Source organism: Panthera onca, chromosome C1 (genome assembly GCF_046562875.1).
Source record: "Panthera onca isolate mPanOnc1 chromosome C1, mPanOnc1 haplotype 2, whole genome shotgun sequence".
In the NCBI taxonomy this organism is placed as follows: Eukaryota; Metazoa; Chordata; class Mammalia; order Carnivora; family Felidae; genus Panthera; species Panthera onca.
Genome location: NC_138346.1, coordinates 210,137,589 through 210,701,899, shown reverse-complemented (window position 1 = coordinate 210,701,899; position 564,311 = coordinate 210,137,589). Strand labels below are relative to the sequence as shown.

General features: G+C 52.1%; 9 protein-coding genes, 5 long non-coding RNA genes and 3 pseudogenes across 32 annotated transcripts in view; 13 read left to right on the top strand and 4 right to left on the bottom strand.

Annotated features, from left to right (window-relative positions):
* Nucleotides 1-143,769, top strand: part of KAZN (kazrin, periplakin interacting protein) — a 1,074,196-nt gene extending 930,427 nt beyond the window's left edge. For 3 of the 4 annotated variants that reach the window (XM_078452367.2, XM_078452366.2, XM_060625149.3), the window contains 14 exons: nt 16,894-17,085; nt 70,588-70,724; nt 75,762-75,932; nt 82,705-82,894; nt 84,933-85,063; nt 87,920-87,970; nt 89,335-89,458; nt 111,757-111,962; nt 112,475-112,593; nt 121,479-121,710; nt 123,019-123,120; nt 123,655-123,821; nt 138,072-138,186; nt 140,026-143,769. In XM_078452367.2, the coding sequence (XP_078308493.1) occupies nt 16,894-17,085; nt 70,588-70,724; nt 75,762-75,932; nt 82,705-82,894; nt 84,933-85,063; nt 87,920-87,970; nt 89,335-89,458; nt 111,757-111,962; nt 112,475-112,593; nt 121,479-121,710; nt 123,019-123,120; nt 123,655-123,821; nt 138,072-138,186; nt 140,026-140,190 (2,102 nt within the window). In that variant the 3' untranslated portion in view covers nt 140,191-143,769. Of the gene's footprint in view, nt 1-2,991; nt 3,150-16,893; nt 17,086-70,587; nt 70,725-75,761; nt 75,933-82,704; nt 82,895-84,932; nt 85,064-87,919; nt 87,971-89,334; nt 89,459-111,756; nt 111,963-112,474; nt 112,594-121,478; nt 121,711-123,018; nt 123,121-123,654; nt 123,822-138,071; nt 138,187-140,025 lie in introns of those variants that run through there. The other variant, XM_060625151.3, reaches the window with a different exon arrangement.
* LOC145715650 (uncharacterized) lies at nt 106,691-109,411 on the top strand. The gene is made up of 3 exons (XR_014138029.1): nt 106,691-106,841; nt 107,451-107,694; nt 108,636-109,411. It is a non-coding gene; the product is annotated as an uncharacterized LOC145715650 (long non-coding RNA).
* Nucleotides 143,770-148,761: 4,992 nt separating the features above from the next.
* On the top strand, nt 148,762-153,464 carry LOC132673496 (eukaryotic translation elongation factor 1 epsilon-1 pseudogene; annotated as a pseudogene).
* A 24,948-nt stretch (nt 153,465-178,412) lies between these two features.
* On the top strand, nt 178,413-232,653 carry TMEM51 (transmembrane protein 51). 6 transcript variants are annotated; one of them, XM_081796454.1, is made up of 5 exons: nt 178,413-178,760; nt 185,174-185,219; nt 224,794-224,857; nt 228,848-229,407; nt 231,717-232,653. In XM_081796454.1, exons 4-5 carry the CDS (start codon nt 229,064-229,066, stop codon nt 232,123-232,125), a joined length of 753 nt encoding a protein of 250 aa, XP_081652580.1. In that variant the 5' UTR covers nt 178,413-178,760; nt 185,174-185,219; nt 224,794-224,857; nt 228,848-229,063; the 3' UTR covers nt 232,126-232,653. The 6 variants fall into 6 exon arrangements, with proteins under 6 accessions (XP_081652580.1, XP_081652579.1, XP_060481076.1 ...); XM_081796453.1 differs by having other exon boundaries at nt 224,794-224,867; XM_060625093.3 differs by lacking the exon at nt 185,174-185,219.
* On the top strand, nt 197,251-201,467 carry LOC144617296 (uncharacterized). The gene is made up of 2 exons (XR_013557708.1): nt 197,251-197,327; nt 201,184-201,467. It is a non-coding gene; the product is annotated as an uncharacterized LOC144617296 (long non-coding RNA).
* A 14,837-nt stretch (nt 232,654-247,490) lies between the features above and the next one.
* On the bottom strand, nt 247,491-249,592 carry LOC144617295 (uncharacterized). Its single transcript, XR_013557707.2, has 2 exons — nt 249,236-249,592; nt 247,491-249,015 (listed from the first exon to the last, which is right to left on the bottom strand). It is a non-coding gene; the product is annotated as an uncharacterized LOC144617295 (long non-coding RNA).
* A 70-nt stretch (nt 249,593-249,662) lies between these two features.
* Nucleotides 249,663-372,631, top strand: FHAD1 (forkhead associated phosphopeptide binding domain 1). 7 transcript variants are annotated; one of them, XR_013557706.2, is made up of 33 exons: nt 249,663-249,777; nt 253,428-253,534; nt 273,163-273,369; nt 281,930-282,197; nt 290,972-291,081; nt 294,416-294,652; nt 298,609-298,732; nt 303,234-303,364; nt 305,730-305,816; nt 306,842-306,946; nt 310,442-310,549; nt 313,203-313,286; nt 314,032-314,184; nt 315,382-315,577; nt 324,318-324,388; nt 326,859-327,011; nt 329,865-329,972; nt 330,217-330,324; nt 334,008-334,115; nt 337,415-337,522; nt 342,618-342,791; nt 344,385-344,601; nt 345,942-346,026; nt 346,556-346,662; nt 348,487-348,646; nt 350,958-351,090; nt 354,449-354,575; nt 355,231-355,355; nt 358,717-358,806; nt 359,240-359,460; nt 359,944-360,109; nt 368,325-368,435; nt 372,071-372,166. XR_013557706.2 is itself a non-coding variant. In XM_078452358.2 (32 exons), the coding sequence occupies exons 2-32, from the start codon at nt 253,442-253,444 to the stop codon at nt 372,185-372,187; spliced, it is 4,281 nt and encodes a 1,426-aa protein (XP_078308484.2). In that variant the 5' UTR covers nt 249,663-249,777; nt 253,428-253,441; the 3' UTR covers nt 372,188-372,631. The 7 variants fall into 7 exon arrangements, 6 of the variants coding, with proteins under 6 accessions (XP_078308484.2, XP_078308485.2, XP_078308489.2 ...); XM_078452358.2 differs by lacking the exon at nt 368,325-368,435 and having other exon boundaries at nt 372,071-372,631; XM_078452359.2 differs by lacking the exons at nt 368,325-368,435; nt 372,071-372,166 and adding an exon at nt 364,924-364,981.
* Nucleotides 300,548-303,333, top strand: LOC132673151 (large ribosomal subunit protein eL19 pseudogene; annotated as a pseudogene).
* A 1,773-nt stretch (nt 372,632-374,404) lies between the features above and the next one.
* On the top strand, nt 374,405-382,671 carry LOC132673153 (uncharacterized). The gene is made up of 2 exons (XR_009607885.3): nt 374,405-376,034; nt 382,207-382,671. It is a non-coding gene; the product is annotated as an uncharacterized LOC132673153 (long non-coding RNA).
* Nucleotides 382,672-385,994: 3,323 nt separating this feature from the next.
* EFHD2 (EF-hand domain family member D2) lies at nt 385,995-401,909 on the top strand. The gene is made up of 4 exons (XM_060625570.3): nt 385,995-386,388; nt 397,776-397,923; nt 399,154-399,288; nt 400,190-401,909. Exons 1-4 carry the CDS (start codon nt 386,078-386,080, stop codon nt 400,319-400,321), a joined length of 726 nt encoding a protein of 241 aa, XP_060481553.1. The 5' UTR covers nt 385,995-386,077; the 3' UTR covers nt 400,322-401,909.
* A 4,717-nt stretch (nt 401,910-406,626) lies between these two features.
* Nucleotides 406,627-412,692, top strand: CTRC (chymotrypsin C). Its single transcript, XM_078450580.1, has 8 exons — nt 406,627-406,666; nt 407,824-407,915; nt 408,015-408,112; nt 408,955-409,080; nt 410,034-410,170; nt 410,980-411,125; nt 411,906-412,058; nt 412,678-412,692. Exons 1-8 carry the CDS (start codon nt 406,627-406,629, stop codon nt 412,690-412,692), a joined length of 807 nt encoding a protein of 268 aa, XP_078306706.1.
* Nucleotides 412,693-428,215: 15,523 nt separating this feature from the next.
* Nucleotides 428,216-454,666, top strand: LOC132673152 (uncharacterized). Its single transcript, XR_009607884.3, has 3 exons — nt 428,216-429,668; nt 444,429-444,561; nt 454,619-454,666. It is a non-coding gene; the product is annotated as an uncharacterized LOC132673152 (long non-coding RNA).
* CASP9 (caspase 9) lies at nt 435,802-454,951 on the bottom strand. 3 transcript variants are annotated; one of them, XM_060625566.3, is made up of 9 exons: nt 454,694-454,951; nt 450,976-451,369; nt 448,875-448,909; nt 447,738-447,914; nt 447,214-447,303; nt 445,853-446,027; nt 439,379-439,558; nt 438,663-438,772; nt 435,802-436,634 (listed from the first exon to the last, which is right to left on the bottom strand). In XM_060625566.3, the coding sequence occupies exons 1-9, from the start codon at nt 454,823-454,825 to the stop codon at nt 436,545-436,547; spliced, it is 1,383 nt and encodes a 460-aa protein (XP_060481549.1). In that variant the 5' UTR covers nt 454,826-454,951; the 3' UTR covers nt 435,802-436,544. The 3 variants fall into 3 exon arrangements, with proteins under 3 accessions (XP_060481549.1, XP_060481550.1, XP_078308482.1); XM_060625567.3 differs by having other exon boundaries at nt 445,880-446,027; XM_078452356.2 differs by lacking the exon at nt 435,802-436,634 and adding an exon at nt 436,643-437,026.
* A 45-nt stretch (nt 454,952-454,996) lies between these two features.
* On the top strand, nt 454,997-498,982 carry DNAJC16 (DnaJ heat shock protein family (Hsp40) member C16). Of its 2 annotated transcripts, XM_060625563.3 has the most exons (17): nt 454,997-455,105; nt 455,895-456,646; nt 456,956-457,050; nt 458,900-459,084; nt 463,256-463,322; nt 464,974-465,310; nt 475,414-475,598; nt 477,652-477,756; nt 478,530-478,688; nt 488,968-489,098; nt 491,228-491,411; nt 492,179-492,361; nt 492,511-492,587; nt 493,836-493,916; nt 494,275-494,373; nt 494,922-495,092; nt 495,576-498,982. In XM_060625563.3, exons 4-17 carry the CDS (start codon nt 458,918-458,920, stop codon nt 495,973-495,975), a joined length of 2,346 nt encoding a protein of 781 aa, XP_060481546.3. In that variant the 5' UTR covers nt 454,997-455,105; nt 455,895-456,646; nt 456,956-457,050; nt 458,900-458,917; the 3' UTR covers nt 495,976-498,982. The 2 variants fall into 2 exon arrangements, with proteins under 2 accessions (XP_060481546.3, XP_060481548.1); XM_060625565.3 differs by lacking the exons at nt 454,997-455,105; nt 455,895-456,646; nt 458,900-459,084 and having other exon boundaries at nt 456,923-457,050.
* On the bottom strand, nt 498,955-508,988 carry AGMAT (agmatinase (putative)). Its single transcript, XM_060625569.3, has 7 exons — nt 508,573-508,988; nt 507,143-507,345; nt 504,598-504,646; nt 503,342-503,537; nt 502,443-502,622; nt 500,452-500,536; nt 498,955-499,779 (listed from the first exon to the last, which is right to left on the bottom strand). The coding sequence occupies exons 1-7, from the start codon at nt 508,842-508,844 to the stop codon at nt 499,706-499,708; spliced, it is 1,059 nt and encodes a 352-aa protein (XP_060481552.2). The 5' UTR covers nt 508,845-508,988; the 3' UTR covers nt 498,955-499,705.
* A 21,442-nt stretch (nt 508,989-530,430) lies between these two features.
* DDI2 (DDI proteasomal shuttling factor 2) lies at nt 530,431-563,803 on the top strand. 2 transcript variants are annotated; one of them, XM_060624133.2, is made up of 9 exons: nt 530,431-530,810; nt 538,452-538,581; nt 541,727-541,963; nt 543,795-543,921; nt 548,069-548,196; nt 552,254-552,382; nt 558,961-559,064; nt 561,226-561,415; nt 563,741-563,803. In XM_060624133.2, the coding sequence occupies exons 1-9, from the start codon at nt 530,673-530,675 to the stop codon at nt 563,755-563,757; spliced, it is 1,200 nt and encodes a 399-aa protein (XP_060480116.1). In that variant the 5' UTR covers nt 530,431-530,672; the 3' UTR covers nt 563,758-563,803. The 2 variants fall into 2 exon arrangements, with proteins under 2 accessions (XP_060480116.1, XP_078308481.1); XM_078452355.1 differs by lacking the exon at nt 541,727-541,963.
* Nucleotides 547,491-548,058, bottom strand: LOC132672954 (ubiquitin-ribosomal protein eL40 fusion protein pseudogene; annotated as a pseudogene).
* Nucleotides 563,804-564,311: the final 508 nt, after the last annotated feature.

Here is a 564,311-nt window from a genome sequence, read left to right as displayed (position 1 = left end):
TTTCTCCTCTGCTCTCCCGGGAGACAGCGTGCGGAATGGAATCAGTGTTTGACCTTTGCAAGACGTTGGTGGAGTGGGCCAGGCGGGGGGGGGGGGGGGGGGGGGACATTTGGTGACAAGCTGGTGGCAGCTCAAAGCAGGAGTTCAAGTTGCATCTCTTTCCTTTTCAGTTCATGAACTGGACAGAGTGAGGGTGGTGGGCAGCAAACAAGAGGGGGCTTCTTGTGCCCGGGCCTCTGGATTAGGATCACGTGGGCCACTCAGCTGGGCAGCTGGGAGCCCCACTCTGGAGACCTCTCAGCAGAGAATGTTCTGCTGCTGGGTCCGGGGCTTCAGGAGAAGCCCCCCGGGGACCCAGACCAGGCGGCCAGGCGGGGGCTGGTCTCCGAACCGGAAAGCAGTGGCCCCCAGAAGGGGGAGGCAGCAAAAAGCACTGGCAGGAATGTTGCCGTCTGGCCTGTGCCGCGTCCCGTCCCTCTGTGTATAGTCCCTGTACAGGGACAGCCACTCTTTTAATTCCCAGAGCCACCCTATAAAATAGGGACTGTGATTGCCCCATTTGACAGATGTGGGAACTGAGGCACAGGGAGGTTAAGGAGTGGCTGGGACCCAGACCCAGACTGCCTCGCCACTGTGAGGCTACGTTCCTAGCCACGTAGACCACGCTGCCTGTCGGTCGAGGTGCCCAGGAAGTATCTGTCAGCACCAAAAGGCAGACAGGCAGGTCCTGTGTTAGGGTAGAGTCTTCCTGTGGGGGAAGAAGTTCTGTTCACAGGCATGGCAGTAACTCATTAGGGACTTGAGGTTGCCCTCCCCCCCCAAATACCCCACATTTTTCTGTCTTGATTATATGTTTGGTGCATAGACCACACTGCTCAGGCTCCCCCAGCGAAATCAAGGGTGTTTTTCTAATCCGTTTTGTTCAGTTTTCGTCGTGGAGGTGGTAGCCTGATGGGAGGAAGGACACGGTTGTGGGGGCCCCGGTTGGTGCCCCATTGTGAAGTGCAGGAATCCATTACCGCAAAGGCCGCTGGAGACAGGACGGACCACTCTGGGATTGTGGGTACCCCCAGCCCTTCAAGCGGCGAGGCTTTGGGGGGAGGCTGGGAGGACAGGAGTGCATGCAGCAGCCCAGAGAGGCAGGGTTGCACCCAGGAGTCCGCACGGGTAGGGAGGGAGGGGGCTGGGGAGGGTCTAAGGGAGGCAGGAGCCGGGCCCAGGCCTCCCGCACCCCAGGCTCCCTGGGTGAACTGGTTGAGGAGCTCATCCTTGGGCCGAGGGGCTAATCCTTGGGCCTCGGGCTGACTGCCCTTGCGAAGCACGGTAAAACCTACCACCGTCATCTTCCCAGGGGATTAGGATGAGACACATAACAGAAGTGAGAGGACTTGGAAGAAGTTAAAAGTGCCGTATCCAGCTTAGCAGTGTCAGGCCAAAGCACATAGCCTTCTTCGTGTGAAGACGCCATTTTGTTCCGGGCTAGGCAGAAGGCCTCCATCTGGCCTCGCTAGCCGGTGTCCATTCTGTGCTTGCTTTGGAGTTATGTTTGTCAGGACTGGGGGGAGGGGGGGTGTCCCCGTGGCACGTCAAAGAATGGAATCCTGGGAAGACGTATTGCAGGGGGAGCCAGGCAATGCAGTGACCAGGGCCCATGGCTTTGAGGTGTGGGCCCTGGGGCAGGCCCTTCGTCACCTGTAAAGCGGGCATCCTCCCACCCTCTGGGGTTGCTGGGAGGTTGCACGGGACGTGCGCCCGGCGTGCAGAGCTCCCCCTGTCCTTGGGGTGCTGAGCACGGCGCCTGGCCTTCGAGCTGCAGGTTGTTGAGGTCCGAGTAGGGCCTCCTGTGAACCAGCGCCCTGTGGCGTAGGCCTGCTCTTTCTCAGCCCGAGGTAATTTTTCAATTAACTCGATTGGCTGGAGACCCCGGCGCCCTTGGAGTGTGGGAAACCATCCCAGGCCGGAAGGGCCCTCCCCTCTGCCCCTAAGCTTGTGCTTGCTGGGGGAGGGGGGGGGGGGACTTGGCTTCCAGAGGGAGGATCCGATTTCACATTAGGACACCAGGATGTGATCCCAGTGCCCCTCTGAAAAATCCCAGATGGCGCCTTCTGGAAGCCCCAGCGGGCTCCACACTGGCGGCCAGCCGGCCCGCCCTCCTCGACCCCGGGCTCCAGGGGCTCCAGCGTGAGAGCCTCAAACAGTGCTCGTTACCGACTTTATTGCTAAACGGTTTAGAAAGGCCGCCCTCCCAGTTTTCATAAGTGAAACATTTAAAGTATGCGAAGCCTATTTTATTTCTTCCTGGAGCAGCTGCTCGGTTGGGCTGGAGGATAATCAGGAGTGAGTTACACGGTGCGGCCCTGCTGCGCTCCAAGCTTCCGTGGCCTCCAGCACCTCCCACCAAGGGATGGGCCGCGAGGGCCCGGGCAGCCGGGGCCCGAGTTGGCTTCTTCCTTTAACCCCCACCCCACGGGGCCAGCCGTCCTCTGTGATGGCATCAGAGCGGCCTGCCAGCGTTGCTGAGGGCTTGCGGGGTGCCGGGCACCTTCCTGCGACGTTCGATCCATTACTCCTAGAACGTCACGGCAGCCCTAGGCGATGGACACTGTCATTATCTCCGTTCCCCACATGAGGACAGAGAAGTGACCTGCAGGTCAAACAGCTTCTAAAAGGGCAGAGCCAGGATTTGATCGAGCACCTCCTAACCTTCGTGGCCAACATTTTGTGGGCGAGGACGTGGAGGGACGCAGAGGTCATGCCATAGCAGGAAACGCCCATCTTCGTTCGCCTTCTGGAGCCACCTTTAGACAGGGAGTCCTCTAGGCTTGCCGTCTTCGGGCCACAGTCTGGAGTTGGTTTAAATTTTTTTTTTTATTTTTAAAAAAGGTTTATTTTTGAGAGAGAGAGCACGAGCAAGGGAGGGGCAGAGAGAGAGAGAGAGACAGAGAGACAGAGAGGGAGGGAGGGAGACACAGAATCCGAAGCAGGTTTTTAGCCTCCGAACTGTCAGCACAGAGCCCGACACAGGGAACTCTCGAACCCAAGAACCGTGAGATCATGACCTGAGCCGAAGTCCGGCACTTAACCGACTCAGCCACCCAGGCGCCCCTGGACTTGGTTTAAATTCTTCTGAATGCCCGGATCTGTTTGCGGTAGGGATCTGAAGATGCCGGGATTTCTGGCCCTCTATGCTCTTGTGGTGGCGACGTTTAGGAGAGCCGTTGGCCGGGCCTGGTCGCCCACTTCTCGTCTCTGCATAATTGTTTACATCTGCGGGGGCCTCCGGCGTGCCTTACACATTTCAATGCATTTAACCCCTGAGTCGATGTCTGAGACTGGCTGAGCGGAATGTTCCAGCCAAAGCATGTTTCCCGTTTGGCTTCCAGGTCATGGCAGCCAGTGGCCTAGCAGTCAAGGTCGTGGATTCCAGACACCTTCTTCTGGGCCTCAGTTTGCATATGAAATGGGGCTAGGAATGTTTTTTCTTCCCCCAGTCTTTGGTGGGGGGGAACCAGGTCTGCTCTCTGACCAGTGTCTCAGGCAGCTTCTATCCACCCTGTGCATAATGGTAATGGGCGGAGAAGGAAGCTGGGAGGCAGGTGTTTGGCTGCTGACTCAGACTCAGGTGGGAAGGAAAGCAAGAGCTGGGCTGTCCCCTGCAGGGGCAAGGCCTCAGTCAAGCTGGTTCCTCCCAGTTTGCAATGAGCTTTGTGCTTGCTGCTTGGATGGGCTGTGTTTTTGCCTTTCACGTTTTGGTAATTTTTTTTTTAATGTTTATTTATTTTTGAGAGAGAGAAAGAGACAGAGCATGAGCAGGGGAGGGGCAGAGAGAGAGAGGGAGACACAGAATCGGAAGCACGCTCCGGGCTCCGAGCCATCAGCACAGAGCCTGATGTGGGGCTCGAACCCACGAACTATGAGATCATGAACTGAACTGAAGTCGGATGCTCAACCCACTGAGCCACCCAGGTGCCCCTGGTAATTTTTTTTTTTCCTGGGGGGTGGTGAAGAGGGAGGAGGGGTGTGAGGGGAGAGTCACACGGGGTGGGGGGAGAGGGAAACAGGCCATGCCACCCGGTGGTCACTGTCCTCTCCTGGATACATGCCTTTAGGAGCCAGGCCTTCGGGAGGAATGAAGCTCGCTTCAAGAGCCAAGGATGGGGGACCTAGACATTTTTCACCAAAGTTCAAAGAAAGGCACAATTCCTTCTCTGTGCTTGTTTGTCAGGCTCTTTGATCTGGCATTTAGCTCAAGAAATATGCACAGCAAGGTATTTAGGGCTGGGAGCCTAGTCCAGCAGTCAAGACCACGAGCTTTGCAGTCAGACAGACTTCGGAGTTGGGACCCAGCTGTGTGACCTGAGTCAGCTCTATGACCTTGAACGAGCCAGCTCACCTGTCCCGGCCTCTGGCTCTGACTGTGCCAAAGGGGAGCACGCCAGCACTGCTCCCACAGGCTTGGCGGGAGAATTTGGTGGGCTGAGGCCCAGTGGCAGGCACATAGTCAGCATGCGAGCGGGAGCTGGAACCTGCAGGCGAAGGAAGGAGACCCAGCGGCTGTGGGGTTGGTGCTCACGGCCCCCCCCCCCCCCAGGTGAGAAAAAAGGAGAAGGGCTGATTGGGGCAGGAAGGTCTGGAAACGGCTTTGAGGCAGAACTTGAAAAACGTGTGCCTTCCAGGGTTCAAGCCAGAGGGACTGTTGCCTGCAAAGGTAAGCTAGGCTTGAAGTACCCATAGGGGTAGGTGCTCATTGGTTTTGTGCAGGTGAATTGCCCATCCGGGTCCTGAAAGAGAGTGCTAGCTTGGAGCGCTTAGCATATAGCGGGTAGCCTTTAAGTTTGTGGGGACGCTGAGTGCCCAGAAAACGACCTCTGGCAAAAGCAGTTTATCAGAATTCTTTTTCCAGTTACAAGAGCTAGAAAGCACAAGTGGAACCGGCTTAAGAATGTGTTTGCTCACGTCCAGGGGGTGTATCCCGGCTTCGCGTGTGGTGTGATCTAGGACACGGATATTATCTGAACCCAGTCTTGGTCTTGTTGGCACTCCCCTCTCGGTGGCCGCGCGGCTGCCACCATCGCCAGGCCTCATCCTGATGCCGGCCAAAGCAGAGGGACGCGAGGTCCAGACACCGGCTTTGATCGGAGTGGCTTGGGTCACGTGCCCCCATCCTGAGCCAGTCACAGTGGCCGGAGTGATTCGGTGCTCTGATTGGCCAGACTGGGTCACATTGGCACCCCTGAACCACAGGCTGGCTCTGCAAAGGGAAATCGAAGAGCCGTGTCAAGAAGATGGGGGGGGGGGTGGGGGAGTGGGAGGGATGGTCAGTTATGTTATATTAGCGGGACGGAAATGCCTGCGGCCCAATCCAGGAGGGGAGAATGAGCTTGGAAACGGCGGCATGAGCCCGTGTTCCAGAGGAAGTGGTAGCTTTGTGGCTCAGCGTGGCAAGCGTGCTTAGATTCTTGCTTGTACCCAGAGGGTATCCCCGGGCGGCCGCCATCAGCCCACCCGAGGCAGTGGACTGACTGGGGGCCCCAGCTCAGCTGCTTCTGATCCCCAGCGGAAAATGCGATCAGCGAGGACTGGAGCAGGCGGTGTGCGAGCCCAGAGGAGAGGCCGGCTCGCTCTTCTCCCACCCCTCCTGCCCCGCAGGCAGATACCTGCCCGGCAAGCAGATAGCAGCAGGCTCCTAAAAGCCACCAAGGAGACCCGGGCACCGGGCTTTGGGACTGCGCAGTCGTGGCTGCCACGGCCCCTCAGGGACTTGGCCACCCAGGTGACAGGAGAATGCCTGCCTTTCCCACTCCCGGCCAGATGGCGCCTTTGGAGGCTCACATCCCTCCTGGAGCTAGAATAACTTGCTGAGTGATCTTTGCGGATCCCGGAGGACCACAGGCTTCCTACCGGCTGTCAGTGCTATGGCAGCATTAAGCCATGGGCCGAGAAAGGCCACCAAGGATGTCCTTTCTGGGCTTGTGGTGCAACGGACACAGGAGGCCAGGACCTCACGCGGGGTAGGACAGGGATCAGGCCAAGCGGCCCGCAGGGAGCACATTCTGCGGCCCCCGATCCTCGGGCTTAGCTCGGCCTGCGAAGTAGGCAACCTGTGTGCTGGAGACGTGTGATTCCTCCACACCCCCAGGGTGTCTCTGCTTTTGAGCCTGTGACTGTCGATCTTCCAGGGCAGGGACCTGGTCTCCCTCACCGATGCCCGGCATGCACCATTGCTGAGTCAGTGCTTGGGGAGGGGGGACAAGAGGCTGCAGACCCCTGTCCCTGGAGAGAATTGAATCTCCGGGGTGGGAACGACAGGCCCGTGGGCAACAAGACCACGCAGGGGGGGTTAGCCTGGCAGTCAGGGGCCCGAGCAGAGTCTGGCTAAACGGCGTGTTTATGGGTTGGCAGGTGCATTGAGCAGCCTCTACAGGAAGGATTAAGCCACCTGAAGGATAAAAACAATCACTGTGAAATATGAGAAAAAGACGAAAGCAGTATCACCTGGGTGCCTGCGGCGCCCCCCCCCCCCCCCCCCCCCACATGTAGTAAGGATTACCAGGTGGCTCTCTCAGGCCTGGGAGCGGCCTGGGGCATGATACTGTTGGGAAGTGAGTGGCCGGGCGATATCTGAGCATCTCCTCGTATTTGGCGAGTGCCGTACCCCCAAGGCTTCAGGTGTCGGGATCCCATGACAAAGGCCCAGAGAACACGGAAATCTCCAGCAGACCATAGTCCCAGCTCTCCCCTGCCTTCCGCTTGGTCTGTTTCTGGCCTAGCGGGTGTGTCTCCACGAGCAGGGGGGACCGAGGGAGGGACAGGAGAGTCTGTATGATGAACGGGGACAGAAGTGGTCCAGGAGGGCTGTTTACAGCTCCTAACGCAGGGATCAGGCAAGAGGGGAGCCTGGGCTGGGCCTGAAGGGGCCAACCAGGCCAACCAACCAACGCTAAGGCTTGCTTTACCAGCCCTGGAGGTCCCCGGTGGCCCTCGGAGGCATGTCCCTGAGGCTGCTCTTCCCAGGCTACTGCTCTCCCAAGACCGCTCTCTCCAAAGGCAGATCGTTCCGTCCAAGACCAACCTGGCTGCATTTCCCTGTGGCACCCCGGTCACTTACAGAGCTTTGGGGCCGCGTCTGGCACCAGGGGCCACTTTGCTGCTGCTGTCACTGCCACCCCTGCTGCCCGGGGGCTGTCCAAATCCAGGGCTCCCAGCCCCACTCGGAAGCTGGGTCAGTCAGCTTAACCAAGAGGCAGAGGTTCTGTGACCTTGGGCCTTTCAGATGGGGAAAGGTTGCAGACAGTGGTGACTGTGCAAGAGGATTTGAGGGTCGGGGGCACGACAGCAGGCCCTGCGAGGAAGCACAAGGTTTGTGCCTTCCTTGGGGGGCAGCTTGCAGTCTGGCAGGTGTGCCCCCGGGAGACGGGCAGGCAGAGGTTCTGTAGCCAGAGCCCCTGGGTTTACCTGCATGTTCCCTGTGCCTGTTTCTGTGAAATGGGTGTATCCCCAGGGTCATTGTGTGGATTGAGAATGAGAACCCTTCTGGAGGGCGTGAGCAGCTCAGAGAGGTTATCACCGCGATGAGATGATGATCCCGAGTGCATTCAAGAACAGGGACTTCAAGAACAGCCCCGGGCGGCTCCCAGGCCTGAGAGGGTCGCCTGGTAATCCTTACTACAAGTGGGGAGGGGGTGGGCGCCTCAGGCACCCAGGTGATACGGCCTCCATCTTTTTCTCATATTTCACGGCACGCTGAACACACCTCTTCCTTGCCGGGTCCTCCCCCCGCCCCCCCACCTCCGCCTCCGCCCCGTCTCTCGGTGATTTGCCGGTATGGATCCTTACACCTCAGTCTTCGTGTCTTCGCCTTCTGACGACAATCCTGTTGCGAGTTTATAGAATAAGCCCAACCGTAACAGCAAGAGCAGAAAGAGGGGCGCCTGGGTGGCTCAGTCGGCTAAGCGTCCGACTTCAGCTCAGGTCATGACCTCGCAGTTGGTGAGTTCGAGGCCCCCGTCGGGCTCTGTGCTGACAACCTGAAACTTGCTTCGGATTCTGTGTGTGTGTGTGTGTGTGTGTGTGTGTGTGTGTGTCTCTGCCCCTCTCCCCACTCTCTCTCTCCAATGAATAAACACTTTTAAAAATTTTAGAAAATAGGGCGCCTGGGTGGCTCAGTCGGTTGAGCGTCTGACTTCGGCTCAGGTCACGATCTCGCGGTTCGTGGGTTCGAGCCCTGCGTCGGGCTCTGTGCGGACGGCTCGGAGCCTGGAGCCTGCTTCGGATTCTGTGTCTCCCCCTCTCTCTCTGCCCCTCCCCCACTCAAGCTCTGTCTCTGTCTCAAAACTAAATAAACATTAAAAAAATAAACAGTAGAAGGGCTTAAGCACTTACAGGCACCGCTGGGCAAGTCCGTGGCAAGTGGCTTCAGAACCACTGACCTGGGCTTGACCCCAAGCACCCCCAGTGTCTCTGATGCTCCAGCGCGGCCACCACCGCCCTGCGCGGGGCGCCATGAGTGAGGCACCGGCGAGGCGAAGCCTGGCACCCGGCCCGCCAGCCGGCGCTCAGACTGGCCGCTCGGTCGGCCGTTGTCTGTGTCAGCAAGGGGGCCTGGGCCGGAGGGGACCCGCGGTGTGCTGCCATACGTCGTGTGTCATCTAGAAGTGACCTCCGCCTGGCCAGGGGCAGCGTGGGGCCGTTCCCTAGGCATTTGGCTTCTCCCGTAGGGCGCGTGTAGCTCAGGTGCACACCCCACCGTCTCCTGGGACGCAGGCCTCGTGTCAGGGAATAGAGGTCCGCCGCATAACCTTCTGGATTGGCGGGGGTTGGACGTCGGCCCCCCCTCCACCGAGGCCTGCTGGAGGGCACGGGACCGGCGGGCTCTGTACCCAGATTTGGGGAGACGGGGGAGGGAATATAAAACTGAGCATTTGGCGGAAAGTCTAAACTACGTTACTGCCGTGTTTGGATTTTCTTTTGCCTGGGGTAGGATCTACGTACAGCGGGTAACACCTGCTAAGTTACACAGTTAAGGCGTTAAGTGGACCGTTGGAGGTTGGCGGGTTCGGACAGGCACGCGCTTGGCTGCTTGTCAGGGTGTCCACCCAGGTGCCGCCAGGGAGGGCCGCTTCCAGGCTGGACTCATTTGCGCAGCCTGGCCTCCGCCCAGAGCCCCTGCCCTCTCCTGCCTCCCCCCGGCCCCCAGACCCGGGACTCGGCCTTCTCTGCCTCGGAATCCACCCTCTTGGGATGGGAGACTCACGGGTCAGGGCTCTGCAGTTGCTCAGGCCAAGGCCTTCCTTCGGGATATCAGGGAAGTTTGCCCTCTTCTAGAAGAATGATCGTGATGAGCTACACGTGACCCCTGTTAGAACCTTCCAGAATGTTTCCACTGAGATGATTGCTTTGTTTAATGTTTACCACAGGCCTGGGAGACTGGTCGTGGCTCCATTTTCAGATAGGCTCGGAAGTCGCTTATTCAGAGGTCAGTCAGCTTGGCAGTGGGGAAGCCGGGACCGAGCCCAGGCTGGCTGGCCCCAGACCTGCCCCTCCCACCTCTGCCTCGACGCTGCACCCGTGCCTTTCTGCCGAGAGCCCAGCACCGGACCGGGCGCTGGATGTCGGGTGCGAGCAGAGCGGAGCCCCTGCCTTTGTGGAAACGGCCAGGCGAGTCCCATGTGCACGTCTTTCTCCAGGAGCCGTGTGGGGACCCAGGGCCAGGAGCACTGTGTGCGGAGTCGCTGGGTCACTGTAGCCCAGTCCACTGTGGGAAATGAAAACAAGCTCATAGCCCGCTGGGGGGCGCAGCTGCCTCCACTGCCATCCACCAAGGAGAGTCTGCTTGGGCCCTGGGCTCCCTCTCTGTCACCCACAGATTTTGCCACCGTGCCCTGCAAGATAATACAGTGCGGAAGCTAAAACCGTGCGGGCCGGAGCTAAACCGCCCAGTTTGGCTCTGCTCTTTGCTCTCTGTGACCCTGGCCAGATCACCTGACTCCTGGGCCTCAACTTCCCCATCTGTAAAATGGGGTGATGACGATAGGACCTACGTCGCCGGGTATCACGAGGAATAAACGAGTTAGGGCACGTTAAGTACTCACCACAGAGCCTGGAGCGCGTCGTGGGTGCACGAGGAGTGTTAGGAAAGGAACCGTTGTTGTTGGGATGCGCGGTAATTATAATATTGCTATTTAGACCTTGGACTTGGGAAGGCTGGGCTTGTAAACGTGCAGCTCACCCGGAGAACTTACTGGTGCTTGGTCCCCCACGGCCCCGTTCAGGCGGTTCTTGGGCGCGCCCTCCAGTCACAGAAACTAACCCGCTTTCTTGTCTCCTTCCTCTCCTGCCCCTGCCCCTGCCCCTGCCCCTCGAGCTCACAAAAGCTAAGCCTGGAAGAGGCTTCTCGCAACTGGGGGCTCGTCCCCAGGGCCAGGAGCCGCCACCTCCCTCCTGCACTGTGTTGATTCTGCCACAGCCCGCCCACCCCGCCCGCACTCCCTGCGCGCCACACCTGAACTGCCCACAGGCGCAGCTGAGGGGCCCTTAGCAGCGGCCTGAACTCAGACTCAGCCTGTAGCCTGGTTTGGCTCTGGTGGTAAGTCAGCTGGGAAATCAGAGGCTCTCCGGCCCCAGGCAGCCCTGCCTCGCTGATGCTGTTCCAGGTCCTGATGCGGGGGCAGGGCTGAGCTGCGCTGTCCAGGCCCCATCGTCTTCTCCTCTCTTGGTGTGTTCTTGGCCCTATGCCCACTGCCTCCTTGTTACAAGGTAGCTGCTGCAGCTCCAGCTACGAATCCACTTTCCAGACAAGAAGGTAGAGAAGGGGCACAGCGCTTTTTTCTTTTTAAGTTAGTTTAGTTTTGAGAGAGAGAAAGAGAGAGAGCAAGCAAGCAGGGAGGGGCAGAGAGAAAGGGAGAGAGAGGGAATCCCAAGCAGGCTCTATACTGTCAGCATGGAGACCAGCGCGGGGCTCGAACTCGTGAACCGTGACATGGTGACCTGCGCCGAAATCAAGAGTCTCACGCTTAACCGACTGAGCCACCCAGGCACCCCAGAGTCCCTTCTTTCTTAAAGGACAGTCCTCCTCAGGGGGTTTCCCTTACAGCTTGCTGCCCAGACTGGGTCACATGGACCACCCTAGCTGCAGGGGAGGCTGAGAAGTGGCTTTTAAAAAAAAAAAAAAAAAAAAAAAAAACACCAGGCACTCACTGCTCTTGATGACAAGACGTCTGATGCCAGACAGAGAAGGGCAGGCCTGCCCTGGCTCCCTTTGCCACCTCTGAGTGGGTATGCCCCACCTCCAACCCAGAGGCAGCACCCCTGGTAACGGGCAGCTTCCCCTGGGGCAGGAAAGCCGCTGTCTCCCAGACAGCACTTACTTCCGGCTTCCTTGGCCCAAGAGCTCTGCTCAGTCCGTGGCATTTCTGGCGTCAGCCCTTTCCACCAAGGTCCTAGGGCACTGGAGTTGCCCGGCATTGGCAGAAGGGTGGACAGTGATCTTTCCTTTTTCTGTTCTTGGGAAAGGGCCGGGATGGTTTCTCCATAAGCGGTGGCTCCTTCCTTAGCTCTCCCGGCCATTGGCAAAAGGCTCCTTCTGTCCGTGTGTCTGTGGGGCTGGGCTGGGCTGGGCTGCACCAGACGCTTAATAAATACCGCACTCTTCTCCCCTTTTCTTTCTCCACCTTGTGCCCTGTAGGTCAGCACTGAGCAGGAGCTCTCTGTGCAGTGAGGAGACTGGCCTCTGCGTGCTCGGTCCAACACCAGGGCCACTAGCAATGCACATGCACTTGAAACCTGGCTAGCGTAACTGAGGGGCTGAGTTATTCGTTTTAATTAATTTACACTTAAGTGGCTGCGTGCCACTGGCGGCTGCCTTGCTGAGGAGCTCAGCAGCTGTAGACGAGAGTGGGGACCCCCGTTCCCGCCAAGGGAAGACATGCGTAATCAGTAGCATTCATCTAGATTCGTGAAGCACGGGCACCGAGATTGTGAAGGCCCAGAGAGGGACAGTGACTTGCCCGGGGTCACACAGCATTAGACAGCAGCTCCCCTGAGGCAGACAACCCAGATCTTCCAACTCCAGCTTCGTCGCTGTTTCTGAGGAATGTGGTCAGTCCCTCGGCACAGAAGGGAAGAGGAGTTGTGGGATGGTGGCACGCAAGTTTCCCACTGCGCCGAGCACGTGTAAGCGCGTTACGTACAAGGCTCCGTTATTCCCACCACCCCCGCTTTACAGGTGAGGCATCTGAGGGCCAGAGAGGGGAAGTGCCTGCCCGCGGCCCCAGAGCGCCCCCCCTCCCATGGGCTGCAGTCTTGTGCGTCTCCCTGTGATGACAGTCCCGGGGTTGCCCCGAGTCTCTGCCTCTGGGAGGATCCAGGGTGTGCGAGATCTGGGTTTACACCCCCAGCCAGGGCGGGTGCAGTTAGTAAGCTCGGACAGGCCTCTCTCCTTCCACAAAGTTGTTTTTCCAGCCTGGTCTCCTAAGACTTGGCTCCCTCGGGTGCCCCGCCCTCCTGCTGCTTCAGGGCCTGACCCAAGGGGTGTGGTGGTCAGGTGGCACCTGTTAGAAAGGGGAGAGCAGGAAAATTCCGCCTCCGTCACTGTTAGCCAAGGAGAAGGGCACCCAGCCGCATCTTGCTCTCTGCTGTCACCTAAGCGCAGGGTGCAGAGAAGGCTGTGCCTGACCCTTCTTAGCCTCTCCCCCCTCCCTCCTCTGAGGTGCTCTGGCAAAGCCTTTTCTCGTGATCGCCCCGTATCATTGTGCCAGAATCCCCATGGATGGGAGTAAGGTTGCTGGGTGAAACACAGCACGCCCAGCGAAATTTGAATTTCAGATAAGCCATGAATACATTTTAGCATAAATATGTCCCGTGTAATATTTAGGACAGGCTTATCCTAAAAAATATTTGCTTATCTGACATTCAAATAGAAGTGTGCATCTGGGGGGTGGGGGGGAGGGGGTGGGGTGGGAGGGAGCACTGTTTGTTTTGTTTTGCTTTGTTTTGTTGTTCTAACTCTGGCAACCCCAAACAGATAGCATGTTGTAGCTTATGTGAGTCCTGAGACCCAGAGAGGTGATGGGGCTTGCCCAAGGTCACAGCAAGGTCCTGGTCGGGACTGGGTTTGAAGCCAGGCCTCTTACAGTTCTCCGGATCTGTGTAGATACAGTAGGTGACCTTAGTGGCCACTTCAGGGCCGTCTAACGAGGCCCAGAAGTCACATCCCCAAGCAGACAAACAAAAGCAAACTTCTCTGCCACCTGTATGGTAATGTGAACACAGATGAGAACTCAGAGCACTCACTCGTACCTTGTTCGGTGACTGCTGAGTGGGGACAGACCCTGGCAGGCTGGGGGGTTGGGAAGAAAGAGAGTGTGTCAGTCTGTTCTGGCTCCTGACAAAAATACGATAGACGGAGTGGCTTGTAAACGGCAGACGTGTTCTTCACAGTCCTGGAGGCCGGAAACCCCAGATCCAGGCACTGGCAGATTCAGCCTCTGGTGAGGACCCTCTTCCTGGTTTCTGGACAGCTCTCTATTTGCTGTGTCTTCATGCAGTAGAAGGGACAAGGAAGCTCCCTGGTGTCTCTTTTATAAGGGCACTAATCCCATTCATGAGGGCTCTATCCTCATGACCTAATTGCTTCCCAAGACCCTACCTGTAAATACCATCACCCGTTAGGGTTCAACATGTGAATTTGGGGGGGGGGGGGGCGCAAACACTTAGTCTGTGGCAGGGAGCAAGGATGAAAAGTCCAGCGTCTTGAGAACTGCTAGAGATGGGTCACAGAGGAGTGGTCAGGGTTAAGACCTTTTATAATCTGACCCTGGCATACCTCTCCAGGCCACCTTCTGCTCTTTCTCACCTTATACCCATTTACCCCCCTCCACCCATCCATCCAGGGGCCTCTGCTTTCCAGCCTCCTAGGCTTTGCTCATGCTCTTCCCTCTGCTTGCCAGCCCTTACATCTTCCAAGGCCCATTTCAGTGTCTTTGTACCCCACGCACATGCAGCTCCTTGTGTTACGCCCACCCGTGTGTGCTGCTGCTTCTACTCACCAGAGACTTCTTGAGGCCGAGAGTGTTCCCTTCTCCTCTCTGGACACCCTACACTGGGCCTGCAGTGTGGACAGCCTGCAAATGTTGGGCCAGAGCGAGGGGAGGGGAGCGGGCCCCCACAGCAAGCCTCCTGCTTTGCAGTTTTGCCGAGAGTCTTGGACGGTCTCCAGCTTGTATTCGAGCCGGGCGATGGCCGGATAGCCGGACGCTCCCTTGCAGACGGCCCGTCTTCGCGGAGTGTGGGTTTGGGGTCCTTCAGCCCTTGCTCCCGGTGGGGTCTGGGAGTGCCAGCCTGAGGACGGGACCTGTCTGTGACAGTCACCCAACGGTCCCCAGGGCCCGGAACGGTGTCTGCCATGGGGCAAATGCCCATAAACTCTCGTTGGCTTGATGGATGGGCCGAGGGGGTCAAGGCGACTGTCAGTGCGTCACCGCACGCTGTTCGGGGCACCTCCGACCCCGCAGCAAGCGGGACGGAGCGGTGTGACCAGGCCCGCTGCCGGGGAGGCATGCCTGTGGGGCTCGAACTCCCGAAGCATGAGACCATGACCTGAGCTGAGGTCTGATGCTTCGCCGACTGAGCCACCCAGACTCACCCCTAGATGAGTCTGTATCTTCGGGACTGAAAGGTGGCCTGAGGGAGGTCGGAGAGGGCCGCCAAGGCCGCTGCCTATCGGCTCTACCGTGGGAGTGCGGCCGGGAGGGTTTTCCGCAGGCAGTGAGGTTCTGCGCTCTGCATCTCAAGGGGGCCCTCAGGCTTCTGTGGGGAGATGAGGTGGGCGAAGGAGGAGCTGGGAGGGCCGGGGCATCCCCCCCTCGCACACGTGGCCGCCGAACCCAGGAGGCCTCAGGGAGGGTGGTAAGAGGGGGACAAGGGACAGGCCGGAGTCAAAGCCACCTTTTCACAAAGCCTCTGGTGGTGGAGGGACCGCACGTTCTTGAGGCCTTAGCTCTGCTTCCCCTCGCCTGCCCCGTGCCCCGGGCCTGGCTCTGCCCTGCTCGCCTTGAACCCAGGACCCCCGAGGACTGCAGGTCACAGTGTTGCAGAACGCTGGGCGCCGATAGAGGGTGAGATGTCTAGGTTGATGAGGACCACTGCCTCGCCAGTATTGAGCACTTCCTGTGTGCCCCCAGCACGTCCGGGACCAGGCCCATGCGGGGTCGGGGGGGAGACGCCTTCTGTGTCACAGTCCGATGAGGGTGAGGCCTGTCGGGGGGGGGGGGGTGCATCTGAGGCTCCAGGGGGAAGGGTCACGGCCACATGCCTCTCTGGAGCCAAACGAGAGACCCAGTGACCCCAGAGCTGTGCCACAGCCGTGACCCTCCCAGGCAGGGACGGCACCCCCAGTCCACGACAGCGTGAGACCTGGCGAGAGGGCCTCCCTGAGGAGGTGGCGCCGGGGGAAGGCCTGTGCGGCGGTGAGGAAGCAGCCGCAGCGAGAACAAGGGGAAAAGGGCCCTCTGGGTGGAGGCCGCTGCAGGGACACAGGCCCTGAAACCGGGAGAGCTTGGCATGTTGCAAAGAGAGGGACCGGGGTGGCAGGAGGGCGGGAAGGAGGGGGCGCCATGCGTGAGTTCAGGGCCACGTTGTCAAGGGCCGGCTCCCATGAAGAATTCAAAATCTCCTCCGGGGCGGCTCGACCCGGGCGGCTGGGTCAGTTGAGCATCCGACTTCCGGCCGGGTCACGATGTGGTGGTTCGTGAGGTCGAGCCCCACGTGGGGCTCGCTGCTGTCCGCGCAGAGCCCGCTTCAGATCCTCTGTCCCCCTCCCTCCCCGCGCCCCAAAAAGAAAGAAACATCCAAAAACAACGTTTTTTAGTCTCCTTTTACAAAACCATGGGGTGAGCACCCCGACCACGAGGCTGGCTCCCTTACAGGGTGTGGCAGGGGCGCGGGCGGCCCAGTGAGGCTGCTTGACCCCGCCTCCGGCACCCTCCGCGGCTCGGGGTCTGCTGCTGCTCAGGCGAGCGGCCTGGGTGCGAGGGTATCCGTCCACCCGCAGGGCTGAGCTGGCCTGCAGACTCACGGGGGCCTCCCAAGGCCCCCACCCCCCGAGGGACACCACGTTCTTGCCCTCGTGGATATGGGGTGGGGTTTGGGTGGCGTGGAAACCCCCGCCCCTGGTGTCACCGCCGTCGGCGCCCGCTTGGCCCCGTTCTCCCGCACGTTCAGCCGTGAATGCCGAAGTCCTGTGTCTGCACGGTGCTGGGCTCCCGGAGACCCCGTGTTCCGCGACACCCGTCGAGCGTGCCTTTCGGGGACTGTTCCCTGAGCGTCAGACCGGGAGCTCAGGCTCTGGAGTTGGCCACGTCTGGGTTCGAATCCCAGCTCTGCTACCTGCTGACTTTCTGACCTTGGGGAGTTACTTAATGTCTCGGAGCCTCAACTCCCTAATCTGTGAAATGGGGGCGAGGCTGGTAGCCGCCTCAGGAGGGTTTTTTTTGGTGGGATTAAATGAGATAGAGCATCTAAAGGTCAACTCGGCAGGCTGCAGGCTCATGGCCGGAATCCTGCCTCCTGTTGGCTCTTCGTCCTCATGCTTGTTCCTGCCTTTTGGAGGGAAGATGATGTCGGCCGTTGGAGTGGACGCTCTCGGTGCAGGGACGGCAGCACCAGAGAGCCCTAGAGAATGTGGCAGGGGGCGAGGGGGGCTCCCACCAGGCCTGCTCTGCAGGTGGACATGGGGCGCGCAGGGCTGCGGCAGGGGCTCTTGGAACAAAGCCAGTGGCTTTGAGGTTTTTCTTCCCGGCACACACGTAGGAAGGGCCTCGAATGCAGAGCAAACGGGAAAAGCCAGAGCACCTTGGAAGTGTCCCCTTCCTCTAACCGTGTGCCCTTCTCCCCTAGTGCTCCTGCGGGAAGAAGTGTCCCGGCTCCAGGAGGAAGTCCACCTTCTCCGCCAGATGAAGGAGATGTTGACGAAGGACCTGGAGGAGTCACAGGGTGGCAAGTCCTCCGAGGTCCTGTCAGCCACCGAGCTCAGGGTCCAGCTGGCCCAGAAGGAGCAGGAGCTAGCCAGAGCCAAAGAAGCCTTGCAGGGTAAGTGACTAGTCGGTGGCAGTTCCCTCCCTCCCCTTGCCTGGGGCTCAGGCTTGGGCCACAGGGGCGCCGAGGAGCCAGGGTCCTGCCTCTGCGGGGGGGAGTGGCACGGACACGGGGGTCTCCCGGCGCCTAGACCCCCAGCTGAGGCCGCCCTGTCCCCCTTTCAGTAGATGTCTGTCTGTCGCAGTGTCGGAGGCTTATGTCACTCCCTCCTCTGGGTGACCGCCACCTGCTCTCCATAGTGGCCGTCCAGGCCACCTCCCTCTGAGGCGTGGACGGCGGGCGGGCGTCTCTGCTAGATCGGGATGTGGACCCAGCAGCTGGGTCTCCTCTTTCCCGCCATTCTCGAGGTCCTTTAGCACCTCCCCTCACGGGACGGTGTAGATGCACTGAACCCTCTGCTGGAGGAGGCGTCCGTCCACCACGTTCGCTCTCGTTCAACGTGGCGGTCTCCCGGGGGGCTCGGGCCCCTTCTCCCGTGGTCGGCCTGGAGGGGGCTCCCCTCTGAAAAGTGCGGTGTCCGGTGTTCTCTCCGAGGAGACGAGAGAGGAGGTGGGAGAGAGTGTGGTGCTTTCTGGCTGAGCCGGGCCACCTGTAAGCACCACGCGGCCAGCCAGAAGCCGCTTTAGGGAAGGAGGAAGCCAGCGGTCCCACGTGTGCAGCCGGCTCTCCCTAGAGCTGGCCTGGGACCCTAGCGGCTGGCATACCCCTCACTCCTGGGGGCCACCTGCCCGCGCTCTTTGGGGCTTGGGGGGGGGTCTCAAAAGGTTATTCAAGCAAAGTTGAGAGTCATCCTCTAACAGTGCGTGGAGACCTCGGACCCGTAACCCAGGGCAAGAAAATGGCCTTTGGGGCTTCCTGGATTCTCTGGAGGCCCCCTTACCGTCTCTGATTCTCCTGGGCGGGGTGGGGGGAGGGGGGGAAGCAGTAAAACTTGGCAACCTGCTTTCCACGTGCCATTTTACTAGAATGATAAATACCCTGAAAACTTCATTTTTGAAGCCAAAGCGGTTTTATTACTTAGGTTGAATTCAGGCTGCTATAGCAAAGACATTCCAAAACGGAGTGGCTTAAGGAATTTGTCTCTGTCTTCCATAACCACCAAGCGGAGCATTTTAGGCTGCGGGGTATCTCTGCTCCCCCTCGGCCTGGGGGAGATCCAGGGAAAGAGCCAAAATCGAGGGGCAGACGTTCCCTTTGGCAAGAGCTTGGTGATAACGGCCATGCCCGCCTTCAGGGAGAGCTGGGTAATGTAGTGTCTACCTGGGTGTCCGGGCCCACCCACTGGGCTAACTGGGAGGGAAGCAGGGGCGGGGAAGGTGGGTTTTGCAGGCCAATCAGTCGGCTCTGGTACTGGGTTTCCCTGCCCGGAGCTGGGCTATGAGCAGCAGAACATTGGCACACTGGCCAAGCAGGCTGTCTGTCCAGCGTCCCACTAATGTCCCCCAGGAAGTCTGGAGAGTCATCTTTGAGGGTGCATAGCCCCCTGTGAATTCTTTTCAGCAATACGTGTTACTCATAAAGACAGGTGAACCATTTCCTGCTGGGGTAGTGCTTCCGGTGGGGCCACTCAGTGTTCCGGGTGGTGTCTTCAGGCCAGATGGGGCCGGTGGAATGTGCTGTGGTCCAGCCGATGCTGGGCGATTGGGAAGTCATCGCGCCGGGCACGTACACATTTGCTGCCTGTGCAGCCATCCAGGAGTCTGGGCAGATCTGTACGAGCTTCGAGCTTCCGGGGGTCTCCTGACATCACTCCTTTTTCAGGATGGAGACTCCAGTCACGGGAAATCTCCCTGAGGAAGTGCCTCGGGGCCTCGGGCTGGGCCAGCTGGTGTCCTTTGGTCTCCCTGAGTGCTATGACCCTGTGGAGAGTTGGGACTACCTTGGACGCAGTCCCAGCCACCTTTGCCAGTATTTATTCCAGGGACGGGGAAGCCTGCTTTCCATGTCCTTGACCAGGGAAAGAATTCTCACCCATATTTGCCCTTCTGGACCCGTCTGGGGATGGGGGGATGGGGGGGGGGGGCGCAAAACCTCTCTAAGTTGTTTCTCGGTCCAAAGGAATGGGCAGGCTCATTTATCCACCATTCCCCAGCTCCTGGGACAGACAGTCTGCCCTCTCCAGACCTCGTTCCTGGCCTGAGGACTGAGGCAATGTCTGTGAGGGTGGAGAGCTGCCTGTTAAGATGTGCGTGCTTGGGACGCCTGGGTGGCTTAGTTGGTTAGGTGTCCCGACTTCAGCTCAGGTCACGATCTCCCAATTCATGGGTTCAAGCCCCACGTCGGGCTCTCTGCTGTCAGCGAGGAGCCTGCTTCGGATCCTCTGTCTCCCTCTCTCTGCCCCTCCCCTACTTGTCCTCTCTCTCTCTCTCTCAAAAATAAACATTTATATATTATATAAACATTAATAAACATTATCTTCCTAACTCTTTGCTGTAAGGTGTCTTATCCATCACCAGAAGTCACCCACAGGCGCGGAGATCTGCCGGAGGGAGTGGCTCCCTTGTCAACAGCAATCTTAACAACAAGGGCTTGTCAGTATTCATGACAGGAAAACCTTCTGGAGCACCTACTGTGTGCCAGCACTGGATCTGTCCCTCACCCCAACCCTACCAGGGGGTATCAACCCCCTTTCCCAGATGGAGACACCTGAATGAGGTTCAGAATGGTTAAGTAACTTGGTCAAGGTTATAGAGCTAATCACAAGCAGAGTCAGAAACTTTCCCCTGCAGGAGCATCCCTCTTCTTCCCTCTGGGGAATTCAGTCCGGTGGACGAGAGCAACAGGAGGCCTTCGTAGCTCAGGAAAGGGGACAGCAGACTCTGGGGTCAGATCTGGGCTTGAATCCCAGCTCTATCTAACTTACTAGCTGCGTGACCTCGGGCAAATTCCCTAACCTCTCTGAACTATATAGTTCTCTTGCTGAGGGTAACAAAACCAAAGCTGTTTCTCTTATAATTGGGGCCAATAATAGTAGCTACTTCAAAGGAAGAGGACAAGATCACTTGTCATCAGGATTAAATGAGATATAAAGTGCTTGGCCGAGTGCCTAGTACTGTTAGTGCAAACACTTAGTGATTACCGGACGAGAGGGGGCTTGGCACACCTCGGATCTGCCTGAAGATGTTCGTCCCCTGATTCCCGTTAGGGGTGGCCTGGACCTTAGACCCCCTGAGCCCACCGAAGCTCAAGGTCGCGGTGGTTCCCAAAAGCAGTGGGCACCTTTAGCCGGCCCAAGCATCCTGCCCGGCATTCTCCAAAGTCATAAATAAGACACTTTCTCCCCAGCCACAGCACGTGGTGAGTAAATTGCAGACAGATGTGGGCAGAAGGAGGCTGGAGCATGAAAAGGGATTTATATGCCCATAATGAGGAGAATGAGAATAAATGCGCAAAGCAAGTAAGCAGCAGATGTTGGGTGATGCTTGTTAACAGCCGGCGTCCCTGCAGTGGGAAAACACAAAGCCCCCAAAGACTTCCACCCTGGCAGTTCCCTGCCTACCTGCCCCCGTCTTTGCCTGGGGGTTGGATGAGACCAGAATTTTCCAGAACATGAGAGGATGAGGAACTCAAGCAAACACCAGAAACACCAGCCCGGGGTTCCAATGCCAAAGCAAAGCAAAGGGCCACGTTCGGGGAGAACAGGGTTTAGAAGATTCCTTGGTTCCTTTGGGGATGAGTCTGGAATGTCAGGTTTAGGAGTTCGGTCTCGCTGTGTGTGTAAAGGCAGAAGTCGAGAATGATCTTCCAACAAAGAATGGCGTTATTGTGTGTTTAAACATAACCGGGGTCCTCCAGCCCTACAGGTGCAGTGAGCTTGCAGCTCATGGGGCCCCTTTGGGGTGTCTGTCAATTTCCCCAGCTTCCCCCTCTCAGTTCCATTGATTCCCCCTGAGAATCAAGGCATTACAGAAACATGACCATGAAAATTTGCTTCTGCCTTTTTTAAATGGTGTGTCGAGTGTATTGAGCATTTTCTCGCAATAAATACTCTTTGAAAACATAATTTGTAATGACTACGTAATGTTCTAGCAAATGGAGGCCCCATAATTTAGCCACTTCCTGGTTATTGGACACATAAGTTGTTTCCACTTTTTTCTCAAAGATCTGGGTTTGTAAATCAGTTTATTTTCTTAAGACAACATTTCTCAAACTTCCTGGTCTCCAGACCACTTTATACTCTTTACAAAATTGAGGACCCAAAAGGTCTTTTTAAAAAAAGTTTTTTTGTAAATGTGTATTTATTTTTGAAAGAGAGAGACAGAGCTCGAGCAGGGGAGGGGCAGAGAGAGAGGGAGACACAGAATCCGAAGCAGGCTCCAGACTCCGAGCTGTCAGCGCAGAGCCCAATGTGGGGCTCGAACTCACGAACTATGAGATCATGACCTGACCCAAAGTCGACACTTAACCAACTGAGCCACCCAGGTGCCCCAAAGGAGCTCTTATTTATGTGGTTTAGTTCTGTAGGTGTTTACTATTCTAGAAATTAAAGCTGAGAACCTATTTAAGTCTCCGATAATTTATTTTTAAACAACAGCAGTGAAACCATTACGTGTTAACATAAATTTAAAATTTTTAATGAAAAATACTTATATTTTCCCCAAACAAAGCTACTTGAGTGAGGAGAGCAGCAGCGTTTTACATTTTTGCAAAACCCTTTTAACGTCAGACTTGCCAGAAGACTGCCAAATTCTCATACCTGCTCCTTCAGCCAGGCTACGGTGATTTGTTGTTTGAGTTGAGTATCTGGCAGCAAACAGATAATATTGGAAAAGGGAGGAGGGTATTAATTGCCTTATGAGGTGATTGTAGGTATTACTAAATTTGTTGGCATACTAAAACTCACTAGATGGTAGTATCTGAGAGATTTGCTGCTGTGTGCGATCTCAGACTTTCTCTGGTGAGGGTTTTGTGTTCTGTTGCAGTGAACATAGCCATTGGTCTCGTCTGCCCTTTGAAGGGATACTGCACCACACACGACTTTTTAGCATCTACTATTGATCACTTTTTTAAAAATAAATGTTTATTCATTTTTGAGGGAGAGAGCATGAGCAGAGGGGGGGCAGAGAGAAAGGGGGACAGAAGATCTGAAGTGAGCTCTGCCCTGGCAACAGTGAGCCCGATGTGGAGCTCAAACTCATGAACCGTGCGATCATGAGTTGAGTTGATGGTCACTCAACCCACTGAGCCACCCAGGCGCCCCTACCATTGATCACTTGAGCAGTGCATCACCTGAATGATCACATCTTCTCAATGATGACATACTTCATTATCCATCACCAAAAAGTCACATTTATTAACATCACCACTCATCTCATCAGAAAAGTCTTTAAGTCTCGAGAAGCTTTTGGCATGGTGGCACATCACATTTGCCGAAATTCTCACTTTTGTTTGAAAGCTCAAATTTTATCATCGACAACCAATATGGTCAGTTGTTTCTCAGAAGGAACAGGCTCACTTAGTTCATTTGTGGACTTAGCAGTTTGCCAGGTACCTCGGTTAATACGTTAGTCACTTGTCTGTCAAGTACATGTGGTATTCTATGGCAAAAGTGGCTAGTTTAGCTTGCAACTCAAATGGTCACGCAAATGTCTTTCGTCAAGATAGCCCTTGTTCTTTGGTATGCAGCAAAAGAGCTTTCAATGTGCCTCCATTTAAAAAAAAAAAAAGTGGGACGCCTGGGTGGCTCAGTCGGTTAAGCGGCCGACTTCGGCTCAGGTTATGATCTCGCGGTCCGTGAGTTCGAGCCCCGCGTCGGGCTCTGTGCTGACAGCTCAGAGCCTGGAGCCTGTTTCAGATTCTGTGTCTCCCTCTCTCTGACCCTCCCCCGTTCATGCTCTGTCTCTCTCTGTCTCAAAAATAAATAAACGTTAAAAAAAAAAAAATTAAAAAAAAAAAGTATTCAGGATCAAGTTTTAATAAAATTAATAATTCTTACTGCTTCATCAAGGACATTCGGAAGCAAAACTGTGCCCTCCCCGTTTGTTTGTTTGTTCTTTCAAGAACAAGTGCATAGTGTCAAGAACATAACGACTAATATGGTTTGATGCCTCTGCCTGGATTTCTGCTAAGATGGTCAGCATTTTACTCTGCGTTGCTTTCGTACCAATGGTGAAAATACACAGTAAAAAAGGCAAATAGCATCATAGCATTATTATGAAAATAGTTTTCCTCATGGATCCCCTGAAATGATATTGCTGGTGGTAGTGGCGACAGCTAGCATTTCTGAGCAGTGTGTTTATGCTACATACTCCAGAACTTTAGCTCATTTAGTCTTCCCAACAAGCCCAGGAGGTGCGCTGTGAGTGTGCCAGGAGTATGCGCAGTACCTGGTTCGAGCCAGGTTTGGACTTCAGCAGGGTGGACTTCTGCCCTTAGGGGATGCTGGCAGGGACAGAGAGGGTACTCATGCAGGGGAAACAGCTTGAGCAGAGGCAGGAAGACCAGTGTGACAAAAGCCACGTTCTCGAGCTGCCTTTCAAATGGCGTTGCCCAAGACCCCATTAAATTCTACTTGGAGCCGTGGCCTCTGTCACGGTGGAGGTCCCGAGCCCACCTCGCCCTGACAGGGTCACGACATGGCCCTGAGCCTGCGGCAGGAAAGCGAAAGCCACGCTGGCCTCTGTCCTGGGAGGAGAGCTTTGCTATGAGCGAGGGAGGGGTTTTCTTCAGAGTTGCAGGGACCCTTGCTCGGCCGGGGTGAGCACTGGCCCCAGATGGCCGTGGACATGGGCCAAGTCTGACAGGGGCCTCAACCATGATTCTCCTCGGCCCTGCTCGACTCCCCAGGGGACGCTCTCCTGGCCTCAGAGACCTCGGGGGTGGGGGTAAGGTCCTTCCCGTAAGAGCAGCACCGCTGATGTCTGATCAGGCAGGAGAAAGCGGGGCTTTGCGGCCTCGACTGAAACACAGGCGAAGCGGGTAGGGAACAGGGATGGCACCTTTTCACTCAGATTTAGCAAGCCTCATCCGGGACCTCCTGGGGTTATTAGCCCCGTGCTGAGCCCTCCACACATCTTCGTTTTCTGGTAACCTCCGAACAGCCCCGCGACACAGGTAGAGTGAGCCTGACTTTACAGTTGGGGAAACCGAGGCGCCAGGAGGGTCTTGCCGCTTGCGGGTGTCAGCATTGGAACTTGACCCAGATCCGTTACTACCACACCAGGGTCAGTTTTTGCTCAACGGAAATCTCTTCAGTCTTCATAAAATCATACCCCACTCCCTTGTCTATTTAACAAACGCTTGTGGAGATCTATCTGCCAGGCATTGTTCTGGGCCCTCGGGGTAGGTCTGTGAGCAAAACAGACAAACGGTCCCTTGGTCATGGAGCTGATGTTCTAGAAGAGCGCGCCAGTTGATAACTGACGTATAACAAACTGGCCCCAAATCTTAGTGGCATAAAAACAACCACCAGTGTTCTTATATGTCATGATTTTGTGTCGGGGACTTAGCAGGGCTCAACTGGACAGTTCTGCACCTCCGTGTGGTGTCAGCGGGGCCCCGCCATGGGGGACCCTTCCACCAGAGTCCGGGACGGCTGCACTCATGTATGGTGCCTTGGGGAGGGGGTGGGGGCGGGTCTCAGCTGGAAACGATACCCAGAGCACCCGCGTGGTGGTCAGGCCTTGCACATGGAGACTTAGGGCCCCCCGCAGAGAGGGTCCTCCTGCACGCTTCTTATGGCCTGGCCTCAGACGTCACTTGGCGTCACCTCTACCACATTCTGTTGGTGACAGGCCAGCCACAAGGCTAGCCAGACCCCACACTGTAAAGAGCATGCGGTATGGGAGATACTATTGTGTCCATCTTTGCAAAAATACCATCTGCCACAGAGGAGAGGGAGAAGGCCAGCGACCGACAATGAACAGTGTAGAAATTAAATCGCCCGACTTAGAAGATTTTGAAGGACCACGGGAACGTGGGTGTTTTACAGCCGGGTGAGATGTGACCCAGCCATTCCCTCCCCGGTGTTTACTCACCTGGGAGATAACGTATCCGCACCAAGACCGGCCCAGAAATGGCGGTAGCCGTTTTCTTCGTCATCGCTCCAAAAGCAGGAAGGAGCCCGGATGTCCGACAGATGCAGGGAATCCGGTGCATCCTCTGGTGGAATCCTACTCGGCAGTAAAGCCACCAACTACTGATCCACGTAGCCGCATGGTGGATCTCAACACAATCACGCTGAGCGACAGAGCCCAGCGAGCAGAAGAGCGTATCCCGGATGATTCCATTTACATGAAACTCTAGCAAATGGAAAGGAATCTGTAAGGTCAGAGGGATGAGTGGTTGCCTGGGGCGGAAGCAAGGACAGGAGCGTGGCTCACAAACGGGGGGAGGAGACTTGGGGGTGTCGGATGTGTTCGCTGTCTTGATTGTGGTGATGGCTTCCCGGGGGAGGCGTGTGTTCCGACCGTCTCTAACGGTGCGTATTAAATAGCGTGCACTTACAATCACTGAAGCCGTATTGAAAGGGGGGTAGGGGAATGAGGGGTCCTGGGGATGGCGCGTTTTGGGGTGGGCAGCATTTCCCAGTACCCCATAGGCCACATGGCTCAGGCAGACTCCAGCTTTGCCGCCTTGCCCCGCACGCCGGCCTCAGCGGGCCACGGAGGGGACCCGGCCCCGGTGCGCAGCGTCCGGCCGGTCCGGGCAGAGCCTTGAGCTGTCAAGGCCCCAGCACGCGGGGCTCCTGGGCTCACGTTCCAGAAACAGGCAGAGACCAGAGAGGTCCGAGTCTGCGTGACCGTGGCCTGGGCTTCCGGCCCAGCTCTTTAAATAGCTCTAGCCACCTGGACTGGCCGGTGCCTAAGACACAAGGTGCTGCTACCCGCCAGGCAAGCTGGGCAGGCCTTTGTGCCCGAGCCCAGCGTGTGGGCACAGCAGGAGGAGAGGCATTTTTTGGCACTCAGAATAATGTAGAAATTTAGAAAGGAGCATTCTAATTCTGCTCAGGGTCAGGTACTACAGTAGAGAAAAGATGGAGGTGAACATCTGATGGTTCAGTAATATTTTTTTTAAGTTTATTATTTATTTGATAGAGAGCATAAGCGGGGGAGGGCAGAGAGAGAGGGAGAGAGAAAGAATCCCAAGCAGGCTCTGTGCTGACAGCACAGAGCCCGATGTGGGGCTCGAACCCACGAACTATTAGATCATAACCTGAGCTGAAATCAAGAGTCAGACACTTAACTGAGCCACCCAGGCACCCGGCTCCATAATATTTTTAAAAATAATATACGCATTTAATGTATACATAATTTAAATACATATTTACTGAATATTTTTTTTTAATTTTTTTTTAATGTTTATTTCTTTTTGAGACAGAGAGAGACAGAGCATGAACGGGGGAGGGTCAGAGAGAGGGAGACACAGAATCTGAAACAGGCTCCAGGCTCTGAGCTGCCAGCACAGAGCCCGACGCGGGGCTCGAACCCACGGACCGTGAGATCATGACCTGAGCCGAAGTCGGCTGCTCAACCGACTGAGCCACCCAGGCGCCCCTGAATATTTTTAAAGGATTTTTTTAATGTTTATTTATTTTTGAGAGAGAGAGAGACAGAGTGGGAGCAGGGTAGGGGCAGAGAGGGAGACACAGAATCCGAAGCAGGCTCCAGGCTCTGAGCTGTTAGCACAGAGCCTGATGTGGGGCTCGAACTCACGAACCTCAAGATCATGACCTGAAGTTGGATGCTTAACCGACTGAACCCCCCAGGCACCCCTTTACTGAACACTTTTGTAGGCCAGGAATACATGGGCTGTAAATCCCATACATTGTCTTGGATAATCCTCCCCATTTTTTAGACAAGAAGACTGACAGAGCAGTAGCCTCCTGAAAGGCGGAATTTGAACCCAGGAAGGCATGGGTGGCTCTAGGGCCTGCATGACTTCGCCCGTGGGTCCTGCTGCTGTTTGCTTAAGTGGTTAACAGTTGGTTTTTACGACGAATCATTTGTGACGTGTCTCCTGGAGTGAGGCTGGGCCTGTGGGTCAGAGGCAGGGGGGCACCTTGGAGTGGGCAGTCGGGAGGCCAGGGCTGTCCATCAGGCTTGCCCCTGACCTCTGCAGGCCTCGTCTGGAAAACGGGCGGGTTGGGCCGAGGGTTGTGACAAGTCCCACTGGAATGTGAGCCGCATACTCAGAACACAGGGGGAAAGTACCTCCCGGAAAGCCAGACAGAAGCTTGACGCGACCAACCGGCTGCCTGCCTGTCGCCGGTCACAGAGAGTGCTGCAGGGCCTGCCACTTTGACCCCGGCCCAGAGAGAAGCTTCGGGGCCCACACCCAACAGCCCAACCTGGAAGCCCTTAGCCTGCTGACCTCTGCAGCCCCTGAACTCTGGACAAGTTGCTCACCCGTGCACTTTGGATTGTGAAGATCTACAAGAATCGTTCTGATTCAGGCCTTGCCAGCAGAACTCGGTGCCCAAGGAAAGAAAGAAGTCTTCAGCAGGAACCCATGGGCTCAGGCAGCAGGAGGGGGCACGGCCCAGGACTGGTCAGTGTCCCCAGCGCCTGCCGAGCCCCAGGAAGAGGCTGTGCTGTGCTTCCCTCGGTAGGTTCTGTCCTGGATTCGGGGCCCAGCTAGACGCGGCTAGAGGGTCGGCCTTCCTGGTGCCCTTAACCCTTCTCTCTCCCACCGGGTGTTGGGCAAGGGGCTCAAAAAATGGGTCCTGAGGTGAAGGCATAAGATTGAAAACCCTGTGAAGGCTTCGGGACTGTCGCTTCCTGGGGAAGGCGGCTGTTGACTCAACATTTTAAGGCCAGGAGCGCCCTGAGGTCAGGGTCTGGAGTATGTTATTTCTGCCTCTCGGTGGTTGTTCCCATTCCTGCTGCTATACGGCAGTTAGCAGGGCTGGGGAAAGAGGGACCGAGTAGGGACGAGATGCTTGCTGGGCCGCCAGGGCTCGGGAAGTGCAGAGTGAGGGCCCACACCCCACAGGTACATGCCCACGGTCGGTCACAGATTCCGGAAGGTCCTCGTGCTCGGGTGGCATCCCCCAGGCTGGGTTTCCTGGTTGTAGGACCTGTCGGTGTCATCCTGAGCGCTGACCTTTGTCTCCCGCACGGGGACCAGGGGAACGCGTCACTGCCTCTGAGTCATTTAAGGAATCTGTGCACTGGCTGAGCACCAGTGTCACTGGAGAAAAAAGGGCCCCTGTCTTTCTTCCTCGTAGTTCAGGTGACTGCAGATTGGGGGAAACTTGCTTCCTTCTTGGGCAGAAAGGTCGGGGGTGGCCCTGGGTGGCTTCCCGGGGGAGGTGGGCGGATGGGGACTGGGGGTCTCTGGCCAGACCCGCCAGAGCGGGGCCATTGGCAGCTAGAGCTCTCAGAGGAGCGTGGCTTTGGAGACCACTAGCTCGCACGCCGACCAGGACTGTTCAGTGGCCGGCTGAGCATTGACCTCCCAGCGCCAGACCTCTCACGGCTCACCTGCGCAGGGCTGAGTGTTGGCTGGCGGCAGGTAAACCTCGAACTCGCCGTGAGGCGTATGTCCAGGTATAGAGCAGAAGAATGAGCTGGTCGGTGGGGCATCTGGGGGGCTCAGTCGGTTAAGCGTTCGACTTCGGCTCAGGTCACGATCTCACAGGTCGTGGGTTCGAGCCCCGCGTCGGGCTCTGTGCCGACAGCTCGGATCCGGGAGCCCTCTCTCTCTGCCCCTCCCCCACCCCTGCTCGGTCTCTTTCTTGCTCTCAAAAATAAACATTTTTAAAAATGTTCTATTTTAAAAGAAGAAGAATGAGCTGGTTGGTGATGTCTTGCTGAATGTCGGGGTTTTCCAAAGCACCTGATGACAGCTTAATAGATGAGGACGGTGGGGAGTCAGTCAGAGGCTTGTGGTCCCACGGATGGGAATGTTGTGTCTCCTCTTTGGATGAGAAGTTGGTAAAGCCCCCCTTCACCTCTTTGGGATCTTCCACGCCCACCAGGGAACCCCTGAAGGCAGTGTTCTTCTATTCTTGGATTTCTTTTCATCCGAGAGGGTTTCTGCTTCCCACTCTTCTGGAGGTCCATGCTCCCCGCCCCCAGGCTGCCAGCACATTTGAGGGGCAGTTTCACGTTGGTGATGGATGGCCACTGGGCATACGGGGCGTTCTGCTGTAGGCTGTTGTCATATGGTCTGGAGGCTCCGCTTGCCACGGAGGCTGGCTGGGGGTGGGGGGGGGGGAGGCGGCCTTGCTCCCCTGCAAGTATGAGGGCTCTCCTCGGGCAGAGGTGGGCTTTCCAAGCTCCCCCTAGAAGGGGGGCGGGGTATGATGCCAAGGCACGGTGGCCTCTGTTGCTGTTCAAACTTTGTTGCTAGTAAGTCGGAAAGATGGTGAATAATTTAAGGGTGGGATTTGTGGCTCAAAACAAGGGGGCTTCCTGCCTGCCACGTTTACACTCTATGTGAATGCCAAAAGCAAGGGCAGTAGAGATTTCCCAATTCATAGCGAGCAATTAGGAGACGCTTCTATAGGGAAGGGAAGGTGCCCCTCTGAGCTTCTGAGCTCAGCCCGAACCCTCAGGAAAGAAGTGACGGCAGGGAGCGTCCAGGAAAGCAACCCGCGGCTCGTGGAATCCTGCCCGCCGTCTTACAGGATAGTTCCTAATCTCCCTTCTATGTGTAAAGAGCAGAGGTGCATGAGGTCATGCGGGTGGTGAGACAGGACCAGGCTCCACTTGAACTTTGGCCAAGTTGCTCAACCTCTCTGTCTCCTGTTGGTGGCCCAGGGATTACAACAGCACCTGCTCTCCGGTCCTGAGGATTTAATGAGAAGATTCGTAGAAAGAGGCTGGGGCAGTAAGTACCCATGTGTTAAAATATCAGCGGCTCCCTCTTTATCATTATTCTTGCACTCGGCTTACAGCGACTGTATCATTTATCATCTAAACTGGGAGGGTTTCATAAGAGAAAGAGGGCCTATTAAATAGAGTTCTGAAAAAGATGATAATCCTAAGGTTGTTCCTGGGACATTAGGAGTAAACTGGGACTGTCCCAGGCAGACGGGACCTGTAGCCCTTGACCAGCAGGATAGGATCCGAGTAGCTGGACAGGTGTCAGGCAGGCATTCCAGGTCAGGGAATGACACAAACAAAGGTGTGGGGGTTGGATGCTCATGGTACACACGGCTGACCGTGAGGTGGCCGGCCTCAGGGCTCACCTGCCCCACTGGCCCTCCATTGCACCTGACCCTGTCGCCCGGAGCACTTGCTTGCCTCCGTCACAGGTTCGTCTGCGTTCCTCCGAGACCGCTCATGATATATGAGGACACCACAGGCCACTCGGTTCTTTATGGACCTGAAAAAGACATGATCTTTCCCATGACAGAGAGGTTTGAAAAACACTCTGGTGCTGTGATCGACGGGAGGGAGCGGAGGCAGAGAAGTTAGCTATTAAATCACGGAGCGCATCCTCGTTGACACCAGAGGAACGGAGCTTTCGGGTGGTGGCTGCAGGAAGAAGGACGCGGAAGGCAGGGGAAGGGAGGTGGGGCGGCTGGAGGAGGCTCGCATCCCTAGCCTGCGCGGCTTCCGTGTGAAAACCTCAGCAAGAGCTCGTGATGCCCTGAGAAGGAGGCGTTTCCAGGCAACTGATGTTCCGCACCCAGAGGGCCCCTGTGTCTCCTGGTGGAGCACGGTGTTCTGGGGAGTCAGGTTCCCAGAAGGGTGGAACAGTGGGGTCTAAGAGATGCTGGGAAAGACCTCCTTTCCCCAGAGAAAGACTGGGGAAGGGAGTCGGGACCTGGAGGCCAGGCTCTGGGGGCGAAGTGACATGCCCCAGCTAAGCTGGAAGCTGGACCTAGACTCCCCACCCTGGACGCCTAGTGCGGTCCTCGCTTTTGACTGTCTGTGCTCCTAAGAGAGGTTTCTAAACATTTTAATGAAATCTTGACCCGGTAGCGTAGGATCTTAGCTCAAAAAGCGTAGGCCGGTCACCAATCTGGGGATCGTAAATGCGCATTTCAGACATCTGTGGGGCTCCCACTAGCCTCTGTGGAGACTTGGTGCAAATTAGAAACAGCCATATAGACAGATTCAGAAAAAATGTGCCCCTTCCCACTGAACACAGTCCTACTGCCCTACTAATGCCTCACGTTTCTCTGAGCCCTTAAAATGCAGCCCTTGGGTGGAGGTGAGCAGGCTTGGGCTTGGGGGTGGGGCCAGGGCTCCCCGCTCATCCCCTCTGAGCCAAGGTTGTTCCCAGCACCCTGCGACCCCGAGGGATGCCCGGCCTGGGGCCGTGAATGTGTGTTGGCAAGAGGACTGCAGACACCGTGCTGGATCTTTCCACCACCTGAATTGCTAAAGACGTCTTCCTGTGGCCCACGAGCCTGGTACGGGAAGCGCAGGTGCTGATGTAGGAAAGAGAAGTGCCAATTAATAGCGAAGGCCCGCACAGGCACTGTCCAGCCAGCACCCTTGGCCTCTTGCTCGGAGCACTGTGGAGGGAGCTCCTGGCCCCGCGACAGGAGCCTGGCAGCTTGTCCGTGATCGTCAGGGCAGAAGGCCAGAACGTTGCTTTTGTCTCTTGAAGACACCAGGGAGCCTTTTTTCTCCACAAAGGAGAAGGGCACGCTTCTGAGGTTTCTCCAGAGACCCAGAGCTCTCCTCGCCTGTACACAGAAGCCAGCATGTCGTTTCGGGCCTCATTGGTCCGCGGTGTTCAGGCCCAAGTGGGTGGGCATGGTGACCGTGAATACCACCCCCTGCCCCCGCTAGGATGCCCAGCCCAGCACCTTCGGGATGAGCCCTGGACTTGGCCCCCGGGCCAGAGCCTTCATCCCAGGGCTGGAAGTATAAGCAGCAGATTAAGAAGATACAAATTACATCTGCCCAGAGGTATCATTGCTCACCTCTCCGGTTGGCAAAAGCACAGAATGACACCAACACACCTGTGGGGGACTAGCACTCTCACGCATGACTGGCAGAGAGGCAGAATGGTGTGACCCCAGTGGGGGGAAAGTGAGGTACGGTGAGCAGAATCACATACGCATTTGCCCATTGATCCACCAGTCCCCCTTCAGAGGGTTTGCCCTGGGAATAAAACACAAATATGAAACAGGTTACCCTATACTCCTCATGGAATATATCCGAAGGCAGAGGGTGCTTGGGTGGCTCAGTCGGTTAAGTGTCCAGCTACGCCTCAGGTCATGATCTCATGGTTTGTGGGTTCAAGCCCCATGTCAGGTTCTGTGCTGACGGCTCAGAGCCTGGAGCCTGCTTTGGATTCTGTGTCTCCCTCTCCGTCTGCCCCTCCCGCACTTGATCTCTCTCTCTCTCTCTCTCTCTCTCTCTCTCTCTCAGAAATTAAAAAAAAAAAAAAAAAAAAAAAAAAATACACCCAAAGGCTTAAAAGAACAGAATGGGAAACAAATCTTAGAAGTTTACGTAGATTTGTTGGCAGTCCTTCTTGTGTAATAACCGTGGACTTATTCCATGACTACGGAATAGACCAAATAAGTAAACTACTGTTAGGTACCAGGATCGCCTCTGGAACATGGGAATACGGAACGGGGGAAGGTGTTGGATGGGAGTTGGAGGCGCCAGTATGCTCGTGATTTTGTGTGTGTGTGTGTGTGTGCGTATAATTTACATATGTACATTTTATATGCATGTGATTTACGAGTCGAAATCACAGAAAGGGCGAAGAAGCAGTGACTTGTGCAGCAGTGCACACGCCTGGTGCCCACAGCTCACTGCTGTTCCCCGTGAGAAGGAGCCAGGGCTCCTTGGACCTCAGTGGAGGATCCCAGGTGTGGGGGCAACGGAAAGTAACAAGGTATGACTAGACCATCCTGTCGTTCTAGAAAGCAAGGATGCATTCAGAGACAGATGGGTCAGAAACCAGGCACTGTTTGGAAGAGGCGGCTGCTGGCGAAGATGAGACACTGTGAACACCCAAAACAATGAGAAAATTAGATTCTTTTTTTTAAAAATTTTTTTTTAACGTTTATTTATTTTTGAGACAGAGAGCATGAACGGGGGAGGGTCAGAGAGAGAAGGAGACACAGAATCTGAAACAGGCTCCAGGCTCTGAGCGGTCAGCACAGAGCCCGACGCGGGGCTTGAACTCACGGACCGTGAAATCGTGACCTGAGCCGAAGGTGGACGCTTAACCCACTAAGCCACCCAGGCACCCCGAGAAAATTAGATTTTTAAGGGGGGAAAGGAGGGGAGAGACGAAAGCTAGTAAGTAAGTGTGTAAATAATTAGAAAGTCACCAGAGTGGGCAAACGGCGTGTGGGCCTCCTGACAGGACACAGGAAGAGGCCACGATGTCACCTATGGGTTCGTTGGATCGGGAGCAGGCAGCTTCAGTGTCACCAAAGGACCCACAGAAGGCAAAGGGAACCGCCTAGACTGAAGGACAATTAGGAGCCACAACGGCTCAGTGCAACGTGCGACCCTATGTGGGATCTCGGACTGGGGGGTGAAGCAGCCGCAGAAGCGGTTCCTGGGGACGATTGGGGCGGCTGGAACGTGGGCTCCGTGTTGGGTAATGTCGCTGCATCGGCCGTGATGCCGAGTGAGACTCGTCAGGCGCTCTCAGGACGGGCCGCCGCCCGAGTGCTGGCCTGCCGGGCTCCGGCAGTTTCGCAGCCCTGCCCTCGCACAGCGCCACTTCCCCCGTACGTGCCCTGCGCTGGCCGAGTGCCGGGAACAGATGTTAATCCTCGTTTGCAGATAGGAGACGCGTGCACGGCGATATTGCCTCTCTTTATGAATATTTTAATATTAAAGCAGCAAATCCCAGAAAGTGCTGACCTGTAGCTTTTCTTGGTTGGCGTATCCCAGGCCAGTTCCACTGGCGGGCTCGCGGCCAGCCAGGGCTCGGTGCACCCGTCCCGCCGCAGACGGCGGGGGGGGGGGGGGGGGGGGTGCGCAGGACCTCCGAGGGGATGCCGCTGTCTTCTTATTCCAGAGCCACTTAGGGAAAGCGGCTCCACTCCGTGTCCAAGCTGTGTGCAAGGGGTGTAGGACTCTGATGGGGCCCTGGCCGGCCGCCTTCCCGGAGACGGACAGGCACAGGGGACACTGGGCCCCAGGGGCTTTGCCCGCACCTACCGGCTAAGTCATTAGTGGGTCCTCAGCAAGCAGTGGCCGCGGCTGCTTTCCTCTGTTCGGTTGAATCGAGGGCGCAACGGCAGGCACTCGCCAGGTATCAGAAACGCAGAGAGACGGGGCGCCTGGGTGGCGCAGTCGGTTAAGCGTCCGACTTCAGCCAGGTCACGATCTCGCGGTCTGTGAGTTCGAGCCCCGCGTCAGGATCTGGGCTGATGGCTCGGAGCCTGGAGCCTGTTTCCGATTCTGTGTCTCCCTCTCTCTCTGCCCCTCCCCCGTTCATGCTCTGTCTCTCTCTGTCCCAAAAATAAATAAAAAACGTTGGAAAAAAAAAATTATTAAAAAAGAAACGCAGAGAGTCATTCATCCCAGAAATATCGATTGACCCCTGGCCACATGCCAGGCCCGGGGCGAGGTGCCGAGTGTCTCGTGGAGGAGAGAACAAAGTGTCGCCTCCTTCCAGCTCAGCAGTTTAGAGGAGAGTCGAGTCATAAATTAGCGAACAGACGAGAAAGAGATAAGATAGAAACACGTGCCATAAAGGATGAAAATGGGGGTGGGGGGCATGGAAGATCCTGGGGACGGGGCGAGGGGCTCCTTGGCGTGCGGTGTCAGCGAAGGCCTTTCTGAAGCAGGGGTCTCTCGCGACACCGGTGGGGAGGAGGCAGCTGATGAATCAGGGTGGTGGCGGGAGGGCAGCTCACCGGGAGGGGGACAGAGGAAGCCGCTGTGGCTGGAGGGTGAAGGACGGGGAGAGAGTTGGGGGTGAGGACAGGCAGTTTCGGGAGGGGCTTTGCGATCCGAGTGAGGAAGTGGATTTTGTTATCGCGCCGGTTTTAAGCAGGGAGGCATCTCAACCTGATTCGCATGGGAAGCAGCCCCTCTGGATGTTGCCAGTGAGAGAAGACGGGGACGGGGGTGGTCCTGGAAGGCAGCTGCAGTCCTGGCAGGACAGGTTGGAGAATCCACCTGACTTTCCGGCAGATCAGGTATGGGAGACGAGGACAACTCACAGGGATGGGGGTTGGGCACCTGGCACAGGGCAGTGTCTCCTCCGGCAGGAGGGCACTGGGGAGCCACTGCAGGCTTGAGGCAGGGAGTGATGGGATTCTACTGGGATTTAGGAAGCCAGCCTGGGGGTGTAGCGTAGAAACGGAGAATCCAGAAGGCCCCGGCCAGGGAGGAGGAGGGGAACGAGGGCAGTGGTTCTTCCTTCAGAGGAAGCAGTAGGTGTAGGCAGGCCCTGCTTCCTCCCCACGTTTGGCCTCAGGCCCCTGGCTGGGGGTCCTGTACCATCACCCCCTCCTTCTGGCTTCCTCGAGCCTCCCTGAGAGGAGAGAGAATGTCGCCCTCCCCTGTGGGGACTGCATTCCCAGGCAAAGGCAGAGTTCCCGTGGCTTGGGCATCTCCGTTTCCATCCCCACCCGATCCCGCCCTCTCCTCTCCGCCCGCCGGAGCCTGGAGTCGCCGAGGGAGTGAGGGCTGCCCCGCAGCTCTGCCCTGCCGAGCTCTGCTGGAGGGGATTGGAATTAAAAACGGGGTGGCTGCACTTGGACTAATGATGCTCCACACTCAGAATTGCTGTCCTGGGCTCTGATTTTCCTGATGCCAGAAAATCCAATCACCCCCGGTTGTATTCGGTCTGGATGCAGTGCCGACGGGATTCGTAAAATCCGTCCAGCGTGTGGGATTCTGATCGTTGCCTGTTTGGGGGGACAGCTGTCAACGCAGGCAGCAGGCGGGCAGTTCGTTCACAAGGGCCACCCTTACGCAGGTGGGGTCACGTGTGCGGCTCGGCCGCAGAAGCCAGGGCCTCCAGCCCCAGCTCTGGGCAACACTGCAGCTGCGTGCAAGACCGCCTCCCCTCGCCTGGGCTCTCGGGGTCCCCACGTGTGACCATCACGTGGGACAGCAAGCTTTCCTAGAACCTGGCCCCTGCCCTTACCAGCCAGACTCAGGGGAGCACAGGTCAACATTTCTCAGTGACTCGAGGTCATCCGGGAGTGTTCATTCTTGCACTTGGGAAAATGTGGCGGCTCAGTCTGTTTGTGCTGGATTCTCTTTCCCTTCGTCTCAGGCCGTGGCCTGTCACTTGTCTCTTGTCATCTGGCTGCCCCTTGGCATCGATGGAGGCCATCATATGTGGAGGTTGGGATCTCAGGCACTGGGTTCAGATCCCGGCTCGTCCCTCAGCCCGTCTGACCATCTGCAAAGTGGGGACGATATTCATGATATTCATGATATTTATTCATCTGCAAAGTGGGGATGATACTGGGACCTGCCTGGAAGGGGGACGGGAGGATGGATTGTCACCTCGGCCACCTGCCCCGGGCACAATCAGCCCCGAGGACGGGAGCGACACCCTCACGCTCACCGCCTTCTTGCTCACCCCGCCATGCTTCAGGCCCAGCACGGAGCAGACCGTGAGCCGCCAAGGCCACCGCTGCTGTCTCAGTGCTTAGCAGCACGGGGGGGGGAGTTTTCCTGGGGCAGCAGGCGGAGGCTAAGGGGAAAGTGGGAGCCTGAGCCTCGTGCGCTGGATCCTAGAAGGTGGCCGGCACCCTTCTGGGCAGAAAGGGAGAAGCTGAGCTCCACGGAGCTCCTTCAGGTGCATTTCTGCTGGGACGAGCTGGGACTTTGCCAGGATCCCCCAAGGTGCCAGCGCTGGGCTGGGCCCTGCTGTCCCGTTTGCAAGGACAGCAAGGAACCCTCCGCCCTGGGAGCCCCACAGCGTTCCCTGCAGAGCCTGATGGGCGTCGACTGTTCCCCATTTCAGCTCCATCACAGCAGGAGCCCGGGGGACAGCCTCCCTGGGCTGGGCCTCCGTCCCCGTACGTTTGCCGTTCAGAAAGAGGCTGGAACTCGCACACCTACACCAGCTGCACAGGAAATAATCAGGGGCCCGACAGGAGGAGCCAGACAGGGTTCTCCTTAACCTGCTTCTCCTTTCCTGCCTTCGGCACTTTGTGCAAAACGCCCCTCTTGCCGGAAGCCCTTTCCTGCCCGGCACAAGCACCTTCAGGCATGTCCGACGCACTTCCTTGTTTTTATTTGCCTTCGGTTATCCCAGGCCGTAAAGCTGCCGACCCACAGATATGTTCTGTTGAGTCTGTGTTGCTTATTCAATGCTTGAATGCGTTTCCAGTGTTTGAAAGTCGGAAACTCTTCACGGTGCGGATTTGCACCTTCTTTTGGAAAACGGGCAGGTCTGGGCACCCTGGGCCGTGCCGCCTCCCGTCAGCAGTCACCGGAGCTACTCCCTTGGACGGCTCACGCTGCCCTCCACACCCCACCCCACCCCCAGCCCCTTCTGCCGGGCCTCTGTCCCTGGCTCTGGACCCCGTGCAGCCGACCGGAGAGGACGCACGCCAGTTTCTAGTCTCTTCCCGGCAGCAGAGCTGGCCCAGGCCTCTGTGTCTTTGGTCCTCAGCCCCCCACACCCACAGGGTCCAGAGCCTTTGACACGTGGTCACCGGGTGGGCTTTTCCCCTCCTTCCCTTTGCAGACGCATCCTTCTCCCTCTGCGTCCTGACCCCCATCCCTCTCTCTTGCTCCCCTGCTGGCAGCACAGTGATTCATGCCTTTCCTTTTGCTCCCCGGGTGCCTTCACTGGTGGCTGGATTTTAACACCCTGGCTGTGTGACTGAGTCATCACTGTGCCATCAGAACCCAGCTCGGGGCCTGGCCCGCGGTGAGCGCTCCAGGAATGGAGAGTTGCACGAACGGGACGCTGAGGAAGCTACCAGGTCCCCGCCCGCCCTCCCCTCCCAGAAGTCTTGCTTCTCGGAGGGGAGTGCAGATCAGATCGGCCAGCGAGATGCTGCCTGAGAGGTACCTGCCGCTTCTGTGTGCTTCCCCCCCCCCCGTCAGACTCCCCTCCGGCCGGCCTCTCCCGGTCCCTGCAGGAAGAGCTGGCATGTTGGGTGCCTCACACCTCCTGGCGCCCGGCCTGGCATGTGGGGCCCTGGGAGGGACTTGCATGCTCCCCGTGTGATGTAGTGTCCACCTCCCTGACCGACCTCATCGCCCCGAGTGCGCTGGGTCACATTCTGGTCTGTTCTTCAAATGCCCCGAGGCCACTCGTTCCTGGAGGGCCTTTTGGCTTTGCTGGCCTCTAGGCCTGGAGTGTTCTTTCCCAGCATTCCCCGCCTCCCAGAGCGGCTCATCCTTCACGGACTCGGCTTAAGTGTCACCTGCTCAGAGGGGCCCCTGGAGCTTCCTCTCCCCTGGAGACCTGCTGCCCTGTGCCGCCCCCCCCCCCCCCCCCAGTCATTCTCAGCATCAGCCCCAAATGGTTCCCCTTCACAGTACGTTTTACGGTTTCTGTTTTCTGCGTTTGGATGCTCATTTATTGTCAGACGCAGGAGGGCACGGGGGTCGAGTCTGATTTCCTTCTGCTCTGTCCCCAGCAGCCAGCTCACGGTGAGAATGCCGTGGCTTCTCGGTAAAGCTGCACTGAAGAGTGAAGGGTGAACAGGCCCCCGGTGCTAGACCAGGAGCCGGCAGCTTGTCAGGCTGATTCTGCAGAGGAGCCTCTGAGCAGGCCTGGGCTGGGAGTTGGCAGCGGGCGCCCAGAGGCCCCGGGGCTGACCGGGACCCTGGGCGCTTGGGGCCCGGCGGGGCCTCGCGGAGCCGAGGCATCCAGGCCCACTCCAACCGCGCCTCAACTACTCTGTTGCCGTGCGGCTTTGGGCAAGGGATCTAACCTCTCTTGGCTGGAACTTCCTCATCTGTGAAATGGGTAGAGCACTTTCCAGCCCACGGGAGTTAATGCGGTAATGGAGGTAAGGCATCTGGGAACAGCGCCTGGAGGCTAAGCGGACAGCAAATTGTTAGCTGACGGCGTGATTTTAAGTGCGTTTGGTGTGGAACCGGGCAGACAGGAAGTAGAGAGGTGGGTCTGTGCCATAGAGGTGAGGCAGGGCTTAGATGCCGTCTTGGCTCCCTTTTACTCCTTGCTCCCACTCTGCTGACGGGAACTGCCCTGCCAGCTCCCCAGCCAGTTTGGGGCAGAGTGGGAGGCGAACGAACAGTCTCCTGCCACTGGTGGACGTCGTGTCTCTTTAGCAGAAAGATGCTCCAGGGGTTGGCCTGCGTGGGTGTGCGGGTTGTCTGCCACGTGGGGGCCCGCGTCCTCTGCTCCTTCACGCCCACCCAGAGGACGCGGCTGTGGCTGGGGCGGAGACTGCGGGGGTCAAAGCAGGGGGGGCACGCGGCTTCCGTGCAGTGCGGCCCTGCTCCAGCCTAAATGCTCTACCCGAACTGACGCGTTAAATCCTCACAGCGCCCTGTGAGGCAGGTGCTTTCGTCCGCTCCACTTTACAGATGAGGAAACTGAGGCCCGGAGAGCTAACGATCCCTCCCTGGTAGAGCCTGGGTTCAGACCCAGGCTGTCGGGCCCAAGAACTTGCACTTTCAACCACTTGCCCTCCTGCTGGGAGCCACAGTCAGCAGGTGTTTGTCAAGTTCATGGGTAACCTGGAGGTAATTTAAGTGGCAAAGTCGAAAGGACACTGGTCTTAGAGTCAGGTGGACCTGGTTGCAATCCCTGCTGTGTGACTTTAGGCAAGTCACTTCACCTCTCTGAGCCTTCGTTTTGCCTTTAGAACGACGGACCTAAAAATGCTCCTTTTTTGCAGGGGTATTTTGGAGGCTGTCTTGGAGAGCTGTTTGCCCTCCCAGAGGCACCCCACAAGTGTTAGTTTGCTGTCTTTCTCCAGGGTTTCCTCCCACCCCGTGCCTTCAGCTTCAGGCACTGGCTCCTGTCCAGAGCCTGACCTTGGCCTTGAGTTCCACTAGAACTTCGGAAATGGCTTTGGCTGCTCCAGTGGAGAGAGCTGCCCCGATCTGCTTGCTGATCAGAATCTCGGGGCGCCCCTTGCCAGGCCTTTCATGTTGTTGCTTTATTTCACAAGAGCCCCGGTGTTTGTTTAGCAACGGGCAGTATTTTTAGAACTTAAAAGTAATTCTGCTCTTCGAGGAACAAGCCTGTGGATGTAGCCCCATCTGGAGCCAGGCCTGGACTGGAGGCGTGTGGGCGCCGTGCCCTGGGTCTCCCCACCTCCGTGCCCTGCTCCTCTGGGGCCTTTCCACTGGCCGCGGGATACCCTCAGTCGGCCCGGCCCAGCTGGACTCCTTCCTTCCCACTGGTCTGGCTCTGGGGGTGCTGGTCGTTTGTGTCGGGGGCGGGGGGTGCACCACAGTCCCAGCCTGTGGTAGGCTGAGGAGGAGCCCCCCAAAGACGTCCACATTTCAGTCCCTGGAGCGGGGAAAAAATGCTACCTTGCACAGCAAGAGGGACTTCACAGCTGTGATTGAGTCAAGGCTCTCGAGGTGTAAGCTTATCCTGCCGTATCGGGTAGATCCAGTGTAACCACAAGGACCCTCGTCCCAGGGAGGCAAGAGCAGCAGAGAGAGAGGAGAGATGTGGAGGCAGAAGTTCAGAGTCTGAGGGAGGGCTTTTGGGTGCTGCAGCGCTGGCTTTGGAGATGGAGGCAGGGACCACGAGCCCAGGGACGCAGGTGCTTCTAGAAGCTGGAAAAGGCAGGAAAACGGGGGCGCCTGGGTGGCCCAGTCGGCCGAGCATCCAGCTCTTGGTTTCAGCTCAGGTCACGATCTTGCGGTTTTGTGAGTTCAAGCCCTGCATCGGGCTCCGCACTGGCAGCATGAAGCCTGCTTGGGATTCTCCCTCTCTCTCCCCCCTCTCTGTCCCTCCCCGTCTTGTGCTGTCTCTGACTCTCTCAAAATAAATAAACCTTAAAAAAAAAAAAAAAGGAAGGAAGGAAAACCAATTCTGCCAGAGAGCCTCCAGAAGGAGCACAACACTGCAGCACCTTGATGTTGGCCTGGGAAACCTGCTTAGGACTTCTGCCTTCCAGAACCGTCAGGGAATCAGTGTGTGTTGTCATCAGCCGCCAGTCATCTGTGGCAGAGGCAACGGGATCCTAATACCCGGCCCCACGTCCGCTTCTGCCCTTGGAGGGCCTCCCTTCAAGCCAGATGTGCAGGGGCACTGACCCCCCTCCCCCCAAGTACTGCACTTATGAGACAGAGCTCACTCTTCTGGAATTCTTGGGAGGAGTTCCCGAGAACGTAAGGACCTGACCCAGCCCCTGGCACGTACTAAGCATGACACCATTACAGAGTCACGCACCTGGTGTGCTCCCCAGAGAAGCAGGGTGGCGGTGGGGGGGGTTAGCGCAGTGGGTGTGGGTCTGGGTCGATGCTACGGAAACCCGAATTCAGATGCCAGCGTCAGCACATTCAGGGAAGCTTTCCAGTGAAGTTCGGCAAAGTCGCAGGGACCTCAGCGTCCTCGTCTGTAGGAGGGGAGGACAGCGGTCCCAGGCCCGTGAGCGAGTGCACAGAGCCTGGCCACAGCCTGGCCACAGCGCTCCTGGATGAACAGGTGAAGGGAGCCAGGACTCTCGTTCGCCCAGCCGGACCCCTTTTCTCTCCACCCGAGCTTGGCCGCGCACCTCCTTCAACAGCTGGAGGGCTCCCAGCCTCCAGGGTCGACCCCTGTTTGGTGCAGCATTTTCCCACAATGGTAGTCCCCATCTGGGGGTAGCCGAGGACCCTTGTGTGTCCCACCGGGAGGCGATTGAGAGTGGGAGGTGGCTCTTCCCGACTGCCTCCCACTCTGTCCTACAAAGCTGAAATCCTAGCCGACTGAAGGCCGTGCCTGAGGCCTCCGGAGGTCGCAGATGACACATCGGGGGCGGGAATGCTCCCTCTGTGGGGTGTGGGAGGAGAGAGGCCCCCAAATGGGTCTCAGACGTTCCCTGCCTCAACCAGCAGCCGCCTGTCGTGTTTGTGAGGACACAGACCGTCAGAATGGGTTCAGTCGAGTTTGCGGAGAGAAATCTGTGTGCCTGACCTGCCCACGGTGCCTTCCGGTCCATTTGGGCAGGAGCCGGCAGGCGTGCAGCCACACAGGCCAGGACACCGGGGTGCGTCAGGCTTCAAGCTTCCCCTCTCCCGGACAGGACAGCATCGGGGTCCGGAGCACCTGCGTGGACTCAGACTGCCCAAGTTAAAGCCTAGTTTGCTCTCAGAACGCCCTTGGGCAAGTCATGGAACTTTCAGGGACGTCCGTGTCCCATTCAAAGAAGTCAACCCTGCCATCATCTTCTTCAGCTAACACATCTGGAGCCCTCACTACGTGCCAGGCACCGTCCTGACTCCTCTGGAAAGGTACACACTCTGAATCCTCACCGCGACCCCGTGAGGCGGGTGCTCTCGTTGCCGTCAGGCGAAAGAGGGGCCCAGAGGAGTAGAGGAAGGTACCCAGAGCCGCACCCCGGGGTTTGGAGTCAAGTCACCAGGCCCTTGCTGGGCCCGCGGCCTCCTCCAGAGTGCCGGGCACGTCTCCCGGAACTTGTCGGGGCGACGTGGGTAAAACACGAAGCGTCGTGTCGGGGCGGTGAGCACTCACCACCTGTTAGCTCTTCTGTTCCTCTTACCCGATGAACAGAGGTGCTTGGTGACTTGTGCTGGGGGGGCCTGGGTCAAAATTCATTCTGACTTTTGAGCGCCACGAATGTATTCACCATTTTGATTGGGTTGATGGTGTGACGGGTCCGTACGTAAGTCAGGGCTCATCTAACTCTGTGCTTTAGATAACGTGTAGGCTGGGGCGCCTGGGTGGTTCAGTCGGTTAAGCATCCAACTTTGGCTCAGGTCACGATCTCGCGGTTCGTGAGTTCGAGCCCCGCGTCGGGCTCTGTGCTGACAGCTCGGACCCTGGAGCCTGCTTCGGATTCTGTGTCTCCCCCTCTCTCTGCCCCTCCCCTGTCTACACTCCCTCTCTCCAAAATAAATAAACATTGAAAAAATTTAACTAACATCTAGGCTGTCCATTTTATGTCAATTATGCCTCAGGAGAGCCAATTAAAAAAAAAAAAAAATACAGCAGACGTTAATGAACAAAACAGGAAATCCGCTCTGCCCTGTGGGTGTGGCCGAGTGAGGACCACCTAAAAGGGTGGCAAGTTTTGGGGTTGCCTTTCAGGCAGCATCCTGTCCGCTCAAGTTCTCGCACAAAAGAGGGCTGTGGAAGTGAGGGGTGGCCTTTCATTGTACCCACAGTGCTGTCACAGCGCTGGCCTTTCCTGTGCACTTGACTCCAGATCCGCACATGGACGCTCCCGCCAGGAGTCGGATGATGTTCCCACAGGCGTGTTTCACCTGCGGGTTGCACTGGCTTTGTTGTAAGGAAGTGGGGTTCACCCTGCTCCCGGGGAGGGGGGGTGCCCCCCGCTTGGTCTGCTCCAGGAACTGCCTCTTTAATGGCCCACGTCCTGGTTTGCACCTGGGCTGGTGGCATTCATCAGCTCACGGGCGGCCCTTGGCCCCGCTTTAAGGAAGAACCAGGGTTGACAGACCTGGGCCCGAGCACCCCAGTCCCTGGCTGGTGTCCAGACTTGGCCCGGTACGAGCCGCGGGATCCCGTCCAAACCTGTTCGCCAAGCCAAGCCTCAGTCACCGCATCTGCACAATCAGGGTGGTTTCACGAGGCCGTCTTGAGGGTCGTCCGAGAAGGTCCCGTATTGTATCGATCCCAAATCTGAATTGGGGTCTGAAATCAGGGTGCACCCCCCGCAAGTGGCCTGTCAGAGTTTATTTAGCAGTGCTTGTTGACTGGTAATTTTGCTCAGCGTCTTCAAGAAGAGGAGACCGTGTGTCTCTGGGGAAGCCACGCCTGAGGTCAGAGGCGCTCCCGGTGTTGCCGTTTACGGCATCCAGATCACTTAGATCTTGGACCTCAGTGTGTTCACCTGTACAATGGGTATAATAATAGTACCTACCAGCTGCGGTGGCTGCGAGAATTCAGCGAAACAGCACAGAGGGCCTGGCACTTAAAATGCACTCGCTGATGGGGCGCCTGGGTGGCGCAGTCGGTTAAGCGTCCGACTTCAGCCAGGTCACGATCTCGCGGTCCGTGAGTTCGAGCCCCGCGTCAGGCTCTGGGCTGATGGCTCGGAGCCTGGAGCCTGTTTCCGATTCTGTGTCTCCCTCTCTCTCTGCCCCTCCCCCGTTCATGCTCTGTCTCTCTCTGTCCCAAAAATAAATAAAAAAAAAAAAAAAAAAAAAAAAAAATGCACTCGCTGGGGGCATGAGCCAGGTGCCCACGCGTCCAGTTTCCGTTAGCGCGTTATTAACGGTGATTATTCTTCTGAGCTGGGGGTACAGGAGGGAACACGTGCAGATCACTCTCCTTGAGACCTGGCGACCTTTCACACGTTGAGGACGAGAATATGAAAGCCAGGCCGACGGGAGGCATCAGGGCCGACCCTCACCTGAGAGCACGGGGGTTGGGGGGAGGGGGTCTCAGGCACAAAGACGACTCCCCACGTATTTTACAGGTGCACTTTGATCATTTAAAGTCATCATCGGTTTTGTTTGGGGAAAAAAAAAAAACATGGTTTTACTCTGTCCTGCATATTCTGCCTCTGCGGGTTGCTGGGCCTGCACCTGGCCCCCAGGAGTCCGGTCTCACGGGTTCCAAACAGGGGCCAGTGTTTGCCGTACGGTCACGGGGGCAGGTGCCATCTGTTGGCACCACGCCCCCTCCTCCTACCCTGACTGTGTCCCACGTTCTCTGGGCTCCCGAGTAGCCAGAGCTGTGCCTCCCCCTTCCCATTTCCTTCTGAGTTTAAAATTTAACCTGGAGAGGATCGGGCCCAGAGCAGGGCCCCGCTGCCCGGTCCCATCTGCGGTGGGACAGACCTCTCAGGGGACTCGGTGCTGCTTGCATTTTTCATCCTGTCTGCACTTCACCACGCGGGAGACCGGCAGATATCCAGGCAGGCGGGTCTGGGGGTGGCTGGAGGGTTGGAGGTCCGAACCTTGAGCCCCGCGGCCCAAGAACCGTGTCTAGAGATGGATGCGAGTATCAGACCCACCCACTGGCCAGCCCCGTGAGGTTCGTGAACTCTTCCACGAATAAAACGCAAAAGCCAAACACTTCAGAGTTGACAGAACACGTGCCCCCAGCATCTTGTTTGAAGCAAAAGAGGATTCCTGTGTCCGGAAACAAGAGTGGAGCTGGTCGGCCCAGTCTTTCCAGAAAGGCCGTGGGAGGCCAAGCCAGGTCTTTGTTGGGCTGCGGGAAGGAAGGAGGTCTCTTCCGCCTGCAGAGGCGTGGTGGTGGCCCAGCAGGTGCCTTGCATATGGTGGCTGCCAGCTAAGGGCCGGTGGGGTTGGGTTGGATGTGAGCCCGAAGAATCTGGGTGGGTCAGGCTGGGTGCCGTGTGATCCCCTGGCAGGAGACTCCCCTTCTCTTCTGTTACAGTTCATCCCATCCCCAAAGCTGACTGTGCGGGTGTCATTGCAGAACCCGGTGGGTTAGCTGTAGAGTGAGGACAGCGATGATCATTCATTCACTCATTCATTCATTCCACGTGTACTCACTGAATATCTGCTGTGTGCCAGGGACTATTCTAGGTGCTAAGGACACAGCCGTTAATAAAACAGGCAAAACAAACCCTCTGTCACAGACATGCCGTCCTGCCAGGGGTGTAGAGCAGGCAACAGGGAGACAAGTAAGTAAAATGCACAGGCTAGTGTTTGACACCCGGTGCTAATGATTGCAGGTCTAGAAACTTCCAGGGAAGGAATGATGTCACTAATTAACAACAATAGCTATATTGGCCTAGTGCCTTCTAGAGGCCAGGCCCCTGCAAAGAACTCGAGACGCTCATGTAGCCTGGGGTAACAGCCCTGAGACTTAGGTGGGGAGGCTGGGCAAGCCTCGGGAACCGGACCCCTGGGGTGTGGGCCTGGAGCACAGCCGTCCCTGTCCTACGGCATGACCTCAGACACGCTCCTCCACATCCCTCTGCAGACAGCGGGCTCCCCGAGCTGTGACATGGGAAGGGCGGCAGCTCCCACCTCCATGCCCGTTCGTGAAATTATCCTCGTTGACCCGGGCACAAGTGAGCTGCAGAGTCAGGATTCGAACCCAGAGCTGGCACTCCAAACCCAGCCGGTTTTTCCGAGAGCTGGCTACCCTACGAGGCTTGGTCCCCAGTTGACAGATAGAAGATATGCGCCCAGAGCGCTCGGCCAGGAAGGGGGAAGGTGTGCTGGGAGCCGCGGCTGTCCCTCGGGCATCGCCGCTGCCCACGCCGCCCGAGTGCGGGTTGGCAGGGAGGAGCAGAGGGGCCCTGGCGTGGGGCTCTGGTGGGACGCGGTCTGGTGGGTCCTGTAGTGGGATGCCTCCCTCCCCTCCCCTCCCGGCTGCTCTGACCCGCAGACACCTCGTTGCCTGCCTACCTTCACAGCAGATGTTTAAGAGGCCCCGCAAAGTGGATAATTCCAAAGCAGTGGAGATTGGGAACGGAGCACGCTCCTCATTTTCCGCACATTGCCGCTTGCTAACAAAGCTGATTGCCGCCACCCAGCAAACTCCGCGGCTCTCATTTGCATGAGAAGTTTTCTTCCGGATAGATTTATCAGTTCATGGCATCTCCCGTGCGCGGGAGGCTCGGCTGCCCCCTTGGCAGCCCGGGACGGGAGCTGGCACCTGACCTCGGTGCAGAGGTGGCCCCGGCAAGCAGGACCTGCCGGCGTGGGGGGAGGGCCTCCTGCCGAGTTCCGGAGCAGAGGAATCGCCTCCTCCCTCCTCCCCTTTTTAATAAAATAACTGTTTTGCCCATGAGGCTTAATGAGGATCTGGAAGCTTTGTTTGTCTTAAGCTGTGGCCTACGGAAACGGATAGCTGCCTTCCCCGGAGGCTCAGCCCTGAGTTTGTTACCGTAAGCCCAGCACACGAGCCAGTCGTCCCCATCCAGACTTCATCGCCTCGGAATCGGGGACCTGGTTGTGATTCTGGCCCCGGGCTGCCGGCATCATGAAGGAAAGGGCTTTGCCAAAGCTGGTAAATGACTTGAGGGTGCAGGGGCCACGCGGGTCCCTGATCGGGCAGGGCCTCAGACCAGCCCAAGAGTAGGAGCTATGACCAAAGGCAAGTCATTTAACCCCTCCAAGCTTTGCTTGCCCATCCGTAAGATGGGAACACGAGTACTGACTTGTGTGCAGATGGGTGAGGCGTCTGTCAGGAGGAGTGGTAGTGCCCCGCCGTGTTTGCAGAGCACTTCACTGTTTGCAGAACACTTCGCAGAGGTCATTTTGGGTGAGCCTTAAAATTGGTCATGTGACCGGCCCACATACCAGGGCCTCTGGCCTTGGTAGCTGGTTCTAAAACTAAGGCTCTTTCTACCTTGCCCCATGTGCCTTCCAAGTTCAAAGTCTGTATAAAGCACTGCTGTTATCCTGAGCTTCAGTGTAAGTCCTCAGCGGTCCCCTTGGACCTAGGAGCCCTGGGCCGGGACAGTAAAGTCTCAGGTGGTGGTGGCTGGGGACACCGAAAGGGAATGCTGAGGTCCCACTCCCTCCCAGCCACGGTCCCACAGGCCTCTCCCGCGTCCTCATCACTTAGCTCTATTTGTTTAGGCTGTCACTAGCTCAGTTCCTGTTATTCCCTGCCAGACAATCGGCCAGGAAATTCTTCACTTTTGTTTCCTTAAGAGGTCAAATGCTTTTCTCTTTGCAGAAATAAATAAATCCTGCATGCTGAGTTGGCAGTTTTTCGGGGCAACCTGCAGGCCCCCTGCCCTGCAGCCTTAGCCAGCCCCGCGCAGGGCCCCAAGGCCACCGGGGAAGCACAGGCAGCCTCAGCCCATCCTCCCACCTCCCCGAATGGCATCCTGGACGTGTCTACAAAGGGGGCAGGCGGGGTACGATTTTTTTAACCAGACGCAGGGCCAGAGCCCAGGAGGGTGCGGGAAGAGTCTGTGCCTGTTGACAGGAGCACAAGTTCCCTCTCTCTCCCATCCCCAGAATCCTGATGGAAGGGAGTGAGGGTAGCATCGTGACCTCGGCGCTCCCCGAAAACTGTCTTGAGGCTGTCTTAGCTCCCCAAGGCATAGTGAGCACCGGGAAGGAAAGGAAGCCTGGCAGAGAACTGGCATAACCAGGGGCACAACTCCTGAGCATCTCTGTACAGATGGCATCCCTTTTGCCCAGGCTGGGGGACTCAGGCTTGACACACAGCAGTAGTGAGCCACGTCCCCTCGGTCATCCCACAACAGTGTGGAGGAGGCGCATTGGGAGAGGCCGCTCTGGGCACTCCTGCAGAGGGACAGCTGTCAGCCACATAGCAGACGGACAGACTATCCATGGAGCCCGCTCTGTAGAGCACCAAAGTCTGGACCACTCGTGAGCTGTCCTCTGTGAGTCTTGGTGGCATTTTTTCAGTACGTGCAGAAGTCATTTCAGTTACACAGAGGCCAGTAGTATCGTGTGATAAATTGCACATACCCGTGACCTGGCCCCAACATCCATCACCCCGTGGCCAATTCTGCCCCACACTCATCCATCATCCATGTGAAGCGTCATATTGGGATGCATCCCCATCGTATTGTGAAGCAAATCCCAGACGTCATCTCGGCTATGAATACTGTCGTACGTCACTGTAAAAGAGGACTCTTTAAAAAAAAATGATAAATAGGGGTGCCTGGGTGGCTCAGTCAGTTACGCATTCGACTTCGGCTCAGGTTGTGATCTCGTAGTTCATGGGTTCGAGCCCCACATCGGGCTCTGTGCTGACAGCGCAGAGCCTGCTTGGGTTTCTCCTTCTCCCTCTCTCTCTGCCCCTTCCCCACTTGTGCGCGCTCGCTCACTCTCTCTCTCTGTCTCTCTCTCTGTCTCTCAAAATAAGTAAACTTAAAACAAAATTAAAGGGGCACCTGGATGGCTCAGTCGGTTAAGCATCTGACTCTAGCTCAGGTAATGATCTCACAGTTTGTGGGTTCGAGCCCCGCATCAGGCTCTGTACTGACAGTTCAGAGCCTGGAGCCTGCTTTGGATTCTGTATCTCTCTCTCTCTGTCTCTCTCTCTCTGTCTCTCTCTGTCTCTCTCTCTCTCTCTCTCTCTGTCTCTCTCTCTCTGCCCCTCCCCCACTCACTCTCTGTCTCTCAAAAATGAATAAAGGTTAAGAAGAATTTTTTTTAATTAAAAATAGTAAGGAAAATAATCTGCAAACTGTTATCACACCTAAAAAAAAAAAAATGATTAGATATCCAGTCGTGATTCAGATTTCTAATTGGCTCATAAATTTATGTTTCAGACTTTGTGGGAATCAGGATTCAAGTAAAATCCACAGCGTGTGATTAGTTGAAATGTCTTTTTAAAAAATCCAAAGGTTCCTCTTCACTGCTCTCTCTTAGTTTTTTCACTCTTGCTAATTACCGGTTGACAGAGCTGGGTGTTTGTCTTATTCCCTGCCAGACAGTCGGCCAGGAGATCTTCACTTTGGTTTCCTTAAGAGGGTCTGGAGTTTGTAATTGCATCCCCGTGGTGCCCTTTGACGTGCTCCTCTGTCCTTTGTGTCTCCTGTACACTGCTAGTTCATCCAGAGGCTTGATCATTTTCTTGACTTACTTTTTGCAAGCCTCCTTCCGAGGAGATGCTGGGTCTTCCCTTCGGGAGGGGCATGCTGTCTGGTTGTCCCCTTTGGTCCCGTTGGCAGTCCCGAACATGCAGTGGCTCAGTCCCCACATTCGGCACGTTCGGCACAATGGCGGTGTTCTTGTCCGTCGCTCCTTCTTCCCGGGGCAGCTGGAATCCTTCCGTAGAGCAACTCCCCGCCATCCTCCCCCACTGGTAACAGGTCTTCTAGGGAAGGGAGGGTGAAGGCTTGATCTTCTTTCCCTTTATGGACCAGCTTTCAGAATAATGAGTTAGTGCCTTTGCTTTCATCCCTATGTTTTAAAAGCTTAGATCCCCAGGAAATGGTTCAAGCAATGCATTTGCTAAGAGTTTGACGCTAAAAGACTCAACTGGTTAGAAAACTCAGACACCCCCAATGTTCTCCGAGATAGCCCGGGGTGTCTCACAAATGTGGCAGATACTAGTGTGTTCGTGAACTTCAGAGAGAGAGGTTTATTTATCCCCACTTCGTTGGTCAGAAGACTGAGCCCCAGCAATCGGGACCTGCCCTGTTTTTGTAGCCAGTTAATGTGACACACTCATAAGAGCAAACACAGAGGCAGAGTGGTTAGATATGCTCGCCTTGTTTCTAGGACCCAGGCCTCCCGACGGGGCTTGAGTACGTGACCCCCATTCCCCGCCCTTGCTTACAAAATGCCCTTAGGTCTGGCGAGGTCACTGGTCCAAGGCTGGACGCTGAGGGGCAGCCACCAGGAAGGAGGTGGTTGTTGATACTTTCCCCAACTGTCTGAAATTCAGGAGAGGCCCCAGTCCTGCCTCTTTCTGGAGGCCTTTCCAGACGTCTGTCCAGCTCACCGTCTCTCTCCGACTGCCGCTTCTCCCCTCCCAGTACTCGTGCCCACAGCCTGTGTTATCCCTTCACTGGCTTGGATTAATTATTCACGACTTGATGTATCTCTGTTTCTTGCTAGTGTGGTCCCGGCTTAAGGCGGATTAAATAAAGTTTGCCCGAATGAATAAATGAATGAGGGGAAAAAAAAAAAACAAACAGGACTCTCATCGTTTGTATTTAGACCTCTCTTTCTGACCTGGCCGTAAATCCCTCCAAAGCAGGATTCTTCTGTCTCCTGCAAGGCTGACACGGGACGCACGGGGACGGGAGTCGGGGAGAGGGACCGCCGAGCATCTTCAGGGAGGGGCGGTGGGGAGGTGGATGGTGGGCACGGGCCAGCCAGCACCCGCAGCTCCTTCCGTTCTGTGTGAGCGCGTCTGCTACCCCCAGCCATCCCAGGGCTGCTGGGAACTTTGGGGAGCCTCTCCGTTTGCCCCCTGCCTCACGTTGGGTCCGTTCGCAGCCACCCTTAGTAGGGATTGGGGCTGACACCCCGAATGATGCCCTAGGCTCTGTGAGTTACTTTCTCCGATTCTCTGCATAGCCTGTGTGGTAGGGACTGTCACCACCCCCCCTCTGCAGGTGAACAGACGGAGGCAACAAAGAAACTAAGAGGCTCACCCAGAGTCACCCAGCTGGTAAGTAGAGGGGCTGAGATTGAGCCTAGGTGACCGGGTTCAGAGCCCCACTCTCACCAACCGCACCGGCTGCCTGCTGGTAGAGAAACAGCGTCCTGCTCAGAGATCCTCCCACGGGGACCTGCGTCCTCAACGCTGGAAAACTTGTCCTAGGGGCGCCTGGGTGGCTCGGGTGGTTGAGCGTCCAACTCTCGATTTGGGCCCAGGTCACGATCCCAGGGTCGTAAGATCGAACCCCGAGTTGGGCTCCGTGCTGAGCTTAGAGCCTTCTTGAGATTCTCTCTTCAAGGGAGCCTGCGTGGCTCAGTCAGTTAGGCATCTGTCTCTCGGTTTCAGCTCAGGCCGTGATCTCACGGTCTGTGAGTTCGAGCCCCACGTCAGGTTCTGCGTTGACCCCACGGAGCCTGCTTAGGAATGTGTCTCTCTCTCTCTCTCTCTCTCTCTCTCTCTCTCTCTCTCTCTGCCCCTCCCCCACTCACTGTCTCTCAAAAATATTAAAAAAAAAAAAGATTCTTTCTTTATCTCTTCCCCTCCCCCACTCATGCACAAGCATGTGCACACATGGTCTTCTCTCTCTAAAAGAAAAGAAAATAAATAAAAGAAAAGTAAAGGAAAAACATAAATACAAGTAAAAGTAAAACTTGTCCTAAAGAGACCCATTTAAACTCGAGTGTTCCATCGCTGCCAGGGATGGGGGTTGGAGGGCCGTTGGTGCCTGGTCTCTGGGGTGATAGAACCTTCCACACCTGGAAGTGAAAGTTGTCACCTCTCCAGCTTCCTGGGCTACAACTTACCCCCCGTTTCTCCCAAGCCCCTCACGCCTGGACGTAAGAGGCACACACAGAATGTAAACCCTCATTGAAACCTCAGAGTTCTCCCGCAGAGAACCATTCTGGCCAAAAAAAAAAAAAAAAAAAAAAATTACGAAAAAAATAAAAGAAATGAACGGATAAATTTGCTCTGCCCCAGCCCAGGCACCAGGTCTGGTCTCTGAACCGCTATGTCGAGCTGTTCTCTGTTCCAGAGCAATTCTTTACAGCTCCCAGTTTCCTGAAGCTCGGGCAATACTGAAGTGAGTGTGATTCCCCAAACACAACAGGTTTCTGCACACACACCCACAGCTCTGCAAACACTTCCCTGTCCTGCAGTGACCCTCAGCCTCCGTTTGCCAGGCTCGCGAGCTCGGAGACGCCCTCCTGTCGACCTCTCCTGCCTTCCTGCGCCCCCCGTACCCCGTACTCACTCCCCTGGGCGTAAATGCTTTTAAATGCTTCCATAAATATTTATTGAGCGCTGTCTATTTGCCAGACCCTGATCTTAGTGCTGTGGGCTTAGCAGGAAACAAAATTATCAAAATCCCCCCTCCGTGCTGATTGGGAGGTAGGGGTGGGGGCTGGGGTGCTAGACAATAAGCACGTAAATGCAAAACACACATCATGTCCGACGGGAAAGAGCTTTAGGGGAAAAGTATGGAAGGAAAATAGTGCGAGGGGGGCTGTTACCGTGGCAGTTTTAGAGATGATGAGACAGTAACGATCTGAAGGAGGCAGAGAAATGAGCCATGAGCTTGGGGTTGGGGAGGAGCATTCCAAGCAGAGCGCATGGTAAGTGCAAAGGCACTGTGGCATGTTAGAGAAACACTTACTTGCTTTACTGTTCAGAAATTCTTTGCTTACCCCTTGGTCTGTTTCCTCGCCTCCTGTGTCTCACACACCAGACACAGTAGTACATGTTGGGACACAGGGGAAGGATCACTTGAAGCATCAGGAACTCATTCCTGGAGAGGGTTCCGTCTGGGGGAAACCACTGGCCAGGACTCACAGGCTGAGCAGGAGGGAAGATTCTCCCTTGAATCCGGGAAAAGGGCCGAAATCACACCCTTGGTCCTTCTGGATAAGTCAGACATCCTTCAGGCTACCTGTACCCAGATCCCCCAGAGTCAGCCCCACCAAGGGGTTTCAGCGAGGAAGAGTATTGGTCTATAGGGTCGGAAGTCTGTGATTTGAGTCCAGCCCAGCCTCTGAGTCGTTTGTGAGCAAGTGACTTTAACTCTCTGAGCCTCGGTTTCCGCATGAGCGAAGTGGGACTACAGTCTCTCCCCCTGCCCACCTCACAGGTGCTCCCAGGAAGGACTAGGGTGGTTTTGGTCAAACGGCGCATTTCACAGCAGAGGTCGGCTATGGCTCCTACTGCCGCTGCTCTGATTTCCTTCCTTTTCTCTTTTGTATAATTCTGTCCCCCGTTTCAATCCGAGTGCCAAGGCTCCGATGAATCAGTCGTGCTCTGCTGGATTAACTTTTCATGGCAGGGCGTTTCCAACACCCTGGGAGAGATCTCCAGAAATTCAGCTTCTTGCTGCCCGTGCGAGAGGGCACCTGCAGGCTCCCGTGGAATTCTGGGGCATTTGTCACTGTCAGGAAAGCCGTTCTCCCGGGGCAAGTCTTGGCACGTGCCCCGTGCTTGGAGGGCAGTGAGAGCAGCAGTGCGAAAGCTGCTGGTGTATTTAAGGGGACAGTCAGGCGGCCAGTTTGCGGGGCTCAGAGCAGCACCCCCCCCCCCCCCCCCCCCGCCAGATTCCTGCTCCTTAGCCTTCCTGGCTCTGGCCAAATTGTTTCCTTGGATCTTAAGAAATAAGCCTGAGAAGGCTGGTGCTTTTTTCTAGGGTGGGACCTTGGCTGCATGATTTAACCTGTCCGTTTCCTCATCTGTAAAATGGGAGTGATAATAATTAATAACAATAACAACGACAGCACCTTCTTTGTAGAGTTACTATAACAATAATATATCAAGTACTGAGAACACTGCTGACGCACAGGAAGCAGGAGATAAGTACTAATTTTTCTAAGTGTATGTGAGTCGCATAGGCCTCGATGGCTGGGGCGGGGGTGGCATTTTTTTGCTCCGGTTCAGCCCCGAAAAGTCAGATTGCTCATGACAGACTCATGTGAACCAAACTCACGAGAAACCGATGTATAGCCCACAGTGCCAGTTAATCACTCATCAAGGAGAAATGTGATTTCTTGGTGCTTTGTGTGCCTGGAGCTCACTCTTGCTTGGAGCGTGGGCTCCGAGGTGGCCCTCTTGAGCTGGTGTGATCGAGCTTCAGTGACTTGGGGCTTTCCTCCCTCCTCTCCGGAGCACCCCCTAGGCAGGCAAACCATTGATGTGGACAAGATCTGGGTCCTGAGCGGGGCTGGGTGCACCTTGCCAGGCCCACCCCACTGACCCCTCTATATCTGAGGGCTTTCCTTCTGACCACTTGCCTCCTGGGAGGCACAGGATCTCAGATTCATCCCCTTGTTTGTCTCTGCCACCACCACCCTACTCCAGGTCACCACCTCTGTGCTCTGCTTGACCCCAGTCTGGTCTCCGTGGGGCAGCAAAGTGGTGGTAAGGCAGGTCACTTTTGCTAACACCCCTTCCCCGACGTCGTGCCGTAGCGAGCCCCTCAGAAGATCCACCGGCCCGAACCTGTGCGTGTGGCCTTATTTGGGAAGAGGGTCTTTGCAGACACAGCTAAGGTAAAGATCTCAAGATCATCCTGGACACAAGTGTTCTTGTAAGAGAAGGGGGAGAACGCACAGGGGACAAGGCCAGGGGAAGACGGGGCAGAGATCGGGACGATGCGTCCCCGAGGAATGCCAAGGCTTGCTGGGGACACTGCCCGCTGAGAGAGGCGAGGGAGGTTTCTTTCCTGGAGCCTTCAGAGGGATCTCAGCCCTGCCACACCTCGGTTTCAAGCGTTTGGCCTCCAGAACTGCAAGAGAATACACTTCTGTTGTTTCAGGCCACCTGGTTTGTGGTAATTTGCCCCGGCAGCCACGGGGCACTAATGCAAGTGTCTTCCGTCTACCCCTCAGAGAAAACCCAGACGCCTGCGTGGGCCTGCGTGACCTGGCCCAGCCCCCTTCGACTTCACCTCCCGGCCCCCTCACCGCGGCCTCTCCCCTCTTTGCTGCCTCAGGGCCACTGCATTTGCTGTTCCCCCTGCCAGAACAGTCTTCCCCACTCTTGGCCTATGTGGCTTCTCCGTCCTCTAGAAGGGCCGGCCCTCCCAGCCTGCACCGCCCCCTGCACAGCTCCCCAGGGACTCCCTGGTTATTTCCTGCACAGTCTGACCTCAGCGTGCATTTAAATAATTGATCTGTCATACATCTCCCTAGCTCCAACACCGCCCCCCGTGGAATAAAGACCTCATCTGTCTGGCCGAGCCAGGCTCCCAGCAGCAGGCCCAGTGCCCAGCTCACAGTCAGCCCTCAGGAAGATTTTGCTGAATTAACAAATACAAGGCTCTCTATTAATAAGGCCATAGCAAGGTCCTGCTCGTCTTGGTCTTGACCTGTGGGATGATACACTGTTTGAAAGCAGCATTTACAGATACTGTGATCTCATTAATCTTGCACACGCTTGAATTTAACTCTTAGGCGGGGCGCCTGGGTGGCTCAGTCGGTTGAGCGTCCGACTTCGGCTCAGGTCATGATCTCACGGTCCGTGAGTTTGAGCCCCACGTCGGGCTCTCTGCTGGCCTCATGGAGGCTGCTTCAGATCCTCTGTCCCCCCCCCCCCCGCCCCCCCGTCTCTCTGCACCTCCCCCGCTCGCACTCTCTCAAAAATAAACAAACATGTAAAAAAGTAAAAAACATCTCTTAGTATCCTGGGGGAGACTCCTGTGTCACCCCTATAAACCATTTATATGAGCCAGCCTCTGAGACCTGATCATTAGAGCTGCTCCTAATAGTGAGTTCTCCATCCATGGAGGCATGCAAGGTTCATATTTACTAACCCACTTGATCTTCACAACTTCCAAGGACCCTAAGGAGTCTTTAGGGTTCTCCCCCTCTGACCGCCCGCCCCCCCCCCCTTCCCCGCCTCTTGCCCAGCCTGCTAACTCCTCTCCCTTTTCTGGGCAACCCTTTGAGCGTCTTTCCAATAAGACAAATCAAAGTCCGAGAAGGCTACATGCGTACGGCTGTTCACACCTGTAATTTTACAACACGAGAGTTTATCAGTCCTGAATGTATATTTAGTGACAGGCTTGGCTAATCTTTCAGCTAATTACACCCATTAACATTTAAACGTATAATCATTAATATATCTGGGCATGGCGGTCTAAATATTTTATAGAGGTCTTAATTACAGCAGACTTCCATAAAACCCGCGTGCCCCGTGGCGTCAGGTAGCCTGGGGCCCTGGCCAAGTCGGTAGCAAGAACTCGCCATTGCACGGAGATGGGGTGGCTCGGGGGGTGGGGGTGGGGGTCTCCAGTTTGCGGCTGCACCACGGAAGCCGGGGCTGGCAGAGAGGACGAAACTCATTCTCGTGATCTCTCACTGCCACAGCGCTGTCGACTTCACGCTCCTCCTCGAACGGGGGGAGTTCAGAGACACGATAGCAAAGCTTAAAAAGAATAATCGTTGCTGCCAAGGCTTCGGGGAGTCGATGAAGAGGCGCCCCTTTCTTCTTCTGCCAATTGCAGAGAGCCTCCCAGGAGGCAGGTAAAAGATGATCAGGACGTGTCTTGTGGCTGCAAGAGCTGATCTGGGAACGTGGCCACGTGGCTGGTCCACACCGTATGCCAGAAATAGACAGACTTCTCCCCCCAGACCGCCCGGGTGGGCACCTGCGGGCCCCCAGCCGTTACCGTTCATGGTAACAGCTGTCTTTGCCCCCCTTTGAAGCTCCCTGTGGATTCTAGAGCTCATCTTCAGACGCTTCTCGGTCCCGAAGGCTGGCAGGGTTTTGTTACATCCCTTCCACAGAGAACGCGGAGTCCCTGAGAGGTCCCGCGGTTCCCCAGAGGTACATGGCTGCTGGCAGGCAGAGCAAGACCCGAACCTTTGATGTCCTGCCCTGAGCCCCACCTGGGCTATGACCTGTGCTTCCCGGCAGCCTTTTTGCATCTGTGAGGTGACCCAGGAGGCTCGGTAGACCCAGGAGGACTGAGCCCTGGGGTTCGCAGGAGACGTAAGACCTCATGCGATGGGGCCACCGGGCTCCGCTCCTCCCACAGCCAAGGCCGGCATCCACAGCGGCCATGTGGCACCGGGCACTGCCCGCCTGGACAAGCTTAAAGGCAGGGACCCAGAGCCAGAGCTCCCGGGCCACATCCTGCCTCAGTTTCCTTACTTGTAAACTGGGGATCACTGATGCTAACTACCTCACGGGATCGCCGTAAGGGAAAATTTGGTGAAAACATACAGAACAATACCCAGCCCCTAGTACACACGCAGCAAATATTAGCCGCTGTCACTGTGGTGATCATCAGCGTCGTGGGGCTGGGGCGCCCACCCCGACCTTCCTCGCTCACGCGCGGTCTGGGCACCTTCACGGAAATCTTCCCCCTGATTCTCACCGCAGTCCTGCACGGAAGGTGCCGTCTTTGTGCGGGAGGGCGCTAGACTCTGAATCCAGAACAACCCCAAGTTCACGTCCATGGTCACGTTCTTTCCCCCAGCCCCAGGGGTCCTGCAGATTCACAGTGCAGATTCACAGCAGCTGCTCTCCTCGCCCACGCTTGGACCTGCCCATGTCATGGGGGGTCCCCTGGTGGCACGGGGGCCACCTCCCCCCACCCCAGATGATAAGAGCGGATACTTCCTGAGGGCTCCCCCCACTCTAGACACAGTTCTGAGTGCGACGCGTATGTAAAGCCGGCCCTGTAAAGTAGACGCTGTTTTTAAAGCTTTTTATTAAAGAATAACATACATACAAAGTGCAGGTTTACCTGCTTAATGTCAGGTGCTTAGTGTCACCAACTAGACACACATGTGTGACACCAGCACCCAGATCAAGAGGCAGGACGTCAGTAGCTTCCTGAATGTCCTCCCGTGGCCCCTTCCTGTCTGTATCCCTCAGCGGACAACCTCTTCCTGACTTCTCCCCACGTCCGTTAACTTTGCCGCCTTTGTGTGCTGTAAAGGGAGCCACGCGGCTCTTGCGTCCGGCTTCCCTGGCTTGGCGTGCCGTCCTCGTGGGTCATCCCGTTGCGTGTGGCGGGGTGGTTGTCGTTCGCTGGTTCTCATTAGATCGAGTCTTCACCCCTGCAAAGGGACCCCTTCTGCAAAGGGACTGTGCCCGTGGTTTTCCAGTTTGGAGCTTTTACAGATGGTGCCGTTGTGAGTTTTTCAGTGCAGGTCCTCGGTGAGCCCAGCTGCATGGGGAGGAGCTGTTTTTATCCCTCTTGTACAGATGTGAAAAACCAGGCTGATGTGACTCGCTCCAGATCTCCCCTCTAGACGGTGACAAAACCGGTTTTAAACCCAGACAGCCTGGCTCCAGGATCCGCACTCTGGAGAGGTCTCCTGCCCCTCCCCTGAGCTTGTCTAGGAGGAGGCTGACCATAGCTGCCAGTTTCCCACCTGCATCTAACCTTGAATAGCCTTGCTGTATCTCTGTTGGAGGGAAGCCAGGCGAGACCGATTCCCAAACCATCGGGGCTCCAAAGGCAGCCTCCTGAGGGTTCCAGAGGGCCCGACGGACCATCCTGAGAGTCTGACACCAAAGCCCAGAGAGGGTGTGTGAGTCCCCAAGGCCTCACAGCACACTGGCTTCCCTCCGTGTCTGGCAGCCATTCTCTGCCACATACCTCCTCCTCCTCTCAGGGCCGTTATCTTGCCTGAGAATGACCTCACGCACCATCATGAGCCGCTAAAAATAGTCCTCATGTGGGGCGTGAGGCCCATGGCCCATGCTGCGTTTCCAGAAATCGCCCCCCTGGGACTAGGGAATGTCAGTGTTCCGGGCCCATCCCTTGCCCCTATTTTTAGTGGTAATTTGGAGGAAGGAGGACATTTCCTGGACTTGCCTTTGGAGGCTGGAAAACAAACACCACCCCCTCCCTGCCTCCGCCCTCCCATTTCCCTAGGCAGGAAGTGGGGGGCCTGGCTCCCCGGGCCTGCCACCCTCTGGGCTTCCAGGTGAGCTCTGAGTCATTCCGGAGCTGAGGGATGGGCTGCAGGCGGCCGCAGTGTGTCCCCACCCCCAACTAGGACCCCCGCTGTGCCTCTTATTTATTGCCCTCTGTGTCTAAGGCCCTCGCTGGCCTCGCCCTTCCTATCTAAAGTTTTCTGGTCGGGAGCCTCTGACATCTAAGCCTGAGACAGAGATCCTGGAGACGGAGAAAGCCCATGCACCCCTCTTCCCATGCACCCCTCTTCCCTGCTCAGGCTCCAAGACAGCATTCCGCGCAGCCGGCTTGCAGCCTCTACTCAAACTCCCCGGCAGGGTGCCCGCTTCCTCTCAAGACCCCCCAGTCTGCCCTGAGACCTCTGTGAGGCTGTCACCTAGAATGACACAGCCCGACCAAGCCATCAGAGGTGCATCTAGAGCTTTTGCTCTCCTTTAGTGGTCACTACAGCAGAATGACATAGAAGCTGGTATCTCTGCTTCATGCACGAGGGGAGAGGCACAGAGAGGTTAAGGAACTTACCCGACGTCACCCAGCTAGTGAATAGTGGAGCTGGGATTCAACCCCAGGTTTCTGTCTGCAGAGCCTGGTCCCTGGTCTCACTCTACAGAGCTGCAGTGGGCTCACATCGTCCTGTGTTCCATCTTCTATAGCCACCTGCTCAGGTCAACGGTCCAGCACCCCCGTGAGGCCCACAGCCACGGTTGGGTATCATGATTAATTGCCAATATTGGAAAAAAAAAAAAAAAAAGAGAGACATTTAAGACATAAAGACTACCACAATCCAGAGTTTGGAAATCTCTGGAAAAGTTGGAAGGTGTGGCAGTGCTGGGCCCCCTTCAGTCCCGGAATGGCTGCCCCTGCTATGCATTCTAGGTGCCCGCCTGTGCTTACTCTCTGACCGATGGACCCTGGCAGGGCCCCGAGTGCCGCTGTGCTCTCCGCCCTGGGATGGCGGGGGAGGGAGGGTCCCTCCTGAGCCCCTGAGCTGAAGAATGCAGGAAGGGCGCAGCTTGAGGTAGGGAGCTAGCATGGCCCCCCGGCATCCAGACCACAGGTAGAGGCGGGGGCTGTGGGCTTTGGAAAGCCAGGCGGAAGCTTCCTCGAAGTCTCACAGGGAGAGAAGGCCAGGAGGTGCTCCCCTCAGTACACACAGAATACATAGTGTTCGGTGGTGCTGAGCTCTAAGGAGAGCGGACAGGGAAGGGGGGGTGAGGAGGGTGTCCAGGGAGGGCTTTGCTGAGAGAGTGACGGTTGAGGAAGGACCTGGGAGGGAGTGGGTCACGCGGGCAGGAGGACATTCTGGGCAGATTCAGAGGAAGGAGCAGATCCGCGTAAACCGGGAGCAGCACGGAGCCAGGTGGCAGCAGTGGGGTGGGAGTGGGGGGATGGGGGGCGGGAGGAAGTCAGGTGAGAAGGCAGGGGAGGACAGACACGTGACTCTTCTGGACCATTCTAGGGACTCCGTGCTCACCCTTGAGACTGGAGCCGTTGGAGAGGAGCAGGGAAGTCATGATCTGATTTGCCCCGTAAAGGGACTACTCCCTGCTGAGCTGATGGGGACCGAAGGGTTGGGAGACCAGTCAGGAGGCTACTGCATGATGCAGACACAGGATGGTGGTGACACGGGCCAGGGTGGTGACTGAGGAGTGGTGACAAGGGGCCGGATTCTGGCACCATGTCAAGCTGACGTGGCTTGTTGAGGAATTGGGTGTGGGGCCTGAGAGGAGTGGAGTTCGGGAAGATTCTGGAGTTTGGGGCCAGAGGAACTGGAAGGCTGAGGCCGCCCTGCATTGAGTTCGAGGAGGCCAGGCGGAGCAGGGTGTGGGGGGCTGGCTGTGGACTCCGTCTCAGACGTGCTGGGTTGGAGGTGGTTAGACCCCCGGTGGAGGTGTGGGGAGGCTCTCGGCACTGAGCGGGTTCCAGGGCCGACGGCCAGGCTGGAGACGCACAGCACGGGGCTGGAGCTGAAGCCGGGAGGCTGGACGGGCCACCAGGACACAATGGGAAAGGAGGACAGGTTCCTCATGGCTAGAGGCCCGCTCCTCAGAGAAGTCAGCAGAGACCTAGAAGGAGCCGCCAGAGACAGAAGAAGAAACCAGGAGAAGGGGGCGGGAAGGGCACACGAAGATGGAGTGTGACAGACAGGACTGTGGGGTTCACAGCACGGAGGTTACGGTGACCTTGAGAAGAGCAGGTGGGGGAGAAGTCCAGGCGGTGCCAGGGAGGGTGGGAGGAGAGAAATGAGGCACGAGCCCAGGCGGTCCTTTTAAGCATCTTTGCTCCAAAAGGAGGAAGAGATAGAAGGAGAGCGGGAGAGAGAAGCGGGGTCGGTTGCGGGGTTTTCTGTTCGAGTTGTGAGACAGAATCGCACGCTCGTGTGACGCGGGGGAAAATCCAGTGCAAGGCCCGTGCCAGGTGCACGGAACGTGGCTACTCAGAGCAGGCTCTCGTGATGGAAGGATGGCCGCAGTTTCCAACGCCTCCTGGCCTATCCAAACCTGGTGGCCTCCGCGGGCCACCCAGGGTTGGGGATGGGGAGCCCAGCTGACGAGTGGGTGGCCTCCTCGAGACCCGGGGAGGGTGCCGCCATGAGCAGGCTGAAATCAAGGAGCCTTGTGGGACAACCAGGTCACCCCGCTCCCAGACACTGGGTGTTGCCTGTGCTGGGAGCAGTGTCCGGGGTCCGTCCCCAGCTCTGAGCACCTTAAATACTCCTGGTGCCCTGGGGCAGCCGAAGCTGTGGTCCGCTTGAGTGTCCTTGTATCCTGCCTGGCGGGTGCCGTGAAATGGCCGTGGACACGCCGCACAGAGCCCACGGCAGTTCGGCGAGAGCCACAGCCTCTCTGCAGTCGGGGCTCAGGGGCCGGTCAGGAGGCACAAGGGGAAATTAGCCTGCCCTGTCAAACCTGTGGAGGTCAAGAGGAGACATGCAAAGGAAAGCCGGATCACCTCTGCCCCCAGGATGCAAGAAATATTGGACACAGCTCGGTGACGACCATGGAGCAGGTCCCGGTGTTCTCTAGGGAGGCCACCCTTCTGTCATTCATGAGTAAGTTGGTGGGTATTTACTGAGCACTTACTATGTGCCAGGCACTGTTCTATGCTGGAGATACAGTAGTGAACAAGGCAGGCCAGGTCCCTGCCCCCAAGGATCTTATATTTCCAGTGGACATAAAAATATGTAAGTAGACCCAGGAATCCTCCATGCATCTTGGACCAAAGTGAGGGAATATTGTGCTCTCACCGTCGAGTGTGTGCATTGCAGTTTGTGTGCAACCGTCTCAGATGCGAATGGACTGGCTTCTCTCTTTTGGTTAAATGGAATTAAGTGGAGTCGGTATTGGCACTGCATTGACCCAGACAGGGCTCACCCAGCCGTTCTCAAACATGCCAGCTCTGATCAATCGGTGATGGCATCTGACCTCCCAACCCGAGGCAGAGCAAATCTGCATTTCCCTCCTGTGCCATGGCAGACATCCCCAGTCAACCCAGATTCCTGTAGAGTGTGGTTGATTAGTCATGTCTGCATGGCCACAGGATTGGGAATTAAGAACCTGTATTCCAGACATTTGGAATATCTTTCCAGGTTGGAAAGGCCACGCTGCCTAACTCTTTCTAGGCTGTACTTGGAGAGAGGAGCTGTGGGGACTCTGGAAAGATCGCGGACCTGAATATCCAAGTGGTAGGGTCAAGTGCCAATTCTGCCACTCGTTGGCTGAGTTGGCCAATCAGTCCACTTCACCTGGCAGTGAGAAGAAAGAGGAGGTTTCGGTCCCCGAGGAGCAGAGCTACACCCAGGTCAGACCTTCGGCCACACAGCCAAGCCCGTGTCTGACTAGGCCTGGCTCAGCGGGTGCTGGGTTTTCCTTCTTCCCTGAGTGCCTCCTGACAGGGCAAGAGCCTGCTTAACCTCTGCACCTGTTCTGAAGTCACCTTGCTCAGCTTTCAAACAGGAAGAACCAAAATAAACCCAGGCATGCCCGTCCCGGGGCCATAAGTAAGTCTGCAGGCCTTTTGCTTCCTTCCCTGCCCTGTGCCCGCCCTTCCCCCTGGCCCCGGGCCCCTTCCCCAGGCCCTTTTCCCAGAATGCAGCCTGTTGGTCAGGTCACCCAGTATTTCCTGAGCCCTCCTGGGGCCTGGGAGCCGTGGGGAGCCGGAAGACAGGAGGAGGTGCTAACACTGAGTGAACACCCTGTGGATTCAGGTGCCAGGTAGTGTCACAAAGGGCCTCGCAAGGTACAAGTTATCACCCTCAGCTTGCCGGCTGAGGAAACACCCAGAGACGTTACACGCAGGGAAGCTGGTTCAGGGGAAAAGCCGGACTGGAATCCGAGGCTCCGTGAATCCAGAACCCTGTCTTTCTGAGGCTCTCTGCTCCCCACGTGCTCAGGGTCCGCACCTGACGGGTCACTCCGGATATGGAAACCTGTTCTCTATCGGGCAGAAGTAGGTACACTTTCAGTCCTCGTTCCACAGATGGGGAAACTGAGGCTTAATTAAAGTCTGATAGGCCGACTCCAAAGCTGATGCTTCTAACCCAGCGGCGTTGGTCTGGGAATCAGGAGACCCGGGCTGGCTGGCTGTGTGATATTGGGTATCCTCTTTCCCTCTCTGGGCCTCAGTTTCCCCATCGGTAAAGGGAAGTTGAGCTAAAAGAGCTTTGTTTTCTTCTTTCTTTTTTGAAAGTTTTTCCATTAAAAAATTTTTTTCCACCCGAGTACGGTCAGCACACAACGCTATTCCAATGCCATCGACTGTACTCCCAGCGCTGTGCCTTCTGTTCCCGCGACCTGTTTGGGAGAGCATCTTGGTGGGTGTGTTTGTTCAGAGTGGTTTGCTAGGCTCTTCTGGCCCCCGCCCGCCCACCCCTCCTGTCTCAGAATCTGTGGATGCGGAAGGTTCAACTGGTTGGGGGTGTTGAATGGAAAAGAAAGGGGGCCCCCTGCTGGCGGTGGCTGAGATCATCATACCTGGGCTGAAATTTACCCGACTCTGCCCACCATCCCCGTCCCCAACTTCCTTAGAACCTGTTTGCCCGGAGGAAGGGGGTTGGGGGGGGTGGGCACTGACCAGGCTGGACATTTTCATAAGGTCTCTTGGTTTGGGACCGTCCAGAGCCAGGCCCTGCAGTCTTCCGAGGCCAGACCAATGGGAAATCTGGGCGTGTGGAAGGAGACTGTGTCTTGGGCAAGCTGTGGAGGGGGGCCGGGGGAGGATTCCTTGAGAGCTGTGGCTTGCACGCACGCGCACACACACGCACGCACGCCACCAGCGGCCACGGAGCAGTCATGGGGTGCACACAAGAATGTCAAACCGCCGTTGACGGAAACCTCGGAAGGTCCCCTCGGGACCGTAAGCCGCAAACACAGTGTCTCGTGGCAGGAGTGACTGGCGCAGATTTCTGGATCATCCAGCGGTTTTGCGCTTCGATGCAGGTCCTGCTGTTTCCAGGGACGTGCTTTCACAGTAGGCTAAGGAAGGGGAGTGAGGGGTTCCAGGTCAGACGGCAGAGAGGCAAGTCCGGGATCCGGTCCTTGAGCTGCGAGGGCCCTGGAGAGTAAGTTAGCCCTTCGAACCTCGGTTTCCTCCTCCACAAGGCAAGTGCCCCCTCCCCTCTACACACACACACCCCAGCCCCCCAGCCCCACCCCTGCACAAGGTCCTGAGGAGCAGGCGAGGCCAACGGGACCCTGCGGGGCTGGTTGGGGTCGGTGATTTTGGAGGCAGCAGAGGACCAGAGGGGGAGGGGGAGGGGAGAGGGTAGGTGGGTGTGGGGCCACACGGGCACTGCCACTCACTCCCTGACCCGGCTCCTCACTCTCCCGGGGTGCCTACTGCCCCGTGCCGTGACATGGGACGACTTCATACGGTGGTTGTGGTGGTTGAGTGGCAAGAACGCTTCGGGGGCTCAGAGCAGGGCCGGGCACACGGGAACCGTTTTCATACCTAGGAAAGCGAGACTTGGGGGAGGGTGGTGACTTGCTCAGGGGCTCAGAGCCAGGGACAGAACCCAGGTCCTCTGACGCCAGACTGATGCCCATTCTGCCCCGCTGTGTGGTGCTGGCCAAGGCCCTGGACACCTCTGTGGGGAGCAGTGGTGGAGGTGATGCCTTCTCGGCCCTCCACAGCCAGAGGAGGCTCCCAGGGTCCATCCAGCACACTCATGGTGGGGGCACGGTTGAGGCTCAGAGAGGGGAAGGCTGGGAGCCTGGCCTCTCCCTCCCCAGCAAGGTTCTCCCTGCGCACTCTGCCTTGGGGGGTAAGCAGAAGTCCCCTGGTGCTCAAAAGCGCCCTGTAGAATCCCTTGCCCTCCAGGCACACAGCCGCTAGAGGCTCAGACGCCACGAATCCGCCTGTCCGGTCCCCTTGCTTGTTGGCGGAGGCCTCCCTATGCCTGGGCATTGCCGCTGAGGGTCTGTCACCCGTGGCCGCAATGAAGGGGACTGGTCCTCCCCCTGCCGGTGGTGCGTTTGCAGCAGCTGTGAGGTCAGTGAGGAGCTGTGGTCCCCTAAGCCAGGAGAGGAAGACGGGGTCTGCTGCGGAAAGGCCACGGCAGAAGCTTGAGAGGAGGACATCCCCAGAGATGCTCTGTCTTCACGGGGCCACAGCCGGGCCCCTGGTCACCCCCCTGCAGGCACTCGGCCTCCTCTGAGTTAGAAAAACAAGTCCCCCCCCCCCCCCCCCCCGGAATCCCCACATTCCCCGGAGCTGAGCTGGTCTCCCTCGGTGACCCCACAGGGCCCGCCAGGCATGACATCACCCGTCACCATGGCAGTGGTTCCGGTGGCCTGGCTCCTGGAATGGGACACGCCCGGCTGAAGCTGGATGCCTGGGAAGGTGAAGTGAGCGCCCGGGAGCTTTGGGCCGAGGCAGGAGGCTGGTCACCGAGAGGGAAGGTCAGGTGTCACAGACCCCACCCTGCTACTCCTGCCTTAGTAGCAACATTTGGAGAGCGCCAAAATGCGGTTTGGAAGGAGGGGTAACAGCAGACCTGTGGCAAAGGGAAGAAGGAGGCACCCCATTGCATAGTTTTCATAGCTGTGTAAATTAGTAATTTAAATTCTTTCTTGGGGACCCGTCGCGCTGATCTTCTTGTTTTCTTTTTAATGTTTACTTATTTGAGAGAGAGAGAGAGAGAGAGAGAACAAGGAGGGAGGGGCAGAGAGAGAGGGACGCACAGAATCCGAAGCAGGCTCCAGGCTCCGAACTGTCAGCACAGAGCGCAGTGCGCGACTTGAACTCAGGAACCGCGAGATCATGACCTGAGCCGAAGTTGGGCACCTAACCTTCTGAGCCACCCAGGCGCCCCCGATCTTCTTGTTTTCTTAAAAGAGTTACAATGCCAGTGACACCCTTCAGGGAGCCCCGTCTGACGGCAGCGACCCAGCATCTGGAGACTCGGGGACAGGCCCCATGGGGATGCACGCGCGCGCGCGCGCGCACACACACACACACACACACACACACACACACACACACAGGTGCCTGCTCCCAGGTCCTGCTTCTGCGAGGAGTTCCCGTGAGTCGGTTACGGTCGTGTGTGCTTCCGAGAAGCTATGGCAGACCGCTCGGCATCTGCTTTGTTCACGCTGTGGCTCCAGAGGTGCCGAAGCTCCGTTTCAAAGGGATCTGCACCCGGCATTCCTGCCCAGAGATCCAGCTTTCATGTGTCTCGGTCCCCAGCTGGGCAGGGTCCAGCCGCCGCCCCCGCCGTGCCCCCAGAATCCGCAGAGCAGGGGTTCCCAGGGAGAGCTCGTGCGAAGGAACCAGGCAGCGAAGGTTATTATGGTGGGGGTGGTGGCACCTCTCACAGCCCGCCCTGACGTGTCCGTTAGGAATGTGTTGGGGTGCACGTCATGGGAAGTCCCCCAAACACTGTGACCTTGTACTATAAAGAAAATGGGTTTTCCCAGTAGGCTCCTGGGTACGTTTTAGTAGCCACAACTGGACACATGGCCCCTCAAGTTGCAAGGGAGCATGGCACGTTGAGTGTTTTAGTGGGGCGCAAACAAAATTGGGGTTCCCTTGGTAAGGAGGGGTGGATGGGGTCTAGCGTCATCCACGTGTGCAGGGGTTGTCTCCTCCGTCACACTGGCAACCTCCCAGGAGGTAGGGGCGTGTCTTCTTCAGCCCTGTCCCCCCAGCAGCAGCAGGCAGGGAGTCTGGCACACAGAACATGCCTGATCAGTAGTTCAAGGGAGCTCGCAGTTTCCCCTTGAGGAGGAGCTACTAATCTGAAGGTGGAGGGCCAGCCCCTGCTCTCAGGAGCCCCCGGTCAGATGAGGGAGGCGTAGCTCCCTGCCCCACCGCTGAGCTCCCTGCCACTAACACACAGAGACACAGGTGCACACACCCCTTTGCTGGGGGACAGAACGGGGGCCCACACGGCTGCTCCTGGGAGGGAGCACCGTGGAGGCCAGCGGCAGGCTGCCACGTCGCCCCTCCCCAAGGTGTTTTGGCAAAAGTGAAGGAAGGCCCAGCACTGCTATGGAGGAAGGGGGTGGCATCCCTCCCAGAGCCTCCAGTTGCCAAGAGCAAAGTCTGGAATTTGGTTTCCATCCAGACAAGGCTAACGAAAGAGGCAAATCGGAGCCCAAGGGGGATTAATTTCCAACCAAGGGCAGAGGCATGCTCCCCAGGGGAGTCTGTGAGACCTTCTCAAACCCTGGGGTGGAGGGTCCCACAGTGGTGACTTTGTCCGGGTCAGCTGCCCCCACCCGCAGCCCCTGGGAGCCACTCCCCTCGACAGTCTGAAACCCACCTGAGTCACCTCTGCCATTTGCCGGCTGTGTGGCCTCAGTTTCCTCCCCTGTGAAATGGGATGATAGCACTTCCCTCCCACCCACCTCTGTCACAGGAGGGAGTACAGCCAGAATCTAGGGTCTAATGAGAATGCAGATGGAAATTTCCTAGTTCTCAGTGGCAGCTGAGCCTGGGCTCTTCTGTAAGATTCCTTCTGACCCACTTATGTCTTTAGATGTTGGTCTTCAAGTGAAGCTCACCGTTAACCTATACCCTGCACCCTAACAGAAAACTAGCACAGCCCTGCCCCCCCACCTCCTACTCCTACCCTGGCCACCCCCAGCCTGACTGGAGAGAGAGGAGATGAGCTCTCTCACCACGCTCTCCACTGTCCCTGTCCTCTAAGGTCCCAGCCCCAGCCCTGCAGGCCTGGAGCTCCGGCCCTGATGATCTACGCTGCCCCACCAAGCTGCCACGAAGAAGACGGGTCCAGCTGCAGGACTGAGGGGAGCTGAAAGCTGGAATTTAAAGGGCCACCCAAGACCCAGGGCCCCCACCGCATGGGTCTCCCCACGGTCCCTGTTCTACCCAGGTTGGGGGTTGGGGGAGCAAAGCGCGGGAGGATGAAGGAAGTCCCCTCAGGGCCAGAAGGATATCAGCTTATGTCGAGCACTGGGCCAGGAGCCCGGCATCCTCGGTCCTTACATCCCACCTGGGGGCCCAGACTCCCATATTGGCAAGCCGAGTTTGCAGAGATGGATGTCCAGGACGAGATGGGGTGTCACAGCCATGGTCTGCCCCATATCACTGCCCTCAGCTAGCCATGGGGCCGGGACCCTCCAGGTTTTGGAGGCTCCAAACAGCATAACGTGGGGTCACCTGTGTCGGCTTTCAGGTCAGACATGGCTGTGTGACTTTGGGCAAATGACTTAACTACTCTGTGCCTTCTCAGGCCAAGGAGCGTGAGAGCCCTCTGGAGCCACGGAGTTGCTTTACCCTCCTCCATACCATCTGCACAACTCTGCTTGGTGTTCTCTCCAGGGACAGGACAGAACAGACTTCTGGGGGCGCTGGGACAAGGCAGTGGAGCCCCCTCTGCAGCCACAGCCCCCCCTGACCACAGCCACTCTCTCCATTTGCCAAAGAGCCAGCGGTGTGAGAGAGGGTCTGCAGGGAGCAAAAAGTCACGCTGCCTGCCAGGAGGTTGCTTAGAGCTCATGGCCCTGTGTGTGTGTGTGTGTGTGTGTGTGTGTGTGTGTGTGTGTATGTATGAGAGAGAGAGAGCTTTATTAAGATATAATTCACATATCATACAATTCACCGTTTACAATGTACAATTCAGTGGTTTTTAGTATATTCACAGACTGCTTATCCATCACCACAATCAACATTAGAACATTTCATCATCTCAGAAAGAAACCCCAGGCCCTCCAAATACCGCCCCTGTAGCCACACACGCCCGCCCCCCGCCATCCACCCCTCCCCCCAGCCCTCAGCAGCCACTTGTCTGCATCCTGTCTCCGTAGATTTCCCTACTGTGGACCGTTGATACGGCATATGGAATCCTACATCGGCGACTGGCTTCTTTCACTTAGCAGACCGTTCAGAGTTGATCCGCGTCGTAGCGTGAAACGGTACCTCTTTCCAGTGTCAGACAGCGTTGCGTCGTATGCGTCACCGCACCGCGTGTTTGGGTTTTTAATTCCTTCATCAGTTGCTGGCCATTTGAGTTGCTTTTCACCTTGTGGCTTCTGCGACCCGTGCTGCCGTAAACGTTTGCGTACGAGCGTTTGCGTGGACGCGTGTTTCCCTCTCTTGGGCGTGTGCCTAGGCGTGGGTCGCCGGACCACAGGGCAACTCTGTGGAATCCCTTGCAGAACCGTCAGGCTGCCTTCCCCCGTGGCTGCACCGTTTCCATCCGTCCCCATCGGCGGTGTGCAAGGTGTCCTGGTATCCCCACATCCACGTCAACCCGTGAGTCCGTCTTGTTTATTTGTGGCCATGCTAGTGAGTGTGAAGGGGTATGTCCCTGTGGCTGTGATCTGCAGCCCCCTTGGACTAATGAGGTCAAGACCCTTTTCCTGTCCTCGTTGGCCATTTCTTGGAGAAATGTCTGTTCCGATCCTTTGCCTCGTTCTTACTTGGGTTGTCTTCTTCTTATTGAGTTGTAAGAGCTCTTTATATATTCTGCACGTAAGCCCCTTATCAGACATGCGTTCTGCAAGTACCTTCTCCCATTTCCTGCGTTGCCTTTTTACTCTCTTTGTGGCCTTTGAAGCACAGAAGTTTTATGTTTTGACGGAGTCTGACCTATCTGTATTTCTGGCCGTTACGCACACTTTCCGTGTCATTTCTTGCTGCGCGTTTTTCATCAAGTGCTTCTCCTGTGGAGGAAACGGGGCAGATGATGGACTATGGTGCTGGGCTGAGTCTTCCTGGGGGCTCAGAATGGACCGTGGCGGGCTCCTTCGGCCCGGAGTCGGGGCGCCATCAGCTTCCCCGGCCACGGGCGCTCACCGGGCCTCCAGCCCCCTCACCCTGGAGACCCCTTCGGTCCAGGGCCGGGAGAGATGCTCAGTCCAGGACTTGCTGCCCTGGCTGGATCCGTAAAACCGAGAGGTGAGAACAGGTTCTAGAGACAGGTGGCCCAGGTTCGAATCCCGGGAATGCCACTAAGGGACCGGGGCGCGTGGGAGAGAAACGTCGCCTTCCTGAACCCCGTTTTCTCATCTCTTAGAAAGAGGATAGAGGCAGTGCCCCTTCTCCCCATCGGGCCGACGGCTGGCTAGACTCTGGCACTCACAAGCTCTTCCGCCCCGCAGCCATGAAAGCCGACCGGAAGCGCCTAAAGGGCGAGAAGACCGACCTGGTGAGCCAGATGCAGCAGCTGTACGCCACCCTGGAGAGCCGCGAGGAGCAGCTGCGCGACTTCATCCGCAACTATGAGCAGCACCGCAAGGTGGGGCCCGCCCCTCCCCGCCCCTCCCCCCCCCGCCTCCCCGCCCCTCCCCCCCCCGCCTCCCCGCCCCTCCCCCCCCCGCCTCCCCGCCCCTCCCCCCCCCGCCTCCCCGCCCCTCCCCCCCCGCCTCCCCGCCCCTCCCCCCCCCCCGCCTCCCCGCCCCTCCCCCCCCCCCGCCTCCCCGCCCCTCCCCCCCCCCGCCTCCCCGCCCCTCCCCCCCCCGCCTCCCCGCCCCTCCCCCCTGCCTCCCCTCCCCCCTGCCTCCCCTCCCCCTTCCTCGGTGCCCCCTCCCAGACACCAGCGTCTTCCCCCTTTTGCCCCTCCCCTTCCTCCCCGCCCCCTTCTCCCTCCCAGACACCAGCTTCCTCCCCTCTCCCTCTTCCCCTCCCCCTCCCAGACACCAGCTTCCTCCCCTCCCCCTCCTCCCCTCCTCCCTCCCAGACACCAGCTTCCCCCCCCTTTTGCCCCTCCCCTTCTTCCCCACCCCCTTCCTCCCCTCCCCCTTCCTCCCCTCCCCCTCCTCCCCTCCCCCTCCCAGACACCAGCTTCCTTCTCTCCCCCCTCCCAGATACCAGCTTCCTCCCCTCCCCCCTCCCAGATACCAGCTTCCTCCCCTCCCCCTGTAGACACCAGCACCCTCACCTACCACTGCCTGCAGGCTGCCTTCTCTGCCCAGCAAGGGGTCTGGCTTCTCTAATCCCCGAACACACACACTCACTGCCCGTGTCACCTGTGGTCGCCTGAGGAGGCCTGCAATATGTCTGGCCCGGGCCTGGGCACGGAGAAGAAATGGGCACAGCCCCTAGTTGGGGGGCCTCCGTGCCCCCCCCGGGCAGACAAGCCCAGACAGGACAGCCCAGCCAGTGTCAGTGAGGACTGTGGATCCTGGGTGGCCCGAATTCAGATCCCAGCCCCCTGTGGGCGTGCCCTTGGGCATCTCACCTAACCTTTGCAGCCTCAGACCTCCTGCGGCTGTGGTGGAGACGCCATGCCGGGCACCCAGCACGGCATCTGGCTTCCAGTAAGTGCTCACTAAATACTCGCTAGGCGCCTTACTAATGATACCACAACAAAAGTGTGAAGAGAGAGCCGGGGCGACAGCAAGAAATTCTGCCTGCAGGGAGAGAGGCTCGTGAGGCTTCTCAGAGGAGGTGACCTAGGGGTGGGGCTCTGCGGGGTGCGTAGGAGTTTGGACAGACCCGAGTTATTTCTGCTGTTAACTGTTTACAGAGCAACCCAAGGCAGACCGCAGAGAAGAGGTCCCAGCTGCCCTCGTGAGCCATGGGTGCCGTGCTGAGCATTTCAGCGGCAGTGTGACCATCCTGGGGCTTAATAGCCAACATCTCTCCCGTCTTTCAGTGGGTCATTACATTTTAGAGACGTGCTTTTCCTTGAAAATAAAATCTCCACAGAGATCCACCTTCCGCCAGGTCCGTGCCGTGACTTTTTTTAAGTCGCAGGTACCTGGGGGCACCCCCCCCTAAGTCCAGCCAGCAATGGGGGGTGGGTTGAAGCTGCTGAATAATCCGAAGCCAGCCACGGGCAGCCATAGATGGCCACAGCTCAGCACCGAGCGTCACTCTTACGGAATGGCAAGAGCCTTCCGATTCATTCAGAAAAAGGAATTTGGAAAACACTAATTAAAAGAAAACTTAGTGTCTTAACCCTCGTCGTGTGGAGCAAGTTGTACTTCTAGCCTGTCAGTGGAAGAGCAACATTGTGGTGGGTCTTTAATCGTTGTTGGGCGCAACCCCATTTTACAGATGGGAGGACTGAGGCTATGAAGGGTCCAGGGACTGACCCAAAGCCACCTGTTTAGAGCTGGTTTAGAGAAGCTAAAACCACAAGTCCTGATTTTATTGTCTCTTCCAAGACCTTGCAACTGGTTAAAAAAAAAAAAAAAAGTTGCATTTTATGCACAAAGTAAGTGTCCCCGTGAACAGGATTAACGGAACCTTTAGGTGCCCCGCCCTCCTTGGTCCTGCCACTTAGCCTGCCACGGCCCACCCAGCTCCTCCTGAGGACCCCTGCAGGCCTCACCTGGAGCAGGGGGCAGGACCCCAGTTCTCTGAGCTACTGGGGTCAGCACAGGCACAGGCTGCTGAGAAATGAGGGGTTTGGAGTCTGCCCAGAAAGTTCGCGGAAACGCAGCCTCCCAGAAAGCTGTGCCTGATGCTCGTGCCCCGTCACACGGTGCAGTTTGGAGGGCGATTTGGGACTCTCCGTAAATCCAGCCGAGGAAGTTCTCGCGGCAAGTCGGGCGGGCAGGCTGGGGGCCACGGGCCAGACACAGGGCCGTCTTGGGTAGTGAGGCCGTTGTCACAACGGGCCGCCTTCATCCCGCCCTCTTCACCTCCCCAGACAGGCCTTTGTCCCCTTGAAGCACCATTCTCACTGCACCCCTCCTCCTCCTGTCCAGTGAGCCTCACATGCCAGCAGAGGGACCCCACTCCCGCCTTGCCATCTGAGGCCCGACCACCCTGATCCCCGTGTGGTTCCAACCTCCCTGGCGGGTTTCCTTTCAGTTGCCTTCCTGCCTCAGTTACCGGCAAGGATGGAGACCTCCACCACACTCTCGGGGAGGTGGCGGGGGAGCTGTTCTACTTCTCTGGCCTCAGCTCGCTCATCTGTGAGACAGGGATGGTCATAGTTCCCCACCTCACGGGGGGGGGGGGGGGGGGGGGTTGTCAGGTTTAAATATAATTGCCTAAAACACGGAGGCACCATGCTTGACGTGTGTCCAGAACATTCCGTGTCACTTGTGACTGAGCCCCGCCCTCCTGCTGCCAGGGAATGTGATCATGGGAGTGGGTGTCCGAGTCCTCACCAAGACGGAAAGCACCTGGAGGCCTTTCCCCCCCCAGCCTGGAACCCTCAGTCTGCTCGCGACCAGGGCAGTCAGTGACTGCAAAGAGACGCGGAGACAAAAATGATCCCGGGGTCCTAGTGGACCTTCCTGATTCAAGAATGTTTTGTAAGCAGCCCCTCGTTACACCAGCCAGTTTGAAGGGACAGTCCTTAACCAGTTGTTCATTTTCCACACGCTTCTATGATCGAGGCTTGTGGCTGGGTGCTGGGGGCAGATGCCCAGGACACGGCTCGGCCCGCAGGGGAGGAGCTCCCCGTCCGGGTGGGTGCCGGGGACCATGCCTGTCACCTGTTTGCACCGACCCCACCTGAACCCAGCCCCACAGAGAAAGGACTGACCAGCAGTAGAATGCCTCCCTGCACGGAGACCCTTGCTTCCAGAAGGTCAGACTACAGCTTCCCCTGTGACTGCGCGATACGCCGTCTGTGTCTTGCGTTGCCAGTTTCTGCTGGGCGTCCCGTCACCCGAGGAGGCGGTATCACCACTGCCTCACAACTGAGGTGACCCAGGTTTGGGGAAGTTGAAGAACTCGGCCAGTGTTCTGCAGCCTGCAGGGGGCCGAGCTGAGAGTCCTACCCGGGCACCTGACCCTAAAGCAGGTGCCGGCGACCCGTCCTGGGAGGGATCGTCCCCCCACCCCCTCCTCCAGACTGCACTAGGAAGCGGCAAGGGGGGGGGTGCTGCTCACACCACGCCGAGGGCTGACACGTGGTGATGGCCTCTGTAGCTGTCCCAGCAGCCGGGACGCACGCAGTCATTTCTTCGGCAGCATCTGTCACCCGCTGCTGCTGGCCGGGCTGCCGTCCTGGGACCCGGGTACACGCCAGGAAACCGAAGTGGCACGTCCCTGCTCTCGCGGCGCATGCGCGATGGCTTTTCTCTGTGAGCCCCGCGGATGTGGGGATTTTTTTTGGTCTGGCTCATGCCTGCCGACAGCATCCGTGAATGTGGATGGGTTGAATGACCAGTATCAGGCAGCAGGTTGGAGGGAGCCCAGGGCTACTCTCGGGTGAGTGGTCAGGGAGGGCCGCTCAGAGAGGACGGTCGAGCAGGGTCTGCCGTGCGCTCGCCCCGTGCTGAGCTCTCCGCGTGGATTGTCTCATTCAGTCCCCAGAACAACACCCTAAAGTACCTGGGGTATTATCTCCGCGGTAGAGACCAGGGCGCCCAGGCCGCCCAGGCCCGATAGTCATCGCGGCTCGTCCTTGCAGAGCCGGGATTTGACCCGGACTCTCTCTGTCCCCAGACCACAGGACATAGCTCCAGCTCCATGACAGCCCCAGAGAAGGGGACAGCCCTCGGCCTCCTTGGCTCTGGCCATCTGGAAGTCGGGCCTTCTGCGACAGGGCTGTTAAACAAGGCAGGATGTGCCCCAGGCCACACAGGGACCTTGAGCGTGGCTCCTGGTCTGGTGAATCAGAAGACCTTGCTGGGTGGGTGGGCGGGGCTCCGTGCTGGGACCCTTCTTCTCGGGAGGGGCACCTGGCCTTCTGACACCAGCTCTTGCCCTGGGAGGTCAGGCCCCCTGATTGTGTTCCCCGCCTGCTGGCTTTGCCCCTGCACGGCCCTTCCCTCTGCACCCCGGGAAGAACAGCTCCTGGCGGGGGCACTGGCGGAGGACGGTGCTGCATCCAGACCCAGCAGCGAGCTGAGGGGTTCGGCCTGCTCCGTCATCGGCTGTGACCTCGTGAGGTGTTGCGGGACCCCGTGGCCGCCAGAGCACCCGGGCTGCAGGTGTCTCCTGGGCCCCTCCGTGCCTGGGACACGCACGTTACCAAACAACAGAACAAAGCCCCGCACCCGTTACTGACCCAGAGTTCCGTCAGACACCATGTATTTCCCACGTGTAAAGTCATTTGATCTTTGTAACTTGAAACAAGCGGTACCGACCCCCTGCCCCCATCTTAAAGACGGAGCAGCGAGACTTGACGAGGTCAGACGACTTAACCCGTCACGCTCATTTGCTCACGTCTTGTGGAAACGCTGTTCACTGAGCATCTACTAACGGATTGTCTGTGTCCAGTCCCCCCGCTAATCTGTGGCTCAGCCAGAGCGCCTCCCCTCCCCTTCCTCTGGTCCAGGGGTCAGGGCCCCCCCTCTGGGTGTCTGTGGGCCGAGAGGCGGTCCCGCAGCCCCGCTGTAACTCCCCTGGCGCTCCGTCCCCACAGGAGAGCGAGGACGCCGTCAAAGCCCTGGCTAAGGAGAAGGACCTGCTGGAGCGTGAGAAGTGGGAGCTTCGGCGCCAAGCCAAGGAGGCCACGGACCACGCCACGGCGCTGCGCTCCCAGCTGGACCTCAAGGACAACCGGATGAAGGAGCTGGAGGCCGAGCTGGCCATGGTGAGGACCCCCCCCCCCCCCCCCCCGCCCCACGCAGCCGGGGCACCCACGACGTGCCGCGGGGGACAGGGCACGCGGACAGGGTGGGCGGAGGAGAGGGTGCGGCTGGGCGCGCGGTCTGCTGTCTGCTCAGGTTGACCGCTGAGCCCGGACCACAGCCTCTCCGCCACCTGCAGGGATGAAATCCACCACACTCCCAGGCCACTGTCAGCAAAGAAACCAAGCCCGTCTTGATTTAAAATACACATATTTAGGGGCGCCTGGGTGGCTCAGTTAAGCGTCCAAATTCAGCTCGGGTCATGATCTCACGGTCCGCGAGTTCGAGCCCCGCGTCCGGGCTCTGTGCGGACAGCTCAGAGCCTGGAGCCTGCTTGGGATTCTGTGTCTCCCTCTCTCTGCCTTTCCCCCACTCACGCTCTTTCTCTCTCTCTCTCTCTCTCTCTCTCTCTCTCTCTCTCTCTCTCAAAAATAAAAACATAAAGAATATTCTAAAATACACGTATTTGTTTAGGAAAACATTTGCTTTGGGAGGAAATGCACCAAAAAATTAAGAGCGGTTATTTTCTGGGTAGTAGGATTGTAAGAGATTTTAGTTCCTTTGTTTCCCCTCCTGTTTACATCTCTAGTGAAAAATGTGTTACTTGGGTTGTCAAGGGAAAAAATGTTATTCTTTTTCTATTCCAAAACAAACCTTCAAAGTACTTCCAAACTCTGTGTTTTCCATGGAGGTGACCAGCCTGCATGTGGGGACAGAGCACCCAGGTGGTATGTCCGGGCCTGGTGGGAGGGGTCCAGAGCCCTGACGTCCTGTTCTGCCTGCCCCTGCGTGACCTGGGGCCACTCACTGAACTTCTTTGGGCTTCCGCGCCCTTTATCTTGTATCAGAATGGGGGAGACGGTCTTTACTTCACCCTGCCCTCCCAGGAGGTGGCTGGGGGAAGCCCAGGGATCCCATGACTTAAGTAAGGGGCCTTTGAAACCACCAGGGTCTCAATGTGATCGTGGCTGGAAGGAGACTATGCAAGGTGCTCATGAGGGGTGGGGAGGCCCACGCAGCTCGTAGAACTCAGGGTTCTCCCTCAGAGCTCTGACACTGACCAACCATGTGCTGATGGCCATGGGTTCTGGGCTTGAATCCAGCTGTGTGACCTTGGGCAGGATCCTTCACCTCTTGGGGCCTGTTTCGAGTCTAAGTAGGGATAATGGCATATACCCCACGGGGCCTTTATGAGGGTTTCAGTTAAATAATGCAGGGGAAGCACTTAGCACGTGCCCGTACACAGTGATGATACGGTGACACAAAGGTTCTCTACGATCACTTCCTTCAGGATCGTGGGCCGCGCCCGTGGCAGGTCAGGACCCTTGGGCCCCTCCTGGGTCTCCTGTCCAATGCTGACCCCTAGTGGTGAGAACTGCCCAGGCCAGAACAAGGTGCAGCCGCCAGGTCCCCTCTGGGGAGGGCTTTTCCCAGCCCTGAGGTCCCCGGTGCTAAGCCTTTCCCGCTTCAGACCTAGGAAGTGGGTGCAGGGGGAAGCAAGGTTCCCATCCTCCCAGGTCTTCCCAGTGCCCCGTGGGTGGACAGCTGTGTCTTCCTTGCCTCAGAGCACTGGCCTCAAGCATTCTGGGTGTTTCTGGGACTTTTCAGAAGTGGGAACCCAACCACCTCTGTTTCCGCTCTCCCCATGCCCAGACTGGTCAACCTGCTTCCGTTCTGGCCAGCAAAACTCAGGTTCTGGCCGCCTCCTCTGGCAGGCATCGCACCCGTCTGCTAAGTGTGAGTCGTTACGGGGAGTGTTTGCAGCTCCTTATACCATCAGCGGGGCCCGTGTCTGCCTAGGGCTCGGCCGCAAAGCGGGGGGCTCTGCGGAGAAGCATGAGAGCCCCAGCTCTGTCGGGGTGCCCAGGAGACTGGAGGTCTCCTCCGCGGAGCACCATCCAGAGAAGCTCATGTTGGCCAGCGTGCGCCCCACTGCACTGCTGCCCAGGCCGGGACCGGAGGGAGGGCGCCACCCCTGTGCGCGTGCCTTACGTCCTCGGGTGCGGGCAACGGGAAGCAGCCTGGCTGGTTTGGCACAGGGGATGCACCGGAGGGCCAGGCTTAGAGACGGCTCGCAGAATGGGACGCCCGGGTGGCTCGGTCCGTTACGCGTCAGACTCTTGATTTCGGCTCAGGGCACGATCCCACGGTCCGTGGGACTGAACCCCACGCCGGACTCTGTGCACACAGCGCGGGGCCTGCTCGGGATTCGCTCCCTCCTCCTCTCTCGGCCCCTCCCCCCTCCTCAAAATAAACATTTTTTTAAAAAGAAAGAAATGGCTGGCCGAAGCCAAGGCAGCCGCAGAGGTGGGGAAGCCAGGGTTCCAGACGGAGTGGGTCTGCTCAGCGGCCCCCCCCGGGGAGCAGGAACCCGAACCCTTTGTCCTTGGAGTTTCACCTCCGTTTTTTTGTAAGTGTGAAAATGGCCCATCTTGGGTCACGGCGGTTACCACTCACCTGGGGGTCCTGGCTGTGGCCGCTGGTGATGAGTAATTTCTCAAGTGACCCTGAGGTGCCCCCGAGGAGAAGGGAGCTGAGCTGGTCAATTCCCACCCGCCCATCGTGCCGTGACACGAGAACCGTGGGAAGCGGCCTGGTGCCCGGTGAGAACGAGCGGGCCCCGTTCTAGCTTAGGCACCGTCCCCTCCCCGGTCTCCACACACCTTGCGTAGCTGCTTCACCTGAGTAAGAAAGAGCCAAAGGCTTTGGCTTCCGAAGAAGCAAAGCCCCCTCGCTGTTTGCTGACGGCAGCACCCACGCTCCCCCTCGGCCGCCTGCCCTTCGGGTGGACGTCTTCCCGATGACGACTTCCGGCCCAGCCAGACATTCCCGCACGTGGCGTGGCTTCACCTCTGTGGCCGCATTGGCTTTGTGGCACCACCCCGTGGGGAGAATGCATGTATTTTTTAATATGTTGTTTTACTGAGATGTCACATCCCGTGAAACTCAGCCTTGCAAGATGTACAGTCCAGTGGATTTTAGAACGTTCACAGAGCTGTGCGACCGTCACCAAACAATTCGGTTCTAGAACAGCTTGCACCCCCCCCCCCCGCCCCGCCCCAAAAGGGAAACCCGTATCCATCGGCCGTCACCCCTCACGTTCTTGTGGTGCCCGCTTTAGGGACGTGGAAGCGGGCTCGGAGGGCGAGAGGCTCACCCAGAGCTGCCCAGCGGGTTGAGAGGCAGAGCTGGGAGTCGGGGAGGCCCCGAGCTTCGTGACGTGGAGGCTTCGGCTCCGTTTGCGGGGCCTCTGTAGGGACATCCGGCTGCTGGCCTGAAGGGGCCCCTCCCCCACCAACCCTCGCATGTCCCTCGGGCCCTCCTCGCTGGCCTCCGTCACACGGAGGGGGAGGGAGACGGGCCTGCCAGCCCCCGAGAGCACACGCTTCCCCCAAGGGCAGGCTAGTCCTGCCCCCCAGGACCTTGGTTCGTGTTGACCTAGTTTCCTATCAGCGCTGTCTCTCCAGAACAGGAGGCTTTTTTATATTCACCATACAGTCGGTCAACGGGGCTTCTCACCCTCAGCACTGTTGACATTTGGGGCCGGTCCGTCTTCGTTGTGAGGCCTTCCTGTGCCCTGGAGGATGGCCACCAGCTTCCCTGGCTTCCACCTGCTAGATGCCTTGGGCACCTCCCAACTGTGACCACCAGAAGTCTCCGGGCATTTCCCAGGGTTCCCTGGGGGAGGTGGGGGTGGGTCTCGCCCCCGTGGAGAGCCAGCCTTCTGTAAAGTTGGATGTTTCTCAAGCGTCGAGCGTGGGATGGTCTAATCTTAGCATCTCTCTTAGCCGTTCAGTTCTAACGGAGTCCCCGTTGGGTCCCGCCATGTTCGGGCTGTGTGACCTCTGACAAGGGACTTCACCTCTCTGAATCTCAGTTTGCACACGTGTGAAGTCAGGGCTACGAGGCCTTCCGCCTGGGGAGGGGGGGGATTGTGAGGTGACGGTGAGCCAGGGCAGGTGCGCACCGGTGCTCAGTGAGGGTCACTTACTGACTGGTGTTGGGCACCTAGACCCATTTCTGGTTCCGTTCCACTGGCCAGTCACCGTGTGACCTCAGGAGTCACTCTTAACCTGCCTGGGCCTCAGTTTCCTCATCTGTGAAAATGGCAGCCGCCACAGACCCAGGCGAGAGTCGGGCGCGGTGCAGTGAGGGTGGGGGAGAGGCGGGGTCAGGCGGCAGGGGGATGACGGGAATGGCCCGAGTCTCCATTCCTTTTCTGGCGGCCGTGCTCCGGGTTGGCGCTGTTTCTGCCCTCGCTCCCAAGAAACCCGCCTGCCGCAGGCACCACCCCCTGGCCCTGGGCCATTGCCGTCTGGGAGCAGCGGGCCAGACCTCACAACCTGCTGGTGTTTTCTTGGAGGATCCCCCCCAGCAGCCTTTGGCCAGCAGAGACGTTCCCTGGACAAGCAGGAATCCCTCGGAAAGCTAACGAAGGGTTCCGCCGAGCCGTGCTCCCGGCATCCCTCGGGGGCCCGGGCTTACTGTCCAACATGGAATACCTCCTGGCTGCCGGTCAGCAGACCCCCCAGCCGGTCAGGCGCCTTCATCAGCCCCGATCCAGAGGGAGGCCCCGGGCAGGGTCCTGCCACCCCCTGGATCTTATAGGCCCGTCTTAGGGCATAAATGATCCCACCAACCTCGATCACTGCTTCTTATGGAACATGCAGTGGTGCAGCTGGTGTCCTGGGCCTTCATTGGACTTAGTTCACGCCTGACTCCTACTTGTGAGGTGGAAGATGTTTCAGGATTTAAGTCACTAACCTTTATTGAGTATTTTTATCTTAGGCCGGGGCTCTGCATCGCAACTGTGTTATCCCCATCTGACAGAGGGGGGCATGAAGGCACAGAGCGGTGAGGGACCTCGCCCAGGATCCGCCCCCCCCCCCCCCCACCAGGAAGTGGCACAGCCGGGCTCAAACCCAGGCAGTCGGGTTTCTGAGCCCAGACTCCAAAGGCCCCTCGTCCCACAACTCCAGGGGGCGCTACTTACATGGCAGTGATCTTCCTCTGCCCCCCGTCTTACTGGGGAGGACCCCGAAGCTGAGGGAGGTGGAGGAACTTGCTGAAGGTCGCACAGCAAGTTAAACAGTAGAAGTGGAGTTTGAACCCAGTTCTGACTCGTGTCATAACAGGGTGTTTGAGCCAATGTCCAGTAGCTTGAAACTTCGGGTGCAGAGTGCTCAGGAGAGGGTAAAGGCCCAGAGAGAAGAGGGAGTCAGAGCTCAGGGGGAGCTCCCAGCATTAACTTGCATTTAGCGGAAGCGGTCAGCCGGAGAAGTGCTGTGTAGACTGCCACGGGGAGCGGATCCCGTGGCATACCCATGCCTGTATCTTAGACTTTACACGCTGCTTTTTGTAGGTCTTGTCTCTGCCACAAGTGGGCCATTTGTAAGAGGTCCCTGTGCTTCAGAACTCAGGGGTACCACCGCCCCACCCTGCAGGACCAACCACAGGGGACCTCCCAGTTGTCAGGTAGCAGCGATGTCGAGCTGCCTGCTGAGTTAGAAGGTGCCTCTCCCAGGCCTAGACGGAGACGAAGCCCCACCTGGGAGAAGAAAGCCAGGAGGGGACAGAGAGGGCATCTTGCCTTGGGTTCTCCCGTGCTTCCCGCCTACGTGCCCGTGAATGTTTGCGAGAAGGCCGAGCTGGGGGTTAATTAGCATGATGGCAGATTGACCTGGGGCTCGTGTCTCCACCCTGGGTCCACCTTCCAGGCAGCCGAGATGGATGGGGCCCAGAGGAAGCAGGGAGCAGGGCAGCTTAGCACGTCAAGTGGTGCCCGGGATGGTGGGCCAGGAGGCCAGATGCACATGACCTAGAGGGAAAGGAGATGTGTTCCCAGTTGAAGTGCCCTGGCGGCCAGGAAATGAGGGTCTCCGTGGTGCTGGGTGGCCGCAAGCCTGGGGCAGCTCAGAGATACACGTGTTCATATCAAGGTCAAAGCCAGCACTCACGGTGACTCTGTTATCTGTAGCAACGTCCTAGGTTGTCAGGTTCACTGGAGAGCTCGGTTCAAGACCCTTGGGCCCCTGCCTGTGTCCCCGCTCGACCCTGGCATGATCTTGGGGAACCAGTTGAGAAAGGGAAAGAGACTGTGGTGAAGAGAATATGCATTAATGCATGGCTCATTATGTGCCCATTTTCTACCCCAAGTAATGTGAGATCACTTCAGTAAAACCCCACCTACGTGGCAGGGAGATCACCCAAGGCTGAGAGATGTTGGACTATCCCTCCTGCCCTAAGTCAGCCCCAGACTTGTTCCTGGGCTTCCTCCTGTGATCCTGGGAGCCAGGTTGAGGGTTTGCTCTGTCCCCTGCCTGCACTGGACAGCACCTTGTAAAGGGGAGCTCGTGGGCTGAATTTGGGAGGAGTTAGGGTGGTCAGGCAAAGCACCCATTTTCCTCCAATCTCATTCAAATCCCGGCTGGTCCTTAGAGAACTCGAAAGAATGGGTGATAAGTGTCTCCTTGGACCCCCTCTCCTCTGCCTCCTTGGTCTCCCTCTCTCGCGTCCCCTTGGTCTCCCTTTGTGTTAGCAGGAACCAAGGGGCAACCCCAAAGTGCGGCCTGCGGTGCAGGTGTTAGACTCTGACGGGCCATGCCATTCAGAGTCACAGCTGCCCAGGTACCGAGGGCGGATCCATGGCTTTCTCACCGCGGTGGGTCTTGGCCGAGCGACAGGCCGGGAGATCCCCTCGATCCCATTTTCTCTGTCTCCCGGCTCTCTCTCCAGGCCAAGCAGTCCTTAGCTACGCTGACCAAGGACGTCCCGAAGCGGCATTCCCTCGCCATGCCGGGCGAGACGGTGCTCAACGGCAACCAGGAGTGGGTGGTGCAGGCGGACCTCCCGCTGACCGCGGCCATCCGGCAGAGCCAGCAGACCCTCTACCACTCTCATCCCCCGCACCCTGCAGACCGGCAAGGTGAGTCCTGCCCCCGGCCGGGCCCAGCCCTGGCTGCCGCGGCTTCTTAGGAGGCTCCTGACCTTCCCAGGGCGGGGCAGGCAGCCTCTCCGTTCACACTGTAGCTGCGTGCGGGGGGGTGTGGGGGCAGAGGCCACAGGCTTGTTGTAACTGAGAAGTCTAAGAGATGGACTTCAGGCACAGCTGGCTCCTGAAGACCGGATGCTACCTGGGGCCCCCGCCTCTCCGCTCCACCTGCCTCCATTCGGCCTCATCTTTAGGCCCTCTCTTTCCACAGAGCAGCAAAACGGTCTCCGGGAGTTTCAGGCTTTTAAGGTCTTTAAGTGCAAAAGTCAGGAGAAAGAAAAACTAAGCGCTTTCTCTGGGTTTATGGTAAATCCCGAAGGAGGAGTCTGATTGGCCCGCGTGGATCACGTGCCCACCCCTGGACCAATGACTGTGTCCAGGGAGCGGGAACGCGGATTCTCCAGCCCGGGTCTCATGGGATCCTTTGGCAGGGGAGACCGCAGGGCTCCTCGCGGTCACGGGGTGTGTGGGAGGGCCACAAGTAAACGTCACACGTGTTCCCTCCGGGCACTGGTGGGAGGAAGGGTGCGGCCTCCGGGCAGCGTCTGTACCCACTGGCCGTGGTACGAGCCCCAAACCCCCCCGCCCGTCCGCAGCCCGCCTGGCTCTGTTCTCGGTCCCTGTGTTGAGTGGCTGCCTCTGGGCGACGCGTGCAAGTTGGGGGTTGGCGGCTGGCCTTTAGAGCCCGCAGGTGCTGCCGTGGCCCAGCTGGGTACCCAAGTCCCCGACCGCAAAGCCCGCTGTCCACCCCTCTCCCCCGCCAGCCCCCCACATCGAACCGTATGGCCACTGGCAGGAAGGACGATCTTTGTTGTGATGTAGCCCAGTCCGCTCCCTGCTCCCATGCTGCCTGCGTACAGGAGGCCCTCAGTCCGTCTCGTTCAACAGGGAGTGAAATCGGCGGAAGACAGGCTCTTTGGTGGGGGAAAGCGCGGGGAGAGCGGACAGTTGGGGGAGGCCTCTCTCAGGACAGGCGGAGTGACGTGAACGGTGATAATTCCTCCCGATGGAGCAGCGGGACCAGCCAAGACGGAGGCAGGAGGGAGATGGCCTGTGTCAGGCACTGTCAGAAAGCCAGTGTGATGTGAGCCAAGGCTGCTAGGGTGGCCGGGGCCACATCCCTTTGGGCCTTGGGGGTTTTCCCCCGCAGGGTGACCAGATGCCCCGCTCTACTGCAGCGTGAGGAATGGAGTCAGCAAGGACTCCCGTTCAGTGGAGGCTGGGAGGCCGCACGGTCTTCCCGGTGACAGACGGCAGTGGCTTCGGCTTGGGTAATGACAGCGGGGTTGGAGAATAGTGGACGTCTTTGGGGCGCCTGGGTGGCTCAGTCGGTTGAGCGTCCGACTTCGGCTCAGGTCATGATCTCGCGGTTCGTGGGTTCGAGCCCCACGTCGGGCTCTGTGCTGACAGCTCAGATCCTGGAGCCTGCTTTGGATTCTGGGTCTCCCTCTCTCTCTCTGTCCCTACCCTGCTCATGGTCTCTGTCTCAAAAATGAATTAATGTTAAAAGTTAAAAAAAAAAAGAAGTGGACAGATTGGGGGTTGTGTTTGAAGGTGCTGATGACTGGGTGCTGGGTGTAGGGGAAAGAGGGGACCCAGCGGTGGCCGCTAGGCTTCTCACTTGGGAAGCTGGTGTTGACCAGCGGTTACGATTGAGCCAGGTCTAGGGAACGTCCAGCTGGTGAGAGCATGGTGAGGACAGTCATCCAGGTCCCTGGAAACTCGGGCCTCTTCTCCTTCACTGCGGTTAGGAGAGGGCCACCTCGGATCCAGAGGCCATGCCGGACCTTCCCAGGAGCTGCCGTTTGGCCGTGTGTGGGTCTGTGGAGTGGAGGGCAAAGGGCTAGACAGTGTCTTCTCTATGCCTCGGCATTGTCACCTGCGTAACGGGAGCACAGGGGCGCCACTGCAGGGCGGCACAGGCGAGGACATGCTCTCCACCCCTCACTCACCAGCTGTCCCTGCTTTCCAGCGGTCAGGGTGAGCCCCTGCCACTCGCGGCAGCCCTCTGTCATCTCCGACGCATCTGCCGCCGAAGGCGACCGGTCGTCCACGCCAAGCGACATCAACTCCCCTCGGCACCGGACGCACTCCCTCTGCAACGTAAGGCCAGCAGCAGCAGGGCCTGGGCCCCGGGCCCTTGCCTGGAAACCGCAGGGGCGGGGTGGAGGGGTGAAGACGTACCCGCTGTTTCCTCTCGTCCACCCAGGGAGCACTCTGGCGAAGGCATTTCCTGTTCTGTTCTCTCCTTTTGCAAGAAGAGATGGATGTGGGGAGAAAGGAATGAGGCCTGTTTGCTCCTTGTGTCCGGGAGGGCCAGAAAAACCCAGAGGAAGGCGGGCCTGGGTCGGCTCAGGGTCCGTGCAGCCTGGATTACCTCTGGTCTAGGACTGCGGGCCTCTCCTCAGAGGTTCCTTCGGGGCCTTACCAGCACCCTTCACTTCCATGGAGAGCCAGCTCTCAGTCCTTCATCCTGGGATAAGCCAGGTTTTGTTTTGTTTTTTAGTTTCCAGGAGTCTGGGCAAATGCTACTTCTGGAGAGGTGTCCCACGAATTTGTTCTCGGGTTGTTTTTTTTTTTTTTTTCTTTTGCTTAATCAAATGCTCTTTGATGGCATACTGGGCACCAGCTACCAAAAGGTGCGGGTCCCTGGCCACCTCACTCTTGGTGACCGGCAGAGCAGACAGTCGGGCTCCCAAGAAGGGGACGAAGGTGGGTCAGGCATCTGAGGACAGGAGGACACCATGTGGACACGGGATCCGGGGTGTGGAGGCCACGCTACAGTTTTGTTCTGTCACGTGGTCGATACGACGGAGGGCGGCTCCCCTGCCGTGAAGGCAGAGACACAATAGAGTTAGGTGTTCAAGAACATGAGAAAGCTTTCTCAAAAATTCACTTAATGTTTTATTAACCAGTGAGACTGATAGGAGGAATGAGGTGAATACGGTAGGAAAGACAGACAAAATAACCATCACTTGCCACGGATCTGCTTTCCTACCTGGAAACTCAAGAGAATGACCTCCAAAGCTATTAGAACCGATAATGACCAAGTACATTAACGGGACTGGTTGAAAATCAGTGTAGAAAAATCAGTAACTTTTCTATAGATGAATAATCGTACTGGAAAGTTTTGTCCAGTCTACAAGAACAATGGAGAGTAGCTAAAGACTACTACTAAAAGCAGCTAAGCCTGAAATGAAAATAGTTGCCTTCACCTGGCAACATGGACCGTAGGGTTCGCTGGCCCGGGGCTTCATTCAGCCCAGGCAGGATGCCAAGAAGGTCGCTTCGGGCCTGAATCCCACTCAAGGCTGGGATTCTTTGTTAACTGGGGCTTTAAGGAAGCAATCTGTTCTTCTCTAGTTGCCACGACAGAACCCCGTGACAAAGGTGGTCTTGAAGGACAGAACGAGGGCCACTAGAGGGCCTCGGACATCTGTCCTCTGGTTCTGCGGGACCGCTGATGGGCTGTACTCACAGCCAAGGGTCCCCCCGTTCTTCGACCATGGGCCAGAGACTTCAGAGCAGCCATGCACACCCCCAATGAGAAGACCTTCCCAGGTGCCATATTTTGTCTTCTTGTGGTGGGCCCAAGGGGGCTCTGATAGCCAAAATCCCGTAGGAAAGCCCATTCTCAGCACGGGTTCTCTAAAGACCTCTTGAATTGCATTTGGCCTAGCCTTTTGCTCAACTTGGCCTTGACACATACCGGCTGCTCCAGGTGGCAGTCCAGCATATTTATTTCCGAGATCACAGGGGCCCTGCTGCCAGGAAAGGGGTGCTTTGATAAGCCAGTTGTCTGCACACAGCCATTTCAGTGGGCACTGGCTTCATTCTCTTCCCCATTAAAGCAGACCTATCTCCGTGGCCCCCCAGATTAGTTTCTGTTGGCAAACCTTGGGCTGGGACTAAAGACTAAACTAGCATTTGTTCCATTCCCGCCCACCCTCAGCCACGTTCATCCCCCATTTCAGCAGATGTGCACACAGGTAAGCCAAGAAGAGCCTAGAAAAAGCACCGGGTAACCCTGTGTTCTCGGGCCTTGGACCTGGTACCAGCAAGAACAGGCCAGCCCAGACCAAGGACTTCCCCATCCTCTTACTCTGTGGCCACTAATTTAGAGCAGAGGTGGGGACCAAGTGCAGGGAAGTTGAAGACTGATGGACGTCGGCCCAAATGACATTGTTTTTTTCATGGATATTTTGCCTGCAATTCTGGAAACCACCATCAGAGGCCCCCCCTACTAATGACTTGTGATCCGTTTGCCCCCCAGGCAGGGCAGCCAGAGTCTGGGCTGTAGCGAAGGCTTTGCGTCCAGCCACCTTTGCCTGCCCACAGGAAAGCAGCACTGGACCAGGAAGAAACAGTCCCAGATCTGTTCCTGTTCGGCTTACAATTAGTTCCATCACGTTGGGTTGTCCAGAGCCTCTCTGGATCTGTAAATCAGGCTAATGAGCCCTGCCTGCACCCCCAGAGAATAAGAGATGCGTTGAATTGGGGGGGGGGGGGGGGGGATTAGAAGCTACATGGTCTCCCGTGTCTTCCTGTCCAGAAATTTTTTTGTGGTCTTTAAAACCATATTTCTTTATGAAAAATCCCAAGTATAAACAACCTCCAGTCCCAACTTGATGGGCCAAGTGGGACAGGAACTTAGAAGCCTTCAGTTGACTGATCTGTTGATCACTGGGTGTTGGGTGGGGGAAGGGGGTCATTGAGAGACCTGAGGAGGCAAGAGCACCCCAGGACCTCTGGACCAGGCAGCATCTTGAACCCCAGGTGCCATTGCTGAGCCATCTGGGAGTGTCTGCTTCAGGGCGGGTGGGGGTGGGTTCCCCAGCACAGAGGCAGGGTGGTCCCCGAGAGAGGGCTTCCTTCCACGGAAGGCCCCACGGGCCACGAGCCACCTCTGCTCCCACGGGTCTCGTGTCGGTTTCATCTTCTCCCTCTTTTTGGCTGCAGGGCGACAGTCCCGGCCCAGTTCAGAAGAACCTGCACAACCCTATTGTACAGGTAGGTGTGCCTCCCCTGGCCATTTGGGCCCACTCCCCCACCCCTTGTTCCCCTGGGCCCTCGGCATCCCCACTTCCATTCTTGGACACCCAAGGCAGAGAAGAGTGAAGCCGCTGCTTCAGTCAATCCAGGTTTGGCGTCTGAGCCAGGCTCAGGGCCTCGTCTGCCCTCCCCAGTCCCCTTTCCAGTCCGTGGACCCACTCAGTGCATCATACATCCTCCGTCCCACTGCCCTGGTGAGTGGCTCCTGGCAGCCAATGGTTGATGACCCAGGCCAGAGGCTCACTGGGTCCCTTGCTGCAAGAAACTGTTCTTTCAGTACCCTGTCAGCAGTGAGGAGGGGACCGCAGGCAGGAAAACCTGAACTGAGAGTCGAGAGGGGTCTCTGAGACGGACTCTCTAGTCCTGGGGTCCCCAGATGCTGGTCTGTGCACGGCCCATCTCCATCAGGGTCCACCAGGAAAGACTTTGCAAATGCAGATTCCGGGGGCCTTTAAGCCTGAAGGATCTGAGCCCCCAGGTATGGGATGGGCCCTGGAATTCAGGTAATTCTGGTGTGTTTTGGGCACCATTAGTCTAACCTCCATCTTTTGCCCAATGACACTCCGTGTCTTTGTGTAAGGCACTCGACAGTTTGTAAAGCCCTCCTATAGACACCACCCTCTGGCCCATTAGCCCGCACAGGAGGCTATCCCCGACATCACTGTGGTCTTGGGCTCAGAGAGAGAGGCAAGGGGCACTCCAAGAGTCCATGGGTAGTGACCTAGTTAGGACGAGAACTCAAGCTCCAGCCTCCCTGCTCTAGTCCACCCTCTTGGCCAAGGCCTTAAGGTCCAGGGCCCTTGCTCGTGGCTGGCACGAAGCTCAGGTCGCCCCCTTCCTCATTTTCCGGGCTCCCCTGGTTCTCCTTTCCCATGGGGACTTTCTTTTTACAGGCAACCCGTACCCCTGCCGCAGTGTCCCCGCAGACGAGGCCTGGGCCCAGCGGGAGCCAAGTGCGCAGACGCGCTCCTGCAGGCCCTCAGGAAGCACCCCAAGGGTGTGGGCAAACTGACAGCTGTAGAGCGGCAGCTAGCGGTCATTTAAAGGGTTATTATAACGCGGCACTGCTGTAAGCACGGTAGTCCTCGCTGCCACCCTCACAGCGGCCTCGGGTGGGTCCCGCCGTGGTCCCAGAGAGCTTCCGCAACTGGCCCAAGTGGGCTCCGCCAGCGAGGAGGGGCAGACCCTGGCATTTCACCCACCCGTGGCCCCTGCCCGCCCCCTGTCCCTCTGCCCCTCTTCCCCCCCCCCCCCCCCCCCGCACCCAGCTCAGGTGGCTTTGTTCTTCTCCTTCTACCCCCGCCGCCCGCCCGACTCCTCAGTCACTAGAGGATCTTGAAGACCAAAAACGGAAAAAGAAGAAAGAGAAGATGGGATTCGGCTCCATCTCGCGCGTCTTCGCCAGAGGGAAGCAGCGGAAGTCCCTCGACCCCGGCCTCTTTGATGGTACCGCCCCTGATTATTACATAGAGGAGGACGCGGACTGGTGATACCCGCCTCCCTGCGCCTGCCGCGCGCAGGCGTGTCTGTGCGTGTGGACGTGCGTGCGGGGGAGGGGGGGCGCGGCGGGGCGTGCGTGGCGGGGCGTGTGCGGGCGCGAGCTCCCGCGCACGTGGGTGCTGGGCGTGGCCGAGCGCGGGCCCCGCCCCCTGCGGCGCCACCTCTGTAATTGATGTACATACTCCAACCGTGTGTGACTCTGTCAACTCTCTGTCGTCCTCGGAGCGATACAGTCGTGTTGTTAATATGGGTTTGTTTCTGTTTCTTTTCCGTGTTTTGTTTTTTTTTTGTTCGGTTCGTTGGGTTGTTTTTTTTTCACCCTCCCCCCCCCCTTCTCCTCCCCTCCTCCTTTTTTATGAAACTTGAAAACTTGAAGGACTGCTGTGTATTTGTAAATAACAAAACTATTGTGCACTCCGTGCTTGTAAATGTCCCTTGTCCAAACTGCTACTCTTGGAGCCCGTCTGCCCAAGGATGTGGTCTGTTTTTGCTGTCCCGTTCCCCCGCCCCCCCCCCCCGCCCCCCAGGTGTGAACGCGTGGGACCAGACCCTGTCCCCGGGGCGCCGAGTCACTTTAATCCGCAAGCTGCCCAAGTGGTCGGGTAAGGTCGGCTCCTCGCCAAGACCCGGAGCCCGGCCAGGGGATTGGGGGCGGCGGGGGGGAGGGGGGCGGCTTACCTTGGCTCGGCGTGCCGGAGGTCAAACGGGCTCTTTTTAACGGCCTGCCAGTTTTTAAATTGCGTTGCCGTTTCTTTCTTTATGGAAAAAAAAAAAAAAAAGAAAATTGTTCCGTTTAATTTATTTGCACAAACGCAGAAGACTTATTCTATCTAAATTATTACATAAATATTGGAATGTATATTTTTCCATGGGGTGGGCGGGAGGCGGGTGTTTTGTTGACTTGTCTGTTCTATTATCATGCTGCTGCCAAACTGTGCAAGGTAGACTTTAGGGTGGCCAGAACCCAAGGACCATTGGATTTCAAAGCTTGCTTTTTTCCGTTCTTTCTTCTCTTTCTCCCCCGTTCTTCGGCCCCTGCATGGAAGTGCACTCCACCTTCCTTCCCACCCGTAGCTCTTCCCCCTTTCTAAATATCTATTTATTTATCTGAAATAAGGAAAACTGACCTCAGTGAGCAGAGGGCCAGCTGTGATGGTCACCTTCTCTCGGGTCTGTCTTTTGTGAGAGCGGTTGAGTTCAGAGTGAGACAGCCAATCACATGACCACAGGGTATGGCCACAGGGACCCTCGGCCCGAGTCGGTGCCACGAGGGGCCTCGAGAGGCCATAGGTTCTTCCCTGCAGCTGTGTCTTTCTCATCCTCGGGTCATTCTGCATGTTGGCCAGGCAGGTGTCCTTGGGGGAGGCACCCACCTCAAGGGGAGGGCTGCTGGGGACACAGTGTCCGGCATCAGAACCTCTCTGCCCTCCCCATTCTGGCTGGTTCCTCCAGCCACACTTAATAGAATCTCCCGGGATCCCTTGGGCCCTGTCCCCCAACTTGTCACAACAGCCTGAGCCCCCTCACCCCAGGAGAGAAGGGCTGGCAGGAAATCGGCCCGTTTGGGGAGCAACATTGGCCCCAGGGAGGCTTCACCAGCAAAGGAACCGTGTGCATTGTAACGCCAGGTGATGGAGAACTCGTGAGCTTCTAAGCCAGGGCCTCCTAAGGCCTAAAACTAGCTTCACCTTTTCTTTTGTTGACCTGTGGATCCCCCCCCCTCCCCCCGCTTCACCTTAACTACTAACACAGCTCGATGACCCGCACCCTCTGCACAACAGTAGTGGCGCTTTCTGCTAACTGTAACATTTTCAGCGCTTACAAAGAAAGGAGATTTGAAAGTGCTGGAAAATCTCTATCAGAAAGATAGGATATATTGTCCAGAGTCTCTAAAGCAAACAAAAAAGCACCAGTAGGCTGTTCCCTTTCCTTCTGACTCGGTGGGGGCCGGGGGCGGGGGGGGGCGGTTGCTGGGCAAGAGCAGGCAGGGTACCTAATAAGGATCTTTCGGGCCTCCTTCGGCTAAGCTGTTTAACCGAGCCTGGCGGTGAGGGAGCGCGGCCGGAGCTGACATCTTTCTCTACGGAGAGAGACTTTAGAAAACACTTTTCTTCCCCCGTGATTTTTTGTTTCCTTTCGGTTGATTTTTTATTGTTTGCCCTTTACTTATGAGAACATAAGATTGCAACCACTCCTGGTAATGATTCAGTAGTTCCTTTTCATTTCAGTTTTTGTAAATTAGGAGATAAATCTAAGAGTTACTAAGGATGATTTATTTAAGAGAACTACGTCAAATAGCGAATGAGTTATGGGTAAATTAGTTGAAAATAACTTTTCCCATGGGGAAGGTTTCTCGAAGGCATGGATGCAAATATAAAATATAAAAAAAAAAAATCTAAATAAAGCTTATTTTAAAATATTATTGAACTCTATGTTATTTGAGTGCTTCTATCTTGCTCCGGGCGGGGGGCAAAGCCCCTGCATGGCCTGCTCCTTGAAATTCCAGGGCTGGGTCCGGAGGGGCCGAGGAAAGCTGGCTGAATTCTGGCTGAATTCTGGGCCCGTGGTGGGGGCGGAGGCCAGGGTGGCCTCCCAGAAACCTCTCACCTTGGCCGCCCTGACTGTAATTTGGGGGAGCTGTCAGCATCCAGGGCTGCCTGTGGTCCTATCGTGCCACCTGTAAGCCTGGCACCCTGGCCCTGAGTTCTCCAGTCCAGCGGCCCCGGTCAGCTTTCCTCTGCTTCCTTCTCTCCCCGGCCATCCTTCCAAAGGCCCAGAAACGGGCCTGTGAGTTTGGGGCATGTTACTTCCTGCAGACCTCAGTGGGCCTCTGCATCGTCCCAACGTCCCACCTACCCTGGGGACAGGAGAGGAGCTTAAGAGAGAAATCAATGGAGTCACAGGACTTTCCTGATCAAGCCAGTGTGGGCCAGGCTTTTTCGAGTCCCAGGAGATCCCTCCGATGCAAAGCCTGGGCCTCTTCCCAGTGAAACTCCACAGTGTTGCCCGAGAATAGGTCACCCTGGATACCCAACCCCCGATTGCAGCCAGGGCCTTCGACCTCTATCTCCCAACTTAAAGACAAATCCTCTCCAGCAATCAAACTGATGGAAGCCCCTGTCATTTCTGCTGGAAGAAAGCTCAAAGTTCTATGATCTATGAACCATGCCGAGAAGTCGTGCAGCTCAGGACTTGGGGAACTTAGGGACGTCCACCCCGGCAGTTCTCAACCTGGCCACACGTTAGAATCACCTGCAGAGCTTGTGAAAACCGTTAACCGATGCCAGGCCACATCCCTGAATCAGAGCGTGGTTAAGCCTTCTCTGGTGCATTCTAAGGTGCAGTCAGCATGGAGAACCACTGGGCTGAGGAGGGTGAGAAGCCCAAACTTACATGCCATTGCTCCCCGCTCTCTGGCCTCATGCAGACATCACTAATCAATCAAAGAGCCCCTCCCACCCAGCCCAAAGCAGCCTCTGATTTCTTCACTTTACAAAGCCTCAGACAGCCCCTGCCGATCAGTTAGACTTTGGCATACAAGGGGAAAGCCTTTCTGTCATCCCGAAACTAACTCCACCACCCCACCCTACCCGCCCTGGACTGATGGGAAGAACTTTGGCCCAGAGAGGAGTGACCTGGCCAAGATTCTAACTATCGCTCCTCTAGCCCTGTAACCTTTTCAAGGGCTGAGCCATACCTCATTCGAAGCTGTGTAGCTCGACTCAAAAGCCACACTACCTCCTTTGTTAATCTTCTCCGAGACCTTGCCCCCAAATGGTCCGACTTCAAGTGGTACCTATTAGAAATTGAAGTCGGGATGCCCAGGGCATCTAGGGCCAGGGTACAGCCCCACAGGTTGCGTACTGCACTACTCCAGAAGGCACTACTGTGGAAATGGTGCCCTGAGTTGTACAGTGCACAACCTGCACAGCTGTACTCAGTGGCCCCTCCACGTGCTCTCCCACCCGTGCTGGCAGGCTCCAACAGATACAACCTAATAACATAATAATAATATCTAACAATTATTAAGCACTTCCCACGAGCCATGGTCTATGCTGCACATTTTACACGCATTAACTCAGTTAACCCTCCCATAACTGACGAGATCACTACATTTTTGATGAGAAAACTGAGGTTAAGTAAATCGTCCAGGGTCAAGGGGCTAGTAAAGAACAGAGCTGGATTTCAAACCTAGGGAGTCCATAGTGCCTTGGCCACTCTACCACCTGGGCAGTGAGGGGCTGGGCCTGGTTGGCAGCTCACCTTGCCCACCAGGAGTCTGTGGCACAGCCTAGCACTTCCTTGCTGGTGGGACTGCACCTACTCTATCCATTCCGGCAGCCTTTTACCCCCAGGTCAGGGAGCCCCACCCCTGGGAGGAACTGGGGCAGGCAGACTACATACAAGCTCTTGTCCCGCACTGGTGCTCCATCCGGGCCAGAGGCGTGCCCCCGTTTGCCCTGCTGCAGGACCCCTCGCTGCACAGAGCTGCCGCAGTCTCGGGGTTAGCTCCGCCCCCGACGTGAGGCGGCGTCTCCCATCCTGGCCACAGCCTGGGCCCGGGAGCCACCCACACCCACGCCCAGTGGGGAATCCCAGTGCCGTGTGGCTGCAACATACGGGGTCACCAGCCCTTTGACCGGGAGTTTTAAAATAGCTACAGGGCCTCTCACCCAAAACCTGCATTCTCACAACACGGGCCTCACAGACACCCCCCCCCCAGCCCATCTGCTCCCAACAAACGGCTCCGAAGTTTTTTCCATTCACACCCCACTAGGTGGGGCAAACACTGCCATAGGCCCACATCTCCCACCTGTTCCCATTGTCGAGTAGGAAAAGAACTTGGCGATAATAAAGTATCAGGAGGGAATACATGCAATCACAGCTTTATCTTAGAAGAGGGTTCATAAGCTTAGGTTATGAAGGAATGCCCTATAAACGTGAAGATAACGTAGGAGTTTGATCTGGACTGTACATTAGAAGCGTTTGAACATAAACATCAGTGCATCGCTAGTGAAGTGTCACGGTACAGGCCAACCGCGGGTGTAGATCTTGCTGGCAGCCGGGGTGTGGACAGTTCATCCCAGAACCACCGCCACCTGGGGTCGTGAAGCCCACTTACTGAAAAACATACGCAAATATGCAACCCTGTGTGTACTCTTAAGGGCTCTGACCACCGTCCCCAGCAAACAGTCCATGAGAACATGATCCCAAGAGGACTGATCTTTAAGCAGCAAGAACAGCAGTAACTGAAACTCTTGCCCCGGTCTTCCTGAACGTGGCAGGACCTCCCATTGCCCAGCCCGTCCCCAGGAAGGCCTGGCGACATCGTTGGGCTGCTTGTAGCAGTCGCCCTTCTGAATCCGAGGCCCCAGGACATGCTGGCGGACTGCTCGTCTGCATTACTGAGTTTCAGGTTTTGTCTGATTGCTTTCTTAACGGGTTACCAGTAAATAGCAGTTAATTGCACCAAAACAAGAGAATCTATGAAACTGCACGCCGTGCTCCATGTGGAGGACCCTTGCAGCCCCTCCCCCTCCCCAGCGGGGCCAGGCCGTGCCTGGATCATCACTCCAGCTCCGGCCCCTGCATCTGATTTCAAGCGAGTTGTCTCACCCGTGAGCCTCGGTGTCCTCTCGTCCTCTCCCCTCCTCACAGGCTCAGAAATGAGCGCTGCATGCGTTTTGGAGCCTGGAAAGCACTGGCCCCACGTGGCCCGCATTCCCCCGTGATCTGAGTGGATTTAAGTTCCATCGGGGGTAGGAAAAAAGTGTGGAGGCGGCTTGATACACATCTTGAGCGCAAAGAGGACTCAAGCAAAACTTGTCCCTGGGGATAAAACCTGGTCATCAGGCTGTGTGGACCTGATATCCCTCCAGCTGTGTACCCTCTCCACAGAGTCCAGATGTAGTTCCAGTGCTGCTCTGTGAGAGAACCCAGGCTTCCCCGCCTCAGAACAGGGAGGCTTGGACCTGCTGGCCCAGAGCGTCCACCAGCCGTGACGCCATTCTTTCTAGATTCGAAGGAGAAACCTACTCCCTGCTGTGGCCAGCACAGCGATTAGGCTGCCCAAGCCTAAGTGCTTGGGACAGAAGCCCCCAGGTCACCCCGGGGGGGCACACGTATAAGGACACGTGTGTCAGAACTCGGGGCCAGCCCGGTCTCACATGCCTCAAACTCTGTGCAAATATTCACTTATCTGATCTTCCCAGTAACCCTCCAGGATAGATACTGTTATTATCCCCATTTTATAGATGAACAAACCAAGGCACAGAGAGGTCAAGTTTCTGCCCAAAGTCACACAGCCAGGAAGAGGCAGAACCGGGTTTCAACTCCAGCACTGGTCTGACTCCAGAGTCTATGTCATCAGTAATTGTGCTGTATGGTCTCCCCCAGGGACAATATCAATAGGAAGCTTCAGAGAACTTAACAAAGCCTCACTAGCCCAGCCCCATGCAGGCTTGCTCTTTGGGGCTCAGTTTTTCTACCCAACAGAGGAAGGAAGTGGAATAAGCAGTAGTTTTCAAACTGTGTTCCATGGAACCCTTGAGCGTTCCTCAGGTCACTCCAGAGGCTGCCATAGCTGATAAAAGAATCAGCGGGCAGGGCTCCGGTCCTACCTTCGGCCACAAGCTCTGCTCTTATCTGTTGCACGCTGTACCTACATGCAGGAGTCCATGTGGAGGGTCCCACGACAGGAAAAAACATGAGAAAGAGGGAGGGAGGGAAAGAAAAGAGAACCACACACAGATCGGTAGTTGAGAAACCTGACCGCGCCTTGAGTTTTGAGGATACAGATTCCCAGGCTCCATCTTATACCTACTAAATCAGGTCTGGGGGGGGGGGGGGGTGAGGCCCTGGGATCTGTGTACCGAACAAGTTCCCCCTTGTGGGCTCAGCTGCCAGAGGTTCGTTCCATGGGGCAGTAGCTGAGGGTGGCATCCTGCCCACGGGTTTCAGCATACACTTGCCATTGGGAAATTTCCCCAAGGGACCATGACTAGGGAGGGCGAGGCTGCCTTTCCGGGGCAGCTCCAGATCCCTCGGGGAGGGCGGAACCATGCTCAGGCCAGGCCCTGAGGAGCAGAGAGCGAAGGGGTCTGGCATTGGTGTACCTGCTGCCCCCCCACCCCCACCCCTGGGCAGAACCCCCAGCGGTACACCTGTTAGAGTCACAGAGAGGTGCCCAATTCTAGAGGCACACAGCCAGGAAGGGGGGGGGGGGGGGACAGAAGTCAGACCTGGGTGCAGGCCAAGTTCTGAGCGTGGCACCTGCCATCTCAGACTTGGCCGGGGCCCGACGGTGCCCCGTGGACAGCAGATGCTGAGCCCTACACATTGGGAGCCAGGCTGCCCGAGCTGTGCCCCGGGGAGCAGTCTGGGCGATGCTGCTACTGAGGGAGGGGCCCAGCAGGGCTCTGCCCAGACCCTGCCCTCAGGCTCCTAAGGAGGCCCAGCCTGCAACCCAAGAGCCCCACCACCCCAGCCCAGTGCAGGCGGGAGCCCGGAGCCCGGCTCTGGACTTCCCGTTCCCAGCGTGGCCAAGGACTCGCTGTGTGACCACTGGCAAGTCAGTCCCCCTCTCTGGGCCTCAGACACCCTCCAAAATAAGCCAGGGCAGTGGTGGCCTATGGCATCCTAGGAGTCCTTGATGTCCGAGGCCATCTCCCCCCCCCCCCCCAAACTCATGCCCTTCAGCCCAAAGGCCAGTATATTTCTCTTACAGATACGATTTCGTTGGCACGAAGGGTTTGTAATGCCAAGGCAGTGTGAAACCCTAACCCGTGGGTTCGGTCGTCTGATCTCTGTCCCGTGGGCGGCCTCAGACCTCCTCCCGCACCCCTCACCGTGGAGAAGTCGCTCCCCTGGGCACCCCCAGACCCCTCAGCCCTGCTCCGCACCAGGAAGAGGTGGCCCAGACCCCTTTCCTCCTCACTCTGGCAGAACGGGAAAGCCCGCAAAGGGAGGGCCCGAGCCCCGCCCCAGGAGGCCACATCCAGGTCCCCTGGTCCCCAGGTCCCCTGGATGAACCACAGCAACATTACACAGAAGAATGCCCCTGCCAGGGAGCAGCCCTTCACAGTTTGTAACGCTCTTTCTCGGGCAGACCAGGGTCAAGGCTAAGAGGGTGTGCCCTGGTAGCCCTTAGTCCTGACATCGGCTCCCTGGTAACCTCAGGCAAGTCAGTGAACCTGGCTGGGCCTCAGTTTCCTCACCTGTACGCTGGGGACAATAAAGCATCGTCAAGGGGTGGCCGCAAGGAAGGAAGGAGTTCCCGCATATGGAAAAGGCTTAGCTCAGGTGGCAGTAAATGTCAGCCGCGATGATGTTGGTGAGGACAATGACGGCAGTGATCTCATTTCAGCCCCTCACCCGCCCTGTGAGAGGGGCAGGCAGGCCCCTCAGTATAGGTGTGAAGGAAGCTTAGTACAAGCGTGAATTAGAGGTGAGAGGGCTCTCGTGGCTTCTTGCCCACTCCCCTCACATTACGGATGGGAATGGCTGAGCCGGTTCTAGAACCCAGGCTCTGAGCAGACCACAAGATTCGGGGCGCGGCGAGGGGGGATGGCGGGGAATAAATGCTTGGGTCGTCTTGGAAACAATGCCGTGTCTCTAACCCTTAGAGAATCAACACAACACGTTAGCTCTGTAAGGCTCTGACAAGTTCTGCAGTGAAGAAAAATACCACACTTTTTTCCACCTCGTGTTTCCCAAACTTAATGGACCACAGAACCATGCATTTTTTAAGGTTTATTTTGATAGAGAGAGAACACAAGCAGGAGAGGGGTAGAGAGAGGGAGAGAGAGAGAGAATCCCAAGCAGGCTTGCACAGTGTGGAGCCTGACGCGGGGCCCGAACCCACGAACCGTGAAATCACGACCTGAGCCGAAACCAGGAGTCAGATGCTTAACTGACCGAGCCATCCAGGTGCCCCAAGGACGCTGCGTTTTTTGTCTAGTTCCATGGAGCACCCCCTACCCCTCTGGGACGTGTGGCAATGGGCGACTCCTTCAGCCCCTGTATCCTGTGCTTGGAGGCGCTAAGCCAGTGGTTCTTTGCAGAGCTTGGAGCCCACCACACTTCTGACATCATTTAGCCCTGGAAAGTTCCTGAGGCTCGTGTGGGATTCCCACGTGCCTTAAGGAGTGAGCCAGGATCAAGGCCAGGTGGGCCTCTTTCTATCCCCTTTGCTTAGTTAGAAAGGACCTGAGTCAGTATAGGGCATCTGCACACGGGCCCCCGCGGGCTAGCTAAGAAGTGCCAGCCCCAGGGTATTTATCTTGTGGCCGTCCCGGGTCCCAGGCATAGGCAGAGAGGCCCAGTCCATTGCCACAGGGCCTTGGACAGGGACAGGAATGGGCACATCCTGCCGGCACAGCTGGCCCCGCCTGCCCTGTCTCCCCACCAGCTCTGAGCTGCCTAATGGCTTTCCCCAGGACAGGCCACAGACATTGGTGGCACATCCAAGCTGGGTCCGTGCACACACAGTGCCAGCTCCCTTCCTTGCTAGGACACCGATGTCTCGGGGGGGGGCGGCACGGAGCCTGCGGTTGGGGGCGGGCAGGCCAGGAAGGAGAGAAATCTGCCCCTAGCAGCTGTCACCACAGACGCCAGTGCTGTGGCGACAGGGAAGGAGGCTCTCGACAGGCCAGAGGGAATCTGAGGGCCTGTCTACAGGTTCTGAGGGTCAGAGATGACAGGCTGGGTCACCAACTGCAACTCGCGTGTGAGAGCCACTGCCAGGTCCCCTCCGTCTCTCCTTGCGTGTGCGGGAAACACACGATCGTTTCGGCGACAGCCTGAACCCAGCAGAACTGATAAAAACCAAGCAGTACAGGGAGGAACGTTGAGGAAAGACCAGGCTTTGGAGCCAGACCTCTGGGTTCGATCCCAAAGAAGCCACTCACTCACCCAGTCCCTTTGGGCCTCGGTTTTCCCCTCCATGAGATGGACACAAAACTGCCTATCTCCTGAGGCCACTGCCAAGATGACGTAACAAACGGGCAGAAGCGTCCAGCCTATGGCAGCTGCATGTCTCAGCGTGGCAGGAGACTCACGTGAGAGGAAACGTGGCCAGTGGCCTAAGACACGGACTCTGCGTCCTGGCTGTGCGTTCTGTCCACACCTGATTGACGTCTCTGAGCTCCACTGGCCTCATCCGTGCAATGGGAACACAGCCGCTCACTGAGCAGGAAAGCACCGGGCAAGCCCAGCCGTCACGGCGGGGGGCCTCCCGATAAGAGCTGGAATGTCTTTCCTGAAACCCTCTCCGCTTTAGGTCAGCTCTAGCGGCCCCGCCGCACAGTGCTGTGGGCGATGACAGGGGCTCACCTCCACGAGCACTCTCGGGAGCCAGCACCGAGCTGCACGCTTACGCCCCTCATTCCCGCTATGTCCCGGTCCCAGAGGCCTCCGGCAGGTTGGGAAGAGGGTACCCGGCGGCCCCGCAGTCTGGCCCCTCCTAAGGAAGCAAGCCCCGCTGGGCTCTAGTGCTTCCAGACCTCCTGATCTTTCAAAAGAAGCCAAAAATGCCACAGATACACCGCAGTTCTTACTACTGGCAACTCAGGTTTTTTAGAAGATCCGTGTTCTTTAGGGGAAAAAAAATTTCCACGGCCCCGGTCTGTCTCCAGGCCACCTGCTCTGCCACGTCTGCTCTGGATTCCCTCTGTCCTTGTCTTTCCCCTTGATCGCAGAGCCCCGTGTGCCTGCCCGGCCACAGGCGTCCATCTCAATTTGACACGTGTCCTCCTTCACCAGAGGGCCCTGCGGCCCTTCGCTCGATGGGGAGCCCGGCAGCAGGGGACCACGCTCGTTTCTGAACCCAGAGCAGGGCTCCCAGAGCTCGGGGTGTTGAGGAAGTAGCAGGTGCCCTCCGAATTCTGGATTCGGCACAGGAATCCTGAGCCTGCCTGGCCCCCAGAGGGCTGTGGTCAGACTTGGGGGCAGCCTGCCTGCGGCCCGGAGCCCAGCCAGGGGACTCCACCATTTCTCGTGGCCGCGCTCGGTGGGATTCAGAGATGGAGAGGGTGGCAGGGGAGGCCTCGCTTCACCCTCAGGTGGAGGTGTTGATGGGCTGACAAAGGGGGACCCCAAGCTCTCCCAGAAATGCCAGGCGGATGCGTGGTCACCGGTGCGGAAACAGCCGTAACCTGCAGGCCCAGGGATACGGTGTGGGTGTCAGGCTGAGGACGGAGGACAAGGACTGGCTTCTGGCGGGGGGGAAGAAGGGCGTAGGGAGTGAGAAAAGCCGGGGGAGGAGAGGAGGACGCGATCTGCAGACATTTCCTGAGGGCCAGGCGAGTCCAGGCCCTTGACATACACTCAGTAAGTCATTCGACAGACACGGGCTGGCCGCTCCCCGTGTGCCAGGCCTAGGGCTCGGGCGGAGGATGCAGGTGTGAACACGAGACGACAGAAGTCACCCTAATGTAGTCCTCACCAAAATCGCATGAAGGGTCTGTTATGGTCCCAACCTTACAAGGGAGGACACGGAGGCTCAGACAGGCGACAGAAACAGCCGAGGGGACATAGCACGTGATGAAACAAGGATAAGAATTGGGGTCCAACAGCGCCCTAAACCCAGGCAGGTGCAAGTACAGCTGACAAAGCCAGGAGCTGTCAGAGTGGCTTAGTCCCCTCTCATCTCCAGAAAGTCAAGACCAGCACCAGCTTTTTCCCTGACAATTCCAGTTAGGGGTCGAAGTTGTAAGAATGCCCTCCATGAGCCCCACCAGAGCTCGCTCTTCATTTTGAAGGACATTAAAGATCTGCTCAGAAGCATCTTTGCTCTTCGTAAATTAGCCTTGGTGCCAGAAACAGTGTAGCTCATCGCAGGTACAGGAAAGTTCCAGGCAGCTGGGAGTATTTTGAAGGAGGTTGGAGGCTGGACAGTTTGCACTCACCGCTTAGGATGATCCCAGAGAGCGGCATTGGCTCTGGGGGCCTCGCCCTGAGCCAGAGGTCCACAGATCCGACTCGCTGGGGGTCCCCCCTGTGCCAGCGAGCAAACGGATAGGGTCCCACGACCATCCTGATAACCGCAGTCCACGGGACTCACAGAAGCAGGCTGAGCCGACCCAGAAAGGACCTCAGAGGTCCTGAGGGCCGGAGGGGAGCCGGGAGGGCTGGGAGCCAGGCTGAAAATCCCATCAGGGAGCCCGGGCACAGCTGGGCCCTCAAAGCACACAGCAACTGGATGCTCTAACCTGGCCTCCCAAGAGCCGTACAGACGCAAACTCGTCCTGTCTCCACGGGGCCCTGGGAGACGGATCCTTCTCCAGCCCCCAGCCTCTGCTTCCTACAGGCCTCACCTCCCAGACCCGCCCATCGGTAGAAAAGCCAGTTAGGAAACTAGGCCCTCAAGAGTACTAGCCGTGGGAACACAGGGGGAGGCCGCCCCCAGCATAAACAAAAGGGCAGAGAGATTTCAGGCGCAGATCAGACTCTAAGAAGGTCTTCCCAAACGTGGGCACTATTCGGTGGGGGGCGGGGGGGGGGGGACAGGTCAACAAGGAGCAAAAAGGAAAGCTTCTCTCTACATTGTTAAAGCAGACAGTGGCTGTCATTGGATGACACTGCACCTGCCTGCCCTGGACCTCGTCTCCACATCTTGCCCCTAAGTCTGTAAAATTAAGAAATACTTGCCAATCAGCTACCCGGGAAGTGAGTACAGTACAGAGCAGGTGAAGCCTTGCCCAGTCCAGGAAATCGATTCCCTGCCTCTTGGGAAAATTCCCCAAGGGGCTGGCGGGAAGTGGTGACGGGGGGGAGGAGGGAAGATGTCCTCTGAGGTTGGGGACAGGGGTCTTGTCGCCCCAGGGGACAGACACAGTGAGCACAAGCTTAGGGCCTTTGCCAGGCACCAAAAAGGAGGGGAAAGGGAAATATGTGAGGTTTTCTCTGAACGCATCAAACAGTTATCGCTGGTAAGGGCTGAACTCTGTCTGACTTCTATGTGTGCTTTGTGGTTCTGTGGATTTTCTTTCTTATTTTTTTAATGTTTATTTATTTTTGAGAGAGAGAGACAGAGAATGAGCAGGGGAGGGTCAGAGAGAGGGAGACAGAATCCAAAGGAGGCGCCAAGCTCTGAGCTGTCAGCTGAGCCCAACGCGGGGCTCGAACTCACACCTTGAGATCATGACCTGAGCCGAAGTCGGATGCTTAACCAATAGAGCCAGGTGCCCCGGCCTTGTGGATTTTAAAGGACATGGGGGGAGGGAGTGCCGTCAGCTTTTGAGCTCAGGGCCTCCAAGCACCCGCTGGGCACTGGGGTCAGGGTGTTGTGGGCGGGTGGCGAGCCCACCGGGGTCCCGCCGTCACCCCAGCAGCTACGTGGTCAGTGACTCGATGCCGTGTGAACCCGTGTTGTCGGTCTGGCACTCCAGGGTCTGTCTTTTGCACATCTTTCACAGGGGCTGTGACTGCGGGCTCCAGCAAAGCATCTCCATGCAATGCAGCGGCTGTTATCAGGCCATAAAATGTTACTTTCTCATATTATAATGCAGAATTTTAAAAATGAGAATTCAGCTTCTGGCTGGATAAGTGCTGACAGGGGGCTCCCTGCCACTGCCCAAGGGCAGGGAGTTTTGACCTTACTTGGCTGGCAGAGCAGGGTGGGTCTGAGAACAGAGGGGCCCCGGGGCGGAAGGATGGGGGCGCCCGGAGCAGCCACACTGTGTGCTCACTGGCATCTAGGGTGTGGAGGCCAGGTATGCCCCTAACCATCCTCCCCGGCGCAGGACAGCCCCCACGACAAAGAATGAGCCAGTCCCAGATGTCATTCAGCAGCGCTGATGTCGAGAGGCTGAGAAACAGGAATGAGACCATATGGTGTGTTCAAGAAGCTGCAAGCAGCTTGATGTGGCCGAAAGGAGGTGGGACGAAGAGGAGCCTGGAGGGAGAGGCCTCCCTCCCTCCTTACCTCTCATCCTGCCTGCTTTCTTTTAACCAGCGTCTCTAGAGCACCTTCTGTCCAGGCAGTAGAGGGCAGGATCCGGCTCATACAGGCTCACAAACAGATTTCCTCGCTCACATCCAGCGACCTCTTGCTGGTCAGTGAAATCGGCCACGGTGGGTGAATCTACACCACAGAGATCGGCAGAGATTGAGCCCTTGCTGAGGGCCAGAGATACCGAGGGAGCAAAAGCAGGCCCCGCCCCCTTCCTTCCGGGGTTGCCATTCACCAAGTAATCCCCTGACCGTTCGTTAATTTCAGCCGAGAGAAGCGCAGGCAGGAAGAGCCCCTGGGTTCATGAGAGCCCCGCGAGCACACGCACCTGGAGCGGAGGCGTGCTGGTGACCGGCCTCCCCCAGGTGACCTGAGAAGGGGTCCCTGGAAGAGGCAACATTTCACTAGAGCCTGAAGGCTTCATAGGAGTTCACCAAGCAGATAAGCCAGTGGGGGGGGGGGGGGGGGGGGGGGGCGGCTTTCAGGCAGAGAGCAGCAGGTGCAATGGATTCGAGATGGGGAGGGGATCAGGAGTGCTGGAAAAGTACCAGAAGCCCGGGGTGCCAGAGAGGGGGTGAGGGACAGAGGAGAAGCCAGCCAAGGGCTGAGTCGCAGAGAGTCTTGTCATGTAAGGAGTCTGGGCTTCATCCAGGGAACCGGTGATGGATGTTGAGCAGAAGAGGTCCCTGGGAAGATTCAAATTAAAACAAAAACACCGACTGTCCTTTTCCCATAACTTGGGCTTCTGCCGATGGCATTAAGCATCACCGTGAACCAGACTTGGGTGGTAAAGAGGTGCAGAGACCTGACCTCTGACCTGGGAACTCCCTTTGTGGCAAAGGCAGATGGACAGACCCGCCCACCAGCGGTGCCCACAGAACGTGAAGAGCGCTGGGTGGACAGTGCCCTCGGCCAAGAGGGACGTCCTCTCGGGGCCTCGCGGAGCAAGACAGACCGGGGACCCTCCCTCCACAGAACCACTAAAGCTAAAATAGAGCGTACTTCCTCATGTATCTCCGACATCACCAAAAGTTAGGGATATCCCCAAGTTGCCCCTATCCAAAACTAAGAAGCTGTGAGCTAACCCCAGAACGAGGAGCAGTGAGTGATAACTCAGTGTGGAAACCGGGGTCTGTCCTGGGAACAGATGCTGATGTCAGGACTGTGTACCCGGAAGTCCGTGTCAGGGCGTGGCACAGCGAAGGAACAGAGTCTGTGGTCCCTCGTCCTCCCAGGTCCCTCTAACAGGAACGAAGTGGTCCCTGCTGCCAGGTATCATCCCCATTCCCTATCTCCTCCTACGCCGGCAAATCCTCTCTGGAGGACAGCACCTGCTATTTAGACCCTAGAGATTCCCAGAAGATCAAACCTGAGTTCAGCACGCATGCAAATCCACAGAAAAACACAACCAATCTAGAGCACCCACGGCCTTTTCAGATACAGGAATTACCAATACCAAATATAAGCTAACACGTAGGTCGTTCTTTAAAAAAAAAAATTAAGATGAGGGGCACCTGGGGGGCTCAAGTGGTTAAGCATCCAACTCTAGAGATCAGCTCAGGTCATGATCTCACAGTTCATGGGATCGAGCCCCACGCCAGGCTCAGAGCCTAGCACGGAGCCTGGTTAGGATTCTCCCTCTTCCTCTCTCTGTTTCTCTTCCCCCACCCCCTCAAAATAAATAAATAAACATAAAATTTTTTTCAAATTTAAGATGAAACCGTAACATGAGTAATCAACAAAAGACCATCTAAACAGACCAGGAATACATAGTAACATTTAAAAAAATAAAATCTGGGGCGCCTGGGTGGCTCAGTCAGTTAAGCGTCTGACTCTTGACTTCGGCTCGGGTCATGATCTCACGGTTCGTGGGTTCGAGCCCCACACCAGGCTCTGCAGTTGGCAGTGATGAACCCTTCCTGCCCCTCCTCTGCTCGTGCTCTCTCTCAAAATAAGTAAAGCTTAAAAAAAAAAAAAAAAAAAAACTTAAAAAAATAAATACATAAAATCCAAGGCTGGATTAACCAGCAGTGTAAATATCCGAAGAGAGGATTTTAAAAATGGAAAATAGGTGTAAGGAAATTACCCAGAATGCAATGCTGGAAATGCTGCATTCTGGGAAACCGTGGGGAGAAATTAGAGTTTTCTGGTCCCCCACAATAGCCGCTAGCCACACATGGCAACATAAACCTGTATTTGAATTAAAATTAAATAACAACTTAAGCTCAGTTCCTCAGCTGCACCAGCCACATTTTGAGTGCCCGCAGTCATATGTGGCTAACAGCTGTCACATTGGACAATGCAGATTATCCAACATTTCCACCATCGCAGAAAATTCTGTTGGACAGCACTAGGTTACACGAGAGGGAAGACAGAATTAGAAAGCCCAGTCCCAGCAGGAGAGCAGATGGAGAGAATGGAGAAGAGGTAAAATTTTAAGAGAGAATGCTCGAGAATATTCCAAACGTGAACCCACAGATACCAGAAGCACAATTTACATCATTCGGAATAAGAAGACATCCACATCTAGCCACATCATAATGAAACTGCAGAACCACAAAGGCAAAGACGCAATCTTAAAAGTAGATAACAAAAAGAACAATTTTACTGGTGACAGCTGCCTTCTCTTTAGCAAAAAGGAAGACAGAAGACCGTGGAGCCATGTATTCAAGGTGCCAGAAGCAAATGATCGTCAACCTAAAACTGTGTAGCCAGCAAAGCTCTCTGAAGGACAAGGGGGAAATAGAGGCTTTTTCCCCCCCACATAAACAAAAGTTGTAAGAGCTTACCACCAAATACTCCCAGAGGAAATTTTAAATCGCGTCCTTCAGGAATGAGAAAAATTACCTTAGAAGTAAGGTCTGAGACACAGGAAGTGATGAACCATGTAGGGAAATTATTTCAGGTCAATATGATCAGCAGAAAATAACCATGATGATAATGTCTAAAATTATGGGGCTTTTTCAAAGGACAGAATTAAAATAATCGACAGGGTAGGTTATAAGTCAGAAAGAGTGATCAGAATGTTTTAAGTAACTTATAATTGGGGACAGAGCATTAAGATCCGCTCAACCCTAGGTTTCAAGTTAAATACACGTAAGTTTTCAAGGGAAACCATTAAAGAGTGGTTCTAGAATTCAGCACACATCAGAATCACCTGGGCGGGGGAGGGGCTTGTTAAAATGCGGATTATTTGGCCCAACATTCAGACCTTCTGCTCCAGGAACTTGGGGGGGGCAGTCCTAGAATCTGCACGGCTAACAAGTCCCCACGTGCTGCTGATGCAGCTGGCACAGGGACCCCACTTTGAGAACCACTGAACCAAAAACGGAGAAACAGGACGCTTCACTTCCAAACCAACAGAAGGGGGGAAATACGGTGAGAAAACAAACAAAACCTTCCATCTAATCCAGCTCTGTCCAGCAAAAATACCATGAGTCCCACATGTAGTTTTAGACTCTAGTAGACACATGAAAAAGTAAAAAGAAACAGGTGAGATGAATTTTAATAATATCCGATTTAACCCAATACGCCCCAAATATTAGCATTTCAACATGTGATCAATATAAAGATTATTGGGATTACTTCTTCTTTCTTTGGACAAAGTCTTCAAAACTCAGTATTTTATACCGTAGACACTTCTCAATGTGGACAAGCCGCATTACAGGTGCTCGATAGCCACGTGTGGCTTGTACCTACCATACTGGACAGAGCCAGTGTAGACCGTTTGTGACATGAACTTGCAGAGGACGGAGGCCCCCACGCAGCCCCTGAGCACCCACTGAATGCCAGACACTGAGCTGAGCACTTTGTGTGGATGGTACATCACCGCATTAATTCCCACTTAGGCCTGTGAGATTAGACATTATTATCATCCCATTTCACAGATGGTAAAAGTGAGGCTGAGAACATTCAAAACACTCTCCCAGATCATCTGGCTGGTAAGCAGAAGAGCCGGCATTTAAACCCAGGTCTCTTGTATTTCAGTGCCAGCCTCAGAACCTCAAGTTTTCCGTAAAGGATTTTCTGTAACAGGCCAGATAGTAAATACCTTGGGCTTATTTGGACCAGCCGATCCATCAGGTGGGAGAAGGTAGAACCTCTTCTGCCAGAGCCACCACAGTCCCCTCCCCCACCGTGTGCCAAAGGACCCAGACTGCCTCTTGGCGACACCTCCTCTCAAGACTCTGCCAGGGGCTCGGCCAGCCTCTCGAACTCACCAACTGTAAACGTGAGTTATGCCCACTCTCAGGCTGAGACAGAGGGGAAGTAAAATCCAAGATTGATGGAATCCTGAACATAAAATCTGGCATCCTGCTGCCTGCATTTTGGAAAGTACCCTTAATTAATGGTTTATGACCCCAAAGACGCCTCCCCCTCAGCCCTTCTGCAGTGTCGCCTTGGAGCTCCGTCCTGGGTGCTGGGGGTGGAGGAGTTTGCGGGGAGGACGTGGCGGCCGGGGGGGGGGGGGGGGGTGGCGCCGATAGCTGTTCTCAAAAACCAGAATGTGAGTTCTGGGGTGGGTGCTTTTCCTCTTTGCCCACTTACCTGAGGCTCCCTCAGGTAACCAAAAAAGTGGGTTTGCTTTTCCTCTTTGCCCACTTACCTGAGGCTCCCTCTCCACCCTCCGCTCACTCTCTCCTTCCTGTTTACCTGTGTCCGTGTTGTTGCTCTCAGTCTCTCTCCTCTCACTTTCTCCATTGCCTATCTTCTCCTTCCTTCCTCTTTCCTGTGCCTCCTTTGTCGCCTTTATCTGGGGAGGCCCAGCCACACACCGCCCACCCGGGTGCCGGAGAGACAAGCCCACCCCTCGCCTCGCGGGGAGCCCCACCCTCCCACCTGGACCAGGCCAGGGTCCAGCTGGGACGATGCGTTTCAGCTGGGCTCGACACCAAGCGGGACCCCTGTAAGCACCTGAGCCGAACTCAAGCCACGTTTCACCCCAGGAAGGCAGTCCTCAGGGAGGGGCCCTTTACTCCCAACAATAACCACCTTCTACCCGGTGCCCACGACAGCTTCGCGTTCAGAATTTATCATAGTCATTAACCTGGGAGGTAGAGAGTATTGTTTTTATTCCCATTTTATAGACGGGAAAACTGAGACTTGAAGAGGTGAAGAAATTTGCCCACAGCCAGGGTCTATTCAACCCTGAAGCCTGGTCTCTTTCCACAGGCCCGGTCCAAACGGACAACACGGGCGGTATCTCAGAATTTCAGGTAACCAGATGTGGTGACGTTCGTCTCTCATCTTCCCAGAAGCACGTAACAGAGGCAGGACCCGGCCACAGGAACACAGGAGCTTTCAGCTCTCTAGCCCAGGGAGGGCACCCTGTTTGGGTGCCACTGATAGGACCCAATCAGAAAGACTTCCCTGCAAAAGCCAAACCTGTCCTTGGGAGCCGGGGACCAGCAAGAGGGACACCGAGGCTGGGAACAGGCAGCTCTGTCACCAGGCAGAAACTTGGGGGCCCCCAGGCAGGGCTGCAGAGGAAGCTGCTGCTTCCGCATTCCCGGGCGTCATGGCAACATGTGCTCAGACTGGGGACCAGCGCAGAGCTCTGTGCACCATTGCTGTTTTCCTGGGGGCAGGGCTGAGGCCTTCCATCTACCTGAGAAGGGAAACAATGTTTCAGTAGCTTCTCAAACCTCACCCATCCGGCCCAGACGGGCGCCGGGAGTCCCTGAGTGCCCAAAGCAGCCCAGGAGAGGAGGCAGGTGGCAGGGAACAGTATCATGCCAACCTTACAGAGATAGAAACTGAGGCACGAAGCAGCATATCTGCCCACCCTGAATTAGGTCGCTCCGCCCAAGTGCCCTGCAGAACCAGGAGTGACATCTTCCTGGCCAGCAGCTGTGGGCTCCCAAGGGTCCCTGGCTGGGCAGTTCGAGGCCCCCGGTGTTAGAGAAGTTTCCGCAGAACTGGATGCATGCGTGGCCACCAAAATTATGCAGCTGTTTCCAAAGAGTTTAAATGGCAGGGGCAGGGGAGGGGGTGAAGGAAAGCAGCCTCGTAACTTGAACAAGGTTTCTAGGCTGTGGTTTTCAAAACCACGTTATTCGCTGGGGCGGCTGGGTGGCTCAGTCGGTTAAGCGGCTCAGTCGGTTAAGCGTCCAACTTCAGCTCAGGTCACCATCTCGCGGTCCATGAGTTCGAGCCCCGTGTCGGGCTCTGGGCTGACGGCCCGGAGCCTGGAGCCTGCTTCCGATTCTGTGTCTCCCTCTCGCTCTGTCCCTCCCCCGTTCATGCTCTGTCTCTCTCTGTCTCAAAAATAAATAAACGTTAAAAAAAAATTAAAAAAACAAAACCACGTTATTCGTTATTCAAACATAATGCAGTCAATGCAGGACACGTGGAAAACAGGAAAGTATGCACACATGCAAATACTCTCGCACACTCACACGCACATACACACACTTATGCACCATTAACCCATCACCCCATTCCAGACAGACTTCTAACATTTATCCAACTAATATCTTATGTGTATAAATATACATATACACACACAATTATAGTTATATATTATATAGTCATATACATATGTATCATTTTAAAAATACAGTGGTGGGGGGGGGGCGCGCCTGGGTGGCTCAGTCGGTTAAGCATCCGACTTCAGCTCAGGTCACGATCTCACATTCCGTGAGTTCGAGCCCCGCATCGGGCTCTGGGCTGATGGCTCAGAGCCTGGAGCCTGCTTCCGATTCTGTGTCTCCCTCTCTCTCTGCCCTTCCCCCGTTCATGCTCTGTCTCTCTCTGTCTCAAAAATAAACGTTAAAAAAAAAAAAATACAGTGGTGGGGGTGGGCGCCTGGGTGGCTCAATTGGTTGAGCGTCCGACTTCGGCTCAGGTCATGATCTCACGGTCCGTGAGTTCGAGCCCCACGCCGGGCTCTGTGCTGACAGCTCAGAGCCTGGAGTCTCCTTCAGATTCTGTGTCTCCCTCGCTCTCTGCCCCTCCCCCGCTCATGCTCCGATAAATAAACATTAAAAAAAAATAAACGTTAAAAAAAACACAGTGGGGATTAGGTTGTACCTGCTGTCTCCTGGGGTCTTTTTCACTCGGCAATGGATCATGAACATCTTCCCATGTCAAAACTATTCTCCAGTGATAGATTTCTTATCAATGACATATATTCCAATATATGAAGGCAGCATCATTCGTTCAGATACACTCCCATCAATAACCACTTACAGTTTCCTATTTTTTTTTAATTATTCCAACTTGTGCATGTTCATTGTGGAACGCTGATGACACACAAAAGTGTGGAAGAGTAACCTCATCCTTCCTGGCACCCACGCTCAGTAACTGTAAACACCTGTGTGACTTCACACACATTGTTTTAACCCTGTGCCCGATTTGATGCATCAGCATTTTTTTTACATCGTTAACGGTAATTTATAATGCACCAGGCTTATTTTTTCTCATGCTTGTCATTTCTTGTGGTGTTGAGTTTGGGTGTTTATTTAACCCTGCTTTAGAGAAAGAGACTCTTTCCCCTCTCAGTCGAGTCTGTGTGAACTGAACTTGGCCTGTACATCAGGTGTTGTTGTGGCTGACCCTGGATCGAACAGGGCCGGGAGATGCTGGCAGGTAGACGTTTTTGTCTGGGGGGGGGGGGCTACTCCGGAAACAGGTTTCGGGGTGTTCAGGAAAGGAGCTGAGGCTCCATTTATCCTAAGAAACCAAATCAGCCCATGGCCAACAGGTGACTGCCGTGATGTATACACCAGCGAAAAATGGGGAACAATTCGTGCCCATCGGCAGGAGGCAGGCGAGGTAAATTAGAATGTATCCTCTGATGGCTCCTGTGCAGTCAAAAGCTACGGCAGATCTCTGCTGAGACGGAAAGACATCCTCCGTGGCATGAATGAGAACAGCGTCTTACAAAACAGAGTGTCTGCGCGTGGGTCTGTGTGTTTGTAAGCGTGGGCATTTGTGTAACCCAAAGAATATTTAGCTAAGCACGAACAGCTGCTGTCTCTGGGGGGGCGTGGGATTGGGGGCGATTTTCACTGTTTTATTTTCATTCTTTTCTGGATTAAGTTTTTGAAATTCTTTTGTGGGGTGGGGGGGACAGATTACTTTTGTCATGGGGGAGGGGCAGCAAAACAAAACGAGAGCCGTTTTGATTTGGCCAAGAAGACGCGCACGAGGGGAAGCCATCCCTGCCCTCCTCCTGCACCCTGGGAGTGCAGACTCAGGGGGCAGCCGGCCCAGTCCCTGCCCCTCCCCCCACAGCGCCCCCCTCCCACCCCGCCCCCCTCCCCAGCAAGCTTGCGCTTGTGTGTTGCAGACTCGGACAGCCAGTGCAGCCCCACGCGGCAGAGCCTCAGCCTGTCGGAGGGCGAGGAGCAGACGGACCGGCTGCAGCAGGTGGAACTGGTCCGGACCACGCCCATGTCCCACTGGAAGGCCGGTACCGTCCAGGCCTGGCTGGAGGTGGTCATGGCCATGCCCATGTACGTCAAGGCGTGTGCGGAGAACGTCAAGAGTGGGAAGGTAGGGCACCTCCGGGACCCCGGTGGGAACGCCCCTCGCCCTCCCATGAGCCTTAGCGGTCCAAAGCTGGCCTGCTCCACCCACGCCACCGGCATCCCATCCCCGGGCGAGGAGGAGCTGTGTTCTAGGAGCCCGGCCAGGGGCCCCAGTAAGCCATCGCGTCTCCCCTGGAAGGCACATAGAGAGCCCTCTGAGCCTAACCTTCCCGTACCTGGCTGGAGGGGAGGTGGAGACTGGCCTAGAGAGCGCTTTTGGCCAGGATGTGATTCCCACTTCCTGGAGCAGGGTCAGGCCCAGTGCTCTGCCTGGACTGCAGAGGAGGATGGGCGGGGAGACGGGGTAGGGGACGGGGTCCGAGGGGGGGGTCCAACGGGGGGGGGGCCAGCCTCATGCCCGCAGACCCCCCCCCCCCCCCAGGCCGCGGCTGTGCAGCCAGCGGCGGCCCCGGGAGCCTCGGGTGCCCACCCAAACCTCCCTCCTGGGCGCTCAGTCCTCACCTCCCGGGGGAGCAGGTGCTGCTGAGCCTGAGTGACGAGGACCTGGAGCTGGGCCTGGGCGTGTGCAGCTCCCTGCACCGGCGCAAGCTCCGGCTGGCCATCGAGGACTACCGCGATGCCGAGGCGGGCAGGAGGTGGGTCGGCATGCGCGGCTGCCCCGCCTGGGCGGGGCCTCCGGGGAGAGGGGAGAAAAGTCCACCCCGAGACCCCCAGATCACACAGTGGGGGCGGGGACACGCAGTGTGGGCTGGGCCAGGGATGGGGGACGGTGTGGTAGACCGGCAAACGCCACTGGCCGGGGAGGGGGGCCGGGCTCACTCCAGTCCCGCTCTGGACCGGCCCTCCCCTTAGAAAGATGGAGATCCAGGGAATCGGGGAGGCCCCAGTGCCCTGGGATCCCCGCAGCCGCAGCCGCAGCCGGGAGGCCTCACACGCCCCCAGGACTCCTCTGTCTCCGAGGTCCGGCCCAAGCAGGCCTGGGAATTCGGCCAACACGTCAGCTCTGCCTCCTTCTACCTCAACCCCTGGGCCTACCATTCCGGAGGGAGGAAAGACGGCATAAGGCAGGGAGAAGCAGAACGGGACAGAGGAGAAATGGACGTGGCTTTTTTTTTTTAAAGTTTATTTGTTTACTTAGAGGAGACAGCATAAGTGGAGGGAGGCAGAGAGAGAGAGGGAGAAGGAGAATCTCAAGCAGGCTCCACGCTGTCCGCACAGAGCCCGACGCCGGGCTGGAACTCCCAAAACTGCAAGATCATGACCTGAGCTGAAACCGAGAGTCAGACGCTTAGCTGACAGAGCCCCCCGGGGGGCCCCAGTGAAGGGCTTTATTGCAATCTCTGCGCACAGGATTGGGGCCGGCTGGGCGGGGGCTCCTTTAGCAAGCACACCTGGGAATGGCCCCAGGTCCCTCCCCTCAGGTGTGCCCTGCTCCCCATGTGCACACCCCCCCCATCTTTGTCCCTCCTCCTGACCTTTCGCCAGCGGGATTTGTTGTTGGGGAGCTCACTCACCAGGCAGCTCCCAGGAAACCAGGGCCGCCCCCCCCACCCCCCCAATCCTCAGCGTGCAGAGGGGAATGTAGTGAATCTGACACTTTCTGTTTTGCATAATTATCTCCTTCACTGGTTTCCCCATCATTTTTGCGCAGTTAATTAATCAAACCTGGTGGTGTGTGCCATTATTTGCAGAAGCAGCTTTGCGGATTAACAAGCGAGGGGGGTTAGGGCCGGGGACTCGGGCTGCTTTGGAAGCAGGAAACCAAACGCCTGTGAGTCCTGGAGAGGGGCCCGTGGTGTGATTCCGGGGTGGAAGGAAGTACGTGTGAGATCGGATCAGAAACCCGGGTAGCAGCTCAAAGCAAGCGAAGCCAAAAGCCCCCGAGCTTGTCAGCAAGTCAGGACCCCCCCGGGCCAGGGCTGGGGGTGAAGGATGGGGGTGGGGGAAAGCAGTACCTGCTGGGGGAGGGGAGCGGTGGGCACGAGCCTGCTTTCCTGGCGCTTCCCCTGCTGAGGGTCTCACAAGCACCTCACGCTCACCCACCCACTACTAACCAGTGCCTTCCCCCCCCAAAATCCCCAGAAGCGCTCATCCTGTGCCACCCCAGCTGGAGACCCCTCCCGCGCCCTGGTCCGCTCCCGGTGTGGTCAGTAAGCACTGGCCATTGACAGGGCGGGGGCTGCCTGCTTCACCCGGCGAAAATGCCAGATCGCTGCCCAAGTCCCCCCAAAACAGGACCGACCCGTACGAACCTCTAGGAACCAAGATTCTACAGCACCTGGAGAGGGGGTGGCTGCAGGATGGGAGCAGAGTTTGAAAAATTCTGAGGGCTGTGATCAGGACCGTTTCCGAGGAGAACGCGTCCCAGAATTAGACACCCCCAGGGCCTCCCGCAGGAGGGAGGGTCTCATTCCCTGCGGAATTCTGGCGTGTCTCTAACTTGCCGGGACCTTGCTCTCTCTCTGGGACACGGTTTCTCCACCTGTGAAGCGAAGGGGGTTAAATTAGGACAGCGGTTCTTTCAACTTTTGGAGACCGGGGCCACTTTGAGAATCTGATAAAAACGGTTGACGCTTTCCCCACAAGAGATATTACAAAACTGCTTTAACTTCGTGTCCTGGGACCCTTCGGCTCCCTCACGAACCGTTTAGGGGCCCGTGAACTCTAGGGTAAGAACCCCAGTGAGCTCATCTTCAAGAACACCTCCTGTGTGGCTTCGGGCATGACGTTACCCTCTCTGGGGCTGGTTCCTCTTATCTCTAAAATACACCAGTCGCCTTATGGACACGATTTTATTTACCCATCACCACACCCGTGTGGGAGAGACATCCTTACCCCCATTTTAAAGACAGAGAAAGCGAGGCCCAGAGAAATCATGGGTGCAAAGTTACATTTCAAAATACCTAACTTTGAAGTCAATCCTCTTTCTGTTATCCTATGTTGCCTCAATGTTAAAAACATTGACCATCCCCACTACACTTATTTGTGGAACATGGAATGCGCCCCAGACCCTGTGCTAAGAGTTTTACGCTCTCTTGTCTCTTCCAGCCCTCACGACGTCTGTGAGGCAAACACGATTAGCCCCATTTTACAGATGAGGAAACTGGGGCACCAGAGACGCAAGGTCTCCGAGCTAAAGGTGATAGAGCTAGAATGGCCTCGTGTTTACAGTGCTGAATAATGACCAAGATGATACCTAAATTCTGTGCCCAAACTCGGATTTCAGGGTCTAATCCAGACCCAGTTTGGGACGGGGGACAATGTTAAATTTTATAAAATATCTGAATTACTTTTAAAGTCATGCCGTTTTTGGGGCGCCTGGGTGGCTCAGTCGGTTAAGTGTCCGACTTCAGCTCAGGTCACGATCTCACGCTCCGTGAGTTCGAGCCCCGTGTCGGGCTCTGGGCTGATGGCCCGGAGCCTGGAGCCTGCTTCCGATTCTGTGTCTCCCTCTCTCTCTGCCCCTCCCCCGTTCATGCTCTGTCTCTCTCTGTCTCAAAAATAAATAAACATTAAAAAAATAAAAAATAAAAAAATAAAGTCATGCCGTTTTCAACTCGGGTGCTTACAATAGCTCAAACCAACAGCTGGGAAAGTGTTGCCAAGCTGAGGCCCCATGGGGACGACTTTAATGAAAAGGGAACTGCTTTTGAAGGGCAAGAGTGCATTAATTGTCAGCATGCAGATAGATATTGCTGACTGTAAATGGCTTCTCTCAAGTAGGTTCCCCCATGTGCCCCCCCCAACACACCAGCCCACGTCTTGTTGCTGAGCAAACCCTCGCTCAGGAGAGGAGGGCTTCTTGTCCCCATTAGGGCCAACCCTGGCCCCGTGGCATCTGATTAGGAAGGCTGGGAGCTCTAACTCCTGCACTGGGCAAGAGAGCCATGACAATGGCAGAGAGGCCTGGGAAGGGCCAGAAGAGGCTGGAGCCCTGCCCTGGGGGGGATGGGGGCTGGGGGGGGGGGTGGGAGGGGGTCTGCCTGGGACGTTTACTTCCTAGAAGGGCATGTGGGCCAGAAGTTTCCAGCTCATGGGGCGCCTGGGTGGCTTAGTCGGTTAAGCCTCTGGCTTCAGCTCAGGTCATGATCTCACGGTTCATGGGTTCAAACCCCATGTCGGGCTCTAGTGCTGACAGCTCAGAGCCTGGAGCCTGCTTCGGATTCTGTCTCCCTCTCTCTCTACCCCTTGCCCACTCGTGCTCTGTCTGTCTCTCTCAAAAATGAATAAACATGTAAAAAAAAAATTTAAAGAAACAAGAAGTCTGCAGTTCAGGAGCTCCGTCTGGGCAGCCTCCTGGTGAATAGGAGTCAATGCCCCACTCACCCAGCTTTGCTTTGTCTCCGATGCACTGGATTATAGAAAAGAGGCTGTTGACCATGAACTCTGAGCCAGGTGGGGAGCCCGGGTGTTTGGAGAGAGGCCACACCCAGTCCCACCCTCCAGGAGCTGACGGTGTGGTGGGCCGCTGGCCAGATGAACAGCAGGGTGACAAGTGCAGGGACCGGGGACTCCCGGGGGGCTCTGGACACTGAGAGGGGCTCTGACCCAGCACTAGGGGCCGGGAAGGCTTCCGGGAGAGCGAAAGCACGGCGGAGTCCTGTGGGAGTCCAGCGTGGCGGTGGAGAACAGCCTGGAGACCAGGAGGCCCCGGCCTCGGAGAGCAGCCCCCAGTGGTCCTGGGGGGCTGAGGGGCAGGAGGAGGCAGAGCGAAGCTGGGAGCCCACCCTTCCAATTCTTGGCGGATCTTCCATTGAAAGCACCTGCTGGGTGTCGAGCGCTAGATTGGCTCTTCAGCAGAGAACATAGTCTCTGTGCTCAGAGCAGTTAATTCCTAAGGTTCCATGTGTAATTAGCGCTTTGAAGGAAATACTCAGAGGCAGAGCAGCGGGCCAGGGAAGCAACTGTAGACAAAACGGGCAGAGGAAGCTGCCGCTGGGAGGTGAGTGAGCCGTGGGCAAGGCTGGAAAGAAATGGGCCCAGGGAAAGGCAGCTCCCCCACCCAATGGGGCCAGGAGCTCGGTGCATCTGGGTGCCCCCTGAGCCTGCGGCTGTCGTGGGAGAGGAGGCCACACCTTGCTGGGCGACACTAGTGACTCCTGATGTTATATCTGCAAAGGGAAGCCACCGTTTTCTTGTTGTTTCCTTGAGATCTACTCTTTGTTCCTTTCCCCCCTCTTTTACTGGCTTTTTATCAGTTAAATGTTCCTACCACTAGCTTACGAGCTACACTTCAGTTTCCTTTCAGTTGTTTCTCTGCAGTTTGTAATACACATGCTTCGCGTACCACTGTCTGTCTTCAAATAATATTATACAACTTTGCGTATAGTCGAAGGCGCTTTCTTCTCCTGCCTTTTGTGCTATTGTTTTCACAGGTTTTCATCTATGTGGATTATACGTTCTATAATACATCGTCACTGTATTTCTTTTAAAGTGTCCATTATTTTAGATTTGAGATTTGCAAGTGAGAAAAATGTTGACCCAGATATTTACCATTTCCAATCATTTTCCTTCTTAGAAAAATTTTTGTACTGTGCATATTTACCATCTTAACCATTTTTTTTAATTTTTTTTTTAACGTTTATTTATTTTTGAGACAGAGAGAAACAGACATGAATGGGGGAGGGGCAGAGAGAGAGGGAGACACAGAATCGGAAGCAGGCTCCAGGCTCTGAGCCATCAGCCCAGAGCTCGACGCGGGGCTCAAACTTGCGGACCGCGAGATCGTGACCTGAGCTGAAGTCGGACGCTTAACCGACTGAGCCACCCAGGCGCCCCTAAATCTTAACCATTTTTAAGTGCACAGTTCAGTAGTGTAAAGAACATTCACGTTGCTCTGTGGCCATCACCACCATCCATGTCCAGGACTTTCCATCTTATAACACTGAAACTGTATGCTCACAAAAACACAATAAACACAAACTCCCTGCTCTCCCCTCCTCCCTGTATAATGGCAACCACACTTCTACTTTCTGCCTTTACGGTTTTGACTACTCTCAGTACCTCCTACAGTATTTGTCTTTCTGTGCCTGGCTTACATCACTTAGCGTCATGTCCTCAAGATTCATTCATGTGGTAGCGTGTGTCAGATTTTCCTTTCTTTTTAAAGCTGAATAATATGCCACTGTGCATATATATATAGCACGTTTTGCTTATCCATTCCTCTGTCGATGGACACTTCTTTTTTTTTTTTTTTTTTTTTTTTCGTTTTTTATTTATTTTTGGGACAGAGAGAGACAGAGCATGAACAGGGGAGGGGCAGAGAGAGAGGGAGACACAGAATCGGAAACAGGCTCCAGGCTCCGAGCCATCAGCCCAGAGCCTGATGCGGGGTTCGAACTCACGGACCGCGAGATCGTGACCTGGCTGAAGTCGGACGCTTAACCGACTGCGCCACCCAGGCGCCCCTTTTCTTTTTTTTTTTTTTTTTTTTGTCGATGGACACTTCTAATGGAATTGCTGGATATGATAATTCTGTTTAATTTTTTTTTAATGTTTTATTTATTTTTGACAGAGAGAGAGAGAGACAGAGCATGAGTGGGGGAGGGTCAGAGAAAGAGGGAGACACAGAATCCGAAGCAGGCTCCAGGCTCTGAGCCATCAGCACAGAGCCCGATGCGGGGCTTGAACTCACAGACCGTGAGATCATGACCTGAGCCGAAGTCGGACGCTCAACTGACTGAGCCACCCAGGCACCCCATAATTCTCTTTAATTTTTTGAGGAACCACCATACTGTTGTCCACAGTGGCCACACCATTTTAGATCCTCACCAACAGCACACGAAGGTTCTGATTTCACCACATCCCCAACAACACTTGTTTTCTGGGGGGTTTTTTAGCCATCCTAATGGGTATGAAGTGGTATGTCATTGCAGAGAAATTTCCATCTCTCTAGTGATGAGTGATGGGCGTCTTTTTGTGTGTTTATTGGCTACTTGTAAGTCGTCTTTGGAGAAATGCCTATTCAAGTCATCTGCCCATTTCTGAATCTGGTGGGTTTTTTATTGTGACTTTTAGGAGTTCTCCTCTTTATTCTTTTGTGTGGGCCAAGTTGCCATACAGTTATTATTTTCTTTCCTTTTGAAGAAAGTCCGTCAACATTTCCTGCAGTTTATTCTTCTGATGATGAATTCTCCCAATTTTGTTTGTTTAAAAAAAGTCTTTGTTTCTCCCTCATCTATTAAATAAACATTAATTTTTTAGAGCAGTTTCAGTTTCACAGCAAAATTGGAAGGAAGGTACAGAGATTTCCCATGGACCCCCTGCTCCCACTCCTTCACAGCCTTCCCCATAATCCACATCTCCTGCCAGATGGAACATTTGCTACAGTTGATACACCAGCACTGACACATCATGATCGTCCAAAGTCCATAGCTTATGTTAGCGTTCACTCTTGGTGTTGTACATCCCGTGGGTTTGGACAAACATCTAATGATATGCATCCATCATTGCACTATCATGCTGAATAATTTCACTGCCCTAAAAAGTCCCCTGTGCTCCACTTATCCATCCCTCCCTCTTCCTAACCCCTGGTGACCACTACTACTCTTTTTACTGTCTCCGTAGTTTTGCCTTTTCCAGAATGACATAGGGTTGAAATCGTACAATATGTAGCCTCTTCAGATTGGCTTCTTTCACTTAGTGATGTGCACTTAAGGTTCCTCCACTGGAAGATTTTAAGCAAAGGAGGGACATGACCTGATTGATGGTTTTAAAAGACTGTCTGGCCACTGTGGGGAAAAGTGGATTAGAAGGGGTGGAGCAGGTGGTGGGGGGTGGGGGGCGGAAGTAAGGAAGCAATTGCTGAAATCTGTGCCAGAGCTGGTGGTAGATTGAACCCAGAAAAGGAGAAAAGGGGACAGACACACTGACCAGAGTGATTGATAGACCCGGCGGGGGAGGGAGGAGGAGGGCAAGTGAGGCCCGGGAGCTGGGTGATGGTGGGCAACGGGGCAGAGCTGGGAAAGGGGACAGGGCATTTCATTTGGAGCCCATTAAATGTGAAATGCATGACAGGAAATGCTAGGAGGGCAGTTAGTGAGAAGCTGGGTCTCAGAAGACAGGAGAGGGGAGAGATGAGAATTTGGGAGTCCTCATTTACAGACGTATCCAGAGCCCTGGAAATGATGCCACCAGGGAACAGAGAGCACAGGGGAGAAGAAGGAAAGAAAGGGGCCACGAGATGAGGGGAGACGTGCCCATTACACGACAGCATCCATCCCGAGCACACCAGTCAGTAGCTGCTAAGCGCGTGTTGGTGGAATGAAGGAAGGACGGCAAGGAGCCAGGCAGGAGCACCAGCAGGATGGGTGGTGTGGTCGGCCCTGGCTGCTGTCCTGGGGAAGGGACTGGGGAGGGCCCAGTTGGAACAAGGAGACCAGCTGGAGGGCAGAGTCCAGGGAGAGGCAGGGTTGCCCAGAGTGGGCGGAACAGAGTGGAAAGGAGGCAGCGGAGTCAGGTGGGAGTGAAAATCCCACCCAGGTCTCCAGCTTGAGTGGCTGGTAGGGCAGCTCTTACAGATGGGTGCACAGGGAGGGGACTGGAAAGTGGGTGAGGGGTGTTCCATCCGGGGCGGGGAGGGGAGGATGCTGGTCCCACTCCCAGACCTGGGGAAGGGGGCGGTGTCTCCCCGTGGGCCCACATTTCCCTATAACATCCTGATCCCTCTGTAGTGGACCCGCCCACCTGGCAGCCCCGGGGGTCATTTCTCAAGTCCCTCGGTAGGCGGGCTGGGCTGTGCTAATTCTTTCTGTCCCGCTGCCACCGTGTGGCGATTAGGGGAATGACAGCCGGAAGGACCTCTTGGTCCGGAGCACGCACTTTTTTATCCGTTTGAGTCTTCGTTGTGCACCTACTATGTGTGCAGCACTGAGCTAGGTTCTGTGTGGGATACAGAGGATCTGAGGTCTAGCAGTGAGGTGAGAGGGCTTGGAATGGGCAAAACGGGGGTTTTAATTCTGATTTCAAGACACGCCACGGTGTGACTTTGAGGAGAGACGGCCCAGGCCATGGCTTTGCAGGCTTCAGGGCTTCGGTAGAGGGACATTCCCAGGGGAGCGTGCCCAGGGACAGGCTGAGGATGCCGAGGGCTCCCAGAGGTGCTGCTTCCCACTGCACATGTCCCTGCTGCTCTGCCACTGTCCCTTCCCACTCAGCGTGTCTGAATGTGCTCTCTCCTCTTTTCCTGTCCCCTTTGTCTGCCTCTCTGTTGATCCTTTTTCTGCTCTTTGGGGGCTCGCTCTCTGTTTCTCTGTGTCTGTCTTTCTGTCTGTCTCTGTCTCCTCCCGCCCCCTGTGCCCACCTCTCTCCCCATCTCTGCTTTGTCTCTCTCTCCCTGTCTCTTCAATCCATCCCTTTTCCTGTCCGTCTCCCCGATTTCTTGGTCCCCCACACTCCCCCGCCCTGTTGTTTTCCCTCTATCTTCGTCTCTGCCCATCTCCGCCCCGTTTCTTCCCGTCCCTCTGTTCCTGCCACCTGTCCCCCACCCATCCCCCTTTCTGGCCATGTCTTTCCTCGCCAGCCTGTCCAAAGCCGCTGACCTGGACCATCACTGGGTGGCCAAGGCCTGGCTGAATGACATCGGCCTGTCCCAGTACTCTCAGGCCTTCCAAAACCACCTGGTCGACGGGCGGATGCTACACTCCCTGATGAAGCGGGACCTGGAAAAGCACCTGAATGTGTCCAAGAAGTTCCACCAGGTCAGCATCCTGCTGGGGATCGAGCTGCTGTACCAAGTGAACTTCAGCAGGGAGGTGAGGACCAGGGCAGGAGGTGGGGGCACCTCCCACAGCCCTTCTTCCCACACTGGTACCCACTGTCTGTCCATCCGACTACCTGCCCATCCCTCCATCCACACACATCCATCGCCCCTTCCTCGCTCCCTCCCTCTTCCAACAACTGCTTATTGGGCATCATCAGGCCCGGTGCCCAATTCAGAGGAAGTGGGGAACCCTCATCCAAGAGCTCACTGCTGATCAGGGAGAACCACATAGAAGCTGGAGCCACAATACCATGGAAAGTTGCCCCGGTGAGGAAAGCCCAGCGCTTTATGAAAATCCAAAAGCCAGAAATTCCAGAGGAATCAGGGAGGGCATCCCAGAGAGAGTGACAGCTGAACTGAGGCCTTGAACAGGGAGGCCAGGTAGGCAACCGGACAGCAGTGGGGAGAGTTAGAGTTTGGACTCTGAGCGCCCCCTTGATTCGGAGCCCTGCCAAGCCAGACGGCACGGGACATGCACCTCAGCTCCCCGGGGACCAAATATCCCTGAGGGAGGGGCCCTCAGCTGCGGAGTGGAATCAGTCCAGATGGTTTCCTTTTCTTCGAATGTGACGTCAGAGCACAAGAGCTGGGGGTCAGGAGGAGAGGCATAGAAAAGGGCGCCGTCCAGCTCTCCAGCCCTTGGCGCACGCCCAGCACAGGACCCGAGGCACAGGCCCCGGGCCCCCGGGAGCCCCAGGCTGGTGAAGGAGGTGGATGTGCAGGAAGATCGTGAGAGTCAAGTGTGGAAAAGGGCTTGGTGCACTGGGGCTGGTCAGGGCAGGTTGGAGAAAGCCATCGGCTGGCGGGGGGCAGAAATCCATGTGTCCACCACGAGCCCAGGAGTCCTTGTCTGGGAGCCAGTCCCCCCAAGGGGGCTTGCGAAAGGGGACCAGGCTGATCCCTCTACAGGCCGCCGTGGGTGACGTTTTGTGCCTGGGTGACACTCGTTGCCCCCAGGGGCTGGGTGGACCCACAAGACACCTAGCCCCTCATGGAAGGGCCACGTTGTTGGGCACCCACTCTGTGTCAGGAGAGCGGCGGACAGGGACGCACAAACCAGGCAGCCTCTGGGGGTCTCACCCAGCCCTCCGCCCCAGAAGCAGGCTTCTCCCCATTTCCCAGGATGAACGGCCAAGCCCCAGCCCGACGTGGCCAGAGAAGCTGGGGCTCGCCGGCCAGAACTCCCCCCTGTACTGGCATACCAGGGTCCCCCCAACACGGCCGACACTCGCTCCTTGTCATCTCTGTGTAGCCCCCCGCCCCCGACACACCAGCTGACCCGCTGTCTTCCCCCCACAAGGCCCTCCAGGAGCGCCGCGCCCGCTGCGAGACCCAGAACATAGACCCCGTGGTCTGGACCAACCAACGGGTGCTCAAATGGGTGCGGGACATCGACCTGAAGGTGAGAGGCGGTGATGGGCTGGGGGCGACTCGCAGGCGCGTGCCAATCCCATGCACGTTTTGTGCCCATTTTGTGGGAGTGGGGTGTCCGCCCAGGCTGGTGAGAGTGCCTGCCTCCTGTCGCTCAAAAGGAGGGAGCGCTCACCCCGCCCCCGCAGCGGGACCCCCATTAATGATGCCTTTCTCACAGCAGGAGTGGAGAGGCTGGGCTGTCCCCTGAAGCCTGGGTCGGGTTGGATCTGGGTTTCTCTTCTCACTGAACAAGTATTTATGGGCTGCCTGCCAAGGTCTGGGGATATGTCAGTGACAAAATAGTCTTGGTGACCGTCCTCATGGCCGTAAAGGAGTGAGGGGATCCCCCTTGGGCTTAAACTGACCGGTCCCCAGGGGGACAAGCCTTTGCTGTGGGGGACATGTCCCCACTTGCAGCTGAGGGCACCTCAAGCCGGCAGGGCAGCCTCAGGACAACAGGGTGGCCCTCTCAGACTAGCAGGGCAGCCCCCCAAGGCTGACCAGCCCTGTGCCTCGCCCTCAGGAGTACGCAGACAACCTGACCAACAGCGGCATCCACGGTGCTGTGTTGGTGCTGGAGCCCACGTTCAACGCCGAGGCCATGGCCACTGCCCTGGGCATCCCCAGCGGGAAGCACATCCTTCGGAGACACCTGGCAGAGGAGATGAGTGCCGTCTTCCACCCAGCCAAGTGAGTGTGGGCTGCTGGCTCCCGCTCCGGGGCTCGAGGAGATGACCCTGACTTCCCCACGGCCCCCTCACTTCCCGCACCCCCTTCTCCCCTACCACACGGAGGCCTCCTTTTACACAGAGGAAACTGGGGCTCCGAGAAGCAAGGTGCTTTAGCGTGAAGGTCACAGAGGAGGGGTCAGGTCTTGAATGAAGTGTGCGGTGAAATCCCCAAACTCCCCCGGCATTTAGGGAAGGGAAAGTGAGTAGCACAGGTGTAAGGAAAGACCCTGCGAGGGTGGGGTGTGGGCTGGGGAGGACTCGCACCGGCCGGAGAGGTCAAGGTGGCCGCTCGGGCAGGGAGAGCTGTGGAGACGGAGGTTTGGAGGCGGCGATCGAGCAGACTGATGGTGCTGATGGTCCCGGGGGGCAGGCTGTGTCAGCCCACCTACCCCAGCCTCCTCAGCTAAAAGTGGCCAGAGAAGAAGCACCTGGACAGATGACCCAGACCCCCTCCCAGTGGATTCTGTCCACAAAATAATTACCGTTAGGCTAAGGTTTATTGGACACTTGCTATGGGTACTGATTTCATCCTCGTGACAACACCAAGAAGTCAGTGTCACCAACCCTCCTTTGAAAATGGAGAAACTCGGGGCGCCTGAGTGGCTCAGCCGGTTGAGCGTCCAACTTTGGCTCAGGTCATGATCTCGCAGCCAGTGAGTTCAAGCCCCGCGTCGGGCTCTGTGCTGACAGCTCGGAGCCTGGAGCCTGTTTCGGATTCTGTGTCTCCCTCTCTCTGACCCTCCCCCGTTCATACTCTGTCTCTCTCTCTCTGTCTCAAAAATAAATAAACGTTAAAAAAATTTTTTTTTTAAATAAATAAATAAATGGAGAAACTTGTTCGAAGGGGCCAAGGTCCCTGCCCCAGGTCACACAGCTAGAAAGTAGCAGAGCCCAGATTTGCCCTTTGTTCTATTAATATGGCATATTACATCGACTGATTTCCATACATTGGAAACCTTGCATTCCTAGGATAAATCCCACTTGGTCGTGGTGTATATTCCTCTTCATATGTTGCTGGACGAAGTTTGCTAGCATTTGCATGAGGATTTTTGCATCTATATTTATATATTTTTTAACTTTTTAAGTTTATTTATTTATTTTTGAGAGAGAGCGCACACAAGTGGGAGAGGGGCAGAGAGGGAGGGAGACACAGAATCTGAAGCAGGCTCCAGGCTCCGAGCTGTCAGCACAGAGACTGACAAGGGGCTCGCACTCACGAACCATGAGATCATGACCTGAGCTGAAGTCAGGTGTTCAACCAACTGACTCACCCAAGCACCCCATGCATCTATATTTATAAAGGATGTTGGTCTATAGAGTTTTTTTTTTCTTGTGATATTTTTGTCTGGTTTTGGTATCAGAGTAATACTGGTCTCATAGGTTAAATTGGGAAGTATTCTCTCCCCTCCTATTTTTTTTTTTTGGAAGAGTTTGTGGATTGGTTTTCATTATTCCTTAAACATTTAGTAGAATTCACTGATGAAGCCTCATGGTCCCGGACTGTTCTTCGGGGAATTTTTTTTTCCCTACTTCAATTGTCTTTGTTACAAACCTATTCAGAATTTCTATTTCTTCTTGAATCAGTTTCAGTAGCTTATATCTTTCTAGAAATTTGTCCGTTTTGCCGAGGTTAGCTAATTCGTTGGCATGTAACTGATTATATAATCACTTCCTGATAGCCTCTCCTATTTCTGTAAAGTTGGTAGTAATGTCCCCTCTCTCATTCCTGGTTTTAGTCATTTAAGTCTTTACTCTTTAATTATCGGTGAGTCTAGCTAAGGCTGTGTCCGTTTTGCTGACTGAGCTCAGATTTGAATCGGAGGCTCTCGAGTCAGAACCCCGAGTGCTGAACCCCCCAAACCACATGAAGCCTCAAGAAGCAGCTGGAACACACCCTGTGTTTTGCAGGTGGAGACACTGAGGCTTAGGGGGTGGGGGGAGTTGTGTATCAGTGGCGACAATCCAGAAGTCCCGAGTTGCCCTTCCCCATCAGCAGGCTAATACCTAAGTGTTTCTCAAAGCATGGTCCATGGACTCCTGCAGCAGAATTATCGATGCCCTTGTGAAATGCAGATCCCCTGGCCCTCACCCAGATCTGCAGGACCCTTATCTGCTGGTAGAGCCCAGGAATGTACATTCTGAGCATTTTGAGGTAGTTCTATGGAGACCAACGTTTGTCGAGGACCCTATTCCATGAGCCGTACATCAACAGGTGCAGGAAAAAGGCTTTTCTCCTAAGAATTGTCCCCTTCCCTGACCTCCCTTCTGGAGCACTGTGATCTGTAATGGCCTTAATACATTCTGAGCCCTGGAGGGGCAGCACTAGCTAAACATTAGCAGGCACTCATGTGTCTGATTAAACCCTTGAGCGCTCCTGAGCTAACAGGTGCATTAAAAGGACTGTCCAGGATTTGTGGCTGAGCACTGGGGACGTTTCTGGTGGGGAGCAAATAGGGTGGGTTCTTATGCTGTGGACAGGCCAAAGACTCCTTTAAGAACAAGGTGAAAGTGGGGCACCTGGGTGGCTCAGTCGGTTAGGCATCTGACTTCAGCTCACAGTTCATGGGTTCAAGCCCCGCATCGGGCCCTGTGCTGACAGCTCAGAGCCTGGAGCCCGCTTTGGATTCTGTGCCTCCCTCTCTCTGCCCCTCCCCTGCTCACGCTCTGTCTCTCTCCCTCAAAAATAAAATGAACATTAAAAAATTTAAGAATAAGAGGAAAGCAATCCTTCCTGATATCAGGATAAGGAAGAGGAAAGTGGACTCTTCTCATCTTACAGGCAAGGAGTCAGAGCTGGTCAGCCAGGGCACTGAGACGCTCCGCCAGCCCAGACCCCAGGCCCACCTCCCTGCTGTCACCTCTGCACCATGCTGCTTCCTTCTGTGTGTCCGTCCATGGCCCGTGCATCGGGTCTCGGTGTGGCATTTGAGACCCCTTTGCTGAGAACCTGCCACAGCCCAGGGGAAGAGATTTCAGTCAGCTTAGGGGAAACAGAACTTCATGAGTTTCTAAGAAATTCTGGAGACCACCCCCCGTTGGTACAAGTGTCCCCAGCTAAGCAGAACACCAGTGGAGACGGTGACCCCCAGGCATGTGGTGAGATGCGTGGGAGGGTCGGATGGGTTTATATTAACCAAGATCCTCGGGCTTTGCCCCAGAACATCTCAGCGGTGGCCCAAGCAGTGAAACTGCCCTGCCCATTGCCCTCTTGCTCCCTGTCCTTCTGTTGCTGACTTTAGCTTTCCAGAGAGAGGGGGCAGGGCAGGTGGTGCTGGTCCTTTGGGGTGAGCCCTTCCAGAATACTCTGATGGGGTGGAAGGATTCAGATGGAGAACCATCCCTGACCATTGAATAGATACCAAGGGCTAACGCGAGACTCCATCCCGGATGGAATCCAAGGCTTGGGGGGACCAGGTGACGGTTGTGGGAATAACACTTCGCAATTTGACTTGCAAATTATCACCAGCAAAGTTCTGTCTCATTTCTTATTTCATCTGATCCTCGTCCCTAAGAAGGAAGCTGGATGAGAAGGGATCATTGTCCCATTTTTTAAAGTTCATTTTTATTTATTTTGAGAGAGAGAGATAGAGAGCAAGCAGGGGAGGGGCAGAGAGAACAGGAGACAGAATCCCAAGCAGGCTCTGCGCTCTCAGCGCAGAGCGCGACTCGGGGCTCAATCTCACAAACCGCAAGATAGTGACCTGAGCTGAAATCAAGAGTTGGACGCTTAAGCAACTGCGCCACCCAGGCGCCCCAGATCATTGCCCCATCGTATGGGTGAGAAAACTAGCTTCAGAGAAATGCATTGGCTCCCTAAGAGTAGCCAGTGGCCATGCCAGTGTCTCCCTAGGACCCAATGCTTTCCACCACGCTGGCAAGTTTACGGGGGTGCTGACGAGCACCTGCTCCCACTCCCCAGTAGACCCTGAGGCCCTGTGACCACTTAAAGAGGAGAGGGGGCAGGCCGCTCAGAGCATATCAGGAGGCTGCAGTCACCCCATACTGTGGCCCAGGGCCACGGAGTCAGGGAACATTAGCATCCACACCTGACCCCGGGAGAGGCACGTTCCCGGCGTTACTAAGTCCCAACATGACATTGCCTTCTCCCGCCTCCTCCTGTCTCTGTGACAAGACACACACCCAGACGAGCAGTGTCTCACATCCTCTCGCGGCACCTGCCCCGACACGCGCCTCCTGCTTCTCCTGATAAACCCCCGTCCAGCACCAACTCTGTGTCAGTCCTCTGTGAGTTCCAGATCCGGAGGAATAAACCAGGGGACAAAAAGGATGCAGGGAGTAGCCGTGGTGTTCCAAAGGCATTCGCTGCAGCCCCAGAGCAGCCAAATGGAAAGTCTGCATGGAAATAGGGGACTGTCCCCAGCGTCGGCCTGGAGGATGATACAGCCCGTCACTAACATAGAGTCAGGGACAGGGATGGGTCCTTCCAGAATGCCCACTTATATTCTGCTTGGATATGAGGTCAGAGATGGAGTTCTCTGTATTTGTGTTTAATGTTTATTTATTTTGAGAGAGAGAGAGAGAGAGCGTGAGCAGGAGAGGGCCAGAGAAGGAGGGAGAGGGAGAATCCTAGGCAGGCTCCATGCTGAGAGCCTGACGCGGGGCTCGAACTCACAAACTGTGAGATCACGACCTGAGCCAAAATCAAGAGTCTGTTGCTTAACCAACTGAGCCACCCAGGGGCCCCCAGAGTGTCCCCTAGATCTCTGAAGCAGCAGACAAACTTTGTATCTTCTTACTCATTCCCGTTCTATGGCCTCATGACCCACAGTCCAGAGGTTGCCATTTTGTTTCCAAAAATGGAAGAATCGGCCAACATCTCCCTCTCCTCCTCCCTTCTCCTTCCCTCCTGCAGAGGCAGCTATAGGGTGCGGTCATCAAACTGCCACAGCCACTGGCTGCCCTCTGCCACGGGCCCGGCTCAGGGCCTAGCATTTGATAGCTACCAGGAGACACATACTAGGAGCCCCATTTCACAGATGAGGAAACTGAGGTACAAGAGGGTTACCTATCTTGCCTGGACCCATCAGCTGATAAACAGTGGAGCTGGGATTTAAACCATCATACGCTGCTTCTTCCCTGAAGCGTGAGCCGAATGACCAAACAACAGTGGGAGGTGTCAAGGCCCCTCCCTGAACCCCTCCCAGGGGGACTTTTGAGCCTTTGTCCCAGGGTATAAATGCCCAGGTTCAACTGCAATAATGGAGGTTAAGACCTCTCTCTCTCTCTCTCTCTCTCCCTCTCTCTCTCTCTCTCTCTCTCTCTCTCCCTCCCTCCCTCCCTCCCTCCCTCCCTCTCCTAAATGTGGTTCGGTACTGGTGGGAAAAACCCTTTCCCTGAGCCCCCCAGAATGCCCCCGACAATGAAAGACAATCTTCCTGATGGGTTTGTTCTTCAACCCACCCACCATCTTCTTTTAAAAAAAAAAATTTTTTTAATATTTACCTATTATTGAGAGACAGAGAGAGACAGAGCATGAGCATGGGAGGGGCAGAGACAGAGAGGGAGACACAGAATCTGAAACAGGCTCCAGGCTCTGAGCTGTCAGCACAGAGCCCGACGTGGGGCTCGAACTCACAGACCGCGAGATCATGACCTGAACCAAAGTCGGACGCTTAACCGACTGAGCCACCCAGGCGCCCCCCAAATCTCTGATTCTTGCAAGGACACCAGTCATATCGGACTGTGGACCACTCGAATGACCTCATTTTAACTTAATTACCTACCTCCACAAAGACTCCTCTCCAAACACGGTCACATTCTGAGGTAGGACTTCATAATTTTTTTTTAATGTTTACTTATTCTTGAGAGAGAGAGAGAGAAAGAGAGAGCATGAGCATGGGAGGGCCAGAGAGAGGGGGAGACACAGAATCCGAAGCAGGCTCCAGGCTTTGAGCTGTCGGCATGGAGCCCGATGTGGGGGTTGAACTTGTGAACTGCAAGATCATGACCTGAGCCGAAGTTGGACGCTTAACTGACTGAGCCGCCCAGGCGCCCCGAGAAGAGCTTTCACGCACCCCTCTCTGCAGAACACACAGCCCAGGTAATGTACCTGCTCAGAGGTCAGGCCAGGCCACTCCACTGGTGTGGAGCCCAGGGTCCTACGCTGTCCTCCAGGGTCTGGATCTTGATCCTAGAGGCTCAAGGTCAAGTTCCATCCCTGCCACCGAGGGTCTCGTGAATCCTCAGGTAAGGCCTGACTTCTACCTCTTCTCCAGGGGGAAGCCGAGGGCCCCGGCAGCTCTCCCAAGCTCAATCAACAGCTAGTGTCCCCAAGTCAGGAGGATTTAACGCACTTCGATGCATGACAGCAAACCGCTGGCTGAGTGAGTTTAGATTTTCATGGCTTCTGCATTGGAACGGCTTCCCCACTAGACCCGGGGAGCCCCCGGCACCCATGGATCTGAAAACTTAGCTTGATTTGCCCTCCAACCTGCCAGCGCCCCTACATGCCACCTCTCCCCTGCCTTAAACCCCCTCGACAAAGTTTGCCCCGGAAGCAGGACTTCTCTGAGGCAGCTTTAAAGACCCTAGAAGGTTCATTTCTCTTAGCAAGTCTGCCTTCATGTTAGCTTGGGCCAAGGCTCTCAGCTCCCGCGACCCCGATCCCTGGCTGCCTGTCAATCAGAGCCGACTCCTTTGCAAAGTGTTCTAAATGTTACTATGAACCCTTATTATGGCCATTTATTGGACGTCAGCTAAGCTTCGAAGCACGTTTTAACTAACTTCATAAAGTTGGCTACGTTATGATCCCCGTTTTGCAGACCTAGAAACCAAGCTTCCAAGAAACGAAATGGCTTGCTCAAGGTCACACAGCCAATGAATGGTAGAGCCGGGATTTCAATCCTGCTAGAGCTCCGGGAAATTCTCTGGACATAAGCGGCTTGGGTCTGGCAAGGTTGGCGGAGAACGTGCACAAGGCTCCCGCCAAGGCTACAGCCTACCCTGCAGGCAAAGGCTGAACGGCAGAGCCCAGGGGAGACGGGGGTTTGCCCAACATCTAAAAGTAAAACAGGGCAGGTGGGAGGACTGAGTTCGGAACTTCCAGGATTCTGGACCAGGATTCTTACCCCAACACCTCACACGTCCAGCACAGCACTGATATTCTAACAGGGGCCGGAAGACTTCTTTAAAACGTTAGACAGAGGGACGCCTGGGTGGCTCTGTCAGTTGAGCTTCTTGATTTCAGTTCAGGTCATGATCTCACAGTTCGTGGTTTCAAGCCCCACGTTGGGCTCCACGTTCATCATGGAGCCTGCTTAAGATTTTCTCTCTCTCCCTCTGCGCCTCTCTTCCACTCACATGCACGCAAACTCTCTCTATCAAATAAAAAAAAAAAAAAGGTTAGATAGTAAATATGTTAGCACTTGGGAACCGTGTCAAAACACAGACACTCGGTCTATATCAAAAATATACGGGGGAGGAGGAGCCAAGATGGCGGAAGAGCATGGAAGTTTTTTGTGGGTCTCGTGTCCATGAAATGCAGCCAGACCAACACTAAACCAACCGACACGCCTAGAAAACTGACCGGAGGATTAACACGACCATCTGCACAACCTGAACCACAGAATTCAGCAGGTACGCCGCACGGAGAAGTGAACTTGGGGAGCAAGAAGGCACAGGAAGGGAGGTGCTTTTGCGAGTGGAGAGAGGACGGAGGCTGGGGTGGGGGGGGGGCAGAATACGGGAAAAGCACCCCTCCCCAAAAGCAGCTGGAGAGAAAGTGGAAAATTGGAAACAGCCGCAGGGACTGAACTAAAAAGGGAGAAAGGAGAGGGTTTAAATTCCATTAAGACTGTAATAAGGGGAGTGCAAAGGCTGCAACTCCCCAGCTCGATACCTGGCGGTGGGTGCTCTGGCGGGAAGGGCGAATCCCCAGGAGCAGAGCGGGGTCCGGGAGGTTCTCGGGCCACACGGGGAGAAGCGGTTCCACGGCCGGAAGGACGTTCGGCAGAGGCTGTGAGGCCACCTGGGCCCAGCAGACCCCAGAGAACGGCCCCGATCGCTGGTGCTGGAACAAGGTCCTTAAGGGTGAAGCCTGGTGCCAGATGCGTGTTGCGATTTTCCATAATCCCTGAAAGGCTGCTGCTGCGCTAGCTCGCAAACTTTTTCTGGGGCGGCTGGCACCCGGCCGCGGTCTCTGGGCTTCGGCAGCAGCAGGTTTGGCGAACTTTCCTGGGTGTGGCCGGCAGGCCGTTGCTCAGGGAGACCCCCCTGCAGAGGGGCGGAAGGGGCCGAAGCCGCAGCCCTTCGGAAGTAAGGGGCCGGGGAAAACAGCCGCGTCTGAGACAAAACTCGGGGAGAGGTACTGCCTGGGGCCTGGTCATGGAGATGGAAGAAACGGGGAGCGGACGAGAGCTGAAGACAGAGGACGGGTGCGCGACTGCTGATCGGGGAGAACAGACCGGGTAGCTGGGTGGCGCCATTTTCACTGCTCCCGCGCATGCGCATACGCACCTACGAGCGCCACAAGAACCCACCCGAGGAGGCTAGCAGCGCCATCTAGTGGAGAGCGGAGCCGTTACACTGAGCCCCGCCCAACGGGCCAACCTCGCTCTTCAAGAACACACGTCTCACCACCTGCTGAGTTTATGGACCATAAAGCGCTTCCTAGTCTGACTTCTAGGGGAAAACGAAGCAATTTCAGTCCTACTTCAATCTGTTAGCAGGTTCATCTATTCAATATTCTTTCTTTCTTTTTTTTATTTTTTCTTTTTCGTTTCTTTTTCTTGAATACAGAAAGAGAAAAAATTCATTTTTATTTTCAATTTTTATTAAAAATATTTTTCTTTAATTTTTATTACTATATTTTTTACTCTTATGTAAATTTTTTCAAGTTCTGTTTTGCTTCCATAATTTTATTTTAGTCTACTTCAGTGTGTTCACCTTTTCGAATTTTCAAACGATCTCCTTTTTTTCGTTTCTTTTTCTTTTTCATTTCTTTTCTTTTTCTTGAATGCAGAAAGAGAAAAACTTCATTTTTACCTTCAATTTTTATTAGAAATATTTTTCTTTAATTTTTTTCTATTTTTTGCTTTTATGTAAATTTTTTCAAATTCTATTTTACTTCCACCATTTTATTTTAGTCTACTTCAGTGTATTCACTTTTTCAAATTTTCAAACGATTTCCTTTTTTCATTTTTTTCTTTTTTCTCTTTTTTCTCTTTCTCGTTTCTTTTCTCCTTCTTGAATATAGAAAAAGAAAAATTCATTTTTATTTTTAATTTTTAATAAAATATTTTTCTTTAATTTTTTCTACTATATTCTTTACTTCTGTGTATGTTTTTTCAAATTCTATTTTACCTCCATCATCTCATTTTAGTCTACTTCAGTGTATTCATTTTTTTCAAACTCTCAAACGATTTCCTTTTTTTTTCTCCCCCCCCCCCTTTTTTTTCTCTAATCTGTCAAACCACTTTCAACACCCAGACCAAAACACATCTAGGATCTAGCATCATTTATTCAATTTGTTGTGTGTGTGTGTTTAATTTTTTAATTTTAATCTTTTTTTAATTTTAATATTTTTTAAATTTTAATTGTTCTCCCTCATTAATTCCTTTTCTCCCTTCAAAATGACAAAATGAAGGAATTCACCCCAAAAGAAAGAGCAGGAAGAAAGGACAGCCAGGGACTTAACCAACACAGATACAAGCAAGATGTCTGAACCAGAATATAGAATCACGATAATAAGAATACTAGCTGGAGTTGAAAATAGATTAGAATCCCTTTCTGCAGAGATAAAAGAAGTAAAACTAGTCAGAATGAAATAAAAAATGCTATAACTGAGCTGCAATCGTGAATGGATGCCACAGCGGCAAGGATGGATGAGGCAGAACAGAGAATCAGCGATATAGAGGACAAACTCATAGAGAATAATGAAGCAGAAAAAAAGAGGGAGATCAGGGCAAAAGAGCACGATTTAAGAATTAGAGAAATCAGTGACTCATTAAAAAGGAACAACATCAGAATCACAGGGGTCCCAGAAGAGGAAGAGAGAGAAATAGGAGTATGTGAGCAAATCATAGCGGAAAACTTTCCTAACCTGGGGAAAGACACAGACATCAAAATCCAGGAAGCAGAGAGGACCCCCATTGGATTCAACAAAAACCGACCATCAACAAGGCATATCATAGTCAAATTTACAAAATACTCAGGCAAGGAGAGACTCATGAAAGCAGCAAGGGAAAAAAAGTCCCTAACCTACAAGGGAAGACAGATCAGGTTTGCAGCAGACCTATCCACAGAAACTTGGCAGGTCAGAAAGGAGTGGCAGAATATATTCAATGTGCTGAATCAGAAAAATATGCAGCCGAGAATTCTTTATCCAGCAAGGCTGTCATTCAAAATAGAAGGAGACATAAAAAGTTTCCCAGTCAAACAAAAATTAAAGGAGTTTGTGACCACTAAACCAGCCCTGCAAGAAATTTTAAGGGGGACTCTCTGAGGGGAGAAAAGATGAAAAAAAAAAAAAAAAAGACCAAAAGCAACAAATACTAAAAAGGACCAGAGAACACCACCAGAAGCTCCAACTCTACAAGCATCATAATGGCAATAAATTCATATCTTTATTAACAAATTGATAACAAATTAACAAATTAACAAAATTGATAAACCACTAGCCAGTCTGATCAAAATGAAAAAGGAAACGACCCAAATAAATAAAATCAAGAATGAAAGAGAAGAGATCACAACCAACACAGCAAAAATAAAAACAATAATAAGAGAATATTATGAGCAATTATGTGCCAATAAAATGGGCAATCTGGAAGAAATGGACAAATTCCGAGAAACATATACACAACCAAAACTGAAACAGGAAGAAATAGAAAATTTGAACAGACCCATAACCAGTAAGGAAACCGAATTAGTAATCAAAAATCTGCCAAAAAACAAGAGTCCAGGGCCAGATGGCTTTCCAGGGGAATTCTACCAAACATTTAAGGAAGAGTTAACACCCATTCTCTTGAAGGTGTTCCAAAAAAATAGAAATGGAAGGAAAACTTCCAAACTCTTTCTATGAAGCCAGCATTACCTTGATTCTAAAACCAGACAGAGACCCCACTAAAAAGGAGAACTATAGACCCATTTTCCTGATGAACATGGATGCAAAATCCTCAACAAGATATTAGCCAACCAGATTCAACAATACATTAAAAAAGTTATTCACCACAACCAAGTGGGATTTATACCTGGGATGCAGGGCTGGTTCAATATCCACAAAACAATTAATGTGATTCATCACATCAGTAAAAGAAAGGACAAGAACCATACGATCCTCTCAATAGATGCAGAGAAAGCATTTGACAAAATACAGCATCCTTTCTTGGTAAAAACCCTCAAGAAAATAGGGATAGAAGGAGCATACCTCAAGATCATGAAAGCCATATATGAATGACCAACGCTAATACCATCCTCAATGGGGAAAAACTGAGAGCTTTCCCCCTAAGGTCAAGAACAAGACAGGGATGTCCACTTGTGCCACTGTTATTCAACATAGTATTGGAAGTCTTAGCCTCTGCAATCAGACAACACAAAGAAATAAAAGGCATCCAAATCGGCCAGGAGGAGGTCAAACTTCCACTCTTCGCAGATGACATGATACTCTATATGGAAAACCCTAAAGATTTCACCAAAAAACTGCTAGAACTGATTCATGAATTCAGCAAAGTTTCAGGATATAAAATCAATGCACAGAAATCAGTTGCATTCCTATACACCAACAATGAAGTGACTGAAAGAGAAATCAAGGAATCAATCCCATTTACAGTTGCACATAAAACCATAAAATACCTAGGAATAAATCTAACCAAAGAGGTGAAAAATCTATACGCTGAAAACTATAGAAAGCTTTTGAAAGAAATTGAAGAAGACATAAAAAAATGGAAAAAGATTCCATGCTCCTGGATAGGAAGAACAAATATTGTTAAAATGTCGATACTACCCAAAGCAATCTACATATTCAATGCAACTCCTATCAAAATAACACCAGCATTCTTCACAGAGCTAGAACAAATAATCCTAAAATTTGTATGGAACCAGAAAAGACCTCGAATAGCCAAAGCAATCTTGAAAAAGAAAACCAAAGCAGAAGGCATCACAATCCCAGACGTCAAGCTATACTACAAAGCTATAACCATCAAGACAGTGTGGTACTGGCACAAGAACAGACATTCAGATCAATGGAACAGAATAGAGAACCCAGAAATGGACCCACAAACGTATGGCCAACTAATCTTTCACAAAGCAGGAAAGAATATGCAATGGAATAAAGACAGTCTCTTCAGCAAGTGGTGCTGGGAAAACTGGACAGCAACATGCAGAAGAATGAACCTGGACCACTTTCTTACACCAGACACAAAAATAAACTCAAAATGGATGAAAGATCTCAATGTAAGATAGGAAGCCATCAAAATCCTAGAGGAGAAAGCAGGCAAAAACCTCTTTGATCTTGGCCGCAGCAACTTCTTACTCAACACGTCTCCGGAGGCAAGGGAAACAAAAGCAAAGATGAACTGCTAGGACCTCATCAAAATAAAAAGCTTCTGCCCAGAGAAGGAAACAATCAGCAAAACTAGAAGGCAACTGACGGGATGGGATGGGAGAAGATATTTGCAAATGACATATCAGATAATGGGTTAGTATCCAAAATCTATAAAGAACTTATCAAACTCAACACCCCAAAAACAAATAATCCAGTGAAGAAATGGGTGAAAGACACGAATAGTCACTTCTCCAAAGAAGACATCCAGATGGCCAACCAACACAAGAAAAAACGCTCAGCATCACTCATCATCAGGGAAATACAAATCAAAACCACAATGAGATACCCCCTCACACCCGTCAGAATGGCTAACATGAACAACTCAGGCAACAACAGATGTTGGCGAGGATGCAGAGAGAGAGGATCTCTTTTGCATTGTTGGTGGGAATGCAAGCTGGTGCAGCCACTCTGGAAAACAGTATGGAGGTTCCTCAAAAAACTAAAAATAGAACTACCCTATGACCCAGAAATGGCACTATTAGGTATTTATCCAAGGGATCCAGGTGTGCTGTTTTGAAGGGACACATGTACCTCAAATTTATAGCAGCACTATCGACAATAGCCAAAGTATGGAAAGAGCCCAAATGTCCATCGATGGATGAATGGATAAAGAAAATGTGGTATATATATATACAGTGGAGTATTACTCAGCAATCAGAAAGAATGACATCTTGCCATTTGCAACTATGTGGATGGAACTGGAGACTATTATGCTAAGAGAAATTAGTCAGAGAAAGACAAAAATCATATGACTTCACTCACATGAGGACTTTAAGAGACAAAACAGATGAACATAAGGGAAAGGAACCAAAAATAATATAAAACAGGGAGGGGGAAAAACATAACAGACTCTTAAATATAGAGAATAAACTGAGGGTTACTGGAGGGGTTGTGGGAGGGGGAATGGGCTAAATGGGTCAGGGGCACTAAGGAATCTACTCCTGAAATCGTTGTTGCACTATATGCTAACTAATTTGGATGTAAATTTTAAAAAAGAAAAAAGAAAATTAAAAAAAGAAAAAAACATATACAGGGGCACCTGGGTGGCTCAGTGCGTTAAGCATACGACGTTAAGCGTCCGACTTCAACTGGGATTATGATCTCGTGGGTTCATGGGCCCCACGTCCGGCTCTGTGCTGCCAGCTCAGAGCCTGGAGCCTGCTTCAGAGTCTGTGTCTCCCTCTCTCTCTGCCCCTCCCCTGTTCATGCTCTGTCTCTTTCTCTCTCAAAAATAAATAAACATTTTTTAAAAAGTATAGAACCCTGTTCTCATAGCAAGAAAGGAGGCTTAGACAACACATAAACTAACGGGCGTAGCTGTGTTCCAATAAAACTTTATTTGCAAAATCAGTCAGCGGGCCGGCTCCAGCCTGCAGGCTGCAGTTTGCCGAATCCTATTCTAACAGAAGCCTTCCGCACTTTAACACAGAGAAGGGAGTAATGGGGTCACTTCAGCCAACAAGTCACTGTGGGGTGGGGCGGGGGAGACACAGATTTCAAAAGCAGGGCGGGGTGCTTAGCACGCAGAAGGTACGCGGTAAATTGCAGCATTTACGGTCATTGTCACCTGTGTGAGTGAGTGTGTGTGTCTCTGGGTGCTGGTAGCTGACCGGGTCCCCCACCGCTGACTCAGAATGTGTCTCTCCCCAGCTCCTCAGGCATCCGGGAGGCTGAGCGTTTCGGAACACCCCCAGGGAGGGCCTCCAGCGTCACCCGGGCGGGGAAGGAGGAGAGCAGCGGCGGCATCAAATACAAGGCTGGCCGGGTAAGACGCTGACGCCTTCACCCCGGGCTCCTGCAGCCTGGGGAAGGTCTTTTTGTCATCTGGACCCATGATGCCCCCTCCCAGCTCCTGTCTTGGCTTGTGGAGGGGGACCAATGGACCAGGTCACAGATGCAGAGGGGAGAGAGGAAGACACCTTCAACTGACCTGCATGATGCTTTAAGCCCAGGCCCCCCCCCCCCCCAAAGGCTTAGAGTAGCATCTCAAAGCACAGGTCTCGCCCGCCTGCGTCAGAATCACAGGCAGCTTCTGGGACCCACCTGGGCCTCCTAAATGTTTGTTTATTTTTTGAGAGAGAATGAGAGAGAGGGAAAGCAAGTGTGAGCAGGGGCAGAGAGAGAGACAGACAGACAGAGGATCCCAAGCAGGCTCTGTGAGCTCTGCTCAGAACCCGACGCGGGGCTCGGACCCAACCAACGGTGAGATCATGACTTGGGCCGAAATCAAGAGTCAGACGCTTAACCGACTGAGCCACCCAGGCACCCCCACCCGGGCCTCCTAAAACCAAAGGCCTCTGGGGTGAGGGGGATCCTTGGTTGCAGCCAAGCCGTCCAGAGGGTTCCATGCACCCCAAACTCTGAGAACCACCGACTTAGCTCTTGAACTCCAATGACCCGACCGATAGCGGCAGATTAGCCTCTGGTATATGGAAGCACGTGCGGTTTGGATCTGTTCACACGGACTCAGACTGACCCAGATTCCTAAATGGAAGTGTGTAGACACAGATGGCCCAAGTGGATAATCCAAAAATTCTTCCATTCATGCAGCAAACGGTTTTTGGATCCTAACTGTGTTTTAGGCACCACCCCGAGCATCAGTGGGACTAAGCATGAATACATTCTCTCCCTTACTCTTACCGTGCTCTCGGTCCAAAACGTGCAGTCTAGAATGGGGTGAAAATGGGTTTGGTGGGAAGGGGCAAAAACCTCACTCTTTTTATGTATGAAGCACAGGTATGTATACGGGACATGAACAGAAGCACAGCGTGTCTGTGGGGTGAACATTTGATGGGGGGGGCGGTGGGATTAGGAGAAAATATCGGAAAAGTCTCCGTTTTTAAAGGTGGCAACATGAAACAAAAGATCGAGAAACACGGGTCTGGCAGTCGAGGGAATAAGTAGTTACAAAGCGCCATCAGGAAGATTATAATAGAGATATGTTCAAAATAAGAGATAAATACACACTGAGGACCTGCTGTGTAGGGTTAATAATAGCCCCCCTTTGCCAACACCTGGCTGTGTGCTTTACAGATCCAATTTCTACTCTTTGTGACAACTCTGGGAGAAAGGAACTTCTATTCCCACCTTGAGGCTGGGAAAACTGAGGCTCAGAGAGGGCAGGTGACTCATCCCAGGTCACACAGCCAGGAAGTGGCAAAGCAGGGATCGAAAGCCCAGTTTCTGAGTCTCCAAAACACGCACACCCTTTCTGCCACACCAGGAAGTGCTAGAATATTTCTTCTCGACTTGGGAATGCAGTCGGACCTCACGCCCCTGCTCAGACACTCTCGCCTCTCTTGTTACACCCACTCTCCATGCTCCTCCTGCTGAGGAGGGAGGTAGGAGACTTTTGAGGACAATCAGACTATATTTGTCCTCACCCTGGGCAACCAATCAGTTCCTTCAGTTGGGAACGCAAAGCTCTCTCCGAGGGTTGACTCACAAAATCCTCTCGGGGGTCTCTGAGCAGCAGGAAGCACACAGAGAGGTTAGGCAAGTTGCTTAAGGTCACGCAGCAATGAGAATGGGGGGACCCCACGTTTTCCAGATCCCAAGGCACCCCGTTCCTTTTTTCCTCTGACCTTCATCTCTCTCTTCTCAGCTGCCGCTGGGGAAGATAGGAAGGGGCTTCAGCAGCAAAGACCCCGATTTTCATGATGACTATGGCTCTCTTCAAAATGAAGATTGTGGAGACGACGACCCCCAGGGCAGGCCAGAGCAGTGCCGGCTGGAAGGCTACAACGGCCTCGAGGTCACCAATGTGTAAGGGACTGATGCCCCACCAGCCCCAACACGGACACACCCGCGGAGGAAGGGTAGCCAGATGCTGTCACCACTGCACATAGTGGCCGCGGGCCAGGGATGCGCCCCTCCCGGGCACAATCCCAGCAGACTGTCGCAGTTTCAGACGGGCGCTCCGAGGAACGAGGGGACACCAGCCTGCCTGTCTTCAGCGGGTTGTGGACCTGTCCGCTCAGTGGGAGGACCTGTCGGCCCAGCCTCTCTATAACCCAGGCCCCACCCAGAGTGACCGCCAGCCACTGAGCAGGCTGGGTGGTCCCCGGGGCCTTGAACTGAGCTGCCGCGGTTGGAAGGAGGCAGGCAGTTCCCCAAGAGCACCCTCCCAGAAAGCGCAGGTGCGACTCCAGCCGGACACACGGCACCCAGCAAGGGCGGTGCCAGGGGCGAGCACAGCCTGAGGCTGACCCGTCGGCACGGGGGCCCTTCCAGCCAGCCTGGCGGGGCTCCTGGCTCCAGCACCTGTGCCCCCCCACGACTGAGAACCCGGGTTCTGACTCAGCTGGCGGAATCTCCCTTGGGAGACTGCAAAATGGGGCGGTCACTCCCTTCCACCCCAAAAGCCATGGGGCACGGGGGGTGGACGCGGAGAAGAGCCTTTTGCCTGCTCCCAGGCGCGGCTACAGCGCCGGGAGGGTGCGGGGCGGGGAACGGTGCCAGGAAATGCAGGCTTCCTGTCGTCAGGATGGACATCCTGAGGACGGGATCCGGGCTGACTGACTCAGGCCGGCGACGACCAAGTTCGACAACGGGGTTGGGATTGGGGGCAGGGAGATGCTTGTCACTGTTGACCCAACAAACCTGTGTGGTGAGGTCTCAGTCACCTGGAACAGGGGTGCGTTCACCAAGGCCCTCATGGGGATGAAGGCTGGCGAGCAAAGTCACTGACGTGGCGGAGAGAACCCCCCGCCCTTTTCCTGACTCTGCCACTGTTTGGCTCTGTGGCTTCTTGCCGGTGGCCTCACCTCTCTGTGCCTCAACCCCTGCATCCACAACACTTCCTGGTTCCCTCCCAGGGACATTGTGAGAATTAACACGTGCTAATGTCTGTAACCCACTTTGTAACCTCTCGGGAGACAGGTGGCAAGCAATGAGGCTAGAAGGGAGCTCCGAGTTCCCACTTACAGCACCGGACTGACCTTGAACTGGTTCTCCCCAACAGTGTTCCGGTTGGAACAACGTGCACAAGGAGGAAAGGAATGCTTAATGTTCAGACTCTCTAGAGCCCCAGTAGGGCTTGACCAAAAAGAGAGAGAGAGAGAGAAAAAAAAAAGTCCACAGACACAACCCTTGAAAACCAGTCGGATCCACGTGTTTGGGCTCGAGTCTGTTGACCTCAGCGCTGAGCGATGACTTGGGAGGGACGACATGCACTGGAGTTCCCCTGACACTTTGGTTGTCAAAGCAAATCCTTTGTTGGGACCACGATGCTCGACCGCCATTGGGGCCGTTCGCACCAGAGTCAATGACAGGCCTGAACTCCCAAGACTTGAACAGGTGTCGGCCTCCAAGAACCGTCAAAGTACATGTTCCTCAGCCCAATGAACCAGTTCCCCCTGCGGGAAAAGCCTAAACCGAGGCCTGAGGAACCTGAGAGTGACCCTTCCTCCCCGATGCCGGAGACCATGGTTTTCTCTCTGATCTTAAGATAAGCACAGCTTTTCTTGCCCATGGAAACCAAACGCCCAGCTGGTGGACAGGTGGATGGCCCTCCGTTCATCTGATGTTTAGCCTTCTAGGGTCCCATTTCTGATTCCGTGGCCTTTGGGGGGCGGGCGGGGCGGGGCGGGAAGCTCTGGTATTTAAGGTGGCTTTGCTGAGGTTCCAAATTCCAGCCACATTCAGCCACACCTGGGGCCTGCAGCCCGGAGGGGGAAGTAAAACGTCTTCTAACCCGATGCCACAGGTCACTCCCAAGCCAGCCTCCAGGCTGGGTGACCCGGAACCCTGGGATCTGCCTCTTGGGAAGCAGCAGACCAGGCAGGAAATGACTCCCACAGGGTGAGCAAGGGTAGCACAAGGGGGCCTGATTATCTGAAGCCAACATTCACCCAAGTTGTCGGAAATGGAGCTTGCCTTTCCCACCCCCGCTCCACCCCACTGGGGACAAGATGGGCAAGCGGACAGTATGGGGGGGGGGGTCACCGGCAGGGATGGCATTGTCCCCAAAATGTGCAACATTGGGCCAGCAGGCCTGGGGCGATGCAGACAACCTCGAAAGCACCTTTCGGTCCAAATGATACCTTAATAGCCCACTCTCTCCTACCTGACGCCCCGGTCCTTGGCAGCCAAGCGACCGTTTGGAATTGGCTTTTCGTGACTCAAGCGGGCAGGGTGGCCGCCTGCAGAACGGGGACCTGCCACATCCCGTGCAAAGGGCCTGAGTCGTGTGGCCGTGGAGGGTGATGTGGCTTCCGGACCTGGGAACATACGAATGTGCTTCTTGGAGTGGCATCATCTGCGTCCATGGGCGCTGGCCCCTTAGAGAGGGGTAGTTGGTGCCAGAGGCTGGGGGGAAGCAGAGTAGGCAGAGGCACCCCATATTTCTCCCAGAAGCGGGGACCAGGGCCATCAGGAGGCACCTGCCCGGGGAGCCTGGGTGGCTCTGTCAGTTATGTGTCCAGCTCTTGATTTTGGCTCAGGTCATGATCTTGTGGTCGTGGGATGGAGCCCTGCATGAGGCTCTGTCCTGACAGCTCGGAGCCTGCTTGGGCTTCTCTCTCTCCTTCTCTCCCTGCCCCTCCCCCTTGCTCTTGCGCGCTCTCTCTCTCCCCCTCTCCTTCTCCGTCTCCCTCTCTCTCTCTCCTTCTTTTTCTCTCTCTCAAAATAAACATTTAAAAAAAAAGTCACCTGCCCAGCAGACTCTCAGCTTTCTGACCCAGACACCTCTGGAAGGTCCCTTTGTCATTAGCTGGGCAGAGCTTTTCTCCTAAAAGTCTGTCTGTCTGTCAGCACCTCAGTCACCCACCTGCCCCCTGGGCCCCAGGCTGCAGGGGGCAGGGAGGAGCCGCATGACAACCTGGCCCAGATGAAGGGGAAGGGGAAGGGGAAGGAAGGGGAAGGGCCTCTACGCAGCCCAGGCAGCACAGAGGGGGCCTCAGAACAGCGACCCCAAACCTCGAGGTCACTAAACAGGGCTGCACGTGGCAGAACGGGAAGATGTGGCAGGACACGTCCGCTGCGGGGCCACCCAGACCCTCCAGAGCTCCAAGCTGCGCCCACCCCCTTCCCATCGAAGCCCGTAGGCTCTGGCCCGTCCCGCCCACGCCGCTCTTCGAGGCTCCAACGGGCTCCTGGCGGGTGAGCGTCGAGGAAAGAAAGCCCGTGGGACACGGCGACTTCTGAAGCCCACGTTCTTGGCGACAGTTGGCTGGTGAGAAGGTGTCCCAACCCAGAGGGAGTTTGTTGGCCGCAAAGGGAAAAGTTGTCCACGAACAGAGATGATGCCCCTGCCTTTTAGTTGCTGGTCACGGCCCCAGCGCCTTCCCAAGAGTGGATTTTAACACTGTAACAATAAATACTACTGCACAGCGGCTCATTCATAGTAGCCTTTCTCTCCGTGTGTTCTCCTTTAATTTTCCCAACAGCCTCTTTGGGAGAGATTACCCACCCATTTCAGAGATGGGGAAACTGAGGTGGGGGGTTGCTGAGGGGCTCACCCAGCTCCGTAAAGCTAAGAAGTCCCAAGGCAGGGACTCAGACTCAGTCATCTGCCGCGCCACCCCAGGGTCCTCCACCCTGGCTGCACACTTCCTGTCGCTGCAACGCTGGGGATCCCACCCCCGCCCCCACCTCCCAGCACAGGACTTACCTCACCAGGGGGCGTCACTCGAAGCGGAGTTGAGAGGCTCTCTGTCCTGCTGGAAAAGCCTGGGGCCTGCGCTCCCCGTTTCCAGGAGGAGAACATCTGATCGGGGACCCTCCCTTAGCATCAGTAGCTTGCCCGCCTCACCCCTCCCGTGGTACTTCCGTTTTCAGATTGCCCTCTGGTATCCGGCGGTGGCCTCAGTCAGCTCAGGCTGCTCCCTGGGGGTCTTCAACAGCCGACGTTTATCTCTCCCAGTGCCACCTCGTCCTGCTCTTGGTGACGGCTCTCTTCCTGCTTTGCAGAAGCTCACCCGTGGCCAGGGGGTTTGATTTCGGACAGTGGTAATGTGGTGCAGGGGTGGGGGTGCCCAGAGGACCTTTGAACCGAGACCTAAGTTCTGGGAAGGAGCCAGCCCCGCCAACACCTGGGGGAAGAACGTTCCAGGCAGGGCGAGAGGACAAGCTAGATGCTGAGGATATAATGGTCAATGGAGTCCTGCCCAGCCTCTGCCCTTGCAGACCTTCTAGTCCAGCGGGGAAAAGACATGCGAATCAAACACTCCTCGGGCAATGTAAGAGCGTAACTAAGACCGGTGTTGAGAGCAGGGGAAGCTGGTCGTTGGGAGGGCTTATCACGTGGGTGTTTAGTGTGGTCAAGAGGAGGTGAGGCCTGGAGGGAGGCGAGTTCAGCACGTGAAGAGGAGAGGGAAGAGGATTCTAGATTGCCGGGACGGCATGTGCAAAGGTCCCGTAGTAGGCGGGCCAGAGTAAATGAGGCTGGGATAAGGCCCACATGGCTGGGTGAAGGAAGCGAGGAGCTCGTCTCCTGACAGTGCTGAAGGAGCATCGAGCAACAGCAGAACTTCCGCTGGGCTTCCGCCCACTCCCGGGGGACCCGCTCTGCCTCCTGCCCATTTACATCACCCTCACTGCCGGCAGCGCTTCCTAACTGGACGTGAAGTCTCCACCTTCTGTAAAGGTGTCCCTTTCCCTCTGCTCTGACTCGTGGCTCAAGTGGACTCCCGGGGCCACAGACTGATACAATGGGCCCATGAGGTGGCACCGGGGGCCGTCAGGGCACAACAGAGGTGTCGGGTGGCTCTTTTGCGACCCCAGGGAGAAATCTGAGATGTCTGCTTTAAGCCATGCTGGTCTGCAAGAGTGGGGGGAAAACCTCGCAGGAAACGATATCAGACCCGTGAGAAACGCCCAACCCCTCCTGATTCACCGGGGCCTGACAGAGCTCCTTCCCCGCGGTGCGTTTCCCATGGCTCAGCCCGACCCGGCGTTGAGGGGAGGCCCGAAAGGAAGGCCCTTCCCTGGTGGACAAGCCGAGGCCAGGGCAGGGCCGACGTAGGCCGGGCCTCCCTGAGGGTCCCTAAGCCTCACCGGGCCCTCCAGACGAGGGGGCCAAACTCCCATAATAATTAGCAGCTAAGCTTTTGCTTGTGTGTTTGTTCTAGACGCTTCTGTACACTAAGGGCTTTGCACAAGCATCTCCTCTAATCGTGACGCTTCCCCGAGAGGCGTGTACTATCACTGATTCTGTTTTACCGATGAGAAAACGGACACGGTGGGTAGAGAAGGCACATGAACCTGTCTGCAAACACCCCGTTCTGCCTGGCCCTGCCCTCCAGGGGCCTCCCCGATGGGGTCCCACTTTCCAGGAGGACTCCTCAGGGGAGCACGGGAGGATTCATCCATCTCAGGACCTAATTCCCTCGAGTAGCCTTGTTTGGTCCCTCCCCCAACCCTTCTGTGACCCAGAGGACGTCAACCGGGCCTCCACCGAACCTTTCCGCATTTCCGCTTCGCATTAAGTTTATTCGCGGGGGGCCCTGGGACCTTGCTGTGTACCCCAATACGGCATCCAACACAGACTCTTTGTTTGTTAAACAAACGCAGTGATAGGAAAGAAAACTCATGCAGGACACAATGGAGCCATGACATCTGATAGAGCGGCCACGGGCTACACTTGGCCGTTTAAACTATTAATTAATTAAAATTAATTAAATTTGTATTTTTACATTATTTACATTATTTACATTAATTAAAATTGTATTTTTTTAAATTTTTTTAAATGTTTTTATTTCTTTTTGAGAGAGAGGCACAGGGTGCGAGTGGGGGAGGGGCAGAGAGAGAGGGAGACACAGAATCCGAAGCAGGTTCCAGGCTCCGAGCTGTCAGCACAGAGCCCCAGGCGGGGCTCAAACTCCTCAACCGGGAGATCATGACCCGAGCCGAAGTCGGACGCTTAGCCGACGGACCCACCCAGGCGCCCCAGTTAATCAAAATTAAAAAAAAAAAAAAAGTAACTTTCCATTTGTCAGTCACCCCAGCACATTTCAAGGTCTCCATCGCTACGTGGGGCTGGCGGCTACCAAAAGGGACGGATGCAGAACATTCCCATCAGTGCAGGAAGTTCAAGCTGCTGCAAGGTCCAGAGGGAATTTAGTTTACTAACACAAACACCACCTCGAGAAGCTTATGATTGGTGGGGAAACAAATAAAAGAAAATCTCCAGAGAAAACACCACTGGTAGGGAAAAAAAAAAAAAATAATTTTCGGGCAGGTGGGATTGCTGTATTAGCCGGTGACCAGAGATAGAAACCCAACTCAAAAACTGGTTAAAAGTACCAAGGAATGTCTCTCTCTCTCCCTCTCTCTCTCTCTCTCTCTCAAAAATAAATAAATGAACATGAAAAAAAAAACACACACAAAAACAAAGTACAAAGGATGTCTTGGCTTCTGTAAAGAACAGTCCAGAACTGTGACTGGCTTTGGGGATGGCTGGCACCAGAGCACCCAGTGATATTTTCAGGACACTCCCCTTTCCTCCTCTCTTGGCTTTGCCTTCCTCTCTAGCAGGGTCACTCTCGGACAGGTCGTCCCCACTGTTGGCAAATGACCACGAGACACACAACCTCCCAGGTCTGCAACCCTACACAGGAGAGAGAGGTCCTCACCCCGGTGGTTCTAGCAGAGTCTGGGGCTGGAGTCTCGTTGGCTCGGTGGGACAGGGTCTTAGGGGTGGGACAGCCCCCGCCGAGTCTCCAGCCCTGAGGGATTCGTGGCCGCGGCGCTCGGGGGACTCTAGCAGTGGGAGGCTTTAGTGTGGCCCAAAGGCTTTCTGCTTTCCTGAGACAGGTATCCTGTCCTTAGCAGCTGGGGTAAGCAAGGACCCCAGGGGATAAGGGCCCCCAGATATTCACAGAGGGAAACACCCTTGAGTCCAGACACCCAGACTTTCACAGAAGCACCAGAGACAGACTCAAGGATTCAGGGGCGTCTGACCCCGGAGCTCAGACCTAACACTAGACGGCCTAGACTGGGCACTCGCCCTGTCCTTTGCCGCAGGGTTTCTCAAGCTCGGCGCCACTGACATTCAGGAATGCTTTGTGGGGGGGCCTGTCCCCCGTGTATTGCGGGATGTTCAGAAGCATCCCTGGCCTCTACTCAATAGATGCCATTATTGGGGCGCCTGGGTGGCTCAGTTGGTTAAGCGTCTGACTCTTGATTTCAGCTCAGGTCATGATCTCGCGGTTCATGAGTTCAAGCCCCAAGCTCTGTGCTTACAGGGTGGAGCCTACTTGGGATTCTCTCTCTCTCTCTCTCTCTCTCTCTCTCTGTCCCTCCCCTGTCTCAAAGTAAATAAATAAAATTTAAAAATATATTTAAAAAAATAGATGCCAGTATCACCCCCACCTCCACTTGTGACGACTCCCACATTTTTCCAGGCATCACGAAATGTCCCCTGGGGAGGCAGAATCTTCCCCAGTTGAGTGAAAAACCAGCTATAGTGTTTTTTCCCCATTGAATTCCGCCCCCCCCCCCCCCCGGCAATCCTTTCAGGTAGACGTTGCTTTTCTTATCAGACATATGGGGAAACTGAGGCACAGAGCGGTCACATAGATTCCCAGGGTCCTGGGTGAGTGAGTGGGAGCAGACTGGCTCTTTGCAGTCTGGGCTTGAAACCAATGGCCTGAGGCTCGCTGGCCACACCCCTGCTGTTTACAATAAAAAACTCCTAAAGCCAGATGTTCCCAGGGCAGAAAAGACTCCCTCCGTATTAAGTACGATTTTATTGGAAGCCGGATCCACTCCCTCGCCTGGCAGAAAATTGCTCTGTAAATTACAGGTTTAAAGGGTAAACGGGGCCCTGTGAGCTCCTGACTTAAAACAAGGTAATAATTTAGGGCCTAGAACGGTCTGGTTGAGCGAGTTCCCATAATAGTTAATCTCACACCACACCCCCATCATTCTCATTTTATTAAAACACAAACAAACAAACAAAAATGGGATAGAAGCAGGAGATTTTGGACAGGTGCCCAAGCCCTCACAGCAAGTTAGTGACGGAGCCTGACAGCAGCCGAGCTGTCCTCTTCCAATCACACCGGGAGTCAGAGACCTGGCCTCGGGCTCACTGTCCCCCAGGCTCGGCCACAGACACAGGCTGTGTGTTCTGAGTCCAATTCCTTTCCCTCTCTGGGCCTCCCTCTCTCTGCTGAGCACACTTTTCCCTCCTCTGCCAGCCTTGGGGGACTGTTCCACCTTCACAACTGGGGGTGTGGCTGTGATCCTGGTGCCCCTCTGCCCACCCCCCCCCCCCACTGCCTTCAGGGAGGTCACATGACCCTGGCTGGACCAATCCCAGCTCTGCAGCCCGGTGGAGGTGCCGGAGCCCCAGGAACAGGCCCCGAGACCCGAGAGGAGAAAATCAGAACCTACCCGGATGGCCCAAAATGGGGACTGGAAGGTTAGCGCTCACTTTTCTCTCGGATCTTGAGCTGGAAGATGTGCCCCGGGGTTGCAGCCTGCCATGTCCCTCCCACAAGAGGATGCCCAAGAGAAAGGGACAAACCCAGAGCCAGAATACAAGACCGTTGAGGGCAGCAGGAAGATCATATATTGCCCAGATCACCCTGTCCCTGCCGGAACCACCCCTGCCTCTTGAGTTTTGGTTGAGTGACGGCCTAACCCTTTCCCCCCGCCCCCCATTGCTTCCCTATATTAGTTTGCTAGGTCTGCTGTAACCAGGTGGCTTGAAAACGAAATTTAGGGGCGCCTGGGTGGCTCAGTTGGGCAAGCGTCTGACTTGGGCTCAGGTCACGGTCTCACAATTCGTGAGTTCAAGCCCCGCGTCTGGCTCTGCGCTGACAGCTCGGAGCCTGGAGCCTGCTTCGGATTCTGTGTCTCCCTCTCCTCTCCCTCTGCCCCTTCCCCGCTTGCACTCTCTCTCTCTCTCTCTCTCTCTCTCTCTCTCAAAAATAAATAAACATTAAAAAAATGTTTTTTCTCACAGTTCTGGAGGCTGGAGATCGAAGATCAAGGTGTCAGACCCCCTTTCTTGGCGTGTCGATGGCTGTCTTCTCCCCCTGTGCTCCCGTGGTCGTCCCCCGTGCCTGTCTCTGTCCCAGGACCCTCTTCCTATGAAGACACCGGCCATATTGGATCAGCGCCCACCCTACCGGCTTCATTTTAACTTAATCACCTCCATAAAGACCCTATTTCCAAGAACAGTGCATTCTGAGGTGCTGAGGGTTGGGGCTGCAACACGTGAATTGGCAGGGTGGACCCACCAGCCCGTAACACTCTCTCCCCCCCCACGCACCCAGGGGCTTACGTCAACATGAACTGGGTTTCAGTCCCTCCACCCTTCAGAGAGCCTAGTTAAGCGACCGCCTGTCCACCGGGCTTGACCCCAAAGTGCCTCCGTCCCATCCCCTAACTCCTACCTGCCGTGTGCATGCACGTACCCGTGCACACGTGGGTGCACACACAGCCTCCCGCCGCATGCCAAGCAAATAATTTTAAATCCTTTTTCTTTTTTAACGGACCGACTCTTCCTAGCTAGAGATGCCCTCCCTGGAGCCTGTGACGTTGCATTTGTGGGGATGACGCTGCCCTGTGTCTCTTGGCCACCATGCCACCGACTGGACGCCCCAAGGGATGCCCCCCCCCCTCGCTTCTGGTTTCCTGCTGGGGTTTCAGGGCCCCTCTGTCCCGGCCGGGCAGGGCCCCTCCGGCTGTAGCTGGCGGTAGAGGTCAGTCCAGAGCCGAAAGGATGGAGCTGGTATCACCCTGACAACACTGAGCCTAGGACACCAGGGCAGGGCTCTGCCAGGAGCCCCGCAGACGCAGACAGGCACGTAGCACCATCCGAGGGAGAGCAGGGGACCAGTCTCCGGCCCCAAGTAGCGGACAGAAGGAAACCTGTAACGTGGAAGCCGGTGTGAGGGGCAAAATCCAAACAAGGCAAGGGGAGGAGACGACCACAGATGCGTGTCAGGTGGGCAAGGGTCCATAAAGGCGGATTCGTTTGCTCTTTTCCTCCCCGGATCCACCCGTGGTTTCGTGGCCACTTTAGCCCGCGAACTCCAGCATCAGAGTCATCGGCGGCCTCGGACTGGCTTGCTAAGGGCGCCAGAGGCACCCGGAGCGTGGAGGCCGTGGGGTGGGGTCTGGTGAGGACCGCAGTCGGCCCCCTTCTCGTGGCGTCCATCATCCTGGCTGGCAGGAGGGGCGAGGGAGCTCTCGGGGGTCTCCCTTCTAAGGGCACTCGTGGCATCCGTGGCGGCTGCACCCACATGACCTCGCCACCTCCCAAAGGGCCCCCTCCAAACACCATCACGCCGGGGGTGGCGGTCCAACATGTGGATGTGGGAGGGGAAGAAACGTTCAGTCCGTAACACTTCATGTACACGTACGGTAAAACCCTGGATCGCGAGTAACTCGTTCAGCGAGGGTGCCGCGAGACCAGCAAAGGTTTCTAATACATTTTCGCTTGATAGACGAGCGATGTCTTGCAACATGAGTCGAACGTGATGCCAAACATCACATGATCACAACTCAGCCGATCGTTCTGAAATTCGCTTTGATACACAAGCGCTTTGCATGACGAGCACGTTTCCAGAACGAATTCTGCGTGCAAACCAAAGTTCTACTGTTTTCTTTTTTTTAATTTTTAAATGTTTTCTGTTTATTTTTGAGACAGAGACGGAGCATGAGTCGGGGAGGAGCAGAGAGAGAGGGAGGCACGGAATCCGAAGCAGCACCAGGCTCTGAGCTGTCCGCACAGAGCCCGACGCGGGGCTTGAACCCACGAACTGTGAGATCATGACCTGAGCCGAAGTTAACCGACTGAGCCCCCCAGGCGCCCCCTTACTGTAATTCAAATTTGGCTCAGGCCTGATGGGACGTTGCCACCCGCTTCTGTGAAACCACAGGCCCAAGACGCCGGCCTGATTTTTTCTACGACATAAACATACGCACAAACATACATGTGTACGGATGTGTCTCGAGCGTGTGTGTGTGTGTGTGCCAAGTACATGAATAAGTATGGAAACAACTATTGCAGCAGATGCGTGTCTGTGTTTCCCCCACGATCAGACCACGCTCCGCGAGGGGCAGAGGCACCGCACCGGAAACCGCTTGCTCTGGGGAACAGAGATCTCGCTCGGCGTCCGCCTGAAGGGCTTCCAGCGAAGCCACCAGCCCGCGAGTCAGTCCTTTCCCTTCCCAGCTCCAGGGGTTTGCAGGCGTTTGCTCACGCACGATGCCCCCTGATCCCCGTTCCCTCTTGCACACTAGACCCTCGACTGGTATTTTTAAGCACCACACACCCCTTGTTCCCCAGACACCTCTGTCCCCTGCCCCAGTTATAGACCCTCAAGCATCCTCCCAGCCCCTCAGTTCTTCCAGCCCCCCTACCTCCGGACATTCCCTCTATAAACATGTTCCTGAAATCAGACACAGTGTTGCCAACAGACTTGAGCAGTGTGACTCATTCCTAAGGGCAGGCCCTGTGCTGAGTGCTTCGTACATGATCTCTTTGAGTCCTTCAAACAACCCTGACAGACAGGTACCCTTATCTGCACTCTACAGAAGCAGGAAGAAGTGTAGGCATTGGCCCATGGTTTACACAATTGGGAGTAGCAAAAGTAGGACTTGAACCCAGATAGTAACCATTATCTCATATCCTCCCCTAACCTGGGGGCTATGCTTCTAGTAATATGACCAAATGTAGCATCAGCTTCTTAAAAAAATCCACGTCACAGTTGTCTCATTTAACTTGTGGCCACTGTGTCAGTGGCGTTGACTTCAAGCTGCCCATAGGAGTTACTAGAGAAGCCTGGTTAAGAATTTGGATTCCAGGGGCACCTGGGTGGCTCAGTCGGTTGAGCATCCAACTCTCGGTTTTGGCTCAGGTCATGACCTCACAGATCATGAGTTCGAGCCCCACATCAGGCTCTGCACTGACAGCAGGGAACCTGCTTGAGATGCTCTCTCTCTCTCTTTCCCTCTCTCTCTGCCCCTCCCCTACTCATATTCTTTCTTTCTCTCAAAATAAATAAAACTTTAAAAAATAATACTTTATTAACAATTTGGATTCCAGAGGCACCTGGGAGGCTCAGTCAGTTAAGCGTCTCACTCTTGATTGTGGCTCAGGTCATACTCTGACAGTTCGTGAGTTTGAGCCCCCAGTCTGGCTCCGAGCTGACAGCGAGAAGCCTGCTTGGGGTTCTCTCTCTCTCTCTCTCTCTCTCTCTCTCTCTCTCTCTCTCTGCCTCTACCCCCGCTCATGTGTGCGTTGTCTGTCTCTCTCTCTCTCAAAATAAATCAATAAACTTAAAAAAAGAAAAGAATTTGGGTTCCCTGCAGAAGACAGCGGTGGCCCCGGAGCTGACGTTGCCGGAGAAGCCCCCGGAACTGAGTGAAGGCAGCAAACACAGACCTCAGGGCGAGCACAGGATTTCAGTTCTTCGAACGAGCAATGGTCCAAGTCTAACGGACTGACTGCCAAAGCGGCTCGTCTTGTCGGGCCGGCCTGCAAAGAATGTTCGCTGGCGAGCCCCGCAGAGGGAAAAGCAATAGTTCAGCCGGGTTTGGGGTGCAGGGTAACTCGAGTAGACGGACGCTCCGGGAAGGACGATGTCCACACTCCGTCGAAGGGCCGTAATTCAGATCTTGAAGGCACAGTCCACTTGCAGGATATAACTTTACCTTCGCAGATACCCTATTATACTACGGACGTCATCGCTTTGTAGTTGACCTGACGGTTCAAGAAAAGGAGAAATGTCTTCATGTATCTCCCTGGTCTTGTCACAGTCGCCATTACCCAGGGATCAGGCAACAGGCCACATCTGTGCATTCTGTCTTCATCAAGAACAGACTATGTACCGGGGCGCCTGGGTGGCTCAGTCAGTGAAGCGTCCGACTGCGGCTCAGGTCATGTTCTCGCGGTCCGTGGGCTTGAGCCCCGTGTCATGATCTGTGCTGACAGCTCAGAGACTGGAACCTGCTTCAGATTCCACGTCTCCCTCTCCCTCTGCCGCTCCCCCATTCGCATGTGCGTGCTCGCTCGCTCTCCGTCTCTCAAAAAATTAAAAAATAAATTAAAAAATTAAAAAAAAAAACAGACTAATTCCCACTAGAAGCTATGATGACATACAGAAGTGTGGTCACAGGTATTTCCAAAGGGAAGTAAATTCTGGACCAGAGGACTCACATAAATTGATATGCAGTCATTCTTTGTTTGCTGAAGTTGATAGAATAAACTTCTGTCTGAATCTTTTCTTTGTTCTTTCGTTGAAATTCTGCAGCTTTTATGTAAAAACTCCAACTGTCAAAACTGGAGGTGAGATCCAGTTATAAACTACCTTGTTTTTATAGATGAAATTTATTTTCGTAAAATGTGCAAATCAGCGGCTTAATCTTCAGGAAAAAAAAAAAAATAGTCCTTTCAGTGGCTGACCTGTTTGGCAACTTATTGACCTCTCTCTCTCATATTTTAAAATTCATTTTCTCCTTATGGATATTTACAGCTATTTGTTTATTAAAAACTGTAATACATTGTGTCGAGGATACAGAAAGGGAAGACAGATGGATTTGTTTTCAAATATTTATGTAAGCCAGTAAATGTGGTTAGGAAGGAAGGAAGGAAGGAAGGAAGGAAGGAAGGAAGGAAGGAAGGAAGGAAGGAAGGAAGGAAGGAAAACTTGGGATTCCCAAATCCTATCCCAAACCTAGTTTAGAGGTAAGTCCTGGGGATCCACATTCTAAAGCTAAACTGCAGATTTTCAGGCCTCAGACTTTCTGATGCAGGAGGTGTGGGGTAGGGCTTGAAAATTCCTATGTTTAAAAAACCTCCTTGGGAACAACCAGGGCTTGGAGTCACCTCTCCCCTCCGGGGAGGAGTGAGCCTGGTAGGGAGGAGTCTGGAGCCTTTGCAGCTCCCAGTTCCACCACCCACCACTAGATGGCGAGACTCTACGTCCCCTGCCGGCCCGGCCCAGCTCAGCCCAGACCACCAGGCCCACGCGGGGGCGGGGGTTGTGGGCAGGTGCCCGCTGTTATCCCCACCCCCTCCCTGCGCCCAAAGAGGGCGGCTCTTGGTGGGAAGGGTCTTTTGTTTTTGTTTCCCCTCACAGAAGACCAGAAACACATCTTCAGCGGGACAGGCAAGATTTGGAAGCGGGGCTCAGGGCAAATCGGAATAGCTGTTGCCCCCCCCACCCCCACCCCCGAGGATTCCCTCCCAGGCAGGGCACAGTGCTGGAGGGGGGCTGAGGAACCGGGCCGATGACAGCCGAGGCTTGGGCAGTTCCCAGGTGGGTGGCCCTAGGAGCAAAAGGACAGGCTGGGAGCTAGCAGGGTAGGGTACTTTTTCTGCAGCCATTGTTCCCAGGCAGAGAAGGCTATAAAACAGCCCCATGGGACCATGTGGGCCGCCTGAGGGAGGCAGATGCACCTGAAGAATGGCCATAAACTTCACCTTGTCCAGCCACCTGCCTTCTCCTGCTCCTGGACAATAAATGAGGCTTCCTCCTGGCCCCTGGGCATGCCAAAGGGGCCTCTCCCTCTGTGCCAGGACACCACAGGGGCCATCAGGCAGCCTGCGTGTGGGAAGGGGGGGGCCCTCGGGGCAAAGGAAGGCAAATGCATGGAAGGACTCCACGGGGGGGGGGGGGGCACATCGGCGGGCCCCCGGGCACTCCCACACCCTCATCCCCGGAGCCTGTGACCGTGTTAGGGTACACGGCAAAGGGGCACGCAGATTGCTGATGGAATCGGGCTGCTGATCAGGTGACTTTAAACTGGGAAGGGGCCTAGAAGGGGGCGAGGGGGACGGAAGAGGAGGGCGCAGAGAGAGGTGCCACTCTGGCAGGGTTCGCACCCAGAGCCACAGAACGGGGGAGCCTCTAGCTGCTGGAAAAGGCAAGGAAACGGACGCTCCCCCGGAAGGAGCGCAGCTGTGCCCGCACCGGGATCTTCGGCCCAGGGAGGCCCGCGTCAGACTCTGGCCTGCAAAACGGAAACGGAACGCATCGTGTTGTGCAAGGCACCGCGTTCCTGGTGTCTGTGACAGCAGCAGCCTTGGGAAGCAACGGGGCAAGGTCCATTAACCACCCCCCTCCCCCTGCCCTGCTCAGCCCCGGGGGTGGGGTGGGGGGGCAGGTGAGGGAAGCAACCTCTGTTTTAGGGAAGATGCTAAGTGAGGTGGAGTCCGGTCGCCGGGTAAGAGGAAGACGACCTGGCGTCAAACTCGACTCTGCCAGCCCCCAAACCAGAGATCCTTCTGCCGCCCCGACGGCAGAGCGGGGTGCCCCAGGCCCGGCGGGCAGCTACTGAGGCGGCTCCCGTCAGCCCCGCCTCCTGGTGGTCCTGCTCTGCTGAAACCCCCTCCCCTGGAGCGTGATCTGCTTCTTAGAACCCAGCAGACACGACGGGAGGTCGCTCGTCACGCCGGGTTACAACCTAGAACACGAGAGCCGCGATTCGGCCCTGACAGGAGGTCCTTCTGCACGCGAGGCCCGCTTACATCAGCCCCCCCGCCAGCCCAGCTTCTCGCAGGTGCACAGCCAACTGGGCCCTGATTCGGGGTCCAGAGACCGGCCTCCAAGGTCGGCCCCACCCACCACTTCCTACCTGCATGACCTTGCCTGGACCATACCTCAGTCCCAGTCACCTCGGCCAGAAAAGGGGCATGAGACAAGACCTTTCTCTCCCCGGGGTCGTTGGGGGGCTGGAGGAGACCCAGGCAGGGGAGTTTCCCGAGGGGCAGAGTCCTTCAGATACCATCTACGACGCGTAGGGGTCACGGCTGAGCTGGTCATACACCCCTGCGCTAGACCTCAGCAGGTGCTAGCTGGGAGGGGGCAGGTGGCGGTGGGGTTCGTGTATTCATTCATCAAATGCTTATCGAGAGTCAGCATCAGGTGTTATCAGGGGAGTCGCCTTGGGCAATAAGGAAGCAAGTGGGACCTGCTCCCTCCCCCTCGAGGGGCTGACATTATACTCAAGGAAGACCTATGAGCAAACATTCCTGAAGGGTGAGAGGCACGCGAGGCACAGGAAAGGCCACAGGCAGGGGCGCCCTGGCCTCCTGGGGCTCTCTGGGGGGCTCCATCTGTGTGAGGGGGTGACAGCTGCCCTCCTGAACCCGAGTTTGAGAAAACCATAGGGGAAAGGAGGGGGGCGGTGGTCAGAGCGGAAAGGGCCCTGCGCCATCGGCCAGAGGGCGCGTGTTAGGGTCACCACCGCCTCCCATTTGCCGTGTGATCCCGGGCATGGAAGCCGCGACCCTTGCTGGTCTCAGCCTCTCATCCGGAAATAAAAGCCTGTGGGCAACGCGGCCCTTCCAGCCCCGACAGTGGGGGGTTCTAGAAAAGGTGGTGATGTTCCCATTAGAGCACTCTGCCGGACTGACCCTGAACTTGGTGGTGCAGCTGGACTGCACTCCCCAGGAAGGTGGGGGTGGGTGGGGCATCCCCAGGCCCGCTCCCCAGCCTCCCACTCTGTGCCTTTGTCCAGAGGTGTCTCCTTTTCAGAGACCCACTTTTCTTTTTTTTTAAATGATTATTATTTGTATCATATTTTTTTAATATGAAATTTATCGTCAAATCAGTTTCCATACAACACCTAGTGCTCATCCCAGCAGGTGCCCTCCTCAGTGCCCATCAGCCACTCTCCCCTCCCTCCCACCCCCCATCAACCCTCAGTTTGTTCTTAGTTTTTTAAGAGTCTCTTATGGTTTGGCTCCCTCCCTCAGAGACCCACTTTTCAAGAAGTGGGGCCCCAGTAATGACTGCCACTCCCCCTGCCACCTGACAGATGTGTTTTATCACATTCCACCCATTTGCTGTACTAACATCATTCTGGCTCGGGAAACAGCATAGCCTCGGAAGACAGAAGATGGGAAAAGAGATAAACGTCCTGTGCCCAAAACATACAAATTAAGAGGGAGATGTAAATATTTTTCTAATGATGCAAGTTCTATTAATTCTGGAATCGGTTTTCCGTTTTTTCCCATCTATAACCTCAGATAAGTAACAGGAGTGAAAAGTTATTCACGTAGTTCTATAATTATTCATGCGAATTGAACAGATATTTGTGGGCTAGCTTGCAAAACCACCTTGGCCTTGATAACATCGTCGCTATAAGAAAACAGATTTTGATTCCCAGTTCACACAACTATCAAAACACCTTTGGAATGTAACCGGCTGGTTAGGTGCGGACTGGCCAGCTCCCATAAAGCTTTCTTGAATATTTCAAACAGGAGCACTCCGTGCTTAATCGTCACTGGTAATGCCATTGGGGGAGGGCATAAGGACAGAATACCTTTTTCTCCCCCAGGCAGCCATCCTGTTAAAGAAGCTCCCAGTGGATAGAACTCTACACCTGGAAGGGGAGAAGTGATTCTTAAGTGAATGTAAGGGGCAAGATCAAATTTAAAACCTTCCAGGGAAGAAGGATACCACGAATTTCATGGGAAAATGACACTATCAAAAATTTAAACCCGAGTCCTTCTAAGGGGCCTAGGGTAATTTTAAAGATTCAGAGATTCAGGGCGCCTGGGGGGGCTCAGTCAGTTAAGCGTCTGACTTCAGCTCAGGCCATGATCTCACGGTTCGTGGGTTTGAGCCCCGTGTCAGGCTCTGGGCTGACAGCTCAGAGCACAGAGCCTGCTTCAGATTCTGCGTCTCCCTCTCTTTCTGCCCCTCTCCCGCTCCCACTCTGTCTCTCTGTCTCTCTCTCTGTCTCTCCCTCTCAAAAATAAACATAAAAAATATTAAAAAAAAAAAAAGATTCAGAGATGCATTAAAAAGACCTTGGATTAAGTTCCCATTGCCAAATGGTGAAAAGGTCCTGAGAGATTCACCCCCCTCAGCCTTCAGAAGGCCTTCAGAGGTGCACCCAGATCAGTCACCTCAAGCCAGAAGCAGCCTTATCTGTTGACCTCAAGGCGCCAAGCCATGATGGAAAGCAGAGCCCTCGTTCAGGGGTCCTCGAGCATAGGAAACACCTGAATGGATGTTTAAAACACATGCTCCAAGGGGCCCCTGGGTGGCTCAGCCAGTTAAGCCTCTGACTTGGGCTCAGGTCATGATCTGTGGTTCACAAGTCCAAGCCCCGCGTCGGGCTCTGGGCTGATAGCCTGGAGCCTGCCTCGAATTCTGTGTCTCCTCTTCTCTCTCTGTCCCTCTCCCACTCATGCTCTCTCTCTCTCAAAAATAAATGAACATTTTTAAAAAATTAAAAAACAAAACACACGGCTGTTCTACCCTAGACACACTGAGCTAGGTCGTTCTTAATCCTGGAGGTGAGGCATGGTAGAAACACCTGGAGCGTTTTTTACACCCTAATGTTAGGGTCCCGCCCCCAGAGATTACTATTCCATTGGTGGAGCTCGTGTGATTCTTCAAAAGGTGTTCCTCACATGCAGCCGAGATTAAACATCACTGACATTTTAATCCAACTTCCCATCCAATGTAAGAGTTTCCCGAAACAACTTCCTAGAGGTATCCAGCCTCGTTCCCAGACGTCCTCCCTCCTCGTTACCGCCGAGAGCAGAGCAAGCTATGTAAATGCTGGCTGCTGTTATTATTGGTGTTGGTATTACCATTATTACTATCCTCATGTGTATTCGGTCACGGGGGCAAATTCAGCCCACCTGTCCCCATAACCCAGGTGCCAAGACCTTCAGGTTTGGGTAGAGCATGGGAGCTACGCTAAGCCAATCAGAGTAGTGTTTCATTCCCCTACCTGCCCGCCAGTGATTGGTTCAGCAATGAGCATGTGATCCAGTCAGAGCCAAAAGTGAGCTTATATTGAAATTGTTGGCCAAGAGAATCACTCACTCTCCCCCTTATACCTGGGAGGGCGTCAGTCTTACCCAGCCAGAGCCACCAAGATGAGAGAGAAGTTGTTTGAGAATAAGGCAGCACAGAAAAGAAGGAAAGCCAAAAGATGGAGAGAGACGTTATCTAGATGACATCATTTCATTCACCTGGATCCAGCCATACTTGAAGCTGTTATAGTCCTGGACTTCACATTCTCTTTTCTCCCTAAGCCAATTGGCGTCTTGTTTTGTTTTGGGACTTGCAAATGACAAAGACATGCTAATATATTCACCTGATACCCAAGCTCACCCCGGACCGTACCCATGCTGGGCTCTTGCCCCTGAGCCCCCTACCAGCGACGAGGCCATTGCCACCTGATGACGAGTTTCCCAGGTGCCAGCCGCCTGCCTGGCTGTGCTTATTCTCCATCGCCGTGAACTGCTCACATGTCAGGACACCCTCTAGGTCATCTTGGATTACGATGACCAACCGTCCCAATTTGCCCAGCACTGAGGAGGCTCCCGGAATACGGGACTTCCCGGAATATGCTGAAACCAAGGAAGTCTCAGCAAACCAGTGCAGGTTGGTCACCCTCTTTTGGATTGTGTACTAACTGGAACCGAAAACCTCTGGAACTTCGGGACACTGAGCTCTGCCAGCAGCCAACACGGCTGGGGCTGCCCCCCCATTCCGCTGGAGGCACGGGGAGGGACACGGGACCAGACCTCCCATCCTTCCTGCCTGCTGTGCCCAGCCGGTGCCCGCCGAAGCCTTGGGTGGCTGCCTCCGGGAAAGAAAGGAGAGAGTATGGACAGCGAGTGAATGCATCCTCCCCACATCCTCGCAAGGTTGGAAAGTTTAAGGTGTGAAAGTAACAAGATCACGTGTATCAGGATTCTAGCACAGTCCCTGATGAGCCCTAAGTGAAGAGGGTAGCTGGCACCCTGCTCACAGCAATGGCTGATTATAATTTTATAGTGCTTCCTCTATGCTGGGACTTACTTTTTTTTTTAATTTTTATTTATTTATTTTGAGAGAGATAGTGAGTGTAAGTGGGAGAGGGTCAGAGAGAGGGAGAGAGAGAAAGAGAGGGAGAGAGAATCCCAAGCAAGCTCCATGCTTAGTGCAGAGCCCGACGTGGGACTCCACTCCACAGCCACGAGATCATGACCTGAGCTAAAATCAAGATTCGGATGCTTAACCGACTGAGCCACCCAGGTGCCCCTATGCGAGGCCTTATTGTAAGCATTTCAGTGACACCAACCTATTTGTCCTGATAACCTCGGGAGATAGGTAACATTATCCCACTTTTTCGGGAGAGAAACCCCCACAATCTGCCTCATGAGGTCGAACTATTAGCCATTGTTCGGGAATCGGCCTCCCCTTCAGGCCTGACTATTGTCTATTCATTCAACAAGCATTTAATTGAGCACCTGCTAGGTGCCAGGCACTGTTTTAGGCACTGGGAATATTGCACTGGACCAGACAGTCCCCACTGCCCTGGAGTTTACATTTTAGTGGAAAGGACACCAGTAGAGAAGGAAATGAGTAGCAGAAACCAGCCCTGCCTGGCTTTTGCAAGAGGGAATTTACTGGAAGGCGCTCCCAGGGCATCGCTGGATGGATGGGTCTGCTCAACTTCAGATCCAGAAGGGGAGCATCTGATTGGGTCACATGCCCACCGCCGTGGCTGTGGGAGGGCAGAGCCCCCAAGTACCTTCCTTTCTACCGGACTGTGCACAGAGGAGATGAGTAATCCCCCCAAAAGGACATGAGAATGGGGGGGGGGGGGAGACAGATGTCAGGCCGCCAGAAAAGCAACAAGCATCGGCGACCCTAGCCCTCGAGTAGTTAAAGTCACGACATTCCACCTGCAACCGGTCTCTCCTCTGAGCTGAAACCCTCATTCCCCTCCCCTACTCGGGACTCGGTTTCCATCAACCTAATCCTAGAACTGTAGGACTTTAGAGCTGAAAGCTGAAGGAACCCAGCCATGCAGGTGACCAAAGCCCTGCCATGCACGTGTGGGAGAAGCGGGCTGCATAGCTCAGGTCCCAACCAGGGGACCAGAATCAGTAGAAGGCATGTATTCAGAAATTTATTGCAAGGAGTTTGAGGGGCTGTCGAGGCAAGATGTGTAACTGACGGGCAGAGCCTGGCCGAGCGGACACACACGAGTGCCCATCACACAGAGGTGACCTCACTAAAAGCCTCCAAGAAGATGTGGCACGTTTAGGGTCTCGAGAGAAAATGAAGGCAAATGTAATGCCCGGTTCAATTTGAATTTCAGACAAACAATGAATCGTTTTTGAGTAAGCATGTGAAAAGGAGGAGGACAGAAAATGTTCTTTGAAGGCCCTCCTACCTATAAAGACTTGAACTCGGAAGCAACCCCCGGGAAGGAATTGGCATACAAGGACCCTTGGCCCCTCTCGCTCACTAGCCAGCCATCCATTTGGAGAATATTTATTGAGCACCTATTGTGTGCTAAGTAAAAGGGCTGCAGCGAACAGCCCCATAGTGAGTGTTTGCCAGGTTCTAGCTGCTTTCACGCTTAAAAATTCATTTAATATGTACAAACCAATGGGGTCGGTGTAATTCCTATTTATAATGAGGCAACCAAGGCAAAAAGATTAAGAAATTGTCCACAGTCCCAGAGCAGGTAATTGAGAGACTTGGGATCTGAACCCAGGTAATTTGGCTTTAGAGTTCATAATCCTCGATACCTGTGTATTAGGGTTCAATGCAACAGAACCAGCGGGAGATTTTATATGCATGTAAAGGGAGGGAGGGAGGAAGGAAGGAAAGAGAAGAAGGGAAGGAGGGAAGGGAGGAGGGAGGGAAGGAAGGAGGAAGGGGGAAGGGAGGAAGGAAATAGCTTTTAAAAGCCTCACGTATGATAAATACATATATACATATATATAGCATGGAAGGCACATACTGTCACCCCCATGTGTCACCCTCACACTCTTGGTCACACAGGGCCAGCTCCATTCAGTGTGGGAAGGGATGGCTAAGCTGGGACTACCAGGAGGTGGGGGTCACTCTGGCCATCTCAGAGGCGCTGCCGACTTCCCCGCTAATCTGTCCCTCTAGGCGCTGAGCTTAGTACTTGGGGAATTGAGAGTGAACAGGACCAACCCATTCCCTGCCTTACAGCACAAGAAGCCAAACACCCAGTAAGTAAACAAAGAAGTAAATCATTACAAATTGCAGTGTTAAAAAGAAAGCAGAGGGGCACATGGGTGGCTCCGTGGGTTGAGCACCCGACTTCGCTCAGCTCATGATCTCACAGTTCGTGGGTTTGAGCCCCACGTCGGGCTCTTTGCTGACAGTGCAGAACCTGCTCGGGATCCTCTCTCCCTCCCTCTCCCTCTCTGCCCCTCCCCTGCTCTCTCTTCCTCTATCTCAAAATTAATTTAAAAATTAAAAAATATATATATAATTTATTAATTATTAATATTGATTAATTAATTAAATATATAATTTAAAAATTAAAAAAATATATATATATATATATTTTTTAGAGAAGGCAGAGAGCAGAGGTGGAAGTCTTGGGGCCCAAAGGAGAAAGGTCAGTGGGGCTGGAGCGTCTTCAGGCAGCACAGGTGCTTAGAGCCCCGGTGAGTGGGGGGCGGGGGGGGGGGGGGCTTTGTCACAGCAGCTCCCAGAGGAAAGAGAAATTGGGGTGCGGATAAAGGACAGGAGAAGAAGAATCAAAGTGACCTCCCCTGCCCCAAACTCTCTCTCTCTCTCTCACACACACACACACACACACACACACACACACACACACACACTTACTTGCTTGAAGGGCTCAGGCCCGTGTTGGGGGAGGACACAGTGAGACCTTTCCCTGGCTGACTTTGGGGAAGGAAACCTGAAGGAGGGATCTGGAAGGATGGAGAAGACCTTCTACCTGAAACTCAGTGCTTTGCTTCTTTGCAAAGCGTACCTGCTCTGCATCCCAGGGGGTCTTGCATTAAGATGGATATGAACTGGCCAGGAAGTCTGGTGGGTGCTCCCTTCAAAACTCCATGCCTCCCTCCGCTGTCCCCGCCTGCCAAGCCCCCCCCCCATCTGTCCCTGGATTGTTGTCACAGCCTCTTAACTGGTCTCCCTGCTTCTGTCCTCGTCTCCATCTGTTCTCCACATAGCAGCCAACTCCCCTTAGAAATGTTAAGTCAGATCTTGTCACTCCTCTGAGGGAAACTCTGTAGGCTCTGTATGTCATTGAAAAAAAGCCAAAGTCCTTATAGCCACCTATACGGCCCCTCTGCCCTCTGCCCCTCGCCTCTCTGACCTCATGTTCCATACCCCTCCCACTCGTTCGACTCATTCCCACCAAACCATCCTTAATGTTCCCCAGTTACCGCCAGGATCCTGCCTCAGGGCCTTTGCACTTGCTGTCCCCCTGCCCAGAACACTCTCCCCGTCCCACAGCCCCCCTCACCACTGCACCCGCCACCTCTTTCAGGGCTTCTGAATATCACCTTCCCTGACCACTGTGTTCAAAATTCCCACCCTCCCTGTCCCCCAAGCCTCCAACATTTCCTGCTCTTTCCTGCTTTAATTTATAGCACTGATTGGGGCACCTGGGTGGCTCAGTCGGTTGGGCGTCCGACTTCGGCTCAGGTCATGATCTCACGGTTCGTGGGTTCGAGCCCCGCGTCGGGCTCTGTGCTAACAGCTCAGAACCTGGAGCCTGCTTCGGATTCTGTGTCTCCCTCTCTTTCTGCCCCACCCCTGCTTGCATTCTGTCTCTCTCAAAAAGAAATAAACATTTAAAAAAATTTAATTGATAGCACTGATCTTTCTCCAACTCACCTCACTCTCTGTACTTATTTCTGAGTTTATTGGTCTTCTCCCCTGAGAGATGCAAGTTATATGAGAGCAGGAATGCTAGTCTGTTTCCTCTCCTGCTGTGGAAATGAAAACCATAGCTGGCACATGGTAGGCGGTCAAGGTTGAATAGAGTAAATCTAGAATCTGACATCCAATAATCATGGAAGGGTGACCGACCAGAAGACGCTAAACTCTTGGGACAACAGTTCCCATTTGGCAGATAGGCACTGGGAAAGGCCAATGAATATAATCCCTTTCTCCCAATCTGCAATTTTTTTAAAAGTAGGCTCCACACTCAGCACAGAGCCCAACCTGGGGTTCAAACTCAGGACCCCGAGATCAAGACCCGGGCTGAGACCAGGACTTGGACCCTTAACTGCCTGAGCCACCCAGGCGCCCCTCCCTTCCTCCCAGTTTGCAGAGGAGGCCGCTAGAGGCCAGGAATCTTTGTGTCCCTGGCCCTGTCATGTCACCGGCTATGAGGCTTTCGGTAAGTCCCTTCTCTGGGCATCAGTTTTCCTATCTGTAAAATGGGAGAAATGGATTCACTCATCTCTGAATTCCTGAGCTACTTTCAAGACTCAACAGGCACCATCAGCAGGAGAATGAGTAGAACTTTCTTCCAGGTTTCAGAAGATCTCTATGTACATTGCCAGCACAAGGTCAGATGATGTTTTTGAAAGGGGAAATGTTCTTGGCAAGTGGCCAACATATTTTTACATCTTCTTCTGGATGTGGCTGCCGTGGTGCCTCTGTCTCCTTTCCATTTCTCAGACTCTCACGCCTGCAACCCCGAGGCGGCTGTGCAGGGGGAGGGGAGAGGCGGGGAGGGAAACACACTAGTTCCCGATTTCCTTATCTTGGAGCATTTTCTTTCTCTCTTGTTTTAATTTTTTTTTTTTAAGAGAGAAAGAGTGCAAGCAGGGGAGGGAGAGAGAGAGAGAGAGAGAGAGAGAGAGAGAGAGGGAGAGGATCCAAAGCAGGCTCCATGCTCAGCTCGGCACAGAGCCTGACACAGAGCTCGATCCCACGACCGTGAGATCATGACCTGAGCAGAAATCAAGAGTCAGATGCTCAACCAACTGAGCCACCCTGGTGCCTGTGTTGGAGCATTTGCTAAAAGAATGTCTAAGAGGGCTGGAACCGGGGCATCAGGGTGGCTTAGTGAGTTGAGCGTCCAACTTCAGCTCAGGTCATGATCTCCCGGTTCACGGGTTCGAGCTCTGTGTCGTGTTCTGTGCTGACAGCTCAGAGCCTGGAACCTGCTTCGGATTCTGTGTCTCCCTCTCTCTCTGCCCCTCCCCCACTTGCTCTCTGTCTCACTCTCTCTCTCAATAATAAATAAACATTTTTCAAAAATGAAATAAAATAAAAGGGCTGGAACCACCTCTGTATGCCTGACAGAAACAAGGGCTTCTAGGCACCAAGAGCCAGGTGCAAAAATGTTCACAGCTACTTTATTCATAATATCCCCAAGCCAGAAAGGAAGCAAATAAAAACATACATAATGGGACATTCATACAGTGGAATATTATACAGCAGGTAAGAAGAATGGAGGACAGGTATACGAAAACCCGGATAGAATGTTGAAAGAAGTCAGTCACAAAAGGATACACACTGTTATGATTCTGTGCATTTGAAGTTCAAAAGTAGGGAATAGTAGTTGAAGGTGATAAAGGTTAGAATTGGGGTGACTTTGGGGAGTCTTGAACCGGGAAAGGGTTTGGGGCAGCCTTCTTGGGTCCTGGGAATGCTCTAGATTTTGATCTGGGTGGTGACTGTACATGGGTAGAAACCCATCGAGCTGTCCACTTAAAGAGTTTTGCACTTCACTAAATGTAAATTATGTTTTGAGGAAAGAAAGAAAAAGAAGGAAGGAGGGAAGGAGGGAAGAAAGGAAGGAAGAAAGGAAGGGAGAAAGAAAGAGAGGAAGGAAGGAAGAAAGGAAGGAAGGAAGAATGAATAAGTAAAGGGCTGGAGCCAGAGGAGAGTTCCAGCACAGGGGGACCCACCCCCCCACCCCCCGCCATCAACAGGGGATTTCCATGAGATCGGGTGGCCGTTCCCACCGCCTCCGGCAGCCCACAAAGGCATTAACTCAGAACTCAGCACGTCTGGCCACGACTTCCTCCTGAGCAGCCCGGCCCCCAGAAGCCGAGAGGACACAGGGCCCAGCTGCTTCTGGCCCAGGCTGCTGGTGCTCCTCCTCTCCCCTCCTACCTACCCTTCCCCCCTCCCGCCCCTTTCCTGAGAGCCAGGCCCTCCCAGTGGGCCCCATTTCTCCACCCTTTGCTCTCCTCCCCCAACAGTGCTCCACCATCCAGGATGAGCTGGGTGATCCCAGCCTGGCGCCTTCCTCCTGGCCTCTCTGGCTCGCTAGTCCCACAGCTGGTACTCCGGTGCCAGCCGAGACCCTGGAGAGTCTAGTTCAACTGGCAGGACTATGTCCTTGACCCTCCGATCACAGGTGTGCCGAGTGACCCCAGCCTCGAGAGCAGCGACATTATCACCCCACCCCTCCCTGACCCAGAACAGTTTCATTCGTGTTGGGAGTTTTCCTTCAATAATAAGATCCTCCTTTTACTGAACTTACGAGCCAGGCATTGCTTGCTGCACTTGACAGACATCGACCTGGTCGGGACTATTAATAACCCCATTGTACAGATGAGGAAGTTGAGGCTCCACAAGACTGAATGACTCACCCGAGGGGCTGTAGCGTGACTACAGAGCCAGGATTTGCACCCAGATAACCCAGCTGCAGAGCCATGTGCCCAAGCATCGACCGAGACTACCTCATATAGAAACAACTCTAAACACAAGTGCCCGCGTTTCGAATGGTGCCTGGGGTTAGCTAAAAGGCGATACAGGTGAAAGAAAGGGTTAAGTTTCTAGCAGGAAAATATCTCAATCTCAAATGATGCAATTTTTGTTTTTTTAACACTGAATTCCACGGAACTAAAACCAAAATGAAACAAAACCCTTCCCTCCCTCTGGCCAAACAGAGGGCCAGTTAGCCCAAAGGTCTGTCCAAACCTGGTGCGGATGCTCTGCAAGGTGGACGCCCTCAGCTTGCAAGGCAGGCTGCCGACGGACACATTGACAGCGGCCAGCGTGCATCTACGCTTTCCTGTAACTGGATTTGCCAACTTTCTGACTCAAGCTCTCGTTTTATCCTTCCATTTTTATCTCTGTTCTCCAGGGAGTTGATCTGTCCTGACAGTCTGGACTCTCCTGCTGCGGTTGAAGTGGCGCGCGGTGGAGGTCAATAGATTTCCCTGGGCCAATGATCAGCAAGCTGACGGTCACAGCCACCCTGCCAATCAGCCGGGGGCATAGGCGGGCCTTAGGAAAATCTAGGCCAATGGCCTTTCAGTTTCCCCCAGGTGAGGATTCCGACTGGCCTCTACCGCGCACAGATGGTCAGGGACCTGGGAGTGCCGGAAGCAGAGAGGTGGGAGGTGAACTCAGGCCATACCTTTGGGGGACCTGGGTGGCTGGGTTGATCTACTCTGGGTTCACCTCTCAGCTATGCCCCCTCATTAGCTATTGACTTTGGACAAACACTTCACCTCAGTCTCATTTCCGGTTTGAGGTTGAAATGAGGTAACACTCGTAAATTGCTTAGCACAGCCCCCGGCATGTAGACAGATGACGGAGGGTGACCTCATAAGTTAACGGGTGTGTTTTTTATTCCCAGTTTTTGTTACTGTTTCAAGATCCTCTCCGCCCCCCAAAATTCAGGCAGATGTCACCATATGCCTCCAGGAAGGGAGGACACAGTGTAAAAAAGAGAACCAAACAATCCTGGCTTTTGGATTTTGAAAGCCTGGCAAATAAGGGGAAAGAGAAAGGACTGTTGTGTATAGACAATAGAATGGGGGTGGGGGTGGGGGGCAAAGTGGGGAGAAAGACACGGAAGCTGGACTAGCAAGGATTCCTGCCTCTTAGGGCAAAAATAAAGGTTCCCAGGTCAGGAGGAGGAGGGAGAGTCTGAAAGGAAAGGAGGAAAACTGAGAATGAGGGCCCTGGGCTGTGTCCCATCGTGTCCCTATCCGGTGTGGAGCCAGGGAGGGCAGCAAGACCCTGGACTGAGTGGCCATTTGATAGATCTAGGCAAACGGGTCTGAGACAGCTCCCCAGTGTTTTTCTCACCCCAGCAAGGAGCAGGAGAAAAATGGGCCCCAGGGACCCAAAAGTGACGCAGCAATAGGAAACACTGGGGACTGCCAACTCAAGTGTCTATGGGAGCCAGGCAAATTTTGCAGATGAGTGAATCCAGGCCCCGTGTTGATAGGAAATGGAGGGAAACTGTGGCTAATCCACTGGGGGCATGCCTGTTGTACAGGGGCAGCCGCCACAGAGGAGGCTCCTGCGGATCACTGCCCCATTGGGTCGTGTGCCCAGAGTGATCTGCCCCAGGTGTCTAGATTCTGTTTTGTTGTGTTTTGTCTTTACGAGACATGAAAATCTTTATTATTTTTTACAAGACCTGAAAATCTTTTTTTTTTTCCTTTCAAATATCTTATGTGAAAACTCCCATTGCAGGTTATTGGCAACTGATCTTTTAAAATACTATATGGGCCAGGGGGCGCCTGGGTGGCTCAGTAAGTTAAGCGTCCGGCCTAGGCTCAGGTCGTGATCTCGCGGGTCGTGGGTTCGAGCCCCACGTCGGGCTCTGTGACGACGGCTCAGAGCCTGGAGCCCGCTTCTGATTCTGTGTCTCCCTCTCTCTCTGACCCTCCCCTGCTCACACTCTGTCTCTCTCTCCCTCTCTCTCAAAAATAAGCATTAAAAAAATTTTTTTTAATACCATATGGGTCAAATAAAATGTATCTGTGGACTACATGTGAATCAGAGGACGCCAGGTAGTGACTCATCGGTCCTGCCAGGTTCCCTCAGGCTCAGCACGGACCTGCGGGGACCAACAGCCCAGCAGCCAGTCTGGGAACAGGGACGGATGGCACCTGCCCCAGATGTGCCCCTAGGAGGCTTTCACTTGACACAAGCCTGCAGAATTTAGGTGCAACCCCAGCAGACGAGGGAGGGAAACATTTCTGCCACCTGGCAGAATAGGAGCTCCTGAGATAAATCAGGCTGAGTCATGGAAAAGTCGTTCCATTTCCTGTAGGTTCGAGTTTGTGATCTGAGTCTCTCCCCTCTTCTAGTGATCTAGGGAATTTAACTATTTTTATGCTGCACATGTTTTGGGGAATTCTTTTTTTTTTATTTTAATGTTTATTTATTTCTGAGAGCGAGAGAGCGAGAGAGAGGGTGAGCAGGGGAGGAACAGAGAAAGGGGGAGACGCAGAGTCTGAAACAGGCTCCAGGCTCTGAGCTGTCAGCACAGAGCCCGATGCAGGGCTCGAACTCCGTGAGATCATGACCTGAGCCAAAGTCGGACACTTAACCGACTGAGCCTCCCAGGTGCCTCGTTTTGGGGAATTCTTATTTCCATTTTGTCCCTATGTATTTATTCTATTTAGGTTGAAGTCTTTACTTTGAAATAGTAACAGATTCACGGGAAATTGCAAAACAAAAATTACAGGAAGGTTTTATGACCTTCACCCAGTCTTTCCCCGTGGTAATATCTTGTGTAGCTTTCATACAACAGCGTGGCCAGGATGTTGACGCTGGTACAACCCACAGAGCTTATTCAGTCATGGAAGTGCTCACAGACTTTTTCAGCTGAACCCTGCAGAAGTCCCGGGAGGGGAGGCAGGACAGAGACTCAGTCAACCAAGCAACATATTTTTATTGAGCACTTACTATGTACTATTCTAGATACTGGGGATACAGTAGCGAACAAAACAAACTAACATCCTTTTCCTCATTTATCATCCCCAATACACATATGGGAAAACTGAGGCTCAAAGAAGTTAGATGCCCTGCTTAAGGTCACATAGGTAGGGAGTGAGACTTGACCCCCAAGTCTTCTGACGTCCAGACCACTATTTTTCTGGTTAGATTTTGCCTTCTACCTTCACTGACATCAACCTCAGAGCAAAAAGCACATGCTGGGGGGGGGGGGGGGGGCGTGTATGCAAAATCTTTTAAGCGGTGGTTCTTCATTGGGGATGATTCTCCCCTCCCCTTGGGGACAGTTGACAATGTTTGGAGTCATTTTTGGCGGTCAAAACTCGATGGGGGGGTCGCTACTGGCATCTAGTAGGTGGAGGTCAGGGAAGCCGCTAACCATCCCACCGTGCACAGGGCAGCCCCCCAGTAAAGATTTATCCCGCCCGGATGCCAATAGCATCAAGGTTGCAAGACTCTGGTCTAAACAGTCCTAAGAGTCACGGGCAAAGACAGCAAGTACTGAGACAGCACAGTGTCGTCTTGAACTTCTGGCCCCGTAGACACAATTATTTGCGTGACAGGCATGGTGAAGGCAGGTACGTTGTTGGTTGGTGGCTGATAGAGGGACAGTATGAAGTACCATCACCCCCACTCTATCAATACTGGGAGGCTTTTCCGCAGGGGATGAGGGCACAGGGACTGCTTGGGTGGTAGGAGACCAAGCCCGGAGGGCTGCCTGAAAGAGGATACGGAACATGCGGGAGGATCAGGCCTCTGCTACAGGCTCTCTTCCCCCATTTCTCTTGAACACGCAAAGCCGTTTTAGGAACAGGGAAGCAGGCAGGACATTCGGTCCACATCGTGGAGTGCGCAAGAGACGTAACTTCGGTTTTTCACAACTGGGCTTAGTTTCTTAAAAAATTTTTTAAACCTGTTTATTTATTTTTGAGAGACAGAGCACCAGCTGGGGAGGGGCAGAGGGAGAGGGAGAGGGAGACACAGAATCCGAGGCAGGCTGCACAGAGCCCGACACGGGGCTCGAACTCATGGACCGTGAGATCGTGACCTGAGCTGAAGTCGGATGCTTAACCGACTGAGCCACCCAGGCGCCCCACAACTAGGCTTAATTTCTGTTTCAAGTCCCCGTTCTGCTGGGCGGGAGACACTGAATCACAGTTAATCAGAGTCTGCCCACCACTTGTTCTGGGTTGTGTCCGTATCTCTTTTCCTGGTGAAGGGAGCTCACAGAGTTCCAAGCCCCGGGCAGGGGTCCGCGGCAACCTGGCCTTCTCTGGCACCTGCTGAGATGGCCTCATTTCTGTCTTCCGGGTGGCAGACATGCCCTCCCAGCCTCCTGGAAGCCCTCTCTTCGCCCAGCTTCTCCATCTTTCTTCTCTCGGCCTCTTCGCAGGCACACGGGAGACATTGGCAGGGCCTGTCACAGGCCCTGTCACTCTGAGGGCACAGGCGTCTCAGCCCCTCTGCCAACCACTCCGTGACCACCCCCTCCCACGCCATACGGGGTGAGAGACACCTGGGCTCCCCCCCCCCCAACCCACACCCACTCTCACAGCTGGCACAGGGCCATCGCTCCTGCCACCACTCACCTCTGTGGAGACCCACGTCCTCATAACTGTTTCCACCCTCCTCGGCCCCTCTGCGTGGACCCCCAGCCCAGAGACATCTGACCTTATCCGGGTCTGGGCAAATGATTGTTGGATCTTAGTCCAACATTGTTGCTCAGTCCAGTGATTGTCGCTTGGTCTCCAAACCTTTTGTTAATGCCATAAACTTTACGTATGCCCGGGGCTCCCACTTTTGAAACTCGAAGCTCGGGTTCTTATGACGCCAAAGTCTTGATTCTTGATACTCAGAAATGGTATCTCTGCTTTTCTGCTGAATCTGGCTTAGCCCGAAGAAGAGCCACTGGCTGAAACAGCAAAGGGGAGAGAAAAAACCAAAACCGGGGGCGCCTGGGTGGCTCCGTCGGTTAAGCATCCGACTTCGGCTCAGGTCACGATCTCGCGGTCCGTGGGTTCGAGCCCCGTGTCGGGCTCTGTGCTGACAGCTCGGAGCCTGGAGCCTGCTTCCGATTCTGTGTCTCCCTCTCTCTCTCGGCCCCTCCCCTGCTCATGCTCTGTCTCTCTCTGTCTCTCAATAACAAATATTTTAAAAAGTTTTTTTAAATAAAAAAGAAAAAAAACAAAACCACTTTCGTCAATATCACTCCAGCAGTATGTGTGGAATGGATGAAAGACACTGTCGTGCTTTGGGTCCTTCTCAGCCAGCAGAAGCTGAGTCTCAGTTCCCAGACTCCTCTCCCACCCTCCAAACCCGGATCCTGAGTCCCTGAGAACATCGCGGGCCACACTAGCATGAGAGCCAGTGTGGAGAGAAGTGTGTGGGCACACAGAGCACAGGCAGCCTGGGTTCACAGCCGGGCGCCAGCAACGACCAGCTGAGTGAGCTTGAAAAAGTCACTTAACCTCTCTGTGTCTCAGTTTCCTCGTCTGGACAAGGGGGGCAGAGCACAGTACCTTCTTCCTAGGGTTACAAGGATGATTAACGAGACCGTACTTGGGACGTGCGTGGGACGGTGCCCGGCAAGTAGTTAGCACTGTGTAAACGTCGCTGCTATTGTCATGACTTACTTATCCTAGAAGCGAATGGGTTTCCCGGAATCCAAGTCACCCAGGACCTGTTGCTGGCGGTTTCCCGCGTAGTTATCTATGTGGTGATTTGACCCGGAGAGGATCAGGGCCTCCGTGCCTGGCCTCTAGCACCGTGTTCAGCCGTTTGCAAGAGCTTCAAAGGGATTCTCTTAGGATCCTTTCATTGCGGGAAAGGGAAACTCATCAGACCAGTTTAAGTAAAAACAAGGAAACCCACGGGAAAAACAAGAATGCTGCTCAAGCACTAAGAGCTGGAAGGAAGGCGGAGAGCAATCCAGGAGGCTTCTCTCTCCGGCTCTCTCTGCAGCCGGCTTCCTGCCTCTGTTTGACCGGGTGGCCTCCCAGCACCTGCGGGTGCCTGGGCCACTTCTTCCTCTTGGCAGAAACTCCACTTGGTTCGGGGGTCTGCACCGACCCCCGTGATCCCAGGTGAATCCTGAGAGCCCACAACGCTCTCGAAGGCCCTCGTCGGTGACGGGTTTCAGAATGAGTATGTGACCGAGTCCCCGCGAGGGAGGTATCAAGCAAGTTCCCAGGGAGCTTCTGGGAAAGGTTTCATCACTGATGGAAAAGCGACCGCAGAAGAGTGACAGGGCCTGCAGCCTGAGGGAGTGATGAGCAAGGCTGAGCAGTTAGGAAGTCCTCGTATCCTGGGCAAGAAGTCTGGACTCGGTGCTAGGGCCCTGGGGAACCGCGGCTCAGGCCTATGTGTCACAGTGCTAACCGTGCGACACGGAGAAGACCTTCCAGGGGACGGGCTGGGAGCAGGGACGCCAGTGAGGAAGCAGCTGGACGAACCACACTGCAGAGGAGACACAGAAGAAGGTTCTAGGGGATGGGGCACCAAAGAACATGGGTGATAAGGAGAGAGAATCGGGGCTGTCTGTGCTCACGGGCCTCAAGACGCTGTGCTCTAATGCCGTGAGGCCCTCACTAGCTCCATCCTGGGCTGTCTGATTCGTCTACACAGACCCAGTTACACTGGCAACTCAGGTAGAGACGTATTTTTTGACACGCACATTTTTCAGGAAACGGGGTGAACACGGTTTCATTTAAGCCGACAGTCCCACTACCCGATTTCACCGTGCACTCTATGAGCACAATGTCTCCGTCACGCAGCCCTGATTCAAGCTTCCGAGAGGCTGGCTCAGTATGTCACAGGTGACGCCCGCACGCAAGACACATCCCTTCCCGGTGACTAATGTGAACCGCTCCAGATGAAGGCCACGTTCCAAGTACACGTACGTATGGGATTTACTGCTGACTCTGGCAAGAGTCACGCAGTGGAGACATTGCTCAGCCCCTCAAGGGTTTAGAAATGAGCCGCGTCAAGAGTAAGTGGGAAGAAGGAGTCACCTGCTCAGAATGGACTAAAGGAAAAGAGAGGCAGCAGGGAAGGCACAGGAGCAAAGGGTCCTGGCCTCCTTTTTTTTTCTTCGTTTATGCTATTAATTTAATACATTCTTATTGAAAAAAATTATGTCCCCCATCACACACACACACACACACACACACACACACACACACACACACATTTTCACTTTTCAATTTCTAAGGGTAACCAGAGTTTGGTTTCATTCCTCCCATGCATTTTCTTTTTTTTTTTTTTTTTAATATGTATTTATTAAGTAACCTCTGCACCCAACATGGGGCTCGAATTTACAACTCCAAGATCACCTGCTCTACCAACTGAGCCAGCCAGGCACCCCTTCCATGCATTTTCTATGCATAAGTAAAATATATGTGCCTACATCTTAAAAAATAAAACCGTTTGTGTGGCATGATCATGTTCAGTCCCTTGCCTTTCTCAGTTAATGATACATGTTGGATACTCTTCCCTGTCAGATAGCTCTTTCTCCTTCTTTTTCACGTCCACATAGCATTCCGGCACAAGCCCACACCAGAATTTATTCAGCTCTCTTCTGGTGGCATTCAGGTTGGTAACCGTTTTTCGCTGTTATAAGTAGTCAGCCATGAAAATCCTTGAACACCTGTTCTTGAGAACCTGGGTGAGTTCTACGTGGTTATCTATTCCTCTAGGTAGATTTTCAGCTTCACTTCCTGACAGATTGAGGACTAGTCACCAGCCAGAGACAGTCTAATATTTTAAATTAGCATCTTGCCCACTCAGCCCGAGAGAGCAGAAATGTTTGCCAGGAGAATGCTCAGAGAAGCATCTTCTCCTCTTAGAATCCAGACGTTTGGAAAGGGACAGGCTGGTGCCCCAAGTGATCGTGTTCAGATGGCGCTGGTTCCTGCAAAGTAGGTATTATTAGCACCAATTAAAAAAAATTTTTTTTAATATTTATTTACCTTTGAGAGAGACAGAGAGAGACAACAGTGTGAGCAGGGGAGGGGCAGAGAGAGAGAGGGAGACACAGAATCTGAAGCCGGCTCCAGGCTCTGAGCTGTCAGCACAGAGCCCGATGCGGGGCTTGAACTCCTCAACTGCAAGACCGTGATCTGAGCCAAAGTAGGATGCTTATCCGGCTGAGCCACCCAGGCACCCCTTAGCATCACTGTTTCTACAGATGAGGAAATTGAGGTTCAGAGGGGACAAGATATCTTCCCAGCATCACACAACTCATAAGCAGCAGAGGACCCAGAAACGAAAAGACGGAGCTAATGAAATCCCCGCCTCATCCTAAATTCATGGTTCAGGCCGGATCACGGTGCCTCTCAGGAGAAGAGATTGATGGTGGGCAAAGGTAGGCGTCTACATCTGTCTACATGGCTGAGTTCGCAAGACCTGTTAGTTTCCTGTGGCTTCTGCAACAAACCACCACAAACTTCATGGCTTAGAACAACACGAGTTCATTATCGTACAATTCTAGAGGTCAGAAGTCCAAACTCTGTCTCGGTGGCTAAAAGTAAGGTGTCAGCAAAGCCGTGCTCCTTCTGGAAGGCCCAGGGGAGAATCCATCACTGACCTTTTCCACCTTCTAGGAGCTTCTAGCACATTCCTGGGCTCATAGTCCCTCCCAGGACACATCGCTCTGCCCTCTGCTTCCACCACTACATCTCTTTCTCTGACCCTCATGCCTCCCTCTTCTAAGAACCCGTGACGACACCCAGTCCACCAGGATAATCCAGAATAATCACCCCATGTCAAGGGCCTTAACTGAATCATATCTGCAAAATCCCTTTTACCATGTAAGGTAACGCATCTGCATTCGAATGCACATTTGAATATGAATGTCTTTGGGCAGCCCTGATCCTTCCTGTCCCCTGGAATTCCTAGCCTAGTGGTTAACACCAAGCACATACATCATTTCGAATCCTGGTCCTCCCACTTGTTAGCAGATGGAGGTGTGTAATTTCTCTGAGTCTCAGTTAGTCTGGCCTGAAACACCAAAATAATAGAATTTCCCTTCTAAGGCTGTTTTAGGATTAAACAATACAATGTTCCAGAACTCTTGAAACATAGTGCTCAGTAAATGGGAATCATCGTCTTCCCCCACTGCCTGTTATGGTCACGGCTAACAGAATTTCCACCGTTCGAGATTTACTTCTTTGGCTCTTTCGCCAAGGACATATCTTGGGCCCTTGTCAGTCAAGTCTGGCTCCTCAATAAGACCCAGCGAACCAGAGAGAATCAGAGAAACTCACCGTGTAGAGGGAAAGGGCTGCGAAGGGTAGGATGACAAGGAGAGATGTGGCAAAAAAAAAAAAAACAACTTTGCCAGTTTCTAGTTTTGCCTGTGGCTCTGCTTTGGATGGGAATTTCTCCAGCCTCTCCCCAGATTAGCCGGGGTGAGCTGCCTAAAAGGAACACTCTGAGGATGATTTGCTGAGATAGACCTGCCCGGTTAGGTTTGCAGCAGAGCTGGGTGGCTCTGGAGTAGGATCCAGGCGTGGAAAAGTACTGACGCCCTTGGCCTGCAGGTAGGAGCTGCAGCCGCTGTCTGAAATGATTGTCCCCAGTCCAGGCCTCTCCAAAGTCGGTCTTGCAGAGTGAAATGAAAGCCAGATTCTGGGTCTTATCTGAAAGTGGGACTGTTTCCCATCAACCATTTGGAGACTGGAAGTTTCCCAAATTCACGGTCTAAACTTGGTGATGGAATATACAGCCCTCCGATGTGAGCTTGTCAGCACAGGCACCTGCCTACACAAAGAGTTCTCCCCATTCAATAAAATAATGTGACCATTTGGGGCTCTCATTCATCCCCCCAAAAAATTAATTGAGCACCTGCCGAGGGCCAGGAGAAGTGGGCGGGACACAGCGGTCCCTATCCTCAAGGAGAGCAGGAGGCAGGCTTGTAAAGAGTTATGTCACCGTGCAGAGTGAGACAGAAGCGACTTCTTTTCCTGAAGGACAGACAGGAGAAGCAGGGAACCTTGTCTCAAGGGGGAGAGTGCGTGCACAGTGACAAGGAGTTCTCCCAAAGCAGGGAGAGCGCGGGCTTTGGAGCCCACGAGCTGGGATCTAACTCCTGATACTTCCCAGCTGTGTGGCCTTGGGCAATTGGTGACCTCACCTTTCAGAGCCTCAGCTTTCTCTTCTATAAAATGGGTGTAACCCAAAAGTATCTCTGAGGTTGTTAAAAGGATTAAGTGGGCTGGGCAGTGAGTAGCTGCCTGGCAACAGGTCCATAGTGAGGATGTGAGAGATAGTTGTTACTGTCATACTCATGGAGACGCATCACTGTTTCCCTAAATGCTTTCCTCACCCCCAAATCACAAGACAGCCCCAAATATGCCTATTTGTGAACACGAAGGTCCTGTTAGACTGCGACTGTTCAAAAGGCAACAATGGGGAAAAAAAGCACCCACATGGGACAACATAGGTATACACACGTTTGGATGATGCCCACCCATGAACTTGGCAGTTTGGAAGTGAACTCCATTGGATTCCACCAGGGTGTCTAATTTCATCCCGGACACAGCCGATTCCCAATAGGAGGCGCCTTCTGTCCTCAGGGATAGTCTCTGATACCCGGCCAGCTGCCTATTGGCTTTTCTCAGGGTTTGAGCTTCAAAGAACTGAACCGAGAAGGGGACCCCGGCCTGTCCTCTCTTGGAATTCAAACAACCTAAGATTGGGAGAGGAGGCGGCTTCCCTTCTCCCCCTGTGTTCAGAATCCAGCTTCTTGTGCGGTCTGGCTGAGATCAATTTGGGCGCCGCACAGGTTCCAGGGCAAACCTCCAGGTGCGGGGGGCAGAGGCGCCCTCGCCAGCTCGGGCTTACCCTCCCCAGCTCGGGCTTACCCTCCCCAGAGCCAGGTCTCAGGCAGCGGTTCTGAGGCGCTAAACAGAGGTGGGCCGCCGCCCGCATCCCGGTGGTCGGGACGACGACAGCCCGTGTTCCACCGGGAAAGTTCTCCGGAAAGCTGGGAACGAGCACCGGGCAGGCGAAATTCTCCGGCCAGGGCGCCCGCACCCCGTATGCAGGCGCGGGCTCCCCGAAGGGGCTCCACCCGGGGCCGGGCCACCGGGAAGCCGCAGGGGGTGCTCAGGGGACCCGGGAGGGGTGGGCGACCGGGCGGAGGGCAGGAGCCGACTCGCTTTTTAAAAACCTGCTTCCTTCTTCCCCGACTCCACCCATCAGTCACCTCGCAAACCACCGGCCCAGGGCGGTGCGGGCGGGCCCCGGCGCCCCGAACACGCCCTAGGGTGGAGAGGGAGGCGGCAGCCTCCCCGGGAAGTGGGGGTCGAGGCCGGCGCACCGGGCGGCCAGGTGAGTGTCCCGCCAGGTAGAGGCGCGGCAGGCGGGTCCGCAGGGCCGTACCAGCCTCCGGGGCGGGGGAGTCTCCCAGCGCTACTTAACCCTTAACTAACCTGGACTCCCGGCCCGAGTCACCCTCCCCCCCTCCCACCCCCACGTCCCGTTCCGCGGCCCCGGGTTGGGGATGTTTGGACCCTGCTCCCTCCCCCCATCCCTGCTTCGCCAACTCCTAGCGGCAGGGGGCAGGGGAGGACTTGGCCTAGCGTCCACTCCCCCAGCCCACCCGAGGACGTGGGTGCCGCCGGCCCGGGGGTGGCGCGGAGGGCAGGGCGGGAGGGTCGACCGGTGGGCGGCGCCTCTCCAGGCCCGAGGCCGCTCGGGGCCGGCGCCGCCCTCGGCCTCTCGCCGTCCCTCCCTCCTGCACGCCGGCGCCTCGAGGCTGCGCTTCCTGCGTCCCCATCCCGGTCCCGGCGCGGGCGGTGCGCCCTCTCCGCCACCGCCTCGCTGGGTCGGGACTCCCCGAGCCCTGGGATCACAGCGCCCCGGAAGAGGCAGCCCGAGGGGACGGGGTCGTGGAGTCCCCGGTCCCCGGTAGTGCGACCGTGACCGAGCTGGCCCCGCAGCCGCCCGGGTGAGTCTGCGCCGCCGCGCCTTCCGCTCCGCGGAGCCCGGCGGAGTGAGTGTTGGCTCCCCGCCCGGCCGGGGAGGGAGTCGAGGGCAGTCTGGGTCTGTCCGTCCGTCCGTCCGTCCGGGAGCTTCCTGTCCCGGGTCTGCGGCCGGGAGGACTCGGAACCCGCAGTCGCCGGAGCCGCGCCCCAGCGGTGCGGGACCCCCCGCCTCCCGGCATCGCGCTGGCCTCGGCCGGGGGAAGGCGGCCTGCCTCCGGGGCTCCCCGTGGGCGGGGACAGGTGCCCTCCGCCTGGCGGGTTTCGAACCCTTGGCCTCCCCCAAGAGGCACCTTCCACCCGCGCTTAGAGCCGAGCTTCCCAGGAAGTCCCCGGAAACCACCCTGGCGCTGCGCGATGGACCCCCCTTCTCCCATCCCTAACTTTTGTGGAAATCGAGGCTTTTCAGGGATTTCGATTGGAGTGTGTGTTTCACGTACTAGAAAAAAAAAAAAAAAAAAAAAAACGGTGAGAAATCGGGCGCGAGCTAAGTGGGGTGAAACTCAGTTTCTTCGCTGTTCAATGCGCATGACAGGCCCCTGGGCTGAGGCGGGGGCACTCGTGCCTGGCACACAGCAGGTACTTGCCTGCCGTCCAACCCAGATCTTTTGTCTGCTTCCTGACGGGAGACGTGTGGCCTGGGAGCGCCAAGTCTGGTTGACAGGGATGGTCACCTAGAGAAAGCAAGCTTTCCGTAACCGAGAGGTGGGGGGACAGGGAACCTGGATGTCCTTACGGTTCCCCGGCCGGTCGCTGCCGTGCGGCACCTGTGCACTCTCGGTTGAGCTTGGGTGGCCCCGGGCCAGATCCCTCCAAGCCGCGCGGGTGGTCCGGGCCCTGGGAACCCAGGAGCCTCGGGAGCGGCGGGGGCGGGGCCCGGGTGGGCGGGGCCGCGGCGGCGGGGGCGGGGCCGGGGTCAGCCCAGAAGTGCCACTGGAGAGGGGTTACCCTGCAGGGCTGGATTTTGGTTTTCGTTCTGCGTGGTTAGTTTGGAGCATAGCTTCTGTAGTTGAAAGGTCGGCTCTGGGACCTGTGAACGGCTTTTGCGCTTTGGAGACTTGTCACACGAGGATCTCGTCCTAAGTGTATAGGAAGACGTGGAATTGGGAAGGAGCCCCTTTCCCTCCAAACACTTCCTCTGCAGCCTGCCAGAGGTACTGCCCAACCTGGGAGAAAAGGCAGAAGAGAGAGGAAGGGGAGGAGGCTGGCGGTGTATCTGCTCCTCAGGAGGTTCTGTCCAGGGGTTGGGTGATTGGGACCTCCTGGGAGCTGCGCGAGGGCCAGGCCTGCCCCAGGGATGCAGGGCCCAGGGGCCTTAAAAGCTCCCAGCCTCGTGACTGGTAAATGCCAAGCATTGCTGGGAGGCGGTGATATACAGTCAGGCCCCAGCACTGGCTCACTGTGTGTGACCTGCCGCACCGAGCCTCGGTTTCTTCATCTGTACTCTGGGAATGATGCCCTCCTAAGTGGGACCTTCATGCCTAGCCCCTAGCAAGTATTCTGTAGGAAATGATGTCACAGGGCTTAGAGGAGAACAAGAGACAGAAAAGAACTCGGGCTGAGGTGTGCCAGGAGGTCCTGCTAAAAAAAGAATGTTGGAATATTGAACAGTGTATCAGTCCCCCAGGGAGAGGGAGGAAGGGTGTCTGGGTCGATGGAACAGCATAAGCAAAGGCCCAGAGGTGCGGGGGTAATGGGGCGTGCTGGGCCTGGAGGGCTGTGCTCAGGCAGTGGCAGGCAGGTTTGTGGGAAGGTGGAGAAAGTCAAGGGAACGGAGCGGCTGGAATGAGCTAGACTGAATAGGCAGGGGGCTGGTCGTTACAGATGGGACTCTCTCACGTGAGCGCCTTGGAGTCATCCAACAGCTGGTGACAGAGTGCCTTCCGTGGCCCAGGCACTGTTCTAGGTGCTCGGTATGGATCACTGAGCAAGAAAGACGCAAGGGAGTCATTCGATCCCGTTGATATGCGAGGAAGATAACTCTGGCTGTGTGAAGTCACATGAGAGTTTGGGGAAGGCTGCTGGGGGCAGGGGGTGGGAGGAGGGGGACCTCTAGGCTGGGGGCAGTGGGAATGAAGCAGGGGGTGCTGGAGTGGAGACCCACACAGGAGGCGGAGATTAACACACGGTCTTAACACGTGCCCGCTGGTCAAGGGTGACGTTTGTGGATTTGGTGTGGGGTCCAAGCTGCCAGCCTGTCTTCTACCAGAGAGAGCGGGCGAGTGCCCGGGACCTTGGCAGGGTCCAAGCGCCCGTCCTCCCCGCCCCCCCACCCCCCCCACCCGTGGCTTCCCCGCTCCCTGGCTCCAGGAGGCACAAGACCCAGGAGCTTCTGTGTGAAGAATGGCAAAGCTGGAGGCTGAGCCAGGAGCCCGCCTCCTGGGCAACCTGCCTCTTTCAGGGCTCCTGTTTTTCGGGTCATGGTTCTGGTAAATGTTCTCTCCCTCCGTGGGCCTGGCAGTAAAACCCTGCAGAGCCCCAGGGCTGGACGAGGCTGAAGCATGAAGGGCTTTGGCTCTGGGCCTCTCTTCCCCGGGGCTCCAAATCAAGGGGGAATTTGAGGGACCGAGCAGAGTTTTCTCCCTAGGCACTAGGAAAGTTCCAGAATGTGGTGAAGGGTCTGCTTCTGGCTCCGGGCTTTTGCTTTCACTTTGGTTGTGAAGCTTGGATGGGTCATTCTCGCCACTGGCAGCTGTAAGAGAACCTTCCGTGTTGGATGGAAGTTACCCTTTGCTTGGAGAGGGACCACACTGTCTTTCACCTGCCACAGGAGGACCCTAGAATGCCTTGGGTGCAAGGGACCACGCTCATTTGATGAGTAAAACTCAGAGTGGGGAGGAATGCCTGGGGGGCTCAGTCAGTTAAGAGTCCAACTCTTGATTTCGGCTCAGGGCGTGATCTCACATTTCAGTTCGTGAGTTCGAGCCCCACATCGGGCTCCATGCTACTTGGGATTCTCTCTCTCTCTCCATTTCTCTCTCCCGTGCATGCTCGCTCTCTCTCTCGCTCTCTCTCTCTCTCTCTCAAAATAAATAATAAAAGACTTAAAAAAAAAAAAAAACTCAGAGAGGGGAAGGGCACGCAGCAGCAGAACTGGGACGGAAACCCACCTGACCGCTCTAGGGTCGTCTGCGTTCTCCCAGGAGGTCTGACTGCAATCAGGTCAGAGACTTGTTTTAGAGCCCAGTTTAGCACAGGTTTGGTGGTTTCTCAGGATGTCTGTCTTGCTTCATATAAAGTCTCGCTTCTCCCCAGCCTGGACAGGTGGCCCGCTTGGCCTGTTAACAGTTTTTGTTCTCCTTCTCTTGGATCGAGCCCTTGGCACACTGGCTGCCTCTCCTGGGAGCTCTGGCTCCCCAAAGAAACAGGTTGCTTGTTCGGGTTTCCCTGTTTCAGCCCAGACTGCCCCAAGACCCTGGCCAGAGGCAGCCCTCCCAGGGGCCGCGCTGAGCTCTCCCACTAGCTGTGGCCTCAGACTGATTCTTGACTCCTCCCTCCCCTCAGTCCCAACCCTTATCTCCAGAGGCCGATTGGCCCTGCCTTCCATCCAGAGTTGTTTACTTGGGCTGAGCTGCCAACAGTCCCCTTATTCTCTCTTGCCCTAGATTTATCAGCCTTTGCAGCCCTTAAACCTGAATGCCTGGCTCTTAGAATATCGGAGCCAGAGAGGACTTCAGCCGTCAGAAAGTCTAGTCTGTTTCTTTTACAAGTGGGGAAACTGAGACCCAGGGAAGGGAAGGTGCTTGCTTGAGTTCAGAGCTAGGACTATGACCCAAGTTTCCTGATTTTGGCCCGAATGATTTCCAGGATGGTTCTTGAAAAACAAACAAAAACAAGAAAATCAAGTCAGAGGAGCCCGTCTTCAGAAGCCGCTTTCTCTCTCTGCTCCACCCTGGCAGGTGTTCTTGGAGGCCACCACCGTGACCTGTCTAGGACGAGCAAATGCTGAGGGCCCTGGAAGACGGGGGAGGAGGATGCATAACAAGGAGTAGATACCTTGACAATTTCAAGTAGATACCTTGACAATTTCAAACCCCCCCACCCCATGGTAACGCAAGGGGGTAAGCCAGTGATGAAGCTTTTTGCTGCCCCTGTAAAAGTTCCCTACAAGGTACCGCAGGATGGACAGGCTTTTAAAGTTGTTTTCTCCCCCGGAGTGCAAGGGAAGTACATGCCCCTGGTAGAAAACCTGGACGGAAAACCTCGCCATATGCTGGCAACCACTGTTGATATTTTGGTGTTCATGCAGATTGTTTGCTTGCCTGCTTGCGCTGCTGTTTAATATCCTGGCTTTTCAGTTCATCATCATGACAGGTATTTTCCCCAGTGAGAGTTTTTCCCCACCGGTTCTAACCCGCCAGTCTCCCATGCTTCTGCTAGCTGGTGGCCGGAAAGTACTCAGGAGGCCAGCCTTTTGTGGCTCTGTCAGAACACTCCAGCAACCAAAATCTTGTAACGCTATGCAACTTCTCCACCACCGTGGGATTTCAGGGGGCCATGTCTCTGCACCGCCATGGTGTTTGGGAAAGGGCTCTGTTTATAAAATCGAAAGCAAAAATCTCTTCTTAGGGAGCCTCTTAGAAATGGAGGAGGTTAGCCATCCGGGCGGGATGGGTGTGATCCAAAGATTATAGGGAGGAAGGTGAAAGCTTTGTTTCCTCTGTTTCCTGTGATTTTTTTTTTTTTTTCCTGTGTTCGGTTTTAACCCAGCCAGGTACTCTCACCCGCTCTTACCACCCCTTGCCCTGAATCTTCCCGGGATTAGGCCCTGGGGTGGCAAGTGCGGGTCCCTGGGAAAATCAAGACTGTATTTGGTTTGCCTGCCTCTTGGACAGCAAGTATTTCAATGGCAAACATGAGCAGAGAATTTGGTACCCACTCAGGTGACCCAGGTTGGCCACTTCACCTTTGGGACTGGTTCTCCCGGCAGCTCTCGGACTCTTAACAGGATCACAGCTTTGTTAATGCCCTATAAATTGCCAATACTAGAAATGATCCGGGAGATCCCTTAGGCTAATGCCTACAGACTGCGGGCGGCAACTAAGTGGGGTTTAAAATCAGTTACGTAGGGGTGCCTGGGTGGCTCGGTCGGTTGAGCTTCTGGCTTTGGCTCAGGTCATGATCTCAAGGTCCACAAGTGGGAGCCCCGCGTTGGGCTCTGTGCTGACAGCTCGGAGCCTGGAGCCTGCTTCGGATTCTGTGTCTCCTTCTCTGTCTGCCCCTCTCTCGCCCGTACTCTGTCTCTCTCTCTCTCTCTCTCAAAAGTCAACAAACATGAAAAACAAATTTTTTTAATAAAAAAAATAAAAAATAACTAAGATCAGTTACGTAGTTTTCCACTAGCTTTCTAAAAGTGAAATAGAAGAAAGCAGACCAGAAAAGAAAGTGCATCCCCTGTCCTGAGAAGTATTCTTTAGTAAGACTGTCACGTCAGGTGACAGTATGTGGACAAGCACCGAGTCACCAGATAAATATATTTCCAGCTGCGTGGTCAGAACCTTGGGCAGAGATGCTGCCGTCTATTGGGTTTCTTTTTTAATTGAGGTACAGATAACATACAACATTATACGAGTTGCGGGTATACGACACAGGGATTTGACCTTTGTGTGTGTCGCAAAATGATCAACACGGCCAAATTACCATCTGTCACCTGCCGAAGTTCGTACAGTGTTATTGACTATATTCCCCATGCTGTACGTTACACCCCCGGTGACTTATTTATTTTGTGACCTTATCGATTTTACGGGAAGTACAAACTTCCCCCACCTGACTGCTCTCTCCGCTGTAGCCACCACCGCTCTGGTCTGTGTATCCATGAGCCTGGGGTTTGTTTTGTTTTCTTTGTTTTGTTTTTTAGATTCCACACATTTGTGAAATCAGGTGGTATTTGTCTTTCTCTAACTTATTTCACTTTGCCTAATATTCTCGAGGTGGACACGTGTTGTTGCGAATGGCAAGGTTTCATTCTTTCTTAGGGCCGAGTAGTATTCATTTGTATGTATCAATGAATATATGTACATAAAATACATACATACATATAAATGAATATATGCATCGCATCTTCTCTATCTACCCACCCTCGGATGGACCCTTAGGTTGTTTCCATGTCTTGGCTGTTGCGAATAATACTGCAGCGAACATATGGGTGCATGTATGTTTTCAAATTAGTGCTGTTTTCTTTGTATACAATACCCGGCAGTGAAATTGCTGGATCGTAGGGTTGTTCTAGGTTTCATTTTTGAGGAACCTCCATACTGTCTTCCACAGCGGCCGCACCAACTTACGTTCCCACCGACGGTGCGCGAGGATTCCCTTTTTCCTCCACATCCTTGCCAGCGTTTATGACTTCTCATCTTTTTGATGACGGCCATTCTGACAGATGTGACGTGATATCTCGTGGCGGTTTTGACTCGCATTTCCTGATGGTGAGTGACGTTGAGCTTCTTTTCATGTGTCCGTTGGCCATCTGGATGTCTTCTTTGGAAAAGGGTCTTGGATCGGCTGCTCATTTGTTCATCAGATTCGTTGGGGGTTTCTTTTGTTATTGAGCTGTATGGGCTCTTTATATATTTTGGATATTCACCTCTATTCAGATAGAAGGTTTGCAAATGTCGTCTCCCATTCGGGAGGTTTTCTTTTCGTTTTGTGGATGGTTTTCCATGCCGTGCGAAAGCTTTCGGTTTGCCATATGCCAATTGTTTGTTTTTGCTTTTGTTTTCTCTGCCTTTGGAGTCAGATCCAAAAAGACATCGCTTAAACCAATGTCAGGGAGCTTACTGCTTCCGTTTTCTCCTAGGAGTTTTGTGGATTCAGGTCTTACATTCAAGTCTTTAATCCATTGTGAGTTAATTTGTGTATATGCTGTAACAGCCCACTGCTTTTTATACTGTGATCCCGGGGACCTTGGAATTCTTTGGACGGGTCCCAGAAACAGTCAGGGATAGAGCTGAGTGGTGGGAGGCAGGGCCAGCTGGAAGGAAGCCGCTTACTAATGTTCCAGATATCAGGGGTATGAAAGATTCCTTTAAAAAAGTTCTCTGCCTTTGAAAACAAAATGAAACAGCAAGCTGGAAACCACTGCTTACCTAGCCACCTCAATCCTTAGAATTGAGAATTCTCACGCAGATCTCTCTAAAAAAAAGTCATTTTGGAAGCGAGACTCATTCATCTGACTGATATTTATTGCGTTCTTTCTACAGGCCAGGGATTCTGGATTTGGGCAGAACATGGTCCATAAGGGAGACATGGTCCCTGCTCTCCTGGAGCTTACTCCTTATTGGGGAGGAATGAGGAGTCTGTAAAGTAGGACACAAATCAGTGAAATAACAAACCAATAATCATATACTCACAGAACTAAAATCTTTATCAGCCCCTCACTTCCTGTAGGACCAAGACCAGGCTAAGCCCCTTACCTTTCAAAGCTCTGAAGACTGTACTCTTTTATTTTTATTTATTTATTTATTTTTTTAATGTTTATTTATTTTTGAGACAGAGAGAGACAGAGCATGAACGGGGGAGGGTCAGAGAGAGAGGGAGACACAGAATCGGAAGCAGGCTCCAGGCTCCGAGCCATCAGCCCAGAGCCCGACGCGGGGCTCGAACTCACGGACGCGAGATCGTGACCTGAGCTGAAGTTGGACGCCCAACCAACTGAGCCACCCAGGCACCCCTGTACTCTTTTAAATACTGGACTCCTTAGAGTTCAGACTCAGTTTACCTTGCTAGACCTGTTGCCGCTTCCCCAACCCTCCCCCCATCAACAGATGGGCAGTAAGGAACTAGAACCACTTCCTATCTCCACCTTCCTCCTACACCCCCACCCATGAACTTCGATGGGTTTTCTCTTTCTATTCCTTCTGCTTTTCTGCCTAGATCATCCTTTGTCCAAGAACAAAAGTCCTCAAAAAACAAAAACAAAAAAAACCTCAAACTCTCTTTATTTGGGAATTATTTTATTTCATTTTATTTTAAAGTTAGGGGTTTTTTTAAATTTTTTTAATGTTTATTTTTGAGAGAGAGAGAGAGAGAGAGAGAAAGACAGAGCATGAGCAGGGGAGGGGCACAGAGAGAGGGAGACACAGAACCCACAGAGCCCAAAGCGGAGCTCGAACTCACAAACCACAAGATCATGACCTGAGCCAAAGTCTGACGCTGAACTAACTGAGCCACCCAGGCGCCCCTTATTTTGGAATAATTTTAGATTTGTAAAAAAACTCACAAAAATAGTATAGTTTTCCTATATCCTAGTTTCCCTACATTCCTATGTTCCTATTTCCTATATCCTCACTCAGCTTCCCCTGGTGTTAGTATCTTACATAACATGGTGTATATCACAAACCTAAGAAATTCACATTACTACTAGCAAAATGGGTTTATGGCAAGAAAGTTTCATACGTGCTGTGATACAGTTGTCAGCACAGCAGGTGAGAGCATGAAAATGAAGGAGGAGGAGGAGGAGGAAGGGGGGAGGAGAAGAGCCACGAGGAGAAGGAGGAGGGGGAGGAGGAAGGGGAGGGAGAGGAAGAGGAGGGGGAGAATGAGAAGAACAATGAGAAGGAGGAAGAGGGGGAGGAGAAGAGTGAGGAGGAGGAGAGGGAGGAGGAGGAGGAGGGGAGGAGGAAAAGGAGGGGGAGAGGGAGAAGGGCGATGAGGAGGAAGGGGAGGGGAGAGGAGGGGGAGGAGGAGAAGTGCCCTTGGCTCATAAGCACGTGGAAAAAAACAAAAAAAAACCAACAGTCAACCCCATTGTAGTAAAGAAAATACCACTTAAAACAATATCATCTTTCATATATGAAAGTTGAAATGTTTTGAACGCTTCAAAATTTTAGCTTAAAAAAGGAATGCTAATCTTTCACGAGCTCATGGTGGGCAGGAGGACTGTCTGAAATGTGTGTCAAAGCCTTAAAAAAACCCCAGCAGTTTCAATACTAGGATTTTATTCAGAGGAAACATGACTGTTTAAGGAGTTCGTTTCAATACTGATTTTCTTTTAAGTGTATTTACTTTCTAGAGAGACAGAGACAGAGGAGCGTGAGTGGGGGAGGGGCACAGAGCAAAGGAGAGAGAGAATCCCAAGCAGGCACCACGCTGTCCACACAGAGCCCGATGTGGGGCTTGAACCCATGAACCTCGAGATCATGACCTGGGCCGAAATCAAGAGACAGACACTTAACCTGCGGAGCTGCCCAGTCTCACCCTAATACTGTTATTTTTAAAAATAGCAATAAAATTAGAAACCAGCTATGTGTCTGGCAATAGGAGATTGGTTGGTTATGTAAATTATGAGTCCTCCATGTTCTGGAATATTCCTCAACCACTAAAAGTTATGGTTTAGATGAATACTGATGATGTGCAAAATTGTCCATTATTTACCAACATTTTAAAAGTTGGGGTGCCTGGGTGGCTCAGTCAGTTAAGCGTCTGACTTCGGCTCAGGTCATGATCTTGTGGTTTGTGAGTTCGAGCCCCGCGTCGGGCTCTGTGCTGACAGCTCGGAGCGTGGGGTCTGCTTCCGGTTCTGTGTCTCCCTTTCTCTCTGCCCCTCCCCTGTTCACACCCTGTCTCCCGATAATAAATAAATGTTAAAAAAAAAAAAGTTAGGTCACCAAGCCCTGTTGCAGCCAGATCTCATTTTTGTCGAAAGACAAAAAAGAAAAAGAAAAAGATATGTTTGCTTACAAAACACACAAAGTCTGAACACCACCGTAGGTACTGTCAGTCGTTATGGATGGTGGGGTCACTGGTGATGTTGACTTCCTTTCTGCTAATCTAGATTTATTAATGTTTGCTCACTAAAGAAGCATGGTTTTTCTAATAAGAGAAAAAACGTTTTCTTTTTAAAAAAACAATCTCCTAGGGTTGCAGTGGGTTCCCCGAGGGTTCCTACGAGGTGAGGTGTTGGTGAATTGCAGAGGGCTGGCGCGGACCGGCCCCTAGCCCAGGCGGGTCTTGGATGATTTCAACCTTGAGCGTCTGCTTCCTGCTTCCCAGACTTAAAAAGCTGCGACAGGTGCCTTGTGGACACCCGGCGGCTCTCTCATCTGCAGCGGGGAAAACGACCGGTTCCAGGCTGTGTTTCTGCCCCTGCCCCCCACCCCCCACATTCGCAGGTTGAAGCCCTACTCCCAGTGTGGCGGTATTAGGAGACGGGGCCCTGGGTGATACTTAGCTGTTAGTTGAGGTCTTGAGAGTAGGTCTATCGTGATGGGATTAGTGCCCTGAAGAGGAGAGGGGCGCCTGGGTGGCTCAGTCTGTTAAGCATCTGACGTCTGCTCAGGTCATGATCCCGCGGTTTGCGGGTTCGAGCCCCACGTGGGTTCCTTGCTGTCAGCGTAGAGCCCACTTCGGATCCTGTGTCCCCCTCTCTCTGCCCCTCCCCCACTTGCGCTCTCTGTCTCTCTCAAGAGAAATAAATAGATAGATAAAACTTTGAAAAAAAAAATCTAAGAAACAAATAGAATCAGAGTGTGACGCCTTTGGAGTCCGGCTTCTTTTACGGAGTGTCGTGCTTTGAGGTTCCTGCACGTTGAGTTACCCCATCCTACGGATGTGGCAAATGTTTGTCTGTTTATCCCCTCACCTGCTGAACAATATCTGGGTTGTTTCCAGTTTGGGGTGGTGATGACTAAGGCCGCTATAAACGTTCTCGCGCAGGTTTTACTGTGCAGGTACGTTTTTCATTTCTCTCGCGCAAATACCAAGGAGTGGGGGTTGCCCGCTGTGTCTGGTGAGTGGATCTTTAGATGAAGTGGCCAAACTTAAAAGTTTCATGCTGAGGACCCAGGGAGGGGAGGGTGGAAGGGAGTAGTAGACTCTGGCCGAGCTCCTACTGTGTGCCCCTCACAGAGGCAAGAGCTTCACACACGTGGCCTCGCATGGTCCCCAGCACAGCCGAGCGAAATACGGGCTCTGGCTGCCCCTTTACAGACGACCCTCAGAAAAGGTGATTACATGTTCTTCGATCTGATCAACAGAGATCTACTCTCTTTGTATTTGGAGGGGGTTTGTGGTAGGAGGCCGTTTAGCCTCCACTCTATGTCTCCCTCCACGTTCCAGCTTTGTTCTAGCATTTACACATCTTCATCACCCCCTGCCTGGTGCAGAGCTGATGGGGCTGAGTGCACAGCCCTTGAACTTCCATAAGAAGGTTCTTCCCAGTTCCTCCTGCTAGTACCCCGCTGGGTAGGGACCTAATGAAATATGAATAATCCCTCAATCTGGAACTATAATGACCTGTGTTGAAGGAGAAACAGGAAAAACAGTGTCACCCCTCCTTGAGTGATGTTTTGCCTTTCCCCCCTCCCACGTGGGTCTTCCTCTGCCAGGAAATAAGTTGACCTCTCCCCCATGGTGATCTGTCCCTGCCCCGTGTCACAGAAATGGCAGTCACAACAGGTTGTGTCTAGTTCTTAACTTAAAAGAACTTTTTACTGGCTCTTTTCAATTAGAAAATTAACTGATTAGAAAAAAAATTTTACACACAGTAAAAAAAAAAAAAAAAAAAAAAAAAAACCTCAAATGTCGTAAAAGGGATAGCCAAAGGAAAAATGTAAACCTCCCGCTCATCTCAGACCCCCAGTGCCTTTCCTCAGAGATAGCCACGGCTCGCGGGTTTCTTGTATATGCTTCCAGAAATTCTCTGTGGGTATAAGATGCTTTTAAGTGTTGCTTTTAGATATTCACGTGTTAAGAGTTGTCAGGATCGTTCTGACATTGTTGGGACCTTTTAAACATGTAATCACTCATATCAAGGTCCTCAGATTGCCTTTGAGGACCCACCAGCCATCTGAAATCTTATGGCAAACCGTCTGCCTCTGCATTTTTCTCTGGGGCGTCAGTAGCTTTCATGAGGGTCTGTACACACACACATACACACACACACGAAGAAACATGGCTTACCCAAAAAAGCATGCTGAGCGGGTACGAGAGAAGCAAGCTTTTACTGATAGAAAGTAGTTAAATGTGTAATTAGCTGGGGGGCGGATACAAGCTCCAAATTTCTGGATCACTGGTGCCTCGTTGTGTGGATGGAAGCTGATGGAACCTCCGATTGGACAGTTTCGTCCCGGGCTAAGGGGGAACTGTGCCTGGCTGAGCCAGAGCCGTGAAGTTCACGGAGTTCTTCAGCCCTGTGTGTTTCTACTGACTCATTGCCTGTGGGGAAGTGTGCTGGCAGCTTTAGAACAACACGCGTATGCTCTTGCCCTGGATGGAGTTATCCATTTACTGGGAACTTCTCACAGGAGGACACACATTTGCTTCCTACGAGAGGATTTCAGGCTGAGAAACATTCAAAAAGATTTTAGGGAAATTCCTGGCAGCCAGAGCCACGTCTGGTTGATGATGAGTGTCAGGAACGTTTTGGGGAAATGTCCTTCGTGGGGTCAGTACTCTTGATGGAGTTGTGGGGTGGCCCGAAGGAGGCAGATGCTGGGTCGGCTGCAGGGAGGGAGGGTCTGACCTTACAAGGCGTTTCCAACATTAGTATAAAGTTGTCACAGGCACCAGCCTAAGCGTTTTGCGTGTAGTGACTCGTCACTCGCAAATCACCCTCGCAAGAGTTCAGTGGCCTGGGGAAACTGAGGCAGGAGTAGGCTAGCTACTGTGCAAACAGCCTCACATCTCAAAGGCTCAAGACAGTCGGGTCACAATGGAGCCTGCTGGGTGGGGAGGGTGGGGACTTCGGGGACATAGTCATTCAGAGACCCAGGCTCCTTCCGTCTTCAGTGTGCTTGGATTCCAGGGGCTTGGTGAGGTAATAACACCACCCACTAGCTGTGGAGACGGGTGTTCAACCCAGGGAGTCTGGCTCCAGAGTCTGTGTTCTTAACTACCACACTCTAGTGAGAAACGAGAGCACTGCTGTTTAGCTCGATGCACCTGCTGTGTCAACTCAGAACTGGCAGGTAGGGAGACACGCTGGTGTTCTGGAGAACATTGGCACCTCGGTGCAAGGGATCAAGCTTTTCTTTCTAAGGAGTGAGATGGGTAAACCTCACAGACGTTTTTACCTCGTCTTCTGCACATAAAGATGAAAGCATTTGCCCCCCCCAAATGTCTGCACCCCAAATAAACACGTATCGGCTACGTTGCTGCCTGGGACGCGGGTCTTTCCGCCGCAGACATCATCCCTGCAGAGCCGAGTGCCCCAAATTGCTGCTTGTTGTAGGGAGGAGGTTTCGCTAAATTTCAGCGCCCTAGTTCACATGTGTTTCCCCAGTTGAAGTGCCTTCTTGTGGAAACAACCCAAACGTCCCACATGAAGGCCTGGACGAGACCGTGTGGTACATCCACGCACGGGAATGCCACGTGGCTGTGAAACATGGCGGTGATGGGGACCCTGAGCATCATGGAAAGACAACGCTAATCTAATACTGTAAAAAAGCAGAGTATAAAGGCGGTGAATTTCTTAGCTTTAAAAAAGACACAAAGGGGGTAAAAATCTGGATGGTGACCATTTCTAAATTTCCTATAGAGAAACATGTATTAGTTTGTATTAAAATTACAGATTTACGTGCAAGCACTGGCCCTCAGGACCTCAGTGACTTGGGCACCGGCCGAATTTCTCCTAATGAGGAGGACGGTTTTAGGATTTTGTGAGGATTGAATGATCTCTGTGGAAAAAGTACTAAACACACAGTAAATGCGCAATACGTTTCTAGATTCTGCTATTGTCGTTATCACTTTAAAAAAATCTTTCCATTCTAGGGGCGCCTCGGTGGCTCAGTCCGTTCAGGGTCCCACTCTTGGTTTCGGCTCAGGTCACGATCTCACGGTTTGTGAGTTTGAACCCCTCGCTGGGCTCTGCGCTGACAGGGAGGAGCCTGCTTGGGATTTCTCTCTCTCCCTCTCTCTGCCCCTCCCCTGCTCGCACTCTCTCTCTCTCTCAAAATAAATAAATAAACTTAAAACATTTTTGAAATCTTTCCATTCTGATAAACCCACTCCAAATCCAAAGGAACCATTTCCAGTAGCCTGGGGCCGGCCGGGGGAGGGGGGCTTTGTTGCAACAGGCCTGGGGGTGCGGACCTGGGAGCGGGCCAGTCTACACCCCCTTCCCTCCCGCCGGCCTCTGCTGCAGGGCAGGGTAAAGCCGGGTGCCTGAGATCCTGCTTCTAAGTGGAGACCAGGGGCCGCACTGGCTGACGTCTGGTTTCTGTCTCCTGCACAGAGAGATAAGTCAGTGGCTACAAGCATGGGTTCTGGGTCAGACTCCCTGGATTCCACATCGATTAAATGGGGAGACTAGTGACGCCACCTTTGGAGGGTTGGGGTGAGGGTGATATGGCGATTAGCACAATGTCTCAATAAATGCCAACGTTCGCGGGCATAAGGGGAGGCCTCGGAAATTCACACGACGTAAAATTACATGAGTAACATGATACCATGTACATTTCCAGAACCTTTTCATCATCCCGGGCAGAAACGGAGGAGGAAGGCTTTTTAAGTGCCTACACGCGTGAGTGGTTCTTCAACCTTAGCACGTGTCAGAAGCTCCCCAGAATTTTCTGATGCAGTAGGTCTGGAGGGCTGGGGCCCAAGAACTTGCATTTCTAACAGGCTCCCAGGGGCGCTGATGCCGGAGGTCCAGGACCACACTTGGAGAACCACTGCCGAGGTGGAAAGGTCCGCGGGCAAGTGTGGGTGATGACCTCGTTCGGGCTGAACCTAGAACACTGGGCCACTGCGACCTGTGGAATTGGGGATTTATGATAAGAATTAGATCTTACACGGCCATGGCTGGGGAGGGGGGGTGTCAGAAGTGAAAGTGACACAGGAGCTGAGGGCCCCGGATGTCCAGCCACCAAGGTGAGACCACAGGGACACTTGTGGAGAAGGCTGTGGGCGGCTGTTGCCAGTGGGTGCCCAGCAGGTGTCCAGTGACAGGCCTGGGGACACTGTCGGTCAGTGGGACCCGCAGTCAGAGGGAAGAGCTGGGCACGGATCAGACAGCAGCTCAAACCGGCTGGGCTGCGTGGCGCCCGCCCATCGCTGCGTCTTCCTCGCCAGCGCAGTTTCCTCCCAGATTTCCTACAAATTCCTCTCTTGGCCACTTCTAACCTTGAGCCAAGAGGGAGGGGGATTCCGGGGACAGCACTTTCAGCTTAACCGAGTTGACACAGTCTAAGCTGCCGTAACAGATCAATCAGCCTTTGCCACGGGGCTGCCTCCCTGAACCCACGGGTGGGGGGGGCGGTTTGTCGGGGGCTTGGCTGTGGGCTCCCCAGCTCTCCCTGCAGGACCTCTGGCTGCTACAGTTGTGGCCCACCCCAGTGATGCTCTGCTCAGATCATCAATCAGCAGGATCAGAACTCCCCATGGGGCGCCTGGGTGGCTCAGTCGGTTAAGCGTCCAACTTCGGCTCAGGTCGTGATCTCACCATTCGTGGGTTCAAGCCCCACGGCGGGCTCCGTGCTGACAGCTCAGAGCCTGGAGCCCGCTTCGGATGCTGTGTCTCCCCCTCTCTCTGCCCCTCCCCCACTCACACCCTGTTCCTCTCTGTCTCCCTCTCACTCTGTCAAAAAAAAAAAAAAAAAAATTAAAAAAAAATTTTTAAAAAGATATACTACCCAACTATGATAATCAAAACAGTACGGTACTGGCACAAAAATAAACACAAAGAGCAATAGAACAGAATAGAGAGCCCAGAAATAAATGCACACACTTTTATGTTCCATCTATGTCAAAGGTGGCAAATGGTGTTGGGAAAACGGGACTGCACAAAACTTGAGGCGCCTGGGTGGCTCAGCTGGTTGAGCATCTGACTTCGGCTCGGGTCGTGATCTCACAGGTCGTGAGTTCAAGCCCCGCATCGGGCTCCGTGCTGACAGCACGGAGCCTGCTTGGGGTTCTGTCTCTTTCCTTCTCTCTCTGTCCCTCCTGCACTCCCTCTCTTAAAATAAGTAAATAAACTTGAGAAAAATAAAAAGCTTCTGCATAACAAAGAAAACCATCAACAAAGCAAAAAGACAACCTACTGAATGGGGGAAGACATTTGCAAATGACATATCTGAGTAAGGGTTCGTATCCAAAATATATAAAGAACTTACACAACTCAACACCAAAAAACCAAGGAATCCAATTTAAAAATGGGCAGAGGACACGACTAGACATTTTTCCAAAGAAGACATACAGATGGCCAACAGACCAGGAAAATACGCTCACCACCACTCATCATCAGGGAAATGCAAATCAAAACAATAATGAGATATCACCTCACACCTGTCAGAATGGCTAAAATCAAAAACGCAATACATAACAAGTGTTGGTGAGGATGTGGGGGAAAAAGGAGCCTTCATGCCCTGTTGCTGGGAATGCAAACTGGTGCAGCCACTGTGGAAAACAGTATGGAGGCTCCTCAAAAAATTAAAGATCGAATTACCACGTGATCTGGTAATTCTGCTACTGGGTATTTACCCAAAGAAAATGACAACACTTATTCAAAAGGGTATGTGCACCCCTATGTTTATTGTGGCATTATTTACCAAAGTCAAGATAGGGAAGCAAGTAAGTGGGTAAAGAAGGTGTGGGGTATATATAGAATGGAACATGACTCAGCCGTGAAAAGAATGAAATATCGCCATTTGCAGCAACATGGATGGATCTAGAGAGTATACAATAGACAAAGTCAGATGCCACATGATGTCAGTCATGTGTGCAACTTAAGAAACAAAACGAATAAAGAAAAAAAGAGACAAGCCAAGAAACAGACTTTTAACTACAGAGAACAAACCGATGGTTCCCAGAGGGGAGGTTGGGCAGGGGCGCGATGGGGGAAATAGGTGAAGGGAATTAATTAAGAGCACGCTTGTTCATGATGAGCACTGAGTAATGTGCAGACTTGTTGAATCACTATGTTGTACACCTGAAATGAATTTAACACCGTATGTTAATTATACTTGTTTTGTTGTTTTTTAAATTTTCTTCAAAAAGCAGTTGCTTATTTCTTCATTGGGCAAATTTCGCAAATTCCATCTTTTTTTAAAGTTTATTTATTTATTTATTTTGAGAGAGAGAGAGAGACAGTGCAAGCAGGAGAGGGGCAGAGAGAGAGGGAGAGAGAATCCCAAGCAGGCTCCGCACTGTCAGCACAGAGCCCGATGTGGGGCTTGAACTCAAGAACCACGAGATCATGACCTGAGCCGAAACCGAGAGTCAGACGCTTAACCGCCTGAGCCACCCAGGCGTCCCTAAAATTCCATCTTTACACCAAAATGGTTCCATCAAGATCATTCCAACCTCCAGGCCTGTTTCATCTCCAAACTCTTTCTTAAATCTGGAATCTCTGAAGCTTTCTTGGAGCATTTCCATAACCGTCTTTCCTTTTCGTGTCTGTCGTTCTGACATTCGGTGACTTTTTGGGGTCCGCGCCACAGAATGAACTACTTTTCCGAGAAAGCAAGCTGGAAGATTTTGCAATGTCTGCTCCTCCTCCGCGGATCAAAGCAATGCCTCGTGGGCCAGGCTGCTTGATAAAAGGACCCTTGGCTTTGAAATAGGCTTTTAAAGAAGCCGTTATTCCCAAAGCAAGCATGAGCACCCAAATGGAAAACAGAGGGTTTTGCGTTTCAGCTGCTACGAGGGTAGAAAAGGAGGGATGGTCAGGTCCCAGTGAGGGGCTCTCTTCCTGACCTGCAGACAGATGCTTTCTTGCTGTGTCTTCACGTGGCCTTTTCTTGGTACATGTGTGTGGAGAGAGAGAGAGAGAGAGAGAGAGAGCGAGAGCAGGCTATCTAGAGTCTCTTCTTACGAGGGCACGAATCCCATGAGACCGAGGCCTCACTCTCATGACCTCATCTAACCCGATCTCCTCCCCAAAGCCCCATCTCCAAATACCATCACATTGGAGGTTAGGGCTTCAACACATGGATTTAAATTCAGTCCTTAAGGGTGCCCTAGTGTCTTCTTAGTTGCTCAGGCTAAAATCATTGGCCCCCTCACCCCAACTCTCTCTCCCCAATCAAATCAATAATAAGCTCATCTCCATTTGTTAGCTTTGCCCTGGGCTAGGGCAGTACCTTCCTAACTGGCTCCCTGCTGCCCCTCTGCCTTGCCCACCTTCTGAGGTTATTTCTGCCTCCGGGCCTTTGCACTCCCCGCTGTCCCCACCTGAGACTCCTCCCACCTTCCCATTCTGCTGTGCTACTGCCTTGTTGGTCGCAGCTGAACTGTTACCTTCTCTGAGAGGCCTTCCTCCATCACCTTATCTAAAGAACCACCTTCACCTTGATGCTGATGTTTTCTTCTTTCTTTTCTGAACAACTCATCCCATCCCTTACGTTGTTTCTCTCTCAGTAGAAGACGGGCTTCCTGGAAACGGGCCTTTGTCTTGCTCATTCCTGTGTCTGGCACCCAGTGTTGCCCAGGGAACATTTGTTGAATGAATGAAGTCAGCAGAGAGTCTTTGAGATTTTGTGATGTGTACCGTTCCGGGGCTCAGTGTGAGAAGAGTCCTAGAGAAATGTAAAAATGCCCAGAGGCCGTGATAAGACCAACTCAGGTTTGAAGCCCTGCCTGCTTAACTTCAAATGCAGGTACAGAAAGTAGCATGAAAGTTACACCCTCAAGACCCCCCTGAGTGGCCAGGATCGGGAGGCTCATACACGTGACCTGCGTGGACGAGGCTCGAGAAGAAGAGAGCTACTTCTCGCTGGCCATGCGAGGAAGCTTCCCAGAGAAAGGGCGTGAGAGCTGGGTGTGGAAGGAGGTTAGGCCTTCACGGTCAGCGGGGGGAGGGGAGAAAGCCAAGGCAGGGAGACCAGACAGCATGCAGAGGGCAGAGCGCAGGGCCATGTGACCGGAGGGGGGACATCAGGACTGTTTCCCTCCCTTGGACACGTCCCTGACATTGCCCTGATCTTTCTCCTGGGAGAAAGCACGTTTTTATTCACCCTATATTGTTGTTCATTGTTGTGTTCATTGATTGTCCGTCCCTGGTGCCAGGGCCCCCCCCCCCCCCGCCCCAAGCAGGTGCCCAGGGAACACTGACATAGGAAGGAATGTTGAATGGGGTGGTCCAGACGCTCCTGTAAGAGCTGGACTTTGTCCTGTGGGCGGTGAGGGACTCCTCTGAAGCCACACAGGGGCTGGAGGGATGTCCCGGCTGGACGTGGGGACTGAGAAAGCCTTGGAGAAGTGGGTGATCGTAATTATCACAATGAACCATGCCTGGGAAGTAGAGGAGAGCCGGCTGGGGGCCAAAGAAAGGCTTTGGGAAGGGAGAAGGAACGAGGCTGGGACCCACTGCACGGGGCAGTGGACAGGAGTTGCAAATGCACGTGTCTGAAAGGGGGCAGCGGGGCTGTTGAGGAGAGAGTCTAGCCAGGTATGCGGCAGCAGGGAGTGGCGGGGATCGTGGCAAAGTAGAAGGCAGGCCCCTTCTGCAGGACGCAGCTCTGACTCAGCACCAGCTGCTTGCTACCTGTGAGGATTGGGGCCAGGGTTTCCAGATTTTCAAGTTCTGTGTAGGAGATCACCCATGGCTGTCAGTACTGGTCACCATTCCGTGTTCCGTAAATAACCTTTCACAGGCCGAGTAAGATACATCCACGGGCCAGATCCAGCCCTCAGGCTGCCAGGTGGGGACCTGGAGGTGTGCGTGTTTGGGGCGGTGTGGGGGGGGGAGGGGTGGAGTAAAGAGGGGAGAGAATGCCCGCGGTCACTGAGATTTCCAGACCAGGTCGCCGGGACAATAGTGAGCTCTTGCATCGTGATCAGGAAGGACGAAGGAGAGGGGTGGGCAGAGTGGAAGACGCTGAAGTGACGCGGGTGGTCTTATGACAAAAGGAGACACAGCCTGACAAAAACAGCTCATCCTGGGGAAAGGCAGTGCGTTTGAGACTGGAGGGAGGGCCTGTTTGTGGCCACCTGGTAACCAGTATGGACGTGGTCTCTCTGGGACCCTCTGTGCTTCTGCAAGGATTTTATACTGGTTTGGGACTTTTGTTTTCATGTGTGTTTTATGTTTCCGTCTTTGTTTTTTCTTTTAAGATTGCCTGATTTGGCCCCTGGCTGGAGGCAAATGTGAGAACGTTGGTGTTAGAGCCTTAGAGACAGGGTTCAAGTCCTGGCCCAGCCACCTGCTGTTGGGGACCTGGGGCAGAGTCCCTCCAGGCCCCACTTTCCTGGGTCTCTGTCATCTCCTGGGTCTCTGGTGGATGTCTCCTTCCTGTCACTTGGGGATGACGGGTTGGGCGGGGGCATCCGTAGGCCCCCTCCCCGGTGCTCATCCTCCACTCGTGACGGATGAGATTGCTGTCTTCTGGCTCTCCTCCCTCCAGAGTGGCCCCCGCCTTCTCTTCTGAAATGAGGGACACAGACGGGGCAAACCCGGGGTCCTTCCCGGTTCCACTTATCCCGCCTGGGCCTCGTGATCCCCACCGCGGAGGTCTCCTTGAAATCTGAATGCGCTTTGGCCGGAGGTGGAAAACAGAGGCAGAGTCTCCCTCAGCCACCTAAACGCCACAGCACGCCCTAAACAGCCCAGAAGAATCTCCTTTCCCCATGGACGGGCTTCCAGCCATGTGGGGAGGGGTCCTAAGAAACAGTTACCAGCCACCTCCCTGGTCACATCTGTTAAGTACTTACTAGGGGCCAGGCATCGGGTTCCCTGGTGTATCCGGCTTGCCTGTTTTACTTAAGCCCCACAACATCACACTAAGGTGGGTTCTATCATGATGTCCACTTTACAGAGGACGAAACTGAGGCTCAGTGCAGTGAAGTTGCTTGCTCCCCACCCCCCACTCAGGTTGCAGCCCCGGGCCTCCCTGGCTGGCGGGAGACCCGTTACTCAGCCGCACAGAGCTCAGCAAATGGGTACCTCAGGGACATCTTGGAGGAGCTGCGTTACAGCTGAGACAGAAAGAAGGCGAACGCGGCCGGAGGCAAAGAGGCTGTCCAGCCAGACGCGTGAGAGAGCTGTGTCCCCTGTCCCTGGGTCGTATGGGTTGGGGAACGTTTCTTGGTCGTCAGGAAGTGCATTCCCAGCCCCACAGCGGAGGCAAGGTGAAGTCCTGGTGCAACGTCGGCAACAACCGTGTGACAGATGCCCGGCCTGGCATTACACGGTCTGCCCACTCGAGCTCGTGCCCTCCTTCTGCCAGTTGCGTTAGAGAAGCCCTACATTTTATGATACCCTTTTTACAGCTCACCTGAAATAGCTAGTTCAAGTTCATCCAGCCAGGAAGGGGTGTTAGCTGGGCGTTGAACCCGGGGCCTCCTAAGTCCAGAGCCACAAGAGGCCCCTCTGGCTGGCACTCCCGGGCAGAGGCAGGAGCCAGTCTTGGCGGGGGAATAAATCCGCCCCTAGTCCTCCCTGGCCTCCTTCCATTCGGTGGCTCTTCCAGAAAGCTTCAACTGCCCTTCCTTCCACCCCACTGGTCTCTGCACCCTCGTGCCCGGCTGACTTCCCAGGCTCTGCCTGGCTCCACGCTCGGGATGAGGGTTTCAAGGCTTTGGCGAGCATCGGGACCACTTAGCCAGCGTGCTAAAAGCAGATCCTGGGCCCCACCCCAGATTCTGATTCTGTGAAGCCTGTAAACGGAGCCCCAGAACCTGCTCGCTTAGCGGACGTCACCCTACCTCTGCAAGGTTGGGGGCGCAGGGGACTTCAGGGAACGGCGGGCCTCATGTTCCCGTTCCCTCTGCTTCTTGACCCCCTTCTGCCGCGCAGCCAACCTCTGCCGCTCCCTGTTGTACATCTGGGACTGTTTCGTCCTTCCTGCGGTACCATGAGGTAGCCCTGCTAAGCATCCCCATTTTACACACGAGGGGAGCGAGGCTCCCCTGGATCTAATCATCACTGACTCTAACCACCTTGCTTTACTGCCTGGGCTAAATGGGCATGGGGGGAGGGGGGTGGTCCCTGAGGTCCCCTGGTCGGGTTTAGAGGAAGGGCCGTGAATGATGGGTCTTGATCAACGCCTTCAATCCGTAGACCATAGGGAGAGAAGCCACGAGACTCGGTTAAAGCCTCGGTACCCAGAATATTCCTGGTGCCATCTCCCTGGGCTTTTGAGCCCTGGTGTGAACGGCTGACATCATCAGTCAGAGCACACCGTCCAGAGTCGGTTCAGCTTTCAAAGCCAAATGTGAATCAAAATGAGGAACGATCCCTGGTTTGGAAAACGGATTCCTCTGTGATCCGGAGCAGGTCCCGTCACCTCCGGGGGCCTCCCGCCTGGAGAGGGGGCTGAAGGGAGAGGACGGCAGGGAATCCTACCCGCGCTGGTCTGGCGTAGCACCTGGGGAGAGGGTTAAGATAAATTCTTCTACCTGTGCCCCCAGCAACCCCGCTCCTGGGGATCGATCGCGAGAAGGGCCCACGCAAAGACTCCTATGCAAATGTTCATGGGTGGCTTTCGGCATAACAGCCCAGGTGTCCTTCCGCAGGGGAACAGGTCAACTCTGATGCTGTTGCTCAGCAAGAGAAAGAACAAAACAGACCACACATACCGGCAGCTCTGAGGAGGCGCGCGAGGAGGCAGACGTAGATCACGTGCTGTATGAGTCCGTTGGGAGAAGCTTCTAGCACGGGCTCAGTGAACCCATCATGGCAGAAAGCAGATCAGCGGCCGCCTGGATGGGGACGGTGGGGGTTCACTGGCTGAAGGCACCACACAGGGCACTCTGGCCAGTGGTTACATGTATACACGTATACAGTTGTCGAAACTCAAGTTACGCACTAAGATCTATGCCTTTTACTATATATAAATTCTGCCTTAGGCAAACAAATAAACAAATGAGCAAGCAGCTGCCTCCGCCCCAGCCCCAACAACTCTGAGTCAGCAGGTCTTGGGAGGGGACCCAAGGGCATCTGCATTTCAATCAGTAGCACAGCGTTGCCCCCCAACCTGGGATGGGCACCCCCAGACTCTAACTGCAAAAGTCTCTTCTGGCCAAGACAGTTGAGTCTTTGAAGATGTCAAGCACTTACTGTTAGTCTGGGGTTTTTTTTTAGCATAAACCTAACTGGGGTCAAAGTCTGGCCCTGGGCCTGACTCCCCATGATCGGCAAGACCAGCTCTAAGCCACGGACAAAGCACCCTCAGTCACCGGGCTGATCCTGGCTGTCGGCCAGGCATCACAGGGTCTGCTATGCTAGGATCAGGGGGCAGGACTCCACGCGGGGCTGCAGACGTCTGCCAGATGCTGGGCATCGGGCAGAATTAGATAGGCCCTCTCTGGGCCACCCTCCAGATAATCACGCTTTGGGCTTGTGTTGGAGAACTGTTGTGTTATAGACACCATGCCGATTGGTTTGTGTCCATGTTGAACTATATAAGAGGATGCAGTCATTAGGAGCCTGGGCTCAGGGTCCGCCAGGGCTCAGGTCCCCACATCTCCGCAATTAGCTGTGTGTCTTTGTGCAAGTGGCTTAGCCTCTCTGAGCTCCTCGTCTGTGAAATGAAGGGGATGGCAATACCTCTTTCTTCACAGTGCCTTGAGCATGGGAAGCATGTAGTAAATGTTGGCTGTTATTATTATTATTATTATTATTACCTAATTTAACGCTTCTAATAACCCTATGGGTGAGGTGCTATTCTTATCCCTATTTTACAGAGCACAATCTGAGGCTCAGAGAAGCCGGGTCCGTGGCCCAAGGTCACACAGGCAGGAGCTGGAGCAGCTGGAATTAAACTTGGGGCTGCGTCACTCCCGAGGCCTCCCGCTGCGCCGTGCCCGCCATCAGCTTTGTGGGGGGCGGGGGGGGGGGGGCTCCAGGCTGCAGGTGCTTGGGAAGCTGTCCTCCAGGCCTTCGAGGAGGCCACAGGACAGACTCCGGGGCGGCAAAAAGCCTTTTTGGACCACGTCCAGTTGAATCTGAAGGTCTGCGATTAAACCCGCTCTCGGATTCTCTCACTTTAAACACTCAAAACCTTCATCCCAAGCTGTTTCCTGACCATCTTGTTTCTACCATCGGGAGAGATGCGGGGCCGACAGGTGCTGTCACGGCCAAACGAAGGGCAGGCTTCCCGCCACACCGAGCTGGCTCTGAGACCGGAGCTCAGCAAGACCGCGCTCAAGGCGGACGAGCCACCCTTCTGTGTGTTGAGTCTGTGTGATTGATTGATTGGCCGGTTGACTGCCTGCATTTTGGGGACCACAGCGTGGGTTTCTCAGGCTTCTCTTTCCCTTGGGTTGAAGACAAAAGTCAAACCGTGATATCCGGCTGCCTGCATGAGATTTGGAGCATGCTGGTTTCTCAGTGAAAAATGTGTGGGGCGTCTGGGGGGCTCAGTCAGTTAAGCGTCCGACTCTTGATTTCGGCTCAGGTCATGATCTCCCGGTTCGTGAGATCGAGCCCCGTGTCAGGCTCTGTGCTGACACTGTGGAATCTGCTCGGGATTCTCTCTCTCTCCCTCTCTCTCTGCCCCACTCCCGTTCGTGCTGTCTCTTTCTCTCTCTCAAAGTAAATAAATAAACTTAAAAAAAAATAGGTAAATGGACGAAAAAATGTGTGATCGCCATAGGCTTCAAGCAGAGTGGTAGCAAAGCCTGGCGTGTCCCTTCTGGGTTCAAATCCCTGCTCTCTTCTTGGCTATGCGACCTTGAATATATGCCCATCTGCCTCTCCAGGCCTCAGTTTCCTCATCTGTAAAATGGGCACAATCGTGCCCCCTCCCCACGGGGCCGTTGTGAGATCGAGCAGCGAAGGTGTCGGCACCGTGCCTGGTGTTCCCTAACGCGATTATCGGTACGCCAGGCCCATTCCGAGTTGAACCGTTTAAATTTTGGGGTCTCTCACTGACCGGCTGTGTGACCTTGGGCAAATCACTTCACCTCTCTGAGCTTCAGGCTCTTTTCTTCATTTGCAAAATTGAGACCCCACGTTCCTCACATAAAGGACTGACCTGAGGATTAAATTAAGACCGATGACTACCGCACACAGCCTAGCACAGCGCCTGGGACATGGCGGACGTGGTGCGGTGAGAAGGTTCCGGAAGTGGGAAGACGCGGTAGCTTGTGCCCATGATAAGGCCGTGGGGACACATGGCCATCACTCTCAGGGAGGTCGGGCAAGGTCATAAGTGCCCGGAGGGTCACGGAGCTGCCGTGGAGGGAGTACTTGGTACAGCCCTGAGTGAGTGACAAGGGGCGTGGCTGGTGCTCCTTGGAGAGAGCAGACAGGGAGGGTCATAAAAGGATGGATGTCCAAAGACGAACAGTGACTCGCCTGGTGGCCACAAGGGGTGAAGGTGCTCCCGCCGGACAGAGGGCATCGAAATATCAACCGTTCCTTCGCTTGAACATCCCTGTGTCTTCCCTGTCGGGTTTGTTTCTGGACTCGTGTCTGGGGGTAAAATGGTTTATAGCAACAGTCTTTGGGACCATCTGGAGAGACAGACCCGGCTTAAACAGATTCTGAACACAAAGATGTAATTTTCCCAGAAAGCACATGAAGGGATGATGATTTCCCAACAGCAGAATTCTTTATCTTGTAGAACTGTTCACTAGGAAATCCTTCTCAGTGTCGAGCCCCCGAGAGTACGTGTGTAAGATGCTTTGTGGTTAGAAATGAGGAGGTGGGATTGGGTGGTGGTGACAGGTGTCATCGTGGGGCCAGACCTTGTCCCCACCCGGCTCCAGGTGGGGAGCCTGCCACCGGCTGTGAGACCTTGTGTCATGTGCCTCTATTTCCTCATCTGCAAAATGGGGATTATCATAAATACTACCCATCTCACCTCGTAGGTTTCACGAAGAATAAACAAGATAATCCATGTGAAAAACAAAGTATTGCCACGCAGTAGGGGTGTAATACTTGTGACTCTTGCTCATCCCCAAAATATTTGCAGAATGCCTTCTGTGTGTCTGGTTCTGTCTTCCCTTCACCTGACCTCATTCAGCTTATTCTGGGCTGTGGGATACGGGGGAGAGAGACAGACAAAACACAGGGTAAACCAACAAGATGCTTACAGGCTGCACTCAGAGCTGTGTCCCAAACCAGCAGGGCGCCAAGATAGGGAATCACATGAGGCAACTTACTCGATCGAAGACGTTGGAATGCCTCGCCATGAGAGTGACGTGTGAGTAAAAAGTGAGAAGGAGCCAGTGGTGACGGGCAGTGTGGTCGGAGCGGGGGGGGGGAGGAGCAGACTGGAGCAGCTCTTTTCGAACTTGACGATGCCCTTGCAGAAAATGAGCCAGGAGGTCTGGGGTGGACCTGGGATTCCGCTTTTTCTAACCAGCTCCAGGGCTGCCCGGGAAGCTGGGGACCCCGCCGTGAGCCGCCAGAGCCTGGAAGAAGGCAGAGGGGAGCCGGGGTCCAGACGACAGCCTGCCCCGGGGGGCAGGTGGGGAGTTTGGATTTTATTCTCAGGGCAGTAGGGAGCCAGGCAGTGGAGTGACATACTCAAGGGCACGTTTGGAAGCTCATTGTGGCTGCCATGGGGGCAAGGGCAGCAGCAGGGGGACCACGCAGGAGGCAGATGTAGATATCCGGGTAATGGATACTTCCAGCGACGGAAGTAGGTGTCGGTGTATGTGGACGTGGGTGCATTCGACATCTTGGGGCAAAGAGAATTGAGAACACCTGCCAGAGTGTTGAATGGAGATATCCTTAATCGTCTTAATAAAACGTACTGCACACGCTGCTTTTAAAAACAAAAATCTTAAACCAATCATAAGAGCAGTGGTTCTTGGCAGGGGCATCTCCCCTCTCCCACCACCGGGGAACACATGGCCAAGTCTGGAGACATTTTTGTTGTCCCGGCTGGGATTGAGGTGCTACTGGTAGCTAGTGGGTGGAGACCAGAGATGCTGTTAAATATCCTGCCATGCGCAGCATGGCCCCCACGACGAAGAATTATCAGCCAGGCGCATCAGTGGCGCTGGGGTGGAGAACGCCTGGTGCAGAGGCTGTAGGAGGTCTGAAGGACATCGCCCCCTTTTGTCACCCCACCCACACCCCAAAGATAACCGCTGGGTTTGCTACGTAGCCGTCCAGGCGCTATTCTGTGCATATACGCAGATTCCCGTACATTTGAGGCAAGTGTTCAAAACATGGGGGAGGTTCTGGGGGAGGTTCTAGGGGGGGGGGGCGGGGCATCTGTTTTGCCGAATCTGTTCTGCTCTCACCGTAAGATGAAGGTCACGGCCCAGCCAGAGGGGCCAGGAGGTGGGCAAGTAGCCTAAAACCTATTTCCTCTAAAACTTGGGAAATTCTTTTCTCTAAAGAGCTTTCTAAAAACTGCATATAGGGGCTCCTGGGTGGCTCAGTCATTTAAGCGTCCAACTTCGGCTCAGGTCATGATCTCACGGTTCATGAGTTCAAGCCCCGCGTTGGGCTCTGTGCTGACAACTCAGAGCCTGGAACCTGCTTCGGATTCTGTGTCTCCCTCTCTCTCTGCCCCTCCCCCCCCCCCAAAAAAGTATAATAATAACAAACAAACAAACAAACAAAAACCCTGCATATCGTTATGATACAGGCCTTCTCTTACCAGGGACTAATTTAGGAAATCTGAGCATTTCAGTGCCAGAAGAAATTTGGGGATAATCTATAGTCTCACCCGACCTCCTATTTCCCACATGGGAAAACTGAGGCCTGAGACTTTCTTGTAAGTGGGACAATCCTTTTATAATAAATTGTCTCTTCTTAATTTATTGGGATTTTGATCTCAGATTTTTAATGCGATGCGTGGTAACAGTGTATGTTTCTGATTTTTTTTTCCCCTTGGTCACGTCCATATGAGAGGTTGGTTACAATGGCTGACGAGGGAGACATAATTTAGCCTTGTAGCTTCTAAATGCTGCATGTAGACTCTGGCCTGTGGGTGAGAATCCCTTCATCAATTCACAGCAGAATTAGAAGACGAAGGACAGTGTATTAAATTTTCCCCAAATAAAAATCGATGTCATCTAAGGGCATGCCCTGTGTTCCCAAGATTCTCTCCTACTGTTTTTACTGTCACACGAACCTTTCCACCATGACTAGACGGCAGTAGGAGAAGAGAAGATACTTTTTGTTTGGGTTTTGTTTTGCTTTGATGCCCTTCTGTGGCAGAAGGGAAAGGCGGTAACCCCAATGCCCGTGGAGCCCCACAGCCGTGCGGAGTCTCAGATTCAGAGTGCTGAGGCTGTGACCACCCGCCTGTCCCCATGCTCCCGTCCTTCAGGAGGCCCCACGGAGCCCCCAAAGTGGAAATAAGTGTTCCCTGCCCCTGGAAAACCCCAGGCAAGGACCCCACAGGCCAGGGAGGTCGGCTCTGGCAGCCACGAGGACCTCAGTGTCTGAAATACAGCTATGGTCTGCGGTAGCCAGCCCCTCCCTGCCCCAGCAGGCCAGCAGGGAGAGGAAGAACCCCTAGCGAGGCCAGGATGCCTCAGGTTGGCTCCTTGGGAAGGCTCCTCCACCTGTTTCCCAGACCCCTCGAGCTGGGCAGAAGGGCCTGAACACCAAGCTAAGGACTTCGGTCTTTGATCCTCTGGCAATGGGGAGCCACCGAGGGTTTCTGAGCGAGAGAGTGACAGGATGAAAAAGCCCGTTTCTGGAGGATCAAAATGGCAGCAGCATGCTGGATGGGTTGGACAGAAACGAAAGACCGCGCGGGTAGGAAGCCAGGTAGGGACAGTGAGGTGCCAGGCTCTACCCTGGAGTAGAAAAGAAACAGAAAGAAGGAAGAGATGGACCCTGGGGATGACAGGGGCCGATGGGAAGGACGAGAGAGAGCCAGCAGTCACAGCTGAGCTGGCTTTTGAGCCCAGATGAGGACGGTGACTCTGCCAAGGTGGGAAGCTGGGTATCGGGTTACTTACCCTCTCCCACCCTCAGCTGTCTGTGGAACGGGGTGAGACACAGGGGTGTCGGGAGGATGAAATGAGGTTGTGTGTGGAAAGTGCATGGAAATCAGCCCGGGCCTGGGGGGAGCGGCAGGCAGGTGCTAGGGGCCAGGAGGGTGATGGGGAACCATGGAGGGATCTTGACTGAGGGTGGTATGATCACATTTGCCTTTTGGAAAGACCCGCCTAAAAGCAGCATAGAGAGGGCAGGCCAGGAGGCAGGGAGGCCACGGAGGAGGCCTTCATGGTCCACGTCCAGGGGAGGTTGGCCTTGACCTAAGGGAAGGGGGGGGCCATCCTAGGGTGCGGCCTCTCCCCAGGGCCCCACTTGCTTGCTGGGTCCCCTTTGTGCTCAGCAGCCACTGCGGCGAATGTGGGGTGGCAGGTGTTTGCCCAGCAGGCGGGGTCTGGAGTCCTCTGTGCCCGCTGGCCTACCTGTGCACACAGAGCATATGCTGGGCCCGCCCCTGTGACAGCTGCCGCAGGACAAAGGCCTGGCTGTTTGACCAGAGAGGCAGGAGCCGCCCAGTGGGTACCCAGCACGGGATTCACCCCCCTTCCAAAAATTCACCCACACCCCGGTGCTGTATCTGCGCCCTACCCCCCAGCAGTCTCCCCAACCACCCCCTTGCCTGTCAGGGGCCGGGTCCTCCTTGCCCCTGACTCTAGTGGCCTTTCTTCCTCCTTCTGTGCTTTCACGGGGGTCACTCCGTTTTTGCTCACTTTTCCCTCCTTTGGGTCCTTTGTGCCTCATTGTTCTTCCTGCCCACTGCCCCCCGCCCCCCCCTTCATATTTCTTCTGTTCCGCCCTCTTGGGCTTGCGGGAGGCTGAGGGCAGAGTGCCGCTGACCGCCCTCTCGGTGCCCGGCACAGTGCCCGGCCCACAGGGTAGAGCGATGGCGTCCCCTTGGATGCGTCTGCCGGTCCCTACAGGCTCGGCCGGTGCCCGCTTCCCTCTTTCTTCCTGTGTGTGTGTCCGTTCGCTAGATGTGCATGACAACCTTGGTAAGTTTCCAAGGGCAGGCCTGGTTCTCCTCTCTGCCTTGTAATTCCTGCTAACGGCCTAGAGGCATTCCCGACCTCGTGATTTATGACAGCATCTATCGGGGTGGCATGTTGGAGGGCAGTGTGGCCCAGGGAGAGATTTGCCAGCTTTCAGTCCCGGGACCACATCCTTCTTCAGTCACTGCCAAGGCCAGAGAGCTGTCTTAGTGACCCTGACAGTGACCCTGAGGATGACTCCTCAAAACATCCCCACCAAGGAAGGCGATCCTATCACCTGCAAGCAGACCTTGACTCTTGACCGTGTGTTCCAGAACGCCTACGCCTCCCTCTGCAGGTGCTCGGGGCCTGACTTGGCGATCCGAGAGCACATGTGAGGGGGGTGGGGCCTCGCGGAGGGCGGTGATCCCTGCTCACTCGCTGGCACCAAACTTGCCTCAGAAAGGGGAAGAATGGGGGCAACTGGCCAGTTTGGTTTTGCTTTGGGGGCTTTTTTTTTTTTTTTAAGTCATTATTTTATTTTATTGTTTTATTAGGCAAGAGGATTTATCTGGGTTCATCCAACATCGGTAAGGTCCCCCTGGATGGATTCTGGCATCGGGCTCACCGTCCACCTCCGCTCACATTTCCTCCACGCTGGCTCCCTCCTGGAGCAGCCTACCCCCCGCCCCCCAAAGGGGAGGACCAGATGGCCACCAGCTACCTCCAGTCCCTCTGGCAAACCCAGCCAGGAAGGGGCCCCGCTGGGGGTTCCCCTCAAGGGCATTTCCTCAACCAGGAAGAATTAAGTCACATTGGTCCTGGCTGGCCCAGGCCCCGCCCTTTGAGAAATGGGAAGATCTGATTGGCCAGGCTTGGTCGCGCCCAGACTTAGGGCCGGGAGGAGCACCCGCCTGACCACATGGCACCTGCGTCCTGGTCCAGGTGGCCTTGGGCAGCCTGGCTCCCGCGGCCCAGCGTAGCCCGGTCCCCAGACCTCCGGGGACACTCCTTGGGAGTGACTTGTGCGACAGGCTCTGGACAACTTGGCGCTGTGGAGAGCACAGCAGGGCCTCGTTTAAAGGGTCCCTGCAGAGACTTTTGTGATAATCATAGATAACCCTCGATTACCTGTTTGGGAGTTTCCAACCTGATCCTGGATTTTTGTAAAGAGAGGGCCTGTGTGTTCGTCCCCCAGCACCTGGACTTCTGCTCGGCACTTGTGGGCGCCCAGTTAATGTTTGTGGGGAGACTGCCAGGAGCCAGGGGTCCGCAGCCTTGCTCCTGCCCCCCCCCCCCCCACCCAGGCTCCACCCTCCCCGGCGCATCCCCCAGCCTAGCCCAGCTTGTGGGCGGTACTCAGGAGACAGGGGCTACTTTATCTTCAGGGTCATCATCATTATTGTTAGTCATTGTCCTTGTTATTGTTCAGCCTGGACGTTTCTCCTGACTCGGAGAGCAGTCTTGACTTGTGCTGTGCCTCCCCCCTCTGGCTACCTTTGCTTCAGTAATCCTATGCCCAGATGTGTGGTTACAGTCCCTCCACTGATTGGTGAATCGGGGTCATAAAGTCCTGCACTGCCTGGGCCCCCTGCAGGGTAGAGACCATCTGGCATAGCTCCCGGCCTAAGGGGTGGGAACACGACAGGGACACCCGCGGATGCACTGGAGACGGGGGACACCCGCTGTGGGGCTTCCAGGCAGATGATCCGGGCCCAAATGCGCACGGCGCCGGTTCGGAGCAGTGTGCACCTGCTCACCAACCTCAGCCCCCCTTCCTTGCTGTACAGTGGGGACGAGGGGGACGCCAGGGAGTGTTTGGATGATTACAAAAATGACGTTTGAGTGTCCAGCTTCGTGCCAGGAAGGAATTGCAACCCCCAACACGGTGCTGTGGCGTCTGAGAAAGGGACAGAGTCCTGGGACATGTGACCTGACGCCCCGGGTCACAGGGCCGAGCCCGGGTGGCGGAGAGGTGCAAGGTCAGCCCTCAGCCCTGACCCTCGGCTTCCGAGCAGGTTACTGAAGACGCTGGTGTTTGTCTTTGTCACCGAGTGGCGGGGGACGAACCCAAGTCCCCCCCCATTTCTCTTCCATCGGCAACCCCAAACCGTGGCTGCGGACAGTGGACAAAGGAGGGCCTTGTCCACACAAGCACTGTATAGACATTTAAAAAACTCATTATTCTTTCAAAGCCTGGCTTGGGGGCAGATGAGAGGCAGGATTTTAGAGGGACTCTGGACTCAGAGCGTCTGGTTCACAGCCTCCTTCTGCTACTTATTAACATGAGACTTTGGGCAAGTTATGTAACCTCTCCGGGCCTCAGTGTCCGCATCTGTAACATGGGGGTGATGGTGGCCGCTTCTTTGTGAAGATTCAGTGAGATAATCCAGGCTCAGAGTAAGCAATGCACGTTAGCTGTTCTTATCATGATTTAAAGACACATGCTTTTGAAAACAAAAGGCCCTTTTGTAAAATGTATAATCCTGCAGTTTGCGTCTGATGTGCCTTGTCTATAGCCGGGTACCCCTGGGGTTCCAAGAGCCGTGCTGTGAGATACCAGAGCGGGGCTTCTTATCCTGGAGGACAGTCCTGAAAGGCCAGTGAACCCGAGATTGGACAGGATTGTGCCGAGGGCGTTTACGGTAGGCTGGATAACACATTCATTAACGAATAATGTCCCCCCACCCCCGAGATGTCCACCTAATCCCAGAGCCTGTGATAAATGTTACCTTACGTGGTCAAAGGCCTTTGCAGATTCACATTATCCCGGGGGGTGGGGGGGCATACTGTAGTCGCAAGAGTCCTTGTAAGAGGGGGCAGGGGTGAGGGGTGTCAGAGAGGGAGGTGTGGTGATGGAGACAGATGGCCGGGGAGTGCTGTGAAGACAGGAGGGGGCCAGGAGGTAAGGAGTGTGGACAGCCTCCAGGGGCTGAAGAAGGCAAGGAAGGAGATTCTCTCCTGAATCCACCGGGGGAAGGCAGGTCTGCTGACACCGTCATTTTATTTTTTTATTTTTTTATTTTTTAAAAAATTTTTTTAACGTTTATTTATTTTTGAGACAGAGAGAGACAGAGCATGAATGGGGGAGGGGCAGAGAGAGAGGGAGACACAGAATCCGAAGCAGGCTCCAGGCTCCGAACTGTCAGCCCAGAGCCCGACTCGGGGCTCGAACTCACGGACCGTGAGATTGTGACCTGAGCTGAAGTCGGACGCCCAACCGACTGAGCCACCCAGGCGCCCCAACACCGTCAATTTAGAACTTCTTGCCTCCGCGACTGTAAGGGGGTGAATTGGCGTAGCTTTAAGCCGCTAAGTTTATGGTGATTTGTCATAGCAGCAACAGGAAACGAACACAGCCCTTCTCAGGAGAGGGTCGGTGGTCATTTTTCAGATCTGCCCCTGCATTGGCAGGCCGGTGATGAACAGTCACAGGTCCAGAGCCTCCCACTGGCCCCCAGAGCCCCCCCTACCCCCAGCCCCCCCGCTAGGTGTTAGTACACCCACGGCTCCCTCCTCCTTGTCCCTCTGTGTTCCCGTGTCGCGCGTCTGAAATGCAGGCATATTTTCACTAGCCATTTGTTTTTCCTCTGGAAGAGACCCTGAGAAGCCCCACAGAACAGCGTGCCCCATCTCTCTGGGGGTTTCTCGATCACGGCCCACGCAGACGCCCAAGGTGCGTGCCTCTCCTGACGCCGGCTCTCGGCTTCCCTCTTCAAACCTGCAGGTGCCTGCCTGGATGGGGAAACCCGCTGCGCTCCCAGCCACGGGATCGATAGGGGAGGCACTTCTGTTCGGGGGTAAACCTCTTAGCAGCTGTTGGAGGCCACAGCCTGGAGCCTAACTTGGGTTTCTCATTCACGCACCGCACACAGCAGCGGCTCTCCGACAGAGCCCTCGGGCCTCCACACCCGCCGACAGCCTCAGCTAACAGTGTGCCAGTCCTGTACCAGAGCTGGCTTAGGTTGTGTCACCAGACCCTTGAAAGCAGCATCTTCCTTTTCTCTTAATTTTTTAAGTTTTTTTAATGTATTCATTTTGAGAGAGAAAGAGAGAGAGAGAGAGAGGAAGAGAGAGAATCCCAAGCAGGCTCCACGCTGTCAGTGCGGTGCCCCATGCGGGGCTCGAACACACAAACCACGAGATCATGACCTGAGCCGACATCAAGAGTCGGATGCTCAACCGACTGAGCCACCCAGACGCCCCCAGCATCTGCCTTTTACAGAGAAAAACAAGGCTCACAGAGGTGAAGGGCATTGCCAGAGGCACACAGAATTAAACGAAGGTTGGACAGACTCTAAAATCCTGTATGTTCCACGATACTACTCTGTCATGCCATTCATTCATTCATTCATTCATTCGTTCGTTCAGCATTTATGAGGCTCCTCGGGCACGTGCCAGGCCTCTTCTAGGACAGAGGGAAAGCAGTGACCAAAACAGACCAAAGTCTCCGCCCTGGAGAACTCATATTCCAGCACAGCACCATCCCTTAGAGCTAGAATACAAGCCCCAGGTGTCGTTTTCAGTTTCCTGTAACCACATTGTTCTTTAAGTCCAAAGAAACAGGTGAAAATCATCAGTTTTATTTAACTTGATACACCTATCACCTCAACACGAAATTGACTAAAAATATTAACGAGATAATCTCGTTGCCCTCCTCTGTCTCTGAAATCTGGTGTTTGTAGCTTATACTTTGACAGCACATCTCAGTACAGACCGGCCGCGTTTCGAGAGCTCACCGGCCGCGTGTGGCCGTGCCTATTGTATTGGACAGTGCAGCTCTTGGACACGGCAGACGCCCATCCAGACAGCGACCTGGGTGCAGCTGGTGTCATGACCCCCCCCGTGGAGCTCAGCAGCCATCGTCCATCCCCGCTAATGTCCAGCTTGGGGTTATACTGGCCGCTCTCGGCTCTGCGGCTCCTTGCGGCTGGGTTGTTGCAGGATTAGGGACCCAGCGTGTCTCTTTGTGGGGTGGCAGGCGGAGGGGGCTGGGCCTCAGCTCAGGAGGTTGGGTCAATCCAGCCCTTCACCTGTGCCACACCGTCTTCAGTGGCCACGTGAGGCCACGCTCCCGTTTTATGATCGTCGCTACTATTTTAGTCCCCTCTTCTCCCCTCCCCCACTCCACTTTCCTTGTCTCCCAGCAACCGTCCCTGCTGTGGGGAATGCCCTCAGTGGCCAGAGTTAGGGCCAGACACTGGACTGAGAGCGGGGAGGTCCTGGCACAGGAAAATCAGGGTGCTGTTCCACCAGGATAGAGAATGGTCATGGCCCAGGTGAAACAGCAGCATCCTCTGAGCCTCTCCAGGGTACGTGGTGAGGCTTACCACTGCCCCTCCCTCCTTGCACTGCCTCCCGGAACCTCTGGGCCCTGTGATCCCCGCTCCCCGCCTCTCTGCCTGAGGAGCCCTTCTCCGCTTCTTCGTCCAGACTGGTTTCTTTCCCCTCTTAAGGTTCGAGCGCCCAGAGAGCCCGCGCTGAGTCTCTCGTGCCCCTCATTCCTGTGAAGGTTGCTTTTAGGCCAGTGCTCCACCGACAAGCACTTTCTCTGTGCGTCATCTCTTTGGAAAGGTATAGTCACAGCCATTTTACAGATGAGAAAACCGAGGCTCTATAGGATATAAGCTAGTTGAGTGGAAGAGCCGGGAGTCATACAGAGTCCTGCCTTGAGCATCCATCGCCCCCCGCCCCCCTTCCTGATCCGCGCGTGGCTCTGTGACCCAGGTCTGGTTCTGGAATGTCGTGCCCTTATCTCACAGTCGCATCTGCCCACAGCCAGCCTCCAGGCTTCGCTCCCACTGTTGCCAGCCTCTCGACCTGACTTTCAGACTTCTCCACCCTTTCCGGTCCTCGCCCCTTTCTCCAGGAGATGGGCTCCTTCACTGACCTCCCCTAATCTCGCCAGAGCCCACTGGCAACAAAAGTTCCCCTCTTGGTCTAGTGCTTTATACCGAATTACCACAAACCTAGTGGCGTAAAATAACTCACATTTTGTATTTCGCAGTTTCTGTGGGTGCGGAGTCCAGGCACAGGTTAGCTGGGTCCTCTGCCAGGCCACAGTCAAGGTGTGGGCCAGGGATGGGTTCTCATCTGGAGGCTCGAGTGGGGAAGGGCCCGCTTCCAAGCTGTCTTGGCTGACGGCAGAATTGCTCCCTTCAAGTTGTAGGACCGAGGGCCTCATTTACTGCTGCTGCCGTTGGGAGCCTACCTCAAGGCCTTGCCAAATGGACCTCCCTTAAAATGTCTACTCGCTTTATTAAAGTCAATAAGCAAGAGAAGGTCTCCTTGCAAGGTGGGCATTACAGTCCTTCGTGATATAATCTCACATAATAACCGTCATCCCAACATTTGCTGTATTTTACTGGCCTGAAGCAAACCAAGATTCCTCCCACACTCAAGTGGAGGGGTCACGCAAGGGCATAAACACCAGGAGGTATGGATTGTGAGCCCACTTTACGAGTCTGCTGGCCATACAAGTGGAGGGGTCACGCAAGGGCATAAACACCAGGAGGTATGGATTGTGAGCCCACTTTACGAGTCTGCTGGCCATACTTCCCCTCTGGTTATCTTTGCTTAATGGCAGGATGGGAGAGTGGAGTCAGACCTGCCGTATGGCTTTAGGCAAGATCTCAGTGTCCTCACCTGTAAAATGGGACGATACCCTCTGTCCCTTGGAGTTCGTGTGACGATTAAATAAACTCTATAGGTGGAGTTTTTGGCACTATCCTTGGCTTAGCTGTTAGGCTTATAAATAAAAACAAATTCACTGTTACTATTCAGCCAGGCCCGGGCTGGTGTAGGTGTAGAAAAGCCCTACATAACAATAGGTTCAATAGAATAAACCTTTGTTTTTCTTCCATGTAAACAGAGTCCAGAGTTCAGCAGTCTGGGGCTGGGAGGGTGGCTCAGCAATCACCAGGGACCCGGGCTCCTTCTCTCTCATTGTTCTGCCATCCTCTACTTCATGCTCCAGCATGGCTGCTGAGCTCCGGCCATCACATCTACACCACAGTCAGTAAGAAGGAGGAAGGTGCAAAAAAGAGAGAGAGAGAGGGAGATGTCCCTTCTACTTAAGAACGCTTCCTGAACGTCCCCCTCCCCTGATACACACATCTGCTTATGTCCCATTGGGTGGAACCTAGTCATGTGGCCTGGCGAGCCTCTCAAGAGGCTGGGTAATGGTCTGGATTCTGGGAAGCCCTGGAAAACTGAGCATCAGGAGTTTTCTCACAGCGGAGGAAGGACAGAGTGGATATTTGGAACCCTGAACCGCCCGAACAAAACCACCCTACTGAGGATATCCGGCCAGTGAGTCGGCACTACCCGCCCTCCAGCACAGGTAGGAGAAGAAAAGATCAGGTGAACTGAGCTTGGAGGTGAGCTGTGCCCTCCAGGTGACGTGTCGCTCCAGCCAGCTGGCTCTGGTGCATCCCGAGGAGGTCGTCGCCTTTTCCAGCACGTGAGCGGGGGGCCCGACTGGCGTTTACAGACCAGAACGGCGGGGAGGAAGGGCAGCCAAGGCGTGCCCTCTGGCGCCCCCCAGAAACGGTTTTGCGCCTCGGGAGTTTCATCGGGGCTTATCTGTCCAGGAAGAGGTCGCTTCAACGTCACGTGCTGGCTACCAAGGAAGCATAGAGTCTTTTTCAGTTCCCAGGAGGCCTTACAACCTGGGGGAGCAGGTGGTGGCGAGTGTAGAATCCAAATGTCATCCCTCCCATCATCCCTGTGCCGTGTCTTGGCACTTACTGTATACCTAGCTAGCTCTGTTCACCTAAGGTGGATAAAACACTCACTCCTCAACCTTGTGAGGTCGATTCTCTCTGTTCTGATTGTCGCCAGACAGAGGGGATCGAGCCCCGCCCCGTGCGCGGGCTGTGCCCTGACTTCTCTGCGGAGGGGGATGGTGGGGGTAGCGCTTTCCTCCCGGGTTGCTGGGAGCAACAAGGCAAACGATGTTGGGGAGCACGCCCGCTCGTGGAGGTGGGTGAGCACTCGACCGAGGGTCGTTCTCACTCCCTCTCCCAACGTGAAAGAGGTGCCAAGCCCCACAAAGCGCGCCTCCCCCGTGAGCTGTTATTCTCGTCCCCATCTCCTGCGGGCTGCCCCGTTTTAACCTCAGCCCCAGTTTTATGATTAAACATTCCAGCGTCAATTATTTACAATATGTCCAGATGAGTATCAGGATTGCAGGGGGCCAAGTGACTCACACGGGGAGAAGTTGGTTTTTATGGAGGGGAAATGACACGAAGGGAAACAAGGAATTCTACCACCTGACCACAGAGACTGAGGTCAGCCTAGGAAGGGCTCCAAGCAGCCAGGGTGTGGGGAGGGGGCTCCCCGTGGGGACGTGGGGCGCTGGGAGGCAGCAGGTGGTGGAGTGAGCTAGCTCTCCGCTCAGACGTATCCAGTTCAGATCTTTGCTGTGCCATTCGCTGGACGACTTTGAGCAGGTGTCTCAACTTCTCTGAACGTCAGTTTCTTCCTCTGTGAAATGGGGATCACTCTAGAAACCTTCTCCTCAGGGTTCTTGGACATTTTAAATGTGATAATGAAGGGGCGCCTGGGTGGCTCAGTCGGTTGAAGATCCCACTTCGGCTCAGGTCACAATCTCATGGTTCGTGGGTTCAAGCCCCGCATCGGGCTCTGTGCTGATGGCTTAAAGCCTGGAGCCTGCTTCAGATTCTGTGTCTCCCTCTCTCTGCCCCTCCCCTGCTCACACTCTGTCTCTGTCTCTCAAAAATAAATAAATGTTAAAAAAATTTTTTTAATAAATATAAACATTAGAAAATTTTTTTAATGTGATCATGAATAATAAGTTTTAAAAATAATTATTTTAAGTAATAAATATGATATATTAAATTGTCTAAATACAATTAATAGCAATAACAATAAATGCACGGAAAGCACCCAGCACCGGGCCTGGCACTTGGTAAATGCTTAGGGGATCGTTCACTGTTGCCGCTATGATCCCAGGAGGTGACAGGTGGAAAAAGAATCTGGTGTGACTAGTGACATCCTGAAAACCGGAAGCAGGAGGAGGCCGGGGCTGGAGAAAGCAGGTCTGGCTGGGGGGCTTTCAGTGGGAATCACAGGTAGCAAGGGAAGAGAGGGCTGGGAGAGGGCTGGACAAGCTTGAGCGAATTCCAGAAAGGCGCTTGGCAGAAGGTTTGGGAACCGCTTCTGTGGAAGCGGCATCACTGTGGCTAAAAAAGAAAATGTCCAGATATGGGCAGGATGACCGCTCTCAGACTGCGTCCTGCCCTCCCCAATCAAGGGCCGCCCTGATAAAGGCCTGGGAACAGGGAGGGCTTTGCTTCTGCAGCATCCATCGGCCTGCAACGGTCTGCCTGTCCTCTCTACACACCTCCAGTCTGGGTTAGAAACCCCCACGTAAGGACCACATAAAATAAACCCCTGCCTAGCTTTGTCCTGAGGGCTTAGGAACTGGGCCACCAGGAGAGCGGGTGCCTGCTGATACAGCTTGAGGACGCATGCCTTTGCTGCAGTTTTTACCCCGGCCAAGTCAGAACGAGTGCAGGCTTGCCTCCGGAGAAATCTCTGGTTAAAATGTAAATGCGGTGCAGGAGGGCCGGGTTGCCCAGCCCTCCTCCGTCCAGCCTGGCCACGCGAGGAAGAGGTGCAAAATCCACCAAGGGGTCCATTTTATCAGGATCAAGGAACTGTGTCCGATTAAATGAGCCGCTGGACGAGAGAAGGTCTGAGAATTAGCAGGTGCCGGGGGAAGGTGTGCCCTGCGTGCATTGCCCGTGGCTGCTGTAACAAATGATCCCAAACTTGGTGGCTAAAAACAACATAGATTCACTCTCTTGCCGTTGCTAAGGCCAGAAGCCTGCGGTCAGTTTCACAGGCTAAAGTCAGCAGGTCTGCTGGGCTGGTTCCTTCTGGAGGCTAGAGGGGAGAAAGTGATACCCTCATCACCGCAGCCCCCTGCTTCGACCTTACATCTCTCACTTCCTCCTCTGACCTTTTTGCCTCCCTCTTGTAAGGACACTTGTAATTAAATTGGACCCACCCGGATGATCCCGGCTAATCTCCCCATCTCAGGCCCCTTAACTTAATCACATCTGAAAAGTCCTTTTTGCCACCTAAAGTTAACAGTCACAAATTCCAGGGATTAGGACTGGGATATTTGGGGGGGAGGTCATCATTCAGCCTCCTACATGCCTTCTCCCAAATTCTGAGAGACACAGAGGGGTGAGTGGCAAATAGGCCCGAGCTGAACCCCAGATTCTTCTCTGCCCCCAACTCCAATGGCCTTGAATTAGCCTCTCACCCCCTCCGGGCCTCTGTAAAAATGACGGATGCTCACTTCCTCTATAGGCTGGAAATGACCGCTAACACACCCGGAGCGGTTCCTCTCTGCCCGTCACCAGGTGCAGGAAAACCCTTAATGCAGTCACTCATTGATTTTCTAGCTTTACTGTCCCTGGAAACAGCCAGACAGTCTCCTGCCTCGGGGCCTCTTTACTTTGGTTCCCTCTGCCTGGAATGTCCTTCACCCAAATAGCCACATGGTTCCCTCCCCGGCCTCCTTCAAAGCCCTGTTCAAATAACACTCTCTCAGTCACTGTGCTCCCTGACCACCACATTTAAAGTCCCCCCGCCCCCCGCCCAGCACCCCCTACCACCGGCCTCCGTGTCAGGTGCGGGTGTCGTTGTTCTCAGCTTGTCTTCCCATCTAGCACGGGATGGAGTTTTCCCAGACAGGTGGTTGTCCGTGAGCTCTCCGGGGACAGGGCCTTCCGTCCGTTTTGGCCATTCCTCTATCCCCAGCACTTACAGCAAGCCCTGGAACGTGGTAGATGCCCAGTTAATGTTTTGTTGAGCGAATGAATAAATACCTATACCCCCACACTTTGAGCCCGTAACGCGTAACAACCCATGAGTTCCATCCCCATCCGGCTCCCTGACCAGTGAGACGGCTAAAGCGGACGGTGATGAGAGGAGGCCTCTCGGTGACTGAAGCCGCCGGGCCGAGATGGGAACACTGCCTGGGGCCCAGAGTCCACCCTGGGAAGCCCAGTGCGTGCTGGGAGCGCTCGATACTCGGAAACAGTCTCTGCAGTCCCTGATTTAAGCTCTCCCCTCTGCCTACTTTTTGCTGCAAAATGCCTCTTGGGGAGGAGAAACGAATGAAGCAGGTCAGCGTCCAAAATGACCCGCACAAGGACATAGGCTATGTCCACGTGGTGCCCGGGTTGGCCAGCACACTAAGCGAGCAGCGGAGTCGCAGGGGCTCCCTGTCTCTGGGGAATGACCTGTTGCTGGCCTCACTGGTGGGACTGATAACAGGTCCTGTCTTGGTGACTTGGCAGAAAGGCTGGTGTCCTATTGCCTCGAGGATGAGGAGGGGCTGCGCACAGGACCCCCACTTACACGCTGTGAGACCCGGGGCAGGTTTCTCAACCTCTCTGTGCCTCAGTGCATTCGGCGATGACACGGACCAAGGTGGGGATAAGAGCGCCTCTCTCATACGATGCTTGGGCGGAATGAATGAGTTCAACCCACACAGAGCGCTTCGCGTGAGCCCGAAGGAGCACAGGAAATAGTAACAGGTGGCTGCAGCTGGCTGCATGCTGGGCCCGGGCGGGGTGGTCAGTGCCCGTGCTCGGCCTTGCTCTCCAGAGAGGGAGGCCACTGGCGGCCCAGCCCCAGAGCCTGGAGGAGGATCAAGGTGTCAGACTCACTGAGTTGAGGATGATGGGAGCCTTGCTTCCTGCCCTGCGTCTCATGGGCACCAGACTCTGTCCTGGCAGGGAAACACACAGCGAGGTCACATTTCCCAAGAAATATTGAATGTGGCCGGAGCCCTCGGGACTGGCTCCCTGGTGCCAGCCAGCCTTGTAAATAGGGTCACACGCCAGCCACTTGCTTAGAGAGAGACACCTTGTCAAGCTCCCAAAGACTAGATACCTGGTTTAACTCACTGCTTCTGTTTATGGCTCCTGGAGTCTTCAGAATGAATTTATCTTCCGATTAAGGATCAGGCGCCGATATTTAAATGGATTAGCGGGGAGACTGGAGATGTCAGGTCTTATAAAATTCACCAAGATCTGGGGCGCCTGGGGGGCTCAGTCGGTGAAGCGACCGACTTCGGCTCAGGTCATGATCTCACTGTTGGTGAATCTGAGCCCCGCGTCGGGCTCAGAGCCTGAAGCCTGTTTCAGATTCTCTCTCTCCCTCTCTCTCTCTCATTCTCTCTCTCAAAAATAAATAAACATTTTTTTTAAAAAATTCCCCAAGATCTTCCACTGGGGAGGGGAAAACTGCCTCTTTTCAGTGCAGCAAGTGTTAGGTTCTGGGAACCGTCCCCTCTCCCATCTCTGTGCAGTTTCTCAGACTGAACCCTCCCCACAGATCGCCCTTAATCCCCTCCTACCCCCAAACTCCACCCAAGGTAAATTTACATACACCTCAAGGCCTTGCAAAGCTTCTGGATCTTCCTTCCCCCACCTCCCTCAAAGGTAATTTCTTGCCCCTTCTGTAGGCTCGTTCCCTGTGCCCCATGTTATCAGTACTGCCTTGTGATTTATGGGTTTTAGAATCAGTCGTGCCTTATACCTGCCTTGTATACTAGCTGTGTAACTTTGGACAGGTCACTATACCTCTCTGAGCCTCTGTGTCCTTATCTGTAAAATAGAAATAGTAATGATCAGGTGATCGTACGCGGAAGGAGCTGGACAGAGGACCTGGCACAGAGTCGGCACCCGACCCACGTTCACTCTTACCTGATGCTGACTTCCCTCCTATAAGAAAGTGTCACTTGTCTTCCTGCTGGACTGTAAAAGTATCTCACACATCCGTGTGTCCCCCAAAGCCCCTGGCACACAATAGGGACCCAGCAATTGTCAGATGCAAATTCCTTAGAAAGCCATTTTAAAAGAAAGGGACACCTGTTACCCCTCGTGCTTCTGTGATGAAATATCTCCCAGAATAAACTGCCGTGCTCGTTTCTGGCCCGCCTGCCCTGCCCAGGGAGCGGTGTGGTGCAAGGGAAGGAGGAACATTGGCAAAGTCAGCAGGATTTGATTGTGAATCTCGCCTGCTGCTTAGCACTGTGTGCCCTAAGACGAATTATGTAACCTCTCTGAGATTCTGAGAGTGGGCTCCTCGCTCCTTGAAGGATGGCTGCTGCTGGGACTTACACTACTCTTCCTACAGTTGTGGCTCTGCCTTGCAGATTGCTTAGCACCTTTTCCTTTAGTCAGCTCTCTCGGGGCCCAGGCAACCCTCTTCCCTCCCCTCTACCTTTATGACTCTTTTGGCCACATGACTTTCATTCTTCCTGAGTGCTCAGTCTACAAGAACATGCTCTGAACGAATGGGAACCTGATGCCTTTGACCTTGGTTGGTAGGAAGGTGGCCTGACACTCCCAGGCTGGAGGGGAGCTGAGGCAGTGGTGGCTCAGAGCCCTTCTCCTCCCGGTCCCCCCAACCTTCCCCCCTGCATGGGACCGGAACTTGGTGACAAAAGGGACTAGGGGCTGAAACTTGGCCCAGAGGGCCCCCACTGAGTTCTTCCTTTGTGATGGGAATGTGGCCTGGTTCCCTGAATGCAGCTGGGGATCCCTTTCCCAATTATGCAGCTTGGCAGGAAGAGCTCAGGGCACAGGGAGATTGGTCAAGGAGGCTCTTTGTCCTGGGAACTGGTCACTCTGCCAGGACTGAGATCCCCTCCCATGGAAGGTTGGATGGGCTGGAGCTGTGCCTTCCTTCTGGGGCCAGGGGGCAAGCTTCGTGGCCACTCAAGGGTCTAGATCAGATTCTTGGTTTCTGAACTGCGTTCCAGAGAATTTCTGGGGTTCCATCGTTTGGGGCCCTTCGCTCCATTTCAGCCAGAGCAGAGCCTTTATTCCCTTTCTTTCGTTCAATTTTATTCCAAGTGTTGTCTTCATACCAGACTCATAGCAAGTCCCTCTAGGTGTGGGGTGGCTACACTCGGGTGTCAGCCAAGTGGGGCGTCCAGTGTCCAGAGCTGTGACTATCCGCCCCCACCCCGGAAATCCATGCTGGCTCTGGTTGGGCCAAGGGTGCTCGTGGGAGGGAAGACAGCGGCTGCCCAAAAGGAAGGAGGCTCAGGGCTCTCACCCCTGCCCACTCCTGCCTAGGAACACCAGGGGACATTGGTAGAGTCACCACTTTGGGTCAGAATGGAAATCACAATTAACTGGGCACCTCTCCCATGTTGCTGGCAAGCCGTCTGTGCACGGGATACTCCTGAAAGTTGCTCTGACGAATCCTCTCCCCCTCGGTGCCAACTGTGGACTAGGAATTTCCCCAAATTGATAATGGGACATTGGTTAAACTTTTTAACTTGCGAGATATTCATTCAATGAAGAGTTAGTTATTAAGCACCTGCTGGGTTCCCTAACAAGAGCTTTATTTCAGGGGGTTTATACTCCAGTGGGAGAGACAGGGAGCCTACAAGAAAACAAAACAATACTATTAAATGGTGAGGTAATGTCATCCGTCCATGGGAAGGAATGTCATCAGGGAACCAACAAGCATGGGGCTTAAGAGTAGCTGGGTGAAGGAGGGGCATTTTATACAGAGTGGTTAGGGATATCCTTTTGGAGGAGGTGGAGTTTGAGGTGAGAGACAGAAGTAGTAAAAAGTAGCCAGACCAGGGGCACCTGGGTGGCTCAGTCGGTTAAGTGCCAACTTTGGCTCAGGTCATGATCTTGCAGTTCACGGGTTCCAGCTCCCCGTCGGGCTCTGCGCTGACAGCTCGGAGCCTGGAACCTGCTTCGGATTCTGCGTCTCCTTCTCTCTCTGCCCCTCCCCCACTTGCGCTCCATATGTCTCTCTCTCGAAACTAAATAAACATTTAAAAAAATTGGTTTTAAGTAGCCAGACCAAGCGCAAAGGCCTTGTGGCAGGACGTGCTTGGTGTGAGTGAAAAACAGAACAGAAGCCACGGAGGGTTGATGAGCCAAGAGAGAAGAAATGAGAGAGGCAGGAGCCAATCCAATCTGGTGGGACGAGGGAGTTTGGATTTTATGCTACGAGTGTGGGAGAAATGTTGATGGTTTTGGAAATTCCTACCGCAAAATAATTCAATCAATCGAAAAGGCCCCTGTAAGATATCTATGAAGTTTAAGGAATGACGTCATAAGTAAACACCCACGTACCCTTCTCTCTCACCCTCCCCAGGCACTGTGTCTCACTCCTCCGGGGAGGTCGCTCTGATCCTGAATTTTAGTTTTGGCAACCTTTGCATTTCTTCCTCTTATTACAAAAATAGACGCGTGTTGTTTGGTTTTGCCTCGCTCGGAACTTCACATAAATGGAAACATGCCGGGTTTGCTTTCCCGTTCAACCTCGCGCTTGCCAGAATGGGCCACATCGGTGCATGTAGCTGCGGGTTGTGTTCATGGCCATGTAATACTCCACTGGATAATGCTGTCGTGGCTCACGCTTTTTCCGGGTGCCTGGCATCACTCGGTTTTCTCGTGTTGAACCAACCCTACGTTCTGGGGATAAACCCAACTTGATGGTGATGTATTATGTAATTGTCTGCTTTTAAAAAGACATCGTGGGATTCCATTTGCTGATATTTTGTTTAGGATTTTTGTTTGTGTGCTCGTGGATCAGATGGGCCTGTCATTTTCCTCTCTTGCCTTGTCCTTACTTACTTTAGGGATCAAGGTTATACACTCCTCATAAAATGACTTGGGGGAGTGTTTCCTCTTCTTGGAGTCTCCAGAGCACTTGTGTAAGACAGATAAAACCACATAAGGTCTGGTAAATGCAGCTACTGGACTGTCATCCTTCCGCGGCCCCACTTTTTTGGTCCAGAGTCTTGGTTTCTTTGGGGACAATCTTTCTTGCAGGTACCCCAACCGATGCCCTCCCTCCCCCAAGAAGAAGCAAAGAAAACACATACCCACCCACCCAGGAAGCATCTCAAATTGAAATGCTCACCGCTGGGGTGCCTGGGGGGCTCAGTCAGTTAAGCGTTAGACTTCGGCTCAGGTCATGATCTCACGGTTCGTGGGTTCGAGCCTCGCGTCAGGCTCTGGGCTGACAGCTCGGAGCCTGGAGCCTGCTTCGGATTCTGTGTCTCCCTCTCTCTCTGCCCCACCCCTGCTCATGCTCTGTCTCTGTCTCCCAAAACTGAATAAACGTTTTTTTTTAAAATTTAAAAAAAAAAAAAAAAAAAAAGGAGAAGAAATTCTCACCACTTACTTAGAAAGCTGTGTTTCTGGTTTTTTACAGGTGGGTCCTTAATTCAAGATTTTAGTATGAAGAATTGTTTCCCAGCCTGCCCTGAGCACCCCAGGTAACAACAGGTAGATGCTTCTCTTAAGTAGTTAACAACTTTTCTTGAACACCCAGGTGTAGAATCACTCACTTATCCTTGAGGGCAGCCTTGACCATGAGCCGCGATGGGTCCATGAGTCTGGCTGAGCTGGGACCCTAGTCTGCGTGCCAAGGCTGCCCTGTTTTAAGGACGTGTTGGAAACTATGTGGTCCAAATCCTCCGAGCACAAAATTAGCTTCTTTCCATATTTTTGAAAGGGAAAGAACATCATGCTAAATATAACGTGGGTCAGCAAGCCAGAAACAACATAAATAGCCATCAGCTGTAGCTCAGGAGCTGGGTTTCCACATCCCTGGTGAACCCAACAGGATCCTGGGCTCCAGAGGGAGCGTGCAATCGACGAGCGATGTTGAGCGACCATTGGAAGCGTAACCCTGCCACGAACCCAAAACCCAGAAACCTTTATTTCATTTGTTCATTCTAAAGGCACCACAGGCCCGTTTCTGTTTCCAGTCCTTAGTCTCCCAGTAAGAAAAAGACAACAAAAATCATTCTAATCCCACAACACACACACACACACACACGCAACTAAACCACCGTGGTATGCATCATTTGAGTGTTTTGAAATTTAATATAATACATCAAATAGTGTTTGTGTATCTGTTTATGTATTATGGAGGGCCCCAAGCCATCATAATATCCAACACCATGTAATCTTTGCCCCCCTCGTGGGTGGTCTCACCCCATTGACAATGCAAGCTTTAAATAATATTAAATAACAAACCTTTCTCTAAGGACTGACTCTTGTGCTGGTCACATACAGTTCTCAGTGCTTTATGTATCTTTCCTTGTTCACTTGTCAAAACTCTCCTATGAGGTGAATACTAGAAGGCTTTTATTTCCGCTTTACAGTGGCGGATACTGAGGCACAGGGAGGTTAAGTAATTTGCCCAAAGTCACACAGCTAGGAAAGTAGAGTGAGGATCTGAGCTCAGGCAGCCGGTTTCCAAACTGGTTCCAAAGTTCATGTTTAACCACCAACCTATGTTGCCTTGCAACAATACGTTGTTCTGGTTGTAACACCTTCAAGCTACAGAAATTGAGTGAAAGGTATACGCTCCACGCCCTCTCCGTTCTCGGAAGCAATCATTGCTAAATTTGCAATGTGCCCCTCCTCTGAGATTTTTACAAACATGTTTGCATGTGTGAAAATATTTTGTCTCTTTGTTTGAACGTAAGAAGGATCCAGTCTTCCTTCCCATGTATTCATATATACATGTCTGTGTATAGAATTTTTAAAATTATAATCACACTGCACGTGCCGGTTTTTTTTTTTTTTTTTAACCTTGTTTGACTTTAAAACGTATCATTAGCCGGCTTGAAACCGTAATGTAATAAGCACACGTACCATATTTTATTTAACCAGATGCAGATTATTGGCTCTTTCAGTAGCTTCCAGTTTCCCACTGCTACGAAGCTATGATGAACATCCTTGCCCTGTACATAATTCTTAACAAGTTGGAATTCCAGAGCCGCACGGTATAAGCATTTTGAGACTTTTGATCCATAAATGCCAAAATTTGCCACTTAGAAAAATTGTGTGAAATGACTTATCCCAATACCATTACCCACACTGGGTGTTGGTGCCTGTTTTCCATCACTGACAATTGAACAGGCGCAAATGTGTGAATCCTGACATTTGTATCTCTGTCGGTGACTCTTATCTGAGGCTTGTTTTACTCATGTGACAGGATAAGACGAAGCTGGAGTTGAGAGAGCAGGGAAGGTGGGATGTTAAAGTGGCCCCGATCACTGGTTGAGAAAACACACTGTCAGCCTCCCACGTTCAAGGCCTACCTGTAGGGCCCCCTAGCAGGTGCTCAGTAATGGGCTTTTTAATCTGCTTCCCACACCAGCCTCAGGCTGAACCGTTACCCCCAGAGCCCCCGCCCCGCCCCTCCCCTGCCGGTCTCATCTCAGGTCCATGTGGCAGAACCGCCGATCCCCTCATCCTTCCCTTTGCAGGCTGTGAGTGATATCGTAAGAAACAAATACCCTTGTGTATACGGTAGACTTTTCAGCTGGTCCCACCGCCACTGGCTGCAGCGGAATGGATCCTTGTTCAGTGCCCTGCACGCACACACATACATGTCACACACCAGGATGCGTGCATATATGCATACATACAAATACATATAGGACAGCACGAACAGGGTGCAGACCCTATTATGTGAAGTGGGACTTCTCTCTCACGGAGACTTTCCGTAGGACACACACCTACCAAATTCCAGCTTCTATACTTTCTTCCCATTTTGTTGTTATTCCTTGTGGACTTTTTCCTGCTGTCCCGGAAGCCCCACCAGCCCTTAACTTGCTCACCAGTATTTCTCCAGTGCCTAACACTGCTTAGCAGATGCGCAAGGAATATTTGTCGAGTGCAAAAAAGAAGGAACAGACCTCAAGCCGATAAAGGATATTATCCCAAATATTTTTGGAGTATTTTTTAACCAAGTGGCCAGTTTCAGATGGAGCCCATTGTTTGATGAGAAAATATCTCTGCGGCATTGGATTTCAAGTGGCCTGGTTAGCCGTCCTTCTGGAAAGATTGGAAAGAATGCACAATTGAAAACAGGACCTTGCCCAGCCAAACATCTGTCAAGTTTTACTATTCTACAAAGGTTGCTGTCCCGGGAATAACGTTCTGAGGAGCAGTTAGCCAGGAAGGGTGCTGCTCGCTGGTCCTCCTGGCCCCTGAGAGTGTTCTCAGCTAAACCTTCAGGGGACTTGCTTGTCTTGCTCACTCTTCCCAGACAACAAATGGTTGTGGAATCCCGGAACGAGGGGCTGCTCCCTTTAGCACAGAGTCTCCGAGCCACTTCGGGGGAAGAAGGTGTCTCATCCAGCCGGGCACAGCAGCTATGATGAGGAATGGGCAGGCTTCTGCTCCTTTAAGAAAAGCAAAACGCCGGGGTACCTGGGTGGTCCAGTTGGGTAACGGTCTGACTCCGGCTCAGGTCATGATCGCATGGTTTGTGCGTTCGAGCCCCCTGTCAGGCTCTGTGCTAACAGCACAGAGCCCGCTTCAGATCCTCTGCCCACCCCCTGCCCCCATTCTCTCTGCCCCCCTGTGCACATGCTCACTCTCGCTCTCTCTCTCTCTCTCTCTCACACACAAAAATAAACATTAAAAAAAAGGAAAACAAAACTCCATATGGCCGAAGGGAAGCTAGTCTCACAGGACGGCTTCAGATGGCCTCTGTTCATTTCATTCAATGAATCGGCAGACGTGTTCGGAGTCCCTCTATGTCCCAGGTGCAGAGATAAAGACGATGTGTCACAGGAAGAGAGAGACTGGCCACAGCCGCTGCCGGGGGCTTGTGGGAGCCCACGGAAAGGGGCAGCTGAGCAGGGGTGACCAGAGAACAGCAGAGATGCTGGGGGGGGGGGGGGCGTGCGGAGAAGGGCGAGGTGAGAGATGGTGGGGGGAGGCAGTCACGGGTGTGATCCTAGGAGCCTGGATTTTCTGCTGCAGGAAATGGGGAGCCATCGAAGGTGGTAGCCGGACCGCAGGCTGTGCGGACTGGGACGTTTCACTGACGGATGCCCGTCACCCAGGCGATTGGGGTACCGCTACTGACCACGGCTCAGGCTCCCCCTCGTTCTCGCTCCTCGCCGGACCCAGTGAGAGCTCAGACTCTACCGCACTTTGTTGAATTCCACAAACTGTTTTAAGGACCCGGAGCTCTGACCTTTCTGGTCTCCTGCATGGAAAGGTCCGGCTTTTCCTTTTCGGGCGGGGTAGGCGGGTCAGCCCTCCTTCCGCAGGCTCACAGAAGGAGCCGAGCGCAGCACGTAAGACATCTGGAATGCATCAAAGGCGAGGCCCCGCCAGAGCCCGTGGCTCCGTCCTGCTTCGTGGCCGCTTCAACAGTACAGCCGCTGTGCTCACAAGAGCGTCTCAGATCCGAACTGATCTTCCCCTCTCCTGTTTCTGCTTTCTCCTTCCAGACCTCTTGGCCGCAGCCGTCCACACAGGATGCCTCGAACTTGCCCGAAGCCATCCCTCGAGAGCTCAGCCGCTGTTTCTTTGGGGTGGCCCTAGGGATTTTGTGCAGGACGTTGAGCGGGTTTTGGGTTGCTTTGGCTGCTGCTGCCGCCCTTATCTATTGATTTTCTTCCTTGGAGCCGGGCCTTGCCCTGCGCACCGCCCCCCCCAACCCCGGCATGATGGCCCAGTCGAAGGCCAACGGCTCCCACTATGCGCTGACCGCCATCGGCCTGGGGATGCTGGTTCTCGGGGTCATCATGGCCATGTGGAACCTGGTGCCCGGGTTCAGCGCCGCCGAAAAGCCGACCGCCCAGGGGAACAACAAGACAGAGATCGGCAGCGGGATTCTCAAGAGTAAGACCTTCTCCGTGGCCTACGTGCTGGTCGGGGCTGGGGTGATGCTCCTGCTGCTCTCCATCTGCCTGAGCATCCGGGACAAGAGGAAGCAACGACAAGGCGAGGAGATGGCCCACATCCAGCACCAGGCGGGGGCCGAGCCACATGCCCCAGAGGAAGACAGGTGAGGACTGGCCACCCCCCAGACCGTGGGGGGGGCGGGGTGGGGGGACACACGCGTGTGCACACTCTCAGGGCTCCCCGAAGACACCATTTGCGTCTGGGAGACTCTAGGAGACTGCCCCTTTAGTCTAGGGGTAGAGTCTCCCCACCACCCCCACTAAGGCTCTGTACAGCCATTTCTAATTGCCCAAATAACTGTATTCTTCTATCCCGGAGAGTCCCAAATAATGTGGTATGAATGGATTACAGAGGTACCAAGATTCTGACACCCGCAGGGAAGATGCATGGGGCCTGGGGTGGCCAGAGCCACATCAGGCAGACGGCTCGTCCATTCACCCCAGAATGCTGTGCGCACACGCCCTGCGTTGTAAAGGTTGGGGGGCGGGGGCACCTGGGTGGCTCAATCGGTTAAGCGTCCGACTTCGGTTCAGGTCATGATCCCATGGTTCATGAGTTCGGGCCCCGCATCAGGCTCTCTGCTGTCAGCACAGAGCCTGCTTTGGATCCTCTGTCCCCCTTGCCCTCTGCCTCTCCCCCCCTACTCTCTCTCAGAAATAAACATTAAAAAAGAAAATCAAAAAGAAAAAGAAAAGAAAAGGTTGGGAAGCAGCATCCTGTTGGACCAAAAAACGCCACAAACACGTTCAAGGGATAAGCGATAAATTGGGGAACAGATGATAAAGGTTGACATCCCTACTATAGAAAGAGCCCTTCCAAACAAATGAGAAAGACGAACACACCAATGGGGAAACGGACAAAAGATACAAGCAAGCTTTTCATACATGTTCAGACGATAGATGTTCAACCTCATTAGTCACGAGACACAAACAAATAGGTATCATTATTCTTTGTCTATCTTAATGGCCAAGGCAGACAGCCCCCGGTGTTGGAGAGCTGTAGGGAAATGGGGGTGTTGATTGACACAACCCTTCCAAAGGGGAGTTTCATAGTAAGAGGAGGTACGGAGGATGCGTGGACCTATCCATTCTGTTCCCGAGAGCCGATGCTTGGAAGGTCATCACAGAAGTGCAAAGGAATTTGTACCCATCCCTTCACCAGAGCATTGCTTAGAATAGCAAAACCTGAGAAACAACCTAACTCTCCACCATTCAGGCTAAATCATGGCACGCCCATTCAGTGGCATTCTACACAGCCACAGTCGATCTACAGTTGCTAACGTGGGACCATAGGCACCACATTGAGAAAAGGAGGTGTTAACAGCATCTTTGGTAAGGTCCTAATCTCATCAAATGTGGCGGCTGTGGGATTACAGACGAGTCCGGAAAAGTGCACAGCAGAGTGTTAGTGGTTGTGTCCAGGTGGAAGGACTTGGGATGGTTTTATTTTGTGCGTTAGGTTTCCCCGTGTTGTCTGGATTTTCTGCAAGTTTGTTATCTTTCTAGCGGGAAGGGAGTTGTTTTCAGTTTGGAAAAATTCAGTCCATTTTCTGATAAAAGATCGTGCAGGCGTATTCTAGAAAACTTAGGAAATACAGAAAAGAACAAAGAAGGGAAATCAGTCCCCTGTAACTACTACCCTCGCCATGTGAGTGCTCATGGCCGTGAGCACACGCATGGCTAAGGGACACGAGAGGGAGGCCTGGACAAACAGTGAGGGTCAGATGTCGGCCATTATCACCCAAAGGTTCAAGTGTATAAAAAACACCACCGACAACAACCAGCACCCTGACTCTCTGGTTTTCTCTTTCAACAGTCAAATGAGAGTAAGCCTGAGGACCTGACCTGTCTTTTAAGTCTTGTAGTGAACTTGGAAGACAAAAATCACAGAATAACTTGAAATACGTATAAATTTTATGTCAGATACTCATTCTCTACCTCGGGAAAACCATTTTGCTTCAAACTGGCAGCGATTTCATGCACGTTCGTGTTGCCTCTGGCCAAAGGACCCCGCAGGGCACCAGAATAGCCCATCCCGCAGGTGGTTAAGTGGGAGGCTTAAAAGCAAAGGGGGCTCAATATGTCCTTGTGTTAACGCTTCCAGATAATACAGTGTAGTCATTGAGAGTGTGGTGTTCAGTGCCTGCTCTCCCGCTTCCTCGATATACGACCAAATCACATGACCTCGATGTGTCTGCTTCCCCATCCACAGAATGGGTACAGTGATAGTACCTAGCTCACAGTGTTGTTAGGAAGATGAGAGTGGCTGGTATGTGTTAAGGTACCTAGAACAGCACCCGACTCCTGTAGGAGGACCCAGTGCTGACACAGGATGTGGAGCTCATCTACCTGTGATTTTCAGGGGCATGAGTCCGTGCTAACCCTCTCCTTGTCGCTGTGTGTTATCTCGCAGCCAGGAGGAGGAGGAGGAGGCCTCCTCAAGGTACTACGTCCCCAGCTACGAGGAGGTGATGAACACAGACTACTCAGAGGCGAGGGAAGCGGACCAGAACCCGAGGATGAGCATCTCTCTCCCCTCCTACGAGTCCCTGACGGGGCTCGACGAGCCGAGCCCCACGGCAGCCAGGGCCAACGCGGAGACCGGCGCAGGGAATCCCCCCGACAGGCAGAACTCCAAGCTGGCCAAGCGCCTGAAGCCGCTGAAAGTGCGAAGGATTAAATCCGAAAAGCTCCACCTCAAGGACTTCAGGATCAGCCTCCCGGACAAAAACGCCCCTGCCCCCTCCATTGAGCCGTTGACTCCCCCGCCACAGTACGACGAAGTCCACGAGAAGCCTTCGGACGCCCGGCCACCTGACTGACGACCTCGCTCCGTGTGTCCCTCCGGTCACTCACCCTCCGCACCACGGACCCCCAGTGAAGCCACTTCGGCTGCAGTCGAGAAGCGGAGGGGCCGGATGCACCCAGAGCGATGTGGCTGGGGGTGGGGGGTGGGGGGGTCCCGGGACTAGGGGGTGCCTGACGTCCCCAGAACCTCACCTAGCAGGTGCGTCCGAAAGAGCCGCCGCCTCGGGCCTCGGGACGTACACCCCGCCGGGGCCGCCGCATAGGCACCTTCCCTGTTGTTCCTTCCCCGACTCGGAGTTGTTGGCGACAACGCCCCTCTTTCCGATCAGGAGAGGACCCCGCGCGGCCGGTTGAGGTTGTGATTTTTGTTTTGCTTCCACTAGGACTGTTTTGTGTCAAAGAGAAAACAAGTTATCGTGCCTTTGCTTTCCTCACTGGAGTCCTGAGCTGTGGGCAGGAGATGTGACTCAGCCTTATAGAAAGGACACGGGTCGGTTCGTGAATGAAGACAAACCAGGGGCTGAATGATTGGGGGCAGGGTGGGGGGGGGGGGGAGCGAGGCCCGGGGTGGGTGGAGGGGGGCTCTCTCAGAGTCCCTGAAGCCACCCACTCTCTGAGGGTCCAAGGCCCGGTGATGCATTCCGTCAGAGTCTTTCCTGGCTCCCTCTCCTAGTCTCTCCTGTGTAAGGGCAAAAAAGGAAACATACTATGAGATGCTCTGTTCCTTCAAAAATGCCATGCAGCTGAGCTTTTTATAATAAAATATTTTATATGGACTACACTCGGATGCTGAATTCCTGCAGCGGCTCTTCCAAAGCACTGGCTTGCTTCGAGAGAAACACCGCTGATCGTAAGAATTGCTACCATGCAGGGGCGCCCGGGGGAGCTCAGTCGGTTGAGCGTCTGACTTCAGCTCAGGTCGTGATCTCGCAGTTTGTGGGTTCGAGCCCCGCGTCAGGCTCTGTGCCGACGGTTCAGAGCCCGGAGCCGCTTCTGATTCTGTGTCTCCCTCTCTCTCTCTCTGCCCCTCCCCTGCTCACACTCTGTCTCTCTCTCTCCCTCTCAGAAATAAATGAGCTTTAAAAAAATTAAAAAAGAATTGCTCATATGCATGGAACACTTCGTATTACCAGGCGCTGTGCTAAGTATCTCACATATGTTATCCCACTTCCTCTGTATCCTGGCCTCACGGCCATTTTGCAGGTTAGCTCACTGGGGCTTATTAAAGTGCCCCATGTCCCATTGCTAGCACGCGGCAGGGCTGGAGTTTGAACCCAAGCCGCCTGGCTCCACTGCCTGAGTTCTTTAAACGCCCTACTGTGCAACCCAGCGTAAAGAGCTTTTCCAGACTTTGAACGAGAGCAAGGAACTGTGCTTCCCGAGAGCTGGGGCTGCTCCGTCAACCCACGCGCCCAACAGAACATTGTGGCTGTTTAGACAGCAGCTCCTCCCTGTCTAAACATCCTCCCAACGTCCCCCTCCTGAGGCCAGGCGAGAGGGAACCGCTGGGCTGTATGCTCACCCGGGCCGGGTGAGCGTGTCCTCATGGAGAGGGCAGAGTGCCTACCTGGGGAGCCCAGGAAAGCAGTCCAACGAAAGAGAATGTCCATGGGGACTGCAGACTGCTGAGGCCGAACCAGAGGAGAGGAACAGCGACGTCTGGGGTCACGGTCTTGACCGTGGAGGGGGAGTCTGGGAAGACGCACCCAGGCCCAGGGGTGCCTTCCTGATATTGGTGAGCTTGAAGTGGAGCCTGCATGGCTAGGAGAAGAGTGAATTCTGCATGGTTGCCATTCTGAGGCCCTGCGTGTTTCCGAAAAGCCCCTAAGTAGGGAAGAGGCAGCAGATAGGAAGTGAATCGCCTCCTTATCTCGGGGTTGGCAACAGGGCCTAAATTCCAAACTTTCACTTTCCTTATACAAATCCATCTGCTAAAAGGGAGCTCTAAGGGCCTGCTTCGTGGCTAAGACACCACCAGAGGGCTGGCCTGCCTGGTCCCAGCCCGCTGCTGAGCCAGCCTGTGGCTCTCCTCGTATCTGTGGGCGGGACTTGATCTTTGGTTACTCTTCACGCTTCCTCCTGAGAGGACAAACAGGAAGAAAAAGAAAAGGAGAATAGCTAATGAGCTAAGAAACAGCTGGCTAGAAGGGCCCTCAATCTGGGCTCTGGTATATCACCTAGCAAGGTGCCCGCCCTGCCTAGACCCTCCTGGGGGGGGGGGGGGGGAGGAGAAAGGTTTGGGGCTTGTGGTGCGCTGACCGGTAACCCCGAAAGATATCAGGACCTAATTCTGTGGCCCAGCTGCTGCTGGTTTTAGGCCACCAAGTCTGTGGGCATTTGTTACATATCACATGTAACGTGTAGACGGTTCACCTCCGTCTACAGGGAAGGCGAGGAGAATGTTAGCTGAGAACGTTGGCTATTGGATGGAGATCTGGACAGTGCCAGACAGGCAAAAAAAAAAAAATTACCCACCATATTAAGTGGGGACCATCTTCGCCTCAAAATTCCCCAAGGCACACTCAGCCTGTTTGCTCATTGGTCCAGACCTATCAAGGCTCTCTACCTTGTGACCATAAAAAAAATAAAAACTCAAAACCGGAAAAGTTCCAGCCCTTGCCTCATCATCATGTTTCCGTTCTTAAATATAAAAGGACAGAGATATGGGAGAAAATTCAAGAAGCCACACGCTCGTTCTTGGAACTAAAAAGCCCCAGGGCCAAGAAAGAGCAGAGACAATCCCCACCTAGCCCTCCACCCAAAAGGAGGAATCTCAGCAGCCACGTTGGTGTCACGTGAGCACCAGTCTCTCAGGCCTCAGCTGATTGGACCTGAGGTGTACGTCCACATGACCTAGAAGAACCAATCAGAAGCTGAGCTGTGCTAGACACTTTTCTCCCAGGAATTGGTTGGTCCTGCAATGGATGTAGAGGCTCTTGGGTGATGGGGTCTTAGGGATTTGGGGGCCATCATGATGGACCACAGATGAGTGAAGCAAGGGGAGAAGCAGAACGAGGCAGACGTGAACCATAATCTCAGAGACGGGGCACCTGGGTGGCTCAGTCAGTGAAACGTCACACTTCTGCTCAGATCACGATCTCATGGTTCATGAGTTGGAGCCCTGCATCGGACTCTGCTGACAGCTTGGAGCCTGCTTCAGATTCTGTGTCTCCCTCTCTCTCTCTGCCCCACCCCCGCTTGTGCACGTGCACGCTCTCTCTCTCTCTCTCTCTCTCAAAAGAAATAAATAAACATTTTTTTTTAAAAAACCCTCAGAAATAGCTGTCTTCTGATGACTTTCTGGCCCTTGGTCCTTGTCCCTTGGGAAGCCCGGCCCAGCCCTTGGGTTCCTTCCATAAGAGATGCCGTGTCCTCCCAATAAATTCTCCTTTCGAGCTCTGAGCCTAAATGTAGCCAAAGTCCTTGAGGGCGGGCACTGCCTCTGCATTGTAGACAGTGCTGGGCACGTAGAGGACGTTCTGCCTGTGCTCGATTTTTATTTTCACTTTTCTCAGATTGGTTACAGCTCTGACCAAGGGGAAGCCATAAGCGGATGATTGAGGACAAAGGTTGCTCTCTTCCTCGGTTCACCAGACAGCAACTCCCCTCACGGATAGTGGACAAGTCAGTCCATTCTGTTTGCTTTCCAGCCCAATACCAGCTTGCCAAGTACACTCAGCACTGAGTGGCTCATACTAAGAAAGCAAGTGCCAGGAAGGCCACAGTTATCAGGATTTAGAGCCCCTCTCCCCTGGTCATTCCTCAAGCTTTCCCCCCCCCCCTGGATTCTAATGAGTGGAAGCAAAAAAGAGCCCCTGATTAAACTCATTTGCGAATCCACAAATGAGACAAAGTCTATTCATTCTGCACAGTTTTACTCAGCATCTACTGTGGGCCACGTGCTAGGCATAAGCTGCAAACACGCGGACCCAGTCCCTGCTGACACAGAGGCTATGTTCTGGGTGGAAGGAGACAGATGATGAACAAACAAATGAATGTGAGCTGTAATGTCAGAAAACGAAAAGCCCTGTGCAGAAAGATGAAGCAAAAGAAGATCGCCTATCTGAGGACAGGGCAAGTCTCCGGGGAAGCAACATTGAAGAGAAGTGGGGAGTGAGCCACATAGATATCTGAGTGCAGAGAATTCTAGAAAGTCTCTCATGTGCTTATGCACATTATGAATCTCCACGCGGATGCTGCAGGATATAGCATTTCCCAAACCAATGTGGCTGCAAAACGTTTCTCCCCCACAAACCTCCTCCATGGTCAGCTTTCGTGGACTACGCCGCAGGGAATGGTGATTGAGCCAAACCCAGGAATTCTACAGGGGGAGAATCAGACCCGGAGCGGACAAGAGACATGTCCAAAGTCCTACAGCCCATTGGCAAAGCCATCCATTAGCTTCCTTGTTGTATGGCACTCAGATCAAAGCTCGCCAGTGAGGACTCCAGCAAAAGATCACTAAGATGGCCCGGCACCTGACACCTCGTGGGGGGGAACCAACTGCACGTGGGAGGAAGGCAGTCAGCTGGACGGCATGCTGATACAGACCAGTGAACCCCCAGACACACGTGTGACAAAACATTCTCATCTCCCAGTGAACACTCCCAGAGACATTCACACCAACGCCAGAACTGGGTATTTTGCACCTTAGATCAGTGGTTCTCCACCAGGATTAACTTTGCTCCTTAGGGGCCATTTGGAAGGTTACGATGGTTGGACGGGGGCTGCTACTGGCCCCTAGTAGGGCAGGGATGCCACTAAACGTCCTACAATGCAGAGGACATTACCTACAACAAAGAGCTATCCTGCCCCAAATGTCAATAGTACCAAGAGTGACAAATCCTGCCATAGACAAAGAAAGATCCATTCTCTTGGGCAGTGGGGTCTATCTGAGGATAGAGCCTGGCTACCCGATGTCAGCTCCATCAAAAAGCAAGAAACAGTCCTCGTTGGGGTGCCTGGGTGGCTCGGTCAGTTAAGTGTCCAACTCCCGCTCAGGTCATGATCTCACGGTTCGTGAGTTCAAGCCCTGCATAGGGCTCTCTACTGTCATTTCAGAGCCCGCTTTGGATCCTCTGTCTCCTTCTCTCTGCCCCTCCCCCCTTTCAAAAATTAATAAGCATTTTTAAAAATGCCTTAAAAAAAAAAAAAAAGAAATGGTCATCCTTAGATATCAGCCCAAGTGTGGTATTTACCATTTTCCTTTAAAAAAAACTGTCACTTTGGGGCGCCTGGGTGGCGCAGTCGGTTAAGCGTCCGACTTCAGCCAGGTCACGATCTCGCGGTCCGTGAGTTCGAGCCCCGCGTCAGGCTCTGGGCTGATGGCTCGGAGCCTGGAGCCTGTTTCCGATTCTGTGTCTCCCTCTCTCTCTGCCCCTCCCCCGTTCATGCTCTGTCTCTCTCTGTCCCAAAAATAAATAAAAAATGTTGAAAAAAAAATTTAAAAAAAACTATCACTTTTACATAAAAAGAGACTGTTTTCTTATCCCTTCCCAGTCCAGAACTATAAATCTAATTCTGCATGGCATGATATAAACAGGTCTCTTCTTCTTTCCTACATCCCCAGTCCCTCCCCGGCGCATTAAAACTCTGCACTGGAATTTATTAACTGTAATTTAACGGATGTGGGAAAGATAATAGTCAATAGTATTTACAAACTCAAATAGATTTTTCAAAGGTTTAGGTTCCTTGAAAGCATACTAATGAAAGATATATAAAAAAATAAAACAACTACAATATAATTTGAAGCAGAAATTATGGCATGATCTTTTCTGAGCTGAAAGCCTTCACAGAAAAAAAAAAAAAAAACACACAACCCAATGTCAATAATACAGCGTGCTTCTCAGGGATATGCTGGGCTCAATACCGTATAAAATGTGAACGGTGCATGGAAACTTTAAACCCAAGAACATTCTTAGTCTTTATCCTCAAGATGTCTTATTTTAGAAAGCATCTTGGCAATTATGTCCAGCCTAGAAAAACTGTTAGTGCGGACTTCAATACATCACAAAAGAGAGAAAGGTAATGTAACAATGTGATAGCAACTATGATAAACTGTAAACATGTGTTTATAAGGGAAAGGGGTGTGAATACTTGAAATAGGCAAGAGAATAAATGCATCTGCCTTACCTAAACATTGAAAAATTGAGCCCGTAAAATAAAATCATAAAATAAGATAAAATGCTGCGTTTTGCTTCTGACAAATTAGTTGTCTTTTTAAAAATCAGCTTCAACATACGAGCCCACAAATTGACTTTTCGATCAGTAAAGGGCACGCCATTCCAGCACTTGCCCGTGGTAAATTCATTTCAGCACCAAGTGGGTTATTTTAAATCAGTACAAATGCAGCAGGAGAAGGGATACGGGAGAAGCTGGGAGCAGAAGAGTGCAATAGTTTTAACGATTTCTAAAAGATAATGCTAAGCTTCTTGAAAACATCCATTCAATCGATCAAAATGGCGAAGAAACAGGACCAAAAAAGCTGACTGCTATTTGGGCTAAAACTTGATTTTGATGTTTATTTCCCAAGATAAGGGGGGAAAAAATCAAGGCTTAAAGTTTTCCTATTGGCCTGAAAGCAGGGAAAATTGTCCATTAATCTTCCCTTGGGCCAATAATAGAACAGTCTCCAGGGGCAAAATAGGAACCAGAAATAAGACTGAAGGGGAAACGTAGGAGAACATCAGATGGCTAAGTTCTGTGGATATGCTAAGAACAGAGCGTCCCATCATTCCATTTCGTGTGTGCTTGAATCCTCAGATATGTACATTTTTATACATCCTTTCATTGAATAAACATTGGATAAAAAGGCATATGACTCCATCTCTATGGATGGATTCAAGTCAGGGTTTTTTAGCTTTGGTACTATTGACACTTGGGACTGGATGACATTGACGTGGGGGGTGGGGAGGGGTGCTGTCCGGTGCATCACGGGATGTTTAGCAACATCCCTGGCCTCTCTCAACTAGATGCCAGTAGCACCTCTCCCATGTGTGACAATTAAAAATGCCTCCAGACATTGTGACAAGTCCCCTGGGATGCAAAGTATCCCTGACTGAGAACCATAGCTTGAAGTCTAGTGGGGGAAAATTCAGTATGGGGGATTGGAAAACATATTCTCACTCAGGGGGCAATTTCCACGTGTGTAAAATGGAGATGTTGACAACTGGATTGAGCCACAAGACTGGGAGAGTCCAATGAGTAAACTACGTGTGAAAATGCTGTAGAGAGTAGAGTTTAGAACAGGAATGGTCCCAGAGCTCATCTTGTCCAACTTCCTTGTTTGGGGAAGGAAAACCACAGCAAAGATGTTTGCCTAAAGACCACCCCAATGCAACACAAACATGGGGTTATAATTCAATATCGTGTGGTTTCCACCTGGAAAAACAAAGGACACAGAGCCTATCTTGGTGGACCCCTGAGATGGCACTGGTGATCATCAAACCAAATAATGACTTTAATGGGCTACAACATCGCTACAGATTTTTGAATCAAAGATTCCTAATGAGGGGCGCCTGCATGGCTCAGTTGGTTAAGAGTCCAACTCTTGATTTCGGCTCAGGTCATGATCTCGAGGTTCATGGGTTCAGACCCTGTGTCAGACTTTGCGTGGAGCCTGCTTGGGATTCTCTCTTTCTCTCTCTGTCTCTGCCCCTCCCCGACTTCTGCGCTCTCTCTCTCTCTCTCTTTCTCTCTCTCTCTCTCTCAATAAATAAATTAAAACTTAAAAAAAAAAAAGATTCCTAATGATATTTTTAAAAACTCATCAGGGACCCCTCGGTGACTCAGTCAGTTAAACATCTGACTTCAGCTCAGGTCATGATCTCATGGTTCATGTGTTCAAGCCCCGCATTGACAGCTCCGAGCCTGGAGCCTGCTTCCGATTCTGTGTCTCCCTCTCTCTCTGCCCCTCCCTTGTCCCTGCTCTATCTCTCTCTGTCTCTCAAACATAAATAAATGTTAAAAAATAAAAATAAAAACTCAACAGTCACTTTAGCAGTTGCCTCTGACTTGGAATACTGATACATAAGAGAGAAGAACCAATCATTTATTCTGCCTTTCCTGAACAAACTGTGTTTTATGATACACATAAACAAATAGTTGATGAAGGAAAAGCCTTCTTTCTAGAAGAATTCTAACCAATAATTACCAAAGGAATAGCAATCAGAAAAATTATAACTTAGCCAACCCAAAGGAAATAGTGGATCTCGCGCATGACCCTCAAAGAAAAAGCTAAAACTATTAGTTAAGAAGTCGATGAGCCCAAGCGTCCGCCGAAGAATGAACGGATACACGGAACGTGGTACCTGCCTACAGTGGAATGTCATTGAGGAATATTATCAAAAAGGAAGGTAATTCTGATACCAGCTCCCACATAGATGAGCCTTCAGGACCTACGCTCAGTGAAACGAGCCGGTCACAGAAGGACAAACACCATAAGATTCCATTTACACGATGCACCTGTCAAATTCATCGAAACAGAAAATAGATGGGCGGTGGCCAGGGGCTGGGGGTGGGGGGATGGGGAGTTGCTGTTTAATGGGTGTAGAGTTACAGTTCTTTAAGATAGAAACGTTTTGGAGGTTGGTCACACAGCAGTATGAACATACTGGACGTGGCTGAGCTGTACATTTAAAAATGGTTAATAGGGTGCTTTTTACATTATGTCTATTTTACCACAATTAAAACTAAAAATAAAAAGTTACTGGGAGAAGAAAGCTGATGGGGACTTGGGAGTGGATGGCACAAGGCTGCTACTGATCAATCTCCGGGGCATCAAAAATGCGATGAGCAGGGATCAGACCCCTCAGGATTCCCACAGGTGAACTTCGATCAGAAATGAGATCCAAACCAAATCGCTACACATCTGAGAAACAAGCCAGTACGAACCAGCAACAAATAATAGATTGAGATCCCCGCCCAGCCACGCACACCAAGGACTTCAGATACTGGAATTGTCAGATGCAGCTTCTAAAATCACTACGCGTTAAACCTTTTCTTTTAAGTGTATTTCTTTGGAGAGAGCGAGAGCACGAGTGGGGGAGGGGCAGAGAGAGAAGGAGAGAGCGAGAATCCCAAGCAGGCTTTGCGCTGTCCGCACAGGGCCCGACGCGGGGGCTCGAACCCACAAACCGTGAGATCAGGACCTGAGCTGAAACCAAGAGTCGGACGCTTAAGCGACTGAGCCACCCAGGCATCCCTGAAATCTTTTTTAAAACAGTGAGGAATGAGACTATCAAAAACGGCAGGCATTTGTCCTCGGGAGTTTATGGGAGCACAGGGAGAGTTATCTGTGCTTTTGGTGATTCCATTCTGGTGGGAAAACCAGATTTATCTACAGAATCAAATTATGCTGGGGATAAAAACTAAAGTGCTCCCAGAGGCCAGAGAGGATATGTGGGCAGTGCGGTGGGGGGGGGGGGGGGGGCAGGGAGAACACAGATCGTGTCTAAAGAGGGCAACCCCTCCTCCGCCCCCACAGACAGCTGATCTACGGGTGAGAACACAGCCCGGGTTCCCATTTTCCAAGAAAAGGCATTAATCCAGATTTTAACGTAAATTAAAGTGGTCCCTCAGGGCGCCTGGGTGGCTCAGTTGGTTAAGCGTTGAGCTCTTGATTTCGGCTCAGGTCGTGCTAGCACAGATTGTGAGTTCGAGCCCTGTGTTCGCCTCTGCACTGGCAGCACAGAGCCTGCTTGGGATTCTCTCTCTCCCTCTCTCTCTGCCCCTCCCCCCCTCAGAATAAATAAATAAACATTCAAAAATAATAACCAAATAAAATACTATGGTGTTATGATCCCCCTTTGGGGACCACACCTCTCTCCCATCCGCTCTCTCAAAGCCGGTGTGGACCCCCAAGCTCAGCCAGTCGGAGCAGAGCAGTCTCCTGCCCTCAAGGATTGGCTCAGGAATGGATATATTCCCCAGTCATAGAAAATGAGAAGCAGTGAGGTGTTTGGGGGAACCTTAGGGAAAAGACTCTCACTCTTCCCCGTGGGATTCAAAGCTAAGAAGATGCAAGGGCTAGAGCTGTGGCAGCCCTTTTGTGACCACGATACAGAGACTCTGTCTGAGGTCGGATCCACTTGGCCGAAAGCATGGCTGAGAGCTGGACAGAGGCCAGGGCTCGATGACATCACTTGGGCCTGAATCCAGCCGTTCCCCCTAGACTTTTCATTTATGGTAACCAGTGAGTTTCCTTTCATGATGAAGCAAGCCAGTTGGAATCGGTTTCTCTGTCACTCCACAGAAGGAGGCCAAGCCGTTCAGCAACTACTTCAAAGTATTTAACACACTACGAGAGCCAAACAAACGTATTTGAGAGCTGACATGGGCCTTCAGTGTCCAGTGTCAGCACCTGGCCTCCCCACCTACTCTGTACCTCATCCTTAGCTTCCCTGATAACCAGTCTTCTAGCCTCTCCTCTGTTCCCAATGCCCCTTCTTCCCTCCATGTAATCTTCTCTCCCTGCCCTGCCACCTGGAATCCTACCCATCCTTCAAGACGCGGGTAAAATGCCTCCTTTTTCTTAAAAGAGCCTTTCCTGAGCCCTCCCCCCTCCAAGTGCCACCCCATAGCAGAAGAATGGACCTCCCTGTCTCTCCCCCCAGGTCCCTCTGACGCCCTCTGGAAGGCTCAGCCCTTCTGCTGAGGATCCTAATTACCCAGCAACATTCCTGTCCTCCTTGCTTCTTGACGGTGATCCAAATTCAGACCCAGGTTGGAAGGGATGATCTTTGAGACTTAAATTTCAAAAAACAATCCGTTGGCAGGAGAAGTCAGAAACCACGGTGAAAGACGAGGACTCCAGCGAGGGATCGGAAAGAAAGGACGGTTGTTCTGGGGAAAAGAGAGGGTCTATGTTGAGTGCGGCGAGGAAGGCAGACAAGCTGGACGTTATCTGGACCGAATGAAATGATTCAGAGGAAACCCGAGAAGAAACGTCTAGAGGGGCACGAGGTTGATCTGCTCTCGGAAAGGAAGATAGTAAGCACGTGATGGGAATGACCCAAGACAGAAAATAGGAGCTCTGTTCAAACGATAAAAGAATGCAGACAGCGGGAGGATGCTGCGAAACCTCCAGAAAACAAGGGAGAGGGTGACAAACGATGAGGTCATCTCGAACTAGGTGAAGTGAGAGGTTTGCTGGAAAGGTGGGGCTCCTGTCAGCTTCGGCAGAAGGAAACTGAGGTTCCTGGAATTTGCTGTTGGCCCCAAGAGGCCAGGCAGTGGCTAGGCTCGCCGTACCCAGAGTCGCCATGGGTCAAAAGTCAAAACCGGCAAGGGGTCAGTTTACGAGCTCTCCAAGCAAGCGCTGTCTCTCTTCTCACTTCTAAACTCTGTCCTTGCCCAGGACCAGCTGTTTCTTACTGTGATCACATAACCAAGCCAGACTGGATCCCGTCACAGTGGCTGTTAGCCTCTCCTGGGAGGACTCTGGTTAAGGCTCTGGGCCCTCTTCCCAGAAAAATGCAAGGGGCTCAGCTACATCAAAGTTTCCTCCCGATTTCAGAAGTTCACACCCTCCCTGAGGCCTATTTCTTGAGCAACAGTTCCTAAACTCATTCACTGAATTAAAAACCAAAACAAAACAAAAAAGGTTACTGAGCCCAACTACCTCAGGGGATGCTCTAGGCACCAGGGATATATCGGTGGAGAATACAAGGATTCCTGCCAGAAATTTGGTGATTCTGACATGGGGCCAGGTTTAGGACCTCCTGTCCCGAGGAATCCCAGGTCACACTGGCCCCTGTAAGGAGAGACAGGAGCATAGCATTAAAAAGCAAGTGATGCCGGGCGTCTGGGTGGCTCAGTCGGTTGAGCGTCCGACTTCCGCTCAGGTCGTGATCTCACAGTCCGTGAGTTCAAGCCCCGCGTTGGGCTCTGTGCTGCCTGCTCAGAGCCTGGAACCTGCTTCGGATTCTGTGTCTCCCTCGCTCTCTCTGCCCCTCCCCCACTCACTCTCTGTCTCTCTTTCTTTCAAAAAAAAAATTAATGAACATTAAAAAAAAAAAAAGCAGGTGCTCTGGCTGGAACGCTCACACACTGCTCAAGGATAGTAGATGATCCCAGCACTTTGGAAAAATGTCTGGCAGAATCTTCTACAGTTGGACGCACGGGTCATGGCCCGGCCATTCTACTCCTAGCTGTATATCCAGGAGATACGTGCATTAGGCATACCAAAAGCCACAGGTACACAATAGGTCCCAATTATGGCTGGTGTTCACACCTCTGGGTCATCCCCTCTCCTTGGGCGCAGGTGAGACCTGTACCATATTTCTAACCAACACCAGGCCGCAAAGCTGATGGCGATGTCACTTCCGTGATTATGTTACATGAGATCATAACTCCCACCTCACTAGGAGACTCCCTCCATTGACTCTCGTTGGCTTTGATGTAGCCACCACCTTGGGGAGAGGTCCACACAGCAAACAAAGACAGGGGGCCTCTGGCTAACAGTCATCCAGGAAGTGAGGCCCTCAGTCTAACAACCTTCAGGGCACTGAATCTTTCCAACAGCCACATGACCTTGACAGTGGATCCTTCCCCACCTGAGTCTCAGATGAGACCCCCCTGGCCTTGGCCAGCCCCTTGGTGCAGCCGCTCAGCGGTGGCCGGGTTCCTGACCCACAGAAACTGTGAGGTGGTAAGCATGTGTTGTTCTGAGCCACTAAGGCTGTCATCATTTGTCATGTGGGAATGGATGACTCCCACCGGGGAATGCAGTACAGCAGGGGAACGAAGGGGCCCGTGCCATCAGACAACAAGGCCGAATCACGGGGAGTGAACAAACATCATGTTGAGTGAAGGAAACCAGGCAGGAAATAGAATCTGTAGAGTTCATTTAGATGAAGCTCAAAACGAAGCAGAATGAATCGATGACATTGAAGGTCAGGGTGGCGGGTGGGTAATGCCTCGAAGGGAGCACAGGAGGCTCTAACGGTGGCCGATCTGCTTCCGGGCCTGGGTTCTGGCCAGGTGAAAGCATGCGCTTTGTGAAAATTCTTCAAGGGTACGCTCATGACTGGTGCACTTTGTAATGTTTCCAATTATGCTGTTCTTCGATAAAAAGGTTACCAAAAAAATGAAGCATTCTGGAGTCAAACAGCCGGAGTGGAATCCTGGTCTGACCTCTTTCAAGATGCATAACCGGACTAGCGCCCCCTTGTGTAAAATGGGTCGGGCTCAGAATTAAATAAACGATGCACGGTATACTGGCGGGTGCCTAACAAGCCTAGAGAAGCGTTAGCTGCTCTTGCTACATTCATAAAGGTTCATTGTCACCCGCGAAAAACTAGCAGAGGTTTGTTTGGCCCGATGCCTGAAAGTAGAGCTTTATGGAGTTGTCCAGCAGGTGCGACCCCATAGAGACCAGGTGGGTCATTGGGAATCCCTCCAGGGGTCCCCAGGGGAGGGAGCTCAGCCTGTCTCTGACACCCACACCCAGAAAGATCCCAGGGCAAAGGGCAAGATGATGTGTGGCTGTTCAGAGGTCGGGTTTGCTCTGAGTCGGGACTGAGTCTTGATGCAAACCAGAGCTCTCCCCAGGGTGTCTGTGACCTTGGGCCATCCTCCCACCTCAGCCAGAAAACAAAACAAGCAGACAAAACCAACAATGAGAATCGGGAACATTCACGGAGGGAGCCTGTTGTACTGGGCACAGCTCAGTAGTAAACACACACTAACCCCTGAGTCCTCACCACCCGGGCCTTGCTATCCGCACCTGTGCAGGTGGCAGAAGTGAGGCGCAGACAGACCCGCGGTGGGACCCAGGATCAGCATACTTTACAAACGGGAGGCACACGCCCACTCCCGTGGCAAAGCCCAAGGAACCAAGGGGAGTTGACTTTGGAGACAGGTTTGCAAGAGACACCAAGGCAGCAATGGAAGAATCCACTTGAGAAAAACCTTCACGGTTTCACACGTTCTGCCAGGGGAGGAGGACGAGGAGAGCTGCAGAGAAGCCCTCCATTAACCAGGTGTCCTTTCTGGGGTTTGCATTTATTTTCGTGAGTGTGTGTGTGTGTGTGTGTGTGTATAAAAAAAAAAAACCCGTTTTTCCAAAGCCTGAAGGGCCAGGTTATCAGTGGCTGTGGAGCCTCCAGCCGGCCAGCTGCTCTCGCATCTGTCATGCTGCTTGGCTACTTCCTGCTGGTCCTGGTCTCTTTCTCCCTCCTGCTCTCCCTTGCTCCCTGTTCCTGCACTTTCTCTGGCTCTCCCTCACCCTACAGAGCCTGGGCAAGCCTCCCACCTCCTGGTGGGCCGGCATTCATTTCGATTTGAAATACAAGGGCACCAGGAGGAAGGACAGGCAGGTCTCGGAAGGGGGTGTGGTGGGTGTGCCCTCCCCAGTCAACGACAGCCCAGAGACGGTGGCTGACACAGAAGGAGGTTCTACGGGGGCAGAGGGCCCCCAGGAAGGAAGCCCAGGGTCCAGGCCAAGTTTGGTGGCAGGCCTGCCCCCACTGCCCTCTCTTGGTCAGACTCCTTTCCCTCCCTGCCTCGGGCACCGCCAGCTGGGGCCTTCAGGGCAGACAGGAGCCTGGCCAGTCCCAAGATGAGGGGGAGCGTGGGTCCTCTTGTGGTTGGGTCGCCTGCAGTCCCGGGGGATGTACCTTTCCTGTCATACTCATCTAGATTCCAATCCTGCCAGATATTTTAGCTGTACTGCCTTGGGCACATTCCTACCTGTCTCTGAGCCATATTTTCCTGCCAAAATGGGAGTGCTTTGCTAGAAATAATGATCATGGCCAATGTTTTTTTTTTAGGTCTTCTCTGCAGCAGCCCTGTTCTAAGTGTTTAATTGCGAGGATTCAATGCAGTGACCCACAAGTAGGAGTGAGAGAGCACCCAGCAAGTTGAAAGCCCTCGGTTAACATTAGTCAGTCCAGTGTATGGGAACAGATGGGACCAATGGAGCTGAGATCTGAACACAGGCCCTTCAGACACCAGTACATCAGTCATGATACAATATGGCCTTGGTAGCTACGCACAGCTCAATAAAATTGATTGATTACAGGCATCACCAAGGAGCCCATATAATCTAGAAACCTCTGTGTCTTCCTTCAGAAGTATTTTTAACCATCATTGGTTTTTTTTTTTTTTAATTTTTTTTAACGTTTATTTATTGAGAGACAGACCGTGAGCAGGGGAGGGGCAGAGAGAGAGGAAGACAGAATCCGAAGCAGGCTCCAGGCTCTGAGCTGTCAGCACAGAGCCCGACGTGGGGCTCGAACTCACAAACCGTGAGATCGTGACCCGAGCCGAAGTCGGACGCCTAACCGACTGAGCCACCCAGGCGCCCCTACCCCCCCCCCCCCCATCATTGTTTAATTGCAAGTTACAACTCCCTCTCAGTCCAAAAAATCATAAAGTCTCAAGTTACTGGGGTGTTTTATTTTTCTTTTGAAATTAAAATGGGACACGCTCCCTTTGAGACGACGGCGGCATGTTGTGGGGAGGGGAGTCGAGTCCAGATTCAGCAATCTCTGCTCCAGGGGGTCTGAAAGTCGGCTGTGCTCTCGGTTCAACGTTCTTCACTGAGAGATGACCTCTGAAAGCCGATCGGGCCCCATGGGTTGCTCCAGCTCATGGCCTGCCTGGCGGTAAGCAAGTCTACCCCCTCCACTGTATTGAGGATGAGAACTGGACTAAAGGCAAGCATGGAGGTGGGGGTGCTGGTAGGGATGGTGCTCAGGCCTCCCGTGAGCCCACCGTCCAGGCAGGTGGTTAGACAAGCCCACGTCCTGGGATAAGGACAGATCGGATCAGCAGCCCAAGAAGGCAGGAGGCCAGGCAGCTGTGGGCGGATGTCAAGGGCCACCCCTGCTCACTCTGGCACTCAGGCACCGTTCTAGGTACTGGTGATCCAGCAGTGAACTGAACAGAATAATAAAATCCCTGCCCTCGTGGAGCTTAGTTTCTAATAGAGGGTGAGGCAGAGAGATAGACAAATGAGATAAATAAATAAGATAATATGTGAAATGACAAGCGGTAAGATGAAAAGAAGAGGGATAGAGTGTCAGGGTTTTTATTTTGTTTTGTTCTTGTCTTGTTGCTCCTTCTTGTCTATTGGGTTTTGTTTTTTTTTTTTTTTTTTAAAGAATTTTAGGTGAGGTGGTATTTGAGTAAAATCTAAAGGAGGTGAAGGAGATCTCTGGTGCAAGTAGCTTCTAGGGAGAGGAAACAGTAAGTGCAAAGGCCCTGGGGTAGAAAGGCCTTGGGGAATTGAGCCTGACCCTCCCTGTTCCTGTGAAGCTATTATTAATCAGACCCTAGTTTCTGTGGTCACTCCTCAAACTTTATGCCTGGGGTCTTTCTGGTTGTGCAGAATTGACCCAGGCAGAACCTTCCAGGCTGGGTGAGGCCCTGGAAGAGACTTCTATGGAAAGGCTCCAGGGAAGGTCTCTGCAGTTCTACTGCGTAAGTCAGAGGGTTGCCACGCTTGTAACAAATGCACATTTCTGGGCCGTGCTCCACATCCGCCTACTCAGGATCTGTGATCGGGCCTGTGCCGGGGAATCTGCATTGCTAAAAGCCTCTAGGCATGTTTGAGCATCTTCGCTATACCCATTTCCATGACTTCTCTCTTAGCTCTTGTTCTGATTGACTGGGGTAGAGTCTGCCATATTTCAACTTTCCTAAACGCTTTGAGTTTTTCTTGAGGCACCTTGCCAGCCATTTCCTGCCAGGGATTGGAAGCATTCTCCAGAGTCAGCTGGGCTGTTCTGCTCCCCTGCACAAGGGGCTGGTCTGAAACAGGTGACATGGGGGGGGGGGGCGGGAGTTCTTGGGATTTGCATGTTTCCTCCGATACCCCACCCTCCAGCCCGGTGCCCATGGTGGGGGCTTCAGGGACAGTGGTGACTGATGCAGCTCAACTCTGGGGACCCAGGGGATGTCTGTAGAGATGAAGAACAAATGAATGAATAAACGTCAGTTTTGACAAGAAAGGGCAGGCACATTGTTAGTGGGGTTGGCGGTTTGGAAATATCCTTTTCCCAGCACATGGGAAAAAAGCCTCATTCTTTCAAAATCGTTCGTTCCACTCCATCCCTCTCCCATCCCCCTCCCATCCCCCCCATCCCCCTCCCATCTGGGTGGTGGTCCCCCCCAGCTTACTCTATTTTCTCGTCTGCAGCAGAGAGGACTAGAGATTCGGGGGGGCAGGAGCTACCAACCCCTGAGCTTCTCCGGGTTCAGCGCCATCACCCTCCCACCCCGCCTTCACGCCTCCAGCCAGAGCAAAGGATAGTAGGCAGGAAGGATTCTCGCGTCGGCTCCTTCCTTCCTGGAAAACCGTGGCCTATCTCTGTGACCTCAGAGCCTCCGTGTCCCCATCTGTGAAACGGGCCCGGGGAACCCCCGGTGGCGGGCCCGGGGATGCCCCGGGGCGCCGCCGCAGGCTGGGCTCCTCGAGGGCTCGCCCCGCACGCCGCCGCCGCCGGGGTCCCCACGCCTCCCGCCCCCGCCCGCCGCGCAGGCCACGCCCCTCACGGCGGCCCGGCGGCGTTGCCATGGCGACGCACGTACACAGGCCGGGCGGGCAGGCGCGCGGGGTGCTGGCCGCCGGCTGGAGACTCCGCGGGAGCGCGGCCAGGCCGCCTCCCGAGCCCGCGGGGCTCTCGGAGGGCGACTGGGCGTGGGCTTCTCCCTCCGGCCAGGTGAGTGCGGCACCGGGAGGAGGCAGCGGGCGGAGACCTGGGGCCCGACCGGGTCGGCCCTGCGAGGTCAAGAGCTTGGAGAGGAGGCTCGGGACCCGGCCCCACCCACCCACCCACCCTGAGCTCGAATTCCTCTCAGGTCCACACTTGGGTCCCCGGGAGCACCCCAGAGCATGTGTCCCGACAGCAGTCCGTCCTCCCTAAAATGCAGGCCCCCCACCCACTCTGCCTCCGGAAGTAGCCTGCGCGGGAGCTTCCAGAACCTTCCTTGGCACCACATGTGCCGCTTTAAGCTATCCTATGGGGTACAGCCGGGATTAGCGGGGTGCCCTTTGGTTCCCCTGATTTAGGGGCAACACCCACCCCTGCCCCAACCTTCCCTTCCTTGAGGAACTTCTGCAGCTCCCAGGACACTGAAGACCTGGAGCCCTCACAAGAAATATTGCTTCTCTAGCCCGATTCTGAGGCATCCGAAGTGGTCCGGAGGGATGCAGGGCAGGTGACTGAGGTTCTTTGCCTATGCCTGGTGCTTCAGGGCACTAAGAACGAATTTACAGAGTTTAACACGTTTCAAATTACTTTCTACCGTGTTTTCAGGCAGGGGAGTGACTGCACAGGGCAAGATGAAGGTGCAGAAATATTGTCCAACCCAAAAGCTACAGATAGAATTTAGGTTTTCCAAGAAGGATGTCGAAGGCAGACACTGAATAGGGAGATTCGTAGCCAACTGGCTGCACAGATTTGCTTTGATGTGCCGTTTGTATTTCCCTTCATTCGGCTAGTGTTCATTGAGCACCTACTGTGTGTCAGACACTGCTCCAGGTGCTGGAGATGGGGTAACCAGCGAAACTGTCAGGAACCGCAAAGGGTCTGAGGTTTTACCTTGTGTGTGAGCTAGTAAGGTAGCCTGGCCAGCTTATAGATGCTGGCAGAAGACACAGGACAAAATTTGCCAATGCCTCTGCTCCAAAGATGGGTACCAACACGAGATACCCATGAAGAATTGTCCCTTAACAAAAACAACACAGTTCTGGCTCTCCTGGAGCACACATCTCAGCGAAAGGGAAACAAACAACAGACACAGCTAAAGAAAGGAACAAGAAAATGTCAGAGAGTGATGAGTACAAGGAAGGAAACGAGGCTACGTGGCAGGTGGCCACAAGGAGGGACATCTGAGCAGAGAGAAGGCACCAGCCCTGGGAACCTCTGGGGTGAGAGCTAAAACTCAGACATGCACCTGGCCCAAGTTCTGGGATTCAGTTTAGTGGCATTTCCCGTGGTTTTCCTGCAGAAGAGACGTTTCTCCCAGGTTTGCATTAGGTTTGAACGTGTGGCTTGACAACGTGGTCCGCTGCAGCTGAAGTAAATAATTGAAGTCATTTGATGACAACAGAGCATGGGTCTTTTGGAAGAGGAGATGCCTGTCCCCTTCTGTTAGTGACGGTGAACTTAACAAAATGTATCTCTCCCTCTATGAGATCATCAATACTTACGAGGCATCTGTAGCTCTCAGAGCTTACAAATAGAAAATAAACTATCTGGCTTATTTTTATTTCTCTTACTCCCCCCGACACCCGTGGGGTCTTTTCTTCCTTTCGGGGGTGGAATCCTGGTTGTCAAGGACTCTCTGTTACTGCACATCCCAAGTGTCAGTGGACAGTGCAGCTCCCCCCAGCCCGCTCTGCCCCACCCAGCATTCGCGGAGTTGTGTGGAAGGCTGAGCTGCGGGCGGATGCTACGGCAGTTACACGCAGAGGCTCAGAGTTGCCTCCCTGACACTTGCCGCTGAGTGACCCTAATCTCTCCGGGTCTCAGAGGGACTGTAGAGTGGGACAGTACCGACATACCTACCCCGCAGGGTTGTTCTGAGGTTGAAAAGAAGCAGTTGTGAGGGGCGCCTGGGTGGCTCAGTCGGTTAAGCGTCCAACTTCAGCTCAGGTCACGATCTCGCGGTCCACGAGTTCGAGCCCCGCGTCGGGCTCTGGGCTGGTGGCTCAGAGCCTGGAGCCTGCTTCCGATTCTGTGTCTCCCTCTCTCTCTCTGCCCCTCCCCCGTTCATGCTCTGTCTCTCTCTGTCTCAAAAATAAATAAACGTTAAAAAAAAATTAAAAAAAAAAAAGAAAAGAAGCAGTTGTGTGTAAAAGGATAGCACAGTGCCTGGCACTTAGTAGGGATTCAATAGTTGATGATGGAGACGTCGATGAAGAGTAGAACCAGACCCAAGTCTCTGTAGGATCACAACGAGAGGGTCTTTGTTTTTCTCCGCAGTCCGACAGCTTCACGTTTCAGGGACCGTTCAGTTGAAAAGAGAGGGACTTCGTTCCTTGGCCTGGCCGTTGCGATGGGGGATGTCACACTGTGTGACTGGACGTATCTCGAATCAGAATCCAAGCACCATATGAATCATTAGCGTTTTGGATCCTACTGAAGTCACTGACATTTTTCCATGTTAGGAAACCAGTGTAGAACTTACTTTGAAATGCATCAGACTATACAATGGTTAGGTGAATGGATAGACGAATGGAGGTGTGGTAGAGCAAAAATAGCAAAATGTTACTTGTAGGATCTAGGTGGTGGACAGGAAGGAGTTCTTTCAGCGGTCCTGGATCTTTGACATCTTCCTAATAAAACGTTGGGGGAAAATAGGTGCAGAGTCCTGATCAGATCTCCAAGCTAAAGTCTTAATACTTTGCCTTTCAAAGTCACCCCTCTTCCCTTAAGTGTATAAAGTAACGGAGTGACTCACGATGATTCAAAGAAAGTATCATGTAAAGCCCATTCCCTCACCGACTGACTCATCAGTTTCAGGACTTCTGTAGAAGCTTAGAATTCTTTAGATCCAACATTTGTAACAATAATAATAATAGGACAGATGTCCACTCTGAATGTTTCACACATATGTTTGCATTTCATCCTCATGGAACCCTTCGGGGTACAGAGTATTATTGATCCCGTTCTACAGATGAGGAAACTGAGGCATAGAGAGAGAAGTAACTCACCCAAAGTCACAGAGCTAGTAGGGGGCTGGTTAGGAACACGATTACTTACTGTGTCAGATAACTCCCCTTGTGCTTAATGGGAGGCGCACAGCGATTATCAGTGGAATTCAGATTTGTCGTTGGGTTTTTTCAGCTACTGGTGGTTTGTGCTCCAAGTCATGTAAAAAAAAAAAAAAAGTCTCCTGTCTGATTGTCAGAACCAAGCTCATCTTTGTTAAATGTCACTGTTTAAAAGGGGAGCCTCAGGGGTGCCTGGGTGGCTCAGTCGGTTAAGCATCCGACTTCAGCTCAGGTCACGATCTCGCGGTCCGTGAGTTCGAGCCCCGCGACGGGCTCTGGGCTGACGGCTCAGAGCCTGGAGCCTGCTTCCGATTCTGTGTCTCCCTCTCTCTCTGCCCCTCCCCTGTTCATGCTCTGTCTCTCTCTGTCTCAAAAAGAAATAAATGTTAAAAAAAAAAAAGGGGGGGAGCCTCAGAAATCTGCAGAATCAAAAGTGTGGTCATTGGGGAAGCCCGTCTACCTTCCCCTACCCCTGCTGATTTCTCCTTGGAACAATACGGTGCGTTTTTCGTCCCGTTCTCCATGTGGTGGTGTTGAGTGACCAGAAGACTGCATTTTCCTAACGGAGTTTTTTCTGAAAACCTTATGCAGGGAAAGCAGACGGTATGAAAGCCTACCTAAAGAGCGCAGAAGGCTTTTTTGTCCTGAATAAAAGCACTACTGTTGGAAGGCATGAAGACTCAGACCTTGTTTTAGAGGTAAGAGCTGTTCCCGCCACTCCCAGCACCTCCCCCCACCCCCCTCCACGCAGCCTTACTGTTCTTGTGGATTCCAGGCTCTTCTAAAGCATACCCTCTGGCTTGCATCTGCGTTTCACGTGACACCAGTAACCCAACTGCCGAATATATTGGGTGTTCCCAGCATATGTAGCAGAGATGGGTATGAGGCAAAGTGTGATGTGCCCTCTGTCCTCTGCTGGCCACGTGTACGGATGTCCCACCCATTGTCCCCTCCCCAGCACCCATTTAGAAGGGGGGCATGGAGCAGGTGTCTGACCCCTGCTCTGGGCCTGACAGCGAGGGCCATCTGAAGTACCTGGCTTGGGCAACGGCCTCTCGCCCTTTCTAGAGCTTTCGGAGACTGTTGTGATGTGTATAACATTTTGAAAATGTTATATAGGGGCGCCTGGGTGGCTCAGTCGGTTAAGCGTCGGACTTCGGCTCAGGTCACAATCTCGCGGTCCGTGAGTTCGAGCCCCGCATCGGGCTCTGTGCTGACTGCTCAGAGCCTGGAGCCTGTTTCAGATTCTGTGTCTCCCTCTCTCTCTGACCCTCCCCCGTTCATACTCTTGTCTCTCTCTGTCTCAAAAATAAATAAACATTAAAAAAAAAAAAAAAGAAAATGTTATATAAATGGATTATACCCCAGGTGACCTTTTGAGATCATTTGTGGTTTTTTTTTTCCCTCACTCAGCATAACGTCCTTGAGATCATCTGTTATTTTGTATTGTTGAGTAATATTCCGTGGTATAGATGTTGAGTAATATTCCATTTGTTTAACCATTCACGTATTGAAGGGCATTCTGGTTGTTTCTAATTTGGGGGCTGTTACGGATAAATCTGCTTATGAACATTTGTGCACAGATTTTTGTGTGAACACAAGTTTTTATTCCTCTGGGATAAATGCTCGGGAGGGTGCTTGCTGGATCATATGGTAAGTGTATGGTTTCCAAAGGAAGTGCCAGACTGTTGTCCAGAGCGGCTGGACCATTTTGCATTCCCACCAGCAGTGTATGAGACACGGTTTCCCTGCATCCTCACCAGCAACTCGTGTTATCACTGTCTTTTATTTTACCTGACTTTCGAAAAATAAATTTCAGGTTTTTTGAAGTCTCATGCTTTTCGAATCATGTCTAAGAACATGTCACCGGGTCCTTGATTCCCGAGGATTTCTCATACATTTTCTTCTGAAAGTTTTATAGATATTTTATGTTTAAACCTATGCACCATTTTGAGTTCGTTTTTGTATATGATGCGAGATTTCAGTCCGGGTTCATTTTGATTGCATGTGGATATGACGTGGCTCCAGCACCATTTGTTGGAAAGACCATCCTTTCTCCGTTGGACTCCTTTTGAAACTGTCAAAGACCACTTAGCCATACTTGTGGGGGAGCTGTTTCTGAGTTTCCTGTTACGTTTCGTGGATCTAGGTGTCTGCCCCTCTACCAGTACGATGTGGTCTTCGTTACTGTAGTTATGCAAGTCTTGAATCGGGTAGAGTGGTTCCTCCCACTTTATTTTTCTTTTTTAAAAAAACGTCTTTTTACCCATTTTAATTCTTTTGCCTTTCCACAGAAATTTTAGTAAAAGCTTGTCTATATATACAAAATATCTTGCTGGAATTTTCTTTATTTTTTTAAAAATTTTTTGGGGCACCTGGGTGGCTCTGTCGGTTAAGCGTCCGACTTCGGCTCAGGTCACAATGTCGCGGTCCGTGAGTTCGAGCCCCGCGTTGGGCTCTGGGCTGATGGCTCAGAGCCTGGAGCCTGCTTCCGATTCTGTGTCTCCCTCTCTCTCTGCCCCTGCCCCATTCATGCTCTGTCTCTCTCTGTCTCAAAAATAAATAAAAACGTTAAAAAAAATTAAAAAAAATTTTTTTAAGTTTATTTATCTATTTTGAGAGAGACAGAGACAGCATGAGAGGGGGAGGGGCAGAGAGAGAGAGAGAGAGAGAGAGAGAGAGAGAGAGAATCCCAACCAGGCTCCGTGCTGCCAGCACAGAGCCCAATTCAGGGCTCAAACCCACAAAACTGTGGGATCATAACTTGCGCAAAAATCGAGAGTCAGACGTTTAACCAACTGAGCCACCCAGGTGTCCCTCTTGCTGGAATTTTAATAGGAATTGTATATAAGCCTATAATCAGTATGAGAATTGGTATCTTTACTATATTGTCTTCCAATCCATGAACATGGTATGTCTCTCCTTTTTTTCAGGGGGTCTTTGATTTCTTCCACAAATACTCTGTCATTTTTAGCATACCAGCGCTGTGCATGTTTTGCTAGATATACACTTAAATATCTTATCTTTTTTTAAAATGATTATAAGTGATGTCATATTGTTGGGGCTCCTGGGTGGGTCAGTTAGTTAAGCATCTGACTTCAGCTCAGTTCATGATCTCACCGTTCATGAGTTCAAGCTCTACATTGGGCTCCCTGCTGACAGCATAGAGACTGCTTGGGATTCTCTCTCTCTCCTTCTCTCTCTGCCCCTCCCCCACTCTGTCTCTCTCTCTCAAAATAAATAAACTTGAAAATGGTATTATAGTGTTAATTTGGTGTCCCCGTGTTCATTGACAATATAGAGAAACAATTGATTTTTGTATACTTAAGTGATACTTGCAACTGAGAGTGTTTATCATAAACTCTCCGACTTAAAAATAAGTCAGTGGACCTCCCCTTAAGGTTCTCATCCATGGTGTGGTCTCCCTACAAGGACACGGAAAATCTGTTCAGTGCACAGTCAGGGTAAAGAAAAAGAATTGCAGATTCTTCTTTATCATAACAAGGGACAGGTCTTGGGTAGTTTTATTTCATGTCTGGCCAAGGTAGAAATAGAGATCTGTGTTTTGAACCTGAGTATGATATTAGAAAACTATAGTAATTTTTAAAAGCTCAGGCTTTGGGGGTGCCTGGGTGGCTCAGTCGGTTGAGCATCTGACTTCAGGTCATGATCTCCCGGTCTGTGAGTTGGAGCCCCATGTCGGGCTCTGTGCTGACAGCAGAGCCTGGAGCCTGCTTTGGACTCTGTCTCCCTCTCTCTCTGCCCATTCCCCACTCATTCTCTCTCTCTCTCTCTCTCTCTCTCTCTCTCAAAAATAAGTAAACACTTAAAAAAAAATTAAAAGCACAGGGTTTGGAGATAGACAGGCCTGGGTTTGAATCTCACTAAGTCACTTGCTGGTTGTGTGACTTGAAGCAAATGACTTGATCTCTCTGAGCTCATTTTCGCTGCCTATAAGCCACTCACCTGACAGGATCGTTGTGAGAATTAAGTGAGAAATGCACAGAAAGTGCCTGGCACGTGCTTCTAACTAAAGGACACCACGGTCATTATTATGGGCTCATAAAATGGAGACTGAGAAGAATCCTGAAAAGTGCACAGACAGGGGCGAGACGAGGAACCGTATGGAAAAAGGAACTAATGAGGACAATTTTTACACAGACAGGAATTGAGTTGCATTCACCGTATAAAAATAATTGACTGCCTCCCGCTCCTCAGACTTAGTTTAAGAAGTAAGTCACCACCGCCAGCCATAGTCGCACTGATTTATGAAGCAATCAGCTGTGTTTCCAGAGGCACAAGCTTATATTGGCTCAGATGACACACGAGTTGCCAAATATTTTGTGAGCAGACTTTTGATGGGTGCTCCTGTCTGCTCTCAGACAAATCCTCTTCCCAAAGCTTAAATGGATTTGGGAGAGGAGATTTGCTTTGAAAAGGGTTGTAGGGACACCGGTCCATTTTGAACAACTGGAACCTGCAGACGTGACAGCATTTTCTAGTTTTATAAAACAAGACAAAGTGAAAATCGCTTCTCTGCTGACTTCCTTGGGTCTTTCTGATTAGAAGAATCACCCTTGGGGACACCCGGGTGGCTCAGTCGGCTAAGCGTCCAGTTTCAGCTCAGGTCATGGTCTCGCAGTTGGTGAGTTCGAGCCCCACCTCGGGCTCTGTGCTGACAGCTCGGAGCCTGGAGCCTGCTTCCGATTCTGTGTCTCCCTCTCTCTCTGCCCCTCCCCCACGTGCACTCTGTCTCTCTCAAAGATAAATAAGCATTTTAAAAAATTAAAAAAAAAAAAGAATCGCCCTTGGTTAGCTATGGTCCACGCTGAGGAATAATTCAACAGTCGATTTATAGTTTATGTTGTTTGTGCCACTATAGGTCATTCCCCTAAACAAAGTTCAGAAATCCATATTAATAAAAAGACTTCTTCAAAATTAGGCAGAGGGCACAGCCAGCAAATAAAAATGATTGTTTTACTTACCTGAGTAAGTCCTAAAGAATAGGCAGTCATACTTCTCGAGATTTACACTCAATTGGCCAGGCTGACAGATTGTTCTGGTCATTGATGTCCTTCTATTTTGCCACCATTCACTTTTTCTGATAATAGAAGGCAGTTACGTGCTTATTGTTTTAAAAAAACTGGGAGAAAGCAAAGTGTAAGGGAGAAAATAAAAATCACGTGTAATCCTCTGGCTCAGGGAAAAAATCAATATTGATATTTGCAGGGTTTCGCCCTGCAGACCTTTTTCTGTATCCTGTAAGGAGTTTGGTTCCCCGATGGCAATAGGAAGCCTGTGTTGGCCGGGCCAGGTTTTACCACTGTTATCACTCATTCCTTCCACAAATATTTACCTGGAGCCTCAGCACTGAGGCAAACCTGGGGATAAGGCAATGGCAGAATCAGGCATGGTCCGTGCAATCAGAAAGCTGCCAGGAGAGAGACACAGAAGTCAGGGGATCCCACAGAGACATATGTTGTTTTATTCACGCTGGGGCTCTAAAGAAAAGGAACATGGAGGATAAGGACAACTTAATGGACAAGGGGGAAAGGGAAGGACATGTGCAAAGGCCCTGGGGTAGAGGAGCATATTATGAGCCCAAGGGACTGAGAGAAAACCAGTGTGTCCAGAAGGAAGAGTGGGAAGGAAGAGAGCTTAAGAAATGAGTAGGCCTCCTTCAGGCCACCCTGTCTGAAGAGTATGGGCAGAAACTGGGGTATTCTGAACAAGGGAGGCGACCTCCATTTTGAAAATTTTGAAATGACCAGCCTGGCTGCCACACACAGACTAGCAACGAGGGGCTCTATTCAGAATCTCCCCTCTCGCATTTCACACCGTTCAAAAGCCTCAGCCTTGCTCATTTCAGACATAAACCTCGCGAATTTTAGTTTGTGTGATTGGCTGCGGCCTGTGAACTGTGATTTTTGGAGTTTAGAGACTCAGACTCCGCTGAGAAAGGGGCTCCGTTCTTCCAGAGTGAAGAAATCCCGCCAGCCCGTAGTTGTCGAATTGTCCGCACGTGTCCGAGTGCTTGTTAAACATGAACCCCTAGACGTGCTGCCCCGCTGGGAACCTTCGCATTAGACACGCTCCCCAGACTCAGGTCGGGAGCGGGGTCCCGTGGAGATGGCTCCAGGATCGTGCTTCAGCGCCCTCCCTCTCTCTCCTCGGCCACCCGTGGCTCCCCCCTCGTGATGCTGTGGGAGCCCCTGTGTCGACGGAGGAGCGTGCATGCTGTTCCCGTGGACTCTGTTTAGAGGTGAGGAGGAGGAAGAGCTCAACAGTGGGCAGCTGACCCACCCCAGCCCCTCCCCGAGAACTCACCCGGCCACACTGGGGAGGTTTCTGAATCCCCTCCAACGCCGAGCTACGGAACAGCCCAAGGCAGCGCAGCGCTGTGGCTGGGAGGGTGGGGGGTGAAGGAGCAGAGCAAAGGACCGAAATCACGGGGTGGGGGGGGGGGGGAATGCTTGCTCCGCCCTGGCCTGTCCGCCCTGGGTGCACAGCGCCCTACCAGCTGGCTCCTTCCTGATTGGAACAGTCTCGCGTGTTGCAGCCCCTTCTCGCGGGGGATCTCAGGATCACGGAGCAAGACGGATCTAACACACACCCCAGCACCCAGACAGCCGGCTGACGCTTGTCCCTTTGGCTCCTGCCAGTTCTGGGCTGCCTCTTGGAGAAGAACCATCATCATGAGTTCGAGCCCCACATCGGGCTGTGTGCTGTCAACACAGAGCCTGCTTCCGATCCTCTGTACCCCCCTTCTCTGCCCCTCCCCTGCTTATGCTCTCTCTCAATCTCTCAAAAATAAAATAAACATAAAAAAAACAACCATCAGAGCCTACATCGTATTCTTGTTTATTATTATTAAACAAGGCTGCGGTGATCGTCCCCTCGTTTATGTCATTTCTCAGACGTCTGGGTGTATCTGCTGTGTCAAAGGCCACGAACATCTGTGCCTCTGATGGGCGTCTCCAAATAGGCCATCAGGGGTCCACCGACGCGGTGTCCTGCCAGAATGGGCGCCTGTTTCCCAACCCTCCCCGGTGCGTGTTGTCTACCGATTGGATCTCCGCTGACCTAACAGGTGACACATCGCGCCCGTGTCACTCTAATTTGTGCTTCTCTTATGAGCGAACCCCTGCGTGTTGAGAGACGGGGTGACAGGTGGACCTGGTCCGGAGAAGCATTCTCACCCCTGCTCAGAAATCCCCTGAAGATCACAGCCCGGACACAGAGCAGGTCTCCTCTGTCCTCGGGAAACTCTTCTCTCCCCTGTTGGAGAGCTGGCAGCCGGAACCCGGGGCCGGTCTCATCGATCACTTCCCACCACAGCCATTTATGAACCTACCTTCCCTCCGGCAGGTGGAGGGCTTCCAGGGGGGATAAAGCTCATAGAAAAGGGCTGATCGCATTTTGCTCGCTTTTTAGAACATTTTTATTTCTTTTTTATCGCGGCAAAGCGCACATAACACAGAAGTTTCCATCTTGCCATGTCTTCAGAGTACAGCTCAGCGGCATTAAAGGCATTTACCTGGTGCAGCCGTCACCCCCGTCCGCCTCCAGAGCTCCCCGTCTTGCAAAACCCTGTCCCCCTCCGCCAGCCCTGGCCACCACCCTTCTGGTTTCTGTCTGTGTGAGTCTGACCGCGGTAGATGCTCATGTAAGTGGACTCAGGCAGCATCTGCCCTCTTGTGGTTCATCCGTGGTGTATATTCCATGGCGTGTTTTCAGCACATTTTGCTTATCGGCTCCTCTGTCAGTGGATGCCCGGGTTGTTTGCACCTTTGGGCTGTTGTAAATAACGTCACGAACATGGGCGTACAGATATCTCTTCAAGCCCTTGCTCTCCATTCTTTTGGATGTATACCCAAAGGTGGGCTTGATGGGTCGCATGATAATTCTATGCTTAATTTTTTGAGGAACCACCATCCTGTTTTTCACATCGGCTGCACCTTTTTACATTCCCACCGACGGGGCACAAGGTGCCACTCTCTCCACATCCTCGTCAACATTTGTTTTATCCTGGTTTGGGTTTGTTTTTAGTTTATTTGTTTATTTTGAGAGAGGGGTGGGGGGAGGGAGGGAGAGAGAGAATGTCAAGCAGGCTCCGAGCTGTCAGTGCGGAGCCTGACGCGGGGCTCGATCCCCTGAACCGTGAGATCGTGACCTGAGCCAAAATCGAGAGTCAGATGCTTCACCGACGAAGCCACCCAGGCGCCCCTTATCCTATTTTTCTGATAGTAGCCATTCCAATGGACGTGAGGCAGAAGATCACAATCTTTCCGATAACACAAATGATACAAACAGCTACAGCATGCATTCGTAGACTACTTCACCTCCCGTGACTTTGTACATATTGTACATCCTGAGTATGTATGCAGAAAATTACATTCTCCAAAAAAAAAAAACCCTGTGGTGTAGGAGCTGCTATCATCACTGTTATCCTCATTTAAAGATGTGCAAATGGGACGCACAAAGGTTAAGTGAAAAATCACACAGCTGGTCACAGGGGAGGTGGGGGCCACGTTTCAGATTCCGGGTTGTCTGACTCAGCAGTTCCAGAGAGAAGAAGTTTCATTCCTTGAGTGTAAATTTAGCTTTGGGAATATCTGAAATTCCTTCCGAGTTCCCTGGAATATCAAAGTAGCTCACTAAGCTAGGGAGATTCCATCGGGCGAAATCCAGAGTGAGGACTGTCCGTGAAACACGACGTGCATATTCTGGTGATTGTCCTTCACGCGACTAGCTGGGGTGGCGCCCTCCAGTGGGGGGGTGCGTGTGGGGACGGAATGTTGACGCGGCACCCACTGATCAGGAGCGTGGGGGTTATGAATTGAAGCCCCCCACAAGAATCCTCTCGGGGGGTCAGGGAGCTCCTCAGAGAAGCCCAGACTTGAGCTGCCTCTTTAAGGAGAAGCCTGGGGAGGCCTGGGTGGTTCAGTCTGTTAAGTGTCTGACTCTTGATCTCAGCTCAGGTCTTTTTTTTTTTTTTTTTTTTTTTTTTAAGTTTCTTAATTTATTTTGAGAGAGAGAGAGAGAAAGAATCCCAAGCAGGCTCTGCACTGTCAGCACAGAGCCCGACACGGGGCTCAAACTCCTGAATTGTGAGCTCATGACCTGAGCTGAAACCGAGAGTCGGACGCTTAACCGACTGAGCCACCCAGGCACCCCTCACCTCAAGGTCTTGCTCTCACGGTCATGGGATCAAGCCATGTGTCAGGCTCTGCCCTGAGGGTGGAGCCTTCTTGAGATTCTCTCTCTCTCTCTCTCTCTCTCTCCCCCACTTGCACTGGAAGGAAGGAAGGAAGAAAGGAAGGAAGGAAGGAAGGAAAGAAAAGGAGGAAAGACAAGGAAGTCTGGGGATTTTCCAGACAGAGCAAGTAGGAAAGGACACCCCAGGTGTTGAAAAAGCAGGTGCAAAGGTCCGGAGATGTTTGGGGAACAGTTTGGCTTGGGAGAAAAGGACGAAATGGCATGTTGGTGGTGACATTGCAAAATGGAAGCCAGGCTAAGCATGTGAAGAGGAACCTCCCCCTCGCCAAAAGGCTTTTAAGCTGGGGAGGAGTTGGTGATCTTTGTTATCTGGGTGGGAGAAGAGCAGAGGGAGTGGCCCCGGGACAGAGCAGTCAAGTGCGTGACCTTGCCCCACCGGGCGGCCCGGTTCAGAGCCTGGCTCCGCTCTCGTGGGCTGGAGGGTCTCAGACAAGTTATGCAGCTGTTCTCGGTGGCGGTCTTTGTATACGTGCCCTGGGGGTGGTTGCAGGGACCACGTTTTGAGAGCGAATCACTGTCAAGGGCTTAGATCAGTGCCTGGTGTTGTCAGTACCGTAGTAAATGTGGGCCATTGTATTTGTGTTCTATTTACTACACAGGGGGATGATCTCCCGGTTTTGTACTTCGGAAGTTGGGGTGGACTCAGCTGGTTTCTCTGTCCCTGGGCCCCCAGGTCAAAATCAAGGTGCTCAGCAGACCTGGGCTCTTCCAGAGTCTCCAAGGAGAATCTGCTCCCAGGTCTGTTCGGGTGCTTGGCGCAAGTTAACCTGTGCTGTTACGGACTGAGGTCCCCTTTCTGGGCTGGCTGTCAGCGGAAGTGGTTCCCAGCCCAAGAGGCCGCCCGCATTCCGGGCTTGTGGGCCCCTTCACCTTCAAAGCCAGCAGCATTGGCTCAAGGCCTTTTCGTGCTTCAAATCTCTCAGATCCCTGGGGTGCCTGGGTGGCTCAGTTGGTTAAGCGCCCGACTTCGGCTCAGGTCATGATCTCGCAGTTCATGAGTTCGAGCCCCGCGTTGAGCCTTGTGCTGACGGCTCGGAGCCTGGAGCCTGCTTTGGATTCTGCGTCTCCCTCTCTCTCTGCCCCTCCCCACTTCACTCACACTCTCTCAAAAATATTTAAAAAAAAAACAAAACCAACAGATCTCTCTGATCCCCTGTTCTGACTCATCTGTCCAACTCCAGCCAGAGAAAGTTCTTTGCTTTTAAGGGTTCATGGGATTAGATTAGTCACACCTGGACAGTCCAGGATGCTCTCCCTCTCTTAAGATCACAGACTAGTAACCTTTACATCTGCACAGTCCCTTGTGCCCTGTAACAGAGCATCCTCGCAGGATCCAGATTTGGGGCGTAGATCTCTTTTGGGGACCACTCTGCCCACTGTAGTCAATCCTGCCTCTCACCTGCACTGTTGCCATGGGGAGGGTGTGGTGTCACGGGGCTTGTTGGAGAGCTTTTTGGGGGAACTAGTAGGGACAACGTCAGGAGCCGTGGAGAGGGGTGGTCCGCGGGCTGGGAGTGTGACGACGCCATTACCGTCATTACGGAGAGGGTTTAGGGGACAGGAGGAGGCAGGAGGCAGGAGGTGAGCGTGTCGGCATCCAGGGGCAGGTGGGCACAGGGAGGCCTGGGGTTGAGCTAGGGATTGAAAATACACGTCGGAGAATTAAGGCTCTGCAGCGGGAGAGGGGGAAGGAGCGGGAGCCAGCCCTAGAGTAGAATCCTCAGGAGCCGTGTGAGCTGGGGGCAGGTGAAGGGAGAGGCGCCAGCGTGGAGGCCTAGAAGCAGCCATGGCCGGGCCGGAGAAGAGAGCAGTAACGTGTCCGTAACGCAGCGAGGGCTCGCTCGGTGCCTGGCCCCGTCCTTGGCACGTCCGTGTGTGTTAACTCATTTCGTCCTGACGATCGGCATCCCTATGAGGCAGGCGCTATCATTTTCCCCATTTTACAGATGAGGAATTTGGGGTCACACAGGGCGGGTCGGAGGCTGGAAACCACCCTCAGGCAGGCTGGTTTTAGGAACCAGCCTCTTCCTGAGGCCTCACCCCTCCACGGGGCTTTCCCAGGAGGACCTGGGCGGGAGGGTCTCTGTGACAGAGGGAAGCAGAGACATTTCCCCTTCCCTTCTCCTCCCAGACTCACGTCTCGCCAGAGCCCAGCTGTTTCCCCATATCCTCATTCTTCTGGAAACCCCAGTTTTCACTCTTTCTGCACTACGTCTCTTTCTCGAGGCAGTAAGGGGGATGTGCTGGGGGGGGGGGGGGGGATGCACTGGCCAAGACCCAAAAGGTAAAAAAAATAGATCAAACACACACACACACTCATGCAGACCCCACTTAACTGAAAAAATGTTATCCTACTACCTTGAAGTTCCTCCAAACCGTACCTTTTGTCAGTCCTGTGTAGCTCAGCATATCAAACCCACTTTTGCAAGGGAAGCAACCGGAGAGCAGCAAGAGACTCGCCCCAGAAGATACAAGAGGGAGACCCTCAGTGAGCCAGGACCAGACCAGGCAGGGTGACAGCAAGACCACTCTGATCCCCTTGGCAGCTGCGGGAAGGGGACTTGAAGGCCATGCCGGAGAGCTGCTCACTGCTGGAACTCTGGGTCCTGGCAGGGAGCAGAGGGCCGTCCAGAGTGGGTGCTTCATGAAGGGACACCGACAGAGGCAGTCAGGCTTAAAGAAACCAGCCAGGATGGTGTGGCACCCAGAGCCACTGAGAGTGAGGAGCTGTCCCCACCCCCCCGCCAGACCCGAAGGGTGAGGGGGTGACATCTCCTGGAATCCCCAACGGCAGCTGTGGCTTTTGGTGGAGGTTGGACCCAGCCCATGGTGTCCCCACAGGGAGGGAGCAAGGGGAATGTATACCCCGACCTCTCTCTGCCCTGCTCAGATCTCTGATCCCCCCACTGGCCAAACCCAACCAGAAACCAGAGACAAGGAGCCCGTCAGCCCACGATGCAGCCCCGTGGCCGGCCTGCTGGGGCAGAGGGCCAGGGGGAGAGGGTGGGCGAGGATTGGAGGGCAAGTGGAGGATGTGACAGGGCACAGAAGGTGAGGACCTGGAAGGCTGTTAACAAGGTAGAATGAAAAGCCAAGCACCAGGGACCGGTGGCTGGGGAGCCTGAAGAGAGCAGCATGTGACCAGACTGGGCCGACTTGAGGACAGAGTGTGAGGGTGGCAGGGAGACAGGGACAGAGGTGGAGTTGGAGGAGGTGGTGGGCCAGGCCAGGGCAGGTGAAGGGGAATGCCCACGTGGAGTGGGTGAGGGAGCAGAGGTCACGAGGAATCAAAGAGGAAGGGAGGGAGGGTGAGGAAGATGGGGGTCAGGAGGTCGTGCTCCGAGACTGGGTTTAGGAGTTCCAGAAGATGAAGGTTGAGAACTGGCTCTGAAGGAAGGTTCCAGATACATCAGGAGCCTTGGTGGCAGGCTAACGGCTTCTCAGGGAGGCTTCCTCAAAGCCCAGCGGTCACCAGAGCAGATGTTTATCATTAGCAGATTTGTCGAAGTCTCAGTATTTTATGGACTCACTAAATACTTTTAAAAGGTATTTAAAATGCAGGACACTTTTTTTTTTTAATATTTTAGGAAAGATCATCTCTTTCCTCATTTGAATTGCCTTAATTTTTTAAATAGTTGTTAATGTTTATTTATTTATTTTGAGAGAGAAAGAGAGCACGTGTGCAAGCAGGGGAGGGGCAGAGAGAAAGAGGGAGAATCCCAAGCAGGCTGTGCACCATCAGCACAGAGCCCAACGTGGGGCTCCAGCCCATGAACCCCGAGATCATGACCTGAGCCAAAATCAAGAGTCAGATGCTTAACCAACTGAGCCCCCCCGCAAGCACCCCTGCAGGAGACTTTTTTTTTTTTTTTAATGCATGGTCCATATTCAGTTCCACCCCACTCCTCTCTCACTATTAAATCACCGTCTACTCGCGGGGCACCTGGGTAGCTCAGTTGGTTAAGATCCGACTTCAGCTCAGATCATGGGTTCATGAGTTCAAGCCCCACGTCAGGCTCTGTGCTGACAGCTTAGAGCCTGCAGCCTGCTTCGGATTCTGTGTCTCCCTCTATCTTTGCCCCTCCCCTGCTGGTGCTCTGTCTCTCAAAAGTAAATAAGTAAACATTATATAATGTAATTAATTAATTAATTAATCCCTGTCTACTCTGAAAAGCATAGGGGACAAGTCAAGGGCACAGATCTTGGTCCCAGAAGTGCCACGTGCATCTTGATGTTGGGTGAGACACTTTGTCGTAGCCACGTTTAAAACTGCGGTGAAACGTAACGTTTACCAACTGAACTGTTTGTTAAGCGTACGGATTAGCAGCGTTAAGTGCGTCCATGCTGTCGTATAACCAACCGGAACTTTCTCATCTTGCGACACTGAGGCTCTATGCCCGTTAAACCGTCAAACAGTTCCCAGTTTCCCCCTCCCCCTAGGCCCTGGCAGCCGCCGTCTTACTTTCTGTTTCTGTGAGCTTGGCAACTCTAGGTACTTCGTACTGGTAGGATCAGACAGCCGTCGCCTACTTACGACTGGCTTATTTCACTCGGCGTAATGTCTTCAACGTCCGTCCGCGTCGTAGCGTGCATCGGCATGTCCTTCCTCTTTAAGGCTGAATAATATCCCATTTTATGTACGCGGCACATTTTGCTTATCCGCCCACTTCTCAGTGGACACTGGGTTGTTTCCACCTCCCCGCTGTTGGGAGTAGAGTCGTGAACACGGGTGTACAAATCTCTCTTCAAGCCCTTGCTTTTCGTTCTTTTGGATGTTTACCCAAAAGTGGGCTCGATGGATCGTATGATGATATTATTCTTAATTTCTTTAAAGTGGATTTATTTAGTTTGAGAGAGAGAGAGAGAGAGAGAGAGAGGGCGAGCGTGAGCGTGGGGGAGGGGCAGAGAGAGAGGGAGAGCATCCCAAGCAGGCTCCATGCTGTCCGCACAGAGCCCGATGCAGGGCTCAGCCTCATGAACGGTGAGATCATGATCTGAACCAAAGTCAAGAGTCAGATGCTTATCCAACTGAGTCGCCCAGTGGCTCACACCCAGTGTGAGTAGCGGGACAGCTCAGCAGGACGGAGCTCATACATTCAGCCTCTATTAGCAGCAGGGCTTCTGTCCAGTAAGAGCTTTTAGCAAATCTCCAAGGAAGCGGAGGGTCTCATATTATAAGATGGTCCCAGGAAGCACTCTCTTGGCCTAACCTGTGACAGAGGCTCCTCCCACTTTTATGCAGTCATTCAAAACTTCCTGCTTGCTTTGATTTCTTAATAATGGCCTGGCAGCTACTGAGGAACGGAGAGGAACGAGGCTTGGGAAAAGGAAAACAAAATGCAGCACATAAAATTTCTCTCCTCGATGGTTCATGGAGCGTAGGGATCAGTGGGTATGGGGATGACCATGACGTGAGTGGAATTTCCCAAAGAACTAACATGCTGTATTGTTTTTTTAAAAAATGCTTTCTTTTTTAGAACGGATTGAGGTTTATAGGAAATTGAGCAGATAGCGTACAAAGTTCCCGTATACCCGCCCCCAACACACACAGAGCTTCCCCTATTATTAACATCTTGCTTTCACATGGGACATTTGTTACCACTGACAAACCAATATTGATATGTTATCATTAACTAAAGTCCATAGTTGACATTAGGCATTGCATATTCTGTGGGTTTCGGCCCATGTCTGATAAGTACCCACCACTGCAGCATCATACAGAATAGTTTCACCACCCTGAACCCCCTGTGTTCCACATGTTCATCCCGCCCCACATCCACTAGAGCCCCTGGAAACCACTGACCTCTTTACTGTCTCTATAGTTTTACTTTTTTCAGAATTTCATATGGTTGAAGTTATACACTCTGTGGCCTTTTCAGACCAGCTTCTTGCACCAAGTGATGCGCATTTGCATGGTTCCTCTGTGTCTTTTTCCGGCTCGGTAGCGCATTTCTTTTCATCACTGACTTTTATTTCATTGTGTGGATGTACCACAGTTTGCTTACCCATTCGCCTTTTAAAAGACATCTTGGTGGCTTCAGTTTTAGGGATAATGATGCTATAAACATGTGTCCAAAGTAAATGAGTCTTAAAATTCAACAATAAGGAAACAAACAACCCAATTTAAAACTGGGCAAAAGATATGAACAGACACCTTACCCAAGAAGATCTACAGATGGCAATAAGCTTATGAAAAGATGCTGACCATCATGTATCATTTAAGGAATTGCAAATAAACACAGGCTATCTTTTCATTTATTTGGATCTTCTTTGATTCTTTCATCAATATTTTATAGTTTTCTTCATATATATCTTTACATATTCTATTAGACTTCTACCTAAGTCTGTCTGTCTGGTCTTTCACTCTTTCTTAATCTATCTTCCTTCCTTCCTTCCTTCCTTCCCTCCTTCCTTCCCTCCTTCCTTCCTTCCCTCCTTCCTCCCTCCCTCCCTCCCTCTCTTTCTTTCTTTCTTTCTTTCTCTTTTTTTTTCTTTTCTTTCTGCTGCTAATGTAAATGGTGTGTTTTTCACTTCCAATTCCAGTTGTTCATTTCTGGTATATAGGAAAGCAACTGACTTTTGTATATTAATTTTGTATCCTACAACCTTGCTATAATTGCTTACTAGTTCTAGGAGTGTTTTTGTTGATTCATGGGGATTTTCTACATAGGCAGTCATGTCATCTGCAAATAGAGACAGTTTTATTTCTTCCTTTCCAATCCGTATACCTTTTATTTCCTTTTCTTGTCTTATTGGCTGTCCTGGCTAGGACACAGTACCGTGTTAAAAAAGAAGTGTGAAAGAGGACATCCTTGTCCTGTTCCTGATCTTAATGAGAAGGTTTCTAGTTTCTCACCATTAAGTATGATGTTAGCTTTAGGGTTTTTGTAGATGTTATTTATCAAGTTGAGGAAGTTCCCCTCTATTCCTAATTTGCCACAAGTGTGTGTGTGTGTGTGTGATCACAAATGGATGTTGGATTTTGTCAAATGCTCTTTCTTCACCTGGCTGTGATCATGTGGCTTTTCTTCTCTAGCCTGTTGAGGTGATGGACAGCATTAATTGATTTTCTTTTTTTTTTAATTTTTTTTAACGTTTTTATTTATTTTTGAGACAGGGGGAGACAGAGCATGAACAGGGGAGGGTCAGAGAGAGGGAGACACAGAATCTGAAACAGGCCCCAGGCTCTGAGCTGTCAGCACAGAGCCCGACGCGGGGCTCGAACTCACGGACCGCGAGATCATGACCTGAGCCAAAGTCGGCCGCTTAACCGACTGAGCCACCCAGGTGCCCCTCATTAATTGATTTTCAAATGCTGAACGAGTCTTGCTTACCTGAAATGAATCCCACTTGCTTGTGGTGTATACATTGTTGGATTGGATTTGCTAATATTTCGTTGAGGATGTTTCATCTGTGTTCATGAGAGATACTGGTCTGAAGTTGTCCCTTCTTGTAATATCTTTGTCTGGTTTTGGTATTAGACTAATGTTGTCCTCACAGAATGAGTTAGGAAGTGTTTCTTCTGCTTCGATTTTCTGAAAGAGATTGTAGAGAACTGGTATCGTTTTTTCCTTAAGTGTTTGATGGAATTCACCAGTGAACCCATCTGAACCTGGTGCTTTCTGTACCAGGAACCAGGTGCTTTCTGGAAAGTTATTCATTATTGATTAAAATTCTTTAATAGATATGGGCCTATTCCGATTATTTATTTCTCCTTGTATGAGTTTTGGTACCTTGTATCTTTCAAGGAGTTGGTCAGCTTCGTCTAAGTTATCAAATTTGTGGGCATAGAATTGTTTATAATATTCCTTTGTTATCTTTAATATTTATGTGATCAGTAGTGAACCTCTCTCTTTCATTTCTGGTTTTAGTAACTTGTACCCTCTCTCTCTCTTGTTCTTGGTTAGCCTGCTAGAGGCTTGTCAATTTTACTGATCTTTTCAAAGAATCAACTTTTGGTTTCACTGATGTTTATCTATTATTTTCCTGCTTTTTATTTCATTCATTTCTGTCTGAATTTTTGCTTCATTTCTTCTGTTTGGGTTAGGCTTTCCCAAGGTGAAAGCTTAGATTATTGATTTAAAGTCTTTCTTCTTTCCCAATGTATGCATTCCATGCTATAAACTTCCCTCTTAGCCCTGCTTTCACTGAATCCCACAAATTCTGATAAGTTGTATTTTCATTTGCATTTACTTTCATTTCATTTAGGTAATTTTTTTTTTATTTTTCTTGAGGCTTCTCCTTGACCCACAGGCTGTTTAGAAGTGTGTCGTTTAATCTCCAAATATTTTGTCATTTTCAGTTATTTTTCTGCTATTGATTTCTAGTCTGATTCCATTGTAGGCTGAAGGCATGCTGTGTAGGATTTCTGTCCTTTTCAATTTGTTATGGTTTGTGGCCCAGAATGGGGTCTATCTTGGGGAACGTTCCATGTGAGTGTGAGAACAACGTGCATTTTGTTGTTGTTTGGTGAAATTGTCTGTACCTGTCAATTAGATCTAATTGATTAACGGTGTTGTTCAGTTCAGCTTTATCCTTACTAACTTTCTGCCTGCTGGATCTGTCCAATCCTGAAACAGGAATGTTGAAGTCTCTAACTCTCATAATGAATTTGTCTATTTCTCCTTGAACCTCTATCAGTTTTTGCCTCATTTATTCTGATGCTTCATCGTTAGGCATATACAATTAAGGATTGTTATGTCTTCTTGGAGAACCGACTCCTTTATCATCATATCCTTGTATCTTCTCTTTATCCCTGAGAATACTCCTGGCTCTGAAGTCTTTTCCGTCTGAAATTAATATAGTTACCCCTGCTTTCTTTCTGCATTTCAATATTTTGAGTGCCCAAGTGTATGATAAAAATTTGCAAAGTGAGTAAGAACACAGACATTTGAACCAAGCAAATCCGAGTAGAAGCCAGGGTAGTCAAGCTGGGTAACTCTGCACAAATGTAATCATTCTGTGCCTCAGTTTCCTTATCTACAAAATAGAGAACTATCCCTTTGGGCTGTTGTGTAGATGAAATGGATAATGCAGGAGAGCACTTAGCACATTTCCTGGCATGTAATGTTTAATTAATATAGTCTATTAATACAAGCTGTTGTATTGTTATATAACAGCATAACATAAGCAATTAGTCTATTATGGATACAAGTGACTGGTTATTATTGCATTTTGAGACTTCACTGTCAATTTCTAAATGCAAGTACTCTTCGTATGAAAGTTGGATGAGGCACTCCAGGAGGACACATTTAAATGTTTATTTATTTATTTTGAGAGAGAGAGAGAGAGAGAGAGAGAGAACAGGTGCATCCAAGCAGGGGAGGGGCAGAGAGAGAAGAGAGAATCCCATGCAGGCTCCACAGTGTCAGCACAGAGCCCCATGCGGGGCTTGATCTCACGAACCGTGAGATCATGACCGGAGCCGAAATCAAGAGTTGGACGCTCAACCGACTGAACCACCCACGCGCCCCACGAGAAGATAAATTTAGAAAATAATTGCAAAGTCGCAGGCTGAAGTGGATGTCTCATAGGCAGTGTCCTGAAAAGAGAAAGGCTTCACATATGCCCTGCAGCCACAGTCCAGAGCCCCACGACCAGGGGAATATGGTATTTCCTTCTGGCCACTGGGCCCTGCTCGGTCTTCTGATCAAAGCGAAATTACAGCAGAGCCTTCTGCCCTCCACTGCCAATTCACAGACACACCGTCTGGGGTCCCTCTCTTTTTGGAAATGTAATCACACCACGCCTCCTATTAAAAAGTAGATCATTGGGGCACGTGGGTGGCTCGGTGAGTCAAGTGTCCAACTCTGGATCCCAGCTCAGGTCTTGATCTCAGCCATGAGCTCAAGCCCCGCAGTGGGCTCCACGCTGGGCATGAAGCCTACTTAGAAAAAAAAAAAAAAAAAAGATCATCTTCGATTAGATAAATTCTGCGTAGCTTTTAAGAAGCAATAGAAATAGCTAATCACATGGGACAATCTTCATTGCACACCAAGCTTTTCTAAAGGTGGTTATAAAACTAGGTGATGTGCTGTGATCTCAATTTTCTTTCAACTTTTTCACAAGATTGTAAGCACAGACAGAAGACTAGAAGGATGTTCATGGCGCCTGGCTCTGGGGGGATGGGAGCCTAGGTGATTTTCATGTCTTCTTTGTGCTTTTTTCCGGTTCTCATTTTCTGTAATATTTTTTGAAATGTTATTTTTTTAATGAGTTGAACACAAAATTAATGAACGCCAATCATTAGGAACACCCCCCCCCCCCCCCCCCCCCGTTTAACTCTATGTACTTTATCCCATGAACTTGGTGTTTTCCTTACAGGAAGGTGGACAGTTGCCACCTGCCAAGTGACCTTTCTGGTTTGGGTTTGGGGCCATTTTTGCTTTCTGTCCTGCCGTTCGGGACGACCAAAAGCATACCTATGTGGGGTCAGGGATATAGAAAGTGGCCGATTCCCTGGCCAGACACGTGCTCATCCAGACTCCACAGAGTTCCCTTTGCCTCCGTGCTGCCGGATCCCCAGCCAACAACTTGGGCACTTGCTCTGGGGTCTGGAGTCAGAGAGAAGACATACCCCAGCCCCACCAGACACTATCCACGTGACCTTGGCCGGGTCGCTATCTTCCCTGACTCTACCTGTCATCATTTTTATTTATTTATTTTTTTTTATTTTTAAATTTTTTTTTTAACGTTTATTTGTTTTTGAGCCAGAGAGAGACAGAGCATGAACAGGGGAGGAGCAGAGAGAGAGGGAGACACAGAATCTGAAACAGGCTCCAGGCTCTGAGCGGTCAGCACAGAGCCCGACGCGGGGCTCGAACTCACGGGCCCTGAGATCATGACCTGAGCCAAAGTCGGACGCTTAACTGACCGAGCCACTCAGGCGCTCCACCTGTCATCATTTTTAAATGAGGGCTGTGGTGATCAGCCAGCCAGGCGAGGCGCCTAGCACCTTCTGATACCCAGTGCTCAGCAGTAAATGTGAGGGGCCCCTGCCGTTTATTCTTGTTTTCTTGGTTACAGCCACCTTCCTTATGTATTTCAGTCTCCTGACATCGACAACCATCATGCACTCATTGAATATAATGAGGCCGAGGACAGCTTTGTTCTCCAGGACTTCAATTCCAGAAACGGCACCTTCGTCAACGAGTGCCACATTCAGAATGTGGCCGTGAAGCTGCTACCCGGAGACATCCTGAGATTTGGGTCTGGAGGGCTGACCTACGAACTGGTCATCGAAAACCCATCCTTGGTGAGTCCAGACCCCTGTGCGTCCAAAGGGTGGTCCTTGTCCGCCGTGCGCCCCTCGGATTTCACACCATGCACACCAGTGACGCTGACCGACTGGACCCGGCAAGGTTCACACCTATCCCGGTGGATCCTGGCGGGGCGTGAGTCCTCGCGCCCTCTTCTGGGCATTTCCTGGAATGACATGTAAATTTTGCACCGTGGCAAACCCAGAACTAAGCGTAGCGTTTTGCTGAAAATGCAAAGCTTGATCAGGGCAGATGGAAGGCAGGATGCGCTTTTGAAAACTCAGAGATGGATGCTTCTTTTTAGGCAGATCAGCCGTCTGCAGCTTCCTCGCTCTGTGCCCCCCGAGCAGGGTTCTTTCTAGGCCTGGGTCTCGGGCTTGCCAGGACGGCCTGGCATCGATCTGGCTGTAGAGCCCGAAAGTCAACGTCCGCCCGGAGCAGACACTCAACGCATAGCAGCTGTTCTTATGCCCCCGATCAGAAATGTCCCCGGGGTCCTGACCCAGAACGTGGCCCCGGTTTAAGCCAAATGTAATACAGAACTTCCCCATTAAACCTCAGTCACGAGGAACGTGCTGTTTACCAGAGAGGTGGGATGGGGGCGGGAGGAGGGGGTTAGCAACACGGGCTTTGATCAGGATCCCAGCTCTGCCACTTGCATACTTCTGTGTGCTCTTGAGCGAGCCACCGGACCCCTCAGAACTTCTGTTTCCTCACCTACAGAATGGGGCCAATGGCAGCAGTGACCTTGCAGGCTCATCTTGAGGGTTGAGATGATTATAATCGTAAAACTAGCACAGCGTCCATTCCCGGTGAGCACGGAATGAATCTCTGCCATGCGTGTCCCAGAGAGATGGCGCATTTATCTTACCACCCCCAAGAATGCTACTCGAGTGAGACCTCCAAGGCTTAAAATCCTTTCGGGGACAAGGCCGAGTATAAATAAATTAAATTCAGAGGATCTACACGGAATCCTGGGGTTTTGAGCCCTCAGGCAGCCCTAAATATGCACCCCAGGCAGATCAACAGAATCCCTCAGGCTGCAGGAGCCACGATGTCACATCCATCACCTTTGGCTTTGAAGATGGGGGACAGATTTTTCTGCTACTGCACAGCTGCCTTATCCCCCTTAGATCATTAAAGTGTGTTTGCTCATGGACCATACCAGGGTCCTGTGGCAGCACCGAGGAGGGGCTCCTGACCCGGAAGGTGTTGACCTGATCAAGGTTTCAACGTGGGCTCCAAGGACCCCCCAGTACTTCAAACCCTGTGGGGAGCAAACCAAGCATGCAGATCCCTGGGCCTCACCCAGGCCCAAGGACTCGTACTTAAGGTTGACAGATGGGGCGCCTGGGTGGCTCAGTTGGTTAAGCGTCAGCTTCACCTCAGGTCATGATCTCACAGTTTGTGAGTTCGAGCCCCGCGTCGGGCTCTGTGCTGACAGCTCAGAGCCTGGAGCCTGCTTCGGATTCTGTGTCTCCCTCTCTCTCTCTGCCCCTCTGCCACTCATGCTCTGTCTCTCTTTGTCTCTCAAAAATAAATTAAAAAGTTAAAAAAACTTTTTTAAAAAGATTGACAGATAAAATACAGGACACCCAGCTAAATCTGAACTGCAGATAAACGCCAAATAATTGTTTAGTATAAGTATATCCCAAATATTGCAAAAGGCCACTTATGCTTAAAAAAAATTATTTGTTGTTTATCTGAAATTCAGAGTTAATTGGACACACTGTATTTTATTTAGGTTTTTAAAAAAAATTTTTAACATTTACTTATTTTTGAGACAGAGAGAGACTGAGCACGAATGGGGGGAGGGTCAGAGAGAGAGGGAGACACAGAATCCAGAGCAGGCTCCAGGCTCTGAGCTGTCAGCCCAGAGCCCGACGTGGGGCCCGAACTCACAGACCACAAGACCATAACCTGAGCTGAAGTCAGACGCTTAACCGACTGAGCCACCCAGGCGCCCCTAGATTTTTTTAAATCTATATATTTATGTTAAATCTGGCAACCCTCCCCAGCCTCCCTGGGAACGGGGTGTGCACTGGGGAATATGCGTTCTCACAAGCTCCCTGGTGATTCCGACGTGCCCCCAACACAAGGAAAACCTAAATTTGGAACTCCTCCTCTAAAGCATTTACAGATTGTTTCAGGAACCAAAGAAAACAGAGTCTCAAACGCCAAGCCTATAAACCCAAGTCTGTGAAGCGTGAGTCAATGTTTGTCAAACACGTATGATTGAGTATAAGAATGTATTTGGAATGTCCCATAAAATTACAGGTTCCCAGGCCCCCCGCCTGGGAGATTCTCATTCTGTGGCTTGCCAGTAGGGGACAGGGGGACAGACGACATCTGCCTGCTTTCACACAAAGGTATTTATGGAAATGTTATTTATAGGGACACAAAAATTGAAAGCTAGCTATCCATCAAAAGGGGACGTCATTTTAAAAAGTACAAGGAGTTCTTCGTATATGGAAAACTGTGCCGCTTTTTTTTTTTTAGACACTTTATTTATTTTTAAGAGTGTGCAAGCTGGGGAGGGGCAGAGAGAGGAGAGAGAGGGGATCCCGAGCAGGCTCCGCAAGGTCAGCGTGGAGCCCTGTGTTCCACGAACTCACGAACCGCGAGGTTATATGACCTGAGCCGAGATCGAGATGGGGCACTTAACTGACGGAGACCCCCGGGCGCCCCTGTGCCGCTTTTTAAAAACCGGTTTTTGGAGACAGACTGACAGGCAAGAAAGCTGCAGGTGTTTAAAGGATGTAACTTGATCGACTTTGACTTAGGCGTGTGCCAGACGGACCATCATCAAGGCAGTGAGCAAACTCATCACCCCCAAAGGGTTCCTCGTGACCACGTTTGCTTGCCTGCTTTTAACAGCTTCCTCGAATATAACTTGCACCACACACACCTCACCCGTTTGTACGTGTGCCGTTCGGTGTTTGCACGTTTACGGGGTTCCGTAGCCGTCACTACCACCCGCTTCCAGAACCTTTCCATCCATTTCTGTCACCCTCCCCCAAACCTTGGAGGCACTTCGTTATTTTTGTTCGTTTTTCATTTTTAGATTTTAAAGTGGTGGCAAAATACCGAAAACATTTACTGTCTGAACCTCTTGTGAGCATATAGTTCTGTCACTGCACTCACACTGCTGTACAGCCATCTCCAGAACGTTCTCCCTCTTCCCAATCCGAAACCCGGTGCCCGTTACGTGAAAGCTCCCTCCCTCTTCCTCGCTCCCCCAGCCGCCACTCTTTCTGTCTCTGTGAACTTGACCGCTCTGGGCCCCTCACAGAAGTGGAATCTCACAGTGTTTGTCCGTTGGTGACCATCTCCCTTCACTTACAGAGTGTAATGTCCCCATGGTCCGTCCGTGTTGTAGCAAGTGTCAGAACTCTCCTCTTTTTTTTTTTTTTAATTTTTTCATGTTTATTTATTTTTGAGAGAGAGAGAGAGAATGGGGGAGGGGCAGAGAGAGGGAGACCCAGAATCCGAAGCAGGCTCCAGGCTCTGAGCCGTCAGCACAGAGCCCGACGTGGGGCTCAAACCCACGAACCGTCAAGATCGTGACCTGAGCCGAAGTTGGACCCTTAACCGACTGAGCCACACAGGTGCCCTGCATTGTTAACATTTTCTCCAGAACCTTCTTCAGTGTGGACAGTTGACAACACAAAACAGATCAAGCTCTGATTTACAGTGTTTGCTATTTCTGTGGTGTAAATACTCCCACCATGGCCAATCTCAAGAGACCAGGGAAACATCACTGAATACAGAGATACAGGGAGACGTGAGGTAGCACGCACATGTAGGGTTAAATCACCTCAAGAGCATGGAGAGCAGTAAAATAATGTAATATAATTCGGAAGGGTGAGTGTTAACTATGTTACTTTTGTTTCTACTATCGTTTAGTTGTAAGTTCATATCATTTAATTTTTATTAATGGCTTCTTATCAACCAGCTCACAAAATTCCTGGGCATTTAATACCTGGCTCTCATGGGGGGCACCAGGGTGGCTCAGTTAGTTAAGCATCCGATGTCGGCTCAGGACATGATCTCACGGTCCATGAGTTGGAGCCCCGTGTTGGGCTCTGTGCTGACAGCCCAGAGCCTGGAGTCTGCTTCGGATTCTGTGTCTCCCTCTCCCTCTGCCCTTCTCTGTCTCTCTCTCAAAAACAAAGAAACATTTTTTTAAATAAAAACAAAGAACTGGCTCTCATGAGCTGGTAGCAGGTAGCCCCAGCACGCCTCTCGTGCAGCAGACATTCCCCGGTCCTGCCTGGATGAAGACCGGGGTCTTCTGGGCTGCTTCCCACACGCGGCACGTACCACGTGAATAACACCACCAAAGAGTTATCAGTGTTCCTAGAAAACCCCGATTCCAAGCAGCGCATGCAACATCTTGTGGTTTTCACACCGTCTCTTTCTTCCTTTCTTTTTTTTTTTTTTTTTAATTTATTTTTGGGACAGAGAGAGACAGAGCATGAACAGGGGAGGGGCAGAGAGAGAGGGAGACACAGAATCGGAAACAGGCTCCAGGCTCCGAGCCATCAGCCCAGAGCCTGACGCGGGGCTCGAACTCACGGACCGTGAGATCGTGACCTGGCTGAAGTCGGACGCTTAACCGACTGCGCCACCCAGGCGCCCCTCTTTCTTCCTTTCTTTTTTGTAACTTAGAAAATTTCCTATTCCCTGTTAACCGATCATCTAAGACCCTTCTGTGAGTATGGAAAGCAGTTATAAAAAAAAATCATGACTTCAAACAAGCTCGAAGCTGTAAGAGCCCAGGTGTTAGAGTCAAACAGCATCATCACTTCCCGGCTGTGGGACCTTGGGCAAGTCACTTACCCTCTCTGAGCTTCAGTTTCTTAATCCACAACATGGGGGCAAAAATGCCTCCCCCACCTCTGGGATTGTTCTGGCAATTAGATGAGAGCACAACACAGTCTCTGGCACCCGGGTGCCTTCCTGACGTGGTGGCTCATCGCCGGAGAAATATCGGCAATTACAAACAGCAGAGCATGTGACAGGCTCTCCAAGGGCAAAGTCGGCTTCACCCTCTGCCCAGCCTCCGGGGCGTCCTGGCAGCGTGTGTGGGTCTTGGAGGCACCCAATATGCAAACTCCCTTGGTTATTTTAGGGTGTCCCATTCAACATGCACCCCTTACAGGGCTAAAAGCACACACTGGAAAGATAACATAAAGAACAAGTAGATAATCTGAAAAATTGGGTTATGTTTTCTTGAGTAAATTATTGACGGGTGTTTGTTCAAGCTGATACAAATTCAGTAGCGGGTGTGGCCTGGCTAATCCAGGTGGTTGACAACCTGCTATTTTAAAGACAGTGTGGAAGAAATCAGGAGTGTAACATATGCTCCCTGAAAAACAACAACAACAAAAAACATGCAACATACCATATGGTCAGAGAAAAGGGAAAAGGGAAAGAAAAAAGGCATTAGCGTGTATTTTTAAACTCACGTTTCTAAAAACAGACTTCTTGATAACTGACCTTGACCCGAAGCTCGGGGTACATTCTAATGTGAGCACAGCCCAGAACTAGCTTTTAACGTGAGTCCTTTTCTTGTGTTTGTTTTACCCCTGCCTGTTTCCTTATGTACTGGCAGCGATTTCTGAGAAAACCTTGACCTTGCTTATTATAGAGCAAGCATGCAAACCAGAGAAAATCAACTTTTACCTTCCAACTAAAGCCACCCTCAACCAACAAGCTTGAGAAAGAAAACAAAAAGCCTTATAATTTTATTTATAATTTTATTTTTGAATCCGAAAAGCCAAATGGAGCCTTTTGTGCATGTATATGTCCCTGGCTCCTTCCCCCTTAGGGACCCTATCATTAGGGCTCTGGGCTGCAAGTGACAGAAACCAGCTCTAGCCGGCCTCACCGGGGCTGAGCAGCTCAGGGTACCGAGCCAGCCAGGGCTCAAAGCCAGCTCCCCACGTGCAGCGCCACGTTCACAGCAGCCATCATCACTGTAGCCAGTGACGATGGGAACCCAAGTGCCCCAAAATGGCTAAACAAAATGGGGTGAATTCTGACACCTGCTACAACGCGCGTGAACCTTGAGGACACAATGCTCAGTGAAATCAGCCAGTCGCCCAAAGACAAAGGCGGTACAGGTACAGTTCCACTTGCCTGAGGTCCCCAGAGGAGTCAAATTCAGAGACAGAAAGCGGAATGGTGGGTGCCAGGGGCTGGGGGAGGGGGAAGGGGGTGGTGGTGGTTAATGGGGACAGAGTTTCCGTTCTGTAAGATGGAAACCTTCTGAAGATGTGTCTCCCAGCCACGTGAGTGTCCTTGGCACTCCCGACCCGTACGCTTAAAAACGGTTAAGATGCAAATGTGGCATTACGTGTGATTTACCACGATTAAAGCAACAGCGGCTTCTAGCTCTCCACGCCTCGGCTCCGCTCCCTCAGGCAGGCTACATTGTCAAGTCCGCAGACCACTCCAGACCCTGGGGTCCGGCCACGGGCTCCCTGGGTCCCTTCGGCTCTGATTGGATCACACGCCTCACCACTGAGCCAATCACTGAGGCCGGGGAATGTGATTGGCTGAGTGCTTAGCCCCACCCACAAGCTGCTCAGCGATTGGGCGGGGGATTCCCCAGACGCTCCAAAAGACCTGAGTGGGGTCTGGGCTGCCCCCTGGGGAAGTGGATGGTATTGGACGTGCCGGACGGGCTCACTCCCGCTGGCACCCTTGCCGTTAGTTAGCGGTGAGCGTATGACCTGCGGATCCCAGCACAAAAGGGGAGTTCTCCCACGCCTCCCAGCAACCTCCAGATTTGTTTTTTAGCACATTAGAATTTACCCCTTCTCACCTTTGGCCCATGGGCCAGTGAATATTTATTTAACTGGTGGGAAAATGTTATATAGGAATAATTGAGGCAAGACAGACCCTCCGAGGTGGGGAGGAGACAGGATGGATGGGGAACTTAGTGCAGGGCAGGAGCGGGACACCGTGGCCCTGGGGAATAACGAAAGGAAGAAAGCACAGGTGGAGAGGCTGAGATGTTGACACTGGAGAGAAACTGGAAAAGTGCGCGGAAGAAACAGAGCCCTGGAACACTGCCAAGTCCGTTCCTGAAGCAGGTTTAAAGTGGGCCAGTGTCATTATGAATGATGGGCCAGATGTCCCCAGGCAGTTGGAGCTTGGAGCTTGATATCCCCGAACGCTGTCCTCACGGACTCCAAGAAAACGTCTTCAGAGAGAACGCACAGGATCTTTGACTTGCTGGGGAAAGTCTAGAGCCTGAATGAATGGAGAATCTTCCTCTTAAATCTAACTGAAGCTGTAGGAAATTCTATGAGTAGGTGCTCATATTTGGAAGTGTCTCTCTCTCTCTCACTATGTGTCTCTGAGTTCATATTCTCTCCCGTCTACAGGAGACACATGAGCCCCAGGCAGGGGGGAATAGATGTGTGGCCCTACATAGTGGCAAACCTTTGAACTCAGTGTGTTTTTTTCTGCCAAGAGAATTGGAGTGGGGGAGGTGAGACAGAGACAGGGGTCATCAGACCTCATTCCCAACTCCCTCCCCACCACTACCTGAGCCTGGGTAAATTCATTAACCTCACCATGCCTCGTTTGTAATATAGGAGTCGTTTTGTAATATAGGAGTTCTGCTTGGCAGGACTATCGTGAGAAATAGATAAGGAAGGAACAATAAATGATGGCACACCCCAATGTTACGGTTGAACCACTAGGCCCAGGGAGAAACCACCACTGAAGCGTTAAACCCAGGCAGAAGCCAGGTGTCAGCATCCCTCAGCACGTGTCTGTCCACGATTAGATGGGGTTGGGTGTGCTTCCCATATAAAGTAGCCGCAGGCCTCTTCCAAGGGTCAGATGATGAAACAATCCCTTGGTAGACGTTTATGGAGCATTTCCCAAGAGTCGGGTGTGGTACATGTTGAGGATCAAAGGTTAATGAGACAGGCGAGGTCCCTGCCATCCCAGAGCTCTTGGCTTCAGAGGGGCAGATGGCATTAGAAGTGCCCAACAGATGCAGAGTGTGGATGGAAGGCAGGCTGGGGGTCCTGAAGAGCCCGGTGTGAATCTCAGGGATTTGTTCATTCATTCTTTCAAGCAGTATTGGAGGGCCTGCTCTGTATGTGCCAGGCATTATTCTAGGTGCTGAGGACACAGGGGTGAGCAAGATAGACAGCCCTTATCCTCTTGGAGGTGACGTTCTACCAGCTCAGAGGCTCACCAGCAAATCTAGGATCTTGGAAAGTCACAAGGTCTCGCTCAGCCTCAGTCTCGTGACAGAGTGTTGGGTGTATCAAACAGGGTGATGCCTGTGACCCTTTCGGCCGCATGAAGGCTGTCCCCAGGAACTGGTGGTGTGATGGTGCAATGTGACCCACAGTGGGGCCTGCCATCCCAAACTTGGGGATGGTCTGGCGGGGGGCGGGGGGGTGCTTCCTTGGGGAAGTGACTTAGAAGCTGAGCCCTAGGGCAGCAATTATATGGCTGGGACAAAGGTGGAGACCACCCCCAGCTGATCGGAACCTCCTCTGACTCTCTTCTCTGCCCCTGCAGGTCTCCTCCCCATGGATGAGTGGCTCGGTACCTTGGCCAAGACCACAGCCACCTGCGGCCACACAGCAGTCGCAACAGTCCCCCCCACCTCTGCAGATGCCCTTCCCCCTGGGGATCCGGCCAGCAACAGTGCAGAGGAGCTGGTCCCAGGGGGTTCCCAGGCCCACCATGGTCCCTCCTGCCTGTCACAAGCGGCCCATGAGCGCCGGAGGGAAGATGTTCTCCTTTGTGATGGATGGCATCCACAGGCCTCCCATCATCAAGCAAGGTATTCGCTCGCGCTTCCAGTGGTGGTTTTGGGGATGGCCTTATAGCCACGCGGGTGGGTCTCGGTTTTTGCTTATTTTTTCCGATTCTGAAAGTAGAACATAGTCAATTATGGAAACCTCGGGGATAAACAGAAAGTAAGAAAACAGTTAAAGATCCTTTGTCACCCTCACCACCCAGCACCCCCTGTTGACTTTCTGGGGCCTGACCCTCCAGACTTTGTGCTCTGCACAAATGCACACATCGGTACCCCCGTGGCGAGCATGCGGGCATGGGTGTGTGTCAGTCTATGTGTGTGTGTGTGTGTGTGTGTGTGTGTGTGTGTGTGTGTGTGTATGTGTATCTGAATACATAGCAGGCTGTAAACTTACAACTTTGACTCAGATGTGCAGAAATATGGGCAGCCGAAATGCCCCTCACCCACAATAGCCTTAGGAGCTTTTAAATATTTTATTACCATTTCACAGATGACAGGAGGCTGAGGCTCATTGAGGAAAATTACATCCCAGACGTGACATATTCAATCTAGTCTGATCTAACATTTTTCAGTCCGATTAAGGCTAGTTAGCTCGGTGACTATCATTCACAGCCTGGTCACTTTGGGGACCAATCTTCACAGTTTCCTTCCCTCACCCTCTTCCCCTGAAGGCTTCATGACATTTGGGGAGGGGACTTCCTATCTGTCACTATCCTCTTGGCCTCTCCGGCAGAGTAGCCAGCTTGACTTGACTTAGTCCTTGGCATGACCCCGGTTTCCTCCATGCCTGTGATGTGAAGATCCCATTCTCTGTCCTCTGGGTCCCCAGGTCTCTCTGTGGCTCCACACCCTCGCCTGGTGTCACTCACGACCATTCACCTGATCACCTCCCTCAGCCATTCAAATAATAGTTATTGTTGTGAAATATACAAACTGAGGAGTAAATGAAATGCAGTTATATTCACCACTATCATCATCATTATCATCATCAAATGAACCCTTGTGGACCATCAACATCAAATGAAGTTGAGAAATTACTCAGCCATTTCCCCCTTTCATTTTAATATGAAAATTTTCAAACATACTGCAAAGTAAAAAGAATTTTACAGAGACCCTCCCACCTAATTCCACCATTAACATTTTGCTATACTCTCTACTGCATATCTGTCTATCCATCCCTCTATTCATTCATTAATCCATCTTTGATGCATTTCAAAATAAATTTCACACGTCTGTAGCCTTCTTCCTAAATATTTTAGTATATACACCATTAATCAGAATTCAACAGTGTCTGTCTTTTTGATGTAAAATTAACATGCGGTGTATATGTTATCAATTGCTACATGACAGATTCTCCCAAAACTTAATGGCCCAAGGGGCTGCCTGGGTGGTTCAATTGGTTAAGCCTCTGATTCTCGATTTCGGCTCAGGTCATGATCTCACAGTCGTGAGATCGAGCCCCATGTTGGGCTCTACGCTGAGCGTGGAGCCTGCTTAAGATTCTCTCCCTCCCTCTCCCTCTACCCCTCCCCTGCTTGCACACATGCTCTCTCGCTCTCTCTCAAAAAAAAAACCAAAAAAACAGAAACAAAACACTGTAGTGGCCTAAAGCAAAATAAAACAAAACAAAAAAACCCAAACTAAAACAAAAACAAAAAACCCAGACGTGGGTTTTTTATCTGATACTCTTTTTGTGGGTCAGGACTTTGGGAGCAGCTTAGCAGGGTGGCTGTAGCTCAGGGTCTCTCATAAGACTGCAGGTAAGCTGTCAGCCAGGGCTGCAGTCATCTGAAGGTTTGACTGGGGCTGGAGAATCTGCTTCCAGGATGGCGCACTCACATAGCTATTGGCAGGAGGCCCCAGTTCCTCACCACACGGACCTATCCAGAGAACTGCTGGAATGTCCTCCTGAAATGGCAGTTGGCTCTTCCTGAAAAGGTGGCCCAAGAGAGCAAGATGGAAACCACAACATCTCTTAGGACCAAGCCTCGGAAGCCGCTGTGTCATTTTTGCAATACCCTGCTGGTTACACAGGTCAGCTCTGTCTAGTGTGGATAAGACTCCCCATGGCCCTGAATACCAGGAGGTGAGACCTCCTGGCAGCCCTGTCTTGGAGACTGGCTACCACAGTCTGTCCTCTGGTCCTCAATGATTCACCACCTCTCACTTGCACAACTCCCTCACCCTCTCCCAAGCGCTCCCCCCCACCCAGGGTCTCATCCCATTCCAGCATCAGTCGAAATTCCAGAAGCTCATCATCTAAATCAAGTCCAGGTACAGACGGAGCTCACTGGGTGTAGCTCCTTAAGCTCAGGTTCTTACATACCATTGCCAGCAATCTGAAGACTGTGAACTGAAGACATGGGTTGTCTGTCCCTCGTACACCCAACGTAGTCTGGTGGGACAGAGTTTATGGACATGCCTTCTTTTCAAAAGGGGAAAAACAAGAAACACACAGGAGTCCTTGGCCCAAAGCAATTCTGAAATCCAGCCAGGAAAAAGTTGGAAGTTCCTTTATTAGGACTTAGACCTATTCTTGCCCAGAAATGACCCTTCATGGCTCTTGCCTCTGCCCTCTGGTTCCTTGGTTTGGCCCTCTGAGTCCTCCTGCCTTTTCCATGAGAGGTATCACATTTGCAGCTGTGCAATTTTATAGTCTGCTACCTGCCTATAGATGCGTGGGGGTCATAGGCTTCTCTTGCTTTTGTGGGTCTCCATCTCCGTCAGTCCACACTGGTAGCGTTCCTTCTTGGGGTTCACCCTAGTAGGCAAAAGCCTTCTTGACACAAACCCTCCTCTGCCTTGGGCTTCTGCCGAGAATGGGAGGGACAGCCCTTCTTAGAAGCCCTGGGTTTTTCCCGAATCATTCCCTGACACACCAGCTTGGATCTCTCCGCTTTCTTGACAAAGGATATTACAGTCTTACACTCAGCTTCATCTTTGGAGCGTGCTCTCCTGAGAGTGCCCTTGATTTGGTCTTTGCCCAACCCACATCTCACATTTCATTTGCCATCTGGAGAGGGAGGGAATTTTCAAGTCCTATCAAGTCCCAGCTCCTTGTGGTTCAACAGTCCCCCTGTTGGCCTCTCTCCCCTCCTGCAGTTCATGGTAAGTGCCAGGAAGAGGGCAGGTGGCACCTTCCAGCACTAGGAACATCTTCTGCTTTCCGCATCACCACAGGCAATGTGTTCTAAAACTTCTTATAAGGGATCCTTATAAGAGGAGAGAGAGAGAGAGACACCAGGGATGCCTGCACATGGAGGAAAGGCCATGTGAAGACACAGAATGAAGGTAGCCATCTACAAGACAAGAAGAGAGGCCTCAGGAGAAACCAACCCTGATGCCACCTTGATCTTGGACTTCAGCCTCCAGACTATGAGAAATATAATTCCACTGTTTAAGCTGCCCAGTCTGTGCTCTTTTGTTATGGCGGCTGCGCTGATCATTGCAAAGTCCATCCACTATTGGAGAGGACAATCCAAAGATGTGAATACCAGGAGATAAGAACCATTGGCGCCATCTTGGAGGCTGGCCACCACACAACGAAAAGCACCCAGTCCAAATCCTAAAGACACCCACACGCTGATAATTAAGGCACCCACATGCTGTCCCTGGTGAGGACTGATAATTATCTGACAAGCACCAGGAGAGCCAGATGGCTGTGAAAATATTGAAGCAACTTCTCTCCCATTTGGCAAATAGCCACCGCTTAAAACTTCTTAAAGTGTCTCTGTTCCCCCATCCCTGCCATCCCACTGTCCCAGCCATCCCATCCCTCCTTTGGGGTTCTCCCCACTGGGACCTCCAAATGATCCAGCAACTAGAGGGTTTGTTTTGAACTGAGTTAAACCAGTTGGGTCGTACATGGCCCTTGGGGTCTCTCCTCGATAGGTATTAGGAGCCAGTAAAGACATTTGAGACAGGTGACAGGAAACCACTCCAGCACCTCCCTGCCTGGGTGCAAGGAAAGCAAGTCTCAGATAAATTCTACCCCATGCAGACTTCTAGTAAACATAGCAAAGGGATGTCAAACATCATTCAGCCTATTCTGTAGGTTTGATGAAGTCTGGACTCTGTCCTTTAAGGGCTCCGACCATCACCTAGTAGAAAAGCTCATTCAAGGCCGCCATGACAGGGGCACAGAGGCATCCGGAGTTACTCCCAGAGAGGGCATTAGACAGCAGAGATCTAAACCAGGACTGGACACGGGACCCTCCCTGAGTGGGGGCACAAGGACAGGGCTCCCCAGTACTTCAGCCGACCGGCAGGCATACCTTCCTGCATCTGCCCTTTGGGAGCCTGTTTCTAACATAAAGCATACAAGGGTAATAGGCCACCCTTTTTACCAACTAAAAACCTATTTCTGGCCTCTGGTTTGCTAATTAGGAAAGCCTCCGGTGTCGCCTGCCTCTGGACTGTGGCCTGTGCAGTGTAATGCTGCCCAGCCACCCCAAGCGTGGGGACTCCTGACTGGGGCAACTGACTGCCCCTAGGCTGAAAAGTAAACAACTTGCACATATATAGCATCAAACAGAGAGTCTGCTGAATATTGAAAAACTAAGCCACAGGCCTTGTGACCATCAGTAATGTGACACAGGGGTCTCCAGAATCCGGCTGGATGTTATACTCAAAGCCTTTGCCGTAGAATTAGTGTGTGTGTGTGTGTGTGTGTGTGTGTGTGTGTGTGTGTGTGTCTCACTTCTCCTGTATTCCTTTAAAAAAAAAAAACCCAGTTATAGATGTTGGCAGGAAAGGAGAGATCAAGTGAAGTAGGAGAACAAAAGGGAGAATGTTCCAGTCAAGTGCTTTCAGATGTGATAGCCACCAGCCACACGTGGATTGAGCTAACGTGGCTAATGTGACTGAGGAAGTATATGTTTAATTTCCACTAATTTAAATTTCAAAACCGACACCTGATTCAGTTTTTGGAAGGTTTTAAGTACGCCTGGAACATCCTGAGTATGCAAATCTGCTTCAACTGCAAGTTTTTGTGAAGCCCAAATACAGATCAAGTCTTCCCATTGAAAATTTAGCTTCCAAGTTAAGATGCACTGGATTTCAAAGACATAGTGCCCCAAAGAAACAGAGTGGAAAATGTCTCTATCTTTTTGGTCTTGATTATGTGTTGAAATGATAGTGGGCTTTTTTCTAACGTACGGGGTTAAATCTGTTATCAAAATTAATTTTATCGTTTTACCCTTCTAATGGAATTAATACCAGAAAATTTTAAATTGCCTTATATGTATAGCTCGCATTATTTTTCTATCAGACAGCACTGCACTAGACAGTTAAGTTAGGATCCAACGGCTCAGGGCCCAAGAGGGTGGGGTGGGGGGGAGTGAGCTTTGAACACAAATTTTCTAATCGTGAACTTGGTTGGGGGATGTTGGGGGGCGGAGAACAGGCAGCTGCTGGAACCAGCGAGCGGCGTTCCCCCCCAAGCCCTTCTCTTGCCCCTTATTGTGTTGGGCACGCGCCCCTCCCCCAGCCCGTCGCGGCAGGGCCTCGCGGAGTTCCCCAGGGAGGAAGCCGGAAGTGCCTGACAGAGACAAGGAGCCGCCATCTTGGTGCTTTGGGCCCTGGGCGCGGGGCCTGCGCCCCCCACGCGGAATGCTGACGGGACGTGGGAGGCACGTTCCCGGGAGCGGGGTGAGCCCAGAGCACCCAGCAGGGCCCCCTCCCTGTCCACAGAGCGGCAGGCCCCCACCATGGTGACAGGAAACCAAGTAAGTGGGTGGGGAGCTTGCTTTTCTCGACTCTTTCCAGGGAGACCAACTCGTCCCGGTTTGTCTGGGTCTTTCCCGGCCTTGGTGCTGAAAGTCCCGCCGTCCCAGGAAGCCCCGCAGCCCCTGGGCAACCAGGGCAGCTGGTCTCTTTACCGGTTTCATCAGGCAGCTGCTAAACCTCCGTCTTGTGACTCCTCCAATCCAGTCCTTGGCAGTCACTTGCCAAGGAGACAACGTGCGGAAGGGCTCCTCGTTGACGGGGTCTGTCACGGTGAACCAGCTCCCAAGCTCCTCGTTCACAGCCTCGTTCCCACGTTCGCCACTCCGCAGTGTGCTGGTCCTGGAACCAGACCGGCGGGGTCGGACCCGACTGCCCCCTTGCCGGATGCGTGGCCTCCGTCTCTCTGCACCTGGGCTTCTCAACCCGGGGGGGGGGGGGGCTGAAGCAGCACCTGCCTCACTGCGTTTTTGTCAGCTCTAGCGTTTTCGTAGGCAAAGCACTGGTGCCGCAGAAGGCAACAAGCCCGCTGTCAGTTCTTGGTTATGAGCGGGCTGGGCCCTGAGCTCTTGTTACCCTGCAACGCCTTCCCGGTCCGTAAGTGCACAACAGAATTGAGACAGGCGCGGGTTCGCACGGGAGCTCGGCCTCCTTCAAGCCCTGTGAGCTTGGGCAGAGGATTTCCCTCTCTGTGCCCGTTTACACATCTGTCAGATGGCAGCAGTAAGTTCATCTCAAGGGGCACAGACTCAGACATGGTCCCCAACCTCACGGAACTTACCATTCAGTCGGGGAGACGGACGTTAGCGAGAGGATCACAGAACAACGTCTATCAAATGGTAACCGCGACAACACCCGACAGCCGAGGTGCCCGGTACCCTGTGAGCTCATAACTACAAGGACCCGACTTAGTTGGGGGATCAGGAGGGTATCCCCAGAAAGGTAGGCGACCTTTACCCCGAAGTGCAAAGGCGAGGGAACAGCATTCCAGGTGGAAGGTGAGTGCCGAGGCTGGAGTGCAGGGAGTCGGGTCGGCGTGGCTGAAGAGTGAGCTCCCAGAGGAGGAACGTGGAGACCCTGTAAAAAGAGCACGGGAAGCGGTGGCCGGTGTTACCCCGGGACGGGACGTGACCCAAGGTCCAGCTACACCAGGAGGCGTCTGACTTCGGAAAGGTTTGCCTCCACAGGGAGACCAGCTTGGGCACAACTGAGAAAGAAGGCTCCTTCCCTCTTGGAAGAGTTTTGCTTGGCCAATTTGTTTTGTTGCCTGTAAGGAACAGATAAGAAATCCAGCCTGCCCCAAGGTAGAACGAGGACATCGCTGGGATCCCAGCCCGTTCTGGTGCAGGAGCCCAGGCCCCTTTCCTTCTGCGCGGCGAGGGATACTGTGGCCGCAGCCGCTCATCCAACGCACAAGGCCATGTGCTCCTCTGGGCCTTTGACTATGTCCACTCGTGCTTCTGGAGTCCACAGACACGTTCAAGACCTGGGTGGGGCAGAAAATCACTGGCCCTGAAATGCATGAATACAAAATGCAGAATCAAAGCGAATGAATGATTAAATAAAATGCCCACAAACATGACGGTGTGTACTTCCTTCATTGTCAGTGTTAACATTCATTAACGTTTCGTGACCTTTGGAAACAATTGGTTCAATTTCTCACCTCACGAGAAGCCAAGAATGTGCGGCGATTGCCCAGAAGTCAGTCAGGTGGAGATTTAAAACACCACTTAAAGCCAAATGATCTCAAAAGCAGAAATCCAGAAGTCTTTTCAAAAGTTTCTACGCTGAAAAAAAATTTAATCGGTGTTCGTGTGAGTGGATTGTGTGCAGAGTGGGACCTCCACACATAATGATGCCAGGACTCCAGAAAGTCATGAAAAACCCTTGTAATATTGGGGGGCGGGGGATAAGGAAAAATCAGGAAAACCTAAACATCTATAAAATGGATCCTGGTTAAAAAAATATGTTTGGCACACTTGTATAATGGACTACAATGCCACCATTAAAAAGAACATAGTATAGGAGTGCCTGAGTGGCTCAGGCAGTTGAGCATCTGACTTTGGCTCGGGTCATGATCTCATGGGTTGTGAGTTCAAGCCCCAACTCGGGCTGGCTGTTGTCAGTGGGAGCCAGCTTCGGATCCACTGTCCCCTCTCTCTCTCTCTGCACCTCCCTTGCTGGCGCTCACACTCTCTCTCTCAAAAAAATAAATAAATAAACATTTAAAAATATAATTAAAAAAACACAGTATAAGGGAATTAAAAGGCACAAACTCCTAGTTACGTTAAAAAAAAGAAAAAGGAATGTGTCATAGCTATAGATAGTGACGTGGGAAGATGTTTTTGTTCATTGTAAGGTGAAAAAATGAGCTAGATAAAAATCTCTGCAATAGAAATCCATTCTTTTAAAGATATAATTGCAATAAAAAATAGCTGGCATTTAGTGCTGAATGTTAAGGTAATGCTCAGGGGTAGGAAACTTTCTCTGTAATGAGAAACTTTTTCTGTTAATATTTGAGACTTTGTGGGCTCTATGGTTTCTGTCACAGCTACTCCACTCTGCCTTCGTGGCTGGAAAGCTGCCATAGACAGTATATAAGTGAATGACTGCAGCTGTTGTTTCAATAAAACTTTATTTACAAAAACAGCTGGATGGCCAGTTTGTCCCTAGGTCCGTGGTTTGCCAGCCCCTGCTGTACATCATTACTTCATTTAATCCTCAGAGTGCCCTTTATAACAGAGACTAACATGTAAGTGATATAACCAAGGCTTGGCGAGAGTAAATGGCCTGCCCCAGGTCATCGGCTCCTACGTGGCTTAGCGGAAAGCCTAGAAAGAGACACACCAAAGCCAACCGGCCTGGTTAACACCGCGACCTGGGATGAGGCAGCTCTGTCCCTTTCTCATACTCCTGTCAACGCGTGTTCGCCGTTGCTCAGTGAGCGTACGCGTCGCTTTGTAATTTTCTAGTAACGGGGGAAAAGACTATGAGGTTAGTCTGAAAATAGCCTCCCAGACCTTAGGGACCCTCACCATGTTAAGGTAACGCTCTCTGTTGATCTTGTGTGTTAGTGTGGACCAACGCTGTGGAACTGTCGGAACCGTCAGTGGCCGAAGGGATTCCCGAGGCAGGACCTTCCGGGGAGATTTATGCGGACCAGGACTCAGACCAGCAGGATAAGGTGAGGGGTCCTGTGCACCTGACGTTCAGTTAGCTCATGAATCTTCACCGTCTTCAAAAGAGATTGCACCCCCCTCACTTTACCGATGGGGGAGCTGAAGCTCAGAGAGGTTAAGTCACTTGCCCAAGGTCACACCGTGTGAGGGGCAGAGCTGGGATTCAACCCCAGGTCGGGTTAACCTGGAAGCTGGTACTCCTGACTCCCACACGGTAGCTGCTTGGTCAGCCACGAGTGGTGGGACACGGGTGGGGAGCACACGTCTCCCGGCGGGAAGGCGTGAGCACTGCTGCCCAGGCCTGAGCGAAGACGGGTTGGCTGAAGAACCAGAGAGGTTTAGAATGAAATGGGAATGCGGGCCAGAACCGGTGAATTCAAGCCACCCTGGGAAGGAGCCAGGTTGATGTCTCCCTGCATAGACATAACCCTGAAATTATCCTGAAAGAGGCAGTCCTGCATTATCTTGCTTTCCCGGGCCTGAGCCTGCAGCAATTTTCCAAGTTTGTGAGGAACAGAACCACTTGGGGTCCTGGTTAGGCATGGGAATCTGTGACGTCAAGTGGCAGGTGTCCGGGGACCAGACTTTGGAAGCGTTGCAGAGAGGCAAGAAGCCAGGCTCAGATGCTGTCACCAATTCTCTATTGCTGTGTACAAGCCACAACAAAACTTAGTGGCTTAAAACAGTAATGTATTGGGCTCCTGGGCTGGTCTCCCTGAGACCCTTGATCTCAGGGTCGTGAGTTCAAGCGCCATGTTGGGTGTGGAGCCTACTCAAACCGCCCCTCCCCCCGCCACACACACACACGCACGCGCACACACACACCAGAAAAAACCAGCAGTTTGTTACTTCCCAGCATCTACAGGTTGACCTGGAATGTTCTTCGGCTGGTGTCCCCTGGCTTCGCTCATGCCACTGTAGTCAGCCAGCCCTTGGCCCAGCCAGTGGTCTGGGATGGCCTCTTCTCCACGTCCGGGACCTCAGCCAGCATGCCTGGCAGGCTGGGCATCTCTCTGCACATGGTTTAGTATCCGGGACTCCTTTACAGCACGGCAGCCCCGGGCTTCCCGGAGGGCCGGAGCAGAAGCTCTACGGCCTTTTAAGAACTTGCCTGAAGATCGCTCTCCATCTTTTCGGCCACATTCCCTTGGTCAAAGCAAGACACGGGCCCAGCCCTCATTCGGGGCAGTAGATTCTGCTGCTTTGCTGGCAGAAGCTGCAAAGCATCTGTAGCCGGTTTTCAATCCATCCCAGTTTTACGCTGGAAATATTATGCAACCAGATTTATAATGTTTTCTATTTATAAGCCATTTACGCCCTGACTTCCCAGAACTCCTTCAAATGAAAGTGCCAATAAACAAATCAGCTGAAGCAACCAAAACAAAACAAAACAAAACAAAAAGCATTTATTGCCTCATCTTCTTGAAAACTTAAAAGCCTACCAGTTTCAGGCATGGCTAGATGTACAGGAGCTTAAGTAAGATCACCAGAACATTCCCTACTACTGATCTCTCCCTTCTGTTTCCCTCGGAGTTTGGCTTTCTAACGGCACGCTGGCTTCATGTGTTGGAAAAGACCAACTCAGGCAAACAAGCCTCTAAGTTTAAAGCTCGTGATCCAAGAGGAGGCAAGATGCTCTCCCTCGGTAACAGATGCGCCAAGTCTCTGAGAAAGCCCTGATTGGCCAGCTTGGGTCACGTGCACATGGGAGGCGGGACAGGAAGGAGCCGGGCACATGATTGACGGCCCTACCAAGACCACAGGGAAGGGGGCGTGTTTTCTCAAGGAAGGGGGGGGGGGCGGCTCTCACCGGGGGAGGGGGGGTCTTGTTCTCAAAGAAAGGCAGAGGCTGCATGTGTACGCCACACCCTGCAGGCTTCTTGGTGCTCCAGAGCCCAGCACAGGGCCTGGTGCGTAGTAGCTGCTCAATAAATGTTTGTTGCATAAACGATAAGCGCCCGGCTGACCTTAATTGGGTGGAACAGACGCGGCTGCCCAGGTGTTTCATGCCATCCCTTGAAACTTCGCTGCAACCATTTGCAGGGATTCAGAGAAAGGCCCTTGGCAGCAACTGGCAATGTCAGAGAGGCTTCCTCAAGTCGGAAACCCTGTCCTTCCTTGGGCCAGGGAGCTGGCAGGGCGTGAGGCTGACTGGGTAGCGAGGTCCCCAGGAAATGAGCTGGCCTACAAAAAAGCCGTTTCCCCTCTTCCGACCAATGGAAAATGGCGGGAAGAGCAGGGCCTATTTAAAAGCAGAAATTCTGCAGCTCCATTTGCAAATACACCGGAGGACTTGTTTTTCAGATTTTCTGACGCTGTCTTGATGACTTCTGGTGAGAAGTTTGGGGCTTATTTTCTTTTCCTTTGGGGGAAAAGCCTAACACATTCTTTGGCTGCAGAGTCTTCTCTTTCGGAGACGTGGAGAACTGGGGCAATTACACCTGGGGGTAAAGTCAGCTGGCAGTTGTTTCAAAGTTTACCGACCCCAAGTTTACACGAGCCCACACAGATAAATCACCACTCCTGTCTCGTTTACTTTACAGGCTCGGTTACCTGGAGTACATTTCTCCGTGAATAACGCAAAGAGGCAGGATGTACCAGAAGGGAGGAGAGGAGAAAGAAATATTTCAGGACGTATTCAATTTTTTAAGTTAAAAAATAGCCCTCATTATAGGCAGCGTGTGGTCAAATAGAATGTCATTTTCCTAACGACCTTTCCTAGGTCCCCACCGTGCTAGGCTGAATATTGTAAACAAAAATATTAGAACTAAAGTCTCTAGCAACAAAAGCTCCCGTGTGGGGTGCTGGTTCTCAACACGAAAGTATAATTGTATGAGAAAGGAAATTTTCAGTGCCTGTGAGGTATAAACATCTATTACAGGAGTCTGTGTACAGGTGTATCATTTTCACCAAACTCTTGTCTCTGTGAGGTTTTCCACGTTATGAGAATGACTTTGAAAGTCTGCTTTTTCCCTCCCCGCCTGTCCTCACCTTCCCAAAAGAATTACGCCGCGTTTTTCCTACATTTTTTTTTAAAGATTTTTTTTTTTTTTACATTGATTTATTTTTGAGAAACAGAGTGAGACAAAGCGTGAGCAGGGGAGGGGCAGAGAGAGAAGGAGACACAGAATCTGAAGCAGGCTCCAGGCTCTGAGCAAGCGGTTAGCACAGAGCCTGATGCGGGGCTCGAACTCACAAACTGTGAGGTCATGACCTGAGCCGAAGTCGGACGCTCAACCGACTGAGCCACCCAGGCGCCCCCCTACATTTTTTTTTAAATGGGCTCAGCCTTGCACCCGGACCCACACCTAGTAAACTCCCCATCTGGCCTCCACCCAGGATGAAATCATTCTGCTGCTGGGGAAAGAAATCAGCCGTCTCTCGGATTTTGAACTTGAATCCAAATACAAAGACGTCGTGATAGCGAACCTGCAGAGCCAAGTGGCCAACCTGAGTCAGAGGCTGTCGGAGAAAACCTCCTCCAGGCAGAAGGAGAGGGGCACCTCACAGAACTTCCAGGTTTTGGATGAAGACATCGATGCCAAACAGAGAGAGATCGAGAGCTTGAAAAGCCAGGTAGGACTCAGTGACAAGTTGGTGAAGGCCTTAGAATGGGGACACAGGGCGACAGCTCCTGGGTAGAGCCGGGGAGCACGAGGGGAGCCACGTGGATAGACACGAAAGGGGTAGTCCCCTTAGCGTGGTGGCTATGAGCACGAATCCCAGGAATCGGGGGCCCGGCGCACATAGCCCAGTAGAACCGTGTTAACTTTGTTAAGCGCCTGTAGCGTGCAGGCACCCGGCATGAGTGCCGTAGATCCGTTGGCTTATTTAAATCGCACCGTCCTCTGACATGTACCATTCTACGGAGGAGGAGACTGAGGCCGGCTCAGAGACCACGGGGTGCTTGTTCCATTTGCCCAGTAAGGAGCAGCGGGTGTGTGCCGAATGCGGGTCCGCCCCTTCGGAGACCTCACGCTTTCACTGCGCTTCCTGTTTCTACCCAGATCTTTTGCTTCAGTGACTGGCCCTCACATCCACCCAGCCCCAGCCAGAAAGAGCTGTGGGCAGTCAGCTAGAAAGGGGGAGGAGGAGGAGGAGGAGGAGGAGGGGGAGGAGGAGGAGGAGGAATCCCCAGTCTTCCAAACACCGAGGCCTTCGCCCAACCCCGAAGGCACTTGCTGGCTCACTTGCAGGCAATGCCATCAGACAGAAATTCTCCACCCGGAATTTCCGCACTGTCCAGGATAGTCACATTCTTTTCTCTTGAGACAAGCTAGGTTCCCCCCGCCCCGCCCCCGCCCCCCCCCCCAGATTTCTTCAAGTACTTTAAAATTGGCCATTGACCTGGTACATAAATTATGTGTCAATAAAGTTGGTTTAAATTAAAAAAAAAATTGGCCACTGATGAATTGTGGTCTCCGTGCATAATATTGCCTAGAACTAGAACTATTCATGCCTGGGGCCTCTTTTCTCTGCTTGCCTGTTCATGGCCTTTCCCTCTGGGACCAATTCAAGGTGCGTGGCCTCGATCCTAGAAACGGTGCCCTAGAAAAGGACTGAGGTCGTGCGTGGTGAACCTAGGAGATCCTACCAGGAGACTATAAGCTCCGTGAGGGCAGAGAGTGGGCCCAGTTACCTTCTAGGGCTCTGTTAGGACCCCGTCTGTTCATTCATTCATTCATTCCATCAATCATCCACCCGTCCATTCACTCACATAAGATTTTTTGGGTGACTGCCTTGTGCCCTGCCCTCTTCTGGGCTCTGGGAATTTGGCAGAGAATGAGGCAGGTATGACCTCGGCCTTCCCTTGGTTGTGTTCCCAAGAGGGATCCTAAATAAATAAATAAATACATAAATCATAAATAAATAAATATATTTAAATTTATTTAAATGAACAAATGACTCCTCAGACGTGTTTTAGGAAAACCAACGAAAGCAGCAGATTCTATAGGATTTCCTACTTGACGGCCGTCTTCAGGGTAGCCGACTCCTGAATGAGCATCTTCTTTGCTTAATCTAAACCCAATTTTGCTGTTGGACAGAGTAATTTCCCTTTCAGTTATTCTCCCATTTCAGAGATTTCCTGAGTGCAGGTGGCATGTCTTGCCCAGATCCATGGACAAGGGGTGAATTAATTCCCATACAATTTTTTTTTTTTTTAGTCAAACATATTTGACAGATAACATCACGTAATCCTCTCCTATCTCTGAGTGTGTTCAAAGTGGCTAGTGAGATCTGGAAACAAGTTTCTCACGAAGAAAGCGTCTAGAAAGAATTACACCAACCCATCATCCTGTTGCTTCCCCGCCCCCCACCCCTTGATCTTTACTGGTAACCGAAAGAGAATATTTTGTAACAAGGCGTATCTGAATTGGAGGCTTCGGTGGGTTCGAACCCGAATCAAGTTCTGTCGGCTCACGTTGTAGTTTCTCAAATGTTCTACCACCTGCAGAACATTCAGCCAGAAGTAGAAGCCGCATGGGCAGGTCGGTTTATTGTTCGGATTGCTGGGTGCTCCCTGGTCCCCCCGAAAGTGGGTGCATCATGGCCTGCTCTGAAAGATCTCCCATCCACTGCTGTATCACTAGAAAATACTTGCCTCTGCGTGCCCTTGAACGCCTGTGCTCATTAGCAGGCAAATTACTCTCCCGAAGCTCTCCTCCTAACACTATTAGCTTTCTTATGACTCACTGCCCATCTTATTACACAGGAGAGCAGACATGAAACTTCTTGGGATGTGTGCCCGTTACAGACAATATGGGTACTCATTTTGGTAGGGAAAGAAACAAAGACGTTTGGAGCCTGGAGTTTTCTCGAAATCTGGACTCCTACAAACCCTGATGCGTAGTTTGAATTCCATTGTATCTGTCAGAAGCAGGAGCACTGGCATCTTTGGGCAGGAGGGCATGTGGTTTCCCCATCCCTTCTGGAAGTTTGTCTCTTTGTGCTGTGCCTCTGGTGTCATGCAAATAAAAGCATGGAGCTGAGGAGGGCTAGAAAAACACTCTTAAAAATTATTCCAAGTACCTTTTATGGGAAAGTTACATCCCCCCCGCCCTGCCGAGAACAGTACGAGGTGAAAGAAATGTTTTCACTCAGAGTTTCAAAAGCACAAACATGCAAAAGTAGAGCCTTGGGGAGCACGGGGGACAGTCATCTGTGTCCCCGCCACCTTCTAGCGAATGCCCCCTCTCCAGTGTCTCCGATACCCCGGGGAAAAAGAAAGTGTAACTGCCCCAATTGTCATAGAACCTGAATAATGATGGTTCATGAAATGAGCCAGAAAACTCGTGAAGCCTTGATGCTCCTGTTAATTTTACCAGTCACAATGCCAAGTCTCAGGGACAGAAACCCAGAACGAGGACTGTGAGCGCCACCTAGTGGCAAGGCCCCCCTGCGCCCTCAACTTGCATTACCTGAGTGCGTCCCACCACCCCCCGCCCCCCATCATTTTTTACGCTTCACCTACAGCAGGATAAGCGTGTTAACAGGAATCACGGCACTTCTGCCTAACGGTCACACTGGCGTTGAAGTGAGCCGCGGCAGGGCTTACAAATGCCCGTGAAAATACTGCCAACCTACCTTCCCCCCCCCCCCCCCCCCCCGACAGACTTGAGAAGCCGCAGGTAAAACACACCCGGTGAGGTCAGAGGGTAGTCACGGCTCCTACCCGTATGCCGTGTGCCAGGCGTGATCCGAGCACTTGTCCATGCCCTAACTTATGAAAATCCCTTTACCCATCCTGTGCGGTTGGGACCGCCATCACCCCACGTACAGAGTGAATCAGTGAGACAGAATCCGGTGTCCTCCCTGGATTCGTCAGCCTGTAAACAGAAGTTGAGGGCTCCCGGGTCCACGCTGTGCTCTATGCTGGTTCCTAGAGCCATCCAGCAAGCTGGAAAGAGCTAGAACTGGGCGCCTAGACACTAGTTGAATCCTAACTCCGCTCCTGCCTAGCCATGTGATCCCGAGCAGGTGGCCTCATCTCTGCGAGACTCTGTCTGCTCACTGGGAGAAAATGGGAGCATTGACGGGAACCTCGGCCTTCGGCGGCGCTGTGAGGAGCTGTCGAAGTGTTGTCTGTGAAAAGGCTTTGTGAGCTCCGAGCGTTCCACGAGATACGAGCTACTGTTGTTATCTTTTGAGTGAATTACTGTTGTAACCTGCTTCCCTTTCACGAACTTTGCTCTGCCATCCAGTCAGTGCCGGACGATCTGGAACCAACACTTGGTCTGTTTATGGCTGAGAGTCCAAAGGTGGTCGCGGGGTGTCTGAGGGATCAGGTATCCCCGGTGACAGCTGCTCCTGAGCCACTTTCTGGGCACAAAGATAAGGTTCACGTTTTCGTCACATAGGACACGGTGATCACTGAAGGAACAGGCCCTCTCCCGTTCGAAGTCCAAAGCACGGCTTTCCCGACACCCCCACCAGAGATCAGTCCAAATCTGTTGCCCAACTGCGGAGAAGTACCAGCAGATCCAGCAGACCTGGGCAAGCCCCCTCTGACTGTGTGTCGCCTCCTCCCACAGATCAGTGCCCTGCAGAAAGGCTACAACCAGGTGCTCTGCCAGACCCTGTCCGAGAGGAACTCAGAAATCACATCCCTGAAGCACGAGGGCGAGAACCTGAGGAAGGACAATGCCGTCACCTCAGGTGAGCGCTCTCCGACCTGGGCCTGAGAGCTGATGCCCTCCCCCTCCTTCCCAGGCCACGGCAGACATCGCCAGCTCACCACCGAGCCACTGCTCCCTGGTCTGGGGCACAGCCTCAGACACCCTCTCAGTGGCTTGTGTCAGTGAGTTCGAGTGCACCCTCGAGAGGGGGGTTTTGCCATCCAGTTTCTAGGGCAGGGCCCGGTAATTATTTGAGCCAAGGTTATCTCTTAACTGTGTCTGCTGAGCGTCGGCCTCGGCCAGCTGGCCTTCGACGCAAGCCCAAATGTGGACAAAGTGGGGTCACCACGTTAGGGCACCCGTCATCTCAGCCATTTCACGCCAGTGCACTCAGGCCCCCGTGAAAATATTTTCTAATTGGCCTACAGAGGTGGTTCTGTGCTAAAAGCCTTAGGGTGGGAACCAACACACTGTCCAGGGACGGCTGTTTCTTAGCCTGGATCCCTTCGTTCATTCAGCATGTTTATAGAGCACCTACTAGGTGTCAGGCCCTGTTCTAGGCACTGGGGAGAGAGAGCCCTGAGCACACCCTCCCTGTACTCATCGGGTTCACACTGGGGAGTGAGTGACAGACGCTGAAAGTAGGTACATAAACGAGCCCATTTCAGAGAAAACTGGGCAGCGTGGCAGCCACATGCCTCGGGGGCTGAAGCAAAGGGAGAATAGCTCAGTGGGTAGGCAAGGACGGGTCTTTGAAGAGGCGAAAAGGAAGAGCAGTCAGGAAGCCAGAGGGAACAGTGTTCCTGGTAGGGAGATCACAAGTGCAAAGGGCCTGTGGCCATGTGAGAGGAGCTGAAGGTGAGTGTGGCTGGAGTCCAGGGAACAGGGGAGTGGGGAGGGCAGGGTCAGAGAGGGAGGCAGGGAGGAGGGAATAGATCCTGAGGAGGAGTCTGGGTTTTATTCTAAGGGTGATGGGAAGCCACTGGGATTTTTAGAGAGAAATCACACGCCCAGAGACCTGGAGAGGATGAAGCCATGAACAGAGGAAGGGGGTGGGGGGTGGAGGAGCGAAGCAGGTGACTGGGGAGCAGGCAGTGAGCCTGGGTTGGGCGTATTGCTCTCACAGTGCCCGGTACACAGCAGGAGACACGGCCATAGCTGTAAAAGCCAAGCTCAGCGCTGAGCCACGGCGAATCGCCATCTGTCTCTATGTGAACTTGTAGGCCGTGCACCGGGGCCGCCTGACCACCGGCTTTTCCTCCATCTCACTCTGCAGTTTGCCACCCCTACCTGCACCTCCCCCGCCCCCCGACTTGCCAAGCCTTTTTACGCTCTTCCCTGATGGACAACGCCCTCGGATATTTGCTGAGCACTTTCTACAGGCCGGGTGCCGCTCTGGGCACCAGGAACATAACACGCCGGGCCCCTGCCTCCCTCCCCGACACCCGCCTGTCAGGTCTCATCCATGCTTCAGGCCTCTCTTGGATACCACTTTCTCCACTCAGGGACTGGACAGACCCGGGTTGGGGTAACACTGGGGGTGGGCTGGACCCACTCAACGTGCGGTCCCCAGACCAGCCGCATCAGCACGCCCTGGGTCCTCGTGAGGACCACAGAGTTTCAGACCCAGCCCAGGCCTCCTGAACTGGAATCTGCCCTTCGGTGAGACCCAGATGTGTCCTGCCCACATTTAAGTTTGAGAAGCACCGGGCTGGGCTCTGCTGAGCCTCGGGGGCTTTCAATAGACGGGCTCATGTCTTGTTTCCGTCTGGGGTCCATCATGGGTTAGCAGGGGCCTGGCCCGTGCTGTAGCCCCTCAGGGACCAGGCTGACACAGGCCATCACAGCACCTGCTTCCGCGATGAGAGAGGCAAGAAAAACGTACAGGGCAGATGGGATAGCAGGGACTGGATTGGCTCTCCTGCCTGAAACAACCACAAAAAGAAAAAAGCATCTGAAACGATTATTTCCACGTGACAGTGATCCAGGGGAGAGGGAACAAAGCAGACGATCGCCCCAGCTTACTGCCTGCAGACGGGCTCCAGACCACAGTATGGGAAGGAGAACCCAGGCACAGCCCAGTGGGCCCCCAGGTTGAGAGGACGGCATTGGAGAGGCCCACGCGGCCACAGTTTGCTGGGCAGAGTGCCCGGGAGGAGCGGCTGTGCGGAGAGACCGCGCCCGGTGACCTTTAGAGGGTCCCCCGCCCCCCGCCAGTCTTCAGCTGAGTACTGAGAAGCACACACACGCGGACAGGGAAAGAGGACCCAACCGATGCAGAGGGAACAATCGCAAAGCTCACACAGGCCTGGAATGGTTCACTGTCCCAGCATCCGGAACAGAGAGGCTTCCTGATACACACCGTATCTGGTAGAGACTCAAACAGGGGTTGCCTCGCTTTCCTTTCGGGGCCGCGGCCGCAGCCATGAGCGTGCTCAGGCTTCGAAAGAGGCTTGCCTCCCGGGTCCTCCGCTGTGGCACAAAGGAGGTCTGGTTGGATCCCGGTGAGACACATGAAACCGCCAATGCCAGCTCCCATCAGCAGATCCGGAAACTGATCAAAGATGGGCTGATCATCCAGAAGCCTGTGACTGTCCGTTCCGGGGTTCGGTGCCGGAAAAACACTTCGGCCCGCCAGAAGGGCAGGCATACGCACACTGGTAAGAGAAAAGGTACCGCCAGTGCTCGAATGCCTGAGACGTGACCTGGATGGGGAGGACAAGGATTCCGTGTCGGCTGCTCAGAAGATACCGTGAATCTAAGGAGATTGCCCGCCACACGTGTCTCACAGCCCGTACCTGAAAGTGAAGGGTAATGTGTTCAGAAACAGGCAGACTCTCACGGAGCACATCCAGAAGCTGGAGGGAGGCAAGGCTCGCAAGAAGCTCCTGGCTCACCCCGCGGAGGCCCGCAGATCTAAGACCAAGGAAGCCCGCAAAGAGCCGTGAAGACTGGCTCCAGGCCAAAGAGGAGGAAATCACCAAGACTCTGTCCAAGGAGGAAGAGGAAGAGACCAAGAAAGAAGCCCCTCTCTGTCGTCTGTACATTGTGGCTTCAGCAACAACACAGATCAATTATTCAATAAAACAAGCCTTTATCTGCAACAACAACAAAAAAAAGAAAACCAAAACGTGTTGCGTCAGTTGTAAGGCCAAGTTACATCCCGATGAAAGTTCTGGTCCTTCCTCACAAAGCATGAAGGCAAGTCCCAAAGGGACCAACCTGTTTTCAGAGTAACTTCACTGTGTCCTGTGACTGAGCCTATTGTTGAAAGGAAATTCTGGAACACATTGTTCCTTATTTCACGTACCTTCTTGATTGTTACCTACCGACAAAATTGGGCATAATCGGAAAAGAACCATGTGAGATAATCCAACCCCACAGCACCCCTGCCCTCTTCCTTCCACTTGTCCTCAATACGAGAGCCCAGTAATGTATGAGTTACCTACTGCTACGTAACCGCTTATCCCAAAATGTAGTGGCCGAAACAACAACCATTATTTAGTGTCTCGTCCAGCGTCTGGAGCTCAGGAATCTGGGGGTGACTTGGTTCTCAGGGTCTCCCATGAGGTGCAGTCAAGATGTTGGCTGGGGCAACTGTCCCATCATCATCTAAAGCCCCAACAGGAGCCAGAGGATCTGCTTCCAGAATGGCTCGCCCGTGTGGCTGTTAGTTGGAAGCTTCCACTCCCCACGACGTGGGCCTCTCCCTTGGTGGCTTGAGTGTCCCCACAACATGGCGGTGGGCTTCCCCCGCTAAGTGAGTGATCCAACAGAGAGCAAAGGGGAAGCTGAAAAGTCCTTTATGACCCACCTAGGAAGTCCCATCTTTTCCGTAATATCATTACTGATTAAACACATCAGCCCTACCCGTGGTGGGAGGGTGCTGTGCAAGGGCCTGATCTGGGAGGCGGGGATCACTGGGGCCATTTTAGGAGCTGGCTACCACAAAAAGCAGTAGGCGCCACCATGTGGCAAACACTGTGAGTTAGCCACTCTCCTGTGTTCTCTATATGTTTTTAAAGCCTCATAATCACTCTGGGGGGGAGATACAGTGAAAGGTACTCGTAAGGAAAGTAACAGGTCCAAGAACGCTAAGCGGTAGAAACAGGTTCCCAAGTCCGGCGAGCGCGAATCCCTCCACTGACAGCCTCCTTCTGCCACAAGCCTTTTTGTGGCTCTGGTGAAAAGCTCCTGGTGCACCCCTGTTCTGGGCCTTTGGTCCCGAGGTATGTTCCCCATGGCGCGTCCTCTCCTGCCGAACCTGAGCCCACAGGGGCCCCGAAAGGCTTTCCGTCTCGCGGCGACACTCGCCGACTTCTTGTTCCCCCCGAGGTCTTGAACAAACCCTGTTCAGCTCACTTCAGTGTTATCCCTGTCCCAGCTCCGGGAGCCTGGACACATCCTCCTCGGGTGTAGACGAGCACCAAGTGTGGCCGGGGCTCGGAAGGGGCTCGGCCACGAGTTGGCTGAGAGCTGTGCTGACAGTAAGTCTTACTGCCCCTTTGACCTCTGCGGGTCTTTGCTTTTTTCTTTAACAGGGATGGTGTCATCTTTGCAAAAGGAGGTGTCGACAAGGGATGAGCAAATTCAGCAACTCACACAAGAGGTGAACCAACTAAAAAGTGAGAACAAAGAAAAGGAACATCAGCTTGAAGCCCTCAGCTCCAGAGTGAGTGTCAGGTCACCATCACCATAGTGATGCCTCCCAAAAAGCAAGCAGCAGAGTCCCATGACTCATCCCCTTTAACCTGGACCCCAGCTTCGAATGCTACTCTCTCCTCTCCCACCACCGCGAGAGGAGGCTGGTGGCCAAGGGCATAGGGAAGGCACAGGGAGTCCTACGAAAGGCACACGAGGGGCCAGCTTCTCTGCAAGTTAAGGAGCTTTTTAAACGTAACTTTGACTCTGCAAGTGCGTCCTTCAATCCTGACTTTAGACTCCTGATCCTGTAGAATAAGGTGTTTATTTGTTTGTTTTGAAAGAGAGAGAGAGCATGAGCAGGGGAGGGGCAGAGAGAGGGAGAGAGAGAGAGAGTCCCAAGCAGGCTCCGAACTGTCAGCGCGGAACCCAGTGCGGGGCTTGAGCTCACAACCATGAGACCAGGACCCGAGCGGAAATCGAGAGTCAGACGGTCAACTGACTGAGCCCCCAGGCGCCCCCAGGAAGGTTCCTCGGTATTTGTGTGGTTTGTCTGTTTCCCTGAGTCGAGGTAAAACCGAACAGCTGTCATCTCAGGCGCCAGCTCAAAGATTCACAGTGGTCGTCTGATCAGGGTTACGGGGGTGGAGACAGATCTTGGAGTTCCAAAGATAAGGCACAAGGAGTAACATCTGGTGCTTAGCACAACGCTGTTTGGAACTGAGAAAAGGCAGAGCGTCAGCTTTGGGGGCGGACAGACCGGGATCCGACCCCTGAGCTTTCTTCTGTGGTAACGGAACGGGTCTCCATTTCCACATCTGTGAAACGGGGGAAAACAGAGGCATTTTCTGAGAAGTGGGATGCCGATTTCAGTTGTGCTCTTCTGCCTCTGCGCCTGGCCAGCCGCCTGGTGAGCCCTGCACCGTCATTTCTCCCAGGCAGACTGACGCCCCGGACACAGGGGGTCACAGCTTTATGGGGGCGCGTGCGGGTTGCCAAGGGGAAGAGACACGGGAAAACAGCGCCTGTTTGATTATCCAGCTTCCTGAAGTACATTTGGATTCTTTTTCTCCCCATTTCCCCCTCCTCATCGCCCTTGGAGCGAGGTATTTCTTCTCCACTATCAGGCCCCCAAGGGTGAGGCTCTCGTGAGCCTCTCGGATACCCGTCTTTCCTTTTTCTCCTTCCCTTTGTCACGTGTGTTAATTTTAGGAAAAGAAGTAGATGAGGTTGAAAAGCAAAATTAAAGAGCTGGAAAAGACAGTGCTACCCCTAGAAATCCACATTGATATTTGAACGTATATTAAATTCCAGACTTGTTTCCATCTATTATAAATTTAAAAAAATATATTTAAAATGTTATACTATGCACAATTTTTTTTTATATTTTAACTACTTAGTGTTTTCCCGTGTTAATAAATAAAAGCTCCTATCATGGGTCCTAAAAGCTACAAAATATCTCACTGGTCCTAAAAGTTACATAATATTTTCCTGGATGTGCACAAGGTAATAAAACGATCTGTTATCAAACATGGGTTGTTTCTTTTTTTTTTTTCCTCCTTTTTTTTTTTTCTCTGTTGCTAACAATACTGTGAGGAACACCCTCGAACCTACAGATTTGTTGATTTCTCTGATCATCATCCTTAAGACATACTACTAAAGTGGGAATTTCTGGGTCAAAAGAAGGCACATCTTTATGTTCTGAATGCGTGTTGCCAAGCTGCCCTCCAGAAAAGCTGTTTCCTTTACGCTTCCTCGGCCGGGGCAGATGTGTCTCTGAGATGTAACTCACAGAAAGCTCTAAGAGCCTTCCAGGTTCACTTAGGAAGCTCCTCTGTGTATTCCTGAAAGCCACTTTTGGCTGGTCACAGAGGAAAACACACCTAGTTCCTCCACCCCTAGTACCCAGACTCTGCAAAGCTGGGTCTGCCCTGTGGTGTAGATTGCTGACTCTTAAAAGAAGAATTTAGGGGCACCCAGGTGGCTCAATCGGTTGAGCATCTGACTTCGGCTCGGGTCATGATCTCATGGTTCATGGGTTCAAGCCCCACGTCAGGCTTTGCGCTGACAGTGTGAAGCCTGTTTCAGGTTCTCTGTCTCCCCTCTCTGCCCTTCCTCCACCCCTGCTTGCTCGCTCGCTCTCTCTCTCTCTCCCTCTCAAAAATAAATAAACATTTTTAAAAATTTTTTTAAAAGAAGAATTTGGACATGTTCTCCCCAGAACTCGTGAGAGGGTGAACTAGGAACTCCATGCATCCATCCGACACAAACGGCCTCGCCTCCCTTGGAATTTGGGGATGTGATTGGATTAAACAACAGGAACTGTTCTTAGGGGCAAATATGGGGACTCTGGACCCACGGCCAACCCCGCGGCCTGTTGACCTTTCTCTGTGTAGTGCTACATGCTGAAAGAACTAAGAAAGGAGGATTCTCAGAAGGAGCACCAGGAAGCCCAAGGGAAAGAGTTAAAACTTTGCAAAATTGTGAGTTGAACCTCCTCCCTCCTAGGTGTCCCCAGAAAGGCTAGACTTTGACCTTCAGGGTTTTGGGGGTGTTGGGGAGGGGTTCCTTGGCCCATTGGATAGCACCAGCTCGGGACTTTAATGATGGGTTGTTAACATCGTCTCCTAATTCTTTGAAATGCTGCCTCCAGCCCCAAAGAAGAGATGGGTGAAAATAGGGAGGCAGGATGCTCTGGGCGTGGGTTCTGGCCACCTCACCATGTTCGCCCTGGAGCCGGGCAGGAGCTGGGCTGGGCTGGGGACACACTCTGTGGCCCCTGCCCCTGGCTCTGTGATGCCCAAACCTTCCTGTTCCACCGTCTCAGTTTATCATAGGCACGGGCACTGTCATTAACAGGAAATTCTCCCTGAAGTATTTTTACTGGAACATATCAATTTTTCACCAATTGATAAAAACAAAGCAAAAAGAAGAGGTATCATTTGCCTTATGTAGATGATGACTTTGGAAACAAATAACAACAAAAATACGAGTACTAAAATGAAATCGTTCATTCCCTGTGCCAGCTGAATCCTCTCGCATGTATGTTTCCATTCATTGGGAAATACAGCGCCTTAGACACCGGGACACGTGCTCTTCTCTGTGTTAGGGACGTTGCTATTTTCTGCCTCAAAGGGGAAAAAAGAAAAATTTCCTTGTCCTGTCCTTCCAGACTGTGTCCATTGTGTCATCCAAGCAGCCCTTATTTAGACTGATTTCGAAAAGAGTTTCTCAGAAGAGTTTCTGATGAGTTGATGGACATCTTGTACTGTTTAATGCAGGGTCCATGCTGATTTTCAAAAGAAACTAATCATTTTCCTATACCCAATTTCCCATATATCAATTGAAAAAAACATTTACTTTGCCCCGCAGATGTAGAATTTCCCCCCAAGGGAAGCAATTAAGCTCATACCAGATTAGGTTTCTGCCTTAATGAACCCAAGGAAATGAGCCATAGAGATTCAGAAGATTCAGCAACTCTTACTTCCTGTTGTTGAAACTCTTTCAGCAAATCCAAGACATGGAGAAAGAAATGAGGAAGCTCAGGGAGGAGCTGAAGAAGAGTTCTACTGAACAGAACATGATCTCCAAAACGCTGCGAGAAAAGAGTAAGGTAAGACAAGGACGGGGTGGCCCAGTGACTGCCCTGGGCCAGGCTCTCTGCACTCATCATCTCCATGAATCTCACAACGACCCCGTGTGGTCGATACTGGTATTAACCCCACTTCAGGGCTGAGAAACTGAGGCTCGCAGAGGCAAAGGATATTCCCCAAGTTCACACAGGCAAAGTATCTGTACGACTCAGAACTTGAACCCAGGTCTGTCTGATTCCAGTGCTCCCACGTGTAACCACTAGTCTAGACTGACTGCCACTCTTACTTGTAAAAATTATCCAGAAGAGAACCGATCCACTAAACCAAGTTTGCCAATGACGTCGTTCAAACTTAAATGGTCTTTGGGTTGTTTCTTGGCCGCGTGTTCTATCAGTCATTGAAGGGGTGTATTTTTTAAAAATCTCACGATTGCGGATTTGTGTGTTCTGCTTTGAGTATGGCCAGCTTTTGCTTTGTGTGTCTTGAGGTTACGTTACTAGGTTCACTTGATCTTAGCCCAAAGGCCGAGAAGCGATACGTTACTGGGTTCGTATAAAGTTAGAATTTTAATACTTCTCAGTGGAAAAAAATCCCTTTGCTTATCATAAAATATCCCCCTTAACTCTAGTAGTATTTTCCCCTTAAAGTCTGCTTTGTCATTAATCTAAGCTACACTGACTTTTTTTGGTTAGAATTTTCATAGCGTATCTTGCTCCTACTTTCTCTGTCAGTCTTTAAGTTTTAGACCTATCTCTTCTAAATAGCATATCATCCTTATAAAATCCACTTTGACAATCTTTGCCTTTTAGCCCGTTTATATATGATGTGGTTGCTGGTACATTGGGGTTTAAATCTATGTTCCTGTTCATGACCAACTGTACGATCTAGGCGATGTTCCCTTTTCTTCCTTTCTTGCCCTTTTTTGAGTTAGTGGTTTCCTGTCGTTCCATTTTTCTCTCTATGAGCTTGGAAAATCTTTTTTCTTTTACTACTCTTTTAGCAATAGCAAGACCACAGCATTCAGCCTTGACGTCCCAAAATCCAATATCAATTGAGTTTTTCACTCTTTAACTATTCTTTGGATGGTCAGCCTAACGACTATAATCTGTGTTTTCGACTTAACCAAGATCCCACATTAGCTGATTATTGTGCCCTTCTCCTTGATAAGGCAGTGACTTTAGAACACTAACTTCACTCGCCCCCTCCAGATTTGTATGCTGTTGTTACCATTTCTAAACTATTCCCTACGTTTTAAACCCCAGAAGACCTTATCAGTATTTCTACATAGTCAGCATTCATACCCGCACATTATGTTTTCTGCTGTCTTTTCTGCATCTCTGATCATCCAACTGGGATCATCGTTCTCCTGTTTGAAGAACGTCTTTTAGTGTTTTCCTTCGGCGTGGCCGTGCGGATGACAAATTCTCCCAGATTTCCACACACACGCACATCTTTGGAAATGAATATTTAACCTTCGTTCTTAAAACACATTTTGACTGACTGTCAACTTAGCAATGGCATTCTTCAGCACCTTACAGATAGCATTAGGCCCATCATCATTTGATTGTCTCTTGGATCATGTTGTTTCTCTTTACAAGTCATTTAGAAGCCTAGGGGCGCCTGGGTGGCTCAGTCAGTTAAGCGTCCGACTTCGGCTCAGGTCATGATCTCACGGTCCGTGGGTTGGAGCCCCGCGTCGGGCTCTGTGCTGAGTGCTCAGAGCCTGGAGCCTGCTTCCGATCCTGGGTCTCCCTCTCTCTCTCTCTCTCTCTCTCTCTCTCTCTCTCTGCACCCCCACTCTCACTTTGTCTCACTCTGTCTCTCAAAAATAAATAAATATAAAACAATTTTTTAAAAAAACAAACCTCAATAAAAAAGATGTGTAACCGCGGGGACTTTATGTAATCTATTTTCTCTGGCCGCTTGTAACTTTTTCTTTTCCCTTGATTTTTAGCAGCTGTATTATGATTTATTTGGGCGTGGGTTCCTTTTTACTTACCTCGTTTGGAGTTCTTGTGGGCTTCTTGAATCCTCGGCTGGGTGTCTTGCATCAGTCTGGCCCTCAGGTGCCATACCACACAGGCGGCGGGGAGCTGCCGGAGGCTTGTGAACAGGGAACTGGCGTGATTGCATTGTGGCCGGTAATACCGATGGACACGATGGCCATAACCCCTCACGTACCAGGCATCGTGCCAAACATTTCGTCTCTCTCGAGCGTTTATCCTGTCCAGTTTCCAGAGTTGGGGGTCGGGGCTCCCAGTTACTGGGAAGGTGACCAGCCCACGGCTACGCTGTCAGTGGGTGGCAGGGCCAGAGGTCCTCAGTGCCTGGAGAGGAGATCCAAACACAGGCTTGGAGATCGCTGGGCGTGGGAGATCGAGCCGGGAGGCGGCGGAGGACGACCCCGAGCGTTGGGGTGGGGATCGGGGGTGCCATCCACCGGATGGGGAGCGCGGGTGAGGGCAGGGTCCTCTGGGGCTGCACTGGGCTTTCAGAGCATATAACAAAGTCTGCTGAAATAGAAGTCGGAGCGTGTTTAGATGTGGGGGGATGTACGGGGAGGAAGCGAAGGCCCCGAGAGGCTGGATGGCTTTTCCGAAGTCCCATCGCTCGTTCCGGGCTCTTCTGCTGAACCCCACTGCTCAGAACAAAGCTCTGCAGGGCTCTTCTGAGCCTTTCACATCTGTGGCTTCCCTCTTCAGCCCCACCGAGAAACAGCTCGTGAAGTTGTTTCAGCACCGCACCCTCACGTTTATTCAGGGGAGTTTGCTGGCTGGCCCAGTGGTGCCAGGGCCCTGGGCCCGACAGGTGCTTCCAAAATGTTCAAAAACGAACAGCGCAGCCGCAGGGTCCCATAAAAGCCAGCAGAGGGCAGCATCGAGCACCCGAAAGCTCCCCTCGCCTTGACTACGATCCAAGCAAGGGGGGAATAGATGGGCAGGTTTCCCCGCTGCAAACTCTTTCTTTTCAGGCTGTGCTTCTTAAAAGACATTGTTTAGCGAGTCCCTAAAGTTCACCGGTGAGTGCTGAAGGCAGTAATGACAAACAGTTACGATAATAAGCTCGATAAGGCACATGGTGGACATTCCTGTCCACTTTCACAGGTTGCAACAGCTGGTGCATTTATAGAGCCCTCAAGCAGCACTGGCGCTACTCTAAACATTTTGAATCCCCGTAATAACCCTACGAGGCGTACTAGGATCATCATCCCCATTTGACAGATGAGGACACTGGTCGCGGCACTTGCTGGGGACCCAGCAGAGGTTTGGAGCCTGCGATAGGATGCATTTGAGCCTGGGGTGCAGAGCTCAGCCCTTTCCCCTGGAGGGGGGTGGCTCCTGTGAGCCTGCCTCCACCCTGTGCGTGACTGTGACCCCCACCACCTGGGCTGCAGCCGCCCCTGCCCCCCCGGGACTCCCCCCACCCCCATACAGGGCCATTAGACCTGCTAGAGGAGTTCCCCTGGAGTGCGTTATCCCATTAGCAGCGAGCACATGCTTTCATCATCGTTTCAGGTTGAAGAGAAGCTTCAGGAGGATTCCAGAAGGAAATTGCTCCAGCTGCAAGAAATGGGGAACAGAGAGAATCTCATTAAAGTCAATTTGGAAAGGGCAGTAGGTCAGGTAGGCGAGCTCCAGAGCCCCCTTCAGCGGCCCACCCACGTTCCCCGTGGGTCCTCTGCACCCAAGCAGCTGGTGGGGACGAGTGAGGAGGGCGTCGGCCTTGGTTGAATCCTCCCTCTTATCCCAGAGGAGAAGCCATGTGTGGCTCCTGCACCCCCATGGACACCACGAACAGGCTTTTCCTGCTGGGTAGCTGCCCACACGAACAGTTCGCCATTGTCTGAGGCCCAGGCAGCCCGTCCCGGCCCCAATTACCCCGCCATGCGGTTCCCTCTTGGGAAGAGTTTGAGCCTCTTGATCCCATGGTGTTTCTAATCCTTTCTTCCTCACATTTTTTTTTTTTTGTCCTGACATTTAACATCATTTTTCTTCCTCTGGGCCCCCCGCAGATGTCAGAGTCGGTGTCCTTAAGGAAATAAAGTAACACCCCAGAATGTCAAAGCTCACGCTAGATGAGGAAGTCCCTGGGCAGGGTGGTGAGCAGGCTGACGGGCTGGTCTGGGGATGCCATTTCTGTAATACTCGGGCCCCAGATGGCCCAGTGGCCCTTCCTCTTATGCGTGACACGGATGTGAGGGCCAGGAGATGCAGACGAGACCTCACCGAAGGCTAAGGGAGAGCAAACAGGAAGCCAGGATGGGGGCACTGACCCTCCAGAATATGGCCCTCCAAGGGCACCCGACCCTGGACTTCTCAAGGGGTTCTCTCCTGGCAAAGCACGGCTCCAGGCAACCCAAGGACAAGTTGTGCGTGTATGTGTTGGTGCCATCGTTTTTCTGGCAAAGAGGATTCACCGTGTCGCTCGTTGGATCCTCAGAAGGGTCTGCGAACCACCCAAAAAAGTTAAGAACCACGCCTCCGTCCCACGCGGCCCAGCTCCCAAAGCCCTTCCGAGCCTTAAGTGGGCGGCGTGACCGGGCTTTGTCAGAGGCGCATACAAGTTTAGTAACAATGCTGACTATTGGGCAGATCTTAAAGCCCCTTCAACAAATGTCCCCCCCCAGTGCCATCCCCGCGAGGTGCCACCACTCAGCGAGGGCAGAGAGCCCACCGGTCTGAGCCTTCCTTTGTGCACCTTTTCTGCACTCGGTGGTCCCCAACGCACACCTGGTCCGAAGGCGTGATCTTTGTCACTTGCCCAGGCACCAAGGTCCGGGTGGTGGCTCTGGGGAGAAGTCATCCCGGAGGACCCTCAGAGGCATTGAGAACCCTCCAGGTCCAGACTCAAAAGACAGAGCGTGAGCCCTCTCCCTGGCACCTTCCCATCCCACGCCCTTATTTCCATGGCCCTGTTCTTGGTCTGAGACTCTGCCCCTCCCCAGCTCCAGGCCTGAGCCCATTGTTCAGGAGGACCTGCCCCTCCACCCCCGAGCTGTGCTCTCTTCCTTGGCTAGTTAGGACCCTCCCCTTGGCTGTGGATCCGGAGGATGGCCTGGAGTGCCTCGAGACCACCACCCTGCCCCCCATCAGCTTTGGGCCGGGCGATTGCAGGGGTGTCCCTAGAAGACTCACCATTCCACTACTGGGTTCCCAGAACTCCCCAGTATATAGTAAACTTGTGCATATTAGGACCCTTTGACTTTTGTGTTGTTGTTTATTCACTTAGTTTTGAGAGAGTGAGCAGGGAGGGGCAGAGAGAGAGGGAGACAGAGAATCCCAAGCAGGCCCTGCTCTGTCCGCGCAGAGCCTAACGCAGGGGCTCGAACCCACGAAGCATGAGATCGTGACCTGAGCTGAAACCAAGAGCTGGACGCTTAACCGACTGAGCCACCCAGGCGCCCCGGGACCCTTTGACTTTTAAGTTGATTCGGTGGCACCTACGGTCCCTTTGGGGCTCCGTTTTAGAGGCAGTGACCGTATTTTACCAGCGAACCAAAACCCCGGGCCATGTTGGTACATTCCCGGAGAAAGGCGGGCTGCCTCTGCCCCCTCTTCTCGTGGAACTGGACACCTCGAGCTCGTAATTCTGTGTGCCCCGATTTAATCTCCTTGTGCCATTTCGTCAGCTGCGATCTGAAAACACCCGCGCCAAGGAGGCGCTCGATAAAAGCCGGCTGAACCAAAGCAGAAGACTCGGTGTTTGACCGACGTCTCTGCATTCAAGCGCTCGGTGAATGGGGACTGAGGGCCTACTCCGTCAGGCACCGCACCGGGCTCCGGGGACACGAAGACCATAGGCACAGTCTCCAGGACATGCGTGGTCCCAGGCCCAGAATGGCAGACGGGAGCACACTGTTCTCTCCCCGGGCCCCCGAGCTGATTGCACCATCTCCTCGGGCTGACAGCCTCAATATTTATTTCACAGCCTGGCGCCAGCTCAGCAATTATGGAAGAGCCTCCCGGCCCCAGACTCCCCGCCGGGTGATTGGCAGCAAGTGGCTCCTCCGAGGGCGTGAGCGTGTGCGCTGACCACGCGTGTGGGTTGGGTTAGGCAGGCAGACCCAAACAGTCATCAAAGCCTGCTGTCCGGCTCTCTTCTGCGGGCCCCGCCCCTTCCGGCGAGAGGTGACCCTTTCAGTGACCCGTGGCGACCACTAAAGGCGCGCGCGGACCCTTCTGACTCCCGGACCCCGGCGCTGGAAGTGCCACGCGCGGGCTTGCCGGCTCCGGGCGGCCCCGCCGACTCTTGTCGCCTTCCCTTTCTGTGCTACAGCTGGAGCATTTCAGAACTCAAATCATCAAGGCCACCTACGGACAGGTGAAGCCGTTCCTGGACAGATCCATCACCGATCAGCAGGTTTGTCTGGAGTTTTCACTTCCTTCCCCGGGACCCGGGCCCCCAGACACGGGGAGCATATGTTTCTGGTTTTGGTTGATGGCACATATTTTTCACGCTGTTGCTACACCATAAAGATTTGTTTTGATTTTATGGGATTTCCTGGCTTTTAAAGTAAAAGCCAGTTAAACTCCCTTGAAACGTTTCTCTGAAAATCAAATTAAACCACTCAGGCCTATTTCTGGTCGCCAGACACACACATTTACCCTTCGTTAGCACCTTAAAAAAAAGAGGGGGCTGCCTCTCCGTAAACCGTGCCTTTCTTCCGAAGAGAAAAGAGGGCAGTGGGGACGGACTTCTGGCTGTAATGACCGCCTCGTCGTTCTTCCCGACTTTCTTTCCATCCCTCTGTGTCAACACACATAAGAAACCACACCAGGACCTGCACTACGGCGGCTGCGGACGCTGGCCTTCTTTTAATGAGCCCACAGCATCAGGCTCCGTGTTATGAGTCACCACCGCAGTGCAGAAGTATCTAGAACAGACCCGTGACAGCGTTACAGATCCTTGGCTCTTAAAAGTCATCTCTGATCCTGGGAAACACATCCTGGGGACAGAGCCAATGTCCTCCTCCAGAGCCATCCCCAAGGCACACGTCAGGACCTCCCTTCTCACCTGTCGAGCCGGGAGCTTCAACCCAACGCCCCCAGCTCCCTTCCCAGGGCCGCCCTGTGCCGTAAACCTTTCTTTCCTTTTCTCTCACCAGTTAATAGAGAAGATTACTCAGGTCACTGAGGACAGCATCAACCTTCAGCAGAAAAAATGGACCCTGCAGAAGGAGACTCAGCTCCACAGCTCCAAACGGGAGGAAATCACAGAGAACATTGAGAAGCTGAAGACATCTTTAGACAACTGCCAGGTGGCCCCCCTGTGCTCTTTACAAACGTCTCTTTCACCTCATTCTTTTTTTAAAAATATTTATTTATTTATTTATTTATTTATTTATTTATTTATTTTATTTAGAGAGAGAGAGAGAGAGAGTGTGTGTGTGTGTGTGTGCGTGGAGGAGGGACAGAGAGAGAGAGACACAGAATCCAAAGCAGGCTCCAGGCTCTGAGCTGTCAGCACAGAGCCCGACACGGGGCTCAAACCCACGAGCCGTGAGATCATAACCTGAGCTGAAGTCGGACGCTTAAGCGACTTGAGCCACCCAGGCGCCCCTCTTTCACCTCATTCTTGTGCTGCTTGTTTGGGAAATTACCCAGCGCTTTTGGAGCAGGTGGGGCAGAAATGCTGTGCTCTTTTTTCTTTTTGTCCTTCTCTCTTGTTGGAGAAACTTGTTTGGGAATAGAAAACCAAGAGCCCCAGGTGAACTTGGTGTGGCCAAGGGAAAGACGCCTGACATACTCCTAGTACTGACTTGGGGAGGTCCCCGACCCCAGCAGGAAAAAAAAAAAATAGCCCCCTATTATTTCCAGAGAAACCAAAGAAATGTTCCTACTCTTTATTTGCAGCTTCTTTTTCTGCCCAGCGATGGAAAGCCTGGTGGTCTTTGTTATTTGTCTGTCTGTTTGTTTGTTGCCCCTTTTGCTTTTGACTCCGGTGGAGACTGGGACCAGAAGTCGGCCTGAACCCTCAGGGCTCCCACGCGGGCACGGAGCCCATCGAGCAGACAGCTCTGTCTGCTTCCTCTGGAAATAAGCAGCTGCTATTTGGGGAGTCTGTGCAGACGCGGGCTTGTCAGCACCCTTTCAAATAAGGAAACCCCACTGTCTGGCCAGCCCCTCTGTTCATCTCCACAGGGAGTTTGACGTGCAGAAGCACCCAAATCCGATTCTCGTTTCAGCCCGTGCTCCTGGGCCATTTGGGCTTCGGAATTACAGAGACCTAAAAGCGGGGTCTCTCTGACCATCCAGAGTCCAAATTAAGAGTCCAAACAAACAAACAAACAAACAAAGGCAAAAGCGGCCCCAAAACGGGGGGTAAATACAACGGAGCCCGCCCCGCGCGGCCAGCACGTGGCACGGCCAGTTTCACGGCAGGGGCGGGAGCGCGGCCGTCCGGGTGCTGGTTTCTGGCGCGCGTCTGGGCTCCTCATGGTCTCGTCTCTTGCCAGGCGTGCATGAAAATGTCCTGCTGTAGCAAGGACCTGAAGAAGGAGGTGGACGTGCTTCAGAGCCTTCAGGTGAGCCCGCCCGTTTCAGGGCTCCAGGAGGCGGCACTGGACATCCTGCGCCTGGCCCTGTCCTGGCTGGAGGACACGGAGCGTCTCCTCGGGGACGTCGGGATCCAGTTATCCAGCTCCGACGCAGGTGACTGGCGCTTTTTTTCTTTCTTTTCTCTTCCTCCCGTAGTTGCATGACTCTAAAATGTCGCGTTGCATCTTATTGCGAGGGGACATCTGTTGAGGAAGGCTTCTTAGGGATGTGGCCAAGAACAACTCCCTTCTCCAGACTGACTTGGAGAAGTGATTTTCCTGGGGTGGAAAAAAAAAAAAAAAAAAACAAGTGAGACATGATTACTGAAGAAAAATGAGACGTGACACAGGCAAAAGGAAAACTAAATCAAAATTATGCTAAATCCTCCCTTTCAGAAGGAACTACCATTTTATATATATATATTTTATAGAGCAGTTTTAGGTTCACAGCAGAAGTGAGAGGAAAGTACCGTACAGAGACTTCCGTGGGCCCCCTGCCCCCCGGCTTGCACAGTCCCCGCCTCCCGCTGTCAGGATCCCCCACCAGAGTGGTGCATTTGTCACAGCTGCTGAACCCACACTGACACATCAGTGCTAAACCCAGCCTCCATGCTTTGAGTTGGGGTTCGCTCTCGGTGTCGCACCTTCTAGGGGTTCGAACGGGGGTATCGTGACGTGTGTCCACCATCATCGGGTCGCGCGGGATAGTTCCGTTGCCTTCAAAATCCTCTGCTCTCCACCTGTCCGTCCCTCCCCCCCCCTCCCCAGCCTCCAGCTCCCTTTTACCACGGTTTCGCCTTTTCCAGAATGCCGTGCAGTTGGAATCCTACCACCTCTCAGATCGGCTTCTTTCTCTTTCTAATCTACGTTTAAGTTCCCTCCGTGTCTTCTCATGACTTGCTAGCTCACCTCCTTAGCACTGAATGATACTCCACTGTCTGCACGTACCACGGTTTGTTTAGCCGTCCATTTACCCCTTTGAGTAAAGCCCGGAGGGGATGATTGCTGGGGCATGTGGTAAGAGGATGGTTGGTTTGGAGAGAAACCACCAAACCGTCTTCCAAAGGGCCTGCGCCATTTTGCATTCCCGCCAGCAGTGAGTGAGAGGGTTCCCGATGCTCCACATCCTTGCCAGCATTCGATGTTGTCACTGCCGTTCTGTCTCGGGCGTCACTTCCACAGCATCTTCCCGGGGAAACAGCTATGTGGTTCTAGGCGAGTAACTTACCTTGTCTCTGCCTCAGTTTGCTTGCCTGTAAAATGAGGATAATAAGGAATACCCACCGCAAGGCTGTTGTGAGGACTGAAAAATATTGGTATATGTAAAGTGCTTAGAATAGTATCTGGCACAGAATAGGCACTACCTGTACATTTTTTTTTTTATCGTGGGCATTTAGGTTGTTTCCCGTTTTCCATACTCACAGATTGTGCTGACGTGAACACGACTGAACACGTATCTCGTCGCCTTATCTTTATCGCCTTCTAGGGGGAAGGACATTGAACCGTTTTCACTCAACAAAGTTTCGTTGCGTGCCTACGAGACACCAGCCCTGTGCGGGGCAGAGGTGTAGTGGGGTCAGAAGCAGGTAGACTCCGGGTCGAGGGTGTATGGGTGTTCGCTGTAAAATTCCTCTAACTTTGTCTGAAATTTTTCGTAGTGAAATATTGAGGGGGCATAGGCACCATCCCTGCCCTCACAGACCTTGTGGTCTCGGGGAGGGGAGTTGGGCATTAACTGAAAACTCACGCGCACATAAGACTTGGATGGTGACAGGTGCTACAAAGGAGAAGCGCGGGACTCTGAGCCGGTCAGGGAGGGCAGGGTGTCTGCAGGACGCGTAGGAGTTATTTGGCAGAAGGGGGAGGGGAGGGGACGGGAGGGAAGAGAATTCTGGGCCAAGAGAGCTGTGTGGTGGCAGGGAGGGGAGCGTAAAGAACAGAAGGGTCTGAAAGAAATGGGGGTGGGAGGTGGGACAGGGCTGGCAGGGGAGGTGGGCGGGGGCTGTGCCCCGCGGGCTGGCAGGGCCCCCCGTAAGAAGCGCTGCTTTATCCTAAGAGCAGCAAGGAGCCAATGAAGGCTTTAAGTAGGAAACGGACAGAACAGGTTTGCTTTTGGAGATAATGGTCTCAGCTGGCAGTGGAAAACGTGTGGGCAAATGGCCAACACGGAGCACCAGGGAATCGTTGGGACGCCGTCCCAGGAGATGATGGTGGCTTTAGGGCAGGGCTGGGATAGGGAAAGAGAGAAGGTCCCCAGGCATTTAAGAGGCACATCAACAGCCTCCGCGGCGGAATTGGATATGGTTAGAAGAGAAGTGACAGAGAGAAGGGAGTCTATAGACCTCCAGGTTTCTGGCTTGTGTGAAAGGACAGACGTGCTTCCTTCACTAAAATCCAGTCTAAGGAGCGTTGCACGAAGACCAGGTTTGAAGGAGGAGATGAGTGTGGGGTGCCTGTGAGACATTCCAGATGGGGTGCCAAGGATGCAGCTGTTACCCTATGTGTCTAATCTGGAAATAGATGTTAGTAGTGGTATATCTCCAGAACCCAGAAAGGCGTATACCACATAGTGGGCGCCTACAAAACCCATCATTTCTATCCCAGTGACAGTGGGGCCAAGCTATGTGTGTACTGTCCCCTCCCCGTGTCCAAGGCCATTTTAGTCATTGTAGCTTATGTCCAGAAATCTAGTCATATACATGCCACCGTAAACAGAAGTGAATTATAAAGTTAATTATAAAGTCTCGGGCCAGTGATTCCAGTTACTTCAGGCAGCATTTCTCAGACCTGCCCTCTCAGGTCTGCAGCGTTCCTCCTATAACTAAGAAGCACTATGGATCTAGAAAAATGAGGTGAAGAATGTAGCGTTCCCAAAATATATTTCTCCTTTTCTCCTGTCCTTGCCCGCATCTAACATCTTTTGGAATAATGTCCTATGGAACACCCGTGGGGGAGACACAGACCGTATTCTATGATTGCAACTACGAGGTCCTAAGGAGTCAGACAGGAAGCGTGGAGGGTAACAACAAAAAGGTCAATAAGGGGGGCCTCTCCTTCATTCCTTCAGCAGGAGAAGTTGATGGCAAAGGCATTTTCTCCTCCAGTACGAGCAGGATCATGGCAAGGTCCCCAAAGACTAAAAGAAAGGGATGAACTAGAGAATTCCCTCCATCCTCTGTGTTAAGTATTTGCGTACCTCATTCCCAGCCCAGAACCATCTACCCAAGGATGGCGGTGGCCATGGTGGTGAGGGTGGTGAAAATGGTGAGGATGAGGACGGTCGGGGTCTGAATAAGTAAGGGTGGTGATGGTGATGATGATGGTGGTGGTGATGAGGATGATGGTGGTGATGGTGGTGATGATGGTGGTGAGGAGGACAATGGCAGCGCTGAGCCCAACAATCGTGGCGGTGATCAGGTTGCGATGGTGGTAATGGTGAGGAAGAGAAGGATGGTTGGAGGTGATAATGGTAACGATTGCGATGATGGTGGTCACCATTCACTACTGAGCACTTCTCTTCCAGAAGCTATTCTCAGCATTTCCATATATCATTCCAGTCTGTCCTCACGGCAACTCGGTGAGGCAGGTACTGTTACCCTCATTTTAGAAACGGAGAAACTGGCCCCAAAACTACTTTCATGAGTATTCCAGCATGATAAGGAGACTCAGGTACTTCACATCGCCGAGGCCAGCAGGGGGTCCCCGGTCATTCCCCGCCATCCACAGACACTCCAAAAGGCCTTCTGTGTTCCCAGTTCCCGAGAAAAGGGTAGGAACCGTGGTTTATTTAGCTGCTGCTGAGAACTTATCACCGTGTTAGGTGTCTTATATGTGTTGTGTTGTGTCCTTTTATCCTCCCATATCCTAGCGAGCGAGGTACTATTACTGTCTTTATTTTTCAGGTAAGGAAAGCAAGTCTCAGCGATGTTAAGAAACTTGTTCAAGGTCACACAACTGCCACATGGGAAGGTCAGGATTCAAACAGGTCGTTGTGACCCTGATGCGTGTGTGTTTGTCTGTGACCCCACGCTCTCTCTGAAGATCCAGGGAGGTACCAGGTACACACCCAGTTCCTAGAGGACAGATTCTGTCATCAGCTTGGGCAGAGACAGAGCTAAGAGTTCTCGCTCCCCAAGGTGAGCTGCCCTCTCTGATGTGCACCACGAGCCAGGCCCAAGGAAGACTCCCATTTGCACGACACAGCAGAACGTTTCTGAGCCCGGGCTTCGGAGACCAGCTGCCAAGCCTGAATCTCAGCTGTGCACTTACTAGTTGTGTGAGAAGGTTGCTCGACTTCCGTGTGCCCCTGTTTACCTGTTCGTAAAGTGGGAATGAAGTCCCATAGAGATGTTGTGAGGATTAAAACGCTGAGATGCATGTGCCGATCATGGAGCCTGGGCCACGCGGTAAGACTTAATAAACGAGAGCTGCCATTATCACTAGCCTGAAATACCCGTGGACCTAATTTGACCTAAATGTGGGTCAGATAGGTATACGCACGGGCTCTCCAGCTTGATTTATTCGCACCAAGGTAACCTGACCCGCAGCCTCTCGCCCATCTCCATCTGGCAGCAAATGGGATTTTCCGAGCCACGAGCACTCAGTTGGGTTGAACCCACAAGAGCCCTTCCCAGGCCTCCGTCCCAGAGTCATGACCATGGGCTCAGTGTCTCAACAGCCAGCTGGTAAAGGTGGGATTCGGTTCAGATCCCTCTGACCTCCCAGCCCTACTCTTAACCACCACGCTACCTGCCTTTTCCAATACTGTCCTAAGAGATAGAGTTCACCTAACAGACTGGGTCTATAAACCCTGAAATGAATCCCCCGGGAGAAGGCAGGTCGACTAATGTTAAGGGAGACTCGACTTGGAGTATTGTTGGCCACCGTCCTAAGTGGCTCAGAAGGCTGGTGTTGCCACTAAAGATGTGACCGGTCAGGGATTTGCTGTGTGGTCCATCTGGGAAGATGCAAAACGTCTAAAGAGGGACCTTGAAAGTTAGCCCCCACTCCTCCTGCCTGGTTTCTCGGCTTCTTTTGATAAAGGAAAAGAAAGAACTCTACATTTTTCTCGCAAGGCCAGTTGTTTGTGTCTATTTCTGCAAGACTTTGTTACAGATAAAAGGCTTCCCTGCATCCATAAAAAATCACTCTTTCTCAGATATCCAAAATATGCAGCATTTTTACATGAAAAAAGCCAAGTTGTAATACAATACGCACAGTGCTCCCGTTTTTAAGTATCGGTACGGAATCAAAAGAAAAGTCCGGAGAAAAAGACACACGGGCGTTGGGAGTATTTTCCCAGCGTGGTGGGACTGTGTAGGACCTTTACCTTCACTTGGTCGTTCATCAACTGTTGATTGCAGGCCTACTGTGTGCCAGCCAGGGAGGCTAGAGCAGGGAACAGTCTCCACGTTACGGATGTCTGTAATGTTTGGGTTTGTGTAATAGACACATATAACTTTTGTAACCAGAAATATAATGAAGAATTGCCTCTTCTTGAAAAGAGAGAAACCCCATAATGATTGCGGCTCATCATGGAACCCAGACGCACGATCACACACTCCCTCTTGTCCTTCGACATCCTTGAGTCCTTCCTCTCCCTAATCCTCTCTGGATCCCACTCCTGCTTTGATCCCTCCCCTTGGGTTCTTGAGCCGCGGGTTGTACCCCAATTGAGCCACCCCAAATGCGTTTGCTCCTGTAGCTGTTGCCAACATTACCCAGGCCATCTTGCCTTCCCTGCCGTCTTGATGTCCTCACAGAGCACTTCCCCCGTCGCTTAAAAGAGAATGACAGACCCGGGGCTAGATTCTGCGCCTACCACCTCCCAGCTCTGTAGCTCAACCTCGCTGAATTTCTGCTGCTTCACGTACAAGGGCAAACACATTTCCTTGCTGGGCTGTTTCTCATGGCTAGAAACTATCACGTGTAAAACTCCTGGCGTGGTGCCTGGCACACAGCAGGTACTTAATACTTGATAGCTATTATTATAATATTACTCTTCTACTCTCGCAGGCTGGAAATTCTCAGAAAGTTGCACTGCCAGGGATCAAGGCCCCAGGCATGAACATATTCGACTCCCTTCCTTTCTCTCTCTCTCTCTCTCCCCCCACCTTTTCTCCCTTCCCCCTCCAAAGTCCCGCTATAGTCTCACTGCTTTCTCCAGATGCAGCTCTTCCCTCCCTGTGTCTCCCATCCTCTGTCCCTCCCAGGGGAACCCGTGCACAAGGTCTGGAATTACAGCTTCCTTCTCTGGCATCAACCGCTTTTCTCTTCCTCTTAATCCTTCTCTTGCCATCAACCATGCATTTCAAGATGGCAGCCGTTCCCTGGAACCCGCTGCTTCTTTAGCTCTTTTTCTGTTCCTGGCACTGCCATCCCACCTTGGATCTTGCAGAAGTGTGTTATGCCCTCTGTCTTCATTGCAAACTTCCTACTCTGGCTCCGCCTGCCTGCTTTACCCGTGCGTGTAACTGAAATGGAGCCCCGCCTGGACTGGCAGACCCGCCGTCTTTCCGGCTCCCCCAGCGCTCTCGGATCTCTTCCCGGAAACACTCTCACCCCTTGGCTCGCCCAGGCCTGGGGCGCCCTGCCTGCCTGTCTCTTGACCTTCTTCATTTGTTTTCAGCAGCCCCTTTCCCCTGTTCCTGTCCCTACCTGAGTGTTTCCTCCAGCGGAGTCCTTGGCCCTCCCCTCTCTCATCTCCTTTCTTATGAAGGAAGTCTCCATCCGGGCACTTCCACAACCACTCCCGTGGCCGCGATGGCCACGTGCACATCTCTACGTGCCATGCCACCAAGAATGGTAGTACAGGTTGGGCGCCACGTAAGGCAGCACGTGGGACCCCTAGCAGGGGCCGTGCCCACCGGGAGGAAGGGTGCTCTCTCCTAATCCCATGAAGACCTTGGGTGGACTGGGCCGGGGTGGTCCTGCTTTCGTCCAACCACCTCTCCTTGGAGTCCCTCTGGTACCTCAAATTCAGCACGTCTGACGCCGAGCTTGTAGCTCTAGTCTCCTCACCAGCCCTTACACCACCCTCACCTGTCTTCTCTGTCTGACAATGGAGCCACCATTCTACCCCTAAGAGGAGATTTTTCTCTCTCTTTTTCTTATCCCCATTTCTCCCTTCTCCCACCCTAGTTTAGAACATCGGCCCTAAAGGCCTGGACGTCCATGGGCTCCCAGCCTCTAACTCTCAGGAAGGGATTCAGCCACCAGGAGACATCCGGCAATGTCCGGAGACATTTCGGTTGTCACGCCCAGGACGGGGGGTGGCGCTCCTGGCGTCCTGCAGTGCCCAGAACAGCCCCCACAGCAGAGGATTCGTGTAGCCCGGCCCATCCACGGTGCTGCCGCCGGGAAACCTGCTAGTTCCCCCGCCTCGGGTTCGCCTCAGCTATTTTTCTGAAAAGACCAAAAAAGCAAAATAAGAAAACCCTCCTCGTCAAGGCAGTTAGTTCACTGCTCCATCGGCAACTGAAGCAGCAGTGACACGGCTGCTAGAGTCCCACTGACTCGAGCCCAAGGCCCGGCTCTGCTGTTTGCCAGCCTTGCGGCACTCGGCGGCCGCACGTCTCGGAGCCCGGCTGCCTCCCCTGTCACACGGGGTGACGATCCGGTGACGCAGTGCGGCGATGGCACTGATTGCTTGGCAGAGGGCCGGGCACACGGGACCTGCTCTGTACGCGTCAGTGACGTTTCGAGCCAGTTCACACCTTGTGGCTACTGTTCCGGACCGGCCACCACTCGACCCCAGCCTTCCCCCCAGCTCCACCTTCTGCTTCCCTGCTGGCTGGCGGCGTCCCAGCAGCCCAGTTAAGCTCAGCGCCCTCGAGGGCTGTGCACTCCCTCCCCCGACCCCCCACCTGCCTTCACCCCCACATTAGTTTCCTATGGCTGCTGTAACAAATACCACCAACGCAGCACCTCAACACAGCACGTGTGTGTTCTCGCGCAGCCTGAAGCCTAAAGCCTGAAATCGGCTTCCCCGGGCTCGAGTCAGGGTGTCAGAGGGACCCGGTCCTTCCGAAGGCCCTAGGAAAGGACCCATTTCTTTGCCTTTCCTCCATCTTCAGAGCCAGCAGTGAAGCATCTTCCGGTCTCTGCTCCTGTCCCATCGCCCGTCCTCTGTCTGGTCTTCCCGTGTGATTATATTGGGTCCACTCAATAGTCCAGGATAATCCACCCCCCCCCCCCCCATCTCAAGATCCTTAACTTGATGACATCTGCCAAGTTCCTCATGCCCCGTAAGGAAGCATTCACAGGCTCCCAGACATCGGGACCCGGTTATCTTTGAGGGCCGTCAGCACGCAGCCTGCCGTTTCCACATCGTCCATTCAGAAATGCCCTCCCCGCCAACTCTGAATGCTGCCTACCCAGCAGTGCCCACACCCGGTGGCTCCTTGGCCCGGTAGCCTCCTGTGATCACTCTGGGTGAATGATCTCCCCTCCTCTGAGGCTCTCACACTCCCCCACTCTGTCAGTAGTCACTTAGGTGCCAGCTGGAGCCACTGCATGTTTCCTACCAGGCAGTGAGACCGCGTCTCTCAGACTGGACCTTGACGAATGGCTTCGTAGCATCCCCCACACTCGGCTCGGGGCTTTGCACCCGGTGGACACAGTCAGTAGGTGCTCTGCGGATGGGTTTTACTTTCCACCTTCAACAAGAAACTCGATTTGAGCCCAGCCAAGACTGGCCAACCATTTTTAAACCACACGTCGGACGGAGACTCGGGTCTTCCTGGTGGGAGGACAGCGTTGCCCTCATCCACCTGTGCGCAAGCTCTGTTACTACGTTATTCGGAAAGCAAAGGAGGCGAAATGAATTAATACTTCTCTCTGCTTCTTTTTTCAAGGATTGTCTCTGTATCTGGAATATCTTCTGATACATTACAAGAAAATTACAAACCAAACCCAGGAACTTCAGGTAATATTTTGACTTTGAAAGTTCATTTCAGCTCCTCCTTGGCATCTATATAGCACTGTGCACTGTTTTTTCTCTGTTAACCAGTCAGTCCACCTTCCCCAAGAGGTGACATGTATCTCTGTTTGACACAAAAAGATTCAGACAGGGTGGCTAAGATCTCCCAGGAGGGCAAGGGCAAGGACAGGATGCTTGTTTCCTTCTGTCAGAATTATCAGAAAGATTTAAATGCCGTCACATCTTGGGGCACCCGGGTGGCTCAGTTGGTTAAGCATCCAAGTCTTTTTTTTTTTTTTTTTTAATTTTTTTAACGTTCATTTATTATTGAGAGACAGACACAGGGCTTGAGCAGGGGAGGGGTAGACAGAGGGGGAAACACAGAATCTGAAGTAGGCCCCAGGCTCCGAGCCGTCAGCACAGAGCCCAACGCGGGGCTCGATCTCACAGACTGCGAGATTGTGACCTGAGCCCAAGTCGGTCGCCCAACCGACTGAGCCACCCAGGCGCCCCAAGCATCCAACTCTCGATTGCAGCTCAGGTCATGATCTCACGGTTGGTGGGATGGAACCCGCTTGGGATTCGTTCACTCATTCTCTCTCTCTCTCTCTTTCGAAATTAATTTAAAAAATGTTTTTAATTAAGAGATAAATACCACCACATGTTGAAAAGTGTGCTTACTGAATGCAGTGGAACAACACGACTAGCAACAGTACAGGGAGACGAATTAGGAACAGTTGCGTAATGTGAACATTTGAGAGGCAGTTGATGGTTAGGGATCGGACCACTCTCGTAGCTACTGACGTACAATGCTGTGTAATGAACACCCGCAAAACTTCAGTGGCATTCCACAATTACTGTTCGTGGCTCACGTGTCTAGGATCAGCCACTAGGTGGGTGCACCAGTCTTGGACGGGCTTGCCCAAGTACCTGGGTGTTGGCTGGCCCTTGAGGCTGGCCTCAGCTGGAACACCTCTACTCTCCTCCATCTGTCTGTCATCCTCCATCAGGCTAGCCTGGGAACGTTCCCATGGCGATGCAGAAGTACAAGGGAAAGCAGCCCGATCGTAGAATGCTTTGCAGTTCTCTGCCGGGATACGTCTGCTAACATCCCGTTGGCCAAAGCAGGTCACGTGGCTGAATTCAGTGTCAGGGCAGGATATGGGTGGGCACTGCAAGGCACATGGCCAGAGGGGCGCCTGGCTGGCTCCGTCGGGTAAGCATCTGACTTCGGGTCAGGTCACGATTTCATGATTCGTGAGTTCGAGCCCCCATCGGGCTCTGGGCAGACAGGTCAGAGCCTGAAGCCTGCTTCAGATTCTGTGTCTCCCTCTCTCTCTGCCCTCCCCCACTTGCCCTTTGTCTATCTCTCTCTGTCTCTCAAACATAAATGTTTTTAAAAAAATAAATTAAAAAAGGTACATAGCCAAATGTATATGGATAGAGGGAAGGGAAGGTATTGGGACAGCCATTGCAATCACCCCCACAGACCATCTAGTCCAGGGGTCAAGAAACTTTATCTAAAGCAAAGGGCCAGGTGGTAAATAGTTTAGGCCATAAAGTCTCTGTCACACCTACTTAACTCTGCTGCTGTAAAGGCAGCCATAGACAGACAGTATGTAAATGAATGAGCACGATGGGCATGGCTCTGTTCCCATAAAACTTTATTTATAAACATTGGGAGGGGACCAGACTTGGCCTGTAGATAGTACTTTGTCAGTCCATGATCTAGTCCATTCTCCTTATTTTACAGGTCTGGACATGAAGCCTCAGAGGCTAGGTGACTGTTTCAATGTCATACAGCTAGCTGATGGAAGAATCAAGACAAAACTTCAGGCCTTCTGACCCTAACTAACTGCTTTTTCTCTTCCACTCAGCTAATAATAACTAATAATTCTAGCTGCCATTTACTAAGCACCTACTATGTGCTAAGCACTGTGTTAAAAGCTTTCCATCACAATCTCCCTTAATCTTTCTTTTTTAATTGTTTAGATGTTTATTTATTTTTGAGAGAGGGAGACAGAGACAGTGAGAGAGAGAGGGAGACACAGAATCTGTGCTGTCAGCACAGAGCCAGACGCGGGGCTTGAACTCACAAACTGTGAGATCATGACCTGAGCCAAAGTCGGACACTTAACTGACTGAGCCACCCAGGCACCCCACGATCTCACTTAGTCTTTACTCTAAGAGGTAGATATTATTACTAACCTCATTTTCTAAATGGAGAAGCACCTAGAAAGAACCAGAGCTGAGATTCTATCCAGATCCAGAGTCTGAGTTCTCAACCACTGTACTCAACTGCCTCACTACTGGCAACTAGGCTAAGCATTAAGAAAGTTTTGTGTAAACCTTTGTCCTGTCCCCCAGAGGTAAAGAACTTATAAAAAGAAAACAAGTTGAAATGACTCCTTTAATTAGTCTTGTCTCCCTCCCCCCCTCCCCCCATCAGCTTCAGTTTCCTTTCCTCTCGTTTCAGATCAAGATCCACAGCTCTCAGGAAGCTCAGCAGTCTTTCATGCAAGAGAAGCTGCAGGAGCATCTGGCAGAGAAGGAGAAGCTGAATGAGGATAGGCTCCAGCAAGAGGAGAAGCTGAGAGACAGAATCAAGCAGCTGTTGGAAGAGAAGGAGGTAAGGCGGTCCCTGTCATTGTCTTTACTCCTGGAAAGTGACGGAGTGGCCTTTTCCGAGGGCACGTTCTTAGAGGGAGAAATCTCAACAACTCCTTGTTCAGTGCTATGGAACTAAATTAATTAAATGAATGAGTAATGTTGGAGGAATTAACATGAAGCTTGAATTCTAAAACTCACAGCGAAATTGGCTTGAAACATCAAGGTTACTGAAGTTCCTGGAAACGGTAGCTTATTTGCTTAGATATCGCAGTCGATTTAACAAGTTCAGGTCACTGTTACAGGTCCTGGTTTGTAAGTGACGGACCGCTTCTGAGGGCGTGCGGGACCGACTTCATATTATTTCCGTCGTCCGCTCTCATGTACGTATCATAGGAAACAAATGGACAAAATGGCTACTTACTTTTCTAAAACCCAAGCCAGCTAGGAGATACTTTACAGCAGCACCTCTCAAACTTAAAGGTGCCCACGAAGCACCTGGGGAGGCTTTAAAACGCAGATTCTGACTCGGCAGGTCTGGGGCAGAAACTGGCATTCTGCACTTCTAACAGGCTCCCAGCTGGTGCCGAGAGCACAGGTCTTTAGACCACCTTTTCAGCAGCAAAGTCTTAGAGGAAGGTTTTCCCAGAGTTGCCCGATAAGAACCAACTGGACACGTGTTAAAAATACAGATTCTCGGGCCCCAGCCCAGACCCACTAAATCAGAATCTCTGGAGAAGTCCAGAAACTGCGTTTAATGAGTCGATTCTCATCTTTGTCCTATATTCAGCCCTTTTTGATGTTCAGGGACAGCCATGGATTTACTTCACTGCCGTCATCCTGGATCAGTGGCTCTTGACTTTGGCAGTTAGATTAAAAAGTGCTAGCACTTTGCACCTCTCCCCCACGCCCATCCCCAGGCTCTGATCTAACTGAGGCGAGGGTGTGGCTCATGCACTCGGATTTCAAAGTGCTCCTGGGTGGTTCCAGAATGCAGCCATGGGTGATCACCACTACAGGCTGCCCCTGCCTGCTCCCACCCACCTCGAGACGGCCGCCCCAGATCTGCTGGACCCCAGCTCTTCCCCCCGACCCGAGGCAGATTGCACCTGCCAGTTCTGACTTCCAGCTCGGACCATCCCTCTCTGTCACACGTCAGCTCTGCAGACCTCTCTGCCTCGTTAAGCCTCTGATTCATGCCCGGTTATTTCAAGAAATCTCTCTCCTCCTTCTACCTCTTTTTTTGTTTGCCCCTTTCTCTGCCTTTCTGCCTTTTATGAGAAAAAAAAAAAAAAAAAAAGGACTAGAAAGACTAAAAAGGGAAGAAGCATCTGACCAAAATTGTACGTAAGGCAGTATTAATAGCCTTAAAACCAGATGAGTCCATTCCGAAGGTCAATTAGACGTAGAAAAAGCCAGCGTGTCATTCGAGAGAGAGGAAAATAAAACCAGAAAGAGCTGGAACTCTGCAAACGCCTCACAGAGCTCTCCCCCTGCTTCCTCGCTCCTCCCTGATTACCCTCTCCCTTTCCAAATGTCTTATTTTACTTTTAATTTGGGGTTGACTTTTTCCACTGTGGGTACACGGTATTTCCGCCCTACCATGTTCAACACCGACTTGGGCACCAGCCTCCCCGACGCGCATTTATAGCCTCAGTCCTGATGCAGACAGGGTTTCAAGGGCTGGCTTCAAACCCCCTTTAAACAGAACAAACCTCGGCACACACCAGCCCACGAGGAGCAGAGAGCACGGTCAGGTACCTGCCGAGACAGCACCCTTGCTCATGGTCATTACTATCCTGCTGAGGGTCATCATTCCCCAGACACTTAGTAGATCTCCTTGACCCAAGGGACTCATCTAAAAGTCCTGTTGCAGACTTAACTCCAGGGGTCCCGATTTTAAATGAACCTTCCCCACACCATACGACCCCATCACCCCCACCCTTTCTCGAAATACGTGTGTCAAAATTCATTAGTTGAACTCCTTCTCACACATCCTGACTTGTTGAGGACACTCTTTCACTAGTAAGAAATTCTAGGTTCTTTCATCGAGCTAATACTTTTTTATCACAAACGGTTAACAACACGTAGGTAACAAGTAACAAACGAACGGTTAACAACACGTACGTAACAACATGTAACAACATACAACCATTTGCTCACACAAATGGTTTAGATTGGGGTCAGCGAACTTTTTGCAGAAAGAGCCAGATAGTATATATTTTCAGTTTTGCGGGTCACACTGTTCTGTCGTGACTGCTTAGGTCTGCCGTCGTAGTGCGGAAGAAGTCCTAGGCAATCTACAAACAGGGAGCAAGGAGGTATGCCAATAAAACTTTATTCACAAGGCACAGACAGCAGGCCAGATTTGGCTAGTGGGCCCTAGGTTGCCAACCCCAGGTTTGAAACACAGGCTCTCGAGTCAAATGGATCCGGGTTCGAATCCCTGTTCCTGTGGTTTACTAGTAAATTTGGCAGATTCCTCAATCTCTCTGTTTCCCCTTCTGCAAAGTGAAGATCACAGAGGAACTAACCGACCGCCCTTATGAATGAACAGTGATCACATGCCAAGCAGTTCACGTTCAGCCTCTTGTCTGCCCCTCACGCTCACCCCATGCAGGAAGCACCGTTTCTGTCCCCGTTGTACAGATAGCGAGACGGGGGCTTCTCACCTGCCCAAGGTCAGGCACCCAGGAAGGACTGACCGGGGACTCTGATCTCGGCCTGCTCTAGATCCCCTGCTCCTAGCTGCCCACAGTCTCCCCCCGTGGGGTCATTGTAGCAGTAAAGAGCGAGCCTGGGCAGTGGCTGGCACAGAGTCCACATTCCTGCCATGGTAACCGTGTCTGGTAAAACAACAGTCATTGACTTTCAGGATTTGGAGGAAAGCATTGCTCAAGAGAAAAACAGAGCAAAAGAAGCATTAGAAGAAGAACAGAAGCGAGTCCAAGAGCTGGAGAATCGCCTAACCCGCCAGAAGAAGGTGAGCAGCTGGGGGAGACAGTCAGCCCGAGCCCCGTCAAGATCCTGCCCCCAGGAAGGACCGGCCTCGGGCTCTGATCTGAGCCTGCCTGCTCTGGGTCCCTTGCTCCTAGCTGCCCCGTCTGCCCCGTCTGCCCCGTGGGATTGTGGTGAGCAGCAAAAAGCTACCCTGGCAGTTCCTGGCACAGAGTCCAGATTCCTGCCATGGTAACTGTGTCTATCAAACAATGGCCATTGGATTTCAGGTTTGGGAGGAAAGCATTGCTCAAGAGAAACACAGAGGGAAGGAAGCATTAGAAGATGAACAGAAAAGAGTCCAAGAGCTGGAGAGTCGCTTAACCTGCCAGAAGGAGGTATGCAGTGGGGGGGGGGGGGGGGGGGGAAGCGGGCTCAAGCCCAAACCTGGCTTGAGGGCCACGTGGCAGTGAGTTCTGAACCACGATGACGGGGGTAGAGCGTGACAGAGCTTTCCTACAGCGATCAGTCCTTGGGAGGGCTCTGCTACCCCCGGGACGCTTGGGAGCTCAGGGAGAGAGCTCTGGAGTTGTAACCTTGACAGCCAGTCAGAAAAATTGGAAACAGCACAAAATACAGTCACAGAGAGGACTTGGGAGACAAGTTGGGGCTGGTGACCTGAACATCTTCGGCCTAGAGATTATGTCCCAAAGCAGAGACGTGGAAAAGGTACAGAGTCCCGGGACTTCAGGGCTGTGTCAGTCCTCCAACGACATCCTAAAATCATCCAGCCTTCAGCTCCATCATTAAGGAATTTTCGACAGGCCAGGCAGTCCGTCCCAGTGGTGATGCCTTCGGCCGGCAGAAAATTCTTCCTTTTGGTTAAGTGCCTCAAACTCATTCTCCCAGAAGAGCATCACTGGCTCCTGTAAGACCTGTCCCCCCCGCCTCGTCCACATAATAACCTTTCAGCTGCTTGGAAATAGAGGCACCTGCTCCTCTCCAGACCCGAATGCCCTTGTGTCTCCTTATGTGCATCCCAGGGTTGGAGCCTGGCCTTGGTCCCCTCCCCTGACCTGTCCTGTTGTCCAGAAGTCACAGATTGGCTGCTCACTGGCTGGAAAGGGCCTGTGGACATGTTAACATTTGGCCCCAGAGTGTTTTATTTTGAATTCATAAAATATACTTAAAAATCCAGACTTCCAGGCACCCGGGTGGCTCAGTGGGTTACGTGTCGAACTCTTGATCTCAGCTCAGGTCATGATCTCGTGGTTCATGAGATCGAGCCCCGCATCAGGCTGTGCGCTGACAGCGCGGAGCCTGCTTGGGATTCTCTCTCTCCCTCCCTCTGCGCCCCACTCCCGCTCGTGTGCATGCCCTTTCTCTCCCTCAAAAATAAACAAACATTTTAAAAAATCCAGATTTCCTTCCTCTCCTGAAAAGTCAGCCGACCTGGCCCCATTTCCACTTGGTGGAACTGGACGGGAGCTCAGCCAAGTAGCAGTGATTTCCCACAGCCCTCACCACACCCTGTTGCGGTAAACGCAGCCCACTTTAGTGCCGGTACCTGTCTGGCTTCTGTAGATGTCTGAGTCTGCAACCCACGGGCTGTTTTCTTCCCAAACCGGACCCAGTTCTCTGGCTGTGGTGGCCCAGGCCAGGACTCTGCTCCCCCCTTGAAGACGTCATACCTGTACTGACGTTCCCACGCCAGCTTTGGGGCAAGTGCCGTTACATTGTCGACACGGGTTTATCTTGGGGTCACCCTCGGACCTCGAGGTCTCTTTCACGCACTGCTCTCGTCAACTCTTCAGTCGTGAAGCAGCACAGAGGCCTTGCAGCCAGACGAGACACAGGTTCGAATCCCGGCTGGACGACTTACTGGCCACAGAGGTCTCAGTACCTCCCTTCTTTTAAACGGTGGCCGTGAGGCGTTGGCGGTCACGTGCAGCGAAGTGTTGGACCCAGAATTGCTGCTCAGTGAATGTCGCCGTGATCACCACTTGTGTATCTTGTCCAGGCACTTCTTCCCCATCAAGCCCCTCCCTACCCTCACTCCTCAGAGGAAAGTCCTCGCCCACCCGCCGCGGGAGGCATAAGGTCAATCTGATCTGACCCAAGGAGGGAAGATGTTTATGTCCCAGGTCTCCTGCACAGCCGTGCTCTGCTGCCCCAGGTAAACAGTGTCACTGAGGCCTGGCCCTGAGTTATCTCTCCGGGGGCGGTGACAAGGAGCAGAAACTCCTGAGGGTTCACTGGGGCCAAATGCCACCAAGAGGTCAACGGCTCAGCTCAAGAGCCTGGAGAAGGCCCTTGAATTTAGAGATTTTGAGGTCACAGGGGACTTCAGGAGAGATATTTAAGGAAGCGCGATGAGGTCAGCCTCACAGCGGGGAGGAGCCTCACCCCAGGCCCAGGCAAACGTCGGCCCACCTCTGCTGACAGAACCTCTTGGCAGTTTCTCTCTTTCTTTTCTTTTTTTTCCTCTGGGGTTTCTTGACGCAGATTCGGAGATAAAAGTCCCAGACACAGACTTCAACCAACCTCAAACTGGTATTTGATTTTCCTTTTTATTAGACCTGCTGCCACATTTCCAGATGAATCTTTAAGGACAACAGAATGCTAGTTCATGATGTGGGTTTTGAGGTCACCGCTAGAGGTTAACTCCCATTACCTGCTCGGGAACTTGGGAGCAAAGCGGCTGAGGGGGACAGAGCCCGTGTGTGTGAGTCACGCAAGAGACAGTCCTCTTCTTCAAAGGAGCTGCCGAGAGGAAGGTCCTGAGTGTAGTTGTGAGATCAGAGGCCGTGGAACGAGTCCAAGTCCCTGGGAAGTGGCCTCGAGTCTCTTTCACAAATTACAGGAGAATGTCTTACCGGAATCCCACCTCCGATGTTCAAAATCCGTGATGTTACTGCTTTTCTGCTTCATTTAGGCACTGTGGGAACAGCTGAGCGTTGGGATTTCTTAAACGGCTTTTCACTGCAAAATATATAGTGTTTCAGCCATGTTACGGCTTAAAAACGCCACGCAGGCTGACCTGGGACCCTGACCACTGGTTATATAACGGAAACCAGGTTCCGAGTCCCAGACATCTTGCAGCCAAGCTGATGCTTATGACTCAACCCCGTTGAAAGTTGAGGCGCCATTTCTGGCAGTGACTGGAAACAGGGGCCTCGCCACTAATCCGCATCTTTGTGATTTGCATGAGGCCGTTTAACTGAATAGCTTATCAGCAAATAACTTCCTAAATAAAATTCCGCGAGCACGAGCACCTAACCACACTCTCTTCCCTCCGTCCTCTTAGAGCGTCACTTGTGAGGTTCACCCCCGCCCGCCCCTTCCAGAAATCGGTCTGTTGTGGCTCATGAATGTGGGACACTGCCCTCATCCTGAGGCCTGATTCTCTTTAAGAGATTTATTTCAGTGATAGGAAATCCATTATTAATGAGCTTCTCCTTCTCATCAGAGAGACTGCCTGGCACAGGGACGAGAGCTCAGACTCCAAAATAAGACGGGGGCGCCTGGGTGGCTCCGTTAGTTACATGTCCGACCTCTTGGTTTCGGCTCAGGTCATGATCTCCTGGTTTCGTGGGTTCAAGCCCCACGTCAGGCTCTGCCTGGAGCCTGCTTGGGATTCTCCGTCTCTTCTCTCTCTGCCCCTCCCCACTTGGCGCTGTCTCTGTCTCCCTCAAAATAAAGAAACTTAAAAAAAACATTTTTTTTTTTTTTTAATTAAAAAAAGACCTGTTCACTCGCCCCTCACCGAGGGCCTCTGTGCACGCGCAGGGCACTTTTCCTCTGCACAGGGCTCAACCCCTGACCTCACCACCGACAGACTGCATGATCCCTGGGCCTTCACCGTCTGTTCCTCGGTTTCCTCATCTATAAAATGGGACCACCAACTCCTCCACCCGGGAGAGGGTTCGCTGGGTGTGAAGTGCCAGCCACGGGCCCTGGCACGTGATGCCAACCCAGAGTTTTAGCTACTATCACCATTAGCATAATGAGCAGTGTCCCCCCGCCCCCTCCCCGACCCCAAACGTGCAGGCGACCAAAAAGGCTGGTCATTGATTTTCAGGTTTTGGAGAGCAGCGTGGCCTACGAGAAAAGGAAAGCAAGGGAAGCGATAGAGGCAGAAAAGAGAAAAGTTCAAGATCTGGAGAACCACTTGACCCAACAGAAGGAGGTATGAGAAGCAGAGAGAGAAGTGGGGCCGTCTGAACCCCTGCGGAAGGAGCCCCGAAGCCAGGTGCGAGGCCGCGGTTCCGCGCCCGGACGTAGAGTCTGGCAGGAAAGTGGGCAGGCACCGGGCAGCACGCGGCCGAAGTCGCACGCAACTTACTAGCCGTGTGACCTGGGGCAGGTCACTTAGCCTCCTGTGCCCCAGTTGTCTCCTCTGTAAAATGGGAGTCGTAACAGCCCCTGCCTCTCAGGGCCAAGCGGATTGATGTATACAGAGTACCTGGAACCACGCCTTGCGTGTAGACGCCCGGCTCCCCGGGGAAGAGAGACGCGCTCCGGGGGAGAACCCTTGGTCTGGAGTCTGGGTCGGTCCCTCCGCCAGCACCTTCCTCCTCCTCATTCGGAGGTGTTCGTGACACGGCCCAGCATGGCTCCTGGCTCTGGTCTCCCGGCTTCGTAGACCTTTTGTGGAGACCCAGGCAGTGCGGAGTAAGACGGCGTGGACAGGCTCATGTGGCAGTCACACAAATAAGTACCAGGGTCTGGGATGGATGAGAAGAAGCAGGGAGAGAGTGACAGTGATTCAATCGGGCAGGCCCGAGTGCCATGCCCGGGGAGAGCCGGAGGCATCCGCCAGCCCGGGCCTGGGCCCAGCAGCCACACCTGCCTGGAGCCACCACCGAAGGCCGGCCCACGGCTGAGAGGGGGGGGTGTCACTCAGGTTAGCCCAGACACCCACACCGTCCTCCGCCCCCCCCCCACCCCCCCAGGAAATCAACGAAGGGCTCTCAGGAGCTGGAGGCCAGGGAGAGGCGACCTGTAGTGACAGCTCCACGAGCTGGGCTCCGGGACACGGGGGGCACGGGCACTGGACACGTGCCGGCTCCCCTGGAAGTTCCAGAAACAGGGCTAATGACTCCATGGATTGCTTGATCCTGTCGCGTTCATCCATCCACAAATATTTCCCGAGCGCCGGGCACGTGCCAGGCCCCGTGGGGCGTTGGGGACACGGCTGAGCACGAGACGGACCAGGGCCGTGCCCTCCCAGAGCCTCCACTCTAGGCCGGAGGGAGAGACACCAGATAAACAAGTGCACAGGGTAACCGCAGAGCCCCAAGCCTGGGGGAAGGTCAAACAGGTGGGCTAGAGGTGACCGCAAGCAGGGGGGCCTCTCTGAGGGGTGACATGTGAGTGAGAGCTGGAGGGGCGACGGAGCACGAAGGGAACATCCGGGGGGAGAAAGTGCCACTGGCTAAAGTGGCCCAACTGCAGAGGACGGGGATGTGGCTTCGCCAGGGGGACGGGGGGCAGCGCCGTGACGAAGGGAGCAAAGCTGGAACGAGACGGAAGCCAAATGAGGGGTCGGGGAAGGGAGCCACACGGGGGAAAGCAGCAGCGCTTGGGAGGCTACAAGTGTCGGTTCTGGTCCACGTCCCCAGCCCTGCCCTACCAGGCTGTGTGGCCCTGGGCAAGCACCTTGCCCTCTCTGTGCAGCCATCTGTAACGTGGCTGTAGAGACAGAACCACCGTAGAGATTTGTTGTGCGGAGTCGTCGTGTTCGTTATGAGCCGCCTACCCGGGTGAGGTCAGAATCCGGGTGGGGAGGGTGGTTTGTCCCACGTGGGGGGCGGGGGGAGGGCAGACAGTCAAGCAGAGACCTCGGCAGCAGGACCCTGTCGGCCCAGGCAGGAAGTGAGGTCAAACTGTTGTCAGCTGCTGTGCCCGGAGGGTCCCGTATACGTGTGGGCCGGGGGTGAGGTCTCGAAGCTCGGGGGGGCCCTGCGGTGGCCCACTGGGCGGTGGCCTCTGTGCCAGACTAGCTGCGAGCATACAAGCAGGTCTGTGCCTCTGGGCGAGGTGGGGTTTTAATCAGGAGGACGCGGAAGGCAGGCTCCGGAAGCCGGGTGGCAGGACGGGTAGGCCGGGACCCAGGTGCCCAAGCGTGCGCCCCCGCTCCCCGGTGGCATGATGTCTGCGCGCTGCCCGTCCTCTTCCTCCGCTGCAGTCCCCGTGTGCTCACGGGTCAAATGTGGGTGACCGGGCAGATGCCATCTGGGGGGTTGCGGATGAGATAGCGCACGGTGGCCGGCACTCACGTTGCCGGCCTTTCGAGAGGAGTCAGCATCGTCGTCATTATCTTCGACGGTGACGAGCCGGGCAGCGCGTAATCCCACGGGGCGTGCGGAAGGGGGCTGGCAGCCTCTTACGACTGGCGGGGCGGGGCCGGACCGTCTTAAGCAGACTTGGCAGTGGGAAAATGCCAAGCTCGTGCCGGGAGGTGAGTCAGAGCCCAGGTGGAGTGGGAGGCCCGGGCAGGGCAGGGCAGGGCGGAGGGAGGCCGCAGACACCGCAGGGCCGTCGGGAAGATGGTCTTCTCCAGGGCCACGCATCCCCGGAGCCTCGTCCCAGCCCCAGCAGTCGTCTTCCCTGTTCCAATTTCCGAGCCATTTTCTTTTTGCCAAATAACGTACATTCGCTCAACAAGATGTGGAAGATACAGACCAGCGGGAAGAGGGAAATGTAAATTGCCATAATCTCAATCCCCCAAAATAACCGCTATTTACATTTCAGTACATACCGCTTCAGGGCTTTGTGCATATATGCATAAATTCAAAATATTTTTTGGTGAACTTTGTGTTTGTACGGGAGCACAACGGCAAGAATTCCAAGCAGCAAATAAGAGTTTTCCAACCCCCCTGCACCGCGTACCTCCTGGGCTGGTGTAGGCGAGGCTGGGCCTCAGTCCCCTCCCCGTCACCGGACCTGGGGGCTATATGTTCTCTGTTCCAAACTGTCCTGCACATCCATTTGTGGACCCAAACCTTCGAAGGCCAGAGACTGAAGCCACAGGCATCAGGCCTGTTGGGACAGGAGGCGCCCCTCCCCCCCGCCCCAACTCAGGCTCTCCTGCCCCATCTCCCGAGAAGCCAGGTACTTCCCAACAAGGGCCCACACTGATGCCAACACAGGCCGGTGCAGTTGGTGGCCCAGCGCCAAATGCCTGGACCCGACCACTCACCAGCGCGTCACTTCCTGAACACGGCCCAGAAATCCTGAGTGATGAACAACCCTCTCCGTTATGCGGTGACCGACCAGACACGACCTCCAGGTTCTCGCCGTGGCGGACGTGCCAAGACTCGCATCCCTCTCTCCGATGGGCCGCGAGCATCCTGTTCCTTGAGCCCTCGCTCCCAAACCCTGACTCACTGATCTCCGTGATTAGCAATCCTGGCTTCCCTCAAGGTTCCGTTGTCCTTCCTTTCTCGAGTACGCTCCCTCAAACCGGTTGTCTCTGACTTCCAGATTTCAGAGAGCAGCATTGCCTACGAGAAACACAAAGCAAAAGAGGCCATAGAGAAGGAAAAGAAAAAGGTGCAAGATCTGGAGAACCGAATCACCAAGCAGAAGGAGGTAAGAGTCTCGGAGAGGAGTAGACAGGGGGGAGCCCAGCACGGTTAAGAGCAGGGATCTGGAGGCAGGAAGGCTGGGTTCAGATCTTACCTCTGCCACTTGCTGGCTGTGCAGCCTGAGGCAAGTTTCTTACCATCTCTGTGCCTGTGTTTCCCCACCTAGGAAGTCCAGGTGATGCCAATAGATCAGCCTCATCGACTTGTGAGGCTTGATCGCTAACAAGCACACCCGCACGTAAAAAAGCAGGCAGCACTCAGCGGACGTTCTGTGTGTTAGCTGCTTTTATTATTTTTTATTGTTACTATTATTATGAGTCCGCATCTAGGAAGTGGAGGGGCAGAACCAAACCCAGGACTATCTGACTCCAGAACCCTGCATTGTCCCCTCCTCTCCCTCCTATCCTGTGCGTGGGCTCAGCTGCCTGGGGCCAAAGAGGGGATGTCAGGAGATGGGTGCCTAAATTTGCCAACCACCTCGACAGCGATGTCTCCACCGGAACTTGTCATCGTGATAATCACGACCTTCCCAGTCAAACTGCATTCACGATTATCCCTGGGAGCAGCAGACACAGTGGGAGGCACAGGCTTTTGCACAGGACCCCATCTTAGGCACCTCCTAGCTGTAGGACATAATTCACTCCTCCTGGGTCCCAACAGTACAAGGGACACACACACACACACACACACACACACACACACACACACAGGAGTTAATATCGCAGAATTCAAGGCAAGGGATTAAACACACAACCTCACCGTAGGGGGTTAAATTTAAACGCAGGTAAATACCATTTCAAAGAACTTTGAAGACCAGATGGGACTAAAAATGCCTTGGAGTCCATTCACATCACTCTTCTGATCATTTTCTTTGAAGAAAGTTTCCCCAACATTAGCATGCATAGGATCGCTTGGGGTGGTTTTCAATGCCCATTCCCTGGGCCTCACCCCCGGGAAGAGAGAGATTTGCAATCACTGTCTATAGGGTGGACTCACCAATCCCAAGAGAATCCCAAGCAGGCTCCACACTGTGGACACAAGGCCCAGTGTGAGGCTCAGTCCCACGAAGCGAGACGTCATGACCTCAGCCAAAATCAAGCGTCGGATGCTTAACCAACTGAGCCACCCGGGTGCCCTGAGAAATTAACATTTTTCAAGTAGATTTGTCAGGACATCAAATGGATCAGGAAGGAGGTGGATGCTAAAAAAAACAAAAAAAATGTGGATCAGTGAAATTGATGAGCGGTCACAGGGTTTACTGTAGCAGTTAGAGTGGAAGGGAAGACGCAGGTGGCCGTACAGCTGTCCAGATGAAAATGGTCCGAATCAAAACCACAATGAGATGCCACCTCGCACCTGTCGGAAGGGCTGACATTAACAACCCAGGCAACAACAGATGTTGGCGAGGACGCAGAGAAAGAGGATCTCTTTTGCATTGTTGTAGGGAATGCAAGCTGGTGCAACCACTCTGGAAAACAGTCTGGAGGTTCTTCGTAAAAACTAAAAATAGAACCACCCTACGACCCAGCAATGGCACTACTGGGGATTTATCCACAGGATACAGGTGTGCTGTTTCGAAGGGACACATGCACCCCCATGTTCATAGCCGTACTATCAACAATAGCCTAAGTATCGAAAGAGCCCGAATGTCCATCGATGGATGAATGGATAAAGAAGATGGGGTATCTGTATACAATGGAGTATTACTCGGCAATCAAAAAGAATGACATCTTGCCATTTGCAGCTATGTGGATGGAACTGGAGGGTATTATGCTAAGTGAAATTAGTCAGAGAAGGACAAATATCATATGACTTCACTCATATGAGGACTTTAAGAGACAAAACACGTGAACGTAAGGGAAGGGAAACAAAAATAATATAAAAACAGGGAGGGGGACAGAACATAAGAGACTCTTAAATATGGAGAACAAGCAGAGGGTTCCTGGAGGGGGTGTGAGAGGGGGGATGGGCAAAACAGGTAAGGGGCACTAAGGAATCTACTCCTGAAATCATTGTTGTACTATAGGCTCACTAACTTGGATATAAATTTAAAATAAAATAAAATGAAATGAAATGAAATGAAATGAAACGAAATGAAACGAAACGAAATAAAATAAAATAAAATATTTCAAAGCACAGCGAAAAAAAAAAAGAAAGAAAATGGGCCGATTGTTCACGGATATTGGGCCATTCTTGGTACTCGACCCCGAGAGGATCTCTCCTAAGGATCATCACATAGCGTATCCAACAACATCCTCAACAGCCTTAGAACGACAGTGACATCAGAGGGTGAGGTCTCGCGACAGCCCCCAAGTTACCCTGGTGGCGTCACACCAGACACGGAGAATCGGGACCCCCCTCCCCAGGAACTTGCCATTTACCAAGAAAGACCGGGGAAGTACAAGGTCAAAGAACCACCCAGACACAGAGTTGTTTATTTGCGTGCTGTTACACTCGTCTACACAGAAGAACAAGGGAACGATTGAGGTTCGCTGAAGCGGGCATAAGAGAAAGAGGAGAGAAGGGAGAAGAAACGTCAATCCGGACCCGTGCGGACGGTGGACTGTGTTCCTGTCCTCGAGGAAGCAGCCGAGCTGCCGGCAAGGAGCAGAGATGCCAGGCACTGTCCTCTGCCCTGGGGCGGCTTCGTGGCCCATCAAAGAACCCGTTGGCTTGCTGTGGATTCGCCGGGACGGCCGGGGGGTCTTGCCGTGAGCTGTAGGTGACAGGCTGCTCTGTGGGGCATGCCTGCCAGTGTCCTCGGCGAGCACCTTCTTCGGCCAGGTCTGCACCTCGTCCGCCCTGGGATTTCTCAACAGTGACAGCGATGGTAAGGCCCCCGGACAGAATTGGCTGGAGTTCAGTGGCGACACGAAGGGACTGGGGCAACTCCCCGGCGAGGCTCCCACGAGTCACACGGTGAAGAAAGGGCTTTTCCTGTTGCTTTTAAATCCGTTTCCTTTCCCAGTGATAAAAGGAGCAACTATTTGCTCTAAAATTTTTGAAGAAAATTTAAAACTACCCATGAGTCCACTGAGCGCACTCACCATTAGCGACATTTTGATAGGATTCCTTCCAGACCTTCTACGTGCTGATCGTTATTATAGACCTCGACACCCAGCAGTTCGTTACAAAGTGACCTACCCTGTTACACTGTGTACGCTGATCTGAATGCTATTTTTTTTTTTTTTAACTTAATACATTACAAAAATGTCTCTAGGTCATGGAACATTCTTCCAATAACCTGCCATGGACGGATAACCTGGGTTTGCACTCCGTTGGATGGACCCCAGTTTATTTACCTCCCCCTCCCCCCCGCCCCCGCGGTTGGGCACTGGGGCTGTTTGTGTTTCCACCGGAGTAAAAACAGCGCTTGGCTGAACATCCCTGCGCATCGGTCCTTGTGCAGGTGTGAGGCGACGTCCTTAGGACAGATTCCCGAAAATGGAATCACTGGGTCACGGCGGGTAAACATTTTCAGCCTTTTGATGGACGTTCCCAGCGACCTTCCAAGAAGGTCATGCCTGTTCGCACTGCCACCAACAGAGTCTGAGGATGCCCGGCGCCACATCTCAAGCGTGAGTTTTAGATCGGATTAAAGAACGCTCGTGAAAAGGCTGCACACGCACGGTGTGATTCCAACTATGCCTGTGACGTTCTGGAAAAGGCAGAAGTATGGAGACAGCGAAACGACCAGGGGTTGGCGGAGGGGAGGGGTGAATGGGTGCAGCACAGAGGACTTTTAGGGCAGCGAAACTACCGCGTGGGATAACGTAATGGTGGATGCATGTCCTCATACGTTTGGTCGGACGCGCGGAGGGTACGGCAGGGAGTGAACCCTAGAGTAGACTATGGGCTTTGGGTGACCGTGAGGTGTCAATGCCAGTTCATCAGTTAGAACAAAGGTACCAGCTGGTGCGGGGTGTGGATGATGGGGGCGGGGCCTCCAGCGGGGTTTAAGAGCACACGTAAGAGAGCTCTGCGTTTTCCTCTTGATTTTGCTGTGAACCTAAAACTCTTTTTTTTTTTTTTAATATAATTTATTGTCAAATTGCCTAACATACGGTGTGAACCGTGTGCTCTTGGTTTTGGGGGTAGATTCCCGTAGTTCATCGCTTACATACAACACCCAGTGCCCACCCCGGCAAGTGCCCTCTTCGATGCCCATCACCCATATTCCCCTCTTTATTTTTATTTTTCTTTTAATTTTTAATGTTTGTTTATTTTTGAGAGAGAGGGAGACAGGGTGTGAGCGGCAGGGGCAGAGAGAGAGGGAGACACAGAATCCGAAGCAGGCTCCAGGCTCCGGGTCGTCAGCACAGAGCCCGACGCGGGGCTCGAACTCACGGACTATGAGATCATGACTTGAGCTGGTCAGACACTTAAGCGACTGAGCCACCCAGGTGCCCCAGATTTTCCCCTCTTTCAAAATAAAGTCAAGTAGGAGCGCCTGGGTGGCTCAGTCAGTTGAGTGTCCAGCTCTTGATTTCAGCTCAAGTCTTGATCTCACGGTTCGTGGGTTCGAGCCCCACGTCGGGCTCTGCACTGACAGCACAGAGCCTGCTCGGGGCTCGCTCTCTCTCTCTCTCTCTCTCTCAAAATAAGTAAATAAACTTACAAAAAATGAAGTCAAGTAAATGGACAAAGTTTGTGAAGCCCCCACCACAGGACCTGTCACAAAGCTCACGTTCCACGAGGTTGAGGAGGGACTCAGGGAGGAGAGTGGAATTTGGACAGTCCGGGGCTGGAAGAGTGGGTTCCAGGAAGAGGAACGCAGCGATTAGAGTCCACCTTGCTGGAGCCCAGAGCAGAGAGGGGAGGGCGTCCCTCCGAAGCCAGGGAGGAAGGTGCTGGAGGCAGACCCTGTGGCAAAGGGCTGAGGGAGCTCGGCCCATTTATCCCGGAAAATAAATTGAGACAGAGACATGACCTCCCTCCTCAAATATTTAAAGGACCGCCTCGTAAAATAGAAGTGAAACTCAGTGCGCTCCGGGTGGCAGAACGAAAACACCTCCTCTCTGGAAGCAAGGGGAGAGGGGCGGCTAGCGTAAACGCTTATTCCTGAATTTCCGTTGATTTCCTGTTTGCTGTTTATCCAGGAAATAGACTTGAAAGTGCAAAGAGAAGATGTTTTAAATAATAAGTTAAATGACGCGCTGGCCATGATAGAAGAGACTCAGAAAACCAAGGTGGCTGAGAGCCTGAAAGCCGAGAGCCTCGCCGTGAAATTAAATGAAACGCTAGCCGAACTGGAAACGGCCAGGACCAAAATGGTGAGTTGGTGCCTTCCAGGGACGGGAGACTCTCTCCCTCAGTGAAAGATCACAATGCAGGGAGAACTCATGATTTAGACCGGGGGCTCTCAGCCTGGGCACTGCTGCTGTTCCAGGGTGGATGAGCCCTTCCTGTGTGCGGCTGTCCTGTTCATCACGGGCTGCTTAACATCGCCCCTGGTCTCTACCTGCTAGATGCCAGTAACATCCTTCCCCCGGTTGTGGCAACCCAAAATGTCTTCAGACTTTGCCCAATGTCCTCTGGTGGGGGGGGTGGGGGGCAAAATCACCCTCTATTGAGAAGCAGTGGTCTAGTCTGAAAGGTAAACAGAGGCTACGATGGCCTCTCTCCAGGCGTTGTAAGATGTAACACAGGGTCCTTACAGCATCTGGCTGAAGGACTGAGCAGCCCCAGAACTTAGTAATCAGTGACTGTTCCACAGACTTGAAGATGAGGTTTTAAAATTTTAGCTTGGCATTCAAGGCCCTCCATCCTCGGGGCTCAATATTTCACTCGTTTGTCATTCGTACATGCGACCAACAGGTCTGTGGGCAAGGAGGTAATAGAGGCTTCATCGGGCAGAAGCGCACCAAAAGTGAATTTGAGAGGGACTAGAGTAGGAGAGGCCAGCTCAGGCCGGGGCACACAGTGGCCATCACAGAGTCTAGGCTCATAAGGACCTGCGCACAGGAGCAGGCCAGAAGGAGTTCCGACAAGAGAAATGGCAGGACTCGATAACTGATTGACGGGACACGAGCACCAAGGAGAGGACGGTGCTGATCGAGACAGCCTGGGCTTCAAGCCAGGGCACCCAGGGCAACGATGGCATATGGGTGACATGTTGATGGGAACACGGAGGTCACGGTGGCTCTTGTGGGGCAGGGTCTCTGTTGCGGAGAAGGTGAAGAATTCAGACTTAGGCGCAGGTGGGGTCTCAACGTTCGACAGCGCGCCAAACTTTTGGCGGTCCAATGGATGTGGGGGGAAAGCAAGAGAGCCAAGAAACGCGTGGTCGGAGAAGCAGGAGGGGGCGAGGAATGAGGCACTGAACACAGAGGGGCAGGGCGGCCACGGGAACGGGTCCGATTCACCACTTGGTGATGATTGGTGGCTTTTGCTTTTAAGAACTACGAATGCCTTGGCCTTTTCTTACAACGTTGTCCATTCGTTAATTCACCCAACGTGTACCGAGCAGGGATCCAGGCCGTGGGTCCGTTGGTAACTAAGGCGAGTTTCTGCTCCCCCGGACCTTCCGTTCTCGCGGGAATGGGAAAGAAACGAGATCGTGCAGATCACGGAAAATGAAAGAGGATGACGGATTAGAGAGCTGTCTCGGGCTTCTCCTTTAGACGGGCAGTCAGGAAGGGCCTCTCCGAGGAGGCGCCATCGGAGCTGAGACCTGACGCGCGAGAAGGAGTCAGCCATGCGAGGAGCTGGGGGAGGAGGGTACCGTGCAGAACGGACAGCCCAGGCAGAGGCCCCGAGGTGGGTCCGAGTCCCGTGCCTGTGGGTGCCAAGGGGGCATCTGGCTCTCGTCGTCAGTGGCGTCACGCCCGGCTCCCAGGAGCACACGGACCCCCCTGTTCCCCCAGATCATGATGGAGGAGCGGCTGCAGCACACGGTAAAGGCCCTTCGGGATGAGCAGGAAGCACAGAAACACGGATTTGAAACCGAAGTCGTGGAATACAAGGAGCAAATCAGACAGCACTCCCAGACGATCGTGAGCCTGGAAGAAAGGCTGCAAACAGTGACCGCGCGCCACAGAAAGATAGAAGGAGAGATTGCAACTCTGAGGGACAGTGACCCAGGTGGGTCCAAAGAAATGTCGAGCAGACGTTAGCGTTCGGGACAGGGCCTGGTCGCCCTGCGGGTCCCCATAGGCTGATGGGTAGGAGAAGGCTGCCCCTCGCTCATTTACTGTCTGCAGAGGCTCTTTGCTTCCTGTTACACCGCGAGGTTGGGGCCCTCGAGGCCCACGTCAGACAGAAGTCACGGCAATGCGAAGGGACGTCCTTTGTGCCGAGCCAGTGAGCCGGCGGGGACGCACAGGCTGCCGAGGGTATCAGAGCAGCATGACAGAGGGTGTCCTTTCCGCCTGAGAACGTCCCGCGCGGGGGCCTTTCAAAGGCTTCTCTCTGCCCTGAGCAATTTGCGACTTTGTCTAATGGACTTTCGTCGCCAGCCAGCGTTGGTCTCTTAAAAAATAAACCCAAAAGGGGCTGACAAAAGAACTCAGAGCTGTGAGCACTTACTCACCCCAAATGACCCAGGCAACGCAATATATTGCAAAGACGCTGAGCTCTCGGGGGGAGAGTTCTGGAACTGGAGGCCTCGGACCAGGGTTTCTTGACCCCGGCTCCACTGACATTTGGAACTGGCTAGGCCTTTGTCGCGGGGGCCGTCCTGCGCACTGTGGGCGTTGAGCAGTGTCCCCGGCCTCCACCCCCTGCACGTCAGCAGCACCCCCCACCCCAGTGGGACTACCAGAACCATCTCCGGACGTTGCCAAGTGTCCCCGGGGGAGGGGGGGGCACGCTCGCCCCTGATTGAGAACCATGGTCTTGGTTGTCAACCGAATTCCCGCCCTGACGGGTGACCCAGGGTGAACAGGGCACTGTGACAAGGGCGTGAAGCAGGACTCAGTTTCCCAATCCAGTTCCAGGTCAGAGGGAGGACGGTTAAGCTGGGACCCCAAGAACGACTACTTCCTTGTGACCCCACGTTTAGCGCAGTCCCCGCCATAAAGCAGACATTCCATGAGCCCCTGGTGATTGAAAGTGAGGGGGCGAGCGTGTGACTGAGGGTGAGGAGTAAGTGGGAGGCGAGGACAGGACAAGACCTGTCTGGGAGGAGAGGAGGGATAGGGGGGAGGTGCGGCCCAGGGCTTCAGGCTCTGGCTGTCACCGGCTTAGCCGAGTGGCCGCCGGCAGGTCCTGTCACTCCTGTGCCCATTTTCCCATCTGAAAATGAGTAGCCGGGAAGATTTCGTGCGCACATACGTGGCCGGTGGGTGGGAGCCAGCCGGCACCACAGAACACACGTGGGGCTTTTTAGGCAGAGAGGGCGGCGGGGTGGGGAGGGTTGCTAAGCTGGAAAGGACGCAGGTGTTTGAGGACAGCGATGACCCTCGCGTGTCCCCCTGATTCAGCCCAGGAGGAGGTGATGCAGCAAGAGCCCCCGGCGGTGCCTCCGACGGAGACCAGTGTCAAAGACGAAGTGGGTGACACCTTGATGTGAGTACCTGAGGGGCGTGTGCACACGAGGCCGGAGACCCCTGCTTCTGGCCATGTCCTCAGAGCCTGAGAAAAGGAGCAGGGTCCGGGGCCTTCCTGCTGTTACCTGAATTTCTCAGTTCCTTTCGCAAGTCAGGATGGTGGCATGGAAAGATCTGGGCGGATCTATGCCCGGATCCCGAAATACAACCCCTTCCAGTTGTGGGGCCCTGGGCCCCCAGTCATGTCACCTTACTGTACCTTAGCTTCCTCGTCTGTGAAAGAAGGAGACACTTGTCACATCTCAGCCTCAGCCCAAATCCAGAGGGGATGCTCTGTTCTCTCGCCGTGTGTGTGTTTGCATCGCATTCAGTTTTTGTTCTGAGGATGTGTAAAGAACGCGCTTATCCCTTTTGCTGGGACTGGTGTCCCGTGGACGCCACTGATGGAGGGTCACTTTGCGTTTCTACTTGGCCCCGTCCGGGTCCAGGCCCTGGGGGTGCCAGCGAGCCTGAGGTGAGCTGACGTGGCCGTTTCTTGTGCATTTCAGAGGGGATCTACTGGCCGCTCAGAAGGAAATCCTGTCTCAGCAGGAGGTCATCATGAGGTTAAGGAAAAACCTCACGGAAGCCCACAACCGAATGTCAGACTTGAGAGGTTTGTATGATGGCCTGTGTCTCTTGACTTCCCGACCCGCTTGGAGAAAGAACAGGCTTAAGAGCTGGAAAGGTTGGGGGCGCCTGGGTGGCTCAGTCGGTTGAGCATCCAGCTCCTGATTGTCAGCTCAGGTCACGATCTCACGGTTTGTGAGTTCGAGCCCCGCCTCGGGCTCTGGGCTGACAGCTCGGAGCCTGGAGCCCGCTTCGGATTCTGTGTCTCCCTCTCTCTCTGCCCCCCCCCCCCCCCACCAAGGCTCGCTCGCTCTCTTTCTCTCCCTCTCAAAAATAAAATAAACGTTTAAACCGCATTTTTAAATCCCAGTGACCTGCTTTCCTGGGCGGTCACAGCGTTTGTACCTCAGTCAGCAAGACACGTGCCTTATCAGGGGCCACTTTGCCTTATCTTCTCCGCCTTGAGATGCAGCTTCTTTGGGGGAGGGGAAAATCTCCTTTTACCTAAGAGGATTTGTCTCTGGAGGCAAAGGCTGGGAGGGAGGGAGTCGTGGGCCCGCACAAACCCTAGCCCTCCCCAGCTCTGGGACCTAGAGCAGGGTAATCTCTCCACACCTCCCCTGCCTCTGATGCCAAATCACCTACATCACACCTGCTTCCTGGAGTTGGCCGGACGGCAGGGGCCCCTTACACTGGGGAGGGACAAAAGGGCGCGAGCAAGTCTGGCTGAACATTCCGGCTTGGCTCTTCTCGCCCCACCCCCACCCCCGTTCTTTTATTTCGGCCTCTCCCGGCTTCTTCTTCGTAGCCCTTCTCCTCCTTCCCAGCTCCAGCCTCCGTGAGGCCGAAAGGCACAGGCAGGCTGTCAGGAGATAAAACCAGGTTTAGGGAACACTCCTCTTGTCCCCACCTCAAACCCCGTGCACCCCAAAACCTTCAGTGGCATTTGCTCCCTGCGGCTGTAACGGTTAATGCTCCCAAGGCGTTTACGGCTGACTTTTTCAAAGCGTGATTTTCGTTCATGCTGAGGTCTGAGAACGTGTAGTAGAGAGGCCGCCGAGTCCAGCTCTAGAATCAGGAGACATTGGACCCGGTTCTGGGTCTGCTATTTACTAGTCCCATGAGTTGTTTAGGCAAGTCACTCTACCTCTCTGAGCCTCAGTTGGTGCATCTGTGAAGTGGGGGGGTTCCTGGTAACCAACCTGTCGGGTTACCATGAAAATCTGAGGCCATGCGAGTGTCTCAGTTTGGATTTTCCCAGAGGCTGACCCTGAGGCCAGAATTCGAGAATTCCGAGGCAGGTGGTGTATTTGAGAGGCGATCCCAGGGGGAGGCAGTGGTGGAGGTGCCAGAGAAGCGGGACAGGGACGGGAATAACAGCTGTGCTGTCAGTCAAGGGCAGAGAGGGCAGCTGGGGTTGAGCCCTGCGGGGGAAGGACGCCGGGGAGCAGGGTACAAATCAGCCGCCAGGCTGCCCGCCTGAGCGGGAGGAAGCCAGTCTCACCTGCCTCGGCTGGTACCTGGCAGACACAGGAGAGCAGACTCCAGAGTCCTTAACACGAACGCCCTTAGGCAAACAGGTGCAGAGGCAGGCAGCTGGAGGTCGGCCAGGGAGCTCAAAATGCCAGAAGCACAGAGGCGGGGCCCTGACAGCTTCTGGAACCTGGGGCTGTACTTTGCTGTAGTTTGCTAAGGTGCAAGCAGACCCTGGCCATTCCTAACGCCCCTGCCCACCACACACACACACTTCCGGGAGAATTCCTGGAGGGTAGGCCTGCCTCGTGGTTCTTGTAGGCCTGGAAGAGCTGCTGTGGCCCTGGCGGAGACCTGAGGCAGGACACCCCCTCCCCAGCTTTCCTGTTTCTCCCAGGGGAGCTTAGTGAAAAGCAGAAGATGGAACTGGAGCGGAACGTGGCCCTGGTCCAGCAGCAAAGCAACGAACTCAAAGCGCTCAAGGAAAAGATGGGGCAGCTGACTGGCCTGGTGGAAAAGAAGGACAGGGAGCTAGAGGTCCTCAAGGAGGCACTCAGGTGTGTGGGAAGGTCCTCATGGGGTGGGGAGCCCAGACACACCCAAGTGCCCAGGGAGCCTCTCACAGAGAGGGTACACAGTAAATCCTGGAGAGATGGATGGATGGATAAAGGATGGATGGATGGATGAATGGATGAAGGATGGATGGATGGATGGATGGATGGATGGATGAAGGATGGATGGATGGATGGATGGATGGATGGGTAGTTGGGTGGGTGGATGGATGGATAGATGGATGAAGGATGGCTGGGTGGCTGGCTGGATGAATGGATGATGGATGGATGGATGGATGGATGGATGGATGGATGGGTAGTTGGTTGGGTGGGTGGATGGATGGATGGATGGATGGATGAATGGATGGGTAGTTGGTTGGGTGGGTGGGTGGGTGGATGGATGGATGGATGGATGGGTGGGTGGATGGATGATGGATGGATGGATGGATGGATGGGTAGTTGGGTGGGTGGATGGATGGATAGATGGATGAAGGATGGCTGGGTGGCTGGCTGGATGAATGGATGATGGATGGATGGATGGATGGATGGGTAGTTGGTTGGGTGGGTGGATGGATGGATGGATGGATGGATGGGTGGGTGGGTGGATGGATGAAGGATGGCTGGGTGGCTGGCTGGATGAATGGATGAAGGATGGATGGATGGATGGATGGATGGGTAGTTGGTTGGGTGGGTGGATGGATGGATGGATGGATGAGTGGATGGGTAGTTGGTTGGGTGGATGGATGGATGGGTGGATGGGTAGGTGGATGGGTGGGTGGGTGGATGGATGAAGGATGGATGGATGGATGGATGGGTAGTTGGGTGGGTGGATGGATGGTTAGATGGATGAAGGATGGCTGGGTGGCTGGCTGGATGAATGGATGAAGGATGGATGGATGGATGGATGGATGGATGGGTAGTTGGGTGGGTGGATGGATGGATGGGTGGATGGGTAGGTGGATGGGTGGGTGGGTGGATGGATGAAGGATGGATGGATGGATGGATGGGTAGTTGGGTGGGTGGATGGATGGTTAGATGGATGAAGGATGGCTGGGTGGCTGGCTGGATGAATGGATGAAGGATGGATGGATGGATGGGTAGTTGGGTGGGTGGGTGGATGGATGGATGGATGGATGAAGGATGGATGAATGGATGGATGGGTGGGTAGTTGGGTGGGTGGGTGGGTGGATGAATGGGTGACATGTATTTCATGCTTCGCAGCCTTATCATGTAAAGGAAGGTTTTGCTTAGTTCTATGCTCATCAAACATCCCTGCCCCATATTCTAGTGATAGGTCTCTGCTTAAATGCCACTTCCTCCAGGAAGCCCTCTGTCACTCACCCCCACCAAACGTAGCCAAGGGCTCCTCCTCTCCCTGGGGTCCCTCATCCCCTGGGACCCTGGGCTGGGATGAACTCCATCCAGCCTAGCACTTCTCACATAGCTATGCTACTATTGACTGTTTAATTGTCCGCCTTCCCCACGAGGTCCCTGATACAGATCTTGCCTGCTGTTGACTCCCCAGCATTCGCATAGTGCCCGGCACATAGGGAACTTAATGAATATCAATTGAACAAATGTATAAACTGAGGTACCAGAGGTTAGCTTAAAATAAATGTGAAATTTCATTGTCCCCCATGGGTTAGTCCATGTGAGTTTGCATTTTCATCCGTAAAAATACGTGTGAGTTTGCATTTTCATCCGTAACGTATCCTTATTTTGACCTGAGAGTAATGTTTTCTCCAAGAAAGGTTGAGTAAAATCCACATCTCGTGAAAAACCCTGTAGCTCTATATGCCTCATGGCTCATAGCCAAGGCAGGTTCACCCAGTGGCTGAAAGAACAGGTTCCAGACCCAGGCTGCCCGGCTTCAAAGCCAGCCTCCTTCACTTACAAGTTTCACGATCGTCGGCAAATTGCTGTGTGTCTGTTTCCTTGTCTGTAAAATGGGACAAGGAGAGTCTCCGGCTCGTGGGACTCTACGTGAAACAGAAGGGTTAACACATAAAAGTGTTAGAAACGGCAGACAGGGAGTGCATGTCCCCAGTGAATGCCACAGCAGGTATCCCACGGACCTAGTATATGGGAAACAAGGGTGGACAGGTGCCTACTGTCCTGACCACGACTTTTGAAGTCCCCTGAAACTAAAAACTAGAAACCTGCTGGCAGGAGACTTGAAGGCCTGGGGGTTTCGGTCACCTGTAAACACAGAGTTCCTTTTCCCGTTCTGCCGGAGGCTACAAAGGTCACTCGTGGCTTCCGGAACCTCATGCTGCCAGCCATCCTGCTGTCCTGGGACTAATCTTCTCTGCCCTAGGGCCTCTCAAGAGAAACACCGAGTCCAGCTGCACAAGGAAAAGGATCAGAAGCCCAAGAACATGACCCAGATGTGTGACATCTCGGTGCAGATGGAACCCGTCCACACTGACATTTTCTCGAGCAGTCAGGAGGTGAGTGCCGTCCGGTCGCGGGCGGCCAGCAGGACGTGCTACACGGGAGCCCAGTGGCGGCTGTCTTCGCTTCTGATAATATTTTCATTCCGAGTTCCAAATGTAGGCACTTGCTTCTGTGAAACTTTCAAAGTGAAAAGCGGCCGTCCGGCCCTCCAACCCCCCAGTCACTGGAGGTCACCGCTGCCAGTCGCATGCTATTCGTCACGTTGTGTCCTCAGCCCTTTGCCTCACAGAGACTGCCCTACCCTCCAGACAGGCGTGGTCGTGCGGTGCTCGAAGGCCAGGCTCACATCCAGGCTGCCCGGGTTTCATCCCTGAGTGGGACTCCTTCACTCGGAAATGCTGACCCCAGGGAGGTTACATGTGCCGTCCCCCTTGTCTGGGAAGCAGGAGTTAGGACAGCCACCACCCCACGGGGTCATAAAGAAACAAATTTGATTTATGCACATAAGCACACACAACCTATACATACATGTTTATATAATCTGCTTGCAGAATGATGGTATTAAGTCATATATATATATATATATATATATATATATATATATATATTTATTTATTCATTCTGCAACTTGTTTTTTTCCCCACCGAACACAATATAAAGGCCACCTTCTCTAGTAAGTATTTAAAAACCTGCTTTGTTCTTTTAAATGAGGGCATAGAATTCCACGGTGTCCCTTTTATCCAGCCCTGTCCCCTGTTGGTGGACATTTATACGTTATTTCTACTTCCACACGTTGCTGTAGTTGATGTCCTTGTAGGTATGTATGCAGAACAGATTCCCGGATGTGAAAGTGCTGGGTCCGGAGGGCGTCCTGAACCATGCTGGGTAGGGGCCAAACTGCCCTCCCAGAGAGCCACACCACTGACGCTCCAGGCCTGTCTCTCGGTGACTTCTCTGGGGGTGCCTGCCTGGGAGCCCCGGCTGCACAGCCCCCCGCCGGCCCGGGAGGGCGCGTGTCTTTGAGTGAGAGCAGCCCGTGCCACGCGGCCCCCGCAGGTGGCACTCACATTCTGCCCCCGTGGCGGGGGCCGTGGTGCCTCCCACAGTCCGTGGAAGGCTGACCACGGGCTGCAGTGGTTCCTCGAGGCCTCGGGTTTCCTGGAGTCCGGGAGGCATCCTTTTCCCCTTTGCTTTAGGAAACTAGAGAACAGGGCGCTCTGGCAATGGGCTTTGGATTTTCACTCGGAAACGGGGCCAAATGTGTCAGCTTGCCTCCCTGCTTCCTCAAAGATGCCATCCCCCTGCCAAACAGCAGTGAGCCAGGACCGCACGCAGCTCGAACGAAAGGGCTCGGCGGCCCGGCCAGCTGTCCTTGTCACCGTCACTGTCCAGCGCACTTTAACAGAAGTTAAAAGCCTCGGTGGGGCGGGGAGCGGGTCTCACTCCCGTCTCCGACCCGTTGGAATCCCAGGCTCTTAGTGCGGGACGCAGCCCATATTCGTTCGCTTTTCCGGCACCTACTGAACGTCTGCTGTATGCCAGGCCCAGCGCTGGGCACAGAGGAAGGCGCACAGGGTTCCTGTTCGCACCAGACCCCCTCAGGCTCTGCACGAGTTTGCCAGAATGGGTGGCTGACCTGATGCCGAAATTAGTAATTTCTCTTCTGTGGGGGGATTCACGGAAGAGGATGGGCGGGGCGGGGGCGGGGAGGCTGCAAGATAAAAGGGAAAAAGTATTTGTTCCTCCTCAGAATGGCTTTCCAAACTCGGGCTACTTCCTGCTTTCTAAGCCAGAGTGGGTCAGAGGGCGTAAGAGTTGTATGAGAAAGAATCTTCATCTTCTCTAAATAAACAAATTCCCAGAAGAGCCATGAGTAAGGGTCACATCGGGCTCAGACATACTCTTCAGACAGAATAAAAGCTGTCACCCAGCCTCGCTGCTGTGGCTGCCCCAACCCCCAGGTCAGTAGCCCCTGCTCTCCTCTCTGCACCCCTGCACGTGTGCACACACATCACACACACACACACACACACACACACACACACACACACACGACATTTCAGGTGTTTACTCCTGGCCGACATACACCCTCAAATACAGCAAGGCTAGTATAGAACCAACCTAGGAAGAGTGGACCAGCCATGCAGTCTATAAGGAGGCTGAGGACAGTATCCAGGTCAAGTGAGGTCCTACTAAGTGCAGGCGGGTGGAGCACCCCCTTCTTTTTTGCTGGTGAGCCTGGTCCCAGCCAGAAAGCCAGGACAGGCTCCTTCCTACTCCTGTTTCTGACCTTGGTCCATTCAGTCTCCGTAACTATTGCGCGTCTACTAAGCTGGGGCACGGTGCTGGACTCTGGGAACACCACTGGAGACAGGACTTTGTTCGCACGGAGCCCGTGTGACACGGGGGCTTCAGGGGGGTCCCGGAACCTCCAGAAACTGTATGCAAATGTTGTGTATATGTGACTTCCTCTGAAAGACGGAACCTCGGATTCTTCCGAATCTGAAAGGTAGATATGACCCTTAAAAGATAGAGAAGACCAAGGGGCGCCTGGGTGGCTCAGTCGCTTGAGTGTCTGACATCGGCTCAGGTCATGACCTCAACAGTTCGCGAGTTCGAGCCCCGTGTCGGGCTCTGTGCTGACAGCTCGGAGCCCGGAGCCTGATTTGGACTCTGTGTCTCCCTCTCTCTCTTCCCCTCCCCTGCTTATGCTTTCTGTCTTTCTCTTGCTCTCTCTCTCAAAAATGAATAAACGTTTAAAAAAAATTTTTTTTAAAGATAGAGAAGACCTCTCCTTGTCTATGCCCTTCATCAGCCCTACTCTAGCTCTGTGCCTGGTGGCTACCATATTGGGTGGTGCAAATATGGAACATTCCCCTCGTCGCAAGAGACCTGTGTTGGACAGTAGAGGCTCCAGAAGGCTCAGAGAAAGGTTTTCCTTTCTCCAGACCAACCATGAGCCAGTCAAACTCCCCCCACCCCCAGCAAATATTGGACAATCATCCTTATTACCAGTCAAGAAGAAAATATCATGTGTTCTCATCCAAAAAATGCCCCTCCTGCAGCAGAATTTGATGGGATTATTCTGAAACAAGATCCAAAATGACAACAAATAGAAACCCAGGCTTAACAGAATATTAGAATAAAATATAAAATGTGGGGAGGGAACATAGAGGGGGGTTTTATTTATAGATATGCTAAGTAGGTAAGAAAGTTGAAAATCTTCCTAGATGTGACTTTATATTTGAAATGAAAATTTTAAATCCCTTCTGTGCCAAAGCCCCTTATAGTAGCTTCCAAGGTACTAAGTGACAGGGTCCCTGCTAGCCATGAATTGTACGTGTTTCTTGGAATATAAGGGAGGAATTCTGACCCCTGATAACGCTGCTGTCTGAACCATTCTGGCCGCAGGAATCCTTCAGTGATCTAGGGGCCAAGTGCAAAGGGTCCCGACATGAGGAAGTCATTCAGCGTCAGAAAAAAGCCTTGTCTGAACTGCGCGCACGGATTAAGGAGCTGGAGAAGGCGTCCTCAGCAAGTAAGTTCCCTCCCTGCTGGTCTCCCTCTCCCAGCTCACAGTCCTGAGCCCCAGACTCTAGGGATCACTCTGGGCGCCGACAATCGGCCAGGACCACTGTCTCCTATCCCCATCACTTCATGACCGAAAGGACGTAGTGATACAAGGAATGATGGCAGGCGTGGTCTCAGAGTCAAGGGCAAGGCTTGGTATTTAAATAAATAGGATTTCATGGAAAAGTCACTACAGTGTCCTCCTTTTTCTCATTTCGCTGTGGCCCGGCGGGAACTTGGCCATAGACTAACACTGCAAGGATCAGCCTTGGGGAACCTCCTAGAACACCCTGTTTAGAGGGGATGGCATTCTCAAGACGCTGCTGGGGGAAGCGCTGAGCTAGGACCCAGAGGCCAGGGTTCAAGTTCCGTCCTTGCTCCTGTAGCTGAAAGTTCACCCTCTGTGCCTTGGCACTGACACCTGCGAGGCCGCAGCCTCCTCCTAGCTGTGTGACCTTGGACAAGCCACCTACCTGTCTAGGCCTATTTCTCACCTGCCGAGGGAGGGGGCTGGAGATCAGCAGCGGCCTACGGTAAGGGTCCCGTAAAGAGCAGCTGTGATTATTACGTGCAATAACTTCTTCCCGACCCTTTCTTTTGACTCTCACTTACTTGTTTTATAGATCATAAGGACCACCCGAATGAATCATTTCTAGACTTAAAGGCTGTCAGAATGGAAACAAATGTCCAGAAGACATCGGACGCAAAACCTGACGGGCCAGCTTTCTCAAGAATAAAGATCAGAGCGGTAACCAAAGAAAGTTTGTCCCCGCGGTGACTGAGACGTGGAGTGCGTGGGCCTGAGGGCAGACACCAGCCGTGCCCTCTGGCACGGCCGTGAGCGTCAGAGGTTCAGGGCCGGCCCTCCCTGGTAGGCCAGCGTCTGTGCCGACCCCTCGGTGGCTTTGCCATAGCGGTGACCCCGTGTCTGAACAGAGAGGTTGCTTTCCGTTTGTGGCCAGCGTGGTAAAACCCTTGCACTGACACTGGGCCAGGGCGATTGCTGGCGGGCCCTCCTTTTCACGTTACGTGTTCCATTCCGCAGAAGATAACTCAACAGGCTAATTCTTAACGTTACGCCGTGAGTTTGCCTCAAGTGTGCTTTTCGTGGCGAACTGAAGAACATGAACATGCAAAGGGTAGCAGGAGGGCTGATTAAGAGGCACAGGTTCTAGAATCAGAGGGGCCTGTGTCAGAATCCCAGCCCTGTGAGCCGTGTGGCCTTGGGCGGGCTCAGCCTTTCTGGGACTCCCTTCCCCAGCTGGGAAATGACCAAGATTTAGAGGTGGCGGTGGTAAGTGCTTAGCCCCGCCACCTAGCTCAGAGCAAACACTTAATAAATTGTAGCTGTGAATGACGGTTTCGAGGTATTTAAATAGCGTCACTCAAGAAAACCTCCCTTCCTTAAGGGAAATAGTTTTATTTGCTAGGATTTTCAGAAGTGATTCGATTGTTATGGTGAAGGTGCCCTATACCCTAAATGGATGTCTGGTGGGTGTCTGACACGTGATGGTGGACAGCTCAGGTCGGCGTCACTCACGGGATCCCCTGGGCTCAGCTTGCTGCCACAGCGGGATCTAAATTTTTCTTTTTTTAACGTTTATCATTTTTGAGAGAGAGACAGAGACAGGGACAGGGGCAGAGAGCAAGCAGGGGAGGGGCAGAGAGACACACACAGAATCGGAAGCAAGCTCCAGGCTCTGAGCTGCCAGCACAGAGCCCGACGCGGGGCTCGAACTCACAGACGGCGAGATCATGACCTGCGCCAAAGTCGGCCGCTCAACCGACTGAGTCACCCAGGCGCCCCGCCACAGCTGGATCTAAACCACGCACAGGCTTGTAGAAGAAATAACAGGGTGCCTGGTGGTTTAGTTGGCTGAGCATCTGACTCTTGACCTTGGCTCAGGTCTTGATCTCAGGGTCGTGAATAAAAGCCCCACATTGGGCTCTGTGCTGCGCACGAAGTCTACTAAAAAGAAAGAAAGAGAGAGAGAGAGAGAGAGAGAGAGAAAGAAAGAAAGAAAGAAAGAGGGAGGAAGGAAAGAAAGAAAGAAAGAAAGAAAAGAAAGAAAGAAAAGAAAAGAACAAAATCATCCTATCTGTACAATATTCCCCTGTGCAATTTTTCTAGACACTCGCTAGGAATGTGAGTCTTCAAAAATGTGTTGGCTTTCTGAATAAACCCCCACTGTCTGAGGTTGGAAGGGGAGGGACAGTCTCCAGAAAAAGGCAAACTCAGCTAAGAACATATCCTAACCTGCTTCCAAGATTTACTTTCGCCTTAGCCCTGACCCTCTCCAACCACCAACACCACAGAACAGGAACCGCCCCCCCCACACACACCCTCTCAGAAGACCCCAATCCCCCAAGCTTGGCAATAATGAAAATTAAAAGAAGGAGCTGGAGGAAGGCTGGCTGACATCTGTGAAGTGCCTCCTGGGTGCTGGGCACTGAGCTAAACTCTCATTTGTCAATCACCCCTCCCAGCGGCCTTGTGTTGGAGTTACTATTTTACAGACAGGAAAAGTCAAGACTTCGGGCGATCAGGTACGTCACCCAAGGTCACAGCATAATGACTGACGGGGCCAGGACTGTGTCTGTGGCAGCCCGTCCCTAGCCCTCTGCTAGTCGGCAGACCAGGACAAGGGGACTGTGTGATTGAACCTTGTAGACCAGACTCTGCCTTAGGTGACCCTCCATCGGGAAAGAAGGGAACCGGAAGAGGGGTGCAGAGGCCAGCGCCCAGAGCCGGGCACGCTCAGTGACGCTTCACACTGTCTTGCGGCAGGTGTGCCCGGTTGACTGTCATCAAGTCCCCTCTTTTACGCTCCTCTCTATAGACGTGGAGACAAAGAGTCCACGCTTTTCTATCCCAGTCACTTTCTGAGCTTTCCGTTTTTGTAGCTGGGCTTCCTTTTAATCTCAGGCGTTTACAGTATCGTGCCAGCAAATGGTGCGGGCCAAGAGATGCTCACGGCGAGCACTTAACCCAATCTGCTTTGGGGGGAGATTTATGACAGTTATTTGTGGTCCGTTAGGCTCCCCGATCTGGCCGGTGGCTTTTCCGTGCGGTCCGTAGGGACTTTCAGCAGCCAGCTGGCTGATAGGGTCTTAGGGCACAGCTGCAAACACCGTTCAGCACTGTTTCTAAACAGCGTGGGCCTAAAGTGATGGCCGCCCACCAGGTTCCAGCACTGGGGGAGGGTTTGGCTAAATTGGGTGAGGGTATCGTCTCTGCTGCCTGAAAAGGAGACTCCTTTAATAAAAGGAGTCTCACTGATTCAACAAGCATGCCCACCGGGTGCCATTCTGTGCCAGGTGCCATGCTGGGCACGAGAAATGGAACAGCGAGCAAAAGCAAGGAAGCTCGCCATCCAGACCGGGGTTTCCCGACCGGAACACGACTGGTATCTTGGGCCGGGTAATTCTTTGTGGCAGAGGCCGTTCTACGTACCGTGGGGTGTTTAGCAGCATCCTTGCCCTCGACCCCCCGCGTGCCATTAGTACTCCCCATCTCTCGTTGCGACGGCTAAAAACGTGTCCAGGCATTGTCAAAGGTCCTGGGGCACGCAGGAGAGGGTGGACAAAACCCCCTCGGTTGAGAACCACTGGTCCGAAGGGAAGACAGGCAGTAACCAGAGAACAAGGCAAGCGATGTGTCATTTCAAAGAGAGTCACAGTCAGGGGCGCCTGGGTGGCGCAGTCGGTTAAGCGTCCGACTTCAGCCAGGTCACGATCTCGCGGTCCGTGAGTTCGAGCCCCGCGTCAGGCTCTGGGCTGATGGCTCGGAGCCTGGAGCCTGTTTCCGATTCTGTGTCTCCCTCTCTCTCTGGCCCTCCCCCGTTCATGCTCTGTCTCTCTCTGTCCCAAAAATAAATAAAAAATGTTGAAAAAAAAAATTAAAAAAAAAACAAAGAGAGTCACAGTCTGAAGGGTAGCAGCACAGTCGACAGAGGACTCGGACTGGATGGTCAGGAACCGACATGCAAATCCACTCTCTTAAAGTCATTCTTCGGGAACCACAGGGTGTTACCTCCAGGATGTAGACGTTCACGATGGAACGCCGAGAGAGAGTTTTTACTTCTTTTTTTCTTTTCTTTTCCCCCCAGCCTCAGAACGGCCCTGTCAACTCAGCCGTCCCGGACATCAAGTCAGGGAAGATGGATGTGGTTGAGGCTTTAGATCTCAGTGAAAAGTTGGTATGTGCATCCAGCGTGGTCCCCCCCCCCCCGCCCCGTCCAAACGTGGGGTCCCCTGCAGTCACTGGTAACCACCGGATAGGGTAACTAAACACCAGCCTCGCGTGCGTATTCAGTTGTTACAAAAGCTCTGCAGGACCATCTACTGTCCCAGCGTGGCTCAGACTTTGCAATCCCTTGAAAAACTGGGTAGTTGGCATGAATGTTTAGGTCTGTTGTCACTCTTCCCCCTGGTTCTCCAAAAGGCACAGCGTCCATGGATATGGAGGAAATGAAAGTCGCACTAACAGCCCCGTTGGATTCGCTTCCAAGCACGGGCTTGTTCTCTGCAATTGCAGAAAGTGAACAAAACAAAATTAGACGCTTGCCTCCTCAAAGTGGCCTCCGGCGGCCTCGCGCCAGGCCCCTTAACTGCCAAACGCTTTCCTCGTAGTACATGGACATGAGCAAAACACTCGGGAGCCTGATGAACATCAAGGACATGTCAGGTCACATATCCATGAAGTACCTCTCCCCCAAAGAGAGAGAGAGAGTCAACCAGCTCCGACAGAGGGACCTCGATCTGGTGTTCGATAAGATCACCCAACTCAAGAGCCGGCTGGAGAGAAAAGAGGAGCTTTTGAGAGGCTACGAGAAAGACATAGAACAGCTCAGGTACCGCCCGTGTCCCCGCAGAAAGGGCCGGGTGTCCGTTCTCGCGGCTGAACCTCGGGCAGCGGCAGACGCAGGTCCGGGACAGGCAGAGGCCCCGGGGGAGGGGGCCTGGGGCCTGACAGAAGCGAGTCTGTCTGCGAGAAAGCAGCGGTCGAGGGGCTCAGGGTTCATCCTGCCCTCTCTCGCCACGGGCGAGAGGCGCCTCGTACGAATTCTGACTCGGGGTTCGCCTTGTGTGCTTCCCAAGGCCCCGCCCTGTTTCAGCGGCCGCCGCTCCCCTACCCTCTCTGGGAAACGGGGGGCTGGTAGCGCGTAGGCCGCTGATGAGGTATCTGTCCTGCCCCGTGCGCCCCAAATCCGCTGGTGACGAAGCCACCGAGTTAGCCACCTGGGGAAGTATTCTGAGATTCTCCCAGGTGGGGACACCGGTGGCGAAGGAGAAAGATGCGGGAGAAAGAGACCGTGTCTCTCCCGTCCGCTCAGGCAGAGCAAAGTATCCGTGCAGACGTACCAGTCACAGGTGGCCAAGCTGGAGGACAACATCTACAAAGAGGCCGAAGAGAAGGCCCTGTTGAAGGAGGCCCTGCAGCGCATGGAGCTCCAGCTGTACCAGGAGAAGAGGTTCAACAGGGCCGTCAGGCAGCAGAAGGTGAGAGGGCCTGGCGGGGAGCGCAAGCTCTGAGGCCGCCCCCCGGCTCCCTTTGGAAATGGCAAAGCGAGCGCCCGGGGTGGCCCGTGGGGCGTCAGACACACCCGGGTTTACACCCTGGCTCTGCCACTTGCTGTGTGACCTCAGGCGGGTTCCTTAACCTCTCTGAAACTCCTAATCTAGCGTATCCGTGTCTTCCTAACCAGTGGCTATTGTTTGTATTTTTATGGTTCTCCCAGGTGGTAGGGATACATAGATGAAAAAGCTCCCTGTGAATAAAGATGTGGGTTCACTACTCTGAGTGCTCAGCACATAGTTGACATAGGAAATATTGGATGGATGGATGGATGGATGGATGGATGGGGACAGATGGATGCGTGTCCTTGAAGAACATAATCCTTTAGAGCATAACAGGTAAGGCGCTGACTGCTGGCTGATTTAATGATTTAAAGTCTCTGTCTGGGGCACCTGAGTGGCTCAGTAGGTTAAGCGTCTGACTTTGGCTCAGGGCACGAACTCACCGTTTCTAGGTTCGAGCCCTGCATCGGGCTCTGGGCTGACGGCTCAGAGCCTGGAGCCTGCTTCCGATTCTGTGTCTCCCTCTCTCTCTCTGCCGCTCCCCTACTCGCACTCTTTCTCTCTCAAAATGAATAAACATTAAAAAGTAAATTAAAAAATAGAGTCTCTGGCTGAAGGGCGCTCAGGCTGTGTCATCCAGAGGCAGGCACTCAGCCAGCCCGGAACATCCCAGGGGTGTCTCCCAAGGGGTGACACCTTTGCACTGAGTTGCAAAGGCGAGCTGGACTCTGCCCACCACAGGCACGGGCGGGGGGCGTGCGTTCCGGGCTGCGGGAACCGGGAGGAAGGGCAGGAGGACGAGAGCTCCGGCTCCTGGCAGGAACTTGGCCGTGGCATTGCCTTGAGAAACCCAGATCTGAGACTCAGGCTGGCGATCCAGCCAAAAGAAGCCACCTCCTCCCCTCAACCTGTCCTCTCCTCTGTCACGCGGCCCAGGAGTCGGCTAGTCCTGGGTTCAGATCCCCCCACTCCCTCCCTGCGTGGCCTCGTGCCAATCCTTTCCCCTCTCGGCGCCTCGCTTCCTCACCGGTGAACGGGAACTGACCGCCCCTGCCCTGCAGGGCTGTTGTGGGCACAGTGCCGGTACCCTCACCACCCAGGCTCTCACGGTGTGAACTCACAGGCCGTGTGGCTTCAGACGGCGAGGGACACGTGTGCTCCCTCTAGAGCGGGTAGCCCAGGGCCCGGCACACGGCGGGTAGATGCCACTCTCCTCCGTGTGGCCAGCTGCCTGCACGTGGGGTCACTGGGGCAAGCTCCGCCTCAGACCCGCGAGAGTTGCAGCTGACGGTGAGGCGCGCATGACCCACAGCCAAACGGGTGCTTCGGAAGCTCCCGGCAGACCTGTGCCTGCCCCGTGGTCGGCAGAGGGGCTCTCTTTTTTTTTTTTAATTTTTTTTATGCTTATTTATTTTTGAGAGAGAGAGAGAGAGAGAGAGACAAAGCGTGAGTGGAAGAGGGGCAGAGAGAGACGGAGACACAGAATCCGAAGCAGGCTCCAGCCTCCGAGCTGTCAGCACAGAGCCCGACGCGGGGCTCGAATTCACGAACCGTGAGATCGTGACCTGAGCCGAAGTCGGACGCTCCACCGACTGAGTCACCCAGGCGCCCCCCCTGCCTTTTTAAAACTCTGGCAGAGGTGTTCTCTTGTCTTCTCTGCAGTTTTCACCCGTAGCCATTCACTCCTGCATTCATTTCCAAACCAGACTCTCCCTTCTTCTTAACCCTTGCCTAAACTAAAATAGGACAAACAAGGAAAATTATCATAACCATCTCGTGACCATCTCCAGGCACCGGGCTCCACCCAGGCTTTGCAGCCCTGATCGGGGTGACTCATGCCTTCGTAGCTCTGCCTGGTTGGTATGATGAGTCCCGTTTTACAGATGAGGAAACTGAGCCTCCGAGAGTTAAGAGACTTGCCCAAGCTCACACAGTAGCAGCTGGTAAGCAGAGCCTAGACCTGGCCCCAGATCTCTGACTCTAGTTTGCGAGCTCTCTGCTGGGCTCTCCCCGTTCTTCTTGTAATTGTTAGTCTGCCTGACTCAGGGCTGTGTATTTATGCATGTATGCTTGCACGTGTGCGTGTATGTGAGTGTGTATAATAAGTGTGTGTGCTGTAATGTGTGTTTCTGTGTATATATTTGTGTGTGTGTGTGTGTGCGCGTTGCCTGCAGGAGCTCTAAGGAGGCCAAGCCATAGAAGGCTATAGAAGGGTGCCCTCCTCCCCAACCAGGAGGCCCTGGTCAGACAAGTTACTCGCAGAAGCCTGCCCTCCAACCTGCAAACCTCCCAGACCACAGCTTCCCTGGCTTATAGCACTAGAAATGAACCCAGCCATCGTGCTCCGAAGGAGCCCTAGATGAGGGGTTTCTAGCGTCCACAGTCTTGAATTAAACATCACAGGCCTCAGGCAAAGGACGATTTCCTTTCACACCAGGCAACCAGGGAGAGCTGGGCCAGTGACAGAGCCCTGACTTTTCCTTTGATGTGCCCGCCAGAGAGCTCACCCCTCCCTAAGGTGCCCCCCCCCCAGGACTTGGCAGGCTAGCCCCCAAAGCTGAGACACCAGACCACAGAATGGGGCAGCAAAGGGCCCCAAAAAAGGCCATTGTCATGGGGCTGGCTAAAAATGTAAGAAAACCTGAGGATTTACATAATCAGGCTTTACATGCATTATTCATGAGCTGCCTCATTCATACACAATGCAGGGGCCATGCCAGCCTATTGGGCACTAGACATCCTTCCGTGGAGAAGGAGCTGAAGTGGCCAAGTCAAACCTGCATCTGTATCCCCAGAAGAGCTGGGGCTGAGAACTTTCAAATTCATGGAAGTCACAATTTAGGGAAAGATTCCGAAAAGCAGAGCCACAATCACAGCGATGCCGGTGGCATTATTTCCTGGGCACGTACCGAGGGACAGGCACCTGCTCCACGCGACACATGCTTCATCCCTCCCGTCGGCCCCGCGAGGGATGCTGGCGAGCGGCCGCCCATTCAGAGCGGCTGACAGAGGGCAGCGTCACCTGGCTGCCCGGCAGCAGAAACAGGACGCCGCCCCCGCCCCAGGCCTGCTGCCCTCCCCAGCCCGAGTTCACTTCTCCCCACCCGTTGCTCTGTGCGCCTCCTTTTCCAGGAGGTCTCCGCTCATCCCAGGGCTAGGGTGGGCATGCAAGGTGTGTTATGAACATGTCGTCAGAACTTCCTATTTATCAGGAGGAAAAACAACAAGCAACATAGATTTTAGGGTTTTGCTGCATTCTAAAGGGAACTTCAGAATCTGTCTTGGCCTCAGTTCCCTCCAAGGAACATATTCAACATTGAAATGATTTTTGTTTTAAGTTTGACACCTAGCATCTTCACAAGGAGCCTTCATGGTTTCAGTCTCACGTATAAAATTTCCCCCACCCGTAGAGAACGGGGTGGCTGAGGCACTAGACCGGCAGAACCATCACCCTCCTCAAAAAGGAAAAACAAAAAGCAGGAAGTAGTTTTTAGGGTTAATGTTCAAACCTCTGTTCGCCAAGGCAGAACTTTCTGGAATCAAAAGTCACACTTCCACACTCATACCTTTGGCTGGGGCAGTGAGACTTGATATAAAATACTGGGGAAAGCCTCAGTGCTGGGCACTCACAGGGAACCTCGCGGTCATCAGCTCCGGACCCTGGAAGGCCCCCGGTCTGGAGCTCTGGCCCTGTGACAGAGGGACAATGACAGCCGTGCAGGCTGCGCTCAGTCTCATCCGCTTCCCACACCACCGTATAAGGCAGCTGTGTCTCTCGGAGTTCAGAGGCGGACTTTGCAGCCAAACGACTAGAGTCGAAGCCCCACCCCTGGCCCTGAGTGACCCCGAGCCACTGGTTTATGCCCCCGCGTCTCAGATTCCTCAACACGGGCACCCAAAGATGATTAACAACGGGGCCCGGGGAGGGTTAAATGCCATAAAGCCTGCAGTGCCGGGCGCACAGCAAGCACGATTACGGGGCCTGGGCGGGGGGAGAAAAGGCAGCTCGTGGACGGGTGGGGCGAGGCCGGCAGGTCCTTGAGAGAGCTTCCTGCCGGCTGACGCTGTCGCCAAACCCCGAGACGCGATCCCGGGGCTCCGGGAGCCAGCAGCTGTTTTGTGAAGGTCCCCTTTAGAGTTGGTGAATACAACCAGGGCTCCGGCCAAGAAGAGCTCAGATACTTTTTGTGAATGGGCGAAGGCTGGAATTTTCAATGGGAGAATTTCAAATGCACAGAAGTAGCCATCGGGGCAGCACGCACTCCCCTTCCTGGCCCTTTATTAGGGCTCCTAGCGTCTGGAAGGCTCCAGGGCACGCTGGCTGCTTCCGGCTGGGGAAGCCCCTCAGGTCTCCAGCCAATCAAATCCTGGCCAAGGGGCGTGGCCACAGCGTTGCCGGGTGGGGTCAGTGGGGCTAGACCACCGCCCCCCCCTCCACACACACACACACACACACACACACACACACACACACACACCACCTTCGCTCTGCTTAATTAGCTCAGATCCCTCATCCTTCAGATGAGAATAGAGGTGGCTCGTAACCCAATGCGTCCAATTCAAGGAGAGTGTGGATACAAGACCCTTAGCACACAGGAACACTCCATACGACCTTCTGTACCGTCATCGATGGCCTCACTACCCTACTCAAATCACAATTTTCCGAAATTTTTCTCCAGCCCAAGCATTCTCAAGATCCAAGTTTAAAACAAATTTTTTTTTTTTTTTTAATCCAGGGTCCCTCAGTTGGGTGCTTTTGACCGAGGAGTAGAAATCGGTAGATGGTGTACAGGATAAGAATGGGAGGGTAGGGGGTGGGGGCCGTACCCTCCAGCCCACGAAAGGATGAGAATGTGAAGTGTGGTTTGTGCGGTGCGGCGCGTGGTTAGAAGATGAAGCCCTTCCTGCCCGCATCTTCTGCCCGCCAGTGAGCCCCAGGGTCTCCCAGAGACCTCAGAGGTGCGCCCCAGAGTGGAACAGGTCCGGACACACTAAACGCTCTCTTGCTCACCTGATATTTTCGCTCAGGAACGTTTAGAGGATCTCGAACAGGGAAGCGCAAAAGAACGAACGTCTCGCGACTGTTGCTTCAAAGAGAGAGAGAGAGAGGCAGGTCTGGAGAGGTTTTCGGATCTTGTGGCCAGACACAAAGCAGATACGGTGTTTTCAAGGGGTGTACAAGCCACCGTGTGCTGTGCCAGAAACATCCACACACCTCCACTGCCTTCCCTTCCCCCGCCCCAGCCCCTGCCCCTCCCTTGCCTACAGTCGGAGCAGATGACCTAAGAGACAGGCAAGCAACGAACCTATTATCTGGAGGGAAGGCACAGGGCAGGTGCAGGTGTGGTTTTGGCTGAGCAACCATTCTAGGCACTAAGTGATTTGGGGACTTGAAGGCAAGGTCATAAGAAAAGGAGAAGAGAGGAGTGGGGAGCCCCAGGCCCCCTGCCCTAAGAGTAAAATAAATGGGTGAAAGAAGCCAAGAGTGAGGAGAATGCCAACTCTAACGCCCTTCTTACCTGTCAAGGGGGAGTCACACGTGACTGGGCTCTCTGGCAGCCCATGGGAACTGGAAAACCCAGAGTTCATGGCGTCCATGAGCTAATGATGGATGCAGTGCACCTCAGTGCTCTTAGAACAAGATGGCACTGGATTTTCCCCTGGAGAGGACGCTGTGTGATCTAACGAACAATATCCCTACGAAGAGCAGCTCAGTGTTGGCTGGGCCACGTCTGAGGGCCAGGTCTGAGGACAGCTCTTGAGACAGACTGATGTCATTACAGCCCAGCGAGTTCAGGAAAGTTCAGGAAAAGCCGGTGTGCAGGAGGGCCCAAGATCTGCCCTTCAGCACTCAGCTGTCCACCGATTGCATTTAATCCGAGGAAGCTATTTTGGAGCAATGCTCAGACTGGGGTCCCCTGGAGCCCTTGGGTGCCATGGAAAAGTGTGACCGTCAACATCCCCAGCCCACACACGCACAGGCACACACATGCATACGCCTGGTTTCCCCCAGAAAAGTTCTCCCTTATTTGTTGTATATGCCAAGTTCCTCATGGGATTTTGCTTAAAGCATTCTGCTGGGTAAAAAAAAAAAAACCCAAAAAACAAACAAACAAAAAAAAAACAAACAAGGAGGTTGCTGGCTTAAAACTACTGCTTTACAGTTATCTGGGAATTTGGTTGGTGACTATCTGCTAAGCTTAGCTCCTCTCAGCTGAGTCTGTGATGAATGTTGAGGGGCTGCAGGCTCAAGGCCTCCTCCATGAAAAATGTCCAGAGAGCAACTCAGTTAAATGCGGGCCCCTAAGCCTCCTTAGACAGTTGCTGTAAGGATGGGGTTAGCACCCTTCTGCGGATATGAAAGAGACTTGCACGTACCCATGCCCCATCCCAAAGATGGCCCCACTCCCTTCCTCCGCGAGTTTTGTGAACACCCAACAGAGTTGCCAGATCTAAGGGAAAGCAAAACCCAACGGGATGCCCAGTTAAACTTCAACTGCAGAAAAACAACAAAGAGTCACTTAGTAGAAGTATGTCCCAAATATTGCATGAGGCATACTTATACCTATATATATATCTATCTTTTCACGCGGATATTCAAATTTAACTGGGCGTTCTGTATTTCATCTGGCAACCCTGCCAACAAATATTTACTAGAACCAACTGGAAGCCGAGGGGGCAGGCTCTGAAACGGATGTCGCAAAATGGCAGCCCACAGAGGCGTTCCATTCGGCTCAAGGGTTTCCTTTTTTTAAGTAACCTTTCCAAATAGGTCACTCTCACGAAACACTCTGGATGTCCAGCTTCTCTGGGCAACTGGGAAGGTCTGGTGATACCAGGCCCACGAGCCTGCGTTTTGCAGGCCCCTTAGAAAGGCGCCGGGCTCGTGGGTTTGTCGCCACCCCCCACCCGGCTCACTTCACCCACTTTTTTTACCTCCCCGGCCCCCTGGAGGCTTCTGCCTGGCACCTCCCCAGGAGATGCTCGGGGCTCTCTGAGAAACACCGCCTTCCCGATATCCCTGCACGGTCCCCCACCGGAGTGTCAGTCGGCCAGGGAGGCCCCCCCCTCCCCCGCTCTCTCTCACCGTTGCGTCCCCAGCGCCTGGGAGATGCTCTTCCTTCAGTGAACTGTCCCTGAGGTCTCGAGGACACCAGGGTCGGCAACAGTTAGCCAATCCCAGGGGAAGGGCAAGCTGCAGCAGTGAGGCTGGCTCCCAAGGAGCTCGCAGTCCCCGCCGGGGAGGTTAGTTCGCCGCTGTGGCTTTCGTCATGCCCGGGCTGTTGGGATGCCAAGGTAGAAGCCCACGTCCGTTGAGCCCCTTCCGTCGATCAGGGGGGCTCCGCTTTCACCCAAAGCAGATTTATCCTCCAAGAGAACCGCAGGGTTCCCCCAAAGGCCCCTTGCTGGACAAGCCTCCACCTCTCAGATTCCTCTGGAATCCGGAACAGAGATCCATCCCTATGGAGCTCGGCAGGACAGGGCAGCATGGCCTGGAGGCCATGCCCCCTTCTGCACATGCACATCCCCACCCCACCCCCATCCCTAGGAAAGCCCGACATTTCATCCAAATGGGTGGCATCTGAAAGTTGAGAAAAACCATTTTTCTTTGGCGCAAAAGGGAGAGAAGCGCATGAGCTAAATTGTGTCAATATTCTTCCTGTATTAAAGAGACGAATGTTTGTAGAGACAGTGAGGAGCCAGACGCAAAGCTCAGGTCTCCAGGTGAGCCGGAAGGAAAAGGAGAACAATAGGACGTCAGCAGAAAAGCCAGTTGACAAAAATACCAGCACATGTGTTATGTATCGAGCATTTAGTATGTGCCAGGCACAGAGCTAAGCGCTCAGTGTGCATCATCCCGTTTAATCTTTACAACAAACCCACAGGGCAGCTCTCGTTTCTGTCCTCCGTCATCAGACGAGGTGTCTGAAGGTCAGAGACGTTAAGCTATTTGTCCGGAGCCACACAGCTGGATAAGACAGGTGCGGCTCATCGAAGATCTGACACCCAGACGAGCACTGCTTCCCCTGCTTTAGGTAATAAACCTCCCGATAAGAAACCAGATACACTTCGGGTGACTTTTCTCTTGAATTTCGAGGAAACACCTCTAGAATACTCTTTTTTTTTTTTTTTAAAGAGTTGAGAATCGAGACTATGAAATCTTAAACATGTTGAAACGCTGCCATTCACAATTCAGCCCTGGAACTGGAGCTGACCCAACCACATTCCCACTCTGCAGAAAATAGAGGTGAGCTCTCAGGAAGCTTGAAAGCTAACCACATTGTGGTGGAATAAGAAACAGGAACCATATTCGCTTTTGAGACAAGGTCACAATAATTCCAAGACAACAAAATTAGCGTTAGAAAAACCAAAGCTATCCTAGGTAAGGGACATTTTTGGAAGATGGAATCCTCTTCTCAACCAACACCCTTATTCTAAGGCTGGAAGGTGGTTACTACCCAGAGCAGGACGTTACCGGGATAGAGTGTCCTGAGGGCTCCCCCAGCTTTGCCAGCCTGCCAAGTGGGCACGAGTGGGAGACTGGTCATTTATTCATATATATATATATATATATATATATATATATATATATATACATACATGTAGCGTGATTTTTGTCCCAGGACCACCTTGCGATGTAAGGTGACAGAGGAGATACCAGGATGGTCCCTAGCTGTTGTAGGAACATTGTGCTCCTCTGAGATGTGAAGCTCCCCGGAACTTCAGGCCGTGTCTGGGCATAACAGAATGTGGCAGATGGCACCCCAGCTAAGAGCAAAGCCTGAGCCTGCTCCCAGCCCTCCAGCCCAAGCTTAGAGGCTGGGTGTCTAGGATCTCCTTGGTGCAGAAATGTTCTCTCCACATTCTTTACAAAGTATAGCTTGGCCATCCCCTTTCTCCACTGTGTGCCTCATGTCTTTAGAGGGAGGGAGTCACCGCGACCATCCTGAAAAAGACAGGACGTGTAAAATCTGCTTTTCAGTCCTGCTCACTCGTAAAAGAGTCTCCATTTCTAGCAAGCCTCAGAAATGGCACCCCCTTCCCTTCCGAGGCCCTGCGGGTTTTGGTTTTCCCTCCTTTGTAATGCCATTCAGTGATTCTGTACTGTCTCCCACTGCAGCTAAAAGTCATTTATAGTTTGGGGGGAGTTGGATGCTAAAACGGAAAACCTAGTTAACACATGCCAGCCTCCACACGGAGCGATGGGAGAGTGGACAAAAAGGTACTGTCCCAGCCCTCGTTTATTCGAGGAATATTTACTGAGAGCCTGCAACGTGGCAGGTACTGTCCAGGTGTTGGGGTTCAATCAGGAATTCCCAGGCGGGGTAAGGTCACCCCTTGAGGGGGCGAAATTTATTTTTTTAATATATAAAGCGCACACACACACACACACACATAGAGTGCTATCTGTCCTATTAAAATTTCATGGGAGTAGAGCAATTAGAAACTTGTCTAAGAAGACTCCTTAGTGGGGGACAATAATGGAAACAAGGGTGAGCACTGTGGGGTTAGATCAAAGGAGAAACACACAAAATCCGCCCCCCCTCCTTTCTAGCTTACACTCTCCGGCATTTTTTTTTTTTTTCAGTAAATACAATAATGATGCAATAACTACCTTGCACGCGATGTTTTGGGAACAAAGGTCGGCTGCCTGAGTTCATGAGCATATTTCACAAGGACTCACCCAGTGCAAGGGCCAGGCAGGGCCTCCCCAAAGAGGAGCTGCTTAAGCAGAGCCCTGAGGCCGGGTGGCAACAAACAGAAGGGGCCTTTCTAGAGCCCACGGCTTCCAGTTGCCTGAGGCGGCCACCCGGTGTGTCCCGAGTTCATTTCCAGCTGGGTGTCACTATCTAAATGCCCAGCTTCTGTCCCTGCCCGTTCGTTCCAAAGGTGAGGCATGTGGTTCCCAGACGTCTAAGCCCTAATGCATGGCGCTCGCCAGTGGCACTGCGTGATTTCCCAGCCCTTCCTCGCACGTGTCTCAGCGTCCTCCTTTCCCAGGTCGGCCCTCTGCCCTCTGCTCCCCGCCAACCTCATCAGGCCAGGGCACGGGTGCTCGGGAACCATCCAGGGCCGGCAATCTTACTGAAAATCAAATCAAAAGGGTTGTAAAGGAAAGGTGGCTTGGGGGAGGGTTTTGACATTCGCTGTCTGTTTTCATTGTCGCTGGGCATTCCGACCAAGATTTCCTATGTAGGTTCTTGTAGGGAAGCTAGCTCTTCTCACCCTGAAATGATTTTCGATGCGGTCTCAAAGCACATTTAAGGCCCCTGTCAGCCACTGGCACAGGCCTCAGGAGGTGGTTTTTATACCTCCCGAGTGCAGAGAGCTCCACAGATGGGCCTAGCAGCCCCTTCCTTTAAAATCCACCCAGAATCTTCTCTCAGTCCCTGAGGAAGACAGGATGGCTACTCTGGCCCCTATTTGACAGATGGGGAAACCGAGGGTCATAGAGTAAGTGGCCGAGCTGAAACCTGACCACCCACCAGCCCCCTTCCCAACCCCCCCCCCCCCACCCAAGGGCATGTGTCCTCATGGTTGGAGTCCAAAACTTGCAGGAAATAGGGCTGGAATTTGAAGCCTGTTGGAAAGAAACCTTCAAGCTACGATCCCATGTACATTACACAGAAATGTGCCAGAGGGAGATTCTTGGGGGGCAACTAGTGGGAACCTGCTCAGAAGTGGGGAGGGGGGCTTTTACAGGGATACAGGAGTGCGTGCGTCAGAAAAACCAAGGGCTGAGAGGAGGTCTGGCCTCAAAAGGGAACTGGTAAGCCTCAGGTCCCAGGCATCATCTCCCTACCGCACGCACCCCTTCTCTGCGTCTCCCTGTACCTGCTCATCTCGACTTTCTCCAGTCATACGTGATGGGAAGAGATGACCTCACCATTCCCCCCTCCCCGGCCCCAGCTTAAAGGACCGACTCAGGGAGCAAGTAACATCTCAGAGCCGATACCCCCAAATCCTGGGCGTGATCATCTGAAAAGCACAGCCCGTGCCAAGCATCCAATCAACTGTGACCAGGGACAGCGCCACACGAGGTGTCGGGGAGGAGGGGCAGTGCTCAGAAAAGACCTAGACAGGCCCCTCCAACATCAGAGACGTAAGACACAGGCACTTAGGTGACAGCTTTCCAGGAGACAGAGATTCCATCACAATGAATGTGCCCATCATAAGAAGCTCGTAGTTTTCAAAACCACAAAACTGTAAAAAAGGGGGAAATGTTATTTGTATATCTGGAAGCGTGCACAACAAAACATTGTGATGCTTACCTTCGGGTAGTGTGATAATGGTGAATCGTTTTAGCTTCTTTTTTCTTTCAAGTTTATTTATTTTTGAATGAGAGAGGGCAGAGGAGGGGCAGAGAGATAGGGGGACAGAGAATTTCAAGCGGGCTCTGCACTGACAGCAGAAAGCCAGACGCGGGGCTCAAACTCACAAACTATGAGATCATGACCTGAGCCAAAGTCGGATGCATAACCGACTGAGCCACCCAGGCACCCCCACACTTTAGTTTCTTTTTATGTATCTCTTTCTCTCCCTCCCTCCCTCCCTCCCTCCCTCTCTCTCTATAATTATTAGTATATATGTATATATATATATATACACACATATATAATAGTATATATATAATAGTATATTAGTATAGTATATATTATATTATATATAATATAATATATATATTATATATAGTAATAGTATATATGGTATATATAATATATAATATTAATAAATATAATATATAAATATGATTAATATATATGGATGATTTTTTACAGCAAACATTTTTCTTTCAGTGAAAAAAAAAATCATTTGAGTGGAACATTTTGAGATCTTGCCCCAATTACAGAATCTGTGCTTGTGTTTCTCTTGTCATTGAAGGTCGGAGCCAGAAAAGCCACCCAAAAGATGGACCAAGAAAGGGAGACACCGAAGGGAGAAACATCCAGCAAATCCAGCCAGAGCCTTCTGTTTTCCAAGCCCGGTAGCAGGAACTAGAAATGCCATCCCGTTGGGCCGTGCGTGATGCTCCGTGAGTCCCGTATGTGACCCTTCTGTGTCAAAATACTAAGATGCTCTTATAGGACTTTAAAGGTTGTTACCCCAGAATGTTGCTTCCTAGACTGATATTTGCGCGATGCTGTATTTTGGAAGGTGCAGGGAGAGGGGTTCTGTTTGAAATTACTTACACGGGTATACACCCTCAGGCGCATGAAAAACGTAAGTTTGAAGCAGACTCCTAGGCCCGGCGGACACAGTTCTGGGGTTCCACCTTTGAGTCGTGAGGTACCCACACATCCACCTCCGCAGAGCTCCAAGAAACCCACAGCTGGCAAAACGCAAGACCCGTACTGGGGCCACGGGACAGAATGGCACCCTCGGGTCTGAGGCTGTCTGTGGTACAGCACTTCATATTGAGTTTATTATAATAAAACGAGCGTGCCCAGTTGTCTTACCGCGTCTGTAATAATGTGGCACTCTTCTCACCTAACCCCCCCCCCCAAACTCTGGGAGGTAAATTGTATCATGATCCCCATTTTACAGATGCAGAAGGCCCAGAGAGGTTAAAGTGCCTGTCTAGATTCACAAGTGGGGCCTGGAGCCCGGTTTCTGATTCCCCTCCCATACTGCCCGTTCTGCTATCCCAGTTTTGCAGGAGCCAGTCACCCAGGACAGACCAAGTACCCAGGCGCCCAAGGGCACACACTGCCCAGGGGGACACACCCCTTTTTCGCAGGGTTTGGAGAAACCCTCATTTTTCTTGCTCCCGTGTTCTGCCCTCTCTCCGTCCATCTGTCCGCTTGCCGCCTTTCTGGTGTGGCCGGGACAGCCAAACAAAATGGGAGGAAGAGCCAGAAGTCACGAATGCCATTTCTTTTTTTTTTATTATTATTATTATTTTTAAGAAGACACAAGAAAAATATTTTGGTATTTCAAAGCCAAATGGATTCTTTATACCGATTAAAACCGGAAGGAGATAGGGTATGTTCTTTGTGTGATATTCCACTGAAAGCACATCTTACGCAGGGCTAGGAGCTAAAGACAGTGAGAAAGGTATACCTGGCCTTAAAAACACTCCCGAAGATCCTGGAAATTTTCCATAAAGAACATGGTATGACAATACTGTACCACATCCCCAAAGTCCAAAACAAGTTTTTCTCTAGCACCAGAAAAGATCACTTAGGCAGGCAGCCGTTCCAGTAGCTGGCTCGTGTCTGGAAGCCAAATCGTGTGGGAAAAGATGTTTTTGTTGGTTGCACACGTGTATTTGAATTTGCGTAAGGTAAACGCAATGCCTGTATGACTTCACTGTATTTTACGCCTTCTGAGGACACGTTGATTTTTACCCTATCACATTACAGCCCACCATGGCAATCTCTTCTCTCCACTCCTCGAACTAGATACAGCATTTTGAGGGTGTCTCCCTGAAAACGCACCACCAACCCCCTCCACCAATCAGATTTGCCCTACCTAATGCGGTTCTTTTGGCCACACCCTATTGGCTGAGCAGTACATCCCCAAGCCGGGCCAGACCAATCAGCTTTCTCTTCTAACTCAAGCTGGGCTAATGCTATCTTTGCCATTGGTGCTTGAAAGATGGCCACTGGGATGCCACACAGATCGTTCCTTAACGGCACTGGAGCTGAAAGTCGATGCAGTTCCAGGGCTGGAGTGGCCATTTCCCCGCTCGTGCCCGGAGAAACCAAAACCAGCCTTCAGAAGGAGAAGGGTGGGGTAGATACACAACAAGAAAGACAAGAAACCAGGACTCCCAGAGAGACAGTGACTCGGACATCACAAGCCCCCTAGTCATCGCCTTCCTCCACCGTATGGGCTGAAGCCTGAAGGCCTTGATTGCACAGCCTCCCTTGCAACTAGAGCTGGCCATGCTGTTCAGTTCTGGCCAATGACCTGTGAGCCAAGGCCCGTGGGGAGGACTTACCTTCTGTAATAAAAGGCAAGTCTAGGGGCGCCTGGGTGGCGCAGTCGGTTAAGCGTCCGACTTCAGCCAGGTCACGATCTCGCGGTCCGTGAGTTCGAGCCCCGCGTCGGGCTCTGGGCTGATGGCTCGGAGCCTGGAGCCTGTTTCCGATTCTGTGTCTCCCTCTCTCTCTGCCCCTCCCCCGTTCATGCTCTGTCTCTCTCTGTCCCAAAAATAAATAAAAAACGTTGAAAAAAAAAAATTAAAAAAAAAAAAGGCAAGTCTCCACTAGGAAAGAGTATTTTGCTCTTTGTCCCTTTGCCTTGTCTCCTTTTTCATCCCTGGAGCTCAGGCTTGGAGCTGGAACGGCCATCTTGGGCAACGTCAGGCAACCGGCAAGAGGCCGGCGCTCACCTCCGAGGACAGAGGAGTGAAGGACAAGGAAGGCCTGGCAAGTGCCTGGCGGCCGCCCTGAACTCCGCACCGTGCCTGCATTGCCTCCCTCTGTAGCTGTTGCTGTGTCGCACAAACCCCTGTTTGAGCCACCGCAGGCAGGCGCACCCGTTTGTGCCATGGCACAAACCGCTCAAAACTTAGTGATGGAAAGTGACAAAGATTTATTCTTTCTCGTGGGTCCGTGTGTCGAGCCATGATTCCACGGCACTTGTACTGATCTGGGCTGGCTTGGCTGCAGCTGGATGGTTTAGGGTGACCCCACTTACATGCCTGGTCGCTGGTAGGCAAGTTGGGTGAAGGGGGTGGCTCCCATACAGGGGCAGTTTTGCACCCCTCCCCCCAGGGAACACTAGGGCAACATCTGGACACAGTTTGGGTCGTCATGACTGGAGGGGTGCGGCACTACCGTCATCTAGAGGGTAGAGGCCAAGGATGCTGCTGAACGTCCCAGAGTGCACAGAACGGCCCCCCCCACAGCAAAAACCCACTTGATCCAAAGTGTCAGGAGTACCAAGAATGAGAAATTCTGCTCTAGAGAGGCCTCAGCCGGGACCGTTTGGTTCCGTTTGTCATGGCCTCTCATCACTGAGCAGGCCAGACCAGGCCTTTTCACGGGGCGGTGGGCACGCGTTCCCAGAGCAGCAGGAGAGAGCAAGCCCCAAAGCACAAATACTTATCAAGTGTCTGTGCCTAGTGTTGGTTAACATCCCATCAAACAAAAGCAAGTCACACGGCCAGAGTCATTTTGGGAGGGACTCCAAATTTTTACAGTCTGCCCACATTCGGTTTTCTGTGATTTGAAGCTGAAGGCATTCCAAGGACACAGATTGATTACCTTGATTGCTGACGACTGTCTGGTTCCCAGTTTTTTTTCTTGGGGAAGGCCAATTTCAATGCCTGCCCTTGGGTTCCACTAGGACCCTTTGTATCACTTAAGATTCTTTGGTTGCCAACAACAGAAACCTCCTGTAGCTCACTTCCGCAGAAAGGGGGTTTACTCACAGAAAATGAGGAAGCTTAAGAATCAAAGGACAAACAAAGCAGAAGAGCCAGGGCGGTCAGGAGCCGGCTTTTCTTCCCCCATGGATGCCCGCCTTTCCCTTCAGCCGGTTTGACTTTCTGTTATTTGCAACCAACATCTCCTTTACCGAGACACTGCCTCCCCTGGCGGCTGGGAGAAGCTGCCTGCAGCCTCTCCCCCGGGGTGGTATTAAGGTACAACAGGGTACCTGCGGTCCCCAAAGCCTCCCAATCTTCTGGTCCCCCAAGAAGCTAAGGCAAACAACTTCCTTCCACCCTCGCCAATGGTGGCCTGTTTGGATTCTTGGATTCGTGACTTCACAGATAAGATGCCCTTCTCTAGCAGCTTTTGGCAAAGCCACCCATGCCTGCTGCTGTGAAAACCAGAGTCATGAGCGTCTGCAGAAAAAAATAGCTTCCAGATCTGCATTCCAAAGCGTGCTCCTGGTAAGTTGGAATGGTTTCCAGTTTTTCTGGGTCTCAGGAATGAAACTAACGAGGAGAGGAAACCCCAAACCCGCTAATGCTAACGTACGTATCCCCCTGTTTCGTGCTGAGGCCTCCTGACACAGGAGGTGGGGCGCCCAGGGAGGGCAGACCATTTCGGCGCATCAAACCTGCACTCGTTTCCATCAAGATGTGTCATTTGCGTCTGTGTGCTCGGTGTCCCAAGCTATTTGGGGCCAATTCGTGACCCAACGCGCCTGCTTTGGTTTTTAAACATGTTGTTCCCCCAGGAACCCACCACGACGCCTCTGCCTGTATCCTATGGCAGGAAGCAGTAGAAGGCCCCCCATTTTGAGTTTCCTCTCCTCTTGAGCCTGTTGCCTTCGTTCCTAAGACCCTACGCTATTGGAGGCAGAAATTTCATCTTCCGGATGACTGCTGTTTTATCGTCATAGAAATCAGGAGTGCTGTTTGATAAATCACTTTTTAATTTTTTATTTAATTAAAAAATTTTTTTTAATATTTATTCACTTTTGAGAGACAGGCAGAGTCAGAGTGCGAGCGGGGGAGGGGCAGAGAGAGAGGGAGACACAGAATCCGACGCGGGGCTCAAACCCACGAGCCGTGAGATCATGACCTGAGCCGAAGTGGGAGGCCTAACCAACTGAGCCACCCAGGCGTCCCGATAAATCACTTTTTTAAGTATAGTCGGCACCCGATGTTCACTAGCCACCACCTGTCACCATACATCACTATTACAATATCATGGACTGTATTCCTTATGTCCCCGTGACCTGTTCATTCCATAACTGGAAGTCTGGATCTCCCACTCCCCTTCGCCCATTTTGCCCATCCCCCACCCTCTGGCAACCATCCATTTCCTCTCTATTTATAGGGTCTGCTTCTGCTTTTTGTTTGTTTGTTCATTTGTTTTTTACTTCGGAGAGAGAGGAGAGAACGAGCAGAAGAGGGGCAGAAAGAGAGGGGGACAGAAGGTCCAAAGAGGGCTCCGTGCTGACAGCAGAGAGCCCGACGCAGGGCTCGAACTCACCAACAGCAAGATCATGACCTGAGCCAAAGTGGGATGCTTAACCGACTGAGCCACCCAGGCGCCCCTGTTTGTTTGTCTTTAGATTCCACTTCTGTTTCTTTCTTAGTCTGACATATTTCACTCAGCATAATACCTCTAGGTCCATCCACATCGTCTCAAAAGTGGTGATCCCATCCTTTTCGCGACTGCATAATATTTTGTTTTATATATATATATACATATCATCTACTGATGGACAGAAGGTTGCTTCTGTGTCTTGGCTATGGGAAATAATATTGCAATAAACACAGGGATACAAATATCTTTTTGATTTAGCGTTTTCATTTTCTTTGGGTAAATACTCAATAGCAGAATTTTTGAATAATGTGGTATTTCTACTTTTAATTGAGGAACCTCCGTACTGTTTCCACAGTGGCTGCACCACTTCACCTTCCCACCAACCGTGTACCAGGGTACCTTTTCCTCCTCACCAATACTTTGCTATTTCTTATCAGCCATTCTAACAGGTGGCAAGTGATATCTCATTTTTGTTTTGATTTGCATTTCCCTGATGATGAGTGATGTTAAGCATCTTTTCGTGTGTCTGTTGGCCATCTGAACGTCTTCTTTGGAAAAATGTCTACGCAGGTCTTCTGCATTTTTTAATTACATAGTTTATTTTTTTTAATGTTTGTTTATTTTTGAGAGAGACAGAGACAGAGTGTGAATGGGTTGGGGCAGAGAGAAGGAGGCACAGAATCCGAAGCAGGTTCCAGGCTCCGAGCTGTCAGCACAGAGCCCGACGTGGAGCTTGAACTCACGAGCTTTGGAATCATAACCTGAGCTGAGGTCAGACGCTCAACCGACTAAGCCATCCAGGAGCCCCCTACATAGTTTATTTTTTAAGTTTATTTGTTTATTTTGAGATAGAACCAGAGGGGAAGGGGCAGAGAGAGAAGGGGACAGAGGATCCAAAGTGGGCTCTGTGCTGAGGGGCAGAGAGCCCGATGAGGGGCTGAAACTCACAAACCATGAGATCATGACCTGAGCCACCCAGGCGCCCCTAGAGGGTTGTTTTGTTTTGTTCTGTTTGGTGTTATGTTGTGTAGGGTTCTTTATATATTTTGGGTATTAACCCTTTAAAGGATATGTCATTTGCAAATATCTTATTTAGTAGATTGCCTTTTTGTTTTGTTGATTCCTTTGCTGTGCCAAAGCTCTTTATTTTGGTGTTGTCCCAATTGTTTATTTTTGCTTTTGTTTCCCTTGCCTCAGAAGTTGTGTCTAGAAAGATGTTGCTACAGCTGACGTCAAAAAAATTACTGCTTGTGCTGTCTCCTAGGATTTTTATGGTTTCAGGTTCCACGTTTAAGACTTTAATCCACTTTGAGTTTATTTTTGTGTAGGGTGCTAAAAGGTGGGCCAATTTCTGGGGCACTTGGATGGCTCAGCCAGTTAAGCATCCAACTCTTGGTTTCAGCACAGGTCATGATCTCATGGTTCATGGGATCAAGCCCCACGTCAGACTCTGTGCTGACACTGCAAAGCCCGCTCGGGACCCTCTCTCTCTCCCTCTCTCTCTCAAAAATAAATAAAATAAAATAAATTTTAAAACGTGGTGCAGTTCCATTCTTTTGCATGTAGCTGTCTGGTTTTCCCAACACCATTGTTGAAGAGCCTGTCTTTTTCCCATTGTACATTCTTGCCTCCTTTGTCATAGATTAATTGGCCGTATGATCATGGGTTTATTTCTGGGCTCTCAATTCTGTTCTTTCGATCTGTGTGTCTGTTTTTTGTGCCAGTACCATACTGCTTTGATTACCACAGCTTTGTAATGTAGTATGAAATCTGGGATCGGGATACCTTTAGCTTGGATTTTCTTTCTCAAGATTGCTTTGGCTTTTGTGGTCCCATACAAATTTTAGTATTATTTGTTCTAGTTTTATGAAAAATGCTGTTGGTATTTTGATAAGGATTGCACTGAATCCTTAGACTGTTTTGGGTAGGGGCGCCTGGGTGGCTCAGTCAGTTAAGCGACCAACTTCGGCTCAGGTCATGATCTCATGATTTTTTTTTAATTTTTTTTTTAATGTTTATTTTTGAGACAGAGAGAGACAGAGAGTGAATGGGGAGGGTCATTCAGACCATGAGATCATGACCTGAACCAAAGTCCGAAGCTCAACCGACTGAGCCACCCAGGCACCCCAACGATTTTTTAGTTCAAACTCCACATCGGGTTCTGTGCTGACAGTTCAGAGCCTGGAACCTGCTTCAGATTCTGTGTCTCCTTCTCTCTTTGCCCCTCCCCCCCTCTCAAAAATAAATAAACATTTTTTAAAAAGATTGTTTGGGGTAACGTGGATATTTTAACAATATTCTTCCAATCCCTGAGCATGGAATATTTTTCCATTTGTATCATCTTCAATCTCTTTCATCAGCATTTTATAGTTTTCAGAGTAGAGGTCTTTCAGTTCTTTGGTTAGGTATTTTATTATTTTTTGGTGCAATTGTAAATGGTGTTGTTTTCTTAATCTCTCTTTGTGACTGATGAATCACTTTTGTGGTTAAACAACCAGCCTTCATTCCTTCAGGCAGCACATACTGGGTACCTACTATGTGGTACCACATAGTGGCTAGACCTCGTGGCCTTGACCTTGGCTGCCCCTTCATATTCTGATCTGCTGCTCTCCTGGAGAGGAGCTAGAATCATTAACTTACTGGGTATGTTGCACGGGAGAGTTCACCTTTGATGTCCACACCCTCTTTTGGGGCTTCCTATGGGATTACTGCTGGGCATTCTGTACAGAGAGCTGCCTGCAGTGATGACCCTCTCCCGGGAGTTTCTTTGTCCCTTTCAGCAGTTGAAGTTCAATAGCTAATAATAGCAAACTTTTTTATACTGTCCTTGCCAACCATCAAACACTCCCTGTGCTAAGCACAGTCCAGACATTATCCCACTTAGTGCTGGCTGCGTGTATCACTCCTGTCTTACCTGTGAAAGCGATGAGTAAGGAAGGAACTCGCCCCAGAACAAGAGCCTCAGAACCCAGACGTCTTCCTCTTAACTGCTCTAATATATCCCTTTACTCAGGAAAGTCCAGAAACCAGCTGGTTCTTTACCACTCAGAGACGATAGGGTCGGCAAACTTTTTCTGTAAAGGGCCAGACAGCAAAAACCCTTTTCTTGTAAAGGGCCATTCACTTCAGGGACCACCGGGTCTCTGTCACCACTATTCAACTCTGCCATCGCAGCATGATATCTAAACAAATGAGCGTGGCCGTGTCCTAATAAAGCTTTGTTTATAAAAGTAGTCAGTGGGCCAGATTTGCCCATCTCTGTGTTAAACCCTCCCCCAGACTAGATTATTAACATCGGTGTGGCTCTTGCCTGCCACTTGACTCCCAGGAAGCCGGACTATCATCATGTCTGTCACTGAGAGCATTTTGAGATTTTACCATGCACCACACACTAAACACTTCAGATACATTATCTCATTTAATCCTCTCAAGTGCTCTGGGACGAGATAGTTATTGCCATCTTATAGACAGTGCAACTGAGGCCAGAAAGGCAGAGGAACTCACCCGAGGCCACCCCCCCTGGGATTTTCAAACCCAGTTCCTAGGCATGAAACCACACCACCTTTCACAGCTGGAGCCCGGCAGCTGGAGAGAAAGGAGTTTTTCCAGTGAGTCTGGAAGACCTGCCTTCTGCAGGACCAAACCTGAAAGAATGATGTCTTCAGGACATGCCCCTTCCTCCAGGCATCTGCGTTTATCAGCCACCTCCTGAGAGAGCCATCTGCTTTCCTCAGTTAACACCCTAGGTCAGGTGCCCCTGGCCCCCGCACTATGCTCTCCCTTTCAGTTGACATTGCCTACCTCTACGTTGTGCTAATCTTACGATATCCCTTGCAAGTCTCCCAAGTCCTCGGGTGCCCCTGCAGCAGTCACATGCAGTGTTTATCTGTTCCTTCCAATTTGTTTCTTCCACCTTATCTGCTGAGCAGAGAACTGATAAATGACCAAGGACCAGCAGGTCACCGGGCCCCGATCCCTCTCCGATGCCGCTGACGCTAGGGCACAGACACCTGAGAGGCTTGTTTTTCCAGAGCTCCTGCTAACTTTTGTGTTGAGTCATGTGGATGCAGAGAAGTGTCATTTTAGCAGCTTCTCTTTCTTGGCAGTGACCTTGAGACCGAAAAATGGGCCACCGGATGCTCTGGAGGGGACACTGAGAAAATGCCTCGTCTGCCCCAAGCCCGCAGGCAGAGCATGCCTTCATGCATTCATCCGACCACGAGTTCTCATGGCACCTGGGTGGCTTGGTCGGTTAAGCGTCGGAGTCTTCGTTTCAACTCAGGTCATGATCTCACGGTTGTGGGATAGAGCCCCATATTTTGGCTCTGAGCTGACAGCATGGAGTCCGTTTAGGATTCTCTCTCTCCCTCTCTCTCTGCCCCTCCCCCTCTTGTGTGTGTGTATGTGTGTGTGCGCGCACGCTCTCCAAATAATAAATAAACTTAAAAAAAAAAAAAAAAAAGATTTCTCCAGCAGTATCTTGGACCAGGCACCACGCTGGGCACTGAAGAGCCAAAGTTGACCCAGACAGACAGGTCCTTTGCCCCAGGAGGTTGTGTCAGCGGTGGGGAGGGGGGTAAAGTGTGTCAGACACTTTACGAACAACTTCGTTGTGGGTTGTAACAAGTGCTACAGTCCAGCTAAAACCGTTGTCACCTCTCTGTCCCCCAGCGTGGTGTCCAGCAAATCTCACTCTTCCAACGGGCACCTCCCAGCCTTCCACCCTTTGCCAGTGACCAAAAGAATTCCAGGACCAGAGCCTGGTGCCCAATACACTTAATATGTCTTGACTGCCTGGATGGAGATTCACACTGCTTTCACAGAGTGGTATGAAAGTCGAAATCAGCTGCCCATATTATTGCCATATTTGGAAGGGGTCCAGGAAGGTATGAGAGATGCAGCCTTACTGGGTTTTAACCACAAGACACACACACACACACACACACACTCACTCACTCACTCGCCTTGAGACTTTACGATAGGGCTGTCAGGTGTAAGCTTGGGACATTGAACTGCCTGGGATTTCACAGGAGCAGAAAACCCACTCAGCTTCCTTTTTTCCAGCCTGCCCAGTTGAGCACACGCAACTCATTGGAAAGATGATGTTGGTTCTCAAGGAGATTCATCGCATCCAAGAAAAGCACAAAAAGAGAGCTCTACAGATGGATAGGTGGGGTCCTGATGACCTACACATGGGTCTACCTGCAGCCAGTGCCCGGTGCCCCTGTCCTGCTCAGCAGCCACACGAGCACCTGCCTCAAGCGGGTCCCCCCGCCCCCACCGTGCACCCTGTGTACAACTTCCAGACTTTGCAGGAGGCAAGAAAGCCCCTGAGACCAACCCGGCTGTGACCCCATGCCCTGTTCTCACTCCTCCAATCACTCAAAAGAGTTATCGGGGCTGTCCCTGAACCTTGACCTCTGTGTATCTTTCTCGATCATTCAAGGGTTTCCCGGTGCTTTTGGAGAGCGTTTGTGATGATTAATCAGTAAGCTGGTATTTATAAAGTGCTAAGTGAGTGCTGTACTTTATGAGCCAACGATATCTCCGTCGGCCTCTCTAATCCCTTTCTAGCAACTCAGGCTGCGGGGACCACCCAGTTCTGTAAGGCTCTGGAATGCCCCTCACTGTCCACTCCATCTGCCCCCAAATCGCAAGAGCTCCTCCCAACCCCTCCCCATCCCTCCCCCCTCTTCTTCACAGAAGTGCTGTTGTTTTTCTTAATATTACTTCGCCCCTCCCCGAAAGACAGTTACACAAGTAGATGTGGGAGGAAGAAGAGAAACATAAGTCAATGATGACTAAGTCTGCCGAGCTCCCTTGCCGCTGGAATATTGTCAGAATTGGCTCTGGCTCACCCCTGCCTCTGTAAAAATCCTTTGCGGAGGGTGTGATTTTTTTCCTGAAGATTCATTCTTTCCACATGACCAAATGCTGTAATGTGTAGCCAGTCCAGATCGTTTCTCTCTGCCCAAATCCACGCTTGGGGGCACAGCCCTCAGGGTCATTCAGAAACGATTCCCCCTAACGAACAGGCTGGAAGTTCTACAGTCACTGCTCATGGGCAGTCCCCGCCGCTCCTCCTCCACTATTTTCATTTCTGCAAAGGTGCCATTCCTCAAGATGAGTGGCCTCAGAAGGAAAAAGTTCAAGGAAAATGCAGCCCCCAGCATGCATCTCAGATGTTGGCAGATCAATAGATGTGTCTAGCAGCAGGGCCCAGGCCCAGGGCCTCAGAAATGAGGCAGGGAACTGAGTTCTCATCCTGCCTAAAACCCTGAGAACCCTCGAGAAAATCAACACAAGAGGTGTGAAAAGGGCTCACCCATCTGGGCAGCATTTCCTGAGCTCTGCCTGAGGATAAGAGCAGCAGGCCTGGGCGATCCTCTCTCTCCTTTTACAGGACACAATAGGTAATGACCAAGAATTCCCCCACGGCATCATGGAGATTGGCCAGCCTTCTGAGGGCTGTGTCCACATAAACCCAAAGGGTAAGTGACCGGGGAGTTTAACACCCACAGCCCACCCAAATAATTCAAACCAAAACCATATCTGGCTTTCACATATATGTGAGTTGTTTTTCAAGAAGGCAAACCCCACATAGTCTCGTCACTATTAAAAGTTGGCTCCAGGGGCGTCTGGGTGGCTCAGTTGGTTAAGTGGCCGACTTCGGCTCAGGTCATGATCTCACGGTCCGTGAGTTCGAGCCCCGCATCAGGCTCTGTGCTGACAGCTCAGAGCCCGGAGCCTGTTTCAGATTCTGTGTCTCCCTCTCTCTGACCCTCCCCTGTTCATGCTCTGTCTCTCCCTGTCTCAAAAATAAATAAAACGTTAAAAAAAAAAAATTTTTTTTTAAATAAAAAAAATAAAAGTTGGCTCCCACATCAAGTACATGCAAAACATAGCATAATGAAGGCAGCCCTATTTCATGCAGACACATTATAAATCATAGATCGGGGCAAGATGAGGTTCACCAGATCTTTAAAAGTCATCAGCTGCTTGGTGAGAAAGACTAAGAATCTGGCAAACCAGAGCATCGGAAGACAGAATTTTTAGAGTTTCGATCCACATCCCATCCCTTAGTCTTTTGCATTCGATAAGTAACACACTATTTTAGGGGCGCCTGGGTGCGCCCACGAACCAACTCAGTTGGTTAAGCGTCCAACTCTTAACTTCGACTCAGGTCATGATCTTGTGGTTCGTGGGTTTGAGCCCAGTATCAGGCTCTGCACTGACAGCACAGAGCCTGCTTGAGATTCTCTCTCTCTGCCCGCCCCACCCCCACGAATAAATAAACATTAAAAAAAAAAAATTTTTTTAACTATTTTACTTCTTTTGGGTCCTTCAAGGCCCCATACTGGTGATATAGAAACCTGCCTTTTCCAAGTAGCTGAAGTAAACTGCCCAACTCCAACAGAAACTTGATTCTGAGCTCAAAACAATAAAAATGCCATTTAAGCTGAGCATCTTCATGAGACTCAAACACACCTCAAAAATAAGTGAATGAAAACATATTTTCTGAACCCTAAAGTGTTTTTCTCAACTTTGTTCTCTTTAAATGCTTTTTAAATTAATTCAGCAATATTCTTGAACTATGGCAAACCCACAAATACCAATGAGGGTCTGTTCTATGCAAATCAGTCTGGAACAGCTTGCTGGCTTTACATTCTCAAGTGCTCTCTGCCTCCAGAGCATGGGTTTTTAAGCCCTGCATCCATCTTTTCTCTGCACGAACTGGTGGGAGCAGTTTCTGCATAGGGATCCTCGGCATTGTCCCAGTGTTTTAGAGAATAAGCCCCAAACACAGTCCTCCTTCTCCATTAGAGATTCTCAAACTTCAGTGGGCAGAACTCCCCTGGGTGCTTGTTAAAATGCAGGTTTCTGAGCCCCATGCAGAGATCTGTCTGGACTGGGGCCTGGGAATCTGCAGTATTAACCAGCCCTCCCCCGCCCCCTTCCCCCACAGCTTCGCAGTTTTAAGGTGACACACGAGGCCACAGAGAGAGATCCTCTCAGGCTTCTTCCCGAAGGCGTATCCCATGGAGCCTTGGAGAGGGTATCTCTCCTCTGGGGCCCTCACCGAACTGGCAGGATCCAGAGTCCCTGCCAGTTCCCCTAAAGCAGAGTCCCAGGGGACGACCGGGGCTCAGCAGCTCTATTCTGCCAAGTCATCCATGGGATGTGCCGGCCCAGGCGTGAGGACCAGCCCCTTCCCCGCTTTAGCTCTCCCTCTGTCTCGGAGAACCGTTCGGGGCTGAGGCCCGGCCCCAGTCTCCCTCGAAACTGCTGGTCCAGCCCTTTCCAGAAGCTCCTGCAGCTCTAGCCGCAGTTAGATCTAAACGGGGGTTCCCGCTCACCGGATCCACCTTCATACCCCTGCAACCCTCACTGAGAACGCCGGTGTTCAACAGCGAGTCGTCTCCATGGCGACCGACGGGGTGTCAGAGACTCGGGACTACGACTTCACGGCGTGGGGATTCCGGAGAAGGGGTTGGGGGCGGCGTCCCTCCGAGGCCCTGACCCATACCCAGATTGAGGGGATGGATCCCCGTCCTTCCCGCCTCGGTCCCCGGCCCCCAGCACGACCTCCGCTGCTCAGCGGCCACAGCGAGGTGGGGAAGGGGGGGGGGGGGGGCGTGGAGTTTTACGGGGGCCCCAACCCCGACGGTGGGGCAGCGGGGGCGCGGGGCACGGCACCCCGCCCCGCCCCGCGCCCTCGAGCCCAGGCGGCGGAGCCCCGGCGCACGCGGGCGGCGCAGGGCCGGGCGCGGGCGCGGGGGCGGGGAGCGGGCGGGCCCCGCGCGGGGCCTAAGTCCCACCCCCGGGGGCGGCGCCTGGCGCCGGGGAGTGTCAGGAAGAGGAAGAGCGCGGCCAGAGGCGGTGCGGGCGCGCGGCGAGCAGGGGCCGGGCCCAGGCGGACGCCGAGCGGGCCACCATGGCCACGGACGAGCTGGCCAGCAAGCTGAGCCGGCGGCTGCAGATGGAGGGCGAGGGCGGCGCCGAGGCCCCGGAGCAGCCCGGGCTGAACGGGGCGGCGGCGGCGGCGGCGGCCGGGGCGCCCGACGAGGCGGCCGAGGCGCTGGGCAGCGCGGACGGCGAGCTGAGCGCCAAGCTACTGCGGCGCGCCGACCTCAACCAGGGCATCGGCGAGCCCCAGTCGCCCAGCCGCCGCGTCTTCAACCCCTACACCGAGTTCAAGGAGTTCTCCAGGAAGCAGATCAAGGACATGGAGAAGATGTTCAAGCAGTGAGTGCCCGCCAGACCCGGCCCCCTACCCACCCACCCCGCGCGCCGGCCTTGGGCCCCAGACCCCCGAACCCCGCGCCGCGCGGGACCCCCTGCCGCCAGCTCTGCGCCCCCCGAACCCCGACACAGCAGGGGTGGCGACCCCGCGGCCCCTTTCATTTAATCGCGAGGCTTCAGGACCTCCTCCCCACCGCGCGTGTGAGTCTGGCGACCCCCAGGCCCTGGCACGCGACCCTCTCCTCATGGTGACGCGGTCCCCAGTACACCTGACGCGCGCACTCGGTGTGGGGACCGTGCGGCTCTTCTGGGTAATCCCGAGTCCCCTCGAGCCCCCCACTACCACCGTACACATGAGTCCGAAGACTCTGGGTCTCTGGCCTGGGACCCCTGCCCAGTTAGTGAAGCTTCTCTCCAGATACCCGCTGCACACTGCGATTTGAAGACCCCGTGGCTCCCCTTGCCCTCTCCCTAGCGACTCGAATTCCCCACCCCCAGCCCCTGGTCAAAAACACCCCCCTCTACACACCCTCCAGCGCCCCAACAAACGTTACCGGTCCCTTCACCCCTTGCCATACACATTGTTTTCATCGGGGTCCTTTCATTTCCTCTGCTTATCTCAGATGCCCCTCAACATAGGTTCTGGGCAGGGATTCCCCCCCCCCCCCCTTCCCCTCCAATTATTCAGCATCTGCTAGCAAACTGTCATCAAAGACCCTTCAGACCTTCTCACCCCAACCCCATCCACCCTGCTATCCAGGACCCCTGTCCTTGACCCCCGGGTGGTCTCCCCAGGGAGAGACCCCTTCATCCCTGCCCCCCACTCTGCAGGTATGCACCACCCCTTCCCATCCTCCCTTCAGGGCTGGGTCCCCTCCTTCCTCCACACACTGTCCCTCCCTCCTCTTGCCCTAAGCCCTCCCCAGCAGCTTTGCAGTCACTGCCCCCCCAATCTGTCAGAAGCCCCCGTCTCTCCCCTCTTCCCCCACTATGTTCCCTCTTCCGTCCTTCGTGGGGTTCCGACACCCCATACCTCCGTATCTAATTTGCCTGGTTGTTCTCACCCCTCCCTTTTCCTCTAATTCCACACATTGTGCCCTTAGCAGATTGGACAGGCACCCCCAGGCCTGCGGCTCAGCCCTCTCCACCCCACCCCCCAAAAAAACACTTAAAACCTCTCTGAAGGGACTAAATGGTCCCCTTCTGGTCCATCCTTGAGAACATCCAGTTGGGACTGAGACGGACAGTCAACCTCTTCACAACCACAGTGGGGGGGGGGGGGGAGGGGGCAGGGGGGGCGCTAGTGGTAGAGTGTTGTGAAAGCGCTCAGCCCCCTTCCCTTTGGTACCCTTCCCCACCTGTTGTTGCCCAGCCCCTTTTCTGGTGGGGGAACAGCCCAGGGTATGGTCTGGAGTGGAGAGGTGCTGGCACACCTTGGCAGGGCAGGATGGGGCTGTGCGCCCAAGCAGGAAGCCCAGGAACAGGGTGTTTTGCAACCCCTACAGCTTGAGAAAGGCTCTTTCCCACTTCTCGATGCTGCTGCTTCTGCCTTTGGCCCCAACACAGGGGAAGAGGGCTTTGTTTCCCAGACCTGGATGGCTGGGAGCCCCATACTTCTCCAAGGGTCAGCCTGGGGCGGGGGACTGAGTCCTTAACCCTCCTCCGGGCCCTGAGGAGCCTGCTTCTTTGACTCCAGGGTCTTTGTCGGGAGTTCTTCTAAAGTTTCTTCCCCGCCAAAGACTGGCACCATCTGGAGAGCAGGATTTCCAGGATTCCAACCCAAACTGATAGAAAGCTCCTTGAGCCCAGGGCTAGGTATAGATAGCTTCACTGTCTGGAATTTCCCTGTTGAGCCTGCCCCCTGCCTTGGGGGCAGGGAGTTGGGGGGGGGGGGATCGTTTAAATGCAGCCATGATCCCTGCGTCAATAGTGGCTAGGTACTAACTCCTCGATTCCACCCAGCATCCCCACGACTAGAACTATCACCACCGTGGCACAGCTGAGCAGTCTGGGCACGGAAGAGTTAAATAACTTGCCGAGACCACACAGCTAGAAAATGACGGAGCCAGGATCTGAACTCAGGTCTATGACTCTAAAAACCACGTTCCTCCTTCTGGGTTTTCCATCACAAACATCTGCTTCCGTGTGGGAAAATGCACTTCGCCAACACCCCCTTCCATGTGCGTGGCTGATTTTCCACCTTGTGGACCCACCACCGTCCCGTGTCTCTCTCTCTCTCCCAGAATCCTCCTCCTCTTGGGCTTCCACAGCATTCCTACACCCCGCCAGAAAAAAAAAAAAAAAAAAAAAAAAGGACGGAGCTGTTTGGGAGAACCCATGCACCCCCAAAATGATCTGGGACTTGGGAGGCTGCGGCTTGATCAGAAGGGCGCGTGACCAGAGCAATGGCCTTGAAGCTGCATTTGCAGGCAAACTCACTTGCTAGAGAGGCTGCTTTTGGGTGTTAGTTTGACAAGGTTGATGTTGATGAAGTTAGGGGGGAACTTAAGCCCTCCCAACACCCCTGCAAACCAGCTCTTGGCACGACTGACCGCCGGTGTAGGGGGCAGGAAGGGGCCAGGGAGCTGCCCTTCTAGGGAAGGAAGTGCCGCCCGCAGTGGTGGGGGGGCCCTGGCGGGGAGAGAGAAAGCTGCCGGTTTTGTATTCAAGGAAACAAGGCTTCTCTGTGCCAGCCAGCCGAGCCCAGCTGAGCCCAGCTGAGTCCCGGCCGGGAACAGCCGACACACAGGCTGTCGGGAAGGACAAAACCCCTGTTCTGCTTCTGCTGTCCTGGTGGGGCTGCAGCCTCCTGGGTCCAACAGGACCCTGCTGAGAGACTTCCACCCTGGTCTCTAGCTCCCTGGCAGGGAGGAGGGTTGCCCCGCCCTCCTGGAAGCTATTCACCAGAGCTGAGGGCAAGAGATAGGTCATAAGGAACCGGGGGCTGGCCTTCCTGGGGAGGCAGGAGCTAGAAAGCCTGGTCTTGAGTCCTCCTGGCTCTGCCCTCGCTGGGCGCGAGTCTTCCCATCTGTAAAAGGAGCAGGCTGTACTCAGCAATGACCTCCTTCTTTCTGAGAGGTCCTGAACCCTTCTGGATGACAGACTGCCTCCCAGGGCCTTCCGGTTCATCCACTTATTAGCTGGATACTTCCTGAGGAGGGAGACAGGAGAGTCAAGGAGATTGAGGGAGGCAGTCCGCCTCTGACCTCACGACCCAGCTGTGCAGGTGCCGGCTGGGAGAGACACCTCGAGGGTGGACTCAAGCCTTTCCCCCCACTTTACAGAAAAGGAAACTGAGACCCAGAAAGGTGGTGGTTCGCTTGGGATCACAGGGAAGTTTTCAGTGGCTGAACCAGAGCACCCTGGTCTATACACTAAGGATGATGGTCCCTGCCTCTCGGTCGGGGCTGCGAGGAGGTGATGCCTGTAGAGGGCTGGCCTGGTGCCCAGCTCGTGGAGGTCCCCGCGTCCGTGGAGCCTGGATGTTCAGTCCTCCCTCCCCAGGCGGCCTCAGGCTGCCTCAGCACCTCTAACCCCTCTCCCCACCTCTGTCTCTGCCCATCCATCCAGGGCTGTTTCTGGAACCTTCCAGCCAAAGAGGGAATGGTATGACCCCACAGAGCCTCAAGGGGGCCCACCTCTGGGCCAGCAGCAGCCTGCACGAGGCTCTGTGGGGTTTCGTGAGTCGAGACCTGCCCAAGAGGGAGGCAGCCATGTAATTCTGAACCTGCTGTGGAATCTGAGGAAGATGCCCTAGTTCCCTGCTTGGCCAGCCTCGTCCCCAGACGCTGTGTCTCATGACCCCTCCTTGCGTCAGAGAGGCAGGCTTCCCTCTCCTTCTGGACGCCTCTGCCTCCCCTCTTCTCCATTTGCTCCTCCTCCACATGTCCCCTCAGACCCTGTGCCTCACAGCACGTCCCCCGGTGTCCTTCCTGAAAGATAGTATGAGGCACAGTCGTTCAGAGCAGGGCCTTCGGGGTCTGTGGTCCTGGGTTTGAATCCCAGCTGTGGGCCTGGGACAAGGCACCTAAACCTTCCGGGCCTCCGTCCGTCACCCTAAAAACAGGGAGAGTACTGGCACCCACCTCGCAGGGCAGTTGTGAAGTCCTTCACCCGGTGCTTGGCACAAAGTAAGTACTGTTCCTGTCACCCGCACCCCCAGCGCTGGCGGTGGTTGTCTGTGCAGGTGTGGAAGTCGCTGCACAAAAGCTGTCGGCTGCCTCCACTTACCCCACGTAGAGCTCCCGGGCCACCGACAACCTCACGCTGTGGGCCGGAGTGATGGGGACCCGGCATGAGACCCCCTGCCTTTTCTCTTGCTGAACAGACGCTCTGATCGACAGCTACGTGCAGCTTTCATAAATAACAAAAAGTAGGGAAATGAATTCATTATCGCTTAATTACGTGGAAGGCAGGTGGCAGAGAAAAAGGAGAGAGCAAACGACACTCTGGAGGGATTCAGAACTGGGACTCCAGCCCCCATCCGTGCAGCTGCGTGGCTCGGGGCAAAGGGTGCTCAGCTTCTCAGCCTCAGTTTCCCCCTGGGCTAGGGACCCTACCTGGTAAAGTTCAAGGATGCAGCTTAAAAAGTCCTGACGCTTTGTAAAGAGTCCACCATCCTGTCCCGCCTGTGGGCTGTTAAAAACATAGATGCTGTGGAAAAACATAAAAGCCCTTCGTTTGAGCATTCAACACGTCTTGTATGAAGTTTCTGCTTGTATTAAGTTCTAGACAATCCAGGGAAGAATAAAGTTCCTGCCGTCAGGAAGCTTAGTCTCATGAACAACGGTGGTGGAGAGGATGGGCCCCGGGGGCTAGAAATTGAAGTTTCCATTTATTCCTACCATGAGGACCAAACGCTCTCATGAGAGATGCCATGGTGATGCCCTCTCCGCAGCCAGCCCCCTGCCTCCACGCCCTCTCCTCATTAAGTGGAGACACCGGGTCCAGTTGTTCCCAGAGGAGCCTGTGTGTATATTTCAGGGATTGAATTGAATCTGAACGACAGCACAGTGAGGTGGGTAGTATCGTTATCCCCATTTGCCAGGTGAGGAAACTGAGGCTCAAGAAGGTTGAGTCACTTATCCAAGGTAATAATCAGTGGCAGGGGCAGGATTGGAAGCAGGTCTGCCTGCGGGGAGCCCCAGAGACCAAAGGAGGGCTGTGTGTATGGATGGGAGCCGGAGGGGGCTCTCAGGGCCTCTGCGGGGGGAGGGTGGGTACAGAGGTTAGGTCCTTCCACCTGTAGCAGCCAGGAGCCCGGCTTTCTGGGAAGATGCCCCACCCCTGGGGAGGGAGGATTTCTTGAACTTGGTGCTCACCCTGTGCCGTTCCTACTTCCCTTCCGCTTCTGAGTCACTGCTCCCCTCCCCCGCCTGGGGACTTTTGGTTCCCCTTTGGTTTGCACCTTCCTGACTGCCTTCTCTTGTCTGTCCGTCCGTCTGTACCCTCTGGGTCCAAGGCCTGGCTTCAGCAGGCCCCGCTGCCTCAGGGGAGGCCCTTTACCAAAGCCAGGCCAGCCGGAGGGAGGAGACAAGGCCACGTCGCTCTGAGACCTCAGCAGGGACAGTCCCCACTCCCTCCTGGCAGCCGAGTTCCCTCTGACTGCCGAGCAGCCCTCTCCTTGGCTGACTTCTGCTTTTCAAGGACTGCAGAGAAGCCAGAGTCCCATGCCAGAATGGGGCAGCTAGAGCCGTGTGGAGACCCTCATGTGACTAAGACCGTGGCCACTGTCGGCCCCCTCCCTCCTGGGCATTTTGCCTCTTGTTTAGTCCTTTTATGACAGCCGGTGAGATCCTACCTACTGTTTTCACAAACTACCTACTATTGTCACAAACGAGAAGCCTGGGTCCCACAGAGGTTCCGTGCGTGGCCCGTCCAGAGTCACACAGCTAGTAAGGAGTGGGGACAGCGTGTGAACTCGGGTCTGTCCGACTCCAAGTCCCTCGCTCCCATGGGACCCGGAAAGGGCGGCCCGTTAGAAGTGTGGTTGCCCAGGTTCCGCCCCGGGTCTACCCGATCAGAATCTGCGTCCTAACGCTCGAGTGTAAGAAGCGCCAGGCCGCCCACAGGTGACTTCTGCCACTGGCCTAAGATTTTCCTACAGGGAAGGCAAGTCTGAGCAGTTAAGGGAAGGAGGAAGTTAAATAATAAACACGAGCCTGTGTTAGACGCTCAGTGAATGTTCGGTGCAATCACCGATGTAACAATAAGCATTAAGAGCCGGCAGGAAGGAGGCAGTGCAGGAATTATTGGCAGGACACCCACCGCTGACGTTACAAGCCCGGGGAGATGGGGCTCAGCGTGCTGTGGTTGAACCCAAGGTTAGCAGGTCCCAAGCCCCGAGAGCCCCCAGCAGATGGCCATCAGCCTGGGGGGCCCCTGCCTGGTCCACTAAAAAGCTACGGGAGAGCCATGAGCAGCATTCGTGCACTCGTCCACACGCACGTACACACCCTCACACCCTCTCCTTGGCCGACATGGCAACAGATCGAGTGTCCAATTCTGTAGATAGGGCTGGAGGAAGTGGTGAGTGGCTGGGCTTTCCCCTCATGAGTCAGGCAGTCTGGGGGCGGGGGCACGCAGGACCCCACGGGCAGGGCCGAGCAGCGATCATCGAGCATGTGGGTGGCCACCTGCAGAGGGAGGTGGGCAGGGCCCGCTGGCTGTGACAGCGAGCAAAGCCAGAGTTTTTCTGTTGTCCAGGACTTTCCTGCCCCAAGGGACCTGTCTTCCCACTTCATAGGGCAAAGTGTGTAGAGGCCTAGGAGCCACTGGGGGTGGACCAGGCCTGTGAATGCCGAGACCAAAGCCAGGTGGGCCTGGGGGGTCGTTGGCCCACAGACACCACCCTCCCCAGCTGATTGTCCTCCTGGGGACCCCCGTGGGCCGAGGAGCCACCCACAAAGGCCTGGGATAGGAAGCAAAGGGACAAAATTGGGGTCTCCTGTGCTCCCACCTTCCCCCTCATTCTGCCATCAGACCGCGCAGCACAGCTGGTGGATGGGGAGGCTCGTGCGGGAGGAACCACCTTCCGATAGACCGTTCCAGAGCCAATACGGGCTACCATGAGTGAAGTAGGGAGCTCCCTGTGCCCAGAGATATTCCAAGACCCGAGCAGGAAAACCGCGTTAGGAATCTGACCTTCACGAACGGCTGAATGAGTCACCTCCAGTATCCCTCCCAGCCCGAGATTCTCTCGTACAGGGTGTGTGAGCATCGGGACATAACATGGCAGCTAAAAGCATGTGTGTTTCGTCAGATCGGGGTTCGGATCCCAGCTGTGTCCTTGTCAACCAGGGCTTTGGCCAAGTGGCTTCCTCCCTGAGCCTCTGTCTCCTCGTCTGTAATGGAGGGATAGTCGTGCCAGCTTCGCAGGGTTCTTGTGAGCGTCTGATACGGAACACTTGGCGTTGTGCCTGGCGCTCAGTAAGTGCTCAGCAAAGAGTAGCCACTAAGGATAATATTGTTAGGAAGCAGGGACGCACACTGTAAGAGCCAGCCGCTGCCCGCTGCCGTAACTCCTGGATGTCAGAGCCAAGGCCGGAGGAGCAGCCGGCCGGGCGGGACCTGCTCCGTGCAAGGGTGCAACGAGGCAAAGTCTGTCTGGGCGGTGGCCGTCTACTCCGCTCTCGCTCTCGAGGGTAGATGGGAGGGATTTTGTCACCAGCATCCGGGGCGGCAGCTGCCGAGCCCTGCCCGCCGAGAACTATTCAGGGGGAGGCGGGTAGGAATGTGGGCACGGTGCCAGGGCCCGCAGCCTCCCTCCGGTGCTGCAGAAAAGTGCTGAGCTCCCAGCCCGCGAGCTTTGTTGCCAGTCCTGCCCGATAGAATTGGCCCTCCCAGGCAGGCCCCAGGCCGGGCTCTCAACCCCGCGTCCCCCAGCCCTGCAAGCTTGAGAATTCGGGACCCTCTCTGGGACCAGGGAGGAGAAGGACGCAGACAGGCGGGAAGAAGGAAAGCCTTTGGCTTTGGGGACCCTGCAGTCCACCCGCTGTGGGACCCTGGGCTGGTTGCTGCCTACTCTGGGCCCCAATTTCCCCCACATATCATGAAGCAGATAGACCAGGCTGTGCTGCCTCTCTTGCCCTGATCCCTCTGAGCCACCTGCACCCTCAGTTCCAGCTCAGGGAGAGAGTGATGGATGAGAGGGTCTCCCCAGCCAGGGGGTGTCTCCTGTGTTGCCAGTCATCCACCTGCTGGTGGCACAGTGACAGCCCCCTCCCCTTGTCCCTTCCTTCCTGTGAGAGGAAGGACAGAGTAACCCAGGGCTGGGGCTCCCCCCACCTCTCTCTAGCCGGCGAGGGAGCAAACGGCTGTCCTGCTGTCTGTCCACCTCCCCAAGTGGTGGGGTCTGGGAATCGGGCCTCGTGGGGGGAGTCGTGGGAGCCTCAGAGGAGGGGGAGATGCTGGGGGCGGCCCCGGACCAACTTGCCCACCCCCTGCCTCCAGAACAGTCTGCAGCAAGCATTTCGTCACAGCCATGCGCCATCAGGACGGGCGCCCAAGGGAGAAGCCCTCGTATTTCTTTGCCGTTTTCATTGTTATCAGCACCGTTTTTATGTTGTGTGTGCAAATCACTTAATGTAGTATCTGGCACACAAAAAGTTCTCAGTGGCCACTGTTCCAACAAAATTAGCAGGCTCTAAGCACCTGTTATGTACTAGGCATTTTATGTTCGTCATCTCATTTAATCTCTAATCCTAAAAGTGGGTAGTAATAACAACGTTTCCATTATTATTACCGTCATTATTGACTGTCTGTGCTAATTAAGTGCTTACCGTGGGCCAGGCTCTGTGCTAGGAATCTACTTGGATTGTCTCTTTTAATCTGTGCCTTTGTCCTGAGTTGGGTCCTTTGAGTTCCATGATATAAATGGGAAAATTGGGGGGGGGGGGGGGGAGGCAGGGTCAGGTGATTTAACCAGGGTCAGCCAGCCAGCCAAGCGGCAGATCTGGGGTTTGGACCCCAGTCAGTCTCAGCAGAGTTGATGTGGACACAGAACCTCCAAGGCCATCTTCAGTCACATTCACCCTGGCACCTGCTTGATCCAGTGACCCAAAGCCCACCCACCTCAGAGCCCAGGGCACATGATCTCTGCCTGCTCCCTCCAAGCCTCATGGTAACAGCCTCCCCCCAGTGTCTCCTCCTTGGGGGGGGGACGCAACTCCCACCTAGCACCTGACCTCTATCACCTCCTCTTGGTGATTGATCCGCTGGCATATGGCCAGCCCCTGCATTGTCCCCTTGGGGCTCAGAGCCTGCCCGGGATAGAGCCCAGACCCAGTCATTGATTGACCTTTGATTGATGCAGGCAGTGGTTCAAGCCGCAGCCCAGCCAGGCCTGGGAGCTGCCAGAAACCAAGAAATACAGAGTCCAAGTCTCTGTCCAAGTTCGGACACGTTCTCTGCACTTCCTCTGACACTGAGCCACCCCCCTGCTGCAGGAGAGATCCGTACACGTGAGCGGTGACTAAAGGCAGCGCTCAGGGGGTGCAGGGGGGCCGGCGGGGAAGAGTGTGGGAACCACAGGGATGGGGTGTGAGTCCCTGGCCAGCTGGTTTCCGAGCCGGTGCCCTCACCCCTACAATCCTCATTCCCTGGTCAGTCACATGGGGAAGTAATCCCGACCCTCCAGGACTGCTGAGCACAGAAGCTGTAAAGAAATGCCTCGCACATAGTAGGAGCTTAATAAAGGCAACTGGATCCCAGTATAGTCACAGCACGTCACGGGGTTTCAGGCAGCGGCCCCTCACCCGACTCCAAAGATGGGAAGAGGGGCCTCTGCCACGACCCCCACAGGGCCCCTCCAGCTTGAACTGGAGCCTGGGACTGTAGGCCTCCCTGACCCTCCTGAGGCCCACAGCCCTCTACCACATCCTCTCGCGTCAGCCTCGCCCGCAGGGACCTCTGGCCCATCTGCCCCCAGCTCCAGCCCCCCCCTCCCACCCCTGCAGGGCGGGGGACAGAGGCCTCAGGACCTGCGTTCCCTGCAGGGTTCCCAGAGCCTCCCCTGTGCTGCGTCACTCCCAGCCACTGACTCGTGTGTGAACTATTTATACCCCCTGCACATACACCCTGCTGCGTAGCCCCAGGGCACACGGAAGCGGGCCGGGCACGGAGCGAATGTGCAGCTTTATGAGCCTGTTTATGAGCTGGGCTTCCACTCCTTTCCTTTACTGCTCTGGGACCTTGGGCAGGTCACTTAACCTCTCTGAGCCTCCATTTATATAATACGGTTCTCACCGGGCTTAAGTACAGTAAAGTTCCCGGCCCAAAGACCGACGTCAAAAAGTGGTTTCTACTAGTTGTTCAAGGTCATGCGAAGCTTATATATAACTAGAGTTGGGGGACGGGGACTGGGGAGCCCTGAAGAAGGCACTGAAATGAAGTGTGGACGTAGGAACTCTCAGACCAGGACACGGGTTTCTGCAGCTCAGCCCCTCAATGTCACTCTACCGTCACCAACACTCACCCAGCCAGCTTGAGGCCTGGGGACTACACAAGGTTTCTCTAGGCTCAGAAGGCCCATTTTAGCCCTGAGACTACTCTCTTCCCAGCCCCCGCCAGGGGGCGGTCCGGGCAAGTGTTTGGTTAGCCTGATAAGAGGGCATGGCTAGGCTGTGCAAACAGTGCCCACATCCGTCATGCTGTGATATACTCTGCACTCAAGGCACCTCCCCGGCCAGGGGACCGGGCCTGGAGGCCATCTCTGACCCAGGCGCTTGCCACAGGGAGGCCAGTCAAGAGAGGTGTTTAGACAACACACACACACACACACACACACACACACAGTGTCCCTGCGTCTCCTGGACCTTTGGTGGAAGAAAACAGACCTGAAATGTGCAGGCACGCTTTTATCACCTTATCAGTGTTCCAGCCCTTTCCAGCCACCCAGCCATGTCCCCACCACTCGCTGCACAGACTGTTCCCTGAGCTCGCCCCAGGCCACCTCCCAGAAAACTAGAAGTGGACCTCCCTCCTGTGACCTCCGGCCCTGCCCTGTGACATGTGGTACCTTCTGCCTCTCCTGAGTTGGGGCAGGAGTGGGGGAGAGACGGGGCCAAGATGTCCCTCGAGCGCTGGTAGAGGTGCTAGGCTGACCCTGGAGATAATGTCAAAGCCCCCCCCCCCCCCCCCCGCAGTCCATACCCCGTGGAATCGTGAATTCTTTCCCCCTGCTGGTTCACGTCACATTCAGTGCAGGGAGGCTGCGGGCCGTGTAGGGAGTCCCTCGTCATCAGAGATAACCAAGCGGAAGCCACAGATCCGGAGCCCATTCCAGCTGCAATGGATAGGATGACAGGCTCCTTGCAGCCCAGCCTGTGATGCTCTGACCGGTCAAGTCTGAGGTGTCAGGACGTCCCTGGCCTCTCTCGCCCCTCCCACAGGTACGACGCCGGCCGGGACGGCTTCATTGACCTGATGGAGCTGAAGCTGATGATGGAGAAGCTCGGGGCTCCGCAGACCCACCTGGGCCTGAAAAACATGATCAAGGAAGTGGATGAGGACTTTGACAGCAAGCTCAGCTTCCGGGAGGTAAGTCTGCTCCCCATGTGGACGACTGAGGGGCCTGTGCTCGACCGTTGAATGGCTCATAGTTGGCTGAGGGACGCTCCGGTGGGGATCCTAGAGCAGCCACGGTGGGGATCCTGAGGTGCCTGAAGTGAGAAGGAGGGACATCCATTCCTTCATGTAGTAAGCACTTACGGAGTGACTTCTGACCCTGGGTGCAGCTTTGGAAGTCCAGAGAAAGGCCTTGTGCTCCCAGGGCCCTGGAGCACAGAGGGGGAGATTCCCAGGGAGTGAAATGGCAGAGTGCCGTGACTCAGGAGAAGAGGGGGACAGACGGAGGAAGTGACACGACTGTGGTCCGAGAGGGGCCAGGCTCTGCGCTGGGTGACTTCACACCCTGGATCTCACTGGGTTCTCACTCTGGGACAGGAGTCAGGGGCAAGCCTGTTCTCTGGAGGAGGCAATGGAGGCTCCCAGCCAGATAACAGCGGCACTGGACCGCAGGCAGCCCAGGCCGAAGGACAGGGGCGGCCTCCTTCGGAGAACTGGCAAGAAGCATAGAGGAGGCAGGACGAGAGAACGGTGGTGGGAGGACGAGTCCAGGGAGGAAGGTGCAGGCAGTGCAAGAGGATGGAGGCAGGACACGGGTTCAGAACCTTCTTTTGTCACTTTCTGCCGCTGAGATTTGGGGGCAAGTTTTTTCCTGGCCTCTGAGTCTGCCTCATTCTGTAAAATGGTCACAATCGTATACTTTCAGGACTCAGTGGGTGGAGCTGTTTTTTTTTTTAAGTTTACTTATTTATTTTGAGAGAGAGCGCAGGGGAGGGGCAGAGAGAGAGGGAGAGAGAGAGAGAATCCCAAGCAGGCTCCGCCCTGTCACTGCAGAGCCCGACGCGGGTCTCGAACTCATGAGTCCTGAGATCATGACCTGAGCCGAAATGAAGAGTCAGCTGCTTAACTGACTGAGCCCCCCAGGCGCTCCTAGTAAATGGAACTTCTGAGCAGATTAGTTTGAGGAGCAGTGAGACAATGGTACGGGGTAGCTTGGGGCTGTTCGTGGGATCTGAACATGGGCAAACAGGCCTGCAGTAGCCCCAGATCCTGGGAGAGCGGGAGATGTGTCACCTTGCCTCCCATTGTACAGGTGGGCAAGCTGAGGCCCAGAGATGGAGGGGCCCAGAGCATGGAGGGGGAGAGCCCAGACCTCTGGCCCCATGCCCCTCCCTGACACCTCGTGCCTTTTCCCTTCCGCAGTTCCTCCTGATTTTCCGCAAGGCAGCGGCTGGGGAGTTACAGGAGGACAGCGGGCTGCACGTGCTCGCCCGCCTCTCCGAGATCGATGTCTCCACCGAGGGCGTCAAGGGGGCCAAGAGCTTCTTTGAGGCCAAGGTGAGGAACCAGAGGATGTGTGGGGCTCGGGGGGGTAGGGGGTGGGGGTCCCCCGACCCTGGCACGAGGAGAAGGGTGGCCGGGGTGTGACGGGACCCGAGTTAGCACGAGGGTCAGTGCTCGTCCTTCCTGTCCCCACTGAGGAGCGGAGCACTGACGCCCGGGCTGGACCGCGCGAGGCCCACAGCACTCCTGGCTCTGTCCCCTTCCGGCCGGGCTGTGGTCCCTGCCAGCTTCTCCTCTGTCTCCCTGGCCCCCGGGCAGGTGAAGGGCGTAGACTCTTGAAGAGTGGACACGGACCCCTCTGTGCTGCCCCTGGCAGACCTGTCCTTGAACGCTGGGCCCAGGAGACAGCAGAGCAGGCCCAGCTCACGGGCCTCCCCCGGCCTGGAGGGGGTGTGGGCCCCAGAGGCCGTCCCCATGCACAGCAGGCTCCGCGTGCAGCACATGCTCAGGTGGAGAGAACAAGTAGGGCTCCTGGATTCTCCGCCCCCGGGCACCTGCTTTCCCTAGTTTCTCTCTCTTCCCATGTTAGCTAAGAACATTCCTTCTGAAGGTCACCTCCCACCTCCCTCTGTGCTTCTGGGGTTGATGGGCCATTTCAGGGATCGTCAGTGGGAACAGGTGTGCATCCGGGCTTCTCGGCACGGGAAACCCGAAGAGCAGCATCGAAAGCCCCCCCTTGCGGAACTTAACGCTAGGCGGTGGCCACCGAACGTACATTCGAGCTTCCACCCCGCTCGGTGAATCCACGAGGCCGGTTGTCGGGCAGCAGGCTCTGAATGGAGAAACTGAGGCCCAGGGCCAGAGCCGGTGTGAGCCGGGCGTGGGCCGGCGGGACACCTGGGGGCAGATCCCTCTCCCGCCCTGCCTGACCCACCTCGTCCCCGCTCGGCTGTAGGTCCAGGCCATCAACGTGTCCAGCCGCTTCGAGGAGGAGATCAAGGCAGAGCAGGAGGAAAGGAAGAAGCAGGCGGAGGAGATGAAGCAGCGGAAGGCGGCCTTCAAGGAGCTGCAGTCCACCTTCAAGTAGCAAGGGGCTGCGGCCTGACCGCTCGGCCCCGGCCCCCGGCGCCCGGCCCGGCCCGCAGAGGCGGGCAGACCGGAGGCCAGGCCTGCATCCCGGCTCCATCCGAAGGGACCATACTTAAAACCTAAAGCGTCTGTGAACGGAGCCAGCGGAGGGGTGTCCAAGGCGGCCCTGCCTCCCCCGCTCCCCCCCCCGCCCGCCCCCGCTGTTCCCGAGGCCGCGACACCAGTGCTGGCTCCTCGCCTGGCCCAGCCCTCCCTGGCGATTCCTGCGCGTCTGTCGCACCCCCCCCGGCCGTCCCTCTGCCTGCTCCAGCATTGCAGCGGCCCCGAGCCCAGCTCCTGGCCCTAGGGTCTCCCCTGCCCCAGGTGCCTGCCCTCCACACACTCTCCTCCTCCCTTCCCAGAGGCCTCCTGCCCTTAGCCTCCAGGCCACACTGCCCCCCGGGGGGCCCTGCACCTCGGGGGGGGCGCTCCGGAGCAGAGCACGACCCAAGGGGCTGATCAGAGACAACGAGGGCTTCCTGCCCCCCCGACAGCCGACAGCCGTTCCTCCAGCCCCTGCCTCCTCTCTCTGCCAGAGGGGAGGGCGCTTCTCTTTCGGCGAAGGGACCCAGGCCCTGGCACCCCGTGCTCACACGGAGACCCCGGCCCTCTGGGGCCCCGCCAGGCAGGGTGAGGGGGCAGCTGTGCCCATCTACCTCACGGGCCCACACTCTGCCGGCCACGCCGTGGATCGCGGGCAGGGAAGGCTCTGGGGGCAGAAACGCCACCCCTTCGTCTCCCTGGAACAGCCCGAGGGGCCCAGGGGCTCTGGGGAGAGCAGGGTGAGGAGGAGGGATTGGCCCCTTCACTGGGAAGGAAACTAGTGTCGGGCTCCGTGCTCCCGGAGGCGTCCGGGAAGTGCTTTCAGTGGTTTGCACGGACCAGGCGGCGGGGAGCAGGGGCCTGGCTCGGCCCTTTCACGCCATCCTTCCCCATGCGATGTGCACCGCCCTGTCACCAGCGATGGGACCCGTCCCGTCACCCCCACCCCCTGAGGAAGCATGGGGACCCCGGCCCTCCCTGTGCCCATCCCCAGCTGGGCTGCGGCCAAGCCTGTGCCACCAGCCCGGTCCTGCGCAGCTCCCGGCGTGCTCATTTCCGTGTGTGCGTGTGAGTGTGTGTGTCCGTTGCCGTGTCGTGAAACTGTGCCCGTCACCCAGTCCAAACACGTGAATGGCCACCGAGGCCACGGTTATGCAACTTTCGGTGTGTGTCAAGACAACGTCACTGCTTTTTAAACATGACAACTCTTTATTTTAGTAAAATGCCCCCCAAGAGTCCACAAAACTGTTGGATTTGCAGAGGTTTTATTTTTTTGGCCTTAGGATCTGCAGAAATTAGGAGGTGCTGACCCCAGTGCGGCAGCCTTGGTCCTGAATTGCGTTTGCCTTAGCGGATGTGTTTATACAGATGACTATAAAAAGTTCTTTTCCTTCGGCTTCTCGCTTTTGTTTTTTTCCCCTCCCTTCTCACCTTCCCCCAAAGAAAGCTACTTTTTCATTTGGTGGTACAATTATTTTTTTTAACTAAAATAAGATAAAATTCTATATTCTTACGTGTGTGTGGTTTTTGTTGGTTGGTGGAAGAGGGGAGGGGCTGGGAAGGGAAGGAAGGGGACCAAGTCACCTGGGTGCTGGGGCGGTGCGTGCTCAGGTGGCCCCCATGTCACATCAGGGACCAGGGAGGAGAGTCTTCCTAATGGAGGTTGAGGGACGCCCACCCCCTATCACCAGGGACTGCTCTAAACCCCGTAGCTCATATATATATATGTATGTATGTATGTATGTATGTATATTTGCTAATTTAATCCTCACAACCAGCCCATGGGGGGGTGCTGTTTTATTTCCCAGAGACTCTCCCAGAAGCACACAGGCTGGGGGAGTTGGGGGGGCCGCATCCAGCCACCCTGCCGGGCGGATTCAGAGGAGGACACGCACCAGGAGTGGCACCAATACTCTGAGGATCCTAGATGGATGCACCCGAGGGCCCCCGAGATTCTCCCGCACAGAGACACCTCAAGCCTCCCCACCCCCAAGACATACACACACACACACACACACACACACACACACAGGCTGTGGTGATAGGCGAGGAGGAAAGACCTGGGGTGCTCCCTGTGTGGCTTTGGACAGATCAGGCTCCCACCGGGTGTCAGTCTCCTCATCTGTCCAGTGCAAGGGTGGCCTAGGGTCTCTAGGGTCCTCCCAGCCCCGCAGTTTCCAGGTAGGGGGTGCGACCTGACTTGGGGTGTGGGAGTGTGCGATCAGGCTGGGCATCGCTGCCCCCAGGTGGACATGGCTGGTACTGCAGCAGCCAAGATGCCATTCCGATCCCCCCCCCCCCCCCCCCCCGCCCCCCACCACCCGCCAGGGCTCTGTCACAGACCCTGCACGGGGAGGACATCGTCCTTGGAGTGTGTTTCCTGGAGAATGCCACCCAGTGCCTACAATGCCACCATCATTAACACAGCATGTTAGGTTAAGCGTTGCCCCTCGATACTCCTTTCCCAAGGGATGAACATCAGAACCCCTAATGTCCTAACTCAGAGGGTCTCAGAACGAAAGGCAGAGAGGACCCTGACAGGGAAGGGCTAAAACTCAACCTCTAGAGCCCTCGCCTTCCAGCTGACCCGGTGATGGATGTGGGCCTCGAGCCCTCCAAATGGGAGGACACAAGCCAACGGTCCCACACCGGGACCCTCCACCAACAGGGCTCCGCCAGGGGGGTCCCTAAGCCTCGGCCTGCACAAGACCCCACTCCAGCCCCAGCGGAGGGAACAGGCTGAGGCGCGAAGAGGCCCGGAGTGGTTCAGGGCCCAAGAGTGGGAAAGGGAGATAGTTCCTCAATCCCCTCCCAGGCCCCATTCCCTCGGCCTCCATCACCAAACACCAAAACCCTGCAGGAGCCCCCAGACCGCCTCTGAACCCCCAGTACTTACATCTGGTTTTAAGGAGAAGCACTGCCAGCCCCCGCCCCCCACCCCCAGCTGGTCCCTTAGTGGCCCTCACCCAAGTAGCAGCTGCCACCGGAGAGTCCTGTCCCGGCGACTAGAAAATATGGGCCCCCGTCAGTGACACCTGCCCCATTTCTCAGGCTCTCACCACCCCTGGCTCCCAACCTTGGCACGGCTTCTCCCGAGGTTCCCCCCACCCCCTCGGCGACCTCAGCCACTGCCAAGTCACCCTTGATTATTTTTCCAGGACAGTCTGGCCCTGAGTGCCTGGGCCCTGGGAGGCCCCACTCCAGGCCCCGGAAGTCACAGACTTCAAGGGTGGTGAGAATGAGGATTCCAACATTCTCACACCCTCAAGTCCTCAAGTTCATCTTGGACCTGGAGGCTGTAGAGAAGGAATCCTTCTGCGATCCGCACCCCCACCCAGCTCCCAGCTCCCAGAACTAACCTCTTCTCGTTCAGGGCTGCCAGCCCTCGGCCCGAACACTCTGAGAAACACTTGTTGCCATGCCCAGCAGGGAGCTCCAGCAGTTGTGAGGGGGTCTTATCTCTGCAGCCCCAGGCCTAGCACAAGGCCAAGCAAATGCGGGCGGAAGGAAGGAAGGAAGGAAGGGAGGAAGGAAGCAAGGAATGAAGGAAGGAAGGGAGGAAGGAAGGAAGGGAGGAAGGAGTGGAGGGATGGATGAATGGATGGAGGGAGGGATGGGTGGATGGAGGGAGGGAGGGAGGGAGACAGGGAGGGATGGAGACAGGGAGGGATGGAGGGAGGGATGGAGAGAGGGAGGGATGGAGGGAGGGATGGCCTCTATGTACACAGACTGTCAGCACCTCACAGTCTGGACAAACAAAACAGTCAAGCGTTTCATCAAGTTAATCCAGGAAATTCACTCCACAGAGCCCCCCTCTGCAGATATTAACAACCCCTCCCCAGCCAGTGCTTACACAGAGCTTGCCGTGTGCCGGGCGCTCCCTGCAAAAGCCGTGTGAAGCAGATAGCATTTTTTACCCCCATTTTATCGACGAGGGCCAGGAGCACAGAGAGGTTGAGTCATCAACACAAGGTCGCACAGCCAAGAAGCGACGGCTCTGGGTTCTCCCCGCTTCAGGAATATGGCCCAACAGCAGGCAAAGCACTCACCGTGCCGTCTTCACCGTCTGAGGCAGATTCAGGAGACATCGGTTTCCTCCGAGTGCAATTGTTGGTACCTACTTCCGTGAAGGGCTCGTAAAGTTCCCAAAACAAGGAGGCTCCCCTAGAGCTGATGCCGTCCACGCCTTCAGAACAGTCTGCACCTTCCCTCCATAACAAGGTCAGTGTCGGGGCGCCTGGGCGGCTCCGTGGGTTGGGCGTCCGACTTCGGCTCAGGTCATGATCTCACGGTTCGTGGGTTCGAGCCCCGCGTCGGGCTCTGTGCTGACGGCTCAGAGCCTGGAGCCTTCTCTCGATTCTGCGTCTCCCTCTGTCTTCGCCCTTCTCCTGCTCGTGGTGTCTCTATCTCTCAAGGATGAATACACATTAAAACAAATTAAAAAAAAAAAAAAAAAAAAAAGGTCAGCGTCTCTGCAAACATCCCAAAAAAGAAGAAAATTCTTGACTCTTCATCTGGTACCTCAGTACTTGTGTGTGTGTGTGTTCGGGGTCATTTCTAGGTTTGTGTACGTGTTTGAAGGTGAGGCACGTAGCCCTGCGTGTACCTGTGTATCAGTGAACGGGCTACACTTGTGACACGTGCACACATATGGAGGCGCATGTATGCGCGTGTGTCTGTCTGCCTGTCCCCGCGAGCTCGTGTAGCTGTGGGTGTGTGCACGTGACTGAGGTCGTTGCGTCCCCCAGTGTCCACCAGCAAAGTCCCAGTTCATCATTTCCCCACGTTGCTCAAGGGAAACTGAGGCCCAAAGAGCTTCCCCAAGACCCAGGGCCATCCGGAAAGTCACTAACGGAGCCAGAAACCAGAAGTCTGATCTCCTGCCGCTCCCAAGATCCGCCACGAAGCTCGGGCCACCTCTCCGCGTACAAGGTCCGTCTGCAGGCCAGGATGACCCTTTGCAGCGCTCGGGTCTGCTCCGGGTCCGAGGTGTAGCAGCCACCGACCCCGCTGTCAGGACCGGCCTTGAGAATGCAACAGAAAGTTCCCTGCAGCCTGAGATCCCCAACGCAGCAGGAAAGACCCCTACACATACCTTTACGCTCCCTGTCTTTCAGTCTCTTTTTACCAAACGTTTCTTGATCTTTCTATTACCAAAGTCATGGATGCTCGCTTTTAAGAAAGAACTTAAGCTGAATAAAATAGCACCCTCAGATAAGCACTGTTACAACATCCAAAGGGCAGAAAGGGGAGGGAGAGGAGAATCGAACTGGCCAGGCCCAAGTCAGGCCTCGGCGCAAATGGGTGAAACCAAACCCTAAGCCCAGACTGCCGGGGCTCTGGATGGAAACTCTGGACACGCAGTGCTCTGGACCCACACCAAGTGCCACCAGCCCAGATCTGCCACTCGACCTTGACGCTCAAGTTAGGGCGCCTTGGGACCAACAGTCACCTGGGATGCATTTAGTCCTATCCGCCCCTTTTAGAGACGGGGAGACCGCGACTTTGCAGGGAGATAACTGTGGCTCTGGGGAGGAATTCGGCCAACCGGGCACCGCCCAGGGGCTGCCGGACCTCCGCCTCCATCCACAGCAGGAAGGCAGGGGGTACCCCAAGACCAGACAATATGAGTTGAATGAAGGAGAAAGAAGAGAGGGGAAGAGAGAGAAAGAAACGGCGGACCGCGGCAGGATGAACCCCGGGCTGGCGTTAGAAGTCCCGACTTCAAATCTGGGTTCCGTTGTCACCCAGCTGTGTGACCCTGGGCAGTCGCTGACCCCCTGAGTCTCAGCTTGCTCCTCCTCGCTGCGGGGATAAAAGCGTCTACTTCACATCGGAACAATTGAGTGAATGCGGGAAGCACCGGGCACGAGGCCCAATAAATGATAGGTGCCCGATCAATGCTAATTAAACAGTGTGAGTTAGGGACAGAGGAGGAGAGCACGCTCCAGGCAGAGTGGCGGGGGGTCCCCCCAAACCTGCGGGCCTCAGAATTTGCTCTGTCTCAGGAGATTTGGGAAACCCATGCCTCTGAGCCAGCCCCATTTCCTGCCCAAATTAAACAGTAACCGCCCAAGGTCAGGGAAAGGGCCTTGCCGGAACAGGTTTCTCTCTGAGGGGCGGCTCGGCCTTGAGCAGGTGGTCCCACCCCCACACCTGCCTATAAGTGTGTCCCTGCCCACCTCGACGGCCACTCGGTCCTGAGCCAGTCCCACTCGCAACATGTTGGGCTTCACCACCCTAGCCGCGCTCCTGGCCTGTGGTAAGCCTTGGGGCGGGGACTAGCTGGGGCCGGCAGGCTCTGTGCTCAGGCTGGCCTCCCCGGGGGCAAGGAGAGCGGCGGGGGGCTCTCCCCAGCTCCAGGAAAGGGGATTTGGGGCGACCAGCTGTGTGTCAAGCAAGGCACTCGCCTGCTGGGCAGCCCTTGTTTCCATATCTGCAAAATAGGCTGATGATGTGGCCGGGGGACAGTCACCGCCTCATCCCGGGCTCTCTCCAGGGACCATAAGGGCCTGGCTTTCTCAGCGTTGGCATCTCTTCCTTGGGGACCGATGCTTTGTTCACCCATTTTGGTGACCTTCTCCCAGACAGGAATCAAGGGACTTGGCTTGAATGTCACTTACTCTGGGCAGGACAACAACAAGCCACTTCACCTCTCTAGATCTCACTGGCTCCTTTGACAGATGAGAGCACTTGATTGAGAGTCCTTCCGGCTAACGACAATGACAGTCCTAAGTAATAATAGCAGCTTGCTGTTTGTTACATGTTTACCATATGCCAGGCGCCGCGCCAAGCCCTTGACAGGCAGGAGCTGATTTGACTGGCGCAGCAACCTTGAACGGCAGGGTCTATCAACACCTCCATTTTACAGACGAGGAACTGAGGCTCAGCGAGGCTCAGGATCTTGCCTGAGATCGCATGACTGGTTAACGGTGGGGCCGGAATTTGAGTCCCGGGCCATCTCGCTGCAGAGCACATGCTCCTGACCGCTCCGCCCAGCTCCCCAACCCTGACAGTCTGGAACCCTGGATTCGGTGCTCACACACCCCCATTTTGCTGCGGTCTAAAAAGGGACAGCAGGGAGAGAAGGAAAGACGCAGCTTTATCTGGGGACACACACGCAGCTGCCTTTTTAGTTCCTTCAACGCCTCAAACATTCGCTCCGCGCCAGGCCTTTTACTAAAGTCTTTCTACGCGTTGTCTGATTTCGTCCTCAGTTCAAACTCACCAAGCTGGTGCCACTCTTCCCATTGCACAGAGAGGGAAGCTGAGGCCCAGAGAACTAGCCGGCTTCCCCGGGCAGTAAAACCTGAGCCCGCGTCTGCCCAGCCCCAAAGCCTGTGCCCTTGCCACCTGCCCCTTCCCTGCTGGGGGTGCTGGCCCCTCTCACCCGTGCGCTTCCCCTCCCGAATCCCCCAGCCTCCAGCTGCGGGGTCCCCAGCTTCCTGCCCAACCTATCGGCCCGAGTGGTAGGAGGAGACAATGCCAGGCCCCACAGCTGGCCCTGGCAGGTAAGCATGCCGCTGCAGGGGTGGGAGGTGGGCTGCAGAGGGTGGCGGGGTGAGGGTCCCAGGGCTGACATGTGGCCCCCCCCCCCGCCCCCGCTCCAGATCTCTCTCCAGTACCTCAAGAATGGCACGTGGAGACACACGTGTGGCGGCACCTTGATTGCCAACAGCTTCGTCCTCACAGCCGCCCACTGCATCAGGTGAGCGGGGTGACGCCCAGGGACCCCGCCCCCGCCCCGGGGTGCCAGCCTGATGACTGCTTTTATTGAGCACCTACTACACACCCCAGGCACTGGGCTCCCGAAGCCGCTTCTACCCAGTAGCTTCGCCGTTCACCTCTTCATGCAGCAAGCATTTATTGTGCGCCCACAGCGTGCCAGGGCACGCAGCGGTGAGGACACTCCGGGCTCGCAGGGAGCTTACATTCTAGCATAAGAGCAACAGGCCATTCAACAAGTAGCCATCTGACGTATCGAGTGGCAACGAGGAAAAATAAGGCAGGCCGGAAAGCGGGAGGGGTCCCATTTTAAACGGGGTGGCCAGGGGAGGACCCGAGGGAAGTGAGGGAAGGGTGTTCCGGGCAGAGGGAACAGCCAGTGCAAAGACCAGGAGGAGGGAGGCTACTTGGTAGGTGTGAGAAATAGCGTGCGAGCAGGGGTGGCAGGAGCAGCGTGTGCGAGGAGAGCAGAAGACGGGGGAGGCAGGAACGAACGCGAGATCATCCGGGCGAGAGGCGGTGGCGGCTTGGACCGGCTCGCGTCACAGCCACCTGGGCAGGCGATGCCAACGCGGTCTCCGCCGTACAGATGAGGGAACTGAGGCCCAGGGCCGCCCCCCCTGGGAATCAGGGTAGACTTGACCCCGAGAGCAGGGTCCTCACCCTGAGCCCCGGGGAGGGTCCGTGCCGATGGAGACTCACTTCCCCAAAACGATGCCCACGGTGGCCACAGGCCTGGGCCGCCAAAGCTCCGAGTTGCCTCCCTACCCCTCTGGCCAGCAAGGGCAGGAAGCCACCCTGACCCAGTCCCCTTCCTCTGCTCAGCAACACCAAGACCTACCGCGTGGCCCTGGGCAAGAACAACCTGGTGGTGGACAATGAGGAAGGCTCCCTGTTCGCGAACGTGGACACTATCTTTGTCCACGAGAAGTGGAACTCCTTCCTGGTGCGGTGAGTGCCCGCCGTTTCACGGCCCCTGGGGGAAGCGCCGATATGGGGGCGGTGGGGGTCCCCGATATGACAGAACCCGCCCCCACCCTGTCCCTGGACCCTGTCCTCACCCTGACCAGCCAGCAGACGACCCCTTTATGCAAAATGGAGAAATGCTAAATGGAGACGGACGCCTCTTCCGTCTCCATCATTGGCCAAGGGTTCCCAGAAGCTCCACGTGGAATAAAGACCCCCGAGGCCCCCACGGTGTCTTGCCTGAAGTCTCTCAGCCAGAGGCCAAGCCAGGACTCGCCGTTACTGAGTGCCTCCTGCGTGCCCATATTGCAATAATCTTATTTAACTGTCACAACAGCCCTAGACAAGGAACCGAGACTCAGAGAGGTTAGGGAGCACGTCCCAGGTCACACAGCCCAGACTCAGAGAGGTTAGGGAGCACGTCCCAGGTCACACAGCCCAGACTCAGAGAGGTTAGGGAGCACGTCCCAGGTCACACAGCCCAGACTCAGAGAGGTTAGGGAACACGTCCCAGGTCACACAGCCCAGACTCAGAGAGGTTAGGGAGCACGTCCCAGGTCACACAGCCCAGTATGTAGCAGAACAGGGAATCAAACCAGCTCTGCAGGGGCCGCTCTTCGATCATTTCCAATTGGCTTTAAGGTCATGTCTCGTTGGTACGTAGCCTGCAGCGGCCCGGAAAGTTCCTGCTCTAGTCTCCCCTCCATAGAGCCTCACATGACGGGAAGGCACATGAGACGGAAGTTTCCTCTCAAGGGGCGCACCACGGTGTTGGGAGGCAGGTGTCATCTCTGTCTGCCACTAGGAAACTCGCTGTCCTCGAGGAGGACTCCTGGTCACCCTAGGCTTGGCTCCCGGCTGACAGCCTGGGCTGCTTAGCCTTAGCTCGTGGAGCCGGCGTCCTCCTACACACTCACCGCCTCCACTTTGGATTCCAGCAACGACATTGCCCTCATCAAGCTGGCGGAGCCCGTGCAGCTGAGTGCCACCATCCAGGTGGCATGCCTGCCGGAGGAGGGCTCTTTGCTGCCTCAAGACTACCCCTGCTACGTCACAGGCTGGGGCCGCCTCTGGAGTGAGTACAGCCCCCGGCAAATCATGAGAGCCTTCCTGGAGGAAGCGGCTCCCACGATAAGCGCACCGCCCGCCGTTGCCCGACCCTTTTCCTTTCTGTCTCAACATCTTCACATCTGTTTTACCCTTGTGATAGTAACAGCTCGTATTTATTAAGCACCTACCACGTGTCAGACCCTCTCGCAAGGGCACCTGAGGGGTGTTGTAAGATTGGAACTTGTCAAGTACTCAGAGCGGCGCCTGGTCTAATTGACTACGAAATAAACCAGGCAAGCCGCTGGGGGCAGGGGATTGGAGCTTCTGGAAAACCACATGCCTAAGTTAAAAGGGTGCATGCAAATAAGCGAAAGCACAGAAGACTTACAGAAACACGCAGGTCTGTCCTGGGAAAATCCGGGGGGAAGAAAGACCTCGGATGGTAGGACACCAAAGGCGGACGCGACAAGGAAATGATGGACCCTGGGGAAACCCCAGAATCCAAGTTAAAGATAAGTCAACGCAGTGGTTATCTCTGGAGGGCTTCCTACAGATGAGCTCTGCCTCCCGCGGGCTCCCTTCCCCACCCTCAGAAGGGTCTCTGACTCAGACTTTGGGACCGCAGGCTCGGAGTCATTTCTCTCCGTTAAGGGCCCGTGCGTGTGTGTGTGTGTGTGTGTGCGCGTGTGTGTGTGTGTGTGTGTGTGGCTGCCCCCGAGGGGAGCCAGAGCTCACCTGGGTCCCGCCCCGGCCCCGTCCAGCCCTCTGTTCCCCGAAGGCCTGGCGCCGTCCGGGCTGACGCGGGGCCAACATCTGTCCCCCCCTCCCCCCCAGCCAACGGCCCCATTGCCGACGAGCTCCAGCAAGGCCTGCAGCCCGTGGTAGACCACACCACGTGCACCCAGAAGGACTGGTGGGGAAGCATGGTGAAGGACACCATGGTGTGTGCGGGTGGGGACGGTGTCATCTCGGCCTGCAACGTGAGTGTCCACACCCCGCACCGTGTCCCTGCCCCACGTGGCCAAGTGGAAGGGGGCAGTGAGGAGGGCAAAGGAGGTGCGGGGGGGGGGGGGGGGGGGGGGACCCGCGTGAGCAAACCCTCTCCCTGGTTGGGCCCGGGAGGCTCAGGGGAAACCTGTCAGCCCCACCCCTCCGCGCTATCGTGCGGGCAGGGGTGTGGAGCGAGTTCGAGTCCTAATCCCGCCACTTGGTAGCTGTGCAGCCTTGGGCAGGCTGCTTCCCCTCTCTGAGCCCCAGTTTTCCCAGCTATAAAATGGAGGCACCGTGAGCACAGGGTTGATGTGAGGACCAAGTCTAACAAGCGTAGAAGAGACCTCATCGAAGTCAGAGGCAGGGGGCTTAGGCAACCTGACCCAGAAACATCTAAAACCATCAGAAACGGTCCTGTTTTCAAACACACGACCCCTCCCCCCACTCCCACCCTTCCTCGCTCCCCCGGGTCTCCAGTGTGGCTCCTGGCATCCTCACCTCTCTGTCCAGCTCGCAGAGCCTTACACACGACCTGAACAGCTAGGGAAGCCAAGGCACAGAGAGGGTTATCCTTATCCCAAGATCACACAGCAACCTAAGAGCTAGCCTGGGACTCCCAAACCACATCCCCGCCGCCTCCCTCACCGTGGACAGGCCGAGGCCAAAACAGGGGGTCTCAGCCCCCTATCCCCCCACCCCCGTGACCCGCCCCTGCCTCCCAAGCCTCTGGGGGAGGCCCCGGGGGCTGACCTCTGCCCGGTCGGCCACAGGGAGACTCGGGCGGCCCACTGAACTGCCAGGCTGACAACGGTTCCTGGGAGGTGCGAGGCATCGTGAGCTTTGGCTCCGGGCTGGGCTGCAACACCCTTAAGAAGCCCACGGTCTTCACCCGCGTGTCCGCCTACATCGACTGGATCAATGAGGTGGGTGCCCGTCTCCGAGCCCTTCTTCCCGCCCCCACCAGCCCCTCACCCACCCCCCCACCCATCCCTTCACTCGCTCCTTCTCTCCTTCATTCATTCACTCACTCGCCCACTCAGGAAGTGCCACGGGCTTCCTGTCTGCAGATGTTGAGTCAGGTGCAGGGAAGGAAACGGTCACTAACTTCAGCCCTTTATCCACCAGCTTCAGCAAGTGCTTGTGGATCCGCCCCAGGCACCACACCAGTCCCCCCCGGCCCCGCCCCTGCCACCAGAGTGAAACCCCATGAGAGCAGGGCCCAGCAGGGGAGAGGGGTCAGCAGGGGTGGCCACATGTACCCGAGGATGGGGGAACAGAGGGTCACTCTGGACTTCGGAGCCTCATGCCAGGGGGACAGGATGTGTTCTGAGCCCCCATTTGCACAGTGGTCTTAAGTCCCGAGGGGGCTCAGACCCCTTGGGCAGAGGCGAGACGGGCTTGTCAAGGCCCTGGGGCTGCCTGCCACGCCCCCTTCCTCCTCTCGGGCAGTGTTCTCTCCCGGCAGAGCCTCATGCTGCCCCAGAAGGGGGCACACACACATACCTCCACCCAAGTCCCTCTCCCTGTTCTCTGTTCTTCCAGAAAATGCAGCTGTGATTCTTCCTTGGGAGCCTGCAACCCCAATAAACATCCTTCCCCCTCAGACTGCCTGCATTTGTGATGTGTGCCTCCCCCGCGGGCCCCCGGGCTCTGTAGGGGCTGCCCCTTTCCACACCAGGGATGCAGAGAGAGACCCCCTCAGCCCACCTGGTTCGGCTGTGGAGGATGCTGCTGGGGTGCCGGTGGAGAGGGAACCCCAGAAAGCCACACGGTAGTCTCAAAGGATGAGAGTTAAGGCCACACCGGACACTTACCCCCCAACATCTCACAGACTGTGGACCACAGTGGCCTGATCAAATCACCCCCTTCCTGATCCTGCCTCCAGAGAGGAGCCTGGTCGGTCCTCAGACACCACCCCGGCCCAGAGAGGATGGGGTCTCCCCAAGAACAGCTCCCCGGCCCGGAGAGGATGGGGTCCCCCCAAGAACAGCTCCCCGGCCCGGGGAGGATGGCCACAGGAGAATGCCCATTGCTCAGGGACGACCACTGGCTCCCTGAGAAAGAGACTCCCCAGTATCGCCCACCCTGGATCAGACCCCAGGGCTGCTGTCAGCTCGGGCTTTCTTGGTCGAGAAATGTCCAATGAGCGCTGACCTACGCCAGCCCTGTACTGGGCACTGTGAGAAGGAGGAGGGTCCCAGCGCCTCCTTCAGGGGGGGCAGGTTCGAGGGAAACGGTGGCCTCCACGCACAGTCACAGCAGGTCCGAGCTGGAAAAGCTTTTGCTGTATCAGACTGGCAGGGAAACAGAGGTCCGGAGAGAAGAGAGAGCAGGGCGAGGTCACAGGCACGGAGGGCCAGTAATGCATGAGCCACAGAGGCTCGGGGAAGGGAGCCCCCCTGAGGCCAACTAGAGGGCAAGTGGGGCCAAAAAAGAGAGAGATCTAGTGTCCAAGTGGGAACCTGGACCCCGGGCTCCTGACCACGCACTCGTGCTTCGAGGGAGCGCCCCCACCCCGGCCTCTGGACTCCTGCTGGGAGAGCCCTCAGCCACAGCTGTCCCCGGCTGGCCCACGAGCTGCCAGGTTTCCCCATCAGAGTCTGGCTCCTGGATGTAGGGACCAGACAGACCCCCCAATACCTTACTAGGCCAAGGCGATTCTCAGGAAAGACTTTATCTACTCAACAAAGAGGCCCCCAAGCAGCCTGGCATCAGCTCAGTCCTGGGAATCCAGGGATGGTTCAGACAAGATCTCTGCTCTGCAGAAGGCAGACCGAGAGACAGATTTCTTGATCATACTTACTGGGTGTTAAGTATGAAGGTTGGAATACAGACCAGGAGCATAGAAAGGGGACACTTAACCCAGTGTCAGTTGGCAGGAGGAGTCCAGGGTGGCTTCCTGGAGGTGGTGACGCCCAAGCTGAGTCTTTTTTTCTTTTTTAATGTTTATTTATTTTTTTGAAAGAGACAGAGTGTGAGAAGGGGAGGGGCAGAGAGAGAGTGAGAGACACAGAATCGAAAGCAGGCTCCAGGCTCCGAGCTGTCAGCACAGAGCGCGATGTGGGGCTTGAACCCATGAACTGCGAGATCATGACCTGAGCCGAAAACCAAGAGTCGGACACTTAACCAACTGAGCCACTCAGGCGCCCCTGAGTCTTAAAATCTGAATAGAAGGTACCCAAATACAGAAGATGCTGCCGGTGGCTTGACCCAAACTTCATTCCCAGACAACTCCTTTTATGTCCATCTTTATGTATATTGGAGGTTATAAATGCTAAATGTCCTCAGGTCCCTTGCAGTTATAATAATAAAAGCTAACACATATTGAGCACTTCCTATGTGCCAGGCACTAGCTGTCCTACAGGTTTTACATGTATCACCTCACTTAATCTCCAAAACAACCCTATGAGGTATTTTAGAGGTGAGAAAATTGAGGCTAGAGAGGGCTGGTGACTTCCCAAGGTGACTTAACCAGGAGGTGACGGGGCTAGGATCCAGATGTTGGTAATCGGGCTCCAGAACCCATGCTCTTGGCCACCACACTCTACTGCCCTGCCAGAATATGAATACGGATGTGATGCCTGGAGCTGAGGCAGCCAGCTTGTGGATGGAGAATTGCAAAGAGAATTGCAGCTATGAGCTCCAATATCATCAAGATCCAAAACCAGCAACCATGCTCTGAATGTCTTTTTATGTGAAAAAAAATAAACCTCCATGTGTTTTAACCACCGTGACCAGGTCGTCAGTTACTTGAAGTTCAGCACACCCCTCACTGGTACCATCGGGGATAATATAAGGGGTTGCTTTCCTACTAAGAGAAGGGGATGAGCAGCGTCACGATAGCTGCTTGGAAGACGTTTCTCAGCAGCAGGTGTTGCTAAAGCCTAAGGTGAAGGGCAGGGATGGAGTGACGGAGTAGTTTTCCAGGATGTGGGACTTTCAGAGCTAACATGGGGACAGTCCCAGGCAAATTGGGATGGTTGGTCCCCCAAGCAAGGAGTGGCAAGAGATGGGCTGGAAAGTGAGCAAAGGCCTTTCACGGACAGCCTTGTGGCTGTGGTGGAAGGTTGTTGGAACTTTATTCTGAGGGCAATGGAGAGCCACAGAAAGGTTATAGATAGAGAGGGGACCGCCGTGTTCAGATGCACACATCAAAGCGTTCATCTGACAGCAGCAGGCAAGAGGGGAGGCAAGGAGGCCAGTTGAGAGGCTACTGCAATGAGCTAGTCCAAAATTAACACGTAGGCGGTGATGGAGAGAGGGGCTCAGTAATTCAGGAATAATTCGGTACTTACTTAGGCATACGTGTCGTGTGGACTAGCCACCCCCCACCCCCAGTCTCAAATCTTTATAAACTTCTGGGGATGTGATTGAATTATCAAAATGACTTGTTATTAGCTAATAGATGATAAAAATATAATCCACGGTTCTGTTCATTCAGTAAGAGAGTAAAATTCTCAGATTCGGGGCCCAGAGTCACTGTCCCCTCCAATGCCAGTCTGTGGTAGAATAATGGCCCTCCAAAGACGTCCGGCCTGATCCCCAGAACCTGCGGACGTGCTGCCTTGTGTCGCAAAAGAGATTTTGCAGGTGCGATTAATTTGAGGATCTTGGGAATGGGAGCGTGTCCTGCGTCACCCAGGTGAGCCCAATGTCATCCTAAGGGCTCTAGCGGGAGTCAGGAGGGTCGGGGCAGAGGAGATATAAGGGCGGGAGCAGGGGGTCAGGGTCCGATGGTTGGAAAAGGCTAGGGAAGGGGTTCTCCCCTGGAGCCTCCAGATGGACCCGGTTCTGCTGCAGCCCCACTTGAGGCTGACTGTGGACCTCTGACCTCCGAGCCGTAAGATAGTAACTCTATGTGTTTTTACGCCACTGCATTTGTGATAATTTGTTAAAGCAGCAGGAGGAAATCACCACGCCATCCCTCTTCCCTTCTGGCAAGATCTAGAGTACGCTGTGGGAGCACAGGGGAGAAGAAAGGGAGGGGGCACGAAGGACTCCCTTGGGTGACGCGAGGGTTTGTGTGCTTTGTCGAGGGGTCACAAACCTACGGTTGGAGGCGAGGGAAAGGGGGCAGCGAGACCCTGACCTTCCCACCTCCACCTTCTTCCCCGGGCAGAGGAAACCCTGGACTAGGGGCTGAGAGCCCCACATGCCAATGAGCCCTGAGTGCTGTTGTGAGTCTAATGCAGTCGCTGGGTACTGAGCGCTAGGTAGTCCGTGTGCCAGGCACCGACCCAACACAATCTCTTAATAACCATGGCAACCCTGATTAGTATCCCCCCCTTTACAGATGAGGACGCTAGGGCTCAGAGAGGTTTAAAAACTCTCCCAAGACCACATAGCTAATAACGGGCGCCACGACTTAAACCCAGGCAGTGTGACCTCAGGGCCTGTGGGACTAACAACTATGTTATTCTGCCACTAAGCCCCAGATCTTCAGGATCCCACCTTGGGGTCCTCGTAGTGGCCCTGACAAGGACAGGTGAAGCATGGGTGTGCTGACCAGCCTCAAGGAAGCTGGCGGTGAGTCCGGATAGACCGAAAACTGAACGAATTATGGCTCACAGGTGTTCACAGGCACCTTGCACGCACCGTATCAGTTAGCGGTAAGTAATGATGCCTTATAACCACCAGCCACAAACCCTCCGAGGCATCCAATGACCAGCGTTTCTGGTTCACGTATCTGAGGTCAGTCGGGGGTCAGTTAGGTGGCCCTGATGACTTTGGCTGGAATCACTCCTCTCCAGGGGTCTGGGATGGGTAAGCTGGTCTAGTCTGGGTCTGGCCGGGGGAGCTGGGCTTCACCTGTCTCTCCCCCTCCTCCCGGAAGGACACTGCAAAGTGATATGGCAAAAGGCGTGAACACAGGGGAGGGGGAGGAATCAGCCCCATGTTGGCAATTCACATCCACAGGACCTCTGACGCAAACGAACAGCATGAACTACGACAGGGCAGAAGGGAGGGCGCTCATGGGGCCAGAGGTCTGAATTCCACCACTGACAAGCAGGGTCCTTTAATCGCTCAGAGTCTCAGTTTCTCCACCTGTAAAATGGGCCTCCGCCCCCCCTTCCCTGTTGGAAGCCAGTGAAATAACAGAAGCTTGTGATAGATGTCATTAGTGCTACTGATCTCACATCTGGGCCCTATTAGCAAATCTTCCCTCGCTCTTTTGTACCTTAGGCGACAGGGCCTCATTCCCAGAAGGCCTTCGGGGCCAATTCCCCGAAGCTCACCCTTACCAGGCTGGGGCACGTGTCTGCAAGGGTTAACTTGGCGGCAGACCAGGGTGAAGGCGTAAGGCAGGGAATAAACACAAAGCCTCTCCCCGAAGCATCAATTTTCTTTGAAGCCTGGGTGGGAAGAAAACAAATTAAATCAAAATAAACCCAGCTCTGGCTATGAAGTCAGCCGCAGAATTCAGATGAAGCTTTCCGGGTGAGAAATGAGACTTCTGAGACATTTTGCTGTGTGGTGACTTCTGAGTGCTAAACCCCAAATCATTGCTCTAGTACAAACGAGAGCCCACAAGCCAAATTCTGTTTTGTAAATAAAGTTTTATTGGAACACAGCTATGCCATATGGCTGCTTTTGTGCTGCAACAGAATGGCTGACTGTTGCAGCAGAGAACCATATGGCCCGCAAGCCTCAAATATTTACTATCTGGTCCTTTACGGAGAAGCCTGCCAACCTCAATCTACTAGGATCCTTTGACGGAAGCATTTGAAGAATTCTGTGCGATCCTAATGCCTGAGGCCCGCAGGTCCGAGGATTTAAGGGTGAACATTTTGGTGCACATTTACTATTCCCGGTGTTTTTTATTCTAACAACAACGCTAAGAGACAGATGGAATTGTTCTCATTTCTATTTGCTAGGCAAAGAAACGGAGAAAGAAGAGCCATGAAATTTACCCTAACCTGGTTCTTCCCAAATTTCAACATGCAGAAGAACCCCCTGGGCTTTCTTGTTAAATAAACTGCAGATGAGGGGCACCTGGGTGGCTCAGTCCGTTAAGCGACCGACTTCGGCTCAGGTCATGATCTCATGGGTTTGTGGGTTCGAGCCCCGCGTCAGGCTCTGTGCTGACAGCTCTGAGCCTGGAGCCTGCTTCAGATTCTGTGTCTCCCTCTCTCTCTGCCCCTCCCCTGCTCTCGCTCTCACTCTCTCTCTCTCTCTCTCTCTCTCTCTCTCTCTCAAAAATAAATAATAAATAGGGATGCCTGGGTGGCTCAGTAGGTTGAGCATCTGACTTCGGCTCACGTCATGATCTCCCAGCTGTGAGTTCAAGCCCACATCCGGCTCTGCACTGACTTGCTCCGAGCCTGGACCCTGTTTGGAATTCTGTGTCTCCCCCTCTCTCTCTGCTCTGCTCACATTCTGTCTCTCTCTCAAAAATAAACATTAAAATAAATAAAAATGAAAAAAAAAAAAACACAGATGCTGAACAGGCGGGGGGGGGGGGGGGGGAGGGGGAGGAGGAGGATCTGCTTTTCTAACCAGCTCCTAAACTGTGCTGCTGCTGCTCATGGTCCAGACCGCTCTCTGAGCGGCAAGGATCCAAACCATGGAGTCACTACATGGGAAGCACCAGGGTGTAAACCCCCAGCCCTAACCACTGAACTTGGCTTCTCAGAGGAATCCTTCTGCATGAGTCATAAAAGCCACGAGAAGTTCACAACCACATCTCCCTGCCCAGCGAAGTTTACCGACTGCCTTGCTGCCCAACAACATATAAATTAGGACCGAAGCCCCAGAGGGGAGAGCAGGCTGTGGTGGCACGTCACCGCCACCTGCCCGGCCTCTCCATCCCCTCTCCCTGAAGCCTGCACTTTGGCGTCCAGGCCGCCCCTCCCCTACTCTTCAGACCCACGGTCTGGGTGGAGCCTCGCTCCCCGATGTCAGGGGCAGGACTTGAGCTCCAGGCCTGGCCAATCAACGCACTGCATCCCCTACCCCAGCACAGCAATTGGTTCAGGCATGGACATGTGACCTGAAGCCGGTCCAATCAGAGAGCCCCAGGGCTTCTGGGGGAGCCCTGCCGGAAGACTCCCACCCATCTCTGTGTTGGGTTTGAGGTTGAGCGGGTGGGAGACTACGAGAGCAGATTGGGAAAGGGGAAGAAGGGGTTGTTTTGCCCCCCAGGGTAGATTTGGCAATATGCGGAGACATTTCTGGTTGCCATGACTTGGGGGAAGGGGCTACTGGCCCCTAGGGGGTGGGGGCCCAGGACGCTGCCACATAACCCACCGTGCAAGGAACAGCCCTGATAACAAAGAATCCTTACCCAAAATAGTGCTGCGGTTGAGAAACCCTGGGCCAGAGATTCTGTAACCATCTTGTGCCTGTGGAAGGAAGAATCTGCAGCTGTTACAGGCCACTCAGTGGAGCCTGAGAACGGCCCCTCCCAGTGGAAGGCGGAGTCGAAGGATGGAGAGAAGCCGAGTCCTGGGGACATCATCCGAGTCCTGGATCCAGCTTTGCCTGAAGCTAACACCGCTCCTGGACTTTTCCATTTTGTGGCCCAGTCAATGACCGGCTTAAGGCTGTTTGATGAAGTTTCTCTGCCACGTTTACCTCCTCACAGCAACGTGGTGAAATAGACTGGACTTGTGTCCCTCTCCCTCTCTCTGCTTGATAGATGGGCGGTCCCAGGCCAGAGAGCCTGTGTGACTTACCCAAGGTCACACAGCAAGCCCACAACATGCGTCACACTGGTATTTGTTCAGTAACCTCGTACAGGACAAACCTTATTTTTATATTAAACACAGCTCCATGGAGCAAAATGCCAAACTCACACTGATTTTCAAGATACAATAGAACACCTCAGAAATAGGAGTTAGGGGTAGCGTTGGGACTAGAATCCCGGCGCTCTGATGTCCAACAGGATTCTGCACCCCAACCTCCCTCACCTTCAAATGACCCATGGGTGATGACGAAATCTTTCACACCCGTTTTCTCAGCCTTACGGCGATCCTGCAGTCAAGGCTGTTGCTGGACCAAAGGCGGCCTGCTTCTTGGTGAGCTAGAGACTGAGACTACGCTGGGCGGAGGTCACTGTATTTGTACAAACAAGAAGATCACTGGGGAATGGTTTCCAGAGCTGGGACGCCCCGGCAGCAGTAAGGGCTTGAGATGAATATTCAGAGGGGGGTTTTAGCATTCTAATGAAGCTGAGGTCACTATCGGGGAATTTCTGATTCATCCAGCAGGCGTGGTCCTCGAATGTTTCTTTGTTTCTAAAAGATGATAAGCAGAAGCTTCTAGGGGTTTTCTGAGTTTAGGAGGTCAGGGCATCAATCCTGAGCTCAGGGGGTCAAGGAGTCACCGGTGACATGGCCTGGACGGGGAACTAAGAAACTCAGGCCCAGAAGGTAAGTGAATCGTCCAAGACATAATGTTTGAATCTGACTGAGGACTGGAGCCCAGGTCTTAACTGCTGATGCCCATTTTCATTTCTGCCTTTCTGGCTGTGGTCACAGAGCAAGGCTGTCTCACCAGAGCCTGGCCTGCCTGGGGCCGGACTCTGACCACAAGGAGACCGAGGGCCTAAGAAAGAGTGAGGAAACTCTTCATTTGCTCCATCCTTCTGCCACCAAAAATAAGGGGCTTCCCGCGGTCCCAGGAGGAGAGTCAGAAGGCCATCGCCAGGGACATCAAGTAAAGGGGCTTTGGAAACACATGAGCCTAGGCTGGAATTCACACTCTGCCTCAGAGGCTGTGCGAGCTTGGGCAAGTCACATGACCTCTCTGAACCTCAGCTTCCTCGTCTGATATATGGAACCCTCTCGCAGGGTTTTGTAAAGCTGAGATGAGACATGCGAACGCACCGGACGTCTGTGTGGTGTTCGGTGGGTGTCAGCCCCCTTTCTGAGAAGGTCCTGCTTTGACCCCATTTGGAAGATGAAGTTATTGGAAAAGGCGCAAACTGCTGTCGTCTTGGGAGCAGACAATAAAACACATCTTGATCCGTCCCTCTGCCAGCTCTCTCGCTCTCTCTCTCTCTCTCTCTCTCCATGGCTAGAGCTCTGCCAAACCCCAACTGTGTGGACCTATCTTGTGCTTTTCTTGTGGAAGCATGTTCCTTGTGTTTTTCAAATCCCCACCACAAGATTGCCATACAGACTGAGCACACATTTCTCTCCATGTTTCACAGATGGGTGGGCCCTGGGCCTAGAGGCTTCCATGACTAATGCAAGGTCACACAACGAGCCAGGGCCTAGCCTAGAGTGGGAATGCTCAACCTCGGTACCGTGGACATCGGGGACAGGATAATTCCTTCTGAGGGGCGGCCCTGTGCACTGTAGGATGTTCAGTGGCACCTCTAGTCTACCTGCTAAATGCCAATAGTGCCCCAGGCCCCGCCGTGACAACCAAGAATGCCTCCAGCCGTTGCCACACGTCCCCTGACTGGGAACACGGGCCCCGCTGAGAACCACCGGCCTGGAGTGCTATTTGCCCAGCGTTTCCTTGAAAACACAACTCCAAGGACCAACAACCAATACTTTTCTTCTTTCCTTAACACGTAGCATAATCTCTTGAAAGCAAATAGAACCCATATTTCAATATCTACCTCTGGCATCTTTTTCAAAGTATTTCCAGGGTGACAGGTGGGGGAAAAAAGTACTGGGACACAGGCCCTTTTTTCCACTTGGCTTTGAGCAAATCTACCTCTTCTGTGCTCCTAGTAGATCTCTGGCCTGTAAGCCCACTCATAAAACCAGGGCCTTGGCAGAGCGACACTTACAGGACTCCTGCGGACTCACCACGATCAGGGGCCTACTGCTGTCTGCCCTGGTGGTAGGGGGTAAGCCCTGTCACTCAGAGGAACTTTCCCAGTCCCCTCCCCCTGGTGGTTTGGGGACCTCCCTGCCCACACCGGACTCAATCCTATGGTTATAAGAAAGCTGGAGTGGAGTTCCAAAGAAGTAGAGCAAAGGGCAGGACTCCATGGCTTCTTGGGATCCTTCCAGAACAAGCATTTTCTCTTTAGGCTTTGGCAATGCAGCAAGTGTGGCTTCTATTGTTTGGGTCACTACTTCCTGGACCCAAAACCCTTTCTCTGTTTAGAATTTCAGCTGGGCGCCGCCCATTTACCTGCCCCAACTGCCCGGGATGGTTGGAGGTGAAGATGTAAGGCCTGACACCCGGCCCTGACAGGTGAGTAAACCCGCTCTCCACGTCTTCCCCCCCCACGACCCCGCACCCCGTACTTACCTACCTCACATCACCCCTTTTGCCCTCCGCCATGGGGTCTGTTGCCCTGGCAAAGATGAGGAACAGTGGGGACTTGGAGGGCAAAATGGGAAAAGTCACTAATAGATTTCTATGGCCTTGGTCAACCTTGGAGGTGGAGGGAGAGGTGTCTTCTCCGGCTTCCGGGAAAGAACTGCTCCTCTCCGCTCTCCACGCACACAAATTCTCAAGTGCAGTCTTACCCTGGCGACCAACCACATGCTTGCTTGCAAATGTACTGTTCCCCTACGAACCATTCACAGCACCTATGCAAATGTCCCTTGCTTTAAGGAGCCAATCGGTGCTGTTTATTCAAATTAAGTCTCAACTACAGGCAAACTGACATTACCAACGAAAGTAAATGTTTCCTTTACCTGGAAATAGAAAGATACAGAGATTAAGACGCTGCGTGCGACACAGACACAAATTACTAAGACGTGTTAGCGGTAGGAATCCCAAAGGAAGTATGTGAGGCTGGCATTGACATAAATAAACATAGTAAAATCTCTCTTCTCTGACATGATTGGGACTGAGTAAGTGAAAAACTGGCCAGAGGGAAATTATTAGAAACCACACATACTCTGTAAACATTTTATTTTAATTTAAAACTTGTAACTATAGGTGTGTTCATCAATCCTTTGAGTTCTTAACTGTCTTATATAAACCGCTGCCCTCATAAATCACCTGTAATTCCCTTTCTTTAAAATAGCACAATGACTCTGAGACACGTATGAAGCAACCTACACAAGCCCTTCCACGTTTTTATGGCCTTTCTTCCCCCATCGTTTAGCTTTTGCACAGACTCCTAATGCCGTAGCAATTTTGTAAGGTCACGGTTATCCAGTTTCTTCCAAGCGTTTAACTTAGTTTCCACATAAATCACAACGCACTTTCTGAACTCCTGTTCATGGGTTACACACTTGATCAGTTTACAGACTGGCAGCGTGAGCACAGCTGGCATAAGCCATTTGGGAACAAAGAAGCCGGAAGGGGGTGAGTGTCCAGACTCCATGCCGGCCTCTCCACTAAGAGAGCTTCCATCACAGGGGCGCCTGGGTGGCTCAGTGGGTTAAGCCTCCGACTTCGGCTCAGGTCATGATCTCGCGGTTCGTGAGTTCGAGCCCCGCGTCGGGCTCTGTGCTGACATCGGAGCCTGGAGCCCGCTTGGGATTCTGTGTCTCCCTCTCGCTCTGCCCCGCCCCCCCCCCACTTGCACTCTGTCTCTCAAAAATAAATAAATGTTAAAAGACAATTTTTTTAGAGAGAGATTCTCTCACAGAACGGTGATGGATATTTCAAATATTTCACAACGTAGAACTTGGGTCTGTGGCTTGTGCCAGCTCTCCTACTTTTCTCAGCCTCCCGTGGTAATTTTTCTCTGGAAAGTTGGGAGAGGAGCCATCCACTCTCCCCACAGAGGTCACCTCTGTGCACAGCCAACCAGTGCTGCCCAAGAAAATATTGCCCCACCCTCTGGGCCATTTGGTGCCGCTCTCTCGCGCAAACGTATCCTTGCCTTGGGACGGTCCTGGAAGAGTCTTCATTCCCTGCTTCTGCTTCCCTGGGAGATCTTTTTGTTTTTACTGGGGTGGGTGGGCAGGTCCAGCAGGGTGGGGACTAGGATGAGGCAAGCAAGACATTTACTTTGCGGCGAGATATTTTTTTATTAAAAAAAATTTTTACGCTTTTTTTAAAATTTATTTTTGAGAGAGAGACACAGAGCGTGAGCTGGGGAGGGGCAGAGAGAGAGGGAGACACAGAATCCGAAGCGGGCTCCAGGCTCCGAGCTGTCAGCACAGAGCCCGACGCGGGGCTCGAACTCGCAAACCTCGAGACCATGACCTGAGCCGAAGTCGGACGCTCCACCGACTGAGCCACCCAGGCGCCCCCACTTTGGGACAAGATTTAAGGGGACGCCACATGACTCAGACGCCAAATGAATAGTATCTTAATGCAATTTTTAAATCAAACTTGATGCAAAAATAACTCACATTGAACAAAATAATCAAAATTTTAAACAAAGCCGGGATTACTATAACTTTGGCCCTGCGATTCCTGAGAGACCTCTCTAGTCTACACTCACCCAAGATTGTGGCCCTAGTTCACAATCTACCAGGCACTTGAAAATAAAGTGCTAGGTATCTAACGGCCTTCTGAACTCAGAACAGTGTCTGGTTCGTGGCCAGTGTTCCAACTATCAGACAAAGCATGAGCTTTGGTTACTAATCATCCCGAGAGCCCTGCACCGTAGGCGTGATGAGCTCCATTTTCCAGAGAAAACATTTTTTCAATATTGCATTAGAATGTCATTTCCCCGATTCCTGAGTTTCTTGGTGCTCCCTTAAATCTTGCACTTGAGGCAGGTGCCTCGCTCACCTTACCCCAGCCCTGCTCTCGGGGATGAGACTCTGAAGAGCTGAGAGGCCCCCCCCCCCCCCGTGGCTGCCGGACCAGGTGTCCCTGCAGCACAGCTGCCGTTGCACCTGCACAGGGTCTCTGGCGGCCAACAGCTGGGGCCTGACAGCTGCCGGCTGCATCAGGTGACCGTTGGTCCCCAGACCCCAGCCCGCTCGGCCCGCCAGCCAGCACACCAGTCTCCGCAAGTTGGAACCTGGGCAGGGCAGTGAGGGGGTGTAAGGAGGAGACCCAGGTCCTGTCCTCGTAGGGGTGCTAGATGTGGCCTCCAGATCTAGAACTGGGTTCCCATGAGCGACTTGAATGACTTCTCCAAGCCTCAATGCCGTCACTGGCAAAAACAAAAAACAAACAAACAAACGAAAAACACACAGCAGACAATAGAATTTAGCGTGGATTAAATGAGATGATGAGTTAAAGGGCCAGCACTTAGTAAGTGCTCAGTGAAAGTGAGCGGTTAACGTCATAAAGACCCACAAGGGAAAGCAAAGTCTCTGTGACATTCATTGTTCACCTGTCCTCCTTCCTCCCTAATGACCTCTGCTTATCTGGCATCAGTGGGACTCTCCCACTGCCCACCTAGTCTTTGAGCTCAATGAGGTGGTGGGGAAGGAATAGAGGCCGGGAGTCAGGGGTCCTGGCTTCTAGTTCTGGATTCTCAGTAACTAGCTGAGAGACTCTGGACCCCTTACTCCTCTCTCAGCCTCAGTTGCCCCTCTAAAAAGGAGGGGTGGGGTGAGAGGGGCACCTGAGTGGCTCAGTCGGTTAGGCTCAGTCTGACAATGCAGAGCCTGCTTGGGATTCCCTCTCTCTCTGCCTCTCCCTCCCTCTCTCTTTCTCTCTCTCTCTCAAAATAAATAAGCTTTAAAAAAAATAAAAATGAGGGGTAGGAGATTCAATTAGAAAATGCCCATGAGAGCAAATGACTCCTATTTTCTTTGTGCCCAATCCGTGAGTTTATGTTATAACTTTTATTTTCTATTATGCTTTATAGTTACTATGATGTGGTTATAATTATTATGTAGTTCTAATTATTATGCTGTAATGAACTCATTGTCCCTGGGGAAGAAAAATCCCCAGGCTTACTTGGGCCCATCCCAACATTGTCCAGAGCCAGGCCTCTGAAGTGTCCCTAACCATGGTGGGGGCGGGGCGGGGGGGGACGGAGAGAGCAAAGGACTATGGGAGCCGACCCTCCAGCTGGCGGGGCGGGGGCTTTCTCCCCGGCTCCTCCGGGCCCTCCCCACGGAGCTGGGCAGGTGCAGTCTTTCCGCTGATGAACGCAGCTCACTGGTGTCAAGGTCCCCAAGCTCACGGTGTTCAAGGACTGGAACCGCAACCAGTTCCACAAAGGGTCCCTTCCAGTGCCCTTGCAGGTTAGCTTGGCAGGGGTGCAGATTCGGAGGAGAGGCTGGAGGGGAGCGGGGGGGGGGGGGGGGGAGGCACGGTTCCGGCGGGAGGCAGTGGGTGCAACCCCATGCCCTCCTTTGCTTCTCCTGCAGGGAGGGGGAAGAAGCTTTGTGCCCTGAGAGGCACAGCCAGCCCCAAAGACACCTGGGGTGGAGGTGGGGCTGTGAACCAGGGGAGGGAGAGGCAAAGACCATCAGAGCCACCTGAGCCTCCTGCCCGCTAAGCCTGCAGGTCCCCCGCTCACCCGGGGCACTCACCGATGGTGGTCTTCCATGCCAAGACCTGGGGACACAGGGAAGGGTCTGCGGGCCCCACAGCTGTCAGTGGAGTAGGACACACTCCCTCCTGCCTTGCCCACCCGCTGACCCCTCCCAACAAGGCCTTTCACATTTTCAAAGAGTCCCGGATACCCTGCAGGGACATCCTGGGGTAACTAGGGTCTCTGAGCCCTCCAACGCCTCCCAGGAGGTATCCCCCGCCCCGCAGGGAAATGGCAACGGCCCCCCGCCCACCTCTCCTCTTAGATAAGCGCAGACCATCCTCTGTTCACCTGGCACCTTCGCTGACCCCCACGGACCGTGTGCCGTGCTGGGCACTTGACTCTGGGTGCTGGACGCAGGGAGAAACACCAGTCACCCGCCAGCGCGCGGGGACCTACGTGTGGCTGTGAGGCAGTGCGGGGTAGCGGTTAGGGGGTGGGCTCGTGGAGCCCGGTGCCTTACGGACGGATAATGACCGGGTGGCCCGCGTGAGTTCCTCGGCTTCTCTGTGCCCCAGTTTCCTCTTCGATAAAATGGGGGTGACAGCAGGGATGTTACGAGGATCAGGGACTAAAGCACACGGAAAGCGGCCCGGCACGTGACAGAAGCCACACGCGGAAGCCAGTGCTTGGTGCGATCATAGTGCAGGAAAGGTGTGTAAGTGCGGCGGGACGTGTCTGAGCCGTGGAGAGAGCGGAGAACGGCCCCAGCAAGTGGGGAGAGGAGGGTCCTCTGCCCAAGAGAGAATTTGGGCAGAATCGGCCACTCACCCCTGCCCTTTCCCTCTGTCACGGTGCAGGCCCCGTCGAGGCACGTCAGAGACTTTGCAAGGGCTGGGCGGGGCCTGCCTCACCCCTGAATCTCTAGCCCCTAACCCGGGGAGGGGCACAGAGTAGGGCCAGGGGACATTTGCTGGACCATCAGGCTTCCTTTGTGACCACTAATCCTGAGATCCAGGAGGCACTAAACAAAATCCAGAGCTATTACAGGTTTACTTACGCCTTCGTTCCACAAATATCTGTTGAGCGAGCACCTACTATGTGCCAGGCCCTGTGCTAAATGTTTCCCCCAGCTAATAAACGAGCTTAGTTATTCTGCACAGCGGCCTTGGGCGAGAGGTACTTTTATTATCCCCCGTTCACACATGAGGAAACCGTGACCTAGAGAGGTTCAAGAACTTGCCCAAAGTTACAGATCTAGAAAGGAGCATTAAATGAGGTGTGATGTACCTGGCAGAGGGCCTGATCTTAATTTTTTTTTAATTTTTATTTATTTTTCCGAGAGAGAAAGAAAGCACGAACGGGGGAGGAGCAGAGAGAGAGGGAGACCCAGAATTCGAAGCGGGCTCCAGGCTCCGAGCTGTCAGCACAGAGTCTGACGCGGGGCTCGAACCCACGGACCGGGAGATCATGACCTGAGCTGAAATCGGACGCTTAACTGACAGAGCCACCCAGGCGCCCCAGACAGTTATCTTCCCTTTTCCCTGCTTCCCCATCACCTTCCCGGAACCCAGAGATGCCCTGTTAGCCCTCCTCTCCCCGTCCAAAGAGCGGGTCTGCAGTTCCAGAAGGGGCTTGAACAAGAAGCATCCCAGCCAGGACTTCAAATCTGCATAATTTATCCACACACAGAGCCACTTCTGCAACCCAAGATGCCACTCCTGAACGGCTGCCCAGAGAGCTCACGCTGCCAAATCTTCCAGAAGACGCCTCATCACAGACCCACAGAGAGCAGGAGGACGCCCTGTGGCCGTAACCCTCAGCGTTCCTTCATCCAGTCAGCCTGCTGCGATCCAGCGCTCATGACGGCTCATAGAGGGCACAGGGGGGTCCCTGAGGCAGCCTGGTGGCCCCTACCCTCAAGGGGCTTGTCAACTGGATGAGACGCACACAGACAAGACACTGGAAAGCTATGAAATGACACAGCATATGTCAAGGATGGGGAGGAAGGAGATGGGGGCGTGGCGAGGGGAGAACTGCCAAGACCAGGGACTGGTCACAGCAGGGACAGTGGTCCTGGGGCCAGTGAGCGGAGCAGCCCCGTGGCGATAGCGGTTATCCGAAGTGACATTATGGGACAGATGGCTAAGCACGTGCGTCAGAACCGAGAAGGTCGTCAGCACTGAGGGCATCTACTATCTGTCCTACTGGTGTCCTACCTGTCACTCTTCCTGTTACCTATTGCCGCATAACAAATCACCCACGAACTTCAGGACTGAAAGCTGAATGGGCTCAAGTGGGTGGTTCTCACGCTGGATCTCTCGCGAGGTGACAGACACACGGTGGTGGCTGGACTGCATCATCTGGAAGGTTTCTTCCCGCACCTGTGGGGGCGGGGAGGGGCGTCAGCTGGGACTGTTGTCCGGACCCCCGATGCGTGGCCTCTCTGTGTGGCTCAGAGACTTGGAGAAGAGGAATGTCCAGAGAAAAGAAGTTCTACTTCTTCACACGGTATCACCGGCCCCGCCCCACGGGCCTCCCTCTCCAGGGGGAAGGACCCCAGACCCCAGCTCTCAGCGGACGGAGCGTCAACATCACATTGCCACGGCGCCTACGGGATGCGAGATCTCACAGCCATCGTGGGAAACACCAAGTGCCGACCGCTAAAGGCTCCCCGGGGCAAGAGAGTGACACAGAGGGGTGGATGGCAGCACATCTCAAGGTGGGAGGGAGAGTCAAGAGTAGAAGCCGACGGGTTTTTGATCTGAGCACTTCCTGCTGTTTTCCCAAACCGAATGCAGAAAGTACATGGCCAGGGCAGCCATCCCCAAGTTTGGACCGAGCTTCAGAACCCTTATTAGCACAGCCGGCCGGGCAGCCCTGACTAATCCATCCGGGCGCACGTCGCAAGACAAAACCTATTCGCCCTTTCTCTTCTGAGAAGCCCCATGAAAGGGCTCGGAGGAATCTGGGGCTCCCAGCTCCACCGGGGACTTAAACGGAATCTCGGGGTTTGATCCAGTCCCTGGTAGCCCCCCCAGAAGGAAGATTCACAATCGGCCCGGCCGAGGAAGGGGGTTCCATGGTGCCAGCTGGGGCTAGATCAGAAATGAAACCGGGGAGGGAACAGTCAACTCTCTCTCTGGGCTCTGCCTCTTCACCGACCCAGGAGCGACATTGCCCTGCTCGGACTGGCCAGCGCTGACCAAGACCAAGTGGGGCGACATCCTACCCAACAACTATGCCTGCCACATCACGGACCGGAGAAGGCTGCAGGGTAAGTGGGCGCCGGGGGCCCGGGGCTCGGGGGGGGGGGGAGAGGAGGCCAGGTCGCCCCTGTCCAGGCAGGGGCTCTCCCCACATTCACCGCCCCAGGGTGTCTGGAAGAAAGGGCGGCCGCCTTGGGGAGGCAGGACTGCATGGACCGATAAGAAGGCAGACTTCTGCCTGGGTTCAAAGCCCAGCTCGTCCACCTTCTAGCTGTGTGACCGAGGGCACGTTACTTAGCCTCTCTCCACACTGCAGTTTCCTCATCTGTAAAATGGGGATTATGAAAGCACCTGCATCACAGGGTAAGAGAAGGGAAGGAGATAATCCATGGGAAGCACTTAGACCAATGCCTGGCACACAGTCGCTGCTGTGTTTGTTGTTGGCATTGCCACTAAGACGGAATGAGGGTTAGAAGGACCACGTGGCATTGGGCAAAGAAGGCCCTTTGGATGACCCAAGGTCAGAGTCCAAAACAGCATTCACGCTATAACCTCAGGCTTCTGGGGTTCCGCAAAGGTCCCCCAGGTTCTCATGAGATGCTCCACTCCCAACCTCAAAACTTTCCTGTCTCGTGGGACACCTGAGTGTGAGTCTCCTTTGGACATAAACTCCAACAGTCAGGGGGTGCCTGGGTGGCTCAGTCGGTTAAGCGTCCGACTTCAGCTCAGGTCATGATCTCACAGTTCACAGGTTCGAGCCCCACGTCAGGCTCTTTGCTGACAGCTCAGAGCCTGGAGCCTGCTTCCGATTCTGTATCTCCCTCTCTCTCTCTCTGCCCCTTCCCCACTCATGCTCTGTCTCTCTCTCGAAAATAAATAAAAACATTTTTAAAAATTTTTGTTTAGGGGCGCCTGGGTGGCGCAGTCGGTTAAGCGTCCGACTTCAGCCAGGTCACGATCTCACGGTCCGTGAGTTCGAGCCCCGCGTCAGGCTCTGGGCTGATGGCTCAGAGCCTGGAGCCTGTTTCCGATTCTGTGTCCCCCTCTCTCTCTGTCCCTCCCCCGTTCATGCTCTGTCTCTCTCTGTCCCAAAAAATAAAATAAACGTTGAAAAAAAAAAAAAAATGTTTGTTTAATAAAAAAAATTTTTTTTAAGGCATACATACTTGCTATGAGGATTAGCATATTATAAAAAGCCTAGGGGTACCTGGGTGGCTCAGTGGGTTAAGCGTCCGACTTCGGCTCAGGTCATGATCTCACGATTCATGAGTTCAAGCCCCGTGTCGGACTCTGTGCTGATAGCTCAGAGCCTGGAGCCTGTCTCTCTTTCTCTCTCTCTCTCTCTCTCTCTCTGCCCCTCTGTCACTCATGCTCTCTCTCTCAAAAATAAATAAACATTAAAATTTTTTTTCTAAAAAAAAAAAGCTTAATAAAGTTCAAGTGCAGAATTACAATAGTACTAACACCTTGTCATGTGTGGCAGGTTTTTGTGACAATTAAGTGACAGAAGGCATATGAAGTGCTTAGCTGCATTCCAGGCACAGAGAAGGAATAAATGTTGGCTCTTGGTACTCTGGTGTCATCTTGAGCTGTGACCACAAAGGCTGGCGTCAGAGAACAGGACGAGCCAGGATGGAACAACATGAATTCACTGCAAACATGTAAAACGCGGGGCTCTAATGGGCACCCCCTGCCCTCCGTGGCCCCACAGAAGCTCCCAGGTTCCTCCTGACGAACTGTGACCTTCCTCAGCAGGACCCTGCCAGGGGACTAATGGCCAGGGGGAAGTGCGCACCGCGGTCAGCTTCGGGTCTGCCCTCACCCGCAATTACTCAACCACAAGCCCTCCGTCTTCACATGGATCTCCAGCTACATCGACTGGATTAATTCGGTGAGAACCAGACACGCCCCGGGCCTCATGGGCCCTGTCCTGCTCACCTGGCCCCACAAGAGCAATGCCCACTTAGGGCCTGAGAATCCGCTCTTTTCTCCTGAGAGCTGGGCAGGAGCCCCCTGAGAACCCCTGCTGGGTCCCCCTCCTTGGGACCCCACAATTTGTGTGAGCGAAAGGCACGCAGAGGGTGGCCCTGTCCAGGGAGCTTGAAAACAAAGGATGCCCTTCAGGCATTAAGAGTAGGTTCATTAGGGGCGCCTGGGTGGCTCAGTCAGTTAAGCGTCGGACTTCGGCTCAGGTCATGATCTCACGGTTCATGAGTTCGAGCCCCGCATTGGGCTCTGTGCTGACAGCTCAGAGCCTGGAGTCTGCTTCGGATTCTGTGTTTCCCTCTCTCTCTGCCGCTCGCTCCCTCTCTCTCTGCCGCTCGCTCCCCCGCTAGCTCCCCAAAATAAATGAACGTTAGAAAAAAAAAAAAGAGTAGGTTCATTAGGGGCACCTGGGTGGCTCAGTGAGTTAAGGGTCTAACTCCTGGTTTCAGCTCGGAGCGTGATCTCACGGGTCATGAGATCGAGCCCCTTGTCGGGCTCTGTGCTGTGGAGACTGCGAGGGCAGGTTCCTTAGGATTAGTTACGTATTTTATCTCATTTTTGCTTTTTGCTGTATGTAGGCCCTACCATCCAATGCTATAAATAGATTTATCTGCAAAGCCCCAAACCTGATCATTTGAGACCTCCACAGCCTTGATGATTGGAAATCAGTCCCTCTAAAGGGTCCCCCCCCCCCACCTCCTTGTCCTGCAGCTTGCCCTGGACTGAGAGAGTTCAGGATTTTCTCTTTAGACTGGGATAGTCCAGGCAAACAGGACTGAGTGGGTCCCTCTGTTAGTGTGAATGTGTCCTGAGAGCTTCCTCCTGGTGAGCTCAAACCCAGTACCTCAGAAGCTTCCACACCAGCTCAATTCCTATTTTTTAAACAATGGCCCACGTTTGTTTATAATAAAAACCATAAAAATTATTTAAGAAAAAACACCTGGCCACCTGGCACCAGTCTGGGGCGAACCCATGGACACAATCAGCAACAGGTGTAAGCAGCCGTAAAAGGGAGACATCACAAGAGAGGCTCGCTTGTAAGAGGGACCTGGGGGGGCCTGGGGGAGGGAGGAGGGGCCTGGGGGACCCTGGGGGAGGGAAGAGGAGCTTGAAGGGGTCTAGGGGAGGGAAGAGGGACCTGGGGGGGCCTGGGGGAGGGAGGAGGGGCCTGGGGGACCCTGGGGGAGGGAAGAGGAGCTTGAAGGGGTCTAGGGGAGAGAAGAGGGACCTGGGGGGGCCTGGGGGAGGGAGGATGGGCCTGGGGGGCCCTGGGGGAGGGAGGAGGAGCTTGAAGGGGTCTAGGGGAGGGAAGAGGGACCTGGGTGGGGGGCCTGGAGTAGGGAAGAGGAGCTTGGAGGGGTTTGGGGGAGGGAAGAGGGACCTGGGGGGGCCTGGGGGAGGGAGGAGGGGCCTGGGGGCGCCTAGGAGAGGGAGGAGGGGCCTGGGGGGCCCGGGGGGAGAGAGGAGGAGGCATGGTGTCTAGTGATGGATGCTGGGAGGAAACAGGACTCTATGCTGATCGCGGGTGTTTTTTACCCACCTCCTGGCATTGCCACTGCCTCAACTTACCCTTCTGTAAAATGGACTTGAACCAGACCAGGAGCCAGAACAAGTGGGAGTTGCGTGTGGTTTGCCACAGAGCCCCAAAACAAGAGAAAGCGGGCATGTGATTTCATTATTTTAAATGTAATCTGCAGAGAACTGAGTCAAACCAACAGTCTTGTTTTAAAATCAAGTATGGGGGCATCTGGGTGGCTCCGTCGGTGGAGTGTCCGACTTCAGCTCGGGTCATGATCTTGCAGTTTGTGGGTTCGAGCCCCGCGTCGGGCCCTGTGCTGACCGCTCGGAGCCTGGAGCCCGCTTCGGATTCTGTGTCTCCCTCTCCCTCTGCCCCTCTCCTGCTCATGCTCTGACTCTCTCTTTCAATAATAAACATTAAAAATTTAAAATCAAGTATGAAACCACAGCCATGAGCATGTGGTCACAGGAGGAAAACTACACTGTCAGACGGGCACCGTGAAAATAAGCAGGTGACTGCCTCCACGTCTCATTAATATGTGCCGGCCCCATGTTCATTTGTCTGTCCCCCTGCCTCTCTTCGCCATCGGGTGGTCACAGGCACCGGAGATTCCAGAAAAGTTTGCTGGAGAACCGTGTAAAATCAAGAAGCGAGTGCCCATTAATCCACAGTTTACTGTTTGCTCCCCTGGGGAAAGGCCACGATTCCGTCTGGGCAGAGGGGAACTGGAGTTGAGGTTCTGAGGAGCCACCAGCATCTCAAAGGAGCCTGGCCCCAGGCTGGCTGGCTGCAAGGTTGCTCAGGGCCTTTGCCCAGCCAGATCCTAGGACCCTTTCCAGTCCCGGCTGCTGTGCGAGTCACCGTGCAGATGGTCCGGGCAGCACCTCGGGGACCCAGCTGCCGGGGACAATTGTCCTTTTTGCCCCAGCATTGGCTGTTCCCAGGCGCAGACACAGGCACAACAGAGCAGGCCACGGCCGAAAGCGTGGCCAGATGTCAGAGGGGATCAACGGGGAAGGCCAGCCTCGTGAGGCAGCTGGGCAGAGGCCCTGGGCTTGTGGGACAGCAGCCAGGACAGGCACATATGCTAACGGGCTCCAGGACTGGCAGAGCCCAGCAGCCAGCTGTCCCCGGGTGGAGGCCCCCCCAGCAGCTGCAGAAAGGCGGGGGCAGCCTCGCAGTGGTCCCAGCCCTGGGCGGGGGGGGGGGCGTGCATGTGCGGCTTGGAGCCCCACACTGCTCTTGGGGACACCTGCCCACGCAAACCCAGACAGGTGACGAGCCGAAGTCAGGAGGCTGCCAACGAAAAGCGCGAGCAGGAAGGTGGCAGGAGACAGGTGGCCAAGGGCATTCATCCTTTCAACAAATGTTCGCTGAATGGTGACAACACGTGCGTCTTCGTACCCACGATTTTTAGTTTTACTTTAGAAGGCAATACATATACTCCTTGTAAAACTATTAGAAGAATCTAGGAGCGTATCGAGTCAAAAAGCGAAGTCCCCCTCATTTTACTTCTCCGGTTCCACCTTGCAGAGGTAATCATTGTTAACAGCACGGTGTATGGCCTTCTAGACTTTATTTATGTGCATACATCACACGTCCATATGGGTACATTCATATACCATGGCTTCTAACCGAAAATAGCATTTTATGCTTCCTACTGTTCTGCAACTGGGTGTTTTTCACTCGGCACTGTGTCACAGTTTACGTGTCAGCACATACATCCGGGCCATTCTTTTGGACAGCTAAATAATATTCCCTATTATGAATAGAAGGAGTGACGCTTTCACCCGCTCCCTATTCTCTCTCCCACCGCTGCAGCGAACATCCTGGGACACACATTCTTGCACACTGGTCTGCGTATCTGTGCTGGAGAGCTGGCCCCAGCAGCGTCACTGGACAATGGAGATGGGGCAGTAAAATGTTTCATAGACACCGCTACCCAGCCTCTGAAAACACGCCATGGGGGTGGCCTTGCAAACAGCGCTAGTTGTTAAACTTTTGAGGCTCTCAATCCCTTTGAGAGACAAATGAAATCTCAGCACCTGTCCCTCTACACATTCGGCGTATGATTTTCAGGAGTTCATAGGCCCCGCTGCTCAGAAGTCCAAACAGAACTCCGGGCTAAGACCCCCCCACCCCCACCCCTTTATAGGAAGTCCCTGCCAGGTCAGTGAAAAGCTGTGATAACATCTTTTCAGTGGAAAGCTGTGATAACATCTTTTTGTCCTGAACACGATTCGGGCGGGCGCCTTGGGCAAGGACCACCTGATTCGCATGAGGGGCGAGTACAGAGCCTGGAAGCAGGGAGCAGGCAGAGGGCCAAGCGCTGCTTGGCTCTGTCGGGTTAATTGGATTGTTTCCTTGTACCATCCCGCAGGTGACCACACATAACTAACCGCCAGAAGCCCCCGGGACTATTTCACACTTGGAAAGGTCACAGGCGGGGGAAATAATAACCAAGTGACAACTGCGTGAATCACATCTTGGTGAGTCTTAGTAAGCAATCCTCAAGTCCAAGGCCCTAAAAGCTCCAAATTGGCCAGGGTCAGGATCGCATACAAGACCTCAGGGGTGGGGTCTATCTACGCTCCCCTTGGCTCAGTGACCTAACTTCCCTGAGGACACGGCTCCCAGACCTGTCATCCTTCCCTGGGATGGGGTGGGGTTCACATAAAGTAAGAGATGAGGAAATGTTCCCAGAAAAGCAAAAATCCCCTTTATAAGGAAAAACAAAGAGTTGGAGCAAAATGAGGGGGGAAATAAGGGGGAAAAAGTGTCCATATGCCCCTAAGATTTTTTTAATACTAGAATATAAGAAACATTGATCATTTTTAAAACCTCATTGAGGATTTGCAGACTCCAGCTTTTCAGACTAGTAGCCCCAAACTTGCTGATCTAAGAGAGATGATTTGTTTGTAACCAAAGTTTCTTGTAGATCAGTGGTTCTCACGGGGTGTCCCACCAAGGGACATCTGGCAATGTCTGGAGACATTTTGGGTTGTCACGACGCAGGGGGAGGTGCTCCTGGCACCTAGAGGGTAGAGGCCGGGGATGCTGCTAAACATCCCACCGTGCACGGGACGCGCCCCCCCCCCCCCAACATCTGGCCCCAAATGTCAATCAGACTGAGGTTAAAAAGCCTTACTCTACAGAAAACACAGGGGTCATAGGCCATAGCCACTAGCCGGAGAACAGGCCACTGGTAACAGTCCTGGGTGTCCTTCTTGATTTTCTTCTCTGCTTCCTGTGTCGCCAGTCATCCGTCTCCAATTTGGAAGCTGCTAAGAGCCTGTCTGCCGCTGGTGGGGAAAGAGCAGACCCACGACAGGCCACAAACCCCTTCGAAGAGTGACAGCTGTCGTCGTAGCAAAGACCGGACCTCCACTGCCGCTGGGCCTGGAGCAGGAAGGTTTTGGGGCAAGGGGCCCCGGCCTCATTACATTTTAAAGTAAAGTTTTTTCCGGAGGAAATTGAAACAACCAGGAATCTGCTTGTAAATCCCTTTCTGCGAAACAGCATTAGCGACCTGTGAAAACAGGAGCACAGGGGAGTCCGTGAGCTCTCTCGATGGAAGGAAGGGTTCCAGAGAAGGAGGAAGGGGGATGTCCACTGAACCAGCCCTGTAACAGCTCTGGCTTGTCCTCCGGGTTTGGGAGTCTGTTTCTGTTTGTTCGTTTGTTTTGTTTTTTTAGATTCCACACATGAGTGAAAGCATACGGTATTTGTCTTTCTCTGTCTGACTTATTTCACTTTGCCTAATCCTCTCTGGCTGCGTCCATGTTGTCGCAAATGGCAAGATCCCATTCTTGTTTACAGCCGAGTAATATTCCACCGTATACAGACATCACATCTCCTTTATCCATACATCTGTCAGTGAACACTTAGCTTGCTTCTGTATCTTGGCTGTTGTAAATAATGCTGCAGGGGACGGGGGTGGGGGATGGGCGAAATAGGTGAAGGGGAGTAAGGGGAATAAACTTCCAGTTACGAAACATGTCGGGGCGATGAAAAGTGCAGCATAGGGAGGGAATATAGTCTAGACTATCGTAATAACTTTGTATGGCGACAGATGGCGACTAGACTTATTGCAGTGAGCATAGCACAATGAACAGAATTGTCAAATTGCTACCCGAAACTAATGTAACATGACTACATATGTCAACTACACTTCGATAAATACATACATACAAAAATATATAAATAAAACCTTAAAACCTACTTTAAAAACCAGCTCTAGGGGGCGCCTGGGGGGCTCAGTCGGTTGAGCGTCCAATTTTGACTCATGATCTCACGGTTCCCGAGTTCCAGCCCCGCGTCGGGCTGTCTTCTGTCAGTGCAGAACCTGCTTCAGCTCCTCTGTCCCCCTCTCTCTCTGCCCCTCCCCTGCTTGCACTCTCTCTCTTGCTCTCTCTCTCAAAAATAAATAAACATTTTTAAAAAACAAAAATAAACAGCTCTACCTGCAGCCTCCTTGAGCTGGGAGGGAGAGTGTTTAACAGAGAAAAGCATCTCCACTCTGAGTTTACAAAACTCAAAATGAGAAATGAGAAAATTCAAAACTTCACAAGGCTCAAATCAAATTGAAAGGTTTCCTTAAAGAGAAGTTGAGAGAAGAGATCAGGCCCAGGAGTCAAGTGCACTGCTTGGCCCTGATGGACTCCCACCCCCAACCGGCAAGGCCCCCCTGCTGCTCCCAAGGTCACCTGCCCAGAGTCATGGCGCCCCCTGGAGTTGTACCAGGTGGTGACCCTGTACTTGCTTTTTCTTTCTCCGCTGCTCTGCTCAGCAAAGCACAGAGCCAGAGCCTCCCCAGGAGGAAGGCGGGGTCCCAGACCTTCTAGATCCTTCTCATGACACAGAACGCCTGAGCAAGCAGGAGAGGCCCATGTGTGCTCTGAGCGGGATTTCACTGAGTGAGTCTGGGGCCCTATCAGACCATCCTTCCCGCTCTCCCCCGGGGGACCCCCAAGACAAGGGGATATACTTGAGGGTCAAGACTAAAAGACAAAGGGGCGCCTGGGTGGCTCAGTCGGTTAAGCGTCTGACTTCGGCTCAGGTCGTGACCTTGGAGTTTGTCAGTTCGAGCCCCGCGTCGGGCTCTGCGCTGACAGCTCGGAGCCTGGAGCCTGCTTCGGATTCTGGGTCTCCCTCTCTCCCTGCCCCTCCCCCACTCATGTTCTGTCTCTCTCACTCTCAAAAATGAAAATATGTTTAAAGAAATGTAAAAGACGAGAAGACTACACAGTGGGGCATGCCTCACGACCCGCCCTCAGGAACGCCACTCAGCTCTGGCCACTGAGCTGCCTTGGCACGGAGGGCTGCCTCTGCCAGCGGGGGTCCCAGTATCAGCCTGGGACCTCAGAGGAGCCAGGGGAGGCAGCCCTCCGAGTAATGGGCAAGTGTCACTGTCACGGTTACAGTTAACGGCAACACCAGCCCTCACAGCAAGCCAACCTCCGGTTTGGGCCTGGGGCCCCGCCCGCCCCACCTGAGGAGGACACGCTGCCCCTCCCAGAAGCCTCCCCTCTCTCTCCCAGAGGACGGCAACGCTCACCCTGAGCAGGAGGGTCTGCAGGTCCTCAGAGCGAGCCCACTGCTCGAAAACACCATCCAAGGTCTCCACGTACCAGGAGCCGCTCTTGGTGTCCCTCCAGGAAACAAAACCTTCAGAAGCAGAGAGGCGGAACTTTATCGGAGAGCCGCTAAGAGCCCCCCACACCCCGACTGGGGCCACCTGTGGACTTGGACCCATTCACACATCCACACATCTCTGCGCCCCGTCCTGTTCATGACCTTCTTGCGTGGTCGTGAGGCCACCACCGCCTTGGGACTTTGGTTCTGGTTCCCGCCTTCCCAGCAAGGGAACCGAGGCTCCGAGAAGTCAAGTGACTCACCCAAGGGCTAAGAAAGGAAAGACTAATGCCCGTCACGCCTGCTACGTGCCAGGCACTGTGCTCGGGGATGTGCTAGCCACCTTGCTAATCCCCGCGACGACCCCTGACGTACGACTGCTCTTCCCATTTTAAAGATGAGAATCCTGAGGCGGGGCCAGGACACGGGTGAGGCAAGTGAGGCACACAAACCCAAGAGCACAGGCCTCCTTGAATTCTGCATCCTAGCTGAGGCTCAGAGAGGCGAAGTGACTTGCTCGGGGTCCCGCAGATGGCAAGACTCAGGGCCAAGTCACCCCCAGGTCGCTCCTTAACAACACCGCTGCTTCTAGGGCTGACAGGGGGACCCGCCGGCTGGGAGGACACCTGATGTGCTCACCTGGGAAGGTGGAGTAGGACACAAAGATGTCACTGGGTGTGGGCAAGCTAGACACGGCGTCCGGCTGGTCAAAGGTGACTGGGCCTTCCTGGAACGGGACAGCGTCTGGCTCGGAGTCACTGCCAGGGGTCCTGTCTTCAGGGGACGTGGAGGCCACCTCAACCCCATGGTCTTTCCGCTCTGCAGGAAGCAAAAACGGACAGCACTCGTCACTGAAACACCGACCAGAGCCCCTGCTCCTTGCTTCTTGGTGACACCTGGCCCGCCCCAGCCCGACACTGCCTGATTCCCTCCGGAGCCAGGGTTCCAGCGCTGAGCGAGAAACAGAAACCGAAGCTTTACTTTTTACTGTGACAAAAGTTTTGCACACCCATTAGGCAGAAATTGGGACGGGGGTGCAGAGATTTCTTTTCTAAAGCTGTAGAAACAAGGGGCGCCTGGGTGGCTCAGTCAGTTGTGTCCGACTGCGGCTCAGGTCATGATCTCATGGTTTGTGGGTTTGAGCCCCGCGTCGGGCTCTGTGCTGACAGCTCGGAGCCTGGAGCCCGCTTCAGATTGTGTCTCCCTCTTTCTGCCCCTCTCCCACTCACTCCCTGTCTCTCTGTCTCTCAAAAATAAATAACTACTAAAAACAAAAGCTGTAAAAGCAACTTAAGAGGTACACACCCAAGAGAACTAAAAACAGAAGTTCAAACAAATCCTGGCACAGCGAAGTTCACAGCAGCATCATTCACAACAGGCAACAGGTGGGGACACCCCAAGTGTCCTCTGACAGATGAACGGATACACAGAAGGTGGCACAGACAGCCAGTGGAATTTCACCCAGGCTTAAAGAGGGATAAAGTGCTGATACCTAGGGCCATGTGGGTAGACACGAAAAACACGCTGAGCCAAAGAACCAGATGCGAGAAGCCACGTATCTGGCTCTGTTCACGTGAAAGACCCAGAAGGGGCAAATCCGTGGAGAAGAAAGCAGGTGAGCGGTTGCCCGGGATTGAGAGGAGGCAGGAAGGGGGAGTGAGCCCTGAGGGGTATGAGGTTTCAGTCTGGGGCGACGAGAAAGTTCTGGAATCAGGGAATGGTGATCGTTGCACACTTGTGAACGTACTCCCAGCCGCTGAATTGTATACACTTGAAAATGGCTACAGTGGTCGACCTCACGTCATTAAAAAAACAATTCGCTTTATTCAGCCTTGAAAGCGGGGGTTGCCTGAGCCCCCGGAAGGGCTCCAGAAACCCTTCCCTAAGGAACCCTCCGGGCCACTCTGCCCTCTGCTTTTACAGAAGCTCCTTTTAGCTGCTTTCTATCTGGAGTAGCACACTGCACCCTGCAGGGAGCTCTCCCTCCGGGGAGCTTGTCCCCGGAGAACCTCCTGCCATGTCGCCATCCCGATGGCTCTGTGATGGGAGTTGTGCGTGGCCCGAGTCCTGCCCTGACCCCTGGTTTCCAGGTCTGCTGCTGGGGGGGGGGGGTGGGGGTGGAATTAGGATTTTCAAATGGAAAAGACAGAAAATACGGCTAAGGAAATCATCCAGGATCTTGCAAGCCTGACACAGCTACCCCCATTTCTGCCTCTTAACCTTTGAGTTGTGGCCCATGGGCACATTGTCCCGGGAGCATTTCTTCACATCTCCACAGTCCCCATCACAGCTAGTTCAAATGGCTTTATCATGGTCTGTTTCAGTGATACGCCCTCACTGATCCATTTCCTTAACGTTGGCTATTTTGATGATATCCAGCTTTTGGCTCATGTGGCCACAGGTGTCTTTACATAGAGGATTTTCATCATTATTATTATTATTTTAACGTTTAGTTTTGAGACAGAGAGAGAGAGAAGAGTGCAAGCAGGGGAGGGGCAGAGAGAGAGACACAGCATCGGAAGCAGGCTCCAGGCTCTGAGCTGTGAGCACAGAGCCCGATGCGGGACTCGAACCCACGGACCGCGAGATCATGACCTGAACCCAAGTTGGATGCTTAACCGACTGAGCCACCCAGGCGCCCTGTTTTATGTAGAGCATTTTGACTTCACTTGAATTATCTCCTTAGGGAACTACAGGGTCAGAAGGTATAAACATGGCCAAAATCTCACGACCTATGATTTGATGCCTTCTTTGATTCCCTAAAAGAAGATAGCTTAGTAGGCGCAAATGATAAGAGCAGAATAAAATAGAGAAGACGTAAAACTTCAAGGGCAGAAGAAGAGTACATTTGGGATCTAGAAATGCACGTTGTAAGGTCCCGCGTGCTTGCTAGAGGTGGCCCGTGCGTTTGGCTTTGTGCTTTCCAGCAGCCGAGACAGGATTGCACAAGGTCGAATTGCTCACAAGATCCACCTTACTTGGCATTCGTAAGACAGAAGCCAAGAATGGGAATTTTTCTCCGCTCGGTTGTCTGAAAGGGAGGGAACACTGTCGTATGACGGACTGTTTCCTCAACTCTATCCCTGTCCACCCCCAAAAAGCAAAGAGACGAGTTCGATGTCAGTTTTTTAAACCTAAGTCTCAATGTAAATTGAGGGCATAGATGTTTCTGTTTGGGCATTCAGCTCCCCAGAAAGCAGGACCCCGTCTTCTTCTTTTGTGTCTTCTTCGGTTTCTGTGTGGGTGCTCTGTACCCCAGGGGTAGTCTGTGCGTGTGTGTGTGTGTGTCACAAACCATGATTTTATTTTTTTAATTTTTAAAAAACGTTTATTTATTTTTGAGAGAGAGAGAAAGAGGCAGAGAGAAAGGGAGACAGAGAATCCCAAGCGCGGGGTTCGAACTCATGAACCGCGAGATCATGACCTGAGCCAGACTCAAGAGGCGGACGCTTAACCAACTAAGCCACCCAGGCGCCCCACAAACCGTGATTTTAAAGAAGGCTTTGTAGGGGCACCCGGCTGGCTCAGTCGGCTCCCTCGGCAGGGGGCAGAGACAGGGCAAGGATGATTCTGGCAACCCCATAATGATAGCCCCAACATCTATGGGCCTCTCACTCCATACACCTGACTCAGGAACTTGGTAATCTGTCTTTGTTCTCACAGCTAACCTTCAGGGGCTGGGATTCTACCCGGGTGTCTGGAAGTGACTTGCAGTGGAACAGGGGCAGGGACGTGAGATATGGGTGGCAGGAAAGGCTGGGGCACTGCTGTGGGGGAAGCCTGGCTTAAGCAGGCAGAGGTGGGCAGAGGGACGACCTGGGGAAGCAGGCAGAGGTGGGCAGAGGGACAACCTGGGGAAGCCGGAGAAGACACGGTGGGCTCCGAAAGGGGAATCTGGGAGAGACAGGAATCTCCATTCCCGAGTCCTCCTCATGCGACAGACAAACCTGATGCGAAAGCCTCGCCCCCGGGGTTATCTGTCTCACACACGGTTTGTTCTCAGACAGACTCGCGAATCCAAACCCCTCCGTAAGGCAGACTGACTTCCCCAGAAGAATGAACACACAGCAGGATTTATCAGCATATAAAACCCACAACCACCACGGGAGCACGCTGTTCCTCCTTCTGCCTTCTCGGAGTGATTTCTAGAAGTCTAAAGAGGGGTTGCCCCAAAATGAACAGCTCGGGCTAACAGAGGCCGCTCAGCTTCGGCCAAGCGCATCACGCTAGATGCCGAATCGCGCTATCTACTCACTGACATTCCACACCCGCGCTACTCACTTGGAGGCAGGGATCTCTGCTCCAGGGTAGGCACCCCTACCTCTTACCAGTGGGGGGCACGACACGTCAAAGGATTTGAAAACTGTTGTAAGTTGTAACGACAGTGGATGTTACCAAAGCAACACAACAGTCACCGAAACCCAGGGCAGACGTTCAGATGGCCGTAAACAAGAGGCCACCCTGCAGAACACGGGTGCAGACTGCAGACCCGGCAGCATTTCTGTTCTCAGCACCGTGCCGCCCCCGTGTGGCCACAGCGTTACCCACAAGGTCAATAGCGGGCCGGGGGGCTGAGCAGGGCCCAGAATTCCAAAGGCAGAATCGTGATCACTGCATTGCAGCTTTGAAATCTTGCTCCTCCCACTAAGGTGGGTGTTTTGTGGTGGAGGGAGTCTCCATTATTTAAAATTTTGCTTATGTGATTTTTATATGGTTCAGTTTCAAATCGAATAATTAGGAGGCACATAAGATGCAACCATCCTGTGAGCTTAGTGGCAGGTCTGGGGGGACCAGAGGGGCCTGGCCTTGGCCTCGAAGAGCCGACCAGGGGATGAGGCCATCTCAATACAAGGAGAAAGCGCTGTGACAAGGGAAGGACAGGGGCTGCGTGAGCACAGAGACTAACCCTGACTCTGTGCAAGGGAGGGGGTGTATAGGGAAGACTTCCCGGACACAGAGACAATAAGCTGTAACCAGAAGAATGGATGATTAAGAGTAGGCCAGGAGGGGTGCCTGGCCAGCTCAGTTGGTGGAGCACAGGCCTCTTGATCTCAGGGTTGTGAGTTCGAGCCCCACATTGGGCACAGAGATTATTTAAAAGTAAAATCCTTAAACAAAAAAAAAAAAAAAAAAAAAAAAAAAAGAGGGGCACCTGGGTGACTCATAAGCGTCTGACTTCGGCTCAGGTCACGATCTCTCAGTTCGTGAGTTCGAGCCCGGCCTCGGGCTCTGTGCTGACAGCTCGGAGCCTGGAGCCGGCTTCGGATGCTGCGTCTCCCTCTCTCCCTGCCCTGCCCCCGCTCACGCTCTGTCTCTCTCAAAAATAAACAAACATTAAAAAAAAATTTTTTTTTTTAAAGAGTAGGCCAGGAGGGCAGGCAGAGGGATGGCACAGGGAGGGCTGAGGAGCAAGCCAGAGCCTGGGAGGGCTGAACGGCGCTGGGGCGGGACACGGCGTGCCAGGCTGGGGGATGAAAAATGGCCCGGGCCAGATCCCCGCGGACCTTGTGGGCCTGCTGAGGAGTCCAGAGAGTAACACAGGAAAGACCCTCCGTGCTGCGAGAATGGGCGATGAGGGGGCACTGAGCCGGAAGACCAGCTAACCGTGACTTTCCAGAAAGCAGGTGTCCCAGCTCGCCCTTCGTCCACAGTTCCCTTGCCTGTTTCATCTTTCATTCTATTCACACAGGAAAGGACCACTCGCTTCAGAGTGAACAACATCACTGGGCGACACATTCTGGGTCGTAAAACAACGACGAGCTAGGATTTCTACAACTCCGAGAGCGGCAGCCTTTCCACCTTCCCATTACCAGAACTCTCAGGTAACCGTGCTGGGCTCAGGGGGCTCTTAGGTGACACGAGGCGCTCTGGGGTTAGGGGAGGGGGAGAGTCCAGGTTTGCAGTGATGCAAATGAGCCAGGCACTGCGTTCAGTGCCGCACATGCACCAACTCGTGCGCTAAATATTTCACGGGGACGCTAGGACGTGGGTCCTGTGATTATCCCTACTTGCCAAGACTTCTAGAGATTAGCTGGCCTGTGTTTGTGCAGGAACGAAGTAGCCACCAAGATCGAACCTGGGGTTCTCAGTCACCCATGGCCGAGTTACGGGCATGGGTCACGACAGTGACTTGATACAGTTCCAGTCACATTATAAATTCCAGGGGACAGAGACCCTGTGTGGCTTGTACCTCGAACACCGAACACACAGCCTGGTGTATACAGCAGATACTCAGTAAACACGTATCAGATGAATCACGTGACCAGAGCCTGCTCACCTAGACGAGCCACATCCCCTCACATCACCCCTGCCAACGTGGAACGGTAGGGGACAGACGGACGCGTTCAGAAGGTTATGCTACAGGAACAGGTCGCTGGTGTGAATGGCGCCCCCTTTGGGCCGGCTGGATAGCCAACGCAGAGGGGGCTGGGGGACAAGGAACTGGCGTGTCTTTCAGACATCCTTGCCCTTGAAGAGCCCTGGGCCAAGGGAACGCCCTGGGACAGGATGCCCAGTGTCCCCCACCTCTGCCATCATGTTCCATCATTCAGGACACACAATGTTCTCTCTTCCTTCCTTTTTTTTTTTTTTTTTTTTTCACTTTATAAGAAAACCAGGTAATGGTGACGTCGGACTTAGGTTTAAAGTCGGGGCATATGGCAAAATCGCAAAGGATCCAAACGATCCTTAAAAATTACTGACATCTCCAGTACTTGGGCCTTTGGCAATTCTAATAATTGGTTTAGCTCCGGCCTCCCTTCCTCTGGGCCAGTGGAAAGAGGGTCTAGCTGAGGGAGGTCGGGAGAATGATAAGGAAAATGAAAGGGCTTTTTTTTTTTCTCTGTCCCCTGCTTTGTTACTACTGAGTCTCTGGAGTTGAAGCTGCCAGAGCTGAATGAGGCCCTGAGGCTACCGCACGGTGACACGGTAGAGGCTCTAACCTCTACAGGCTGGACACAGCTGGGGCCTACTCTAACCGGAGGGAGATACTGCAGTGTGGACAAAGGGACCATGTCTGGGACCCTCTGACTGCCTGGACACACCCCCTTGGGCATCAGGAGGGGCTGGACGGAGGAGGAGGCAGGAGGGCGGCTCCTTCCCCACTAGAGTCACCTGCAGGGAGACTGAGGACCTGCTTACCGCCACCACAGGCCTGGATAAAGAAGAGCTTGGGCTTCCCTCCCAAGCTGGGGCAGCCGGATCCATTGAAGATGTTCACAATTTTCTCGATGGACACAGGACAGCCATCTGTGCCATAAACAGCCCCTGGGAACTGGCGGTGGCTGGCCTAGAAGACCAAGAATCCTGGTTACAAAACCAAGAAGTTGGAGGAAGAATCCAACCACTGTCTAGAGGCTTTATGGGGGCCAAGCATTTAGAAGGCCCCAGCCAGGGGCACAAGGCTGATTTAGACAGAGGTTCGTTCTGGAAGGGCCCTGGTCAGCATCTATTCGAAGGGTCTCAGACTCCCATGGCTAAAGCAGCCTAATGGGAGAGTGCCAGCCAGCTTCTTCTAGATCAGTGGTTCTCAAAGTGTGGTCCCTGGACCAGAGGCATCAGCATCACTTGGGAACCTGTAAGACCTGCTGATTCCTGGGCTCCCCCCTAGATCTAAATCAGGAACCCTGGTGGTGGGGACCAGCAATGTGGTCTTTCAGGAGCTTCTGATGCAGGTAAGCATTGAGAGCTACTGCTCTAGGCCAGTTCTTCTCAAACTTTATGTGGACGGGACCTTGTCAACGCACAGGCTCTCCGTGAAAAGGTCTGTGGCAAGGCCTGAGAGTCTGAATTTCCCATGATTTCCTGGTGAGGCCTATGCTGCCGGTCCAGGGGTCACACCACGAATGAAAAGGGGCAGTCCCTGCCCAGCTGTAGGCCAGAGTTTTGCTCTGTGAGGATGTGGCCTAGTAAGGCCCGACCTCTGTGGTTTTTCAAGAGAAGCTGGAAATCCTGATTTTTGTGCGACAGTTGCCAGTTTGGAAAACACTGTGAAACCACCACAGGGGACGACAGGCCTCCCGCTTGGAGCTTCTGACCTGTGCCAACGCTCAGCTGTAAAGATGAGGAAGTTGAGGCCCAGGAAGCGGGAGGTGCTGGGCCACGAAGATGACCCAGCACATTAGCAGCCAAGCCCAGAGGCGGTCCCAGTGTCCTGACACCCAGCCCACAGCAAAGGGCCTGGGACAATGCAAGACGGAGGCAGGAGCTGCGAGCCCCTGTGTGCAGTGCCCGACTCTGAACAAAATCCAGGCTAGGAGCTCTGTGAGCAGAATTCGTCTCCTCCCTGCCTCTCCCAGATGGCTTCTCCCAGGAGGGGCATCCATTTCCTCAGAGGGCCGGATGGCTCCCAGGAAAACAACAGGAGATAGACAGGGCCCCACGGCTCTGCCCACAAAGCCCAGGGTGTCTTGGACACAGGAAGGGACGGGGCTCCTTCATGGCCTCTCAGCACAGCGTCTCCGGGCAGCTCGTACCTGACAGCCGTGAGAGAGGATGACCACCACGCAGCAGTCCAGAGCACCGTGGTCCCGCCGCGCCAGCTCCACCAACGCCTGGACCATTTGCTACAAGACAAGGTCACAGATGAGCCAGGCCATTGACGGATCAGGTCGCCATCCTGGGCCCTCCCGGGCAGAGCACTTTCCCTGCTCCCAGGGCCAATACTGCAGTAAGGACAGTCCTAACAGCCACAGTAGCCACCGTTCTTGGGGACAAGGTGCCGTGCTTGGGTGCTGTTCACGACGCCCCTAGGAGGTGACTACCGTGCCTGCTGTCTAGACAAGGAGACTAAAACTCCGGAGTCACGCGGCAGGGAGCGGGAGTCCACAACCCAGGTCTCTCTGAGCCTGCAGCTCGAACTGGTACCCACTGAGCCACGCTGCCTCTCCCGGGGCTACAGTCCTAAGGGCAGGTGTCGGGGAGTCGCTTGCTTTCGGGTCTCTCCCAGGACCCTTGTCCCAGCCCACCCCCCATCCCTGACCACAGGCAGTGACCGGACCTTGGCCGTCTGGTCGTGCTTCACCTCCACCACGAAATGCAGCAGGGAGAAACGTCGCTGCAACTTCTCACAGTCGATATTGGAGCCGGTACGGGTCTGGAGCCTCGACTCGAGGCAGAAGTTCATGTTGTTGATGATGAGGCAGTGGCCACAGGGGTCCGCGTTCAGGACATACGCCTGCCCAAGCACAGGGACCCACGTCAACCGGGGTCTCGCTGCACTCCCCAGGAGTGAAGGCGAGCCCCAGGTTTGCACTCATGCGGTGGACGGTCTGGAGACGTGGGACAGAAAGTGGGGTCTGCCCTCTCTCTGACCGAGTAGCAGCAGGCCTACACCTGGCATTCCGGGGCAGAAGCAAACGGACGGCAAACCGGATGGGCGTGAGCACGAACGGTACGACACGCAAACAGCCAGCTCGGGAGAGAAGACCAGTTCCCACGGCAGCACTCAGCTGGGAAACTCAACCCCCAGAGCCGTTCGCCCCCAAAGGACCGGACAGATTGTCCCGTCCGAGGAGCACCTGAGAACCATGGGGGGGCGGGGGTAGCGCTCTGTCGACAGACTTGTGCCCAGATCCACCCTCAGAGTATGGATGCCATTTCCCGGCCAGACTCCCCTTCTCCCTTGGAATCCTCCCTCATCACAGCCTGTTCTTTTTGTCACAGTACTTAAGATTTAGATTTAGACTTAGGCTTAGACTCAGACTCAAATTTAGATTTAGATTCAGATTTAGATATTTCTTTGTGCAAGCAGCCTCTGCTAGGCTGATGGCTCCACAAGGGCTAGAAACACAAGGGGTCCGCTCCCAGGTATCCCGGCATGGAGCCCAGGACTGGCACGCAGGGGTCAAGCCAACAAATGCTGTCAACAAGAGGGAGTGACTCAGTCCCACGGCCAGTTGTGAGGCCCGCCTCACGTGAGGTCTGACCCCCTGACTTCACAGAGGAGCAAAGAGCCGGTAGGGTTGGACAGCCTGATCCAGGAAGAGCTGTGCCAGGGCCAGGGAGCTACGGGGGGGCCTGGGGCCCTCTCTCCCGCTGGGGCTCCTGACCCACCGGCAGAGGGAAGGGTCTGGGAAGTGCAGAGCAGACGAGCCCAAGGCCAACATAGCTGGCCCCAAATCACATAAAGACTCACCAAATCAGCATTTCGCTTCGAAATTTCCTGAGCACCTGGAGAGAGAGAAAAGGAGAGAAAACGTGAATGTCTGGCCCAGCAGGAGCAGGGCAAGGGACTTTGAAAACAGAAGGGCGAGAACTCGGGAAGCCTCCGGCACTGCTGGTGGGAGTCTAGGGGCACAGCCACCTTGCAGAACTGCTTAGAAATTTCCAATGACGTTAAACACACACCTACCCTCTGACCAGCAATTCCATTTCCGGGTATATGCCCAAGAGAAAGGAGCGCAATGGGGCATAAAAAGAGCCAGCCGTGGAGGATCACTGAAGCCTTATTCTTCATGCCCAGAATTAGAAACAACCCAAAATGTTCATCAACAAGTCGACAGATAAGCAATTTATGATAAAAGCCATGCAAGGCAACACTCCACAGACTGAAAAGAAAGCAGGTACTGACACGTGCATTGCCACGGACAGCCACGAAACATTAGGCCAGGGAAAAGAAGCCAGAAGAGTGTATGTGGTGTGATTCCATCTATACGAAATTCTAAACCAGAAAGGCATGAGGGAAGCTCCAGGACAGTGGACACTTCCTGTCTGTGGAATCCATGGAGCCCAGCACCCAGAAAGTCCTCGGGAAAGATTGGCAGAATGATTAAACGAGTAACAGTGGCAATGTTTCCTTCGGTGTCAAAGGAGTTTTCATTTCAATTAGCAAGAAGTCCAATGACCCCCAGCCTCTATGGTAGTTAGGACTTCTTTTCTTTCTTAAACAAAGAGAACTGGGTGGTTATCGCAGAACTGCAATGCTGAGTTGAGTTGCACTGGAATCTATTCTCATGATCCAACAATATGGTGCCATTCATTGTTCACAGAGGGCCTGGACCCCTTACGGGGAACTGTCCTCTTATGAGTTTCAAAGCCATGCCAGAAGAGCATTCACATCCCATTTTTAATTAGAAACGGTTCTAGGGGAACCTGGGTGGCTCAGTCAGTTAAGCGTCCGACTCTTGGTTTCAGCTCGGGTCATGATCTCACAGTTTGTGAGTTCAAGCCCCACGTCAGGCTCTGTGCTGACAGTGCAGAGCCTGCTTGGGATCCTCTCTCTCTCCCTTTCTCTCTGCCCCTTCCCTGCACGCACTCTCTCTCTCAACATAAACTTTAATTAAACAAACAAACAAAAAGGAAATGGTTTTATCTTCCTGAAGAACCCTACAGTTCACAGCCTTAAATCTGAAACTATTGCTCATTTCCAAAATCTCACTGCACCCCCAAAAATACAACTATCATCCACGACTGAAAAATGCATTCACCCCCAAATCAGTAGTATCCATCCACAAAGTGAGAGAGGGACATCAACAAAATGGCAGAATAAGAGTTTTCTACTGCCTTCCCCAACAAACAACACCAATTTTGACATCATCCATAACTGAGACCACCTTTGTCGAACTCTGGGAATCCAGCAGAGAAGTTCCAAAACACTGCTGGTGCAAAAAAAAAAAAATCCGAGATCGGACGCACTAAAGAGGTTAGTCAGCAAGGAGTTGGCTCCTCCTTCAAATGCAAAGCCAACACATGACTTCAAGAAACACGAGAAATCAAGGAAATAGGACCCCACCAAAGGAGCACATTAATTTCCCAGTAACTGACCCCAAAGAAATAGTAATCTGCAATGTGCCTGACAATTCAAAATCAGTTTCAAGGAAGCTCAGTAAGCTACAAGAGTACACAGAAAGCCAACGTAACAAAAGCAGGAAAACAATACATGACCAAAACAAGAAGTTTAAAAGATAGAAACCACACAAAAAGAACCAAATAGAAATACGGGAGCTGAAGGATGCACTGAATGAATTGAAAGGAATGCAACAGACAGCATCAACATCAGATTCGATCACGCACAAGAAAGAATCTGTGAAGTAGAAGACAACTCATTTGAAATTACCCACTCAGAGAGCAAAGAGAAAAGAACAAAAAAGAGTGAAGAAAGCCTACATGAATGATGGGTTATCATGAAAAGAAACAATCTATGCTTTATTGTAGTCCCAGAAGAAGGAAGAGAGGGAGAAAGGGGTAGCAGGCATATAGAGTTCCAACTGCATACCGACCGTGGTCTTGGTACTCACAGACATCACTGAATGGTCCAGAACCAATGTCCACTGGCCTAGGCACCTCTGGTCTGAGAACCTCTGGCCGCAGCTTGGCTGGCCACAGCTCCTCGGGCCCCAACACCACTGGAGTGAGTTTTTCCGGAGTCGGCTTTAAAGGATACTGCCTCCTTCTGAGCTCCTCTGGTTTGAGGCCCATTGGTCCAACCACCACAGGCATGAGGTCCAGGGGTCTGACGGCCTGCGGATTCTGCTTTTCTGCTTGCCGACCCATTCTCAGCAATGAAGCCAGAGCATCCTGGCCTGTGTCCTCTAAGCAGGAGATGAACAAAGGAAGGGCCTGACTCCCTCGGGTCTCTAGATCTATGACAAGCTGCCTGACCTGATCGCTCCGAGACCCTGAGCCCGCATGCTGTTTGGAAAAAAAGACACGGCACTATTAGCCACACGATTTCCTGGGACTCTCACCATGTCCCCCCCGGCCCCCAACACTTCCCATCTGGTATAAGTCTGACCAATCAGGCACGTGGGCAAAAACTGAGCCTGCAGTTACACGGAGTGTTTGCCACCGGCCAGCCTTTGCTTATCTATTCATTCCGCATTTTGGAGGCATCTCCCATGAGCCCAGCACTGTGCTAAGTGGTGAAAATACAGCAGCGAACATTCTCAGTCCTCAAGAAGCAGACATCTGGGCGCGGAATGCAAACAGACACATCAACAGTGGCACACCAAGGAGAGAAGTGCCAGCAGGAGGGTCCAGGGCCATCCAACTTAGCCTTGGGAAGCCAGGGAGTCCTCCAGGAGGGGATGTCTTCACGGAGGCCCCAGGGAACGTTAGGAAGTGAATCGCGGATTCAGAGAAACGAAACGTAAGCTGGAGTGGGAAACAGCAGCGAGGGGGAGGCCTCTGTGCGGTGTGCCGAAACAGCCGGGAGAAGCCGCTGAGGACCTTTACGAGTGACAGAGTCAGAGCTGCCTCTGAGAAAAATCATCCTGGAGGCAGGGTAGACGGTGGAAGGGGGTGAGCCACAGCCAGGTCGGGTGGTGGCAAAGACAGTGTAGCAGGAATGGAGAGAAATAAGTGGACAGACCAGAAAAGTACGGAAGGAGAGGCGCGCCTGGGTGGCTCAGTCGGTTGAGCGTCCGACTTCAGCTCAGGTCATGATCTCGCGGTTCGTGGGTTCGAGCCCCGCGTCGGGCTCTGTGCTGACAGCTGGGAGCCTGGAGCCTGTTTCAGATTCTGTGTCTCCCTCTCTCTGACCCTCCCCCATTCATGCTCTGTCTCTCTCTGTCTCAAAAATAAATAAACGTTAAAAAAATGTTTTAAAGAAAAAAATATTTCTTAATTGAAAATTATATGAGGGGCGCCTGGGTGGCTCAGTCGGTTGAGCGTCCGACTTCAGCTCAGGTCATGATCTCGCGGTTCGTGGGTTCGAGCCCCGCGTCGGGCTCTGTGCTGACAGCTCGGAGCCTGGAGCCTGCTTCGGATTCTGTGTCTCCCTCGCTCTCTGCCCCTCCCCCATTCTCTCTCTCTCTCAGAAATAAATAAACATTTAAAAAAAACTTTTTTTAATAAGGAAGGAGAATGCACGGGATTTGGGCATCAATTGGGTGGACCGTGACGATGCAGAAAAGGTCGAGGTTTACGGGTGTCGGGATGGTGGGGCTGGTCACCAACACAGGGAAAAGGAGGAAGAAGCTATTCGTCAGCTCGCTGTCCTTTGAGACCCACTCTGACCAAGTTCCTCACAGGGGTAAGACGTCACCCTCTCCTCAAATATCCTAGAGCAGCACTGTCCAAGGGAACTTCCTGTGATGATAGAAATGTCCTTCATCTGCTCTGTCCAAACGCATGAGTCCCATGTGGCTCCTGAGTACTTGGGTCCTACAGCTGGGGAACTGAATTTGCTATTTTTTTCAATGTTTTTTAATATTTATTTTTGAGAGAGAGAGACAGAATGTGAGTGGGGGAGGAGCAGAGAGAGAGAGGGCGACACAGAATCTGAAGCAGGCTCCAAGCTGTCAGCACAGAGCCCAAAGCGGGGCTCGAACTCACAAACTGCGAGCTCATGACCTGAGCCGAAGATGGATGCCTAACTGACTTAGCCACCCAGGTGCCCTGTAAGTGTTCTATTTTATTTAACATTAATTATTTCAGACTTACACTTAAATAGCCTGGTGTGGTTAATGGCTGCTAAGTTGAACGCCACAGATCTGTAATGTCACTGCAAAGATAATCCTCACTACCAAAACAGCTACATGCCTTTCAGCATTTCCGGAACACTCACAGTAAGACAGACCCCGTGTTAAATGCATCATTTCATCTTGTCCCCCCCTCAGTAACCTTACGGGGTTAAATTACAATTCTCCTCACTTTACAGATGAGGGAAACTGAGTCTCAGCAAGGCATTGCGACTAATATGTACCAAAACCAGGATGAGGACCCAGATCCATGCGGCTCAGCCAAACCAGGGGTGGCAAATGGCAGCCTCTCGTTCATGTGACAGTACTTCGAAAACCTGAATCTGTTGCCAACATCTAGAATCAGGGAATTTGACATCAAAATCGGGACTTGCAACTTCTTTTTACGTAACGTGAGAGATCTGGAAACACGGAGCCAGCATTCTGGAATGGCCAGACTGAGCTGGAGCTGGGGGGCCACCCACCGCGGTGCCCATCTCTTGGGCCTCTGTGGGCATCTGAATTTGCAACCCCTGTGAATGTATCTGAAGGCAAGGAAATGGTCTCAAACCATTTCCACTATTCAGTTCAGGTCACACAGCAGATTCTCATGAGACTTCTTCTAATACTAATATTCACTGCTAATTTTTCATACGACACGTATCCTATTAAAGACTTCCTCACTAGGTCAGGCCAAGCTCCTGGATGAGGCAGAAAATGGACAGTCTGCAAGCAGCCCATAGGGCACTGGCCAGAGGCCCCCAGAAAGCCGCACACACCCACTGCCCCTCCTGGTAGCAAATACCTCCTGGAACCTCCTTACCTCACAGGCCTGTGGCGAGGGTCAAATAACACAAAGACATGAAACTGCTTTTAAAGAGAACCTCACATGTTCACTTTATTATTTTCTTCATTCCCTGCATCAGCACCACCACCACCCCCCCCCCCCTTTTCTAAAACCCCTTAGGAAACATAAACTCAGCACAGGAGGGGCTGGCCAAAGAGGACAGGGCACAGCCAGCTAAGCCCTCACTCTGGGCCTGACGCAATTGTGTTCCATACCCACTATCTCATGTAGCTCTCACAATACTACTGTTGTCCCATTTCACAGCCCAGAAAACTGAGGCTCACAGTGGATCAACGACTTAGCCAGGGACACAGAACCAGGCAGTGTGACACCCCAGCTGGGCGCCCTGAACCTTCATGCCAGCAGGTAAGACACAGGCCTCCATCCCGGCCAGAAGCACAGGGCTCCAGCAGCCAACGGTGCACGCTGGTGGTGCTGGGCGTGGAATCGCTCTAGCAAGCCCTGGAAGAGGTGTTGGGTATTGCACGGTTCGGCTGGGCGATCTAGTGCGCTCAACGCCGTGAGGGAAAAGGGGGTTCCCACATGATGATTCCCCAAAGGGGATGGGTACCGGAGGCACAGGCGGGGAGGGGAAGGCGGGCGCTCGGCCTTTAAGACATGCTGTGCCTTCAGCAACCCTCTCGGCGCGGCCTCGCTGACCCCAGCCGGGACGTGAAGTCTGCGGGCGGCGCTGGAAGCGGGGCGCACCTGGATGTCCTCGATCATCGCGGGCGTGAAGAGCTGGCGGGTCAGCAGAGCGTCCCAGAGCGAGGCCACCTGCAGCTCGCCGACCAGCCGCACCCGGCACCGCCGCAGGAGCCGCCGGTCAGCCTCGTCCATGGCGGCCCGACGGCTGGGACCCGGGCGGCCTCGGTCCGCTTCCGGGCCTCGGCCGCGGCGCCCCGCCCGCCGCCCAGGACCCGCCCCGGCACCGGCCGCCGCGACGCGCTCCGCCCCTGCATCGCCCCTCGCCCCCCGGGCCCGCCCCAGGCCACCCACGGCACCACTTCCGCCTTGCGACTCCGCCTCCGCGCCCCGCACCGCCCCCCAAGACACACCCCGCAACGGGCACCGCCCCCAGGGCGCGCCCCTAGTCCAGGCAGCCAGCCCTAACCAAAAGGTAGCCTCTTTCCGCTTTTACAGAAACTCGGAGGGTGGGGGTTCGGGGGTAGGGGGCGGGGGCGGCCCCTGGGTAGTTCAGTCGGTTAAATGTGGTTAAGCGTCTGAATTTGGCTCAGGTCGTGATCTCACGGTTGGAGCCCCGCATGGGGCTCTCTGCTGTCAGAGCAGAGCCTGCGTGCGACCCTGTCTCCCTCTCTCTGCCCCTACCCCACTAGCTGCTCGCTTTCTCTCTCTCTCTCTCTCTCTCTCTCTCTCTCTCTCTCTCTCAAATAAATAAATAAATAAATCTAAACTTAAAAAAAAAAAAGCTCGGAGGGGGTTATACTGCTGGCAAGAGGGACACGCGTGCCTGGGGCGATGGTCTGTCCAGCCCCATTCAACCCCCTCCCTGCCTCAGTGTCCTCTAGCCCCCTTCCCGCCAGTAATAAAACCATAATTCTCCTGCCCCCGCCCGGTGCCCAGATCTCGTCGTTTACTGTTCCAAACTCGCCTGTCTCATCCAACCAAGCCCACATTACACGGCCTTGAATCCCCTTCTTCCTTCCTTCCCACCCTAGCACCTCCCACAAAGAAAAAAAAAAAAAAAAAAAAGGCAGAAATCTACTCTTCTGAACTCCCAGTTTGTACAGCTCACTTCCACCTTTCAGAAATAATTGCTCCTGTTTGCTGAACATTTGCTAAGTCCCAGCCATTGTGCTAGTCACTTTACATTGTGTTATCTCACTTATCCTTGACTACAGTCCTATCAAAGGAATACCAAAAACCATTCTTTTCCCCCATTTTACAGATGGGGGACGCTGGAGCTGGAGGAAGTGGTGTCTGTTCAAGGTCACAGAGTAGCAAGTGGCACAAGGCCGTTCAAGATTTAAAGCTGAACCTGACTCAAGTCTACCTTAGAATCCATTCTCCTGAGCATCAAAACCTCAGCCCCATTTATTCACTCAGTCCACAAATATTTATTGAGATCCTGCCTGCGCTGAGGTCTACACAGGCATCGAGAATATACAGTAGAACAAATCAGAAAGCCCTGCCCTTAGAAGCTTACATTCCAGTGGGAGGAGACAGACGATGAAAAATATAAAGAAAGAAAAGATACAGTGTGTCAATGATAAATGAAAAGAAAATTCAATAAAAAACAGGGCGGTGGGGGGATAAGAAACCTCTTTCTTTATATCCCCAAGGATACGTATCTCATTGGCTCAATGAAAGTTTACCTCATTCATCTGTGTCTCCCCCCTCCCTCCCCACCACACACACATCCGTTTCCCCGAGCCGAGGGCAGTCCCTGGCACATTCTATGGCAGATCTCGCTTTGGTAAATAAGTTTAGGGGTCCTGGATTCTAGGCCTTGGGCAAGTCCCTGCCCCTCTCTGGGCCTCAGTCTCCCCATCAGTTTATGGAGGAGTTGGACTAGAAAGGGTCCCTAAGGTCCCTTCCAACTCTGACGCTCTAGGATTCTATGAATAGGGTTAAAGAGAACAGGGACCAGCGATTGCTTCCCCACCCTAGCAACTGTTGCCAGACGAGGGCCATCTCCCGGTAAGTGTTGAAACACCTCCCTGGATCGGGGAGGTCTTGGGGGCATCCCATCATGCATCGCGACTTCGCCTCGCTAGGAGACACGTTTTGTCCTCTTTGGTCACGATCGTCCCTTTGGATCCAGCCAGAGAGCGGGCCGTGTTCCTATGGCAACCGCGCCAGGTCCACGCGCAGACGGCGGGTAGCAAGGGTCAAAACAGATTCGCAAAGTAGAAGCCCTCGACCCGTTCAGTCCGTGACTTCCGGGCGCCGAGCCTTTAAGTGTCACGTGACCCCCTCCACTTGTCCCCGCCCCTCTCCCCTCCCCAGGTCCCGGCGAGCGCTGGTGCGGACGGGAGGCTCCTGGCCCGGCGGACTGACTGGAGCACGGACGCTGCAGCCGGTTGGGCCGGTGCCCTTTCCCGGTAACTCCTTCCCGGCGTGACGCGCGGAGCCGCGGACGCGGCGGGGCCGGGCAGGCTCGGGGATTTCCCGTCAGTTCCTCCTCGTTCCCGGTTCCCCAGGGCCCGGGGGAAACCGGGAGCCGACAGGGCCGGGCCCAGGACTCTCGGTGGGCGGCGGGGGAGGCGGTCGTCTCCTGGAGGGTTGCGACCTCCGGCGGGAGCTCAGACCTGGAGCGTGCCTCCTGGAGCCGCTGCCCGGTCTGGGGGATACTGCCCGCGGGCGGTAGCCTACCTGTTGGGCAGGTGATTTCCTGCCCCGACGCCGGCACAGTCGAGCTCGAGACTGTCAGCCAAAGAACTTAACAGCCCCCTCCCCCGCCTCTTGGGCCCCTCACTGGAGGCGACTGACACGGTGGAATAAGGCAGCGATTGCCCTGCGTGGTAGAAAAAAATAAGTACCCCTTTCTGACTGTCGACCCGGTGTTCAGTAAATCTTTACATACGTTTAACTCCCTTGCTGATCTTTTCAAGGTGGTATTATTCACCCTCCATTTATGAATGGCACTGAGGCTTAGCAAGTTTCAGTAACTTGCCCAAGGTCATGAAGTGGTAGAGGACGGATCCCGATTTGAGTCTGTTTCCGGAGCTTGTGTGCCTAACCAGTAGCTAGCTCCTCTTCCCGAGTTTTAGCGCTCTGTACATGTTTTATAGGTTATAGGTTGACTCCACAAGGAAGAAATGAATGTGTTTTCGGATTTGGTTCAGCATGCATGCAGTCCTAAAAATTGGCCATCGTGTCAGTCAATTCTGTGATCACTCCCAGTCAGTGCTTAGACTTCCACTTGTCCAAATCCACCACTGTTAGAGATTTGCCCACCTTCAGTAAGGTGTCACCTTAGACGCTTGAACCTTAAAATGTTAGTAATTCATGTAAAGTCAGGATAAATATGACCCGTGAAAACTCACTGTATGATATCACAGAGCTCGTAATTCTTGACCATAAATGTCCGTGCAATACAGCACTACCTCGTTCATTAACCAACCAGGATGATTTCCCAGCCCACAGTGAGTTCAGTGACCACCCTGACCAGATATGGATCTTTAACATTTGAAGATGCCTGGTCTACAGGCTTTGCCATTAATCTCCCTTCACGTGGAAAACTAAATTTTTTTCTCACCGGTTTTTCTCCTCTTAGGTCTCCATTTATAATAACCATATTGCTGAGGGTTAAATTAAAGAGCATCCTCTCTGTTTGCTTGCTTCACTGGGTGTGGTGATAAAGACTAGAATTGGGGTACACAACGTCATAACAAGTTTTTAATTTTTTTAGAGTATCTCACTTCCCTGTTGGTACTTATTTAACCCCAAGAATGTCACAACTATGTCATTTCACAGTTTCGCACTTGGTAATTCTTCTGATCTCTTGAATTTATTTAGCATGTACTCAGTGAAGTATTCTGAAGCCACGTATTTTTAAATTTAAAGTATTATTGGCAGCATAAGTGAACTAGTGTATTTGAGATGTAGTTGCCTTGATTTTCCTATGAATGTTTTCCCACGTTTGCTTTTATTTCTCCATCTCATTGATTTTTCAGTCATTTCTAGAGCCAACCTAATCCAAGGATTCTGGCAAGTTGCTGTTAAGTCTTACCGCTCACCTTTTCACCTAGAATAGTTCTTATTTGCGATACTCAAAAACAGTAGTAAGATTGTCGATTTCAAAAGACATGGTCAAACAGCTTGACATCTTTCCTGCCAAACAGCTTTTGTTTGTTTTGTTTTTCATCTGTCTATCTTAGCCCTTTGCCTCAAAAGCGAGACTGTCCAGGTTTCTACCGCTGAAACTTATTGCCTCTTCAATCATTTCAGCTCTGGAAAGGAAGAGAAATGGAAGTGAAAAAATTGAGCATTTCCTGGCAGTTCTTGATAGTTCTGGTTCTGGTCCTGCAAATTCTGTCTGCGTTGGATTTTGACCCATACAGAGTCCTAGGGGTCAGCCGAACAGCCAGTCAGGCTGATATTAAAAAGGCTTATAAGAAGCTCGCCCGGGAATGGTAGGTGAAACAAAGAAATAGCAGTTTAATATAAGCTAAGCAGTTGCAGTAGGGGAATGCAGCCTAAATTATGGTTAGCTTTTATTTGTCTCTGTGTCTATGTTCAGTAAATCTATATCTGTCTAAAATATTTCATTTGGGAGAACTAATGTTCATGTTATTCTATAATTTTTTTTTAATTTTTTTTAGTGATGAGATCCAAAGCCTGTATTGCTGTGAATGCTTTTGGCCTGAAGAATTACCCTAGATACTGCCAGCATATTTAATGTTAAAGTAGGAGGGAGCTTTAGTTTTAAAGTATATATGTCATCAGCAATGAATAAGCTAACCACCCCATGATGTTATTCATAAAGTAACCCTTTATGCTAAAGGGAAGACTCTCCAATCCTATTTTCTACATTATTAATTTTAAGCTTTCAAGAAAATTTAGAGTAAGAGCTTTTTTGCTCTCAATTTTATAAGAATATTCAGGAACCGAGTACATTGCTGTTAAGAATTACTCTACAGAAAAGTCATAATTCGGGGCGCCTGAGTGGCTCAGTGGGTTAAGCGTCCGACTTCGGCTCAGGTCATGATCTCACGGTCCGTGGGTTCGAGCCCCGCGTCGGGCTCTGTGCTGACAGCTCAGAGCCTGGAGCCTCCTTCGGATTCTGTGTCTCCCTCTCTCTCTCTGCCCCTCCCCCACTCACTCTCTGTCTCTCAAAAAAATGAATAAACGTTAAAAAAAAAAAATTGTAGAAAAGTCATAATTCTACGTAGGTAGGTTTTCTATATGCTAAAGAGTATACCAGTGTTTGTGAATTAGCAGGACAGCGATAAATTTAAAACTTACAGACAGGCATCATCAGTTTTTTCCACCAAGACTTTGGACATGCCAAAGAAGTAGAAGTATTTGGATTATGTAGCTGGAGGGGCGCAGCAGGAGGGAAAGGACAGGAAGGGCACAGGTGACTAGAAGCTGGCAGAGCCAGTCGTAAATAATAAAAGACCGTTTGGGAATGGGAATCAAGATTGTACATGCTAGGCTCTTACGAAGCTCCAACTAACCTACTGCATGCTAGGCTCCAGGTTCTATGCTTTTTATCTTATATAAACCTGCTAATTACCCTATGAGGGAGGATATTGCTGTCCCCCTTTTACCTGTGGGGAAATCTAGGCTCACTGTTATTAAGTCTTTATTGCCCCTGGGCTCCGTAGCTTGACCTTCTGTGCCAATAGATAGTTCATTGCTTTTTTTACTTTGTAATCGCTTGCCCACGTGAGCAGAAGTAAGAATGAGTGGGTTAGGTTGGGGGGGGGGGGGCGGGGCCGGAAGTTCTGCAGGAGCAAAGCTGCCACATGCAGATGACCTTGCAGGCCGTGCATGACTCTGCCTGACACTGTTATTCTTCAGTGAAAGATCTCCGTGTTAAGCTGGTTGCAGTCAAGGTAAAAGATAGTTTCGAATATGACGTTTTGAATACATATTTTAAACCAAACTCCTATCACAGGGAATCCAGAATTAGATACTGAAAACACAATCTAATTATGTGTGGCCTCTTTCCAGGGACTCTCTTTACAGCAAAGTTGCCTTCCACATCATTTCAAACTCTTGCCTCTTTATATTTAAAGCAAAATATGTAAGTCTGCAGTAAATCCATGAAGTAGCAACATTCTTTTGGACAGAGTATGGCCTTCGGCCGCATTTTAAAAGCAGAAATGATCGCTTGAGTATGTGGGATTTGTTAAAATGGACAGCTTTGACGTTTCTGTCTTCCAGAGCTGAAAAGGGTGTTATGATATTAATTAAATGAGTCATATGCTCCTCTTCCTTAATTAGACTCTCTCTAGGAGTAATTCATCACCGTAAAAATATACAGAATATCATCCAGTGAAAGTCTAAAATTTTACTGCACCTTTGCGTGCTCACCGTGCTGTCACTTTTTGCCGTTTTGGCTCCGGCAGGGTTTTATCACTGAAATCGCTTGTTTCATTTCACGATGGCTTCATACACGCTGAAAAGGACAGTGCTTCCCAGTTTGACTTTTCAGAGCAGCAGCAGGGGGGAGTGGTTAGTGCTTGACCTGGACTTGCAGGTTTCCTCTACTAGGTTTTACTACTAAATAATGTCTCTTCAGCTTCTCAAGAGCTTTCCCCCTTCCTTGGTGAAACCATTTAAAGTTACTGTGTCTCTCAGGAAAACTGTGTTTCTCTCCTAATAATTAGGTTTTAACGTACGCACTTTTCTTTTATCATCTTCATGGGCGATGTAAACAACCCCACCCCAAGAAAAAGGCATCGTAAAATTTGATCCTAAGCAAACAGATATAACAAGGTCAGTCACTGGAACAGCAAAACGATTTGCCTAACACTTCTCTCTATTACTTTTTCTCCCTTCATTTTTATTTCCTTAGAGGTGGCTCCACAGCCAGTAGAGAGCAAGTGCAGTATTTTTCTTCACTTCCAGATTTAAAGGATGAGTATCATACTGCAGTGGGTGAAATGTTTCCTATACACTGAAAATAGTATTGGGCAGTGCTTTCCTAGAGCTGGATTTATCCTTTTCTGAATGTTTGCAACCTCGTGGCAGCACCCCTCAGTTAGGAAGATAGTTCTCATGACCTGAAACTGTCTTGTGGCTTCCTCCCTGTTCTCGGGCCTTGGTTTTGTCTTTGTCAGGATCTGTGGTTTTGGCCCAGCTGCCCTCACAGCCCTCGCCTTGGCTCAGTCTCCTCAAAAGCCCCTTCCTGTCCTTCAACACCCCCCTACCGAGTTCTGGACGTTAAATCTTCATTTGTGTGATTGCTTTATTTTATCTTTTCAGCCTTTAGCCTAAGTTTGAATATTTGAAACACTGGGGGGGGGGTTAGTTTTGGGGGTTTTTTGTTTTTTGGCTTTTGGTTTTTGGTGTTTTTTTTGGTCATCCAGAAGCACGTTTTGGAACCACCATCTTGTTTCTTTAAGTCATACTATTTTCATTATAACCCAGCTGAGATTTTCTTTTGCCACTGATATTCACACCAAGAATTAAATAGTAAAGCAAGGAATAATGTCTAAATTTAATGGACAGCCATTTGCAGTTTATTTTTAGAGAGATCAGAATATGTGGTATAATTCATTCGAACATATCCCGGCCAGAATAAGTTGACCAAGTTATAAAATTTCTTTATTCCAGTGTACTTGGTGCCGTTTTTAGTAGTTGTTTGCTTCCAGAAGAAGGAATGCTTGTCTTTCCTGAACCTTTGCTAGAGGAAACTTCCTGGAAGTTAGCAGAAGTGATTATATAAAGAATACGCTGTGTAATAGGGCCTCTTAATAAAGAGAACATTGAAAAATCAGTTGGTAGCAAACACTGACTTAGGACTTAGGGAGCTGTAAGGAAGTAAAACCCAGCCCCTACTTGCCAGGACTTTAAATCCCCAAAGCTGAAATTGGCATGAACACAGGCAGATTGTGGAAAACTGAATGACCACAAATGGATACAGTTAACTGCAAGCTGTGTGTAATAGCAAATATTGGTTCTAATATTAGTTTAAATCACTTTGCATAAACTGTAGATTTTTCTCACCCCTTAAACATGGGGCCTTGAAACCATGATCCGTTTACAGGTGAAAGGCCATCTTAGGCAAAAAGGAACAAGCAGAGCAATAACGAAACTAAAATGTTCTCTCTTAAACGTCAGCAGCAAAATGCCACTTGGAATATGGTTGTTACGAAACAAATTCACAGTGTGTCCTAGAAGCTATTTCCTATATCCTCCTGAGTTGTCCGAAGAAACACCTTCCTCGATGACATTCTAACATGGGGATGAATTGCCGCCATCTTGGGAAGGGAAGTCGGTTCTGAGGCCTCAGTGACCTTGGCCTGGAGCCAGCTCCCAGCTCAGCAGTATTAGGAACAACGTAAAGGCATGTGCATAGCCCACCTCTCCTCACTGGAATGTTCTAGTGCTCCCCGGTGTTGTGAAAATGTGCCCCACTGGAGTGCTTTTGGTAGAAACTGCCTGTTTCAAAGTTTCACTTAATTATTACGGTCATGCGAAGCAAGTGATTGCCTCTCCTGTGAATTTTTAAGAAACCGTCCTAACAAAATGGCCTTCCATCTGAGGTAGTGAACCGTGTGTACAAGATGTTAACTGACTGTGTGTAAAACATTAAATGCGTTCTCACTGCCTGCCCATTTGTGTTTTCAGGCATCCTGACAAAAACAAAGATCCAGGAGCGGAAGACAAGTTCATCCAAATTAGCAAGGCTTATGAGGTATCCTGTCAAACTTGTGACGCGTCCATTAGCTCTTATAAAATCTGCTTTAGGCGACCAGTTTTGTAAAGACCTCTCAGAAGGGGAACAGTCCCAATGCCCTTGACCCAGTTTCTAGATGATGGTAGAGAAAACTTATTTAGTTACATCCAATATGTTGAAATTGGTGCCTGAATACTTCAGCTCTTAAAAAAAAATAAACAAAACTGGCTTATTTTAAAGGCTTTAATTGGAATTGTAGAGTTCTCAGAATTCCTAACTGTAGGTCTCTCTTTCCTTTGTAGAAACTTCTATCACGTGGTCACTTTGACAGCACACATACTAGAACTTCTGTTAAAGAAAGATTGACTTCCCAATTTATTAAAGTGACACAAGGTTACAAATGCATTTAAACAGACTTTTTTCAACAATTTTCCAACATGTCCACTTAAGTAACTTGTTCTGGAATATGCCTTAAAGATAAGTCCATGGCTTTATGGTTTCTGTAGGGTAATGCTCTTCAAGAGACAGTGCTTGGCTCATAGAATGGCACATCATCCGCAAACAGCCTCTTGAATTTTAGACTTCAGAATTAAGTAAAACAAAGTCAGCTAACGTCCGGGACACTGAGCTCAACCCTGTGGCTGCTTTTTGGTGTTCGCAGCTTTTCATATCTTGCTTTGAGTTATTCCAACTTAAGTGGCATAACCTAGTCAATTTTCTTGTCATCCAGCCCTGGTGATCAACAGTATGTTACGTTTTATTTGCTTTACTGATGTATTGAGTACTGTGATAACCCCAAATCTCTGAAGGCAGGACGAACATAAGTATCTAAATGACCGAAGTATTTTAGTCTTGACATATTTAATGTTTCTGTTGAAAGTAGGGTCTCCTGTAGATCTCCCCTATGACCCAGCAATAGCACTGCTAGGAATTTACCCAAGGGATACAGGAGTGCTGATGCATAGGGGCACTTGTACCCCAATATTTATAGCAGCACTTTCAACAATAGCCAAATTATGGAAAGAGCCTAAATGACCATCAACTGACGAATGGATAAAGAAATTGTGGTTTGTATACACAATGGAATACTACTTGGCAATGAGAAAGAATGAAATCTGGCCTTTTGTAGCAATGTGGCTGGAACTGGACAGTGTTACGCTAAGTGAAATAAGTCCTACAGAGAAAGACAGAGACCATATGTTTTCACTCTTAGGTGGATCCTGAGAAACTTAACAGAAGTCCATGGGGGAGGGGAAGGGGAAAAAAAAAGTTAGGGAGGGAGAGAGTCAAACCATAAGAGACTCTTAAAAACAGAATAAACAGAGTTGATGGGGAATGGGAGGAGGGGAGGGGGGGTGGTGGCATGGAGGAGGGCACCTGTTGGGATGAGCACTGGGTGTTGTATGCAAACCAGTTTGACAATAAATTTCATGTAATAAATAAGTAAATAACATAAAAATAAAATAATATCTTAGAAAAATTGGGAAAGAAAGAAAGAAAGTAGAGTCTCCTGGTATGTTGCAGATTACGTTGAGAATATCTAACCATGTCATGGCTCTACATTCATTTTCTTCCTGTGTCTTCCATGCCGCTCACAGGAAAATCCTCTGGGTGAAACTTTCCCCACTTCTTAAATGTCTTATTTTTTGTTTTTTTCCTCTCCTCACAGATCCTTTCCAACGAAGAAAAGAGATCGAATTACGATCACTACGGAGATGCCGGAGAGAACCAGGGCTACCAGAAGCAGCAGCAACGAGAGTATCGCTTCCGCCATTTCCATGAGAATTTTTACTTTGATGAGTCTTTTTTTCACTTCCCTTTTAATTCGGAGCGGCGGGACTCCATTGATGAAAAGTATTTATTGCACTTTTCACATTACGTGAACGAAGTGGTTCCAGATAGCTTCAAGAAACCCTACCTCATTAAGATCACCTCAGATTGGTGCTTCAGCTGCATCCACATCGAGCCCGTTTGGAAAGAAGTGGTTCAAGAACTGGAAGGACTGGGTAAGATAATTTTATTTGCTGGAAGGTATTTGTATGGGAGAAGGGGACCTTCATATCTTGAATTATATAGGCTACCGGGGAAATGAAGCTGAGATTTCTCTCACAAGTTCATGGTGACTGGTGTCTTCCAAGGACATGTTTTCAGAGCAGGGGAATGTATCAGCCACTTGCGTTTTCCATTACTAATTTGAAGCCTTATCCATAGTCTCCTAACATCTAGCTGGGGGCCTAATATATAGGAGAAGCTTAAAAACTATCAGTTGGACAAAGCAGCCCTAAAGCATCAATTTAGATGCTGGTGGGATTTGCAGGTTATTCTTCACACTGTGTGTGATTTCGTTCTTTTTTTTTTTTTTTTTAATGTTTATTTATTTTTTGAGAGAGGGAGAGACAGAGTGTGAGCAGGGAGGGGCAGAGAGGGGGAGACACAGAATCCGAAGCAGGTTCCAGGCTCTGAGCTGTCAGCACAGAGGCCGATGCGGGGTTCGAACCCACAGGCTGTGAGATCATGACCTGTGCTGAAGTCAGACGCTTAACAGACTGAGCCACCCAGGCGCCCCTGTGAGTTCGTTCTTTGATTTAGTTTACTAGAGCCACCTTAACAGAATACCACAGAAACAACGGAAATTTATTTTCTTACAGTCCTCAAGGTTAGAAGTCCATTGTCAAGGTGTGGGCAGGTTTGGTTTTTTTCTGAGACCTCTCTCCTTGGCTTGCACACGGCCGCCCTCTCCACGCACATTCACGTGGTCTTGCCTCTGTATGTGCACGTTTCTGGTGTCTCTCTCTCTGCCTTTCATGTCCTAATCTCTTCTTAGAAGGACACCAATGAAACTGGATTAGGGCCCACTTTAATGACCTAGTTTTAACGTAATTACTTCCATGAAGTTTCTGTCTAAACGCAGTCACATACTAAAGTACTGGGGGTTAGGACTCCAACATACGGATTCTGGTAGGGGACACAGTTCACTCCGTAACATTAACGGTTACGGGTGACCACTCTCGATCACCGATGAGCCTTTCCTGTGTTCATAGTTACCACTTAGTGCCAGGAAAATGTCAACCATCCAGACAGGATATTTATTTTAATAACTTTTAACAGTTGGAATTATTGAATTGCGTGTGTATGTTGTGTTTCCTAGGCATTAGCAGACCTATTCTTGAGTAAAAAAGGCCCAACTCAAACATAGGGCCTGATTTCTCTGGAGAGAAAGTGCCACTGAAAGCCATCAGTTCACTTATTCTAAAGCAGAAATTATCAGCCTGTGGTTCGGAAGCACTCAGATTTGCCAGACGGCTTTCCTGAGATTGAATAAAGAAGCTCTTGGAGAAAGACAAGGAAATAAGTTTAACATAGTGTCATACGTGTGGTGGGAAGTCAGTAGGTGCTTGCTCGTGGTGCATAATGAATGAACGAGAGGCTGACCTCAGCTGGAAGCCCCTGGACTGAACAGCTTCCTCGTCAAAAAAGCATAATTGCGTTTCATGCCACCCCACTTGGTATACTGAAAGCTATTTCACCAGGAGCTGGCATTCAGACCCACTAGCAGAACATAAGGCACTGCATAAGTCAGGGTGGTAATGCGTCTACACCGAAGTCAGATCAGGGCCAACATTACATTTTAAACATGTCAGGCAAATACACACAACGTGAGGTCGCGAAGCACAGTGTTTGGTGACCTGTGCTGCAGCCCTGGGCTTTGGAGTCAGACCGGTGTTCAGATCTCAGCTCTGTCATTTACTGTCTTGCTGCCCTTGGACAAATTCCCTAACCCAGGTTTCTTCATCTCCAAAGTGGATGTGATAATGTCAAACCAATAGGGTCATTAAGAAGATTAAATGAAAAAAAAAAATTACACTAAGTGCCTAACATGGATCAAACACAAACATAAAATGAGTCATAAAAATGAGTCAACTAGGTTTTCTGGCTTACCAAAGAAAAAAAAATTCAAGGCACCTATTTTATACATTTTTAAAAATCATTCTCAGCTATATTAGCCTACTTTCTTCAACTCACTGACTCCCAGGCACCGACTTTTGACTTATGTTTAGCTTAAGTCTTGAAAGGTAATTAGAAGTTGGATGGGCAGGAAACCAAAGAATAACATTACAGGCAGAGAAACAAAGAGAGTCCGCAGAAGAGCCAGTCGCAAGGTGTGACTCGGGTGTAGACGAGGGGAGGAAGGAGGAAGAGTATGCTGGGACGAGGTAGTAAGGAGCCTTAAAGTCCAGGCTCCAAAAGGGGACTTTCGGGGCGCCTGGGTGGCTCAGTCGGTTAAGCGTCCAACTCTCGATCTCAGAGTTGTGAGTTCACGCCCTGTGTTGGGCTTAAGGCTGGGTGTGGAGCCTACTTAAAAAAAAAAAAGAAGAAGAAGAAGGAAAAGTGGACTTTATTTTACAGTATGTAATAAAGCCAAGGAAAGCTGTCACATAGAGCTATGCTTTAATCCGATCTACGCTTTGGAAAACTGTTAGAGCCGCGTGAAGGACAGACTGAAGAAAGTAAGAAGAGAAGCTGGGAGAAGTCACCGGCCCCAGCGTGACAGCAACCACTGGCCCAGACTAGGACAGTGGGAACAGAGAGAGGTGGACAAGTGTAAGGTGTTTGAGAGGTAGGATCATGGAAGTCTGGAGGGACCTGGCTCCTGGAGACCCATCTGAATGTGAGGAGTGAGGAAAAAAAGGAGAGAGAGGGTCACAGTTGACTCTGCATTGACTTGAGCTACTGGATGGGCAGGGAAGAGCTGGATTTGAGTCGTTCTAAATAGTAGCTACCGTCTGGACATACTGTGCGTGATGACGTGAAAATTACAATACTAGCTTCCGTTTATTGATAATTTACCGTATGCCAAACACAATTGTAGAAATCAACTCGTATTAAACGGCAGCCGTTTGAAGCCGGTGCTGCTGTCATTCATCATTTTTCAGACACTTAGCTCAGTTTTGGTACCTTGTCAGGGTCTCACAGTTGGTGTTTGGCAAAGCTGGGGTTTGAACCCAGGTAGGCTGGCCCTGTGATCCTTGCACTGCGCCCCGTGCTGTCCTGTCTTCTAATGTCCTTAAATCCGTAGTGATCGAAGATCTTGCCATTCTTTTAGGTTGCCGTGCTGTATAATCGTAGTAAGTCAGGACTCAAGCGACAGGAATGGAAGAAGCAGAATTTAGATCCGTAGAAGTCACATTTACTGAGGGCTCAGTCCATTGCCCCGCTGCACCCCCCAAGTTCCCTGGAAGACAGGTTTGGCCTAATGTGTTAGATGAGTTTGGTTTGTAAACCGTTTTTCCCCTTTGGAACGTTTGCATTAGTCGCAGATTCCCAACAGGCCCCACTGGGTTACAGCTGGGTGAGTTGGGCACAACCATGAGATCTATGGCCATTTCCCTGGCCGGGTGAGGCAGCACTACCCTCTAAGACAGGACAATGCCAAAAATTTTCTATTCTGAGTCCACAGGGAGATCAGCTGAGTGGTCTGGGGAAGCTGGGACCTTATGTCAGAATAACGTAAAAGGTCCGACTGGCCACGTGTGAACCTGCCCCCGGGGAGAAATGCTGCGGCCCTTCAGGTGGAGGCTCTGGTCACGCAGTGCGACAGCAACTAGTGTGCAAAAGCAGCCGGCATTCGTGGACAGCCGCGCCAAGGGGGAGGACCAGAAGTAGTCAGCACTACCCCTGCCCTTAGGGAGCTCACTGTTTAGTTGAAGAGAAAATACGTACCCTGAGAATTCACACTTGACATTTGCAAGTACAGAATTACATTCGCAAGTGCGGAATAATACAGCACTGCAGGAGTAAGCCGAGGAGAGAAGGGATTCTCGTTCTCATTTCAGACTTTCTTCTTGATGAGCCAAGTACTATGTTAGACACGAATATAATAGCTTTTCCTGAGCCTTTTAATTGTTGTCCACTATGCCAGGTGCTTTGTATGGATTATCGTTATCCCCAGAGCAACTCCGTTGAGGGAGAGACTATTATTAGCCCCATTTTCCAGATGAGGGCACTGAAGCCCAGGAAGGCTAAGGAACTGATCGAGATGACACTATCCACAAGTGGCAGTGCGGGGACATGGACCCGGGAGCTCAACTCCAGGGGCCACTTTTACCTGCCGTGCTGCACAGCTTCAGAAACACGTCAGACGTGGCCTTTGCACCCGCAACACCCAAATGGGAGACACACGTGAATTGTCACGGCGCACTGAGTGCCCCCCGGGGAGGCACAGACAGAGCTACCAGAGCGCCAGGGAGGTTGAGGGTCTTGAAATCAAATACCATTTTAGGGCCACCCGATTGGAACCGTCGTGCAGAAATTCTTTCCCGTGACTTCTCAGGTTCAAAGAAGGAATAAATGAACGAACGAACGATTCCTCTCTTTTAAGGAGTTGCTAAGGGTGTAGCAGTTTCACGCCGTCTAGAAAAAGGATCTATCTAAATACTGGCTTTTAAAAATCTGCTTTAGCTGCAGGCCCTCGATTTTGTTCCATTTCACATTGTTTGCATCTTAGCAGTTATTTTATTGATGGGTTTGTGTTCAGTCGGAATTGCGGTGGCCTGTTCCTGCAGCTGGTTCTGTACGGTTCCTGAAGACGTATGCAAAACTCGAAGTAAAAGTGAATGTGTGTGTGCTGCAGAGGAGAAAGAGAAAGAAGCCCCCTAAAAGATGCAAACTACGTGTCTGGGATCATACGATGAAAGGCACAAGTGGCACCTCGAAACACGTGTGGCACAGACACGTTTAGCACACAAAGAAGACTTCTTACAACCCCAGAGAGGGAAGAAAATGTCAGTGTTTTTGATTACCCAAGGTCTGCAAACTAGCCAGAAACATCAATGCATATCAAAATCAAATAATGTTTCTGAAAGAGGTCACATCTGCTTTGCCTTTCTTCTAATGTTCGCTACTCATGTTTGTTTGGATTTCGGGCATATCCGTCTGTCATCTCGCCAGGCTATGCTGAATCAAGATGAGAAAACGTGGTTACTCTTACTTGCTGTTGGCCTAGCTGAGCTTGCTTTATGGACCCTGAACTTTGAAGGGTAGAACATCCAAAAGCAGAGGCGACCATGGCGACCGTGTTGTTCACTGTGACTCAGACCCTAAGTCACCACCAGTTCTTTGGTCATTTCCCAGCCTGAGTCTCCGCGAGATCACAGCCCTGCCAGCTTTTCTTACTCTTCCTTCCCAGCTTGGGGGGGAGGTGGGGGGTGAGATCTGAATTCTTTTTTTTTTTTTTTTAATTTTTTTTTTTTTTTGCATTTATTCATTATTGAAAGAGAGAGAGAGACAGAGCATGAGCAGGGGAGGAGCAGAGAGAGAGGGAGACACAGAATCCGAAGCGAGAGAGAGACAGAGCATGAGCAGGGGAGGAGCAGAGAGAGAGGGAGACACAGAATCCGAAGCGGGCTCCAGGCTCCGAGCTGTCAGCACAGACCCCGATGCGGGGCTCGAATTCACAAACCGTGAGATCATGACCTGAGCCGAAGTCAGACACCCAACCGACTGAGCCACCCAGGCGCCCTAGATCTGAATTCTTATTCAGTATCTTCTCAGGAGGAAAAATACCATGAATTGAAACACAAAATATTTATCAGTCTTTATTCTTTTCTAGTCCTTATGCTAGTTAATCTATAGGAGAGAAGTAAAATACCTCCAGAATTTAGAAATGGGATTATTATGGTAAGAATTGAGGTCCTTTGTAGAAACAATCCAAGGAAATAGCCTTTATAACTCTGGAAACACTTGTATTTTTTTTAATGTTTATTTAATTTGAAGGGGAGAGAGAGAGAGAAAGAGAGAGCATGAGCCGGGAAGGGTCAGAGAGAGAATCCCACGCAGGCTCTGCCCTGTCAGCACAGAGCCCAGCCCACCCAGGCCTCGATCTCATAAACCGTGAGACCATGACCTGAGCCAAAACCAAGAGGCAGATGCTTAACCAAACAGGCCACCCAGGGGCCCCCGAAACACTTATTATGTAAAGACTCAATGGTAATTTAAGTAAAAGAAATGAAACCTAATCACTTGTGTTCTATTTTAACTGGGAAAAAAGCTGTACTGATGGGAGTGCAGGAAAGGTGGGGGAAGGAGGGCATGAAGAGCAAGGGTTGACGCGTTTATCGCACTCTGCAGGAGGAGACCTTCTCCTCGAGGCACCACACAGAGACGGTCTTGGGCTTCACCATGGTCGGGATGGAATAATACTTCATAAAAGCAGTTGTAATTAATTAGGGGCCCACTGTGTTCAAGGCTCTGGATTAGGTCATTTTTTGTTGTGTCATTTAGTCCTGACCGAACAACTTCCCTCCAGTTTACAAATGAGGAAACCGGGGCAGAGGGGTTAAATGACTTGCCTCAAGTTACACAGCTCATGGGGAGCAGAGCTGGGCCTTAAATCTGGATCTGACTGATTTTGAATTCACTGGTTTCTGTTTTAAAAATCGAGTACCTACTGGGGCGCCTGGGTGGCTCAGTCGGTTGAGCGTCCGACTTCAGCTCAGGTCACGATCTCACGGCTCGTGAGTTCGAGCCCCGCGACAGGCTCTGTGCTGACAGCTCAGAGCCTGGAGCCCGCTTCGGATGCTGTGTCTCCCCCTCTCTCTGCCCCTCCCCTGATGGCACGCTGTCTCTTTCTCTCTCTCGAAAATAAATAAAAGCATTTTTTAAACAATAAAAATCGAGTACCTAGTAAGTGCCAGGAACTGGAGGCAGCAGTAAAACCAAATAAACAAAAGTCCCTGTACTCGTAGAGCTGTGTTCTAGTGACTGCACACAACTAAATGAAACCAAGTCCATCAAAGGGCAACGGCGTGGTGAGCAGGGCAGGTACTAGAGAAGGCCAGGGCGAGGTGACAGGCTGAAGCTGGCCAGACAGGACACGCCTTGCTGAGGAGGCAACGCACAAGGGGTGTGACCGCGAGCTTCAGGGATACCTGGGGCAAGACTAGAGGGAACAGCAAGCTCTGAAGATCTTTCCGGTTTCCCTTTGCCCCCCCAGGGCTGCCTGCATCCCTCATCCTGACTCCAGGCCCACCAGCCACCTTTCTGATTACTGATTCTGGTCCCCGGGTGTCCCGAAACCCTGCAGGGGACACCCGGAATGGCGCAGTTACCTGAGCGTACCGCCTGGGATTGTATAATAAATTGGCATCTGGTCTATAGGAGATGGTTTAGGGTGAGCCCGACTCTAAGAAATTGATGCCTCCGGTATTCGGAACCTAGGATAGAAGAGGTCGTTCTTCCAAGCCAGGCGGCAGCCAGGCCTGGGTTCAAGTCCTGGTTCCACTGCACGCTAACTGTAATGCCAGGCCCGTTGTCCTCAGCCTCTCCGGGCACTGCGGTCCTCATCCATGAAGGCAACTACACTGACCACTCAGGATATTTGTATGAAAGGTGAAAATGTCTATAAAGCTTTAGCCACGCTGCCTAACTTAGAAAGGTTCAGGACATGGTCATTCCGCCCCTGGGCCTTTGCCGTGTGGCCGCTCGACCTCCCTAGGTGATGTCTCTTCCCGACTTCACAGAAAAGCAAAGCTCTCAGTGTATGTGCCTGCTATATTCTTGTTCTTCTCACAGAATCTTATATGCACTTCCACTTACTGACATTGTTCCATCAGTATTTGTAATGCCTGTAGTGCGGTGCAATGTTCTAGACTTGGCTCTAGACCATCCAGCTTGGATTCTCGCTCTACAGTGTTACCAGCTCTGCCAGCCTGGATCACGTAATCTCTCTGAAGCTCACTTTGTCTGTGAAATGAGGGGGGGCCTATGTGATGTTTAAGGTTCCTCCTTTCCTGCCCTTGAGATACTCCAAGGGTCACCGTCAGGTCGCCTGCAAATAGACTTGTTCAGTCTGCTCAGCAGTTGTAATGTGTGAAGCTTGTGAGCCCTGCCGTTCACCTAGTAATTCCGTTTTTGGAATTTAACTAGGAAATCACACAAGTGCACAAAGATATGTACACAAAGACGTACAAGGATGCCCATCAGAATACTCTGGTAATAGTGAAAGCCAAAAGCAGTTTCAGTATTCAAATAGATTAATGGGGGCGCCTTGGTGGCTCAGTTTGTTAAGCATCCGACTCTTGATCTCAGCTCAGGTCTTAATCGAAGTGTCCGGAGTTCAAGCCCCACATCGGGCTCCACACTGGACATGGAACCTACTTAAAAATCTTAAAAACTTAGGGGTGCCTGGGTGGCTCAGTCAGTTGAGTGTCCAACTGCGGCTCAGGTCATGCTCTCACAGTTCATGAGCTCGAGCCCTGCGTCAAGCTCTGTGCTGACAGCTGGGAGCCTGAAGCCTGCTTTGGATTCTGTGTCTCTCTCTCTGTCCCTCCCCCTCTTGCACACGTGCACGCGTGCGCTCGCTCTCTCTCTAAGTATACGTTAAATTTTTTTTAAATTTTTTTTAATTTCAAAAACAAAAATAAAACCGAAAAGATTGATGTCCCGGTTCCAGTGAGCTCCTGCCGTGTCCCATGCTCTGGTCTGCTGCTTGGATGCACCAGTGACCGAACCAAGATCCCCGCCTTACATCCTAGCAGGGGCAGATGTACAACAAACAATCGACAGAGAAAGGAAAGTGTGTGATACGTTGGAAGGTGGGAAGTGCTACGGGAAAAGGGCAAGTGAGCAGGTTGAGGGGGATCCCGAGAGCGGGGAGTATTGTCTCAAACATGGTAGCCCAGTGGGCCTCGTTGAGAAGGGCCTGCAGCTGGCGAAGGAGTCGGCTGCACAGAGGTCAGGGAGGTACACGCTCCAGGCAGAAGGGAGAGCCAGTGCCAAGGCCCTAAGGCAGGAACATGCCCGTGTGTTTAAGGAAGAGAAGGATGCTGGGCGCTGGAGCAAAGGTGAGTGAGGGCGGGAGGAGGGGAAGGAGGCAGAAGGGAACCCGGGACCGAATCACAGAGGGTCTTGTCGGCCTTTGTGAAGATGGCCTTTTATTCTGAGTGAAACGGGAAGTGTTTGCAGGGTTTGGGCAGAGGAGTGCCCTGATCCATGTTTGTGTGTTCGAAGGGGTGGTCCGGCCAGTACGTTGAGAGTAGACCGCAGGGAGACCGGGAGAAACAAGGCCATTAGGAGGGTATTGCAGCCACGGGGGAGGAGAGCTGATGTCTCAGAGAGGAGAGCCTAAAGAAGACGGAGAAAAACAGTCAGATCCCTGGTATATTTTGAAAACGAAACCAACAGGACTTGCTGACAGATTGGACGTGGGGTGTGAGAGGCAAGAGGTGGAAAATGACTCCCATCTTCCGTCCAAGTAACAGGAAGGGAGGGGCCCGTCCGTGACCAGGGGAGGCCTGCGTGGGACAGGCCTGGGGGAGGAGATCAGGAGGTAGGTTTGGGAAGTGTTAAGCTTGAGAAGTCTGTTGGGCATCCAAGAGAAGCCGCGTGTCTTTGCTGGCTATTAATACTTCACGTACCTCAGTGTTCGCAGAGCTCTCCAAATGGATCGGCTGATGGAGGAGCGAGGAAAATTATTCAACTATTAAGTGCAATGAGTGTCAGATGCTTCTATTTTATTTTATATATAGATGTTTGGGGAAGAAAAGGCACAGATAGATACCAAAACAGTAGCAGTAGGTAATGGGATTGGGCTTCTGAGTGATTTTCCCTAAATTTCTTTTTCCTTTTGAGAATGTGCACTTCCTAATATCTCTACAAAGTAATTTATAGGACAGGGAGATTTGCTCTCAAGAGCGAGAAGACCGTGACTTCCATCGATAAATCGTAATTATTTTTTCCAACCATTACCGAGTTGTTGAATCCCTGGATTGTTCACAGGTTTTTTTCTTTGTGCATAGGAACACGGGGAGCAGATGGCTTTCTTTTCTTCTCAAGTATTTTCTCATGTTCTACTCCCAAAATTCGAAATAACAGACTAAGAGAAAGACTTGTCGCTCTTAAATACTGCCAGATTATTCTGCAGAAAAACTGAACCGATTTAGAATGTCAGCAACGAAAACACTGATAGACAACCTATTGGGAAAGATATCGTCCCCTGCTGGGTCAGGATGGATTTCGATTGCGCACCAGAAAAGTACCAGCCTTTCTTCATCCACCACGGCGCGGGTGGGGGGGTATAAAAGGCTTCATGCAAGTCTTCCCTGCTTTCCAGGTGTAGGAATCGGCGTGGTCCACGCTGGGTACGAGAGACGCCTGGCCCATCACCTGGGAGCACACAGCACACCCTCCATCCTGGGAATCATAAATGGGAAGATCTCCTTCTTCCATAATGCAGTCGTCCGTGAGAACCTACGACAGTTTGTAGAAAGTCTTCTTCCAGGGAACTTGGTGGAGAAAGTAAGTACCCCGCGGAGAAGAAATTTACGAGGTACCGGGACCCCTGGCTGTCCTGAACTCTTGTCCGCAGTCCTCTCAGGCCTGAGTGTCGTTTCGAACAGGGCAAGACATATCTTAATTAATTAATCATTCACCCGAAATCATTTCAATGAAGTCAGTAGGAGACTGAAAATCGAAACAAAGTAGAACAACCGAACAAATCCCTGCCTGTTAGTAACCACTGTGCACATACACACAGAGGTGGGGATCTGAGCCTAAAACGACAGGGGCTCTCTTTTTGTGAGCAAAACTCAGATCACGAGGTAGGATGAAGGATTTCTTTCTGACTGGTGAATTTGAAGGTATTTGTCTATGAAAGTATTCAAATTGAATTACATTTGGTTACATGACACTGACGTGCTGCCTACTGCTCTAAGGAGGCACCTTACGTTTGGTTACGTACTTAATCGCATCTATGGAATACGCAAGATTCCACAAAATCAAATAGTATTTTTGGAACTTTCAGAACTTAGAGTAATGCAACAATATGAATAATTTCACAAACAAAGGGTTGAGCTAAAAAAGCCAGGCACAAAGAGTTCATACTAGTTTACGATTTTTTATACTTAAGCATTCTTTCCCCCAGTATCTGAGGTTAGGGATCAAAGGAACTAGAACAGGATTTTTTTGTTTTAATTAATGCTTTAAGTTTATATATTTTTTTAATGTTTTATTTATTTTTGAGAGAGAGAGAGAGAGTGAGCAGGGGAGGGGCCGTGAGAGAGGGGGACAGAGGATTCAAAGCAGGCTCTGCACTGACAGTAGTGAGCCCGATGAAGGGCTCAAGCTCACAAACCGTGAGATCATGACCTGAGCTGAAGTCGGACGCTCAACCGCCTGAGCCACCCGGGCACCCCAAGAACAGGATTCTTGTTTGCTTTAAGTGATTCAGTCCTTTAACTATATACCAGGGAGAGTGAACATACCAACATTTGCATCCTGTTTCCACATGCACTATTCATAGACTACCCCGCCAGCATCGTTATCCACAGAAGAAATATTCATTGGAGTTAGTGTGAAAGGAAATTGTCAAAGAGAATTTTGAACAATCACAGGTTGTTCAAATGGGTCCTCAAACGTTTATGAAATACCTATTCTATGCCAAGCACTGTAAGTGGGTACTTTTCAAGGAGCTCCCAGTCTAGTGGGTGATTATTTCCGTCTGATATGCTAAGAGCCTGTGCTTGAGAGCTGGGAATGGCTTCCTGGCCAGAGTTTGCCAAGGGAGGAGGAGAGGTGGTAGGGGATGAGTTCCAGGCCCCAGGAGGTCTGGGACAGGCAACAGCCTGCTCTGGATGAAGCAGTCACTAGTGAGCAGGAGAGGACCAGATGAGAGGCATTAACAGGAATCTCGAGGGCTTCCGAGGGCCTGGCTACCCCTTTGAGGAACTTGGGCCTTGGCTGGAGCCATTGAAGAGGGCTGAGCAGAGAGTGAAGTGCCCAGATTGAGGTTTAATATAGATCATTCTGGAAGCAGAACGGAAAGATAAATCTTTTTTTAACTATGAAAAGTTTCTAGGTAGAATTTTAATTTATTCATGTTTCTTCTTCTCTCGGTAGGATTATTTAAGGCATAAACAGGGAAGCACAAAAGTAGCAAATCGGATGGTAATGAATGAAATCGTGTAACGTATAGACTGAGTGGGCCCACTTGTTTTTTTAAAAGCCATTTTGAAGGAGCAATCATTGCATTATCTTCCACAGGTTAATAGATTACGAAGCACAGTCTAAAATTCGAAAGTTCAATTTTTTTTTTTGTAACGTACTCAGCAATTGTTTCAGAAAAGATACGATTTCAGTCTGTCAGAGTGGGGCACCTGAAAACACGAAATCGATAACTCTGTTCTTTTAAAGCATTTTAGTCCAAGAAAGACAAAAGACTCATCGTCTGCATTTATTTTTTACAAAACAATCTTTTACACATACGTGATTTTGTTTAACGATCTCCTGACTGCCTTACAGTGCGGCTGTTGAGAACCAAATACTGAAACTGACATCCTCTTTTCAACTTAAGGTTACGAATAAAAATTATGTCCGATTCCTCTCTGGCTGGCAGCAAGACAACAAACCTCACGTCCTTCTGTTTGACCAAATGCCCGTCGTACCACTGCTGTACAAGGTATTTTGCGTGCCGGGGGAACGTTTGCTCTTCTGTTGGTGCAGTGAACTTGCCATGTGCTTGCCCTTCCCGCGAGTAAGAGCTGATCCAAAAAGAAGCGTTTATAAAGACCAGAAATGGGCATTAACCACCATACACAGAGCACCTATGGGTGCCCTTACTGCGCTAGTGTGCCTTCCCCACACGTGCTAGTATTTAGTCCTCAGAAGAGCCCAGCGATACAGAGACCATCCGTGTTTTATAGACCAAGACATTGAAACTTAGACAGGTTGTAGCACCGACCCCCGGGGTGACTGTGTGATTCCCTTGAAGCCTGTCTGGACCCGGACCCGCCCCCCGAGTGACACCCTGTGGTCCTGCACTTGCGGCACACCTCTGGCTAGCGCTGGGACCTGAGATGCGAGAGGAGGGTGTCCCCCTTGACCTTGGGCCCAGTCACTGCCATCGTACAGGGTTGAGGTAATGCCTCAAACACTCCACACCTCCGACCCAGTGCAGATCTCAGTAAAATGAATATTTTCCTCTCTTTGTACACACACACACACACACACACACACACACACACACACACAGAAATCCCTGCGTTTGGCTTCGTTGGTACAGTTTGCGTGCGTGGAACACCATAGAATTCCTCCGAGTGCACCAGGGTCTAGCAGCCTGAGTGGGGCTATACAAGCTAACATTCGCCAGCCGCTGGTATGAACGAGTCACGCGTGGTGTGTGTGGTTCCGTGCCCTCAACTTAATTTCTTCCTCTCTATTGCACCCTAACAGTTGACCGCTTTTGCATACAAGGATTACTTGTCATTTGGATACGTACACGTCGGCTTGAGAGGGGCAGAAGAGATAACAAGGCAATACGACGTCAATGTCTACACCCCCACCATCTTGGTCTTTAAAGAACACATCCACAAGCCTGCAGATGTTATCCAGGTACGTGAGAGTCATCCTGTTGTGAGATTGCCTTCATGTTTTATCTTGACCTTTGTAAACAGCAAAATTGAACAAGGCAAGTGAGGAGGAGAAATTCGTTTTGAATTTCTTCCTTCAGAGGCACAAAATTTAAACATGAGTTTGGTTTTCATCTGATTTGGTACTATCTTGCTCAAAAAAAAAAAAATCTTTCGGCAGGAACTAGAATGATGGGAACTCCAGGGCCCAGGGAGGAAGATACAGGGGGTTAGTGTTGAATGGGTACACTTTTGGTTTGGGAAGTGAAAAGGTTCTACAGATGGACAGTCTGGACATGGCTGCACAGCAGTGTGAATATACTTCATGGCACAGAATTATGCCCTTGGAAATGGTTAAAATGGTCACTTTTACATTATGTGTATTTTGCCACAAAAATAAAATAAGAACCAATAATCATCTTTTCCCTCTAAAGTGCTCCTGTCAGAAAATCAGTAATGTTCTTCTATAATAAGGTACAAAAATAGATTCAAAAGTCAGATGTAAAACAATAATAAAAAGGAATTAAAAAACCATAAACTGGAGCGCCTGGGTGGCTCAGTCGGTTGAGTGTCCAGCTTCGGCTCAGGTCATGATCTCATGGTTTGTGAGTTCAAGTCCCGCGTCAGGCTCTGAGCTGTCAGCACAGAGCCTGGAGCCTGCTTTGGACTCTGTGTCTCCCTCCCTCTCTGGCCCTCCCCTCCTTGTGCTCAGTCTCTGTCTCTCAAAAATAAATAAACGTAAAAAAAAAATTTTTTTTTTAAACTAACTCGGAGACCATATACATGAATATTTATCTGATCTTAAAGAAGAGCTAAAAGTCTTATTGGAAAATCTTCACTTGATTGTAAGTTTAAAATTTGCACATAAATACTTTATAATTTTTAAGTTAAACGATAAGCTGAGGGAAATATTTACAACCAATCTAAAAAAGATTCAGATCTTTAATTTCTCGTGAGTTTCTTCTAGTCAAAGAGATCAACACAGAACTTCCTGAAAGTGACCCCTTAATGGGTACAGAGCTTTCTTTTGGGATGATGGAAATGTGTGGGACTAGAGAGAGGTGATTGTGACACAACACTGTGCATATACGAAATGCCACTGGATTGTACATTTAAAAATAGCTGATTTTATTTTATGTGAATTTCACCTCAATAAAAACAATTTTTAGTAAAACTTTCCAAGAAGAATGGGCTGAGAATATGAACAAAATTCTGAGAAGAGATTCCAGTGACCAAGAAATCACTTTTAAAAATTAAATCTCACTGGGGCACCTGGGTGGCTCAGTCGGTTGAGCATCCAACTTCGGCTCAGGTCATGATCTCGCGGTCCGTGAGTTCAAGCCCTGTGTCGGGCTCTGTGCTGACAGCTCAGAGCCTGGAGCCTGTTTCAGATTCTGTGTGTCCCTCTCTCTCTGACCCTCCCCTGTTCATGCTGTGTCTCTCTCTGTCTCAAAAATAAATAAACGTTAAAAATTTTTTTTTTAAATAAAAAATAAATAAATAAATAATTTTTAAAAAGTTTAAAAAAAAAAAAAAAGATGATGTTTGAGTAAAGACCTTGGGAAGGTGAGATTACCTGTTAGGAATCTTTCCTCAGGGAGTAGGAATTCAGCCAAAACTTACATGCAGAGATGTTGAGTATCATTCGTAACAGTTTTCACTGGGGCGAAAATATAAATATGCAGGAGTAGGCTAATTATTGGTATATCCCAAACAGGGACTGCTCTACAGCCATGTAGCCAATTAAAATAGCAGTTCAAGAACACTGAATGATGGGGATGATTTTCGTGACATAATGTCAAAAAGAGCAAGCAGGATGCGTAACTGAGGGGCCTCACCCTGCAGCCGGTGGGGACTCTGTGGTCATCTCAGACCAGAGTTCCATTCTGAGCAAGGCAAGACACATTAGTTAATGAATAACTCAGACAAAATCATTTAAATGAAGTCTGTAGGATACTGGAAACTGAAACAGATAAACGCACAGAGACTAAAAGTTCTCAACGCATATCAACCGTATACACAGTTTCAACACTGATCTCAATTTTGTAACCACACGTATGCATGTGTGTATATGTGCGTGCATACACGTAGGAGAACACTGGAAATAAATACATCTCTTGATGGTAAAATTACATGTCATTTGCATGTTGGGGTTTTAAAAAATCCCTACAATGAGCACGTATTCTTTTATTTCTTGAATGTTATTTAAAAAAAAATCAAAAGAACCCCTTGACTCACCTTCTCCGAAAGGAAGCCAGGATGAGAAGTTCTGTAAAATCCTGTATTTCTTTCATGCAGTAAACGTTTCATTGCCTGCCTGCTGTGTAATGAATACAGAGGCGCCCTGACATCCAGAGTTAGTCTTTGTCCTCACGACCCAGTTAGAGGAGAAGAGGCCTAAAGGCAGTTCCCATCCACCGGCCTAGGTGACTCACTCAGACGTGAATGTAGGGAAAGGGCACTTGAGATGGGAATGAGGTCGGACATCGCGTGTGACAGAGCCAGACGGGGGAAGTGGACAGTGAGGAGAGAAGAGCAGGTTTAGGAAGAAGGTGACGAACTCAGCTGTGGATGTACAGGGTGAGAGCTGCCCACAGGGAATCTAAGGGGAAATGTTCATCGGACAGTCGGGTGTAGGGGTGTGGGTCTTAGGGAGCTGGGGAGAGGGATTTGTAGGCCACAAGTGAGTGGTCAGAGGCGGAACTCTTCAGTGTGGAGCGATCTCCCAGTGATTATGTGAGGTAAGGAGAGAAGGGGGCCAAGGACAAAATTGTGGACAGCCGTCAGCAATTGAAAAGGGGGTGCCCGATGGCGACTGAGGAGCTGAGAGGGTCCGTACGAGAACATGCTGGCGGCGTAGAGAGAAAAGATCATCTCAATCCAAGGTCGATCTCTGACGACTTCCCGAATTGCTTTTCAGTAATAGCTTCTACTCGTGAGAATGATTTATTTATCCCTTGCGGACAATTGTAACTCAAACACACTTAGAAAATTACTGGCACGGTGGATGCTTTACCAGTATGTTCATTAAGGACATAAAATGATATAAAGTGACTACCGACGTCAAGTCACTTAGTAGGTGACACCAGCAAGACCACTGGTCTCATGGAGCTCTCCTGAGCTTGTTTTCCTTTGCTGGATAGTACGTTTGGCCGCACGGTAACATCTCGGTTCATCCTTCTTTTGACGGGCATTTCGGGGCTTTAGGAGCAGTGTCGCCATGAACACCATGTGCAATCTCGGTCCATCTGGGTGCCTCTAGGACAGCAGTTGGCAGATCGAGGTTCACAGACCCTGGAGTGAGGCTGGGAAGTCTGTGAGCTCAGAACGATCTCCATAATCACACAGAGACATAACATAACTGGTCCGTTGTCTCTGTGTTGACACTTGCCCTGATGGTGCGGAAGCAGTGGTGGGTAAAACTCCCGGGGGCACAACCCAGAACATAATCGAAAGCCTGGGCCCCAGACCACCAGTAAGCATGTGTTTTCACTCCTAAGCAATCACCATAGAAACTAACCAAAACCACCCTCATTTATCACTTAATACCCTTGATGAAGCAGTGACAAGTATAATTTTGTTAATAAATCTGTTGACCCTTGAGTACATGTCTCTTGGATATTTTCAGTATTCTTTGTGATAACACACTGCTGCTGCAGGCAGGGTATAAAGATTGTCTTGAGGGGGAGCATTTGTGTGATTACCTAACTCATGAGTTTTGAACTAGCCCTTTTCAATGGAACTTTTTTTTTTTTTTGGAGAAGGTGCGAGGCAGGGGCAGAGAGAGAGGGGGACAGAGGATCCAAAGCAGGCTCTGGGCTGACAGCAGAGAGCCCGATGTGGGGCCTGAAATCAAGAACCATGAGATCATGACCTGAGCCGAAGTTGGACACTTAACTGACTAAGCCACTCAGGTGCCCCAACAGGATGTTGTTTTTACTTGAAGGAATAAGTGACAGACACCTATGGTTATTCAGACTTGGCTTTGGGGCAGACATTTCCTAAAAACTGAATGTAGTGAGCCTAGCACTTGAACGGAAACAACTGATGGTATTTGTTGCCAATGACAAAATTCAGGTTTCCAAGAAAATTAGAATTTTGAAAAATTGATATCCGCCATTATGAACTTCTCAGAATTTTATGATAAAGTTGGTTCATCAATGTGGCGCACTTTTGTTTTATATGTATAATAAAATTTGCCAGCATTTGGAAGATCAGTGAACCAGTATTATCCAAATAACCAGTGCATGATATTGAAAAATCATGCGTGAGCAAAAGATCCATTCTAAGTGCAAGGTGATCAGTGACTATGAATTTAACAAAGTATTAAAAATTCATTGAATCCAGGGGTGTCTGGCTGTCTCAGTTGGTAGAGCATGTGACTCTTGATCTCAGAGTCGCGAGTTCAAGCCCCACATTGGGCATGGAGATTACTTTAAAAAAAAAATTTTTTTTTAAAGTCCATTGAATCCAGATAGCAACTAACTTTTAACAAACTACTTTCTATCGAATTTTTACATAGTAGCAAAAAATATCCACAGTTATGGGCGGGGGGGGGGGGGGGGGGGAAGCTATTAAATTAAACCTCCCTTTTCCAACTGTGTATCTATATGAGGCTGGATTTTTCAGCCAAAACAACATATCACCACAGGTTGCACACAGAAACAGATATGAGCGGGACACCTGGGTGGCTCAGTCATCGAGCGCCTGACTTAGGCTCAGGTCATGATCTCGTGGTTCATGAGTTTGAACCCCACGTCGGGCTCTGTACTGACAGCTCAGAGCCTGGAGCCTGCTTCGGATTCTGTGTCTCCCTCCCTCTCTCTCTCAAAAATAAAATAAAAACATTAAAAAAAAGAAAAGAAGCAGATATGCCAACCCACCTGTCTCTTCTCTGAGGCCAGACATTAGAGAGAATTGTCAGAATGTAAAGCAGTGCTACTCTTCTGACTAAACATTTTTGATTTTGGAAAAAATTGGGTTTTTTTCACTTAAAGATGTTTACGTTAACATGTATGAGTTTATTATTTTCTAATGAATTGCTAAATATGTTTAAAATTTGTCTAATTTGGGGTGCCTGGGTGGCTCAGTCGGTCAAGCGTCCGACTTCAGCTCAGGTCATGATCTCACAGTTTGTGAGTTTGAGCCCCGCGTCGGGCTCTGTGCTGACAGCTCAGAGCCCGGAGCCTGCTTCACATTCTGTGTCTCCCTCTCTCTCTGCCCCTTCCCTGCTCATGCTCTGTCTCTCTCTGTCTCAAAAATAAATAAACATTTAAAAAAATAATAAAAAAATTAAAAAAGATAAAATTTGTCTAATTTATATCTAATAAATATTAATAGGTAAAAACCACATTAAGCAAAAGTTCTTTGGGGTCCTCAGTAATCTTAAGAGTGTAAAGGTGGGGCACCTGGCTGGCTCAGTCAGTAGAGCATGTGACTCTTGATCTCCGGGTTATGGGTTCGAGCCCCATCTTGGATGTAAAGATTACCTAAAAAATAAGATGTTTTTTTTTTTCGTTTTTTCAAATACTTATTAAGTTCTAGTTAGTTGACATATAGTATAATATCGGTTCAGGAGTAGAAAGTAGTGATATGGAATACCCAGTGTTCATCATAAAAAAATAAATAAAATCTTTTTTTAAAAAAAGTGTAAAGGTGTTCTGAGACCACAGAGTTTTGAGACCCGTTGCCTCTAGGGTGTATCTGGTTGCAACATTGCTGGGCCCTGGGCTGTGCACATCTCTAGCGTCTCTAGGTGGTGTGTTTTCCGAAGGGATGTTACCAGTTTCCACCTCCACCGGTCACGGGCGAAAGTTCCAGTGCTGCACCTCCTTGCCGGCACCGGTTCAAGTTCATGTTTCCGAGTTGACTGAGTCTGTAGCTGCATCTCCTTGTACTTCTGCTTTGCGTTTCCCTTAATCACAAGGAAGCTGATTATGCGCCTTCTGGATTTCCTTCCCCTTTGCTGGCATGCCCACCAAGTGTTCCACCCATTGTTTTCTATTGAATTGTCTCCCTTTTCGCTAATGATTTGTAGCCACTCGCTTATCCAGCTAGACTCAAGCAGTGTGAGTTCCTGGCGCGTCTGGCTCTTGCCAGCTTATGTTTGCGAGGTCTGTACGTGTTGTCTGTGGAGCTTGGCGTGAATATACTGCAGCGTAGCCAATCTGCTGCGGACAGACGTTTAGATCTTTCCACCGTTTAGTTATGTGACCAGTGATGCTCTGGATATATTCTTGTGTTTGGTATCATGTCGGTGAACACATGTTCTTACTTTTAATGTAGTCGCTCGCATCAACAATTCCCTTTATGATTGGTTCTGTTTACTATTCAGGACGCCTTTCCCTACAGCGAGGTAGTGAGGATAATCCTTCCGTGGAGCTTCTAAAAGCTTTATGGTCTGTCTTTTGTACGTCGGTAGCAGCCATCTAGAAAGAGTCACGATAGCTCACAGAGCAAATCCTCCCACCTTATTTTTTGGGTTTTAGCAGGGTGGGGAGGTGTCTTCAGAAGCACCTTGGCCGTTCTTGGTGTCTTGCACATTTTGTATTCGCATTACGTTCTGTCTGTCAAGTTCCATCAAAACAAACAAACAGAAAACTTGTTGGGATCTTACTGATTTGGTATTGATTCTTCAAATCAGTTTGGAGAGAGGGGCAGCTCCGTGGGTTGAGCGTCTGACTCTCAATTTTGGCTCAGGCCGTGACCTCGCGGTTTGTGAGGTCGAGTCCTGGGTGGGGCTGTGTGCTGACAGTGCAGAGCCTGCTTGGGATTCTCTCCCCCTCTCTCTGCCCCTCCCCTGCTCACACACACGCACTCCCTCTTTCTCCCAAACAAATAAAACTCTGAAAAAAAATTATTTTATATAAGTTTGAGGAGAACATGCCTCTTGACAAAATTGAGCCTTTCTACCCATGAGCATCATAGATCTGTTGCCATTTGTTTAGGTGCTCAGTAATATGTCTCCATAAGCTTTTTTTTTTTTTAAAAGGATCTTATTTTTAAGTAATCTCTACACCTAACATGGGGCTCAAACTTATAACACCGAGATCAAGAGTTGCACCCTCCGCCGACTGAGTCAGCCACGTGGCCCTCTGTAAGCTTTTATAATTGTCTCTGTAAAGATCGTGCTTTTTTTCCAGCTTACTTCTAGGTACCTTATATTTTTTATGCTGTTGGAAAGGGTATCTTTGTTATTACATCTTTTGTGTGCTGGTATTAGGTGATACAGTTAAATTTTTTTTTAACGTTTACTTATTTATTTATTTTGAAAGAGAGCGTGTGAACAGGGGAGGGGCAGAGAGAGGGGGGGAGAGGGAGAATCCCAAGCAGGCTCCACGCTGTCAGCACAGAGCCCGACTCGGGGCTCAATACCCCAATACCATTCATTATTAAACACTGACTCCGTGTCCAGCAGTCTTGCTAAAACTCTCCTACTGATTTAAGTAATTTATCTGTACCACCTTTTGGGTTTGCTGAATTGCAGTCACATCATCTGAGATTAATGGCAGTTTTGCTTCATTTTCTTCCAGCCCTTATTTTATTTTCTAATTTTTTTTTTATGTTTGTTTATTTCTGAGACAGAGACAGACAGAGCATGAGCGGGGGAGGGGCAGAGACAGAGGGAGACACAGAATGTGAAGCAGGCTCCAGGCTCCGAGCTGTCAGCACAGAGCCCGACGTGGGGCCTGAACTCACGAACCGTGAGATCATGACCTGAGCTGAAGTCGGTCGCTCAACCGACCGAGCCACCCAGGCGCCCCTATTTTATTTCTTTTTCTTACTTTACTGCTGACCTCTGGTGTGACACAGACTAGAAATGTAGTGATGGGGGGTTGGGGGGCATCCTTGTTCCTGATCTCCATTTCCCCAATAAAGTGTGGCATTTGCAGAAGGCATTTTGTAGCTACCCTCTTCAGATTAAGGAGGTTCCCTTCTATTTATTGTTGACCTGAATGGTATTGGTTTTTATCAGATGTTTTTTCCACATCCATTGAGAGATTATCTTGTTTTTTTGTGTTTAATCTTTAATCATCTAAAATGTGCCAACTAGATTAATTCATTTTCTTTTATTTTTTTTTTAACATTTATTTATTTTTGAGACAGAGAAAGACAGAGCATGAATGGGGGAGGGTCAGAGAGAGGGAGACACAGAATCTGAAACAGGCTCCAGGCTCTGAGCTGCCAGCACAGAGCCCGACACGGGGCTTGAACTCACGGACCGCGAGATCATGACCTGAGGTGAAGTCGGCCGCTTAACCGACTGAGCCACCCAGGCGCCCCGATTAATTCATTTTCTAATGTTAAGCCTAATTTGAGCTGATCAGATAAGTCCAGCAGGATCGTGACTTATATTATGCTTTGGGTATACTGCTGGATTCAGTTTGCTAAACTCTTGTTTAGGATTTTTGCATTTGTGTTCAGAAACGAGGTTGACTTCTGACTTTTCTTTCTCTTGAGGCCCATGTGAGGCTTTGCATCAGGAAGTGAGGTGGGTGCGTCTCCCTTTTTCTATTCTCGGGGAGACTTTATGTAAGATTGGATTGTCCTCTTGAAAGTTTCATGGAAACCATCTGTAACACCATCTGGGCTTTGAGTTTGTGTTTAAGGAAAGATCTTTGACTACCACCAGTTCACCTCCTTTAATGCTTATACAACTCTTTAAGTTTTCTGGTTTTTTTCAGATACTGCCGTATTTTTCTAGAAATTTTTCTCTTTCATCTAAGTCCTCAGATAACTTTAACTTTTGCAACACAGGTGGTGATACCTCCTTGTCATCCTTGATAATGGTCATTTGTGCTTTCTGTCTTGTCTTCACGATGGGTTTTACCAGAGATTTGTCCATTTGGTTGTTAGGTCTCCCAGAGAGCCAACTTTAGCTTTGTTGCTTCTTTGTTTCTTCTTCTCTTCCTATGTTTGTTGTGCTTCATGGATCTCTGTTTTCATTATTTCCTTCTTTCTCCTTTCATATTTTTTGTTGTTTCTTGTTAACTTCTGGATATAGGCCTCTAGGTCACTAATTTCTTTTCTGTTTTATTCATTTTTTAACATTACCCTCCAAGTGCTGCTTTAGCTATATACCCCAGCGTGTATAAATAGTGTTTTCATGAGTCATTCAAATTCAGAGAATTTTTTAAATATCTGATAAGCTCTTCTTAGTTAAGTAGGTGATTCAAAGTGTGTTTCTTAAAATATAAGGATTTTCTAGTTGACATTTTATATGGATTTCTAGATTGTGGTCAGACAGTCTGCTGTCTGTCTAATTTCAGCTCTTCGAAATGCACAAAACTTAGTAAAAACAAAGTGGCCATCATACGGTTTTGTAGTCTGCCTTTTATACTTAGTAACCTTGGTACTTTGGAGTTTATTTTTAATTGTTCGGTTTACTGCCAAGCTTAAATGGAAGTCAATTTGCCTGGAATTCAAAATAACTCTTAAGGGACGCCTGGCTGGTTTATTTCATAGAACATGTAATTCTTGACCTCGGGGTCATGAGTTCGAGCCCCATGTTGGGTGTGGAGCCTACTGAAAAATAAAATCTATAAAAACAAAACAAAACAAAGTGACTTTTTAAATCTGCCAGCATAAAACATTACACAGGGGCACCTGGATGACTCAGTTCGTTGAGCCTCCAACTCTTGATTTCAGCTCGGGTCATGATCTCACGGTTCGCGAGGTCAATCCCCATGTCAGGCTCTATGCTGACAGCGTGGATCCTGCTTGAGATTCTCTCTCTCTCTCTGTCCCTTCCCCACTTGTGCATGCTCGCTCGCTCTCTCGCTCTTTCTTTCTCAAAACAAATAAATAAATAAACATTAAAAAAAAAAAGTATACAAAAACTCTGCAGTGGAAAGAGCACTTGGTTTTCCTTTGACTTGAAATAGTTCTGTCATTGCGTCCAGCCCCACACTGTCAAATAGATTCCCACGTGTTGATTTCTTCGGACGGGACCTGTCGTATTTATTATATCACTTTAGCCAGGGTCCGCCACACTTCTCTTCCAGTTTTTTTTTTTTTTTATATAATCTTTGTCTTGAGTGCGGTTTCCGTACAACGTGACATTAGTTTCAGGTGTACAAGCTAGTGACCCAGCTTCCCTGTGTGCTGTGCTCACGACAAGTGTGGCTGCCATCTGCTGTCGCCATACAACGTGAAATTACAACTTCACGGGTCAGCCACATTTTTTTTTTCAGCTTCTACGTACAGCCCATTGGCAGTGAGCAGAGTGACTAAAAATCAACTGTTTGTTGGTTTTTCCGCAGGCCCGAGGTATGAAGAAGCAGGTCATTGACGACTTCATCACCCAAAACAAGTATCTACTGGCAGCCAGGCTCACCAGCCAGAAGTTGTTCCATGAGCTGTGCCCCGTGAAACGGTCTCACCGACAGAGGAAGTAAGGACTCAAGGCTGTGTCCCTGTCTGTCACTGCAATAGAGAGGCCACGGCACATTCTTCTACAGGGCGATTAAACATCTACCTGTGACAGTCAGAACTTTCTCTGTAGGTAACACAGACTGCCCACTCTGTTAGTAGTGGGGTGTGTGAATCCAGGGTGCCAGCCTGGCCCAGGGGGCAGAGAGGATCTCCCTAATTCGCAACCCTTTAGCTGAGGCCAGAAGGACGAACGGACTTGGGCCAGTTGTCGGGGACAGTCTGGGTCCCTTTAAAGAAGCACAGATACGAGAGAGTCCCTGCTCCTACAAGAGCGTCGCACACAGGGCGAGCCTTCAGAGGCCCAGGAGCGGGGCTGGGGCAGCAGCTAACCCTAGGGAGCTGTAGGACACTGAGGAAACAGTCAGATAACTAGCAGGGAGTGGAAGGCTGAGGCACATTTGTTCATACAGGGCGTCTAAAAAGTCTGGAAGTACAGGGAAAATGTCTTTTTAGACATTTCTCGGATGAATGAATCAGTGGCTTTAAATGTAGGGCTAGTTCACTGGGAAACGTGTCTAGATAGGAAAGGAAAACGTACTGCTCATTTTACTTGAAAAGATAACTAAAATATGATTTAAAGTGAGAAAATTTCCCGGTTTCCAGATTTGTCTGATTCCTTTATTCCTTTATAAGACTAAGAGAGAAGAAAGACGTTAGCTCGATATAAAGAAGTATATCCCGGACCCTAAGGATTGTTGTGTATGTGGCCCTCAGAAAATCTCCCATATCCACCCTCTTCTCACCTGTTTTGCCCCTGCCGCCCTAGAGCAGGCCACCGGCACCTGTCGAGAGACCCTGGTAGCCTTCTAACCAGTCTCTGCTTCCATACCCCTCTTGTGCCTTCCACACGGTTCTCCACACGTCAGCCAGTGATCTTACTGGAACTGCGTATTGGGCCCAGTCTCTCTCCATCAGAGGGTCTTTATCTTGCGGTCCTCTCCGCCTGGAATGCCCTGACCCCTTTCTTTCAGGCTTCTGCTCACCTCTGGGAGGTGACATGTCCCTGAGCAATCTGTCTAATGGAGTGTGGCTCCCCCCCAACCCTGGACTCTCTCTCTCTCTCCTCCTCTTCTTTTTCATAACAGTAGTTACTGCTTGTCACGATGTATCTATTTATGTGTGGTCCAATTTCCCCACTAGACTCTAAGCTCCACAAGGGCAAGAACGTTGTCCATCTTAGCAGGCATACAGTAAGTGCTTCCTAAATATTTGGGAGAAAGAGGGGCGCCTGGGTGGCTCAGTCGGTTAGGCATCTGACTTTGGCTCAGGTCGTGATCTCCCAGTTCGTGGGTTCATGCCCTGCACAGGGCTCTGTGCTGACAGCTCAGAGCCTGGAGCCTGCTTTGGATTCTGTGTCTTCCTCTCTCTCTGTCCCTCCCCCACTTGCATTCTCTCTCTCTCTCTCTCTCTCTCTCTCTCTCTCTCAAAATAAATAAACAGAAAAATTTTTTTTAAATATTTTGGAGAATGAATAAATGATGAGCTACACTTACCCTTGGAAAGATTGCAAAGGAAGCCCTTCAGAATGAGGCTCAGAGACCCCCAGCCCAAGATAGATTTGAACAACCCTGCCTGTGGCAGAAGAACTACAACAGTTGGCTTCTGGAAGCCCTTCTGCGTCAAGGACTCAGAGCCGTTGCCCCGAAAGAAATTCCTGGGCAGCTGGGTGGCTTAGGCGGTTGAGCAGCTGACTTGGGCACAGGTCATGATCTCACGGTTGGGGAGTTCGAGCCCCGCGTCGGGCTCTCTGCCGTCAGCGCAGAGCCTGCTTCTGACCCCTGGCCCCCCTTGCTCTCTGCCCCTCCCCTGCTTGCTCTGTCTCTCTCTCAAAAATAAATAAACATTAAAAAGAGAGAGAGAAAGAAAGAAATTCCTAAGTGTGGTAAAGTTTGCTTTGGGGAAGACATCACCAGTCTGGAAAAGAACAGGTCATCGGTGACTTGGAAATCCCTCGTCGGAGACCTTCTCACACCCGGCTTTCGTCTGTAAAATGAGCGCCTGCTCCTCGTCGCCTTCACCTGCCGTCGCAGATCCTAGCCTTGGCCTCGGAGATCAGTTCATAAAGTCTTCTCTTTTGTTGTTGTGCAGGTACTGTGTGGTTTTACTGACTCCCGAGGCTACCAAGCTGGGTAAACCCTTTGAGGCTTTCCTGTCCTTTGCCCTGGCAAACACACAGGACACAGTGAGATTCGTGCACATCTACAGTAACCGGCAGCAGGAGTTTGCCACCACCTTATTACCGGACAGTGATACGTTCCCAGGAAGATCCGCGGTGAGTCATAGATTCTCTTCTGACTCTGAGCTCTTGACAAGCTCATGGCGCCTGATACTGTTTCCTCCTCCTTTGGGAGTTTTGAATGCAGATTCCAGAGATCCAGAAATCTCGGAGCCTGTTTTGAAAGCCCACTCCTAAAACAGTCTTTGACCTTGGGGATTTCACCTCCTAGATTTTCAGCCTTAGACCTTCACAGAAAGCATCTTTCCTACGGGTAAAGGTTCAGGAGTGTCAGTTGTTTTCCCCAGTTTTTCTCCCCATGCCGGGTCTAGTCTTAGAGTACCTACTTTGTAAAATCTTCCTTAGACCACCAGGCTAAGGAATTTCTCCCTCCTTTACTTCTGCCTCTTTTTTTCACTTCATTTTAATTGATCTCTCCTTCCCTTCCCCTCCTTTGTCATCACTCTACAGAAGCATTAAATCCTCTCTTTGTCATCTTTTTGGTAATCATGGAAAATCTCTCTAAACGAGAAAGTTTCTTTATTATATTGAGTCAGAGGTTATAGAAAAAAGTCTACTCAGAAGAAAGAGCTTTAACTTTTAGCAAAAGCTGTGGAAAGTCACCATAGTTTCTTTGCCAGAAAAAAATGTAAATCTCTCGCGCATATTTTCTACCGATCCATATCCGTGTTTGAGTTCATTGCTGACTCCACTGGATCCTTTTTTCCACCCCCCACCCCACCCCCCCCCCCGAAAAAAGACCAAACAGGAACTTCCCATTCTTTTGGAAAGACTTCTGATGGCTTCCTCTCTTTTCCCGCCAGGTGTCTATCTTGGAAAGGCGCACCACGGGAGGAAGGGTAGTGTATAAAACCCTCGAAGCTCCCTGGACAGGGAGTGAGAGCGATAAATTCACCCTCCTGGGCTATCTCGACCAGCTGCGCAGAGACCCCGCTCTCCTGTCCTCGGAGGCAGTGCTCCCGGACCTGACCGATGAACTTGCCCCTGTAAGCACGTGGCCCAGGAGAGGGGGCTCCGGGCAGGGCTCGTGAGGAGCCTGAGCAGAGGCTGGCAGCACGCAGTCGTGGGCAAGGACTTCTCCCGCCTGGGGTTCGGGCGCCCCGTCCTGACCGACGTGCGTTTTCTCTCCCAACAGATCTTCCTCCTCCGGTGGCTCTACTCCGCTTCCGACTACATCTCGGACTGCTGGGACAGCATATTTCACAACAACTGGTGGGAACATTGCTACTTTGAATTTCTCTTTCTCCAATGCTAGTAGAACCACTGTGTTTCTCTTGAAAACTCTGTCCTTCGATTTCAGTGTAAACTTGATCCAGACAAGTGGCAGGTCGTGTACACGTTTCCGACGCGTGTTCGTTCCCTTTTTCTTCCTTGCAGTCACTTCGCTTTTTACGTGTTTGCTGGTTGACCCTTTCCCACTGGTTGGGTGAGAAAGGATCACCTGGGCCGTGCTTGCACGCGGCACAGCCTGGGCCTGTCCTCTCCATCCAGGCGCCCCTGATGCCCAGCCCAGGGCCTGGCCCACACGGGGGCCGGCGTAGCGATGTACAAACCCGTCAGTGAGTTAACCAGAGAAGGGAGGCATGTCCCACCTCCACCCCCCAAAGTACCGCGAGCTCCTGAGGGACAGAGCCACGTCGCCCTCACGTCGGTGATTCCTGGCACCCAGCACAACTCCTGACAGATGGCAGGCCTTGGAGGACCGTCGGTGGGCGAATTAAATTTTAGAGCGCCGGTCCTAGAGGAAATTGCGAAAGGTCACCTGTCTCTTCCTGCTCTACCCCCTTTGGGCCATGTCTGAATTATTCTGGCCAGAAAAAAATCAAAATAAAGGAAATAGTCCCACAGACTTTTTAGCCACCGATACCACCCTTGACATCAGAAAGTTCTCCCACATTCACAACGTAAATCCTCTGACTTCCTTCTGCAGAACTTACTAAGCAGAATCTATTACGTTGAGACAAAATATCAAAATTTTATTTGTTTTAAAGTTTATCTTAGAGAGCATGAGCAGGGGAGAGACAGAGAGAGAGAGGGAGAGAGAATCCCAAGCAGACTGCATGCTGTCAGTGTAGAGCCTGATGTGGGGCTCGAACTTACAAACCATGAGATCATGACCTGAGCCGAAATCAAGGGTCAGACGCTTAACCGACTGAGCCTCCCAGGCTCCCCGTAATATCAAGCTTTTGGAATAAGCAGTCTGAACTAAAATGGTGAGGGAAAAACTGTCCGCTTTCCCCACCACCACCCTCACCCTCAAAAGAAACCTCTATTTGTATGAAACTAGAAAGTGTTTATTGATATGAAGCCTTTTTGGTTTGGGGTTTTTTTGGTTTTGTTTTTTGTTTTTTGGTGTTTTTTTTTGGTTTTGTTTGAGCCAGGGAGAAGATCCCTCGTATCATGAACTGAGGTCACAGCAGCCCATCCAGAGCTGACCAGGGTTTATTCCTTTCGTTTTAGGCGGGAAATGATGCCCCTTCTGTCCCTGGTCTTCTCTGCCCTCTTCATCCTCTTTGGCACAGTCATCGTTCAGGCTTTCAGGTAAATGCCTGTGTGGCTTCTCAGTGGGATTTCCCAAGGGTGGGCCCCACACCTCGGGGTCATTTGTACTGTTCCTTCTGTAAAACTCTTTGTTTCTTTTTTTTTTTTTTTTTTTTAATTTTTTTAATGTTTATTTACTTTTGAGAGAGAAAGAATGAGAGAGTGAGCATGAGCGGGGGAGGGGCAGAGAGAGAGGGAGACACAGCATCCAAAGCAGGCTCTAGGCTCTGAGCTGTCAGCACAGAGCCCGACGCGGGGCTCGAACTCACCAACCTCATGATCATGACCTGAGCCGAAGTTGCATGCTTAACCAAGTGAGCCACCCAGACGCCCCTGAACTCCTTGTTTCTTACTTTAGTGACTCGAACGATGAGCGAGAGTCAAACCCTCCAGATAAAGAGGAAGTCCACGAGAAGGCCGGGAAGACGGAGCCAAGCTTCACCAAAGAAAACAGCAGGTTTCTGTAACGGGACACCAAACCCACCCCCACCACACCACCCCGGCAGGAGAGCCACAGGCCGAGTTGGTCTGACAGAGCGGTGTTCCAGAACCAGTCTATACATGCACTCGGGTTCACCTCCTTGTGTGTGAGATGTCAATTTAGGGGCAAGTCAGCTGCCGGCTAGTGTTTACTGAGACCCCGTAGGCCTTTAGACACAGGACCTACTTACCTTCTACTCAGTACCTGCAGGCTCTCGATCTCAAATTTGATAATGGGGGCAGGAGGCCAAGTATGTCAGAGCCACTAGACGAGCCAGAAGCAGAGAAGAGTCCTAAAGCCGCTTCTCCACCAGCTGAACAGTAGCATCTGAAAGGCTCTTCGTAGGCCCAGGACCACCAAGGAGGGACCGTCCCTGTCCTGCCAGGGTGCCGGGCTCGAGAATATTAAATAACCTGTCTAGTCTGGTTGGAACAGAGCATTTTCTTCCTCCTATTTTTTTTTTTCCAAAGTAATGGCATTCCCCTGTCCTGATAACATCTTAATTCCTCGCTATCTCCCCACAGCAAGATCCCTAAAAAGGGCTTCGTGGAGGTAACGGAACTCACAGACGTGACCTACACCAGTAACCTGGTCCGCCTGAGGCCGGGCCACATGAACGTGGTCCTCATCCTGTCAGACCCCACCAAGACCAGCCTACTGCAGAAGTTCGCTTTGGAGGTCTACACATTCACTGGGTAAGCTCGTGGGAGGGAGAGCAAGGGAGGGCACGTTCGGGTGAGGGGGGAGCTGGAGGACAGTTTCCTCCTTTTCCCCTTGACCATGGGGGGCTCCTTGCTTGCAGCGAGATGTTGGCTGTGACCTCTTCTCCCCTGACTCCCTGTCCCGATGCTTCTGAACAGAAGAGCTCACCCCCCGGCTTCTTCCCTGAGCCTTTCAGGGAGCTCTACCCCTGTCGCTCTCGTGTGCTTTTACTGAAGCCGGACACCGAGAGGGACACAGGGGACACCCGGCAGGAGACAGGGCGATGGGGCAAGCAGAGCGTGGCACGTGTTGAAGCAGCCCTCAGGTCCCAGGGGAGTCCCCCATTCTTCCCATCTTCAGGCCCCACCCGACGCAACGCCTCCTCCTGCCACTTGAAATCTGACTGAGGCACTCGTGTCCCCTGCAGTTAAAGGCGTCAGGGTGTGCCCTAAGTCTTTCTTCTGTCCTTCCGGCAGGAGCAGCTGCCTGCACTTCTCCTTCCTGAGTCTGGACAAACACAGAGAATGGCTGGAGTACTTGCTGGAGTTTGCTCAAGATGCAGCCCCGATCCCAAACCAGTATGACAAGCATTTCATGGAACGGGACTACACGGGTTACGTGCTGGCCCTGAACGGCCACAAGAAATACTTCTGCCTCTTCAAGCCCCAGAAAGCAGTGGAAGAGGAGGAAGCCATGGGGTCTTGCGGTGCCCTTGACTCTTCCCTCCATCTGGGCGAATCGCGGGGGAAACCTTCCTGTGGCCTTGGACCCAGGCCCGTCAAAGGAAAATTGAGCAAGTTGTCCTTATGGATGGAGCGGCTGCTGGAAGGCTCCTTACAGAGGTTTTATATCCCGTCGTGGCCCGAGCTAGACTGAGAGGGGCTCAAGAGAGACTTAAACTCTTCAGGCTTTTTAATAGGCCCCTGCGAACAGGCCTTTTCAGGACTCAACCTATCACCGAGGACAGAGAATAGATTCTAGATTATCCTTCTGGAACAATGACTAGAAGAATCTTTCCTTTGTCCTGTTCTAACCTAGGAGTGAAAAACACCTCAAGCTGAATCCCCCAGATCAAAAGATTTTCCTGTGGGTTTCTTCGCCCTCGTTTGAATGCCACACCATGTAAAGCAGACTGCTCATTCCCTCTTTTTTTGTCGTCCCGTCCCGTCACATGCTCACACCTCGCTCCCCTGTCCTGTCTCTGTGCTGTGGGAGAAGCTGGGGGCTCCAGCCCGCAGCGGTACCCAGATGGAACCTCGCGAGCCCGGAGTGCTGGTCGGGTCACTTCCCACCCCCGCTCTGCTTCTGCCCCGGTGCATGCTGCGTCACCCGGACAGCCCACGGCAGCTTCTAGGCCCTGCATCCCGAAAGAGGCCCGGTTCCAAGCAACCTTAACGTTTGATAGTTCTTCCAGTCGTCAGTGGCTAAAAGTGTATTTGGAGGGTATCCCCCTGCCCCAGTTTGGCAGCCAGATTTTTAAAAGGCTGGGGATAAGTGGGGGCTCTGCATGTGAATTTGGTTTCCTTCCCGAGACAAAAGAAGGGAGGGCTGGGCAGTGACCGAAGTGACCTCTCGGTGGTGTCCCCCCCCGGCCGCCGCCTCAGCACTAGATGTCGCCAGGGAGGGATCTGCACGGCAGGAAGTACTGTAATGACTTTGAGCCATTCACGTGTACGTTCTCCCATGCCTTTCTCCCTCTGTCAGTTTTAGGGTATGAATCTTAGGAGCCATGATTTGTGACCTTGTTCTCCGGACATAGAGATAAGCTGCTAGAAGCCAGTAGATGTTCAATGAAGACACCTCATTCCCACCTGCCATGAGTCAGGCTCGAGGAACCTCCAGTCGTGTCTCTTCAGTAAACTACCAGACCTGTCTTTGTATCAAGGAACTTAAAATTTCTTTTCAACAGTTGTATTTTGAACACTGTTACCCCCAAAGTGCTGTAACTTTGGGCTCTCTCTTGTGACAAGTGACCCAAGACTTGTTCTAGACTCCTGTTTGGCAAAAGGCTTACTTTGAGCTTCTGGCCTAGGTTTTGATATCTCCGTTGCTTTCACTCTTAACAACTGCTTCACCAGTAACAGGGTCCGACCCACCATCAGCACCCAGCTTGCAGAGCTCCAGTGCACCGTGGATCGTACCAGCCAGTTAGAGAGCTTGCCTTTTTTTCTTGTCTTTTTTTTTTTTTTTTTTTTTTTAGGGCAGAACCACCGGTGGAGTTTGAACAACTTCCAAGAGTGGTCAGTTCTCCTGTCAAAGTAAATTTGCCCTTCTATAAAATGAAGGGTCGGAATCAGGGATGGGACATTTACTGAGTTAGTATTTCTTTAATCATAATTGCTTGAAACTAAGCGATTCGGATCCTGAATAATTTAAATATTGAGCTACAGTGGCAAGTAATTGATTATTTAAGCCCAGGAGTTCCTGTAGTTTCCGTGGAGAGTCTGTAGCTTTATTTAAAAAAGAAAGAAAGAAAGAAATCACTGCCAGGCTGCATTTTCTTTCCACATGATCCTCTAAAAATTGGATGCTTGCTCTGGTGGCCGTATCTCCTGGCACCTGGCCCAGGCAGGCGTGATTAAGGGACTCATTTGGTTCCTCGATGCACCGTCCTCTGAGTTATTTTCTAGGTCTTTTACGGCCACGTTGCTGATGCGAGTGGTGTTTTGGTTCAGCGGTGGGCTTTTTAACTTCTGGTACTAATGGGATTCGTGACCTTCATTTCTGAAAACAGAATCTCCCCAGCTTTGTTCACTTTAAAAATGTTTCCCATTAAAATCAAAAGCACCTTCGGACAGTTAGCCGCACCCCCCCTTTGCACTGAGAAAGGAAAGTGAGAATAGGATTAGAAACATTCCTGGCAAGTTCTTCCACTGGTCTGTTTGGGGCTGAAAGAGATGTCCCCCAAGAGGACACTAGGGAGGTTTTACTTCGACTGAACTTCGCCCTTGACCACCCACGCCTATCCTCCTGAACGTTCCCATGAATTTGTTTACTTTTGTGTCAAATGTATGAGCCACTGTCACACTCGGCCAATGCCACCTTTTCCCCTCTTGTGTGTAATCACACAGACCTAATTTCAGTTTGAAGTTAACTTCCTGGCCTTTGAATATGTTGAGACTGACAATGTTGTTTTATTTTTAGAAGTAGGGTTTTCTGGTTGATAGAGACTACGCATCATGTTTAGCAGATGGGGATGAAAACTGGCCTAAAACAAGTCTTTGTAGAATACACACCTACTTACAAATATTTTTTTTTATCGTCCAGGTGCCGGTGGCATAATTTGTCTAAGAGATTGTCAGCTATGAGTCAGCAGTGTTTCCATAAGACCACCTTGACTTCCATTAAGCACCATGGTCTCTCTCTGCCATCACCTACCGACCGTGAACATTTGGCCGTACTTTTCAAATTAATAGGCTGATTGCCTCCTCGTTCAGCACATACATGTTTTTCCTGATTTAAAAAGAAATGCAGTCTGTGTTTTAAGTGATTTGCTTTGTTTGGGAAAAGAGATTGGAAGCAGACACTCAAATGTTTTCCTGAGTAAAATTCTTTAAAAGCTGATGCAGAATGTCTTTACAGATGACATAATTGCTCGCATCCAAATGCCTGACCTTGTCCCTTGGAAACAAATGCAGTGTGGCAGCTGTGAAGGTGTCCACTCAGTTTGTCAAGGAGGAGGATGAAACTTGAGACAGCGGTCTGAAAAGAAGGTGAATATTTTGCACTTTTGATACTCTTAGGAACAAATAACTCACTTGGCAAATGGTGTCTTTTTTATGTTGTTTTCGTTTTGTATTGTGAACAGGCACTGAAGCTGATGTTATTTTTGTTTTAAGAATATTACAGACTGGAAACAGAAATAAACTATTTTAATGTGTGACGATTACGCGTCGCCCTTGCATCAGGAAGAGGAGGGTTTGATCGTGGACCCGTTCTCAACAAAATTGAATTTGTGTGTAACTCAACACATGCCTGAATCTTCAGTGCAGATCTCAGGAGCTGCTATCCTAGAGGGTGGGCCAGCGCAAAGAGCAGATGATGCGAAACTGAGGCAGGGAGTAGGTTAAGGAAGTGTCACCAAGGGCACTTTGGAGGCCACCCGCTGTCTGGTTGAAAAGACATTCCATGCGCCCTCCTGGGCTGTTGGGTGGGCAGTTTCTTTGTGAGAGTCTGCATGTTACTTTCAAACTATTTGTTTATGTTCACAAATGGCCTAAAACCCAGACGCAGCCCTGGGTTCCTCAGGAGGAGCCATAGTGTAAAGGAAGACAAACTAGAGACATAGGAGATGTTTATACGGGATTCTGTCCTATGGGTTGTTTTTTTTTTTTTTTATATTTCATTTCTCCAGTTTTTAGATAATCCTAAACTAAATGCTCTGTCCCTTGTAACGACACACGTGCTTCTCTTTAATTCAGACTCCTTAGAAATATTAGCTGTTGGATCAGACTTCTACTGAATGCCCTGATTTTACAGCCTCCAGTGACACTCTAGCAGAAGGTTTTACTGGCATAAACTCTTGAGTACTCGGGCCTCTTGCACATAAATTCCTGAGAACCTGTCATCGACACAAGCTGCTGATTTATCAGGAAGAGCACGAGGTTCAGACGACTGTCACTTTGGGGAGCACACACAGCATCTCAAACAGCAGGTTAGCCGCCAGGAGGGCCGTGTTTCCTACAAAGATAAAAAAACCAAAGGTGAACACCGAGCCAGCGGGCCGAGCCTCTCGCTTGCCTTTGTGCCGCCTTTCCAGATTCCCTCTTCTGCCCAGCCACCCTGTGGACACGCTTTCCCCTGAACCAGAAGGTTCTTTGTTTACAAACAGATTCCCACCCCAAAGGAAAGCCTATAATAATGGTGTGTATTGTATTTATCACCTACCCTCCTCCGAAGCTGACAGGCCTCAGTCTGTAAGTTCTCTAAATTGAAATTGTCGGGGCGGCCTCTGCTTTGAATATCTCTCCTAAACCAGCGAACTGCCCACTTTTTTAATATTAATAAACATCACTTAGGCCGCGACAATTCACTTCTCCATGAAACAGCAAAGGAGGAGAGGGGGCTATGCTATCCTACTACCAATTACCTTATCACTGTTCCTGCAGGCTGGTTTTCCTTCTGCTGACGGGAGGGCAAGCTAGTAAGAGCCACCTCCCAGGGGTGTGTGTTCGAGTTAATTAGCTCATGTCTGTAAGGTGTGGAGCAATAGGTTTATTTTCTTCACTGCAAAACACGCTCAGCAGGTTCCCAAGTTATACAAAAGGACGCAGCCATCTTCTACTTATTAAGCAGATTAATAGAATTTAAACTCGCAGCTGCTTACGGATCACAGCACTGTCGCTTACTCACCAGAAGGATCATAAGGCGGTGACACTTCCACAAGATCACAGCCCACCACGTTCAGGCCTTGACAACCCCGGATGATTTCCAGCGCCTGTGCAAGACCAAGCCCGAGTTGTCCACAGCAGTAACCATTGACCGGGAAAAGCAACTACAGAGATCTCAGTGGATCTCTCCCAATGCATGCCCACCCTTGGACTTGGAGCTGTTGCTTCCGCTCGATAAACGTTTATCGACTGCCAGGCACACTGCTGGGCATCACGTAGACACCAATGGCCAACACACAGCCCCTGCTCCCGAGGGGGGTCCATCGTGTGATGATGGACACAAGCAAACCAGTCATTTCAATGTCATGCATGAAAGGCTTCATGCATGAAAAGCAAGCGTAGGGGTCCCTGGCTGGCTCGGTCAGTAGAGCATGCAGCTCTTGATCTCAGGGTTGTGAGTTCGAGCCCCGTGTTGGGTGCAGAGATTACTTAAAAAAAAAAAAAAAAAAAAAAAAAAAAAAAAAAAAAAAACACAAGTGTAGCAAAGTATAATACAAAAACCACCCAAAGAGCTGGCTGAGGGAAGCCCTCCCCAAGGTGGAAACACTTAGTTCAAGGAATTGACCAAGCGGATTAGGGATAGGGCAGCCTGGGCAGAAAGACACATGCAAAGACCCCAAGATGGAAAGAAATACCGGTAGTTGGATGTGGCCAGAAGACAAGATAAGTGAGGGGGATGGTAGGAAGAGGTCACGTCATCTCAAAGAGTTTCCATTGTGCCGGTGAAAAGCCCAGAAGAATGATAAACTGAGGAATGAGGATTGTGTCTTAGCAATCTCTCCGAGGGGAACTGATGGAGAATGGCTTGGAAGAGGTAGTTGCTAACATGCCCCTTTCTTAGAGGAGATAAGATCATTGATAGGTGTAAGTGGCCTTCATTTATTTACTCAAGTGCCTTTGAGTTCCTACCCTTTAAGTCAGGCACTGTTCTAGACTGACTGACGGGTGGGCTGGTAAAATAAAAGCCCTACCCTCCTGCAGCTTACCTTCCAGTTATAACCACACTCCAATTCTGCCTCCTGCATTAATTTATACTCAGCACACCTTAGATCTTTATTTGGGGGCCACCTGGGTGGCTCAGTTGGTTGAACATCCAACTCTTGATTTTGGCTCTGGCGATGATCTCACAATCATGAGGGTCCGCACGTCAGGGTCCACACTGGGCATGTCACCTGCTTGAGATTCTCTCTCCCTCTCCCTCTGCCCCTCCCTGCTCATGTGCACTCTCTCTCTCTCTCTCTCTCTCTCTCTCTCTCTCTCTCTCAAAAAAGGAAAAGAGAGAGCTTTATTTGGATGTTTCTAAAACTCTTGAACTACCTTGGTAGGTAGTCCCATAGTAAGCACTTTTTAAATTTAACCCCAAAAAGATAAGTTCAGTGTTTTGGTTTTTTTTTTTGGTTTTTTTTTTTTTAATTTTTTTTAACGTTTATTTATTTTTGAGACAGGGAGAGACAGAGCATGAACGGGGGAGGGGCAGAGAGAGAGGGAGACACAGAATCTGAAACAGGCTCCAGGCTCTGAGCTGTCAGCACAGAGCCCGAGGCGGGGCTCGAACTCACGGACCGCAAGATCATGACCTGAGCTGAAGTCGGATGCTGAACCGACTGAGCCACCCAGGCACCCCAAGTTCAGTGTTTTTAAGAGGGGATGCTGCAAACTGTCCCCATGAACCAACTACAGCTGATCAGAGGCACAAAGCTCAAATAACAGTTATGTCCCAGAGAAGAAACGAGGGCCTTTGCCAAATCAGTCCACTCCTCGCGCCAGAAGAGTGTTCAACCTGTGGTCAGCCCTGAGCAGAGTAAAAGGCCAAGTGCCCTGCTTTTAAAATCCTATCCTGATCCTGAAGACTCACTACACGTCCCAGGAAAGTGGGGGGTGTGGCGGGGGGGGGGGGGGGCGCTGGCTAAGAATCCTCACCCCCGGGAACTATCACCGGTGAAACCTCCTTACCTGACTAGGGGTGAGACCAGCAATTTCGGGCGTCCCTGTCCCCGGGGCATAGGCGGGATCCAAGCCGTCAATGTCAAAGCTGATGTACACGGGTTTGCCTCCCATCTGCTGCCTCACTTCCCCCATCAGAGGAACCAGGGACTTCATCCAGCAATCTTCAGCCAGGACCAGCCGGAAGCCCTGAGGAGGCAGGAAGTAAAGAGCAGGAGGTCGAGGCTTCTGCATGGCAGCATTTACGGGGCATTTCTCCTGTGCCAACCCCCACGCCAAGTGTTTGTGGACGCTTCACACGTGACCCCCCAATCTTCACGAGGATGGAACGGTCGTCCCCGTTTGACTGGTGAGGAAGGGAGGAACGACAGCTGGTGAAGAAGCAGGTAGGCAGTCGAAGCTGCCCCAGGGGGGACGGGATCAGAGAGCAGCTTGGCTAGGACGAGAGGGAGAAACTCGGGTCAGCTCGTGGTAGCACCTCCTCCAAGACTAGCCTTGGCACACTCTAAAAGCAGGGGACTTGGGTCTTTCCTGTTGGGATCTTGTCACACGTGTCCACCTAGGAGCCGCTCTGCCTGGTGGGGAAGAGGACAGGAACCGGAAAGGTGGCCACTCGCCTTGGCTTTGGGCCTCCCCAGCTCTTTTCCAAGCCAGCGACGGCCCAGGGACGGGTGTGTTTCCGCCCGTCTCCCCACCCCAGCGACGAGAGGCCTCCTTTGCCTCACGAACTAACAGCCTCGCTCCTCTCAGCTCCACGTGACCCTCTCGATGGCCACTCGGCCTTCCGTCCCGTTTTCTGAATTTGGTCACCGAAACCCCTGTTGAATCTACAGCTACCACTGAGGGGGCACCGGACAGAAAGGCACTTTGCAGACGGGGGACAGAGGGAGGGGCGTTTGGTTTGTCACCTGGCTCCAGCTGTATCTGTAGGGATCCAGGGTCATGGCGGAGCCCCGGATGCCGATCTGCACCACACGCTTACAGTCCAGGAGTCCCTCGTCCACGCACCGGCGGAAGGGCGTCCCGTGATAGACCTTCTCTCCTAGGGCCTTGTCAGCCGTGTCCGTGTGGGCATCCACGTGCAGCAGCCCCACGGGGCCATGCCTGATGACAACACACAGCTCAGAGGCCAGACCTCCTCCTGGGGCCTGAGCACAGCCACCCCCTAGGCTACCGAACTTCCAAACTTCACGGCTCGTGGCCACGGGGCGGAGACCTGCCATCAATTACCGGCCTTGCAACTGGTTTCCGTCTGCAAATGGTTTAGCATCTCAGAGCGATAAACTCAGAGAAAGGCAGGCAGAGAACAGACAGGTACTGAAGCTTACCCACCCACTGCCTAGCACCACGAATTTTCTTCACTTGGAGACGGAGAGGCCCAGGAGGATGAGAAGGAAGGATGGGGGCTCAGGTGAGCTCGGCTGAACTAATCAGAGCCTGTCTACAACCGGGGCACCAAGAAGCAGCTTCAAACCCAGCTCCCTCTCCATAATCTCCATCAACCCTGCCGGCCGCCCCAAAGAAACATATCGTCTAAATCGATGCTGGGCAAGCCCAGCCTCCAGAAAACACTTGAGCCCACCCACCACCAACCAGAAGGCTGCCCACATGTCTTTCCCTCATATGGATACTGGAGCCGCCACCGCCTTGGCCCTTCTGCCTCTTCTTCAAGCTAATTAACCAAAGTTAGTTCGTCCCTGGTCGACTTCCATCACTAGAATATCCATTTTCCCGTTCTCTGGGGAAGGGGCCCTTTCGGGAAGAAACGGGGCCCCTCCCCGGCAAGCAACATCATTGTGCATTTGGCCTTTGAAGCAAAACAGAAACTGAAGTTAACCGGGGTTGTATATTTCGCGAGGGGCTCATCTTCCCAAAACAGAGGCACAGGCTAAGCATGCATTCACCAGAGCCGATGTAGGGCAAGCCAGGGTGGCCAGAAGTGTTAAAAATAAACTGTCTTGGCTCCCAGCTGGTGACTGACAGAGACACCTGGAGCTCGCCCGACCTTAATTTTGATCCACAGAAGCAACTCAGCCGGGAATTTCCTATCACCCCAAATAACCTGAGCCAGCAGAGGTCACTCGATGCCAGGGAGTCGCAAACAACTCATTCCCTAGCCCCTGAAGTTTGAAACCCTGTGTGGAACCAGACGCCCGGGACTTACTTTTTTGCCATCGCTTGCAATATAGGATATGTGATTGTGTGATCTCCACCTGCAAAGAGGAAAAAGAAAACATCTGACATGTGGATAAGATGGGGGGGGCGGGGGGCGTGTATTTTACAGAGCAATCCTCAAATCGCCCAACGGTGCCACCCTTTTGATTGGACTGAAGAACTATAACATACTCAGCTAAAATGAGATCTTGTTCAGTGGTGGGAAAATGGCCACTGGATACTCGGGATCACATTGTCATCTAAAAGAGGAAACGAAGGGGCGCCTGGGTGGCTCAGTCGGTTAAGCGTCCGACTTCGGCTCAGGTCATGATCTCACGGTCTGTGAGTTCGAGCCCCTCATTGGGCTCTGTGCTGACAGCTCAGAGCCTGGAGCCTGTTTCAGATTCTGTGTCTCCCTCTCTCTCTGCCCCTCCCCTGTTCACGCTCTGCCTCTCTGTCTCAAAAATAAAAATAAAAAAACGTTAAAAAAAAAAAATTAAAAGAGGAAACGGGCACCTGGGTGGCTCAGTAGGTTAAGCATCCGACTTTGGCTCCGGTCACGATCTCACGGTTCATGGGATCAAGCCCCACGTTGGTCATGATCTCACGGTGTGTGGGATCGAGCCCTGCGTCAAGCTCTCTGCTGACAGCGTGGAGCCTGCTTGGGATTCTCTCTTTCCCTCTCTCTCTGCCCCTGTTGGCTCTCTCTCTCTCAAAACAAATAAATAAAATTTAAAAAGAGGAAACAAATTAAAGCTTACAGGTAAAATGTCTGGAACAGCTCTGTCCAGTAGAGCTTTCTTTCTGCAATGATGGGCATGTTCTCTAGCTGCACTGGCCACCGTGGTGGCCACTCCCCACATGTGGCCACTGGAATGTAGTTCAGGCCACGGAGGAGCTGAATTTTTTATTTTATTTTAATTACTTTTAATTTTACTTTTTTAAGTGTATTTATTTTGAGAGAAAAAAACCAGCACGAGCAGGGAAGGGGCAGGGAGAGGGGGAGAGAGGGAGAATCCCAAGCAGGCTCCTTACGGTCAGTGCAGAGCCCGATGCGGGGCTCGAACTCACGAACCGGGAGATCACGCCCTGAACCGAAATTGAGAGTCAGCCACTAAACCAACTGAAAATTAATTTCAGTTTCAATAACCACATGTGGCCAATGGGCACTGCACTGGCCAGCTCAGTAAAGAAGTATTACAACGGATGACCGTTAAAAACAACAGTAGCCACATTTACAGAAGCTTAAAATATGCCAGTCAGGATGCGGGGCACTTTATGTGCGCTTTCATTATGTGGCCCTCACACAACACAGTGAGGTAGGTGCTATGATTCCCATTTTACAGGTGAGGAAATGACGCAGGAGGAGCTAGGGAGAGGTAAAGCTGAGATTTCAAACTGCGTCCCTGCAGAAACCACACTCCACACCACGCACGATGTTCTGCAGGCTGGGCCCACGCTTTTGGCAAAAATACATTTGGATATTTGGAAAAAGGTCTGTGTCATTTTAACTCTTTGTGAACTGGAAGAGAAAGAGAAATGGAAGGGTGGGAGGGGTGGGGGGATAAGAGGAAAACTGCCCCGTAGATGGACAGAGAGACCCTGACTTGGAGGAAAATGCCCCTTCGCACCTCTCTCTCAAAGTCATATAAAAGCAGGTTCTTGAAATAGTTAGGAAGTCACAATTGAGCCCCTGTTGTGAGCCTTCCCCCCGGGCCTGGAATGGAGGAGGGAGGTGACAAAGGTGAGGTGGGTAGAGGCACTTGCTGGGATGCAAAATTTAAGGGACACCAAAAACAAAACAAAACAAAACAAAAAACCTCAGTAATTAAGATAAATACTAGTTTAATGTAATACTTTTAAAATTCAAAATCTGTACTCCCAAAAAAATCCATGATAAATTTTAAAGAAAGATAGGATCAGTAACACTGCTATTCTGAGCCCTATCGGAGCCTCAGGCAAAAGGGAAAAGTCAGTCGTATTTATTGTTGACTTTTGGCACCTCCCTGCCTCCCCCCTTAAATTTTGCACTAAAGCAAATGCCTTGCCTGTGTGCTGACAGCTTAGAGCCTGGAGCCTGCTTTGGATTCTGTCTCCCTCTCCCTCTGCCCCTCCCCTGCTCACACTCTGTCTGTCTCTCTCTCAAAAATAAATAAACATTAAAGTGAATGCGTTTGCCTCACCCTAGTCCATCCCTGTCAATCGTACCAGTCCAAAAATGTAAATATCCTCCCCCCAGGGGAGAAAAAACATTAGAGGGGCGCCTGGGTGGGTTAGTTGCTTGAGCGTCGAACTCGATCGTGGCTCAGGTCGGCTCAGGTCACGATCTCACGGTCGTGGGATCCAGCCCAGCATCAGGTTCCGCACTGAGTATGGAGCCTGCTTGGGATTCTCTCTCTCCCTCTCTCTCTACCCCCACTCAAAACAAACAAACAAACAAACAAAAAGGATTACAAATTCTCTTTCCTATGCCGTCTCCATATTCACCGCGGCTTGCCCGTGATAAATAAACCCTCCGTGCAGAGAACTGCACTTGCCCTCGTAGATGTTATTACCCAAGGTCAGAGGAATACAGCCAGCTGCTACGATTTTCTGATAGGCCTCTCGAATTAGACGGCAGCTGTCCTGAAGGTTGTAAAGATTGACATTCACATCACCTAGGTCTGCAACCGAGAGGGACTGGAAGGGGAGGGCCCCCGTGCTAGGGTTAGTCGTCCGAAGCATCACGGATTCTTCCCTGATCCGCCGGGGTCCAAATCTGGAGGAGGAAGAATCATCCTGTGAACCATCCCTGAAAGGTCAGAGGTCCTACCTCGGCCGGGGTTTCTCAGCCTCTGCACTGCTGATATTTGGGGCTGGATGAATCTTTGATGTGGGGGGCCATGCGGTACATTGTGGGATAGTTCCCCTGGTCTGTAACCGATTAGATGCCAGGAGCAAGTTGTGATAACCAAAAAGTCCTCCAAGGACACCACCAAATGTCCCCTGGGGTCAAAATCATCCCTGATTGAGAATCACTAAAACCCAGGCTGTATACTGAAGAGATTAAAGGCACAGATTTGGAAGCCCACCCAACATCAATTTACTAATTGGCATTAGATAACTTCTTCATCTCCGTGAGCCTCAGTTTCCTAATCTGTAAAATATTTACCCTCCTGGGTTGTTATAGGAATGAAGTGAGGTCATCTATGCAAAGCGCCTTGCATTCAGTAGACATTTAATAAATGGTGGCATTTCTACTTCAGATTATTCGTCTATACAGTATTTACATCTGTAAAGTGGCTGAGCCCAATCAGACATAGCTGATGCTCACTATTTAGGAAAACAGACTTGACTTCACTTCCTCTGCCATGATCTTGGGGAAAAAATGCCTTGGGGCGCCTGCCTGGCTCAGTCGATAGAGTTTACCACCCTTATCTTGGGGTTGTAAATTCCAGCCCCACGCTGGGTGTAGAGGTTATTTAAAAATAATTTTTAGGGGCGCCTGGTTGGCTCAGTCTGTTAAACGTCAGACTTTGGCTCAGGTCATGATCTGGCGGTCCGTGAGTTCGAGCCCCGCGTCAGGCTCTGTGCTGACAGCTCAGGGCCTGGAGCCTGCTTCTGATTCTGTGTGTGTGTGTGTGTGTGTGTGTGTGTCTCTCTGTCCCTTCCCCACTCATGCTCTGTCTCCCGTTCTCTCTCAAAAATGAGTAAATGTTTAAAAAAATTAAGAATTTAAAAAATAATATATATTTTTTTAACCTTAAAAAAATAAAAGCCTCGTGTTTGAGCAATTCTTGATCGGGTGCCATCTAGATCAGGTGCCATCGGCATCGTGTGATGAGGGAGGGGGGAACCAACGGTCTGTCAGTCGATTAGGGGCGTTCTGGAGCCGGCACCAGCTTCCACCCCCACCCTGGCTGAGGGGAGGCGCCGTCCGTGGTGCTTTCGCGCCCAGTGGCCTCGGGTGGTCCGGCCACGTGTCCCCCAGTCCTGCGGGCCTTACCTCGCCCCTGGCCGGTTGGAGGTCCCAATGTCCAGGGGCACCCCGACGAAGGCGGCGTCCAGCCCCTGGGGGGAGGCCTGCAGCGGCAGCCGCATCATGGAGCAGACGCCCACCGGCCGGGCCACGACCTCGGAGCTGGGGGGCTGGTTCCGGGGAGCATCGGAGGCCCGGCGGCGGGGGCTGCGGCCCAGGTGGCGGAGCCCCGCGGCAGGACGCGCGCCCCCGCGGGCCCCCAGGCTCCGGGCGCAGAGGGACCCCAGCTGCCGCAGCATGTCGCCCGCCGGTCCCCGCAGCGGCCCGAACGGCCGACTGTGCTCAAAGGGCCGGCGGCCTGGGGATCAAGGGCGGACGAGGGGCCGCGCTCTCCCCGCCCCCTCTCTGGACTTCGGCCTCCGGCTCCCTTGGTAAATAGAACCGGGCCCCGGGGGACGCCCCCGCCCCCACCCCCGCGGCCACCGCACTGTCCCTGGGGTCTGCGCCCCGCAAAAACAAACCCTTGGCGCCTGCTTCTCCCTTTCAGAGTAATATTTTTTAAAAGCAGAAAGAGTTAAAGGGGGGAGAGAAAACTTTCTCTAAGGAAGAGAAATTGGAAATGCATTTTTTTAAAATAATGTGTTACGAAATGCCTGGGGTAAGATTCCCGGGAAGCAGAGTCTCTTGTTTAAGTTTATTTATTTTGAGAGAAAGAGAGCATGCGCAGGGGAGGGGCAGAGAGCCAGAGCGAGAGGGAGAGACCGAATCCTAAGCAGACTCTGCACCATCAGAGCTGAGCCGCAGGCTGGGCTTGAACACCTGACCTGTGAGACCACGAAGCTAGAGGAGATCAAGAGGCCTGTGCAACTGAGCTGCCCAGGCGCCCCAGGGGGTAGAGTCTTTCTAAATAACCTTTTTTAAAAAAGGCCTTAGAGACCAGCTTGGTGAAGGTCACACTGCCAGGGGGCCCCCTAATCTCCAGTCCTCTTTATTTCTGGGGGGGGGGGGGGGGGCGGGGACCACCAGGGAAAGAAAAAGTGACTTGTCATGAAGTTATGTGAGCCATGGGTGGTGGTAAATACATTTTTAATCTCTGGAAGTTGAAATTGAATGGAAGAGGCCGGCATTGGCTTTAAACGGTAACCTTCATGGGGCGCCTGCATGGCTCAGTCGGTTGAGCGTTGGACTTCGGCTCAGGTCATGATCTCTCAGGTCGTGAGTTCAAGCCCCGCGTCCGGCTGTGCGCTGACCGCTTGGAGCCTGGAGCCTGCCTCAGATTCTGTGTCTCCCTCCCTCTCTGCCCCTCCCCTGCTCATAGTCTCTCTGTGTCTCTCAAAAATGAATAAACGTTAAAAAGAAAAAATTGTCAATGGTAACCTTTACATGTACGTCACACCTTAAACCCACACCGCCCAGCCTCCACTCTGCACGATGGGGGCAAAGTTTCCTAATGGTCAATCCTGGGTGTTCCGTGTCGCAAGACGGCTGCAGAACAGGTCCCTGCCGTTTTCCAGAAAAAAAAGCGACACTCCCTTACCACCCCTATGGACAGATTCTACCACCATTTCTCCCATAGTGTTTGTCCTGGCTGTATCGTTTTCTTTCTTTCTTTTTTTTTTAATTTTTTTTTAATGTTTATTTACTTCTGGGACAGAGAGAGACAGAGCATGAGTGGGGGAGGGGCAGAGAGAGGGAAACACAGAATCCAAAACGCGCTCCAGGCTCCGAGCTGTCAGCACAGAGCCCGACGCCGGGCTCGAACTCACAGACCGCGAGATCATGACCTGAGCCGAAGTCGGACACTCAACCGGCTGAACCGCCCGGGCGCCCCCCAGTTGCCATTTTCTGACTCCCCACCTGGATGGTCTGATGGCACCTCAGGTGGCCTGTGGCTCAGCAACTTTCCACCTCCTTCTTGATCCTGCTCTCTGCCCAATGCTTTGTTCAGTCCTGGTGGTTCCCTGCTTACAAGACCCCCACTGGCTCCCTCTGCTGTTACTGTGGTGCCAGCCACAGCTTTCCACTTGGTGTCTCCACTCTCCCACCAGATAACGCTTCCTGAAGCCAATCCACTTTTTTTTTTTTTTATAATGTTTCTTTTTGAGAGAAGAGAGAGCGAGAGAGACAGAGCGTGAGCGGAGGAGGGGCGCAGAGAGAGGGAGACACAGCATCAGAAGCAGGCTCCAGGCTCCGACCTGTCAGCACAGAGCTGATGTGGGGCTCGAACCCATGAGCCGTGAGATCATGACCTGAGCCGAAGTCGGACACTTAACCGACTGAGCCACCCTGGTGCCTCGCAATCCGCTTTTTAAATTCTGTTTCCTTTCGTGCATCTTCCAGTACTTGGCTCTCGAGCCACTGTTCACCTTACACAGCCCTCACTTTCTTGCCTCCAGTCCTTTGCTCATGCCATCTCCTCGCCCGGAAGGTTCTCTCCCACGACGCTCATCTCCACATGCCAATGTTCTGCTGAAGCCTGTGCTCAAACCACCGTCTCTGGAACTCTTAAAACCCTTAAAATTCTCAGTTTTCAAGTATAGGAACTGGGATCAGGAAAAAAAGTGAAATCCTCGCTCCGTGATCCACGAATCTCCATTACTTGTGGCAGGAGAGAGAGCTCATTCGCATTTCCGCTGGGCTTGGGGCGACAGCTCAAGGCAACGCTCCATCCAGCACAACGTCTCTTTGCAGTTTCATGCTTGATCTTGCAAATGTGTGTGTGTCATTCCATTTCGTAATACGTTTATGTTAGCATTAAAACATTTGGTATTATTTACCAGCTAAATGTTCCCCCCCCCCCCGAACTTTCCTTTTTAATTTATTTTTTATTTTTACATTTATTTATTTTTGAGAGACAGAGAGAGCGTGAGCAGGGGAGGGGCAGAGAGAGAGGGAGACACAGAATCTGAAACGGGCTCCAGGCTCTGAGCTGTCAGCACAGAGCCTGACGTGGGGCTCGAACTCACGGACCGTGAGATCATGACCTGAGCCGAAGTCGGACGCTTAACCGACCGAGCCACCCAGGCGCCCCAAAATTGTATGATTTCTCTATGTGTGTCATGACAGGAGAAAGTTTCCAAAGCACCGTTCCGGCAAACTCTAAGTTCCGATCCGTGCTTCATCCTTTTGGCCAGCCTCTAATTTTTGGTGCCTTAGAAAACAAAAAACAGGAGCGTCTGGGTGGCTCCGTTGGTTAAGCATCCGACTCTTGATTTCAGCTCAGGTCATGATCTCGCAAACTGTGAGCCCTGAGTCGGGCTCTGGGCTGACAACATGGAGCCTGCTCAGGATTCTTTCTCCCTGTCTCTCAAATAAATAAACTTAAAAAAAAAAGTAATAGAATAAATGTTTGGTGGGTGAGTGAGTGAAAGACTGAACAGATCTTCTGGAAGCTGTGGAGACCAGCTCTAGGGTGATGAAAAAGCCGTGACAGCCGAAGAATGTGAGGAAAACATTGTGTATGTTCCGGCTATCTGCGTGGATTCCCTTTGGCCTAAAGAATAACACAAGGGCTCCACAGAAGGAGTCAACACCTTGAACTTGTCTGTGCTTGCAGAGACTGAAGAAATGATCCTGCATCAACTCCCGCCTCCGTGAGACACCTGGCGTGGGGGGAGGGAGCTTTCTGGGGCACTCTACCCACTGTTACACTTCTTTGTCCACTGGCCCTAAAGAAAAATAGTTTTCAGCATGTTTAGAATACTTCCATCAAAGTTGGTCAGACTCCCCACGCTTCACCTATAAAGTTACATACTCAACAATCCCTCAGGGAATACTTTACACACGAGCGTGGAGTTACCTCCAGCAGTGGCATCATCATTTCTGAATCTCGAAAATAACATGTGCTATTTGAACACGACATTGGTCGTTCGGTCTATTCAGCTTGCCCAGTGGACACCGGGAGCCTGATTGATCCAACCGCTTTTAGCCATGTAAATGGCCCACTCAGCCTCTCTCTGGTCCAAATGGGGCAAGAGAAAGGGAGGCGAGAGCATGAATTCATCACAGGCAAGACCCACCCACTGAAGTTTAAAGAATACCACTGTCATGTAGTTTCAAAGTCAAGCCAGGAGAGGGCACAGAAAACTTCTGCTTGGTCGGCTAATACGGAAGAGGAGTTTTAGCAAATGGACAGAGCGCTCCTTCAATCTTCTATCATGTGACGCATAGTTTAGGTCATTTAGTCTGATTTCATCAGCCCACAACGATTTTATTATGCAGTAGGCCACCTTAATGTGATCTTTGCACCGTTTAATTCTCTCTTGCAGAAAATGTTCAGATTTCTTTAAGGCCCCGGCAGTTTCCCCTGATTTCTTTCAGATGGCAGTCCTCTTTGCCTCTCGCAGGAAGTCAGCTGCTTCTGAATAGCACCTCTTCCCCTGCAATAGCTAACCTCTCCTGACTTCTTGGTGCTGACGCACAGCTGAAAGTACATCGTCAACCTGCTCCCGATGGTGCGAACGGCGTTAGACAAATGCGGGGCTGATTATTAACTATAAACTATATACCCTGAGTAAGTAGATCTGACTCAAGTTACTAGTGAGACTGAATACTCAGTAATTGAGGACTAAAGGGGCTGAGGCTTAAAACCCAGGTTCCAGAATGATGGAAAGCTCAGGGACACGTGGGAAAATGCTATGGAGACAAACCCATCTGCGAACCAACTCATGCTGGGCAGTTCAGACCAGGAGAACGTCATCATACACGGTTGGAGGAGAAGGATGGAAGCTTGAAGTACAGATAAGATCTCATACAACAAAGCATGTATGATACAATGTTTCCTGCAGTATCATAAAGTCAATGGCATGAGAAAGTATTTGTTCTGTTTCATTACGACTTACTTTTACATCCCAATTTCTGTCTGAATTGAACACTCGGTGTATATTATCTCGTTTGTCTTTCCAATTACCCTACAGATAAAACATATTATCTATATTTGATAAGGAAACTGAAGTGTTCAGCCAGTGATGTCACAGTATAGTGCAAGGCCATTTCCTCCCCGGGATCCAGGATTAGAAATGGCCTTACCTGTTAAAGGTTTCAGTCAGAGTGGTTGGGAGAGAGTGAGTCTCACCATTTTTGGACAGTTAAGAGGAAAAAAAAAAAAAAAAAACAACAAAAAACCTCTCCTGAATTGACATCCTTCCACAGTTGCTATCAAAACTATTTCCAAGTTCCACTTTTGACACTGAAGATCCAGGCTCCAGATATTCACTTCATGACTCAAACCTGGTTTCTGGAATGATAGCCATCAGCTAAATAATTTGTTTTAGCTCAGAGTTCAAAAACCAGAATGAGAACAGAATTCGGGCTTTCTGATTTCTAATATCCTGTCCACTGCCTTGTGGATGGGTCAAATCGAACTTTTTTCTTTTGGTGTCACCCTTGGCTTGATTTTCTCTCTCTTTTAAAGTTTAATCTTGGGGGCCCTGGGTGGCTCAGTCGGTTAAGTGTGTGACTTCGGCTCAGGTCATGATCTCACGGTTCGTGGGTTCGAGCCCCGCGTGGGGCTCTGTGCTGACAGCTCGGAGCCTGGAACCTGCTTCGGATTCTGTGTGTGTCTCTCTCTCTGCCCCTTCCCTGCTTGCACTGTCTCTCTCAAAAATAAACATTAAAAAAATAAATTTTAATCTTCCTTTTAAAATCTTTACTTCTTCTGATTACAAAATTCATACGTGTGTATTGTACAAAGTGAGAGTCCATCATTGCCTACCCCTACCCAAGTAAGGTCGTATTTCATAGCATATAAGGCTTTTGAAAAAAATCAAAACTGGGCTTAGCTTATATAAAGTGGTTGGCAACTTCCTTTGTTTCACCTTAAAATGCCTTGGAAATCTTCACAATAAGCTTTTTTTTTTTTTTTTAAACCGCCTTATTTAGGTATAATTTATATATCACAAAATTCACCTATTTTTAAGTGTACAATTCAATGATTTTTTTTTGTAAACCTGTGCAACCATCACCACAACCCAGTTTTAGAACATTTCCCCCATCCCTAAAAGTTTTCTCATGCCTGTAAATAAGCTTTTTTAGAGGGTGCATTTTTGTGGATAATTACAATCATGAATAACAAGTCCCAGAAATTTCCATTTTGCCTAGCTTTCACTTGCTGCTGGCAGGCAAGAAGAAAATTGCAAAAGCCCATCAACAAATGTTGGAAGAAAACACCATAAGCTGACCGACAGCTGTTTGCTCAAAATAGTTTATTCATCCACTCCAGCTTTTACAGAGTGTCAGCCAAGTATCAGGCTATTGGTTAAGTCTGTAGGGACATAACGACGGATAATAGCTGTCTTCTCCTGGAATAAATTGGGTGTGAGTTCAATAGCATGCAACCTAAGAGTTTCAAGATTCAATGGTTTTGAATCATAAGTGTTCCCGATGGGTGTGGTATTTGGATTTCCACTTCCAGAAGTCAAGAGAGAGAAACAGAGATGATTTCCTTTCCCACCTCAACCAACCAAACGAGGACAAAAAATACGAAAACAGTGGTTTTTTTTCAATACACCGAACATATGGCCACAGCGGATAGTCATCCTGAGCAAGAACAACAAAATGGGGTGAGCCTTGGTACTTGCCCTGGTTTTTTACCGCGAGCTTATGGGCTCCGGTGCAGGGAATGAAAACTGAGGCAGAGCTCAGTGGAATCCCCGAGTTGTGAAGGCAGAGCTGGGAGCCCAGGGTGACCAAAGCAGCTGGAGCTCACAGGCCAGAGTCACAGAGAGGAGAGCTACACACACACACACACACACACACACACACACACAGCAGAGAGAGAGAGAGAGAGAGAGAGAGAGAGAGAGGAAAGGAGAAAGAGAGAAACCCAGAGATCTGTAGATGGCCCTATTCTGGTATTCAACAAGTTCTGCTTTGCACGTTTATGTAAGAAAATTACCCAAGGTTGGGAAAAGAACCGCTTGAAAGGCTTAGAGGGAAAGGTGCTCACCAGGGTAGGAATAGTGCCTATTCCCACTAGCCAAATAAGAAAAACTTGTATAATTTATGGGGCATTGAGAAGAATATTCATGAAAGTCTTGCCTCAGAAGGAATAATCAGCCCTAGAACTAGCACTGCTCCGGTCCTAACAAATCTGAAAATCAAGACCCCAGGGGCGCCTGGGTGGCTCAGGCGGTTTAGTGTTGACCCTTGATTTTGGCTCAGGTCACGATCTCAAGATTTGTGAGTTTGAGCCCCGCCCGTTATCAGCTCAGAACCTGCCTGGGATTCTCTGTCTCCTTCTCTCAAAGTGAAGAAATAAACTTAAAAAAAAAAAAAAAAAAAAAAAAAAAAAAAAAAAAAGCAAGACCCCAAAGAATCAATCTATTCCCAAGTAACTTCACTGCATCTCAGAACAAAGTTTAAGATGTAAAGGAACACAAAAATATGCAGCACGAAACACGGTAACACTCACGATACCTGGCACCCAAGCATAAAATCCCAGGCATGGAAAGAGACAGGTAAATGTGGCCCATAAGGAGGACACAAACCAACCAATAAAAACTGACCCAGAAGTGACACAGATTTAGAATTAGCCAAGATGGGGCGCCTGGGTGGCTCGGTCGGTTAAGCCTCCGACTTGATCTCGTGGTTCACGGGTCCACCAGTTCCAGCCCCGGGTGGGGCTCCGTGCTGACAGCTCAGAGCCTGGAGCCTGTTTCAAATTCTGTGCTTCCCTCTCTCTCTGCCCCTCCCCAGCGTGCACCCTGTCTCTCTCTCTCTCTGTGTCAAAAATAAACATTTTACAAAATTAGCCAAAACATTAAAACTATTAAAACTGTATTCCCTATCTTCAAAACATTGAGTAGCACCATGGGAAATTAAAAAAAAAAAAGATTATAACTGAAATTTTAGAGCTGAGCTACATACAACTCCCAAGCCCACGGCAAGTATATATAAACATTTTTTTTTTTAAAGTATTTGACTCTTCACTTCGGGGAATATCTTTTTTTTTTTTTTAATGGAAATCTGTTATCCTCTGGTCTGCAACTATTCAAGACACAATCTTCTCACCCAAGACGCATTAGCAGCGCACAGAGTCCCCACTGCCCATTTCCTTTCTGTGACCAAGGCAACAAGCCTAAGCCCTGACATAAGGCGCAAGGAAGCTTCGGGAAGCCACCCACGCCTGGGACTTGCACCAGGCCCCAGTTTCTCGGCTCGCCACGGCCTCGGTCACACCTCCGCCCCCGAGCTGGAGTCTGAGCCAGTTCTCCCGAGCCGCGCTGGCCAAGGCGAGTTCACTGGCCTAACCCGGCGCGGCCCCGCGGCGCCTCGGCCGCCCGCTCGGTCTCACGGGACCACGAGCCCGCCCGACCGCAGGGCGCACGGGGGTGGGGATCGCCACCCGGGCTTCCGCCACAGAGGTGGCGACAGCCGCGAAAAGCCCCCGCAGGTCGCGGCACATCCAAAGCCCTGGCCGGGTCTGAAGCGCTGGACTCTACCTCCCGGGATAAACCCAGACCGCGGGAGGGTCGCCTAGCAACCAGGAGCCCAGAGCGCAGGACGCCAGGCATTGGCCTGCGCGTGTCACGTGACGAGGCGCCCCTGCCCACTGGGAGATTACGCTGCAGCCACGTGATGCGGCGCAGGTACGTTTCCGCAAGGCTCTGGGACCACGGTGGTGGTGGTTTCGCGGGAGGACCTCTTGGGGTTTCCTTCCCGGTGTCGCGCGAAGTCCTGGCCTTGCACGGCGTGGCCAGAGAGTGACCAAGCACGTAAGGGGCAGCAGGGACCTTTCCGCACCGGCGACGGTGAAGCGATAAAACGGTGCTAACTGCGCTCGTGAGGCTCCTTTGGTCGTGCAGGAGCATGTCCTGAGAGTAAGACTGGTCAGGTGCTGAAGTCCGCCTCCTGTGGGCACAGAAAAAGTTCTGTGAAGTTTGTAACATTTAAGAAGGGGTGACATATAGGGATATCAAAGCTATTGAGTTGGATGATAGACGCAGCACTGGCTGGAAGAGAGATCTTGCATCTGGAGTAAGAGGACTTTCTTGGGGTGGAGGGTACGGTCTTGTTGAGGTAGTTATTGGAAAGGTACAACTTCAACTGAATTTAGAGAACTAATCCAGCTTCTCAGAACGAGGGGGCAGAGCCTCAGTATCCACGTCAGTTCATAAAATCTAGGGCATGGGGGGACCCCGTCGCAGGCTACTTCCGTGACCCGCACCCCCCCCCCCCCACACCCCGTCCCTTGCACCAAGCGAGGCCTGGGGGAAAAATACATACATGTATCTCGAATACGAAGGGGGTTTAAGGAGATGACTGGGAGGGCCCAGATCTTTTTAAAACTGCCAGGGGGTTGGGGCGCTTGGGGGGCCCAGTGGGGGCCCGTCGGTCTTCTGCTCGGGTCATGATCTCTCGGGACATGAGTTCATGAGCTCGAGCCCCGAGTTAGGCTCTGTGCTGACAGCTCAGAGCCTGGAGCCTGCTTCCGATTCTGTGTCGCCCTCTCTCTTTGCCCCTCCCCTGCTCATGCTCTGTCTCTCAAAAAAATAAAAAAATAAAAAAATAAAAGATTTAAAGCCGCCGTGAGGTTTGGGAAGACCATTCTTTCCTTCTAATACATTTCAAGCTAGCAAGCAGAGGACTTTAAGATACTATATATATTCTGGAACACTGACACATGTCTTGTGGCCATGCTTGATTCCTCTTTTCTTCCACACCTTGTGTTCAGTGCATCTGCAACTCCTATTCGATCTACCATCAAAATGAATTCAGAGTCTGACAGCTTCTCACGACCTCTTCAGCTACCACTGTGGTCAGATTTCCCACGGTCTGTCCCTTGTCACCTGGGGATCTTTTTGCTGGATCTTTTTTTTTTTTTAAGTTTTTATTTTCAAGTAATCTGTACACCCAGCCTGGGGCTTGAACTCACAACCCCGAGATCAAGAGTTGCACGCTCCACCCACTGAGCCAGCCAGGCGCCCCTGTTGCTGGTTCTCATAGTCTCCTCATGCTTTCCTCCACGAGTCAGCTAAACTGTTTTTTTTTTTTTTTTTTTTTTTACAGTAAGCTCTGTGCCCAACTGGGACTCAAACTCAGGAGTCCCGAAATAAAGAGTCGCATGCTCCACCGACTGAACCAACCAGGTGCCTCAGTCAAAGCGATCCTTTTTTTTTCAATTTTTCAAATTATTTTTTTTATTTTAGCGCGAGCAGGGGAGAGGGGCAGAAGGGAGAAAGAGAACCTCAAGCAGCCTTCATGTTCAGCGTGGAGCCCAACGCAGGGCTCGATCCCACAACCCTAGGATCATGACCTGAACCGAAATCAAGAGTCGGACACTCAACCGAGCCAACCAGGCGCCCCCAAAGTGATCTTCTAACACACGCATTACGTCATGTCACTTTGCTCAAAACCCTTCAGTGGCTTCCTGTTTTCAGTGAAAGCCAAGGTCCTTACAATCTCATGCCCCATAATGTGGTCCTGTGGGTTCCTGTCTACTTTCCTCCTCATTCATTGATTTCCAGAAGTGCTTTTCTTCATTCTGTTTCTTGAGCGGGGCCGGTATGCTTCCATATTTAGGTCTTTATACTTGCTTTTACCCTGTGCTGAGTATCCTTGCATTGTCCACGTGATTTACTCCATTCCGCTTCCTCCTGCTTGGATGTTACCTTATAAGACAGACCGCCCCCTGTGAAGTAGCAGCCACTGAATGCTCAAACTGCTCCCCCCAGTTACCAACACTCCCTACCCTCTGCTTCCTTTTTTTCCTTCTAGAGCGTTTATCACCAACTGACGCATCCTATATGTTCTCGATAGAATGAAAGCTCCATGTGGGGGCGCCTGGGTGGCTCAATCGGCTAAGCGTCCAGCTTCGGCTCAGGTCACGATCTCACAGTTTGTGAGTTTCAGCCCCGCGTCGGGGGGCTCACGGGCTGGATTCTGCTTCGGATTCTGTGTCTCCCTCTCTCTGCCCTCCCACCCCCCCCCCCCCCATTCACGCTCTGTCTTTCTCAAAAATGAATAAACGTTAAAAAAATTAAAAAAAAAAAAAAGCTCCATGTGGATAGGGTCTTTGCCTTGTTTCCTGCTGTACCTAGAACAATGTCTGGCATTCAGTAGGTGTTACGAATTGTTGAAGAAATTAATGAATGGTCTATGTCCAATACAGTTCTATTGCTGATTATGGTGAGTGAACCCAAGTTGTTCCAAGTGGCTAAAAGACTTTGAACATATCCTTGACATTGTAATGATTCTCACATTGGCAGTATCCACTAAGAATGTTTTGTATCCACTTTATATCTTAAAAGCTGACTCTGTACTCTTAGCCATGACACCTGAGATCCCTCCACAACTGTGATGCGGTGTTCCAAGAAGAAGGCCACTCACGTTTGTCATGAAAAACTGGGAGCTTCCTGAAGGGCAAGAATAGAAAAGGTAAATAAATAACAAGGATAGATCAACAAACTCCTGGTCAAATGTCAACAGAGCAGGTGAAGTAAGCTGGTGTCAATCCAGAGGTTCTTGGGAAAATTTACTTTCCCAACCAAATTCCCTGAAGCCTAGAAATCTGGAGCTGATGATTGATACCTTTATCCCCTATTAAAATGCAGCTAGCTACCATAAGAGAGAGCATACCGAGTTTCATACCGAGTTCATTAGTACCTTAGTGTGAATTAGTCCAGCTCCCCTTTTTTTTAATGTTTATTTATTTATTTATTTATTTATTTATTTATTTATTTAGAGAAAGGGAGAAAACGAGTAGGGGAGGGACAGAGAAAGGGAGACAGAGAATCCCAAGCAGGCTCTGTGCTGTCAGCACAGAGTCCGATGCAGGGCTCGAACCCACAAACCGTGAGATCATGACCTGAGCCGAAACCAAGAGTCAGATGCCCAACCGACTGAACCACCCAGGCACCCCAGGCCAGCTCTTTTCTTGAGAGCAGGTTTTAAAAAAGGCAAGTGAGGAAAGCAGGACCCATGAGAACTAAGAGGAACAGGTGGAGAGAGAGTCCATGAGCCAAGGAAGGAGCATCAGGTTGAGCTTGCCAAGGACAGACTTTGGCCTGTTTTGTACTTCTGCCCAGGCCGACTCTGGTAATCAAAGTACATTTTGATCTCTAGCGACAAACTTCCGAGTAGGCAAATTATGGTGCTTGAAATTAAAGCCATAATCACCTGCAATGTTGTGACAACACAGAGTACACCGTACATTGGAAATGAGGAGTTGACCTAGAATATGGTGGGACTGAAATGCCATCGGATTTTAGGAAAGATAAGCAGGAAAGGGAGGAGGCATTGCATGGTACATCTGCACATGATCCCGGCCTAAGAAACAGGAAACCGAATGAGAAGAGTTTTTGTGTTAAGGTAAAATGAGTAAAACAGAGCACTGTCTGCTATCAGTTGACATGCCAGGAATGGCAAGGTAAGAGAGGCTTCTTTGAGCAACCATGAACTGTTGATGAGGGAAGAATTCAAAGAACAATATATACCTGTTTAAAAAAAAAAAAAAACAAGTCACAAATATCAAGCAACTACTTACAGTGTTTGGGGAGTCTAGTCCCTATTGCAGGAGTTTTAAAACTCAACCAGGGAAATGCCTTTACCGATTTGTTTTTTCTAGTACAGAAGAATTAGGCAAGCACCCAGAAGCAGACAAAAAACATTGCTGGTGGCAACCATATGGTTTTGAAAGTCAGGGTTTTGGAGCAGACCCAGATGTCTCCACATGTAGTGTGCAGGCAGAACATTGGTGCTTTAGTTAAAGGTTAGAAATAGATGTTTTTCTTTTTCTTTTCTTTTCTTTTTTTTTTTTTTAATTTTTTTTTTTAACATTTATTTATTTTTGAGAGAGAGAGAGAGAGACAGAGCATGAACCGGGGAGGGTCAGAGAGAGGGAGACACAGAATCTGAAACAGGCTCCAGGATCTGAGATGTCAGCACAGAGCCCAACGCGGGGCTCGAACCCACGGACCGTGAGATCATGACCTGAGCCGAAGTCGGCCGCTTAACCGACTGAGCCACCCAGGCGCCCCTTTTCTTTTCTTTTCTTTTCTTTTCTTTTCTTTCTTTCTTTTTTTTTTTTTTTTTTTTTTTTTTTTTTTTTTTTTTAAGTAGTCTTCACTCCCAGCATGGAGCCCAGTGCAGAGCTTGAACTCATGACCCTGAGATCAAGACCTGAGCTGAGATTAAGGGTTGGAGGCTTAGCCAACTGAGCCATCCAGGCGCCCCTAGATGTTTTCACTTTACGAAACTTCAGTTTTACAAAAGACCTACGTTACGTTACTTACTTATTTTCAGTAACCAAGAGAAAGCTGCAGAGGATTTTCAATTTCATGAAATGCTAATCCCTTCTTCATTTTACACCATCTCGATTTACAAAAGGCTTCAGAGGAACCACCTACTTTCAGATCACGGGGGACACCTGTAGTTCCCACCTCTGAGAATTTTTAGAAGAATAAAATGACGTTGTCAGTGTAGCAACGTAGAGTAGTGGTTAAGACTATGGACTTGAGTCAGATTGCCTGGTTGGAATCCCAGAGGTGCCACTCACTACTTGTATGTCCTTGGGCAGGAGACTGACTCCTCTTTACACCTCAGGTGCTTCATCTGTAGAATGGACGTCACATCTCACAGGACTTTTGTGACGATCACATGACTCGGTAGATAAAGTGCTTAGAAGAATGTGTGGCACAAAGTTAGCATTCGGGAAAGGGTAGCAGCCATTTGCAAGATTCTTGACACACAGCACTCGTTGATACGTGGGAATCAAGGGTAACCCTGTTTGTCTAGGCTTTCTCTTGAGGTCCGCCCCACCCCATCCTGACGTAGAATTACAGATCACAGGGGCGCCCGAGTGGCTCGGTCAGATGAGTGTCCAAGTCTTAATTTCAGCTCAGGGCATGATCCCAGGGTCATAGGAGCAAGTCCCACATCAGGCTTTGTGCTGAGCCTGGAGCCCGCTTGAGATTCTGTTTCCCTCCCTCTGCCCTATCTCCCGCTCACTCTCTTTCTCTCTCTCTCAAAAAAAATTAAAAAAGAATTTTTTTTAATAACTGGAAATGTCTCAAGCCACTTGTGGCCACAAGTAATAGAAATAGGAATCCACACTCTGAACCAGATCTCAAGAGGCAGTTGAGCAGAGTCCAAAAGGGGTGAGGCCCATACCTCAATATAATAAAGGCTTTATATGAAAAACCCACAGCCAACATCATCCTCAGTGGTAAAAAACCAAGAGCTTTTCCCCTAAGGTCAGGAACAAGACAAGGATGTTCACTGTCACTCACTTAAAAAAATAGATTTATTTATTCATTCATTCATTCATTCATTCATTCATTCTCTACACCCAACATGGGGCTGGAACTCATGACCCTGAGATCAGTCAAGAGTCATAAGCTCCACTGACTGAACCAGCCAAGTGCCCCCACGCTCGCCACTTTATTCAACACAGTACTGGCAGTCGTAGCTACAGCAGTTAGACAACATAAAGAAAGAAAAGGCATCCAAACTGACAAGGAAGAAGACTGTCACTATCTGCAGATGACATGATACTGTATATAGAGAACCCTAAAGACTCCAACAAAAAACTGTTGGAACTAATAAATGAATTCAATAAAGTCACAGGATACAAAATGTACAGAAATCTGTTACATTCCTAAACACTAGTAATGAAGCAGCAGAAAGTGAAATTAAGGGGGCACTTAGGTGGCTTAGTCAGTTGAGTGACTCTTGATTTCAACTCAGGTCATGACCCCAGGGTCATGTGATTGAGCCCTGCATTGGACTCTGTGCTGTGTGGACCCTGCTTGAAAATCAACTTCTCTCTCTCCTTCTCTTTCTCTGTCTCTCCCTCTCTCCTCCCCCCTATCCAACACCCCTCTAAAGTAAAATTTTTTTCTTAAGCGAAATTAAGAAAACAATCATATTGGGTGCCTGGGTGGCTCAGTCTGTTGGGCATCTGACTCTCGATTTCAGCTCAGGTCATGATGCTAAGGTTGTGGGATCAAGCCCCGCATCGGGCATAGAGCCTGCTTGAGATTCTCTCTCTCCCTCTCTCTCTCTCTGTCCCTCTACCCCTCTCCTCTGCTTGCACTCTCCTTCTCTCTCTCAAAAAAAATTCTTTTAATTAAATTGAAAAAAAAAAATCACATTTACAATTACACCAAAACCAATAAAATGCCTAGGAATAGATGTAACCAAAGAGGTGAAAAGCCTGGAGTCTGAAAACTATAAAACACTGATGAAGGAAATTCAAGATGATACAAAGTGGGGCATCTGGGTGGCTCAGTCGGTTGAGCGTCTGACTTCGTCTCAGGTCACCATCTCGTGGTTTACAGATTTGAACCCCGTGTCGGGCTCTGTGCGACAGCTCAGAGTCTGGAGCCTGCTTCCGATTCTGTGTCTCCCTCTCTCTCTGCCCCTCCCCTGCTCACGCTCTGTCTCTCGAAAATAAATAAAAACATTTTTAAAAATTAAAAAAAAAAAAAAAAAGGTGACACACAAAGATATGGAAAGGCATCCCAGGCTCATGGGTTGGAAGAAGAAATGTTATTAAAATGTCTACACTACCCAAAGTAATCTACAGATTTAATGCAATTCCTATCAAAACATCAATAGCATCTTTTACGAAACTAGAGCAAAAATTCTAAAATTTGTATGGAACCACAAAAGACCCTGAATAGCCAAAGCAATCTTGAAAAAGAAAAACAAAACTGGAAGTGTCACAAGTCCAGACTTCAAGTTATATTACAAACCTCAAGTAATCCAAAGTGTATGGTACCGGCATACAAACAGACACATAGACCAATGGAACAGAATAGAAAACACAGAAATAAACCCACCGTTATATGGTCAATTAATCTTTGACAAAGGAGGAATGAATATACAATGGGAAAAAGACAATCTCTTCAACAAATGGTATTGGAAAAACTGGATGGCTACATGGAAAAGAATGAAATTGGACCACTTTCTTTCGCCATACACAAAAATAAACTCAAAATGGATTAAGGACCTAAATGTGAGACTGAACCTATAAAAATCCTCGAAGAGAGCACAATAACTTTTCTGACATTGGCCACAGCAACATTTTTCAAGATAGGTCTCCTGAGGCAAGGGAAATAAAAGCAAAAATAAACTATCAGGACTACATTGAAATAAAAAGTGTCTGCACTGCAAAGGAAACAATCAACAAAAACAACAGGCAACCTACTGAATGGGAGAAGGTATTTGCAAATGACATATCCAGTAAAGGGTTAGTGTCCAAAATATATGAAGAATTGATACAGCTCAACACCCAAAACACAAATAACCCAATTAAAAAATGGACAGAAGAGGGGCGTCTGGGTGGCTCAGTTGGTTAAGCGTCTGGCCCTTGACTTCGGCTCAGGTCACGATCTCACGGTTCATGGTTCAAGCCCCGCACTGGGCTCTGTGCTGGCAGTGTGGAGCCTGCTTGGGATTCTCTCTTTGCCCCTTCCTCGCTTGTGTGCTCTGTCTCTCTCTCTCAAAATAAATAAGTAAAATTAAAAAAAAAATACTTAAAAAAAAATGGACAGAAGACATGAACAGACATTTCTCCAAAGAAAACATACAGATGGCCAACATGACACATGAAAAGATGCTCAACATCACTCATTACTGGGGAAATGCAAATCAAAACTACAATGAGATATCACCTCACACTTGTTAGAATGGCTAAAATAAAAAAAACACAATGGGAATGCAAGCTGGTGCAGCCACTCTGGAAAACAGTATGGAGGTTCCTCAAAAAACTAAAAATAGAACTACCCTACGACCCAGCAATTACACTACTAGGCATTTATCCACGGGATACAGGTGTGCTGTTTCGAAGGGACACATGCACCCCCATGTTTATAGCAGCACTATCGACAATAGCCAAAGTATGGAAGGAGCCCAAATGTCCATCGATGGATGAATGGATAAAGAAGATGTGGTGTATATATATACAACGGAGTATTACTTGGCAGTCAAAAAGAATGAAATCTTGCCATTTGCAACTATGTGGATGGAACTGGCGAGTATTATGCTAAGTGAAATTAGTCAGAGAAAGACAAATATCCTATGACTTCACTCATATGAAGACTTTAAGAGACAAAACAGATGAACATAAGGCAAGGGAAACAAAAATAATCTAAAAACAGGGAGGGGGGAAAAAACAGCAGAGACTCATAAATGTGGAGAACAAACAGAGGGTTGCTGGAGGGGTTGTGGGAGAGGGGATGGGCTCAATGGCTCAGGGGCACTAAGGAATCTACTCCTGAACTCATTGTTGCACTATATGCTAACTAACTTGGATGTAAATTAAAAAGTAAAAACAAAAGTAAATATTAACAATTAACAATTCTAACTTAAGAGTTCTAATTTCTCCACATCCTCATCACAACTTATCATATCTGTCGTGTTGATGGTAGCCATCCTCATGGATGTGAAATGGTATCTTGTTATGGTTTTGATTTGCATTTTTCCGATAGCTAATGATGTTGAGCATCTTTTCATATTGGCTATTTGTATATCTTTGGAGAAATGTCTTTTCAGATCCTTTCTTTGCACATTAAAAAAATTGTTTTAGGGGTACCTGGGTGACTCAGTCGGCTGAGTGTCCGACTTCAGCTCAAGTCACAATCTTGCAGTTCGTGAGTTCAAGCCCCACATTAGGCTCTGTGCTGACAGCTTGGAGCCTGGAGACTGTTTTAGACTCTGCGTCTCCCTCTCTCTCGGCCCCTTGACCCCCCCAAAAAATATTTTATTATTTATTACTTTTTAAAGCAGCCTTTATTTATTTTTTTTTTCAATTTTTTTTAATGTTTATTTATTTTTGAGACAGAGAGACAGAGCATGAGCAGGGGAGGGTCAGAGAGAGAGGGAGACACAGGATCCAAAGGAGGCTCCAGGCTCTGAGCTGTCAGCACAGAGCCAGACGCAGGGCTCGAACTCACGGACCGTGAGATCATGACCTGAGCTGAAGTCGGACGCTCAACCGACTGAGCCATCCAGGCGCCCCCCCAAGAAAATACTTAAAAAATTTTTTAAAACTTGTTTGCCTTGGGGCGCCTGGGTGGCTCAGTCGGTTGAGTGCCCGACTTCGGCTCAGGTCATGATCTCACAGTTCGTGAGTTCGAGCCCCACGTCGGGCTTTGGGCTGACAGCTCAGAGCCTGGAGCCTGCTTCCGATTCTGCGTCTCCTTCTCTCTGCCCCTTCCCAGCTCATGCTCTGTCTCTCTCTGTCTCTCAAAAATGAATAAACATTAAAAAAAAAATTTATAAAAAAAAAAAATAAATAAATAAAACTTGTTTGCCTTTTTATTACTGAGCTGTAAGAGTTCTTTATGTATTTTAGATGTAAGTCCTTTATGAAATATATGATTTGCAAATATTATCTCCTGTGATAGTCTTTTCACTTTCTCAGCAGTGTCCTCTGAAACACAGAAGTTTCTAATTTCGATAAGGTCCAATTAATCTGCTTTTTCTTTCCTGGCACCTTTTGGTGTCCTATCTAAGAAGGCTTTGCCTAATCCAAGGTTACAAAGATTCACTGTTGTACTTTCTTCTAAGAGTTTCATAGTTTTAACTCCTTCATGTAAGTCTGAGATCCATTTTGAGTTAGTTTTGTATGTAGTGGGAGGTAGGGGTCCACCTTCCTTTTTTCACATGTGGAAGTCTAGTTGTCCCATGTGTTGAGAGGCTATTCTTTTTCCCATTCTATTATCTTGGCACTCTTGTTGAAAATTAATTGACCATAAATGTGAGGGTTTATTTCTGGACAGCATGAACTCTTTTTTTTTTTAATTTATTTTTTTATGTTTCTTTTTAAGAGGGAGAAAGAGTGTGAGCAGGGGAGGGGCAGAGAGAGAGGGAGACACAGAATCCAAAGCAGGCTCCAGACTCTGAGCTGTCAGCACAGAGCCTGACGCGGGGCTGGAACTCATAGAATGTGAGATCATGACCTGAGCCGAAGTCGGCCGCTCAACCGACTGAGCCACCCAGGCGCCCCTATTTTTTATTTTTTTATGAGAGAGCACAAGCAGGGAAGGGGCGGGGGTGGGGGTGGGGGGACAGAGGATCCGAAGCAGGCTCTGTGCTGACAGGCTGACAGCAGCAAGCCCGATGTGGGGCTCGAACTCACGAACTGCAAGATCACGAACTGAGCCAAAGTTGGACGCTCAACTGGCTTAGCCACCCAGGTGCCCCTTACGTTAGGATTTTTTCAAGTTTGGGACGCCAAAATTCAAAATGGTTCAAGAAAAAAAAAATGTATCTATTCAAATACCCGTCAGCCACAAAATGGATGAATTGTGGTATATTCGCACAACAAAATATTATACAGCAATGGGGATATACAAGCTATAATTACATGCAGTGATATGAACAAGACACTTGCTGTTGAGTGAAAGAAGGCAGACACAAGACTCATGAGTCTGTGCTGTTAGAAGTCAGGGAAGTGGTCACACTTGCAGTGGGGGCAGAGTTAGTGATTGGAAGTGATGAAGTTTTGGGGTGATGGGGGGCTCGTGGGGGTCTGGAGCCGATGGCCAAGAAACAATTCTTGAAGACGTCTTCGGTGCACAAAGGTGATTCTATTAAAGCATAGAGACAGGACCCATGGGCAGGAAGTGCTGCCCCGGGGACCCTGAGAAACTTGTTATATACTTGGGAGTTGGGAGAGGTAAAGTCAAGGGGAAGTTTTCAAAGAGATTTTCTTTCTTTTTTTTTTTTTTTTTTAATTTTTTTTTTTTAACGTTTATTTATTTTTGAGACAGAGAGAGAGACACAGCATGAACGGGGAAGGGGCAGAGAGAGAGGGAGACACAGAATCGGAAGCAGGCTCCAGGCTCTGGGCCATCAGCCCAGAGCCCGATGCGGGGCTCGAACTCGTGGACCGCGAGATCGTGACCTGAGCCGAAGTCAGACGCTTAACGGACTGAGCCACCCAGGTGCCCCTCAAAGAGATTTTCATATGCTAAAGAAGAGTCACAGGATACTGGAGGCCGAGTTATTGTCAAGCTAAGGTTTAACCCTCCAGCAAAGCATTAACATTAAGACAGTAGGGAGCTCAAGTATTTGTTAATGGGATGCAGGTTATAAGGAAATTTCATTTTTATCTGCCATTTCCTCCTTGCCTTTGTTTCCCACATCACCCCACACTGAGCTCTGCACTGGGTGTGAGGCCTGCTTGAGATTCTCTCTCTCCCTCTCTCTCTACCCAAATCTTGCCCTCTCTCTAAAAAAGATAAAATAACATAAAAATACATGGAAGGACACACACCCCATCTCCTCATAGAAGGAATGTTATGGACACATCGTAGGAAGAACGTATAAGGTGTATACGTATAAAGATATTGCCTTGGCCATCTTTGGAAAATAAACTCTGTCACCCCTGGGCACCTGAGCACCACTAGAAAAATCATGTAACAGAAAAATTCATCAATTCACGATTCCAACCTCAGCTGCATCCTCGACGCCACCTGGCAATTCGGCGTGACTTCTCTGTCCAACTTGCTTCAATTTGCAACGGTTATTTCAAATCTTCCCTGCCGTAGCAGGCACTATGCAGGTTTCGCCTCACACCCGTTGCCAAAACCTTTTTCTCCTGCCCATGTCCTTTAAAGAGGTGAGGAAAGCTAAACACTCACTTTCCTAGCCTTGCGGGCGTCTGCGTGGCACAGTTCTGGCCAGCGAGAGGTAATCAGAAACCCGCCGCAGGACTGCCGGGCAAGCTTTTGCCTCGAACGAGAAAACGAGGCATGGGGTGGAGGCAGCCAGCCGTGTTGTGACTCTCAGGGAAAGGCCAAAAGATTTACAGAAATACAGGCCCCGGGATCACTGAGTCACCGAACAGATGCGGCTGTCTACCTCCAGGCTTCCTATCCTGGGAGAAAAATAGACCTTTCTTTGCTTAAGTCACTGACAGCCAGGTTTTGTGTAGCCCATACACCCACTCTTCTCAACCCCCTGCTCCTCCAGAGATGACCTTCCCTCCTCCAGAGAGAAAAGTCTCCAGCGGGTCATCGACTTTCTCGCCAGCCAACCTACCTACTTACCTGCCTCCGCAGCCATCCTGCTTCCTCCTTCCCTCCTGTTATAATAGAAGAGGGGTCCCTACTCCATGGATAGGGAAGAAGCAGGTGGTAAGCAGGGAGGTGCCGCTCTTGCACCCGTTTTGGTTTTCTGACGAAGCCTCATGTTCTGGGCCTCTATCCACTCATCAGCTAGGTGGCCCGCCACAGGCCACGACAGGAGAAAATACTTCGTGGGGTGGAGTCTAAGCCGTGCCCAATATTGTCAGGTGTAGGAAGGAGACAGTCCAAGTAGAGGGAACACTTTACAAGGCAGAGGAATGGAGCCGTGGAGGAACTGAAAATCCCAAAGTGGCTGGGAGGGCAGAGCGCAGGAAGGGGTCAGGGGTCAGGGGTCAGAGTAAGCCCGGTTCTATAGACTAGGCAGGGTTACGATTTTGGTTTTAACCCTCAATCATTAGCACAAGAAGTGGGTTGAGCTCTCTGAGCCTCAATTTCTGCTTCGTAGAACACGTTTTAGAACTCTCTGCCTAGTTGTCAGTCGCCTATACCAAGCTGAGAGTTCTCAAGGGCCAAGAAACACCTATCTTTTTACGCAGTTTTTGTATCCACCTGGAAGGCGCTTCATAAATGCCTGACGGATGAATGAGATTGTGGAATCCGCCACAGACTTCAGCTATTAACCCCCTCAGTTGGTACATTTTTGATTCTCCTCGTTCCTTTTCCTTCTCTCTCCTTTTCTCGCCCTTCCTCCTCCCTCCCTCTCCCCAAGCCCCTCCAATCCTCTCCCAGCTTCTCGCCTCCCTCTTCCCGGCCCGCCCCTTCGCCGCGTCGCGACGGCAGAGAGGGCCAGGCGGGCTTTACGGCAGCCGCGTTGCGGCGGGGCGGGGCGCCGGGCGGCTGGCGCGCTTGGCGGCAGCGGTGGGAGGCAGGCCGGCAGGCAGGCAGACGGAGTCGCAGGCGGGTGGCGGCGGCCGTGCTTGGTAGTGAGGGCGGGAGGGAGTGAGTCACTGAGCGTGTGTGAGGGAGGGAAGGAGCAAGCGGGCGAGCGAGCAGCCCGCGCCGTCCGCCCGCAGCACCAGCCAGGCCCCGCCGCCGCCCCGCAGCCCAGCGCCGAGGCCGGGCCGAGCCGAGCTGGGTCGGGCCCGGGCCATGCTGCTCACCGTGTACTGTGTGCGGAGGGACCTCTCCGAGGTGACCTTTTCCCTCCAGGTCGACGCCGACTTCGAGCTGCACAACTTCCGCGCGCTGTGCGAGCTCGAGTCCGGCATCCCCGCAGCCGAGAGCCAGGTACGCGGGGCAGCGAGCGGGGTCTCTCTCCAGGGCTGACCCTCCTGCCTTGGGGTCTCACGCCCTCCCTTTGCTGCCGGGGGGGAATTGGGGGTGGGGGAGCGGGATGGCCTCTCCCAGCTCGCCCCCGCGTCCGGGAGGGAGCTGGGATCGGTAGCTGCCCCCACACACTCCGAGCGTGGGGTGGGGTGCCATGGGAGGGAGCGGAGAGCCTGACCGCAGACGCACCCACTGCAGCCCGAGGGGCGCGTGGACTGTTGGGCGGCCCGCCCCATCTTCTGGCTCTTTGGCCCCTTCTCCCCTGATAATCCCGAGTTTGGGGTGTTGTGGACCTAAGAAGGAGCTCCAGGTCTGCAAGAGTTCATACATTCTACTTCCCCGACCAGAAATACCAGTTTGGATCGCTGTGGTAGGTTGGTGTTCATCTGGTGTTCTGGACAGAGCTCCTGCTTAAGCAACCGTAATTTACCTTTAAATGTAGAGATCTGCACTCCTAGTGAAGGAAGAAGTTTGAGACTTGCATTACCTTGTTTTGAGGCATTTGGAAATGCCCTGCACCTTTTTCCCTACCACGTGGCATTTCTGATTAAATTCTCTTAAAAAAAAAAAAAAAAAAAAGTAGTTATTCGTTCAATTCAAGCTGTTTGTTTCTCTGGTTTCTTCGCTGGTAGTAGGCCAGACTCCTTCTTTATTTCAGGCCACAATTGAGAGTTTGGGTGGGTTCAAAGTTCAGAGCTTTATGAGGATATTTTCGTAAAAATGGCCCGATACCTTCTCAGTGTGATTTGCTTGCTTGTTTCATTTCCCTACCATGCTGGAAGGAAATTCAGCTGCTCTTACATTTATTTGAAATGAGCAACATAATTTATTCTCAGAATGCCCTGAGCTGCCACCAAACAGAATCGGTGACGATAACTCTGGCCTTTACAGGAAAACATTTAAATCTCAACTTGATAAGTGGACCGTGGAGGACATGGTCTAAACGTTGAGAAAATTATAGAAGTCCTCCAGGGCCCCAGAATGTAAATCCTGATTTTCTACTGCAGTTATGAAATACTCCCAAAAACTATTGCCCAACTGCAGCGTGTTCTGCCCTTTATTGTGATAAACAGATGCGTCAATATTTTGTTCAGAAGTGAGTATGATTCCTTTACACGATGTGAACTTTAGAACCTTGGCATAAAGCTGAATATCAAGAAAGAGTGGGTTTCAGGATGCAAAGTGTCACATACACAGACTGAAGCTGCAGAAGCTACAAAGAAATCGGTAAAAGGAATTTTTTGCAAATGTTTTCTAAAAACTGAGGAGCCAGTTCCTGCCCATGAATCCCTCACGTGAAAAACTAAGGAAGGACAGTTTAAGTAGGGAAGTAAACACAATTCTGAAATTTTTGAAGGTGGCATTTTCAATTGCTCTCTACCCTCCGGTTCTGTTACCCTGGTTATAATCACCAGCTGGCGGGGGGGGAATAAAAAATGAAAATGTAAGTTGTTCTCATTGTTATTTGGGCTTGGGAGAAGATGAAAAGCGGCATTGCCTCTCTTCCTGCCCTTTTTGAGACGGGCTGTAACAAATTTAAAGGAAGAGACCGATGGAAAAGACCGTTCGTTGTATGGTCCAGGCAGGCACAGTCCTCTGTTAGCTCAGGATGTTAGGAGTACCTCACTAATTGAACAGTTAGGCTAACTCCACAAATTCTTTCTTATTCATTAGGTCACCATTTGGGCATTTACTTCCTCCCAAGCCAAATTAGCATATGGAAGCCTGGGCTCCAACTTCTGTGAAGCCTGTATTACCCAGCTGTAAACAGCTCCCGTTTCAAGTTTGTTCCGTTGGCTCCATTGTAACCTAACACAGTATCTATTTTAAGATGTCTGGTGGTCGGTTGTCTTTTCAGTTGCTTGCCTTGCCCATGAGGCAGGAACAGGATCCACCCTAGACACACACTTGAGTCATTTCCGTTCGCCAGATCATAATGGTAAACATCATTATAGTTTTACCTACAAATACATCACTTACTCGAGGCCCCCACTCCCACTGCTTCACCGCCCAGGTTCTCCCATGTTACTCCTCTTCCCCTCCTAGTCCTCCTGCTTGCTCTGCCTCACTCTTGTTTACCTTCTCTGTCCTCGTTCCTTCACCTCCATTTCCAAAGGGAGTTTCTTCTTTCTTTTTCTTCTTTCCTCTTTCTTTCTTTCTTTCTTTCTTTCTTTCTTTTTTTTTTTTTTAAGGTTCCTGGCTGTTCTTTCCTGTCACGGTGTGTCCAAACCACGGATCTCCAGACTTTTTCAGTCAGGTTTCCCTTCGCGTACAGTGTTTTGGAACATACATCTTTGCGATACATATAATCAATTATAAACATGAACTAATGTTATATGCATTATATACATGCGCACATATGTATGGAATAACCGTAAACATCAATGAGTGAAGTAATAACCTTATGTCCATTATAAACAACCATAGGATAGCGTTTAAGGAAGGACGAACTAAAATAAATGGAAATGAACATTCTAATATTTTTCTGTTCCCACATCTTTAAAGAACCGTTTCGCCTGCCTGCCCCACATTGGGGATCACCGGTTTAGAATTCACACTTGCACATCAGCATCAGTCGTGCATAAGTATGCACTTGGAAAAGACGTTACTTTTTAACAGCTCTAGTCTGATTATAGTAGTTATAATGTGATGATAACAAATTTAGAACAGAAACTATCTCTACTTGTACATGTGATTAAAGCTGGGCATGTTCCATCTCTTAATACAAGTGTGGGCTTGGAAGCCGGTCGTGGCTCTGTTTGATGCTTTGATGCAGAACTTGGCTGGGCAGACTTCAAAGAATTATCAGAACTTAGCTTCACTTTAAATTAATGTCTCTGTATTTTTGAAACATCATTATAATTTACCCCTGTAGGTGGCATGTGGTCAAAACGTGTGCAGAATGTGTAAGGACTCTCAAAAGGCATGTGTAAATGCCAAGTAATATAGCAGTAACCGTATGATCCTGGGAAGGCAGCTCTGTACACAGCGTGATTTGTCGTTTGTAAAACACTATTTTAAAGCAGTGGAAACTGAAATTTTCTATTGTAGCTGCTTTTGACATACTTATTTTTGCAGGTAATTTTCGTGAATTTTTTTTCTGATAAATACTGCATATTCGTTTTAGAGAATTTGTACCTTATAGGAAAAGGTAGAGAGAAAAAGTTATTACCATATCACCCCGGAAACAACTGCAGTTTACTTCTTAGTGTATCTTTTTCCCTAAGCTTTCTTCCTTTTCTGTGGTTACAGTGTAACTTTTAAACATGATGCCCTGAACTGTACCAACAGTTTCAACTTTCTTTGTTCAGTCAAAGCTACATTGTCAGCATTTTTCCCTGACATTTCAAGTTCTTCAAATTTATAATTTTAATGGCCATGTAATATAGATGTACCGCAGTTTATTTAAAAATTTGCCTATTGCTGGGCATTTGAATTGGGGGAATTGGAAGCAGTTATTAGTAACATTTCCATGGATATCTATATTTAAGGCTTCGTCCCCATTTCTGATTGTTTTCTCAGGATGTATTCTTAGCTATGGAATTGCCAGGTCTTTTGAAAGGCTTTTAGTAACTGTTGCCATATTGTTTTCCAGAAGGGTTGGAAAACTCAAGCTGTGGCATGAGATGTATATGTAGATCACTTGGCATATAGTAGGCTTTCAATTAATGATAGATAGTATTAGGGAGTCGTTCAGATGTGAGTCCAAAGATTCTGTGGCCAGTTGATGGTCCTTACTGCTAGAAATGTATTGTTACGATTTCTGTTGTATTGTTACGATTTCTGTTGATTGAAGACGAGAAGGCATTTGACCTCATGCTTAATGATGGAGTTGTTGGTCTTGGAGTTGTTTTAGTCTATTGTTAAATGTCGATTAAGCTTAAATTTGGTCTCTAGGGTGCTGCCTCTGGAGTAAGCACTAGCAGTGTGCCAGTTTCGCAGCTTGAGACTTGTAGATGTGTAAACTGTCCTGTTGTGTGTCCTCATAACTGGCAGAACCAGAATTCTTAGCTTTGTGGCCTTTGAGTTGGATATTATGGTGGAAAGCATCACCAATGCCTTACCGAAACTCTTTGTTTTGACTGGTGGAAATGTGAAACCATGGGTCTGATGATACACTCTTGTTGAGCTGGAAACTCATTCAGATTTCTTATAGGACTTGAGCTATACAATAATCGTCTTTCTTAGACTCTTAAGCCTGTTTTAACAAAAAGAAGTCGGTTCTTTGTGGCTGTTATAATTTCAGCTAAGCTTTTGTTTATTTCATTTGCGTCCTTGGACTAAAATGGAATACGCCTGCTGCTTTGTCAGAGTGAAGAATGTTTTGCTCCTCACCCACATTCTTCAGTCTAGTATTTTTAGGAAATGGGGCAAGATAGCAATGTTCCACATGACATGTATGTGTTTGGTGGTAGTTATTACCAGGATCTTAAACTTTTATTGTTAGATCGGGCTGTCTTTATTTTAAAAAGTTTTTTTTTTAAATGTTTATTTATTTTGGGGGGAGAGAGAGAGAGACAGAACACGAGCAGAGGAGGGGCAGAGAGAGAGAGAAACACAGAATCCGAAGCAGGCTCCAGTCTGGGTGGTCAGCACAGAGCCTGACGTGGGGGCTCGAACTTTCCAACCCTGAGATCATGACCGGAGCTGAAGTTGGACACTTAACCGACTGAGCCGCTCAGGCGCCCCCAGGCTGTCTTTATTTAAAAAAAAAAAAAAAAAAAAAAAAAAAAAAATTTACAGCATCTGCTGAGGAAAGACTATGTCCACTGAACACCGTGGAGTTTTTACGTGGAAGTCCTGAGTGAGGAGCCGCCACTGGTCCTTCCTCATGTTCAGGACACATTGATAGGCTGAGCGGTGCACAGGGTTTTGGTTCCCCTGGTGAGCATAGGCCCTCAGTGGTGACAGATGGCTTAATAGCTCTTGTTCAGGTCACCAGCTAATTGAGCTGGCCACATTGGACTTCGGTTTGGGGCAGTTGTATGTGGTCCTTAGGGAAGATCTCCCGCTCTTGGAGTCAGGCAGGTGTTCCAATCCTAGTTCTATTCTTTTTCCTTTTTTTATGTTCTTATTTTTTTCTTTCTTTATTTTTTGGTACAAAATAGATGGTTTTATCAAAGCACAGGGATAGGACCTGGGGGCAGAAAGAGCTGCCCTTATCTTCTTAATAGCTGTGTAGTCTCAGGTCACCGCACTCTGTTTCCCTGTCTGCAAAATGGGACGAATAATGCCCACCTAGAAATGAGAGGGCGTAGGATGAGGCGGGAGACTGTGGGAACCCGTTCCAATGGAAGTGCAAGCCGTGGTAGTGTCTGCTGTCTTAATATGGCCCTCCAGGTAGCATTGCCAGCTTGAAGACAAGTCTTCTGCTGGATAGGAACATTTTGATGCTCTGCGTTTGATTTCCTGTTGTAGATAAATGTTCTTCTGTAAGTACAGTTAAAATGTGTCAACCGATCGTGTCTCTACATATACTGATGGTTGAGTTTCTGAACCTGGAAAATTAAGGAGCGGGCCGTGGACCACTCAGTACCTTTGTCGTAAGGTGGCTTCGCTGTGTTGAGGCCACCTTGTGAGAGCCGCCTGCGTGGCATTTCTGTTGTCATGCCTCCTCTTGCTTGGTGCACACCTCAACTGGGACACTTGTCCCTTCAGATTTATGGTAGCTTTCCCAGCAATTCCACAAGTTACCATACGGCTCTCGGGTTGTATTGCAAACAGTCTGTGTTGATTCTCTTGTACTTTCGCCACGCGATATGTGGTTACGTGAGGGAGAATAGCAGAGTGTGAGTGGATCGATGGAGTGACAGTCCAGTGGACTGCTGGAACGTGTTTTAACTTTGCAGGTTGAGGGTAGGAACCAACGATCCATTTTCTAGTACTGTATAGAACTTAGGAAGTGTAATCGGCCCTATGAGCTCTGAGTCCCATTTTTTTGTGCACCCCCAGAAGTATTTGGCTTTGGAAATTCAGTTTCCTGTTGGTTCTACTTCTCATGTCAGTGTAGATTCTGAGAGCAGATATGACAGATCATTTTTCCCAGCAGAAATCTGTATTTTTCAGGTTGCGTGTCAGGCAGTCTTCCTGCAAGAGCTGTGAGGACATGTGAGGAAGCACTGTAAAATGGTAGAGTAGCAGACCGACCTGGAAGGGACAGCTGTAGCGATTATCTAGCCCCAAGTGCTTGCTTGACAAACGGAAATGTGAAGCCAGGACCAGCGGAGGGACGCGGCCACTGTCAGAGCCAGGACAGGACTCAGGTTCCTCAGCTTGCACGTGGCCTGGTGCACAGCAAATCTTTTGAAAGAAAACCTTTCAAAGCCTGAGTTTATTCTGAATACCCCTCTGCAGTATGTAATAGTGCAGGATAGGTTTTATGTTCCTTTGTGGTTAAACTATAGTATGCCCTTTCTCCGTTTTTTTCCTACAGCACAGTGTTTCACCTGCTTTTATGCTCTCAGGTTTTTTCAGTGTTTGATTGCACATCAAAAAAATGTTTTTATTAGTAGTACATCCCTGATCCAGTAGAAGAGAAGGAAGAATGCAGAACAGGCAGTATTTGGAAAACTTTTAGACTTGCCAGTGTGCAAGATCATTTAAAAATGGATACATTGGGATGTCATATACAGCTTGGTGTCTGTAATTGACAAGACTGTATCCCATACTGGAAAGTTGCTAAGAGAGTAAATGTTAAAAGTTCTTGTCACAAGAAAAAAAAAAGACATTTGAGCTACGCAAACAAAACAAATTCCTGTCCTCAAGTAGCTTCCATTTTAGTGGAACAGAAAGACAATAAAGAAACAGATATTTAAGGAGCTCCTGGGTGGCTCAGTCGGTTAAGCGTCCAACTTTGGCTCAGGTCATGATCTCATGGCTTGTGAGTTCAAGCCCCGTGTCGGGCTGTGTGCTGACAGCTCAGAGCCTGGAGCCTGCTTCGAATTCTGTGTCTCTGTCTCCCTCCCTCTCTCCCTCTCTCCCTCTCTCCCTCTCTCCCTCTCTCCCTCTCTCCCTTCCCCTCTGTCTGTCTCTTTCTCCCTCTCCCCCCCCATCCCCGCTCTTGCTCTGTTTCTCAAAAATAAACAGTAAAAAGAAATAGATACTTAATATGAGAGGGTTTTTAAATAGGGTGGTTAGTGAAGGGCTCTGGAAAGGTTATATTTGATCAGAGACCTTAAAAAAGAGTGGCTGGGAGGGCGTCTGGCTGGCTCAGTTGGTAGAGCACGTAATTCTTGATCCTGAGTTCAGGCCCCATGTTAGGCATAGAGCTTACTTAAAAAAGAAATAGCTGGGGAAAGAACATCCTTCAGGTAGAGAGAAGAGCAAGTGAAACAGTCCCAAGGGGGAAATTGTCACATTATTTAGGGAGCAGCAATTACGGTATGAAATGAAGTCAGAGGGGGAGCCAGGGACCAAATTGTTGGACCTAGCAGGTAACGGGAAGGATTTAGGCTTTTATTCCAGGTGTGATGGGAAACCATTGGAGGGTTTTGAGCAGGCTGGGACTGACATCTGGTGAAAAGGGACACTGTACGTAGTCTTCCTGCTTTGTTCCATGTTATTTCTCAGTGCTTCATATGGTGAACTCTTTCCTGGTTGTAGATCGTCTATGCTGAAAGACCCCTCACAGACAACCACAGATCGCTGGCTTCCTACGGCTTGAAAGATGGGGATGTCGTGATTTTACGGCAGAAGGAGAATGCAGACCCTCGACCTCCAGTGCAGTTCCCAAGTAAGACATTCCTGACACAGGCATCAGGAGACAGCATAATGCAGTGGGTCAGAGCTGTGGACTAGCTTCGGGTTCAGACTGCGGGGTATGGAGTCTGCCCCTTGGTTGCTCTGTATCCTTGGCTGGGTTGACTTCCCTATGGCTGTTTTCTTAGCTGTGAGAATAGTGCAGCCTTCAGCACGCCCTGGATAAATGTTCGCTTCTGTTGTGATCGATGAGAACTGTATCCTGGGGAAGGACTTAAGAGGCCATCTATGCCCGTGATTCCTGACTGACTGTTGCTGCTTCGTGTCTGGCCCTCAGCTAGCAGGCCTGTGTGGGACATTTTACAGTCAGCCAGGCACTTGCATGCACATTGCACAGGATCACAGTTGTAGGGGAGGAGATTCCTCTTTATAATTTGTTATCGTTAATAGACAAAGCTCCGGTTTTAAGTAATGTCTTCAGTGTTACATAGCTAATAAGCGAAGGCATGGGAACTAAAACATGGTACTTTTCCCATTGTACTGAGCTTTTTGAACAGTAGGCAGCTGGACCACCAGATTCTGCTCCTTGCCCACCAGCCGTGTTAATCATGTGAAAGGAAACTTACCTGTCTCGATGTTCTATCCGGAATAGGGGTTTATAGTCTGGAATCTGTGCTTTGGGATTTAGAACGTTTCTGTGTCCCTGAAATAAATACGCACAGTTGTGTGGCTGAGAGCATGTGTGCATTTGATAGGGAGAGGGTCAGTAGCTTTCTTTGGATACTCACAGGGGTTCACGATCTACAAAAGTGGCCAGGGTTCTGATGTGGACCCCTTTAATGAAATGTAATAGTGTTTTCCATTCCCTGCTGTCTTCAGGTAGATTTCTTAAATACTGCTTAGTCTCTAGGTCAGTGGGTTTAAAGTTTGTGGTTCCAGCTGATGAGTGTCTGGGTGATGATGACACAGGCCAGCTTAGAACACAGTGCATCTGTTCAGCCCAAAACTGGGGCTGTAAGAGACCATCAAGCACTGTTCCTCCCAGATCGGAATTACATTAGTCCCTTGGGTCTACTGTTAAACTTTAGAAAGAGTTGTGACTTGAACATGTCAGTCAAAAAAACCCAAAACAAATCTTCCTTTGGTTAATTTGGTGAAATTGTTAGTTCTGGAGAATTGCTGGTTGTTTTTTTTTTCCCCGTACTGTCACATGTGGACAAGAGAGCCAGTCTGGGGGAGGGGAGCCATCTGAGGGGAGCAGATCTAGTCGTTCAGGTAAACAAGTTTTTCAGAATTACTCTGAAGCGAATGGACTCTCAAGATAAGTGTTACCATGGTTAAAGATAAAAATTTCTTACCCTGCAGAGAAGGTCCACCCATATCTGTGTTGCTGGTTGGTATGGATTAACTCCGTCATGCGCATGTGTGTATACACACACACACACACACACACACACACACACACACACAAGCTGCCAGCTGAGGTCTGTTGGAAGGAGGTGGCTAGTTGAACCCATGCTAAAGAGGCAGAAAATGATACTTGAGTTTAAGGATTCCCTTCTTCTAGGGGCGCCTGGGTGGCTCAGTCGGTTAAGCAACCGACTTCAGCTCAGGTCATGATCTCACAGGTCATGGGTTCGAGCCCCGCATCGGGCTCTGTGCTGACAGCTCAGAGCCTGGCACCTGCTTCGGATTCTGTGTCTCCCTCTCTCTCTCTGCCCCTCTCCTGCTTGTGCACGCGCGCTCTCTCCCTCTCTCTCTCTCTCTCAAAAGTAAATAAGCATTAAGGAAAAAAAAAAAAAGGATTCCCTTCTAGTCGATTTCCCAACAGCTTCAGGATAGCCTCAACTTGAAACAGGAGTGACCATCAGGCACATTTTTGGGATTGAGGAGATACACATTCGCTCAGTTCTAGCCCCTAATTCTGTCTCTGCTCTACCTTTTTTTTTTTTTAAGGTAAAACTCCTTTTCTAAGTAACCGTTTTGTTGAGATATCATTTGTATACCATACAGTTCACTCATGTAAGGTATACGTAATGTGCAGTTCATTTTTAGTCTATTCCCAGTTGTGCAGCCATCACTACAATCAATTGTAGCACATTTTTATCACCTTATAAAGAAACTGGACCTATTAGCAGTCATTCCCCATCTGCCTCCAAGCCTTCTAGCCCTAGGCAACCGTCAGTCTACTTTCTGTGTCTGTATTTTCCTATTCTGGACATTTCATAGAAATGGAATCATATAACACGTGGGTCCTTTGTGTAAGGCTCCCTTTTATTTTCCTTTCGTTTTAATAAGGTCAGCTCAGCCTGGATTATAGAACCCAGGAGTTGTAGCCTCTAAATCTGTTCTATCTTTTGGTGACCTCAGCACCGAGAACCTGAGCAAGTCCCTTTTCTTCTGTTTGTCTCTCCTGTAAAACGATGACACCTGCTAGCTCCCTGGTGGTGTGAGAGGAGTTAGCCGTGGTGCGCAGATGAAAGTGTAAATTCCAAGAACGAGTATGTTTAGCAGAGACTTGTAGAATTTTACATCTAAAATTTATGCAGTTCACTTGGTTTGTATAGTATTCTTTATCCCAGGTGTCCGGGCCCTTTGAGAGATGTCAAAACAAACTAGGATTTTTCTCAAGAATTACATCCAGATTTATGTGGTTATGTTTATTAAGACTAGCTTTAATTTGTAAAAAATACAAGTAAGTAGGGGCTCCTGGGTGGCTAAGTCAGTTAAGCGTTCGACTTCAGCTCAGGGCACGATCTCGCAGTTCGTGGGTTCGAGCCCCGTGTGGGGCTCGGCTGACGGCCCGGAGCCTGGAGCCTGCTTCGGATTCTGTATCTCCCTCTCTGCCCCTCCTCTGCTCACGCTCTGTCTCTCTCTCTCAAAAATAAATACACATTAAAAAAGATACAAGTAAGTAAAAACTTGTTATGTCTTCTGGGATATTGTAGAAGCCAAAAATCTAGGGTCATTACCATGGACTGCACCCCTTTTCTGTTCTTGGTTGTGGGTTCACTCAGACTGCAGTCTTTATATTCAGTCAGCGTGAGAGAGCGCGGAGGAAAGGTCAGATGTCTGCAATTACCATTTGCCATATACCGTTCACCAGCAAATATTCCGCTGTGCCCTTCAAATGCTTGTGTGTCACTGGAAGTAAACTTTGAACCGATTTTCCCCAACAGACTTGCCCCGCATAGACTTCCGTAGTATAGCCGTGCCTGGCACGTCAGGCTCCCGGCAGCGCCGGCCACCAGGAGCACAGCAGTCCCACTCATCTCCCGGAGACGTAGCTTCATCTCCTCAGGGCTTGGACAATCCAGCCTTGCTCCGAGACATGTTGCTGGCCAACCCCCATGAGCTGTCCTTGCTGAAGGAGCGCAATCCACCCCTGGCGGACGCTCTGCTCAGTGGAGACCTTGGTAAGCTTATCAACGTGGAAGACTGGCGAGCGGACCTGAGGGGAAGTAGCGGTGTCGCGGCAAATTTGGAGAAACTCCAGCAACTGGGGTGTTCAGCCCGCCAGGTCACGTGATCTCTTGAGCACCCCAGTTGCTCTCCGAGAGGTAAAGTGATGCTGATGCCAAAGGCGGAGTTGAGTGGCGGTCGTGATCCAATTTTGCAACAGCACAGAGTTCTGAGATCCAGCTTGACCAGCCTCCTCCACTGACGGTTTTTTGTTCCCCCAAATTATTTTCACGTAACCTATTGCGCGTAACCTAGGGACTGGTATTCTAACCTGTTCGGTGGGAGCCTCAGTTGAAGAGAGCACCAGTAAGCCAGCTGATGCCGGGTGAAATGCTCTTAGGGACAGAAAACCTGTCCGGTGCCATCAGCCTGTGTGGCAAAACGGAGCCCTCTGACTCTCACCCACCCCAAGATTAACGATAGTCGGTTGTCGCCAATAGCTTGTTGCTGTGTTTGAGCCATTCTTGAGTTAAACAGAATGTTTGTTTTTAGTCAGCTCGATGAATAAAGTTTTTCTCTGTAAATTTCTCCAGTTTTACTCCTGGGTTTATGCAACTGTGCTGATTACATTTTAAAGCGTAACAGATGCTCCATAGCTCATTCTTCAGCTGACCCTTTTTTAAACTGAGGTAATAATTACCTAACAGAAATGCGCAGGTTTTAAGTGTACAGTTCATTGAGCTTTGGCAAAGTCCTGGAGCCGCCACCCTAGTCAAGATGAGAGAATATTTTTCTCGCTCCCGAATTCCAGTATGTCCTCTGCTGGTCAGCTTCCTCCCCTTATGGGCTACTGCCGTTCTGACAATCGTGTTTTCAGTCTCCGGGTTAATGGAATCACACAGTATGTCCTCTCTCATGTCGGGCTTCTTTTGTCAGCTTAATGTGGTTTAGATTCCTTCATGTTGTGTGTATTGATAGTTCACACGACCGTTCTCTTGGTGTCTTTAATTCCTTCCGCAATATATCTAATCGCCAAAGACCGTGATGATGGCACGTAGAACTTGATACATTTAAATACACCCTCATTTAAGAAACAGCGAGACTAAGGTGGCTCTTGTGACATACATTTTATAGCAAGCAGTATTTTCTCTTTCCTCATTTTCCTGCCTGTTACTCACGAGGTCCTGTAGGTGGACTGACAATAGTTTACATGTAACGTCCCTGGTCTAAGGCAGGGGGTGTTCTCAAGGGAGTGGCAGGAAAAGCGGGGCTGTAGTGCCCTGTGGGTCTTGTTGTCGTCCCTCATCGAAGCGTAGCTGACACAGGGTGTTGGCGGTAGAGTCACGGGGGCACAACACGGTGATTCGTCATGCCCACGCCTCGTGCTGTGCCGCTGCAGGCGTGGCTGCCCTCTGTCCCCACGCAGGGCTGCGACGGCACCACCGACTCCATGCCCTGTGGTCGCGCTCTGTTTTAGTTCTGCGTAATAGGTTAATGGGGGCAGCGGGGAGGAGAGGAGTGGGGTCACTCATCTGCCACACAGATGGCTGTTTCTGCTGATTTAAATTGAAATGCTCTTACCTCTGAGTAGAAACAGTATGACGGATAATTTCTTACCGGAATAAATGACTTTTGAAAATACTTGATTTCTTGACACTGAATTTAGGGGACGTAGTCTTGCCTCAGAAATAGCAAGTAAATGTAATTGCCCGTTTAAAATAATTCTTAGGCATCCTTTCTGCATCTTGTATAGTTGTATTTTGAGAAACGATTTGATCTGGAAAAGTACTAACAGAGAATGGAAATAGCGTGGCACTCAAGATGTCCCCCTTGTTGTTTTTGTAGAGAAATTTTCTAGGGTCCTGGAGGGACAGCAGCAGGACCGAGCCCGGAGAGAGCAAGAAAGGATTCGTCTCTTTTCTGCCGACCCTTTTGATCTTGAAGCTCAGGCAAAAATAGAGGAAGATATAAGGTAATGACCCTTTACCTAAAGAGCAAGCTTTAGAGAATCCAGATTTCCCAAATGACAGGTGACCTGGTATCAGTCGGGCATCTGCTTTGAGGCAGCGTCCTTGTTTTGTATCTGAGATAGTAATTTCAGCCTTTTAGGTCACTCTCCTCTTCCGTTCTCCTCGTGTGTGGATTTAACGTTACAAAGTACGGGTACCTAACTTGGGGACTTTAATGAAGACTCCCGGACTGGCCTACGGTGCATCATTAGAGCAACCCCATCAACCTGGGGTCGGTGACCCCAGGACTGAGCAGAAGCTCCAGTCCGGTGAGACCGTTAGGCTGTCTGTACAGGCTGATTGGAATCTCAATCCTTACACACAATACACGAGCCCTAATTAAACCCAGGCTTGAACATGATTGGATTAGAGAGCCCTGTACGGATGGGCCCTTGTAGTCCTGGGTCTGTTTTCCTTCTGCAGTTCTTGAGCTGGCCTCCGTGGATAAACAGACTGCCAGACACATTTCCAGCTCCAGTTTCCCCAATGCTGTGGCTCGCACCTGGGGCTAAGGTAACATCACATAGGAAGCTTTAAAAATGCAGATGGCTTGTGCTCTGTTCCCCAGTCAGCCAGATGGATCAGCATCATAAGAGATGGGGCCAGAGCAGGTATAATGATGCTAATGCCAACCTCAGTCACATCGTGAGTCACAAGAACGATGCTGGTCAGTGGTCAGTCCGTTAGAATGAAAGCACAGCTGCCCCCCACCCCCATGTCGTGTTTGTTGCGAACGGTGAAGGCTTTAGCACAGTAGTCCCTCACCTTACCCGTGGTTAATTGCAGTCCAAAAGCAGATACATCAGAAGGTCAGTAGTAGCCCAACAGTGTCACAAGGCCTGTGTCATTCGCCTCAGTTCATCTTATTACGTGGGCAATTTAGCATCTCCCATCATCACAAGAAGGGTGAGTACAGTACAGTAAGGTATTTTGAGAGAGACCACGTTCACATAACATTTGCCACAGAGTATTGTTCTGTTTTATTACTGTTGCTTATCTCTTGCTGGGCCTCACTGATAAATTAAGCTTTATCATAGGTGTGTATATATAGAAGAAAACATAGTGTGTATAGGGTTCAGTACTGTCTGTGTTTTCAGGCATCTGCTGGGGGTCATGGAATGTATCCCTTGCAGATAAGGGGGAACCACTGTATAGCTAAGAAGAACTGTGTTCTTTGTCATAATCTTTGGTTACTTGAATGAAGCCTGACTTGGTCATTACATTATACTGTCAGCTTAGAAGTCAGATAATGGTTATTTTATCTTTTATTTCTCTGACTACATTTGAAATCAGGGACATTTAAATTGTATGCCAGAATCAGTTGCTAGCCCTTAGCCATTCACTTGTGTTCTTGTTGATTAAGTGTCCCCATTAATTGCGTCAGTATATTAGTATATGAATATTTTTGGGGAAAAAAAAGCGAAAACATCTCACTAATTAAATCTCCCCAGAGAAATAGGAAGAAATTTGTGTTCTCTGAACTTGACCACATTGCAGTTGTAAGGGAACCTGACATAATTCTCAAGAATAGATGTGTTCAGGGGCTCACTCAGTTGAATGTCCGACTCTTGATTTCAGCTCAGGTCATGATCCCAGGGTCATGGGCTTGAGCCCTGTGTCGGTCTCCGTGCTGAGCACAGAGCCTGCTTGGGACAGTCTCTCTCTCTTTCTCTGTCTCTGTCTCTGTCTCTCTCTCTCTTTCTTCTCTCCTTCTCTCCTTCTCCCACCCTCCTTCTCTCCCTGCCCCTACTTTGCCCTCCCCCCTGCGGCCACACTTTCTCTGTCTCTCTCTTTCTCAAGTGAAGGATTATGGACCAGAAATGTCTCAAGTAAGAGATGTAAAGTCTCTCCCGTAGAGTGATGAGAGAGAAGTGAGAATCCACACGTGGTGCGTGTGGCCTTGCGTGCTCGCTCTCTCTCTAAAAAAAAAAAAAAAAAATAGATGTGTTCCATCCAGAAACAGGAGTGGTGGGTGGGTGGGAGGGTATCGTAGCCGAACCCTGACCCTGCACTGTTGGCAGAGTAGCCATGAGATGAGGCATATTTGTGTAGCTCGAGGGGGGCCCGGGGAAGTTAAGGAAATGGGATAACGCGTACAGTCTTTTCAAGAAGACCTTGTGCCTCTGAAGAGACTCTCTACATACGTACGGAGCCCAGAATAGCCAAAGCGACTGGTATTATCTCAGAAGATTTTTTGCTGAAATTTATCTTGGTTGGAGTCAACGCAAGGTCAGGAATATACAACTAATTTTAGTTCATCTCTAAATTTAATAATGTGACAAAAGAGAAAAGCTGTGTAGTTCTGCCAAATGCCTTTTGAAGTTTTATTTGGTATGTTAGACCAGCGATTCCTCAGCGTATGTATACATTGGAGTATAATAGCTCGCATGTTTCCCCAACTAAATTAAACGAGGGTGCCTTGGACTTTCTGGGAAGTTTCATGCGTTTTACAGAAAGACTGCTAAAACCAGCAGTTCATTTGAGGTGGAGCATTACCGCGAAAAGGACAGGCACTGCAGTTTAGAACAGGGCTCCGCAGACTTCGTCCGCAGAGAGCCGGACCGCGAAGATCGTAGGGTTTGCAGGCCGTGCTGTGTCTGCCACCAGCACTCCCGTCCTCCAGCGCGGTATCAGAGCGACCACAGATGACCCCACAGGATGGAAGGGAGTGGTGTGGCTGCGCTCCCGTAGAAGTTCGCAGGTGGTGGCCTGTAATGTGCTAGCCCGTCGCCTACGGTTATAACTTCTCCCCAATCTTGGGCCCTGTTCTGTTAGTAACTCAGTCTTCGGGTACGTTGCCCAGCGCCTGCCCTCGTTTCCATTAATGTTGGTCGTGTTTGGTGATGTTTTTAAAAGGAGGTTGGGAACGGAGACAGGAGATGTAGAAGTAAGCTGGAACTCCCTTTTACATCCCTTTCTCGTTTAAGAATTAGAATCTGTCTAATGTTTGAAGAAATGGTTTGCTGGACCAAGTGAACTGTGGGGGGTGTGTGTGTGTGTGTGTGTGTGTGTGTGGTTTTCCAAGTGATAGCCGGGTAGCTAAAGAGGTGTGTGCGTTTTCCCAGCATCTGCTCTTTTGTTAACATTGTGTCGTAGATGCTGAATCCCTCTTAGCTCCTGGAGTAGGAGTCCGTCCCCTCGTTTACAGGTAGAAAACCCAGTCTTGGAGGTGAAGCAGCAGGTGCAGCAGGGCGGTTGAAACCTCTGTGTTTTACCTTTGCCAACCGTCTTTAACGCACTGGACATAGGACGCATACCCAGACACCCAGTAAATCCCCGTGAAAACGGAAGCATTCACGAGATTCTGACATTCTCCAGAATTAAAAGATTTTGACTCTTACTCTCTCGAGATTCAGTTTCCCGTATCTGAGCTTGTAAAGGGAGCAGAACTGTTTGATGTGAAAGTCATTTGTGTGCCTTTAGATTTTCTGCCAGCTGTGTCTCACTACCTCACCTGTTGCAGGGGACAGTGCCAATGTCCATTTCCAGGGCTCAGCTGCTGCAATAGGGGCAAAAGATACGGACACATCTGGTGTGTGGTTTCTTTTTTTCAGTCAGTGAAAGGGAGACTTTATCGAGGCACACAGGCTCTGGGGTTCGGGCCAGGGGGCCGTCCCGCAGGCCAAGAGCCGCTGGAAGGGCCTTATCTGACCTTCCTCTCGGGGCGCAGGTCATTGCTGTGACCACGCTTCTTGTGGCAGTTGACAGCTCAGGGGTGCAGGCGAGCAGAGCTCTCACGGCAGGTATCTTGTTGCAGTTGTATTTCTGGGCCGGCTGGCGGAGGGAAGGCTGGAGGGTGCCACCCCCCGGCCGAGCACCGAGCACCGGGCGGACTCTTCCTGGGTATTGTAGCCATCCTCCAGCTGTTTGCCCACAGAAACCAGAAGCTGCTGCTCAGGCGAGATGCCCTCCTGGTCTCGAACTGTAGCCTAGACATTCTCACTGGTGTCACTGGGCTCAACCTCAAGGGTGGTGGTGTCGCCCATCAGGGTCTTCACAAAGATCTGTGTCTCTGCGTCTGCCACTCTCGTGGAAGAGAAAGCCCCGTCTGTGTTTAATACTGTGACTTCTGAAACAGATGATGATTCCACTCTACTTGGTTTGTTACAGGCAACAGAACATCGAGGAAAACATGACAATAGCTATGGAAGAGGCTCCTGAAAGTTTTGGCCAAGTGGTGATGCTTTATATTAACTGCAAAGTGAACGGACATCCTGTGAAAGCCTTTGTTGACTCAGGTGACGTCTCTGTCTTTGTCCATGTGTCCGACATTCTGACCTGACACAGGGAGAAGGGGAGACTCTGCTTTAACCCTGGTAAAGATGGCAGCAGTCCTCCAGGCTGCCACCTGACCAGCCCAGGGGTTACGTCACTCGCCAAGCTTTGTGTGTGTCTGTTGTCACAGGTTTATTTTTGTAATCTTTTTTTTTTTTTTTTTTTTTTTTTTTAAGTAAGTAAGTAAACTCTGCCCCAAACGTGGCACTTGAACTCACAACCCTGAGATCAAGGGTCGCACGCTTTACTGATTGAGCCAGCCAGGCACCCGTAATCATTTCTTAACTGGTTTTGTCTTTCGAAGGATCTCCTTTAACTTCCTACCTCCCCTTATTTGGCATCCTGAGTTGTTCGGATATCTCTGTGGGAAATTTGGGAGTAAATGGGTTCAGCAGAAGGAGCTATAAGAAGCGGCTGCATAGAGTGTAGGTCAGACAGATAGTTCAGCACGGTCTGTGCACCAGCGCTTTGCCAGGAGCGATGAGGAGGGGGAGCGTGTGTGTCGGGGCTCTCGGCCTTAAAGAACTTAACAGCCAGGTCAGGAGACAGGGAGTTTCCCACTTGAGGATTCAGATAATCCCTGTACCAGCTGGCACCTTTTCTCACCGTAATAGCTCTGTTTCTCAGTAAGATCGCACAGAGCACCGTGCGGGTATGGCTGAGTGGTCCTATGTGTCTTAATTCTGTGCAGTTCCCTCAGGCTGTAAGATAGGATGAGTTCCTAGAGTAGTAGAAGCCTCTGCTCAAGTAATATTTTCCTCCGTTTGTTCATCCACAATTATTTGAGCACATGCTAGGTTTCAATTGTCATTAAGAGTTTGTATCTTGAGGGGGCACCTGGGTGGTTCGGTCGGTTAAATGTCCAGCTCTTGACGTCAGCTCAGGGTTTGATCTCAGGGTCGTGAGTTCAAGCCAGACATTGGGCTCCACACTGGACATGATGCCTATTTTAAAAAAAAAAGTTTGTGTCTTGAGATGCATACATTCTTGGGAGAAGCAAATTTGCCGATTATTCGGTTTAAAAATGTCTGTTGAATGCTGTAGGCAGGGCACTTGTGCTGAGTGGGAGTTAAGACTCACTAACTGTAGCCTAATGGGGCTCCTGTGAGTGAGAGAGACAAATACCCAAGAGACTCTAATATTACCACACTCAACATTTATTGAGCCTCTATTGTATGCCAGGCAACATATTAGGTGCTTAATATAAATCATCTTAATTTCAGTTAGTCCTGAGGAAATCCCTGTGAGCTGTGTTTGACTATTAACCCTATTTTGTAGGTAGGGAGGCTTAGACGTTGAGAGGTGGTGTCCCTCTTCAGGTAGACAGGGTCACGAGGAGCAGGCTGTGGGTCCAGCCCCAGATCTGTTTGATGGCAGATTCCACAACAGCAAAAATCCGATGCGTGTTGGGTACACATCGAGACCACATTCGCACCACGACTGGGGTGCTCAGGCATGGCTCTGAACTGAGCTGTCTCCATGAGCAAGAGGATGGGGCTTCAAGCCGAGGCTTGAGAGAGGGCAGGGGAGCGGTGAAAGGGACCCTTCTCGTGTCGGGCTTGCTTACTTTACATCAGTAAATAGCTTCTGTGGGGTAGAGTGAGGAGAGGGGAAGAAAAGAGGAAAGTTGCCTTCTCCAGTTTTCTCTTCCTTCACTTTTGCTGGGCCTTCTTGAATCTAACTTTCCTCGAGTGCCAAGAGCTTTCGGTGTCCGTGAAGTGTAAGGTGCCTAATGAGTAACGCGAACAGGGAGTGTTGGAACTGAAGGAGCGGAAAACTCACTGGGTGAGGACAGTTTTGAGCTTGGTCTTAAAGTGTAAGTGGAAATCAGAGAAAGTGAAGGCAGGGGGCGCTCTGCAGGAGGGTCAGCGCGAGTAAGAGGCAAAGGGAACAATTTCCTCCTGTCAAATTGGAGGGTTTTGAACAGTCAGAGTAGAAGTCTGATATTTGAGTCTGTTTGGGCTACTATAAAAATACTATCAACTGGGGGGCTTATAAACAACACAGATTGATTTCTCGTAGTTCTGGAGGCTGGGAAATCCACCGTGAAGATGCAGGCAGGCCCAGCGTCTGCTGACCTGCTTCCTCGTTCACAGATGTTCTCTTCTGGCTGTGCCCTCACGTGGCAGGAAGGGGGAGGGAGCTGTCCGAGGTCTCCTGTGCAGGGGCACTCGGCCCATTCCTGAGACTTTCACCTTCGTCACCTAATCACCTCCCACAGACCCCACCTCCTAATCCCATCACGTTGAGGGTCAGGTTTTAACATAGGAAATTTGCAGGGACACAGATACTCCGTCTATTGTAGCAGGAAGTAGTTTGGCCAGGACGAGGTAGGTTGTGAAGCTGTGACAGTGTAGCTGGAGGCTAATCTTATTAAAGAGTAGAAGCCATGGAGGATTTGTGAGCAGAGGAGTAAGTGATCTGAAGAAGACGATTATTTGAGGAAGACCAAAGATAGTTACAGATCTGGAGAATTCCGTACCCCTCAGGGGCAGGACTATTTCCTTGCTTTAAATTATGCATCCACAGAGTGGTTTGGAAACCAGAGAAGTTGTCCATTAGCAAGGGGAATAGGGTGTGAGCTAGGCTGATTGCTATAGTTAGAAGAAGGAAGGTCAGAAATAGAAATTGCATAAAACTTACTCACAGGGTTGGAGCAGAGTTTGAGAGTGGGGAGAAGACTGAGGCGCCTGGGTGGCTCAGTCGGCTGAGCGTCCGACTTTAGCTCGGGTCATGATCTCACGGCTCGTGGGTTTGAGCCCCATGTCAGGCTCTGCGCTGACAGCTCAGAGCCTGGAGCCTGCTTCTGATTCTGTGTCTCCCTCTCTCTCTGCCCGTCCCCTGCTTGTGTTCTGTCTCTCTCCCTCTCTCAAAAAGAAATAAGCATTAAAAATAATAATAAAAGCTTTAAAAATTAAAAAAAAGAGCGAGGGGAAGGCTAAAGGAAGAGGAGTCACGGGGGCTGTCTGGGCGGCTCAGTCAGTTGAGCATCCGACTTTAGTTCAGGTCATGAACTTGCAGTTCGTGGGTTCGAGCCCCACATTGGGCTCTGTGCTGACGGCTCAGAGCCTGGAGCCTGCTTCGGATTCTGTGTCTCCCCCTCTCTCTGCCCCTCCCCTGCTCATGCTCTCTCTCTCTCAAAAACAAAATAAACATTAAAAAAAAAAATTAAGAGGAGTCACAAGTGAACGGTGTCAAGTTTCATGTTGTAAGAAAGTAATTCCCTTGGTAAAGAGAGAAATCCAAAGTGAGAATTACTGGGGGAGAAAAGAGCTTTATAGCCCTGTTGGCTTTGAGATGGAAATGTTGAGCACACGGGCATGTAGACCAGAATCTGTGAGAGAGATCAGGGCTGTAGGTGAAAACAGATGTGTCTGTGTCCTGTGCTGGCCTGCTCCGGCTGTGTGGGTGAATACACGTAACCAGGAGAGAAAAGACCCTAAATGCCTTCTTGCTGAAAGGAAACAGAGTGTGATTGTTGGAGCAGAGATGGGGAGTTCAGATTTGGTTTTGTTTTTTTTTTTTTTGAGAGATGGTGGGTTTTACATGGTAAATTATAAAGTCCCCACATTTGGAATAAAAATAATCTGATAAGATGTTTAGAGATACTTGATGAAGATTGACCCGAGTGTAAAGGAGTGCTTAACTGAGCACTTAACACATTTCCATCTGTAGATGTGGGTTGACTTTCTGGAAGTCCTCTCCGGGTAGTTTTGCTTTCTGTCGGTAAAGTTTTAAAACATCATCTCATGAAACAAATTTAATGAGACATTCAAACAAAATATCCTTTCCGTCACTATCAGGTTTCTACGCTGTGTTTCCGATACCAGCGTGGAACTGAAAGTTGAATGAAGCGTGGCAAGAACGGCTAAGGGCTAGACTAACCCAGGTGTGAATAACCGTCCACAGACAAAAGCCTGGGGGCTACTTGCTTTCTGCCTTGTCCTCAGGCTGCGGTTTTTAATCTTCCCACAAACGTGGATTTCATTTTTATTATCTGATGTTTCCCTCTGCTTCCAGGTGCCCAGATGACTATTATGAGCCAAGCTTGTGCAGAAAGGTGTAATATAATGAGGCTGGTGGACCGTCGGTGGGCAGGGATTGCCAAAGGAGTGGGCACCCAGAAGATTATTGGAAGGGTACATCTAGGTGAGTAAAAGGCACTATGGGAGTCTTTTCAGGGTAGTGGGTGTTTCAAAATTTGTTTTGTGTAGGCATACCTGATGTAGCAAGCCTGATCCCCAGACACGTTAAATCCTGTGTTCTGTCAGAGTTACACACATACAGGTTTTAATTTGTTACAAGACATCAGTCCCTATGTACTTCTATTTTCCTGCTCCTTTGAGACCGCGTTCAACTATTAGCTCTTTTCTTGTGGTGCTCACCTCCATATTTCGAAATAACATGTTTGTCGTGCTGTCACTGACACGTAAATACTGTGGAGAGCTGAGCCACCTAATTGAAGACGATTGCTTTTCTCTTTGTGTTGTTTGTCTTACAATTAGTAATTGTCTTCTTTTGGTCATCTGATATTCTAAGTGTTCCTCAGTCCCCAAACACTTACCTAGTTGTGTAGATCTCCTTTATACAGTTCATCCTGTTGAAGATTCTTCTAGAGACTGGACCAGTGCTGTAGAGCTGCTTCACAGCTGTTGTTTTAGGATCTCTCTTGACTGGGTCCCAAAGGCTGCTTTCCTCTTGCTTTTAGATGGGATTATGTGAATCCTCTGTCTCGCTCTTTGTAATTTTGCTCCTCAGTTTATTGGAGGGTAGCTTCCAGAGAAAGAATACAAGGGAGGAAACGGAGTCCTTAAATATCAGAATTTGTCGTTGTTGTTTTCCTATATTCTACCAGTCTGGCTAAGTGGGAAGTCACTTTGTTTTCCACAGTTTTTGTCAGTGCTGCTGCGGAGAAGCTGGCTGCTGTCTCAGTTCTTGATCCTATATTTGAAAGGTTTCTTTTCCATTTCTGAAGCTTGCAGAATCTTCTTTGACCTCAGTGTTGTGGAATTTCAAATTCACAGTGATGCACTTGGGTGTAGATCTGTCTTCATCCACCGCATGGGGTACCTTTCACTTCCTCTCCCCCGCCCCAGGATGTTTGCTACTCGGTGGGATAATGTCCTATCCTAGACTTGTCCTGTAGTTTCCTTTCTTTCCTGTTTCTTTCTTTCATGTGTCCTGGGTGTGGTGGGTGTTTGTGGGATTTCCTCAACATTGCCTCCCAACCTTTCTGTTACGTTTTGTATTTGTTTGATGGTTTTCTCAGATATCTGGTGATCCTTGGCATCTGCTCATAGTGAAGACTGGGACACCAAAAGGCTGTTTGGAACATTACTTGGGTAGGCAGCCTTGGCGATATTTGGTGATCTGGAAGTTGGAAGGGGGGAAAGGGCTAGAGGCTCAGTAAACTTAAGCTTAATCCCCCTGGGATTCAGTCAGGTTCTTGTGTCTTTGTCTCTCTCTGTTTCACTCTCTTGAGAAAATAAACCTCTAGTCTATTGTTGGGGTGAAAGGAGATAGTCACCTGGCTGAGCAGAGGTTAAGAGAGAACCGCAGGGTCTAACTGTGCCTCCTACATAGACCTGCACCCAGTCTTGCTACTTTGGACTCACCTCTACCCCTGCCTGCAGAGGTACTGGTTCATGAAACACTTGGGGGTTCTGTGATGTTAATTGGCTTGCTTCCCAGTTTTCCTCACTGCTCTCTGCTGCTTTCTGTTCCAAAATTACGTTTCAGTTGTCTCTTCTGTGTGTGTGTGTGTGTGTGTGTGTGTGTGTGTGTGTGTGTGTGTTTATTTATATTTATTTTTTGCCCTTAGTGATTTGTACCTTAAAAAAGATAAACTTTTATTGTAATTTTTCAGGAGTAAATGGAGATAAATACATGTGCTCAGTCCTTCCTCTGTAACCAAATTTTTTTTTTCTTAATTCCTTAAATCCCTTTAAGTGAGACTCAACCACCAAGTAATCTCCTTCTGACCCTTTTCCCTTGCATTTTATTCTTGTAAAAGGTGGTCGTATAATGTATAGAATTTCATACTCTGTTTTAAGAAAAAATGACATGTTCGCAGTGTTACTATAATTTTCATAAGCACCATGCAGATGCATGGGATTCTCTTATATGGGTTTAATGGTCAACTTATAGGATAAATTTTTTCCCCCAATATTTTGTTACTGTAATACGGCAGTAGATTTTTGTGGGGTTTTTTGGGTGCACATTTTAATTTTTTTTTCCTTACTAAAGATTCCTGTCAATGAAACTACTGAGTCAAAGGTTATGAACACCTAAAGGCTCTTGATGTATTTCTAATTTGCACCAAAATGGCTTTTCCAGCACTTCGTCAGTATTCATCTTAATGTCCTTCTCCAATCAAGTATTACTAATTTTTAGTCCCTGAATTTACAGATTCAAAAAGTGTGGTTTTTTTATTGTAAGTTGCTCTTCTCTCATTGCAAGTGATCATTTCTACCCATTTTTCTCTCTTTTTTTTTTTTTTTGTAACATAGTTGTCTGTTTATTAGAGTCTTTTGTTTCTTTTATTGATTTATATAGAATTGGGGTAGTTTAAATACGTTACTGTCACGTACTTTCCTACACACAGTAGGACTGAAATACCACAAACTGGTTTGCTTCAGAGTCTGGGTTTGATTTTCCATGGTTTTAGGTAGGAAGATAATAGGATGAGGCAAAGTAAGTCTCAGTCCCTCGCGTCTTTCCTTGTGGATGGACAGGTCGTAGCATTTTGCAGCTTGGCTACGACAGCAGGCCGAAAACCTATGATCATAAGGGAAATCTAAATAAAGGAGAGCTGTGTCACGGGTGGGAAGACTCAGTGTGTCAAAGGTGAGAATTCTCCCACATTCATCAGCAGCAGTCATTGTGGTACCATCAAGATCTCAGTAGGTTTTTTGTGAGACCTGATGTGCTCATTTAAAATCAGCCCTTTATTGTAGGAATAGGCAAGATAACTCTGGAATGACTTCCCCTTCTAGATGTCAGGACCAAAGGACTAAAACAGAAACAGACCTGTGCTTACGTGAACCTTGATAAATGGCACAGGGCATCTTACAGAGCGGAGGGAAGGTTTCAGGAAATGATGCAAGGCCAGCTGGGTGTCCCTGTGGAAAAAATGAATTGGAAAACGGACCCTGCCTCACATCACACACAGATGTCAGTTCGGCGTGGGTTACAGACCTAGATGTTAAAAGCAGTATCAGAGCTTTTAGAAGAAAATATAGGAGAATATCTTGCATGCAGAAAAAGAGTTCCTTAAAAGTTAAGAAGGAGATTATTTGGTAGATTGGGCCACATTACGATTCAGAATTTTTTATCAAAAGACATCATAAAGGATGTGAACAGATGCAAACTAGGAAAGAGTTTTTATAACAGTGACCAATAGAGGATTCGTTTTCAGAATATATACAGTGTGTGTGTGTGTGCATGTGTCCATCCTTCAATTCAGTAAGATGGTATAAACAAACTACAGGAGCGATGCACTCGGGTGGCTGGGTTGAGTGGCCGACTTCGGCTCAGGTCATGATCTCGGGGATTGTGGATTCGAGCTCCACGCCTGGCTCTGAGCTGTCAGCATGGAGCCTGGAGCCTGGAGCCTGCTTCGGATTGTGTGTGTGTGTGTGTCTCTCTTTGCCCTTCCCCTGCTCATACTCTGTGTGTGTCTCTCTCTCAAAAATAAATAAACATTAAAAAATTTAAAACAATTACAGGGGTACCTGAGTGGCCCAGTGTCCAACTTGGGCTCAGGTCATGATCTCATGGTTCATGAGTTCGAGCCCTGCTGACAGCTCAGAGCCTGGAGCCTGCTTTGGATTCTGTGTCTCTGTCTTTCTCTGCCCCCCTTCTCGAATTGTGCGCGCTCTCTCTCTCTCTCTCTCTCTCTCTCTCTCTCTCTCTCAAAAATAAACATTAAAAAAATTATAAAAAAAAAATTACAGGGGCACCTAAGTGGCTCAGTTGGTTGAGGGTCCAACTTCAGCTTGAGTCATGATCTCAAAGTTTGTGGATTTGAGCCCGGCCTCGGGCACTGGGCTGACAGCTCAGATCCTGGAGCCTGCTTCAGATTATGTGTCTCCCCCTTCTCTCTCTCTCTCTCTCTCTCTCTCTCTCTCTCTCTCAAAAATAAATAGACATTTTTAAAAAATTACAGCAGTGGGGGGCACCGGATAGCTCAGTCAGTTAAGCGTTTGACTGCAGCTCAGGTCATGATCTCATGCTCCATGAGTTCAAGCCCCACATTGGGCTCTGTGCTGACAGCTCAGAGCCTGGAGCCTGCTTCAGATTCTGTGTCTCCTCTCTCTGTCCCTCCCCTACTCACACTGTGTCTCTCAAGAAGATGAATAAATGTTAAAAAAAAATTACAGAAGCAATAGAACAGGCACTATTGAATAGGAAACCCAAATGGTTAAGAAATACATGAAAAGTTACTCATTATTAGGGAAATTTAGTAAGATTTTCAATCTAATAATACTAATTGTTGGTGAGAATGTGGAGCAGGAGGAACTCTGATACGCTGCTAGAAACATTTTGGAAAATAATTCAACATCCCCCAGCAAAGTTGAACCTAATATCCCCTAGAACCCTGTAATTCTGTTTTCTGTGGTATATATACCATTAGAGAAACTGAATGCACACCAGGAGAATACTCAGGGCAGCATTGCTTATGACCGCAGAAATTGGAAGTGACCCAGAAAGTCCCAGAGCAGTAATAAATCAGTTGTGGTATATTAGGCATTACAGTACACTAGGGATTTTTTTTTTTTTTTTAAGTTTTATTTATCTATTTTGACAGAGAGAGCATAAGCAGGGGAGGGGGAGAGAGAGGGAGAGAGTGGAGCCTGATTCGGGGCTCAAATCCATGAACTGTGAGATCATGACCTGAGTAGAAACCAAGAGTCAGATGGTTAACCGACTGAGCCACCCAGGCACCTCTAAGTTTGTTTTTGAGAGAGAAAGACAGAGAATCCCAAGCAGGCCCACCCCAGTTACCACAGAGCCCTGATGCGGGGCTCAAACTCATGAACGGCGAGATGATAACCTGAGCCAAAGTCCGGAGTCAGACGCTTAACCAGCTTATCCACCCAGGTGCCCTAAAGGATAATTAAAAATGAAAGAAATAGTTACATGTGCAGGGATCGATCTCAAAATACTTCTGTTTTTTTTTTTTTTTTTTTAATTAACTTTTTTTAATGTTTATTTTTGAGGGGGGGAAGGGGCAGAGAGAGAGAGGGAGACCCAGAATCTGAAGCAGGCTCCTGGTTCTGAGCTGTCAGCACAGAGCCTGATGTGGGGCTCGAACTCAGGAACCGCGAGATCATGACCTGAGCCGATGTCGGACGCTTAACCGACTAAGTTACCCAGGCACCCCTCAAAATACTTGAGTAAAAGATTAGCGAGTGGTAATTCAAAAACACAAAACTAAATAGTATGTCACTTAGAAATCATACAAGACTGGGGGCACCTGTGGCTCAGTCGGTTAAGTGTCTTACTTTGGCTCAGGTCACGATCTCGTAGTTCATGAGTTCAAGCCCCACATAGGGCTCTGTGCTGACACCTCAGAGCCTGAAGCCTGCTTTGGATTCTGTGTCTCCGGCTCTCTCTGCCCTTCCCCCGCTCATGCTCTGTCTCTCTCTCAAAAATAAACATTAAAAAATTTTTTTAAAAAATCGTACAAGACTCGGGGCGCCTGGGTGACTCAGTTGGTTAAGTGTCCGACTTCAGCTGAGGTCATGATCTCACAGTCCATGAGTTCGAGCCCCGTGTCGGGCTCTGTGCTGACACCTCGGAGCCTGAAGCCTGCTTTGGATTCTGTGTCTCCGGCTCTCTCTGCCCTTCCCCCCACTCATGCTCTGTCTCTCTCTCTCAAAAATAAACATTAAGAAAATTTTTTTAAAAATCATACAAGACTTCGGGCACCTGGGTGACTCGGTTAAGGTCCAACTTCAGCTCAGGTCACAATCTCGCAGTCCATGAGTTCAAGCCCCATGTTGGGCTCTGTGCTGACAGCTCAGAGCCTGGAGCCTGCTTTGGATTCTGTGTCTCCCTCTCTCTCTGCCCTTCCCCCACTGATGATCTGTCTCTCTCACTCTCAAAAATGAATAAATGTTAAAGAAAAATTTTTAAAAAATCATACAAGACTCGTAAGAATCATTTAAAAAGCTAAGAATGATTGATACAAAAGCCAGGATAGTCGGGAGGGTTGGAGAAGACCCGAAGCTATGAGCAGTAGAACATAAGGAACCTCTGAGTTTTGTGTTTCCTAAACCGGGGAAATAAATGCATAGGTGTTTGTTTTATTCTGCTTTATTTATTTTTTATTTTTCTTACATTTATTCATTTATTTTTGAGAGACAGAGACAGAGCACAAGTGGGGGAGAGGCAGAGAGAGAGGCAGACACAGAATGTGAAACAAGCTCCAGGTTCTAAGCTGTCAGCACAGAGCCCGATGCGGGGCTCGAACCCATGAACTGGGAGATTGTGACCTGAGCTGACACCGGACAGTCAACCTACTGAGCCACCCAGGTGCCCCCTTCATTGACTTTTAAACTGGTCATTGGGTTCACTGGATTTTCATACTTAACTCACCTGTTTCATGCTTTGCCTTGGCTTTGACTGATTGCAAGAAGCAAGGCACAGAATGCAATCTTTCCAAAGATTGCATGAGGCTTTTGAAGCAAAAATCCGCAATCCCTTCTCTTAATATGCTTTAGCTCAGGTTCAAATTGAAGGAGATTTCCTGGCGTGCTCTTTCTCTATACTTGAGGAACAGCCTATGGACATGCTTCTGGGACTGGACATGCTGAAACGGCATCAGGTAATTAAGTGCTTCACTATCTTTCTGCACTGACGTTTTGTATGTTACATGGGTATGATTGCATCATTTCTCTTGGTTATATATACTAGAAAACTGAGAAAGCATGGCTTTTGAGACTTGGAAAGATCCCTAATTAAGGATGTCATCATACATGGTTTGAAACGATTTATCAGTAGAAATAGAATCTCTTCTTGTGGAATCTCTCTGAATCTGTTAAATCCCGCCATCTGTTTGAGAGTATAATGGGCAACTTGGTTCTCTTGTGTTACTTTCAGTTTCTGATTAGAACTCAGGTAAGTTTTGATGGGTTTGTAGCGGGATCTAGAAAACACATGATGATTTTACTGCTAGTATGAGTTTAGTAAATCCTTCACAGCTTGTCAGTGCTTAAGGAAGAAGGTGTAGGTAAGATGCGGGCAGTGGAAATGTTTGTTTAGTATGGGGAGAATGAGTTGTAACTATGTTCATTTACAATCTTTGTATTTCCACTCTGAAATCTAATAATGTGTTTAAAGATAAACTCTTCTGATTGAAGAAGCAATTAGTGTCCACTGGGTGATAAAATTTTCCCAGTAAGGTTTTGTATCTAGGCAATATTTTTGTTTTAAATTTTTTTTTAAACGTTTATTCATTTTTTGGTAGAGACAGAGCGTGAGTGGGGGAGGGACAGAGAGAGAAGGAAACACAGAATCTGAAGCAGGCTCCAGGCTCTGAGCTGTCGGCACAGAGCCCAATGCGGGCCTTGAACACACGGACCGTGAGATCATGACCTGAGCCGAAGTCGGGCGCCCAACCGACTGAGCCACCCAGGCGCCCCCATATCTAGACAATATTTTTATGTCACTAATACTGTTTTTTGTTTTTTTTTTTTAATGTTTATTTATTTTGAGAGAGAGAAAGAGAGCAGGAGCGGGAAAGGGCAGAGAGGGAGAGAGAATCCTAAGTAGGCTCCACACTGTCAGTGCAGAGCACAACTCAGGGCTTCATCTCATGAACCATGAGATCATGACCTGAACTGAAATCAAGAATCGGACGTTTAACGGACTGAGCCACCCAGGTACCCCTATGTCATTAATACTCGTTTTAATACCGAAATCCTATAAAACATATATCGCATTAATATTCTAATCAAGGTGCAGAATTTTAAGTAGAAGGGGTGAGTGAATGCATGTATTAATAAAACCTAATTTATTAACTTGTCACTCTCTCCCCATTTTTTAGTCATGATATAGACCAGTAGTCTTCAGCTTTACAGATAGAAAACATATATGTGTGTACTGTCCTATGTTAAATAATTAGAAAAATACACAGAAAAGGAGGGTAGTTCTAAGTACGAAATAAAGATTGCCTTGGGGTGCCTGCGTGGCTCCGTTGGCTAAGCGTCCAACTTCAGCTCAGGTCGTGATCTCACAGTTCGTGCGTTCTGTGCTGACAGCTCAGAGCCTGGAGCTTTCTTCAGAGCTGGTGTCTCCCTCTCTCTGTATTCAAAAAATAAGAAGAAAAAAAAATAAAGATCGCCTTGCCCATATACCACTTTTGAGATGATTGGTACTTTGTGCAGTAAGCACAATATAAATAGTAATGTGAATGTATAAATGGTATGTCTCAGTTTTTTAAGAAAAAAATCATCTCTGTATGTCTAAAAAGTGGGGCTGCTGATTATGCTTGGCCTTTTTCCCAATTTTGTACAGTGGATGTGTATTACATTTAAATTCAGAAATGAACAGAGGTTGGGTTAGACAAATATGTATAAAACTACATCATATAAAGATGATTCTCCTATAAGCTTTTTTTTTTTGATTCTGCTATAAACTTTAAATGTTTCAAAAAATACTTAAATATTAGGGGCACCTGTGTGGCTCAATCTTTTGAGCTTCTGACCCGACTTCAGCTCAGGTCATGATCTCCTGGTTTGTGAGTTTGAGTCCTGCATCAGGCTCTGTGCCGACAGCTCAGAACCTGGAGCCTGTTTCGGATTCTGTCTGTCTCTCTCTGTCTCTCTCTGCCCCTCTCCTGCTCACTCGCTCACTCTCTTTTCTCTCTAAAAAACAAACAAACATTAAAAAAATACTTACATAAAACTTAAATATTTAAATTCAGGATAACTTTTCTGCATGGTGTTTTATCCGCTATCATCCGTCTTTGGTTTCTTCCTTCTAAGTGTTCCATCGACCTCAAGAAAAATGTGCTCGTGATCGGCACGACAGGCTCACAGACCACCTTCCTGCCCGAGGGAGAGTTACCGGAGTGTGCCCGATTGGCGTATGGGGCGGGGCGAGAGGATGTGCGGCCAGAAGAGATTGCAGACCAAGAATTAGCAGAAGCTCTTCAGAAATCCGTGGAGGATGCAGGTATTTGCAGTGGCCATGCTCTGGGATAACTTGCTCGTTGTTGTCAGTGAGCCGGGGAGGTTGGAGCTTGAGAGGGCTTGGGGACCTTTTCAGTTCTTAATCCATGTCATCGTGCTGTCACGGATGTGTTCCTTGTCCTCTCTCAATACGGTAAAGAAAAACTCGGTGTTTCAACAGATCCATTGCTGTGTGCTAGGTCCCTTGGGCAGTTATTTGCTTAAGCGCATTTTGGTAGGCTTCCTAAAAAATCTTGTTTCCTTTTTCCTAACACAAATTCTTGCAGCAAGCAGACATTTCCTTTTAGTTCTGCAGTTTCCCTGAACATTTATTTTCCTTTCCTTAGGCCCGCTTCCTTTGAAGGATAGCATTGTCGTCCTGACTAAGCGGTCCTGACCTTTTTAATTAATATCTACTCAAAGCGCTGCTACCAGAGACAGAGGAACCAACAATAAGGAGCATAACTGAACACTAATCAGAATACAGGGTTTATGCTATTAATGAGATCGCATAGTGTGTTCTTGGGCCAAATTAGAACCGTCTGCAAACCCCTGACACGGGGATTCCTAATTCACTTCTTTGTGAGTCTCAGTTGTCTTGGTTTAAGTCTAAAGACCAAGCCAAGTTTTCTTGGGTAAGCTGGAAGGACACATTCTCGATGAAATCCTACCTCCATGTGATCATTTTCCCCATCTGTTCTAAAACCGTGACTGTGGGATGCATTTTCTAGAAACTGAAGAGAATTAACTTTTAAGTTGGGGTTATTTTCAAGTCTTGAGCTATATTCATCAGTGACTAATACCACATGTTGTGTTTTCTGATACAGTAAAATGTATTAGAGCTACAAGTTCAGGGAATAGCTTTCTCCTAAAGACATAAAAGATAGGAGCTTATTAAAAAAAAGAAAAAGGCAGCCAGATTTTGCCAGTGTTTTTATGGAGAGCACCCAAGGTGTAGCCCTGAGCCTCTTTAAATTAAAATGGGTGTGGGTAGCAGATGGACTTTTCCAAGCCGGCTGTGTTCAGTCTGCTCCTTGACACCTTTTGGCACCTTTGAGTTGTACATACAAAATACAGCCTTGGTTGTAGGAAGGGGAATATTCTGAACAGCCATGGAATGAATAGTTTTAAGCTTCCCTGCAAGGCAAGCTTGACTGAGTTTGACATACCCGCTTAGGAGGTTTTACCTGTTTTTAGTAACTTGTCAGTTGAGTCATCATTCTGGGTATTAATAAAATGAGGATGTATTACCATCTTGTGAAATGTCTATTTTCCCCCTACAATGTGGTGTTTTTATTTGAGAAGCACTGGCTGATGATAGCAATGCTTTCTAACCTACTAACAGTTATCCTCTTCGGGTAATTACCTTCTTGTAATAAAAAGTTAAGGAGATGAAAATAGAAACCACAGGTGTTTTCAGGCATAGTGAACAGAATGTGGCAATTCAAACTATTACAAGGAGGGGCTCCTGGGTGGCTTAGTTCGCAGAGCGTGCAGCTCCTAATCTCGGGGTCGAGAGTCTAGCCCTTCGTTGGGCGTAGAGATTATTTTAAAAACATAAAAAAATAAGATAAAAAAATAAAAATAGTTTTCAGAAAAGGATTAAAAGGAAGTGGGTTTTTTGCCCAGAGGATGATATTTTTTTAGTGACGATACATGGCTTGTGCTAATTTTTACAATATTTAAATAGTGAATGAATTCTACATCAGGTCTGTCTTGTTTGGAACGCTGACTTCCCAGTATCTTCAAAATCAAAACTCTGGACATAGTAGGTGAAAGTATTTTTGCCAAAAACCGTTCCTTTGGTGGATACCTTATACCATAGTATCTTTTATCTTTTCTATCAGCAGAAAAATAAGTCAGAACAGGAGCCATATCTGATACATTTTCTAAACACTGACTAGAAGAGAAGTTAAGCCAGGACGATCCACTTTCGTTTGTTTTTTTCCCAAAAATAAATGTCAACTGAGAAAGAAATTGGGAAAGTGACTGTCACAAGTGTTCGCTCACCTTGAAGATTGCCATAGCTTGTAATCCCATCCATGGGTCTGCTGTTTCCACCTGTCTCACACGTCTGCCCATGAGTTCCATGTGTGTGGGTGTGTGAGATGAATTCCTTCCCAAGTTCTATTGAAGATCTGTTGAAGTTGACACGTTGTTCTATGTATTGTGAGAGAATTAAACCAACCAAACTACAGAAGCATTCCCCAACTTTGACTCTACCAGCTCCTGATTATAAGACGGCAGAGGAATGGAGACAATAACCCCGCATGCTGTGTGGTTTGCGTTGTTAACCCAAGTTTGCTTGTCTGTTTCCTAATTCAAACAGAGCGTCAGAAGCCATGATGCATGTAGTGTGTGTGTGCTGCAGCTGGAGTGGGCCCCAGACCAGGTATTTATAGACGCCACGTTCAGCCTTCCATCCAGTTATCGTCTGTGCTCTGAAAGTCTCTGTGTCCGCCGCAGTTTTGGAACTTAGCTTCTGCCATCCATGTCACCTCGTCTAATCTGGTTACAACCAGCCTGTATATACATCCGTATGTTGGCATGCGTACACATCGAAGTATAGTTTCCTATTTATAGTTTCGTCAACTGTTGTGGAACAGTCCAAGGAGGGGAGGGAGATCCCAGTCAAAGCCAGGTCCATCTGGCCATTGTGAATAGAGCAAATCAAGAATATCAGCCCCACAGCATGTTGTTGTTGAAGATAACTACACCGTTAGGGGTTTCATGAGCCTGTTTCTTCTGGAAAACTGGAAGTTCCTTTTTCATATCCCTGCTCACAACTGCCTAGACTGGTAGAAGGGCACTTCTACCTGAAAGAAATTTTCGTTCCGCCGAAGACGAAATCGGGGCTTCGGCCAGGTAAACTTGTCTGGGGGCACAGGTTCAATAACGTG

Coding starts and splice junctions, on each gene's coding strand:
- FHAD1 (XM_078452358.2), top strand. CDS start 253,442: ATGAAAGCCTACCTAAAGAGCGCAGAAGGCTTTTTTGTCCTGAATAAA. Junction 314,185..315,381: donor CATCTTTAGACAACTGCCAG/GTGGCCCCCCTG, acceptor GTCTCTTGCCAG/GCGTGCATGAAAATGTCCTG. Junction 315,578..324,317: donor GTTATCCAGCTCCGACGCAG/GTGACTGGCGCT, acceptor TCTTTTTTCAAG/GATTGTCTCTGTATCTGGAA.
- TMEM51 (XM_060625098.3), top strand. CDS start 229,064: ATGATGGCCCAGTCGAAGGCCAACGGCTCCCACTATGCGCTGACCGCC. Junction 229,408..231,716: donor CATGCCCCAGAGGAAGACAG/GTGAGGACTGGC, acceptor GTTATCTCGCAG/CCAGGAGGAGGAGGAGGAGG.
- DDI2 (XM_060624133.2), top strand. CDS start 530,673: ATGCTGCTCACCGTGTACTGTGTGCGGAGGGACCTCTCCGAGGTGACC. Junction 541,964..543,794: donor TCTGCTCAGTGGAGACCTTG/GTAAGCTTATCA, acceptor TTGTTTTTGTAG/AGAAATTTTCTAGGGTCCTG. Junction 548,197..552,253: donor GAAAGCCTTTGTTGACTCAG/GTGACGTCTCTG, acceptor CTCTGCTTCCAG/GTGCCCAGATGACTATTATG.
- AGMAT (XM_060625569.3), bottom strand. CDS start 508,844: ATGCTGCGGCAGCTGGGGTCCCTCTGCGCCCGGAGCCTGGGGGCCCGC. Junction 503,538..504,597: donor TTGCAAGCGATGGCAAAAAA/GTAAGTCCCGGG, acceptor TGTTGTCATCAG/GCATGGCCCCGTGGGGCTGC. Junction 499,780..500,451: donor ACCGCCTTATGATCCTTCTG/GTGAGTAAGCGA, acceptor TTATCTTTGTAG/GAAACACGGCCCTCCTGGCG.
- DNAJC16 (XM_060625563.3), top strand. CDS start 458,918: ATGGAAGTGAAAAAATTGAGCATTTCCTGGCAGTTCTTGATAGTTCTG. Junction 463,323..464,973: donor AAATTAGCAAGGCTTATGAG/GTATCCTGTCAA, acceptor CTCTCCTCACAG/ATCCTTTCCAACGAAGAAAA. Junction 493,917..494,274: donor GTCATCGTTCAGGCTTTCAG/GTAAATGCCTGT, acceptor TTCTTACTTTAG/TGACTCGAACGATGAGCGAG.
- CASP9 (XM_060625566.3), bottom strand. CDS start 454,825: ATGGACGAGGCTGACCGGCGGCTCCTGCGGCGGTGCCGGGTGCGGCTG. Junction 439,559..445,852: donor GGTCCTCAGTCTCCCTGCAG/GTGACTCTAGTG, acceptor TGCTTCCTGCAG/AGCGGAAAGACCATGGGGTT. Junction 438,773..439,378: donor GTCCTACTCCACCTTCCCAG/GTGAGCACATCA, acceptor CTGCTTCTGAAG/GTTTTGTTTCCTGGAGGGAC.
- EFHD2 (XM_060625570.3), top strand. CDS start 386,078: ATGGCCACGGACGAGCTGGCCAGCAAGCTGAGCCGGCGGCTGCAGATG. Junction 386,389..397,775: donor ATGGAGAAGATGTTCAAGCA/GTGAGTGCCCGC, acceptor CCCCTCCCACAG/GTACGACGCCGGCCGGGACG. Junction 397,924..399,153: donor GCAAGCTCAGCTTCCGGGAG/GTAAGTCTGCTC, acceptor TCCCTTCCGCAG/TTCCTCCTGATTTTCCGCAA.
- CTRC (XM_078450580.1), top strand. CDS start 406,627: ATGTTGGGCTTCACCACCCTAGCCGCGCTCCTGGCCTGTG. Junction 407,916..408,014: donor CCCACAGCTGGCCCTGGCAG/GTAAGCATGCCG, acceptor CCCCCGCTCCAG/ATCTCTCTCCAGTACCTCAA. Junction 409,081..410,033: donor TGGAACTCCTTCCTGGTGCG/GTGAGTGCCCGC, acceptor TTTGGATTCCAG/CAACGACATTGCCCTCATCA.